The sequence below is a fragment of the Rattus norvegicus genome, chromosome 8, assembly GCF_036323735.1.
Source record: "Rattus norvegicus strain BN/NHsdMcwi chromosome 8, GRCr8, whole genome shotgun sequence".
Taxonomy (NCBI): domain Eukaryota; kingdom Metazoa; phylum Chordata; class Mammalia; order Rodentia; family Muridae; genus Rattus; species Rattus norvegicus.
In genome coordinates, this window is record NC_086026.1 from 83,089,051 (window position 1) to 83,665,766 (window position 576,716).

The following is a 576,716-nucleotide window of genomic DNA, read 5'->3' on the forward strand; positions in this document are numbered from 1 at the left end:
AGATCATACTTAAAAAATAAAACGGAAGTGCCAGGCATAAAGACAGACATGCCTTGAATCCCAGCAGAGGCCATCAGACTCCTGTGAGTTTGAGGCCAGCCAAGTATATGCAGCAAGTTCCAGGTCAGTTAGAACTTCATAGAGAGTTCCTGTCCCCTGCTCTCTTCCCCCAAAATTAACTATTGTGGGGCTGGAGAGATGGCTTAGCAGTTAAGAACACTTGGCGCTCTTATAAAGGACCTGAGTCCATTTTCCAGGATGCACGGAGAGCAACTCAACCACTTCTGACTCCAGCTCCAGGGCATATGATGCCCTCTTCCGGTCTCCATGGGCACCATGCTCATGTGCACATTACTAAGAGTAAAATTAATCTTTAATTTAAAAGAACTGAGTAGAAATTCCAGTCTTGTTGGAAAGTCAAGGAGCTGCTGAGTTTAGAAGCAGCATGGCCAACAGAACTTAGACAAGGTAGACAGACGCCAGCTTCCAAAAATACCTTTACTCTCGATTAGAGTGCAAGTAGCTTCCTCATTTAAACTGAACAACCTGAGATCAGTGAATTAACCAAATGTCTTGTATTTCCCCCACATAAAACCAGGAGCCTTTTGTTAGCCACGAAGAGGGAGTTGTAGAAAGAACAAGATGTTCCGACACTGGCTTGTTCTGGAAGATTTTGTTTACACGGATATCCAGCTCTGCAAGCTTCACATTACTTCATATTACTGTACAGGGTAACTTACTTTGATGTCATTAATCTTGTCATGCTTGGTTTTAAACTAAAGCCAGATGTTGCAAAAATTATTTTGGTTAAATTACCAAACAAGTTGAAAACAGTTTAAGCAAAAAGGAGCGAAAAACTTTAATGAAGATTCATGTGTTTAGTGGGTGACAATTTGCTAATGATCACAGTTCTTTATTTGATACAGTCGAATGAAAATTAATGGCACAAAAAAAAAAACCCACAAATAACCACCAACAAAAATAGGACTTTGGGCAGGAAAGCTAGAGGAAAAACAAATGATGTTTCTTGCTAATAGATAGAATGAGCGTTTCTGAACTCCAGAGGGGTGTGTGTGGCTACATGCATGTGTGCGGCTGCACGCGCCACTGTGTGTGCGTGCATGCAATTTGATGATCGCTCATTTATGCTGTGGGTAGAATTCAGATGTTAAGTTCTCTTTTCATTAGATTACATACTAATTCACGATACAAATTCAAATACTCTACTTGTCCAGAATCATAGAATTTTGAGACTTTAGAGACCTCAGAAATGAACTGGTTTGACCATTTCGTTTGAGGAAGCCTGGGACTAGAAATTGTCAGATGACTTTGAAAGGAATCAAGAAGAATCTGGTTCTGCCTCTTGATTCTGGCTCCCTTCCTTTGGTAAAGGTGGCCAGTGTTGTGCTTACCTTCTTACAAATTGTCACCCACCAAACACATGAACTTCATTGAACTTTTTCACTCCCTTTATCTTATACTGTTTTCAAGTTGTTTGGTAATTTAACCAAAATAATTTTGCAACATCTGGCTTTAGTTTACAACCAGACTTAGACTTACACTCTCATCTTGACCTGTGTTATTTACATTTCTGACAGCTTTCTGAGCTGTTAGCTACTATTTATCTCATTGATTGATGATGAAATTAATATTCAGAATGGCAAATTAGCTTCTTTAAACCCAGGCAAGGAGGAAGCTGAAACCAAGGCGTGTTTCTAAAGGTCCTGGGAGAAGGAGTTTGTAAATGGGAGATGTCTGTGCTAAATGCTAAGCTTTCACAAGGGGCAGGGTGTGTGTGACAGTGTTAGACTTGTAGATGGGTGGGTTTCTGGGTGTGGCTGAACCAATGGCAGTATCAGACATAAAAGCTGTGGATGCTAGAGCTGGCTAGGTCTAAATTTAGGACATGACATGTAGTCATATAATTAGTGGTGCAAGAAAACCCTATCTATAACTTTAGAGGGAGTTTGTTTGTTTGTTTTGGATTGGCAGTGGACAAGTTAACAGAATATACATTATAGCTGTAAAACCCAGTAGACTTTTCAGTATTTTATTGATCACCCCCAGAAGGCTTTATCCCTGTGATGAATTCCCCGTCTCTTGCTCATCACCTGCCTTCTTCACGGGATTCTTTAAGATAATTTATCACATAGATTTTTTTCTTGTTATTGGTTTACAAAGAAGTGCATGCCATTACAGCACTTTTCAAACAGGATTCGCTTTTGTCGTCCTTCCTCCTCACACGCCCGTCTGTCCTCCCATGAGGTCTTGAGTGTAGGGTTCAATCAATTAGGGTTGAGCTGGATTTGAGTTTAGTTGTCTTTTTGTTTAATCCAGTGCAGCTTTCCGATGTTTCCCCAGAGGCATTCTCCTGCCTTGGGCTTAGTGTGTGGAGTGGGCGTCCATAGTCATCTTTCTCAAGGCTATTCAACGTCCATGTGTAGGCATGGTGGGAACTGTCTCCCCATACCCCACCCCTTCCTCAGCAACAGTCAACTTCTGCAGCCATTCTTCTCCAGCTGTTGCTGATTACATATCCTAGCCCTCTCCATGGCTTCAGTCAGAATGGCTTGGAACCTGTGTGTGTGTGTGTGTGTGTGTGTGTGCGTGCGTGTGTGTCCATCCCAACAGGATGGACTCATCAGTTTCTGACTTCAGTTTCAGGTAAGCATATTTTCTCCTATTCATTCATTCATTCATTCATTCATTCACTCACTCATACATTCATCCATTCATTCACTTACTCATTCATTCATTCACTCACTCATTCACTTTACATCCCAATCACAGCTCACTCCTCCTAGTAACCTCCTCACATAGCTCCTCTCCCTAACCCTCCCTTCCATTCATTTCTGAGAAGGGTGAGGTCCCCTCTGGGTACCAACCCAATCTGACACATCAGGTCACTGCAGGACTAAGTATTTCTCCTCTCACTGAAACAGGATCCACAGGCAGTCAACAGAGTCAGGATAAGTCCCTGTTCCAATTGTTGGGTAACCTGCATGAAGACTAAGCTGCAACATATGTGCAGGAGGTAGGGTAGTTAAGTGTGCTCTTTGGTTGGTGGTTCAGTCTCTGGGAGCCCCCAAGGGTCCAGGTTAGTTGACTCTGTTGGTCTTCTTGTGGAGTCGCTCTCCCCTCCAGGTTCTTCAATTCTTCCTCCAATTCTTTCTCAAGACTTCCTGAGCTCTGTCTAAAGTTTGGCTATGGATCTCTGCATCTTTTTCTGTCAGCTGATGGGTGAAGCCTCTCAGAGGACATTTATGCTAGGCTCCTGTCCATAAGCATAAAAGAATATCATTAATAGTGTAAGGTATTGATTCTTGCCCATGGGATGGATCTCAAGTTGGGCCAGTTATTGGTTGGTCATTCCCTCTGTCTCTATAATATCTTCGTCCTTGAACTTATAGGCAGGACAAATTTTGGGTTGAGGGTTTTGTGGGTAAGTCAGTGTCTTTATCCCTCTACTGGGAGGCTGTTGGCAAGTGTCTTTTGAGTCTCATGGAAATGTGCTTGTGAGTGAATGAGTCCCTTTCTTTAAAAACCAAGACTCCAAAAACACGAAGAGGACATTGACATTGCCCTTGGACCAAAAGAGTGGCCCTGCACACATACATGTGTAAAACCATCATTCACATGTGTTCATCTCTTACACACTAACAAATTTCCATAAAAATTATGTGGGCAATTTGGTAAGTTTTGATAAAATAGTGTTATACAGCCTGCCCATGGTTCAGCCTAGAAAGAAAATAATTTCTGTTAAGCACACGTTGTTCCTTCCTTTGGACAATTGATCAAATAACTTTATCTGTACTTGTTCATTCTGGTGTCTACGAGATCCGGTATCCTGAGTGTCTTTGCCTCTTGCTCATGCTGATACCATGAAACCTTTGCTAGTTTTCGTTCCTTCTGGCATTTTCTGAGCTCCTCCCTGCAGTGTGCATTTTCCAGGATACCTTTCTCTGCTTTGTTGGGTCTTTTGCCTCTTGGGTTCTGACCTCAGAACATGAGCAGTTTCCCTGACTACATTTTTTATTGCTTCATGGCATCTGGTGGTTTAAAGCATATAATTAGATAAGATTTTCTCCTCTTTCCATTTCCCTCGATAGGAGCTGCAGTAAACTTATTTGCAAAATAGTTGCAATTTTTTAATATACTTTTCTATTTATTTTTAAATCCTCAAAACATAGCTTTTCGGACCTTTATCTTGCTCTAAGTCAAAATCGCTTAGCATTGATTAATCCTTCCATCACTTGACCTAATTTCACCGTCCTTGTATTACTAGATGGAAAACTAACAGCTCACACTTAAACTGGTGTTACATACTAACGGATTTATGGCTCATACAGCCTGACTCTCCCTTATCCCCACAAAGAAAATGAAAAGAAAATCACATTGGGCCTTCACTTCCTCTCGTGGCAGCTCTCAGATCACATTTACCACTGATTTAGTGCTCTGTGAGAGGTTTTGATTCCTAAAGTCCCTAAGATATAGAAAGACTTGGCTCAGAAAACGTCTATCCTGGTTCTGGTTTTAAACACTGGACATATATCTTCCTCATGTTCCAGTTTCTTCAATTGTAACATCAAGATCTTTCAGGATACTGAAATGATAAAAATCAGCACATATGCAAACAATGGTTACAAAACATAGTAAAGGTAACGTATATTATAATATATAATCCAACAGAACAACTGGTCCACAGGAAGTGTCTTTTGTTATGTTTGGCATTATTTCAGCAAATGTGAATCATGGATGAATCCCAAGTAGAAAACCCACAGTAAGCATGCAAAGTCTTGAAAAATAAGGACACAGCCATTTTCAACCTCCAGAAGTATATACAGATTTCCTTTGTCCTTATTTCTTGTAACAGTTTCCCCCCAGAAGTTCTAGGATTACAGAAAACAGAATGGGCCAAGAAAGTCTTCAAGTGTTTTTCCTTCATGCCTTCCTTGATTTCTATTTTCTCTCCTTTTTTGTCCTAAATGAGAGCTCCAGATTTGTACATCTGTTCTGTTAGTTTCTATTTTTAAGTGACCCAAATATCTGTCTTTCACCATGAGAGTGGACCGTGTGAGCAGAGGCGTGGGATGAGGTCTGAGCATGCTCAGTCCTCACCAAGCAGTTTCTATCCTGCTGAGTTCCCGAGCCTTTCCTTGTCTTTAAAAAGGGAGGTCAGGATATCCTCTTTCCACTCATAGGCCCTGCGTCTGCTGGTGTTGACAGTCTTCTTTTTGGCCAGCTAGAATTCATCAGTTTGGAAAACTCAGAAGAATGTATCAACAGGACTGTTACCTTCCTATAAATTAAGAGATTAGGATGTAGACACACAATTTGCATTGGTTAAATGAAACTGTTAGGATTGTGTGAGTTTCAACAGATGCGTGTTATAGAACTTTTTCTGCTTGGCCAGTAAGTACCTCAAATTCTGTGCTTCTTAAGTGTACACATGTTAAGAATTACTTGAAGAAGCTTCTTCAAAAAAAGTTGTGAGCTTTTTACTCCCAACATAATACTTTTACTGATTGGGAATTTCCCATCATGCACCCTGCTCCCACTCATTTCCCAGTCCTTCTGTGTCTATCCTGCCCTTGTGACTTCCCCTGACCCAAACCCCAAACAGGTCTAATTTGTGTTATCTATATATACACTGGAGCATGGTCAAACTCTCAGTGACTTGCTCCTTCACCAAATTTGGATCATTCCTCCCCCACTCTGTCCCCAGAAGACATCAATTGAGGAGAGCTAACTCGGCATCCCTATTATGCTTACAAGAGTTGTCTTCAGTGGCTTCTGGTTTAGGCTGCTACTTTTTTGGGAGGGTGGGGAGTGAGGTGGGGGTAGGGGTTGTCACAGAGACTTCCATATCTTTTTTCTCAACTATGGGTTTGCAATCAACGATATCACTGCAAAAGTAGCGTCCTAGCTCTTTACAGTCAGCCGCAGCACTGATCATGGGCTTCCACATGGATTTTTGGTGACAGCACAGATCACAAAAACAGCCCCCGGCTATCATTGGAACACAGACTCAGGCAAGGCCCTTGGAGTCAGATATATCTGGATGCCACTGTGGCCTCGGGTGGCAGCAATGGTCATTCAGATCAGTATGACCTCTAGACACAGCCTGCAGACATCAACATGGCTCTGGGCTGCCCCACAGATCACAGACCTCTGCATGGCCTTCGGTGGTAACACTGTCCGTAGATGTCAATGTAGACTCCAGCTGATTAGGACCCTGGGCATGACCCTCAGTGGCAACAAAGACCAGGGGCCAGCATCACCATGGCTTTCGGTGCAGTTTACACCATTCCTACTGCTACTCGTACCATCACATCTCCAGATCCACCTGTCTCCCAAGTGCACGGACACTCCATCTTTCCATCTTTCCCATCTCTCCATTAGGTGTTCGTTCATTATAGTGGTGGCTGCTGTCTGTGCTATGAAGGTGGCGTGGCCTGGGGTCTTGAAGAATTTTTTAAAGTATTTTTCTTTTTCTTGAGAATTGCATGCATTTATACAATGAAATATCCACCTCCACTTTGCTCCTCCAGCACTGCCCATGCCCCCTAACATGTTCACTTCCCAATATTGTATCTTCTTCTCGCTTGAACCCACAAAGTTGGTGCTTCCCAAAGATGCCTGGAACCCTGGGGCCATCCACTGGAGTGTGAGAAACCTACCTGTGTCATACCTTAGCAGTCAAAGATTTTTCCTTCCTGGAAGTCGTCACCTGCCAATAGCTTTGAAGAATTTTTAAAATATTATCAAAGGCCTGAGGTAAACCAGGAATGATTCTGACTCCTTGTGGAAAAGTCTAGACATCTTTTTCATGAAATTTCTGATGGGTAATCTTGATTGTCAACTTGATTTGATTTAAAATCATCTGGTGGCTATAGCACTTGGGAGAGTAGGCCCTGCATCTCACCTAAGCAACATAGCAAAGCTGACCCTGGTGTGACAGTGTGTGTGTGTGTGTGTGTGTGTGTGTACGTGTGTGTGTGTACGTGTGTGTGTGTTGCACACACAGGTGGGCTTGCTCTGGGGATATAAGCATGAGACAGCTGGCCTTGCCCCTTGTCTGCTCTGGAGTGGCATGGGTGAGGGAGAGGTGCATCCCTGCTTGCCCCTCGCTGCTTGTAGTGCCAGGAGAGCTGGCCTTGAGGTCATGAGAGTGGAATAGCTGACTGCTGCTCACCAGCTGCAACATTCATGAAAGCAGGCCCTGTACTTTGCTTGGGCAGCACAGTAGAACTGGCCCTGGTGCTGAAGGCCAGCCCTGAGGACATGAGAGCAGGAAAGCTGACTGTACTCCTTGCTGACTGCTCATTGGGTGCACTAGCTGGGGCAGTGCTGGAAAACTTGCCCTGGTGGTGTGGGCACTGCAGAGCTGGTGGCCTGACCAACTTGGTTACCTCCCAAGCCCAGATGTATGGCTTTGAGTTGGCCCACCCCAACGTCTACTCCATTTATGATCTACTGGAGTCCATAGAAGGGCGGGTCCTGCAGATCCAAAGTTGCACGATCTCTATGACACGAGGTATCCAAAAGGAGTCTCACTGAGGATCCCGTATTGATGATGTAGCAGAAGCTGGAGGCCTCAAACCAGACCAATGGTTCATTGCAATGAACATTTGCAAATAAAGACAAAGGGTACAGTGTAGGACACACTACAGCTTCTACAACAAGATTTTTATTTTATTCTATTGGGGTACACAAATTAAAATTCGCAGAGAATCAATAAAAGTTTAAAAATGTAAAAATGAAATCACCTGGAATACAGACCCTTGCTGTTATCAGGGTCTTTCTAAAGAGCCTCAGTTAGAGGAAAGACCCACCTTAAATGTTGGTGGCATCATTCCTTAGACTGGCATTTTAGACTGAATAAAAAGGAGAAAGTGATCTGGGCACAGGCTTGTGTGTCGCCTGCTTTGGGACTGCCCATGCAGTATGAGCAGTGACTTCACATTCCTACCATTATGCCTTCCCTATGGTCATGCACAGTACCCTATAACTGTGACTAAAGCATAGGCCTCAGTTGCTTTGGTGAGTTATTTTGTTGCCACATTTCTATAATGAATAATACAAAAGGGTTAAAAAAATCACTTAACTATCTAGTTTCCAAGGCCACTTAAGAAATTTCAACTTCATTGTTCCTAGATGCAGGAAATAATTTTCATATTAGCTTTTCTTTCTTTCTCCAGAGTAATATTATCTTCAACAAAACGAGAATAACATAGAGGTGTTTTGGGGTAAGGGTATGGAGTTCTACATAACTAGGGTCCCTTAGGTTGCATCTAAGAACTCATAGACACCCTGTTTTAGTTTGGGTTTTACTACTGTGAGCAGACACCATGACCAAAGCAACTCTTAATTAAAATCAACATTTAATTGGGACTGGCTTACAGGTTCAGAGGTTCAGTCCATTATCATCAAGGTGGGAACATGGCAGCATCCAGGTAGGCATGGTGCAGGAGGAGCTGAGAGTTCTACATCTTCATCTGAAGGCTGCTAGCAGAATACTGGCTCCCAAGCAGCTAGGACAAGGGTATTAAAGCCCACACCCCAAGGCCACACCTACTCCAAGGCCACACCTCTCAACAGTGCCACTCCCTGGGCCAAGCATAAACAAACCATCACACACCCTTACTATCCTTGGGCTAGGACACCACAGAAGACTCACAGAATCAACTAACTTGGGCTGACAGGGACCCACAGAGACTGAACCAACTACCAGGGAGCCTGACCTAGGTACTCTGCACATATGTTAGTTGTGTAGCTTGGTGTTCTTGTGGGACTCCTAATGGTATCTAGGAACCATATTTGGTTGATATCCATGAGAAGCCTGCCTTTTTTCAGCAGAGAACTGGAGGAAAAGTGGATGGGAGGCAGGAGAGGTATGGGAAAGGGACTGTGGGGAGAGGATGGTTGGGATGTAACAAAACACAATAGAAAAAGAAACAAACACTTGGCTTACCTAAAAATAGTGCCTAGAAAGACAGAGCCTATGCTGTGGTGTCATGGAGAATTCTGGTCATTTATCCTGCAGTTCTCAGGTGAACTGAGTGGGACCTGGGTAGTAGGGTACTATGGTCAACATCTCCTAGTCACCTAGTCTGTTCTGTAAAACATTACTGGTTTCTACATGATAAAATACTCTCTCTCTCTCTCTCTCTCTATATATATATATATATATATATATATATACACACATATATACATATATATATGTATATATACACACACATCATATATGTATATGTATATGTGTATGTGTATGTGTATGTGTATGTGTATGTGTATGTGTATGTGTATGTGTATGTGTATGTGTATGTGTATGTATATGTGTATGTGTATGTATATGTATATGTATATGTATATGTATATGTATATGTATATATACATATATGTGTGTATGTATATATGATATATATTATATATATAATATATATATGTGCGTGTGTGCGTGTGTGTGTGTGTCCCAAGAGATTATATTTAAGTTAGTTTTTAAAAATAACAGTGATGAAGACGGAACAGAGACTGAGGGAATGGCCAACCAATGACTGGCCCAATTTCCAACTTGAGGCCCATCCTATTGGAGAAAGCCAACCTCGGACACTATTAATGATCCTCTGCTATGCTTGCAGGCGTGAGTCTAGCATAACTGTCTCCCGAGAGGCTTTATCCAGCAGTGGATGGCAACAAATGCAGAGACCCACAGCCAAACATCAGGTGGAACTTGAGGAAGTCTTGTGGAAGAATGGGGGATAGAATTGAGTGAGTCAGAGGGGTCAAGAACACCACCAGAAGGCCTGCAGAGTCAACTAACCTGGGCCCATGGGGGCTCACAGAGACTGAACCACCAACCAAAGAACATGCATGGGCTGGACCTAGGCCCCACCACGTTTGTAGCAGCTGTGCAGCTTGTTCTTTATATGGGTCCCCTAACAATAGGAGCGTGTGTGTTAGGGTTGGCTCTGTTGCCTGCCACTGGATTCTCCTTCTTCTACCTGGACTGCCCGGTTGGGCCTCAGTAGGAGAGGATGTGCCTAGTCCTGCTGGGACTAGATGTCTCAGGGTGGGGTGGTACCCAACTGGGGCTTCCCCTTCTCTGAGGAGAAGAAGACAGAGAAATGAGGGGAGGAATTTTCAAGGACAGGACTAGGAGGCGAGGAGGTGGGGCTGTGATTGGGATGTAAAAATAAAAAAAATAATTATGGAAAAATTTATAATAAAAACCAAAACAAAAGTGATGGGGTCAGAGAGACAGATAGCTTAGTAGTTAAAAGTGTTTGCTATTCTAGTAAAGGACTTGAGTGTGATTCCCAGCAGCCTTACCTAGCAGCTCACAACTCCTGTAACTCCAGCTCCATGGGACTCAATGGCCTCCTTTTCTGGTCTCCAGGGGTACCATATGGAAATCAGACGCATATATCAGGACACAAAGATCAGGGCTAAAGAGAAGCCTCAGTGGTTGAGAGCCTTTGCTACTATTCCGGAGGACCTGAGTTCAGTTTCCAGCACCCAGATCAGGTGGCTCAGAACTGTCTATAATTCCAGCTCCGGATGATCTAACTCCCACTTCTGGCTTCCACCTGCACTCATATATACATCTAAGTACATACATGCAGGCATACGCATACACATATATACAAATAATGAATCTTAAAAAAATTAGTCACAGCTCCAGATGTCACTCAAATACTTTAGTGATTGGCTGTCTGAGAAACAACTGGTTTTGCCTTTTAAAAAGTTTTTGCATGCTCAGACATTCATGCTTACCTTGTTTAGCTTTGCTTTCTCCCCAGTGTTTCTGGTATTTTCCTAAGCAAATGTGTAAATAAGAACTAGTCCAGAACTGATCACTAACAGCTGATAGGCAAACAAGACCTAGTTTCCATCCTGGTTTCTCAGGTTTGCTCAGTACCGACACCCTTATTTCTTCCTGTTTCTTTAAAACAGAAACCTCTCTACTCTGAGTCAAATACATTTTTGCAACTGACTCGCCACCTGCTTGCAGGAGAGTCCAGAAGATGAGCACACGCCGGGGTCATTGATTCTCATCTCATTTCATGCGTAGAATGAATTACTGTTGGGTGTAGTTTGGGGGTCTGAGTGAATCTCAGCTGTCATCTCTGAGGCAGCTTACCTTGAATTAGAGCCTGCCATTGCACATGCTATTTGTCTTCATTAATCTTCATTCTTGCTCTATTTGTCCTGCACAGGGAACGTGCCTCGAATCACTTACAAGCCTGTGTGTTTCCAGGCAGGCGGTGCAGGACAGACCCCAGACACCATTACCTGTGAATCCAAGGGATGGGAAATCTACACGTTTTGTTATATTGCTGTTGTCAACTTATTGGTAGCATTATTTTCCTGCTAATATTCTACTGTCTCTGCCCCCTCTCTTCCTCCTCCTGCCCTTCCTCTTCCTCCCCTTCTCCTTCCTGATCTTGCCCCTCCTCTTCCTCCTTTCTCTTTGCCTTCTTTTCACCCTTCCCTTTCCCCCTTTTCTTCCTCCTCTTCCTCCCAGTCCTCCTTTCTCCATCCCCTCCTTTTCTCCTTTCTGCTCCTCCATTTCCTCCCACTCCCTCTTTAGTAGCTCAGTACTGCGGATGATAAAAAGCCACTCAGACCAGCTCCTGAGTCAGTAGCAGTCTTCAAATCTATGGCTATTGACTTCTTGGGTATCTTCTTAGTAGCTCTCTCACCAGATTAGAAGTTCCTGGAGATCAAGAGAATGTCTTACTCTTTGTATTTGAACTTGAGGAGCTTGACATACAGTTGACCCTCAATAGATAAAAGTTTTGCAATGAACCATTGAATGGGAGAAAGGTCAGCAGAACACAAAGAAAGTACACGACAGGCTAATTACGGGGAAGCCCTGGAAAGCTACAGTATATGGGGACTTTGGGGAGGAGATAAGCTTCTGTACTGGAAGTTTTATGCACACTGCCTAAGGTAATCCTCTTAGCATCACTGTGAAGTATGTGTCTTCACAGATGGATGAGAAGACTCAGAGAGGTAAGGCGGTGTACTCAGTCATACAGTACGCTCCTGGAAGAACCGTTTGTTCAGGGCGAAGTGTGACTCATCTGGGAAGATGAAAATCAATATGTAGTCTTTTAATTTTTAGACTTTGTTGGCCTTGGCTAGCTTCGAGGTTATGCTTATCATTATTTTGGAATTTTAGCAACCTCTGTAGGGGACTAGTAGTTTTTTACCTTTCCCAAACTATTATTGTGATTATCATATGCATTTAACATTTCAATTATTTACATTCATTTGCTTTTGGTATGATTGGCAGAAATGTTTCTCCCCAATAGTGTGGGTGGTAAAGGTCTGGTCCCCAGGGTAGCAATATTGGGAGGTGATAGAGCCACGGTTCTGCCCTTAAGTTCTTTGGCCCAGGAACTGAACTCTTGCATCCCTGTGCACCCAGTGGAACAAGGTAAGAGCAGTGCGTGGACATCGCAGGAATCCTGAGAGCAGACGGTCTCTGCCTTTGCCCGCTGCCTTCTCCCTGTGCTTGGAGCACATCCCCACCTTGGGGACACCGATGCAGAGTTTCGATTTCTGCAATTTAGCAAATTCATAGATCAAGTGAAAACAAAATAAAAATCTCATAGTTTAAGGGAAGTTTTAGGCTGATTATGTTTCTAAAGTTTACCCATTACAACATACCATAGCAACAAATGTGCGTGTATGATGAAAATATGAGAGGTCCTGGGGGACAAGACAGGAAAATTCAGGAAAACACTAAAAAGTAAACTATACTGGGAACTAACACATTAGATATTTGTATGCATGGAAAGTGCTATAAATAACAAGAATGTGCCGGGTGGTAATGTTGCATGACTTTAATCCCAGCACTTGGTAGGCTGTGGCAGGTGGATCTCTGGGTTTGAGGCCAGCCTGGTCTGTAGTGTAAGTTCCAGGACAGCCAGGGCTACATGGAGAAACCCTGGCTCAAAAAGCCCAAATAGCAACCCTCCCTCCCCCTACCAATTGGACCTTACGGAGGACATGAACAGGCAAATGGAGGAGTGGAACAAGGGTTCAGACTTGACACACAGGTGAAGCCAGTGTATAGTGGGAGTCAGAGTTCATTTCCGTACATATGGAATTTTTTCAAAAGAAAATAAGTGAAATTAGGACTATTGGGTAGTGTTTGGAAAAGATAAAATTAGGTCTATAGTGTGTACTGTACGTTTTCTGAGATGTCACCAACACGGTAGTTCCTGGCTGAGTGTAATGGCTCACGTGCCTGTAATGCCAGCACTACGGAGGCTAAGCCAGAAAGACTGTGAGTTTGACACTAGTCTGGGATACATGGCCAGAGGTTTCCAACATTCCCACCACAAACAAAGCAAATAAAATCTCTTCAAATTCTACGTTTGGCATAGTATAAAATCCATGTTAGATATTCTACTAAATATCACATTCAAATAATGACTTGCGTACTTAGAGTAGTTACTGGACTACCTCACAAACATCTCAGGTACTGTGCTGCTTCAATCAAAAGCTGGGTTTTTCAACCTCACTGAATAGGATCTTTTTCTAAGTTTATTTTTATTTGTGTGTGTGTGTGTGTGTGTGTGTGTGTGTGTGTGTGTGTGTATGTGTTTGTGTGCACATCTCTGTGTTGGTATATATACTGTGTATCTGCAGTACTTGTGGAAGCCTGAAGTCAGGTTCCCTAGAGACTGAATTAGAGGATTTTTTTTCAGCCACCTAACACTGATGCTGGGAACTGGACTTCCGTCCTCTGTAAGAGCAGCAAGTGCTCTTAACCACTGAGCCACGTGTCCAGCCCTCATACTGGATCTTCTCTAGACCATCCATCTAGATACTCAAGTTGGCAGCTAGGAATCAACCTCTCCTTCATTTCTCTTTACACATCTAGTCTAGAAGCCAAGCATATTCATTTTACCCCTACTATACTTCCAATATAATTCCCTTCATGAATCTGGACAGAGGAACATTACCTTTATGGTTATTTCAATATCCACTGGGCTGGCCACTTCCTCTTCAGTCTAAGAGCTCTTATGATTTAATGTATGTTTCTTAAAATAAATCTAGGGGCTGGAGAGATGACTCAGTATCAAGAGCACTCGTGGCTCTTTCAGAGGACTGGGGTCTGATACCAGCACGCACACAGAAGCTCACACCATTCATAAGTCCAGTTCCAAGGAATCCTAGTGCTCTCCTGTCTCCACAAGCACTGTACACACATGGTGAGCATACATATACATGCAGGCAAACACTCTCACACATAAGTAAGATAAATCAAATCCTAAAAATATACCCTGTCATTGCTCCATTTAAGCGTGTCTTATCACAATTAAAATTGAATTTCTCTGCTGTTGTTTTACACAGATTGAGAAAATATTTTTTTTTCTCCTGGCCTCATTGAACCACACCTAGCACCAGTACTGTCTAGAATGTTCTACCCTTTAGTTGTTTCCTTTGGAGAAAAACATTTCAAGCAACATTGCTGGTCAGGCCATAGATTCTTTAAATGTCTGTCTGGAGGGATTTCTTCTTCTCCCTATCTTGGTTAGGGATTAATTGCTGTGAAGAGACACCATGGTCATGGTAACTCTTTTATTTTATTTAAATCTTTTTTGGTTTTGTGCAACTTTATTATCATATGATTTAGAAAAATATCCATATTCATAGGTGCATAAATGCACAGAGCTATTACATGTTTACACATTATCTATCATAGAACTACTGCATGTGCACAGATTATCTATCATAGAGCTATTATGTATATGCATATTATCTATCATAGAGCTATTGTGTGCACACACATTATCTATCAGACCTATTGCATGTACACATATTATCTATCAACACACTTTGAAAGGAGAGGAAAGAAAACACACGAATGAGATCAATGGCAAATTGGTAAAGACATTGCTAGCTGACAAAGTGAGGAGTGGTCTACCTAGTTTGCTCTTACAACTTTACTGAAAGCTTGAAGTTCTCTTCGAGTAAAAGGTAAGGAGTGGCATTGTGTTTGTCTGAAGAGGCGTTGCAGGAGCCTGAGACAGTCTTGAGAAAGTTTGTAGAGAATGCTCCATCTGAACTTGAAATCGTCTTATGCTGCTAAATGAGACAGAACAGGTTTTAGATCAGATGTTATATAGCTCAGCTTACCTGTGTGCATATAGCATTTTAGGCTGATTAGAAGACTAACTTTTGAATGTACAAATATCTGTCTATAGGCTTGTTTATTTCTACCCAAACCAAATTTTTGGAAATGTTTTTATTCTTTTGTCACATACTAGATCCTGACTGTAGTTTCTCCTCCCTCCTCTCTCCACATCCCCCAGCCCCTACTGCATGCTTTCCCCATCCCAGAGGTCCACCCCCCTCCTCCTTCCTCAGAGAAGATCAAGCCTCCCAAGGACATCAACCAAACATGGCATAGCATGCTACAATAAGATCAGGCACATACCATCACATCAAAGCTGGATGAGGCAACCCAGTAGGAGAAAAAGGGTCCCACAAGTTGGCAAAAGAGTTAGGGACAGTGCCTGCTCCCCTTGTTAGGATTTCCACAAGAACACCAAGCTATTCAGCCATAGCATATAAACAAAGAAGCCCCGACAGCTTCCTGATCTCTGCAAATTCCCACGAGTCCCAGTCAGTCGATTCTGTGGGCCAGGCCACAGCAACTCTCATAAAGGAAAACATTTAGTTAGAGATGGCTTATGGTTCAGAGGTTTAGTCCATTATTGTCATGGTGGGAAGCATGGTGGCACGCAGGCAGACATGGTGCTGGAGAGGTAGCCAAGGTTTCTATACCTGGAATCTGCAGGCAGCAGGAAGGAAGACTGTGAGCCACTGGCCAAGCTTGAACATCTGAAACTTCAGAGCTCACCCCCAATGACACTCTTCCTCCAACAATGCCACACCTATTCCAACAAGAGTGCACCTCCAAACAGTGCCACTCCCTATGAGTATGTGGGAGCCATTTTCTTTCAAACTGCCACACCCACCCTGTCTGAGTGACATCTAGGGGTCTCTCTGGCCTTGGTATTACTTTACATTATGTTCTGTTCTTTGCCATGCCCTCTGTTGTTTGTGGGAATGTCTTTGCTCTTTCGTTAAAACATCTAAACTTCTCTTATATTTGACTGGAACACTGGGGCAGGGACTCTGGATTATTTACTTTCATAGTTCTAATATGGACTTGTGCTTTGCACTTAGGAGATGCTCAATAAATATTTCTTAAATAAATTATTAGTTTTAGCTTTGATGTTAATTTCTCTTTGGAGGACACAGTTTGTAAGTTGATTCAGAGTTCTTGTTTGTCTGTCTGTTTTCATGAATTTGAGTTCTTTCCTGCCAAATCTCGGTTGTTTTCCATTTCTCCCAAACCTTACTAAAGCTGATGGGAGCAGTAAAGCATTTCAAATGGGGAGATGTCAAAACACAACTGGAGGTAACTCCTGGTGTTCCCCTTATTTTTCTTTCATCCTAAAGGAAAGCTGGTGTAGATTAACACCCATGTTTGGGAAAGCTTGATTAACAGTGGCTACCAATAGACTTTTGCTAACTGTGGCTCTCAGAAAGGATTGCATGTGTTAAGGGTTAGAATGCATTGGATGTCATACTAGACCAGTCATGGGATGATGGTCCTTAATGCTCACTGCTTCCTGGCAATCCTGCATTTGTAAGATAGATAACATCATAGTAGAGCAAAGTGCCCATTGTCTCAGCCCCTCATAGTCCCCTGATGTCCATGCCTGGATGGAGTTATCAAGTTCTGTTAAAAGTTTGGCTATCATTATCTGACATTTTGCTTTGGTGAACCCAGAGAGAACTGACAGCCCCACAGACTGAAATTAAGCTGCTTTTAAAGGAAGAGTAAATGCCATGTAGGATTACACTTCAGATCTCTGTGTCAAGCAGGCAGGCTTACTACAAACACTAAGAACTGAGTCACACAGGAAAAGTCCCTGTGAGCACCCCAGCAAGCACAGCCTTTTCTGTTTGTAGATTCCTTCTTTTTAAAGAAATGTCTACTTCTACTTATGTGTGTCTGTCTGTGTGTGGGTGTATGGGCATGAGTACAGGTGCTCATGACAGCCATTAAGAGGGTGTCAGATCCCCTGGAACTGGAGATATAGGTGGTGGTAAGCCACCTGACGTGGGTGCTCAGAACCAAACTTGGGTTCCCTGGAAGAGCAGTATAAACTCATCATTGACATGTGTCCTGCTACCTGTGGATTCTTAGCTTGAAGGAAGTACTCATACAAAAGATCTCACTCAGCTTGTTCAGAATTGGTGGTTTCAACCCTAAGGGCTAAAATGGATGCATAGAGATTCATAGAATTTCTAGCCTTCGATCTCCAGATTTGTTTTCCACCATTATCTCCTCTTGTGTTTTAGGACATTTGTTCCTGAGGGTTGTACCCAGGAGGCCCTAGCACCTGTTAGCTTTGGTTGGTATTTGCTAATGGGAGGAAACAGGAGTTTGGAACATGAGAAGAGACAGAGTGTTTATTTCTTTGTTTTTGATCCCGTGATGTGTTTATGGCTCCTGTTAGATGGAGATTTCCAGAATCTTCTATGGTTTCCAATAGCCTGTTCTCATGAGCTGCTGCCTCTAACTTCTTTCTGTCAAGAAGCTTTATAATTTCTTGTGGTTTATCCTAGTCCTGTCCACCTCTTGTGAACTGCCTCTTTATTAAAGACTCTTCCATTTCCTTTGGAGTGTGCTTTGTTTTGTCTACAGTGATTATCATTTCTATGACGATGGACATGGGAAAAGGAGTGGCTCAGTTTAATTATGATATCTGGCAGCTTCCATTAATGTCTGCTAGAAATTAGATCATTCAGCAATAGACTATGTTATCAACTGTGAGGTTAACTTAGAGGGACTGAACACTAAAGGAAGACAGGAAAATGCAGTGAGCAGGAACCAGACTTAGAGAAAAAGCATACATGACTTTTATAACTCCCAGGACAAAAAATATTCCATGAGGGAACCTAGTATTTTGACATGAGTAAAGATAAGACATAATTAAATATAATATTTTTACAAGAGTCCATTTCTTTTTAATAGTTTAAAAGCCAATGCCATTCTATAAACTAGCAAAGACAATTGGGAAATAAAAATAAAAAAATTACCATGAAAATTACACTGGAAACAAAGTGTGACAGAATAGAAGTCTATGTAGATGTCCATGGATCAGATGACTCCATCCATTAGATATTCCTTTTTCTCAGCAGACACTTACCGTGACTCTGTTTCTGAACTTGGAATCACAGTTTGTGCCCCTAACAAGCCAGAAGTGATCACTCATCCTTAACAAGTGGGTTAAAACTTCCAAGTTAATAGTGAAAAGCAGAAAAGGAGGTATGCTCAATGTGACTGCTTTGGAAAGGGGACAAAGAGATCTGGTGACCCCATCAAGCCCATCTTTGGGGTCCTGATGTGAAGTTGAAGTTTTAACATATGTATCTAAGTGGTCCTGTCCACCATCGGCCTATCACTGCCTTTCCTATGAGTCATTCCAATAAGTTGTGAGTCTCTTTCCAAAGATTCCCCTGTAGTTTAGGATTCCCCAGGGTTTAGGATTTATCTTAACCCAACATGAGATCCCTGGGAAATTCCAATTTGGGGAGGTGTGTTGTTTCAATAGTATAAGAAAACCAGCCATCCAGAGCCAAAGTGAGGGATGTGTCTCTTAGATATTCTCATCACTGATGGATTGTTTACTACTCCAGTGAGCACATGCATGGTCTTCGTTTGCTACAGTTTTCTGGGTGGTTGTTGGCACAGCATTATCAAAACTTTTTGACAATAGCAAGGTCATTTGAAATGATGGTGCCTCAGGATGATGGTAATGCTAGGAACCAAAGGAGAGAACGAAAATGGAAAATACACTACTAAAGATGTTTACACTAACACCCATTCCTCTCCATGCTTGCAAGTTTTCAAAGGTTTGTTTTTATATTGTGTCTCCGTGTGGGTGTGTCCATCTGAGTGTAGCTGCCCTTGGAGGCCAGAAGAGGGCGCCAGACTCCGTGGAGCTAGAGTTCTAGGCAGTTAAGAGCTGCTTAATACATCTGCCTAGAACTGAACTTGGGTCCTCTGCAAGAGCTGTACATGATCATAACTGCTGAGCCACATCTCCAGCCCCCCAGATTTTTACCTTTTTGGTGTAGGTGACTGAATCCAAACCTCATGAATACTGAGCCCTTCCCTTTAATATACGTCCATGTTGTTACTTATTTGTCTGTTTGAGATTGGGTTTCTTTGTGTAATAGCCCTGGATGTATTGGACTCACTCTGTAGATTAGGCTGGCCTCAAATTTATGGCGATCAGCCTGCTTCTGTCTCCTGAGTGCTGGGATTAAATGTGTGCACCAAAGCACCTGAGCCTTTATTTTTAACCATGTATTTCTGTGTGAGTAAGTACACACGAACGCAGCGCCCGCAGAGGCCAGAGGCGGGTGTCTGATCACCTGGAACTGGAATTGCAATGCTGGGAACTGGACAGTGGTCCTCTGCAAGAGTGGCGAGTGATCTTAACCACCAATGAAGTCATCTCTTCATTCCCCATGCTGCCCATTTCTTAACACATTCACGTGGTTATTGTTTTTAGCTGTTTTGTTCATTAATCATCCTACTAATGATATGAACAGTTTATGCTCCACGTTTACAAGGACGGACCTGCAGAATTTGCACCGAGTCCGAGTAGCGAGTTCAGAGCCATCCTGTGCTCTCTTACACAACTCACAGTGCTGTCAGTTTGGAGAAGCTCCTTTAACATTGCTTGTAGAGGCGGCTGGTGGAGATACACTCCCTCAGCTGCTCAATATCGGTGAATACCGTTCTCTCTCCTTCATGTATGAATGGGAACAGTAGTTTTGGTTCACGTTTTCTTTTCCCCTCAATAGCATAAAAATCTCAGTCTGTCCTCTCCTGGCCCTTTCCTAGTGAAAGGCCCTTTGTCAAGTAACTGTGATTTTTCTTGGTATTGTTTCTTTCCTGTTATACATTGGTAATATCCTCTTTCCTTTTAACATTGAGAATGAAGGTGTTTTGGCAGTAACTTTATTGCATTAAAATATGCTCAATGATATTGGTCCTTCCCACACCTCATTTGACCTTTCCACACCTCTCGTCCTAGTCAGTTGCCAATTTGACAAGTCTGAAAGAGGGAACCTGATTGAAGAATTGCCTGTATTGGGTTTACCTGTGAATGTTTTCTTGACTGGTGATTTATGTGGAAAGGCACAGCCCACTATGGGTGGTGCTATCCTTTAGGCAGGGCCTGGGCTTCATAAGAAATCAGGCTGAGCAAGGCCTGGAAAGCAAGCTCAGAAGCAGCAGCCTTCCAGTGCTTTCTCTGCTTCACTCCCTGCTTCTAGGCTCCCTCCTTCACTTCCCTCAGTGAACGACTATAACTCCCTTTTGAGTGAGCCTTTTCTCCCTGTGTTGATTTTGGTCATGGTGTTTGTTAAAGTGACAGAAAGCACAGCCAGGACTGTCTGTATCCCCCTTATATTGGGATTTTTTCTGTTATTTCTTCAAGTAACTTTTTCCTCCTTGGCATTTTCTAGTTCTTCCACACCCCAAACCTTTCTAATGTTTCATGATCGCTTGTATGAGGCTTCTTCTTTCCCTTGATAATTCTCTCTACCACTCTACCTTTCTTCTGCAGCCCTGATAGCTTCTCTTTCACCTCTCTAATCCTCCCCCTGCCCTGTGGACTGTAACAGAACCTCTGCTAATTTTAAGTTTGTTGAGTATATATCTCTCCTCAAGAATCGGTGTTTATTACTTCTTTAAGCTTTTTTGTTAGAATATTGAAATGTTTTTCAGTTTTATTTTTTCAAGCTTGTTGAGTTTCTTTGAAACAGATGTTTTAAATTTTTCATCTGACCATCCTGTCATATTGATCATTGTCTCTCAGTTTCTGGCACCTGTTTTCACTGTTAGGGGCAGTCATGGTTTCCAGAAGCCTCTGTGTCCTTGTTGGTATATGACAGTCTAGGCATTTAAAGACGAGATATTTATTTCCATAGGGATTAGGGGGAGATTATCTGTCTGTTAATCCTAAGCAGGTTGTTTATTTTTTTTCTACCCTATAGTTACTATTTTAACACTAGACGTCATCCATGGCCATGTACCATGAATCTATGTTTTATATTGTCACCATTTCCTGTTCTATATGGCTTAGGTAATCTTCAGCTGGAATCCACATGGCTGAGCATAAGCCTTTCCTGAATACATTGTCATTGTGCTGGAAATGATGAACCATAGAGCACCGCCTAGAAGATTTGTCCCCACAGCCTTTCTCTAGGCTGATGTAGGTTCTTCATCTACAGCGTTTGGCTGATAGGCTGGTACCACAGGGTTCTACTTGTTTCTGGGCACAATAACTGTGGCTGGACCAGCTACTGACTCATGTGTTATCCTTGGGGCACACATCCATGTTGTCAAACTGTGACATACTCAGTGGCCACTGACAACCAAGATAAGTAGAGGACTTGAAGGAACCATGGCACATGGTTGTGGAGGCTGCCTCTTGCTGAGATAGACTCAAGGAACAAGATTTCAGCAGCCAGTTTGGTGATAGTGGTTGGAAAAGAACTCTGATAGACAAGGGTTATGTGCTTTTCCATGGCCCTGGGGCAGTTCCAGAGGCTGTGTTCACAAGAGGCCTGGGGTAGTGGTTGCTAGTATCTGTTTCATATGAAGTTTCACTAGCTATGATTTAGAGCAAACTGTTGAATGAATCTCATTCCCACTTCCCTCTAGGGAACAGGGGCTTGCTTGCTCTATACCATGCCATCGGAGTTTGTGTGGGTGTTAAGTCCCCTGGCCATCTAGACTGACATTAAATTGGGACATGCTTGACTTAGCCATCAGGATGATTGATTCCTAGCCAATCAGGGTCATCAACCTCAAGGATGACACAGCAGCTGGTGCTGATGCAGGCTGACACACAGTTGATCAGTGCTGGTCACTACCTGGTTGGGGGGGCACTAGCAGAAGAAGTGAGTAAGTCTGCAGTGGAAGGCAGTGCCTTCAGCATGGGTTTGCTTTAGGTGTTAACAGCCGAATGGCAGCACATCTAACTGTGTGGGGTTGTCTTTTCCTTGACTCTTGAGTCTCCATGGTATACAAAATTCCAGCTATGATTCAATGTATGGTTTTATTGAAACAGCAGTAATTACATAAAACCAGAAAAACGAGCTTGCCAGTTCAATGGCATGAAACACCACATGCTTTATTTTCAGGGTGTTTTATAGAGAGCAATCTCTACTGTGCCCCCTTTCTGACCAAAGCATCCATCAACTTAACTCAGCCACTGTGTGATAATTGGGAAACTTCATGGCAGGCCAGTGTGCTCAAGTCACTTATGCCATCAATCAGGCTCTCAGTGTGGAGAAGTAGAGGGATATTCCTGTGAATGATGGGAGATCCATTTCATTTTTAAGACTTATGAAAACTTAATACATACAGAATGGATTCTTACAGCTATTCAACACCCATCATTTATTGGTACAACTCTGAGCTGGCATTTGATTTGTCCAGGATGTCTGTGCCTGCCTTGCCCTGGCTTGCTGTGGATGCCCTGGATGAAGCCATAGAAAAATCTTGTATTATGCAGAAGCTGTATTAATTTATGACGCAGAAATCCCTCTTCTTGCTGTTGATGAGAAGTTCAATTGGACTGTTAACCGTGTGCTCTGGGTGTTTTAGCGAGACAATGTTGTCGTGTTCATGAAGTTGTGAAGACAATTCTTTATTTCTGAAAAATTACTGGGAGGCTAAGCTTCTGAAATAGAAACCAAAGATGGATGAAGCCTTAAAGCTTTAGACATGAGACAACACAGACTTTCATTTAGCAAATAGATAGTATTAGTTTAGAAAGAGTTAAATATCTATGTATCTAGCTTCTGTAAAGCAAAGGACATAGTAGGATTAATCGGCAACCTACAGATTGGTAAAAAATCTTCACTAACCCCACATCCAATAGAGGGCTAATATCCAAAATATACAAGGAGCCCAAGAAGCTAACTGCCAGCCCAATTTAAAAAAAAATGGGGTGTAGAACTTAAGAATTCACAACAGAGGAATCTTGAATAGCTGAGAAGCACCTAAAGAAAGGTTCAAAGTCCTTAGTCATCAGGGAAATTCAAATCAAAACAACCCTGAGATTCCACCTTATACTTGTCAGAATGGCTAAGATCAAAACCTCAAGTGACAGCACATGTTTGTGAGGATGTGGAGAAAGGAACACTACTCTATTGCTGATGGGATTACAAACTGGTACAACCATTCTGGAAATCAATCTGGAGGTTCCTCAGAAAATTGGATATAGTACTACCTGAGGACCCAGCTATACCACTCTTGGGAATACACCCAAAAGATGCCCCACCAGGCCACCAGTGCACATGTTCTACTATGTTCATAGTGGCCTTGTTCATGATAGCCAGAAGCTGGAAACAACCCAGATGTCCCACAACAGAAGAATGGATACAGAAAATGTGGTTCATTTACACAATGGATATTACTCAGCTATTAAGAACAAGGGTATTCTGAGTTTTGCAGGCAAATAGATAGAACTAGAAAACATCATCCTGAGTGAGGTACCTCAGACCCAAAAGGACATGCATGGTATATACTCACTAATAAGTGGTTATTAGCCAAAAAGAAAAGGTATGGAATACCTAAGATACAGTCCACAGAACTCAAAAAGGTTAACAAGCCAAAGGGCCCAAGTGAGGACACCTTACTCCCATTTGGAAGGGAGAAGAAAGCTATCACAGAAGGGGGTAGGGAGGGAAGACCTGGGAGGAAAAGAGGACAGGGAGGGGAGAGAGGAACATGATCAGGTATTGGGGTTGGGGAAAAGGACTGAAGACCTGAGGGCCAGCAGAAAGAATGGAAACAGGTCACATCAGGAGGTAGGTGGGGGAACCCTCCAGAATGTACCAGAGACCTGGGAGATGAGAGACTCTCAGGACTCAAAGGAAGGGACCATAGATAAAATGCCCTACAGTGTGGAGAGGGAACTTGTAGAGCCCACCTCCAGCAGAAAGACAGGGCATCAAGTGAGGGATGAGGTTGCCATCCCACAGTCAAAAACTGTGACTCATAATTGTTCCTGTCTGAAAGAACTGCAGAGACAAAAATGGAGAATAGACTGAGGAAAAGGTGGTCCAGCTCAAGGGGAGGCCCAAAAGCCAGACACTATTACTGAGGCTATGGAGCACTCACAAAAAGGGAACTATCATGACTGCCCTCTGAAAGACCCAATAAGCAGCTGAAAGAGTCAGATGCAGATATTTACACCCCACCAATGGACAGAAGCTCCTGACACCTGAAGTTGAATTAGGGAAAACCTGGAAAAGGCTGAGGAGGAGGGCAACCCTGTAGGAGGACCGGCAGTCTCAACTAACCTGGACCCCCAAGATCTCTCAGTCACTGGATCACCAACCAAGCAGCATACACCAGATGACATGAGGCCCCCAACACATATAGAGCAGAGGACTGCTGGGCCTGGGTTCAGTCAGAGAAGATGCACCTAACCCTCAAGAGACTGGAGGTCCCAGAGAGTGGAGAGGTCTGGTGGGCTCAGGGGTGGGGGAGTGGGTGGAGGGGTGGGGACATCCTCGTAGAGATGGGGTGGGGGTAGGAGGTATGGGATGTGAAAAAGTCAGAGGGAGGACTGGGAGAGGGATAAAATCTGGAGTGTAAAAAAAAGATTAAATAAAATTTAAAAAACTATGTATCTGTATCTATATCGTACTCTTGGGAGGTCAAAGTGGTTGGTATGCTGTGTCACAGAAAAATAAAAGATGAACACTGATATTTAAAGTCATTTCTGTAGAGAGAAGAGTAGTTGAGTATTATGGTGCATCTTAGCTCAAGATAGACTACTTGCCTTCATCTGGTATTCTAGATTATTAAGGAAGTCCTCCAGTTGGTTGGTGACAGGTCAGGTTTATGATTATGATTTTGTAGAGCTGATACTGGTTAATATGGCAATAAAAGATAGGAAGAGGTTGGCAATTCAGTCTCAAGATCTTGAATAATATATGTGGTTGATTGGAACAGAGACTAGATGTATGTGTTACCAGCTGAAATAGCACCTCAGAGAAAGTAGATGGGTGGAACTGTGTCATGGGAGTCTTAAGTGATGGGGAAGTAGGGAGATCCGCTCAGTTAAGGCAAAGGAGTAATGTATGGAGGGTGGTTTTATGGATGGAGGCATACCTTTTCACCCACGATGAAACTCTAGGCTAGGAGCTTTAAGAGGTGTTATAGAAGGTAGTCTCTCAGGGTGGATTTGTAAAACAAAAAGGTAGAAAATATTTGTGGAGACCAGCATATTGCTTTTGTAGTCTAGGCTGGGAACAATGGGTATGTGACTTTAGAAGAAAAGGAACAGTTCAAATTCATTAAGACTCATACAAGAGTTGGTGTTCACAATGTCTGGAACTCATAATCAGCCTACCACATGCCCTTACTTGCTTGGATGGCATTTTCCCAATAAGACAGTTGCCGTTGTGGTTGTGGATAAAATGCAACAGGGTAATATGCTGTTATCAGGGAATGACCACACCTAAGAGATCACAGAGAAGAAAGCCCGCATGGGGTTTTGGAGAACTATCCCATCTCAGTCCTTTCCTCTGACTGGCTCACAAGTGTCAGACCTCTTAGCTCCCAACCTCGTCTTCTGGTGAGAGAAACCCTGAAGCAGTGCACTTGGATAGGAAGTGTTGCTAGAGCTGGGGATGTTGCTGCAGCTGGGATGAATGCACTGGATGTGGCTGCAAAGGCACGCATACAATAAGGGGATAAAACTCTTGAAATGTACAGCTGCAATTGAATTTTTTATAACTGAATGCCAAATAGTGAGTCTTAGGGACATTTTTCAGAGGGGACATTTGTCAAGTCACCACTGGATATGACATCTGGAAGAGAAAAAGTGCAGGCGTCTGGGGCTTTCTCAGTCCTTTCTGTCCTCTGTGCAGCCGCTTCTCGTGGGAATCACTTTATCTTGATGTTTGTTCTCAAGATCAAAAGCAGAGAGCTATTCTAAGCCTTGGGGTGCAGAGGTTTGATGGGAGAGATAGGTAAGTAGGCAGGTGCGTGGGTTCTCAGAGGATATGTGTGTATGTGGGAATGGGAGGGTGGGGAGGGGATAGTAAGGCTCCCTGTAAAAAGGGGATCACTGAACTTAATGGGTGGGAATAGGTATTAGCCAGCCAAAGAAAAGGGATAAGGCAAAGGGAGACAGGCTCAGCCCAGAATTGAAATAAATTTCAACTCAGACATCTTTTTTTTTAAAAAAAAAACAGTTCATAGAAATGTTTATATCATCAGTACATTTGAGAGGTAGTTAGCTGTGGAAAAATTGCTTTTCCTCTCAATGAAAACTGAGGGTGTCATGACCATTACAGACACTGTTTTGAGGAGAAGGGTCTTGGGGCATCTTGTGTGATAGGTTGGGAGATGGCTTCCTAACAACACTAGATGATCTGGTCAGTCTGCATTTACACAGGGCTTACCAGTCCGAAGAGGCTTTTGAAGGTGGAATGATTTATACAGTCCTCTGTGGGCTTTGAAATCCATCTTTATCAGAGGCAACAGTACTTACGGGGTAGGGAGATCTGCATTCCTCACTGGTAGGGTCAACAAAGAAGCATGAGTGCAGAATGATTCAGAAATCGGCTGTCCCCATGAAAGGCATGCCCCCTCTCTCCTAAACAGTCAGGGAGCAGCCTGAGGGCAGAAAGAGGCTGTGGAAGAACAGTGCCTGTTGCAGCTCCCTGAGCTTTGTCCTGGATATGGAATCGTATTCTGTGTAATCCAAACATTAATTACATGTGACAAAACCAAAGCTAGCACTGAGAACCTCCGTGAGACATGACAATGCAATCAGTTCGGGGTTGAAGAGATGACTCAGGGAAGTATCTTCCACATGAACATCTGAGTTTGGATCTCCAGCACCCACGTAAAAGCTGAACCTGCGGGTTGGGGTTGAAGCTCAATGATAAGTACCTGTCTTTCATACAGATGCCCTAGGTTTAATGCTTAGAACTACCAGTACCAATCAATCAGTCAATCAACCAATCAAACATCATCAACTACCACCACCACCCCCACTACCACCCCCACCCCCACTACCACCACCACCACCACCACCCCCACCACCACCACCACCCCCACTACCACCACCACCACCACCACCCCCACTACCACCACCACCACCACCACCACCACCACCACCCCCACCACCACCACCACCACCACCACCCTCAGCCTGTTTTGGGGGCTGATGAAGTGGTTTAATGGTTAGAAACATTTCCTATTCTTACAGAGGACCTGAGTGTGGTTCTCAGCATCCAGCACCACACGTAACTGCAGGTCTGGGTGATCCAGTACCCTCCTTTGGCATGGGGATCTGCATTCACGAGTGTGTGTGTGTACACGAGTGTGTGGATCCTCATTTCAACTCCATAAAGTTCCTTTCTTAAATATTACTCAAATGTAGTTTTCTGTAAGTGGGAGAAAGGCACTAGTACTTATTTGAGTGCCTGCTGTATACCAGAGCATTACATATCTTTACACATATATTTATATAATAATTTATTACAAAATATATGTAACATATTACATATACTTTCCTAATCATTTCTCCTAACACTCTCATGAGTTCTTTATATCCTCTTTAACAGAGTAGAAGATAGAATTCAGGTGAACCAATTATTCAGGGTTAATGTTGGGCTGGCACCTGAGGTTGGGTCTCTGTGAAGTTCCCTCTTTGGTGTCTTAGGTTCTCTGTTGCCTGTCAACAAGACACAATCCAGGAAACGTGAAGGTTAATGCTGAGCCAGGATTTGAGCCTGGGTCTCCATATTACTCTCAGTTTGGATCACTCTTCACCGCTTTGCTGTCTGAACAGAGGATAATCCAAAACGTTATGGTCCATGGACTCTGGCTACAAAGGCAAGTCTCCATATGTAGCCATGCTTCCAGAGGGAGCCTAGTATGCAGCATTTGAAAATGATTAAAACAGTTCACACTGCTGCTCCCATCAAACAGATAAGGTGTGAAGGTCCTCCAATTCCTGCCCTTCCCCCATCTCCTTCTCCTGCCCTGTGTTATCTTCATTCTGTCTGACAAAGAAAGAGACTGCAGAAACTTAGCAGAGGTGGTTTTGAAATATCAGCCCCAAATGATAAAAGGCTTTAATTTCTCTAATTAAACAAACATATGGCAATTAGAGCAAATAAATGATATTTACTCCTACACAATGCTCAAAGAAAAAAGAAATTTGCCCGAATCAATTAGTGTTTTCTAGAAGAAGTCATGTAACTAATGGGAATTTTGGAAAGAGTTTTAGTAACTCATACTATGTTTAATAATAAGAACTACAAATTAAAAAAAAGTCCCCCAAGTCTTTGTATCCACATGAGGAGCATTCTCATGGGATCCTTTCTCCCCTAACTATGTGAGCATTCTCATGGGGTCCTTTCTCCCCTAACGCACGTGATTAAATACTGTATTAACTGCACTTAGAAATATGCTAAATGCTTGGTTCAGTTATTGTGCAGAATATACATTTGTAAATGGCATCATACTATAACCCATAAAGACATAAACTTGTGTGCTAATTAAAAACCAAATTAAAATATTATGTAGACTGTTCACAGTAAAAGCACTTACTGAGTAAGGTAGATGCCTTTTATAGCAGTATCATATTATGGTCAAATGAGCAACAAACTCTCAGGCCAGAAGCTCCACTGAAGAGAAAACAGGTTATTTGAATGTACATATGAAAGAACATGTGGTGAAAATAATTACATCCCTTGGACAGCATTTAAACTATGAATATTGATGTAATCCCTAGAAGCTGTGTCCTAGGTTGAGGCTTTTAAAAGTACTTATTATTTGATATATCTATGTTATGTATTCTATATAATGACATATTATTTATTATATCCTATATATTTATTACATATACTATATGATAATATAAAATATATATTATATGCCTACATATTATATTATATAACATATCAGATTATGTTACATAATCGTACATATTAAATTACATATATTTTATATTATGATATATAGTATATATTATACATAATACAATTATACTATATACTATATACTATGTACCATATACCAATATAATATATTATACATTATGCGTATTATATATTATACATTATATATTATATACCTATATAATGAGATATTCTATATAATGTATTATATACAATTATATTAATGTTTTGTATGTATGTATATGTATATACTTTTCACCCTAGATTTTCTTCTCTCATCCTTCCTTCCTCTCCTGTGGGAGACCTTCTCCTAACCAGTTTCTCTCCTTCTTTTATAAGACTTTGTGTTTGTGTGTGTGCACATGTGCATGTGTTATTATGGGTAGTTTATGTGTGTGTGCAAGCGTGCGTGTGTGCATGTGTGTGCATCTTTATGTGTGTGTGTGTAAGTATGGCCCTCTGAGTTTAGGGATGCTTGTATCTGTAGGTGGGAGGTTGTTTACTGCGGTATAGGTAACTTATCAGTAACACCCCCTCCCCTAGCAACCATTAAACTCTCCTCGGGGAGGGGTGGTTTCCCTCATGTTCGTGGGCCCAATCCCGTATACACAGCATCTAGAGATTATCTCAGGATTCATAGTTTATGAATATCTTACTTAAACCCTTCCCAGGACTATGTTCTCTGAGGTCACTAGGTCAAATCATGTCCAGAAGACAGCATTTTATAGCAGCTCTCCCCGTCTTCCAGTTCTCACATTCTTTCCACCACTTCTTCCATAATGGTCCTTACATCCTGCAGGGGATGAGCGCTCTTGTGTATGACACTTGGACTATATGTGAGTCTCTTCACTGTAAAGTGAAGCTCTACTGCTTCTTCAAGTCTAGAAAGAGTCTTATTCTCCATTCCCCCAACTGTGTGGATTTTTAAATAATATTTATTTATTTACTATAAGTACACTTCTTCAGACACACCAGAAGAGGGCATCAGATCTCATTACAGATGGTTGTGAGCCGTCATGTGGTTACTGGGATTTGAACTCAGGACCTCTGGAAGAGCAGTCAGTTCTTTTAACCATTTCTCCAGTCCGTTGGTGTTTTTTATAAGCACAGTTTCTCTATGTAGCCCTGGCTGTCCTGGAACTCGCAGACCAGGCTGGCTGCAAACTCAGGCTGCCTGCCTGAGTGCTAGGATTAAAGATGTGTGCCACCATTGCCCACCTTATTTCGTTTTAAAAGATACTTGATTAAAATTATGTATGCCAAGTGACTGGAGGCTAGAAATGTCAGGTCTTTCTGGCACTGGGGTTATAGGTGGCTCTGAACCACCAGATATGGCTGCTGGGAACTGAACTCAGTTCCTTTGCAAAGGTAGCACGTGCACTTTATCCCCAGCCCTGCCTTTTTCTTCAGTTTCTTAGTGGTGTTGGTGGAGATGGGTTCCTAGGATACAGATACTGAGGTCTTGCTTGGTGATGAATGACAGTTGCTTGTTTCTGGATAAGGTGTGGGCTAACAGGTTCGTGATACTAGGAAAAGTTTCTAAGGCCCTTTCTGGTTGCTTGGTAGTTTTTCTGGGAAAGCTTTGCATTTGGACAAGCTACTGCCATCCAGCTTTGAAAGGGTAGGCTGGTTGATCTCGGTAAAGTACGTTTGTTCTGAGCCATTCTAAACTGAAAAATAATGCACCCTTTAAAACTGTTACTTTTATTGTTTCCTACTTTTAGGAGATGGGAAGCATAAAACAGTGAAGGAAATAAAATGATCCGACCTACTCATATTTTGAAATGTGTTCCTTTTTCACTTACTACCCCATTATACATGTAGACGTATATGGAACATGTATATGTAAATATATTTGCATACATATATTTCTCCACAGACATGTATATCGGCTGTACATTGTGCTAAGTTCTGTATCGGGGGAGAGCACCCAGTTCTAACTCTTCAGCATCCAGGGGTTTGTGGGTAGTATATTGAAACACCCAAGGAGCAGAGCAGAGCTAATCTAGCTTTCAAAGCATTGCATGCAGATTTGGTGACACAGAACATACAGATAAATATTAACTAAACATTCACACATATGTATAATTGCCACTGCTATTTAGTGCTATCAGAAAAATAACAGACATTTAAAGAGGAAACTATGGTCAGTTAATGGGTAAAGTTTCCTCTTTAAAGAGGGTTTGTGACGCGCTCTCAAACCTAAGGAGAAATTACATGAGAGGAAGTGTGGCATTCAATGGAGGAAATTAACTTCCAAGCAGAGGGGGCAGCCATAGGGAGATCCTCAATGGGGGAGTGAGTGAGAGGAGGCGCACTTGATGAACAGGAAGACTATGGAGAGGGGCCCGGGGCCACCAGGTGTTCCTGTTCTGGTGGAGTTTAGTTCTTGTTACTGAGACAGTAAGAAGCTGCTACGTTAGTATTTAAGCAATGACGAGACCGATGTTTTAGAAAGACATACTCAGCAGCAAAATTGTAGAGTGAATTGGAGGAAGGGCTGTGGGGATTTGAGTTGAAAGTGCGAAGGCTTTGGGAGTAGCACAGAAGCGTGGAGAGTTAGTGGTTTAGGCAGTTCTGAGAGGTATCCCGTATAGTTAAATATAGATACATTTTGATTGTAGTCTGGGTTGGAAAAGACAGCCTGTCCTACAGCACCACTAAGCTTTTGGCCTGCTGATTTCACGGGAAGGTGACTTCTTTGCAAGGAAAGACATCAGGTGTCAGGCTGGAAGACAAGCTGGGGACCTCAGTTTGGCACAGCGCTTTAGTCTTCTACGTTGGAATATGGGTAACCGGGTGGATGTGGATGCTGAGGGCCCCTAGAAGTGGTCAGAACCAAGAGGTACAAAGTTTTGTGGTCCTTGAGGAAGATGGTAATTGAAGGTGTAAATATGAATGATGGTGAAGTGCCCCCGGGGGATCTCTTTACTGTCTAATTTGAGGAAGTAAATGCTACAAAATGTTTCACAAATAGTTATCTTTAGTTTGGCGTTATGAATAAAAGGACTATGAAATAATTTTGAGCAAAAAAGTATATTTTCTCTTATTGCAACTGAGTATTTCATTTTGCATTAAACAATGACAATGAAAATAAGCAATTTTTAAGTAACATTTGTTTCAAAAATAATTTAAAAACTAATATAACATTGCTAAGTACTGTGCTGTGCTAACCATGGCAACAGTAAGAACTGAACAGTGACAGTCTGGTTTTGCCCCTATCCTCTTTCTACACTTGCCATGATAAACTCTACAGCGGAAGCGATGAATCATGGGATTAAAACTCTATGAATCCTTGGAATGTGCTTCTGTGACATTTAAAAAAAAATGCCAAATAAAAGTGTTTAAGAAAGCCATTACACTTTATAGGGCTTAGAATTAGCTCAACTTTGAGAGGAAGACTATTTGCTGGAGCTTTTGTGATTAAACCATTTTCTAAGAGCATTAATCTTAAAATTAAAATGCCACTGGTTCTGTTTGATATGTTTTTTTTTTAAATAGGGCTCTCAAGCCTAGGATTTTTCTTGTGACTCAAATACAGTTTCATAGAAGGGATGAGGAGTAATTTGTTCTGCTTTTAGACATGTTTACTTTCTAAAATATTTAAATTTATTTAAATTTTTTTTTAAAATGAGAAATTTATATATAAGCACTTCATTTGAATCATTCCTGCTATTCCCTCTTTCTCCTAACGCCTCCTGTGTTTCCCTTCTCCCAAATTCATGAGCTCTTCTTTAACTATCATTACATATATATGCATATATGTTTATATGTTTGTATATGTATACAGTTATGTATAATGTAGAGTCTATTGAATGTTGCATGTCACATGTACATGTATCCATGGATGACCATTTGAAATGGGGCATCCATGTCCCTGGATGCAACTGGATCACTTGTAGCTCTTCATCCAGGTGCAGGAATGCCCTTGCCATGCTGGCATGTCAACTGATATCGTCATTGTACCGGTCTTCTTCAGACACTCATATTGGGATTTCAATTTCCCCAAATCTTCATTTTCCATTCCTCACCAAACTCATTGCAATTATTTTAACATACTTAATTTTATATGTTACTTTCAAGTGGTCAGATCATGTATCTTTGTCTTAGACTAAATATTTTTTTCATTTATTTTTCCTTAGTTAAAATATATTTTGTTTTCATACAGTATATTCTGATGACTATCCTCCTTTCCCTAGTCCTCCTAGTTTCTTCCCACTTCCCCTCCCATAAAGATTCACACCCATTCTGTATCTCAGTAGAAAACAAATAAACACTAAAGGACAATACAAAAATAAAGTAAGATAAAGTAAAAGCAAACAAATTGGAATAGGGAAAAACAAACAAACAGAAGGAAACAAGCTCAGGAAAAGGCACAAGAAACATAGAGGCAAAGACACATTCAAGAATCCCATCAAAACACAAACCAAAACCCACAGTACATATGCAAATGTATAGGGTAAAAAATTAAAATAAATAAAACAAAATTTAAAAAAAATAAAGCCCAGACAAAGAACCTCCACAGACTCTGTTGAGTTGGTTTTCTGTTGGCTGCCTCTTGCTGGGTTATGTGGTCTACTTTTAAAAAGTTTGTTCCCAGTCTGGAGAGATGGTTCAGTTGTTAGGAGCACTGTGCTCTTCCAGAGGTCCTGAGTTCAGTTCCCAGCAACCACATGGTGGCTCACAACCATCTGCAATGGGATCCGATGCCCTCTTCTGGTGTGTCTGAAGACAGCTGCAGTGTACTCATCACATAAATAAAAAGTAAATAAATTAAAAAAAAGTTTGTTCCCTAGTAATCTGGCTTTCACTAGTGTTTTCTGCTCCCTTTTAATCTATATTTTTATTAATTTTGTATCTTATCTTCCTTTTTGTTAATTTGTCTGTCTTATTTCCCTAAAGAACCAATTTCTTGTTTTCTTAATTCTAAGGGTTGCTCTTTTAGACTCACCTCTGTCCTTAACCTGTACTAATTATTGCTGTTGACTGTGTTTGGGTTTGTTGTTTTGGATTTCTAGAGTCTTAAGGCCCATCATTAAGTTGTTTATTTGGGACAGTTCTGGTATTTTTAAGTAAGTCCCCACAGCTTTAGGTTTCCCTCCTGGACCTGCCTTAGCTGCACCTGATCAATTAGGTAGGCTGTGCTACCAAGCTACTTTCTATTGATGCTTTTTTGAATATTTATTATTGAGATGTGTTTCTTAGAAACAACATAAAATTAAGTCTTATTTTTCTTAACCCATCCAGTTAATCTTCATTGTTTAATTGGTGAGTTGAACTCATGTCAGTAAGTAGTCTTTGTGAATACTTTGTGAATCCTCTGTTCTGTACAGTAACTCACTGCATTCTTGATGCCAAGATCTAATTCTCATTATCTATAAAACAACCTCGAATATTTGTTGAAAAAAGAGAAAAGTGTCTCAGATTATATAGTATAATTTAGATACACTTTTATTCTGAGTTACAGCTCAACCTAGAGCAACTGTATAGTCTCTATAGTTATGTTTGGTTTTGATGTAAAGTAACTGTTGCACCACATTGAATACATAATGACTAACACATATGCTTTATCTGGGTTATGAGGAAAAGCTGTGAAATCGATAACCATGACTTCATCATAAAACTGAAGGACCAAACTAGTATCAATACTGTATTTATATTCAATTTAGTAAAAATATTTAACTATGTTGACAACCCTTTTTAGTACATGAGTTCATCCCTGATATGTAAGGGATTTAATTGTTAACAAATTGCCCTTGAACATAAAACAAAGTATCTTTAATTACTCTCGTGTCTCTGATAGTTACATGTTTTGTGTATTGAATTCTATGTTAGCATGAATAATTTCCTCTGGGGTGGGAGAGGTGGCTCAGTGGTTAAGAGTGCGCTGACTTGCTCTACAGTGAATCCAAGTTTGGTTCCCAGCACCTATGCAGAATAGTTCACTATCACCTATAACTCTAGCTCCAGGAAATATGACACCTCTGGCCTCTGCAAGCATTTGTACTCATGTGTGCATATATATACACAGGCACACATGCACACACATAGGTACACCCAGTTTTATTTAATTTGGGATTATAGTTTAATTTCTTCCTCTGAATGTTTCCATATACCCTTTCTCATTTTCCTCCAAATTCCTGATCTGTATTTTATTGCATAGCATGAAAATATGTATATATTCATACATGTATATTCACAAATATAATCTGTTCAGTGGCACAAGTCATGTAGGAAAGATTATGGTAAGCAAGTGAGTTTTCTGGAGATGGCCCACCATTTTTCATGGCTGCGATGAGTGTGCTCTGAGAGGTGTGGAGCCCAGAGACTTTGTCCAGGATTGCTTCTTGTACCTGATCTGCCTTTCCTGCCACGATTACATATCTAGTGATTCCTGGGCATTAGCTCACCCTATTGATCACTTCCTGCAGATCAACATGAATGTTCATGAATTAACACTGTTTATACTGAATAATGACCTTATAGAATTCCTTATTTGATTCAAATAATGTTAGGAAAAAAGTTTAAAGAGATGGTTTTAGTTTTTTTTTGCCAGAAAGATATTATACAGTTAGAATCAATATTAAAATGTGCCCACTCTGCATAGAATAGTAAGTAAAGGTAGCATAATGAGTACAATTAGCTTTCATAAATTGCACGAAGAAGAAAAATAGGCTTGGAATAGATTTGTGATCAAAGAAAACCATTCACTCTAGGTCAGGCCCAAGGATGAGGCTACAGGTGTGCACTATGAAAAAGCAAGGCCATGTGAAACTATTGCCTTGAACTTATAATGAGCTTATGGAGTGGAACACTGCTTTGAGCTTACTATGGTCATCCTTCTGTAACTCCCTTTTGTGTAACATTGTATCTGTGAGGTAGTTTTATAAAGAACTATTGTCTAAGAAGGTATAAGAAACTGAGAAAATTAAAGTGTGCCTGGGATCTGCTCCTTCCTCTGTGTGTGTGTGTGTGTGTGTGTGTGTGTTTGTGTATAAGTATCTGTCTATCTATTTATCTCTCTATATATATCTGTCTGTATGTTTGTACATACGTACATATACATATATGTATGCATATGCACTTGTGAAATAGATGAAACAGATAGTTGCACCCAGTCTAGTGTTAGTGTGTGTGCATGACTTCCTCTTTATCCTCCTTCTTTCTCTCTGGCTCATGAGTTAATGAGCTCCAGCCTCTCCCGTCCAAATCTGAGTGCTAATATTTAAAAACATTTAGCTTGCTTAGTTTACATTCTAAAATACTAAAGCATTTTTATTGGCATTAAGGTAATTTCTAAAAATGCTATCTCCATACTATAAATTGAAATATTTTCAATTATGTAAGTTTGATACATATTTTCTTTATGACAAGTAAAATTATAGGGTACAACATGAGTTTTGATATATGTCTTCAGCGTCAAATTTCCAAATCAAGGTTTTGAATACATGTGTAGCCTCACAAACTATTTTCAGTGTGCCAAAACAGTAAAAGGCCTTTACTTTTCAATTTTTAAGTCTCAAATGCAGTTTGATTACCTATAGTATACAATAGATCTCCTGGGTTTCTTTCTCCTAACTCATATTTTGTATCCTTTGATCTCCCATTCCTTAGCATCTGGTGGCCATTATTTTGTTCTCCATTCCATGGATTCAACTCTCTCAAATTGTGGGTGTGAATAAGCACACCCACTGTTTCTCTCTGTGCATGGCTTTTCTCAATTAACCTTCACACATACACACACACAGACGGTCACAAATAATAAAATTTCCTTCTGTTTCTAAAGCAGTCCACAGTTATATACATACATTCTTCTCCTATCATTCCATTGATAGACCAATGAATAATCAAATTCTTGAATAAAATAACAATATGTGGATTTTTAAAATCATTGTGTATACAAATGGGAAAAATGATCTACAAATAAAAAGTGGGTCTATGTAACCTTGCAAACTTTCTGCAAATTGAAAATAAAAGGAATTTAAAATCAATATATATTAATAATGGGAATCTCTCTTCGTCCCTGTCTCATATCATAGATTTTGAGCCTGTCAAACATTGGAAGCTTGAACCAGAGAGACTACTGACCAGAGATGCCTGAGCATCAAGGACTTGCTTCAAAGGTGAGTTGAGTGAATGTCAACACAGGTCAATCCTGCATTGCAGGGAATCCTGCGTGCTCAGGAACCTTCCATGTGGTGAAGGGAGAATCAGACCTACCCAGGTATGTTCCTAAGTTTCCTATAAATATGATCATGCTTCATTATTTGAGTGTAAAGAATAAAGGTGCTGAATTAGTCCATAGAAAGGCTAGGTTGTATAGTCATTTATTAATTTTGAGATATTAAAAGAATAAAATAGCTATCCTTTCAAGCATTAAAATGAGATCAAAATGGAAGATATTAAGCTGGGATTGTCACTTATAAATGTGGTTTATTTAAAGTTGTGTTAACCTATAAAGTAATTCAGAAGGGAATGACTTTGTGCAGGCTATGTCTGGGATATCTTATTGATTACCTTAAATAATTAATCTGAATGCCCTTGAATGGTGACTGCTACATTAAGGTTTTCAATATTTTTCCTTTCAATATTTTACAGCTTTTAGGTACTTGAAATATGAAGTCTACCTGCACATGAGTGGCAGGATTTGGCATTTGTGTATTTTATCTGAAGTGTCACGAATAAACTGCCATACAACTCTGGAGCCACTGAGTTGACAGATCACAGTAAACTAGACCTTGTGTATGATCATAAAAATACAAGGATAACAGAAACATAGCTGCCTTTGGAGGAAGAAGCTATGAGGAACTGAAGTTATATCCACTTCAAAGTTAGTATCTGTACTTTATGATAGTAAAAACTAGCCTGAATTCACACTACTACTCTTAACGTTTAACGTACAGTGTGTATATAGTTAAAGGTGGAAGGAGGGGCAAGAAGGATAGCTCAGTGGTTAAGAGCATTTGCTGTTCTTCTGAAGGACTTGGATCAGTTCTTAGGTCAGACAGTTCACAACTGCCTGTAACTCCAGCTCCAGGGCATCTGTTCCCTTCTTCTGGACTCCATGAGCATTCACACTCATGTGAGCATATATAGACCCACATGTACACATATTTAAATAAGACAAAACAAAGTGATCTAGTTAATATAAGCAATATCCTTTGCTCATCGTTTCTGTGAACTGATCTGTGTAGCTGTGTTCTGACCAGTGTTTCACATTCTAACATTAATGAACTCCTACTATCATGACTAAATCTAATAAATCCATTACCTACTAAAATGATCATTGATAATAACCAAAGCTTTTCTTTAATAATGCTGCTGCCTTGAATATATCTAACAGTAAATCTTCATAGGTTTAACACTGTCCCACAACCCGTACTGGGTCATTAGATTACTTCTTCCTACTTTCAATGCATTATCTTACAATATACAGTTGTCTATGTCCTCACATACTGAGTGAATATTAATATCATATTACTAGTGTTTTATCATTACTAGGTAATGAAAGAAGTAGGCAAAACAACCAAAAGTGTTTCATGAGCTCAATATACATCCATTTATTAATGCATATGCCAGCGATTGCATCATACTAGGCATTTGGAAAAGTCATTAACAAAGCAGTCGCCTAAGATCGAACACAAATTAGTCAATCTCACCAGCTTGTGTGTTTTCAGATCCAGAAGCAGAATGGTTGAGAGAGATGGCACTAAATCGCTCTGCTCCTCACATACTAAACCAGCATGTTTGCAAAACACAGTCAACAATGTAACAGCGTCTTGATCCTGGGCACATAGGGAGTCTCCTCACAGCTGTGGCTGTAAGTTACAATGACAAAGTGATGTTCTGCAGCCAAATATTTAGATACAGACTCTGGAAAGTCAAATCAGAAACAAAATCCAGACAATGCAAGTATCTGTAACTAAGTAGCATTTGGGGCATATAAAGAAGACGAGTTACAAAATCATGAGTCATTGACTTTGATTTTATTTTACATTTTTCCCTCCTAAATACATATGAAGTTGTGAGTTTTTGGGTTTTTTTTTTTTGCAATCTATTGTAGTGCTGCATTCAGCATAAACCATTGAATATCTTTAAAAGAAACATCTGGTTGTAGAGTGAAGTAGTCATAAGTATATTGTTAGTATTTTCCTTCCAACAAGTTACTTATCAAAGGAAAGTTAAACAGTTCTTGCATTCCATGACTTTCCAAAGAATGAATCAGGGTAAAGCTGAGACATAATGCTACATGGCAAATGCATTAGGTTACCTTTTTTTTTTCTTTTCTTCTTTTTAAAATTACAAATGTGATGAGGGTGGGGCTGGCAGTTTTAAAGAACACAGTTTCATCAATGTAGTAACCATTAACAAACTATTTAGCATTGCTTTGTGTAAGTTTTGCCTCGAGAGCATTTCTTCACAGTGATATTTTAGAAAGGTTAGGAACTGGTCAGCATAAAATATTTCCCACCTTTTCTATTGTAATTTGTATGCAAAAATCATCACAATATATCTGCAACTATAAAATTACAAACTTTCTAGAAGTTGCTGCATTTCTAAGTGTGGTAGAAAACTGGATCTGCAGGGTGTCTACAATAAGGTAAGGCTGAACGGAACAGAAGAAGTTCAGTCAAAAATGCTTTCTGATAGGTCGCTCTAAATTAATCTAACAAAGACAACCAATGGACAAACTCAAGAATGTATTTTAGTTTTCTTCATGGAGAAGAAATTGGTAATGAGAAGAACATTGTAAAAGATTACCTTGATATTTCACTTTACATCATAATTTTGGCACTTCATGGAACATTTATTTCTCAAAGACCAGAACTGATATAAAAGTTGTTCACATACATTGTAGACATTGTGGTTGATTACTGGCAAACATCAAAACGCAGTGGGTTTAAACATTCCCATGTATTTTCACATGCATGTAAGGGTCACACAATGGGAGTTTATGAATTCTCAAAGATAGTATTTGGAAGTCTATGTTTCAGGCACTCTCGTCAATAGACCTCGTTTCAGACTTAAGTCTCACAAACTCTTTAGCGACATCGTCACTGGTTCTCTGAGAGAGTATTCGAAGGATGGTTAAACCAGTTTCATCCATAGAGAGATTTTTCAGGAGAGGGTACCATGCCCCGTAGCTCCCTTTCTCTGCTATATTCTGTAACTGAATGACTGTCATTCCAATTATTCGATCTTCTCGGGCAAAGCAGTAGTCCTTAACTGAGAGGTGAAGTTCATAGGCTCCTGGGCGGTTCTCATTACCCAGAATGCTGTATAAATTAAAGACATAAAAAATGAGTCAAACTTCTACTCGTGGTGCTGAAATACTGTTAAACTTCACATATAGCTTGCTATATGGCCAGGTTTATTTACATATTAGAACATTGTTAGATAAATATTGCTTGGAAATCAAATACATACTTTCCCTTAGATATAAAAATGATCTTTATTGCAGATGCAGCAGACTTTTTGACATCATCCTCTACAATGTTCTGAGCTACACTTATAGATGTCCTGGGGTATCTGTCCCTACTTACCTCATTGATGGTAAGTGTATCAAATAGGGTTGGCAAATGAAATATTATGTTGTATTTAGTTATTAGATACAGAGACTCTTGATTAATAATCACAATAGAACCTGGGTAAGGGATACTGTTGGAAGAATATATGTGCTATTTCTTTGTCAGCTACTAAGGGTATTTACCTCTGACTCCCAGAGAAGCTTCTCTATCCAGGAGCCTTTTCTCAGGAAAACAGACATTCCTAAGATGTATAATTGAGGCATATCTCCAGGGTACATCAGTTTCAGCAGGGGCTGGCACTGCAATGGTAATTCTCCCCTTTGATAATAGTGAGCCTGTACTAGTACAGCCAAGGACAGCGTGCTATATACAACAGCATGTCAGGGAGGTAAGGGGTGGGATGCGGGAATATTTTTCCTCTAGCCCTTGTTTTAATCAATCAGATATTCCCATCTTTCTAAAGAATACTCATCTGTTTGTCACCAGTAGCAAGTTTCAAATTCCTGTTTCTACTTCTAGGCATTTTATGTAGCCAAATGTTCGTCTACAGATAACATTTGGGTATTTGTTTAGAGGCGAATTGAAATCATACAAACAGGCAAGAATATGGTATTCTGATGAGTAAAAAATAAAAAGACAAAGCAAGGAGTGGCCATATGTGTTAAACATGATGGTCTTCCCAAGAATATTGGTTATGGTGCCTTCTGATATTACAGCTGAAACTTTGCCCAAGTGATTTCCAGAAAGTAGATGTTGTAGATGTTAAAGACATTAAAATTAGATCAAGGTTCTTGTGTGGCTTGAAGTTGGAAGGTTACCGTCCTGTGAGCTGGTTTGTTAGCACCACTCTGGTTATTGGGGTTCTTGATACATATGGGCAGGAGACAAGAGCTCACAACATAGCCTTGGCTAGCTGGGAACTTACTAGGAGACCAAGCTGGAATTAAAGGTGTGTGCCCAAAGTGAGTGAGTTAGTAAAAGCATGGCACTTTAAAGGGAATGTTTGGTGGTGTGGAAATCTCTTGGGTTCTGTCCTATTTTTTTTTTTATGCATCACTAGGTCAGCTCATTTAGACTTATAGGAATAAGATTATAAGGGAGAAAATTGCCAACTTAACCAATTATGTATTTGATATATCTTCTTAACATGCCAAGGGATTGCCAAATGCATATATTTAAAAAATAATTCTTGCCGTCATTGTCACCTGACCTAGGGGGTCATGCCTCAGACCTGGGTTATGCTTCCACCCTTCACCTCACAACGGAATGCTGACACATGGCACTGCAATGCTAGAGTTTGCCACATTCCACCTCCCAGCAGGTGGTGGAGTATAAAAGGACATCAGAAATAAAGTGGGATCAGGGTCTTTGCTACATTGTTTTCCTCTTATGCCTGCCTTGAGTGGGCTGTTTCCCTCCATGGAAGGTCGCTTAAGACATTTTTACTACCCCAACTTTGGTGATGTCCTTCCATGCCTAGCTTTCAGATACCTCACAGTCGTCCTGTATAGACATGTTTGTGAAGCCGGTCTCAATTGTCATTAAGGCTTGTGTTCTACAGATGTAAATTCTTCCCTCACATTCAGAATGTTCATTGGTCTTTCCTTCTGGCTAGTAACTATTCTATCTCCTGCCTGGACTATTGCAATGGAAATGTACATAAAGGGTATCATCCTGTACTTGGTCTGGTTTCCCTATACAACCACCACCACCATTTAAAGACACATATTTGCTATTTGCCCCTTCATTTGGAAAAACCCTCTAGATCCCCACCCCCTCAAGAACTGAAAATTAATTATACTTTCAAGTGAGGGTTCACCAAGCTATTTAACCATCCCCTCTTTCCTATTATATCCTGTTTCTTTATACATGGTATCCTTTCACTTGGCCATGACAAACAACTGAAGGAAGACATTTCTGTGATAGCGAAAGCCAGCGACTATCTGAGTCTAGTGCTCAGTATCCATAACCCTGCCTGATACGCACAGCTGCTGTGGTAAGGGATCAAAGCCCAGCTTGAGTTGTTTGTGAAGAATAGGAGAAGACAGGTGGGTTTTACTTTCCACCCTGGCTCCTCCAGTGGGCTTTAGCTGCAAAACAACTAGCATCTAGTTAAGTGAACTAGCGCTATTTTGTTTGACTTACAACTGGAAGGTTTCGTTGTACTTCGGTGACCACGTGTTACTTTTTGTCTTTGTCCCTTGTTTTCTCTTCTTGTCTCCCAGGCTGGGTCCCAGCATGCACACTTCCACAAAGGGGCGGAACATGGCGGTGGTCTGCCAGTTTAGGTCATTGATCGCAATCACTGAAAAGCAGGAGCAGAGTTTTAGCAAACGAGTGTGTTGAAATGAGAGCTTCTGCCTCCTGATGGGGGAACTTGGCCTTGGAGTGCACATGTGCCCTGACCGTACCAACAGGGAATCATGCCACCAGCTGAGACACTGGATGCCATGAATGGTACGGAGACAGAAAGGTAAACACCCTGAGAATTTTTCATGTTAGACATTAGGGAAGCACAACCTCGAAATATTTAGAAAATAGATTAAACGGAATTCTATGTTAGTGCACATAAATTCAATATCCATGCAAAAATCAGATCATAATATATTAAAAATACTTTTATAGCCAGTATTATTTACAAAACTTCATCATGTCATTTAGTTTGTTACTTCTTTCCCAGCTGTGAATTCCGTCACATACCAAATGCTGTGGCCATTTTCTATTTCAGGACTCATAAATGATTCTAAATAAATATGCTTACGTCCCCCTGCTTGGTCTTGGCGATCAGCAGAAAAGTATCTCAAAATTTCTACTGCTGAAGACTGAAACTCTTGGGCTTGATATGTGCATAAGTTTAAAAGACTCTGAAGGATACTGACACCAGGTCTTATATCGGCACAAGTGCTCCTTGTTTTCCTCACATATTTTTCATGTAGTCTTTTCTAATCCACGGCAGTTTCAGAACGCGGTGCAATTAAAACATTGGGAGACCACATTGGATACTGGAAATGACCAAGGCCACAATAAAAACAGAATATGGCATGCTCAGCGAAGTGGTGAGATATTTAATGAAGCCCTTCAGTTGGAAAGCAGTGCCCATTGGTGTTTATAGCATTGAGACATTTATTAAGGAAGAAAACTAGTTAGAAGTCCCATAAAATAAGCAGATTCTGTGAATATAGTCAAATATAATTTCTCGAGTTATATTTGACTAAACAATAAAACAAATCCACTTTTGAAATTTAGTTACCAGCGCATCAAGTCTTTACATGTTTTGTTTTTCTGAAGACATTTTGTGTCCTGGAGTAGTGTACATTTAAAAAAATGTATGTGAGAGAACGGATAGCTTTCGTAAGATTTCCGTGGATGTTGAAGGTTAATAGGTGCTCTATCTGAACCCCAGATGTACCTTTTACAGTGACTTTATGCTCTCCAGTCCCTGGGGTGGTGGTGACATCCACATGGACAGAGATCTGGCCTACAGCATCTTTGGAGGAATGACCTGCAAACAGAAGAAACATACTGGCTTGAATGTTCAGACTACGCATCTGTGGGGCATCTATTTTCTTTGCCTAGGGAGGAGATAGTTATTCTATTAATATCTCATGTTGGACACTGATTAGTGCTCACAGAGTTTACAGTTCGAGTTGAGTAGAGCTGTCCTTAGTCCGGTTAGTGCAAATACTAAATGCTATACACTCAGTGGAAATTCATCAGTTGCCGAATTCCTACCACCATGAAAGTGTTCAGTTCCCCCTTGCGGGGCCAGAAAGCCATGCAACTGGGTGTGTGGGGGAGTGAGGTCAAAATCTCCCTCAGACCAGCAGGAGTAGGACTGCTTCCTCCCTGCTTTGGGCCTGTCTGTCCTCCACCACCCTTGAGATAATCACAAAGCCTGCTGGTCAGATTACAGGTTAAGCTTCCTTTCTCCCTAGAAGAATGGATCTAGCAAGCACCTGGAATTCTTCTTCATGCAAATGAAGCATTCCCAGCCCCTCAGCCCTAGTCAATAACCCACCCTGAAAACCCTTACTTTTATAGTCCTTGTAGCCCCCCACCCCAATAAAGAGAGTTTTCCTACTGAAAATCATGTGGAGAAGACTGTTTCTGAGACTCATGTTGACTGAGATCCTGTCTAACCCACTGGCCTGCCCAGGCTAGCTTTGTGCCTTCCAGTTCAGCCCAGGGTGCAACAGCATCTTGTTATCTAGAGAAAAGCAGACCAGAGCCAGCACCACTTCTCCTGGTTGCGTTGTTACTTTGTACTCTCTTGTTAGGAAATTTCTACCCAGTGACATAGCAGAGCCCTGGGAACTAATACAAAGTGACTCTGAATGCCAAGCTCCACCCCCTCACCCCATAAAGCTCAGCACAGGACAAGAGCTACCAAGTGTTCTCGACATATGTGTGCTTAGAGTGTACATATCTACATCATCTACAAGGTAGGCAAGTCCATGGTCACAGTGAGTCATGGGCTGAGCGGACCTAGAAGAATGCTTGTTGTTTAGGGTGAGATAAGTGAATTCAAGCCATTGCTGCCATCTTAAGCATCTGAGACCCACAGAATCGATTGTGTTGTTCAACCACAGTTTTCTGACTTGTAAATTGAAGAGAATGCCAACCACTTCCTATACCCACACTTATTAATATATCATTTATAAACACAAATTTGAAGCATATACACTATTAATTTTTACCATGTACCCTTTCCACTTTAAAAAAACTGTGACATTGGCTTCCTACTACACTGTATACGAAGCTGCTACCAACTGTTGTGTGGTCTGGAACTTCATAATGCAAACAAGGAATCTCTCTTGAAAATGAATCACTGAGATGTTTTAAGTGAAGTTATCCCTATTGATATGCAACACGATTCTACTTAAGAGACCCTACAGTTCCACCAGAAAATGCTTAGATTTAACAACCATTTTCAGTAAAGTGGCAAGATACAAAAATCAACATACGAAACTGAGCATCTTTCACACATACCTATAACCTATAACAGGCTGCCTGAGAAATGAGGAAAGCCATCTCATCATCCCCCTTCTCCCAGTAAAGGTCCCAGGAATAAACTCCACCATAGAAGAAAGATTTATAAGGTGACAACTTCAAGGCCCTGACAAGAAGTTAAAGGGGACACCGGATGATGTAGAGGCTCCTAGATCCTGGGTGAGTAGAATTAACACTGTGAAGAATGGCCACGTTACCAAAAAGTCACCAACAGACTTAGTGAAACTGCCATTAGAATTTCAGTGACAGCAGATATGGTAGCAGAGGCAGGTTGGGCCTCATTGAGTTTCAGGATCGTGCCAGTACAGCCAGGGCTTTGCAGTCAGACCCTGTGTCAAAGAATAAAATCCAATGGCATTCTTTACATAGCTAAAAGATAATTCTTTAAAAAAAAAGGAAGCATGAGAGACCACATAGAGCCAAAACAATCCTAGGTAGAAAGCATATTTCAGGAGATTCTATAACTGAGTTCAAACTATGCTGTGTGTTAGAATTAAACGAAGTGTGGTAGTAATAGGAAAAACAGGTAAACTAATGGAATGAGATAGTCCAGAAATAAATCCACACAGCTATGTGCATATGATCTTTGAGAAAGGGTATCAAGGACACATACTGAGATTTGGTTCAGGAATCCTGAATTCCTGAGCTTTCCAGAGGAAAATGTAGAAAGTTACAATTAAGTTGTAGGTACAGGCAAGGATGTTCTGATCAGGACTCCCATTGTTCAAGAAACAGTCCTAAGAGTCAATATACAAGACCATGTGAAATTAAAAAGTTGCTGTGTAAGGGAAGCCATCTTGGCTAGCTATACTTCAGACATCTAGACTACATAAAAAAGAATTAAAATAACTAAACATAAACCCACAGAACTGCCGGTGAATAGGGGGTAATAAGATTACTAGTTTTCAAAAGGAACATAAAAGGCCAATAATTTTTTTAAAAGAATGCTCAGCATTCTATTCAGAAAAATACAAACAAAAACTACTTTATGATTCCATATCACTCCATTCATGATGATCATGACCAGAAAGGCAAATGACAAGTGCTGGAGAGGCTGTGGGGAAACAGAACCCTTGTCCACAGCTGGTGGGAGAGTGAAGTACATCCACCGAGGAAGTTCCTAAAACATTAAAACCAGAACTACCACGTGACCCAGCTATACCTCTCCTGGGCATATACCTGAAGGAGCTCATACCCTACCACAGAGAGATTCGCTTGTCTGTGTTTATCGTCACCCTATTCACAATAGTCGGGGTGCGGGGCATAGATGCTCATCGACAGAAGAATGGATAGGGGAAATGTGGCACAAATACACAGCAGAAGTTTTCCTCAGCAGTTGAGAAGAATGAAATTTGCAGGAAAATGGTGGAACTAAAAGGTTTGCGCTGAGTGAGGTGACTCTGTCTCAAAGACGAGCCAAGTGGTCTCATACGTGGATTCTCTTGTTTAATGTTTGTATTTACCTAGAGAGTGGGATGTGAGATTGTGTATTGACTCTGAACCTAGGTTGGAGACCACAAGATGGGAATGAGGTGTAGAGGTAGGGGGAGATCTCCTGGGAAATGAGAGTAGAAAAGAGGTGGGGGGGCACAGAGGAAGGGGAGGAGGGAGGGAGGGGAAAGGTGAAAGGGACAAGAAAAAACAAACCCACATTTTGTTTGAAAAAGGGCATAACGAAGCCTGAATTTTTTTGCAAGCTAATAACCCCAAGATGTTGAATATTTATAGTAAACGCTGACTGTTACCACAGGGATTTAAAGCCATGCTTCTATAATCTGTCAGGAAGCATCTTCCTCTGGTTTGTTGCACAAACTAGTTTGTTCACAGAATAATTGTCCTGAGTGGAGCTGTGTGGTATGCCACTTTGTAACCTTTTCGTGATGTATGACTTTTCATGACTCAGGGAGCCAGAGTCTTATTTGTAGAAGTTGAATTTCTAGCACTTCAAATGAAGCCAAAAGGTTCTGAGGATCTCCAGGTTTCTAGCTAGTGAAGAACCAGGATCAGGATATGAACGGAGCCTGTTGTTCACCACTAGAACCTCTCTTTAGCCTAATTTTGGCATTGATGGGAAGAGCTTGGAATCACTATGTAAGTACATTTTCAAGGGAGGAGGAGGAAGCCCCCCTCACCCCGAATGGTTTCTATTAGTAACAACAACGTAGACAATGAGAATGTAGACTGTGACATCAGTTGGGGAGCATTAGGGTACATAGCTAGGCTCATGTGATTTGAGAATAGGTCTTGGTAAGATAATTTTATACCATTCTTAAACCGGTAATAACCTTATGCTAGAGTTTTTCTGTGCAGGATGGATATACCTCTTACTCTGTGCTTGAGTTTTCCTATGCAGGATTGACCTCCCTCCCCCACAGTCTTTAGATAGTGATTACATTTATAAATATGTTTATATTTATTGTTGTTTTGCCTCTGTGTATGTACATGTGCTGCATGGGTACAGTGCCCACAGAATCCAGAAGAGAGCATCAGATCCTCTGGAAATGGAGTTACAGGTGGTTGAAAACTGCCATGTATGTGCTGGGAACTGAACCTGGGTCCTTTAGAAGAGTAGTTAAATACCCTTACAGCTACCTCTCCAGCCCTGTATTTTACATTTTATATAAACATATATAGCACATATTAAAACTTCATTCTTAATATCTTATCTTACTCCATTTAAAAGCAGATAATAAATGTACTAGGAAAACCAGTAAATTTTAGTAATGGAATTTTTTTATTAGAATATTTTCACTTAATCTTTTGAGACTTGCAAATTTATAAACATAACTATGACATAGTAACCTAATGTAATGGAGAAGACATTTAATCTTCCTATTGATCACTTTGGCCAGATGTATTGGCTTTACTTCTACAGCTGCAATATGTGATAATGTTAAAAGCAGACATTAGTTTTTCTCCTCTGGGTTCTCAATTTATCATCTACCCTTTTCTCTTTGCTCCAAGAGTCTTATAATCCATGTGTAGCATTAGTTGTTTGCCCTACACTCCAGAGTCTAGATGGGTTTGGCTATTGGGGAATCCTGGCAGGAAGAGAAACACAGGTCGTACCAGGTGTTTTCTTTAGGTTCTGTCCTGTGGGGTCCCCGTTGATGGCTGGATTCTATAATGCATTTTATACAAACAGCCCAATTTAGGTGTCAGTTTCTTCTCCAGCTCTCAACTTCCTGTACAGCTTTTGTCAAAGAGAAGCTGTAAGAGCATGCTGTCTCTTCTGGTTGTATTGCACCCTGCCTATGTGTTTGTATACAGTTTCTATTAAGTTCTCCCCAGTTCATCTTGGACTGGTTGTTCCTGCAGGTTGTGGAGTTAATAGCATCAGTGTGCTATCACAGAAAGGCCTCTACTAGATTCTTGTAGATGAATGTCATTGGTGAAGGAACTAAACTTATATACACTACTTTGTAGCTCTCATCATGCCTGCCAGGCAGGAGGAAGGAAGGAAGGAAGGAACGCCTATGGAGGCTTCTGAAGATTGATTTGGAGATGTCTTATGGACAAAGGGAACTGAAGTGACAGCTGGGCAGCCAGTAACTGTAATTTCAGCTGTGAGGGATCTGATATTCTGTACTGGATTCTGTGGGTACCCACACACAGGTGCCAGCATGCGCGCGTGCTGAAAACCTTATTCTACCTTTAAATATTTTAAGATTGATAAGCACACTATTTTATAAGCATGCTATGGGATCCCAGGAAACCATGTGGTACAGTTTATTGTTTTAGACATAAATCTGGTAGAGTCAGTTGTAGGTCTTCTTACAGGAGTCTTACTATAGATAAAAAGCCTGACTCTCCAAAAGGCCTTTGAAAATCTAAACAAAAGGATTGACTTTCAATACAAAAATCAAACTCCCCACCCCCAAAATAACAATAATAAGATTTGGGAGGCAGAGGCCAGAGAAAATTTTCAATAATTAATATTATTTGTTCGTATTTGAAGTTAGAGATAATAGAAACCTGGCCATTCAACCTTGCTTAGTGCCTAAGAACTGTTAGTATGCAGTCAACTAGTCACAGTCTGCTTCAACACGAACCATGATAGCTAGCAAACATGAGTGTGTGGGGTGAGAGGCTTAAGGATTATTCTAAATGTTCCTGTGGTTTCCTTTCCACCAGGCATGGTGAGGAAAGCAGACTTACACTGAAGGAGTCCCTTAGGATTTCTCTCCTTCTGGGCAGTTACTTCAGTCAATACAGTAGCAGGGGGAACTGACAAGTCTAGGTGAGTGCAGAAGGGCTCAGATCTTTGCAACTCTAGCCTCAAAACACTGGTCCTGGCAGTAAGGAAAGTCAACTGAGAAGTGGGTAAGGAGAGCCGGGTTAGTTATGTATTGAGCCGTCATGTCTGAGGATGAACAAACACATGAAATGTAGTAAGGGGATTTTGAAATGCAGACTACAAGACAGAACTCAAGGGAAAGGCTTAGAGAAGAAAGTTTCCCTTTGGAAATGGTGTTCCTAAAGCTGCAATAAAATGTGGAGTCAGAAATTGCATAATAAAAGCAATTTTCTCCAGGAGGAAGTCCTGAATTCTAAGAATAAAAAAATTAAATTTGTTTCAGAAAAATTAATGAAGCACAAACTACACTAATATCTGGCTAGTTGAAATGTTTAAAATTTACAGATATAAGGCAAATTGTCTTACAGATTTTATAAGTCTCTAAGAAATAAAGAGTCCAATTGGCTGTTATTTTTTTCTCCCAAAAGAGAAATCTAGAAGGAAATGAAGCAAGGCCTACTGTTATGAAAGAGTCTATGATCCTAGACTTTTAAATTTAGTCAGTTGCTTCTCACGTATTTATGTACAGATGAAATTCAAAAGCTAAGGGATAATTTAGTATTGGGCCAGAAAAATGACTTCTAAACTGAAAGAAACCAAGACTGGCAACATCCTGTAGTCCAAAGCATGACAAAGCATGGCAATGACCATGAAGCTTCTCCTCCTCCTCCTCCTCTCCCTCCTCCTCATTGTCACCATCATCACCACCACCATCACCACCACCACCATTGGTGTATTATGAGACTATGTGCACTATGTGCACTATGTACCAGTAGAGGCCGAAGGTACTTGCTTCTTCTAGATAGTTCTGAGACTGACATGGGTACTGGTACTAACACTCAGGTCTTCTGCAAGAGCAGTATGAGTTCTTAACTACTGAGCCTTGTCCCCAGCTCCAGTGATGACCATTAAATATAAGGATATATTGTACTGTCACTGTCTGTTGAATATTAGTGGTTATATCTTCCCTGCTCAGCTTCAGTTTATGAGAGTCATATACTGCATGCCTCTTTCCAAAGAAGAGGCTGCAGGACTAGAAGAACAGGGATGGTGGGTGGGTTGAACAGGAACGTGGGAATGATGGGTAGGTGAAGCAAGGCATGATGGGTAGGTGGAACAGGAGCGTGGGAATGATGGGTAGGTGAAGCAAGGCATGATGGGTAGGTGGAACAGGAGCGTGGGAATGATGGGTAGGTGAAGCAAGGCATGATGGGTAGGTGGAACAGGAGCGTGGGAATGATGGGTAGGTGAAGCAAGGCATGATGGGTAGGTGGAACAGGAGCGTAGGAATGATGGGTAGGTGAAGCAAGGCATGATGGGTAGGTGGAACAGGAGCGTGGGAATGATGGGTAGGTGAAGTAAGGGATGCTGTGTGTGTTGAACAGGACCACAGATGCTAAGGAAGGATGAACTCTTCCATACTAAGTTTCTTTCAAAGGTTTGCTCTCTTGGATTTAATGTTAAGTATTTTGTAAATCACTCAGTGGTTAAGTAATACATCTTGGTGGAAATTTGTCAAAATAAATTAAATGAATACTGGTCTATGTCTGGCCTCTATACCCACAGGGATTCTTTCCTGAGATGTCATACTCCTGGGGCGGAGTTCCACATATGCACAAAGTCATGCATTCCAGTGTATAAGAAGCAGTTGTCTGGATAAACGTTCCATCCAGTTGTGGTGGTGCAGGCTGTAGGACTTGCTGCAGGAGGTAGAGGAATATTCTCATAGTCTAGGATTTACTCTTTTGCAGCTCGTAAATGCTCCAACAGTCCTTTAATTATGAATGTCTAGGAAGTCAGAGATTTTGGTCATAGGTATTTCCTGAATGCTGGCTAGGAGAAAATGAGGTACTAGTTACTATAAAAGAAGGAAAAGAGAGTTTTCAAGTTATAGAGGTTCTCTATAAAAAATGATAAAAATGTTGACCTGGGGTTTTGATACTATGTGAAGTTTAAATGAAAAAAAAATCATTTAGTCTAAGTGAGATCTTACAAAGGCCTTGTTTACAAGGACAGAGATGCAGATCTGTCCCTCTCTACTGTATGCATTGAACCCCCAGCATGTATTAGCTGGATGACTTGGGGCAAGCCACTAAACCACTCTTTGCTTCAATTTCCTTAGTTGGAGAATCCTTCAGACGTAGACATTAAACAAATTATTAGTTGTAAAGAATTTACAAAATTATGTAATATACACAGAAGGCATTTCATAAACACATGTTCTTACCATGGTACTTTCATCTCATGCAGCTGTGGATCCAATGAGCTATTATAGTAATGGCTGGTGTGACAAAATAGCCCCTGGGTAATAGGAGCATGAATGTCATGGGGTAGCCACATGACCAGCTCCACTGGAGGAAGCGTATGCTTAGTATTGTAAATGTGGCCAACAACTCATGAACCTACTGCTACCTTTTTTTTCTCAAATTGCTTTCTAAATTTCTATTTCTATCCCCATGTTTGTATAGACCTCAAACCTCATAAAAGAAGACTCTCTGTGCAGTTGGATAATGGTCAATGTCCAGGATCACAATGATTAAAGTGAAGAGAATAAGTGCAGGTGAAATGCTCAGCTACACAGCGAACATTTATATAACCCTGTCCCCTAAGACTCAGGGACCATCTTGGAAGAGGTCAAGAGCAGAGAAAATGTAAGAGTCAGAGGCCTGGGATGATCTGATGGAAACTGTGTCTTTTGGACATGCTAGGGCCACTGCCCTCTTGTACTCACAGCAGCTGTGGTGGCCTGCTAAGGACAAGCCAGTAAACATCTCAGCGTGCAGTGGGGGAAGGGACTCATGAGCTCCTACACCTAGTTGAGGAGCTGGGGAGAGTTCATGGCTTCTGAAGGAGGAAAAATATGTTTTAAGTATGTGGTCTCTGGCAAGTTGACCATGGTCCTCGGATGGTCCCAACCTTTGGATATATAGGTATCCTAAATTGATCTTGGTGGATTATTGAAAATGAAAAAAGGAAGACAAATTTGGGAGGGGTGCAGGGTGAATCTGGGAGGAGTATGGGGAGTGAGAACTGAATATGATCAGAATACATTGTATACATGTATGAAATTCTCAAAGAATTAATAAAATAAAGACCCAGTTCTACCTCTCTTTGGCATGTACCCAAATGATCCCCCACTATACCATAGGGGCATATGCTTCAATATGTCCATAGCAACCTTATTTGTGATAGCCAGAAGCTAGAAACAACACAGATGTTCCACACAGAGGAATGGATACAGGAAATGATGTTCATTTATACAATGGAATATTATTCAGCTATTATGAATGAGGATATCATGAATTTTGCAGGCAACTTAGACCCAAAAGGACATCAATGGTATGTACTTATTAATAAGTGGATATTAGCCAAAAAATGTACAGGATACTTAGGATACAATCTGCAGAACTCAAATGGTTAACAAGCCAAAGAGCCCAAGTGAAGATGCTTTAATCCCACACTTGGCAGGGAGAAGAAAGCAATCATGCAGGGCAGAGGGAGGGAGGGTCTGGGTGGAAAGAGAGGGGGAGAGGAAAAGGGGAACATGATCAGGTATTGTGGGGTGGGGATGGGGGGCAGAAAGAATCACTGAGGGCCAGCAGAATGAATGGAAATATGCAACAGTGGAGGGGGGGGCTCTAGAATATATCAAAGACCTGGGAGGTGAGAGACTTACAGGACTCAAAGGGAGGGACATTAGATGAAATGCCCAACAGTGGGGAGAGGGAACTCCCTCCAGTAGAAAGACAGGGCATAAGTGAGGGATGGGGTTGCTATCCCACAGTCAAAAACTCTGATCCAGAATTGTTCCTGTCTAAGGGAACTGCAGGGTCAAAAATGGAGAAGAGACTGAGGGAAAGGAAATCCAATGACAGGCCCAACTTGGGATCCATCTCAAGGGGAGGCTCCAAGGCTCGACACTATTACTGATGCTATGGATGTGCTAACAGACAGGAATCTAGCATGGCTGTCCTCCGAGAGGCTCGACAAGCAGCTGACTGAGACAGATGGAGATACTTCCACCCAACTAATGGTCAGAAGCCAGAGACCCCGGTGGTTGAATTAGAGAAAGGCTGGAAGAAGTTGAGGAGGAGGGCAACCCTGTAGGAAGAGCCCATAGGAAGATCAGGCACCAGGCATCTCAACTAACCAGGACTCCTGAGATCTCTCAGATACTGAGCCACCAAGCAGAACTGCCTCTCTTTACATAGTGAAAATGTGTGTGTGTGTGTGCGCGCGTGCGTGCGCCTGCGTGCATGTGTGCGTGCGTGTGTCTACCTGGTCTGGGAATAGAGTAGCCTAACCCTCGAGAAACTTGAGGCTCCAGAGAGTGAAGAGGCCTGATGTGGGGGAAACATTGTCTTGGAGACAGGAGGAGGACAGAATGGGATGAAGAACTGTGGGGAGGGAGACCAGGAGGAGGGCAATGGCTGGACTGTAAAAAATATAAGAAATAAAAGTGATAATAATTTTTTAAAAATTTAAACTATTACCTCTATTGGAGTAGGAATTTCTTTTCTATGAATTTTGTCTTACAGATATGCTTGTACTAGTGCACAAACATGTGCAAGTAACATTTTGATAAGGGTTAAAAATTAGACAACCCGTGCATAAAGAATGAAGCAGTGAACATGACACAGTTCTTATTGATGATGGTGAATCCATGTGAAGAAAAGAGTGAAGAGAATCTGTACCCGAGTTATAAGTGATAAAGAAACGTAAAACGTCAGAGTGACAGTACAAACAGCCAAGCAGATGAGGAGTACACGATGTCAGAGAACCCTGTGCTCTCTCCATCTGTGAGGACACAGGCTTCCCTCACGTGGCTCTGCCACTTTGATTGGGATGCCCCTTATCCTGCCAAGCATACATCGAGTGTTCAAACTGCTGACTGCAGCACCGGAGCAAGCAATTGAACAGTGTCGCAGGAAAATTGCGGGTGGCACGCAGCGATGGGTGGATGAAGCAGTGTCCACTGTGATCTGATAATAGGTACCCAGTGAAGGCAGAAGATAGAACCGACTTCCATCCTGTCATCAACCCAAAATGCTCATCTGGCTGAGTGCTCAAGTCCTAGCTGTCAAAAGCCACTTAACAGCATCAAAAAGAAACTAGCCTTTCTGTGCACGATGATGCTAACAAGTCCAAAGAGGACTGCAGCGGGCACCATGGTCCAGGTGTACAATAGAGTTCTCTTCATTCTCAGGACTTTAATGAAGAAAAACAGAAAGCCCGAAAACGAGAAGCTGTTGTAGAAAGAGTGAATCGGGATGCTGTGGCCCCTCTTGGGCGTAAGCTGTTCTGTGGGAAGTGGATATCCACGGATCAACTCTGCTGTGTGTGCTCTGACCTTTATCTGAAGCTGAGCTAATCCAACAGAGTTTGGCAAGGACAGAGCATTAGATAAAAGAAAAGCAAAGAACAGAACGAGGCAGATTTGGCAGAAAGAGAAATAGAGGAGAGAGATGATGAGTCCACTCTGCAGCTGAAGTGGAGAAGCTCAAGTGCGCACACCAGGAAACCCCGTTTCTTTCCCATCATTCTTTTAGCCGTCTCCTTTATTGATTGATCATTACGTGCTGTATGAAACAAGAGCATGCAATTTGGAATGTATAATGGCATAGACCGGACAGGGGAAACAAATGTGATTTTCTTCATCTTATCGTTATATAAAACCTACCATTTGGTGAGTGTTGTGGAAAATGAGAACACGCAAACAAAAACCTTCCCACTTGAGCCCACGGCCTCTCTACCCACAGAGAAATAGCTCTGGCTAGAAGACCCTACCTTTGCCATCTCTGGATTTTGCTTTCAATCGTTGTTCAACTGTGTGTGAGCTGTGGGCTCAGGCAATCATGTCAGCATCTAAAGAGTCTTCCTTTTTACTTCTCTTTTTTTTCTTTAAACACTGATGAGCTGAGGTAATCATTCTCCCACCACGAGATGAAAACAGGAGCTCACCCTGGCTGCGGCCACTGTCTCAGACATATTAAGAGCTATTAACATTAATAGCCCTTTGTCCTTGGGTTTTGATGTGGGTAGGGCGATCTAGTTAATTTTTTAAAGAACCACCACATACAGGACACAAATCTCTATATTTTGTTTTGAGAGAAATATGTGCACTATTTTGATTTTTTTTTTAAATTCAAGGTAACCTTTAGATTTGATGAAACTGAAAATTTAAATTGCTTCTCTACTGGGGATAATTTGTTCCCCAAAAAACCTTTAACACCATCTGGTTACTGAAGAGAAATGGATAATTTTTTTAAAGGATGCAGGCAGAACGCACACCTTTTGAGGAGACCTTAAATTTTAAAGTAAACACATACGGGAGCGGAACTGTCTGAAGCCATCAGGGAAGAGCAGAAAGAAGAAAAGCGCAGAAATAACTTCTAAAGACTATGTTCTTCACAACCACCATGATTAGCAAATTCCTGAGTTCAAACAGCACCGAGGGCCCCCCAGGGAGAGAGCACTAAAATTATTTTCTCTCTCAAGAAAATGCTACACACAGTCTCTTGAAAAACAGCAGGCATGCAGGGAGCAGCGGGGATAAGAGACAATATTCTGAAGATGTCTAAATTCTGACTAATTTCTACAGCTCTGTATCCTAGTCCTGGATAGACACCTGCCACCTTCCTTCCAATTCGTCTCCTTCCGCTTAAACCGCCTGGGACTAGTTCATCATGTGGCCATTCATACTGCAGGATTTACTATGCCCTTTTAATGATTTCCCTTTAAAACAATTCCTTTGCTGCCTCATTCTTAAAGGATTTGTTTTTTAAAGGTCTGGGGATGGAGGCCCATCGTGCTCTTCTCTGCCCCGTCTCCAGCTCCTGCTTGGCCAAACATCATCTCAGCTGATGGAATCCAGGGCTCAGCCATTCATTTATTCATTCGGTAAGCATCAAATAATTAGGACCTGTATTTCAGGTACTAAAAATTGTTCAGGACAGTAATTCCTGACCCTCACCATGTATTAGAGGCACCCAAGGATCATTCAGATGTAAATGTGGCCCCATCTAAACCAGTAATTGAGTTCTGAGATGTCTGCTTGCATTGAAGGTTCTGAAGGTGGCTTGCATGTGGAGCCAAGGCTGGGAGGGTCAGTACAGCCCCTTGGCAGAGGGTCCCCCCAAGCAAGGCACAAAAGCTTTGTAAGAGTCTGTAGACTCCATAGGAAGCAGAGCTGCAGACAGGCAGTCAACACCCAGTGGAAGCAGTGCAGTGACAAAGGAGGAAGACAGAAGAATGGAAACGTGGGGCTGGGAGGGCAGTGCTATGACTGGTGGACTGGCTCAGGCCTGGGCTAGCTTCCCACGGAGAACTGGCTCACAGGTCAACTTCCAAGAGTCAATAATCTTTCTGCACAGTGGCACTGCCCTCCCCCACACCAACTTCTCTGATGTTAGTCTCTGAGGCAGAGCAAGACAGGGCTTTGAGGCCACCATGAGCTTTCCATTACTGATTGATTATTCCCCAGCAGATGTCATGTCTTGTGTCCTGGGCAGTGGATTCAAACTTTTGGCTAACAGCAAACACTCAGTCTCCTGCCACCTTGCAGAGAAGAATTTATGTATCACTATGTGGAGAACAAAGCTGGTTTATTCAGGTCTGAGTTCAGATTGCTCCTCAGGCTTTAATGACCTGTCAACACTGTCTATGAGTAACTCAAAGGCCCAGGGGATCTTGCTATCATGCTATACTGCCCTGTGCTGGCACCCGGGAAAAATGTGGAGATGGGAATATGATACTGTCTGAAGCCACCTGCTTTTAGCAAGAGCAGCTGACATCGAACACAAAAAGACTGAAGGCAAGTCTGCCTTCTTTTTGAAATCAGTATTTAGAATAGGAGTCATACTTTAGGTCTGCCTATAATGATGAAATCCAGGATCCCGGAGACTCTTCAGGCTACCAACCCATATGTTCTTCAAGAGTAAAGGACAGACGAAAAGTCTGTCAATAGAAAGGTCTTAGACACCCAGTTGAAAAGAAAGGTAAGAAGAGACAACAGAGCTGGGATCTTTTGTGTTAGAGAGGGAAAGGCAGCTCTGAGTGGAGCAGAGGGTACTAGCTGCCTTTGGAGAGAATGTAGGGTCTAGGACTGGGATGGGGCACACAGAGGAACTTCTGAGCAGGAAGAATTCTCCTGGCCATGGAGCTCTTACCTTTATTTTCTACAGCTCTGTGTTCCACATAGTGTTTTATAATAATGGTAAAAATGACACTTCAATTCAAAATATTGTCAAAATGTTTTAAACTATACTTATGTTTTATCATATAAAAGGTAAAAATTCTTATGGTTCAGGTCTGCTGCCAAATGACAGAATAATCTCAAAGAAAATATTCAAACAGTGTACACACCTTGAGGCACCCCTCCCTCATTTTCTTTTCAAGACAGGCTCTCTCCATGTAGTCCTGGCTGACCTAGAATTTATATAGACCATGCGAGCCTTGAACTCACAGAGGTCTTCCCGCTTATGCCTCCTGGTGCTGAGATTAAAAGTACTTGCCTGTGACACCTCTAAAGGGACATGTCTGTGGCAAGTAGTGAGGTTTGTGGTGGTGATTCTCTTTCTTCTCTGAAATTGTCCTACCCTCATGGCACATCCAGACCAATCAAATTAATCTCTTATTTTTACAGAAAACTAGGAACAATAGTGCATATTACTTTGGGCCCTGCATTGATGAGTTATTATGGTAATTAAAGTGTTTCAGAAATGTATTTGTCTCCTCTGTCTCCACACTGGAGATCCATGGTGACTGCCTATAGGTTGGCTTCCCATAGACAGCTCTGTAGTCCTCAGGGGCCAAGGAGGTGCTCATCCCTTCCCAACAGCTGCTAGTCGTTGGAGAATGAGTTGCCTATTAGGTGCCAGCCAGTTTAAACCAGCAAAGAGAAGAGCTAGTGAGCAGAATGGGAGCAGAGGCTGGGGAGTTGGCTGAGGTTGGGGTCTGTGTCACTGAAGTCCAGAGATAAACCAGGAAGAGACAGGAAGTATCCGTTTGCTCCTGAGTGGCTATTCTTCTTTCTAGTAGAATATAGAAATCAAGCAGCTCTTGTTCCTAACATGTCCTTGTTTTTGATTGCTTACATTTCCCAATTTTAAGGGGAAATGGAACCTTAGGCAAATGTCAGTGGCCTGAGATAGCACCTGACTTTCCTATCTTTCTTTCCACTGTGAATTTCAACAATGACAAAAGCCCGTGGTGGGGTGGGTGTAGATGGAGGCCTTAAGTTTGAGAACACTTGGAGAAAAGGCTGGTTCTCTTGCAAATGAACAGAATGGTGAGATTCTTAGCTAGATTAAGAAAAGGAGAGGTGATGAAAATAAAATCAGGTAAGGAAAGGAACACGCTGTAACTAAGAGCAGGGAGATAGAAAGCTCGTAAGAGCTTATGAAAAATTGTATCCAACATTTGTAGTGTCTAGTAGAAGCAAAAAAAAAAAAAAGCCCCTCAACTAGACTACATGCCAAATAATCAGGAAACCTAAACAGATCAGTAATAGCAATATTGAAAAGGTAATTGGAAAATAAAGCTCCCAAAGAACAGCCAGGACCAGAAAGATGAACTGCTAAGTTCCACTAAACATCTAATGAAGAACCAACACTAATCCCCTTTAAATAAGTCTCCCAAACAGAAGACAATGGGATTCTTCCAAATACATTCTGTAGGATCAAGGCTACCCTAATGCCCAAACCAGAGGAAGACATAGCAATAACAACAACAAACATAAGTACAGGTCAATATATTTAATTAGCGTTAATGAAAAAATCCTCAACAAAGTCCTAGCAAAAAAAATTCAACAGCTCATTAAAAAATGCTAGGAATGTTGGGGCTAGAGAGATGGCTCAGTGGTTAAGAACACTTGAAGGAGGCTGAGGTTTGGTACCCAGCACCCACATGGTGGTTTACAATCATCTGTATCCCCAGCTCCCAAGGCTTTGATGCCTTTTTCAGGCATGCATGTGTCATATTCATATCTATCTATCTATCTATCTATCTATCTATCTATCTATCTATCTATCTATATGAATGAATGATTTGGAATGCAAGGGAGGTTCAATATATTCCAATAAAAATAATGATACACCATTATGATGAAGGGCAAGAACCTTGCTGATATCTCAATGAATGTAAATAAAAGGTATTGGATAAAAACATTCAACATCCTTCCATGGTAAAAAAAAATGCTGAACAAATTAAGTAGGAATATGCTTCCTTGTAATCAAAGCCATTTATAAAATGCCATTGGCTAACATCATGCAGAATGGAGAGACACTAAACCTTTCTGTATAAGAGCTAGAGCCCATTCATTTCAGTTGGACTCGGTCACGGTGGCAGTTGAGAATTGCTGGTTCATTAAGTGAAAACACTCAAGACAAACACACCATAGACCATTCCCAACTCCTGGCTAAAGTCAGATCTCATATTCAGGACTTCAAAGTCATTTCAGACTTCATTCTTGTTATGTTTTGAGTAAATACACTATGTTAATCATTTAGTCAATTTCAAGAGATGGAGTAATTAATAAAATAAATAGAAATTGCCTTTCAATTATTTGGCTACATTTCTATAATGATCAAGGCTATGCTATTGGAAAATTGAATCTTCTCAAATGAGCCCAATAATGACCATACTGGAAGTTGCTCGAGAACGTGGGATTACTTCTGGGGAAAATATTACAAAAGCCACTCTTACCCTGCATGGCTGAGAAGTGTGTTAAGAATCAAGAATTAGAGTATTGGAAGAATCAAGTTATATAGTAATTGTTATATAGTAGATATTGTTGAAGAGCTTTGTATATTCATTTAATCTTCTCACCAACCACACTTGAGGGCTTTGTTATTACACTGCTTTTAGGTAAAAAAAACAGAGGCATAGAGCTAAAGTACTTACAGAACCCAATGAAAGATGCTAGCATCAATACTTAATTCAATTATTAGTACAGCACATTCACTGAAGAAAGTTCAGTTTACTTGATAAAGTGACCAATTTTTTCAAGTATTAATATTTTATTTGAATATGAGAAAAACAATGCTTTGGATCCCTGGGCTATCAAATGTACTACAAGGGAATCAGAGCAGAGCAGAATTCCACAGAAATGCAGAACTTCACCATGGCCAGCAGTTCCTGGAGGGCACTGAAGATACTACCGGAAGTGGAGAAGTTCTCCCTGGGACTTTCCACCAGCTCTCGTGGGCAGGAGAGTTCAGTTTCTACCTCTGACTACCTGATTCACACTAGTACAAAACTTGACCTTTCTGGAGTTAGAGTGAGTCACCAATCTTGGGTGCCAAGACCAGCTTTACTCTTCCTGAATGGTAAATGAGCAATGAATTATCTTTTCCCCCTTAAAAAAGGATACTCAATTATTTATCAATACATTGACCAACTCAGTGAGATATTTTATTATTGAATATAGCAATTTAGCACATAAGCATATCTTCTTTTTATGTAACAGGTAAAAAGATGCTTGCCGTTTCACATTATCCTGCATTCTAAATGCCTACAAGTCAGGGTAGTTCTCATTCCTCATCAAAGAAACGTGCCTTTGCTGTAGACAGAGACCATTACAATAATGGCGTAATCAGACCCAGTGGATACACTGACAATACAACTCCTGTCTTTAAGGCTCAGGCAACATCACAGAAGATGGGGTAGAGAGATCGTTAGGAGCCAGAAGACCCTGAAAGTCTGTGAGATTGTGCCTTGTAGAAATGATGGGGAAGCCTCAGTGATAATAGCAAGCTAAATAAGACCTGAGCAAGAGCCATACTAATAGACATGGCACCATTGAAGGAGGAATTCAAGGGTCCCACCCATAGAGAAGAACTATGGAAAACCAATGACTGCCAAGACAAGGGAGAATTAGTTGTTCTCAGGGTTGAGTATCTAAATGGTTATCTAATTCCAAGTGGTCAGCTCTGAAATCATTCATAAGTTTGATATATTTATTTGATGTATTTGATAAATATATTGTCATGTTTAATATATAAACTTATTTGATATATATTAACACTAGATGTTCTCAAAAGATATATATATATATATATATATATATATATATATATGCAATAATAAAGAAAAGAGGCCATGAATTTGAGGAGTGGGGGTACTCAAGGAAGATGTTAGGAGGAGGAAAGGGAAAGGGGATGAATTACGGAATTTTATTTAAAATATACATTTAAAAAAAAGAAGTTATTTTTTAGGTTAACTATCAGACCATGGAGATGGGGAACCCAGTGGAGGTTATTTTACTGTATTATCATCACTCTTCCTCTCTCCCAAAGTGATTGCTTAAATGGAGGCTGGGTTGTATTGGGCTCTGGAGAAGAACTCCCACCCTACCCGAAATCCGTAAAAATGAGTAAATTCTGAGGAGAGAGAGGATGGATGTGGTGTATGTGGGTGTGCAAAGGCATTAGAACCAGTCTCCAAATGTTAGTTATGAAAGTATTTCATTGTGGAAGGTATAAAAATAATATAATCTCTTAAACATTCCATAATCTATGCTTTTTCTAGAGTGTCTTTTATATTAGTAGTTTTGAACAAATCATGTCATACTAATTGGTTGGTGGTTGTTTTTGAGAATTGGGAAAGAAGGTAGTATTCCTTTCCTCTGTAGATTCTTAGGGGACAGGGAACCTCAGATTCAGGCGATGTTTCAGTGGCTTTTGAACCTCTCCAGCAGGAGAAAAAAAATTCCTTTATTTCACTTAAGAAATATTCACATAAAATCAATAGGATATCATAGTCTCAAGCTACCTGTGTTTAGTGTTGCATGGCTGTAATCTCAGCTCTGGGGAGACAGGAAGGAGGGTCTCAAGCTCAAGGCTAGCATGAGCTACAGAGTGAGACATTAAAAAACCAAAACAACAAAGCAACAACAGCAACAACAACGACAACAACAACATCGACAAAAAACCAATCAACTAGGGACACACTGTGACACAGTATAACTTATAAAAGTGTCCTTTTTCTTTGTTGGGTGGGGGATAATATACAAAGGGTGAAGAGCAGGTATAAGGGGAGAGAGATGAGTATGATTTGAGTGCATAATGTGAAATTCACAAAGAACCAATAAAAAGTAAAAACAAACAAAAGCTAATCAATTGTAATTGAGATCTAAACTTAACTCTTAGTGAATAGTTTCAAAATATCTAAAGGAGCAGTACATAATTGCTATAAGGAAGCAAATTATTTAGATAGTGTCTAGTCACTCTTCTGTGAAATAATTATCTTGGAGTGATGATTTAATGAATGGAAGCTGAGTTAGTAAACAAGTCAGCTACATCACTGAGCAGCTAGGGGATTCTGTTCATTTTTCTTTCCTCCCCAAATCCCAAGGAACATTCAGTTGACTTGGGCTGAGTCTCTGACTCATCTCCATGTTTTATTGATTATCACTTGTGACTGATACAGGATTTGTGATGACTCTCTCCGATAGAATGCAAGCCCAGGTTGCTTAGCAAGTCTCCTTATCCCTGCAATAGGAAAAAACAACTTCAAATAAGAAACTTGTGGTGAGTTTGGAGTCACTAAAATAAAAGAAACACATGTAAATTACCAGGAGAGAGAGAGAGAGAGAGAAAAAATGGGGGTTAATAAATCCAGACTATAATTTACAGTCTTAAACTGTCCATTATAAGTAGAAGATTTTTATCTGTAAATCCCTTGGATTTATCAACTCCAAGGGGGGGGGGTGGGCAGCAGATACACGCTTGAGAAAGGAATTAAGTCAGTGCAACAGGAAAGCACAGAACAATGAAGGCAAACAGGAACAAGAAGGATCTAGAAAGAATTAAGATGTGATCAACAAACTGACAAAGGCTTTCTCAGAGGTGATCTCAAGTGTAAACAGATTACATCCTCCACTTCAGGGAGAGCGGCTAAAGGGACAAAACCCTAAGCCCCAACCCATGCTGTACCCAAGACACTCACTCCATCTCCAAGGAGATGTTCAAAGTCAATTGAGGGACAGAAACCCATTTTATCATATAGGAGTCAAAATCCAACAGGAGCTCCCATGTTTATGTCAGTGGAGATGGACTAAAAACAAGAGGCAAAGAAGGGCACTGAAAACTATCAAAGGGTTGGTTCCTAAGGAGTATGTAGTAGTTATGAATAAATATACATGAAACCAATCTTAAAACACCCAAATACACAAAGAGAAAACTGAACAGATCTAGAGGTAGAGACAACAGAAGGGATGAGCCCTTGATTTTTAGCAGCTGGAAGATATATAGGAAGAAAACAAGCAGGGACATTAAATTGTACCCTAGATCAAATGGATGTAAAGTAAAATTTCAGAGCATGGGCTGGGGGTTAAGAGATTGCCACAAACATTAGGACCACAGAGTCCACATAAAGCAGATGTGACAGTAAGCAGATGCCAAAGCACTTGTCTGTCATCCCAGTGCTCAGACAGGAAGATGGGGAAGTGAGGCAGAGGAATCTTTGTTGGCTCCTAGACTGACTAGCTTGACTTGTGCAACAGTGGGCTAGAGACACCGTGTCAAACATGGACCAGCATCTGTCTTGAGATTGTCCTATGATCTTTGCAATGCACACTGTGGCATGAACAACCCTTCTACCTCCCATGGCACCACCATACTCCTCTCAAATGGTTAAGTGTTAGTAAATACCAAAGCTAGAGTCACCACATTATCTGGCTCCAAATATATTAAAAGCTATAGTAAACAAAAAGCATGGCATTGGAAAAAATAAGAGTCCAATGGAACAGGATAAATGAAAGTCCATCCAACTTATATTCAACACAGGAACCAAAAATGCAGGATGGAAAAAGGAAAGTATTTTCAATGAGTGTTGGGAACTAATAGCCCACATACCAAGAAACTAGACTTTTACTTTTAACCATATATAAAAATGAACTCAAAATAGATTACAGAAATAAATGCAAGATATGAAACTATATAACCTCAGGAAAACACAGGCCAGAGGAAGTTCTAGATTCTTAACGCTGGTCTTTGTCAAGGCTTCATTTTTTTGTTTTGTTTTGTTTTTGTTTTTGTTTTGTTATTGTTGATAAGACCTCAAAAGCATGACCTGGAAGACATATGGGATTATGATAAACCACAAAGGATGTGCAAAGAAGCAACAGAGGGAAGAAACAGTCTAGAGGTTGGGAGAAGGTATTTCCAAAGTAATATCTGACAGAGATTAACTGTATATGTACAATAGCACGACCTCATGACTCTAGTGAAAGGTAACGATAGATCTAAATCAATGCTGCTTAAAAGAAAATGTCCCAGCAGCAAGTAGGTATGGACATTAATTATCAGGGAAATCCAATTCAAAGCTGAGGTGACCTGCCCCATCTACAGAGTGTTCCTCAGCAGAAACAGACAGCCTTGTATGCGGTTAGTGGAGATGAAATTTAGAGAAGTCATTATGGAAACTGCTAAAAAATTTACAAATAGGAGTACTGTCATGATCCAGCAATCCAACTACTGAGTATGCATGCACTCAAAGGGATGATGTCAGTATGCCCAGGAGACGTCAGCACTCCCAAGTTCATTACTGCACTATTCACACTGGCCAGGAAACAGAAACAATGCATGTCCGTCCAAGATGGATGGGTAGATAAGCAACACAGGCCACATGAAGTACAAAGTAAAATACTGTTTAGCATGAAATATCCAAATTTTAAGGCACCAATGTACTGTTACCCTAGTTTTATGATTGGTTGGTTGATTGATTGACCGACACAGGATCTCACTATGAAGCTCTGGCTGTCCTGAAACTCACTCTATAGACCAGGTTGGACCCAAACTCATAGAGATCTGCCTGCCTCTGCCTCCTAAGGGCCTTTAAAGGGATTAAGGGCATGCACCATCACACCTAGCTTTTAGTCTTATTGTTATACAATGCACATAGGTACTGAAAGATCATACTGAACTCTACAAAACTTATTCAATTAAAAATGAAAACAAATTAGGACACATAGAAGTGTGGTGTAATTCCAGTCTTCCAGGGGCTGGAGGCAGGAGGATTGTCATGAGTTTGAGGTTGGTCTGGCTTATATAGTGAATTCTATACCAGACTGGGCTTCAGTATGAGACCTGCCTCAACATATCAAAACAAAACCCCCACCTCCCCAAATTCACAACATTTTATTCTTTGTTATAGATTGAATTATGACCCTCCACTCCCAAATTCCTACCTGAAAATTCTGGTCCTAAGGACTGTGTTTGGAATGGGGATTTTTTTAAGGAAGTAGTAGGGTTAAACAAAATCAGGATGGTAGGGCCAGATTGCTAGGTCTGGTGACCTTGTAGGAAGAGGAAGGATGTCAGAGACTTCTCTTCTTGTACACAGAGACTATGTTTTTACTATTGCAAGCCATACAACATCACTGAAGATAAGTTTTCTGAATTGGAAAAGGCCTCATGTTCCTTATGAGGTAGCTTTAATATATATGCCTAGTGTTCACTCACCCTGCCACCTAAGTAGATTGACATGGTATGGGTGCTTATCCTTGCTTTATGCTCACCTTTTTTCTGGGTCAGTCCACTCCTTTCCTTTACACCGTGCTCCCCCACGACTCTGCATCCTCCCTCACTATGGGTCTTTTCAGAGCTTGCCTCAGCCCAGGGTATTTCATGAACTCTACCTCCTGAATATTGTTTCAGGACTCTCTGAACTTCATCTCCCATCTGCTCCAGTGGACATAGTCACTGAGGTGTGGATACAGAGGAGAGGAGGCCGTATGCAAGCCAGGAGGACCACCCTCAGCAAAATAGAATTAGCTGCTGCTGACCACAGAACACCCAATCTCCAGACCTGTGAGAATGAAACTTCTGTTTCAGCTATCAGCTGGTGGTGTTTTGTAATGGTTTCCTGAGTCCACTGAAGCTCAGGGCAGTTCTGAAGGTTGGTCTTTCTTTGTCTATCTGTCTCTATCTCTGTCTCTATCTCTGTCTCTATCTCTGTCTCTATCTCTGTCTCTCTGTCTCCCTCTCCCTCTCCCTCTCCCTCTCCCTCTCCCTCTCCCTCTCCCTCTCCCTCTCCCTCTCCCTCTCCCTCTCCCTCTCCCTCTCCCTCTCCCTCTGTGCTTCTCTCCATGGGGTTAGCAGCTTGCTGACTTTCCTGGCCACTATAACCTCTCCTTTCTCTGATTATAACATCTGTTACTTACTGCTTAGACCTAAAATAGAAGCAGCAATAACAATGGCGCTAGAGTCTTGTAGTTAGACAGTACTACACAATGTTGCTTTAATATCAATCCAATGATTTCTTCTCCCTTCCCTTCCCCTCTCTTCCCATTCCTTCTCTTCCTCTTCTTCTTGCTATTTCTTTACTTCACCAACCACCTCCCCTTCACCAAAGCCTCTCCCTTTCTTTGACAAGGTCTCTCTTGCATCCCAAGGTATTCTCACATTGCTCCATAGCCACAGACAACCCCGAATGTCTGCTCCTCCTGCCTTCACCTCCCAGATGATAGGATTCCAGGTGTGTGCCACCTTGTCTGATTCATCAGTGTTACAGATGGAGCCTGGGGCTTCACACATGCTATGAAAGCACACAACCAGCTGAGCTACATACCTTAGCCCTGTATTAGCCTTACTATTAATCAGAGCACTATATAATGACTGGTGCATTTCTTCATTGAATGAGTTTTCTAAGTTATAAACTGCATGGTGTATATGTAATGGTGTATATGTAAACAGTGACTGTATATGTGGAGGTATTGTGTATGACCTCTGCTCCAGGAGTTTCCTATTCACAGGGCAATTCTGAGACCCTTTGAACTAAACAAGAAAATTTAACCCTGCTGTTTATTTCAGCCTGCAAATGAAAACCCAGGGTTCCAAAGGACTTCAAAAATCTATTAGTTTGAATTAATTATACCTTGGCAAGCAATCGATAAAGCCATAATTCACTTTGCAGAGCGAAGTGTGTTCATTGTATTTCTTTCTTAAATGAAAATAATTGTTTAAAATAAAATACCTGGACATTATGGGATAATTTAAGGTGCATAAAATCAGAAAGAGGCAGAAAATATCTATCACAATTTGTCACTCAATTGACATATTTCTTTTAGGACCTTTGGAAATAAATTTATATATAATTGTTGATTGTTGTCTATATGCAGGTGAGGGCAGGCACAAGATAAGGCAAGGCCTGTGATTGGGCAGTGAGACAGTAAGGCAGGCACAGAGTTTTGGAGAGAGGAGAGAGGAGAAAGAAGAACCAAGATGGAGGCAGAGAAGGACGATCCAGATCTGTGTGGCCTTAAATGGCCGCAGGTAGCTATGACAACCCTATAAGGGATGGATTATTACAGGACAATTTGTCTTACCCAGATGGGCAGTTTATATTGATATCAATTGGTTGTGAGTTTATTGGGCAGATGTTGTGGAGTTTGAATTTACAAATATAAATCTGATTGTTAAATTTCAAGCTTATTGAGTTTTGATTTTAACAGGTTACTTGGAGTTGTGACTATAACCACAGGGGGCAGATGCTGGGAATGAGAGCAGAGACCACAGCAAGAGAGTCATAAAAGTATGCAGCGACAATGTGGGGGTAGCCATGGTGGTTAGAGTGCTCCAGGGGCTAAGAGAGTAGCCAGTGACAGCTTGGGATAGAGATTGGAAACTTAGTGAGTTGTTGATTGAGATGAAAATACCCCGAAGACGCCATGTGACTTGCTGGAGCCGGCAAAAGAATTGGGTGGTGCTTTTTTAAAAAAATATTTACCGAAATACATAATGGTTATTAATTTAATATCTCCCAAGTCTTTTCCTCCTCTCCTCTAGTCCCACCAGCAAAGCACCCCTCATCTCTCACTTAGATGCTTTTCGTGAATCTCCAAAATGTCTGCCTGTGTGTCACACCTCCCATTTGCTACCTTGGGTATTTGCTCACATTGAGTCAATGACGTTCATCTCTCTTGGGTGTGATGACTATTTCAAAACAGCTCCTAGAAGCAACTTAAGTAAAACAGAAGTGGAGTGATAATAATTTGATGTCACCCCTAATGCAGGTGTCTGTATTTGTTTTGAAAAATAAAAAAGAGTACAGGGTTCACTTTCATAACTTATTGAGATCAATCTTACATTTGGGAAGCAGAGAAAACTATAAGTCAAGAAGTCAGGAAGTCCAATGCCACTAACATTGAGTATAACTGGGGAATGAGACCTGCCTTGCACACACCCCCCCAAAAAATAAAAGAAAAAGAAAATCATAGAAACACATAATTAGTGCAGGTAGGTAGTGCTATTAAAAATTAATCTTTGAGGTTTTTGTGGCAGAGCACAGAATTAAGAAATAGTGGAACTAGACTTGGATGCATCCCAAGACTCCAGGTGCGACTTGATCTTCCTTCTCATGTCCTTCTGAGAGGTTGCTTATGGCCTGAGCTCTCAGGGTACACATGGCCACACCCATGGTGACATGCAGAGCCCAGCCTCATGGGAAGAGGGGAAGGTTCCAAGAATGGCAAAAGAGAACCACAGCGCCTGGTGCTGGAGTGCACTCTTTAAAAGGTCTGAAATAAGAGGGTGCACTCACCCCTTACTAGGGCCTGAACCAAACCAGTAGCAGACCATTTTTTTTTCCTAGTTGCTTCTGAGTTTTATGTGACAGATTGAAAAAAAAAAACCCATGGTTTTAAGAGTTTGACAAAAATCAATAATCTAATTTATCTAACTCCATCTACCTATCCAGTGGCACTCACTATCTCCTTCCTTGTATGATAGGTAATTAGTGCCAGTCATAAAATTCCAACTTTTCTCCCTCTAACAGCCTCTCCTTTCTCTCTATCTGTCTTTGCCTCTCTGTTTTTCCGAACTCCATAGTGTTCTAGCACAAGACCATGAAGATTGTGGTCAGATAAATTCAAATATGAGTGCTCCTATAAAAGTTATAACTGTGTAATTCAAATACTAGGACCCCATTACATTACATAATTTAAAATGTTTATGCCTAAATAAAGGACCCTCATTTGTCCTATTTTGTGATTTTTTTTAAGCAGGCATTTTACCAAGTATTTAGACTTCAAGAACGAATGAACAGAGCCTTTGTGAGAAGGCAAAATTATCAGCCAGCAACTATGCTAAGACTCCCAGCACAGGGAATGATACAAAATGGCACTTATGCTGATGGAGCTACTCATCGAGAGGAAAACAAAATTATCAATTTAGAGTTCACCCACTGAGCAAGGAGGAACTTTTAATCATGTTAAAATGCACACCAGTGCTGGTGAGATGGCTCAGAGGGTAAGGGCACTTGCCACCAAGGCCAACGGTCTGAGTTTGATCCCCAAGGCCCACATGGTGGAAGGAGAGACCACATTCCATAAGGTATCCATAGGCTGTGGGGGAGATGTATAGTTCCCTAACTTAAGTGTAATAGAAGTTGTTTAAAATGAAGAATAGGGCAGGAGATAAAGCAGCACTAACGAGCTTCAAGGTCATGGGAAGCCCTTGTGTGGTGGTCTTGGTCAGGAAAATGGTGGTAGGTGAAGAGCAGTGTCTCTCTTGCCAACCCACACAGCTCAGACCTTGACCACATTTCCTACCTCTGCATGTTCAACTGGCAGCTGCGAGCATGTCGCTAGTTCCATAGGATTTGAGGAGTACGCCACAGTTGCAGCCAGCCAGCTTCCTGGGTGGTAGCAGATGTGTGCCTGGTCTTCCTGTCACCTTACCTAGCATGCCACCCCAGCTATTGGAAAGGGAGCCAATAGCCAATAGCCAATAGCCAATGCTGCTGAGAGCCTGTCACAGTATACTTCCTATTAGAGCTGTCTGTGGGGAGTGTCATTGTCCTGCGACATTCGAGAAGGCAAGCTTCACATATTCTCTGCACTTCTATTTGTGCCTCTAGAGAAAGGTTGAGCCACTTAAGTAGTCTCTGGGGACAGGGCATGATAGGTTGGTTGGAAGCAGTCAGAGCTCTGGTTATATCTGAGGGCTTATCCACTAAAAAGGAGACACTACTTTAAAAAGTAAAAAAACATCATGAAGTTAGAAATGGCTGTGTCCTCTAGTGTTGATTCCCCCTACACCGAAGACATTCCAAGCTTTCTCCCAAGACTGACCATCAGATGAAGATGTGCTGTAGCCCTAGGAACTCAAAGATCGTTTATATATTTAAATGCTAGTTCTTTTGTTTTAGGAACAAAGTGTTTTTAATGAGAAGTTCTTCCTATACCTCTGGTAAGAACCAAAATGAAATGAGAAGATCCTTTTCACAATGAACCATCTAAAGATGGCTTCTTTACTACTCTGGACACACCTTTTATATCCTGAGGACCATAACTAAGGAAAATAAATAGCTCCTCTAGGTAATATGGGTCCAGAAGACTGTATTTGAGATGCCTCTAAATTTTACTGCTAAGAATAAGAATGGTCTTAGGTAACTAATTTGTCTCTCAAACTCTATATGTTGATGACATATGTTGTCACAAATAACACAATTTAGACTAAATTATAAAAATGATGTAACTATAATTGACCAGACTCTATACAACCACAGTGCAATATAATGGTTATATTGAAGTCAACTCACAGAATCCAAAATGTGAGTCTATAGCTTTACGTTTTCTGTTTCAAACTAAAATACATTGGACCCTGCTTCTGCTGAATACAAATTGGTAAAATGATGTGAATTATCTATGTTTTCAGACATTTCAATAAGCAGAAACACAAAAGTTTTATTCAAAAGATACAAGAAAAGAGAAAAGGTTCTCGGAATCAAAGCGTATCCGCTCATAGATTTTAATTCGCATTCACTAACTGGAAGAGATTATTTTTCTTTATGAGACGATTGTAACTTAGACTTAAAATATCTCTTTTTCTGTGAAAAGCTTTTGTGATCACGTTTTTCATGCCATAATAAAAACTCAGATAAGGAAACAGAATGCGGCTTGGGGTGGCTCAGCCATGACTCATCCCATGCCCCCTCCTAGAACGTGTTACCCACTGAATAAACCACACTTAATATCTTCAAGCCTCATACATTTTTCACTGTCTGTGGTACTATGAAATATTCAAAGGGCCCTGGTTTAATGAAATAGCTGTTAGGAAAAGCACCTTTTTCCTGATGAATATTAAGATGCAAGAAATGCATTTTGGACCAGCTTTTGAAACTGTAAGCCACATATCCCCAGAGAGAGACAGTTACAGAAAGAGCCCTCCCCACCCCTTTTCAAGCCAACTGCCCAACTCAGATCACTGAGTCAACTCCTATATGAAGAAAATATTAAATAGATTTCTACTAATTTCACTCCAAACTGATTGACTGAAATATCTGTGCATTTTAATTCTGTAGAAAAACCCACGTCTTTTTTACATTAGCCTAGTGAGCTAAATTAAAAGAATTAATGTCTACATGGTCATTGTGTGGTGGACTTTGAAACTTCAAGTGCAAAGGTTTGCTTATTTGGCACATTGTATATTCAAAGCACCTTCATTTGTTTCTCCATAACTCAGTTGAGTAGCTTTTCTTCCTTTGCCACTAAGCAGAGAGTCCAACCTCTGTGCTGTGGTCCCCTAGGCTCATTTGTTTTAATACTCCCCTAGCTTCGGTGGGGAGGACCTTGAGGTGGTTCTAACTGGAAAAAGTGGAGGGGTCTCTGATAACCCTGATCCTCTTTCTCTCTGCTCTGTGATGGCTAACCAGGTAGGGGACGTGACTACCTCCTGCTCCTCCAACCATCGTGGGTTATGCCCTTTCAAACTGTGAACAACCCCTTCCCAGCCTTAAGTCGCTTCTTATCAGGTATTTGATCACTACAAGAAAATAACTAGTACAGAGACATATTTCCTTATCATTTCTGTGTACTCTGGGTACAGTAAGATGACTGTGGCATCCTTGAGCACTTCTTGGTAGATTCTGGACACACAACCCCAGTTCTCTGATGGAAAACCAAAGCCTCCCAGACACTGCCTACTTTCTGAGACAATCTCCCCTGCATATAAAACCACTTTGTTAGATCAACTGATACATGACATCACAGTCTCTACAGGACACTGTTTATTGTATAGTCTGAGTTGGAGGTGATGCTCAGTAAACATCTGTATGAATACAGAGTAAGATGGTGACTTCGTGTTGCAGACATTGTCAGGATATTAAAAATGCATCAGCTGAGCTCAGTTTCACATAAGACCTTAGGAGTCCCTCTATATCTATTTTGGCTTTAGGATTTATTTTCTAGCATTTGGGATAGAAAGTGAAGAAAAGTGTTGTTGTAATATAGTAGATTTCATTTGAACTCTGGTTCATAAATTTCTAATGAGGCAAAGAAAATTATCAATATTTCTCTTTTCTTACTTTTTCTTTTTCACTACTGATGATACATCAAGTGTGTTTCATATAGAGAAGAGAAGGGGAGAAAAGAGGGTAAAATAGGAGAGAGAAAAGGGCAAGACAAAAAAAAAGAAGAAAGGGAAAAGTAGCAAGATCAACCAATCTATAAGGAAAAGTTAAGTCAAATAATCCTTTTAAAGGAAGCATGTCTTTCAATTTGAACACAGCCCAAAGAAATTATTAAATTTAAAGCAATTGACTTTTCCCTTCAGTATAACATTATAGTTTATCTAACAGAGACAGAGAATATCGGAGAGAAATCATGAGAAATAAATGTTATTAAAAAAAAAAGAAAAGGAAAAAGAAGAAAGTTGACTTTCGTTCACTGCTTCCATGTAAAGGAAGAAGGCACGAGACGGAAGACACATCAGAGAGGGATACTTCTCTGCAGCCACTGAGTTGTCAAGATTTTCATCCAGGAGGTGCTCAGGGCTCAAGAGCACAGAATCTACATCTTGATGTGAAAAATGGAATCCAGATTATCATTTTTAAGCAAATAAATTCAAGTTTTAGTTCTCCTAGAAATAGATCCATAGACAAACATTTAAGAGTAGGAAGGGGTCTACTTGACATCAAAAGCTATCCCTGCACATGGTCCTGAGGTAGTCCATCAGGGAAGGCGGCCATGAAGCACTTGGTAAGAACTTGGTAAGGGAGGAAGGAAGGAGGGAGGGAGGGAGGGAGGGAGGGAGGGAGGGAGGGAGGGAGAGAGAGAGAGAGAGAGAGAGAGAGAGAGAGAGAGAGACACTAGAATGGACGATGCCAATCATCTCTGAGAGGAACCTGACCCTCATTCTTATGGCATGCTGGAGTGAGTATATGGACTGAACATCACAGTTGTGAAAAATGCCTCCTTTCATCTAAGCCATCCACTTCCTGTTCTTTATGCTTATAAAGAATGCTGGAAGCTATGGTATTCTCTATTAACCCAGACCCTCTATTTTAACCATGCTTCATGCTCTGAATGCTATTTCTGTAACTGCGAGGTTGAGTTTTGATTTGATGATCTGTGTGCATCTCTCTCAGGCCAAGAGCTACTTACTCTGTGAGCCCTGGGTCTCGATGAACTTCTTGATCAAAGCATCAGTGGTTTGTGTGTAGAGGCTGAGAGCGTATCTCAGGGAATGAAGATCTGGGCTTTTCTCCAGAAAATTCTTCTTCAGGCCATTTCCTCCTGCATGAAAGTATTGCTAAAAAAGGAGAGAGAAAAGGAAAGTTATAGGAGCGAGGGATTTAGAGGAAACCTTGGGGGTAGGAATTTATCACTCTAGTAGTGAAGCTTTCAGAAAACTATACCATTAGGTAAGTTGTTAGGGAAGCACTTGGAAAGCGTGTGCCATTTGTTCAGTGCCAAGTCATCGTCAACTAACTTAGGTTCAAGGCAGCTCTCTGGAGGCCTAAGCTGTTTTCATTTAAAATGTCAGTTACGTAAAGGGGATCTTGGAGGCACAGTGGATAGAACTCTCCAGAATGGCAGGCTTCAGGAACCATGATCAACTCAATTATTTATTTCTGTTTCCAAAGGATAATGAAAGTTGTCAGCACTTCATACAGAAGGTAGACCCTGTTACCTATTTTGCAGATACTTCGTTTTCCCAAAATTTTAGGTCAGGCATCCATTGTTCCTATAGACATTTGTTTATTCAAGATGTTTATAATATTCCATTGAATTTAGATGAATTACTCCTCTCCACTCTTTTCAATACTAACAATGTTAAATTGGAACCTAAGCCCTTTTTGGTAACTGTGGTCCCCTAGAATCTGTAATTGTCAACATTTTTTTTGTATCTGTAATGCTCCCCAATGTTAACAAATATTTGAGGATGGGTTCTTAACCACTGAGCTATCTTCCCCTTGTTATGTATCTTATAAGATGTTGAAACATTTTGTATATGGTTGGTATTTATTGAAGATAAGAATCTGAAATTATTTTGAATATTGATGGGTAAAAACTATTTGTTTCTTCAGAAAACACAACAGGACATTTCAGGATTTAAAAAAAAAACTATTGAATTGAAATTCTGAGGGATGAAGGTTCAGCTTAATTTCGCCTCTTTGTCACCTTGGAACAGAGCCCTCTGGAAGCCTGTTTCTATGATGGATGGACCAATGAGTCATCTGAAGAGATGGCTGGAGTCAAGAACAGGAGGGAGCTCTGGAGAGGCAGACAATCTCTAGTCAGTGTTTCTTATGTTTCCTCCAGTCTGATCCAATCTGCGTACAAGTGCCAGGTGATTATAATAAAAGGAGGAGCCACAAAAGAATAAAGTGATAGTTTTCCATCAGGAAAACGGGGTAAAACAAAATCCAGTTGACATTCTGTGTGCAATGTCCAGCAAGTCCTATTCCCTTCACATTGTCTTTGAGTTATTTTTAAAAAAATATAAGTGTGGAAAATGACTAATAATATGAATACTTTTGTGTATGAAAATGCAAGCTAGTCACTTTGGTCTGAGAACAGACAGGTGGTCACTGCTTGCTGCTCTGTATCCAGACCTTTTACGTCTCCATTTGTACAGTTCATTTACTAGTTTAGCTTTCCTATCGCTCCCGTGCACTTTGTTCTTGAAAATTCACTGTGAATGGACTGCAAAACGTTCCTGGTTTGTATACCAAATAATGAGTTAAGAACATTTTGGACACTGGTTTTTTTTTGTTTTTTTTTTTGTTTTTTTATAACAGCAACATTATGCTGTATTCTAGAAACAATTCTTTTAAGTAGTCACATGGGTGACTGCTTTTATGAGGTCAACCAGAGTTCTTACTATGTCACTTGTAAAGCAGAGAACATGGACGGTGGGTCTGATAACCTCAGTGGTACTGTCTGTATTCTTGCGTATTCACTTCAGAAGCACCCGCTAAATCTATACCATAAGCTGGGCTCTTTGTTACATTCCAAGAATATAATATAATACAGGTGCTATGTTGTTTTTCCTGAGATTACAATTTAATGGGGGAATCCAACCAGGATGTAAAACAGGTCACCAAGAGTACATTACAGCTGTAAAAATTATTAGAATAGAATTGATGGACCATTAAGAGAAAGCTTTTTCCTTCTGGCCAAAAGAATGGACCCTAATTCTGGATGGAGGCAATGGCATCTCTGCTCCCCTAGCAATCAGTCGAGCTGGGTTGATCAGTCCCTTGGCCCAGGGACCACTCCACAGGAAGACTGATTTTCTGTATTTGATACTAAAGAGGTGGGAGGAATAATTATTCTTTTAGTGAGATGAGTTCTACCCTCCCCCATGCCCAGAATCCCTGCTGTCTATAAAGTTGACAGTTGCCATTAGGTTTTGGTGGATCTGTCTGTGGATCTGTCTGTCTGAGCGTAGCTCAGAAATTCTTCACTTTCTTTTTTTCTCTTCTGTATTTTGGATGATGGCCAGAGCCAAAGTGTGGTTTCTCTAGTACTTCGGACTTTTCTTCTTTCCTTTCCTTTCTTTCCCACCCCCTCTTTGTCTAAATTTCTTCTCCCCATCCTTGTGGCTACCCTTCTGCTAACATGGCTGACTTTTATGCCCAGTTAACTCAAATGGAGTTAACTTCCTTTTCTTTACCTGCCTCTGTCTGAGAAACTGCTGAGGTTTTCAGTTGGCCTGCCATGGGGTTTTTCTTTTTAAACTCTAAAATTATCTTTGAGCTTCAAAAGAGATATTTGATAATATACACAATAGAGGAGAGCAAATGATTCCACCATGGAGGAAGTCAATAAAGGACTCTGAAAGAATTCTGATGGAATGACAGTTCTGTTTTGTAGGACTGCTAGTTTTATAGTTTTCAGACAAAGTCTCGGGTGGTTCAGGATGTGCTTGAACTCAATTCATAGCTAAGGATGTCCTTGAACTTCTCATCTTCCTGCCTCCATTCTTAGAGTGCTTTGAATACAGGCATGCTAACACCACAGTATGCTTTGCTGTAGATGGAACCCTGAGCTCCATGTGTGCTGGGAAAGTACTCTACCAACAGGGCCACATCACCAGCCTAGTGTCTCTATTTCAACTGTAGTGGTCACTAGATAATCCACTGCAGGGAACTAGACACTGGACAATTGTACACCACCACCAGCAGGAATCCTGGGGTTCTCAGCATTGTCTAACAAGAACTGAGAGATCTGATGGTTCTCACACTGCATTTAAATATCATTTTTTCTATTCTAATTTTTAAACCATACTCCCTAGAATAATCACACTGCCTTGAGGCTGTGGAAGTCCTAGAAAAGCAAAGAGAGGCCACAAGCTCAGAGTTGCAGAAAGCTTCTCAACACAGTCAAGGTGTTGAGACTTGGTAAAGACATCTGTTTAACCCTCTCTTAATAGTTCTGGTTTCTAAAACTATTTGGTCATAGAACATCTATAGTACAAACCCTCTGAATAGTTCTGAGGATACAGTTGTCCCATAGAATAGGGTTTGGGAAAACTGTGGAAGAATAACCTAACGGGACTTGACATGATTGAGAGATTTTTAAAGGCCTAGAATTTTCATGGAGGACAGGAACAAGAACTAGAGTATCAAAACATAAACTTTGGTTTCATCCTTGAACTCTTTATAGGAAGACATACTTCTCTGCTCAGGCATTATTTTGTAGATCTAGAGGAATTGGGGGTCAAGAAACAAAAATAGAAATACATTTGGGGTTTGTTCCTGAGTAGACCAGGGACTCCCTGGGGTTTTCAGTGATGATACATAACTGACTTCTCCCTTTTGGCAACAGAGTCTCATTAGGAATTCTGTTAAGGGCCCAGAAAGCAGGGTATTTAGAGAGCAGGTTGGTTGGGGCAGAAATGATGGCTTTGTTTTTAGGGAGCATTTTGTAGGGGGTGTTGCAAGACCGGAGCCTTGGATACATGGTAATGCTGTCAGGGAGAAAACAAGCCAGAGAATAGAAACCAGGTGCAGGAAATAGAAACAGCCAGAGACACGAAAGACACAGTCATTGGCTTCTCAGCCAGTGAAGGAAATGATTTCTGTGCTTATGGAACAGTGGGTTCCTGAGACATGCTTTATGCAAACCTTCACTCATAGTTGGAACCAAGTGACAGCACCCCAGAGAAAGAAATCAGGAGGAAGAGGCCACCAGTACAGCATGGACTTTGACAATCAAAAGAGTTTTGCATAGTCTTTGCCCCTTGCCAACCCTGAAGGAACAAGAGAGTTTATTTGGCTGAGGCTTGAAGAACACCCGTGCGTGTAAGAATGGAAGTCTTAAGTGTTAAGTAAATGCCACCATCCACAGCTCAGCACAGTTCAGTTCTCCTTTCATTATGGTGAATTACACGCTAGAAGGAAATTACATGCTACAGGGGAATTATGTGCTGGAAGGAAATGTGAAGATATAAGCTTTTGAAGCTGTCTGAAGGTTTCCCCCATGCATGTGGAAGGAGATTCTTTTCCGTTGGTTATAAACAAAACACAGACAGTCGGTTGCTTACTCTTCTCTGACTAGCCACACAACCCAAATCTCTCCAATTTGGCTTCTTTAAGAACTTCTATTTATACTGGTATAAATTGGGAAAGACAGTTAAAAGAAGTCACAGCAAGTTATTTCTTCCTCATTAAGCGAAAGAACATTTGAATTCTCTGTTGAGGGACTATGAGAAAATTGGCTGTTTACAAGGAATACGGATGTCAGTTGGGTTCCACACTGTCGGTGCCTGGCCTACTGTTGGTTGATGCTCTACTAAGCACTTGAGATGACAAAGGAAGAAAACACACTTGTCAAATGTGTCCTTGAAAGTTGGGTCGGAGCTCAAGGTTTTTATGTGGAGGACAATGGTGGCAGCAAAACCATGGTATTCTGGAAAGATGTCTGTTTTTACCAGATGAAATGGCAGAAAGATCATAGACAGACCTATATTCATACAACCTCTGGGTTAGCCTAGGATGCTTCTCCTCCTTGTCCCCAATCTTACTACAAGTCCCTGTGTTTCTCTTCTTATGTCATGCACCCCCATCTTTCATTTTCTTTCACACTCTTGGAGACGGCCCTAACCTAGGACTAGCTGTAACTCATCTCTGACTTGACCATGAGCTACGCAGTCAATTATATACATTTCCATATGACGCTATGCTGAAATGATAATTTCAGGAACTCATATTTTCAGGTCACCAATGAGTTCTCTTTTATAAGGGGACACAAAATGACTTGACTTTCAACTCAGACATTTAATGTCAACCAATCCCAGTTTACGTTGCTTCAATATGCCAATTCCCAGTCCTCCAAGTAGTTGAGTCTGGACCCCATACTCCAGTTGTGGGCTTTTCTATGGTGAATGCCTTTCTTTCTATGTTCATGCTGTAAATTATGTGAATGTTTCCCACATAAAACTTCCAATCAACCCAGTGACATCCCATACAGCCTTCCAGAACACAGCAGGTCTTCCCAAACTCCTGACTCCTCCTGGCTGAGGAGATTTTCTCAATCTTGACTACCTTCTTCCTCTTTTCAAAGATTTTAATTTTATTCAGGTGAGTGAGTTTGTCTGTGTATACATGAAAGGGGCATTAGAGCCCTTCAGACTGGTGTTACAGATGTTTATAAGCCACCCAATGCGAGTGCTGGGATCTAAACTCAGAACCTCTAGAAGAGATAAGTGCTCTTAATCACAGAGCCTTCCCTTCGGTCCCTGTTGCCACTTCCTGTCTGTGCTCTTCAACCAGCACTGGAACCACCTGCTCCACCCCTCCCACTTTTAATCTAGAGTAGACATTCCTTCAGGGTAGAAGCAGCGCTGCCTCCCACAAGGGCATCTCCGGGAGAGTTAATGAACCCTAGTGGTTTGTGCTTTTACAGGGATAAGGTGCTGTGGTTAAGTAGGAAATCAGAAGGCAGTGGCCCTAGACCCTCAGAACCTGAACTACTGCCAGAGAAAAGAAGCTGAAAAGAAGTCAGACTTCATAGTGACATCCATTGAGTAGATGGAAGGCACTGACAGGAAAGGAAGGAAAACACTGTAGATGCTGTGGGACCCTGGCTTTCATGACGGAAAGAGTGCACCATGCAGCACTTCTCAGGAGACAGGAAAGTTAAGATTTTGAAGAGATCTGTGTGTGCCACAAACTCTCTAGTGAGAAGTCATCTAGTCTCCCACTGAACCTTCAGGCAGCAGTGAGTGGGACCATCACATGTGAGTCATTTACTATCTTGATATTCTACTTGCCAGTGACCTAGTTTCTGCCTCAGTTTCAAGCATTTGACTTGTATGCATCGTCACAGTCATCCTCCGACAAAGTCTTCCACCTCGGACTCCTTAAAACTCTGGCTTCACTAATACCAGGGTGGACGTATCTATCCTCTCTGACTAGGGGTTGGAAAGGGTAGCGTTGAAGCACCATGTGCTTTATCTTAAACAAAAGTACAGAGATTCAACCCCCTTCCCACTCCCATTCTCTGAAACTGCAGAAAACAAAGTCCTTCAGACCTGGCTGTGTGTCGTGGGAATAAAATTATACTTCTAAATATAAAATCAGGAAAAAACCTTATCTGAATGATGAGTACACCGTTCCCTTTATAATCCCAACAAAATCCCATAACCACCCCTTCTGACCCATCACTGCTGATCACTCACAGTCTGTTTTTATGGAAGTACTAGAACATGCAAATATTTTGCTCACTGTTTGCACAGGGGGGTTTCCTTTTGGTTCCATGTACTATTTTGGCTGCAGATTCCCATCTTCAAAGTTCTTACTTAAAACCGTAACATACATTTGGCAAACTCAAGTTGATAACTCATTATGCAGACTTAGATATGAGCACGGTCTCCCTTTAATCTGCAGAGGTCTTTTAAAGATACTATTTGATAGATATTCTAAAAATATTTTCTACACATCTTGATTCCTCTTGTAAGCGTGATCTCAGCAGTGAGTTTCCCCTCTCCTGACAAATTGGAATTGGGAGTCTTTTGGTCTTGCCAAGGTTGGACCCCCAGTACAGGGGAATATGGGGGAGGGCAATAAGGGGGTTGTATAGGTGGAATACCCATTTGGGGGAGGGGGAGGGGAGGGAGTGGGGGCTTATGGACTTTAAAACCGGGAAGGGGAATAACCTTTGAAATGTAAATAAAGAAATATATAATAAAAAAATTAAAAAAAAAATCCGGGCATTCTGGCTTCTTCCACAGTTTCCTCTCCCTTCTGTTCCTCAATCCCCTGGCATCCCTCCTTGTGAGTGAGCATGTCATCATAGACAACTAAAGAAAACCCATTTACTGTCCTTTCTGCATTCCCCTGGACTCTGACCAAGTACTTCTGTGTCTTGATTGTTGTTATTTCTGTTCCTAATTCAAAGAACCTTGGTCTCCACCTACTTCTTCATTATTCGTCATCCTTTCTATGTACAGTGAACTCTCAGGGAATGACTTTTGAATGGCAATGCTGCAGACGAAGGTGGGTTATCTTATTCTTTCTATAAGCAGCTGGATTCTAAATTCACTATGTAAAGTCTGAACACTGTGCAATGCTAAGGTAAGTGTTGCTGAGAAGTTGTCACTGAAATTGGATAATGGAGCAGAGTGTAGCATAGGATTTCAGAGGCTTGTACTGCCATTCAAAACTCGGTCTCAGCTATCTGGCTGCACGTTGAATACAAATAACAATGTTACCTAGGTCTAGGGAAGAAGGAAATAGGAATTTGCTCCATCTAATGTGCTGGGTATCTATGAGAATCAGATGAGGTAGTGCACACATGGGAAAGGTTTGACAAATGCTACCTCCAGTTCTGTTTGTCTTCTATGAACTCCTCAGCAACCCCCCCCCCCCATACTCCTTTCCCATCCCCAGCCTCCTGGATGGAATTGACCTAACAAAGAATGAAGGGTCATTTTTTCAACAGCTTTTGGGAGTCAGCCGGGTGGCACCTTGCTGCTGCTTTGCTTTAAGAACATCTTTCACCCAAGGATCAGTTGTGTGTTGTAGAGTTCTCTGACTGGGCTCTAGACAGCCACTAAAGAGTTAGTCCTTGGAGTTATAGCTTGGAAACGCTAATGACGGAATTCAGGTAAAAACTTAGGCAGCTAGATAGACCATCGGGTCAGGAAAATGTCCTAGCAGGCACAGTGGGCTTAACAAGGCCAATTCCTGTTGGAATTGCATGATGGAATTCAGGGATGAAGGGAACCGCGAGCCACAGGCTCTGAAGGACCGGAGTTAGACTCCAGTCCTGGAGAGTGATGATTCAGGAACAGCGGCAACAGGAGAGTTGGGTTCCGAAAGAACCCAAGAGCGCCATGTGGCTGAGACTGTATTATACATTTACACCAATCATAGATGCTAGACTATCTGGGGTGGAGACTGTATTATACATTTACACCAATTGTAGATGCTAGACTATCTGGGGTTTACACCAATCATAGATGCTAGACTATCTGGGGCGGAGACTGTATTACACATTTACACCAATCATAGATGCTAGACTATCTGGGGTTTACACCAATCGTAGATGCTAGACTATCTGTGGCAGAGACTGTATTATACATTTACACCAATCGTAGATGCTAGACTATCTGGGGCATTGAGATGTAGCTAGGATGGATTCACTTGAGGATGGAGATTGTCCTACAGTTTCGGGGAGAATTCAACCTGCAGGAGGTGGGCATGTGGTCCCAGCCAGGATAATTAGAGGATTAGATCAGAGACAGAAGTCAGGTTGATCAATACACTGATTGACACCCAGTATTTCTACAGAACACATTCCATTCTTTTCACACCAAAGCATGAATTGTTCTTGTAAAATCCAGGAGGGGGTGAACTCAAACCCTAAAGTTTTATTTTTCTCTCAGAATATGTTTTAGAGTGTCTCCTTTCTAGCAGTAGTTTCTTATCACCGAGAAAATCCCCGTGACTCTACATATCAGGCAATTCTTACTCAAATTTTTTGAAAACTTTCAGAAAAAAATTAGTTTTGATTCTTTTCTGTATTTGCTGTTGTTATCGTCACCTCTCCATATCATTTTACAACACCAGGTGGGGTGGAGATGGAGCGTGACTCAGGACAATGAGGTGGGAGAGGCAAAGTAGCCAGCAGCTTTGTTACCCTAGTGTGCAAGATGATCCATGTCTCCTTCAATGAGGAGCGAAATCAGTAGACATTAACTTACCTTTCCAACCCTTTAATACACCACACACACACACACACACACACACACACACACACACACACACACACACACGCATACACACACACATACATACATGTACACAAGCACACACGCACACACACACACAGAGGCACACACTCACAGATGCGCATGTGCACATAGAGTTATTTGGAAAGAAAGTACTTTTAAGTCACCTTGAAACCCATATACATTTAACTTTTGCTATAGTATTTCTTGTCAGTCCTTGGGATGTGAGATTAATGCTTAGAGTGTAAGACTTCTGGGTTTTCAGTGGAATTCAAAATGAAATGTTATTGTATTATGAAGAGAGAGTAGGAGGTTTGTAATTTAAAACTTACTTCCATAAGCATAGAAATCCTAAATACAAATTATGCTAACTCAAGATCCTCCTGAACCATCTGTTTAACTGAATGGGGGAGAGTATATGTCTTTCTCAGAGAATATATGTGATGATGTCAGTTCCACTCACATTTCCTGGAGAGATTCAGAGCAAGAGGTAGAAAAATAAGAGTGTGGATGAGGTAAGGTACATGAATAAGTGGGAGTCAGCAAGTTGGGACGGTCACGCAGTATCGACTTCACCATAGAGAGATTGAGGTTCCCCCCATGAATTACCATGATATGGACCCTACCTTTATAGTGGCCAGGACCACCTCCATTATTGCACATTGTCTTGGTGTCAGACCCTTGGCATCGTCTCGGATCATGTGCTCCTGGAAGACAGATTACAAATTGCTCAGAAAAATGGCAGGTACATTTATTTAGCTACCCTCAAACAGAATGAATATGGTTTCCATTTCCTATTTAAAGTATCTTCTTCAGGGGAGGTGGCTCAGCAGTTAAGGGCACTCACTGCTCTTGCAGAGGACCCGGGTTCTGTGTCCAGCACTTAGATGACAGCTCACAACCATCCAACTCCAGTTCCGGGGATCTGGTGCCCTCTTCAGGCCGTGGCAGGTATTGTGTGCACATGATGCTCATACACAGGAAGGGACAAAGCTCATACATATAAAAATAAATCTTGGTCATTTTTTCACATTTTTGATAAATGTCCATTTGTCAAAGGAGAGCTAAGCTGCCTAATTAAAATATGAAAGTCTGGCAGAGGCATATCATTATTTACATTACGAATTAAAGTTAAGTAAAAAGATAATATATTCTAAAAACGGTGTCCCAAAGGCTTTTTGCTTTAATTCCTTGATTTATGCTCTATCCCTCTGAAGAGTTCAGGACATCAAGGAGATTAAGGGGGCCAAGGTCAGCTTCCTAATTATCACCGTGTGCTTTAAGTATAATGTTCCAGTTGATACCCTTTCCCAGATCCTCCTGATGTTCATCCCTTTCTGGGAAGAGCCTCAGAGAATAAATCAAACCAGGCTATGGAGTGCTTCAGTCTTTATAGCAATGCTCAGCATACTTGTCAATGATTGTTCTTACTAATATTTTAAAATAGATATTACTAAGTTATATACGGTGTTTCTACAAGGCTGTAATTGTTGCTGGCAATAATTCATCCAAAAAAAGGTGTCTCTGGTTGTCAAAGTAAGAGGTCTGCAATTAACCTACAATTTCAGGAGTATCTTATTAAGTGATTTTGACATTGGGTCAATAGTCTAAAAAGATTGAGGGACATTTAATTTTATTTTTATGTCAAATAAACATGATCCTATTTAATAGCAATGGCAACATTACATAATGCATACATATTATAAAGTCTCTGAGTGTGAAGTAATGTCAGATGTTCAGTAAATACCTGGTAGTTTAATTTTCAATCCTATAGACCAGAAATATAAAAACTAAAATCAAGAAAAATTGAACTGGAATACTAATACAGAAAATCAGTAAATATAGAAAAACAATTATTTTTTGGTTTTTCTTGATTCTGTTTTTTTAAAGAAGATTATCTATCTATATCCATCTCTCAAAGTATATGCATTCTGAAATTATCCATCAGTACAATTTTTCCACTAATATCATTCTAGTTGGATCAACATTCAAACTAACATCTTAAAAATAAAAGTAGCTTAATTTTTAAAAAAAGAAAATAATACCCTAATAACATGAGAGTGATTGGCTCTGTTTTGTATGCAGATTTCTTCCTGTAATCTGAGGTTTTGTTGTTTTGCATAAGATCATAGAGGATTGATAGAAGGGTCCATAACAGAGCAGTATAACAAGGGACCATCTCCTCTCATTGCACAGTCCTTTGCTTTACCAATGCTGATGTAACCAGTTCTCCTTCAGTCATTAAGTCTATTCACCAAAACTAAAATGACTCGGTGCCTATGGAGGGCACTAGCCTGTTATCTTTTCTATGCATCCTTATTCTTCCCACTCAGAAGGCACATAGCCTTTCCGGGGATCCAATCTGCATTTTAAACCAACTAGACAAGGGTCAGTATGTGAGTTAAGCCAACTGACCTATACTATTTCTTAGGCTAAAGCAACATTCTCTCAGAGCGTCAATAGACTTAATTGGGAATTCCTGACACATAGTTGGGAAGTGCCAGGTCTGTCCTGGTGTTGGTAAGGACAGAATGACAAGGTCCCTGTCCCTGGACAGGGTCAGCAGGCATGGGCCTCCATGAGTGTCAATAGCTGCTGTGAGCATAAGACTTGTTTGTATAATAATGTGCATCCCTTGAAGGAATGTCCTTCCTGTTAATGTTAATGACTCTATTATAATCAGAGACAGTCCAGGAGGAGAAGGTGTGGCTAATGTCTCAGCAAACTGGTAAATGCTGGGACCTTCAGGACAGCCCTTAAGGCTGTGAAAAAGAACTCTAAACACAGGAATTAAAAAAATATATAATTTCTCAAAAAATAAGGGTACAATATGATGATATGAGAGGCTTCATGAATCTAAAGGAAGAAAAGCAGCTGTGTTATGAACCAAGTTGTCAGAAAAATACTAAGGAAGGAGATAAATTTAGGTAGTAGTGATTGCAGGAGATCCCAAGTAGCTAAATTTTTTTGTTTATGCTTTCAAAAGCAGACAGATTCCTGAGTTCAGGGTCAGCCTGGGACAGAGCAAGGTTAGGCCCAGGTATGGTAGAAATGGTAATTTCAGTATGAAGCCCCACCCAGCTAGTTTTTAGGCTGTGCCTAACAGAAGCAGACAAATCTCTAAATTCTTTTGCAATGTTAAAAGAAAATGTAAGAATTAAGGGGCTGGGTCACAGGATGCTGATTCATAGGATAATCAAAAGGGAACCTGGAGTAAATGACTGGATTGATATGTGAAATAAAAGACTGGGCTTATGATCTGCAAGAGATGAGCTATCCAGAGAATTTTTTTAGAATAGCAAAAGAACTGCTTAGAGAACTGTCTCCAGCAGAATATATAGAGAGAGGTCTCTAGAGATCTCCAGAAAATGCAGAATAGAGAAAAAGAAATCTGGAAAGCTGAACATAGGCCACCAGCTTGGACCCATGACTTGATTTTAGGTCACTTGTTTCACTGTTCCCAGACACCCCTTCCTTTGAACCCCTCTCTAAACTGAGGCTGGTCTTTGGCAGGGAAGGTACCTTTTCTTTATGTTGTTTCTTTTTTTTTGAAATAAGATCTGTGTCTTTTCTCTAGCATCCTTGGAGGGCATGCTCAGGTGATCCATCAAACAAGGTAAGTGCAGAGCTGAGATAGTGAGGTGCAGGGTCTTCAGACATGGTTAGAATCTCTGCTCAAGCGGTCGTGGGGACCAGAGTCAGCCTGGTCCTTCAGATCTCAGGAAATAACTTCATTCTCTCCTTACACTAGCTGTTCTTTCTTTTGCTCGAGGCCAACAGAGCCGATAGAACATTCTACTTAGAAAACAGAAACTTGGGTAAGAGAGTGTGTCCAAAAGACATCAAAGTTGGACACAACTGGAAGGGCACACATTTCTTATGAGATTTAAACTGTTTCATTTTCATGGTTTCACAGGGGAAACGTTAGTCCCTTATCACTCTGCTTTTCAAGGTCAGGTTCTGAAATCCCAGTGTGGTAAATAAAAATGTTAAGGAGGCGAAGAGCCAAGATTCCAAGCAATGGTAGGACTGACATCTACTTTCCATCTTCCTTCTCAACCATCCACAGCACGGAGTACTTGTGGGAAGCAATTTTAGGTGATGGTTATGTTTTTTTTAAGATGTAATGCAGATGATAACATTAGGATACTGAAAATTTAATCACGTGCCTTATCCAAGTAAATAATCACGTAAGCTGATTATCTTGTGTTCTGAGATAAAACAATGCCCCCGATACCTCCGAAGCAAAGTGGAAGGTGGCATGATGCTCACCATAATGCTAAGAATCAAGCACTAAATTTCTCTGAGTTGTAAAAAATTACATCTATAAATTGTAAGGCTAAGTGTTTAGCTCATGCAACAGGGTTTAGAAACAATGAAGCCCACCTTCTGTGCCTGGATCACTATATTCTAGTAGGTTGGAACATATTTTAACTAGGGAAGTTTGTATTCTACAGCTTATTCAAAGGCTTGGGAATCCCAAGCAATAATGAAGAGAAAGATTATTTTGTAAGTAGATTTTCACTTGTAATAGGGAGGTGAGCATGTTTGAGAGTTCAGTGTTCTTTTTGGTGAATTTAATTTTTCTTTATTGTATTTCCTGATTCCAAGACCTTTCCAGTTTTGACTTTATTCAAAGCATGTTCAATATATAGTAAAACAAATATGTCATTATAACTTGCTTCCAGAGTTAGAATTTTTGAAAACAAATCGTTTAGTTTTACTTTATGAGTGTTTCCCTGTTATATGTTTGTGTACCACATGTGTGCAGTGCTCATAAGGGCCAGAAGAGGGCGTCAGATCCCCTGCAACTGACATTGCAGATGCTTGTGAGCCACCCTAAGGGTGATTGGAGTTGAATCCAAATTCTCTGCGAGATCATCTACTCCTAACTACAGAGCCCTCTCTCCAGTCCTCAGGGTTAGAAACTCTTAAAGCAAGTGTATGGCCACAGAAGAGCATATTTTCATCCTGTGTGTGAAGTGCTGTTCCTAGCAGGAGGGCAGCATCTGCAGGGCCATAGTTAGGTCATCCACTTAAGGCCAATCTGTTTCCTCAAGCTTCTTACCTTCAGTTTGGATAACTGTCCAAGCTCTTTAGCTGCAATGAAGATCATCTGAGGTCCCTGGAAACAGAGAGGAAAAGAAAAGGAGGTCAGTCATTAAATCTTCAGTAGTAGAGGTCAAGATCAAAGTATCTTTTATTTCCACTATGATATTTTGAGTTTTCTGTCAGAGGTGCATAATGGATCTAAAGATGGAACAGAGATTACCGGGCAAGGCTGGCATCCCTGTCCCAGTTCTGGGAGTGCTAAGTCTGGTTACAGAACCAGATGCAGTATGGGTAATCAGTTTAATGAAGCATATGGGCCAACGTCATTTCCCACAGGGGTACTTCCTTCATTCTACTCTCCAAAATAAATGTGTGTAAAATCCTGAGACACAAGGCTGAAGAAGGTAGGGATGTTCTTCCTGAAATGGTATGGCATTCATCAGGCACTTCCCCGAGTTCTCTTGCAGTAGGAGATCATCAGGATCCTGAATAAAAGCAAGCAAGCAAGCAAGCAAGCAAGCAAGCAAGCAAGCAAGCAAGCAAGCAAGCAAGCAAGCCACTACCACCACCTCTGAAAATGACTGGATAAGCCGTGCAGAGCACTCCCGAATGAGACAGCAGGGGCAGGTCCACCACTCTATGTGACTGAAAAACTACCAAGTTTGGCCAAATTCACTAGCATTTGGGAATAAAGTCACAGTGAGGGAGTGAGCTATTCTCAACTATCCTTTCTGTTCTCTTCCATCACAGAGCGCATGGTCATTATAAACAGGAACCACTCTCATTATTTTTATGTTGCTCTACCTTTTCTGCTATTCTCTTTATTTCTAGTACCAAATACAGTAGTGCCTAGGACACACTCGTTTGAAACTTCGATATTACTTTGTCATGGATAATAGAATCAGTTCGATCACAGGGAGCCTTGAGATCCTCACATACTTTCCGAGGAATGACCTCAGAATGAAATGTTTTATATGGTGTTTCTGATGTGACATTACACGTACATTCTGGAAACCCAATAGTCTTCATACTGCACAATGTACTGAACCTAATACAGGAAGTAACAGTGGAAAATAATAACATAAGCTCCAGCAATTTTCTCACCAAACAACCATTAAAAATAACTGTGGGCCAGGGAGGTGGTCCAGCGCATAAAGGCAGTTGTCATCATGCCTGATGATTCAAATTTAATCTCCATGAACCCACAGAGTGGAGGTGAGAATTGTCTCCTGACCTCCACAAGAGTGCCATAGTAAACTCTTGGTGGGTATATAGGTACACTCTTACCCCAACACACAGATATAAATAAATAAGTGTTTTTATAAATGTTAGTTTAAGAGATCACTTGGACAGGTTGAGGTGTAAGTGATGGCTGCCATGGAGATGATTAAAATGCAAAACAAACAAACACACATCCAAGTCCACTTGCAGGCTAGGGCTGTGTGTGAGATAGTTCTCCAAATACTTCTCCAAGCAAAAGATAGTCTGCCATGCATTGACTCCCTTCTGGATGCATCCTTCTAAGTGGAGGATCCCCAATATTTGGTTCCGTTGGAAACAGGTCTGTGCAGTAGCCAAACTGAGAGCAAATTCTATGCCCATGTTTCTGCTCATGGGAAATATTTCCAGCTCACTGTTATCACTCCCCTGCCGATCAAGTCCATGAACCCTAACTTGCACTGTAGCATTATCAGATACATGTTGTTATATCAGAAGAAGACTTCTTTGTGGTTTGAACATTTGTCTGTGATTTGGCTGTCCACAGATGTAGGCTCTAGAGGAAGAAATCATACATTCATGGCTTGGAGTTAAGTGAACAAAACCATCTCCATCTTATGTCTTGGCCCACCATATAAGAAAATACTTTCTGCACATATACTGCTACTGGAACAAACATGCATGGTTAGTGGTATTGATATGTGTATTAGTGTACTTTATAATTATTTATTATTTGCATTCATTCATCTCTCTTAGTCACCATACAAAAAATCAATTATTCCAGGTTATGCTAGATTAGTTTTTTTTTTTATTGCTTGGTTCAGCATGTGTGCACTGAAAAGTGGTACCATGTGACTACTTGATCACTGTGCAGCCCTGCTGCTGACCAATTTTTCTGACTTCTCTTTCATTTTCCTGCATGTGATACAATCAAGTGCTTCAAATCCACAGAAAGCCATCTCCTCTATTAACCTCCATGCAGGGAGGCAACAGAGGAAAGTTGAAAGGAATAGTGAAATATGACGGCACTGCCCGGACCTTCTTTCATTAGCTGTAATATTTAAGAAGCATAGTGGCTTTATTTGAACCGCAACTTCTTCTCTGTGGATTTGTAGTAATAGTAAATTATATATAATATTATGTATGATAAATATTTACATGTAATATTAAATTAAATAGAAATTAAAAATGTCTGTAACTAGATAACTTTACAAATTGAAGTTAGCCCTGTCCATCCTCCCTCTCTTCCCTTTTCCCATCTCTTTCTTGAACTCTCTATGTATCCAAGGATGACCCTGGACTTCTGATACTCCTGTCTCTGCCTCCACAGAACTAGAATTACAGGTGTCCCCTCACTGCACCTGAATTATGTGGTACTGAGGATGGAGCCCTGGGCTTTACGTATACTTGACAAGTGCCCTACCAACTAAGCCACATCTCCAGACCCACTGAATTATTTTTGAGAGAAGTTTTGGATGACAAATATGAACTTAGATAGCTACTTTCATTTTTTAAAATGGATTTTAATCCATTTAATGTTCTCTAAACAACCACTGTTAAAACTTTTTACACCAAGAAAATATTTCCCCAAATGAATTAATTCCTATTCATCTATACCAAAACTACTCATTTGAATAGAAGATGATGAGAAAGGATGATGTGTGTGTGAGGATGCCACACTGCAGGTACGTACTGTCTGGTCTGTCAGTGGAGGGAGAACAATCTGTTTCTCTATCTTGTTAAGAACTAATTTCCAGAGCTCCTTCAGAACTCGCTTCAGGACCGTTTTCTCACAGATTTTTGCTGAAAGACTTAATCTGAAAAAAAAAATTAAATATTTACTCTCGAGTCTCACTCAAGTATCAGATTACAAGGCTGATCAGATACCGACATTCAACACTGACATCGGAATCCTTCCACAGGCCCCTTACAATGTTCAAATACTAGATCCCATTGATAGGAGAAATATGTAATATACAAATATATATATATGAATATATGTTCTACATATAATGATGGAAAAAGATATGATATAATTATATATACATACATATATATCCATCTGTACATTATCTGGTTCTTTGTTAGAAAATGCAATCAGAGGAATATAGTAGCATCTCTTTTTCTATGAGCAAAAAATTTGCCTTTAACTGGTAAATAAAACACCATTGTGTGTGTTTCCATATGTGTGCCACATTCTTTTTCTCCATTCATATGTTGCTAGAGACCTGGGCTGATCATATAACTTGGCTGCCATGGATGGTGCTACAAAAACATGGATATACATGTACATGTCCCTCTGGCATGTTGACTAGAAATCTTTCAGATATGTTCCCAGGAGTGGTATAGCCGCAGCCGCATCATATGCAACTCTACTTTATACACACACACACACACACACACACACACACACACACACACATACACACATCATATGCATACACATATACATATATATCACATACATACACATACATCATACACATACACATATACATCACATGCGTATACATACACATCACATACACACATACCCATATATATGCATCATATACATATACATATATATCATATACATATACATAAACATATATATCATAACATAAACATACACATATACTTTCTATACTGGTTTATAGTGGCTGGATAATATGTGCTCCCTTTTCCTACATTGTCGCCAGGGTTTATTACTGTCATTCCTGGGCCATGGACCAATATGACAATGTGACAGAGATGTCTTTCAATTCTTCCAGAACCCAGAGTTTGCTAACACAAACAGGTAAGTTGTGTCTTTCACTCTTCCTCCTTTGAGATAAGGAGTAACATTTTCTGGTGTTTGTGTCATGCTATACACACTTGTCTTTACAAGACTCTTCTGCATGTATTTCTCATCTAATTATGCTCATTTTAAAAATCAAATATAGACTCAGAGACATTTAGAGGTGTGTCCAAAGCAGGGAAACTATCGAGTGAGACCCAGTCAGGCTGCTTTTTCTAAGTCAAGTGCATCTTCCTATCAGTCATGAATATCCTTGTATATGAAGGCCCAGAGAGGATGGAGAGAGCAATGCACCCATCTACAATATGTTTTGGGCTCAATGATAATCTTAGTAACAACAGTTTGACCCTAATATAACAAGGGCTGATGTAGCACGTACATTTTATGGTAGTCCTCTGACTTCCTAGTGCTTTTGGGCTCAGAAATAATAACACTGGTGGTGTGTTGTGATAGGCAGAACTGAGCATTTTTCCATACTAAAAGACATGGACAGTGAAGAATAAGTGATATTTAACTAATCAAAATTGATACCAACAGGGAGATTGCTAAGATATACATTCCTGTAGAAGTATTCCTTTTAGCACTATCTTATGTAGAAACCCCATGTAGTTGCAGAGAAGCCCCTATGGGTGAGTTTTGAGGCTGGTGTCAAGGGCAGTTCCTCCAGCCAACCAGAGATGGGCATCTAGACAGTGAGAAACTAAGCACACAGGCTACTGCACAGCTTCCAAGACATTTGGAACACAGCTGGGGCCCATTTTGCTGCAGATTTAGAATTTTCAGCTTCAAAAAGTCTAAGCTGAAGACCAGCTGCTGTGTGTGTGGCTAGCTCACACGCTGGGCACGCTAAACTCATCCTAGATAGATTAGAACAGAGGGAAAGCGAATGAAACCAGTGGCTCACTTGTAGCTCTTTGTAGGTTTCTCCTAGTTGGAAAAAGAACATATGACTCATTTTAGGCAGTACCTGGCTGTCAGGGAGAAAGTAAAATGTTGGGGAATGTTTTATTTGCAGAGGCATAGTCTAATATAATATAATATGATTTCTACAGGGATTTTCTCAGAATGACCGTGGAGACTTTTGGGCACTCACTGTTTGCTTTAAATAATAGAAACCAAGGGAGGAATCCAGTCACTGCTCTCTTAATGTAGTCAGAGTCATAAACCAGACTTTGCAACCTGAACTATCCAGACTGGCAGGATGTAGAACCAATTAAGTAGATGGTTTCCAAGCGCTGTGTGTATAAGCAGCAACAGGGATTTATCATTATATAGATGATCTTATTTTTCACGAAAAGTTCCCCAGTCAAGTTTTTCTACCTCTTTGTGTCTGTTCCCCATCAGTATTCATTTAGATCCTATCTACCTTTAAAATACCCAGCTCAAATGAAATTCACACTCTCCGACAAAATGTCATCTGTCCCTTTATTATGTATATTTATGTATCTCTTATTTCTTCCAAAACTGTCAGTGCCTTGAAAGCAGACCAGTGTTTTACTTTAAATACCTCCTCTATCTGAGTTACTGTTACTACTGTGTGAGGAAGCACCATGACCAAAGCAACTCACGGAGGAGGAAAGGGTTTATTTGGTTTACACTTCCGCATCACAATTCCTCATCAAAGGAAGTCAGGACAGGAACTCAAACAGGACAGGAACCTGGAGGCAGGAGCTGATGCAGGAGCCATGGAGGGGTGCTAGTTATTGACTTGGTACCCATGGTTTGCTCAGTCTGCCTTCTTCTAGAACCCAGGACCACCATCCCTAGGATGGCACCACTCACCAGGGGCTACTCTTGTCTTTTATCAATCACCAATTAAGAAAATGCTCTTCAGGCTTCTCTGTAGCCCAGCCTTTTGGAGGAATTTTCTTAACTGAGTTTCCCTCCTCTCAGGTGACTTTGGCTTGTGTCAAGTTGACATAAAACTAAGCAGTACATGCTCTAGCTAGTGGCTAAAATTACACAATCTAATTGAGCTCAGAGAGAGCTTTCAACTTTCTATATCTCATACAACTCTCTCTGTCTTAGATATTGTCCAGTAACTTCCACATATTTTGAAAGGTTATACCTCTATTCTAACTTTATACACGATCTCATGTTGCTAAGAATGGTAAGGAATGCCACCTAGATGGTATAATCCAGTATAATTACAAGTGCACTGTTAAGCACATAAAATAGGGGCCAGAAAGGTAGTTCAGTGGTTACATGAACTGATGGCTCTTCTAGAGGACCCAGGTTTGATTTCCATCGCTCACACAGCCGGTCTATAACAACTGTCTGCACTTCAGTTCCAGGATATCTGATGCTGCTTTCTAGTTTCCACGGCTTTGCATGTGTAAGGTACACATACTTACAAATACTCATAAACATTAAATATTTTTGAAAGCATGTAAACTTATCTAAATGTATTAGAAATTAGAATGAACTCACTTTCTCCATTCTTGTATTTTATAATTGGTTATACATATCCAAAAATTACACTGCTAGCCTTTGGTATTATCGAAATCACCTGGATGTAATTTTGGTTACAGAGCATGTGAAGCGCAGGCTCTATTAGTGAAAAATGGTGACTCCAACCATAAGGAGCTCCCCACATGACAAATAAGAGAACCAGGATCGCCCAGTCCTGTTGAGTGTAACCTCTGTATTCAGGAACCAAATGCTGGTGTTTGTAGAGACTGAACTCTATTGACAAAAAAGAGCTGTATAGAAAGATAGATTCTAAAGGGACACTTAGTGGATAATAAAATTCTCACTAAGAAACTGAAGCTATGAAGAGACACCGTTTCCCCTTTATCATCTCTATTTCTTTGTTTTCTTCTTTCCTATACATCCTCCCGCCTACCTGCCTTCTGCACACTTGCCGACCATCTGTCTGTCCTCCACAATATTTTTATCTACAGAGAATAGTGAGACTTACTGAAATTAAAGCACCTGGAACATCAGTCTTACATCTGCAGTCTGGTTATAAGCAAGGGGAGTGGAGTTGAAGTAGATGCTGTGAATGTGCCGAAAAGGCTCTTCCTGTGGGATTTTGCTTGGTTTGATCTCTTTTTTTAATTCTTAATCCCCTTGTTAATTTGCCACAAAACAATAAATGAGATAATGTCTATAAAATTACCATATGTAGCATGGATCTTTCATATGTATTAAAAGTAATTTATTTTGCTTGTCCCCTACCAGCTCTGATTCTGAGTACAGCTCATACCTTATCTGGAATGCTGTCTCTGATTTTTGAACTTAGGGATTTTGAAATATTTTTATTGATAAAGCACAAAAAATGGAATCTGAAATGCTCCAAAAAATATTCTCATTTCCCCTGCAGTGCTGGGGTGTAAACCTGTAGGCATAATGTTTTTATACACTGTGTTTCAATCTGGGCAGGGCAGTGTAATGCTTATACCCAAAATCTCCTGTCTCAAATTCATGCAAACAGCTCCTACCACTTATTCTCTACCTTGTCCATAAATACTGATCACCCAATGACTGAACAGAATAGAGAATAGGGTGGGATTGCCAACCAGAGGAAGGAGAGACGGGAGAGATAGAGAGAGATTCAAATTAGCGAGGATGGAGGGTTTGGAGCCATAAGGAAGGGGTCCAGAGAGAGAGAGATCATGGAAACAAACCTGAAGCCCAAAGAGCCAGATCAATAGTAATATGCAAGTATCATGGGATAGTCTGGGAGGCAGCCAGATTAGCACAGACAGTAAATATAGATCATTAATTGTTCAGCTATGGAGGTGCAGTTTTAAATAAACCTTGGTTTCTCTGTGGAGTTACTGGGGACTAACATAAGGTAAAGAAATACAGCTGCCAGATTATTTCACTGTTTACATTTATATTAAGAATAATTCATTTACACAAACCCAAGGCCTAGCATCTGCTAGAAAAGTCTATGCCACAGACTTGCCTTCCCAACCTGGAAACCTTGAAACTGTGGCTTAGGTTCTAGAACATATCAGATTTGAGAAACTTTGATTTAGAGACAGGAAGGACACAAAACACACACACCACCACAACCAGCATTCTGAGCAGAGCTTTGCTGCTGTTGTTGAAAACACTCCATGCTAACCCACCCCCTGGACAGACTGTAATCTCAAAGGCACCAGGGGCTTGCATTTTCTCTAATCTTTCCCAGTGATTAGAGCTGGGTCGGACACAGGTGGGCACCAATTATGTCAGGCTTTGCTGAATTCATTGTCTTCACACATGTGCTATTTTCTCCTCCTGTGGGGTTCTGAAGAGAAATCAGATATTCTGGATTCAATTTGGCCTGTATGCCCAAAGAATTGAAAACAATGTGTTATCTGAGGAGCAGGAAACTTGAAATGTTTCTCGGCTTTGGAACAGCAGCTCCCTGTGAGCCACTAACACTAGTTTCCTCTCATTCTTCTTGCTCATCTAAACACTATTAAAAGTGTGCTGTTCTGTGTTGTATGCACATATCCGTGTATGTGTGTGTGGTATATGTGCACATGTGTGAATGCGTGTGAAGACTAGATAACAATCTTAGGATGTCATTCCTCAGAATCTACTCACCTTTGTTTTTGAGACAGTCTCTCATTGGCTTGAACTCATCAAGTATGCTAGACTGACTGGTGGGTGAGATCCAGAAATCCACCGGTCTCTGTATCCTCAGCACTTGCATCAAAAGTATGTACCATTATGCCCAGCTGCTACTGTTTAATTACATGTTTCTGCATTTGCCCACATATGGGTGTGTGCACGTGAGCCTAAGTTCTTACAGCAACCAGAAGAGGATTCCAGAGTTAGAGTTACAGTTGTGAGTTTTCCAGTGTGAGTGCTAGGAACCGAATTCTGGTCCTCTGCGGGAGCAGTATTCCCTCTTAACCCTCAAGCCATGTCTTTTGGCTGTTTTACATGGAGGCTGGTCCCTGGTCCTCATGCTTGTCTAACAAATTTTATTTACTGAGCCATCATTTCCCCAGACGTTCTTTCAAAAGTTACCTTGTGCAGAGAAAACCAAAATCTCCCCAAAAGAATTATCAGTCATGGTTAGGAATTCTGGGCAATAAGGAAAGGTTAAAGTGGGCTGGCAACTCACGTCTTATCCAAGAAGTCCATGAGCGGCCTCAGCACAATCTCCGCATCCATCGCTGCGTTGTTCTTATTGGCTGCGCTGTTTCCATTTGCTCGCATCTGATTTAGCTCGGCACCCATCTGCTTTATGCACTCTTCAATTACAAGTTGGAAACTGAAAGTAAAGAACATAAACTCTGGAGGAGAAGCCGATAGGTTGCCTGGGTCTGAAGTCTACTTCCTGTAGACTGAACTGAACTGTTTCGAAAGGAATTGTTTCCCTTCCCCATTTGTTTGAGGGCTTAGTTGCACTCAACACATACTATGAACTTTGTAGGCAAAGCAGATGACAGGGATGCTCTTCAGGTGGGTCACCGCAACCACGATGGCTGTTCACTCAGCTACCATCTGTGGTGGTGACAGCTGCGGTGCCTCTGAGGACATTTGGAGAAGTGACTGCTCTAGAGAGACTATGGACATTAGAACCTGCCTTCTTGCCCATTTTCTGTAACTCCATATCCTCTTTGCTTTCTCCAGTCTTTCCAGCAACTTTCCAACCAACTGACCATTACCATGTAGGGTTCTCATAGTCATTGAAAAAAAATACCAAGTTCCCATTAAAGTTGAATTTCAGATCATAAATATTTTTGTGTAAATGTGTTCATTCTGATATTTGAGATATGATCATACTAAACACTCATTACTGTTCACATGAAATTCAAACCAAACTCTGCTCTCTCTAGATATTATACACTGTGATGCTCTGAACTAGTTCTTTGGTCCAAGAGCCCCTCTCTAGACAAGTGCATCTGTTTCCAAATCCACATGTGTGGCCCTGGCACACATCCTGCATTTCATACCACTTCATTCAGCTGTCTGTGTAAACTGTCCACGTGCAAGTCTAAGTTCCTCACAGCTGCCATCCGAGCAACCACAGACTTGCACCAGGTACCCTAAATCTGATGACTTACAAGCTCCAAAATGTGCTCGTTTGGCCAAACTATCACCAGCCTTCACTCCCAACAGTCACTTTGTCCAAGTCTTGACAGATCACCTACCATGGAGGCCGGGTCTTGCTGCCTGTGTCAAAAGCCCTCAATAGCTTTCAGAGCTGAATATAGAAAAATAGGAAAACATTTCAAGGAGGACAACGGACAACAGGGATTATGCGTGGCTTTAGAGAGTCATCGCTTGCCACTCTTCACTGGTCTTTGTGGTAACTCAGCATAATAGCATCCCTGGGCTCTCTTGGTAACTTCCGTGTCTGAGGTAACCCTGGAAGTCTTATGGGCACTGTTAGGATCTTTCTTCCATGGGGAGGTTGATGACTACCGTGGCATCTCTTTTCCCTGAGGCAAATCCCAGCTGTCAACTCTGTACAGTCCTTTCTTGAATGCTCAAAAGGAAGTTACAGCCCCCTAAACACTCTGTATTTTTTCTTAATGATAATGTCCATTATTCAACACATGACATGCACTCATTTATTTATTTCCTACCTATTACCTCCAGTAACTAGGAATTCTTCCAGACCAAGAACCCATCCACGCACAATGGTACAAACGACAATGCCTGGCACTATGTAGTTGGTTCAAGAAGCACTGGGTTGATCATTTACGATAGTGTGTTCTGTAGGCAGAGATATGAGGATATATCTTAAATTGGGTTTCCCTGTCACAGACAAATGGCAGCCCTGAAGACATGACACATATATGAAGAAGCTAGAAAGTGGTGATGGTTTCCTGGATACACATCTGGAATTATCAAGTTGTGTGCCTTGAATGTATATAGGTTTTACATGTCAATGACATCATAATAAAGCTATTAAGAAGCAAGGGTTGGTTGAATGCACCCCTGGAGTACACCCTTCTGCCTGCTTCTTGTCTCGTCACTGAGGATTTAAACAGCCTGGGAGAGCCGTCCTTGCACTGTTTCTATTCACTCTCTGCATTTCTAGCACTGATGCTCATGGTCTCTACCTGAGAGTGGCAAGAGGGAGTTTAAAATAGTGGTTGCCTGACACGCATTACTAAGATGCTTCAAACAATGGGGATAATTAGAACATAGGTGCATCTTAGTCGACGTCCTTGAATTACTTACACCTAATCCAGCCAGCTTCAGGCACTAATGGTTCCAGTAAAGACGTGGACAGAACCGAAGTGAGTAAACAATGTGTGTGCAAGCAGAAATTTAAGGGGTGCAAGATTTGAACCTTTTAGACCATATTAGTTCATCACTGGCATGAAATTGCTTGGTCTGTGGAGGAGGCAGGTGATCTGGAAGGATGTCAGGAGCCTATGAAAGGCTCCAGCCCAGTTTGCCTTCATCCTGGCATTATCACTAGACCAACCTGACAGCTGAGGGTGCCGAGAACAGTCTAAATTTTTTAATGACATGAGATGCGATTGGCTTTTGGAGTGAGGTCTCCCCTTATTTGTAAGGCTTCTGCTGAGAGGAGCAGGCTCATGTCGTTCTCTGGATTGACTTTGCAACTTGATTATGCTGCTTGCCATGGGCTTCACACAACCGTGTGTGACGGATCATAGCAACAGCATAGAATAATTATTCTTCTTACAAGGCAAGCATGATGGGTGGTCCGTTTGTTTCAAGAACACAAATGACCTTAACAGAACTCAATTCATTGTGATATTTTAAAAATAATGAAAGATTGGGGTACTGGGCATCTATGAGTCTTCGGTATGTAGGATAAAATCTATGATCTTCTGTGTCTCATCAGTCTTCTCTTATTCTATTCATTTTTGTTTGAAAAGGACATTGACAAGCTTGGCTAAAAGTAGAACCGATAACTAATGACCAAAGCCTTCTTGGGCACCCAAGGAACCAAACAATCTCTCCAGCCCCTGAGAGTTCCTAGGAGACAGCCTTGAATTATTTCCACCTAATCCAGCAGCAGTGAGAACCCACTAAGGGAAATCTATTTCATTCTGGCCAAAAGGAAAAAATCTCTACAGTCATTTGCAGGGCTGCAGAAACACAGCCTCAGGTTTATGAAGCCACCTATTTACTGAGTTAACAGAAAGACACAGCCTTCCCTTTGTTCTGTCTCTGCTCTAGTACTTCAGGCTTTCTCGTGCTTCCTCCAAAGCTCTCCTTCCCACCACATGGCTGATTTCCATTCTCCCTCTTCCTCCTCTTCTCCCTCCTCTTTCTCTTATACCGAGCAGCTGCTGGGGTTTACAGCTTACATTCCCTGGGGTCTTTCTTTTTCTTTCTTTTTTTTAAAGATTTATTTATTTATTATATGTAAGACACACCAGAAGAGGGCATCAGATCCCATTACAGATGGTTATGAGCCACCATGTGGTTGCTGGGATTTGAACTCAGGACCTCTGGAAGAGCAGTCAGTGCTCTTAACCACTGAGCCATCTACCCAGCCCAGGGCTTTCCTTTTCAAACTCTATAAAACTGTCCTCAAAACAAGGCACTTCTATAGGCCTGAGAGCATTAATCCTTCCTTCAGAAGCAAAGTCTGTCTCAATTCTTTCAAACCTGAGTATATAATTTAGTCTTTGGAGCATCGTTGGGATGATAACTCTTGCTAATATATTCTGTCTTTCTCTTAAACAAAACACAAATTCAAAATTTTCTCATCAAGAGGATTTAGACAGCTTGCAAAAATAGTTTCTGCTCTGTTTAGCTATCTTACTTCCCATAAAGTTACGAGCAGGTCTCACTTTATTAGACTCCAATTTTCTTCCTCTAAAATCGCTAACTAATTTCTTGCTGCCTTTTGTAGCTGAAGGCAACCTCTCCTCCCCCGCCCCCCACCCCGCTCCCCACCCCATTGTTCTTTAACATTTTTCTTTGGTTAGCACATTAATTCACAACTAGCATGGAAGCCAGCCCAAGAGGGCTAAAACAAAGCCCCATTACTGTCACCTCCTGCCAGGACAACTGAACCCCACATCTTTGAAACAATTCCTGCCATTCCAACTGAAGGTGTAGAGAGCCTCCATCTTGCTGATTAGCAGTGAGGCTGAACCAGCAGGCTCATGAAGGTCATTGGCAACACAGCACAGAGACAAGATACTAAGGTTAATGCAGGGCAGAGGGAAGGACAGGCGTCCTAAGCTCCAGACAGGGTGCTCTGTGTCTGACCTGTGAAGTTAGGTTCCAGCAAGACTACGCTACTCTGCTTAGAGGATCTGAGACCACATCTCTGACAATCAAGAGGACTCTTAAGTCTGGGGCGCTCCTGTGCTATCTGAGAAAACAGTGCTTCCAGAGTCCCTTCGGTCTTTCTCAGTAAGTGTGGCCTTAGTTATCACTAAATGTTTACAAATCATTTATCTTTCTAAAACCAAGTAGAGGATGAGAGGTGTTCAGCAGGTAGCTTTTACCATAAAGATAATTTTATAGCCACACTGAGAAGCCAATCACATAATTTAAATGGATAAGCAAACATTTATTGAAGCAATATTTTAAACAAATTTTATATTAAATTAATGAACCTCTTCAAAGGTATATTTAATTTAGACCTGTTTTAATAATTGGTAGTGAAATGATTGCTCTCTCATACTGGGGCAGAATAAAGTTTATATCAGGTCACTTCTCGTTCTTTAGAAACATATCAGAGCTGAGGCAAGTTGGCTTAAAAATATGGATGTTCAAAGACTCTAAACTCTTGCTCGTGAGGTAGTTGGAGTCATGAACCCTAAGTCGTGCTGACGTAATGTGTTACGGAGCTGGGTCTTGCCCTTCTGAAACGCAAGCATAGTGGCATGCAAGGCTCCAGCAAAACGGATGCTTCTTATGTAAGTTTTTGCTTCTTCCTCCCTCTCTCCATTCTTTCCAGAACTCTGCTCTCTAGTCCACACTGGCATTACAAATGGTTATGAGCTGGTTTCTGCCTTCAGAGAAAAGGGAGAGAAATCAACATCATAGCCTAGAGACAAGCGTTGCAAGTACCACAGAAGCGAAGGATGTTCAGACATCTTTCAGCAAGGTACCATTCTTGGATCCTGGCGTCACGAAAGGTTTTTCAGAGGAGAAGATGCTTAGACCAGGTCTTGAAGCAAAGTGAGTGATCAGTTCAAATAAAACCTGATACGGTCAGGCAATTAGTGAGGCCGCTTACCTTTCTCCATAAGTGACGCTGAGCGCATCCAGAACCCCATTGAGTTTGATTTGAAGTTCTTTCAGAATAGTGCTAGCTTCGGGGTCTAGCTGCAGGGAGACCATAAACAACATCACTTGGGAGTTTTAAGAAAGAAGCTCCTGTTTGCTCCTCTGAGAAGTGTTGTGCTTGCAATATGGAGACTCTAAACAACAATAAAGACATACCCCCCTTTTTTTTGTTCTTCAAATGCAAAGGCCTAGGAAACTGGGGAAACCATTAAGGATTCTCATAGGAGAGAATGTTGTTTGATTCACATAACATGCTGAACGAGGTAGGAGCTAGAGGGTAAAGCTCGTCTTGCTTACAATGATGGGACAGAAAGCATGGCAAGATTACTTCCCAGAACATGATGATTTCATGCTTTGCAAAACCCAATGTTTTATATACACTAATAGAAAATGTGCTCTGATTCAAAATATATTTCAGTGTTTAATCCAACCATAAGTAAATAGGTATGTTAGAAGAGCATTTGATAAAAAACGAAACTTTTGAGAACATGCTGAGCATTGCAAATCTAAAACACCAGGGACCAGAAGGCCTTCCAGTCTCAGTTTGTCTGATTTTGAAGTCTTTGCCTAGGGTTTGCTTGCTTCACAATTGTTATTTAAACCCTGAAATCCAAGACAGTTCAGAATGTAAGACACTAACTGTACCTTCAAGTTTGGAGCATTTTGCATTTTAGGCTTCAGGATGATGGATGCCAAGCCCATGCCGTTACTGGGAGGCGTTTGAGTCCATTTTCCAACTGTCGAGTTTTAGGTAGAAGGACATGCAGATCCCCTAAGCCCTCGGGTTTCTTTGCAGAACAGTGGTCTGACTTTTTCTCTGAGTATTCTGTGCAACCCAGGTTAAGGTTTAAAGATGTGTACTTATTTATTTTTTTTAAAGAATTCATTTTTTTTGTAATGGCAGTAAAAGATCAACATGGAATTTACCATCTTGAGAAGTTTATCCCATTGGTGGTGTTTTTACAAATTAGAAGTACAGTTGAATCCTAAACAAAACAAGACCTTCTAACAGATGTAAACCATCAAGCAGAGATAAACTCATGTAAAGGATAATGTGTCACAGTCTCTGAAATTGAAATGTCAATCTTCCTTCCTTTGAGCCTTTAGAAATTAAATTTCCTCTCATTAGTGACAAATTGGTCATCTAATGAAAAGAGGTTGGGATGGTGCCAAAATCTTGAAGCGAAACAAACAAATTTGTGACATATAAGCCAAAGACTTAGGAAGTATATGAAATGAGTGTGAGTAATGGAAGCTTCATTTGGATAAGTAGGATCTTATCCAAAGAAGTGTCCCTGGAGTACACAACAATACTCCCTGGGACAAGATAACCTGCAATACTCCAAGGGTGTTTTTTAAAACTAATAAATGGTTAGCAAGAATGGTGTGTGTGAGTGTGTGTGTGTGTGTGTGTGTGTGTGTGTGTGTGCATGTGTGTGTGTGTGTGCATGTGTGTGTGTGTGTGTGTGTGTGTGTGTACAAGTGCGAGAGGGGGTGAATACAGAAGATATGTTTAATGTAAGTTTTTTAAAAGTCTTACAAAAAAGATTGTTAGTAGGCAAGCATTTATTTACATTTTTACCATAGTCTCTGTCCATCTATCTATCTGTCTGCTGTCCATCTGTCCATCTGTCTGCCTGCCTCTCCTTCCTCTCCTCTCTTCTCTCCCTTCTTCTCTCCTCTCTTCTGTTCTCCTCCTTTCCCCCTCCTACTCCCTTCTCTTGACCTTTTCCCTCTTCTCTTCTCCTTTCCTTTGTTTTTGTGTTTCTTTCTTTCTAAGACAGGATCTCTTTACATAGCTCTGTCTGTCCCAAAACTTGTCATATAGACCTGAACAGCCTTGAACTCACAGAGATCCTCCCGTCTCCACTTCCTAAGCACTGGGACTAAAGCCATGCAATACCACATCTGGCTTAATGTTTTTTCTTTAAAGTATAGATAATTTCTCACTTCGTTTCATAGACCTTCCTCAAGCAATCCTCACCAGAGGCAGGCAACAGCTCTAGCATGTGTAAACTGTGCACTTTTATCTTACTTTGTATTCAAACTTCTTTTATTGTCTTTTCTATAGACTTTGGCTTCTTATTCAAGTCAATGTATCCTTTCCAGAGTCCGGTAAGACTTGCATGTACTAAATATATGGAAAGGTGATGGGAGATGATCCACAAAACCAACAAGTTTCCCCATGGGAGTTATCCTGATGGCCAGTATGATTCTCCATAGATACATTTTCTGTTAATAATATACTTTTGCTTTTGAAATAAAATCTTTTATTCATTAGCAACAACATATTCTGACTTATCAAGTCACTCTTGATTTCAAATACCTGACTACTTGCCAGACCGTGTCAAATTATACTCTGACATTGGCTCAGAATTCAGTTACCATACCAACTCCACATGCATTTCTGTTCTTTTTCTAGCACTCATTCTCTCTCTGTGGATCTAATCAGAATATATGTTCTTTAACCCTCTTAAAATCATTGGCAGTTAAACTGATCATGAGGGTCTTGCTGCGGTTACAACCTGTAGGCTGCAGAGGGACATTTAAATGCTTCCAGTATCTCATTAAAGTCATCTGTAAAATAGATGCCAGGGAAGAACTCCAGGTCTTTCCTGTGCCATTTACTTCCTCACAGCTAATTGCTGCCCCCTTTCCTTTCTTTCCTGCAGCCTCTAGGGTGCCTGCTCTGTGCTCAGAGCTCTGCCTCAGTGTTACAGTGCATTCACTACCCATCCAGAGAACTACAGCTGAGGAGGGAAGGCCATGTGGTCTGCTTATCATCTCTCTAGAAAATGAGGCCAAGGTTTATTTGTCCACTGTTTAAATGCTTCAATATTTTAAAATTAAAAACCCTTAATACTTTTTGCATCAAATCCTTTAATACATCTACATTAATCTGCTCCCTATTTTTGTGCTAGATCTTTTGACATTATTTTTATTTAAACCTTGTACTATGCAAGGTCTATCACCATTTCTATGAAAACCAAAGCATTGTGACTTAGAAGCCCTCTGTTCATTTGAGGACTTTCTCCCTGCCTCTGGGCCTTTAACCATGCTTCTTGCTTTGTTGATGAATAATCAGTCTATTATTCATCTTACTTGCCTGCTCTATGAATATATGCTGATGACATCCACATACAAACACAAGGCAGAATAATGGAAGAGAAGCCAACCTTCTCACCAACATCTGGCTACTTGCTCCCTCTCCTTCACCTCTGAACTTCTCACAAGCCTGAAACTGTGCTCTATATCTGTCTGCATCTTGGAGACCTCTATTTGTCCACCACAGCATGGCTTCTGCACTGCAGTGCATGATATAGGTCACCATGATCTCTTCACTGCCCAGCCTGGTGACCTTATTTATCCTGCTCAGCATCTGTTCATCCTGCTGCTGATCTCTCAAGCCCTTACTTCCTTGATTGTCCAGTTTTTCATGGCTTGTTCTTCTTCCTGTTGACTATATGTCCTCTCCATACTCTTTAAATATTAATGCCCTTTAATCTTCCCTTTCTGTTCTTCATTCTACCTCCCCCCGAGCAACCACCTTCAAGACTATAGTAACTACCTATGCGAAGGACCCCCTAGTTCTCTTCTCTGCATTCTCTAACACAAGCCTGGACATCTTGCCTAGTTTCCTAGGTGCCTAGTAGATTTTTCCTTCTGAGGATCCAATTGTATCTCCTTCAAAACATAATCACGGGGCTCATCTTTCTGGCTTGACTTATTTCTCTTCTTGTTTTACTTTGGTAAAATGCAGATGCCATGTTTGACCTCCATATTCTTCCTCCATTGATACTTGGATACCAAGATGTGCCCAGTCTTGCCTCTGAAACATCTTCCCTAGCTCATTTGTCCTCTTGAAGTCTTGACTTAGTATTTTTCTCATCTAATTTACAAGTTGTGTCATTTTTCTGATTTCTCTTTCCATTCTCCCCAATGGTTGTTCCTAGTAAATAATCATAATAAATAATGGTTGATCTAATAAACTCAAGTTTGATTTAACATTTTTTTACCTCTTAAGATGGATTTCAGCAGGGAAGGGCCTCTAGGAATTTCTTACAGTCTTTTCTAGCTCTATTTTTTTTTTTTGGTTTTGGTTTTTTGGTTTTTTTTTTTTGTTGTTGTTGTTTTTGTTTGTTTTGTTTTAAAAAGGCTGATTCTCTCCAAATAGGTTTTTCAAAGCCTATTCACTCAATTGAGGCCTTGTTCAGCCGGAAATACAACTGGGAAATCTGTGAGCATTCCATGGAGAACCTGGCACTAGAGCAATATCCTTGTGAGTGACATCAGAAAGTGGTATGCTGTCTGAAATAAGATATGTGGTCAGTATAGTAAATAATTAATCACAAATGCTACAGCTCTGAGGCTGGTACTCTGTTTTCATTATTATTTGTATTCCTTTCTGGAGAGGCCCTCCTCAAAAACTCTCATGATCGCATGATCACATGGTTCTGTGTAGAGGCAGAGTACTGTATATTCCTCATCCCACCTGGAAAGACATGTATGCTGGGCTAGAAATGTCAGTCACTGTGCGTAAATTCACAACTTAAACTATGGTTTTGGCAAGTTGAAGACTCTCAGTGGCCAAATCACAGCATAACTAGATAGTGTATATTGTTAGACACTATTATGGTACATCAGATTAACGATTACCTTTAGATATAGTGAGGTACTGTCTTCAGCTTTGACAAAGCTACGTATTAGGTATCAATGAGCGACAAAAGTTCCTGGGGAAAATCTGTGTCTTCAAAGACTGATTAGCTGATTAGAACTACAGTGTTGTAGAGAGGTTGGAGTGCTATAGATCTGGAGGTTGATCACTATATCTGGGCTGGCTTTAGTCATCTGAGTAGCCATTTTTTGCCCACCCCTGTGTCAAAACTAACATTTGGTGACTAAAAGATAAGAACCATTTGGAATCTCTTAACTTAGCAGACCACTGGTTTTCATCAATCAGAAAGCTAAGATTGTCAACACTTGAAGGCCTATAGAAAACCTTCTCCCAACTTGCTATAACTGTCTCTCTGACGTACCCACTCATGCATTTTAAACTTGCCTTGATTTAGGACCTTCTTCATTCTGTAAAACTACAAAAGTTCATGCAACTGCTTCCAGGTTAAAACATAGAATTCAGGGTCACCTAAATCTGTGCTCCATGCCATGGTCACTCAACTTTGCTCTAGAATAAACTATCTCTTATTTCCTTTCAGGCAGCGGTTCTCAACCTTCCTAATGCTGCAACCCTTTAATACACTTCCTCATATTATAGTGAGCCCCAACCATAAAATTATTTTCATTGCTACTTCATAACTAATTTTGCTACTGTTATGAATTGTAATTTAATATCTGATACGAAGGATATCTGATGTGACTCCTACAGAAGGGTCATTTGACCCCCAATAGGGTCACTGCCCAGAGGTTGAGAACCACTAGTTTGAGGCAAAAGCTGTGCCTTTTTTAGTTATACAGACCAAACAATAAATACAATATAGATTACAAGAAGCTAAGAGCTCTTCTAGCTCATTGTTCTCTTAGTTTTCTGTTAAATCCAATTGAAAACTCTATTCACAGAGATGGCTGTGAGGAGACAGAAACCAAGCAGCATCTTCAAATAAAAGGCCAGGGTGTCCGAGATGTCAGATGTTAACTTCTTGTTGGTTGGTGCTATGAAACTAAAAATAACTGATTGCGTTTTCTGACTTCAGCCACATGCCATCTCACCTTTGGGTTATTATCCACACAATGAGATGCTAGAAGTTTGAGTTTACTGTGGAATAAAATACAGCACTTAAATTTGCCTTTGAATGGCACTTCCAAGATTAGAAAGTGATCTTCCCTCACAACCCTTGTCTCTCTTTTATTATTCTGACTTCCTGAATAAACCCACCATTTTTTAAAGTAGTATTATCTTAGCACTCACTATATTTCTGCTGCCTAGTATGTTTTACAATGCTTTGAATTATGTGATAGATGGGTCAAACCTGAGGTGAAGAGCTGGGGAGAGATGCTTAAATGGTCCAATTAACATAGATGCCTAGCTTCTGAGTGTATGGTTCTCAACATTCATAATTCTGCGACCCTTCACCGAGTTTCTCATGTTGTGGTGACTCCCAACTATAAAATCATTTTGTCCCTACTTCATAATTGCAATTGTGCTACTGTATTAATCATACTGTAACTATCTGATATACCCCCCCCCCCAGAGGGTCATGACCCATAGGTTGAGAGCTGCTGTTCTAGGTGCTGAAAGGTAGCCTGGCTCTTAATTGCTGTTTTATGAGTGCTTATTCTTTGCAAACTCCTCCAGGCCAAAGACAATGAAAAATGCATTTATTTTCTACCCTAATTCCTGCCCTCCTGCAGGTACAATAACTCTGAGTAGGCACAATGGATAATTAAACTTTTTAATTTATAAATACTTGAAATTGCTTTGGGAGACAATTTTAGAGCTGAAAGTAAGTTATAATTAATTGAATTGTCTGTTTTATTATTGAGCTGCCTAATATATGTTTTATAATTCAATTTATTCTACAATTTATTTTATACTTACTGAAAAATGATTAAAAACAGAATATTGATCCTCATTAATTTATTACTAAATGACATTTCTGCTTATATCCAGAAGCCAAGATTGAACATATCATCTGGAGATTTGAATATATCCTTATCATCTTTAAAATTGCAAATTAAAAAATATAAACACTAGGAAGCAAGACGATGCATAGAACGCAATGAAAAGTCTATGTAAGGCTTTTAAGAAATGACAAAGTTTTGCATATGGCTACAAAGTAGTTAGCTATATTTTAGGACTGTTATAATAACTACAAGAACTTGACAATACTATTGTGTATCGTACCAAACTCCATCCAATCATGTTAAATCAAGATTCAGAGAACAGAAAAGTTCGATGGCTGAGGGTGGTCCAGAGATGAGGTAAAGGTGTTTGGAGTTGTTATCTTTTCAGCTTATGTCTGTGAGTACTTGTATGCATGTATGTATGTTCACCATGTATGTGCCTGGTGCCCATAAAAGCCAGAGAGCATTGGATCCCCTAGAACTAGAGTTATAGGCAATTGTGAGCCAACATGTGGGTGCTGGGAACTGAGGCTGGATCTTCCGGAAGAGCAGCAAGTGCTTTTCACTGTGGAGACATCTCTCCAGCCCCTGAGCTGTTTTTAATCACGCTGTTTCCAGTCTACGAAGACAAAGTAGTGGTACTGAGTCCCAAGGCCAGCGCTGTCAGTGTCCCCACACTGGGGAATTTGTTTTCTACTGGAATCACACAGTCCTGCCTGTTACCTGCTGATCCAAATCCTCTGGGGCTGGAGTCAGCAGCGTGTCTCCTTAATCTCACCCCGAAGCCAGGGTGCATGCTGAAGTTTAGTGACTGCTGATATGGAAACCTCGTCTTCAAACAGTGAGCCTCCATCCCAGATTCCCTACTTTCCTCTCTGCCCTGGAGCCGCCCCTTACGTTTGCATGGGGAGTAGGTTTGGGGAGGACTTCAGTGATTTGTATGTCACACTCTGGAGCAGTCAAATACTAGCTCAGCACTAAAAGATTCAGAATAAACCAGCCACACATGACTGAAACACAAGAATGAAGTCGCTCACCGAAATAGACAGTGGGGTATGCTATAGATTCCTTGGCGCTATTCTGTACAAACACAAAACTTACGGTCAAATCCCCACCATGACTTGACTCAGAAAAGTCAGTTATGTCTGAGACATGTCAATAAAAATCATGTTACCATGGCACCAACTGGGTCTGATTTATAGTAAGTAGGATAGAAATGCAGTTTAAAAGCAACTTTCTTTTCTTGTAAATATTTCAACAAGGAATAACTTCTAGAGTCTGGGTACTGTCCATACTCATTAAGCCAATGAATAACCAAAGGTGCCCCCATTTCAAGTACTTGTACCACAGTGCAGATCCTGTGCTCACAGTCAGAATTCTCCTAAATCAAATTACGTAACCAATACATCGTGACCTCCTGCAAAAAGATTACATTTTTGATAATTTAATTTTCTTTTTCATATACTTATGCAAATCAAATTGCTAATCAAAGGAAGATTTGCAACTGACTTCCAAGAGCTGTAACAATATGCTCATGTTGGGAAATTATACAAAGAAGTTGCAATAGACACATATGGAGTTATAGTCAAGAAACAAACTAGCATAGACCACAACATTTTTGAGTTATTCCATCTATTACAGAATAACTGGACAATCATTCTCTAGTTTTGATACTTTTACTGTTATTGTGGTACGTAAGGGTACCACATGACATAGTATAGTGATGGTGGGGTAAATGGTTAACGTTCATCCCAAAGTCAGATTACAATATAGACTGTATATTTCCTATTAGTCAATACAGTGATTCCCCTCGGGCTAATTGGCAATGTTTCCATCTGGACCCATCCATGCAGAAGATGGATGTTTCACTGATAAAGAGCACAAAACCAAAATGCAGGTGTGAAACACTTCTGTGTCCAGGGAAAAGAGGTTGTTCTGTGAGGAAGAGCTGTCCTGGCAGTCAAAGCAGCATCATGCAGTCATGCTTGCAAACGGCCAGCTGCGGCCAGCTGCAGCCAGAGGCAAGCAGCCTATGGGGAGAGCTCAGCTAGCAAACACATAGCATTTAAGGCTACTCTGAGCAAATGAACAAACAGTCATTTGCTAATTTGGTTTTTGTAATGAGAAGTACACACCCCAGCATAGAGGGTCAATATAATAAACTCCTGAGAGAGGAGGAAAATAGCCTGGAATGGTGAGTATATGTCCCTATATAGATTCCCTATATAGCTGCATGGGCAGAAGAAATTCGCAACCGACATTAGTTTGCTTGGAAGAACTTATTTATAATTTGAAAGAAAGATATATGTGCATATGTATCATATATGCTGCATGTGTATAATATATGTACACATGTGTGTGCTTGTGTGTGCCTATAGGCTTATTCATATATGTGGAGGCCAGACGACAGTAGTGGGTATCCTACTCAATTACTCTGTTTTATTCACTTGATCCAGGGCCTCTTACTGAACCTGGAACTAGGCTGGTGGTCAGCGAGCCACAGAGATCCTCCCGTCTCTGCCTCTTACAGCATTGATGTTACTGGTGTGTACTTGTGAATGTGATCATGCCTGGATATTTGCATGCATTCTGGGAAATTGAATTCAGGTCCTCATGCTTGCGTAGCCAATGGTCTTATCCATGGAGCATCTCCTTAGCCTTACATGGTAAAGCTTTCAAAGGCTGTTGAATATGCCTGTGTCAGGTACTGTATATGTGACTTATAGCAAAAGGTGACTTCCTGGCCATACCATATCATCATTTTACCTCTTTTTCTTCTTCCCTTGTATTATTTTGGGGGTGGTGAGGCCAAGATGACCCTGACCTCATCACATGGCCAAGGACAAGAGCTAACTTCTCACCCTCCTGCTTCCATTTCTTGAGTTCTGGGATTTCAGCCATATGCTACCATGGCCATAAAATACTTTTTGATTCCTCCAAAAGCCCCAAGTGAAGGAGTTTGTTTAAATAACTGCCTCTCACAGATGACCCTACTGGAAAGAACCTGCAGATCATCCTCATAACTTGGGTCATGAAGGAAGCCGAGTACAGCAACCCACAACTCTAGCATATATATTAATTATATAATATATAACATATATATTAACTATATAATATATAACATATATATTAACTAAGCACACTCGTCCTGGAAAGCTGTGCCTTACACTTGGCCTTGGGTTTGGCTCTTGTTTTATTTCTAGGCTTCACACGCCTCTATGCCGGTTCTGACCGGTTCAGCTTAAAGCTTTTCCTTATCAATGGATGCCAGACTAAAAAGGAAGGGAAAACTACATAGAAAGAGGGACAGAAGAACATTGAATACAAGGAAGAGGGATCAAAGATATTTAAAGGCAGGAAACAAAGGGCACTGGAACTGCTCTGATTCATCCGACAGATAGAAACCAGGCCTTTGTTTTATCTCCCTCACTCAATCATTTGCATTTTCATGTGTGTTATGTATAAGGAGGTCAATAAACGGGCATAGCTTGCATTATAAAGGAAGAATTTATATATGAACACAGTTTATAATGAGAACCCGAAACTTTCAAATAGGTAATTGCTCCACAAGTAAGAATCACTTTCTGGGGGTTGGGGATTTAGCTCAGTGGTAGAGCGCTTACCTAGCAAGCGCAAGGCCCTGGGTTCAGTCCTCAGCTCCAAAAAAAAAAAAAAAAAAAAAAAAAAAGAATCACTTTCTGCCTGGTAAACAAGTCTCCCTCCTGTTGGGTGCTTAGCAAGTGGGCAGCTTGGTCCATGTAGCTTCCTTTAACCATGGGGCCTTTAGTCTGTTAGTTCTGTCTTGTCTACTTAGGACTCAGCTCAGCAAATATTATCTGCATCAGAGTCCAAACCCAGAACTGTAGAGAAATAGTTGGAGTAGGGGGGAAGTTTCTAGAAATAGGTAATTTAATATATTATTTCATTCTTTGGTGATTCCTGGGGTTTCAATTTCACTGAATTTTGGACTGAGACTTCACACAAGAAATGAATAATTTATTTACCAAAAATATTAAATAGATGTAAGTGGATGCCAGGAAGCATCAGGACAATTTAGAAAGGGACTCTCATGGGATGATCCCCAACTGCCCCATTCATTGATTTCAACAGAAGAATCCAGAAATGAGGTTGCCACCCCCAGACCTTGGAGAAGACATTAGCACACTGCACGGAGTAAGGCCTTATTTCACACAGGCTGATCTGAGACCACCAGTGAAAGAACTCATATTAAAAAACACCCCACCACCACCACCAAAAACCAAAAACCAACCAAACAAAAAAATCCCACCAAAACAAACAACAAAAAACAAAAAACAAAAAAACCCCACCCAAACAAACAAACAACAACAAAAACCAAAAGCCAAACCAAACCAAACCAACAACAAAAAAACACGTATTCTGGTGCTTTTCATTTCTAGTGGGATAAGTAGCACCTTCCTCTTTTCACACTGGGGGGAGGGGCTGCCGAAGTCCTCCTTGGTTTAAAGACTCAGCTTAAGTGAAGAGGCTGATGCTAAATGAGACTCTGCAGCCTCAGACATTTAGAGGTAAAAGGGGAATTTGCTTTCATTTCCAACATAGCTTTCTGCATGGGCCCACGGCTTATTGTTGTAGAAAGTCCGATGTAAGTGAATTAGAAGCACTGTGGCCATAGCTTCACTGGGTCTGTTTTCTCATGTAAAAATATTTAGTTTTTGTGGATGAGTGTTGGCCTGCATGTGTGTATGCAGTGCCTAAGAAGGCCAGAAAGGGCATCAGATTCCCCTGGACCTGGAGGTACAGATGGTAATGAGCTGGCAGATATGTAGGAGCTGGGAACCGAACCTGGGTCCTCTGGAAGAGCAGTCAGTGCCTTTAACTGCTGAGCCACCTCTCCGGCCCTAAGAGTTTGTTTTATTCTCGTTGCTGTTGGTGGTTAAGTGGGGTGAGACGGGGAAGACCAGCTGCTCCATTGACCCTTGCCTTCAATGTCTCCCCGTTCATTCCTCAGTTCCTCAATCCCCACTCACATCAGTCTGTAAGGAAAGACAAGACCTTGGCAAGCAGGAAGAGGCAGGTGTGAGCTAATTAATGTTTTGCTCTTTGCCTGATCCCCAGAAGCAAATGAGAGAGCAGGCGTGGGTGAGAAGGACAGCCAGGGAAAGCGGGTAGCGCCTGCCATCACAAACCTCATAGGAGAATCTCTCTCCTTCCTTCTTCTGTTCGTGGAATTGCAAGGCACGGGTGTTGAATAGAGACACGACACATTACGGACACAACACATAGCACATTTGACGCAGCTTTCACGATGTGAAAAATTAACACCGAACACTGACATAGGACATAGCACTATCGCCACAACATGGATTCTAAAACAAGCATCAACTTCAAGATGATGGTACAAAATGTAAACTTTGTCATACTACTGATCACTAGCTTATATGTCTACATTTTAACTGTATAACAAGTCGACTGGCTCTCTCCCTGCCCCATCTACTAAACCACTGTCAAAGCGACTGCCGTAATTGTTAATGGGATTTCAGAGATTAAAAACAAACAAATGCTTCCTGTTCATGGTTAAAAACCATTTCAAAAAGTAAGACACTTTGCACAGCAAAGCAAAATGCTACTAACATCCACCCAAGAGTCCTTTGGTAAAGACAAGAGTGGACACACACTCACCTCTTTCCCACCCATGGATTCGAACATCTTTTCCAGCTGGACCCGCAGTTGTTGGATGTTGTTCATCAATATGCAAGGCTTAGAGAGAGAGAGAGAGAGAGAGAGAGAGAGAGAGAGAGAGAGAGAGAGAGAGAGAGAGACACCAGTGTGAGGAGTATCCTCCACATGTCACTTCTGGAGTGATACAGTGTATAGCTGTCACCCGTGCCTGTGATACACATCAAACAGAATCATTCTGCTACTTTGACAAATGGCTTTTAACAGCTGGGACCAGAAAGGAAATAGATGATCATTTTGGGGAATACAATTTAACAACCAACTCATGGAATAGCTCATGGAGATGGGCTACCAGCACCCCTTTTCTTCGTGTTGTGATACTTTGAACACCAGAATTAGCCACCTTTTATTTATGGTTTTGTTTGAAACGATGACTGAGACAGAAGTAGATACTTACACCAAACCAATGGTCTAGAGTTGGGGACCCCCGTGGTTGGGTTAGGGAAAGGCTGGAAGAAGTTGAGGAGGAGGGTTACCCCATAGGAAGACCAGCAGTCTCAATAAACCCTTGCCGCCCCCCCACCCCCAGATCTTTCAAACACTGAGCCACCAACCAGGCAGCATACACTAGCTAGTCCCTGACACATATACAGCAGAGGACTGCCTGGTCTGGCTGCAATGAGAGACGATGCACCTAACCCTTGAGAGACTTGAGGCCCCAGGGAATGGGGAGGTCTGGCAGGTTGTGGGAAGATATGGGGGTGTGGGGACATCTTGGAAACAGGGGGAAGAGGATGAGGATGAGGAACTGTCAGAGGATAGAAGGGGGGATAAAAACTGGACTGTGAAAATAGATTAAAGGTAAAAACAAAACAAAACAAAACCATGTTTCATCTGTTCCAGGCTGGCCTCCGATGGTTGAGAATGACCTTGAACTTCTGATTCTCCTACCTCTGTGTCCAGTGGACTGGGACGGCAGGTGTACACCGCCAGGCCTGGTTTCTGCAGTGCTGGGGATTGAACCCCGGGTTTCACAGATGCTTCACAAGTGTTCTCCCAATGAAGCTGTATCCCCAACCTACATTCTACATTGTAAAAGTTTAGAGAAAATCAACTAATTTCAATTCTCTGGTAACTGTGCTTCTTTAAAACCAAAAGAGCATCTGCATTTCTTCTTTTAAACCCAAGAAAACTTGGGGTTAAAATAACAAAAAAAGAATTTAAAATAACTTTAATGGAGTCTCTGTCTCTAAGCCAGGAAGCTATTGACTCTCTTCCCTTCCTCATCTGGCTCTAGACCAAGTGCGTTTGCCTTCCTGCATTCTTCTTTGCTTATTTGGGTCCCTTTCCATCGTCTGGATTAGAGTTCTCCTTCCTGGGTTTCTATCACCTTTCTATCACCTACTTTGCCTTTGTTTTTATAAAGGCTTTAGTTGAGGGTTTTTTTTTTTTTTAATCACTGGCTAAACGTAAACGCTGTGTGTGCTGCTGAGGAACGGGGGGGGGGGGGGGGGGGAGGACTGCCGCACCGTTCTTGCACAGGATGTGTACGTAGGCATTTGAGTTGTTTTGGAGACAGGTAGAAAAGGGCAATGGCGATATAAAACTTTGTGACAAGACTAGATAATTAATTTCTAATCGGAAAATAGATGTTGGCAGAGTTGCAAACCTCACTGATGACTGCTACACATCGATTCTGAAGAGTTAGTGGCTCAGAGACAGGGGCGATAGAGACAGGAAATGGACACATCTTCCAAGCGGCTGGGAAGGGAGCCAGCAGTGAATCAGAAGGTCAGACAGAGGACTCATGGGACATCACAGAGGCGTTAGCTCTCATCAGTGGAAAGATTTTATTATTACCTTAACCACATCACAGACCTTCCAGAGGCTTTGTACTTGACTCTTAAAGTGACCACAACCTAAGTTTGATTTATGGAAACAATTCCACACTTCTGTTCCTGAATTCTGGCCACTAAAATATTTTATTTTTTTAAACATAGATAGCTGAGAATGATACTCCTGAGTTTCTGGCTGCTGAACTGGGATGTTCCGGTCAGTTTTGATGCCCTCCACTTCCAAAAATCACAGCCAGCACTCCTTGATCAGGGCGTACTCTATTTTATTTATTTGATGCGAGTATTTAAGCCTATTCTTCTCAGCACACAAAACAGGTCTAGAATACCAACTCTTTATATAAAAGCCATGCACCAGCTCAAATATGACCATTTCTGGTTTTCAAGAATGCTAGGGAGGGTAAAGGAATATAGAGAGTTGGACTTACTTGGGACAATGTCTACTCACAATATGGAAAGAGTATGGAGAAGCGAGCGAGAAAGTTGAGTTTTCTAATTAAATATAAATTTGAGTTTCAAAATAAATGTAAAACTCTTCTCCTTTACTAAACTCTCCCTCTTCTTGAAAGGCTCCAAGTCCACGGTTGTCCCATTAACTTATTACATCACTAATAAGAACTAGATATCCATTCAATTATACCTCAAATCCAAGCACAAAACCCAACTTGATTCTAACAATTCTGTAGTCAGTGAGTAAGAATAAATACATTAATGTTTTAATAAAGCCATCCAAGCATGGCACATGCCTTGCATCCTAGAACTGGAAGGCTAAGGCTGGAGGACTCAAGGTTCAAGGCCCACATGGGCTATGTAGCAAGACTATGCATTAAAATTTTTGAAATAAAAATCCCCAGTAAAAGGCACATGGTCCTAACCTAATCCTACTGCTTACTGAGGAGTTTACAGAGATGAAAGAATATGTTTGGACATAGCTGTTACCCAGGATGTGTACATTTTGAGTTTCCTTATAAACATATGATATACATTTATCTTAACTGAGAACAGTCAAAAACCTAAAATACCATATATACTAAAGTGTTATTCAAATTAGGGACAGACATATCTAAATGGCTAAAGTGTTTGGGCTTAAAAATGTTTAAAATAAAGAAAAATTGATTTAGAAAAGGATGGTTTGGCTTGTTTGAGATGGGGACAAAAGGCATAAAAGTGGTTTGACCCACTTCTGATTTAAATCGTCACAATAAGAAGGGGCCAGATAGGGCACAACAGTAAACTTATCATTCAGGGGGTAAAGGTAGATGGATCAGAAGTTCAAGGTCAGCCTGGGCTCCGTGGGACCTGTCTCAAAAACAGTAACAAACTAGAAGATCACACTCCAAAAACATATTCTCAAGCGGACATTTTGTTTAACTATAGACTTTAATTCTGACATTCTGACTCGGACACAGCAAATGTTACAGTCATGTCTTTTTGAAATGTTTACTTACTTTGTGTGTGTGTGTGTGTGTGTGTGTGTGTGTGTGTAGTTTCTGTGTGTGTATGTGTCTTGTGTGTGTGTGTGTGTGGGGTAGTTTGTGTGTGTCTAATGTGTGTGTGTACTTTGTGTGTGTCTAGTGTGTGTATGTGTGTGCGTGTGTGTTTGTATGTGTGTGTGTGGGGGGTAGTTTGTGTGTGTCTAATGTGTACTTTGTGTGTGTCTAGTGTGTGTATGTGTGTGCGTGTGTGTGCGCGCACGCGCGCACATGTATCATGGCATGCAGGTATAAAGGAGCTGTTCTTTCTAACATTGCTTCTAATGATAGGACTCATGCCATCACTTTACCCACTGAGCCATCTTACAAACCCGAGTTGTTATGCCTGAAATGTCAATCTTTAAATGTTTCTCACTCCATTTGCAGGTGACTAGGAACAGATGAATTTTAGTGCTTTCATTTTTTTTTTTTTTTGAGACAGGATTTCACTATTCTAGACAATCATTCTGATTGTCTAGAACTCTCTATGCAGACCAGGTTTGTCTTGAACTTCCAGAGATCCACCCACCTCTGTCTCATGAGTTCTGGGATTAAAGGTTATGTGCTACTACATTGGACTTACGGTTTTGATTCTTAAAGAAGATTTGTAATGTGTGTTCATGAAAAGTGCACACTTCTAGTTGAGGCCACTTGAGGCAAAGCTATTATTCAATCAAGAAACCTTGGTGAAATTAAAATGACTTTAAATTTAAACAATAGAATCCAAAGGTAGCCAGGAGACTGCTTGCTAGGATGAAGCCAAAGAAAGGTACAGATGCTACTGGGTGTGGTAATTAGGCGTAGCTGTACCTCTCTATGTGTACATTTCGATTTTCCTTATAAACATATCATATGCATTTTATCTCAATAGAGATCAGTTGTAAACCTAAAATAGGATGGATACTAAAGTTTGATTCAAACTAGAGACATTCCTGTATGGGTAGAGTGTACACTAAGGTGCAAGTGCTCTTAATGAACTATAAAATTCCATTTTGCGGGCTGGAGAGATGGTTCAGTGGTTAAGAACATGTATTGCGCTTGAAAAAGACCTGAATTCAGTCCCTACCACCCATATTAGGTGGCTCAAAACTGCCTGGGACTTCAACTCCAAGGGGATCCAATACCCTGTTGTGGCCTTGCCTCCGTGGGTACCACATTCACCCATGTATAAACCCTTACACGCAGCACATACATACCACACGCACAAATAAATACTGAAAAAATATTTTGAAAGATCAACTCCTATACAAAAAGTGATACAATATATATTGATTTAAAATTATCAGGGTAGGGGGGAGGTTTCATATGATTCAGAATGCAGAATGTTAACATGTGAAGTAGAAGACCGCCCAGCAGTCAAGGAGCTAACTGAAATCAATTATTTCTCAGCTAACTCCACAAATATCTATCATGCCATCTTAATAAAAATGGAGTACTTGCTGAAACTACAGGACACTCTTGTGAGCTGCAGACTAACACGGGAAGCACGCATCCTCTTTTAACCTTTAAATGAAAACGGATGCCTCCAACAAGTCTCCCTCTTAGAGGGCTGGAGTCAAAGGTGGCTGGAAATCAGTGCTGAGATCCTCTAAAAGTTGTCATCAAATAGCCGGGCAGCATATTAACGGAAGGGAAAGAGGCATCTACTGGAATCTTCAGGAACCATCAGGACTGGCTCGTTTTAATGAGCTGTCAGCCCGGGTGAGCTGGGTCACTGCTGCCCAGCTTATGATTCTCCCTCGGCCTTGCCAACCAGTGCAGGCTGGTTTTCATTTTTTTATTTTTGCAAGGAGGAGGGAAAGGTGGCTCACTCTTAACCCTGTGGGTGTTTCACTGTTAACTCTTGATAGGGATAATTCACAGGAGGAAGCATCATTGTCCTGCGCATTTACTCTCCTTCTCAATTGATTTGAAAACCGAAAGACTGAATTACACTTATCTGAGGGTGGGTGAGAAGCAACAGTGGTTGTTAACAACACTCACTTAATCCTTATCTCCCTAGTTTTCAGCTCCAATGCTTTCTGAGCTTGTGCATTTTTAATGGTTTATCGTATCATTTCTCAACATAGAAAACCATAATTCAGCAGGCACTGGTCACTTTCTGCCTTCTATCCAATCCTGATAGGAAAAACAAGCACGATGCCTGGAGAGGCTTGCAGGCAACATCCTGAGATTCCTACTCTTATCACCCACCATGGACAGGCACTGACAATTCTTGATGTTAGTAAGCACAAGTTTCTATTTCAGGACAGTCACCAGTGGGGGTGGGGTGGGAGTGGTCTTACTTACCACTGTCTCCTTATCACAGTATGAACTGAAGTCACTTGATACGATCGCAGCGTATTGGACCAGAACCTTATTGATGGTCTGAGAATGAAAATGTCATACAGTGCGCGTCAGTTAAGTGAGTTAAGTGTGTCCTCTTACAGAAACACTAGCCAGGTTAAGTCAGGCAAACATAACTCTCTTTTAGCTAAAGAGAGTGTGATGGTTTACATATGCTTGGCCCAGGGAGTGGCATTATTAGAAGGTGTGGCTTTGTTAGAGGAAGTGTGTCACTGTGGGAGTGGGCTTGGAAACCCTCCTCCTAGCTGCCTGAGGATGCTCAGTCTGTTCCTGGTTTCCTTCAGATGAAGATGTAGAACTCTCAGCTCTTCCTACATTATGCCTGCTTGGATGCTGCCATGCTCCCGCCTTGATAATGGATTGATCCTCTGAACCTGTAAGCCAGCCCCAATTAAATGTTGTCCTTTATAAAACTTGCATTGGTCATGGTGTCTGTTCACAGCAGTAAAACCCTAGCTAAGACAGAGAGTCCATACCCATGTCCAAAGAGGAATCACAAATCACTATGTGTATATGACAGTTTGTCAGAATTCTGAATAGCATTTCAAACACACTTCAAAGATCTGTAGTCTATCAGAACTAACGTCTACACTATTATTATTATTATTATTATTATTATTATTATTATTATCTATTATTATTCTCTAACTTTATTCAGAAAAGATGCAGGTTGTCCTGTGGCAATCTCTTCACAGCTTAGGGACCTAATACCTCATGATACTGAACACTTGCCCCCCTTCCCCACTGACGCTGCAGGCTTGGCGTTCTCCCTTCCGCTTCTTTCTGGCTCCTAATCCTTTTTGCCATCTCATCTCTGTCATATAAGGTTATCTGCAGTGGATGCTTTCTCAACTTTCTCCCCTATTTCTCAATGCTCATGTATAAGAGAGGTTAGATATTCTTATAACACTCCACAGAGATTCTCTTCAGAAATAGGGACTTACATTGTATACTACCACAAACTACTGTTAACATGCAAAAACCTACCTCTCACCTACCCCCTCCCTCTCAGAACATTTGCCTGGTTACTGTTGCTCGGTGATGCGTTATTTACTCGCTGCTATGTAATAGCACATCAATTGCTAAAAATGTTGCCTGCTTACTTCTCTTTTGTACCAAAATTTGATATTTTCTTTTCTCTAAAGTGTCTTGTTGAGCTCCTGCATGATCTCTGCTTCTAGTAATTATGGAGGAGAGAGAAAAATGTACGAACTTTGTTGATTAAATGTCTTATAATTGTGCAAAGACACACTGAGAGTTTGCATTCTTCAGCTTATGTTCACATAGAGGGAACGTGTCAACTGTGAATGCCATCTTCTTAGAAAAGATAAACCAACAATGATTGAATTATGTTATTTATTCCTAGAAAAACCAAAGAGCCAAAACATCTCCTTTTAAGATATATTTCTTTGGGCTGGAGAGATGACTCAGAAGGTAGGAGCATGCATTGGTCTACAGGACCCAAGTTCCATTTTGAGCATGTGTAGCAGGTTACCTCCAAACACCTGTAACTCTAGTTCTCAGGAGTCTGATGCCCCCTTCTGGTATCTGCAGGCACCTGCACTCACATTCATATATACTGACACTGAGACCCAGATACACATATATATTAAAAAAAAATCTGGACTAGAGAGATGACTCAGAGGTTAAGAACACTGGCTGCTCTTCCAAAGTCCTGAGGTCAATTCCTAGCAACCACATGGTGGCTCACAACCATCTGTAATGAGATCTGATGCCTTTTTCTGGTGTGCAGGTGTACATGTAGGCAGAACTCTATGCACAATAAATAAACAAATCTTTTTTAAAAAAATTTCCCCCAGTGGGTTATGATTCACTGGAAGAGATATTCTCAAGAGTTAACTAAGATAAGGGAGGGATATTTAGCCCACAGACTGAATCCAGTAAATTTGACTATAAACTTGTTTTATTGACTTTCAAATTCACACTAAGAAGCTAGAATTACGAATAATGTGTTGACAGGAGATTGATGCTTTCCAGAAGTGCATGGCGCTAAGATAATGAGAGTCAGTTTAAATAGAAATTTGGCCTAAAAAAACCAGAAGATCTCATTAAGCAGTAGATCAATAAATCCAGGGAAACAGACGGCTGGTTAGGCAGAAGTATCTTCTGAGTGAAGCTGCTCACAGTTCCCTTTAGATGCCATGTGGAGTGACTGTGGGGTTTCCTCGGGGTGTTCGCTCGTTTGTGCCTGGGAGCACAACTCTCAATGCAGAGTTTCTTAATGACAGCACAAACTGTGGCAATTATCTTTCCCTGTCCCCCAAACTCACACATACAAACAAGCCATCATGTTCTAGCTATATCTTGGACATAACATGCTGGTGGCGAGATATGAATGGAAAAATACCCTTAGCACTCCAGTGTCATCTAGAAATTCATGTGGCTGCTAGGTGACCTGTTGACTCACCCACTTGTTTTTCTGGAGAAGGAAGAGCAATCTACACGGCTGTCTCTAACTGTTCTCAGTGAACCCCCCACGGTATGCTACTTGGATCTACACCAGTGGAAAACACCACCCTTGTCTCTCTGATTGGAGAAAACTAGTCCTGGCTCTCATATTTACTAGCCTAACAGTCAAAATACAGGATGGGCTGTGAGTGAGGAAAAACATGGGTCATACCAGGTGTGGCTACAGACCATATACCTTTGGAGCTAATAGAATACTGCTTTAATGACCCTGGTAATTCTGTATTCCTGCACCAGTAAGCATGACTGAAAATATTCAATGTACATTTGAAGACCAACTTCTATTTATTCTAATTTCATTCACTAAAGTCAACCAAATATGGTCATCATTTCTTTACTCCAAATTAGCAGTTGCTTGGGGCATGCCTCTCAAAGGATTGCTTCTCTGACTGTGGCTCTGAGAACGGTCATCAGCATTGCCTTCAAGTGTGGAGATGCAAATTCTCAGATCCTGCCTCAGGTCTGTGCAGTCAGCACTTCTGGAGCTCTGTTTTCAGCAAACCACCTTCAGCAGAGTAAGTTCATGCCAGAACTTAAGAGAAACAGGTGGCAGGGTTAGAGGAGCTGCTTGGGGAAGGAGTACTTAGCAGGGCTCCCATAGGGTTTCAACCTACAAAGTGTTCTAAGCTATAGAATCAGTGAAAGGGAGGGGTAGGGATGGAGAAAAGGAGGGGAAAGAGTGAGGGAGAAGACACTCATGGGATAGCCTCTTTGTGAGTGTCTGCATCTTGTTTCTCAGAGTTTAGATGAAGATGTATTCACAGGTTCTTTAATACCACAGAGGCACAGCTAGTAAAAGAGCTTCAGACTTAGAAACATGGAGTCCTAATGGGATTGTGGCAATAAGGTAAGAACCCGTGACATTTAAAGAGTTAACCAGGATGACTAGAATGTCCTCTGGCCTTGGAAAATTCTGATATGACATGTTGCCACTGCTGGCATATTGAAGGGGCTGCCTGTCAACACCCAGCAAAATGCTATGACTTCCTGAGCTAATATCAGGTCAACATACTTGGGAGGCCCATCTATTGCATTGCTCTTAGGATCTGTAAGTTGGGAATTCTGGTTCAAAAGTTACCTGTATTCAGTGTGTGTATGTGTGTGTGTGTGTGTGCGTGTGTGCGTGCGTGCATGTGTACGTGTGTGTGTGTGTGTGTGTGTGTGTGTGTGTGTGTGTGAAGGACTGACATCGGGAACTTTCTTCAATTGCAATCCTCAACTAGACTGACAGACCACATGGAAACCCATGACTCCTCCTGTCTCTCTATGCGCAGCATTGAACTACAGACACATGCCACCTTGCCAACTTTCTACATCTGCACTGGGAATCAAACATCAGGGGCTGGAGAGATTGCTCAGTGGTTAAGAGCACTGACTGCTCTTCCAGAGGTCCTGAGTTCAAATCCCAGCAACCGCATGAGGGCTCACAACCATCTGTAATGGGATCTGATGCTCTCTTCTGGTGTGTCTGAAGACGATACAGTGTACTTAGATATAATACATAAATAAATCTTAAAAAAAATTCCATCCAAAACCTCATGCTTGCATAGCAAGAACTTAGCAACTCAGCAGTCTCTCTAAGCCCTTTAATGATATTTCAGGTATCAACGAACTCTCCAAGGAGAGGAAGACTCTCATACCAATTCAGCCGCAGCAGAAAGAGGGACTCCATCCACTTCATTGTGTCCTCTACCTATCTTAATACATCCTACAAATGATAAATCTCCCAGTTATTCCGCACAGATGCCTAGGCTGGGCCTTAAGAGTAAAAATAATTGATGAGATTCTGAAGTAGAAAGTTTCTGGGTATGTCATGTAATGTGGACTCTCATGGTGTTTTGCTGGAGTAAGACCCACGGGGAAGACACATGATGTTTGGAGAAAGTATAAACAGGATTCAACAGACAGTGACAATGCACTTATGTAGCAATGTTTTATTGGTCTTGCATCTTCCCTGATCTTCACCTCATTGAATGAGGCATGGCAGAGAACTTCTCCTGGTGTAGTGGCTAGTCCTAGTTGCTCCCAGTGACTAGTGCCAAGTTGGGGGAGGCCTGGTAGTTTCTGCTGGATTGTGCTATTGCTGCTGATTTGTGTTTGGTATCCTGATACTACTGAACTGGACTGATGGTGTCCTGATAGAGACTGGAATCTCCCCCAAAGAACTACTTCTAAATTTGTCTACTTCTCCTTGTCCTATTTACCATCTTTTCTCCCCTACCTCTGGGTGATGGGCTAAAAGGGGGATTGAAGCATTTGAGAAACTTTATTAGCAGCAGGCTTTGAAAAATCTAAACCTACAAGATTCTATTCTCCAGTCCAATGATGGGGTTTAGATCATATCGACGTGAGAAGAAAGTATGGCCGATGGTTAGAAGTATCACTCCACTCCATGACATTTCTTCATCTTATGAAGTATTCATGTGTATGAGTGAATGCCATCATGTATACATGTGTACATGATGAAGTGCCCACAGAAGCCCAGAACTGTGGTTCAACTGCTGTGTGCCACCATAAGGCTGCTGAGACTTGAACCTGGGTCCTCTGCAGGCTAGCCAGTGATTTTAACCACTGAGCCATAGCTCCAACCTTCATATTTCTTTATAAAATTTAACTACTTATACTTGTCCAGAGCAGTAGGACAGTCACATCAATGTCTAGTACTGATGTATCAAGTTTACAAACACCTCTGTATAAACCCTTACAGGCTGCACATCTCTGGGTTACCATCTTGAAACATCTAGTGTTTTGGGAAGTGTGTGTGTCTTGTCCAGATGTGTACACACTTCAGTAAATGGGAATCACTCCTGGGAGGCTCATTGTTAGATTGTTAAATCTGAAATGTCTGTGGATATCATTACTATCTGGTATTTTAAATCACTGTGCTATTGATGCAGGGGACCAAGAAGGGCAGAGTCTTCGAGACTTAAGGCTGCACCTTATGCTAAAATGAAACAAAACAATCTTCTAGTCTGTTATTATTGTACGATATGAATTATACTAGCCAACGATTTTCATTTTTTGCCATTTTGCTCATGTAAGATGCAAATTGTAGATTAAAAGGCTGGTATTGGTAATGAATTTGAGGGAGTTTTATTTACTTTTATAGTTATATAATGAATTGTTCCAGCCCTTTTTTTATTTCATTGTAAGACCCTGTGAGAGTTACTAAGAGTTCTATGGTCTTTCAAATAATTCTCACAAAATGGCACTTCTTTTTCAATGCCAATTACTAATTGCTACATTTCCAGGAAATGTTTTTCAGGGTGGTTACATTATTCCCCTGTGACAAGAATTGGACATTAATAGGATGTCTATGTTTTCAGGTATTAAAAATGCTTTACTTAATTGAATTTTTTATTATGCTAACAAAATCTTACAGTCTCTCACATATACACATATACAATATAGTTCTTCTTCATCTTGTGTAGATGATGTGTTTTTCTATGTATATTCCTTTCAAACCTCTCTTGTGGATCTCCATCTCTGTCTAACACTGTCACTTTGAGACATGCAGGCAGGTCAGAGCTGCAGGGGGTTAGGCAGGAGCTGGGGCCCAGCTCTTCACTTCTCTATGGTCTTTCTTACCTTACAAGTTGCTTCAAACACTGTCTTCCTAAGGGTCTTACGTTCTTTTTAGAGGCAACTATAAATGTTTAGCTATGAGTTAAGGAAGGGCTTTGATAATTTTGGGGATAATTGTACAGATTTTTACCATATTGAGAAATTCTAATCAGCAGGAAAATCCTCTTTGGGAATGACCCGAATAAATCATTCTCAGCTAGTATCTTAACAGGCCAAGAGTTTTCTTAGTCATCCTAGTCAACCAAGACTTGAATTCACTTCAGAGCAGATAAAAACTGTCATAGAATTTGGCTGACAGTTGTCCTGGAATCCTTCATGGAGTCCTAACTGAGGCCAGCCATTCTGACTAGCTCTCAAATCTTTTTACGTGTCCAGCTTGTTGAGCCTCCTAGAACCCCTGCTCCCCCCGTGTCAGACCTCTTTGGCAGGAGACCTTGAGTCATACAATAGTGGAGAGGTCCTCTCTAGGGTCACCTGAGCTGTCTCGTGTTCCATGACCCAGAAGTAAATCTCTGCGAACCATGGAGTTTATAGATGTAATTGTTACCACAGGATGATCTGATCTGACACAGTGAAAGAAGATACTATTTGCTAGAAGACATCCGTACTAATTAGAAGAAAATGTGAACGTTCTTCTGAGAGACAGGGCCGATGATAAGCTCAGAGCCTCCCCTCCCCTTCACAGAGGACCCTCACTTCAGTCTTTTGGGGATAATGACAAATGAAGTTATAGACATGTTTGTGGTTAAAAGCAGTCATATGCTCAGTGCGCCTGTTTGTCAGGAATTAAGTGGTTCTCTCAAAACTTGATAGTCAAAAGCTTTAAGCACCAGGAGCCCAGAATGTGACAAACATTCAGATAGAATATTTTCATTTTGTTTAGAGATAAGGCCTTAATTTAAGAATGGGATTAAGTTAAAAAGATTATCTCTAGGATGGATACGATAAAGCAATTTGTGGGTGTCATTGTAAGCTGAAAATACTAGAGGCACAGGGACACCAAGGTGCTCACAGCGCGGTCTCTGTGAAGGCATGTTGGAAAGGGAGACTTCAGCAAGCTACAAGGTCTCAGAAGAAACCAAACGGACAAAAACAAGGACCCTGAACTAACTTCCAAACTGTGAGAAAGGGATCTCTGTTGTTTAAGGTTCCCAGTGCACTGTAGTTTGTTACAGCAGTCCCAACAAATTCAGACCTTAAGTGCTAACAGTTTAAGTGGGTTTTGGCATTTCTTAATTTTCTAACCAGAGAAATATATTTTTATTTGTGCTTATTTACTAAGAGAACAAACTTTATTTCTTTCCTCATTAGACACAGAAAGTATATGTTCTTTGGACTTCTCTGATAACTTGATGACTACATTTGAAATAGCCACGGCATAAAGTTTAAACATTGGCATTTCAAGTGTTTTGGAGTTATAGATTATATTTCTTCATGATAACACCTTTAAAGCAGTAGCCAGGTGAGTTTTCAAATGAACATCTGGTATTACCTCATCAACTCAAACTCAGACCAGTGTTTCCCTCAATTAGTCACAAAAGTATGCAGCCACGCTCCAAAATTATTAGGTGTAATGTAACTACTCTGTTTCAGAATTCTAAAATGAGGTCTGTGTCCAAAATGGCACCACATCCTAACCCTCTGTCTAGGTTGGTTTTTCTTGCAACCTACCTTTGCGAATCGTCTCATTAAGTGTGATAAGGCTTCAGGATTGGGGCATTCCAGTTTCTTAATGATCTCAAAGCTCTGGTTAAGCTGAGCAAAGACATCAACCACAGAACAGGAGAAGAGGGCATGGTCCGATGTCTGCTGGAACTGAGGGGTGAGAAGAAAGATTGTTTGTGCAAGGAAGGGAGAAAAGGAACTTCACTGTTTCTAAACAATACATACTATCACATCTAGTCCTTGGGTTGGGGTTGAAGTTCAGTGAGGAGGGACCCCATAATCAGCAACCTGTGAACCTGAGACTGCAGCCTTGTAGCTTGCCACCCCCTTGGAACCAAACCATGGGACAGAGAAGGGAAAAGTAGGTTTTTATGCAAGTCTAGAGTTAGGGAAATGAGGTAACGGCTCAATACTCGGTAGAGTTGTTGTCATTGTCATTATTGTCATTGTCATCGTCATCATCATCACTCTCCTCATCCACAAACTTGTTCTCTGACCTCTTTGACCTGCTGGTCTATAGTGCAGAGACTTGCTCTATCTTTTCTTGTCAAGGCATGGTGGTGACACCTGTGAGCCTAGCACTTGATAGGCTAAGGCCGAAGGATCAGGAGTTCAAGACAGGCTTGGACTCACATAGCCTGGGCTACATGATACTTGTCTCATGAACAAACCACAACAAACCAGAGATGATCCTCACTGCTCCCTGGTAAGGTAATTTTAAGGATGGAGAAAATACAGCTGCCCATCTCTAAGATGTAAAACACCACAGAAAAGATAGCTATAAATTAGTCATAAGGTCTTTGTTGAGGTTGATTAAGGGATTACATTACCTTTTTTCAAAGCATGGCTCTTTGTGTGCATGAACATTATGTGTATGCATGTAGAGGCTAGAGGTGGATGATGGGTGTTTTCCTCCTTGGTATGACCTCATTCTCAGAGGGCTCCATGAAAACAGACATTTTGTATATGCCTGGGGACCTTGTAGAGTCAGACTCACAATAAAGAAGAATCTTGTGGCAAAGAAATGATTGATTTTTCTTGTTTCCTTTTTATTTAATTGGTTCCTCCAGCTCTTTGAAATCATGTTAAATCTGCTTAGGTCACCAAGGAATGAAATGAAATGAAACAAAAACCAATGAACCCCACATTTCCTATTTGCTCAGAGGTGAGAAAGGTAACCGAATCCCAGCCTTGTCTGGACTTACTCCATCCTTTTTGTCTCTTCCCAGTGCTCCATGAAGGAATTCCATGGACACATCTTCATTTTCATCTAGCCATTGCATAACAAAAGGCTCAAACCACCTACAAAAAATTAACAAGTTACTTCCCAGGACATCATTTACATGTGGTAACATCCATGTTGCTCCCATATGAGGGTGATTCAGGGTCAGAAATCTCTTTCAGTTTTGTTCCTTTGTAGAGGATTATATTCACCAAATGAACCTTCTTAACTCTCGATCTCTCTCTTTGCACTCCCATGCTGCCTCAAATATGCTTAGCTCCCAACACCTACCCTGCAATTTCCTTTTATTCAAGACTGGAATTCTCGTTGACTGTAGATCTCCTGTGCTGAGTCTTCAGATGTTCTATCTCACCATTCCATAATTCCTTTCCATTGAGCTATGTAGACCCAACAACAGTCAATATACTTTACCTTCAACTTCTTAAACACACCCTGCTTTGGTTTCGTAACTAGTCTGAGGTAAGTTTCAAGGCTCTTTCCCCGCAACGATGCCCAGTTGATCTAGCACCATTTACATAAAAAGTTCATCCATCAGGCAGTGGCATATGTGTGGGTCCATCTCCTGACCACTGTGGCCTCTTGATGCATCTGTGCCTACTAATGTCCTACTCCTCTAAAACTGTTTCTTTTAAAGAAGTCTTGGTAACCAATAATGTCATTCCCTAGCTTTCAAAGATTGCCTCCAACATTGCCTGCTACCAGAAAAGTCCAATCCTTGATCTCAAAAAGAAACTTGGAAATTTTATTGATAAATATTATATTTTTTAGCCATTTGCTTTTTAAAAACTATAAATATATTTTGATTATGTGTGTCTTTGTATATGTGAATGCAGTGTTTGAAGCCCAGAAGGTATTGGATTTCTTGAAGCTGGAATTACAAGTAGTTTTGAGCCATGTAATGTGAGCTGAGAATTGAACGAAGGTCCGCTGTGAGAGGAGAGTGTGCTGTTACCTGCCGAGCTATGCCTCCAACCCCCTTAGTTGTTTTCAGACTACTTTTATTTGTTTGGTTTTGGTAGGGCTTATTTTATTGGATTAAGATAGTGTTTAGCTGGACATGGTGCCTCAGGCCTTTAATCCCAGGCACTTGGGAGGCAGAGGCAGGCAGATTTGTGAGTTTGAGGTACCCTGGTCTACAGAGTGAGTTCCAAGACAACCAGGGCCACACGGAAACCCTGTCTTGAAAACCAACCAAATCAGACCAAAGCAACCAAACAAGATAGTTTTCTATTTTTAAAACAGCAATTGTTTTTGTAACTGTACACTCTCTCCCGTTTTCTCAGTTTCAGGGACTCACTTCTTATTTTTTAAACCTTAACTGTATAAACTGTTCCCTATATCTTTTGTCATTTATTTTTGTTGGAGAGGGGGCATAATTTACACCCTCTTTTTTATATAGACATTCCCTCTAAACTTACTTTCATGTTATTTTTGTATCTCTTGTGCTGTATATAATTTATCATTAATCTTAACTGTTATATTTTAAATTTTATCTCAGTTCTATAATAATTTCTAATTCATTCTTATAGATTCAAAATTTTGTTAAAAGTCTAACATTTAAATCATAAATCATGGCCTATGAGTGATAAGATTAATGTGTGTTTTCTCTTGGTTTATAGACATTTGGGTCCTCTGGTGAGATAGGTCCTAATTTTCTTGTTGAATGTTACATTGATGCCTATGAGGAATTATTTCTCCTTTAGATTTTGTATATCTTATGTGTGTGTTTTTCCTTCTTGTCTCTATGTGGCATGCATACCTGGTGTCCACAGAGGTCAGAAGAAGTATTAGATCTCCTGGAACCAGAGTTACAGATGGCTGTGAACCATCTGGGAAGTTAACCCAGGTCTACTGCAAGAGCAGCCAGTGCTCCTAACTGCTGGGTTAGATCTCCAGTCTCATGTGGACCTTTTATTGATCATTTACTCTTGGGAGGCACTAAGGGAGAACACCTCCTTTTGGACAAAGCTGGCTCCTGGGACACCACTCTTTTCATGTTTGCTCGTATTTCAATGACAGAGCTCTTCAGAACCCTTCAGATTCATTGAAAACCAGGGCAGTTTTCAAGACCCCATCCCTCCCACCCTCCCCACACCTTATCCCTGCCCCTAGAAGTCTGGACCTCTTAACTATTGTTCCTTTAGCATTGTGGAGCTGTTGAAAGTCTCCACTTACTAACATACTCATGGTGACTACTTTCTACTTGATGGCTTTCTTCCCCAGTCTTTACACTTATGTAAATTATGTCAGAGAACTAATTCAAATCTGCAGAGCCCTTGTAAATACTGAGTGAACGGGTGATATACACTTAATACCAGCTTATGGAAATTGAAAAGGGGATCATTGGAGTTAAGTGGAGAAGGTGGCTAGCCCAGTCCTTGAGGTGAACTCTGGGATCAACTGAGAGATCGTGCTTCAGTGTGGAGAGCTATCAAGGAAGACTCCAAGTTACCAACCTCTGGAGAAAATACTTGTGGACACATGCGCTTATTTTTCTGTCCTTCCCTTTCTCTGTGGTTTTGATCCTACACAGATAATGAGCCATCTTAGTGCTGGAAATCAGTATTTGCTTCTCTCTTGGGAGATTATTGTAGACCCTGAACTACTGGCCACTGATCTCGAAGTCTCCAGAATTGCCAGTTGGCCCACAGGCCTGAGTGTGGAACATGGTGGGTAGCCACTGCAGTTAGACTTTCTTCTGTGTCCTTCTGCCTTCTCGCGGGTACCTTCTTCATTCTCAGCTGCCTTGGTTGCTCTCTGACTGTTAAATTTTGCTCCCTTTTGAAGCTTGTGCTCAGTAAGCATGCAAGTGTGATTTCAGCTTAATGGAGTAAGTCTAGACAGCTAGATGCAGATGTCTGGCAGACAGCTCCTCTGTTTTACTTCCCTGTTCTCAACCAAGACGCTAGCAACTGCTTTGCATGTGTTTACTTCATGTCCAACTCTTTATTTTCCTCATATGCTAATTGAACAAATTCTGTAAATTCTGTCTTCAGACTTTCTCTCCCATGTGTCTTTCACCCTGTGTTCTCATTTCAAGTGCTTTATATAAATAGTTAGCATTTAAAATATGGTACATCATTTTGTAATATTCTGTTTTTAATTGTTTTAAACTAGTAAGCTTTTTTGACAAAACACATAGCCTTATTTCATTTTATTACCAATTCTTAGGATGTATGCATATTTATTGATATATGCTTTGAAAAATACATACGTTGAGGAAAATTTAAGCCATACATATACAATGAAAAAGAACAAAGTCTGTATAAAAAGTCATAGACCTCATTACTTTGTATGCCAAATTAAAATATTAATACTTTATCATAAAATAAAAATACATTACTCAATATACTTATGGCATTTGGGGCCAGAACACATAAAACCAATTCTTAGAAATTTTCTAGAAGTTACTTTATCATTTTTTCAACATGTGCATGTGGAAATCGGATATAGACCTCCAGTGTTTTCCATGGTTATTCCCACTTTACTCATTGAGGCAAAGTCTCTTAGTGACCCCAGAGCTCACTGACTTGCCTAGTCGAACGCAGTAACTTGTCCTAGGGATCTTCTGCTTCCAATTTCAAATTGCTGGGTTTGCTGGTGGGCCTTGTGCCCATGCAGCATCCACATGGGAGCTTGGAATTTAAATTCCATTCTGAACATAGCAAGTGCTTGGATTGCTGAGCCACTCCCTTAGCCCAATTCTTAGCAATTTCCAATCATGTAATATGCTGTTATGAAGTCTAGCCATTCTGGCTTATCCTAGCTCTCTTGCGAGGATTCCTCTTACCTGAAGCCTGTATCCTGAGACCCTCCCATGCACCCCTGGAGGTACAGACAGTTAACTTGTATCACTACACTCTTCCATCTCATGTACCTCTGAGATGAGGAGATTACACCGAGACTGTTAGAATCCAGTCATTACATTGCTCATTAACTCCTAAATCTCTGCTCTGTCCCCCAGTCTCTGTTGCTTCCAATTCTCATGATGCCTAATGCCTGGCACATGCTTCACAGCATCCATTTATAATCGTCTAGTTTAAAGCTTTTCTGATATCACTTTCTAGTGGGAGAACATACTTTAGACCCCACCTGAAGAGCAATACTATTACTATATCAGAGCCTATGCAGATGGACTCTCATTCCATATCAACACTTTTCTGGTTTTTTTTCTCTTGGCATAACCTGATTGAGTTTTTAAAGTCTATGATAGATAGTACATCAGTCTTTCAATCGGGTAACTCTCTTCTTGTGATGTGTTTATACTCTTTAAATTAGCTTATTTCATTATGCTCTGCCTTGTGATTATCAATATTGCCTGAATAAGCTTCTTTGGGGTGAGGCCTTTATCTTACACACCAATCTTTTATAAAGAAGCGTCTGGGTGACCCCTCTGACCAGAATAAAATAGAAGAGTACTGGAGTACATTAAACGCTGAATACTTCTGAGTGGCTGTATGATTACAAATGTATTTGATGGACACTGTGATGGCTAATCTCAACTGTCAATCTAATGAGATCTACAATCACCTGGGTGATGGTCCTCTAAGCGTGCCTCTGAGGGACCATCGTCATTCAGTAAACTGATCTATGAAGACCCATCCACTGTGGGAGGCACCATTACCTGGGCTGGGATTCTGAACTCTAAGATAAGTAAGTAAGCTGTGAATAAACATTCATCTGCTTCTCGACTGTGGTTGCAGTGTGACCAGATGCCTCAAGCTCCTGCCTCTGTGACTTTGCTACCATGATAGAGCAGGTGTATTCTATCATATATCTGGGACTATGAATCCAAAGAAAGCAGTCTCCCTTCCATTGTTTCTGTAAGGCATTTCATCAAAGAGAAACTAAGACAGAGACGAACCCATAAGATGAAAATGTCATTGTTAAATAATGATTTCTATTTCAGAGACATGCATTTCTGAGACAGTTATAGCTTATTAAAATGAAAGTCTAGCTATTCAATAAAGCATTCTAGCATTTTCTCACTTTTCATATGTGTGTGTGCTGTGCATATAGGTACATGAATGGTTTTGCACTGTGCGTGGGTGCTCATGTACATGTTTGAGCATGCGCTGGAGCATCCAAGGTTGTAGTTGGGAATCATTACCCTTCATTTTTCCACCTTATTCAATGAAGCAGAGTTTCTCAATCAACCCCAGACCCCAGTGATATTAGACTAGTCTTTCAAGACAGCTTATTTCAGGGATCCATTGTCTCTACCCTCTGACTGGACATTGACCCTGCTGAGCTGACATTTTATGTGAGTTTCTGGGGATCCAATGACTGGTTCCTCAAGCTTCTGTGGCAAATGCTTAAACTGCTGTGCTATCTCCCCAGTACTGTGCATTCTAGCACTTCCACAGGAAATAATTTCATCATCTAAACCAGAGCCCATTCTGTATTTTATTTCTCTTCAAATATCTAAGTAAGGCATTCTTGGAATATGCTACACCATCCTCTCAGCCTCAGAGACATGCAAATCTTTCCACATTAGTTTCACTACAGAGATATCTGCATTCAAATGAGAAGTATGTGAAGAGCTTAGTCCTTACCGCTGCTCAGCTGTGATTTTGCAGTACTGTGAATTCAGGACAAAGGGGGAGAGTGGAAATCACTACTTACAGGGAATATTCTGGAACAGCATCCTTGAAGGCAGGAAGTTCTCGTACATACTCATTATAAAACCATTTCACTTTGAAATGCAAATTCATATAATCGGTGCTCTTGCATAAGCGCTGCTTCTCATGTTCTGTAACAGATAAAAATCACACAATTAATAAATGTGGCTCACAGACAATGCCACTGGACTCAGGTTCCGATCGACCATTATTATCAGCATTTCTATAAAGAAGAAACTCGTGGTATCCCAGGCAAAGTGAGTTGCTGAAGGCAAACCTAAGGCTATGCAGCATGCAGAAATAACCCTGGGGGACAAGAAAGATGGCTCAGGAGGTAAGGGTGTTTGCTGCTCTTACAGAGGACTCAAGCTTGGGTCCTAGAGGCCGTGTTCCATAGCATGTGCTAATAATCCTGGGGGACAAGAAAGATGGCTCAGAGGTTAAGAGTGTTTGCTGCTCTTGCAGGCGACCAAAGTTTGGGTCTCAGTGTCCATGTTGGATGGCTCATAGTCACATGAAATTCCAATTCTAGGGGAACTGACACTGTCTTTTTATCTCTGAGGGGACTCGCACTCATGTGCACATAGCCACACACAGATACACACATAATAAAGAAAATAAAACAATCTTGGATCCTGTGAAGGCAGGCCAAGTGATACTGTAAAATGGCTTGATTATGTTAATGTGTCTCCATTGGAAAAAGGTGAGACTTTTGATAAAGACGAACCACATTGTAAAATTTGCATTTATCTGGAGGTTCTCAGACTTTGGCTGCCTTTAGCAAATTACACATTACAGAAAGAACTAACTTGTAAGGGATCAAACATGACTTAAAGTAGAGTCATAATTGTCGATTAACGTGGGGCACCTGTGACAAGTGCATGGTCAGGTCACATCCTGACCTAGTTTTAACACTTAAAGAATTAAGATGATTGAATACAGAAAGATACAATTAACTTAAACCCATACAGTACTTTTTGTTTCCTTAGAGGAATTTCCTAATATGTGACTTAAAGAGGGTAGCCTAAAGCTGTTTACAGAATATGGGTATATAGGACTGAGGAGGAGAAACATATATAACTTTGCTGAATGTGTGTGTTGGATATGTGCTTATTTAGGTAGTGCATATATGTATACCTGTGTATATGTATGGATAAGCATGTCTAGAGGGAAGAGAAAAAGTGGATGTCTTTATTAATTGCATCTATTTGTTTTATTGAGACAGAGTCTCTCACTGAACCTGGGGCTTGCTGCTTTGATTTGGCTGGCCAGTGAGACACAGGGATCCTTCTGTCTCTGCTTCCCTGGTGCTGGGATTACAGTCTCTCACCGGGTATTTCTGGCTTTTTATCTGAGTTCTGGGGATCTGGACTCAACTCTCATGGTGAACAGCAAACCTTTTACTAACAAAGCGTTTCCCCAGCCCTGGAATGCTTTCCTCTCACTAATATTAACCCATTGGCCAAATCTGACAGCAACAATGAATGCAGGCAAACTGTAAATATTTCTGTGTTTCTTCAGGATGTAAGCAGCCTCTGAGAAATCCCTTTGGGAATCAGTGACTCCCACTGAAGCCGAAGGCATTTGCCTCTTTATAGAAGTACCCTATGCCTTGCATTCTGTGGTAAATAATGAAATGTAGATTGAAGAAATTGGATGGTTATTGAGAACAGAAGCCATTCCTGCTTCCTAAAACCAGACCATGGGGTGATGTGAACCCCATAGAGTGTGCAAGACTACAGCCCCAAATCAAACCTTTAAATTATCTGAAAAGTGCTAATTCAAGACACCGTATAGCTGGGCTAGGTGTTCTCACATAGAAAGCGATGAAGCAGTGTTCCAGAACAACACTAAACAAACTGTCAACAAGATGGCTGGCCTCGGCCACCTCCAGCTTTGTCCCTCTTTAGATCTGCAACCATCTTCCCTTTCAGATCCTTGGTATTCCTTCACTTTTGGGAGGAATATTTATTTGATCAGTTCATAGATAGGAAATTAACACCACAGTACCCGAAGACACCAATTATGGGAACCTCTTATCCTGTGACTCAGTCATTTATCATTATATAGACCTTATACAGAAATGGCTCGTGGGTTCTTCTACTGCCTGGAATCCAGCATTTGTTGCTGTCCTAGAGGCAAGCTGGTAGGCTAAGCCTCTTCTTTTGTATCTGTATCACTGGGGTGATGACTGATAACCCCTAGGCCTCCAGTCTAGTCCACAATTTACTCCATATCCAGAAATAAATGTTACTGTGCGGCAGTACCTGGGTAAGAAAGACATCACACCAACTTGCCAGGCTCTAAGTATGGTGGGGAAATTCAATAGATTGTTGCATGGTGAAGTATCGTTTTCAAATTAACCTCACATTTTCAAAATCTGGCCCTTATCTAGAAGTCTTTCATAATTATAAGCATGTATGCGCTGGCTGCCTAAGACGGTGAATGCTATGTGATTTCTATTTCCCAGGCCTGTAGTTGGTACATGAAGTCTGGTGTTGAGTCTTTGACATCTAGCTGACCATGGAAGGGTAAATGTGTCACATAGCAGGAATCCCAGTCACATGGGACGGTAAGAGAATAAAATTGCCAGGACAAAGCCAACCCGGGTCACTGAGTTATGTCTTCTTTCTGTGAGACTGAGGGAAAAAAATGGGGAAATTTGCAGGATCAAATGAAAATGGAACAAGCCTACAGTGAAGGCAGTTTTACGAGATTCTTAGAGCTAAGAGTTCCTACAACTAAAAAAGTAAATCAAAGAGCTAAAATATATAACTCAGTTTTACGTCTCAAGATCCTAAAAAAATCGGAACAAGGCAAAACTAAATCTAGTAGAAAGAAGGAATAATGATCAGAGTGGAAACAGATTAAACGACCAATGCAATAGACCAGTGAAACTGAGATAAATATTACTGAAAAATCCTTTATAAACTGATCCAAGGTATGGAAGAGGGATGAAGAAGGGGAGAGAGATAGAGACACAGACAGACAGACAGACAGACACACAGGCATACACATACACACACCAGAACTCCTAATTACAAATGTGTTACAAAAAAAAAACCAAAAAAACAAAGAACGAATGGCATAATTAATAGATGGGCAAACAATCTGATGGGCAGACAATTGTCAGAATAAGAATTACAAATGGCCAATACATGTGTAAGAGAAAAAATACCCAACACTTTTAGCTTCCAGAGAAACATGAACCCAAAGGTTCTGTTGTATACCATGTAGAATGACTGTATCCAAATGACGATGGGGATCAGCTAGAGAGGAAAGGAAGAGAGTCCTCTCACGCTGCCGCTAGCTGCTGTGGGAAAACAGTATTGAGGTTTCTTCAAAACCTAAAAACAGAAATTGCACATAATTCAGGTTGACCATGCCCAGGGATCAGAGAGAAAATGAAATCAGGACACACAGAAGAGCTAGCTATGTTTACTGGCACAGTCCTCACAATGGCAAGGTTACAGAATCGAGTGGGTGCCCATGGATGGATGGATAAAAGTGTTGTGTATGTACACAATTGAATTTTGTTCCCCTACGAAGGGGAAAGAAACCGTAACATTCACAGAGGAACAAATGCAACAGGAGACCCTTATGTTATAGGAAACAAAATAGACTTTCAGGGGCAAGGATCACAGGTTTTCTCCCATTCATTGAACCTCAATGGAAAAGAGATCTGAAGGTAAAAGAGTGACTATTAGGGCTAAGGAAGGTAGGAAGCTGGCGGTGGGAGGAGGGAGGAAGGATGAAACATGATGCGGGGAGGGTAGAATCGATTAAAATACAGCTTACCCATGCATGGAGCCTCACAATGAAACCAATAACTTGCAGAATGAGCTTGAGTTAAGTTTTATACAAAGCACACACATACAATGCTTTATGAATAAAAAAATAAATGTATGACAACTGGATTTTTTAGGTGTATTCAAAATTTTACATCAATTGTATTATCAATCAATTAAAATTTTTAGAATTAAAATTTTACGCGAAAGTATTCTTTTCGTGAGCTGTAGGATCAGCCATGGTGTGTGGAGATAAATTTGATTTTTAATTCTTTAAGTCCAAGAATTGAGTATAAGCTCAGATTGGGTAGAAAAAGAAGAAATGCAAGTAGAGCCGAGACAAGCAAAAAAGACGGGAAAGAGAACAGAGACAAGAGAACCTCAAAGCAAAGGGCGCCTACAGAGTTTTGAATAGGAAAAAAGTTCAAGCAGGCACGATACATAGTTCAGAAGATGTACTGTCGGACATGTTTGTAAGAAGAATGCAAATAACTGGAAAACTATTATTGCATAGTAATTTCATTGAAATAAAGGTGGCAAAGTGTATTTTCTAGAAGAAGAATTCAATGAATTCTGGGTATAGAAAGGTTAAATATTTAAATATTACCAGTCTGAGTAATATAGTCTCCAAAATACATACTGAAAATTAAATTTTAGCCTTGCCGTCTTTCAAGAAGTTAAAGGAAAACTGGCACTACACAGCAATTCTCTCATGTCACTATAGAGAACTAGTCATTAAGGTAGAAAGGGGGAACACAGCACCAGCTCATGAGTAGGTGGGTCTTGGGCCACCTGTTCCAAGCGTGTTTCCATATTAACAGAATCCTGAAGGGAAGGGTTACCAGGTTCATTAATAGGCATTTATGGAGTGCAGGCCAGATCCCGGGTGAGGCACTGGAATACGAAACAAAGGTTCCAGGAGCCGTGCTCTCCATGTGAAGTGCATTGTGGGTAAGAAGGAAGTGTAATGGATTCAGGAGTGTGGGACTTACAGGGTGCCATAAGGCTGCTGTAGGAGATGAATCTAGCCCACCTGTTAGATAGCCACAGAAATAATTTCCTATAGTGAAATTCAGTGGAGAGGAGAGAAACAATTGGTATCTAAAATGGGACCTCATGCCCTTCAAAAGGACCCTACTTCATGCACAGACTCTCGTCTATGAAGTGACATAACTGTTCCAATAAAAACCCTGCCACCCATTTTCATCTCTTGTGTTTTGAGATGATTTAATGGTAGTTTGGGTGAACCATATGTATTTCATTAATCTTCCCTTTGCAATACAGCGTTCTCTGCACCATAAAGAGAAGCAGTAATTTTTGTTTTTGTTTTTAAAATAGAATATATGTCTATTTGCTTAGCCAGCTTGAACTTCACTTCTCTCTAAGGACACACACAAGTTCTTTCTTTTTTGTTAATTTATATACTCAATTTAGAACTCAATTTTTAGACACCCCCTCAGTACTTCCCTCTCTGCAGTCCTGCTGTCCCCAGGGCTCCAGGGAGTACTTCCAGCCTCCTGATTCACTGTAGCTACCCTGGACAGGCCACTTCCTCTTCCTCCCTATCTCTGAGTCTCTCAGTAAGGAGGGATATGGGACAGGAGATAGGAGAGGGCATCTCTGACTTTCTAGATGTCTAAATCTAGTTATATTCTTACCTGGGGACTATCTATTTTCATCCTTAAGAAATAACCTAGAAAATAGCATGGGGCTATTATGGTTTTCTGGGGGAAAAAGTCTTAGAATTATCAGTTTAAAGTTTATTTGGAAGTAGGGTCTCAGGTAGCCACAGCTGGCCTCAAATAGCTGTGTAGCTAGAATTGGATAATTTTGAACTCTGATCTTTCTGCTTTTCTAGCATTGGGACCACAAGTGGTTTGAATGTGAAATGTTCAGGATAGTTTCAAGTATTTAACACTTGGTCTCCATTTGGCGGTGCTGCTTGGGGAGATGTGAGTGGTGCAACCTTGCTGGAGGAAATACTTCACAAGGGGGTATCTTTGAGAAAAAGAAAGCTTTCACCATTTCCAATTAGCTCTGTCAACTTCCTGCTTCTGCCGCCATCTTTGCATGCCATTTGCTGCCATGGTTCCTCACCAGGAAGAGAAGGATTCTTATCCTTCTGAAACCTTAAGCCCTAATGTATTCCCCCTTCTCTAAATTGCCTTGGTTGTGGTACTTCATAACAGTAACAGGGAAATAACTAATTCAGCTACGATGCCTGGTTTGTGTAGAGCTGGGGATTGAACTCAGGACTTCATGCATGCTAGCCAAGCACTCCGTCTCTGTCCAGCCACCTTTCCAATGTCAGCTTCTCCTACACAGAAGATAGCTACCAAGCAAAGCTACTTTCCCAACCCTAATGTCTATGTCTTTGAGATTTTGTTTTGTTTTGTTTTTTTCTCACATGCTATCAGCTGATAGCTGCTACTCTCTGTGCATGCATGTAGGAGACTTACAACACCAGCTGATGTCACACTCTGCCAGTTCAAGAGAGTAACTGACACCTCTCCATGAATTTTGCTCCTCGGCTAAGCCAAAAGTGACCTGCGGTATATTGAATCAATTCGTGGTAGAGCTCTGATCTTGAGGGCAGTATAAAGACAAACTGAAATGAGAGGGTACACAGGGTCCACCTGTGATGTTTTCCCATAAACAGCAGGAACAAAGATAACCTTGCATTTATATCCCTTTATTTCTTCACAGAGACTTTCTGTAAACACCATGAACCTCCTGTGGCAAATTTGACTAGTTGCCAAGCCTTGTCCTTCTTTTTGCCCAGGTGCATAGGCAGACTACATGTGCTAGCCTTGCTTGCCGTATGAATTTAGGGCTGAAGAACATCATGGGTCTAGGCTTGTTATAAAGAAACTTATGAAATTTCCCCATCTTCTTACCCTCATATACTGGCCAAATACTGACATCACAGCATAGTTCCAAGGTCCTACAGATAGCAAAACTCCAAAGCTAGGATGTTGGGTCCCTGAGCCACAGGACGTGCTAGAGGTGCCCAAGCTCTGACTTTTACAAGTAAAAACAAAGCAAAAGTTATATTGTGCTAAATTGTCTGTGGTGGAGTTGGGCCACATGCTATTATATTTCATTGTGTCACAGGAAGGTTTTCAAAAGCTATTACTTCTTAATTACTGCCCTACTGTGGTGGTTTGAACATGCCTAGCTCAGGGAGTGGCTCTGTTAGGAGGCGTGGCCTTGTTGAAATAGTTGTGGCCTATTGGAGGGAGTGTATCACTGTGGGGGTGGCAATGAGACCCTCTTTCTAACCACATGGGAGCCAGTCTTCTTCTATTGGCCCTCAGATAAAGATATAGAACTCTCATCTGTTCCTGAACCATGCCTTCCTAGATGTTGCCATGTTTCCACCTTGATAATAATGGGCTGAACCTCTGAACCTGTAAGCCAGGCCCAGTTAAATGTTCTTATAAGAGTTGCCTTTGTCATGGTATCTGTTCATAGCAGTAAAATCATAAATAAGACAGATACCTTCTAACTTCCAGTTACTATATTTTTATTGAGTATGTATGTGTGTGTGTGGGGGGGTAGTTGTGAGACAGGGTCTCATACAGCCCAGACTGGACTTGAACTCATTGTGTAACTGATAATGACCTTGAACACTTGATCCTTCTGCCTTTCTCTTCCTCATTGTGGGATTACAGGCATGTACAACAGAGCCTGGCCTATGATGGGAATCAGCAGACTCACAGAGAGATCAAACTCAGGGCCCTGATGTTATTAGAACCATTCTGCAAACATTTAAACTAACTGGAAAGGATGTTATAGATTTTAAGAAATGTACTCAAACTACTGTGGTTTGAATGCAATCTGTCTATGGAGCTTTGTGTGTTTAAATGTAATCCCCATTGTGGGGTATTAAATGGGTGGAAACCTAATCTAACTATAGGGTTTAGAGTTGGAGATTTGGAAAATGCTGTTAGATAAGGTCATTAGGGGTCATGGCCACAATTGGACTATGAAGGCTTTAACAAGAGTTCCAGACACACGAGAACACATGTTACTGCCACTATATGATATATCCAATGACAGCATGTGACACTACTCTTGGTCACCTGGAGAGAGGGAATTTTAATTGAGGAAGTACCTCCATCAGCTTGGCCTATGAGCATGTCTGGGTAAATATTTTATTGATTGCTAATTGGTATAGAAGCACCCAGCCCATAGTGGGTAGTGCCACCCCTGGGCAGGTGGTCCTGGGTGGTATAAGAAAGCAGGTTGAGAAAGCCGTGGACAGCAAGCTGGTAAGCAGCATTCCCCCCTTTACATTATGGCCTTGACCATGGACTGTGATCTGTAAGCCAAACAAACCCTCTCCTTCCCCAATTGATTTTGGTCAGTTTTATCTCAGCAACACACATCAAACTACAGCAGGCTCTCACCAGACCCTATAAATGCTTAACAGACTTTAAACCTCTAGACAGATAAATCTTAATATTTTTTAATGTTGCCTGACTCAGATATTTTGTTATAATCATGAAAATTAACAAATATAACAAAATAAAAAATTAAAATGGTGCCCAACGTGGGCAAGAACCCATGAATATGAGATTAAGAGTCTCATGCTCTACCACTGAGCTAGCTGCTTGTAAATGGAATTAGGCATTCTAGCTTGCCTGTATAAAAGACTGATTCCAGGTATTTATTTACAAGCCATAAGCATAGACTGGGCAGCTACTCTAACTTATTTTCCAGTTATAATGTCCCTTGTAACTTTCTGTTTTTCCTGTCCATATGCCCATGGTCCATCTCATGGCAGCCTCCTCCACCTCCTGTCCTTTCTTCTTCCTTTCTTCTCTCTACCTGCCATGCCTCTCACTTGATCCTCAAGTCCCACCTTCCTCCCTCTACTGTCCAATCACAGGCTCTAGCCTCTTATTGACTAGTAAACCACCAAGTTTTACATAGAGTCATTTGGCCTACTTGGATATCTGTTCATCACTGGGGCAACTGGATCTTGAGAGCCAGCATTTAGCATTAGAATACAAGCAGCATCAAACCAACCCAATACACTCTTGATATAAAATGATCATATATGATAAAATATGCAGTTTTATATGTGAACTGATACCCCTCCAGATCTTCTGGATAGCCTATACTTGGGGTTCTCTGGTGCATTGTAGAAAACCACCATATTCTCAGTGACTTAGGAATCATTGCATTACAGAATCCTAACCCAAACCTGGTTTTCTTTAGTGAGTTTTTTTCCATAGTGCACCTTATACAGAAAAATTTCAACAAAAATACCATAATTGCATCTGCAGTATGCCCTACTAAATATTGATGGGAAAGATTATAATATCAAATTCAGAAATATACTTCAAGTCATCTTAAATCCCATTCAATTATTTATATGTAATGCTGACTCTGTTAATAAAATCCTTTTGAGCTCATGTGTCACAAATGATTCTTAAATTTGTTTAGCCATCAATCCTCCTACATTTTTAATTTTGGCAACAAATACTGGACTAGCTCATTACATTTACAAAACAAACTATTTAATTAGCTTTTCCAAACTGCAATATAATAATTTTTGTGCAGAATTTAATCTTTGAATTTCAGTTGGAAATATGAATATTTTACTAGAAGGACAAAAATGCTTACTTAAAATTTTACAGAGGAAAAGCTTGGCAAGTAAGAAAAATCTGGCTCTTTTCCTTTGGCATGTGTTTATTAGCAATTAGTTGGAAAGGTATATCTTTCCAGAGAGCTAGTATTGATGCACAAACTTTACACATAATATAGAAACATATAATTATATGTGGTTTGTAGGATAGGAGTAGCACACACATAACCAATTTTGGGGCATAGTCTTTTTTTTTTTCTTTTTTTTTCGGAGCTGGGGACCGAACCCAGGGCCTTGTGCTTGCTAGGCAAGCGCTCTACCGCTGAGCTAAATCCCCAACCCACACATAACCAATTTTATTCTTCTGCTTTTTTGTTTTGAGACAGGGTCATGTGTAGTTCAAATTGTGGCAGAATTCATTATGTAGCTAAGGATAACCTTGAACTCTGGAGCCTCCTGCCTCAACTTCACTGGACTATAGTGTGTGTGCCACAGTACCTAGCTATTCAACCCACTTTCCTGATAATGTCTGACACCACCACAGCCCTCCTTTGATGTCATTTAATGCACACTTATTTTTCTGATAATGTCTGACACACCACAGCCCTCCTTTGATGTCATTTACTGCACACTTATTTTGCTTTGTCCCAAGAGATGGGTAGCATACATTGTTCTTTCTATACAGTCTTAAAACGTTTTCCTTGCTGATTGACACTGTTTTCTACTCCCTATAGGAGCTGATGCACAGCCAGAGGTAATATCAAATAAGAAGCAGAAGTTTGGGTCAGGGTCTACAAGGTTATGCAAATGCCCTGTGTTCACAGAGGCACAAGCTTATTACCTGGAAACTTTTGAGTACCTGATTGCTGTAAACATTTGCACGCGTGCGTGCGCGCGCGCACACACACACACCCCTATGATACTGTAACTCTTTAGTAAGTATACAGAGAGAGTTTGTGGGTTCTTACTCATACCCTGAGATAAGACATTTGGGATAAGTCTGATGATGATCTAACGACATTGGTGGCTCTCTGAAGGTGAGGTAACACCTAAAATTTTGGCTGCCAAAGTAAGGTATGATATTAGCAAGGCAGAATCAAGGAGGAAGAAAACAAAACTACATGTAACATGTTAAATAAAAGGATCTTGAGTCTTCCATAAATGAGAGCAAGCAAAGAGGTTAAGAAATCTTAATCAGAAAAGTAGATCACATTTGTCAATAATGGCTGACTGATGTATTTCTGACAATACAACTATATACAGAGAGAGAGAGAGAGAGAGAGAGAGAGAGAGAGAGAGAGAGAGAGAAAGAGAGAGAGAGAGAGAGAGAGAAAATGAAGCTAAAGAAAAAAAGGAACTAATGCCTTGCTCTGTGACTACTGTGATAGATGCTGGGAGCTCAGGAGGAGCAGGCAACCTGCTCAGGATTCCAGCAACTTCCTCAGCAGAAGCCCAGAAAAATATTCAGGCTTTCTGAGTTTATAAAAGTGCACATCCTGTGGATAGATTAGCCACCTAGATCCTCCAATGCATCTACTTAGAATTCTAATCTAGACCTTCTGGCAACAAAGCTGGTTGAAAAGCTCACAGCAGGCAACCACCTCCTGGAGAAGGCTGGGGCTCCCCCCTCCCTGGCCCAGATTGTCAGGAGCAGCAGGCATGTAGGTCCTTATCTGGGCTAGAATAGACAGCCATAAGTAAAATAAACACCGTGTGGATGGAACACTGTTCAAAACAAAGGGAAGCACCAGTTTGAAACACAACGGTAAATTTCAGGCACCAAAGAAGCTACTGCCATGAGCCAAGCGTCCCTGGAACAAGGAAAAACATTTAAAAAGAAACACATAGACTCCTTTTAGCTTTTGATTTTTTTCCTTTAAAATGTATTACTATAATAATCATTATTCTGTGTGTATATTACATGGGGGCACAGTACATAGCCCTTGAGAACTTGGGAGGTCAGAGGACACCTTTGTAGGGTTAGTTCTCTCCCTCCCCTTTTACATGGTTCTTGGGACTGAACTCAGGTTGGTTGCCTAGCATGTACTTTTAATTACCAAGATATCTCACCAACCCACTATTGAGTTCTCTTCTTCAGTATCTTAACAATGGAGGCTATGCAGAGTATTTTCAAGAGTCAGAACTGGGAACTGAAAGGTAGATTTCATTCGTGTTTATTATTTATTATGAACCAGGTACTATTCTACTCTGAAAGAATACAACACAGAAGAAAATGGTATCTTGACTCTCAATGGCTTATGATACAGAGGCGAGAGACAGACAAGCACTACTAGATGTCATGTAGAAGGCTGGAAAGGGCAGAAGGTGTGAGAGAGAGAGATGAGGCTAGAGTAACTTCTTCAGTAGAGTATTCAGGAGATCTCTAGTGAGAGGAAGCCAGAGCAAAGGCATCCATGCAATCATTTCCCAGAATGCCATGTTTAGGAAAAGGACAAAGTGGCAGACTAAAGCAGAAAAAGTAGTCTAAAGTCTAAAGAGTCCAGTGGGGGTAGGGAGGGGTAGGAGGATCCTGCTGAGTTCAGTACAGAGAGGTCCCAGGACCAGATCCTTTTCCTGTGCCATGAATAGCTTTGGGTTATTTGTATCTAATCCACATACTTAAAACGTCACTGTGGTTCCTGTCTGGAATAGAGATTCTGGGAGACTGAAGAAGCAGAGGCATAGGAGCAGGTGCAAAGGCACTGTGGTAGAAAAAGCTCAGGTGAGCACGCAAAGACTGTGTGGTAGGTGGGGTGAGGTGTTATGGGGTGGGATAGACTTCTCATACTGGAGCTTTCCAGTATATACTGTCACCTCCCATCCCTTTCCTTCCAAAATTAACATTCTAAGAAGGGTAATGGCAGTTTACTAAGTGCTCCCACCATCTTTTATGCATAAAACCATAGACAGGCATATGGAAGAAAAAATAGATTGAGAAATATGCAACGGGAAAGCCGAAGACATGGCATAGAAATTAACAAGGGCTGTTCTTCCAGAGGATCTGCAAGGTTCTCAGCACCCACATGTCATCTCACAACTGCCCGTGACTCTAGCTCAATGGGATCTATACCTTCTTCTGAGCCTCATGAGAATTGCATGCACTCAGTGTACATACATGCATGCAGGTAAAACACTTACACAGGTAAAGTAAATATAAGCAAATCTTTAGATGATATATAAAGGGATGGCTTTTTGCCATACCCTGTTGCATTTTCCCACCCTGTAGGAAGGGGTCTAATCAACACTGGTCTTGGTCTGTACGTGTTTTGGCTTATAGAATCTACAAGGGCAAATCATAGTTAGATCTCAAACACCCAATTTTCTGCAGTGAAAGGCCCTGTTTATGCCTTCCATTTTTATTAAGACTTGTCAATAAAATGCAGAAGTGATTTTTCCTTTAACACGTAGGCTATATAAACTACTCAAAAGTAATCAATCGCTTGTATTTCTCAGATGTTTATAACTTTTTACTGCATGACCATTGCTTAAAATATTTTTATTACAAAACTCAAATCTTTACAGAATTTCTTGTGATTTTCTGTACACTAGTCATTACTTATTTAAAAATAACTTAGTGTTCAAACATCTTTTCTAGAGACAAAATCAATTTTTAATCAATTATTTATGGTACCCTAAACAAAAAGAAAGTAGTTCTGGTATTGGTAGGTGTAAAATAAGTGATTTCCCTTAGTATTGTGGGTTTGGGGTCATTTCCTTATTTCTCAGAAGAAATGGAAGTAGTCACTAGCCATTAAGATAAAGTGAAGAGACATTTATTTAGATTAGTTTGTAAATAATTGACAAACTAAATATTTGACTATATTTGAGCTTATTTTTGATGCCTTTTTCTTGATAATTTATTTGTTTAATAAGTTCAAGTTTTCTTTCTCTTTGTGATTAGTTTAACTTTAATAAGATAGGTTTGAGTTCATCATCTTTAAGAAAAGTAGCCGAGCAGGACACCTTACCACAGCCTGTCTCACTCTCCAGGAGGCTGGAGTGGGGCTCTGTGGGTAGAGCATGAAGACTTGGGTTTCATCCTGGGTGTGGTGGGGAACACCTATAATCTCAGCACTTGGGAGGTATAGGCAAGAGGATCAGAAATTCAAAATCATCCTCAACTCAATAGTGAGTTTAGGACTAGCCCTGGGCCATGTAAAACCTTACACAGAGAGGGGGAAGTGAGAGGGAGAGGGGGAGAGAGGGGGAGGAGGGAGGGGAGGGGGAGGGGGAGGGAGAAGTTCATGAATACAAGTACATTCATGATCTCTGGAAAATAAAACTGAGCCACAACCATGTCCAAAATCTAGGAAGCCTTTTCAAAGGATCTGGTCCTTCCCACACGTTTTGAGTATGACCTAGTGAGGCTGGGCTCTGCTTCCACATCTTACTGCCAGTTCTCCACCTCCAATTGTTTGCCGGGTATGAAAAGCTGTTCCTCTGTTTCACTCAGAGGAAAATCCAGGGCAGCTTATTTTCTCCGGAAGATGCTTGTTAACACACCAGACACCTATAACACAGTAGCTGTGTCCCTAGAATGAGAACTGAGCTGAGCTTAGGGCAGTGGGGGTTGGGAGGAGGGGAGGAAGAGGAAGAGGGAAAGGAAGGGAGAGGCAGAGAGAGGCAGATACACACACACATACACACACACACACAGACAGAGAGACAGAGAAAGTGTGTGTGTGTGTGTGTGAGAGAGAGAGAGAGAGAGAGAGAGAGAGAGACAGAGAGACAGAGAGACAGAGAGACAGAGAGAGAGACAGAGAGAGAGAATGAATGTATGTGTATATAGAAAGATCTATGCTCAGGTTTAGCTCAAGAAGAATACCCCCAGTCTACTCTAAGAGCAGCCTATTCTTTCCAGATGAATCTTGGGGGCCCTAGAATACTAACAGGATGTGGAGAATACTCCAATCTTTGCAGATGAATCTTGGGAGTCCTAGGGTACTAACAGGTTGTGGTATGCCCTACTTTTCAATGTGACACTAAAAGCTGACACAGATTGGATGCATTCAGGAAAAACAAAAACAAAACAAAACCACAACAACCACAAAAAATAAAACAGAAAGCTACTAAAATCTTTGCCAGATTAGTTGCAGGGAAGAACACTACTCAACAGGGATTTCAAAGTAATGATCAGAAAAATGCTCATCGATGGCAGGAGAAAAACAAGAACAAAGAGAATCTTAACAAAGAAAAAGAACAAAATGTACCCAACAACAATTGTGTAGGCAAAGACTACTACAACAAGCCGAGAAAACGAAGGAGGATCAAGGGAAGATGAAATCAGTCAGGAGGATGAGGGAGCTTGATGATAGGCATTGGAAGTAACTCAACCTGTGCGATCGAGATAAACGTGAATGAAGGAGGAAGACAGTCCAAGACACACCAGCAGGCATGCCAGGAGGAGAGATGGAGAGAGGACAGAAGATGTCAATAAAAGCAATGGTGGAAATGTCCCCAGTCTTGGCAAAGGAAACAGAATCAAGATCCAGGAAGCTAGAGAAGTCAAATGACTTCTAGGAAGCCCACCCCAAGACACATCATTCCCTACATCATAAACTCTTAACATCTATGGATGGAGAGTTCTTTGAAGGCATAAAAAAGAAAATTGTTAGGTATAAGGAAATCTTAGTGTCAGCCTTGTAGGCAGAAGGTGATGGATAACAAACCACAGATCCTGAAGGACAAACCACTTAAGATCCTTTGAGTAAGTACCCAGCATCCAACAATCCTGAGTGTTAAATGCAAAGAGGTGATCTGGCTGATGAGATGGTTCACTGATGCAGCCTGATGACCTGAGTTCAATACCTGAGATCCACTCGATGGAAGAAGAGAACCCATTCCTGCAAATTGTCCTCTGACCTCCACAGGCATCACCCTCACATACCTACATAAACGCAGACCGATTAAATGAATGGATACTAATAAAAGATAAAACTACAAGGTAGAGGCAGAAATAGAACTCACAGCCGCTGTGACCACTGGTCCCAACTCACAGGACTGCTTCCATACATCTCTAGAACAATACTGCTCTGTACAGTAGCTAGAAGTTTAGGGATCTCCCAGCAACTTTATGACCCAATATTAGCTTCCCGCATTAGCACTAAAAGATCATCTACTGATTTCTTTTCATCCTTTATCTTTTCTTATTTTCATAGCTCCGAGTAATCTGTACCAGGGAGGCGTGCTTTCCTTTTTGAATTTTATTTAGTAATTTTCCAAGTACTAAAGTCACATGTGCTTATTACACGCAAGCTCCTACCCCCCCCATAAACACACACACACACACACACACACACACACACACACACACACACACACACACACACACCAGTCTCTCAATTCCAATACCATCCTTCTACTGAATGCCCCTAGAATACTTACCAGACCTTCCCCTTCTGAAATAGAAGCTACATAGGTACATCTACGCACGTGTGTATGTGTGTGTGTGTATGCATTCATACATGGGTGCATATGTTTATGTGTACTCGTGTAATTTGTGCAGGGGTTCACTTTTCTTCTTTGATCACTCTGAATATCCTTATGATTGTCCTGAACTTTCTGGGATTTTATCCACTTTATTCTAACAGAGGGATATTGCATTGGAATTAGTACATGCATTGCATGTATCTGGATGTGTGTGTGCAGGCATGTATGTATATGTGTGTGTGCGCAAACATGTAGGCCCAGACGAGGGCATTGGATCCCCTAGAACTGGAGTTACAGTTGCCAAGTGCTGGAGGGGATTCTGAGAACTGAACTTCAGTCCTTTGCAAGAGGATGCTTTTAACTGTAGAGTCATCTCTCCAGGGCCTTAGTAAATACTTGAATGAGTCACAAAATTATATAAGTTCTAATGCACAGAAAAGCATTTTTAATATGTTTTAAATGTTTTTTTCAAGACATCTTTATTTCTGAGCCCTGAATACCTGTTCTTAGGAAAGTACTCAACAAAATTCTATACTTCCTAGAGTCACACTATGTATCTCTCATTCTCTACTGTACAATTCCAGTTTCCTAGAAGTGATGCACCTTTTACATGCACATGATTCCTCCTAAAATTTTAAGTCTCTTATTTCTTGCCATTCAAATGACCTTTTGATTAATTTTCACATTATTCAGCCAAAGACATACCCTTTTTCTTGTGTTAACTTTAGCTATGGAATTTCCAAAACTGTATTTAGTTTAAATGTAATTTTTCACCTTTTAGAAGACAAAAAATTAAAGTTTTAATAAATAATCATATCTTTCCAACTTTATGGTTTATTTAAAAATCAACTGGTAAATATATTAATTATAATCTTTTAATTAATATTTATAACATTAATTAACCAACATTACCAACTAAATTAATTAATATTGAATGTATTATAATTAATATTTATCATTAATTTATAATAATTGTAATATATTATAATGTATACTTTTAAGAATGGAAAACTGTATTAAGAGATCACTAAGATATCAACATAAAGTTTCTGGGAGTTGTATTGAGACAAAAATAGCTCAGGGCAACTTTTCTCTGCTCTGGGAAAATTTCTTGCAAATAGCTAAGAAAAGATAAACACACTGTCTATTTCAGAAAGCTTCTACACTTTGCATGGCTTCTTCAAAGCTCTTTAGTGTTGATTGTCTCTTCCCATGTTCTGTCTTCTACCCTGCACCCCATCCTCACTGACTTAATCCCTCACCTTTTTTCTCCCCCTTTGCCCTCCATACCACCTGCACCGTATCCTTTACCTTGAAGTTCAGTCCCACCATGACTGCCTGCTTCTGACTTCTCTGAGCTCTCCACCATGGGCACACAGGGAACACTGAGTGGATGCTATACGTTTAAATAGAGAACACGAGAAGTGGGAGGGACATGGGAAAGGAAAGAATTAGATGGGAAGGGGTAGAAGTGGATTTGATCAAAATGTATAATATGCCCGTGTGACATTCTTAAATGTTAAAAAAGTAAAAATAAAATAAATCTTAATAAAACCCAAGAAAGATGAACACACTGTTCAAAAACAGTGCAGTGTTCAGAGATAAGAAATATAGAAAACCAGTAAAACATGTTCATCCAACTGTATGAAGTGCTCACAAAAGAGAATCGTACTCTACAGTACTATTTTTCACAAGGGATTCTGTTAGAGGTTGTACATGGTGACAATGTACTCACAAGTTATAGGCAAGCAGGCGCCAACTAAGCAATTCAACAGAATCACAAATGGCACAGCTTACTGGAAATTCTTACTACATCAGGATTGACTTGGACTCTTCAGTGCTTCATATCTTTATTATCTCTGCTACCTTCATTTTGTATATTCGTGTGTGTGCATGTAGGTGGTGCGTATATGTGTGTAGGTGACTGTGCATGTCTGTTTGCATTTGTGTGTATAAATGTGTGTATGTGAGCATGCATGTGTGTGCATGTACGTGGTATGTATATGTGTTGTAGGTGAATGTGTGTGCTTGTGTGCATAAAGATGCATGTATGTGCGCGTACACGTGTGTGTACATGTGTGAGTGCATGTGTGTTTGTGTGCACATGTGTGTGCATGTGCATGTGTATGTGCTTGTGGTGTATGTGTGGGATGTGTGTGTGTGTGTGTGTGCACATGTATGATTAACAAAACACAAAACTATGTAGATGGCAGATCTAATGCTGTGCACTGGTCCACATTTCCTCCAATTCTTCCTCTCACTTTCTCTTGTGGTTCAACTCCCTACCAATAAAGTCATCCTTTCAAATTATCCACTTCAGGTATTTTATGCTTTGAAAAGCATCTTTCTCTATATAAAATCAGAGATTTGATAAGAACAGAAGAAAAGACATTGACTATGCTGTTTTAGGATAAAAAAAGTGACCCCCCCCTAGTAATGTCCAATCTATTTTTTCACTAAAACCCACAAATTTCCTTGGGCAGAGTTCAGAGATTCCAAAAATATTTAATTCAGAAGGTCTCTAGTTCTCTCATGGCCAGAGACTGAAGATGTTAGAATTGGGGAATTCTTTTAAATCTTTTTTAACCTAACAGGTATCCTTTCCTGGAATCCATACTTATGTCTCTAAATTATGAGGAAAACTGAATACTTGAGATGGAAACTGAACTGACCCATTTTCCTCTTATCTCTACACTCTTAGTAACTCCAAGGCCACGAGGCTTCATGGTAACCCACTCCTGCTATAAAGAGGCTCTGCCTTACTGGAAAAAATTTCCTGAACAAAACACCAATGGCTTATGCTCTAAGATCAAGAATCGACAAATGGGATCTCATAAAACTGCAAAGCTTCTGTAAGGCAAAGGACACTGTGGTTAGGACAAAACGGCAACCAACAGATTGGGAAAAGATCTTTACCAATCCTATAACAGATAGAGGCCTTATATCCAAAATATACAAAGAACTCAAGAAGTTAGACCGCAGGGAAACAAATAACCCTATTAAAAATGGGGTTCAGAGCTAAACAAAGAATTCACAGCTGAGGAATGCCGAATGGCTGAGAAACACCTAAAGAAATGTTCAACATCTTTAGTCATAAGGGAAATGCAAATCAAAACAACCCTGAGATTTCACCTCACACCAGTGAGAATGGCTAAGATCAAAAACTCAGGTGACAGCAGATGCTGGCGAGGATGTGGAGAAAGAGGAACACTCCTCCATTGTTGGTGGGATTGCAGACTGGTAAAACCATTCTGGAAATCAGTCTGGAGGTTCCTCAGAAAATTGGACATTGAACTGCCTGAGGATCCAGCCATACCTCTCTTGGGCATATACCCAAAAGATGCCTCAACATATAAAAGAGACACGTGCTCCACTATGTTCATCGCAGCCTTATTTATAATAGCCAGAAACTGGAAAGAACCCAGATGCCCTTCAACAGAGGAATGGATACAGAAAATGTGGTACATCTACACAATGGAATATTACTCAGCTATCAAAAACAACGAGTTTATGAAATTCGTAGGCAAATGGTTGGAACTGGAAAATATCATCCTGAGTGAGCTAACCCACTCACAGAAAGACATACATGGTATGCACTCATTGATAAGTGGCTATTAGCCCAAATGCTTGAATTACCCTAGATCCCTAGAACAAAGGAAACTCAAGACGGATGATCAAAATGTGAATGCTTCACTCCTTCTTTAAATGAGGAAAAAGAATACCCTTGGCAGGGAAGGGAGAGGCAAAGATTAAAACAGAGACTGAAGGAACACCCATTCAGAGCCTGCCCCACAGGTGGCCCATACATATACAGCCACCCAATTAGACAAGATGGATGAAGCAAAGAAGTGCAGACCGACAGGAGCCGGATGTAGATCGCTCCTGAGAGACACAGCCAGAATACAGCAAATACAGAGGCGAATGCCAGCAGCAAACCACTGAACTGAGAATAGGTCCCCCGTTGAAGGAATCAGAGAAAGAACTGGAAGAGCTTGAAGGTGCTCGAGACCCCAAAAGTACAACAATGTCAAGCAACCAGAGCTTCCAGGGACTAAGCCACTACCTAAAGACTATACATGGACTGACCCTGGACTCTGTCCCCATAGGTAGCAATGAATATCCTAGTAAGAGCACCAGTGGAAGGGGAAGCCCTGGGTCCTGCTAAGACTGAACCCCCAGTGAACTAGATTATGCGGGGAGGGTGGCAATGGGGGGAGGTTTGGGAGGGGAACACCCATAAGGAAGGGGAGGGGGGAGGGTGATGTCTGTCCGGAAACCGGGAAAGGGAATAAAAAAAAAAAAAAAAAAAAGAGGCTCTGCCTTTCTCTTTATTAAGTTCCTTATAATAAAACACTTCTTTCCAAAACTCACCCATTGTGGTCTGTGAATTTCATCCTTCAAATTCATAAGACAAGGACTCAAATGCTATTGACAGGGCGTGACTTTGATGGCTTCTGAATTTCTATGTACAACCAAGATGAGAAATGCTCCATTGTTCTCAAAGACACCCTGATTCCCTGTATCATCTTCATTTCTCTGTCTTACTTACTGAAAACTGTGTTCTCCATGTGAAAGCCTCAATATATATATATGTATGTATATGTATACATATACATATATATATATATATATATATATATATATATATATATATATATATATTGAGGCTAGGTCTGATGCTATGTATACAAATGCTAAATTCTGAATCCCAAGTTCTGATTGCCATCCAGACGAGTGCATTCTGCCTTTGTTGTGTAAACTTTGCTCCCCAATTTAACTTTGATTAATTAATAAAAGACGAGAGCCTGTGATTGGACAGGAAAGAGAGAAAGGCAGGACTTGAGTGAAGGGTCTCAGGAAAGACCAGGAAAAAAAGTAATGGGAATATGGAGAGGAGGAGGCCACCATGAGACCAGATGAGTCATGTGTACCCTGAGGACAGGCCGCTGAAGCAAGTAACACAGGGCATACGATTTGGATGTAGGTGAGTATAATACAGAACTTGCCTAATTAGGCTTACAGCTTGTAAATAAAATAGCAGGTTTCTGTGTTTTTATATGGTTTAGCTAGGATAAATAGTTCATTTACATGTATGTTTGCCAATGCCCATGCCTGTGTGCAGAAGGAGGTATGGCTATTTTAATGGGAATGGCACTATAGACTCATGTGTTTGAATGCTTGGCCCATAGGGAGTGGCACTATTAGGAGGTGTGGCCGTGTTGGAGGAAGTGGATCACTGTGGACATATGCATACTTTAAGCTCTTATACGTTCAGGCTAGGCCTGGTGGGCCAGGCTCTTCCTGCTGCCTGCAGGGGAAGATGTAGAGCTCTCAGCTCCTTCTCCAGCACCATGCCTGCCTGCTGCCATGCTTCCTGCCATGATGATAATGGACTAAAACTCTGAAGCTGTAAGCGAGCCCCCAATTAAACATTTTCTTTTGTAAGAGTTGCTATGGTCACGGTGTCTCTTCACAACAGTAGAAACCTTAAGACAGGAGGCTGGAAGGAGGAGTTGGGTGTCCTACTTTATGATTCTTCATCTTTCTTCCTGTGACGAGGTTTCTCTTGGAACTGGAAGCTAGGCTAGAAGTGTTCAGACCCCAGTGATCCTTTTGCCTTCACCGCTCCCCACAGCTCTGAGGCTACAACCAGTTATTTCTGGATTGTTTGTTTGTTTGTTTTGGTTTTCACATGGGCTCTGAGGATCCCAGTGTAGGTCCTCATGCTTGCACAAAGATGGTTGTTCCAATACCAAGATGAAAACCAGAAGGTTTAGAGAATTAGCACAGTATGTATACAAATCAAATCATAGGCTAATAGATTATTTCCCTAGATTACACTTAAGCTAAATGAATCAAAATGGATTATATAACACAATAAAGTTCTACAACAAAAATAATGCAAATCCAATGGGAAATGCCTCGAGGAAAAATTATACTTGTAGACATTTTTAAAAAAAATGAGAATCTGAATTGTGTAAATAATGCATATGAATGGAAGCTTCAAACAGTGTTGAATGAATGGAGGACCAACGCCGAAGGGCAAGAATGAAACGAAAAACAATAGGAAGAAGTAAGACGGGCCAACACACACACAAAACAGATACTCATTTCCTTAGTTGCAACATATGTTCAAGTCTAGGCTGGGAGTTTCGATTTGTAAGCACAATAGCAAACTTAAAGTCATTACAGTGTTCTCTTCAGCCAGCCGTGTGCAGAAAGAACAGCCATCTATTGCTTGTGGCAGTACGCGCATTTGAAAACACTGGGAAATAATTTGGCAATGAGTCCCAAAAGGCATACAGCATTTATCTTCTTTGAGTCAGTAATTCCTAGTAGTTCACCCAAAGGTATAAACAAAATAAGGAAAAGAACAAAATACAAGTATGCCTTTGCTGAACTATCCATTACACCTTAAGGAATACTAACAAGTCCATTATCTGAAAACAGAAAGTGATGGAAATAATGATAGTCAGAGTTCAGGGGGCTATTATGTAATGATGAGCCCACCAGAGTGTTTAAAATGCAGAAACAATACCGAAGTGCACCAGCACCAGCCTTGCCGTCGTATGAATTCTATATGTAAATGAGATTGGGCACATGCAGGATGACTGACTCCTAAAGACATTCTTCTGCACCCATGGGTTGGTGACTTGCTCAGCCTCGTCATGCTGGGCAGTGTGCAGAGAGTGAGAGACTTTGGAACGCTCAGTAGGAAGTGTGGTGTCTTCATCAGAACCCCTCTGCGGGCTCAGGGAACTGTGTGGAAGAGGAGGCATGGAGATTCTAAGAACCAGAGAGGATGGACGACGCCAAGGAAGCAGTGCGTTTCAGACACAACAGGACTGGTGCACATGAACTCCGGAGACTGTGGTAGTACATGTGGGGTCAAGCCAAATGGGGTGCCAGGGTGGCAAGAAGTAGAAGTAAACATGTGCCCTCATTCCTAACCAAGAAGCTATCTGCAAATGATGACCATGTGCAAAGGAAAAAAGTAGTTCTCCAATGGAGTCTCACTGGGTATATAACCACACTTAAGTTTAAGGCTGGCCCCATATTGTATTATTTGGACTTTTTTTTTTAACTTACTGGTCATCACCTTGTATATTTTGGTTTCTGGTTTCTCTCTCTCTCTCTCTCTCTCTCTCTCTCTCTCTCTCTGTGTGTGTGTGTGTGTGTGTGTGCGTGTGTGCGTGTCTTATGAGTTTTCTTTTCAAAATATACACTCTTGTTTCTTTGCTCTTTTATTTGTTTGTTTTCTAAACAGAGAGAGAATATATAGAGAGTTGGGTGGATGGGGAGGTGGGGAAGATCTGGTAGGAGCTGCGGGATGGGGAGCCATGATCAGAATATATTGTCTGAAAAAATATTCTCAATTAAAAGTTCTATTTGCATATATAACACTAGAAAGTAGGACGGAAAGATCATGGTCAATTTGAAATTTTATGCATTAGAATTGAGCAGTAACTGGGCTAGTTGTTTATTTTACAGTGTTGAAATTTGTGTCAGCACAAATGAAGCTTAAGCAAAGGTTTTTGTACTGAGAGAAATTTCAGCTGGCAGAGAAGGGAGAGGTAAGATCTATCTTTGAGTTCAGACAGATCTTAGGTAGTGGGAACGAGGCAGTTTGTATGGCCCATCACCTAATAGGGTTTCCATGGAGACGATGTTCTGGACTTGTGGGTATGAGAGGCAGAAGAGAGGGAGGAAGATAGACGTGAGAATGGACAAAGCATTGATTGCCAGCACTTCAGGAGTGAGGGCAAGAGGACAGCCTGACCTGGGGATCTGAGTGAGAGGCCTGGGTCAGAGTGATGAGACTCTGAAACCACAGGAGATGGAGGAAGAGAGGCTTTGGAGAATTGGACAGTTTCTTGAAGTTCTGGCAGGATCTAGAAATGTTACCCAAATCGGCTATCTATAGGGAATGGTTATACCTCAAAGACAGGTGGCTTGTAAGTAGTCCAAAAATTAGAGAAATTGCAGGCATGCATCAACACATGCAAGGAGGATGAATATTAAAGTGTATTCTCCTTATCATCTTAGAGATGGGAGAAAGATGATGATTATGCAAATCTGGAACAAGGAATGAGGGCTCTGTATGTTGACTAGACTCTAGAGTAATTAATCTCCATTTAAAGTCTATGCTCTTAAAATATGCATACTTACAGTTGGCAAGTACAAAGCTTAGAAAGTGGAAAATTCTATGTTTGGGTCTCAGTTTGATTATAGACATGAAAGTTTTTGCTAGAAGAAAAGCAAACAGATGGCTTTTTATATTGAAATCCCTTTCTATACATATTTTAGAGGAAGAATCAGGGTCATGAAGAAATGTACGCAAGGAATTTATCTAGACACAGACTCTGTGCACGATTCAGCTATCCTGTTCAACTCCAGCCATTGGCTGGGTAGTTTGACCTCAAATGCCAACACTGGCTGGGCTATAATGCAATTTATCCCCCTGCTCCCCACCCTAGGAGAATCTAAGGGCTTTAATTAAGTACAGTCCATCAAATTGTCTGAAAGCTAAACAGGGGATCACTTGAAACTTACTGTTTTTCTCTTTGGAACAATGTCTCCTTACGATTTACAATAAATTACAGGTTTTTGCTGTCAATGAAAATAAGACACCCCACACCCCCACACTTCCTCTTATCATGTACCTTACAAGTTTCCTGCTCAAACCATAGTGGCAGAGACTTAAAAGGTAAATTCTAAAGATGGAATGCAGGAGTTAAGCAGCAGAGTCTGAGGAAGAGAGTTCAGTCCCAAGCTGAGTCTGTACCCTCTCATCAGCCATTTTTTACTTGAAACAGGGCTGACCGGACTCACTCACTTCTTGGACAACCCTTAATAGCCAACCAGCCCAGCCAACACTTTCCCCATATAAACTTCTCTGCAAGTAACCTTCACCTGATGTCTGACTTCTGGGAGTGGCTGAGCTCTGTGCAATGAAGCTAGAAAAACGAATAAAGGAAAAGACAAGGCTGTTATGTGAGCGATCAAATCACTCAGGATCACCTTGGATTTTTTTTATTACAAACCCCCCAAATGTTTTGGGAATTATAAGTTTTATAAATCTTGGAGCCATCTGTTGAGTAGAGGGTTTATTTTTTTCCAGCTTTTATAATAGATGCAACAACAATATTTAGATGCTACTGAATATGTATGTAGAGCCTGCCAGCTAGAAAATGTTCCGTGACTAAAATATCATAAGCATAATAAAAGACCCAAAGACGGATGTGTTTCCTCTTCTGCAACTTTCTGGGGGACTCGCCAGCAAGAAAAACAACACTAAACAGTGACCAGTGAGAGCAGGCATCTAAGGAAGGAACCAGTTTTACAGAGACAGCAAGCAGGTGAACACACGCATACACAAAACGAGCTCAAAGCACAGTCTCATCTCTTGTAGATGTTACTAAGTTCACGTCTGCCTAAATATTTGTGAGAATTTGACTAATGCCTGGTTCCTGGGTAAACAATGACCTTCCCAAGGGCAGAGCTTCTGTCTTTTTTAGTCTAAAATACTTAGCACAGTCTTTAATACAGATCACGTATTTTATGTTAGCATACTACATACTATACACACCCACCCACCCACTCATACTCATGAGTAGCCAACTGCATAAGTAACTCCTTATCACAGTTGGGTATATTTAATAACAGGGCACAGATTGACTGATAGCGTAAGTCAGGTTTGAGGCTGGCTTTGAACTGACAACCTACAGAAGGACTCATGCTTAGCAGTAGGGATGCTGTAGAGTCACGTGATCTGCACTCCGTGACACCGTTTCTGTAGTTTCACTAGTTTCTTCTGCTTTCTTCACAAGTCTCTCGTCTTTGCCAAACCATGTAACTACTTGTAAAAGGTACAGTTACTGTGGCTGCTGGCCATTCTGGACTCTCAACCTGTCTACCGTGCCAAGGGGAGTAATTTACAGAGTTTAAAATTAATTGTCACTGGTGCTGCAGAGATGGCTCAGTGGTTAAGGGCACTTGCTGCTCTTGCAGGGCAACTAGGTTCAGTTCCCAACCCCCATGTTGGAAGGTTCACAGCCACCTAGGACTTCAGCTCCAGAGAATCTGCCATCTGCTTCTGGCCTCCACAGGCAAGTCCACGCCTGTGTATCACATGCATTTACACAGGCAGATAGGCAGGCAGGCAGGCAGGCATGTGCAAGAGAGTGTGAGTGTTTGTGTGTGCACATGTACACATGTGTGTGTGTATACATACTCACGGGTACACTAAATAAATAATTTTAAAATTGATAATCCTTTGATACTTGCTCAGTGGCATTCAAACTCACATTAAATGCACTATGACACATCCACTGCTGTAAGAGAATCGACTGTACCAAATATCCTCAGGAATGGCAAAGAAATTCATTTCATCAAATGTCAGAGCTTACAACCGATAAGGCCAGATAGATAGGCACTTTAATATTCTGCCATTCATGATAGGGTGTGGCGCAGTTTATCTAAGATACTGGGTCAGACATTCTAAACAGACAGCCATTGGAGACAGGGGTACACCCTCAGGGTTCTTACCAGGACGGAGGAAACATGCTGGGTTCTCAGGCAGGAAAACAAAGTTGTGATGAGGGCAATGAAACTGGCAGAAGAGCTCTCCAGTGGCAGCCCTTATATGATAGCTGCCAATATGGCGGGTCCCAGTATGGTGGCCTAAAGGCCAAGAAGATCTAAAACCTGAGGGGCATTGAGTTGGCTCACCTAGTAAAAGAAGTTGCCACAAAAGCTTGACAACCTGAGTTCCATCCCTAGAACTCACAAAAGTTTTCCTCTGACCTCCATATATATATATATGTGTGTGTGTGTGTGTGTGTGTGTGTGTGTATGTGCAGGGCATGCATATATGTACACATGCATGCGAGCACACACAGACACACACACACACACACACACACACACCATTAAGTTAAAAATAAGTAAAATTCTGAATTATTTTAGCAAATTTGATTGTGTCACAAATCCAAGTAGCATCTACTTTATATCTTTTTTCCCTTGAAAACAAAACCTAATAAAATCAGGGTTTGAAGAGATAGTAGATCATTTAAAGGCATGCACTGTACTTGAAGAGGGTCAAATTTTAGTTTCCAGTACCCTTGTCAGGTGCCTGGACTCCATACAATTGGCTGTAACTCCAGCTCTCAAGGATCTGATACCTTTAGCTTCTATGACCACCCATACTCACGTGTACAAACACACACAGACACATACATATGCATAATGCTAAAAAAAATAAAAATCTTAACAAAACCAAACAGAGGCCAAACACATACTTTGCTTGCAATCTTCCACCCTGAGTAGAGTTTTTCCAAATTACTTTGTTTGTAAAGGCAGTAGGAAGGTAAACCTTTTTGAAATTAAACAGCATTACTCTGCCCAGTGTTTCTCCAAGGAGAACTTGAGATATGGTTTATGTTATCCAAAATTCCCATGGGGAGTGTACTTCACTAAGTGGACAAGGTCGGTCTAAACCCAAGTACAAAGTGTCCCCTCCCCTGCACTATTGATCTGAATACAGTTACCAAATGCCACATCCTCCCCACAGACATGGACGAGAGAAGGATCTGTGCTCTTATCACCCAGCGTGCTCATGCCGCTTCCCAATGTTCTTAGCTTATAATGAACATTGAGTGTGGCTATTAACCTCACGGGTTGTGTCCTCCATATAATGGACAGGAAATGAAATTCAAATCCCCATGCAAACAGTTTTATTCACTTAGTGCAAATTTAAACAAGATAAGTCTTCACACTTTTGACTTGGCATAGGGAATAAGGTCTGACAAGCCACTTAACCTCTGGGCACCTTCATTTCTATGAGTCCTGTTTAATGCTAAATTACTTCATAAAATGTTGGACAGCTTAATAATCTAATGAGAATAAGATATGAATATATTAAAAAATGTCTACACTTGTAAGTGAAATGAGACTCAATACAAAGAGGATGGAAATGATTAATAATAAATGTCTAACAATTACTTACATTTTAACACCAATTATCTAAAAATTTGAAGTTGATATCAACTTGATTTGGTTAATCAAGTACTAACCAAATATGATGGTTAGTTTTAATTGTCAACTTGTTACAACCTAGGATTGCCTAGGAAAAGAGTCTTAGTTTGAAATTGTCTTGATCAGATTGATCTGGTGTATTTCTGTGGGGGATTTTTCCTAATTGTGTTAACTGAGGTCCTGAAGACTCACCTTGAATGTGGGTAGCACCATTCCCTAGGCTGGGGCACTGGAACTATGTGAGAGTGGAGGCAGGGAAGTTGAGTACAGGCAAGCAGTGGCAGGAAATGAGTAGGGATGGACAAATTTCTCTCTGCTCTTGACTGCAACACCATTGGCTGTTTCAAGCTCTGACCACTGTGACTTCCTTGGTTGGATGGACTTGGACTTGGAATTGAAAGCCAAATGAGTCCCTTTCTTCCCTAAGTGGTCAAAATATTTCAGCAAGTTCACAGAAATGGAGGCTGGATATCAAGACATGGCATTTGCATAGTGTAAAAAGCAATAACAACAAAACCAGATGCAGCAAGGCACGGCCATTCCAACCTGCACAAAATAAAAGTTAACAACCCGTGACTTAAAGGGGGTACATGAAGAGAGGTTTTCCCTCATCTACAAACCAGCAAATATCTGGTCTGGAACTTCTGTTTCTTATATTCAGGACTGTTTCATGGCTAAGTAAATTCATGAGTGGGAAGTGTGCTTTTAAAACTGATCTGAAGGTCAGCATTATACACTTGTTCCTATAATTATACTCACAATCTGTCATACTATTTTGGTAATAAAATGTTTTAGTGACAGTGTACACTTCGGTATATCCTATGCATTTCAAACAATAAAAGACAAAATGCTATTAAAAATTTTAATGTTAATATCTATATCTCATCTTGTACATTTACTCAGAAGGACATGATGGCTCGGTGAGTAATGGTGCTTGTAGCCAAGCCTGATAGACCCATGTTTAATCTCCAGAACCCTCGGGTGGTAAGAGAGTACCAACTCCTGCAAGCTGCCACCTGACCTCTACCCACAGATGCCTTGGTAGACACACATCCATAAATATGTTTTTAATTAGAATGCAATGGTTTTGGGAAGAATTTAATTACAAATAATAATTGAAAGACAGGTGAATATTTTAAAACACCATATTGGTTAATAACTGAAGCTGTTTGTCGTTTGTATGCTATGTGAACATGGTAAGGATGATAGAGGCAATTGCTGACTAATTATAGGTAACAGTTTATGGGCAAATGTATTCTAGTTGCCATAGTTTCTTCACAAGGAGTTGCCCTCTATCAATCATCAAAATAACTACCCATTATGGCATGAGGGAAGTGAATAAAAGGATAAATAAGAAATCACTTGGCTGGGAATGTACCCCAGCTGGAAGATTACTGGCCTACCATACATGAAGCCTTAGGTTCAGTCTCTAGTCCTGCATAAACCAGGTATGGTAGAACAGGCCTGTAATCCCAGAACTCAGGAGGTGAAGGCAGGAGGATCAGAAGTTGAAGGTTATCTTCAACTATATATGAGTCTAGCCTGGGCTACATGAGACCCTATCTCTTAATAAACACCACTACTGTTGATGATGATGATGATGATGATGACGATGATGATGATGATGATGTACTCACTACATGAAGATGCAGGGACTACGGGACATTTATAAAGTAATCACTCTTAAAATTGGTATCCCCAGAGCTTCTTCCACTCTTAATCTTAACAGTTAAAAGTTTTATATAAAATTTTATTTCCAAATCACTTTTTGTTACAAGTGTATTGAACTAGAATTTACACACCACAAGGTTCACCTATTCAAAGTCTGTAGTCTCACAGGCATGGCAAGACAGAGCACGATGGCGGACGGGAACAGGTTTCTGTCCAGAACAACAGAAGTCTGTACTTGGATTATCGTGGAGTGTATACCCCTTGTAAAATTCCTCAAGGACCCTGAAACTGTTGACTTCATTCTTACAAATGCTTTGGGAGGTCAGACTCCAGAGGGAGACGGCATCTCTATGTAGGAACACAGAGAAAGGAAGCTAGGGAGAACATTCCAGCATTAGAAGAGGAGGTGGGCTGCACATGGAAAAGAGCTTGCATGACAATCACCTGGAAGGCTAAGGCAGAGTGGGAATCCATCCTAGGCTACATAGGGAGTTCAAGTCCAGCCTGTGCAAGGAAAACAGAGTGGGGCCAGACCTCACCTAATTTAATTTATTGATGCCTGTCAATCTGCCTGCTGGGAGCTAATGGATTGCAGGACAGAAAGAATGCAAATTCAGGGGATCTTGAGAAAGCAGAGTGGAGGAGGGGTTGTGGCTGGAATCAGCCTAAGGTGACGGAGAGGAAGGGAAGGGGAAGAGCAGATGCATTTTGGATGTAGCAGAGAAATAATTTGTTTATGGATTTGTGTGGTCTAGAAACAGTGGTGATATAGTATGAATATATGGGGCAAAGATACTGTCTGACAATTATAGCATTCTTTTCTTTATGGACCACTGAACTGTGTAATTAATAAAGCACTGCAGAAATGATGGTGTGTGCCTTCCTAAAATATATGTATATATATACACACACATATATGCGTTTATATATATGTATGTAATATATGTATGTACATATTATATATATATGTATAGTCTTCTCTCATATATTACATCCCATTGTAATTTCCCCTCCCTCTCCTTCCAGTACACGTCCTCCAACAGCTCTTTCCTCCAGATCTACTCTTCCTCCATTTCCCTTCAGAAAAGAGCAGGCCTCTCAGGGATATCAACCAAACACAGCATAACAAGTTACACTAAGACTAGGCATAAGCCCTCCTATAAAGACTGGACAAGATAGCCTAGGAGAATGAAAGGGTCCCAAGAGCAGGCAAAAGAGTCAAAGACAGCCCCTGTTCCACTGTTAGGGGTCCAACAAGAACACCAAGCTATGCAACAGTTATATACGTACAGAGGACCTAGCTAAACCCACACAGCATCCGTGACTGTCACTTCAGTCTCTGTGAGCCCTGCTTAGTTTATTCTGTGGACTGTGTTCTCGTGGTGTCCTCTATCCCTCTGGCTTCTACAATCCTTCCTCTCCTTCTTCTGCAGGGTTCCTCAAGCTCTAATATTTGGCTGTAGGTTTCTGCATCTGCAGCAAGTGTCCTTAACTGCTAAGTCATCTCTCCAGTCCTGGGATTTAAGCTCAAATAGCATCTCAAATGGAAAAATTCCAGAATCTCAGTGTTTCTGTTGAGTACAAGGGACAAGGCTCCAAAATCAGACAAAACCCTGTATTGCAAGTACTCACTTCTCTTTATTTCAAAACCAAATAGACAGAGTAGGAATTGTAACTAGAATTTTTTTTTTACAGCCTGTCAGGCAGAAGAGAAACATCCATCAAGACCTTCATGTCATCTTTTTATATTAGCCACATCACAAAGATATGTATCTGAACAGGCAGTGTGGAACTTGCTGGGTCTACGGAGGAACTCACTGGGTTTCTGGAAACTCCGTTCTATTTACTTGGGATTCTGCTAAACTCACCAATGTGGCAAGCAGATTCATAGGCCACCACACTTAATTTCAGAACAGAAGGGGCTATACACCAAAGGATTTGATTATATTGCTGGTGAAAGACACATTCATAGTCTGAGGTACGAGATTAGTCTTGGTTTTGATGTTTAATTATCGTTTCATTTGGACCCAAAGAAAATGGGTTAATTATATACTTACAATGATGTCTATCAAAGGAGCACAATATATTATGAGGGTCATATTATTTTAATTATCCTTCAGGTTCGGGTGGACAGCAGTGTCTCAGGTCCTCCTGGTCAAATACTTTGCTCTACTTATTTGCATCTGAGCTTTCAGGTAACTGCATGTCTGGAAGACCCTGAGTTTTCTAGGTGCAGAAGGAAGTGTTATAAAGATGAATGGGACAGGAGGGAAGGAACATCCAAATTATCAGAGCAAGAGGGCTAAGACATTGGTCTACTTGGATACCTATTCTCATGGATCCTTGGTTTTCTGTCAAATGACACTGGGAATTTTATTTTCAAATAGCACTTTTATTTTTATTTAGGGATGTATGTGCATGTTTGTGAACATGAGTCCAGGTATCTACAGAATAAGGCAACAATGTCTCTGTCGCTGAAGGTATAGGTGCTTGGGAGCTGCTGTGTGTGGATGCTTGAATCAAACTTTGGTCCCCTACAAGAGCATCAAGTGCTCTTAACAATGGAGCCGTCTCTGCATCCCTGCCATAGAGTATTTAATAGATGTTTCTAGATTTTGAGATAACCTGACAGTGGATTTTATTGGCCAGCCTGTGAGATCTGCAATTTGGCTTCATCTCATAAAGGGAGACTTTTCCCATTGTTCTGTGGGATTCCTGCTACTATAGAATGGAAAGTTGTGTATTAGGCGGTTATCCTGAGGATCACCAAGCAAATGGGAATGATAAGAAGCTATGACGTTACTAATATGAAGTAGACCTGGGTCGAGAATACTGGAGGAGAATCAAGGGAAACTCATGACACTCTTTCCAAGGTTAGTAAGAGAAAGGCAGACTAGACTTTTTTGACTTCATTATCTTTGTGGTCACAAGGTCAACAGCAATGCCTTAAGTTCTTTAAGTGACATGAGGTCTATATTTTGTACAATAGATGACGATAATGTGTAACAGTGATTGGAGGGAAGCCTCCTTCTAGAAAAAAACATAGATGATAGGGGTAAGTACCTCCAAAGTATTGATTATGCAACCGTTCATAAGCTGAAGGAAGACTGTCCTTGGAGATGTGTGTACTGTATTAATACCAACAGCTGTGCATGATGCCGAAAAGGCCAGTATGAGAAACCTCAACAATCTGCAATGTTAAAAGGGTTCCTAAGGAATGGACAACAGTCATTGATGATGAAGACACCATGGTAAAACTCAGTCTTCACTTTCAACTGCATTTTTGAGGACCACTGCTATGCAGCCCCCTCACTAGTACCTCATGATGCAGAGATGAGGGATAGCCCCTCCAAGCTATAGCACACTCACCCAGAAACTTCGCTTTAATGAAATTCCCACATGGTTCCTGCACAGACTGAAAATACACAACCTTGATCAAGGAGACTAAAGCCAGGTGAAAGTTGACTGTGTCTTAAGCATGTAAGTAATCTGTCTAGGCTGACTGAATAAAATAGTTCTTAGATAAACTGATTTCTTTTCCTTGACTTCCCCCCACCGCCAGTCCCGAGGATCAGACATAGGGCTTTGGGTATGAACTCTTCAGCCCCTAGTTTAAGCACTGATCTGAGAATGCGGTAAATTTGACAGAAACATCAGACATCTTTGCTCACTCTTGCTGTTCTCAGAGATGGACATACTTTCTAATATGACTTGAGGCTCAGCCACCATCTCTTTAAGAACTAGGTTTTATAGAATCCTAAGCAGTCTTTCATTCCATCAGTATTTTTAAACCTCTTTAAGTCCTGTGGACCTTCTCTAACATCGGACCCTTAATATCTGACCATTAATGCTTGGTCCCTAACACCTGGGCCCTAACATTTGAACCCTAATATCTGGCCCTTTAACACTTGGGCCCTAACATCTAACTCCTATCTTTGGATCTTGCAAAAGTTGCTCTTAATAAGAACTTTGAAGACATGGGTCTGTGTTACACCAAAGAGAAAGCATGCAGGTTTAAGAATCTCCAGGCAGCCAGGTTTAATTAATACAATGACAAATACAGTGTCCATTGATTTTCTGATTGGTTAAACATTTCAGTAACATGAATATTGAGGCATTTGGATGTTTGACATGATTTCCCTCAAGTTCTTGCTTACCAAACCATAATGGTTAAAGATATCAATGATTAATATTTTTTGAGTATTTATTAATTGTTTCCCCTCACTCCCATGCTAGTCTGTCACTGTTTTCAATATTTTTCTGTAGGATTTCAGTCCGTATGTAAATGTGGAAAGTAAGGATTTGTAAGTTTAATGAATTGCACCAAACTGAGGAAAACCCAGAGCAACAGAGCCCCAGATCAAAGCTGGGTCTGACTGCCATCTCGGGAGACATCCAGACAAAACTCTGCAGACCAACTGTGTTTCAGCATGAGGATAGCAGGCAGAATGTCTCAACACCGTTTTCCACCTCTACTTCCTTCCTCAGGTTTTCTTGTGACCTTAACCTTGACTGACTGGATTGATACTGAGGCAAGGACCACAGAAGCAAATCTCTAGTTGTGCTCCTGAGGGGTTTTCCCAGAGAGGATTAAGGAAGCAGGCAAGACCATCTCTGAATGTGGGGGACAAAACCAGTTAGCTCTGACATTTTCTCTCTCTGCATCCTGGCAGTCATGATGTGAGCATTCTGCTTTATCACACTCACCCACCATGGTAGCCCGAATCCTTTGCAATATGAGTCAAGATAAACCATTCCGCCTTCATATTGCTTAAGTCCAGTGTTCTGTTAGGACAGTAAGGCTGCACACAACAGGTATTATATTTGCAGCAATTATAGCACTTTTTACACAATGAGTTTGAAAGGTGATTCACGTCAACCAGAAAGACAAAATACATCGCCTCAAACAGAGCGAGCAAAAATAGGGATAAAGTTATTTTATCTTTTAATTAGAAGCTGATGAGTTCATGTAGTAAGGACAGAAAGTTACTCCCCAAAGCAGCCAGTGCTTAGGTCCTAGCTAGCTCTGTTTTGTTGACCTGAGTCCATCTGAGCTGCTCACCAGTCACACTCAGACACTTTGACCACAAGGCAAATTATGTAAAAACAACACAGGCTGTCTAGGTCAGTGGCTTGAAGCAGTGTTCCACAGCCAATTAATTTTAACAATGTTTTATGATACAAATGGGCAGAATAACAACAAGCCAAAGAGCCCGCCTGAGGACTGTCTGTAGGTATATACCTTCAATACTTGAGATACCCTTAGTCCTAATTTTCTATATTAATTGTTACTTATGTAACACAAGAGGGAGATGGAGATGTTTCACAAAGACACTTACACTGAAATTGAAGAAGGGAAGCGTGTGTACCACGTTGTCACATATCTGTAACTTCCTCCACCACAACTAACTCCTCGGAAATTCTGTGAAGTCCTTTATCCCTTGTATGGTGACCACAATATTCTCCTTCTAATAGCAGCATGCTTGAGAGCTTGCAAGGTATGTTAGGAGTAGGAGAGGGTAGGGTAGGGGGCTCAGCTCTTCCAAGGGAGTTGAGGTCAGTTTCCAGCACACACATTGTACAGCTTACAGACACTTGGATCTCTAGCTGCTGGACTCTGATGCCCTTTATTGGCCTCTTGGGGCACCTGTTACATGCATGCGGTACACATGCACACCCACACAGTTAACTTTGCAGCAACCCTTAACCTACAGTCACCAAGTATTTTCTAGAAAAGAAGCTAGCGTTTAGAGAGTTTCTATGCTAATTGATCAAACTCGTATATAAGTAAATGGTCAAGCTTTCTGCACCACGTGACTCTCAAACCTTTCACCCCTTCCTAGTTTAATGACCCACCAAGTGCTCAGCAGCAATGGTGAAGGGCTCCGGATTTGTCTTCAGGGTTCTTTGTCCAGGCTTGTCCTATTTACAACTTCTTCCACATAACTGCATATATTAGTTTAAACTAAGGATTTTTTTCTGAATATAAGATGACAAATCCAATCCTGTTACAATATAAAGTCCGACAGGGCTTCTGTCATAGAGCAAGATACATGATCCAAGTTATTCCCCTGTGTTACTACACATACCTTCCTGAAAATACTCACAAATGTAAAATGGCAAGAACTGCTGAATTATATATTTTAAGTAGGTAGATTAGATGACAAGTAAATTATATCAAAATCAAATTAGCAATCCTCTTGCTCAGGGGACCGAGTCCTGGCAGCTATGAAGGCTATGAACTGTAGATTGACTGATCTTGGACTACTTTTTGATGACAGAATCTCAGAATTTAGAGATACTTTTGTACTGGGTATAAAACTATGAACATATAATTAATAAGATTAGATCAAAGCTAAAAAGAATTTACTTATAGCGTTTCTAATTTAACTGTTTCAAAGATGTTAAAATCTCAAGTTTTATATTTTTGGATACATATTTACTTGTCTAAAACTGTTTTTTTTTCTTTTTTGGTTTTATTGAGACAGGGTCTCACTATGTAGCTCTGTCTGCCCTATGTAGACCAGGCTGGCCTGGAACTCAGAGATCCACCTGCCTCTGCCTCCCGAGTACTGGGTAGGACTAAAGGTGAGGTCCACTACACCCCTGGCTTGGCACTTCTTTTTAAGTAAATACAATTGCTCTAGTTTCCTTTCTTTTGCTGTGGTAAAACACTCTTATCAAAGGCAATTGAAAGGAGGAAATGATGTATTTGGCTTATACTTCTACATCACCATCCATTATTGATGAAGTCATGGCAAGATCTTGAAGCAGAAACCATGGAGGAAAACTGTTTGCTGGCTCATCGACAAGCTCCTTCTCAGGTGGTTTTCTTATACGGCCCAGTATAGAAACAGTGGGCTGGGCCCCCACTACTTCAATATGCGACCAAGACAATCTTCCGCAGACATGCCCATAGGCTAATCTGATGTAGAAATTCCTCAACAGAGGCTTCTCCTCTCAGATGACTATAGGGTGCATCAAATTAAAAACGAAGGGTCTATAATACAGTCAATAACCCAACAGATTTTAGTAAGTCTCTATAACAGCAAACACTGGGACATACTGGAAGTCTGTTCCTTGGAATGGATCTGAAACATTAGTTCCTCTGGGCTATGGGGGGAGCCATCTTTCCCCACTACTGGATGCTTCGAGACAATGTGCTCCTCTGATTGTATAGGTAAGGGTAGGTGAACAAAATGGTCAGTATGTCCCCAAGGCCACAGGAGAGCATGTCCTTCACAGCTATTTATCTTGTTCCATTGAATTAAGTAGCTATTGAGTTATTTCTATAGTTCATTATAGACCATGTGACATACTTCTGTGTTAGAGGAAGTCTTCTCTGAGGATGTAACTTTAGAAGAATCATGCATGGTTATCTGAGATGGATAGCGGGATGAGAAGCTCAGGCATGAGAGCAGCCATGATGGAGACTGCTGAGGACATGAAGGAATTAATGCTGACCTAACTCTGTCGGCTTGAATGTTGTGCCAAGAGCTACAACAGGAAGCTTGGAGAAGAAGCAGGTTTGGATCAGGGGTTGGGGTAGGAGTCAGACTGAGAATTCTACTGCTGACTTTGTAACCTTTTAGATGTCCCAAGGGAGCTCAAGGATGGCTGGAGAGTGCAGGAAATGGGCCCACGGAAACAGCTGCTGCCTGGGAAATTTTAGTTGCTAGTAGACCAAGTGTTCCTTGAGGGTCCCATCGGGCCCTGTAAACTCACCCCCACCGCCCTACCCTCGCCGCCGGTGTCTCAAAACTCGCTTCTTGCTATGCACTGATTTTTCTTTTCTCAAATGGGCCATGTATTGACTCTATTTCGTTTTGTTCTTTACCTGAAGATTTTTTGGTCCTATTTCTTATTCAGGTCTTTGTCAACGAAACGTTCCTTTACTGACAGCTCTTTGCAGGTTGTGGTGTCTTTGTGTCAGGTTTGATTTAGAAGTGTCTCCAGACACTTGCTATCAGCTCTGCCCGGATACAGCAACTCTCTACCCACAGTAGTGCTTGTAATTCCCTTCCACAGTCTTGCTGCAGGAAAGGACTGTGGCTAGTATCTTTTTTTTTTTTAACCACCTCACACTGACTGAGCTAGAAGTCACTTAATGTTCCCTAGCTCACTATACACTTGCTGACTATGTCTGAAGGAGATTACCAGGCTGTGTGTTCAAGAATGATGGCTGTCAGGTGATGGTCCCATTACAACTCCTACGTGGAGATGGGATCCTCAAACAACATTAACAGACACAGTTAACCTAAGGCTGTGTTTCTCTGGCTCTCTCCACTGCTGAATTTGCACTTGCTGAGAGTAGAGGCCCTGATGCAGAGCCTTCCCATCGACTTTGTGTGAGTGCTGGCCGTGCTGTAACCATGCCCATCTATAGGTACTATTTCCAAATAGTGTCTGCTGGAGACAAATAGCAGGAACAATGATGTTTCCACATCCTCAGGTGCGGCTCACTTTGTGGAAGAACTTCTCACAGACTATTCCAGCCTCTGCACATCTCTACAGGTAAAACATGTACCGTGACATTGCAACTTGGGCTGGTTGGTAAAAGAACGTGTTCTTCGGAAGTTTGACTTTGTGATCCTCATCTTTGACCACATAGTAATACGCATTAGAACTGAGCTAAACACAATAATCTAGGTTTTACTATGTTAATTTTTATACACATTTTAGAAAATATAGGTAAGAGTTTGGACTTACCCTCTAGAGCATATTTCATATCGAGAGCAAAGAGAGACCACATGATTTCTGCACTTATCTTCCCCATGTTTAGTTCTTGTGGGAACCTAAAACAAAACACATCTTGTCAGGCTATCAAAAATAATGGCATCCCTGAAAATCCAAAATGTCTCATTTCACCCATAACCACAGCCGCTATTACACGGCCTACACACGCTCATGTATACCTTTATTTATACAATTTATTCCTACTGACTTTAATAAGCTTGGGGTTCGGCTACATGTCAATGTATAAGCTGGAAACTAATAGGAGGCGGGGGAAAATAAACATTGTACAGGCTCCAAAGTAGCAGAACCCAGAGATTCCTAGGATGTCCTTGTGAAGTGTTTGGGTCAGAACAGCTTATCTGTCTTACCAAGTAATGTCTTCTGTGTAGTCATCTTGAGGGTAAATCAAGTCAACCCAAACGACAGATACCACATAACACCAGGATGTTCCACTTCACACACACACACACACACACACACACACACACACACACACACACACACACACACACACACTTGTGATGCACATGATATACCAAAGCATAGAGATTTATGTTTTCCAATCCAAATGTAGAAAAGATTAATTGTGTAAATTAATTCTGTTGAAGTTAAGGAGCATTACCTACCCAAGATGATAAAACAGCACACGTGCACTTATTCTAATTACACTTTCCACAAAGAATAGTATATACTTCATTGATACCCCTGACTAAAAAACACGTTAGATTTTTTTCATAATATCCACACATATTTTAAAATATATAGTTACAGGCTTATTTACCAAACCTTAAACATAGAATGGAACTCTTATAATGGAAAAAATTAATAACCACATACACATACATATATAAACTAGTACTCAGCCTTCAATATATTTTATAAATATAAAATAATGATAGACAAATTATTTAAGAAGTTTTATTTGTATATGGGTGCTGATACCATTTAGTCTGTGTTATACTAATTTTCATGTTGCAAGCAAGGAAAAGTAAAATTATAAATGATATAATAAGAGTTTTGGGCTCATGGGGGAGAAAAAGTTAATTATATTTAATTAAACCTAATTTTTTGAATCAGAACTAAAGTAAGGACATATCATGTCCTGGTGCATGAACAAAAAGACAAAAATAACATTATGCATTAAATATATTTTATATACATTATTCAAGCATCTCCAATAAAACCCTAAATTCAATGCCTTTTGAAGATTTATTTTCATTATGTATATGTGTGTATCTATGTGTGTGTGTGTGTGTGTGTGTGTGTGTGTGTGTTTGTGTGTGTGTGCACGCATATGCAGGTGCTACAGAGGCCAGAAGAAGATGCTACATTTCCCTGGAGCTGGGCTACTGCAGTTGTAAGCCACTTGAGGTGGATGTTGGGAATCAAACTCAGGTCCTCTGCAAGAGTAGCAAGTGCTCCTAACCACGTGTCATCTGGCACCCATCAAATTCAATCTTAGAATACATACAAGACAACGGAGATTATAATCATAAAGGTTTATTGGTAAAGTGCAAGGTTAGTTCAGCACTCATGAACTGAACAATGTAATTTACAAATCAATGGACTGAATGGAGAAAATGTGTGGTCACTGCTCCAGATGCAAGGGGACATATGTGGCAAACCCCAGCATCCATTTGTGTATAGTAAATGCTTCCTGAAAACTAAAAGGCAATGATATGTATTCTTGGTTTTCCTACTAAACATCACTGAAGTTCTGAAATTCTGCAAAAGAAGCAGGGAAAAGAAGGAAAACTGGCAGGGAGGGGGGAAGGCTGCATTTGTAGATGCCATGACACTTTGCATACAGAATACTCAACACGCTACCAACAAACCCCTCGGCACTGGGTGAGGTCCTGGGAAGGCTGAGGAAGGAAGACTGCAAGTTTAGTTCAGCCTGGGCTAATATAGTTAAGAATCTGTCTCAAAACTAAGAAGAAACAATACCTTAGAAAAATTAAAACAAGCCAAACTTTCCTCATTGAAAGAGCCTAGCCAATCACTATAAGCAGCTATCATAAGAAAGCTCCCAGATCATAAATCTGTGTATTTATGTATACTGGCAACGAACCATTAAAAAATCTAAAGTTGAATAACAGCATCATTTACAATAACACCAACCTAGGTATACTACATATTATCCATACTACATAATATCCATACTACATAATATCCATACTACATAATATCCATACTACATAATATCCATACTATATAATATCCATACTACATAATATCCATACTACATAATATCCATACTACATAATATCCATACTATATAATATCCATGCAGTGAAAATACTAAGTATTGAGAAGACCTCCAAGGGTCTTTCTGTTTCTGCTGTGAGGACATGGTGTGTAGAAACACAATTAAAATTAAGATAGGCACACTGCAGCCATAAGGGTAAATTAGTGAACAAGAGCTTAGGATACAGACCACTGTGGTATGGCCATTCATAGCCTAACAGGAAAGGAAGATGGATGGTGCCTGTGTGAGAGGGAAGAAGCTATTTGTAGCAGGTGGAGGCTACAGAGTTCATAGGAAAGATCCCGCAAGTGATGACAGAGATATTGCCTTAAATCTGGAAGCGTGAATCAGAAAACTTCAAAATGCAGACTCTAGAAATCAATTGTGACTTCCCACAGTTTTCCCCATCAAGGCTCAATTCCAGTCTTTAAAAAATCGACTTCAGGGAGCTTATGGGTCCTGTTGAATCTTAAATCTGCAAAACGCTAATACAAATGAAATCATCAACTAAAATAGAGCTACACTGGAAAAACACACACACAATCTATATAATAAATAAACTGGCAATGTTAATAGTAAGCATTCTGAGTAGAAAGTTAGAGAAAGAGGAGGCTGATAAGCAAATAACTTAAAAAGAAAACAAACCCAGAAAAAACCAAACAACTAAGCCACTCAAGACTTGAGAGGTGACTCAACGGTTAAGAGCAAGGGAGATCAGAGTTCAGCTCCCATCAGCTCACCAACCACCACTGGTTAACTCCAGCTCCAGAGAAATGTCAGTCCTCTTCTGGCTTCTGTGGGTGCTGTACTCACATGTGTACCTTCCCCTCCCCACCCCAAATTAAAGATACAAAGTATCTTAAAAAAGAAAAACCTCCCCTCCTGGAACAAACTAACAACACAGCAAAAGAAATGTATACTGTATCAACATTCGAAGATGTTTAACTAAAATGGTGGTGAGATACACGGTCTCAGACCACAAGCTGTAACAAACTGTAAGCACGCTATCATAGCCCCCTCCAGTTCTCTCTAAACGGCTTTGCACAGGGCAAACACCTGAGCTCCCGCACTGCACCTGTCTCTGCTGTGCACCCTGGACTTCTGTCTACTGGTTCTGTCACCCTCACATTACGTGACACAGTGGAATAAGATTCAGATATTAAGGAGAAAAGACAGACGTGCAGGTGGTAGTAATGTTTTAACTGTGAGATTTCATGATTTCTTCTCAGCACAGGCTTTAACTTATCATGAGTAGTTTTCTGATATTACCTTCAGTCTTCAGAACTATTGGGAGCAACACCTTTTCTTTCTTAAGTTTTGTTTAGAATTACAAATACAGTCCTTTCAGACTTGGGCCATGCTATACCTAAATATGACACCTTGCAATATTGAGTATGCTTTTCAAATGTGTGTGTGTGTGTGTGTGTGTGTGTGTGTGTGTGTGTGTGTGTGTGTGTGTTCTGTGTGTGAGAGAATCTGTGGAGACCAAAAGAGGTGTTAAACCTCTGCAGCTGGAGTTACAGGCAGTTGTGAGACATCAGAAATACTGCTGAGAACAGAACCTGGGTCCTCTAGAAGAGCAGTAAAGGTTCTAAACCGCAGAGCTCTCTCACCCTTAAATCGAATATTTTAAGTCAAAGTAATTTGAGAAATGTCACAGGAAAGAAGGACTTTCTCTGCTCTGGGAAGAGGTTGAAGACCTTTGTGTGACACATAAGAAATGCCATTGCTATACTCAGAAGGGATATTCATAGGAGACACATAAGCCAGGAGGAAGTCTTGCTTTCTTTCTCTCTCAGTCATACCGCTTTCATTTTGCTGAGGCTGCTCAGTGACATCCCACCATCACGCTCTGCTCCTCTTCTCTACCATGGAGACGCCCAGGTCTCACCCTGCATTGCCCTTTTCTAGGAATGCTTCCACACCCAGGGTAATGTAAGGTAACTACATGTCTGTGCTTGGGTCTTGTTTATCTGTCCTCCTGCAGGGACCCCACAGGAGAACTTGGAAGAGCAGAAGAGGCAATCCTCCCTCTGCTTCTGCTACTAGCATCTCTCTATCACAAGGCACTGGTATGTTTGTACGTGTGAATTTTCTTGAATATACTTGAATAAATGTTAACAATAAAAGTGTAGCCTGAGATAAATGGAAGCTTACAGTTTCCAAGATTGATTTTGTTGCTTTTTTTTTCTGTCTTGGAAAGAATGTGGAAATGCATAATTATGAGCAAAAATCAAATAGATAAAAAAAACAAGAACCATCTTCCCAGGAAGATCCATTCCACTTTCCCTAGGGGTTTTTGTCAATGGCTTTGGTCTCTTGATTAAAATTTAATTTATATTTTTTTTCCATGACAGGGTTTCTCTATGTAGTGCTGCCTGTCTGCCTGTCCTGGAACTTACTATATAGACCAAGTCAGCCTCGAACTCAGAGATCTGCCTGTCTCTGCTTTCTCAGTGCTGGATTAAAAGGCAAGCACCACGATTGCCTGGCAGTTTCAATGTTTAATATTAAAGATTTGTTTTTATTATTTTTAATTATGTGTATATGCTGTCACCGTGTGGATAGCTGCACATGAATGCAGTGCCCCATGAGGCCTGAAGGTGGCATCAACTCTGTGGAGTTAACAGGTAAGTATGAACTTCCAGACATGGATGCTGGGATCCTAACTTGGGTGCTTTAGAGGAGCGGCAAACACTCCCAACCACTGGGCCACATCCCCACCTCAATTTCAAATTTTCCACAAGTCATAAAGCAATCACGATGCCCATGGTACTTCTCTTTGAATTGTTTTCTTTATAGATTTTGAAAATATATTATCTTGTTTTGGCACCAATTTTATATGTTGAATTCACCATACATTTCCAGAACCGAGGAATGATACTTTAAAAACAGAATTTTTTTCTTCCAACACATTCTGCAGTTGATTATTTCTCTTTTTAATTTGGGATACTGATGAAATCTATACATTTGCACTTTAACGTATTCTGGCTATTTTCTTTATCAAACAATAGCAGGAAAATCCTGTGGCTAAATCTCAGCATGATCCTAAAGGCAGGGATTTGAGTTTTCCTCTGCTGCTTAACTAATTTACCCAGTAGAGTAATTATTGGTTTCTTTCAACTCATGGCCTCATCTGTTCAGGGGGAGTCGTAGCAACAGTGTAACACATGAGCTGTGCAGGGCCACTGTGAGGGTTAAGTGAGCTTTCATACCTAAATGTTTCATAGACTCACTTGATCACCATAAGCAGTCAACGAATATTTGATGTCATTGGTAATAAAATTCTAACCATAAATAAGACATAAAGGAAAATATTAACTATTAATTTGTAATTATTTGAAAAATAGTTATCACAGAGAGTAAATTGAAATTATTTTTATTTTTGCTTGTTTTGGTCTTCAGGTAAACATAGGATGATAATAAAGTTAATGGCAATAAACTAGATTGCAGAAGAAGTTTCTATGTCCTCAGGAGTAAACAGATTTTAAGATTTTAGAACTCCCAGCAGACAAACCAACCATTCATAGTCTAATTAGAAACAGTTCCAAAACAGGACTGAAAAGGAGGTATCTATTCTCCACACATTTCCTGACTTGAGGATGGCATTAATAGTTAGCCTGAAACAACCTATTATCACTTTGGAAGAGAGTCCAAGTGAGGGACCATCCACATTGGGTTGGCCTGGAGGTAAGTCTATGAGTGACTGTTTTAACTGATATGGGAAGATCCAGTCCAGAATGTGCAGTGCCACTCCCTAGCCAGGGACTCCTGGACGGTTTAATAACATTAGAGACATATTGAGTTGAGCACAAACAAGCAAGCAAGTGAGCACACACACATTCATTTCTCTCTGCTCTTGGCTGTGATTAAGATATAACTGGCTCTTTGAAATTCCAGGCCCCTTGACTTTTTGGCTCTCGAGTGGTATAATCTGGAATTGTAAGGTAAAACAACCCCCTTTCTTCACTCAGCTGCCAGGGCATTTTATCAAAGCAATAGAAATGAAACTAGAACACTAATTTTACCATGAGAAGTTATTATGTATATACTTAAAAGTTAAATCTAAACTTAAATGGTTTATCAAATATCAAATATTCATAGCCTTTCATGTGTATGTGTGTGTGCATACATATGCATATTTAAGTGACTGTTCTTATACTAGTCTAATGATTCCTATATACAAATTAAATTCTCCCATGTAAAAGACACTTGTTTTGTGTTTTCAATGAAGCCTCAGTTTAACTTAATTGATAATTTATAATAGAGCTGTTTAATGAAGAAAGCAATCCATCCCTCTATTACAGTCTGCCTCTTTTTTTAATATGTAGCAATTAATGCAGTACATAAATGTTTTAAACCGAGTCTTAGGAGACACAACAATTTAACAAAACCAATTTATTGCCTCACAAATATCTTGGTGGAATCAGGAAAACGTAATCTGCCAAATTTGATAATTCAGATTCATTAGTCATAGCAGATAAAATTAGAACCCATTAAGTGTGGAGTTCTGCTGTGAGGTGCAGAGTATGTCCAAGGAAAAAATTGCTCATTAAGGAGCAGCAGACTATGGTCTGTGTAACTGGCGGTCTGTGTACAAGCTGAAGTTGTATCACTCATCAGCTGGCATCTGAGAGACATAGAGTTTTCTCCATAATGCAAGTGAAAGAGAACAAACAAGCACCCCTACTTAAACAGAATCAAAGACATGATGACCTGTAATGATCATATATAATGTATGGATAAGACATATAAGACAGTCAGGAGCAGTTGACCACAGGTTAAGACTTGGGTATTGATGCTGCTATTCCTGCTGTGATGGCTGTGGGGCCCCATCCCTAGCTCAGGAACTATTGCAGTTGACAGCTACATGCAGAGGGACAGTCAATGTTCTTTAGGAATATGTCCACTATGGTTTCCTCAAGCCCTAGAGGATGAAGCCACATTTCTAACTGGATTTAGTAAGCTAAAAATGTAAATAAATAGTGGCATGGAGAAATGGCTTAGCAGTTAGGAATAATTGCCCTTCATCCAGTGAACCTAGTTTAATTCTTAGCCGTCCATGTGGCTTCAGTTACAGGGCATCTGACGCCCTCTTCTGGCCTCCGTGGGTACTGCATGCACATGGTGCACATATATACATTCGGGCAAAACTCTCATACACATAAAATAAAATTAAATAACTATTTTTGTGTGTTTGTTTTTTTCAAGATAGGGTTTCTGAGTCAATGGCATGATTGTCCTAGAACTCCCTTTGTAGACTATGTTGGCCTCAAACACACTGACAGTCTCCTGCCTCTACCTCCTGAGTGTGGGATTAAAGTTGTGAGCCACCATGCCTGCCTGAACAACTCTTTAAAAAAAAATAATAAGTGGGTAGTTAAGAGGCAGAAATGGCGAAGCTGGAATGCTTTTTCTTGTATTTGCAATTATAATTGAACTTAATATAAGTTACAATTCAGTCTATCTTGGTCAGGAAAGACAATAAAAATGATAACCCCAGATCTCCACAGTAAGTCTGCATCTGTGTCATTGTTAAGATGGTTAAAAGGAAGACACAGGACAGTTTCTGCACTAAACAAAATAAAAATCAAATCCTGGGAAATATTCAACTCACAGCCAACAGCTATATGATTTGTGTTTTAAATTAAAAGATGCTTATTAAAAAATAAAAGATACTTATTATCACTGAATTGATATTTACCAGTAAAAGTAAAAGTATTTATATGGTTCAAGTAAATAAATTTTCACTGTCATTAAAACATAGGTAGTATGTAAATTTAGGTCATACATTTTTAACCTTGGAATGAACTCTGCCAACTTCTCCATCCAGCGTACTTACTGATTGAGAACAGGGGTGTAGGCAGTCTTATCCTCATCAATGATAGTGACCATCAGTGTAATCAACTGTGGCCAGAAGTCCAGGTTCTTGGTGGTTGGTCCCTGCTCTTCCCGAGGAACATCCTGCTTCTTGCTCTGTTCACAAGGCAAGCAAGAGGCGAAAGAGGTCAAAGAGGCTTCAGTTGCATGTACTGTCCTGTCCACAGGAGGATCAGAAAAACAACTCTGAAAACGTGTGCAGATCCTGTGAAGACCAAGCTTTCCTCTCTGCACTGAGCAGAGTGAAGCCAACAGCCAGCCTCCTCCTTCTCATCTCACATTTGGCTAGGGGATCGTTTGGCTCTGGAAGGTAACTTCTCTGTCTGAATGCCATGAGCCCTAACCTTAGGAATTATTATGGAAATGATTCCTTTAATATGACTCCTTCTACAGAGAGAGATAAAAGCTTATGTGTATAAAAGTGTTCATGTGTGTGTGTGGTGTGTGTGTCTGTGTGTGTGTGTGTTTGTGGTGTGTATGTGTGTATGTGTGGTATGTATGTTGTGTGTGTGCATGTATGTGTGCATGTGCATATGTGTATGTGTGTTTATTTTGTAGGGGACAGAGGGGGAGAGGGAGAGAAAGTGGAAGAAGAGAGGGAGAGGGAAGAAAGGAGGGAACGAGGGGGAGAGAGGAGGAGAAGAGAAAGGAGTAAGAAGGGGAGAGGGAAAAGGGAGAGGGAGGGGAAGAGAAAGGGAGGGTGATATTTATCAAGCCTGAATATGTTGTCCAAAGTCATGACTGTATTAAGTTTAAGAGACTCAAATCTGCCTGGCTACAAACCATGGAAAACTCTACAACAAGCACATGCAACACGCTTTGTCTGTAACCCTAATTCTGCCCACAAGGTTATCTGATTAACTTCATCTGTGTAAATTCACCTTTTTCTTCTTTCACTTAAACCATCTTTAATTCCTCAATTTCAGGTCTTTACGCTGTCTGAATTCTTTAAGGATCATCTCTCAGAGGCAGAATGTGGCCTAGGATGGTCTGAACTCACTTTGAGGTTTGGGGGGTACAACAGAGATGGTAAATGTTTGATAAATAAATTTCATTTTCAATATACGCAATTCTTTCCAACATGTCAGTAAATTACCCTTATTTTACCATCTATCCTCCTCAGAGTGATAATTTCACATGTACTTGTTAAATTTGGACAAGAAGTGTACAGGGAAACATAACTTCCACTCAAGAATACCAATAGGTAAAACATATGGAATCTAGGACTACGTTTTCTATGTCTCTGTAGAAACCTCGGTTTGTGCCTCGAGCAAACTCTGAAGTGAACTGTGTATCAGATGTGACATGGCCCAGTTTAATCTGTACCTAGTCACTATGTTTTCTGTTGGGACCAGAAGTTTAGCCATCCTGTGCTAAATGACTATGTATGTTTATATGTTTGTGTTTACCAAGACAGATAACTTAGCTATGTTTTCAGTCAGCCATCCCCTATTATCATTCCCACTTAAGTGAAAATTTGGCCCAGTATACAGTATACTTCCTTTGGTAGCAGGAAGGAAGACTAGAAATTGGGTAAATGTATATAGAACCCATGGACATGACTCTAGGTATGACAAAGCTGTTGTGCCTCCAAACATAATTTGTGTATGCGTGCGTGTGCGTGTGTGCGTGTGTGTGTGTGTGTGTGTGTGTGTGTGTGTGTGTCCTGAGAAGGAAGAGTGATGTTAAGTAACTATGAAAGGTGCTGGTAACAAGTTATGTCTATGCTGAGAATCTGAGAGACCTGGGCAACAAAAGGAGCAAAATGATACAGAAGTGAACCAGGGTATTTAAAAAAGAACAAGCTTCAATTCACAATAAAAACGTAAGAGAAATTAATGTAAAGCCAACCTCTATACAGCTGTTTTATAATCTATTTGCAACCACCTCATGCTGACATGGTTGTTTGACTCCCCAGACTTCTGAGCTAAAGAAACCTTTGTTCCAGCACTTTGTGGGTTAAAAATAGAAACTCTGTAATTGGCTTAGGGAATAGGACAGCAAGTTCTGGGCACTTGGGCATGTAAGATCCCCATGAAGACCAGGGTGGGCAGTTTATTGGCTAGCAAAGAGGAGAACATGTATCCTGGTCTACATTTAGACTAGACTGAAGACGAGAGAATCTCTCTCAAGTGCCCTTCTATCTCCAAGGCAACCTGTGATGGTCTTGACATCTGTGGAAACAGCTGTCATGAGTTTCTCTTGTGGACATGCTGACTCTCCCTTTCTGTCCATTATTTCTTTTGTCTCCAAAAGCTGTACACAAGGAGTCTTCTCAATTCATCTCATATGAAATAACACCCTTGTCAGCCTTGAAGACTGCATACACAATGACTAGACCTCACACAACAGAACACTGAACAAAGGTTTGCAGTCATCACTCTAGACAGCCAAACCAAAGCCCCTGTGGCTACTGAGCCAAGCTAATAAACCTTGATCAGTGGCTGAACTCCTCAGAAACATATTTCCTTGTTCCCAACTCAAGGCCAAACCGAAAAGGCCATATATACTCTTCAAATCATCCACGGGAGCAACCCACTTCCATTAGTGGGTTCTCAGCCTCAGTTTCCCTCCCCTAATGTCCTCAGTCATCAGCACACACAGGCCTCTCACAGGGTCACTATGTATGAGGCTTTCACACTTCCCTGCTTGTCTTTGAGTCTTTGCCTAAACAAAGGAATCATGGTGGACTTACTATATCTAGAAAGAACTGGATTTCAAACCAGTGTTTTCATTTGCAAGGTCTCCAACTATTTCCAAATATCAAAGGCCTACCATTATGTACATCCTAACAATATGGGAACTAAGAGCCATCATAATATCTACTCCTTGCTCTTCTCTGAGAACTAAAACTAAGCACAGAGGTAACATGAAAGTGTACATCCTTTCTTGATCCTTAGTTTTGACTTCAAGTCCCAAGTTACATGGTTTACAGACACAATGACGATTTTTGTATACTAAAAATACCAGGCTACTTATTCTGAGCTTTTGTATCTTAAGCAAGTCTTCCCATAAACAAAGTTATTGGTGCCGGTGTGAAAGCCCTGCATCTCTTCTGAGTTCCTGAGGGTCCTGGCTAGTGCACACTCATCAGCAGTTTGAGAGTTATAGGCACAGACAGAGGCTACTTCATTTGCATTTGATTTTTCTCTGAGTTTTAGAGTGTTCCCACTTGCTCCCATTTAACTTCTACACCCTGTGGTACCAAAGAGTCCTACCACGTTACTAATTTGTATTGTTCCTATTGCCCTGGCCTTTTCACCTGCTTTCTGCAATAATGCTGATTTAATTCTGCTCAGCTTTGAGGATCATGAGAAACCAGACCTGGAAGATCCAGGAGGTTTCAGGTTCCACTCCCAGCTCTTCACAGACTTCTGTTCACCCAAACAGGGTGCCATCGGAATGTTGCAGCTGTGTCCACAATGACATTAAGATCACTCATTTTTGGCAATCTTAAAGACCAATAATGCCTTAGTTACACTTAAGCAAAATGGCATGAATCCCTGCTTTTGGTTTAAATTGGTGACAGTGGTCAGTGTGGCAAGATAGGAAATAGCCATGGAAGCTTCTCCTTAGGACCAGAAGAGCATGTTGAGAAAGGAGTCGCTGAGGTGTTTTACCCTGATTGAGTGCCTTGGTCACCACAGCAAGAAGGGTAGGGCCCACTCCTAGTCAGCTGAGACACAGAGTAGAATCTAGACTCTGGTGTTTTAAGTGAAATCAAGAAGACCGCCACAAACTATACAAAACAGGAAAAGATGCCAAAGTTAAAAATCAATGTAGGACCAGAGGCAAATTCTGTCCTTGCTCCTCAGTGCTGCTCAGAAGTTCTTGGCTGATCCCACAGAAGCAAACCTTTCCCTTGTTCCTTACCCCACCTCAGCTCTGGAAATATCCCGGCAGACAATACCTACTCTGACTTTGGTATCATTCAGAGATCATTTACAAAGGCTTATCCAGGGTCATACAAGGTCAGCAAGGCTAGAAAACTAGAACTTATGATTTTCATGCTTTGAAGAGACTATCATCACTTTTCTTTCCATAGTTAAAATATTTCTTAATAGAAAACAATCATATTTTGTTTACCGGCACATAAAGAGGCAGATGAAGCATTTCTTACTAGAACGATTGAGAATTTTGAGAGCTGTTGGTAACAGTAGCATCAGTAGTTCTTCATCATTTAGAGAATTATTTTTTACTTTCTCTAGTCAAACCCACAGAGATAAGAGCTCATATAGTTAAATGTGTTACTTCTGTACAAATGAGAAAAAAAATTTTTTTCGGCCAATGTGGCCAATAATTTCAATACAATGCCAGCTCAACCTGGTAAATAGGGGTTTTTTGATAGCACAGTTCAAATTTCCAAAAGGTCAAATTATATATATATATATATATATATATATATATATGTATATGTATATATGTATATATGTGTATATGTATATATTTACATTAAAACATTAATAGCAGCAATATGTTGTGCACCAGTAGCAAAAGTTGCTCCTCCAGGTCTGTAGTCATTTGAACAAAGTTCTAGAGACACTGAATATGCTCCCAGTGAAAATGAAGATCCCAGAACATCACTCCTTTGTTCTTTTCAAGCTCCTCACCTGCACAGAAAGCATCCCCAGTGCATTCATCTGTGCTGGCCAAGAGCCCTTTCCCTGAATTACCTTAAACCCCCATAAGCAGGCTCTCAGTTAAAGGCAGTCTTGTTGCTGGTTACTTCTCCTTTTGCCTTTGGCATGATCACCACATCTCTTACTTAAATTCCTTTCGATGTCTTCACCTTTGATCTACCTACTTCAAAGGTAGTTTCTGCTATTAATCTTTGATGCCACTGTCAAGGTTGCTTTCCTCGTCATCTAGATTTTTTTTCTGACACATGGCGGGTTACTTAAGCTCTGCCCGTTAGTGGAAGAGAGGTGGGCAGGTGTACTTAGGGAAGCAGAAGGCCTAGGCTCCCTTAACGAGATGGGTCTTGATCATACTCTTGAGTAGCCCTTATCATTCTGGCGGGGGGAATTTCAGCCTCAGCTTCTCTTCATCATGGACAACGCAGTGGCCCCTTCGTCTCCTGGGATAGTTAGAATAGAGTTAACACTCTTACTCTCTCTGTGTCCAAGATGAATTTTAATGTCCACACTAAACATAATTTTGGGAAGCTAGGAGTTATATTCCATGCAGAAACATTGAGTTGTGAATTAAACCTATATTAGAAACTGCTGTTGGCCAATGTATCGTAGCCTGAAGCGCCAGGCGGCTACACAGCAATCACCTGGGTGCACGCTAAAATGCGGCACCTTTGGCCGGTTAAATCAGAATAACTGAAATTATTGCTAGAAACCTGGACTTATCCACACAGTACTGTTCTTTATGAAGTCTTCATGCTCACAGGAAGAGCCCACCACTAGTTTGCAGTTAAATTAAAGAAAACAAAAAAGCCCTCATTTTACAGCAAACGTGTGATACAATTTCTGCAGACTGCCACAGTCAGGCAGACATTTGCTGGATTTTACATTCTGTCAGGACAACAAACATCTTTGATTTCACCTTTATACCTGACAAAGTTCCAAATCCACACCGGGCCCTGGGTGTAGGAGGAGGCAGAATATCTTGCTATTTATGTAGCAGATACATGGCCGCGTCTATGCTACAATGTTACACTTTTTAAAATATAACACTTTAGTTTTCCCGATTAATATTCACTAGGAACAATGGCTGACATTCTCAAACTGCTCACTGCTGCCGAATACGAACAACAAAGTGACCAGAGGGGCTGAGGAGATGGCTTATGGGTTTAGAGCACTGGCTGCTCTTGCAAAGGACCCTGTTCAATTCCTGGCACCCACATAGCACCTTACAAACGGCTATTCCAGGGAATCCAGTGGGCTCTTTTGACTTCTAATGGCAATTCCTTTATGTAGTACATAGACATATATAATGGCAAAACATGCACACACACAAATTACACACTTACACACACACACCATAAAAATAATAAATTTTTTTAAAAGAGAGAGAGAAAGAAAGTATCATAGGGTTTTTATTGTTGTGCTGAAACACAATGACCAAGACCAAAAGCATGACGGGGAGCAAAGGGATTCCTTCACTTAACTCTTCTACATTACCATTCATCCTCAAAGGTAGTCAGGGCAGGAACCTGGACACAGAAGCTGATGCAGAGGCCACAAAGGAGCGTTACACACTGGCTTGCTGCTCTTCCTGGCCTGCCTCCTCAGCCTACTTTCTTATAGGACCCAAGACCACCAGCCTAGAGGTGGCACCACTCAAAATGGGCTGGGCTCGCCCACGCCAGTCACTGATGAGAAAATGCTCTGCAGGCTTGTCTACAGCTGCAGCTTATGGAGGCGGTTTCTCATCTTAAGTTTGCTGCTCTCAGATTCCTTTTGGCCAAGTAGACATAAAACTAGCCAGCTCAGAAAGGAATGACAGTGGCAAGCACACTCAATTAGAGGCGGTTCTAGCATAGCATAAGAAGGACAGTACATGTCTGTGGTTATAAGCTGGTGGAGGTGCCTCACACAGAGCCTGTTGAGCTATGCCCCTGGCTTCTATCACCTTCTAATCCTCCTGCACTGACCATTAGGGGCATCATTACAGGAACTGGGGCGGTGGGAGCACAGACATCTAACAACCGTATGCATCATACTTTCCTTTCTGTTAGATGACTTACAGTCTTAGAATCACAGAGGTGTAGACACATGGGAAATACATATAGCGTCCATTTTCATGTTCAACACAGAGATTTCCTGTATGGCACTCCCTGGAGAAAAGGTGTTTTCTATGTTAGGTGTGCCTAAGTGCTTGAGATGAGAACTTCAAAACACCCAAGGTTTTATACTTCAGTATTCCAAGAGTTTGATCCACAGGACTCATGCAGAAGGAGACAATGAACTCCTAAAAATTGTCCTATGACCTCCACACATGCACGGTGGCATGTGCATGCCAGTAACGAACACACACAAATAATGGGATGAATGAATGAATAAGTGGTGGTGATTAGATTGTGGGGTGAGCCCTCATAAATGCTATTCATTCCTTTATAGAGGAGGACTAAGGAACTTTCCCCTTCTTTATTCTTTTGTCTATGCAAAGATTTGGTGCTGGCTCATAAAACTGTTAGGAAACACCGAATCTGTGGGTGCATTAATTTGGGGGTGTCCCAAACAGGTTAAGAGAACAAATGTTGAGTGCTCACTTGATAGAATGTTGACATAAATAAATGAAGATTTCATTAAAGGACTTTATGCTTTAGAGATGGGAAAGGCGTTCACAAAATCTGTTCCCTTTCCTTGGGTACACAGCTGCATGGGCGGATGTCGCCATCCGGGCAAGTGAGCTTCCTAGAGATGGCCACTGTTTTGCTCCTCTGTGATGGGTGTGCCTCGGAGAGTCCCAGCCCCAGGGCTTTGTTCCAGGATTGCTTTTCCATATGGATGTGCCTTCTCTTGTTTGTCATTGCTATACTCCTCATATACCTGGCATGTGTGATCCGGCATGGGGAGACCCTCACTGCCTGTAGCCTGGTGTGATTACATCCTGGGTGTTAGCCCACTCTGCTGAGCAAGTTTCCTGCAGATCAACATGAAGATGAACTTTCATACAATAATGGTGTTTAGATGAGCTTATGGATTTATGTGACACACATGAATGTTTAATGATTTTATGGAATTCCTGATTTGATTTAAGGGTGTTAGTTTGAATTAAATAATTTTGTGAGGCTAGTTGAAAGAAAGTGTAAAGTTAGAATCAAGAATAGAATGCACCTCATGGAAAGGCAAGGGCTGCCTAGGTTAGAACGGGAGTACAGTGAGCGACCATGCACTACAAACACACAATTGAACTAGCAAGAAAAATAGGCTTGGGACAAGCTAATGCTCAAAGAAAACATTCATTCTAGGTTGGGTCTGAGTTCCTGGATCTTGTGATCTAGGGATGTGGTCACAGGTTTTCAGTGTCCACCGTGAAAAGGCAGGTCATGAACAAGAAATAGGTAATTTGATTGTGAATGTAAGAACAGAGAACAGATTATTAGCCGGGTTAACTGCTCAAGATTTTGAAAATGAAAGGTGGATGATGATCTGTTTCTTGGTAAATATAAATTGTCTTCAGCTAAGCATGGGAAAAAATTACTACTATCGACTTGGCTTGCTTAAATTTTGTTAATCAACAACATGAAAATTATTGCTTTGGGGTTATAATGAACTTGTGAAGAGAAAGCTAGATGAGAATGTTTAGTAGTTTCAGAAGAAGAATACATTATCAATAATCCTGTTGTAATTTCCTTTTGTGTATTGACTTCAATCTGATTTTTTTTGAAGAATATGTTTTTGTGGTGATCATTTTTAGAAAATATGTAACTCGTGGTTATGAGATAATTTTCTTCATACACAGAGAACTTGTATAAAAGGGCTAAGGGAAAAATAAAGTTGCTGGAGTTTGTTGGAACCAGCTTCATTCACTTAGAGTGTGTGAATGTGTGTCCCCCCTTTTTTGTTGGCCCAAGAGAATTAAGTTTTGCTCCCACAGAGAAAATCTACTGAGTGACCAGTCGCAAACTCCACACTTAGCCCTCCTCAGTTTATCCTGTGGTCTCAAAGCTGCCCTTCAACACTACACTACAGGGCAAAGTTAGTTACGTTTTTACATACAAACCATTCACTGGGGGAAAATGCTTCCTTCCCATGAATCTGGATGATCGTGATCAGTAGAGTAGGGGATAAAATAGGGGAAGGGGTGATCTGTGTGTAAGCCAAAGTCTTGAGAGATTGGCAGCTGTGTCTCTTGGAACCTCTGTTCTTACAGCCCTGCCATCATGCTATGAGGACATTCATGGAGCCTGGGAGGGGTCACATGGAGAACTGTCAAGAGTCCAGCTAACAGGAGCCACTTCCCATGAAGATGCCATACTAAAGACTGTACTTCAGCTCAGTCCAGTGACATGAGCCAAAGCCACATGCAGGAGAGCTGGCATTCACCACACTCTTTTGCAAATTATGTAAACCTAGGGACAAAATATGCTACATTTTTAAACCATTGTGTTTTAAGGTGCACTGTTATTCAATACATCAAATCAAACCAAGCACGATACTGGCAGTACAATATAAATAATTGGACAAGACTTAAAACATGAGTCAGTGAGCGGCTGAGTGGAAGCAGGTAGAGGACCTAGGGGTTTCCAGGAGAAAGTGAGTGGATGCAGACTTATTGGTAAAAACAGGAACAATGGTGAAATGGTTGATTTTTTTTTTTTTTTTTTTGGCTAGTCAAAGTTGATACCTGTCATTTGGGGGGAGGAAGTAGGCAATGCTGACTCCTGCAGTTTGTGTGGACAGCAGAGAATAATGGAGATAATGGAAATCCTGGGTAAGCCACCAGCTTTCTTACAGCTGTGTAGAATTACAGAAAGAGATCAGCTGAAAGGCAAAATACTCATTTTTTTCTAAGTAGAATTCAGAAAAACACAAGGCCGCCAGGATTTCCTCTGTCCTAAAAATTATGTATCCTCATCCTCGATCCTTTCAGAAGGCAGGGCTCTCCAGAGAGCATGGCGCATCCAAGATGCTTAACTATGTGGTTATAAGAATTGTAAGACCTTATAAGGAATCCGGATCCAAAGAACAGCTTTGAGCTGTTCAAATAGGGTCTGATATGGCTTATAAGTCCCATGTCATGGCTCTTTAATTCTTATTATGAGGTAAGGACCAACTCGGAAGCGTTGAGTGCTGATTTTATCTAGTGATATGTCCAAAGACATTTGAAATAAACACATCAATTTTGAACTGAAAGGAACTAATTCTGTATGATCCATAGCATAATAAAATAAAACACCATAGATCTTTGTCTCTCCAAGCATCTACTGGCAGTAAAAAAGCAAGCCAAATCTTAGACTGTGACAGTGAGTCAGAGTTTATGGAGCAGGATAGATGACTCAAGGTCATGGCCAAGAGCCTAGAGCACAGAGCCAAGAGTTGGGAGAATGGAACCGCACAGAGGGCAGGAGTAGGCCCCAGTGAAGCACTGGTGATGTGGTACCAGGGACATTTAAGGATTTCTAGAAGCAGGATACTTAAGAGATTGTCCCATCTCTAAATGCAAATAAAGTAATACAGTGCGTAGGCCTGACCCACAAAGGAGCCCCTTCCTTGCACAGAACTTGGTGGGGGTGGGGGGTTACATCTGAAGTCAGGGAAGCTATCCTTCTGGCTTTAAAAATTCAAGCTCCCATTAAGTACTTCAAGAATAGACCAACAAGAGTCTAGAGCCTGTAGAGATGACAGTTAATACAACATCACATGGTGCAAGGAAGATAAGCACCTTCCCATGATCAATGTCTTAGATGTGCTTCCTTTAGACATCAGAAAACAGGGAGCCAACTGTGCCCTACTACATACACACAGTAGGAAGTGAAATAATAGGAAACACTTTACTCTGTATTCTAAATGTGAATTCAATTTAGATTTTCTTCCTTTCTCTTTTTGGTTTTGCTCTGTGTGTTTGGCAGGTTCTATTGGCAGAGGCAATAGACAGGGTCTGTCCACCCTCAAAGGAGAATCACTATGCAAGCGTCTGACTAACTCGGCTCCTGAGGCTCTCTGCCAACAACTTTATGCTCAAACATATTCAAGTAAGGGGAAGTTACATTGAAAACATTGCCTCTGGTGATGGGTACACCCACAAACTCATAACAGCTATGGTCACCTATGGAAGACCTGCACAAGATGAGGCCAGATACAGTTCCTACATAGATGGGGAGATGATCTCTGGACCCCATCCTTGAATGAGCAGATACTGGCAGTTGACATTACTGTGGGAAGGAGAATTACTCTTCACTGAGGATGTGCCACTGACAGGATCCCCACCTTCCCATGGAGAATCATGTGAGAGGCCAGCAGGTACTGGACTTTGTGGGTTATTAAACAAACACATGGAGTTGGGAAAATGTATGTGGGAAATTGGAGGAGAAAATTGGGTTAAACATGATCATATTTCATTGTATAAATGGCTAAAATTCTTAATAGAGAGAAAAATTTGCAAAGAAAATTGATACTAAAAACATTGCCTATCTATACTCAAAAACACACAGCAGCTGCTGTTACTTATTAAGACCTGCACAAGAGCAAGCCAGATGAAGTTCTGGCCTAGATCATGGAGATGATGAACCCCAGATCCCACCCCTTGAAAGTGAGGTGGCAGATATAGCTCAGTGGTCCAACACTTGTCTAATTTTCATAAGGCCATGGGTTCCATCCCTAATATTACAAATGAAAATAAAAACTCCTAATTATGTGAGATGTGAATCCCAAAGAGCTAGATTTTGTCAGTCTGCAGTTTATATCCATCTCAAACACCATGCTCTATACAATAAAGACAGTTAAAATTAACTTAAAATTTAACTAGTAAAATTTGACATATTAGTGAAGACCCATTCACTTCTCATAGTTATGACCCATGGGAACTGACAAATGATTTAGTTTTCTTGTGTGAGTGGGAAATTCTCATACTTCTATCATGTTGAAATACTGTCTGAAGGGGAAACTTTCTGAAGGCCCCAAGCCCCAGAAAGCTATAAATAACTGGAGTACCTGCTTTAAAGCTATAAATAAAACCCTGACAAGATGTTAAGGTGGAAATCAGAATGAGTAACTGGAAGGCATTACATTCTGGTTTCCTCAGAAGCAGACCAAAGCTGAATGGTAAGGTTGCCATTCAACATGAATTAGCCAGGCTCTGGTGGCAGGTACTATTACATCAGGACATAATGTCAGGTTGCTGACATCTGATGTTTTAGACTTGGAAAGGGCCTTAAGGATTTCAGGTCCTACTTTTCTCTGCATAATGAGAAGTTCACATTATCATTTTAAGGCATTTCTTGATTCTAAAATGTCACTCCAGGTGATCAGAGTTTCCAAGGTTGAAGTCAGGTAGCCAGGACAGTCACCAGAGGCAGGCTTTTCTGAACTGTCTCTCAGTGTCGTGGAGCCACGCTGACTAGTGTCAGTCAATGGCTTGGGTACAGGTCACTCCTGTCACTCTGAGTATGTGTAACATGTCATCACATCACTGTCTCTCTCCCATTTGTGTATAGAACACAGTGGTATAAACACAGATGTATAAGATATTAAGATATCACACTAAGATATTAAATACCATAAATGCTGAGGGATGGCTCTGTAAAGTGGCACGAGTGAGCTCAACACATGAAATCATGGAGGAGCAGTGTGCACATGAGAAACACTGCTTACCCGGTGTTTTCATCATCCTGGGAAACAGCAGAAGAGAGCACAGTTGGCACTAACTGAAGAGTCCTGGGTAACCAGAGACTTCAGTGTAAAAATCGGGAAAAACTTAAAATAGGAACCAGCGGCCCTCACAGCATGGTTGCTTTTTCCTCTTTAGGCTCAGCAAAATCTCAGACCCTCTTTAGGCACCAGAACTGGCTGAGGGTCACTTTTTCTTACTATATGTCCAACCCTTAGTAAAATAATAAATTAGAGAAATTCTGAAAAACTAAAATCATAAAAAAGAGAAACTAACAACCTTCCCAACTTGTAAACAGACAGGAGGCATTGTTTCCTCATTGCATGTCTTTAGTAGCCAATAACATATTTTTATAACCAAAACATTTTAATCTAGGATTTCCTCTCAGATATGAGAATTCATTGAGAAAACATAAAATGTGTGGTGCAATCTTTTTTTTTTTAATTTAGTGTATTTCAAAATTATGTCTACGTTATGATGCTGTGTATATGATTGTGTATGTCTGTGCGATTGTGTATGTACACGTGAGTGCAGGTACCCATGGAAGCCAGAAGGGGGCATCAGATGTCCTGGAGTCAGTGTTACACTCAGTTGTTGGTGTTGGAAACAGAACTCAGAGCCTCTCTAATAGCAATACACTCTCTTAATCTGCAAGCTCTCTCTCTCCTCCTCAGCCCCTCCGGTGCATTCGTTCAGTTACAGAGCCTCTTATTAATGCTGAAGTCATTACTTAGGAGTTTAGTGTCACACAGGAAATCGTAATCCAGAGGACCCATCGCCAATAAAGCTTGTAAATGCGGACCCCATGCAAGGCCGCAGTACAGAGGCATAGCAGGAAAGGAGTTAGCGAAGGTGATACTAGGCTGATAATAAACCTAGGCTAGACTAACCCAATCCTGAATGACTGCACTTTAACCCTAGCAGTGTCCAGTTGAAATTGAAAGAGACGCTGAATCACGCAACAGGTGTCCAGTCCACTTTTCTTCAGCTACCGGCTAATACCTTTAAAAAAACAAAAGCAAAACCAAAAACCTGTGTCGATCTACTTATGGATGTAAAAACACAGCCTCTGCAGCTCTGGAGGGTCCTTCCACGTATACATGAGCTAATCTCTCCTTAACAGAAGCGATTGTAATGTTTCCCCCTAATTAACAGTCATGAACAGTTTCGGCACTGTTGCTTAAGAGAACAATGCCATGCTAATGAGCTCATTCTCTTTTGTGAGATAGATTCTGCAGCTTAATAATGACAGAGGGGATAATCCTAAAGTTAACATTTACTGAACATTAATTCCGTCTCGGACTGAAACAAGAGCCTCACAGTCATTATGGAACAGCGCCTTCCCACAACTGTGGGTTTAATTGTTTACCTGGCTCTATTCTGTGTAACAGGCAACTCTCCTTGGCTAAATAGAACCTCTGTTGCCCTATGAATCCTGGGAACTGCAGACAGTCTACAGTAAGGAAGAAGATGAATGTGGGTCGAGTACTAGCATCCCCAGGGAGTGATTAGCTTGGATGCAGAAAAGTTGAATAAGGTGTTTAAGGTTCCAGTGTTTTCGGGCCACTGTTTAAATGCAGGCCAGTCAGGAGAATTGAATATAGACAGTGCCACGAGTTCCTTCCTAGAAGAGGTGACATCTGATTTAGTTACAGAGAGATAACCAGAATCTCAAGAAATCATCTAAGAAAAGGGAAGTGATAGAAGACTAATCCATTCCCACAATAGCAAAATGGGCATTCCATCAGACCTGGAACAACCCATGCTGGACTTGGAAAGTCAGTTCATGCTACCTCAGCTTCACCCCCTTCCCCAACACACGGTGAAGTCCCAGTAGTAAGAAACCATTGGTTAATATTTGCCCAAATGCAAGGCCAGGATCAGTGTGAACTCCCTTGAATACAGGCCTTAAGGCTTGACTGTGTACTCATAAGCGCTGGGAGTTTTTCCCCGTAGACTTCAATCCTGCTATCCCAGTCAAGGTGCTTTCATTTTCTTTTTTCTTTTCCTGCACAGTGAGAGAGTTATCTGTTTTCTCTGAGCTCCAGAGCTGTGTTTCCCAATCCAGTGCCACAAGCTACTAGTCAAATGTGGTTACTCGAATTAAACAGGATTTTAAAAATATTCATTCTTTCATTTTCCTAGTACTTATTAGCTAAGTTGGCTCATGGTCACGGTGCTGGGCAGGGCATGGACCTGACGTGACTCAGTGCACTCTGTAAGGACTGGGTCTCTGATCCCAGCTGGGACCAGCACCTGCAGGGACTCCGGGATGAAGACGGTCATCAGGGCATCATTTGTGAGGATGCCACTTGTTGAGTCTTTGCATCTTTTCTCTAGAAGCTGAACTGTCAGATCTAATAACCTTCATCACACGTTCCGCCCCGTGCTGCTGGGGAGATACCATATGTAGGACACTGTATAAAAGATGGAGGGAACAAGATATTCAAAGACAAAGCAGATTTAAATGCTTGCTCCAAAGCGCCTGTCATACAACAGGTGAGCTGAATTGTCCCATAATACACAGAATAATATGAGCAAAATAACAGCAATTTAGAGTATAAAAATAACATCGTGAATAAGAACAAAAACACCAAAACAGAGTTGGGGAAATTGCTCACCGTTACATCTATCAGGAAAGTGTTATGGGAAAGGTGGCAGCAGAACCGAGCTTCGGGACAAAGCTGAGACTCATGAGCATTGTAGTGGAGAGAAGGCTATAGCACAAGGAAAGGCAAGGGGAGATGTAGGCCCCATGGAAGAACTTTCTGGATTGCTCTGATGACCAAGTGTGTGAGGCTTGTCTGGTTGTCTGGTCCTTTCTGTTCTGACAGGTTCTAAGAAGTAATTTTAATATTGTTATACACAGTCATGGCACTAACAGGCTGCCTTGAACATACTTAGACTCTGCAAGGTCGTGTTTCCCCTTTAGATTGTTGATGGGCATTGATACAAAAAGATACAGCTGACAGAGCCAGCAATCCAGGAGCCAACTGGGTTCCATGGAGTAGTGGGCTTCTCTATTCCAAGAGGGACATTAGAGCCTGATACCCACAAATGGTTGTCTCAGACAAGACACATCTCTAGATGTTTAAAAACTGGACAGACATTTTTCAGAAAAATGAGATAGATGACTTCTATAAATCTCCTTCAGGATATCTGGGCACACTCATCCCTGTTGCTATAGCAACAGGGGTTTAGGTGAAAGGTTGTTAAGAAGCTTCCTTTTCCTTTATACTGTGTCAGATTCCTTTCTTCTATCCAACCCTGGTTTCCTCAGTTATAACTGATATCCCAGAGCCAAACTCATGAAGTTATTTAATAGATACCATTTCACCATTTAACTGACTATATATCAAATATGTATCTCAACAAAAACCATAGTCAGGCCCAGTGAGATGAACAGACAGGTAAAGGCACCTACTGTGAAGCCTGACAACTTGAATTCAGTCCCAGGGAATTCAGAACATGGTGGAAGGAGAGAACCAATCCCCACAGGTTGTCCTCTAAGCTTCACATGTGCACTGGGCCATGTACAGTACCTCCACGGCACACAAATAAATAAATTAATTAAAGGAGCACGACAGCTAATTCAATGTGCAAGGTATAGGGTGCACAGGCAATTCTGTGTACCAGTGTGTGAATTCTTGGGACATAAATAAATACAATAAAATGCTCTCAGACAAAGATGGCTTTTAATCCCTAGGATTTGAAATGGGGCTAGAAGAGTAAGTCTCAGGCAAAATACAAAGCAGGATTAAAATCCAGCTCGGTAAAGCCACAAGGGAAATCTCTCGGGAGGTGGATGTCAGCATGCTAAGCTGCTGGCCTCTTTGTGACATTCTGCTGTGGTATAGAAGAGAATCCACTGTCGGGGGTTGGGGGAGGGGTTGGAAATGCAACATTGAAGCAGCACAGGCAGCCTCAGCAGCTAATTCTGAACAACAGCATAATTACAACAAACCAGATGCTTTTAAAATCAAATTAAAGCCCTCTGTAGCTGGGAAAGAGACGCTTAATCTTAAAGAGAGTCATTAATAAAATAGGGGCTGGAATGACATACACAGGTAGTACTGAAAATTGTTTGCATTGGAACAACAAAGTAATGATAAAGCCTCCCATCATGCTACCTAGGGCAGAAGACCCATCTAATCCCAATATCTCTAAGATGGGCCAGTGTGTCCACTATAAAACCCAGATGCTTTCCCAGTGAAGAAGATGACTGATCTAAGCACCAAGTCTCCAGGAAAACCACAGGGCAACTGGGGAATCCCCAAGCTGTTTCCACTGTATTCCCAACACAGGTTATTGCTGCGGTCAAGAATTTCCATGCGACTGGCCAATGGGAAACCTAGGTAGGAAGTTTATCATATGAAATCTCTCTGGAGGAACTTGGATGCTTCTGTCACAAAGTTCAAATCTCCTAGGAGTCATGGCTGATGTGAAAAATCAGAAGTTAACATGGCCATTGATGCTCAGACCCCTAGGGGCTGTACAGGATATCTGGCAAATAAAGGAGAAATTAGCTTTGGTAAATAAAAAGGAAACATTAGAAGTGGTGGTGATGGACTAATAGATATTTATGTACTTGCGCATTCCTTGGTGTGTGTGTGTGTGTGTGTGTGTTTGTATCTATATGTATGATTATAAGTTTCTATATCTCAACCACACCTGGAAAGTTAATCCTAGATTTCATGTAGATACATAAAGCTTGTGTGCATACAAGACATGGAGTGAATGTGAATCTAGGAGAACAGTGACTCAAGGGGGAGTGTAAGTGAGAGGAGGGAATGTGTCCATTGTACACTACAGATTTGTATGTAAATTAAACAATTCTAGCAGCTTAATGGCTCAGGCATTAAGAGGATATAGGAGTTCAGTTCCCAGCACTCACATCAAGGAGCTCATAACTGCTTGTGACTCCAGCTCCTGGGCATCCAATGCCCTCTTCTGGCCTCTACAGTCATTGCACTCACACATGCACATGATAAACATAACACACACACACACACACACACACACACACACACACACACACACACACACTCATTTGTAGGCGGTACAATGTGCAAGCACTATAAAGAGGAAGCATGATCCAGAATGAAGGACCTCAGTGTAGAGTCTCTATCCAATAAAACTAGGAAAAGACTGGACAGAGGAGAGGAACATCCCTGCCACATGGCCATGTTCTGCACTTCTGCAGATCTGAGATAGAAGGTTGGCTCTCTGAAAAGAATCTTTTCTGGAGAGCAAGATGAGGAACTTCAACAAGATTTTAATGGAGCCCTTGCAGTCCCGTTTGTGCTACTGTGCTGGACAGTGTGAGGGTGAGTGTCAGTGTGCACCACAGAGGGGTCTGAACAGTGGTTACAACCCAGCGTGATTGCATTGATGTCCACTGGCACCAGCTCGAGTGTGTTACAACTAGGCTCATTCATGGTTTCCGACTCCATGTAAGGGTCAATCGGTAAGAATCAAATCACTAGCTAAGGGTGTTACTAGCATTTTCAAGACAGATTCCATCAACAAAGATCTGTTATGCTGCTAATGAAAGCATACAGTTAGTATAATCAGGCATGTATCTCTTTACTGACGGCTGTGCATATATAGGACCACATTTTCCACCACAACTCTTGGTGTTTGCTTTAGATTCATTTGGGCTTGGTTCCATGTGAAGTATTATCGAATTGAAATCTTATTGTCTCTCTCTGAAAGCATGAACTGCCATCAGCTCAAGCAAATTACAAGAGCCCCTGACACTTGATACTAGATTGAATTTGAAATTGTATAGAATGTTACTAAACCCCACAGGCCCCTGTGTCCAAGAACACGAAAGAAAGAAAGAAAGGAAGAAAGAAAGAAAGAAAGAAAGAAAGAAAGAAAGGAAGAAAGAAAGGAAGGAAGGAAGAAAGAAGGAAAGGAAGGAAGAAAGAAGGAAAGGAAGGAAGGAAGGAAGAAAGAAAGGAAGAAAGGAAGGAAGGAAGGAAGAAAGAAGGAAAGGAAAGGAAGGAAGGAAGGAAGAAAGAAGGAAAGGAAAGGAAGGAAGGAAGAAAGAAAGGAAGAAAGGAAGGAAGGAAAAGAAAGAAAACTGAACTAGCTTCTAGGGCCTACATCACTAACAGATAATGCTGCACTTCTGCGTTCTTTAACAACAAAGACACATGTGTTTATTTCCCCCAACCGGATCTGGTTTCTTCTTGTTCTATGTTGTATCAGTTAAGCCAAAGACTCCTTTTCTTACTTTCACAACGCTCACGGATAGGGAAGGTCAGGCTGGAGTTTCTTATCAGCATTCAGAGAGAAAGTACCTGTGCCAGATGGATATAATTTCATCCCAAATGAAAAAAGAAAAAGAAAAAGAAAACAAGAATTTAAACTTGCTTCAAGACAAATATATGGTTTTTGTTTGATTTTTTTCAAATGGGCTCAAAATAGCTTATTTTCATGGTACAGTCTATAAATACCCACGTTGCCACGGATCCCCAAACTGAAGAACACTTTTTCAGAGGTGAGATGCTTATCATCTGCGTGCGCTAGTGCGCCCCAACACATACCACACAGCTACCACGTAGTTTTGTAAATGAATTATTCTAGAAAGAACAAGTCATCTAAATCGTGTTCTATTAGAACCCATAATGGAGCAAGATAATCGAGCAACCCATGAGCTGCTCTCCGTGCTCCCAATCCTGCTCCTCCAATTAAGTCTCTGTTGCTGTCAGCCTATCTTTACAAATGTGAATCTGATCACACAAGCCTCCTATTTAAAATTCCTACAGGCTCCACAGTTCTTTCAGGACAAATCCAAACTATTAAACTTGGCTTCTTCTCACATGTCTTTCACTTCTTGGCCTTACCTGTCAGAAAAAAGGGACCCCCATGATGCATCCCCTACAGAATCTGCTGCTTAGTTACTTGTGTCAAATGAATGGTAATACCGTCATACTCACTGGGCCTCAGGGTCAGCTCTGCTTTGAGGTTGGTAACAGCTGCTCCAGATGTGCTTTCTGGTTGCATCAGACCCCCTCCCAAGTCTGAGAACGTGCACAGATGTGAACTCATTTTTTTTTCTTTTTTAAATAACACTCTATCTGGACCCTCTGCTCCCGTGCAGCCCAGCCTTACTCTACCAGGCTCTTTTCTGTCTGTTGTTTAAACCTACCCTTTACTTTTCTGAGCCACACAGTACGTCCAAGACTCTCAAACAACGATGATGGAATGGTGGACTCTCATGCAGGGCTGGTTGAGCCCTTTGGTGGGTCTTACCCTCAAAACCTTCTGCGTCAGAGCTGGTGGGCGGGGCCTGAGCTTGTGTTTTCCTAAATACTCTCCAGGAGCTGCTGATACAGTGGATCCTGGACTCCGCCACTTTGCAAACAGTGGAACAGGAAATGAACTTGGGAGGTGAATGAGTTAACGCTCGGCCCGAAGAGTATCTAGAGCATTGCTCACGTGAAACAGGAGGAGGCCAGGGAACAGGGGCACAGACAGGCATATTTGAGGGGTGCATAAGGTTAAAGGTGATATAGGAGCACAGCCACATCCCTGTAGGAATTTTACATTCCCTATTGGCACCTACCCTGAATACTTTGTCTTTCCTTGGTCCAACATCAGGATTTAAGTGAATTATGAGAAGATTCTAGGGGGCTGTTTGAATGTAAAAAATCCTCCAAATGTTTATTTTTCCTTTAAAACGAAGGCATCTTGGTACACCTCTACCATTACCATAGCCAAGGCTACATGATTTTTTTTTGAGAAAAGTCAAGAAAGAAATAGAAATATTCTTTTGAAGAAGAAAACCAATTCCAACGAGAAATACAGTTGTACGAGCAAGCGGAATTGAACGGCCATGGCCACTGAGGGACTCCACCGGGATTTCCTTCTGCTTTTCTCAGTGATTAGGTTCACAATGGCTTTCTCCTAAAAATTCCACTCTTACCAACTAGTTTATCTTCTGAGTTTTTTTTTTAAATTTTCCCCTAATAAATCATTTAAAAGAGAACTAATTTCTGTCTTATCATTTAAAATTTATCAGTGTGCAAAAAGTCTGTATAATTTTACACTTCTAATTAAATAGCTGGCTCTTTCGCCTTCAAAAAGGATTTCTTGTAGTAAGTCTAGAATTGAGAAAGCCACTTTATCCCTAACATGGGACTTTACAACTATTTTCAAGTTTAATATTTCATGGAACCAATTTACGGAGTCCTGCTGGATGGGGGAAGAAAACAAGACAGTCCTTCCGCTGCTCTCTAGGCTGTGTTTCAGGATGGATGCAAGGCAAGGGAGGGATGTTATTTGTTGATTTAATACTCTTCTATAATTCATACTTTTGTTTTCAAACTTTCAATGAAACATTACTTTAAGGCAATGTTTCACCACACTCCATAGCAGGATAACTTCTAGGGAAGTCAAGCATCCAAACATCAAAAAAGTCTACATGCATATATCACAGATAAGGATGCTTGCAGCTAACCATCGGACTGAGCACAGGGACTCCAATGGAGGGGTTAGAGAAAGGACTGAAGGAGTTGAAGGGGTTTGCAACCCCATAGGGAGAACAACAATATCAACCAACCAGACCCCCTAGAGCTCCCAGGAACTAAAGCACTAACCAAAAAGTACACATGGTGGGACCCATGGCTCCAGCTGCATATGTAACAGAGGATGGCCTTGTTGGGCACCAATGGGAGGAGAAGCCCTTGGTCCTGTGAAGGCTCATTTCTCTAGTGTAGGGTAATGCCAGGGTGTTGAGGTGGGAGTGGGTAGGTGAGAGGGGGAGCATCTTCATAGAAGCAGGGGAAGGGGATGGGAGAGAGGGGAAAGGAGATAACATTTGAAATTTAAATACATAAAATACCCAATAAAAATAAAAATGAAAAGGTCTATATGCATATATCACAGACAGAAAAATGTGACTAGGTTTTAAAGCTAATTTTGCAGCAAGGATGGTAATTCTCACCAAGACATAACTTACAAAGAGCTGTGTTGATACAACTGACAGAATAAAATTAGAAAGCAAACCACTAAGCATAATTTAAAGAAATTCTCACTGTAGCCCTTATCAGAACACAGTTTCAACTTCTTTACTATAGAGTAAAAATTTCTACTGATCAAAATTATCATATGCTTTGATCAAGTATTGGAGTTCTAATATATGAAACATGTTTAAACATCAATAATAAGATATGTGCATATAACAACTCATTAGTCCATATCTATCAAATTAAGAAAAATCAAAACAACTGCTATCGTTATGTGCTGAGGTTAGTGTCCATAGAATTCATATACTGGATCTAAAATCCAATGAGAAAACATTCTGACACTGAGCCTTTATAGAGCGATGATCAAGGTGAGGAGCTCTTACTCTCATGAGACAGTATCCGTATGAAGGGTTAGTCAGGAGACACCTAGCTCCTCAGCTAAGAGAGGCGCGCCTCGAAGGTGAAGCCTGGGAAGGGGACAGCAGGTCACACCATACACCAAACATGCTAGAGTCATAGTCTGGGCCTCTTCAAACTCCAGAACAACAGGAAATGAAACTGGCTTATTAATTATGCAATCTACTTTTTAGAGCTGCCCAGATGGCCTGAGATATTAACTTTTGTAGGACTTTTTATGGCTTCTCTATAGAGAAAAGACCCTGCTATAGATTATTACTGCAGTGTCTAAAATACTTTAAAACCTCTTTGGAGGGTAATTTGTTAGTATTTCTTAAAATTGTAAATCTGTTTCTCATCAATCAAACATATCTCTTAGAATTCTAAGAGATACACTTCCTTTGACAAGACACAAAATTACATATAAGACTTTCCCAGGGTCGTTTTAAATAATGTAACATGAAATAATTTAAATTTCTATCAAGAGGGAAGAGTTAAATAAACTATGAGGTGTCCATCAAATACTGTGCTATGCAAATATGAAATATCAGAATATTCTTGTGCATTAATTATGGGACCATCTCTAAGACACAGAAAATGAAATAAGGCTCCATGCAATATTTCATGGTATGCTGCCATTTGCATAAACTAGGGATACACACACACACACACACAAATATAAGTGGTCTATTTAAATGTACTCCTTTGGAAAGGATGCACAGGAAGAGGTAAATATAGTTATAATCTTGGAATTTTTACTTTTATTTTTAATCATGTATGTTTGTGCTTCTGTGCATGTGTGAATACAGCTTCTGCAGAGGTCAGAAGAGGACATCAGATCCCCTGGAGTGAACTTACAGGTGGCTTTGAGACTCCCTACGTGACTGCTGAGAATTAAGCCCAGTCTTCTGTGAGAGCAGTAAGTGCTCTTAAGCCTTGAAGCCCCTATCATGATAATTTTATGCAAGACTTTGTAGCATTCCTGTTTCCTGTTCCTTGAGCAAGGGCAAAAGTGGAGGTTTCCCTGTGAGAGAGGATGATGGTTTGGCTACTGCAGCCTTGCTGCTGTGACCAGTTATGAAAAGGACCCATGCCAGAATCTGAGCCACCAGAGAGGAGAGGGCGTCACGGCACATTTGCAGAAGTGTCGATCTGGATAGAGCTCTGGCGCCAAGCTTAATTACAGAGCACATTTCAGTGCTACCAAATACCTGGAAGATTCCCTGCGAGCAGATGGAAAGTAACAACCTTTACATTTCAGAGAGAGATTGCTGGGTCCAGGAAACTGGATTTTGTGGCTACCACCCCTATATAACTAACCACGGAGCTCTGTGCGGAAAGCACCGAACCAAAGTTTCCTTTCAAGTCCCATTGCCAATTTTTAATTCGAGAACAAAGCAGGTGTTGCTGGAATGAATCACAGGTTGACCTCTCAGGCATCTGTAGGCAAGGCGCTCACACACACACTACCCTATTTAGCTCTCACAGCAATTTTGGCAGCTAGTGTAATTAACATTACCTCTTCTTAATAAACAAAGAAATCAAAGCTTAGAGGAATTTGCTTAAGACTCAGAGGCTTCCTAATTGATCGGAACTTTGATTTGAGTTCAAATGGGTCTGTTTTCAAAGCTTCACCTCCTCCAAGATTATCTTAGTGTCACTCTAGCCAGAGACGGGGTTCTGTGTTGAACAAAGCAGGCGGGATAACCCGTTCTCATCTGGGTCTCATAAGAGCTGCCTGCAAAATGAAAGAAATGGTCAAGATTCTGCATCCTGTCTTGCCTGGATCCAATGCCTGACTTTTAACAAGTTGGTTTCTGTCTGGAATTGTGTGGTCCAGCTGGATGTTTGACTTTCTGCACTGAATCCTATGTACAGCTAGAGGCAAAGGGGAAGCACTGGGGTGGGGGCTTGACATTCCAAATCCTTGTAGGTGAATCCTTGTAGGGCTGGGACAAAATCTCAAAGGGGAACAGCTGGTGAGACAGAAGAAAGTAAGCGACTGGCCACTTGGAACAGAAAGCATTTTAAGAAGAACTAAATGAGGTTAGAGAACTGAGTGATTTAGGCCAAGTCCATCAGTGAAGACAGCTTTAGTAGGTTATGAGTAACCTGTGTCCAATCACAGGCACTTGATGAGAGAAACCTACCACGCTGAGACTTTTCAGGAAGACTTGCTTACATTGATGTCTGTACAGCCTGTGGATGAAGTTCCTAAGGAGACTAGAAGGGGGCATTAGGTGCCCTGGAACGGGACCGTGACTATGCCATGCAAGGGTAACAAGTGCTCAGAAGCACCGAGCCGTCTCGCCAGCCCCCACACCGAATGAGGGCGGTACAGTGTGTTTAAGCCCAGTCTTCCTGTAGACAGGCTTGCAGCAGGAACTGTAATAAGTTAACCGTTTCCTGTATTCCCAGGTCCTGTGGCTCTTCCCTTTATGTATTTTAAAACTACATTATGTTTTTCATTCCCTGGAATTTGACATCCTTTTAGTTACTGGTGTAATTGTGGCTTTGATGTCTACCCCCCTGCTAGACATAAATCCATGGTGATTGTTTTAGTCTTATTTATTTCTCCCCCCCCTTCTTAATACAGTATCTGGTACATAACAAAGCTAAAAGACAGGGGGGAACAAAAGAATTATTGTATATCTGTGAATTTACTAATGGCTTAAACTCTTTTCCCCACCTAAGGTGAAAACCTCAGAAACCACTTTCCATCTTTACTATCTCCCTGCTTAAAAAAAATCTAACAAGCAAAGACAAAATTCAAAAGATATATTCCTGTTTTTAAAAGCAATATAGTGGGATGCATTTTTCAATAAGACATTTGAAAGAATGGTAAGGAAATAGAACCCAGTCATAGAGAACCATGTAGAATATTTGAGAAAAACAAACTCAGCAAGGAAATTAGAGAAGGAACCAAATCATTCCGTCCCAAGATTCTATTATCATTTTGTTTTCTCTTGAAATAGCATTCGAAGATTGGAGCAAGGATCCTGCAGTCTACCGGCCTCTGCTAATCACCAATTACCATATGCATAGACTCCACTTATGGGTTAGCACCACGCTAGGTATATATTTGGTAGGACATTTGGTGATTTGCTGCATGTTTATCTCAGTTCTTCTCTTCCACACTGTTCTGACGTGGGGATCGTGAAAAGAAACCTGAACACATAGCCCTAACCATAAGACTTTTCTAAGAAGGTGTCTAGCATTGAGTCTACGTTCTCTATGCCACACCATCATGTCCTTCCCATTGCTACTGCTGCTTATAAATAAAATTATATCTTAAAAATTTAAATTCTTACATATAATATTTATTTCTGTAAACCAATCCAAGTTAGCGAAGGTGACAGTATCTAGACTTACTGGAGGGTTTCAAATGTTAACTTTTAGAATAAAACATGTGGCACTTAATCATGGAAGACTCCTTTAGTTGGCTCAGAGCTCCTAATAACATTGGTTCAAATTTCACATATATTTCTCAACCTAGGTCTGTGTTTTAACAGAATTATGTTAAGAGACTTTCACTGGGTTCTATCCTGTGTGTTTTTAAGCAGTTGTCATCACCAATACTTCCCCATTGATTTCTGATTCTCTAGGCAGCATGTCTTGGTTTCATAACCCAATTCTGAAATAGACAGGAAAGGCATTCTATCTATTTTAGAGAAGAGAAAAAAAACTACGACTGAGGCTTTGCTCTACCAATTCTAGTGTGTAAGCATCAGAACACTCAGTAAGATTAGCCTTAGGGTTTGAACTTGTGTGCATTAATAAACAAGAATAGTAACAACAGCATCTGCCATTAGCAGATGTATGACATGCTCTCCTGTGCATGGACAACTTTTTGGTGGACAACAGCTACAGAATTCCATCTTCTCTGGTGGTGATTACAGTCTGTGCTATCAAATTACTTTTTCCATGAACTTAATTGTCCAAATAAAGACTCAACAATACCCCTGTTGTAATATCTATGCTTTAACTCTGTAAAATAATTACAGAGTCCTCTAATCACTATGAAGGTGAAAAGAGGACTCTAGTGCTTGGAGAATAATACAGAATAGTCACACCAATAGTTTCAAAGGAGACTTTTTAAATCTGATGCAGCTGTCTCCACAATTGAACATTTCCCCCTTTGTCCATTTTCTTTCATTTTCCTTATTCTGGGGTCACAAGGACTCAATATAGCCCAAACATTTCTGAACATATTATGTAGTTAGGAATGACCTTGAACTGTTGACCCTCTGTCTCCACCCCCAAATGTCTGGTTAACAGGTGTGAGCCACCATGCCAATTTTGCGCAGTGTTAGGGTCAAAGCAATGACTTTGAGCTTGCAAGGTAGTCAACCTACCAACCGAGCTACATTCCCGGTCCCCACCTCTGAATTTTCAATGGGAGCTTTGCTTCTTTTTCTCTAGATATTTACTAAAAGAAGAAGAGGAACAAACAAAAGAGAGTGGAGAATATCTTCCACATAACGCCATACTCGCCTAATGCCAGGTTTCCCTCAAAGGAGCTGCTATCTACCCTGTGAACTGGAGCGAAACATTTAATTCTTCTAAATGCAATTATGCACCCGAAAAACAGGGACGATGATATCTACCTTTGCCACACAAAGCTATTGTGAGGAATGAATTAGCTCAAATGTAGGGAAATGATGTTCAAATGGGAAGACATGAGATGGGAATTCTCAAACCTGTGGTTAATGTGAGACTAAATGAGCACAGTTCCCCATTTTCTGCTATTGTAAATGCATTGGAACAGATATTAGAAACAGAACGGCGGCGCTCATAAAACCGCATTTCTCCTCTTACCGGGTCTATCAGCTGAGAATAGAGTTCGTGGCAGTTGTCGAAGATATACTTGTACGTGGAATCCAGACAAGCCCTGACACAATCCTTCACCACTGCGCTGGCCTTTGGGGGGCTCTGCAGCTCCAGGACCTGGCAGACAAATCATTTTTTTAAAAACAGCAGAGCCCTGCAAACCCATAAAACCATCTCAATCATATTCAAGTGATGTATAGTCAATTTGACTATGTTTAAAATACGCAGCCCGAGAAATCTTTCTGTAAGGCCGGTGATATGGCTAGGTGGATAAGGGAGACTGTGACCTAGTCTGATGACCTGAATTTAAGCCCCGGAAAGGACACAGTGGAATAAGAGGACTGAGTTCTGCAAGTTGCCCTCTGATCTCCACGCGTGCACCCATGTTGCCCCTCAATAAATACATGTAAGATGGTTTTCTCTCTGTATGGCCCTGGCTGCTGTGAAACTTATTCTGTAGACAAGGATGGCCTCAAACTCAGAGATTCACCTGTTTCTGCTTCCTGAGTGCTGGGATTAAAGGTGTGTACCATCATTGCAGAGGTGTAAATTTTTAAAGTATTTAACTTTCTGAGATAGTGCTCTCCTAAAAATGTCTATGGTTGTAAACATCCAAGACTATGTGTCTGATAGCAATAGTACTGTAGTAAGCACGTCGGGGGATGAAGAGAATCACCTTTACTTGTAGGCTTGAATTCTAGAGTTAATGAGTAAAAAACAAGTTAAGAACATGCATGACAACACATGATGAGGAGAAAAACAAAGCAATGGAGGGAAACTGGGAAGGGTTGATACACTAGAAAGAACACAAAGGACAGGGTTGGCAGATGAAGTCGAAGGGAGAGGGTTAAAGGGAACAGGAGACCTACATGGAGAATATTGTTAAGAGCCTAATTATGGTTAATTAAGACAGAAAAGGGTTAATAGAACAGGAGAGTAACTCAGGGAGCTGGCTGTGGGTTTGTGTCTCTCAGTAATAGCAGAAGCCACACCTATAAAGTTTCACCATCATGACTGCTCAAACATGAGCTGAGTTGGCATAATGCCAATGGACATATCGAACTGGAAGGAGAAAAGCCCATGAAGTCTCTACTTTACATAGGAACTGAGGACAGGGGAGCAGGAGAAGAGGTTTTCCTTAGGGAGGAACACACCAGTTGGTTGTCCAGTGCCATACCCTGGTAGTATTATATATACCAAATATTTTATATTTAGGAAGAGAGAGAGAGAGAGAGAGAGAGAGAGAGAGAGAGAGAGAGAGAGAGAGAGAGAGAGAATTGATAAAAAAATAAAAAGGCCATGAATTTGAAAGAGAGTAGGATGGGAGGAAGGGGTATATGGGAGTGTTTGGAGGGAGAAATTGGTAATTGATTTATAATTCTGCCCAAAAAATAATAGAAGGAAGAAAAATTTTGAAGAGTTTTGAATCTGTGATGAGTGAACTCAAGCAGTCTTTTAAAGACTTTTAATAAGTCTTTAAAGACTTATTAGTATGTATGGGTTCCCCTAAATGTAGTCTGTGAACCACATGCATGTGGTCTTCACAAAGGTCAGGAGAGGACATCAGATCCTTTGGAACTGTGATTGTAGATGGTTGTGAGCAACCATGTAGGTTGGGAATAGAGCCCAGGTCCTTTGGAAGAGCAGAAAGTGTTCTTTACTGCTGAACCATCTCTCCATCATGGAGAAACGCTTTAAAGACATTAAAGTAAAATTGATAATAGTATAGAGTGAGTCAAATGAAGCTGGTGATTCAGCAGCATGGGGAGGAATTTAGCCAGTGTGTTAATGCCTAAGAGGAGGGAAAGGGAAGGCACAAAGTGCAAAGCACAGGGTCATTGTTTTTGGAAAACAGACTCAATGTGACAGTCAACAATACAAAAGAAAGAAGAGGATAATTAGCACACAGATGGGTGGGTTGGGCTTTGCCATACTTGAGGATGTTCTCTTTGTTCCTTTTACTAGTGAACTAGACAGAATCATAATCATCAGTATAGTCATGATGGGGGACATGGGCAGATACTTATCACTGGAGTGGCACTCCATTGTTCCTACCCTCTCATCCTCCTGCAGTGGCAAAACTCAGAAAGAGTTTCATCTGAGCCTTGACCAGGTCTGTCTAGCATTCTCTGTACCATTGGTACTACTAGATCAGAACAGATACAAATTCTGTTTACTACAGTTGCCAATGGGTCCTGACAACTAATGATCATTAGTTGCTTTTGTTTTTATCGGTTATGAAATACTATTTATTCTTATTATTTTATGGTTTTAGTGCTGTAACTAACAGAACTAATGGTGAGCGAGAAAAATAGCCTGGAATGTTGTTTTGCTTGATGTCTTAGGACTTGCTGACAAACACTCATGTTACTCTGTTTCAAAGAGAAAAGAATAATATGTCTACATCCTGGAAAGCTGTGTTTGAAAGGCTTAATATAAATCAATGGCTTTTCTAAATTATGAATGTCTAGAAGTTGATATTAAAGAAGGAATATATCAAAACAGAAACGCCTAGTGAACTTGGTAGCTTATAGCCAAGTGTATCAAGAAATCACGTGACTGGTTCTCATACAAGTATTGCCAAGGCACTGGCACCATCAGGTGAAGAGGAATCAGCTCTTCCTGCAGTAAAAAGTTAGCAAACCATCTCAGCTAACACTTAAATGTAGCTCTACTTTGACTTATCATAACTTTGCTATTTCTTACAAAGTGTCTTGTATCATTACTGAAAGAGCATCCTTTAAGACATATCTAGTTCTGATCCAATGTATCAGGGTAAAATGACTAGAAAACTTGTTTCTTTGATAAACCCTATTTTGGCAAAGTCATATAGTCCAGGATTTCTGGCTGGACGTGGTCAGGAGCAGGATAAAGCCCAGCTCTGTCAAGGGACAAATGTGTTGTGATGTGACACCAAGACATTGTGGGAATGAGATGAGATACCTTCATCCGGAAGAAGGTGATGCTGGTCAGCAGGTCCACAGTGGACTTTAGGTCCTGTAGTCTCTCACTGTTGCTGGCTGGAAAGTTTTCCTGGTTAAAAAGGAAACAGAGATGGATAAAGTTGTTGACATACAACCAGCAGTGTGGAAGCCAATATAAACAAACTTACCATGAAAAAATTAAAAGCAGGAGGTAGGTCATATAAAAGTTAATAATTTATAAAACTATTATTCCTTCTAAATTTTTATCACAGAACATTCTGAAAACTAGAAGTTTTAAAAATATTCTTCTATTCATCTCAGAAGTTCAGACCCTTTTATTCTTCCTCAGGGTATCATTTTCTTCAACAGTGTAGCAGCCACTGATGGGTTGCAATATTCCGGTAAATAACCTCCTACCCATACTCAGACAAGAAACCCTAATTAAACTCAGTGTGTCACATAGAAAATGAAGATATGACAGTAGGTAGGGGGCTTGTTGATAAGAAGTGCTCCAGCAGGAGAGAGAGAACTATGAGAATGGAGAATGGAGGGCTGAAAAATGATCAAACTCACCATATCAATGGATTAAACCGTTCATCAATAAAGACAAAGTTTTAAAAGTACACTATGTTATCAGTTATGCAATGTTAAAGGATTAATTTCTGCTTATAAAATATTTTTTCAAAGAAAGGATATTAGTATGTATTTAAATCCTCTTATCATTCTCCAAAGATGGGTTTAATTTTCAAAAGTTATTTTGGACATAGTACAGGTGGTAATGTTTACTATTCAGCCACAAGGAAACTGCTAGTTATAGAAAATAAGATTGTATTCCAAGATCTGAAATGTGATGAGTTTGAGACATGACTTTCTCTATACTGAGGTGCCTTGAGACAGGTCACTTTAAAATTACAGATATTCTGAATTCTGGAGGAAAACCAAAGTGCCTTTATAACAGTACTTGAGAGAACACATGGTTTTAACCATAAGAAAGCTCTTTTATTAACTGATGATTGTTTTTGCATAGGTTCTCTGCAGTCATCAGAGAATCCCAAACTGACTCCTGGATATGTCTGATGACCTTGAGTGGGCTTAGTGGCTACATCATGACACATAAGTTGTGTTCAAGGCTCTTCTTGCTCTGAAATATCTTCTATAGCTGGCAGGTATGTGTGATGTTGTCTTTTTATAATGATGTTACTTTCAACATGCAATTAGACCTTGAAAAAATTCAGTTTGCAATTTTCAGAAATATGCAATTATTTGTCTGTGTGTCTGTCTATCTATCTATCTGTAATCTATCTATCCATCAATCAACTCATCTGTCTACTTATTTACCATCCACCCATTCATCATTAATATATTCATCCCTGCTATATTTAGTCACCATCTATCTATACATATCAACTTATGTTTTCATCTATTTGCCCATCCATCAACTTTTCTATTCATCTATCTAACAATTTATCTATTCATCATTAAGAGATTAATTAAAAATGAATATAGGATCTGCATATATAAAAATAAGAAAATATTCAATAAAACATAGGTGAATATAAGTTACAAAAAAGGCATCTGCAATTATGACTACAGACTTTTTATAAATACATTCTCAAAATGAGACTGGACCTTGTGTTCTTTTGATGATTAGCTTAGGGGTGCTCCACAAGATGGTTGTTAAGAATTCCAAGATCCAGCTGTACACACACAAAGTATTGTTATTGTTGGGGTTTATGTGCATGCGGAGTATGAGAACAACAACAGATCTCTGGAGGATTGCTTCCAATGTATGAGACTCAAAATCAGCACTACTTTTCCATTACAGGATGGGCAATGATAACTATGGTGAGAAATTACCTAGAGCAAAGGCAGATTTCCCTGCCTTAAGGGAAGAAATTACCTAGAGAAAGGCAGATTTCCATACCTTAAGGGAAACTATGATGTACCTACCCTGTATTTTGACAGATCAATCCTTAAGGAGTTATGCAACTGGTCCAGTAGTTTTATGAATTTTTCCCTCTGTACCAAGAAAACACAAGACAGGGAGATGGAAATAAGAGAAATAAGAATCAAACCACATTCAATGTAATCCTCTCAACTATCCATGAAAGTTACTGTTCCTATTCTACAAAGGCAGAGGAGCACTGATGTCAACCACTGTCCAAAGTCACAGAACTACAAAACCACAGGACATGACAGTGGTTCAGAGTCCATCTCTGGGTCTTTAATACCATCCCTATTCTTCAGGTAAGTCACCCACCCTACCCCTGTGAATGATAGGAAATGGTGCAATTGTCCTATTAGAGTATCTGGAGTTATTCTACAGAGAAATGAATTCCCACCATTTCTCTATATAAGTACCTCAGTGTATCAGCAGAAGAAAACACATTTTACCCCTTGTTTTGGTCCTGCATACTACCCTGAGTCCCCAGAAAATTAATGACAGATTTATTAATTTCCAGTCATAGGATGGAAACAGCTGGTATATGTGTTTAAAAAACATTTTAAAAAGACATTTTCCTTTGGGAAGCAAGCACAGACTTAATAATCTGAAGGGGATTGATTGCTTTTAAAGGATTTTACGATTTATCTCTGCTATTATTATAAAAACTGTGTTCCTACTTCTTGCTGCTGTCATCAGGACTGTGTCAGTGTGGGACTGTGCTCTCCATAAAAGTATTTGGCTGCCGAGAGTATGGAGTTGTGTTAGTAAATATAGAGTTGGAATCAGATGTATCTAATACAAAGAAGGGGACAGTATGAAAGTCTCACACACACAAACTCCATAGGCAATGCCTTAGCTTTGGTTCCTTTTGCTGTGATAAAACTAATACCTGACGACATTGGCTTATAGAGAAAGAGTTTCATTGTGCGACAATGAAGGTAACAAGAACTTTAAACAGCTGACCACATTCCTAGTCAAGAGCAGAGAGCACGGGTGCTCAGCTTGCTGTCTCCTTTTCTTCTTTTCATTTTACTTTTTCCACAGTTCACAATCACAACTTAGGGAGTGGTGCTGCCCACTTTTACACAGGGTCGTCCCATACCAGTTAGTGTCATGATGACAACACCCCCGCCCCCAGACATGCCTACAGGTGAGCCTGATCTAGACGACCCCTCAATGAAACTCCTTTCCCAGCTGATTCTACCTCTCATTAAATTGGCAACTGGAAGAAAACCATTGCAGGCAGCACACATGCTACTGTCCTGGCTTTTAGTTTCTTTATAAGAGTATAAAATAATGAGTAGGTGCAGGAGTGACTGGGAGCAAGGGTGTCTGTCTACATCAGTGGTCTATAAATACCAAATTACATTTTGCAGAGTTTTGGCACATTAGAAGCTCTCCTTAATTTGCGAAGTAGATGTATGAGGTATGTACCTCTTCGTCTTTGAAGTTCCTGTTCTTAACAGAGCCACAGCCGAATAGCGACGTAAGTTGAAGACTTTTGACGACTTTTCACTCAATTAAAAGTTCCAACTGTTCAGTGAATTGCCATCCTCAGAATCACACGTGGTGAACAAAGGTTAAAACGCCACTCCTGTTCTAACTCCCGTGGAGAAAACACGGAAGCTGAAGATGGAAATTTTGCCTTCTAGAAGCTTAGAGAACTTTGTTAAGTAGTGTAAGATCACTTTGTGATCTCAGCAAAGCTACTGAGATATTCAGGTGAGCTTAAATCTTAGATTTTCCTTCTCCTGTCTCAACATGTTCTCGGGGAGGGAAGGCAACAAGCTCGGATGCCCTTTATTACTGGCCTCTCCACTCCCATCCATCAAAATGAACAATGACGATGAAAGAATTGCTACAACAGAGTTCAGGGCCACAGTAAAGTTAATCACTTGAGTGACTGTAAAAGTCAGTCTGACTGTGTCCCATCTCTGGAAGCTGTGCCTGACCTCTGTGATTGGCACAAATCATCAAGACAGCTGACCAGACCGTTGAACTGTGCTTTGCCCCAAATCACTGATCCTATTGCATGCAGCAGGGCTGGCCAGGCTGGCCACTGCTCAGCACCTAATTCTCCACTGATTTTCAATAAGAGAATTTCATGTGGTGAATGTGCCCGGTAGGAAATGGTTACCGTCTCAGACTTCATTAGAGGAGGCCAATGCAGATACCATAGTCTTGGACAATGAGACATACTGAGTTTATTAAAGAGGAATGACTCAGCTTTCTTTTGTCGATTAATTACTGATCCAAAAGGCCCCAGAAAGAATGCTTGGTGGGGTCTGTTCATGTTACTAGTATTTGCTACATAATTCTTTATTGAGTGCCTAGTTTATGCTTACAGGGTGAGAGGCTAAGGAAGTAGTGAGAATGGTAAAGCCATCGATGCCATTAGAATTTCATGCCTGTCCTACTTACGTCCATCCAGTTGTATGTGTGTGTGTGTGTGTGTGTGTGTGTATGTGTGTGTGTGTGTGTGTGTGTGTAAGTGTCTTTGTGTCCATCCCCATGTATGTCTGTGTTCATGTGCACATCTGTGTTTGATTACATGTATATACAGGCATGTGTAGGGGTCAGGGAATAACCTTAGGTGTCATTCTTCATTTCTCACCACCTACTATTTTTTTAATAAGGAAAGTTAAAGAAGTGTACTTCATTCTAATAAAAAAATTAATGAATGAAACAGAAAGGCGCTATATATATGTTTTTTAAAAGACAAGGTCTCTCACCAGCCTGGAACTCACCAAGTCGACTAGGCTGGATCATAAGAGTCCTAGGGATTCACCTATTTCTTACCTTCTTAACACTGGGTGTCTTAATTAGCTTTTTATTGCTGTGATAAGATACAATGACCAAGGTAATTATAGACGATTTTATGAGGGCTACAATTTCAGAGGGAGAGTCTATGACCATCATGGTAGGGAGCATGGCAGTAGACAGACATGGTGCTGTTACAATAGTTGAGAACTTATATATGAGGCATCCATAAGGCAGTGAGAGAGAGAGAGAGAGAGAGAGAGAGAGAGAGAGAGAGAGAGACAGACACAGACACAGACACAGACACAGACACAGACACAGACACAGACACAGACACAGACACAGACAGAGAACTTGGAATGATGTGAAACCTCAAATCCTGTTCCAATTAACATCCTTTCTCCAACAGGACCACACCTTTTGCTTCTTTCCAAACAATTCTACCAACTTCAGACAAAGCCTTCAAATACATGAGCCCATAGGGGCCAATCTTACTCAAACTACCATACTGGGATTACAAGCATTACATCATACTTGACATCACTTATGGGTTCCAGGATCCAATTCAGGTACTTGTGTTTTCAAGGCAAGCACTTTACTGACTGAGCCATCTCCCCAGACTCTATCCACACTTTAAAAATTACAGTCCTGAGCTACACTACCCCAGTATTTATTGGCCCTGGATTTAGGTTATGTGTGGCAGAGTCTTACTTAGCTGGACTTATGAGCTTCTATCTTGTGGGGATGACCAGAATTCTGACTAAGGCAACTTTTATATTTCTTCTCTCCAGGTTGGTTTCCAGAGCACTCCTGAAAATTTACATGCAAGGAAGAAAGAAAGCCAGAGAGAGAAATCTGCTGGGCTCCTTGTCAGAGAATCCCAAATCACATCCAGAGAAACAAAATTAAAAGTGTTCTGTTGATTGAATTTTTCAAAGGGATTCTTTAAACAGCAGGGACAGCTTGAGATGCAATTTTGTTTACCGTATTTCTGTTTAACTAGAGGGAGATCACCTTTGAGACCACAGAGGGAGTCTGCTATTTGCATGGAATGATCTGAGAAGTAAATAAGAGATAGGGTGATTAAAACATGTTGCTCCTTTAGCCACTTAGGGAATGGCTACATTATTCAGTCTGTTATAGTAGGTAAGGGTCACACTTGTCTAGTAGGCAAATCATGGTAACGATACTAGGTAGTACTATTTATCAAAATGTCAGGTTTAATTAGGCGATTAAAATACCAATGCCAGTGGCCAGCAAGCTATCTGAAGAGGCCTACAGACTTTGACCTTAAGGAGTCTGTCACTTCCAACCTACCACTCATGATAGCTTTGCTAGATAATACACCAGTGTTTTGGACATGGTTATTTTTCAATAAAACTTTATTGATTAACAGCAAATTTGTAATTTTATTGTATCACAAGATTATAACCTTTTGATTTTTTAAAATAACTTTTAAAAGCATAAAAAAAATCATTCTTAACTCATTGGCCGTACAAAACTAAGAGGTGGGCTGGATTGGGCTCATGAGCAGAGGGAGGACTAAGGGAGAGAAGGGAAGTGGCTACTTCATGAGTGCATATTTGGAAAGGTCCCCTGAGGATTCTGGAAATGGTGGGAAGAAAAGTTCCTCTTAGAAGTGGGTATCAGTTTCCACACAGCCTCAGCTTCTTTCTCCAGTTCCCATCTTGGTCACAATGAGCTTTGATGGAAGCTGATGCTGTTCAAACTTGGTGTGACCTTCACTTGCCTCAGTACCTCTTAGACGGATCCTATATGCTCATGTGATCTCAGGTTTGTGAGAAATTTCAGAAATAAGAGAAAGAATATTCAGACATGGACTGGCAATCTCTCCATTCAGATCCATCAAAACCAACAACTCAGGAAGAAGAGAAATGTTTCAAATACAATATTTAAGGGCTCTTAATAATTAATTCATGTTAATCATAAAACATGTTGGGAATGTCTTTGCATTTCTTATTGATTCGAGATTAATATTGATATTAATAAATATATTGCAAACAACATATTTCATTAATTTCTAAGTGTTTGTTGGTCCCTCACAAGAGAACATGCAAATCACTGGCTTGTCCTAGTCCATGGCCTGGGCTTCCTAAGGCTCTTTTCACCTGGCTTATCCTTGTATAGGGTCTGTCTATATTCCTGCCCTGAAGCTTCCTCTCTTAGAGCTCAGAAATCTTGTAATTGTTTACTATTTCTCTTGATATGTAGATATTAAAAAAATCTTTCCAGTTTTCTTACCCATGTATGTTTTCCTGAAAATCCTGGGAGCCCATCACTTTGTGTTGCAATGCTCTGTGAGAGAAGAATTCCTGTGTCCCAGCCTCCATGAGGCTCTGTCATTGAGGCAGATGGATGGGCAACATTTGTTGTCAAAACAAAACAAAACAAAACAACAAAAACAAAAACAAAAAACCAAAACTGCAAGTTTAAAGCACTTTAACATGCTGGTCATAGCTTTTCTTTTAACAGTCTGCACAGCATCCTTTCTCATGCCAGTATATGAAATTTCTCCCATATTTTCTCATAGTGGACTTGGGTAGAGACTCAAGCCTCCTCTCTTTTCTCCTGAAATAGCCTTGACTAAAATCATAATTGTCTGTTCTTCACAGGCCACGCTTTATTCTTATATCATCTGTGACATAAATGTAATAGATATTTTATCAAGTCTGAGAAAGGCCATTAAAAGCATTAGGCTTCAGGAATGTGTGGCATTAGGAATGATAAAATCCTCTAGACTAGAATCTAAAAATTGTGACCTATTCATTGATGTGAAAGACCAAATGATCTTTCTTTTTTTCCTGTAAAAATATTTCAGAATTCTTTGTCCTATGAAGAGATGATCAAATAATATATAGTCAGAAGCCATAGAAGAGTTTTCTTGTGGTGTGTAAGGAAGTAAGTGAAAACATTGTTTCCTTTCTTGGAGTTTGCACTGCTAATAGTATCAGTCGTAAATGTTAACGAACGATCGGACACACACACACACACACACACTCACACACTCACACACTCTAAAAATCATTTTACAACAAATTTCCTATTGAAGAATTTATATTCTTCTTTAAGAATATCCTGTAAAGCCATGCAAATGTCGTGAACAGACAACACTAGATTGTGTCTCTCTATACACATGTTTAGTCAGCTTTGAAGAAACAGCGATGGGGCTGGAGAGCTTGCTCGGTGATGACGAGCATTTGCTGCTTTTGTAGAGGGTCTGGGTTTGGTTCCCAGCACCCATGTTGGGTAGCTCATAACCACCTGTAACCCCAGTGCTAGGGGATCTGACATCCTCTGTTAGCCTCTGTGGGTACTGCATTCACACACACACACACACACACACACACACACACACACAGACACACACATACACACACACACACACACACACGTACACATGCACACACTATAAAAATCATTTTAAAAGGAAATGGTCTAATAATCTTTTCCAAAACACTCTATATCTTTATTCCCCTTTTGCCTCACACGCCACTTTGCTATTGACTAAACTTGGAATCACATTGATACACCAGGGTCATCAGCACATATCCCCAACGCCCCCCCCCAACCCCCTGTCAATGACCAGGACTAGGGCTCACTCTCTCCTCTTTGATTCCATAGCTTCCTGCACCCCAGACATTCAACACCAATGCTTTTGTTCTGAGTCCTTCCCATCTAGTTCCATAATCTTATTTTCTGCCTCTCAGTTGTACAGTGTCCTGGCTACCATATTTGGAAGGAGACATGAGATGTGACCCCTCCCCATCATCTGCCTCTTGGCTTATTCCTGCAACTGGCCAAGGTACAAAGATGCTTGTTTTCCAATCTATTGTTACCAGCATGATAATTTTAGAAAGACATGACGGGACAGACAATCCTTGATTCCTTACATTTCTGATGTTCTGAGAGCTCATCATTTCTCTTGCAAATCAAGGCATTTGGAATTATCATGGACGTCCTTCAAATGATATCCAAAACATGTACTTTTCCGTTAAATATTTTCTATCTAAAGTTTGTTAGATGGTGTCCACACCACAACCTATGTCAGATGCATGCAGTTGATCTCTCCCCTCTGCAGCATTTACCATACAGTGGTCCTGCTCCATTAGAAATCCTATCTCAACATACCCCACATATTACACATGCAGTCCAAACATCCCAGAGTCTGTAGAAGTCCCCGGTGATCCGATGTTAATCTTCTATCCACCGTCCTCATGAAGTACCATCTATCGCTGGTCTGCAGTAGATAAGCCACCCTATGCATACTTCAAAAATGATGTTTTTAGATTATTCAAATGTGTGTCTATGTGTATTTTGTATGCACCTATGAATACAGACATCTGAGGAGGGCACAGACATCTGAGGAGGGCACAGACATTGGGTCTTTGACCCACACCCAAAATCTAGCTGGGTACAGGGACCTGACTTGGGTCCTCTGCTGGAGAAACATGCTGCTGGGCCATCTCTCCAGACCCTATGTATACTTTTCAACTTATTTTCTATCTTCATTTTTCCTTGTATTTACTAAAATATCTTCATAAATCTGTGATTATTTTCCTGGTACCTCTTGACCTTGGAACTTACTGTCCACTATTCCTTTGTCCACTTCTGGGCGGTCCTATGACGGTCAGTCACTCATTATTCTCTGGTCTTTATGCATTTGTAAATATTGTGTAAGCTTCTGTGAGACTTGCTATATCTGAGAGTGGCTTGTGTTTACTTTCCACATTTCTGTGATTGTCTTATTGGAGTCAAAGTCAAACTGTATCTTTCTTCCATTCCATCAGCTGCCGCAGGAGCGTACAGGACTTGCCAAGTAAAGCTGGAAGAACAGGTAGGCAAAGAAATGAACATGTGGGTGGCTGGAGATGCGGCTTGGTGGTAGAACACATGGCCAGGGTGTGTAAGACTCTGAAGAAAGCTTTCCCTTTTTTTTTTTCCTTTTTGCTTAATTCCTTTTTAAGACAGAGTATCTCTATGCTCCAGGCTGTCCTGGAACTATGTCTTCTATGTAGACCAGCCAGCCTCGAGCACATAGATGCACCTGTGTCTACATCCTGAGTCCTGAAATTACAAGTGTGCACCACCATGACTAGATGGAAGAAAGCTTTTTCAAATACACTGTTTGAGGGATTTGAAAAATCTGGGTTATACCCTTTTAAAAGGTTAAACAACTGACGATATACACTGTCACCGTATCTACTTTATCTGTATCTACTTTAGTCCCTGAGTGACTGAGAGCTCAGGGCTCCAAAGTGGAGTGATAGAGAGACAGTATAGTTGATATGTTTGGTTTAGGAAACAGGACTAGATTCTACAGTGAGGGAAAAACACAAAGTCACATGCCCAACTGCCAATTAATCAAATGTTTGTTGTGGTTTGATCAAATGTTTCAGGTTTTTTTCTGCTTCTATTCTACAAGAATGTTACTTGATTTACAAAATGAGGTTTGCTGCAAGCATGTTGTTACTGAGATATGCAATGTGCCGAAGTCAATGTGTTTTCTTCTCTCTGGGTCAGTGTGAAGTAAAAAGAGCGTGGCATCCAATTTTCCTCAGGTGGCTTTTATGGAGGTTGTTAATCATGTAACCACATCTTCTCTGAGGCAGAAGGGCTCAGTGTTCTGCAAGCCTGGCTTGTTCTCCACAGTGCACACCACAGGCAGAATAGAACCAGAGCCATTTCATAACGCAGCATGCTTCATGCTATAGACAAAGTCCCAAGACAACAGGTTCTGTTTCCAAGGTGATGCTTTTATTGCAAAAGTTTTCTTTGGTCTGGGATTTGACCATCATGGTATTTTGTGGAACTGGCTCCAGAATGTTCCTTAGTCCCAGTTCCTGCAAGGCTTGATTCTATCTAACAATAGTAGCTGACAGTATGTCGCTTATGTTGCAGGAAAGCTAGGAGGGACAAACCTCTTGTACGTCATATAATTTTAGAATCCTCATATTTTGCATATTAGATTGTGGATTCTTAAATTTCATCTGATCCTTACTTCAAATTTAGGAAGAACACCAGAGTAGGTCTCATTAGCCTCACTGAGCAGGTTGAGAAACAGGTTTCGGGGACAGAAGGAACTTGATAATAGCCATTATCGAACCTGTTACCCACAGCCCTGAAGTTATCCTCAGTTACCCGTGTTTCACTTGGTTTTTTTTTAAATATTACTGGCCTCTTCCTTGAAGAATTCACCCCAAACAATACATGCATGTTCTTCCTCCTGGGTGCAGAGAATGGAACACAAGTTCACCTATAGCCCGGGTCTTCCTAAATATTGTTCTTTCATTGTTTTTATCATAGGATACAAACCCCACATTTGATTTCTACAACAGATGGGCCAATGAAAGTATCCTTTGTGAACCTGAGTTGAGTTGCTGGGAAGACTGGAGAGGCAGAAGAAGCACTAATTGTGTGTTGGTTTAGGGATGATTTTTAATCTTCTCTGTGAAAAAGAAAGGGACAGTGGAATATGCACAGCAGCACTACTGACCATCAAAGCTGCCCCCCAGATTCCCTGCCTAGACTCCTGGAATCTGCCCTGTCCTCCCTAGGCCTACATTGGATCTGTCTTCAAAGACAGCAAGTACTGGTCATTCAGCTGATTTTTGTGCCTGGAAGGTTCTGGAATCTGTCCTTCTATTTCTGTCTTCCTTAATCCCATCTCTTCCAATTTTACTGGGATGGCTCTTCATTTACATGTCATTTCCTGACCTGTCCGGTGTCAGTTTTCTATGTCACTGAGACAACAAGTAACAAATAGACCTCTGAGAATCTCTGTCCTTTCACTCTCCAACACACTCCTGATACCCTTGGGTGCTGCAGGCAGGTAGCTTTCAGTAGGTGCAGATCCTCAGAGATCTACCATGCTTTCCTTCAAGGGGGTATCCGTGAAAGCGGCCACACACAGATTATCATGAGATATAGCTAATCACAGTGACCAGAAATCTGTAAACATGCAGCATATCCTATAGAGACCTAGGGCACTGACAAAATGTGTGTTCTGTTAGTGGGAAACATCATCGCAGATGCGGAAAGTCAATCAGTGGTAAGGCCTGTTATCTATAAAACTTCTTTCATTAAAGCTATTTCAATCCAACTTTGAATATGGGTCATTAGACTAAGATACCCCCAAGGAGGCTTTGTTCCTTCATAGTAAGATTCTAGAACATTTTTTCTTTGGTCAAATATACACATCTTTTTTCCCCAGGGTACCAAATCAAAATTTTCATTTTCATGTTAAGTTATGGAGACTCGTTATATACTAGACATAATTTAATGGGGTGGGTGGGAAGGAAGAGAATCTGGGGACCAATGTCCCTTGAAAAATCTAAGTCCCATAGACTGCTTGAAAAGTTCAAGTTCCAAAAATAACTATACTTACCCCAAAGTTCGTAGCAGCAAAGCGATCAGAAGCAGAAACCTGCACGTTAGTGGAGACAGTTGTATGAGCATAGAAGGCATTGATGTTCGCCAGCAGGGCGCTCATGACTGCAGGGACACCCGGGCACATGTACTTAGAAGACAGACATGAAAAGTGCCTGAAATGTTTAAAAAAGCAAGACATTCAGTGCTTTTAAAATGGAAGTTAACCCACACACCAGCCCATCTTCTCATGTTAGCACAACATCATTCCTCAACTATGTCTATGAAAAGGAGCAAAAACTCTCCCATGGTCTCTGACTGGAACAGCACCACATTCCGTCTCTTAGAAATTCTGCATTCACACCTGTGAAGTAGTGCAATTAGAAAGTGACTTCTCATGGGGCTAAAGACAGCCTCTTTGAACTGTATAGGTGCTGTGTGCCCACTGACAAAGCACTGTTCCTAAAGGAATCCAGTGTTCTGGAGTAACAGATGGGGGCACAGTGTCACCCTTCCCCCCTCCCCAATCCTGCATTTAATTATTTAAGAGCCTACCAAGCCACCTTTCACCTAAATGCTCACTAGATTCTCTCTGCTCCCCACTTTGCCCTCTATTTTGCAGCAGGAGGCCCCACTTTCATTCACACTGGCACCCCTTGTCAGCATCCCACATGACTTAAGTGAGCTTCTGAGGTTTCCTAGGCTTGAAGAGCCTCTATCAGCCATTCTGTTTTCTAAGCACTCTGTTACAGACAGGATTCAATTAGACAAACAACTGAATTATGCCAGGCCTGAGCACAAAGGCTCTCAGTAGAAACCTTGACTAAGAGAATCATTTATAATATCAAAAGCATCGAGTGCTCTGCTCCATTTCTTCTTTCAAAGAAACCTGTCTCATGTGAACTCTATCAAAAGATTGGCAAGCTGAAAGTGTCACTTCTGATAAATATGGGAGATAAAATATGCACAGCAGGAGGGCTCTTCATATGTAATCTGACTCCATTTGCTCAGAGATTTTAGTAATGTATCCCCAATCCATGTTACCAGATGCCAAAACTGGGTGTATGTGCATCAGGGCATTTTGTGAGTGACATCCCACAAAACAAGCCAATGTCAGTCCTGAAAGTTGTGGCCTTGCTTAGCTCACAGCTGGGCTAGTCATCTACTTCCTTTTTTCACGAGATTGGCTGATGAAAGTAGGTTAAAGTTATGGTTCTTGAGAATCAGAACTAACAATGTCCTAAGAGATATAGGATGCCTGTTATGTAATCCTAGAAACGTTAATGCATTTATGTTTTTAAATTATTACCTCTGAGCTTATTAAAATTAATTAACACCCACCAAGAATACCACAAATGAGAGACAGTGATATGGCTGAGTGGGAAAAGACATTTGGTGCCACACCTCACAAGGTTAACTCCATCCCTGGAACCCATGTGACGCAAGGAAAACTAACTACTTTAAATTGTCCTCTGACCTCTATACACAGGCTCTGTGGCACATACATGGATCCCCACACATGAAACACACACACACACACACACACACACACACACACACACACACTCACACACACACACACGCAAAATACAGAAATAAAATGTAATTTAAAAAGTTAAGCATGAATACTGTGGCAATGCAATATTATGAAAATATTTCTTAAATCTCTTACAAGACTGGAACTTTACTGAACCTCATGGAATTAACAACATATCTTGATGTCACATGAGACTTAAGGTTGCTATACTACTCAGCCCATTCGTTTAATTTGTTGATAAGAGAACACTATAGCAGTCAACCTTACTTGCCTTGAATTTTCCATGTAATCAACTTTTACAACCTTAGCTAATGCATAGCTGTAATCTTAAATTACAAACTCTTCCTTGCCCCTGACCCAGAACAATGTATTTGTACTGTTTGCTGAAAGCTGCAAGTACTGAGGTTAAGAGCAATCTTCTAAAATGATTATCTTCCATAATGTTTTTGCATAGTGGTTGATAAACAATGACATTTGTAATACCGTTTGCTATCTGGGTCACTTGGGGTTCAGTTGGAGTCAGTGACTTAATCCCTTGTTAGACTGTTAAAAAAAGATTTCTGTAAGGTATCCCATTCCTTCCCCATGTGATCCTCTCTGCGATGTTCAATAAGAGAGGAAAAAAGGCCCTTTGTTAGGGACAGAAACACAGACATACAGAAATGAAACAGACAGAATCACATGGCACCTTAGAGTCAGACATACTTGAACACACACAGACAGTCACACAACAGACAGACACACAGGGACAGGCAGACACAGATAAAAGCACAAGAAGAGAATTACAAGACAGTCTTCAGGCAGGCACGAGTTCAGACTCAACAGACAGAGGACAGAAGACACAGAGCAAAAGTAGATAATTCAAGTCTGTCCTCACTCTTGGCTAAGTGATACCAAGGGAAATGCTTTTATTTCTTTCCTTAATGTGAAACTAATGCATTATTGGTGATTTGGAGTTAATCACTAATGCATTTAATCCACACAGAATACCACAAGTGATATAAAAATTATTTCGAGAAGAAATTTTAAAACCTCAAAGTAAGGCCCTCGAGTTCTTCCTTGCCACTCAAATTTCATAAAATTAGATTTGTTTAGACCCTAATCACAGGGTAAGAATTATGGAATGTTAAATGCCTAAGTATGTTAATTTGGGAGATGATAAAAGAGAAATAAACACACCTAGGAAGAAGTAGAGGCATGATATCAAAAGTAAATTGCCAAGATAAACTTTACCAAAACTCTGAAGCTGGAAGGGTATCATTTTGAAATGGAGGGCATCACAAGAGTATTCTGGTTCTTGGTTTCAATGTAAGAGAGCCAAGCAGCCAAACAGCTTACTAGGTGAGCGTGCACTTGGTGTACAAGGCTGATGACCCAAGTACAATCCCCAGAACTCACATGGTAGAAGAGAAGAACCAAGTCTCTCAAGTTACCTGCTGACCTCCGTACACATGCCATAGCAGGCACTCATGATAGATGAATAAAATGTAATAAAAATGAAAGCAAATCCACACAGCCAGATGGCTCGGGCATTATTTCTATTCTCTGTCCCCTGCAGTGGGTCACAGAGTAGAAGAGATAATATTAGCATATAGGACACAGTCCCAAAGCTCCAGTCTATAAACAAGGAAAAGAACAGTCAGAAGGGAAGAGCTTAGGCTGAGAGGCCAGGTAGTAACCAGGGTAAAATGAAGAACTTGGAGTCTATGGAGGTTAGTGCAACAGATATCTAGAAGATGGGTCTCAAGTATGCTCTAGTTCCCAGCAGTGAGTCAACATGCAGAACAGCATGGACCCAAGCATATAAAAGATGTACAAGCAAGGGTGATAATCATGAACCAAACACATAGTGCCATGAGCCACTGAGTAAGAACATGGTCAGCATAGCATGCAGAGGCTCAGGGAAAACACCTTGAAATGAGGCTGGGCCATGAGAATGACCTAGCTCAGGGATGAAACGGTACAAAACAAGACACAGTGAAGACATGATTGGGTACAGTCAAGCCCCCACGGTTAGGACAGAATTCCAGATCAGTATGTGTGTGGGTTTATGTGGAGTTCGGTACCATATGTCAGGTCAACAACATCTTCATTGGTCAGAGGATTTTTTAAATAAAACTCAAATTCTTACAAAGTAAATGTAAGTTAGAAAGTCATCTCTCAGAAACTATAATTCTTCTACACACAAAAAAGAAGCAACATCATCAGACTGGTATTTTTAAGAGATTACTTTGGGTGTAAGATTTTAGGAGGATGTGCATGAGAAAGGTAAAGGGAGACAATGAATCCAATAGGAAGAAGTTATCTGAGGTTCTCGCCCCTTTTCCGTGTGTGTGTGTGTGTGTGTGTGTGTGTGTGTGTGTGTGTGTGTGTGTAAGAGAGAGAGAGAGAGAGAGAGAGAGAGAGAGAGAGAGAGAGAGAGAGAGAATTGTGCTGTAGTGAACATATCATGCAGATAGACTTGTTTCATTATGATATCTAATCAAAGTACAGGAGTGGAAGATGTCTCTCAGTACATTGACTTCACTTCCTTAGGGCCACCTTCCTCTCCTTCTGGGGTTATACACTGTGGCTGCACCCTGTATCTGTGGCTATTCTGTCTTTAATGAGATCTTATTTAATACAGTGTTTCCCTACATCAGAGATGGACCGATGTTTGTTTATTGGTTTTGTTTTTGTTTCTCTAATGAAAACAAGGCAACAGGAGCCAGAGGCATTTCCACAGAGTTACAGGGGACAAGATGAGAGCTCAGTTGCCTTGATAGCATAGTTGATCATTACATCCAATCACTTCAGGAGCATGGTATATCGTGGTAATGTTTTAATGCTCTGATGACAGCCACACTCCATCATTGCTCTGCTGAGAGCACTGTTTTAAATCATCCAGAATAGTAGGAAGGAATTCATCTCAGAGAACTGACAGAAATATCTAATTCTCTGATTAATACTGGAATGAGGCAATTTCTGGGGTCTGATGGGCACTAGCTAGCCCACAGTAGTCACTCTCTAAATCTTCCAGAAGATTCCAAAAAGACCAGAAAGGAACTCAAATACTACCAGTGCCAGAAAACAAGAATGCCAATCAATGACTTTTAGCACCAAGGAGCAACTAAGAAACACTCAATTACAGACTGGTGTCTTAGCTCTTAAGTATTGGCTGGCCAACAGGAAGGGGGAATGGCTTGTCTGATGCCACTCACTCTATGTTTCTGTAGCAGAGAGTTGGGCCTAGCTATTTCCCAGCAGGGCTGTGCATTAGACTCTATTCCACGGTAACTGTCTCCAGAGGCAGGAACGTCTTTTCTCACTTACCACACCTATTCCCTCTATACACATAAAAAGGATAGAACTCCTAAAGTACAATGGGAGATGGGCAATGGGATGTGAAACACATTAGAGGAAAGAGTGAGAGAAGGCTGGGAAAAGGCAGACTCCAGAGATGCAGTCTGATATTTTATGCATTGCTTTCCACAAGATAAAGCTCACAGGTTGTGGGTGATGGGAAGTAAACCCAGGTCCTTGGCAAGAGCAGTCAGTGCTGTTACCCATTCTTAGCCATTTTTCTAGCCATACTAAACTCAGAGTCCAGAGGAGGCAAGAGCCATCCCTACTCTGGAGTTCTAATGGCTGTGGCCTAAATCTGTCCTCTGTGAGGAGAGATATTTCTATGAGGAAATTGTTCCTTTGAGTTGACAATGTAAGGAGGTGAAGTCTTCGGCATGATCATGATTGGGCCAACAGTAGCTTTTTAAAAAGTATCCCAGAGAGATCCTGCCATACTGAAAACTTTCTGAGAACACAGCAAGAAGACAGTCTTCCATGAACTCGAAACTGCTTCTCACAAGACAACCTTGACTTTGAACTTCACTGTCTTGTGAACTTGTGGGAAACAAACTCCTGTTGTTTATAAGCCATCCAGTGTATAGCATTTTGTTATAGTCACATTCATAGGCTAAAGGCATCCTGCCTAAGTCCACACAGCTAGATGCATAGAGAACATCTGCTGAGCAAAGGAATTATGCATTCTAGAATGCTGGGCCTGGATCTGGACCTTGGCTTCTTTTTCACGGCTGTGCCCTCTGTTTCTGCAACAGTTCACCCATCTTGCAAACCCTGGAGAAAATGCTGGGCATTAACAAAAAGTCAGTTACCCAACATTCTCCTTAGAAGGCAGGCATGTGGCTTTAGCAGCTCAAACAGACCAGGTTTAAGGTAAACTCCCAATAGTTCTGATCTACAGATTTGTTTTTGATAGGACTGAGGCACAAGTCATTGGACCCAAAGCTTTTTCTCAGTTGGCATCACAAAGGAAGCCCCTAGTTTAACAGAATCCCACATTTCAAGCACAGATTTGGCTTTCTTTTCCAATGAAATGAAGACTCTTTAAAGAGTTAGGCATGTAACTAATTATGTAAATTTAAATTATGCAAATTTGAATTATGTGAACTGGGGCATTGCCTCTGGTGGTAAAGTACCTGATGGTTAAGATAAGCATCTGCGCTCACATTTCCAGAACCCACATTATGCCAGGTGGGACAGCACACATCTATCATCCTGGAAATGGGGAGGCAGAGGAGACAGATTCCTTGAGTTCATTGGTCAGCCAATATAGACAACAGGAGAGCTCTAGTATCATAAAGACATGCTGTCCTAAAATGTATGGTGGACAGTGACAGAGGAAGACACCTAGCAATGACCATTGGCCTCCACATATATGCATACAGACGTGCACACACATACATGGACCTACACTACACATACCAATCATTTCAACACCTAAAATGAAATTCCATTTATGTTCTCAGAGGTATCAAAGGTATTATAAGGAGAAAAAAATTATACGCGTACACAAGAGAGAAATAGCGAGGCACACTACTGAGATGAAAATAGCTTGCATGCCTGACACCAAGAAGCAATCCACGTGGAGGAATGTGCTCCTTGGACAGAGGGAACAGAACTCTGCTCCTACTGCTGTAAGTGGAAAGGTCCTTCTGTGATGGATGACGGCTGGACTGTCCACGTGGGCCCAGAGTCTTCAAGTACCTGATTGCTTGTTTTGGAAGGAGAACTATGATCTCTGTTCCCAGGAATGTCCCAGATCAAAGGGCACAGTTTTATTTAACAGGTGGGATGACAAACTGTCCCTGGTAGGACACAGCTTGTGGTACAGGGGAGTGTGTTTATAGTCACCAGGATTTAGGGTCCAGGGCTGCAAGCTGAGTCTTAAAGCTCAGGTAATTTAGCAGCAGAACGAAGTCTACTTCCTCTGTGTCCTGAGAGCTACTCAAGAGAAAAATTTAATGACACACTCAGGGTCTAACACACAGTTCCTCTCACTGGTCCACCAAGTCTAGACACAAAAGAAACATGAATGCACCCAAGAGAAGCCAATCAGTCTCCCTTAGGAAGAAGATAATGAAGCAATAGAGCAATGTGGCTGAGCATAGAGCCCATGAGTATCAACAGAAACTTCTAGGAAGAGTTAGAAGAATTAAGCCATTTTCTCCCCTTTTAAACTTGTGTGTATACTGTGCCAATGGGATATACCTTATTCTTTAAAGCACAGCACCTCAACTCCATGATTTCTAAACTTTCTAAAAAGCATGTATTTCCTATGAATGTGTGTTTTGCCTGCATGTATGTATGTGTACCCTGTGTATGGAGGCCAGAAGACAGTGGCACATCCCTTGGAAGTAGAATTGTAGACAGTTGTGAGCCATCATGTGGGTGCTAAGAACTGGACCCAAGTCCTCTGGAAAAGCGGCCAATTTTTTTAACCCTTTAAACTGTCTACCTAGTCCCTAACCTTGTAAGTTTTAAATATTAAGAGGACGGAATTCTTAAATTAGGGTGAAACACGCAGTTCTATGTATTTGCTTGCTTGCTTGGTCATCGTGACTTGTTGGTTTATTTTCTCATTTGTCAAAACAGGTGAGAAATATTGATTCACTATTTCATACGTGTAATTATGAAGATAAATTTATTCATAAGCTTTTCTCTTCTAATTGAGTTTTTATTTTATTTTATTTTGCCAACAATCTATTAGAAATTAACTTACATTCCCACTACAGAAATAGCATTTTGGCAGCATGGGTGAACTACCTCTGAAAAGTATTTTTTTTTTAACCCCCAACAACACGTGTTAGTATCTGGACATTTATTTTCAATTATAAAGGATCAGTGTGGTATGCACTGAATTTCAATATGACTTCCAGTGTGATGGAGTCACAGAGAACAATTTCATTAAATTCATCTTTTCTCCTTTATTTGCTTTTGGCAATTGAAGACCTCCGACACCCAGAGATAGGCCAGGAAAAAGTGAGGCTCAAAAATAATGTCAGTAGATACTCTACTTCTGGTTCCTCCTATTACCAATATGTATTGAGCGTCTAGCATGCATCCAGAACTTCTAATCAATGAAGTAAAAGCAATGATTCATCAAGGTTTCCGTGTTTCACTTTATTTAGAATTCAAGTCATAGCTAAGCTGCTCACTGTGCTAAATTTCTTAAATATAAGTACAGTTTTTACCTGGGCTGACATATAGACATACAATTAGAGGCCTGTATCTGTCTATAGCACCGATTAATTTCTAGCACCGATCACATCGCTCAGTAATATGCGCAAGCAAAGAGCCTGTACTTTAGGAATTATTAGATTGTCAAGCAATATATTTTTTTTCTTCTGGCATGGTAAAGGCAAATTTTGTATTGCCAAAGCAAAATCTGTCCTGGACATTATTAATGAGGAAAAGTGTGCAATAGGCATTTCCTTCCATAAATAGTTTTTAAATGAGCTGTAAAAAGGCTTAGCCAGTAAACACACTGGCTGACAAACTCAGTAACTCAAGTTTAATCCCAAAGACCACATGGTGGGAGGAGAAAACTGACTCCAGCAAGTTGTCCTCTGAACTCCATACATTTGCCATTGTCTGTGGCCCTCTAGTCAGCTCCGAACAGAAAAGGTTTGAGTAGGAGCTGAGAGAGATGCTCAGTGGTTAGGAGCACTCATGGCTCTTGCAGAGGACCTGAGTTCAGTTCTCAGCACCCACATGGTGGCTCCCAACTGTCTCTAACTCCAGTTCCAAGGGCTCTGACGTCTCTTCTGGCTTCCGTAGGCTCCTACATTCACGGTGCATATAAACTCACCGAGGTGCACACACATACACAGAAATTAAAAAACAAATACAAAAACCAAAAAGACTTTAAATACCACTGCAGAACATTGTGTAAAACAGAAGCCACTGACTCTCTTACAGCGGCCAGAGTGCAGAGTAGTGTGAGCTCTGGTGCAAAATGTGGGCAGGAGAGGTGGGTGGCCGTCAGTCAGAGAGAGAAAACCTGGGTTTCTAGATTGTGGAGGAAGCGTCTATTTTGTGACCTCTGCGATTCCCTGTATGTCTAAAGTCTCATCGTTATTATTCAGCACCGGGGCATTACATAAATGGAAAGAAACAGCATCTACCAATGCGGATGTTCATGCAAATGTATGAAGGTCTCAGTGTCCGTAGAGGCCAGAGTTAGATGACTAGTATGTTCTACAATCCCCTCAACACACACTTTATTTTTTTGACACAGGGTCTTTCACTAGACCAGAACTCTTAAGTTTACCAGACTGACCGGCCACTGAGTCCTAGAGATTGTCCTGTCTCTACTTTCCCTGTACTAGGGTTGCAGCTGCTATGTGGGCTTGCTATGCCTTCCAGCTCTTTAATGTAGGTGCTGAGGATTTGAGGTCAGGCACCTATGCTTATGCAGCAGTACATTAGCCACCGGGTCATCTCCCCAGCCTCAATGTCTCAGTTTTTTAAAAATGCGTTCATTCTTAAATAGCTCTCTTGTAGAGCCATGGCTGGTGATTAAATGCTATGAATGCAATAGTTTGCTGAAGGGCATTGATTTTGCTTCAAATCGCATATGGTGGTTAGTTTCGTTAACTGAAACTAACCTAGAATCACCTGAAAAGAGAGTCTCAGTAAGGTTCTGTAGACAGTGGGATTGCTCTGTAGAAAACTGTCTTAAGGGGTTGGGGATTTAGCTCAGTGGTAGAGCGCTTGCTTAGCAAGCTCAAGGCCCTGGGTTCGGTCCTCAGCTCTGGAAAAAAAAAAGCAGAAAACTGTCTTAATTTAACTGATGCGAAAAGACCTAATCCACTACGAGTGGTACCATGCCGTAGGCAGAACCTCCTGAACTGCGTAAGACTGGAGAGATCAAGCTGAGCACAGGAAGTGAGCACACATGCATTCATTCCGTCTCTGCTCCTAACTGTGGCTGTGACCTGGCACCTCGAACTCTTGCTGTCTTGACTTGTAGGACTGAAATCTGAATTTCTGAGCTAAGCTAAACCCTTTCTCCCCTAAGCTGTTTTCTTATCAGAGCATTTTATCACAGTAACAGAAATGAAACTAGGACAAAATCGATTGTTCTATAGAAGTAGAGTTGATTGATTATCCAAGGCCTGGTCGATTTATTTTACATGAGAATATGACCTTGGTGGTAATATTTACACTTAAATTAGCATATGCTTATAAAATGTACTATTACACATTGTACATTGATGATAAACTAAACACAGAGCAGGAATACAACTATCCACCGTGAGGAATAAGAGGTCCAACACCAAGACCTAGTGACACCTGTTAGGGTCAGGTGTTTGTGTAAACTGACTCATCATCCCTGTCATGCATCAGTGGGGTCTCTCAAAACAGCAAACATCTTGGCTTTATTCATAACAGCAACAATAAGAAGATAATTGTAATACGAAGATAATAATAATAAGGAGCTCAGCCTTTTCTAAGAGGCTACAATGACTCCTTATGTTTCAGATGTTAAAACTGGGTAATCGTGGGCTTGCCAAGGCTTTATTTTCCTCAGATACCAAAAAGATGTTCATGCATTGCATCCCACGGTTGGGCCCTGCTCTCAGAATATGTGAGTCAGTGGGTCTCAGGTGGGAATTTCTGTCTCCCATGCTACTGGTGAAGGGTTCCCATTCCCAATGTGGAACAAAGGTGGGAGGGTGGCAATGGTATTCTCTGATGCTTAGTATCTCACTCTGCACCGATATATGCACATTGTAAAGGAATTCTTTTTGATGGATTTCATTTGGGCTAGAAGAATTGAGATGAGGCCCAGAAAAATGGCCACCAGTGCTTTCCAACAGGCTTGACATCCTGAGTTTGAGTTCCAGAAACCCATAGAGTTCAAGGCGAGAACAGACTCCTACAACTTGCCCTTTGACCTTCACGGAAAAGCTATGGAAAGTATATTCATGCACTCGTGCACACACACACACACACACACACACACACACACGCAGAGAGAGAGAGAGAGACAGAGAGAGAGAGAGAGAGAGAGAGAGAGAATGAATAAATGTATTGAGAATTGAGATAAGGGTTCCCTTTTCTTTCCATTGGATTATTGGATTTTAACTGAGATTTATAACACCCCAGCATCTTACAGTACTTACGTCATAGCTTGATAAATGGACTCAACCCCATAACGCATGGCAAATTCATCCACTATTTCTTGAGAAGCATCATCAAAGAAAACCTTCCAGGCTTCATCGCCTTTGACCTCTGGTATTTTCACGCTGCCATTAGACTTCACTTCTGTCAGGTAATGGAACAGGTTCTGGAAGCAAACAGTGTGCAGCTGCTCAGAGACTCCTCAGGACAGGGTAGGCATACTTAACTATGCTTTTTTTATAGGATATCCATGTATTACTATCATGTCTACATTACCAGCCTCCGAGTGCAACGGGAATAACTCGGATTGTATTAAACTGTATTTATTACAGGATTGTATTAAACTGTATTTATTACGGGAGACCTGCCTTGGCCTCTGTTTGGAGTCTGCAGAATCAATAATTCATTCGTTTGTACAGACCCAGCCATTTCCAGGAGGAAGCAAGGTAGTAACCTTGGTAGCAGGCATCTTTACCCATTGAGCTATCTCTCCAGCCCTACAAATACAACATTATTTCTAGAAACGCACACATCTTTTCTGCTAGAGTTCTAAGACCAGAGATCCTGGCCAAGCCTGTGGTAAGAATTGCTTTTTATTAGTCAGAAAAAGAATGTTGGTTATTGACATAATGTCTCAGTTCACCAGTCAAAAAATTAATCATAAAACCTATAACTACTTACTGTGTGAACAACTGAAACACCATTCCTCACTCTTTGTTTGGTAAAGTGGTGTACACTCCTTTACATGTGTCAAGTGTTTAGCGGTATGGATTTTTAAAAATGTATTTAGAAAAATTAATGCGTAAAAAACGCAATAGAATTGCTTTGGTCAACTTAGTGTCACTGTGACACGGGGTAGGCTCTCCTGGGAAGAGAGATGGAGGGAGGGGCTGTGTAGGTCACGATGCTATCCGGGCACATTTGTGGACGGTTGCCTTAACTGGCTGCCTTGAGGAGGGAAGAGCCTCTTGAATGACAGCAGCATCATTCCACAAGCTGGACCCTCAGCGGAATGCAAGGGAGACAGAACACTGAACAGAAGCAGAAATGTGTTTGTTTTCTCTCTCCTCTTGATTGTGGATGTGAGCTACTGCTTCAAGTTCCCACCTCCTTGACTTCACCATAGTGATCAATTGTAACGTGGGATTATGAGCCAAGAAAAAAAAAGTTCTTTCTCTCCTAAATTGCTTTTTGCCAGGCATTTTATCACAGCCACAGGGATGAAACTAGGAGAGCCATCTTGCTGATGATGTCTTTCCTACTGGGAAAGGGCTCTGTACCTCTCTCCCAGAGCAGGGGGCAAGGAACATGCCTCAGCTTCATCTCATTGTTTTGGGATATATGAAAAAGTGTAATTTTCATCCAGGAAGGTCTCAGAGACACTTCTCACCTCTCCAATGCAGAGCATGAGGTGGCTTAGGGCAAGTGGTCAGTGTGTGCACACACCAAGGAAAAGACAGGAGCTGGAAGGTTGGCCCTCTGTGAACGCTCACTAAAGGGCTAGTTTTCCACTGGGTTTTCCGACCTCAGCATAACCATCTGTGACCACAGGCTTGGCAAGCCCCTGTTCCCACAGGCAGTCTGAACTCCACTAACCCAAGGCCATGAGTTTTCAAAACCCAATGCTTGTTTTGGGATTCATAATGTCCCTGTCCCTCTGCACCAAGTTTTACTTTCAATGAGATTCGTTTTGCTATTTACCTCGTGTAAACAAGTGTATTGTATATGATACGGTGCAACCTTCTCCTCTCCCTTTATTTCCACATTGATTTTTAGTCGGATGGCCCCAGACACAGCTGATTTATCTGTCCGTTTCTCTGAGGAAAAGCAAAATGTCCTTGGTCAGTTATTTCAACAAGAGCATAATTCTAATTCAAGTTCCCCAATATATCAACTCACCATAACCTTAAATACCTACACTGGGTCCACCTATCAATGAACAGTCACGCAAAGGAGAGGGGCTTATGGGGCCCTACCTTTTCTCTGTGAACTACTGGCTATGGAAAGACTCTGGGAGAGAGGGGAACCACTGTCTCTAGTTTTATACTCACTGCTGCAGAGCCTTGCAAAGGCTAGAGCCTAACACATGAGCGCAGGGACTGGTCTGATAAATCTCAGTGATTCACAAAACAAAACAGCCAGGAACAAGAAAGATCTGTCTGTGGCAGTGCATGTTGACAGGCATGAAAAGCTGCCAGGTGAAAGTGGTCTGTATGTTTTACATACATGTGCAAAATTGTTTAAAAACACATTTATGGGCTAGAGAAGTGGCTCAGGGGTTAGGATCACTTGCTGTTCTTGCAAAGGACCTGGGTTTAGTTCCCATTGCCCACATGGCAGCTCACATCTTTAACTTTCAGGAATTTCAGTGCCCTCTTCTTGCCTCCATGGGTACCAAGCACATCCTATGCATACATATGTAGATGAAACACTCACATAGATAAAATAAAAAAATGGGTCTTTAAAAACAAACTTATTTTTGGTTGTGAGCCTAGCCTTTGACAGCTGAGCCATAATTTTTTTTTATAAGAGAGAAAAGAAAAGGATTTTTTCAAAATTAAAAAAATTATTTATGAAACTAATTAATTATTATAAATAATAATACATTTGTATATTACTTATATATTATATTATTACATATTTACTATATATTTACATACTATATATAAGTAACTTTTAAAAACAAATTTATTAATGAAAAGAAATATAAATTAGTCAAACATATGTATATGTACGAACACATGCTTACACACATGCACACAGACATACATATACATATGCATGCTTACATATCGGTATACACTCACACAGATGCATACATGTATATACACATGGGTTTATGCACAAACACACAGATACACATGCACACGCACAAGCACACAGACATATACACACAGAGAGAAGCTTTCCTAGGAATCATCTCCCTTTTCTATGTCATGTGACTAAGTAACCGTGAGCCTCGCAGACACTTGCTTCTTGTGCTCCTGTAATTGTTAAACTGCTTGTAGAGGCTTCAGTCAGAAGATCAAAGAACCCCCTGCCCTCATACAGTAACATTAAATTCATCGTGTGGCAATTACAAGCAAGTTAATTGGAGAATAAAATTCACAAGGAAAGTGTTTCATTTGAAAAATTCTTCTCCTCAGCATCTTCTGGCTCTTTTTGTACTTCAAAAGGTGAAGGAAATTCTGGCTAGCAGCAAGATGAAAGCAGTTTTCACATAGTCTATCTACAGCTTGTGCTTATTTAGAAATGTCATATTAATTATTTGGATGGAATCAAAATACAATCAGTTTATTCAACAATTTGATTTGAATCAGGGGGAGCAGCCTAAACCTATCAGAACTTTGAGAGGAACAGCCACAATATTCCTAGAATATGAATATGGATTGAGAGGCCAAGATTGACACCCAATTCGCAGAGCAGATACATGGAGAAAAGGTCACATTTATAAGGAAAAAATGGGATCTAATCAAAACGATAGTTTAGTACTGAGGACTTCTTTAATTGGCCCATTTCCTAAACACATCTGTGTTATTTTTTTAAAAAAATAATTATTTGTTTATTTTATGCATGCGAGAACACTGTAGCTGTCTTCAGACACACCAGAAGAAGACATCAGATCTCATTACAGATGATTGTGAGCCACCATGGAGTTGCTAAGAATTGAACTCAGGACCTCTGGAAGAGCAGTCAGTGCTCTTAACCACTGAGCCATCTCACCAGTCCTACATATCTGTGTTTTTAGTCACATAAGATTATGACTTTCTCATCCTTGCTGTCTAGCAGGAATGAGTTATGAAAATTCTTTTATTAGCAGCACAGAATCATTAGGGTTTTGTCCACTTGCTAGGACATCATACCCAAAACTGTTGTTTTGTTCAGGACCAGAGATTGAACTCAGGACCTCAAACTTGTGAGGGAAGAGTTCTACCATTAGGCTACATTCCCAGCCAGTTTCTCACATCTTACTTTGAGACAGGTCCTTGCAAACTTGGCCAGGCAGGCTTTGGTTTGGTGATCCTCCTGCTTCTGTCTTCTGAGGAAATTAAATGACAATATTGGCTTTCCAGACCTGGCTGGGAGACCTTTTGCTCTTAACATATACAGAGTTCTAAGCTAGCAGTAAGTCAGATACACAGCATGAGTTTCCTGCCAACCACCCCTTTCCAGAGCTGCTAGGAAGTTTAGAGCTAGGCTCTCCCCCAAACCCAGGAGCCACTGCCTCTGCTTGAACACACAGGACTGTGGAGCAAGCAGTGCTTTGTGTGGTGGAGTGAATTCCAAGTGAAGAGAATGGAGAGAATTTCCACAAAGGACATAGCGAATTGTTTGTGAGGGCTGAACATACGTCAGGATTTTATACAGAGCCAAGAAATGCAAACTAATTCCATCTCTCTCCCAACCTCCCTCTTTTCCTGTCGTTCTCCCTCCTCTTTCCCTCCCTGAAGGCAAACATCAGAAATGAAAGAATCCCCTGAGCTACTGAAGATGCTGAAGAAAAAGCTTCCCATAGAGCACCACGGCACATGTTTCTTTCGCAGTTTAAAGGGTAGTTTCACATCAAAGATGGGCAGCCATTTAACCAAATATCACAGCTAAGTTCCTCAGCGAACTGTCTGTAACCAGGTATGTGTTATCCAAAGACTGAAACACATGAATCTCTATCTGACAGATAACTTCGTGCTTTAGCTCAATACTATGGTATTCGGTAATAAAAATAACACACGAAAGCCAGACTCTAATTAAAATAGGATTTTGGAGTGTTGCAGAGTAAATTGAAGTTTTCTTCTTTTTACATTTCGGATTCATATGTAAAGTTATTTAATAATTTAAACAAGATGTGGGAGTTTTAACTTAGTTTCCAGTTTAGATCCCAATAATGAGAAGTACCAATATTCTTTAATTAAGATTCTTCAACTATTTTCAGTAATGAACTCCCAGTATAGCTGAATCGCCTGTGTTTAGATTCAGTTAAATTTCCTGTTTAAGCGGTTACATAATGTAGAGTTTTATTAACTCTATGAGACTTTATTTTGACAACTCACATTACTAAAGTTTGTGTAAGCCAGTGTTGTGTAAGTAGACACAGTACACTGTGAACCAAGTGATAAGTTTTGTAGCCCTGGGGCTACGTCAGCTTCTGTTGCTCTCCTGACCAGCCAGTCCTCAAAAATTTAATTGACCTTTTCCCAGGATGCCATTAAACAATCTTCGGTTAATATCTTTTATGGAAACTGAGATAACTCTAGATTAGTACTATTATTAAGTCATCAGTACAGACTCCAGGTTACTTCAATTCAAGTAAAAGACAAATTCAAAAGTCTTAGTCCTGCTTCCAGAATAAAAGTCCCTTTAAATGTCATGTCAGCTAAAGTGATTGATAGCTTCATGTTAAAGCCGCATCAATCCTTCTTGGCTCTGCTAATGAATGCCCAAGTTTATATCACTATTTGAAAGAAATTCCAACTACATAAGTATTTTTCTTTTGAATTTATTTTTAAATATTGATTTTCAACCTATGTGCTTGTGTCTGTGTGAGTGTGCTCCATGCACATGTGGTTGCCTATGGAGTTGGAAAAGGGTATCACAGACCCCTAAAGCTAGAGTTACAGGTAGCTTTGAGCCACTTGACATAGGTGCTAGGAACCAAAGTTGGGTCCTATGGAGGAGTCAAAAATGCTGTTAAGTGATGATCCATCTCTCCAGCCCTGCAACTACATAATTTATGATATATTTTCATTAGAGGACAGAATAAAATAAATTAAAGAACGGTTCCAAATTCTCCAAACGTCAGACAAATGTCTTTGAAGCTGTACGTTACAAATCTAAAATCAATAGTGATGTAAAATTTTCTCTGAGAAGATGTTCAGTTGATTCTTTGAGGTTTTTATTTTCATCTTGGATTTAATTTTTCAACAATACTACATTTTAATTAATAATTACCCTTCACTGCTAATGAAACTAATCCAACTAAGAGGTCAACAGAACAACCTTCAAGAGAATTCAATTTTTAACCGTAAGAGAATATAATCCATGCCACAGATACTCTTGTTTTAACTCATTTTTAAGTAGGCATAAAAAATTAATCACCTAAGTTGTACCAGACATCCATCTCGCCACTCAGAGTCCTGACTTCGACAATCGTCTGTCCCAGAAAGTCATCTGACTCCTTCTTGAAGTGTTGCTTCACTCTGGATTTAATGTCGTCGTCTTCATCCCACACTCTGACCTTGATTCGGTCTGTCGAGTTATGACACTCACTGAAAATAAATGTGCACAGGTCAGTGACTGCTGGCTTCAGTAATAAAGGGCACAGGGTGCTAGAGGCTGACTGGAAGCCTGACTAATTTATAAAGAGATATCCACTGCGTTATAAACGAGGATTCCCCCTTCCAGCCATGGGTGTTACAGGTACCTAATGCAGGTAGACGGGAGGAAAGTGTGATTAGCTAAACAACAGACAGGCAAATTTCTATGCTGTTCCAGTCCATTGTCTGTAGCTGAGACAGCAAGTCGAGCATGCAGTAAAGGTCTTGGTTTAGGTATTTCCATGTTTTCTATTTGCAACATTTTTTTTGGTGGACAATATATCTACATCCTAGAAAGTCCTCACTAGAACCATAAACTAACTTTATTGCCATGGATATTCAGTGGTCGGAGTATGAAATGATGGCAGGTTCTAGACGAGTATGTGACTGATCATTTAGGTTCTGTACTTTGTGGGAAAAAGCCTAAGATAAATTTCAAGGAGGAATGATAAACTTTGGGCTGCTGGCTTCGTGAATTCCAGTCTTTGCTGGGACCCACTGCTCTGAGGCTGCAGTGAGGCTGAGTACCAGTGGAGGATGCAGGACAAGGGTACTCAGTTAAGAGAGGATGGACGGGCATCACTCTGTATAGAGTGTAGGGCGGGATACTCAGTTAAGATGCTAGGAAGCAGAGGCAAAGAGAAGACAGAGAAGAAGAGAGAAAATGGCAGAGAAAGTTGGTGGGACAAGATCTAGCTTCTAAAGGCATTGGCTTCATTGGGTCGTTTCCAACCAGGCCTTACATTCTATTAAGAACAGTCCCTTCAGCTATTAACTCACTGATAATCTGATGATACTACTGTTTCAACGATCCAATTGCTTCTCAATAGAGCCACTGACTGCAGATCATGTCCTCATAGGCCACAATCCTTCTCAGTGACACACCTCATAGCTAAACCATAGCACCCGGTATATATAGAAGATACTAAGAAACCAAACTCGATTTTAAAACCCCTGTGATTTAAGAGCAGCCTGTGTGTTTTAGCCTGTCACTAATGTCTTTATTTCCTCCATCACCTTTTGTTGATGAAAGCTACTCGGTATTGCCCACCGGTGTGCGATTGGTCTTTCCCGACTGTGGACTTTCTTCCCATGCTCTCTGTCTGCGGCCAACCATTCTTTGAGAATCAGCTAGGACCTTGCTCTGGATCACTGACTAGAGCTTATTAAGTGAGGCAGCAGGTTTAAGCCTGTGCTTCCTGACTCTCAACATCTAGTCCCTCTTACACAGGCATCTGTAACCTGGGGTTTATGCGTGAGTTCTGGGCATCACTGACTTTACATTTGAAAACAAAATGAAACTACTTCAATTTCCCCTTTAATTTTGCATACAGACAACATATTAGAGAGGTATTTTGTCACTGATAAAATGACTGGCATTTAGATATATTCAGAGTATAAAGAAACTTAAAATATTACTTCAATTTACACTGCACTAAAACTGTATTTCAATGTAATCGATCTACTTTTCTGTTTCTATATTTTATTCAATGCATTAAATATCCACTTAACATAGGAAAGCACCCATGTCTTTACTAGACTACAGAATGAGCTCTAGGGGCAACATTTACTTAACAATTCTGACAGTGTCATGTTGCTTCCTTTTTAAATTTTAATTAATTAATTACTTTTTGTCTTTGAGACAAAACCATACAATGCAACTAAGAGGAACGTTTATGGTATGGCATGCCTATGTGCAAACTGTGCATGCACCTATATTCTTGACCCATGAAGGGTCTACGCAAAAGGACTGTGAATTCAAGGGCAGTGACTCTGTCTGTGTAGGAAGACCCCATCTAAAAACATAGAGAGATAGACAGATAGACAGACAGAGAGAAGAAAGAAGGAAGGAAGGAAGGAAAGAAGGAAGGGAATAGGAAAAGTGAAGAAGGAGCTGGGAAAATGGCCTGGAAATTAAGAACACTTGTAGTTCTTGCAGAGGACCAGGTTTGATTCCCAGTCCCCAACGGGGCAATTCACAGCTGTCCAGTTCTGGGGAACCCGATGCCCTTTTCTGGTCTCTCTGGGCACTTCATCGGCATGGTCCACATGCAGGGAAACACTCATACACACAAAATAAATGAAAAGAAAGTAAAAAAAAACAAGGAAAACAATGCTTTCCCCAAACAAGCATTAACAAAATATTAACAAATATTTAATATGTGTTAAATATTTGAATCAGAAAATTGGTGTCTGTTTGCCTTTGAATCACCCACACTCTTGCTAAGACTACTACCAGCCTGAGGAGACAGGCTTCAGGAATTTGATCGTGGAGTTGTGTTGTCAGAGACCCCACTTTCTAAAGTATACAATAAGTTTCTTGTTTGTTCTTTATATTACAAATACATTTTACTTATTTTGAAATACATCTAGTTATTCAATATGTAGATTAAACTGTGCACAAATTAAAGTGGTTCATTGGTACTTAGCCCAACTAAGTATATGAAAATGGTTTATTCATTTTAACAGCATTGAGAACTACTTCCTGTCTGAATCAAGTTCTGTGAATCTTTTATCTAGGAACCGAGGCTGAGAGTAACCATCTTAGCAGGTATTTATAGAAACACTGAGAAAATATTATATATATGTTACCAGAGTGCTGGGCAGCGTTTGATTCATATTATTATTATATATGACTCCCGAAATTATTTTTAATTTACAGCCTGTTTGTTCAAGAAATATATTTTTGACACTCTGCAGCAGTCACTTACAATAAATATTCACCAAATCTATGACATTTCACAGAGTAAAATCCCTTTAGAGTACCTTACATAAATGTGATTTTCATTATTCTTAGAAATATATAGAGATCCAAGAGAGATTTTATTAATAAGATATGTTAGAGATATCAGGAAGGGAAAGTGAATCCACTTTGGTGCGTTGCTGGTGGGAAACAAAGCTGTGAATTAACCAAGAAGGACATCCCCGAGACAGGGTGACAGCAGAGTGACATCTCTCTGGCGTGTGGATGGCAGTGTCTGGTGATTTGCTCAGAATTCACATTAAAGTTTGCTAAGATGTTAATGCCTTTGCTATCTATAGGGGAAATGTCTATATAATAAAACAAAAACATGGGGACCAATGTGCGTGCACAAGTCCTGGAAAATGATATGTAGTGTGCGTGTGTGTGGGGAAAATGACGCTATAAACGCCACACTGACGCCACTGCAAAAGCATACAGACGTCCCCGTCATCGCTTTCTGATAAAGCACATCACCAGAGTTCATGTCAGGAAATGGAGATCTGAGATTTGTGTCCGCCTGCAAACAGCAGGAGTGGTGAACGGGATTCTGTAGATAATGAAGACTAGTAAACTGTGCTCTATTCCTCCACAAGTGATACTACCCCATCTCATTCTGAGGGTTTAGCTAATTTTTTTTTTTACAAAGTTATAACAAGTCTTTTTCAACCATTAAAAATAGGAATAAGATACTCGTCTATAGAAACAGAAGTAGTGATTATGTATAGATATTAATACATTATAATCTATATTTCTATACAGCTAAAGCATGTGTATGTGTACATTATAATCACAAATGAATGCACATACACATTAATGTAGTGAGATTAGAAGAGACAATACTCCCATTAGACTCTCTACTTCTAACTTTTGGGGGAAGGGCGGGGTTTCAGGTTAGAAATACAGCCACTAGATGACTGTCCGCATCTCCACCGTGAACTTTATTCTTTGCCTTGGAGATTTTGCTTTTGTTTTGACATGAAATTTTAAAAGTCCTCAAGCCAAGCATTCATCTACTCACCCAGCCGGACCCTTATTAGTCAGTTATTTTGCATCTATTAATGTGACGGACACAGTTGAGACTTAGTGAGATTAGATGACCCATCTGAACAAACCCTCCATGCTTAATGCCAAGGCAAATGTGCTATCCACGGATTCTGAGTAAATGAAAGGAGTCAGTGTGGAGCCTCCGGTAACTCCACTCGGGATTCTGCAGAGGACAGGCACGGTGTCTCTGCACATCTCAATGACTTTATTTCCCTTTCATTGCCATATGTGATAAGTCTTTTAGACTTCCAGACAAGCTGTGGTGCTGACAGAGAGCTTGTGTATTGTTCCTCCCAGAATCCCTTCTGCTTTATATCTGACATTACATTTTTACAGTTAGCATGTGTTCCCACCATTTCTCAATTCTCTCATTAAGTCTGGCCAGCACCCCACCTTTTCTGAGATCTATTTCATTTTTTATAAATTTTTTTTGCAACTGACTTGAACCTTTTGTTTCATGCTATGGCTTTATTCTTCATCTTTAAATAACCCATCAAACACTTTTAATGTTATTTGGATGGTCTCCCTTTATTATTTATTATTCCATTATACTGGACTATATAAGGACATTCCCATGCCCGTGCATATAAGGTATGTTGAGCACAGTGCCCTCTCATTGCCCTCCTGCTAACATTCCCTTCTTTCCTGACCCTCCCATTTGTTTCCCTAAATACTCTTACTGCTTCCTTCATGTCATATACATACATTTATACAAAATCTAGAATCCACACAGGAGTGAAAGCATGTGGTTAGAATAGCTATTTTGAAGTCCATGGTGCCTCACACTTGATTTTACACTCTTTAGATCGATCATGTTATTCTGCACTTATCTACCATATACATGAACGAGCGACAGAATTAAAACCAGAAATACAAATTAGCTTTCTTTCTATCCTGTTTCACGACTCACATGTTCGTTCCACAATGGTTATTTTAAAGCATGAAGGAGCTACAGGCAATAAACCTAAAACGTGTAGTTAACCTTGTGGAGGAGACGACAGGGCAGTGCTTGAAGATTTTAATCACCACAAGACAGAGAGCCAAGGCCTTTCGAGGCACCAGAGCAGAACAGCCGGCCCACGTGGGCTTCGAGTTCTGATAAAGTACCAATGAGACATTTGAAATAATTTAAAATGTATTATGTTTTTAAAAATGATTTCGCTTTCAAACATGCGTTACAGTAGATTTGTACTCACATTAGAGACAACCAGACTATGGAAAGAGGTGCATGGGGTAGACTGACAGAGGCTCCCTCCACCTGCATCCTGACATGAAACTTGGCTGAGAACATTGCAATTTGGAACACTGCAGCACTGAACAAAGCTGGCTGCTCAGGTATTCATAGGTGTGAGTGTGTGTGTGTGTGTGTGTGTGTGTGTGTGTGTGTGTGTGTGTGTAAGAGCAGAAGATTCGAAGTATGACTTCTGAGATCAAGTGCTGCCCCAGGACATTTTTAGCGCATTCCTTCCTCAGGTTCCTTAGGTCTCTCACTGACAGTGACAGAATGTTTAGTAGCAAAGATCATATTAAAAGTAATTCGTTCTCCTCCTTCACCCAAGGCTGCCGAGCATCAAGTAGAAGAAGAGGAATTAGGACAGTAGGTTCAAAAGCGAAGAGGTACAATTTTTAGGCTTATATAGTTGGCATTCTTATAAAATGGTCTTGGAGCCTATTTCCTGGAAGCCTGGTAAAATTTCCAGGAAATAGAATGTGCCTCCGTTTTGTCTGGCTTTGGCTATAGGTAAAGTGATCCTGAGTCGTTGAACTCACAACAATGAGAAGACCACAGGCCTGTGCTTCCTGGGATGACCCCATTCTTTTGCTGACACGGGATACAGTCCTGTCCAAAGGAGCCAGGAGTCTATGCAGATGTATATAATATACCTCAGGATCTAGAGGCGAATGGATGGAGTGAATTCCCATGAAAGAAATTCCAAGGCTGCTGAATTGCTTGACTAGGAAGCTTCTTCAGATACATGATGGAAAAGATATACAAATATTTGTTCAGCAAAATTATTTGCAGTGAGGCAACCTGCTTCGTTATTCCCAGTCTTACTTTTTACTTAGTGAGAAGGTTTGAATTGTGACTTAGGCCACATACTAAAATTCTCCACTGAAACAAACCTCTTGGGCCAGGTTAACACAGTCCAAAACACTCACAACAACAAAGTCTTCCATACTCCTTTTAGGATAGTCCATTAAGCCCCACTTAAAGCATTCCAGTGTTTTCCAAATCCAATGTCCCCGAATTCACATTCTTCCAAACAAAAACATGGTCAGGCCTATCACAGCAATACCCAGTTCATGGTACCAACTTCTGTCATAGTTAGGGTTTCACTGCTGTGAACAGACACCATGACCAAGGCAAGTCTTATAAAGGACAACATGTAATTAGTGCTGGCTTACAAGTTCAGAGGTTCAGTCCAGCATCATCAAGGCAGGAACATGGCAGCGTCCATGGTGCAGGAGGAGCTGAGAGGTCTACATCTTCATCTGAAGGCTGCTAGCAGAGTACTGGCTTCTAGGAAGCTGGGGTGAGGGTATTAAAGCCCACTCCTACAGTGACACACCAACTCCAACAAGGCCACACCTACTCCAACAAGGCCCACACCTCCAAATAATGCCATACCCTGGGCCAAGCATATACACTCCATCACAAATTGTTTCCCCCTCTTCTTTCTCTACTGGGAGTGTGGGGAGGTGCCCTTAATTTAGGGTACAAGATGAATGATGCACTCTACTAAATGCTTATACATACCCGAGACTCTACTTGGAAATACACACAATGAAGTAGGCTTCATTTGAAGATGACCATCTCAGCAGGGGGGCTGCACACTGTGTCACTAGATAAGTGTAGGGGTAGGAGAGCTGAATACAGAAGGTGAGCACTCAGAGAAGGGTTAAAAAGGCACCCTGTTTGCATATATAACATCTTCCTTTCCTAACACTTCTGATGGCCTGCCACTGTCTCTCTGCCCCGTTGTTGAGAGAGATGTCTGACACAGCAAAGAGGATACGACCGCTGAAGCGCAGTATAGCTATGAAGTAGAGGTGGGCAATGGGCTGTGTTAGAGGAAAGAGTGACAGCAGCCATCTGGGGCTGCCTCTTCTGCTTTCCCATTTCAATCCAGGTCGTAAGCATGAGCTAACTTTACAAAGACTCAAAACCAACACAACGCGGAAAAACCGGGATGGGTCCATCAAGGCTCTAGATTGTCCCTAAAGGGAACTTATTTGGAATTCTTGTTGAAATAAAGTCATACTGTTTTTAAACAGGTGTTCTTACGTATCCCAGGCTAGCTTTAAATTCACAATTGTAACATACGCCATATTGATAAAATTTCCTGTGCTGTTTTAGCTCAATGAAAGGCTGACTGGGAGGAATTGTCCCCATCCCCACTTTAGATCTAAGTATGTTCATGTCAAGTATTCTTCAAAGACCCTGGCCTGGGTCAGGTTGACCCCATGGCTCTGTAATAGGGGAGAGAAAACAGAAGAACAGATCAAGAGTAAAACCAATGGAACTCTGGGAAGAGCTAACAGGTGAACCATTTCTACCAGAGGTTACCATTGTTCAGCCAACATATGAAAATACCTGCCTAGGGAAGAAAGAGTTGGGAGCTCTGGACTTAGAAACCAGGCTTCTGCAGTCTTTTCTGCTGGATAAGTGTGGTCCCTAATTGAATGATGTCATCTCTGTCTGTTGCTATTTCCCCTTTTGCTTGGAAGTCTCATCTGAGCAGTCACTGTGCTCCACCTAGGACTCTAGATTGGAACTCCAGAGGACTGCCTCCCATGTTGATTTTCTGCTATATATCTCTAAGCCTGGATTTGAGAATATTGCTTTTTGTCTGGCCTGTCAATCAGGCTGTTGCAGTCTCCTCTGCTGGGTGCTTTGAGTCCTCCATTTGGTGCTACGGTGTCTATTTACTGCTCTCCCCTGTGACTCACTATTTATTCTTCCAAGTTTGCTTGTTATATATGTAATAGACTCACACATTCAGAAGTGGAAGCGTGGCTATCATAGATCATCTTCTGGTCTTACACAACACTTATGTAGCTGAGAATGACTTTATGATTCTCTTACCCTCCTCTAGTGGTTTGAATAGGGTTGGCCCTCTGTAGACTCATGTGTTTGAATGCTTTGCCCACAGGGAGTGACACTATTAGGAGGTGTGGCCTTGTTAGAATAGGTGTGGCCTTGTTGGAGGGAATGTGTCACTGTCGGGTGGGGCTTTGAGGTTCAAAAAGTCAATCTGGCTGCCTTTGGATCAAGATGCAGAACTCTCAGCTCCTTCGCCAGCACTGTGTCTACCTGGCATGCTACCATGCTTCCTGCTATGATGATAATAGACTGAACCCCCGAATTTGTAAGCCAGCACCAATTAAACGTTGTCCTTTATAAGAGTTGCCTTGGTCACGGTGTCTCTTCACAGCAATGAAACCCTAGCTAAGACATTCCCCCACTGCAACTCCCCAGTGCTAAGGTAATAGGTTTGGTCAAGTAGATCAGTTTATGCAGTGCTCAGAACTGAATCCAGGTCTCTGTGGATGCCAGGTGAGCTCTCTGCCAACTGAGCTCCACTCCAGCCTCATAACTTTCTTTTCTGATTAAGCCACCATAGGAAGCTTGATGTGAAAATACAAGCCCGGTTCTAATTTGGGTTTTGGCAAATGCCAAAGCCATCATTTGCCAACACACTTACCACTCAGGATTAAGTCAGAAATTCTAACAGAATAAAGTATCAAAAGATTAACAATACAAAAGTCCAGGCAGTTGTTTACTAATATCTTAAACAACTAAGATAAATTGATGAACTGTTCATCATTCCTTCAGGTTGGCTTAGCCTGTGGAGTGCCGTCTATACTCATGATCTGATTCATCACTTCGACTCTCAAAGGTTTGCGTTTCGTGGAAATAAGGATACACAATGAATAGAATTTGAAAACAAGAGAAATATCACATACAAAAGGAAAACATCTTCCACACAGAACAAAGAGGGACACATGACTTTAACAAACCTGAAGCTCTGTGGCTGTGTGCCATCTGCAATCTGCCTAGGTGGCTAGCCAGAGCTTCTAGTTTTTGGCTCGTTTTTGCAATAGAAAATAAATATTTTGTTGCAAGAACTCTTTATTAAAAATGAACCAAGAGAATTGCTCTGCATTTGTCCTGTAGTTAAAAGTAATGTCCTCCCGGAAGAGGGAGGTTAATTTGCATGTTTGGATTGTTAAGGTCAGGACTGGTGTTGTTCTTTAGTGCATAATGCATTTTATATTAAACACACATATGCACATGCAGACATACATACACACACAGACCTCAACACACCACACACACACACACACACACACACACACACACACACACATACACACACACACACACACACAGACACTTCTTGACAGGCATGCTGTTAGGATTGCTACTGCTGCGATCAAACACCAGAATCAAAAAGCAAGTTGGGAGGAAAGAATTGATTTGGCTTACATTTCCACACTCTAGTCCATCACCTAAGGAAGCCAAGGCATAAGGGAGGAACCTGGATGCAGAGACCTCAGAGGGGTGCTGCTTACTGGCTTACTCCCACGGCTTGTTCAGCCTGCTTTCTTACAGAACCCAGGACCACCAGCCCAGAGACAGCACCACCCACCATGAGTCAGGCCCTCCCTTACTAACCACTAAGCAAGAAAATGTCCTACAGCTACATCTTATGGAGGCATCTTCTCAACTGAGGTGCCCTCTTTACAGATGACTGAAGTTCTGTCAAATCGACCCAAAACTAGCCAAGACAACAGGATTACTCTCTGTGCATTCTCTTAGTTTTTTAATTCATAGGAGCTATAATATCTGAAGCCAATCAGTACTGGGGCAATTGCATTTTGATAGCCATCCAAAACGACTAATCTCTTTATTGCAAATATTCCCGTTGAAAATTATTTCTAGATTTACTTTTTGGCAAAATGTCCAAATATGTATCTCTTGTGACTCCACCAAAAATTCCTTTAACCTAAATTAGCAGAGGTTAATTTTCTTTTTAAGTAAAGAAGGCCATCTCAGAACGGGACATCAGGCCAACATCAGTGAAGCCTGATTGACCATGGACCATGCTCCCGCTCAGTCTCATCCCCTGATCTCAGCTGGTGAGCAGCTGTTTGAATAGAAGCTTCATTGGCAGTTGAGGCAGAACTAACTCACTTCCTGCCTGCACTTCACTCAGCCATCTCTCCCTGTTTCAGAGAAGAAGCCATAGCCAGCAAGGTCCCCATCTCGAATCATGCCCCTGGAGGATATGCACAATTCCTAGCTATGTGTTAAGGCTTACCAAGATTCTGTAACTGTTCAGCTAGTCTGGCATCAGGACCCAGGAGAGGATACACTAATGAGAGGTGGGTTACACAGAAATGAACCAATGCATCACTCTCTCCATCTGCATTGAAATCAGTTGGGTTCTATTATATCAAAATAGAGCTGGAAGAATTACTGAATATTCTTGGTCCATTTTTCATCCTTTTATGCTATAGTAATTGCACTCTAAAGTATCTTGTAGAGATTGTAAGCAATCCCACTTCAACTCAGGATGGCACAGGAGGGCAGGGACGGAGAAAAATCACCAGCCAGGAATGTGCTATTAGAGCCACTCTGAGGCTGCCTTTCAACAAGTAATTACAGTCTCAACTTACAGCTGAATTCCCCAAACTCTGACCCACTAGATGGAAATAGGATGAGACACTCGGCTTTTACACTTCCTCTCAGCAAGTTACGTGGAGTTAGGAAACTTGCTCTCATTAAAGTATTGGTTTCTCATTTGTTTTTGAATCAACATCTCTCATCTTCCTATATCTAAATTCTTTAAAAGTACTGAAATAGAGACAATTCATAAGTTTAAAATTCAATGGCAATACAGTGAAACATTTTCCCTGATTTTCTTTTTTTTTTGCAAGGGTCTCATTTTGCAGCCCTAGCACACACCTTTAATTCAAGAGCTTTCTGTTTATTGTAAACAAGATTAAATAAAGTCAACCATACATGAAGAGCTGGATCAAGTAACCAGTTGAGTGGGAATGAACATTGGGGAAAACCTCTAGAGTGTGAGAGGGAGTCAGGAAGATGGAGAGAGAGACACAGGAAGTAGAAAGGAGGGACATTCAGTTTGAGGGTTTTTGAAGTGATGTGGGGAAGGAGAGCTTTCTTTCCCTTTTGAGACATTGACTGAGGGGGAAAGACAGCTGGGTGCTTACTCTGCCTCTCTAAGCTGGCAGACTTTCACCCCAGCATCTTGCTCCTGAGTCTTTACTGGTAAAATTGAACACTTGATATTTACAATACATGCCTGTCACAATCATCCCACTTTCTACTTTTGTGTATTCTATTACTTTCTCCCTACTCTTCTTCCCTTTTCAAAACTCTTCATAACTCACAGTCACATAAATATAAATACATAAAATTTTGAGGCTAGAACTGCATATCACAGAGATCATGCAGTATTCGTATTTCTTGGTCTGCTTGAGCTAGTTTAACACAATAACTTACAGATTCACCCATTTTCCTGCAAATTTCATTTTCTTTAAGGTTGAGTAAGACTCCACTGTGTCTGTGCACCACATTATCCATTTATCTGTTGATGGACATCTTGACTGCTTCTGTTTCCTTGCTATGGTCAATGGGCAACAATAAGTGCTGATGTGTAAATATCTCTCTGGAGAATATGGAATATTTTGGGTATATGTCCAGGAACGTTGTAGCTAGGTCATATGGCAGTTCTATTCTTAATTGTGAGAAATCTATATACTTCTGTCCATAATAGTTTACACTCCCACCTGCAAGCCATGTCTTCTCCCACATCCTAACAAGCACTTATCACCTGTTTCCTGGATGGTACCCATTCTGGCTGGGGTGAGGTGGAATCTCATTTCAATGAGATTTTAACGAGTGCTTTAAATTTCCCTTTCCTAATTGCTATGGTTGTTGAAGACCTTTTACATATGTTTCTTGGGTATTTGTGTTTCTTCTTCTGAGAACTCTGTTCTGATTATTAGTTCACTTATTAATTGATTATTTTTTTTTTGTTTTGGGTTTTTTTAATTTTTGTAGTTATTAATGAGGCCTAGATTTTAACTGGAGTATAGTAAGCAAAGGTTTCCTTCTACTGTGTAGTCTATTCAAACTGCTGATGGTTCCTTTGATATGCAGAAGCTCGTTAATATCATATGATCCTATTTGACTATCTTTAGGGCTTTTTCCTGTGATAAAACATCATGACCAAAAACAACTTGGGGAGGAAAGTTCAGCTTACATGTCCAGTTAACAGTCCATCATGGAAGGAAGTCAAGGCAGGAACTCAAGCTGGAACCTAGAAGCAGGAACTGAAGCAGAGGCTGTGGAGGAGCATGGTGTACTGGCCCTCTCCTCATGGCTCCCTCACTCAACCTGGATATATATATGTGTGTGTGTGTGTGTGTGTGTGTGTGTGTGTGTGTGTGTGTGTGTGTATGTATATATGTACATATGATATGTATGTGTATGTGCATATCTGTATATATGTCTATTTCTATGTATGTGTATATATGTGTATATGTATATTCCAGGACCATCTGCTCCCCACATGGGATGGGTCTCCAATATTAGTCATTAACCAGGTCAGTCAAGACATACTGGCCTATAGCCTGAACTTATGCAGGCATTTTCTCAGTTAAGATCTCCTCTTTCAAGATATGTCTAAGTTTGTATTGAGTTGATAGATACTCAAGCAGAAAAGAGGATCTTAATGCAAAAATATGCGACTACAAATAAAACTGCTTTATGAGTATATCTTATAGGGTCAGAGTTTTCACTCTAGTCAGCTAAGAGAAAAATATCTTACAACATGGAAGTGAGATAATGACTTCTTATCTTTGAATTCAAGTGTGTTTTACTAGTAGACATTCTGCATGTGTCCCATCACGCTGTAGAGCTCTGATTTAAGACTGGTTTTCCCAGTGACTTTGTAGCCTTGGTGGTTACTGAGGAAAGACACGTCACTAGAGGATGCCTTTCTCTGAATATTTGCCTTTAAGCAATGAATGGCTGTATATTAATATATATTTGAGTATATATATATGATTATATATGTATTTATCTAAGGATATACCCATACAAGTAAAGATCTACATCATATATATATATATGAGAAGAGATAACTATATATATTCATACACTACTATGATAATCTGACTGAAGTAGGGATAACAAGTTATTTAACACTTATAGTTTCATCTAAAGTGACATACAATATATTATAAAGAATTAATTTAGAATATTGATAACAAAAACATCTCTCTCTGTGGTGTGTGTGTGTGCATGTGTGTGCGTATGTGTGTATGTGTGTGTATGTGGTGTGTGTGTATGTGTGTGTATGTGGTGTGTGTGTATGTGTGTGTATGTGTGTGTGTGTGTGTGTATGTGGGGTGTGTGTGTGTGTGTGTATGTGGGGTGTGTGTGTGTGTGTGTATGTGGGGTGTGTGTGTGTGTGTGTATGTGGGGTGTGTGTGTGTGTGTGTGTGTGTGTGTATGTGTGTGTGTGTGTCTGATTCTGCATGTCTGTGTCCATGAATTCGAGTTTGTGGGTGTAACATAGACTATCACTGGGGAAATTTACCCACCATATATGCTGACTGTAAACTTCTGTTGAGTGAATGTGTAAGCTTCTCTCAGCCTGTCTCACTGGGGAGTCCATTTTCAGACTTTCTTTTGTTGCTGAGTTCCATGAGTCATCCGGGAAGCAGTTAGCTTCCAGGAAAGGATGTGGCTCCTAAGAAAATGTCATGTGTAGATTCAGTTCAGTCTTAGTCGATAAGTTTTGTTCCCATAGCTTGGCTGTTTTATAACTTAGCTTAGCCTTATTGTTGAAGTGGAAGATCGAAAGTGAGGACTGGCAGGTGGGCTTTTGAAAGCATGTGGAACTTACTATGTTATGTAAACTCAAAAAGCCTTATGGTCAGCGAGGAACAAAGTGCCCTCAATAGACACAAAGACCATAACAGCAGGAAAGCTCTCTCCCTTGCTTTCAGGCAGTAAGACCCTCTCATTTTTTCAAGATTGTTTCATTTTTATCATGTGCAGGTGTGTGTGTGTGTGTGTGTGTGTGTGTGTGTGTGTGTGTGTGTGATGTATGTAGTGTATGTGGTATGTGTGTGGGGTGTGTGTGTATGTGTGTGTGTACACCTTATGTGTGTTTTCCTCATAAGAGCAATGCCTGGAGAAGGTATCAGATCCTCTGGACTAGAGCTACAGACCTCTGTGAGCCACCCATATGCGTGCTGGGAACTGATCTGACCCTTGCAATAGAAGAAAACACCCCCTTGACCTCTAGCTCTCCCTGCTTTTTCTTTGGTGAAGACTTTATTGAAGATTGGACTTTTCCTGAAAAAAAAAAAAGAATACAAGTTCTGCAATGCCGAGCCCTATTATCTGATAAGTTCTGCTTTGCTGGATAGATGTCCCTCAGTATGCACAAGCACACTAAAACCGAGCTTCCTCTTTAAGCAGGGCCCAAGACATCATACCCTTCATTTACAACTTGGAGACTATCACCGAAGGAACATCATGTGCAGGATGGTGGGTATAGTGTGAGACAACTGTGGTCAGAACATAGAGTCCAGGCAGTTTAACTTAACAAGTGTTTCATGGTGTATTGTTGCATCTTTTTTTAAAGATTTATTTATTTTATGGATATGAGTACACTGCAGCTGTCTTCAGACACACCAGAGAAGGGCTTCAGATCCCATTAAATTGAACTCAGGACCTCTAGAAGAGGAGTCAGTGTTCTTATTCACTGAGCCATCTCTTCAGCCCCACACAGTTGTGTGTTACAAATCCACTTTAACTAAAATATGAGTAATAAAGAAGAAAGGTATGCTGCTCACTCTTTTCTTGTCACCTCAGAGCAGGAGAAAGGGTTGCTTGCCTGATTATGAGAACCCAAGTAAAGAAGAAAAATGAATGCACGTGAAAATTTATCAGGATGTGGTAATTCCTTCAGGACTCACCCAATCCCAGATACAGTCCACGGAATTCAACACTGGAGATTGTTCACACTGTGACAAGATGGTTGAAATCAAAAGGAAAGAGTGAAGAATCCTGAAATGAGTACAGTAAGAAACCATTGCCTCTCCTGACACTCCTCCTTGGAATGATGGAGAAGAAGATGGTGCTGCACGGGCCCAGAAGCAGGGTCAGACTGAATGGTTTGAGTTAAAATAGCAGAGGGGCTCCACCCATGAGGAAACCCGAACTTTGCTGGTGCTGTTCTTCAACCAAAAGAGAAGGAGAGGAATACTTTAGAGTTTGCCTACAGGTTCCTGCCTTGAATTCCTGTCCCGGTTTTCTTCCTGATGGACTGTAAGCTGAAATAAACGCTTTCCTTCTCAAGTTGCTTCTGGCCAGCATTTTTTATCATGGTGGCAGAAACCAGACAAAGCCATGACCTTTTCACTCTCCATTCATCTCCTGGTGGACATTTAGGCCTTTTCATTATTAATGTTCCAGCACACGTGTGGGCATTTACTAGCTTACATTCTCCATGGACGGTTAAGGGATACTTGGATGGAATCCATTCCTGTCACAAATAGCTTTACCCAGAACATCATGTACATGGTAAAAGTGTTTTAGTCAAGTTGTTCAGAGTGAATTATATAGATTGGTATGCATATTAATTACTAACCTAGAAGAGTCTATAGACACATACACCCATGCTACCAACTTAGCCTCCAGCAATCAAACATGTGTTCACCCTCATGTCTGATTCTTTATTCTCTGATAACAAGAATAATTATACTTTAACTTTTAAATCTGGTAATAGCAAACCTACCTTTTTATACTATATTGATGCTTTAGGGAGCATATCCATCATCTGTGAAGGTGTGTGTGTGTGTGTGTGTGTGTGTGTGTGTGTGTGTACAAGCACACACATGTGTGTATCGTATTTATATTAGACTTTCCCTTTTCCTATTCAATGCAGTTAAAAGGACAACCACACACTCTGGTTTCTCTTCAGATCGTATAAATCTTTCGCCTTTTAAAAGGACAACCACAACCATAACAACCACAAAACAACAACCACCTCCTAAAACCGCCTCTCGTCTCTTGGAGATTTCCTATCAGAAAGAAGAGTCAACAGAAGAAATTCACATCTCAGAAGACCATTCAATCCTTTCGACACCCAACTTTTCTTTCTTTTAGACACCTCCTCCTCCTCCAATGTCTTTGCTACAAAAGGAGGCAGCTGCCTTCCCTAGAAACCCTGGAGTGGCAGTGAGAGCCTTAGTAGCAAGAGACAACTGTGCAGTCTCCTTGCCAGACTTTACATGAATGCAGAACTCGACTCGGTGGAGGCAATCTTAAAGGTAAACACAGTTAACTAATATCCCCTTCTTCCCAAACATCAGTGACACCAGGGCAGGCTTAGAGAAAGGTTCACACCAACCCCCGAGGCACTGTAAAAGACAAACCTTAGGAAATTTATTCCAATTACTTTTCTACTTAAATGTAAGCTTTAACCAATTGCCTGGAATAGAGCAATTGTGCTTCAGAACTCACAAGCAGCAATGTTGGTAGCTTTCAGGTCTCTCCAGACACATGCAGAGTATCATGCAAAATGAGAAGAGACAATGCAAAACCAAACAACAAAATTCCAAATCCCTGTACAGATGGTATGAAAATCTTAATAAAATTTTGTAGTGTGGCATTGGCATCTGTCTGCAATTCTACTCTTTATCATAAAAATGCAAACTTAAGATCTAAAAATACCTAAAATTTAACATGCATCCACACACATGCATGTACCTGCACGCACGCACACACACACACACACTCATACACAGATACACACACTCATAAACAGACACACACACTCATACACAGACACACAGACATGCATACTCATACACAGACATGTACATGCTCATACATAGACACACACACATTCACACGCACACACACACACACACACACACACACACACACGTGCGCACCTATATTATTACAGACATGTGAGTTGGAGACTTCCTATATTCTTGTTTTTAACAGATGCCAATCTTCTGTAAGCTTTGTAATGAAAACAAAACCCAATTTGATTGAACTCATTTTAAAACCTACAACAGATAGTTTGCTCTAGATAATTAAAAGATTGACAGCTGAGGTAAATTCATTTGCATAAAAGATAGACTTTGGGTCAAGTCATTTCAATTGCCATTTTTGTAGTTGTAAGGGGTCAAGGATTAGCGACTTCATATGATCTCCCTTGAATAAATGCTAGTCAGAGAACTGGCTTTCTCTGATCACTGGTCACTAGCTATATGTAGGGTAGAAGCCTTGGCTTCTGAGATCCTCAGGAAAGCCGGTTCAAAATCACCAGGCATTTTTTTTCTAAAAATGAACCTTTCTATCAACAATGCCACTGCTGAATTACAAACAGATTTTGCTTCAAAAAATGTTTAGTTTCATTTCAGTCTCTATAATTGAATATGTAACTGAAAATAATGTTGGGATAATTGTTTCAGTTCCTCTTTAGAAGAAAACGAGATAGGGCCAGCCAGATTCCTCAAGGAGGAAGGGCATCTGCTACAAGGCTGAAGACCTGAGTTTGATTCTAGAAACCCACATATAAGAAGCTGGCCTCTGACCTCCATATTCTCATGCTTATACCAGTCCATCTTATCCAAAAAAATAAGTACATATAATAAAAAGGATGAAACAAGGAATAAAATAGGCAATAACCTAACAGTTAAAGTCTGCATAAAACATGGCCTCTGTACTACCAAGACTAAAAAGGACAGTCTATATTTTTTTGTATAAATTTCCAAGCATATTTTTCTGCAGAGTAGAATGCTATGATAACTGTCTAATGCCTGTAAAGGCCTAGGCCAGGACCCTGAAATTGAGCTATGCCAGTTTCTCTCAGAATTACCATTGGTTTTTCATACCGTGCCTCCAGTATTATTCCAGGCTCCTTCAGGAGAGGATGAAGAAGCATCACTCAGATCTCATCAGATCTGTGCCCAGGGGACATCTTCCTTCCACTTCCGTACTTTAGCTAAGTTGAAATAAGTTCATTCTTCTGTGTGTTCTCCTTGTTTCTGGTTCTGGTCAAGCATTAGAAGTTCATTGAACATGTACAAAATAAAATACCCAATGATTGAGAAGATTTGATGGTCTTCAGTCAAGAAAATATTCTGGAGGTTTGAATGAAATCTGAGCTCACAGAGATAACTTTCAGGCCGTGAATACAGAGAAAGAAGACATGCATTTGGAAGTTGTAAGAGAGCTGCCCTCAAAAGAATTACAAGCTAAGGCTGAAGTAATAGAGTAAATTAATGGGGAAAAAGCTGTCATGGGTAGGAGACCAGCAACAGAAAGATTGATTTGAAGATAGCCATGAAGCTTTAGATTTACTTTGTATATAACATTGTATAAGGAGGTCACAGTCCCAAATGACCCCAAAAGTTCATTGAGAAAAAATCCCACTAGTACACATGAGAACATAGCAGTCCTGAGGATCTGTAAAACACACGAAGATGCCATTGGAGTAATGTGAACACGAATAGACACATACATCTACCCAAGATGGCACTCATGCATACCTGGTTTTCAGAGTCCGTCTACAAACTGCAAACAGGTTTCTTATTTCCCCCAAAGAACATGTAGTGAAAAGCAAGATCAATAATAAGAAGCCAAAGTCTGGAGTCTTTGCTTTCCAAATGTACCTTAGGGAAATGAGCATCCTTTAGATGCTGTAACTGTGGTAAGGAAAGCCTATGGCCTGGGGGATGCCTCTGCTATTCTGAATGGTTTAGATGTGAACCAGATTGTCAGGGACCATCAACAGCCAAGAGCAAAGCATGAGGGTGATGATGTCACTGTGGGCTTTGTTTTTGCCTCTTCGTTTTTCTTATTTTTACAAATTTTATTGGATATCTCCCCATTGTTTTTTGTCTATTTTGTCATCTTCTTAGCCATGGCCTTTTGTTCTCTCATTATCTGTTATTTTAAACCTCATATATATTTTAAAATATTACAATCTAAAATATACCATTTGTTACACAGCATGAGATTTTTATAATAGATTTCTAGCTCTGTTGTTGAGAACATTGTGTAAGTATAATGACATATTTTAATAATTACATGTAATATAAATCTGAGTAATTATTTTTGTTTAAGAATTGGTGCGTTTTGGAAATTTTCTCAGGGGTGTGTGTATGTGTGTCTGTCTGTCAGGGTATGAATGCGGAGGGCGGAGGACAACTTGCCAGCTTTGGTTCTGGGTTTCCACCATGTGTGCCGGGGATTGGGTTCAGGTCATCAGACTTGGTGGCAAGTCCTTTTACCCACAGAGTCAACTCAACAGTCCATGTTTAATACTTCACAAAATAGATTTAAATGACTAAGCATTGGTCTGTTATATTCGCTACTGTAATTATTGTGTTCATATTTGTTGTTTATTTTCTTACCTTTATAGACATCTATGTTTACAATTGGTATTATTTTTCTTTTTACTAATTTCTTTTTCATTTTAAGGAGCTTCTACTTTATTAAAGACAAGCTTCTAGTTCTTTCTGTTCCAGGGGAATTCTTAAAAAATATCCAGCTATGCTTTTTCCATTACAAATGCTATAACTCTTTTTGATTATTAATTTGACATTTTTTCCTTTTCTTTTGAGATTCTAATATAGCTGCGTCCTTCTCACTTCTCCTTCCTCCCTCAAAACTCTCCCCTATTCCCCTCCTTGCTCTCAAATTCATGGCCTTTTTTCATTCATTTTATTTCATCCATATATATTTATATCCCCAAATACAGGCTGCACAGTCTGTATAAAGTGACTTGTATTTATGCTTTCAAGGTTAGTCATTTGGAATTGGATAACCATTTGGTGTGACTTCAAGCTTCTCTTGAAGCTTCCTGTTTCTTTGTATCTGAAAAGCCTTCATTTTATATTCGAATTTTTTGTTTTTAGAAGATAGTTTCTCTGGACATAGCACTAAACTCGACAGCTCTCCCTCAGTAATCTGAAGCTGTCCCCCCCTTGTTGCTTACTCATGTCCCACAGAATCTGTCTGCTTTCTTCCTCTCTAAGTAATGCAGATTTCTTCCTGGCTATTAGCAAGGTTTTCCCTTCAGTTGGTTTGGTTATTATGTGTCTGACACAGCTTTTCCATGTTCCTCATGTATGGCTTTCCATTTTCTAACTTTGATAAAATCTGGGAAAGAATGACTCTTACTTTCTCCGACACTTCTCACTAGTGTTTTTAACCTCTTCTGTTTCTTATGGATTCTTGCCATAAGAATCCATAAGTAAAATGTAGTGAGCTACGTTTTAATGTTTAATGTTTACTCATTAACATCTCTTCAGTGAGCTCCTTACCAGACATAGAACACCCTTTATTTAGTTCTCAAGTATGACTTTTTTTAAAGCACTATTTACCTGGAACCAAACACCCATTACATTGCCAAGCCCTGCCAAGTGGTCTTACAAGGAAGAAATAACAGATGAACTCCTTGCATGGAGACCACAGGGAGCACTTGAGTCTCACTCCTACTTGAGAATTGTGGAAGAGTTGGTTTTCTTAAGCATGTGGTCCCTGGTAGATTGACCATACTCTACTGGAAGGCACTATACCCACGATGATATGGGTAGAACTGCCATTCCCCAACCTTCTCTGACTGGCTGCTGGCATCAGCCTCTGCATCATTTATTTTCCAACAGGAAGGAAGATCCAGTAGGGCAGCACATGTTTTTTCTTACTTGACTCCATGTTGGTAGCACCAGACAATGCCCCCCACAGATAGGTTTAATTGATGGTTTTTCTATAAAGCAATGGAGCTGGTATTTGTGGAAAAAACTACCCTGGAATCTGGATTTTGCCTTGCAAGGAGGTGAGTACTGGCTATCCTTAGACTCACAGTTTGTCTAGGATAGTATCAGGATGTTGAGTTTCCCTCTCTGCTTTCAAGTACCTGAGCATCAGGAAGTGGAGGAAAGAGGCAAGCAGGTGGATGGACAGCGTGGTACTTGGGTTTTTAAAACACTATGCACTCTCTCAGGCTGATTGAGGGCCCCAACTAGATATATTACACTCAGGAAATTTTATTTTAATCCACAAATGAGCGTCTAGCATAAACACATGCCTTCTGACTTTTATGTATATAAAACACATAAAATAAATAGTCTCCTAATCTCATCTTATTGAGTCATTTAGTACAGAGGTTTTTTTTTTCTTTCGACAAGAAGGCTTCCTACAGTAACCCCCTATCCCCCCACCACACGCACACACACACACATACACACACACATATACACACACACACATACACAAACACACACACACACACACACACACACACACACACACACACACACACACTGGCCTATGTGTATAAACTGACAACATAGTCATTTCAATGTATGCTTAAGGGGAAGGATGTATTGGAGATAGTAGGGAAAGCACAGCCAGAGGCATCTGGAAGAGTCCAGAGCAGGGAGAGAAAATAGTAGACCGAGCATGTCCAGCAGATGGACCCTGGTGAGGATAAAAGCAGGAGCAGAGCAGAGGGAGTGGGGAGAAGACAGACTATGGGCAAAAGAGAAGGCCAAGAGAGCTTGTAGCTGAAATAGCAGGGTTATAAGGAGAAGGAGAAACTGTGGGGAAGGAAGTCATGAGCTGGAGAAGTTTAGGGGAATTTGAGAAGAGCTAAGAACCTGTAATACTGAGGGAGCCTGGGGGCCAGCATGCATTTTGGTGTGCTAGTAGGCACCAGTGGCAGCCATTTGTCCTTTCTGCCAGTGATAAGGGAAATGGCTCCTTTGGTAGTTGGGAACCAGCCTCAAAGTTCCTAAGGAATGCTGGCTTCTACCAGAATTTGTGGAAATGGAGTTTCCTTTGGATCTGACAGTTTGAATTCCTGTTTTAAGTTCTATTATTTACTAAGGAATCTGAGTATGTTGTTTGAATTGTACTGGATTTCATGTAGTCTAGGGTACTGGGTTTCAATTCTTGATCTTCCTGCCTCCACATTCCAAGTGTAGGATCATGGGCTGATTCACCATACCCAGATTCATTTTCAGTTTGAAACTAAGCAAAGATCATGACCTCCTCTATCTCTGCCCCCAAAAGACTATGGGACAGTCTTTAGGGCTGTATGTTTTTCATAGTTTGCTGTATATTAATTCTCTTTGGGTTTCCAATTTGTGTTTTTAAGAAACATAGTCCACTTTCTCTAGCCCTTTCTCTCGTTACAAAATTCATATGTTCTATTGCAAAGTAATGGCAAAATAACTCCATTTTATTGTCTCTGCTGATTATGGATTGGTAACAAAGGACTCAACTTCTTTGCAAGTGAGAGGCAACACTGGTTGTAATTGCTCTCTTTTAGGGCACATTCACAATACACTCTGTGATTAGTAAAAACAAAAACAAAAAAAGTGTAAGCTCATAAAGGGTGAGTAGACTTCCTCCTGCTTTGAAAACACATAAAAACATCTTCTGTAACAAATGATATGCTAAGCAGAGACCATCATGGCAAGCTAAGGAAATGCTGCCTCTCCCATCCAGCAGCAGGAAGGACTGTGTGAGTGATCGAAGCAATAAATCAAATCTTGATTGCTTTCCACCTGTCATTTTAAAATATTAATCTGCTGTGGTATGCAGGAATTTTTATTTAATTGTAGTGTTAAATAAACCATCTTGTATACAGCACAGTTTATGTTTAATTCACATTCATCCCTGGCTGAGCAGCACATGGCTTGGTGACAGCCAGATGCCTGTGGCTCTTTGTCTGCTACTAGAGCCAGGCGTCTGGAAGTGGAGATAGTTAATAAACACTTCTAAAGGGCTGAGGAGGCAATCATCTCTCTGAATAGCTCTGTCACGAGTTCACGGTGCTCTTGGGTTACAGCATATCTCACAACAACACTGAGTTGAAGGGGAGAATAATGTTTACATATATAAGTGAAGTGGTTTGAACGTGGAGTGTCCCCCACAGGCTTTTGTGTTTGAACTCTTGGTCCTGAGCTGGTGGCACTGTTGGCAAAGACCATGGGACCTATTGGAAGTGTAGCCTCACTGGAGCACATTCTTGGAAGGGAGCCTTCAAGCTTCAAAACTCGCTGTTTCCCATTTGTGCTTGGCTCTTAATGGTGGAACAATATTTCCACTGCCATACCTTCTTGACTGGATAAACTCTACCCCTGGAAGTGTAAGCTAGAATAAACCAGTTATTCCTTGAATTGATTCTTAGCAGACATTTGGTCTAGCACCAACAAGAAAATATATAGACCAATTTCTCATGATTTGAAGCATTTAAAGGCTTCCTTAGATGTCAAGAAGGATGCTATGACCACCTTCCTTCTACGAAAATACAATGCAGATTTTTTTTTCTGTTCCAGAAATTTGAAAACAACAAACAAACAAACTTAAACAAAATCCAGGGGGAAATGAGGCTTGAAGGGTTAACTAGCGAATCCTCTGGAAACATCCCACCAACATATACATGAGACACAAATTTCTTAGCTCTCATATTTATCATTAAAAGAACATACCTGAGGGTTGTTTTCTCTCTGTTACCCAATAGAGACAACTCCTTCCTCTCCATTTTAGGGAATGGTTTATACGCACAAAAGATACCATTATCTTAGCATGGGGAATTAGAATCAAATGTCACAATTAATTGTGAAGTGAGGACCCAAGTGACTATCAAACAGCCAAAACTGAGAACACCTTAACTCTATAAGACATTTTCATCTCCAAAGAACTATAATTGGCATTGTCACCACTAATCTTCATGTGGTCTTTTAGAAATGAGAGATGTGTGACAGCCCCTCATTCTCCAGGCTTCTGCTAGGGCTCCAGGGGTCATGCCTTTCTTCTCTGAAGCACTCTAGAATGGCCCATTCTTGAGTCACATACCATCCACCCATTTCTTAAAATTAACTTTTAAGTTAGCATATAGAAGACTGCATTTTGTTATGGCATTTTTATACATCCTTTGTTCAATATGCTCCCCACTGTCGTCTTACTGGCCCCATTTCTTCCTGGCTGCATTCCCTGTCTGCCTTCTTATTACATGTTCTCCATTGCAATCTTCTCCTTTCTCTTTGTCCTTCTCTCTACTCTTCCCCTGTGATATCTTCTCTCCCTTTTCTATTTCTAGTTTTATTAACTCACACACACACACACACACACACACACACACACACACACACACTTAAAAATTCTCAATTTAAGCTGTGCAAGAAGTGGTAAAAATTAAAATTGAAATAAAAATCTCCAGAGGGCATCAAAGGGCCTTTAACAAAGGGACAATTAAGCTTTATAATCACATCCAAAAATTGAACAATGATTTCATTTTTGTTTTTAGAAGATTTGTGCCGGCTTGCCTCAGAGTGGAGAATCTGGTTGTAGAAAAAGGCACATCCAGCCACCATTACCTATGGCTTGTATTCAGCTTCACAACAGGGGGATGCTTCTTAAAACTGTCTCTTTCACAACCCATCTGAACTTCAATTTTCTCATCAACAAAATAAAAGCCACAGACCTAACAAGTTTTCAGGTCTGCTGCTCCCATTCTCTTTTAACAGCCTTACACGTGTGCATTTTTAATGAGAATACTTTTTAATGAGAATATTATCATTATGTTGCCATAATTCCCAGAATCTGGATATATACTTTTGGGTGCCTATCCCATGCTTTCTAGGTTGTATGGGATTGACATTATTTTTGGCTGGTGTGAGTACTGACCACTATCATATCTAAACCTTCTGTATGAAAGACCCTTCTGTATGGGGGTCTTTCTTTCTACATAGAAACATTTATCATACAAACACTTTCCCTGCATACAAACACTTAGCTGATTTCTCATGGAGAATCTTTATAAGATTAAATACGAATGGTTGGGTATTGGCCATCTACATATCAAATCCCTGAGAGGTGTTCATTTTGCCTGCCATGACCTGTCGTGACTCTTACACTTACCATTCAACTCGGGCTCTCAGACTTTCATCCCAGTCAATACTGACTAACGAGGAATATTATCCCACATAAAAGGAAGTCGACAAGGGATACAAACATAATGAAGTCAATGAGCTGACCCCTGCAGGATCAAAACTCAAGCGAGCTTCATAATTACTTCAGCTTCTTGTCTGAGGAGACTGTCCTAGCCACTGTTCAAGAAACATGGAGCCACCTGGTCTCTCTTGGCTGAAAAGATAAAGCTCAGACTCCAGGAAGAGTAAGGCAGCTGGAGGTCACAGGCCACAGCACTGAAGAGAGCAGAACAGGAGGAGGATTCCTTGTCAGAAGTCACTTAATGATGATGAGGGCATGGCCTCAAGTTGGCATAAGAACAGTAGATGGATTTGATGCAACAAGGCCCAGTGCCCAGCGAGGGCCAGGCAAAGTAGCCATTTTCCATTTAATTGAGAGAAAGGCCTCAGAATTCAAGAGTCAGTAAGCAGAGTGCACATAAGTCTCTGGCCTTCTTAGGGAACAGCATGATTATTAACGATTAAGCCCCATTTCAATTCTGTCTAGTAGATTTTTAAAACGAGATCCAAACGAATGAAATTTTTCTATATAACCAATTTTCAGAGCAAAGAGTAAGAATATTTGCAGAATGTCAGAATACCCAGCTGCCGACAGAGTGATATTTGCAATGCTGTCCCAAGCTGTTGTCAAAGAGATATTCACAACGTTATCCAAGACACAATATAGATGTAAAGACGTGCAAACAGAAAAACATGTTGCAGATTGAGAAAACCTTGCAGACAAACTAAGCTTTGTGGACAGAAATGTTATTGTTTGTCAAGGGCATCAAACATTTATGGTAGGTATTGGATAGGCTCAAACAGTTAACAGACCTTCAGGGCCAATGAAAAAATTCAACTAAGTAGTAGAATACAGAATCCACATATCAAAATGAAATACTTCTTCTACACACCAGGCATGATGAAGCCCTCCAGGGAGAAAGCAGGCAAAGAATATGCCATCAATTATAGCTCTGAAGAGGAGAACAAACAAAAACTTAGGAAGAAACCCAACAAAGGGAGGCAAAAAGCCTCCACAGTGGAACTAGGGAATAATGCAAAAATGGAAAAAACCTTCCAGATGCAAAGATAATCCGCATTCATGGAGAGGGCGAATTAATAGTGTGAAACAGCTACACAGTCAGAACAACCAATGCTGTGTAATCACACTAAAATACCGATACGATGTTCTTCGCAGAACTAGGGAAAAATCAAAAGTCTTATCTGGAAACAAAAAAGAACCCCACAAGTCAAATATTCAGAGCACAAAGAACAATATCAGAGATATTCATACCTGCAGCTTAAAATAAATCTTAAAAATCAAAACCAAACCATTCTGTACAGCAAAGAAAATGAAATCGAATCAAGTCAGAGCATCAAGAAACTGAGGAAAACTTCAACTCAAGCATGTATCAGTGGAGTTTCCACAATTGGGGTGAGAAGCAGAAATAATAACCAGGATGTTTCCCATTGGTTAGAGGAAATTCAGGTCCACAGGCTCAAGCACTTCAACATATCCTAAGCATCAGAAACACAAGGAAAGGGACCAGTGTACCAGTGGTAACCCAGTGACGGCATTGCACAAATGAGCACAGAGAATAAAATATCAAGGGCAGCAGGAAGGGAGAAGACATATGTACCCTGTAAAAACAAGGACCAAGTAGACTTCCTGCAGGGAGCAATGGGAACACAGACACAACGAAATAGATCTTGAAAATAATTTTACCAAATGATAATCTAACCCATATGGACATGTCAACGCACACAGGAAAAGAACACAATCCAACGTAGGCATTCTCATCAGAATTCTCTGCACAGAGAGAATGCAGTAGAAGCTGTTTCTCCTAAATGAAGAAAGAGCAGCCCCAATAGAGCCACAGAAGCTAGGACCTGAATTAACAAAGGCCAGAACGCTTCCTGGTGAGCTAGGAACGAGTCTGAGATGCTCACTGTGTCATTTCCATTTGATTTAATACTAGAATCTCACACAGGGCTATTAAGAAATAAAAAGTCTACTTGGAGTTGACTCTTTCGTGGATTTATTTTATAAAGAAAGTAATAAACTGATTATGAAATTAATATGGAAATAATGGAACCATCTTAATGCAGCAAACATAACTTTGAGAAAAGGAAGAACACCACGCGGCCCCGGCTTTCTTAATTCCAGACTTCTTAATAAGGGTTTGGTCCATCGAGCTCCATAGTCCAGAGTATAAACAGACAAACAGAACGGAACAAAGAGTCCTGAAATACAGCCACCCACACATGCAGGGCTGAATTCCATCAAAAGGTAAAGAACCAATTTAGCTGAGAACAAACAATGCTTCCAGGGACAAACACTCAAATATTCATAGGTATAACTTATAGCATACTAAATTTTACTTAAATATGCATCAAGATCTGAGTGTAAAACTATCAAGCATATGCAACTAGAAAAAATTATACAAAACTCCGTGTAAAAATGCCAAAATGTTTGAATAGGCACTTAATCAAGGAAGAGACACAGCATATAAGCACAACAATGCTTAACAACTCTTAGCTGTAAGATACATAATAAAACCTACACAAGAGGCCACTGTATATAAGGCAGAATGCTAAAACTTAAAATATTTGAGACAGTCTTACCAAGAACCAGAGTTTGGATTAGACCCGGGACATCTGTACATTTGTGAGATAAACAGGAAACGATACTGGAATACTACCCAGCACTAAAAATGATAAGAACTGGTGATGCATTCTAGAATTCAAAGCACCTATGTCGAGCAAATGGAACTCTGCGGAAGAAGGGCACATGCCTCTTGACTCCATACATGGAAAATGAGAAACACAAAGCTTGCCACATCAGCACCCAGATTGGCTTTTGCTTGGCACAAGGGAAGTCAGAGGGAAAGACATGTGGGGCATGGCAATGTTTTCGAAGTAAGAGGCAAGTTCACCATCTTGTCTGCGGTGACACCTATGTGTAGTTTCAGCCCATGAATGAGGCCTCAGCCAAGGTATTTTTAAAGTTTCGTGTGTGTGGCTTCCACCAAAGATCTGCAGGCTCTATGGCATCCTGTCTGCATGATGCTGTGGCCGTCCAGCTGCCTCAGCCCTGAGTTCTTTGCTCTTGGTTAGGGCAGGTCTCTATCTCCCATGTCCCCAGAGCCTTTAACTGACCGTATTCATTTACTTGATTCCAATAGAATCTCAATTTGCAACTACCCATTGATTTCTTGTCTTCATTGAAAAAGAGTTAGGGATGATCTTACCCATCCCTCTGAAGAGAGTCGTCACCCAAACCTCATCATTCATTTCATCGTTACACAGTCCAAAGTGGTTCTCTAAGCCAATTTTTATAAAACACTTTTCACTGGCCTATATTCAAACAAATAACAACCACAAAACCCCACACCTCACTTGTTAAACACATAAACAGATCCAAGATTGCTCTCTTAGCATATAAAGAAGGCACAGCAGACTTAAACCTCTTAGCAACTTTTTACCAGATAACTAGAAATCATTACATCATTTTTTCTCAAGAAGAGTTATAGAAAGAAAAGGATTCTGGAGAGGAAAGTGATTTCCTGCTGTTAGGGTCAAGATGTAAGAGTTTATAAATAAATGTCCTCAAAGACAGTGAAAGGTCATAAAGTTATCATCAGCCGTTTTCTCTGGGTGGTCTAGTCTCACGTCTACCGTGATGCATGGATGAGGCAGCGCCCCAAATATCTTTTCTGTCATTAGTCACAAATCTTCACATGTAGCACAGCACTTGCACAGCCCATGGGTTCCCAACTCTGGGGACTCACATCCAAGTCACAGACCACACAGTAAATCTCATGCTATTTCCTCCAATGCTGCCCCAACTGTACTTCTAAGGAGTAAACAAAATATTTCATAATATTACGTTTAAAATTCTTGTTTCCCTTTTCAACATTTCTGCATGAGATTGAAGTACAGCAGTGACTTCTTTAGCATTCGTGAGCCTGTCTTAAATTCATTCTCAAATACTCTTGTCTATGTGATAGCTTTATGGTGTATACTTACAAGTAGAACTTCTCATCCCACACCGGATTCAAGTTTCCAAAGATAGTTTTCGTTCTTCTTTTATTCTTGCCAACTTGAACTGTCACATATGGGTCACTGGACCCTGTTTTGTCTTTTGCCTGCAAGCCTTGTGCAGAAACCACTGAAATGAACCAGAAATAAAGGCTTTAATATGACAATGTTCTCAGAACCAAAACCATCGGAGATCATATTTTCTGTAATCTGGGCTTGCAGATTCAACCTCACCGCACTCGTTCCCACAGCTCACTGAACACCACAATCATCTAGAACAGAATGTGAATGATGACTGTACCATCTCTTCTGTTCTTTCTCCTGCTGAGCACTACCCACCATGAGTGCCAATCACTTTCCTTTGTCCTTCTGTTGATGGACACCTATGCTGAACCAATACCTCAGCTGCTGTGACTTGTGCTGCGGTGGGCACAGGAGTTAGGATTTACTTAACTTTATTTACTTAAGATAGTGGTTTTTGGTTTTGTCTCTTTGGGGACTACACTGCATTGTGGGACCACTGGGACAGGTGGTAGTTACATTTTGAATATTTTATAGGACTCTTCTTCTTGCTCTTCATAATAACGGTTTTAATTTACATTCCTCTTACCACTGTACTGGGCTCCTTTCCCTCTATATTCTGACCCACAGGTTTTTTTTTTGTTTGTTGTTGTTTTTGTATATTTGGAGGGTACTCACACATGTTAGAGTGAACATGTGTTTGAATCTACATTTTTCTAATAATCAGTGATATGAAACAATTTTTTGTGTACCTTTCACAGGTATAAATCTCACTTTGATACATGTTGACTCAAGCATTTTCTTATTAATAGGAATTCATAGTAAAATACCGCCACTTCCCACAGCATGCATGAAATTGGAAGAGATTGTGTTCAGTGAAAGGACCTGATACAAAATTATGCCACCCCTATAAGACTAAAACTACAACTGTGTGCAAGAAGCTGTTGAGGTCTTAGAGAAAGACGGCATGGTGTGTGTGTGTGTGTGTATGTGTGTGTGTGTGTGTGTGTGTGTGTGCGCACGTGTAAATATGTAGTATATTTTAGGATTTGGTAGGAGGAACATATTTCAAGAGACACATCACAGAGCAAAGTGACTATGCCAAATACTATGTACTGCATTCTTAAAGCACAGGACAGGTGTTGTGAGCTTTCAGAACAAAATGACACTTTGCAAATTAGCTAGCTAGGTTTTATCATTCTGAATTGTATTCATATTGGAAAACAACATACTGGGCATGAGCAGAAACATACAGTTATAGCTGTAAATTAAAAAATAATCAAGAAAACATCCAATTGTACGGGCTTACGTATGTGAATTGGCTCAGGTTACATGCAGCATGTGCAAAAATATGTCCAGCAAAATTCAAATGATTTAAAAAGGTAATAGATTGGGTATGAATGTAGCTTAATCCAATAAAGAGAGGATCTTTATTTTATTATGTAATAAAATGATAGAAGATTGGTCTATGTTCATGGTGTTGCTTATTTTTAGTATATGTGTATATTGCCTACATGTTTGCATGTGTATGAGATGTATGCAGTGCTCATGGAGGTAAGCAAAGGGCGTCAGATCTATTGTACCTAGAATTATAGGTGGTTGTAAGCCTCTATGTTGGTACTGGCAACTTAACCCAGGTCCTTAAACCAGGAACTTAAACGCGGTTACTATAAGAGGGATAAGTATTAATTCAACAATAACCCATCTCTCCAGCTCCCATGTGCAATCTAAAATCATTCAAAGGAACAACTTTAGAGTTTTAATTTAAAGGGCTTAAACCATCACTGGTGTTTGCTTAAGGATCAGGTGGACGTGTGCGTAGTTACTAAGATGATTGCCCTTAAAGCGACACACTAATAATGACCCTCAGTGAGGCTACTATTGACACTATATCATTATTCAGCAGCAGGCAACTTGAAAAGCTACTTTGTTAAATCTTTAAAATTTTGACAAGTAAGTTAACAGAATATAGACTGAAATTATTCTAATTTTCCAGCATTTATTTGAGAAAATTGAATAGGAATATTTGTTAACATTGATGAGATGTTTTTAAAAATCTATTTTATCTAGTTTTTTAATTAGGGGTGATTCCTGATCCACCTAACGAACCCTCTATATGGAATAAAATACTTAACAGATGTATTCTACCTGTGATGGTTATTTTCGCTGACCACTTGGACGTGCCATCTAGCACGCTCTGCTTGGCAGCCTTTGTGTACTGCACAAAATCCTCTTTGGAGATCTGGAACATTTCCTGAATGACTTCAAACACCTCTGGCCTGTTCCTCTCCCTGATCTTCATTCTTTCTTTCATGGCTGTGATGATGGTCTGCGTCTTGTCCTCTGCACCATGCTTAGAGCTCTTCTCCGCTGCTCCTGCAACGGAAATTAGTGGCTGGATGAATGCACAGGAGTCCCTCTGGGATGGTTCAAAAGGAGTTGCATGTATGTCAAAGATTTAGACGAGAGGAGCTCGGGTGACTTTTCTGTTAAACATCAGGAGAATGAATCACTGTACCAAGTGCATTGGTCCGTGTTAGCATTATTGACAACCGAGTGGGTGTCAGTCACCCACACAACCACAATACTGGAACAAACAAGGAGTTTGACAAGTATTTGAATTACAAACAACAACAGTCAGAGTGCCACATAAGCCATGCATGTATTTAACACCCTAAACAGAACTGAGAACTGGATTGGACGTAAGTGACCCATTTCAGCTGGAAACAAGCAGTGCAGAGCTCATCCAACTTTTCTCAGTGGGATGGGCACTAATGACATTCTGAGTTTTATGGACAACAAAAGAATTCCCATTCCACACATACATTGCATACCAAAACATAGTGAATATCCACCTGGAGTTCTTCTCTGTAAACAGCTGTTCTGAGTGCTATGGCACCTAGCAGACAGCACACTTCAACCCTCACCAACAAACATATTTACAGTCAAATGGGCTAAGTTTCACTTTCCACCAAAGCCTTTCAATTTACAGGGGGCTGTTGTTTATTTTGTGACTGACACAACTTCCTGGGTATTCAGTGATTCACCAATGCTTCCCAAGTACTCCCCAAGTACCATGTCTGTAGCCTCCAACCTCCCCACCTACCACAGGTATCCTCACTGCTGGGCATGGCCTCCTAGGATGCAAGTGTGCACATGTGTGTGTATGCCTGTGTCATGGCACACAGGGAAATGTCAGAGTCTGTTTCTTCTACAACCATGTGGGTTCTGGGGATTGAACTCACCCTGAGGTGTTGGTTGAAAGGCACCTTTATGCTCTCTGCCATCTCACCCACCAGCCCTCAGACATATTTAAATGAGAAGATTAAAAAAGAGTGAATCCTAATTTAAAGAACATTCTAAACACCCTCCTCATCTGTGAAAACATGCCCTATAACAGCTGTGTATTTGTAAATTATGTGCCATTAAGTAATTAAGCATGTTTGTAATTTACCAGCAACAGCTTGACTACACAGTGCATAGTTTTTACTCAGTAAAATATAGCGAGTTAGGTTGGACGCAGATCTGCACTACCTAACAGACATATTTGACTTCAAGTACTAGAATAGTCCTTAAATGTCAAAGGTCAGTAGAAAATACCTGCAGGATTCAGAGTGTCTGGAAACATGTGCTTGCTTGGTGGCTTTGGAGGGTTAGAAGCAGTAGGAAGGTGATATTCATTCCACAACCTTATACCCAGAAGTTAAGATCATGGCGGCTGGTTAGTCCAGAGGCTCTAGAAAGAATGCTCCAGTCCTATATTGTCAAGGGCCCTGGGCTTATACTTCTAAATTCAAGAGGATGGTCCAGCTGAGTGCTGTTTACACAGTGAATGTTCACTTAAGCAGCGACTACAAACTTTAGAACTCCAAGAGCTTCCTTATCCCAAAGAATCAAACCTCTGACAATTAACTTTGAAATCTTGTACCTCCTTTTTTGATGTCGTGGTTGCGTTCCTGCTTGAATACGTACGGATTAGTCAGATCTGTGAACTGAAATTGCCAATTTGGGGAGGGAAGGCTGACAGAAACTTATGTTTAAGCCCCTTATCTGTCATTTCCAGAGAAGATGCGTGGCTTTGAAATTTTTCCGCGTTTACGTTTTGTTTCGGAAGAGCTTCGATCGGGGTTTCAGATATGAGTTTGTAATTAATTTGGCGGCTGGTCTGTGACCCCTTTTCATTCCTCATCATTGTTAATCAAACACACATCTTAATTTTCCAATCAGACTGTGTTTTTAAATTGCTGCAATTTGTCACAAATTCCCAGTCTTTTGGGCTTATTCTGTTTATTTCAAAGTAATTGCAAGATAATCAGCAATAACTGCAAACAAGCATTTATGCAAGTCTTTCAAAGTACTCTGGTAGCTTCCAGAAGGAGTAAGACACTGGTGACCAACAATAGCTGAGACCAAAGGAGAAGCAACGCAGCAAAGCCTCTCTCATCCCCACCCCCACATCCAGCCCTGATGTGCTGCCCCATCCAGTCTCTATCTCCCATTTAAACAGCTCGGTGGACAGACAGAAGGGAAAATATTCCACATAGGGAAACTGGTTTCTTTCTACGGAATTTCACTATTGACCAGAACCTCTCATTTTCTCTTCCTTCCTTCCTTCCTTCCTTCCTTCCTTCCTTCCTTCCTTCCTCTCCCTCCCTCCTTCCCTCCTTCCCCCTCTCTCTCTTTCTTTTTTCACCTATAATTTGAATGATATGAGTTTTCACATGAAATTCCTAATTTTCTATTTTACAATTCTAGTATTTTTCTAATTAAGTAGGTCTGCCTGCTTCAACTTCCCCACCCTTCTCTCTTCCTTTCTTTCCCTCCCCTACTGTCTTTATGTATATATCCTACTGTGTTTATATATTTGATATGTACATGTGTATTTCTATGCTTTATGTGTATATTCTTATATGTTCATATACTTGATGCATATATGTATGTTTATATACTTTATGTGTATATCTTTGTGTGTTTTATACTTGATACATGTACATGTGTGTTTTACACTTGATGTTTACATGTGTATTCATATACTTGATGTGTACATGTGTGTTTATATACTTTATGTGTATATCCTTGTGTGTTTTATACTTAATGTGTACATGTGTGTTTATATACTTTAGGTGTATATTCTTATATTTTTTAAATATTTATTTATTTATTATGTATATATACATCATACAGCTTTCTGCCTGCATGTATGCACCTGCAGGCCAGAAGAGGACACCAGACTTGATTATAGATGGTTGTGAGCCACCATGTGGTTGCTGGGAATTGAACTCAGGACCTCTGGAAGAGCAGACAGTGCTCTTAACCACTAAGCCATCTCTCCAGTCCTATTCTTATATTTTTGGTTGTGAGCCTAGCCTTTAACGGCTGAGCCATCTCTCCAGCCCTAGGTGTATATTCTTATGTGTGTATACATGTATAAAACTTCAACCTTCTCCTTTGTTCCCAGACTCCTTCTGTCCTCATTTACACAACAAATGCTTCACACAACTGTGCAATCCTCAGTGTGTTACCCTCTGTACTAAGAACACATTTTTGTGTTCTCCTAAACAGAAAATTCAGTCCTTTCCAATCTACTGACTACGCTTTCTGTCCTTCACTACAGAAAACAAAGACAATGGACAAGCCACATTTGTATCATTAGCACCGTAATGTGATATAATTACTGCCAACCTGTGAACACTCAAATCCCCTGTGTTTAGTATAGTGATCCACTTACCAGTGTATATGTCTGTCTCTCTAGCTGGTCAGACTATGCTTTATTAAATGCATAGCCTAATGTCTAGCACAGTATTTAGAAAATAGCAAATGCTTAAGAGATACAGATGCCAAGCTAGTTCTTGAAGGAATTAAAGGTAAAAACACAGTCATAATCAATTTAATGAATCATCTGCTTTTTGCAGACTGTGTGTGCCCTGGGTCATAATCCTGGAGGAAGGACAATAATTAAAGTGCTAAGAATATAGTTATGAAGAGAAACCAAGTGTTCCTTGCTTCAGATCTGGAATTCATTGGAAACAAAGGTTGTGTGCCTCTCACGAGAAAGCTGAGCCTGCTGAACCTGAACTAGATTGAGCTGACAGCTTATGCATCTCACAGTTAGGGCAATGCAAAGGCAAGTAGCCAGCTACACATGGAAGGGATGGGTTAAGAAGATAACATGACAATACAGTGCTAGGCATGTAGTTAGCATGTTTGGGGTAAAGAAGACCATATGAGTTAAATCCTCACCTTCCAGGAACTAGCTGATGTGATCTGAATGTTTGTCCTTCCCCTAAATGTCAGCATTGAAACTTAATCATCAACATGACAGTGTCAGGTGTTGTTCTTACAATCCAGGGCCAAGGGAGCCCTCTCTGCTTAATCCCTGTGGAGCACAGAAGATCAATAGCTGGCAGTGGGACAAATGTGGGGGGTATCTGCGGGCTGATGCAGGGAGAGATGTTTTGATATTCAGTATCTACATAGTTTATGGTGATTTCCTATAAAGTTACAAATGAACCAGAACACCATCCTTTTGCATTTTAACTTTCCTCTCCTCTCCTCTCCTCTCCTCTCCTCTCCTCTCCTCTCCTCTCCTCTCCTCTCCTCTCCTTTCCTCTCCTCTCCTCTTCTCCTCTCTTCTTTACTCTCCCTTTTCCTCCCTACCCACTTTTTCCCTCTTTCCCTTCCTCCTTCCCTTTTTTCTCCTCACTTCTCTCCCTCCCTTTCTTCGTCCCTTCTCTTCTTCCTTTCTCCTTTCCCTTTCTTTTTAGACAACAGGGTCGCATTTCCCAGGGTTGAATTTGCAGTGTAGCTGATTATGTTCTTGGACTTCTGATCTTCCTGTCTCTATACTCTGAGTGCTAGTGACCATGACATGCTATGTATGGTTTTATAAAGTATAAGGTACTGTGCCCTGGGGCTGTCATTACTGCTAAGCAAGCCCTATCAATTGATCTTCACTTCAACCCCCATAGCTACTTCTTCATCCTAAGCCTTAGCTGCCTCATCCACAGGTAAACGGGAACAACAGTGATCTCTCCTTTAATGAGGTCAGGTGAGGATGAAGCTGGAGTAGATAGGAAGGGTAATAAATAATGATAGTTATTGTCATCTAATGATGATTAAATGTGGGATTTTAGAAAGTCAAACGAGCAAAGATCAGAGATATCTATCAAAGTATTTCACCCTAGCCAGGAATTTCAGGACTTTGAGCTCTACAATTACTGCGAAGCATCCATGAACAGAGTCACGCTCAGTACCTGCCAAAGGCTACTGTCTCCATAGCTATTAGCCAGTTGGTGTCAATACAGTTCTCTAAGACTAAAGACATTAAAGTCCAAAGAATCTGGAAAATTTAGTTTCTTAGTTTGTTTTTAGACATCCAGAAACCAGTACATGCACTTGAGGTTAACAGACACAGGTGGCGGTGGTGGGCTAGCATTCGGGGAAAGCACACAGGCTATCAGGGCTGAGGCTTCTGAGTACGGCTCTTGCTGTCTAGCAGTTTGTAGCATAGAAACGTGTCTCTCCCTGTGACATCATGTGGGTGGTCCTTGGATGCCTGTTTTCTTTCTGGGGAATCATGTAGGTGGGCACAGAGTTGACATCTTCCCACCCTTCCCATTAGTTACTTTGTTTCCGAGATAACCCCAACCCTTCTCCTTTCACAGGCTTTCAGTCTCTTCATGGGATAGACCTGCAACTCCCCCAGTGGCCACCCCCTCCTTGGAGACTCAAAGCTGCATAGCCCACAGTTCTTGCAAACAAAGGCGTAGATAACTGGGGGAGCTGCCGTGTGATGGAGCAGCTCTCCCACCCCTGTAGGTAGCTCTGGGATGAAAATGGGGGCATGTGGGCAGGGGACCCTCTCATGAGGAACTACCACCTTCTACAGAAGTGATTTGACTGTCAGTGGATCTGCCCCCAGACCAAGCCAAACCCTAACTCCTGCTACTCTGACTCTGCCTGTACCATCCCCATTGCAGTTAAGCATCCCGACCAGCAAATGCAGTCTCCTAGCATGAGTTTGGAAAATGCTTTCACTAAAATAAAATTTAAAAAAAAATCAGGACGAGTTCTTGCATCTCATAGGAAATTCCTGAGATTTCCCACTTAGCATAAAGAAATATCTTAATGGCTTAAGAAGACAAATCAATAATTTTTAAATGTGCTCAGTTCTTCAAATTTGTCAAGGCAAAATTAAGGGAGAGATTAAAGAAAGAAAGAAAGAAAGAAAGAAAGAAAGAAAGAAAGAAAGAAAGAAAGGTGAGTGTGTGTGTTTTCATATCACATTTAGATTCTTCACATCCTATTCAGAAATGAAAAAAAAAATCAAAACAACAACAAAACAAAACCACAATAAACACACGAGAAACTTCGAACACAGGTTTCTTTCTGCTTAAGTTCATACTCAGGAAATTTGACACAAGCAGTTCAAACTGCTGCTGGACACTGCCTAAGGCTTTCCGATCCACCATGCTACTTCCTTGTAGGATGCAAACATGTTGCAGGGCACCATCTCCAACCTTATCCCCCTGCGACAGGGTGGACAGGCTTCTTCATTGTTCTGTCTGAGTACAGACTAAAGAACATCACTAGGATAAGCATCCGACATCTACCCTGATGTGAGTGGCCGCTGCTTCTTTAGGAGGTAGAGTTCACTCCATGAAATCCTACTGTCCTTCAAGGTGAGTTTCTGTTTCTATCTATCTATCTATCTATCTATCTATCTATCTATCTATCTATCTATCTATCTATCCATCCATCCATCCATCCATCCATCCATCCATCCATCTATCTATCTATCTATCTATCTATCTATCTATCTATCTACCATCTATCTACCTACCTACCATTATCTATCTACCTACCTACCTACCATTATCAATCTACCTACCTATCATTATCTATCTATCTATCTATCTATCTATCTATCTATCTATCTATCTATCTATCTGTCTAACTATCTTACAAACAATTCACAATGGGTTAGCGATCATTATGACATTTTAATTAAGGTGTGTGTGTGTGTGTGTGTGTCTGTGTGTGTGTGTGTCTGTGTGTGTGTGAATGCAGATGCTCACAGAGGCCAGGATAGGGTGTAAGATCTCCTGGAGCTGGAGTGACAGGTAGTTGTGGATATTAAGAACCAAACTCAGATCCTTTGCAAGAGTAGTGAGTGCTCTTAATCACTGAACCATCATATCAACACTTGACATTTTTAATCTAAGGGTGTTTATATCATTCTTCCCCAAGCCCATCTCTGCCGTCCTTCTGACCCTAATCTCTGCTTGTAGCCTCTGTCTTACAGACTCATTTTCTCATCTCTGTCCCACATTTTCTTTACTCCCAGCCCATTCTTCCTTATCACATATTATTTCCCTTCCTTGGCTTCCTGTCCAGATTTTTGGGCTTCACTCTCACTTCCGTCTGTTTGCATATATGCATCAGAGGCTAGGATCTACATATGAGAGGTGGCATAGCTCTCAGATCCGTTTTGTCTTTTAGCCCATACACACAGGACAGTTGATCCTGAGGTATAGACATCATTGACTAAACCAAGAAAATTTAACTCTGGGAAGTCTTAGGGATGATCTCTATGTTCTCACAAAGTCATGTGGTTTAGAATAATGGGCTCTACAAAGGCCTTGCAGATACTGTGCTCCAGACAGGGCCTATAGTAGGCTCATGTTCCTTGCTCCTGAGAAACTGACAGCTGCCACCTCCCTCACCATAGTAGGACTGAAGAGCATACCTGAGTACTGAGGCCCCATGTACAGCAAAGCACAGGCATGCAGGTGCTAGGTAGAATTGTAGAGAAGTAATTCTCCTTTTGTTTCACCTCTGTCTACCACAAATGTAGCCACCATTGCTGAAATAGCACTGAAGGCTAAACTGGAAGTGTAGCAGGCTGGGCCCATTGCCCACATCATCTTTATGATGCTTGGCTAGATTTGGGGTAGAGGTTAGACTAATGTGAAAACACTGTAACCCAGAAAATGAAAGTTTGTGGGATTTATTGATTTTTTTTTCTTTAGGGGAATAGACTTTCCATTTAAAGTTTTTCTCAACTTTGCCACCTGATCTCTTTTCCTGAATTTTCTCCTAGGTCCTAGGGCAAATTCAATAACATAATTCTCCATGGATATATTTATGTGTCTTAATCTCGACATTTTACTCACTAAAAATAGCATCATGACAGTGCATGGGCATAACTTCTTTTTGGCTTTTTCCTTCTTGCTTTAAGAGAGTTGGGTGAGCTATTTGTTTTGTAGAGGTAGTAAAAGTTATTAATACTAAATAATTTTTATAAAGTGTTCATAAATGCTGCTTATTAGTGTTTTTCACTTTAAGTTAAATTAGCTTAAAGATTATCAATTTGTTTTGAACACCTATTACTAAAAGGCTTGAAGTTTTATATCTATCCATGCAAGGGTCAATCAAAGAAGCTTCAATAATTTGTCGAGGTGTTCATGTACACATGTTCATGTGTACAGGCTTGGGGAGGAAGAAAGAAAGACAGAGACAGAGGAAGACAAACAGAGAGACAGGGACAGATAGAGAGACAGAGAGCTTTTAAAGCCACAAATATGCTCCTTCTGGATATTAGCTGGATGTGGAGACAGGTATTATTAACTCTCTTTTATGTGAAGAATGAGGCCAGGGAGGTTTTAAGTGGGATATCTATATCACTTTCTTCAAGGATCCTAGTACATCCAGTAAAAAGGGAAGAAAAATAGTTCAAGAGCTGGAGGATGTGGAGGAATTCTGTTTATCTCTCCTTAGAACACACAGATGTTGCATCTGTGAACTCTCAGCAGTTGTGGTTATTTGTACAAGCCCTGCTCTGGGTGGGCTTGTGAATATTCCTGTCTGGGTGGGAAAGAAGTTCATAGACGATTCCCTTATATGAAGTGCTATGTAGTTAAGGGTTGTATGTGGAAAATGTGTTAGTTATCATTTTTTCCAGTGATGTAGACACTGGTCAGTTGCCTTTGGTCCAATAAATAACTCCACTTCCATGCTCACCCAAACAGCTGTAATTAAGACAATTGGCCTCTCTCTCTCTCTCTCTCTCTCTCTCTCTCTCTCTCTCTCTCTCTCTCTCTCACACACACACACACACACACACACACACACACACACACACACAAAGATAAAATAGAAGGGGATCTTTTGGGAAGAAGTGATTCAGATGGAGGGGGAGGAACAAAAGACAGTAATGGGGGCAAATAAGATCAGCGTACAGTATATGCAGCTATAAAACTGGCTAATATCACTTAATTCACACCAAATTAGGGTAGCAACAGAGTTGGAGGTCAGACCTTCTAAATGGAGTTCAATGCTGTAAACTGTTTACCAATATGCACAGTGTATACTACAGGGTTGCTTCTTCTGTGACAGTATGTGGGCATATAAAAGATCTCCTCTATCTGCTTAGTCTTTTAATGGGCTTATCGCCCCCAGGTAAGTCAACAGTTGATTCCACTGTTACTCAAGCTGATTTCATCCTTAAGTCATTGGCTCTCTTTGTGTGGTTAAAAACCCAGTATGACTGTAGCTGGTGGTATGAAAGGTGAACTGCTGGGCTGGGTGTGCATGACAAGCCTTGGAGATGCATGAGGGGAACTCTGGAAAGCCCAGGCCAGCATAGCACAAACGTCTAAGAAGACAGTCATCTAGTGAAAAAGCAAACAAAGCAAAGCAAAGCAAAGCAAAGCAAAACAAAACAAATAAACAAAAAACCAAAAAACCCACCACCACTACCACTAACACCACCACTAACACCACCACCACCACCAACAACAACAACAACAATGACACAAACAACAAAAACAACAACAACAAACACTCCAAGGATCAGTTCAGGGGCTCTAGTTAGTTAGTTTGGATCAATTTTATACATTTATTTGAAATTTAGGAAAGAATACTAGCGTGTGGGTTCTGAGATCTGGCTTCTAGTTAAAATGTTGCCTGAAATAAGCATTCAGTTCTTGATAGGACACTAAATACTCTGAACTCAATAGTCCACTGGGCTCTTCAATCTACTAACCTAGTGTCTCCAACTGTGTATGGTTATACAGAAAGATGATCATTGAGTCAGCACAGGATACGTAAATTTTCATTTATTTATTTGATGTGTGTTTGGCCTGTATGTATGCCATATGTGTGCCTTGTGCCCACAGAGGTCATAGGGCATCAGATCCCTTCGCACTGGAGTCGTGGATGATTATAGGCCACCATCAGGGTCCTGGAACCCAAACCTGGGTCCTGTACTGGAACAGTCATTGCTTATAGTCACCAAGCTATCCCTCTAGTGGTCCTCTCCTGCCTGGTGACTTTTCATTGTAGTTTTAATGCCTTTACCCATTGTTTATACCACATTTATTTATTAATCATCTCTAGAGCTTACATGAGGTTTAAGTTATAGAGAAGTAAATATTGTTTACTTTCTTCCAATAATAAGTCTTCTACCCATGGGGATACTCAATAGATTCAACCTATTTAAGTGTCTCAAAATGTCCTAGTTGCAAACATTGGTAATGGGACCACAGAGAGAGAGAGAGGAATCAATAACTAATCTGCAAACAATGGAAATAGCCAGATCTTATTAGTGCTGTGAGTTTAAAAGGGCTTGTATTAGGACACAGAAGTGTGGCATAGCCTCAGCGGAGGAGACAGAGGACACACCTTACAACGCTTGCTTGCTGAACACGTGGTGACAGACTCTGACCTTATGTGATATTTGAACTTCTCAAGAACTAATACATATTTAGTACATGTTTTGTGTGGCTCTAGAGCCTCATTAGTTTAGGATCCAACATTATGTGCCCATTTTTGTTGTTTCTGTATTTGAATCTTTTCTCAATCGTGAAGATGACCAATGAAAATAATTTGAACTAGGCATGATGGCTCACACATGCAATCTCAGCACTTGGGAGGCAGACACAAACATAAACTAACACCAACTTCTTGGTTAAAACAATAGACATTTCTTAAGGAAATGTCACTGGTTTTGGAAAGAGATTTTCAAAGTTTCTTGCTAGTTCTTAGGAAAGTCTGTGTTGCTAAATACATATATTTATAGAACTCCATTCTGATCCATATGGAAATGTTAATTTTTATAGAAAAAACAAGTTGGGGTTATTAAAGAAAATGTCCAATGATTGAATGTCTACATCTATCCTGATTATTATATTGCATTTTTGCTTCTTCTAATGTCTCTAACTTACCTGTAAATTCATCTTATTTTTTTAAATAAAAGTGAATGCGTTTACATTAGCCCATGATTCAGTTACAACCCCTTACATCACAGAAGGGAAGTCATATCACAATCAGTCAAGAGCAGAGAGAAATGAATACACATGCATGGTTACTTCCTTACTTGAAAATGTTCAATTAAATGTCCCTATCCAGTTCATGGCTCTCTGCCTAGGGAATGGTGCCTCCCATCATAGGTTGGCCTCTCTTACATTAACTACCACAAAAAAGTATGTACACGACACATAGCTTTAATTATGAGCTTGACATAACCTAGAATGCCCTGGGAAGAGAGTCTCAATGATGTTTTATCTAAATTAGGTTGGCCTTATGGTGTGTTTATGGGGGTATTGGCTTAATTAATGTAAGTTCATCTTAATAAAAAAATCTTAGTGAAAATTTTAATTATATCATTTACTCAGTATCAAATAAGAAACACTGTTTTAAGACATAGAAATAGAACATGGAAATATTTTTAGAGCTTAATGGATGAGGGAATGTTTACTCTGAAAGACTATAAAAGGAATAAACCCATTTCTTAGGCATGGTCCAAAGCATTTTATTTTTTTCTCTAAGAGATTCATGATGTTTACTTTTAAATGGCAGTACTTTTTATAACTGTGACTGTTCTATTCTTTCTATTTATTAAAATGCCTGTTTATAATGAATTTTAAGCATAAGTATTAAAATGTAAAGATTTTATTTGTGTGTGTGTGTATGTGTGCGTGTGTGTGTGTGTGTGTGTGTGTGTGTGTGTGTGTGTGTGTGTGTGTGTTCATGAGTATTACAGCCCATAGAAGTCAGAAGAGACAGTGGGCCGCTTGGAGCTAGAGTTACGGATAGTTGTGAGCCACCCAATATGGATGCTGGGAACCAAACTCAGATCCTCTGGAAAAACATTCATGTTCTTAACTGCTACACTGTCTCTCAACACTCTAGATTACATTTTAATTGTGATTAAGTTGAATGAATAACATTGAGTCACTCCCTCTTTTAAGAGATCATTCCTAATCATACTTTTTTTCAAAGAAGGAGTTGTGTATGGCAACACACACCCATAACCCAGCGTATAAGACGTAGAGGCAAAAGAATCAGGAGTTTAAGTTTATCCTTAGCTACATAGTGAGTTAAGGCTAGCCTGGGTTACACGAGGTTCTGCCTCAAGGTTCTGCCAGAAGGGGGTAGGTGGGTGGGAACTAAATGTTTTGTTAAGACATAGTATTGTTTAACCTTAACATAGCTTTAGTCTGATCCAGCTGTGTTAGGGGAATGTTTATGCACAGAGAACATAGGGAAGCTCTATGTCCATTACTGACTGCAGCTAGCCAGCTGTCAGTAAATCTCCATTCTCACACTTTCCTTGGTCTCACTCAGTTCCAGGCAATCCATGAACCTTATCCTGACTGCAAACAGAGGGGCAGACAATATGTTGCTGTGAAAAGGCATTGTGTTGCAAACTAGAACTCACACAAAATAGATTTCTTTGATAACATTTTTCAAAGAGAATTTCTGAATAAAGTTCAGGGGTGTAGAGTGAACTTATAAATAGCCAAGAGTATAGAGGGTAGACATTTCTGGATCTGCTATCAGATAAATAATTTTAAACAACAACATTCAAGATAAATTGTTAATAAAAATCAGATTGAGTGTGTCCATTCAGAAGTCTCAAATGATAAAGAGTCTATCCACATAGGTCAACAATATACCTAGAGTCAACATAGACTATTTCATGTAGCCTTCTTGATAAATAAATAAATCTCTGAGGTAAATTTTACTAGCCATATTCATTCCTATTGCCTATGGTATACCTAGAGTCAATGTGGGCTATTTCAGGTAGCCTTCTCAGTTAATCTCTGAGGTAACTAGCCATAATCATTCACCTCAGAGAAAACAGATTCGTATGAAATTAAGAAAATACCACAAGGACTATATACCTAGTTCCACTTGCCTTTAACATTTGAAGACAAGAGGCCCGGTTCCACTATCCATGCAGATGGATACCTCTGTCAGGCAGCAAAGCTAGAATTAGGAAAGCATCCCATAGCTTTAATGTCAGTTGTTTGTCCTGGCTCCAGTTGGTCACAATCACACGTAACTACTAGCAGAACAGACTGGAGGTCATTTTGAGGTCATTCTTTCAGCCTGAGGACTACTCTCTCTAGTTCCTAATTCAATCCTATGGGGATGCTCTGGTTAGTTTTCATTGTCTGTTTGACACAATCTAAAGTCACCAGGGAAAAGAAAATTTCCACTGAAGAATTGCCTCAATCATATTGGCCTACGGAATATGTATGAGGGACTGTGTTAACTGTTAACTGATATAGGAGTGCCCAGCCCACTTTGGGAGGCACAGTTCCCTAGGCTTTCTAGGAAAGACAGCTAAGCATAACCCAGAGAGTGAGCCAATAAGTAACACTCCTCCTTGTTTTCCATTTCAGCTCCTGCTTCAGTCTCCATCCTTCCTTCTCCATGTTTGGTTCGAGTGTTTTATTACAGCAAGAGAAAAGTGAACAAGAACAGAAGCTATACCATCAAGTCTATGACTGGTAGGCTATCGAGTGGTTCATTCGCATATATGTGGTAGGAGAAAGCCCACAGAATATGTTGACACAGAGGGCTTCTAGTGAGAAGACACATACAGCCTGGGTACTCACGCTGCAGACAGTCGGCGTTGAGCAGGTCCTGACACTTCTCGTGACATTTCACCCCACACTCCAGACACTTCATGCCTTGCCTTGCAATGCCCCACAGCAGCCCTTCACACTCATAGCAGTAGGTGGGTGTGGTAGCTGTCCAGACCTCGAAGTTGTGAGGAGTGGTAGAAGAAATGGGGTAGATCAATGCCTGCAAGGTCTTCCGGAAGACATGCATTTTCTGTGAGTTTAACAGTGGGAACAAAGCAAAGCAATCAGTGGATTTGGGAAACAACAGCATGAAATAGATCATTTTATCAGTTTCCACCGAAATTGCTATTTGGGAAAAGCCTTTGATTTTGATGTAAGTAATGATTTCTAACCTGACATTCTGCTCATTTAGTCTTCTGTTTTAAAGCCCAGTTTGGTTGTTTTAACTAAAGAAGCCCCCAATAGTCTTACAGACTGCAATAGGCTCCATTCTTGTACAGGTTTTTCTATTGTTCCCCATAGTTCTAATCACCTCTTCATGATCGTGTCCCACTATACCACACGTGCAGAGCAAGGATGAATATCTTACCACTCACAGCAGTGCTCAGAGCCTAAGCTAGGCCCTGTCTTATTAAATCAAAACACTAATTTATATGACTAACCTTAGCTTGAGTAGGCTCATAGTAAAATTATTAAGTATGTGGAAAGCATTTTGAATGTTAACCATAACTGTCTGAACTTTTCTCCACGCTGTTTCATATCCACCCAGACCCTTCTTCCCCAACTGGGGAACCTTGCTAACACTTCACCTTCAATGTTTTATGTAATTTATTCTGCAGGGAATGATTTTCAACACTCATTACTTAGAAAAGATTTTTTTTTTACCAACTAATTCGTAAGAAAGGTCTTGCTGTAGATGAAAGTTAACTGGGGTATTCTCCGTGGTGCCTGCTACCATCAAGGTAGGTGACAATAATAGCCATTGGTGGATAAAATCCACTGAATGATTATCCAGAGTTATTTAAAAAAAAGCCTGTGGCACTTTAAATGGGTTCCTTTGGCTAATGGCATGTTGCTCATTTTTCTGACTTGTTTTGTGTGTCAATTTGACCCAAGCAAGAGTTACTACAGAGAAAAGAGCCTCAGTTGAGGAAATGCCTCCATGAGATCCAGCTGTAAGGTATTTTCTCAATTAGTGATCAGAGTGGGAGGGCCAATCATTGTGAGTGATGTCACCCTTGGACTGGTAGTCCTGGGTTCTATAAGAAGGTTGGCTGAGCAACTCAGGGGAAGCAATCCAATAAGCAGCATTCCTCCATGGCCTCTGCATCAGCTCCTACCTCCAGGTCCCTGACCTGTGTGAGTTCCTGTCCTCACCTCCTTTGGTGATGAACAGCACTATGGAAGTTTAAGCTGAACAAACCCTTTTCTCCCCAACTTGCTTCTTGGTCATGGTGTTTCATTGCTGCAAGAGAAACCCTGGCTAAGACACTAATCTATTTTAAACCTTTTAAACCTTTCACAACAAACAGTACATTCTAAAAGTCATGTATTTTTCAAATTATAATAAATCACATATGCTATAACATCATATACCAAACCGAAAGAAACTAAAAACAAAAATAAAAATTATATAATTAAGTTTTTTTTTTCCCTGAGTTAGGTGTGGTTCGATGAATGCCCTTGCAGTGTTTTATCTATGTAAAAGTAGGAAAACAGCAATGCTATTTTTATGTTGCTTAACAGATTTAACAAGGAAGGCCATTTTCGGTGTGTGCAGACAGTCCTTATTCTCTTTAAAGGAGAGTATGGATTGTCTCGTGTCCTGAAAATCCCCTGAAGCCAAGGAGAGGGAAAAGGCTGCAGATCCTAAACAAGTGTTTGGTTTAAACATCGCAGTGCTAAGAGAGAAACCGACGTGTTACTTTAATACTTTACTTTTTGAAACATTAGGACACCGGACAGAAATAAATAGTCTTCTTTATTGTAAGCATCATTAAAATATAAAATAACTGAAAAATAAAGTAATGGCTTCTTGCCAGAAGCAGTGAGTGTGTTGTAAGACATCACCAGTACGCCATCTGCCAATGCTAATTGACACATCAGGAGCAAAGCTCAGACAACTCTGTGTCCTGCTCTTCCTGGTTTCCTGCTACACTGCTAACCAGTGAAGGTCCATTTTCACAGCATTCGATGGGGTTCCCTCTCTAGATTATATAAATCAACAACTTTACATACTCCAAAAGACTCTCATGATAGCTTGAAGAAACATATGATTCTTGTTTAAAACAGTGATCCTACACTCAACACTCACTGGGCCCATACCTTTCAGGAGAGAAATGCAGGAGTGTCCCTGGCACAGGTTTACTATTTATAGACACAGGCATCAGTGAGATCCACAGAGTGAACACTCTACACAATGTGTCCTTTGAAATGTCCTTTGAACAAGAGGTTCACTGCTACAACAATGCTACAGGTTTACAAGTGTAAAAAAAAATGGGCGCAATTTCAGAGTGGATTAACTTATTAGCATAGCCATCTTGGAAAGCTGATCCATGATCTTAATATTTATTTAGATAAGACTTTATTGGAGTTAAAAAGACAAACCTAAGTAAGTTATACTATTTTACTTATATTATTACACTAGAGATGATAATTATAACATCCCAAAGAAACTTGGGGGTTACCCCAGAAGAGGGTAGAAAAGGTTACAGGGAGTGAAGAGAAGGCCAAAGGACAGTAGGACACAGCATGACACATGTGCCGTGAGTTCACCATTGTCAAACTGATACATACGTGGATGTATAGTTCTTGATATTTATTTTCTGTAATTCATAAACATCCCCCTTGTATTTGATTAATAAAAGCAATTAAAATATAAAAAGGTTCAAATCTATGAACTAGGAAATCAGTTTCAAAATAAGCACAGTGCAAATAAAGAACAAATCAAATCAGCCAACCAAGGAAGACATTTGATGGCTCTGGGTGTGGGAGCTCGCCCTTTCGATTTCATCACCTGGGAGGCTGTGGCAGGAGGGTTGCTGCTGATTGTAATGCCAGCCCAGCCTATAGAAAAGAGACCTTCTATAAAATAAAAAATAATAAAATAATTCTTAAAAGGGCAAGGAAGAGAGGGAACAAATAAGAGAAAGATATGATTAAAAATGAAGGAAAGAAAAGAGAAATCAAAGACCCAGAGTTGGTAAACATGAATTTCTTACAGGGCTGATTTTACAAAATTGAGAAAATACAAGTAGATAATGTCAGGACTATAAAGACACACATCTTTACAAGTTTTAATTAGACAAGCAAGTAAACAGAACTGAATTCTAAAGTGTAGAAATCGGAGGTTGAGATTGACAGCCAGTGGCAAAGTACAGACCTATTGTGCATGAGGCCTGGGGACAATTCCTAGCACTGGCCATGACAACGATACCAGTAGAGAGAAGACCACCTTCCACAATTGACATGGGTATTAATTCAAAGCCGAGTCAAGAGTTAGTGTTTGAAGAACATGGTTGCAATTGCTACAGCAATGAATGCGGAGTCATATGGCCACACTCATTTGAGCATCAAGTTCCGGTGACTTAAAGGCACGCTTGGCCCAGCACCTCACTCATGCAAACAGTCCTAGATCTCAAGAAAAGGGAAACTTCTGAGATGGTTTTTTTGGAAGCTGGTTTAATATGGGTGTCACAAGTGTTCAAGGACATGACAAATGAAAGACTATTTTGATTTGGGGATGTAAATAAATACATAAAAGGTACCTATAAACACATATATTATATATGTTATATTGTATGCATATAGATGTATAATATATACAAGAGAAAAACAATATGTCTATGTTAGTAAATATATTAAAAACTCGAGGCTATGAGAGTGTTTGTGACTTGCTCTAGGTCTTCAAGTGAGTAAACTGTGGAATTGTGTCCCTAAGAAGCTTAGTCTAAAAACTGTGTTGAGAAAGAACAGAATTGAATTCTAAAGTGTAGAAAAAGGAAGCTGGGATTGACAGCCAGTGGGAAAGTATGGGCCTAGTATGTATGAGGCCTGGGGACAATTCCTAGCACTGCAGGAGAGATATGTCACAGAGCTGGCTGCTTTTGCTGAGGACCTGAGTTCAGTTCCCAGCAAACACATACTTAAGAAGAAAAAAAAACCCTTTAAAAGAACAGATGCCAGACCAGTAGAAGTACTTGTGAATAAGACATAATTTTAAACTGTATCATGATTGCAAATTTCCACATCAACATTTCTAGAAAGGAATCCAAGTCTTATTTGCCAGGAGACAGGGAGGCCTTCCTTCATATGAAGCAGACTGTCTCCTGTGTTACTACAGACATTAGAGCCCTTCCTTTTTGGAAGAGATGACGATGCTTTTGACTGTCTGTCTCTTTAATACTGAAATGCGACTACCTGCTGTTTCCCGGGCAGCCGGATCACTCCCCTTCGTGCCCTGTGCCTCCGGATTGGGAGTCCCCAGAAGGACTTCGGAGATGCAGCTTGGAAATTGTTCACTTCAGCATTTATGTCATTTGCCCATGTAATGACCGAACCTGACAGCTTGTCAGGAGTGACATTTAATATGCCTGCTCTACACAAGTCATATTTCATTTCCTTTCAAGACAGGAGCCCCGGGGAAATGAGCTTGGTGGATTTGAGAGGGAGCTAGTGCAGCCATTCATCTATCTAACACCCCCTGAGAAGTCCTCTGCTCAGGGCTCCTTTAAACAAGAAAGGTGGTATTTTTAGGTTGCTGACAAATTAGATTGATAGGTAATTTACTGAAGGGAAGATGTGTCTCTTGTCTTGGGTCTCAGGAAACGTGAGGCATCCCACTGACTTCTACAGTTGGCTGAAATAAACATATCTCAAATAAAATGGTATGTTATAGTAGCCGAGGGATTTGGAAACAGGATTTTTGGTTATGATTTTTTTGTTTTGTTTTGTTTTGAGTTTACCAGGGATTGAATCTAGGGCTAAGGAATGGTAAACACTTCCACTGAGTTACAATATGAAAAGGATACCATCTTTTAAAATATAAGAAAGTCAAAATACAGAAGTTCTTAGTCAAATCCTTCAACTTTATTTCCTCAAAAGAAAATGATCTAACCTCAGGATATGGTTGGTCTCTACAGGTTCCTTCTCCCCTTTGTTGGGTATTTCAGCTAATGTCATCCCTGTTGGGTCCTGGGAGCCTCTTGATTTCCTGGCATCTGGGACTTTCTGTTGGCTACCCCCAGTTCCCTATGCCCCATTGCTACACACCTCTGTAGGGACAAAGAGTAGAGCAGAGACTAAAGGAAAGCCATCCAAGACTGCCATACCTGGGGATCCATTCCATATGCAGCCACCAAACCCAGTCACTATTGCTGGTGCCAAGAAGTGCTTGCTGACAGGAGCCTGATATGGATGTCTCCTGAGAGGCTCTGCCAGAGCCTTAATAATACAGATGAGGATGCTTGCAGCTAACCATTGGACTTATTATGGGAACCCCAGTGGAGGAGTTAGGGGAAGGACCTAAAGAGCTGAAAGGGTTTGCAACCCATAGGAAGAACAGTATCACCCAACCAGACTCCCCAGAGCTCCCAGGGACTAAACCGCCAACCAAAGAGAACACACGGAGGAACCCACGGCTCCAGCTGCATATGTAGCAGAGGATGGCATTGTCTGGCACCAGTAAGAGGGGAAGCCCTTGGTCCATGAAGGCTGGATGCCCTAGTGTAGGTGAATGCCAGGGTGGGGAGGCGGGAGGGAGTGGGTGAGTAGGTGTGGGAACACCCTCATTGAGGTAGTGGGGGAAGGGATATGATAGGTGGTTTCAGAGGGGAAACCAGAAAGAGGGATAACATTTGAAATGTACATAGATAAAATAACCAGTAAAAAAATTTTTAAGAAGAAAAATGCTCAAATTGTTTGGGAATTCATTAATTTTTCTCTTATGCCAGGAGTTGAGGATTTCATGTTGTATTTAAATTATACTCCAAATAATACAGAATATCATAAACCTGATAGGTAAGAAAAAGACCCGAGGATATAGTCATAGTACTTTTAATCCTGTGCCACAACAAAAAGTGCATCAAGATGTATCCGATGAATGTGTGTAAGGAATAGCAAGGGTTTCTCCATCTCTTTACAACTCTGAATGAGCACCTGTGCAATGAAGTGTCTGCGTGTGTGTGTGTGAGTGTGTGTCTGTGTATACATGCGTGTATGCATGTATATGTGTGAATATGTATATATGTGTGCATATATATGTATATGTTTGTGTGAGAGTGTATAAGTATGACTATGTGTATATGTATGTGTGTATATGTTTCTCTCTGTATGTACATGTGTGTATATGTCTGTTTATGTATGTATGTGTCTGCATGTATATGTATGTGTCTATATATGTGTGTGTGTGTATATGTGCATGCATGAATATGTGTGAGTGTATGTATATGTATGTGAGGGGGCTGTATTCTGATAGAAAGGTCTAAGAAAGGGCTTAAAGATACAAGAAGACAGAAAGCAGAGCAAAAATATGAAGTACGTTGTTAGTAGATGTCAGGTACAATGACAATTAAAAGGAGATAAGAAGTGTTTATAGCAAGTTTGTCCTATGAGCATGACAGAGAGAGAGAGAGAGAGAGAGAGAGAGAGAGAGAGAGAGAGAGAGAGAGAGAGAGAAGTTGGAAACATTAGTTCCAGGAAGGTTACCTTGGGTCCTGAGACCCCAAGACAAGGAACACATCTTTCCCTCAGAAGTAATTAGGTTCAGGAAGAACCCTGAGACATTTTATGCAAATCAAATCCCTGTCTGAGTGAGCAGGACTGAGTCCCTGCAGCAGGATGGCCAGGGCACACACATTAACTTATCTTCTCTCTTCAGGCTGCTGAGTGAGCAGGACTGAGTCCCTGCAGCAGGATGACCAAGGCACACACATTGTTAACTTGCCCTCTCTCCCCAGGCTGTACCTGAAGCCAATTATGAGAGAACTGCTGGGAGTGACCAGCTATCAGCAGGTTTTAAAGCTCCCTCTGGGCTTCTAATGAGCCAGGTTTAAGAATCGCTGACCTAGATCTTAGTATCCTCCTTGTGTGTGTCTTCTAAGCAGAATGGTTCTTGCGTTCAACAAGACCTTGTAAAACATCTACCTTGTGCCTAACATTGTTTCAAGCAACATCCATGAGGGAGAGAATTTAATGAGAACAATGACCAGCACACACAACTGCCCTCCAGAACATCAGAGGCTGGGTGAAGAAATTTATGCCAAGTCCTCATATCCAGTCTAATAAGGAACAGAACAGTAGCTCATTGATGTTATCCATTAAGCCCTGCGTTAGCCAAATGATAGGAACATAATGTATTCCCATAATCTTCTGTTTTGCTAGTATTTCACTTCATATATATGAATATATATGAATGTGCATAATACACAGAAATAATAATATTCATTATGTGGTATCTAATAGCCTGGCCATAGCATCCCACAGCATCCCACAGCATCCCACAGCATCCCACAGCATCCCACAGCATCCCACAGCATCCCACAGCATCCCACAGCATCCCACAGCATCCCACAGCATCCCATTCCATACCGTACCATACCATACCTAAGGTCACAGTGAAATGTTAGGGAAGGAAACTAGCAACTCCACCAGAAGGGAGAATTTCAGTGTAAAATACCTTTAGGAGTTTTCTGGGGGTGGGGGAAGCTAAACAGTTAAGTGCTATCAGGATAGAATAGAAGCCATAGAAAGAAAAAACTGTGTGAGCATCATCTGTAGTGAAGCCAGAGCTCTTAGGAAGCTTAGCTGGGGCCAACCAGGTGTTCCTTGTGTTCCCAGGCACTGCTGGGACATTAGGCTAAGGGTGCCAAACGAGATCTCATATCGAAGGCTCATGATCCCGAGGGTCTGGTCAATACGTTAGTGATTGGCAAGGCACTTACCAGCTCCTCATTGTTCAGGGATGTCCTGATAACCATAGCAAGGGATAGACCAGATTTCCGGGCAGCCAGGGTCTGAAACAGACAGGATAATGCTGGGTTAACATATGGAGTAAATGGTTTGTGTGCACCTCAGAAAGCAAGGGTGTAGAAATGCTAGCTGTTGCTATTTTGGTGAAAAGGGCTTTGGCATCAGATCAGCTTGACCGGAACTCACTGAATGTCAAAGCTGGAGACCCCAAGCCCAACATGACATTTGGCCCTTGTTGAGATTGAAGTCCATCCTAGAGATATGACTATTTAAAAGTTTCTGGGATAGCAAGAGGCTTCTAGAACTTTGTTATTCCGCAGGACACAGTCACAGTCTGTTAAGAAGCATGCACACTGATGTTACCCAGCCTGACCCGAGGGCTGATCTGAAGTGCACCAGACACTGCATGATTCCTGGGGTGTTTCCTATAAGATTCTACATATCTCGTGGGGATACATACTTCTGCACACCTTTGCAAGCCAGTGGCATGGGAGCCCAGGTGGACATCGTCTTAAATAGCCTTGCTTACAAAACAGCCGTCACTACCTGCTTCCTACCCGAACACCATGCTCGCAGAAACAGCACTGCTGCAGAGAAATTCAGAAACTAGAAATCCCAAATGATATATGGGTACGTCTCCCTACCAAGAGCAAGGGGAAGTCGGACGAGAGTAGTGCATCCCTACAGCCCCTCTGTTCAGAAATAGACCAAAATCAATGTTACCCCGTGCCCATCTCTACCCACTGTGCTAAACTGTGATGGTTACTTCTGGAAGTCTTGCCCAGGATAATTGTATTCTCCCTCCCTAAGAGCAATGCTCATTCACACCTGTTGCTGGGATAGACCACCTTGTGGGGTGGGTGGGAGGGAAAAGTTTATGTGTATTATAATTTCAGGTTACAGTCCAAGGAAGTCAAAGTGGGAACTCAAGCAGCTAGTCACATTGTATCCATAGTTGAGAGCAAAGAAAATAGGAGCCTGGTTTGCTAGCTTCCTCCTTTCTTATACTGTCCAGATTCCCCCTACCTAAGGAATGGTGCCACCCACAAAGGGTTGGGTCTTCATCTATCAGCTGTCAATCAGGGAAATTCCCCACCTATATGTCCACAAGCTGATTTAATCTCCATAATTCTTCCTTAAGACTCTCTTCCCAAGTGATTTTTAGGCTGTATCAGATTGACAGTTAAAACTCACCAGCATAAAGTACTTGTTCCTAGCTTTATACTTATCTTACATTTCTTTTGTTTTTTAGAATTGTTGTATATATGCATTTTAGACACACAGAGCTGAACTTCATGTTGGATTCTTGGAGAATTTAAGAGTACAACCCCCACCCCATGTGTGTTTGTGTGTTTCCCTGTGTAGCCCAGGCTAGCCTAGAACTCACTATGTATACTAAGTTGGCCCCTAACTACCCCTTGCTACCTTCTAAGTGCTGGGATTGCAGATACATATGGGAACTTATTTCCAAGTAGCTCTATTCCACAATCTTGTCCTCTTTTTAGCTCACGAATAAAAATCAGTGCATGTTTGAGAAGAGCAGAGAATGATGAAAGAAATGGAAAAGCACTTACCATGGCCTGAAGATTCCAGGAGCAAAAGGAAACAAAGTTTAAATATTTAAACATATGAAAAACGGGAAAAGCGAAACAACGGTCCCTTAGTGTAAATTTCTTTAAAGTGCTCACACTATTGTGGCAAGAATCTGAGCTAACCACACCAAGATCCATGCTTCCCACTGTAAAGTCTGACAGGACATCGTCTTAGTCAATTTTTGGAGATTTAGTTTGTGTGTGTGTGTGTGTGTGTGTGTGTGTGTGTGTGTGTGTGGTGTGTGTGGTGTGTGTGGTGTGGTGTGTGTGTGTGTGTGTGTGTGGTGTGTGTGGTGTGGTGTGTGTGTGTGTGTGTGGTGTGTGGTGTGTGTGTGTGTGTGTGTGGTGTGTGTGTGTGTGGTGTGTGTGTGTGTGGTATGTGTGTGTGTGTGTGTGTGGTGTATGTGTGTGTGTGGTGTATGTCCACAGAGTATAGAAGAGGGTGTCCTGTAGCTGAGTTAGAGATGGTTGTGAGATAGCTGGTATGGGTTCTGTGAACCAAACTTTGGTCCTCTGGAAGAGTTGTATGTCCTCTCAACCACTGGGCCATCTCTCCAGCCCCATAACTTTCATTTTAAAATTAAAGTGATTGCCTTTAGAAAATTTTCTTAGCAAAATCAAATATTGCTGGTATTAAAAACCTATGCACACTGATGTTAAAAGGAAAATTAATTTTTTTGTGTAAAGTAACTTTTGATATTAAACTGTTAAGACTATTACATGCCCACAGAAAATCTTCATGTATTCTAGCCTAGAAACTTGTCTCTCACTTGTAAGTCCTGCTTCCACAGCTATGTGACACCACACGGGGCTTGCAAGAAGTCTAGCTAGCAAGAATCTAAGCTAAATGCACCAACATGGAATGCTTTCCCCTCTGAGATCTGACAGCAATAGCATATATCATTCTAAAGGACTTTTCTTTTTAAGATTTTTTTTTCAATTATGTTCATGTGTGTGCATCTGTGTGTATGCCATGGTGTACACGTGCCCATAGAGGCCACTAGAGGGCAGAAGATGCCCCTGTGGCTAGTGTTACAGTTAGAGTCACCGAACTTGGATACTGTGAACCAACTTCAGATTTCCTCAAGAGCAGTATGTATTTAACCTGTACAGATCTAGGCATTTTTCTTTTTAATAATTGATAGAACACTGTCAGTTCTTGGCATTTCTGAGCAGTCTCAAAATGTTTCCTTACAAGAGGCTAGGTTCTTCAGAGTCCTGTTCAGGACTAACACAAATGTTATATGTCATTAGACTCGGAGACTGCAACCTTCTTTGATGGAGGAGCTTAGGAATTTAGCTAGAGTCAATTGTCACATGTTAGAAGATTGGTTATTAGCATTGTATGTTTCCATTATAAAGTCTGGAGTCTTCTGGGTTGGAGTGAACAAACCCAAAGCAAGCTTTAAAAACTTCGTAATTTAATCTTGTAATTCCCCACAGTACTAAACATCAAAGCTCAGCCCGCTTACTTGGGCTTCTGTGCTATTGCTTTTAGCTCAATTATGAAGTCAGTTGAACTAAAACCTGTAATTTCCACTGATGTCAAAGCAGTTGAAAGGCTAGAGCCCTTTTTTCCATCAGACACATCATAAAGAAATAAGGAATATGCTATTGCTGGGCAGTCTCTGGCCCTGGATATTTTACTCTATGAAATATTTATGGGCTCAGTAGTCAATGAGAAAGGATTTACATTTTAACAAGGACGACATCAAGGTATGCAGCCGAATTAAGCAGGAGTAACTCACCACATCCCGTACAATAGGCAGTGTCTTTTTCCTGCGGAGATCAGGCATGCTGTCTATTCCGTAAAGTCCACGCCCAGCCCTGAACGGGACACAGAAATAATGATTACAACAGTTGAAGTGACATTGTCCAAGGAAAAGGGTCCCCACCGTTCATGCTATAAAAGGCTGTGAAGGTATCAAGTGGAGGCCATGGTTTTCAGTAAATTCGCAAACTAGTGAAGATCCAAGATGCTGGGTCTTTGTCTAGGGTGAAAGCCCAGCTGCTGGCCCTGCTGCTGATTCATGTGGACACACTGTCTTTCTGTCAGTCTCACTCGGAGGAGATTCCAAAGTTTTAGGAACATAGAGGTTGGTGTCTCTAGCAGAAATCATAACCAAAGTATTCTTGGTGCAAGAGTGCTGAAGACATCTTTGTTATCAAAGCTCCATCATCATCATCATCATCATCATCATCATCATCATCATCATCATCATCATCATCATTTTGGTCCATGTGCTGCACTGGCACAGACTCAGCTCTGAATGGCAGCTCAAGGACCATGGGAAACTCTCAAGAGCAGAACCATCGACCTACTTTACCTGAATATATCTGACAAATAAATGAATGAGATGAACAGAATTTGATGTCCTTCATATTTTGTAATAGTGACAAAGACTAGGTCAGCTAAGTATTCATCTCAAGCATATTGACTAAAAGAATTTCTAAGAATACACTAATTAAACAAGTAAGGTAGATACTTAAATATATAAAAAGAGTAATACGGCTGACAGTATGGCTCAGCGATTAAGAGCAGTTGCTGCAGATGGGAGTTCGGATCCCAGCAATGCAAGAAGCTGGATATCTCACAAACACTTGTAACTTCAAAGTAGGGGTAGGTGGAGACAGGGGGATAGATGGACAGGGACTGCCTAGAAAATTCAAGCCACAGGTTTAGGGAGAGACTCTGCCTCAAAGGCATAGGTAGAGAAGTAAAGCAGAGGATAGACCAGCTGGTGCCCTTTTCTGACCTCTGTGTACACACATACAGTCTTAACATGCTCACAGACCAACACACAGAGGCATAGATACATAAAATAAATCTTTCAAAGCTTAAGTGTAAACAGCAAAACTGAATATAGTTGACTATATATATTTCAATATATAGTTGAATATATATTTGTAAGCTTAATGTGATCCTGTATGTGTGTGTCTGTGATTACTTATGCACTGAAAACATATAGAAAGCTGTTTTTCAAACTTAAAATATGTAGCTATCTGTGCGGAGTGAAGGCAGGTGGGAGAGAAGGAGACTCACTGGGTAAACAGTTCTTAACAATGTATCCATTTGCAGTTAAAAATAATTTTAAGTGATACTCTCCTGTGTTTCTTTAAGAGTGAGTTTGGTAAGCTGAGGTTGGCCTCCTCTCCTCACTTTCCTCTTTGATTGTTCTGTGACAGGGTTTTGCATAGCCCAGGCTGGCTTCCCTTTCTCTTTGTTGCCAGGGATGACTGAATTTCTCACCCTTTCACCTTTATCTCCCAAGTGCTAGATGTCAGGTCTGTGCCACCATGCCTGCATGATATGGTGATTAAACCCAGAGCCTTGCACATGTTCTGCAGGGCTCTGCCGACCGAGACACACCTCAGCTCCAAGGATGGTTTCCATTGCTTCTGATCTTGTCATTTTGCACAGCCAGTTAGGTTCTAAAATTGATGGCAGTGTCTCCTTATGTGGACTCAGTCTATAAATCTCTGTTGACGCTTTGCTCATCTTCTGAGGATTAGCATGCTCACTATAAACAGCCTAGCTCCTTGTCAATGGCGACAGGCTGGCAGCTCTGTCTCTGTGACGGTCTATAAGAGTTGATGACAGGTAGTGGTATTTTAGAGCCCCAGTTTCCACTGACACAAAGTTGGCCTCTGGTGTGGCTTTTTACCTTGACAGAGAACAATTTCAACTTGTTGGATCCCTCCCACCCCCATGGCGGCCATAGTTTCAGTTTCAATACTTTTCATGGAATATATTTTCATGAAATACACTATCAAATAAGTTATCAAATGTATCAAACAACTCATAAAATATTAACAGTAATAATGATAAAGCAGCGATGAGTGGATAGTAGAGGTACAACTAAGTTTGGCGGTAAAACATCAGATGATATAATAAACGTGAAGCTTGGAAAATGCTTCAGAAGGGGAGCAAGGTGCCAGCGCCAAAGAAATCAGCAGCTTCAATTTGAATGCGGTCCCACACAGAATCATGCGCTTACTTTAAAATACGAGGCTTTTCAAAGGATCTTGGTTGCGTGGTCCATGAACTTTGTAGATGATGTCACACCACAATGTCAAAAGGTCGAACATGCCTGACTTAGGTCATAGGATAGAGGAGGGAGCTGAATGTGGGTGGGGATCAAGATGGACGAAAGGAGACAAGGAGGGGAAGTGCCGCGCTTTGTTTATGAGACTTAACATCCTGTTTGTCACCGTGTGGCAAAGATGGTAACACATGAGCCAGATTTGTAGCCTGTGCCTATTGTCCCAGATAATAGGCTGAGGCAGAAGGATAATTTTGTTGAGCCCAGGAGGGTAAGCAATTCTTGGTAGCACAGAACCAGACACCACTTCAAGAAAACAAACTGAAACCAAGCAAAGCAAACCACTCCCACCCCACCCCCAAGTTCCCCAAACTAAGCTTAGCTATTGCCCAGAATATTATAGCTAGCACTCTAGACCATGGGCTGTAACAGTCACAATGAATCAAAGCTTCAGATTTGGGGGTCACAAAAATGCTATTGGTAACAGTAACCTTTTCCTCTCTTTCTCTTCCTCTTCTTCCTCCTCTCCTCCTCCTGTTCCTCCTCTTCTTCCTCTCCCCCATTCCTCCTCTTCTTCTTCCTCTCCCCCATTCCTCCTCTCCTTCCCTCTTCTGTTCCTCTCTTCCTCCTCCCCTTCCTCCTGTTCCTCTTCCTCCCTCTTTTTCACTTACCCTTTTCCTTCGAGTTCTTTTATCAAAATAGAATAGCTTTGGCCCTTTCTATTTTAACTTTTGATTTTGACTAACGATTGTGTATATTTGTGGCATGAATTATGTTGTTTTAATCTCTATACAAACGATAGAGAGTTTCAATCAGATTAACTCATGTCACCTTCTCACTTGTGATGTGAAGCATGAACATAAAACGTTCTTCTGAACCTTAAAAAGCTGCAGAGTAGGAGAGAAGAAAAACCATAAACAACTATTTCTGTATACCCCTCTTCACAAAGCTCACCAATACCCTGTTGGAATTCTCTCCTTCTAAATTTCTACCTTCTCCACGACTCATAAGTACACAGCTCACATGCTATGGAGTAGTTTCAACAATATTTTCCATATCATTCACACCAATTTTAGGCTGTGATTCTAAGAAATGCCTGCGTTTCTTCCCTATGAACCATAATGATATAAACTATACATTAGCTAATGCCTTCCACAACACTGAACATCCATCATACCAACTGCTGCCTTCGGGGATTTCAAAATGTTTTGACTTGTAAATAATATAACTGCCACAGCCATACCAAGAAATGCCATCAATTAAGACAAGGATAGAGAAAGAGGTCGTATAAGCAGAAGTGTTGTGTAATGGAGTGTGTGGGTTTTTTCCTATCAATTGTCATTTAAAAACGTTTTTCTGTTTTCCTATAGAACTTGATTCAAATTGCTGAAAGATATTTGGAACCTTAAGTTAAACTGATAGACACAGATGTCTGAGAGGTTTCACACACTGCTTGGGCTACTGCTTCTCTCCTATGATGATTTTAGCACAGCACAGACATACAAAGACCCAACTAACCCTTAGCACCGTGGGATAATGAACGCGAGGTAGAAGATCTTTTATGTATGTGTGCATCTGTATGTGTGTGTGTGTGTGTGTGTGTGTGTGTGTGTGTGCGCGCGCATGTGGGCATGTGTATGTCTGTGTGTTTCTGTGTGTGGGCGTGCATGTGCATGTGTGTGCATGTGTATATGTGTGTGTGTGTGTGTGTCTGTGCTTGTGTGTGCATGCACATGTGTGTGTGTGTCTGTGTATGTGTCTGTCTGCCTATGTGTATGCAGGTACCCATGGAGTCCAGAAGATGGTGGCAGATTCCCCCAAACTGGAGTTACAGAAAGTTGTACGGTTTTCCAGTGCAGGTCCTGAGGCCAAACTCGGGGCCTCTGAAAGATGAATTAGCTGTTAATTACTGAGCCACCACTGAATTCTTAATCCACACAGGTAGGTGTTGGTGATTTCTTTTAATATCAGGTATATGTTTCTTTTTACTTTTACAATTTTATCATTACTATAGCAATATATATAAAACTATAGTATATTTATATATAAATGTATAATATATAACATCTGTGTTATATATATATATTATTGGTTTATCCATCCAATAGTAATAAAATTTTCATTGCAAGCCTAGACCTAACAAAAAGTCTGGGCTAGGTGTGTAGCTTAGTGGTAGAGTTCTTCCCTGTGAAGATGAGGGTTAGATCCTCAGCAGTGAAAAATAATAAAGTCTGCTCATTGGCTTCACAACGCAACTACAGACATACCTGATAGATCCCGAGAGTCTACACAGATGCAGAAGCAGTCTCACCAGGAGAGAGAGAGGGAAGATTAACATTTAAAATCAGCACTGAAAGTAACCGTGGGCAGAGCGCTGACCTTCCAGATAGAGGCCAAGTGTGGCACCCTAAGCCCAGCAACTGTCCAGACTCGGTAATGAGGGGGTCAGAGAAAGCTGCCGAAACATCCAGGAGACAGGCAGCAGAAGGAGGGGCTGAGTTTAGGGCGATACATTTTATTGGCAGCACCTTTGCTGTTGGTGATTGGAACTCTGACTGTGACCAATAAACTAGTGAAAGATGAGGTTAACCATTCACGCCGGGCTTACCCAGTGCCAGGCACAATTAATAAATTACAACTGCCATTGATGTCATGCCGCACATGTATTCCTTTTATTTTAAGAGATTTCTATGAAGTGCAGGTATAATTACTACCCTCATTTTATGAACGAGGAAAGGGAGACCTAGAACCCCTCAGAATCATCTGGAAGGCACTACCTTCCAGGTGGGGTAGGATTTGAACTCTTAACCTGAGGCTCATCAGAATGCAATGACCATAAGACTAGAACATCTGTTATCTACCACAGTGATGAGTTGAGGCCACAAGTAATCCAGTTCTACAGTTCTTGAAACTGAAGTTAAGCACCTTGTCTGTCTGATGACACGAGTTTGACTTTACTGAAGATTATTTTGCCTCAATCCTCAGGTGTTTAAGGGCAGATAAAGCTCTGACCCAGATGCAGGGAGTGGACTGGTGGCTGACCTGGGTTCTGGCTCATTTTCAAAATATCTCAAGAGAGTTATTATCTTCGAATTAGGAAACACACTTCACCGTGGCCCCGATTCTCCACAAATGATGCTCTCTAGCATACAAGAATTATCACTGGGCATGGGAGCCACTTAGACATCACAAATGGGATGTCACAAGTGGGTGACAGTGAACCTGAAAAAATGGATGTGATTTTGAACATAAGAAAGAAGTGTTCTGGTAGGACATTTGCTTTATTACACAAGATTTTGAAGTTATTTAATTTTTGGGACATGACATCACCATAGAGCCTAGGTTCTTCTAGGACTTCCTATGTGGCCCAGGATGTCTTCAAATTTATGATCATCTTCCCTTTTTCTCCAAAGTGTAGGGATTATAGGCCTGTGCCCCCATGCCTATCATAAAAGGCTTAAATAAGTGCAAAGTCAGAAACTGTACCTTGTAGGCCTCAGTGTGGTGTTTTGATTAAGTATGCAATATATATCATTAAATGAAGCTAATTAAGATATATATGTATATAAACATATACATATATATATTTCATACTTAGCATGTTTATTATAGTGAGATTTTAAAAACATACTCTTAGGTAAACTAATTTTACTTTTTTTTGCTTTTTTGCTGTTTATGTTTCTTCTCACAAAATTCTGATGAATATGGTTTTCTGTTATTCATGTTATTACAAAATGGAGGGCAAACTCTCTATAAAATATATATTTTGTAATTTTTGAGAAGTGTTGCATCTGGATAGAGGATTAATGATTATGTTCTTGTTTTCAAAATTATTTTATTTCATGTGTATAGATGTTCTGTCTGCATGTATGGATGTGAACCACAGGCATGCAGTGCCTGTAGAGGCCAGAAGGGGGCGTAAGATTCCCCTGGCACTAAAGTTATAGATGGTTGTGAGTCACCAAGGAGCAGCCAGCACTGATAAGCTTTAAACTGATTCTAGCTCCAATCATTTTATCTTCTAAATAGACCTGATGACATACTAAGTGCGTGGAGACTGGAAAAGAACTCTAAAAAGAAGCTAGGAGAGGACAGCACGAGAAACAGCAGACAGAAAACTGTTCAGCAACGCTCCTCACCAGGGCTCAGTGTGGCTTCCTCAGGGGAGTCCATTGCAGCTGTTAACATACACGTTATCAACAAGCACAAGAGTAGCGTAGTGATAAATGGTGAGAAAGTGGAATTTACACACTTCCGTGGGCTTGCAAAATGGTCGCCATGGGAGGTAGTATGAAGATTCCTCAGAAAGTTAACAAGCACAGTGACAGTAAATGACGTGATGGCTGAGATATAGCCATAGGAAGTGGCATAAATATGCCAAGGAGATACAGGAAGCCCTGTGTTCGCTGCAGTCTCATCCAAAAGAGCCAAGATGATAAAAGGAATGGAGACATCCACGTGCAGATGAATGACCAAGGGAATGTGACGTACCACAGAATGCTACCCAGCCATTTGTGACAATGAGGATGGCCCTGAAATACGGCAGGCACAGAACCACAGGCATAGTGTTATCTCTCCAAAAGAGGAATGTAAAGATGTTAATCCTGTGGAATGACAGTTATGAGGGTCTGGGGTGGGTGATAAGCAGAGAGGACCAGAGAAATGCTCATTAGAGGATATAGTTTAAGTTGGATGCAGGCACCTTGATGAATAGAGCTAATATATTTTGTTTTCAAAGTTGCTGGGTAAATACTAAACATTTTTATTTTAAAAATGGCAAATGTGTGATATAATGTCTCTTACCTAGCTGTAGGTTTCATTCTTTGGTGTATATATATTTTAAATCACTGCAATAGTAAAAGCATGTACAGTGTGTTCTACTCATAAAAATAATAATCATAGGTAATATTATTTACAAAAAGAAACATAGCAAGCATTGCCCCCCAAAGGTTTGTCTTTGTCTGAATATAAAGCAAAACTTTGATTTCCACAGAAGGGTGGCTGATGGCTAATTGGCTAATAACATATTGATTAACTAGTTTCTGTCTGAAATCAGAAAATGGGTTAACTATTTACATACAAAAGACATGTCAAACACGAGGCGTAGCATTTCTGATTATTTTTGGGTTTCCGAGTCAATGGTTGGAGATAGCTGTGTGATTCATCTTAGAATTAAGGAACATTTAAGACTGTGAGAGATTAATAACAAGCCATTCTAAATCCATTTAGTTTAATCCTTACCTAGTAAGCACATAACAATGCTTTTCTCTGCTAAATATTACACTTTCACATCCATTAAACACAGCTGCCCTGACAGTAGTCATGTACGTCCATACCCTGTGGGTGTACACTAGCTGAGGCATTCCCTTCCCACCTCTGCTTCCGATGGCTGTTAAGAGTGAATAGATATTTGCCTGAGGAATTGAAGACGCAATACTGATACAGGATTCATCACCGGTTCCTATACGCAGTTTTAGCCCACATGTAATCACACCTAAGACATCAGACTATTGCTCACAAACTAGAAATGCCCAGGGCTCCAGACAACACAGCAGTCCATCTTTCCTACCATCTAATAGGAGAGGTAAAGCCAGCTCCCAAGCCTGACAACCTGAGTTCAACCCCAGGTCTCACATAGTGGAAGGAAAGAAGCTCCTTCTACTTGTTCCTTCTCACCTGCCACTACCCACATTTTAATTGTGGATATTAGAATATGCCTGTCATATTTTCATTGATTTTTCTATCAGCCAGATTCTCGATCTGGCTTCTTGATTCTTCCTACCCTGAACGAAGTGACTGCATCCATCCTGCCTTAAGTGTTTAGCTCTGAGACCAATGTGATCAGATGTTATGCTTTAAGACCAGACAGCAGTATTTTTCCTAATATTTTGGGGGGCAAATCAAGGGCACAGAGAGATGGTCTATTGATTGTGGAAGTAATACTATATGTCTTAATGGATTCCTCAATGAGGGTCACAACTGAGGTGGTTTCTCCATTTTCTTTTCCAGATCTCCATTCCACTTTATGAACTTTGATAAAATCCCCAATTTGAACTACTATAATATTTTAAAGAATAAATGGCCTCTATGTCAGAGACACTTTGTGTTCTCTAAATTACTTTCTCCTTCCTTGGGCATTTGACCTCTTAAAGCTCCATAATGCCTCTTAACAATTTAGGCAGGACTCTCTCCCTCTCCTTCTCCTTCTCCCTCTTCCTCTTCCTCTCCCTCTCCCTCTCCCTCTCTCTTCATCCCTCCCTCCCTCCCTCCCTCCCCTGTCAAACCATGTTCTTTTGAAGCACATTTCCAGAAGCATTGACCTCTTTATTTCTCATCTTTACATAATTTTTAAAAAGCTAATGGCATTGAAGTTTTCTGAAAGAGATACTCTGTATGAAAGCTTACTCTTCTAGTGGGAAAGGGAAGCCCTGTGTCCAATAACTAAAGACAGGCTGCCCAGGGGCTCAAGACCACCTGTAACTCCAGCTCCAACACCTGCACCCTCTGCTGGCCCCTGTGAGCACCTGAGTGCTAATGAAGCATTTACATAGACTCAGACATGCACTCAGGCCCATACCTGTGAAAAGGAAATCGATCTCCAAAAATCATCATTTTTTTTTCATAGAAAAGGAAAAGGCTACAATGCTACTCTACGGGGTAAAACCTAAGCATGGCTTTTAAGCGCACAGCCAGTTTTCTCATTTAGGGGACAATGTCAGCTGTCAGAGATTAACTTCTAACCACTCAATTACAATGTTATGTCCTTAAGATTTATTGTCTAACACACAATTGTTAACTAGACAGTACAGCCCTTGCTAGGACTCGAGCTTCCCCATATCATCTCCCACTGTCCTGTGGTTTCTATGTACCCAGTTAACCCTCATACATTATTGTATGCTGCAGAGCAGAAAATATGCAGCCCCCACACCTTCCCATTATTAATGTCAATTACAATTTGAAAACAATTTCCCTTAAATTAAAACTCATGCTGGATAGGGTCTCCCCTTAAAGAACTAGTGTTAAAACTTTTGTAGTAACTATGAAATTGTGTGTACAATTTTACCTTGGCTTAGAGCTAATTTCCTTAGTAATCTTTTCTGGGAAATCTCTGGCTCCATTTACACACAGTTTGCAAAATACAATCATTTGTAATTAATGAAAGGTAAGTTGCTTAATAGGCTAGACTCAAGTGTCATTAAATAGAATCAAATATCCAATAGCAAATAAACTGTATTTCTTAAAACTTAAAAGTCGTAGATCCCTTTTAATTATAGTTAGAAGCCTGCTGCATATTTTAATCCCTGAAAAAAAAATTTAACAGTTAAAGCCGCTCCCATTAGTACCGAGAATCAGCACAGCAAAGGCAAACGTAAAAGCTATCAGGTGGTTCCTGGCCTTCCCAGCCCGCCTCCTCTGGTTTGTAGACAATGTGTCTTGTACACAGCCTTTCTCTGGGAGCATCTAGTTTCGTGCTGATGATAGTTTCTGAATAGTACCAGAGCAAGACCTTCCTGGCTTTCTCACCTCAAGGACAGACCAAGGAAGAATGAGAAGGACAGACATCCATTTCAGGAATTCCTGTGTCCTCAGAGAAGACCACAGATTCAAGTCTTGGTCATGGGAGACACACCTGTTACTGCAGAGCTACAAGGAGACTTTCAGATTCTTAGCGCAGTTAGAATCACATACTGGTTCTAATGGTTAGTTAATGGTTTTAATCCACTATTGTCCAGTGGTCGGTGCTATAGGGATTCCAATAAATACAATGTATAAGCATATTAAGGAGTATAGTTTGTCATAACATACCATGGCAGTATAGTGTTTAAATATTCATGTGAGCAGGAGCCTCCTCTCTCCCCTTATGTTTCACTGTGGGCAGCTTAGGCTGTTCTGTTGCCTTCCCAGGTATGTGACTGACACTCTTGTGACTGACAGAGTGCTGGGCCCTCTGCAACACAGAACAATCTCTCATCCCTGAAGGTTCCCAGTTGACTACCTCTCATGCTTGGCATGCTACAAAATAATTACATGTTACAAAATAATTCATGTGTTACAAAATAATTCATCTGTAAACCATGACAGTACTCCAAGAAGAGATTACCCAATGCTGTGTAAGTGACAAGAAGCTTACAGAGCACACAGGCTCCCACTTCAGGCTCTTAAACAGGTGAATTGAAGAGGCAAAGACCAACCTGTTGTGCTGTTTGCTGCTCAGGATACACATTAAGTGATGAGTTATCTGCACTTGAGTGTGACTGTTTCAGATTAGAGGCTCACTAAACCCAGAAGCTATCTATATATATTTACTTTCCTCTCTAGCATTTAGAATAGGGAGAAAATACTTGAGAAAATTAATGAGTGGAAGAATTAGTTTTTAAGTCACACCCAATTGAAGTACACATGCCCATGTATACAGGCGTGCCCACACAGAGGTTGGGTATTTATTTATTTATTTATTTATTTATTTATTTATTTATTTTTGGTTCTTTTTTTTTTTAAAGCTGGGGACCGAACCCAGGGCCTTGCGCTTCCTAGGTAAGCGCTCTACCACTGAGCTAAATCCCCAGCCCCAAGGTTGGGTATTTATAAAGATGGCCCCAGACTTCTTTTCTCTCTTGGGGTTCAGATGGTCGTTGTGACTGGTATGCTGCTGTGGTCACTGGAGAGGAATTCAATTCGTTATTTCTCTAACACAAATGTTTCTTGCTGGTGTTAACACAGGGGCACTGTGTGTCCTCCACAGTCAGAGGTGAGAGTGAAGAATGCCTGTACTCCTAAGGGAGGCACCTGCCATTTCAGTTCAAGTTGCTGGGCACTCACGGTCAACCATAATGTAAGGACATTTAAATAATAACAAATCCATCCTTGTCCCGCGTAAAGGGTGGAATCATTCTGCTGGCTGGCTGCCAACTAGTATTCTAGGATTTTTATTCAAACCCAGCATTTAAGATACAAACACAGGCAAAATTAGAGTGAATGGGCACAAGAAGACCCATTGCCGGAAACCTTTAGTCCAGTGGCTCTCAACCTGTGGGTTGTGACCCCATTTGGGGGGGTCACATATCAGATAGACTAAATATCAGATATTTACATTGTGATTAATGACAGTAGCAAAATTGCTCCTACAAAGTGGCAATGAAATAATTTTACAGTTGGGGGTCGCCACAACACGAGGGACTATATTAAAGAGTCACAGTCATTGCAAAGGTTGAGAACCGCTGCTAGAGGCAGTCACAAAGAGACAGACCTCAGCTGTAGTCTTCTTTCAGCCCGTCTAGATGGGACAGTGACTTTCAGCGATGCCGTATGAGTTTCTAAGTTTGTAGAGGAAACACCTGCTGGTGGTACATATGGTTTCTTGGAAGCTGACAGTAAAAATTGCACAAAAATCCACCTGAAGCCTTCTTTGGGTGACCACCTGCCTGGTATCCTTCCACAGTGCCTATCACATGGGTGTCCTTTCAGCAACCTGCCTGGTATTTGTCCGTACCACCTATGGCATAGTAGGTTCCTCCTTGGCAGTTTGGAATGTTGAAGTCTCCATTATTTACATTGTCTTGATTACCTTGCCTTGGGAAATGAGGTAAGGAAGAGATAGGTCAGCCTCTTTTACAAACTATAAACATTTTAGTAAAGGAGCGGGTGTAGTCATCTTTCCAGCACCACATCCCTGACGTCATGGCTTACTAACATGTCTCTCTGGGGAAGTTAAAACATATGATGCTGTGTTGGTTGGAAACTTTATAATATAACTGTGTGCTGGGAGTTGATAGCAAGATGTCATGTCAGAGACACACCCCTACCTCACCCCCTTTTTTATTTAGAAAAAGTGATGAAGCTTTGATTTTCCAAATGTGGAATATTCTGAGAAGCTGTCCAGCTTTGCACCCAACACTCAGTTCTGTTCACACTGAAGGACAACAATGGGGCACAGGTGATCCTGGGGGAGGTCGGTTTCATGCTGTGTAACTCAGCCAGCAGTGTGCTGGTACCGGTCCTGTGGCCCTGGACAGCAGGCTAAACACTTTTCCTCACTTGCAGCTCAGAGCCACCATAGCAGTGGTTTGCAGTGTGTCACTGTCAGATTAGGGAACAGGTAAATGCTGCAGATGAGGGCCTTCCAACTGAGAGCCACCCGTGACCACACCGCTGGCTAATGCCACTCGGGTACTGTGGTAACTTGTTACATCACTACCACCCGATTCTTGGTCCTCTTCAGCCTATTGTTGATTGACATGGACCCTGAAAATCTTTCTACATCTTGCTCATACAAATATTTAAGTTCTTAAAATTTAAGTATCTTAGGGTCAGTAAGATGCCCCAAAGAGTATAGAATATTGCCATATCGCCAGCAAGTTTGGTGACTTGGGTTTGATCCACAGGACCAATATGATGAAAGGAGAGAACCACTTACAAATTATCTTTGAACTTCATTCATGCAATATAGCACATGAGCACGCACACGCACACACACACACACACACGTGCACACACACACGTGCACACACACACATGCACACACACATGCACATACACACACGCACACACATGAATGCACACATGAATGCACACACACACACACACGCTAAAATAAATAAGTACAATACATTTTAAAAAATGTATCTGAGAAACTCAAGTTAAATAGTTTAGTCGTGTGATTTGGAAATGACTTCAGTTCAGCGCTCTTTGAAGGTGGATCCTGTGGTTGAGGTCACTTCAGTATTGAGTATATTCCTACTGTATGCTTGGGTTCATTAAGTGTCAACTTTGAAAGATGATTATCTTAAGTCTCTTATATTTCTGGGCATCTTGCTAGTGAAGTCACCGAGTGCCTTTGGTGGTGCATGCTTCTCTGGAGCAGAGGAAGGATTTTTTTTGCTGATCAACATAATAAAAGTGATGTCTCTGTGAAGCAAAATTTTATTTTGTTGTGGTGGTGGTTTGAATGAGAATGCCCTCCTGCCATCCTCAGTCCTTCTGCCATAGGCTCATGCATTTGAAAGCTTGTTCTGTAGTTGATGGAACTGTTAGGGAAGGATTAGGAGGTGTGGCCTTGTTGGGGAATGTATGTCAATGGACAGCCCTCCAATCCTGTCTCGTGCTAGTGGATCAGATGTAAGCTCTCAGTTACTGCTCCAGTGCCATACTTACTGTCATTCTCTCTACCACATCAATAATGAACTAACCCTCTGAAACTGTAATCAAGCCCTTAATTCAATGCTTTCTTTTATAAGTTGCCCTGGTCACAGTCTCATAGCAATAGACCAATAAATAAGACAGTTGTTTTGGTTTTGTTTTCTTTTACTTTTTGAGATAGGGTCTCAAGTTGAATTTCAAACTCTCAATATAGCTGCCAATGACTTTGAACTTCTGATCCTCCTGCTACAACCCCTGGTTTATGGAGTGCTTGGGATGGAGGCCCCAGTTTTGTTCATACTAGGTGACTACTGGACTAACTGAGTTACATCTCTAGCCCAAGACTTTATAGTTTAGAATGTTTATATTTTCCAAAGCATGGAGAGGGAGACCAATTCACCATGTGTTTGTACCTAGGTCCACCCTTATGTCATCCTGGGACACTGACAGGAAAAGAAACGGATGCAAGCATGAAGCTCTTGCTGCCTTTTCAGTCATGAACAATATAGCTCTTCATCTTTGACTGGGCATCTGATGCCTTTTTGCTAGCTTCTTTTAAATTTCCAGAGGTACCATATCAGACCCTTCCTAGTTCTTGAAATGCAGAGGGAATAAAGTAATTTTTGTCATTAGAGGTAGATTTGTGGGAATGAAATATGGGATTGTTTAATAACAGAACACTTAAAGCTTTGTTATTGGATAATAGTAGAACATTTAAAGAGGGTGCAAAATGGTGAGTTTGTGTCATAGTGGGTCTGTCTTTTCTAATGAAGTAATGTATAATATACCATTACACTTTGGTCAAAACCAGTATCTTTCATTAGTCATGGTCATGCTTAATCAAAAATTAATCAAAATGTTAGCCATATGATTAGGAACCAAGTAATTATAAGCAATATAAATAACTTTTAAACATAATCACTAATAAAAAATTCCCACCTGTTTTACAAGACAAAAATACATAATTTAGTAGGTTTCCTAGACAATTATTAAATTGTAATAAATGTTTCATCCCCTTGAATATCAGTTATGACAGGTATTACAAGTGGTTATTCATAATTATTCATGGTAATATTTATAATAATTTTTCAAGCAGGAAATACTACTTCTCTGAGAGATTTATGCATATATGTGTATTATGTTTGAGTGTGTGTGTGTGTGTGTGTGTGTGTGTGTGTGTGTGTGTGTGTGTGTGCTCATACAGGCCAGAAGAGGATGTTAGGGGTGTTAGATCCTCTGGATCTGGAGTTAGGGCAGATGTGAACTGCCTGGTATGGGTGCTGTGAATTGTACTAAGGTCCTCAGCAAGAGCGAGTGCTCTTAACCCTTAGCCATCTCTTCATTCCCCTCATTTCAAAGTTAAAGCAAAAAGAAATTGTGGTTAAGAAAATAATTGATCAATTATGAACTTTGAAGTGTTTATATAGTGATGGCAGAAAATTAATCAAATAATTAACCAAATCATTGAATGGTGTCCAGGATATGCTTTTAAATCAATTAAATGTACTTTGATTAATATCCGACAAGCAATTTTTGTGTATCATTTCCTTTTACCTTACGCAATTCAAGTTCATGTATCCATTGGATATCTCAGTTCTATAGACTTCCACTCTTTTTTTTTTTTTTTTTGATCGCATGTGCAGCAAGATGGCAAATGTCTGAGGTCTGTTTCCTCAATAAAGGCTGCTGCTGCTGCTTGGGCCTCTTAGATGCCTGTGCATAAACAGCTATTTAAAATCTGAGTATCTGCGAAGGAAGCTCCTGTCTGTGCTGCTGAGCCATTCTGGAGAGCTTGTAACTGCGCTACAGAACGTGCTTTCAGGATGGCTGTCTCTTTCCAACGCACTTCCTGTGAATAGCAATGAGGGGAGCAGTATCTTTTTTCTTCTTTCAGTTTCTAGATTATTCCACCCTGACTCATGCTGTCTCCCTTGACACTTATATTTCATGCATCTAAGAAGATGGCATAGGATGAGAGGTAGACAGAGCTATGGAGCAACTCGCAGCCTCTCAAGGAAGGACTGACTGCTGCTTTCAGTACAGGGGAGGTAGAGCAAGGTGCTTACCTACCCAGGGTCTTGAAAGCCAAACTTCCGCTTTGCATGGAAGCCTTTTTAACTTTGTGAATTCTGAGTCACACAGTACGAGTGATGCTTGCTTCATTCTGACTTGCCCATATAGATCAACTGATACTGCCAATGAATTTGATTCAAAATGACACATTAAATAATGTAAATAAAAACTATTTCACTTTTGTGCCACAAGTCAAGGACACAAGAAAGCAGAAGTATTATGGTTGGGACATATTTGTTGTATATGTTGTGTAACTTTTTTTCTTTCTGATTTTCAGTTATTTTCAATCAGGCCTATATAACGGTAGCTACTTGTGCTGTACTGTATAGCCTGTAAATTAATTCTTAGTTTTCTACTGCTCAAACTTGTCTACTTAAATAATTTTTATTTGTTCTTTATACATTATCCAATGCACATATTCATGCTTCCCTCATCAACTCTATTCAAATTGAGGACTCATCTTTAGTTTATTACCAGGTGTCTGAGCAAGAGCAGGCACATAGTGGTTACTCGATACATATTTAAATGAGGGCTGGATGAAGGATTCAATCCTGTCCAATAACAATTATTTCAGGTCCTATCATACTGCAAGGACTATTACACATGCAATACTCAGTCCATGCACTGAGTCCAAAGAGGAAATTTATGACTCAAAACTATTCCTGTTTAGCATATTAAAGTAATGAGATAGTAAACATCTTGTTATAAAATCTCACAGCTATGAATTACAGAGATAAAATTTTAATTCAGGCAGCCTGATGACAGAGCCCATCTTTGGACAACCACAGTGCTAACAGTCCTTCATAATGGGGACTGAGTCACTTTTGGAAGATATATAACTTATTCTTTGAATATTTTAGGAGGGCCGAGATGCATAAAGTCTTTTAAATAAAGATATTTAATAAAATAATTCAATAAAATATTATTACATAATATTTTAGTAGTCACTTCAGTCATCTATAAGATTTCAATGAATGAGCTCAGCTTTCTCACGAACTCGAATAGTGTGGAATGCTAAAAGGCAAAGCTGTAGTTCTAGTTTCTTCTCCTTTTTGTGTTTGCATTCCTCTAATTGTCTCCCATTGCCAGCTCTGCTCCTGTCCTCCTCTTTTCTAAATTTCTGTCATAATGATTACTATCATTCTCAGGGCCATCATCATTATCAGCCATTACGATTATGACCACCATTATCATTACGTCATGTCATAATCGTTACCATCACCAACACCATCACCACTAACACCACCATCATCATTATCAGTAGCAACAGCAGTCTCAAAGTCATCTCTACCTCCACAGCCATCACCATCACCCTCATCATTATACCATCATCATCACTATCATTAAAATGATGACCACCATTATTGTCACCATCATGGCATCATCATTACCATCAATACCATCAATAGCACCAACCTCATGATCACTATCATTATCATCATGATCAACACTACTACCACCATCATCCCTATCAAAACCATTTCTACCTCCACAACCATTACTGCTACCATCATCACAATTACCATTTTTACTATCATCATCACTATTATCACTACCACTAATACCAATATTATCATAACTGTGGTGGTTTGAATGAAAAATGTACGCCCTAAGCTTGGGTGTTTTGAGCACTTGGTCTCAGTTGGTGGTGCTGTTGGAGAATGAGGGTGATATAGACTTGCTTAAAGAAATATGTCACTGAGAGCTGGGAGGGACTATTGCCTTACCCTGTGTCCAGTTCACTCTCTCTATTCTGTTCTTCATGCTGCCCCACCAGAATGGGCACTTAGTGCTCTAGAACTGTAAGTCTAAATTAACTCTCTCGTAAGTTGTGTTGGGTCATGGTGTTTTAACCCAGCAGAAAAGCAACTAATTCAACCCCACCATCCTCATCACGACTTCTACCCTCATCCCTGTTCCCATCACCATGGTCACCATTACCATCATCGTTAGCCTCCCATAACCATGGTCACCATCACCATTGTCATCAGCCTGGCCATTTCACTTAATTCTCAGATTGGAAAAAGCACAGAATACCAAGAGTTAATTCTTTATCTTTAAATGTAACTTTAGCAGCATCAAAAGATTTCTCTTTCCATATTCCAGGAATAAAATACTTGTTATTTGCATTATATGTGATGATCTACATAAGAAACTCAAAAGCGACTTCATATAAATGGTTCCATTTTACTAATAATCTTTAGAAAACTGCTGGGAAAATTTTTGTCCTTGAAAACTTTTTTGGTATTCCCCTTTGATGATGTTGCTTAGAATTTCTAAAACAGCACTAAAAGATTCTGGTGTAATGATACAAACTCTTTTTGCTCATTATTGTCAATTAGACATCATATTTTCTACAGGTTTTCATTATATAAGGTCTTTGGGTTAAGATGACTGAATTTTCTGGAATTTCCCCCACCAAAATCACAAATTTGTTTTTATTTTTAAAGGTTATTTTCTGTTTAATTATAAATAATTAATTTCTATTAATCTATTTACGAGATTTCTAAATCTGCATTCTTCAATCTGTCTGTGTAGATTAGCGTATTTTCTGTGAATCAAGCAGTCCTTGGATAAACCTAACTCAATCATAAGGTATTGCCATGTCCTACAATGTGGGTACTGAACAGTATTTTATTTAATAATTTTCTGTTTGTGCTCAAGTGTAATTTAAAACCTTCTGGCTTTTTAATTCTTTCCATACCAAGGACATGTTAAGGTCACATCAGTTTGGCAGATAGGTTCAAAAATGTATCTTATTTTCTTTGTAGCACAAAAGAGCCTATATTCTAGCATCGCACTTTCTGCAGGCTCTCCACAACAAAGCCTCGCTTTTAGAAAACCTAGATTTTTCTCTCCTCTGACCTGCAAACAGCTCAAACTGAAGATCTAGGCTCGGAAGATCATGACACACCCAGGGCAGTCCACAGCTTCCCACTGCTCTGCCTGAAGTATTCACACTGTTTCTTCCTGCTTAACCTACAAGATTTTCGATTATTTTGTGTAAACTCAACCATAACTTAAGTGGATGATATTTTAGGGAAACAAGAATATAGAACAGGAAAGAGTTCCCAAAAATTGAAACACACTCTTCTGGTAGACAAAGAAAAATACTCCTGGAGTCAGCAGGTTTAGAAGAGAAAGCTGGCTGTTCTGATATTCTTATGAGAGACAGGGAATTCTGTCGATACAGGCGATGGCCACAGTGGGACAAAAAAGGCACAGTTACAAGAACATGAGCTGGACTGGTCACTTTAAATTAATTCACCTCTAATGCATTTGTCGAAAATTAGGACAGCCTTGACCAACTGCCCTCTCTGAAGCCATCTGCGTTTTTTGCTTCACTTCCCCCAAACCTTGTCCTGCACTCTTTACTAAACTGAAACCCGCCCCTCCTAGTCCTGATGAAAAGGAAGTACAAACTGAAGGGTAACAAAAGAGGTTCATCTGTTAAAAAGGTGGGGATCGAGGAACAGATGTGTCGCATATTTTGATCGAGCATTCCTGTTTGACCGACTTTGCATTTTTGTTACCTCACAGTCTTCACACTGTATTATTACCTCCTCCATCCACAGAGCACCAGGGACGTCCTCCATCCTCACACCACCCTATCACCTCTACTTTCATTACATAGAGTTGGCTACTTAATATTGTTGATGGGGCATAGTGCTTTGAATGAGAAAGAGGCCCCGTAGGCTCATGTATTCAAATACTTGGTTCTGTTTGGAGAGGCTGTGCAACCTGTAGGAGGCAGAGCCCTGTTGGAGGAAGTACTTCAATGGGGGGCAGGATTTGAGGGTTCATAGCTTCGCTCTACTTCTTGCGAGTAGACAAAATGTGATCAGTTTACTTCCTGTTTCTGCTGTCCTGTTCTTCCTTGCTGTTGCCGTGCCTTCCCTGTCCTGGTGGACTGCATCCTTTTGGAACTGTAAGCCAAAATAAAACCTTTCGTCCTCAAGTGGCTTTTGGTCAGACTTTTTTTATCACAAGAGCAGAAAAATAACTAACACACTGGGTGTCCATAAAGAGGTGGAAAATCATGGCTTGTTTCTAAACTAACTTCTCGTGTCCTAATCCCACACTAAGCCTCGTGGGTAAGGATCTTTGAGTGGTGGTGTTAGAGTCGTTAAGTTCAGATGACAGCTTTCCTAATAAGCATATTGTCATATTGTCGGAGATTCAGAAACCAAGCTACAGAGCATACCTGATTCCTGTCATGAGCACTGGGCCCTTTGCTCCATGGTAGCCAGGTGTTTTGTGAATGGTTACTGATTGGACCAGAATTGGGTTTGAAACTCCCAATTTGCAAATATAATACCAGAAATGACAGAAAGGGATGGAAAAAAAATTACAAATTCTTGCAGACACATTCAACATTCCATGCATGAATGCAAAGAGGGAAATCTATTTTTCCCTTTAAGGGTTATCTTAATTTTTAAGTGTATGTGTGTGTGTGTGTGTGTGTGTGTGTGTGTGTGTGTGTATGTGTATGTGTATGTGTGTGCGTGTGTGTGTGTGAGTGTGTGTGTGTCTGAGTGTGTGTGTGTGAGTGTGTGTGTGTGTGTGTGTGTGTGTGTGTGTGTACATGAATGCAGTGCCCAGAGGTCAAAAGTGGGCGTTGGATTCACTGGGGCTGGAGTTGCAGGCAGTCGTGAGCCATCTAATGTGGGTTCCAGGAAACCAACTTCAGTCTTCTACAAGAGCAGTAAGTGCCCTTAATGGTTGCACGGTGCAGTCCCAGAGATATGCTTTCAGTGAAAACTAATAAAGTCTACGGACAGGGACTTTAGATTATGGATTATGTGTGTGTACCACCACATCCTACTGTCATTTCACTGAGCATTTTTGACTTGTCTTTTTCTTTGGTCTCATTAAATGATTAATGCTTATTGATGGTTTTAAACACACTCATATGTGTGCTAATTGCTTTGCACTTAATTATAAGAGTATAGCTGACTCAGAAGCATTTAACCATGTCTGTAGGGAGAAGGATGCCTGTGTGAATGACTGGAAACTATCTAAGCAGAGAGCTCCAGGAAAGCCATCTGGACATTGCCTACTGTCCGATGATCTTTTAAGGCTCTTAGCAATGTCGAGATCATTTCTTGATTATTTATTTGTTTTTCTGAATGTAATAAAATTCAATTTCTATGAGAAAATTTGCTTGTATAATTTTGGAGAGAGGTTCTTTCTTCAGATTATTTACTTTTATTTTTATGTATATGAGTGTGTGTCTGTCCATGCATACGTGTGTACTACTTGTATGTCTGGTGCCATAGGAGGCCAGAAGAGAGCACTGACTTTCTTGGAGCTGGAGTCATAGATGACTGTGGGTCATCATGTGGGTGCTTGGAATCAAACCTGGTCTCTGAAAGAGCAGCCAGTGCTCTTGATGGATGAGCCATCTCTCCAGCCTTGGGAGATTTTTGTCATATTTTATGGGTCTGACAGGGATGGAGGTACTCAGACAACAGTGTATGTGGTCAATAGCCACTTGCTAAATGGATACATTTAAAAATATTTGTTTTTTGTGAAACTCATTGGTCACTCACTCTTTTGGAACACAGACTTAAAAGGGGATGAGAAATGAAGTCAAGATTTGTACAACGAATAATCAATGTTTCGCAGGTAACAGAAAATTTTCAGAATGGTGGTAGATTTAGTCTGGTGGGGTGGGTGAAGTGGGGACATCCTTGTGGAGACTGGGGTGGGGTGGGGGTTGGGGTCGGGTGCGGGGGGGTAGTGCGGGAGGGGCGGGGAGGAGGTATGGGAAGTGGAACCCTGCGGGGGGGTGGACCGGGAGGGGAATAAAATCTGGAGTGTAAAAATAAATTAATTTAAAAAAGAATAAAAAAGAGAAATACATATTGTTCATGGTTCTCCTATTGCGTGTAATATTAAAAAATTAATCCACGCTATCTCCGGCTACTCTCCAGCCCCGGCAGTCTGCTTGCCCCATGGCTAACCCCATGTGTGCAACTTCTCACAGTTCAAGTTCTCTTGCAACAGAAGCCCCGCCCACATTCCCAGTCATCTAACCCCATAGCTGGCTGCTGCCAAGCCTGCTCAGCAATTCCAAATTTCTGAGGCTAGCTGGGGGCTCACTCTCACCAACCCACGCTCTGCTTCGCTCCCTACCTTTTCCCTGAGCTCGTTCAGTTTTGCCCAATCTTACCATCCCAAAGCCTGACCAAATTCCTCCTCGGCTATGTTCCCACCTGTGTTGCCATGGAATGGAAACACCGATGATCTTAGTTTAGAATCAACAGATAACACAATCGCTGGGTGCTGAATCTATGGTCCTAAATTCACCAACTAGTCTGTGTTAGGAATCTTCCCGTGGCAGATCCTGATGGATTCTGCCATCAGAACTATCAGTCCCCGGCCTACATCTTGTCTGCTTTGCTCCCGCTGTCCAGAAAGAAGTGCCCTCCTCCTACCTTCGATCTTCCTCTCTCCGACCCAGAAGGCCTGCCTCCTCCTCCTCCTCGCCCAGCCCAGTGATGGGCTTCTTGTCTTTCTTTCTTATTTAATCAATTTGGGGAAAATCATGCTACCTTCGCCAGAGCAATATACTGGCTTACTTTATGGTCTCGATATTCCAACACTGGCTGTCTGACATGGGCGAAGCTGGGAATGTGACACTTGCTCAGTCTACGAGGTGGTCTCAGCAGTCCCAGCCTGATGTTGAGGGCATACAGGATTTCTGGGGAGCTGCTGGCTTTATTCTGCTTTGGAAGACTGAAGAAGCTAGTTCTCATGTTAGAGAAGGAAAACTAGCCAGCAGGATGAAGACAAGCCGAGTCAAGGCTGGATAACCTCTAACCTCCTCTCACCTTGGCCCGTTTCTAGTAAGGTGGGGTTGATGGCAGTGTGCTTGGTTCTTTATTTAATGTACTTGTACAGAGTTTTGTTTTCCTGGGTGTTTGTTTTTAAAACAGACTTCTGGGCCAGGATGGAAGTGCAGAGTTTTCGTAGTTAGAACTAGAGAAGCATGAAAAGGTTAGCAAAGTGAGTAGGCAGCTTACCACAGGTAGAAGCTTTTCAATAGAAATGGATGAGGAAAACGAAGAGAGAATAACAAACTGGTAGACTTGAGAACAGAAGGAAAAGGAGAAGACTGATACTATAAAAGAAAGAAAGCTGTTTTCTCAATGTAAGAAACTCATACCTGCTGGGTATAGGTGAGAACTATGTTGCCAATGTCCATTGAGAAGAACTCATGATGTGCCCAAGCGTGTCACAGGGTTTTCAAGGCTGAACATACCTGAGGTAGGTTTTCTGATTTCTTGTCAGATAGATGAAAATTCTGGACTTCGATGGTAACCATTGCCCTTGGAGTGCAAACCATTCACATCCCTCCTCCTTTTTCACCTATTCCAAACTTCTCTCTCATTACTTTACACAGTAGAAGAGACAATGTACAGGTGTCCAGAGTTTCGACTGTGGTGGTGGTGAGTATGACTGACTGCTTAGATTAAGAAGTCAATTCTAAGCGATTACTTTGAAAAGCAGAGCAATGGGAAGGCAGTAGCAGAGGGGAAGGGAGCAGGCATTTGCCTTGTACTTGACTCATGGCTACTCAGTGCTGAGGACAGAAGACATTTTAGTCCCTGTAGAAGCAGAGTCTGTGCTTTGGTATTTCGTCATTTGCTACTTTACATGCATGAAGACATAAAAGTGATTGCAGCACACGGTGAGATTTTTATGTAAATCTAAGCGAAGGACAGATGATCAGGAGGGAGGCAGTATAGAGGATCCTGAGGCAATCTTCCGTGTTCTTATTATGGACGTCATGGAAGACTGACTCAGATTCCATTCTGTCACCTCACTCACATGGCTGCCAATATCCATCTAAGAATGGCTTAGTATCTGAAAAAAAAAAGCTATGCGTTTTCTCCTATATACTTTTAATTATCTCTAGGTTACTGATGATACTCCAAATAGCCTTCTTTGTATTTAAATTTTGGTTACATTGCTTAATACTTTTATCTTATTGTTTTAAATGTATGAATGTTTTACCTGTACATGTATCTGTGTACCAAATTTATACAGTGATCCCAGAAGACAAACGAAGGCATTGGATCCCTGGGGACTAGAGGTACAGAACTCTGCGAGCCACCATGTGGATGCTGGGGATTGAACTCAGGTCCTCTAGAAGAGCAGACAGTGCTCTTAACCACCGAACCATCTCCCTAGGCCCTAGTGCTTAGATCTGTTTGTCTGTCTGCTTGTTTTGGCATTTTAAGACAGGGTTTCTCTGTATAACAGCCCTGACCATGCTGGGACTCATTTTCTATACCAGGCTGGCTTCAAACTCAGAGATCCGCCTACTTCTGCCTTCTGAGTGTTGGGATTAAAGGTGTGCATTATCACTGTCTGGCCCTATTGCTTAGTTTTAATGACATTTCATTTCATTGCAGTTGTAATTTTCTTTCATGATTATTTTTTATAACAGAGTAGATTGAATCTGTGGTGGCTAGACCCAGTTTACTATATATTCTTTTCACATTTAAAGTTTTTATCATATATATATATATTAGCCATTTTATTAAATATATTTTTGAGTATTAGCTTTCAAGTCAGTGACTATGATTTCAGTCTTGGCCTTGCTGATTACTGGAATCAGGAATGCGAATGTGCTTTGTGGCTATAGCTACAGGGTCAAGAGTATTTTAATAGATTCAGGGCCTAGCCACCTGAAGGACCAGGACACTAGGAAGGCTGACTTTCCTCCCTAGGCTGTACACCGACTCTGCATGTAAGGTACAGCAATATTTGACAATTCTGTGGAAGCATTTCAGCCCCTGAAGCCTTCTTAGAAATGCCCAAAAGATGCTCCAATATATAATAAGGACTCATGCTCCACTATATTTAGAGCAGCCTTATTTATAATAGCCAGGAGCTGACATGAAACCAGATGTCCTTCAACAGAGGAATGGATACAGAGAATGTGGTACATTTACACAATGGAGTACTACACAGCTATTAAAAATGACTACATGAAATTCTTAGGCAAATGGATGGAACTAGAAAATATTATTCTGAGTGAGGTAACCCAGTCACAAAAGAACATACATTGTATGCACTCACTGACAAGTGGATATTAGCCCAAAAGCTTGGAATACCTAAGAAAAAAATCACAGATCATATGAAGCTCAAGAAGAAGGAAGATCAAAATGTTCATTCCTTCTTCGAAGGGAGAACAAACTACTCATGGGAGGAAATACAGGGACAAAGAGTAGAGCAGTGACTGAAGAAAAGGCCATCCAGAGACTGCCCCACCTGGGGATCTGTCCCATATGCAATCACCAGACCCAGTCACTATTGCTGATGCCAAGAAGTGCTTGCTGACAGGAGCCTTATATGGTTGTCTCCTGGAAGGCTCTGCCAGAGCACTAGTGATACAGATGAGGATTGTTGCAGCTAACTGTTGTACTGAATAAGGAGACCCCAATGGAGGAGTTAGAGAAAGGACCGAAGGAGCTGAAGGGTTTGCAACTGCATAGGAAGAACAACATCAACCAACCAGACTCTGCCAGAGCTCCCAGGGACTAAAGCAACAACCAATGAGTACACAGGGATGGGTCTATGGACAGCTGCATATGTAGCAGAAGATGGCATTGTCCAGCATCAATAGGAGGAGAAGCCCTTGGTAAAGGCTCATAACCCCAATGTAGGGTAATGTCAGGACACTGAGGTTGGAGTGGGTGGGTGGGAGTGGGTGCATCCTCATAGAAGCAGGGGGAAGGGGAAGGGGATATGGGAAAGGAGGGAAAAGGGATAACATTTGAAATGTAAATACATAAAATATCCAAGAAAAATAAAATTAAAAAAAGAAGAAATGCCAAAGTATTAGCTAAAATAGGATTATCTACCTGGAATGTTATATAATGTTTTCCTATTTTCCCAAATTATTCAAATCAATTCTATCTTTGCAGTACATTGGAATGTTACTAAAATAGGTATCATAGGGCATGAAAAATAAGGATGCCAAAATGCTGTAGGGCTCGAGGAGTTTCTCTTCATCATGAATAGTTGTTTGAACTTGGCCCTAAAAAGTTCCCCAACAATGACTCATTAAAGGTAAAACTATTGATTTAAAGGAGAATCGGTGTTGAATCCAATTACCTTACATATATTTTCTGTCTACCTGAAGTATCTAGAAAATGGTTTGAAGTATCTAGAAAATGGTTTAAAGCATCTCTTTGCCCTTGCAGACATGGCTACACATCCCAAAACACTCTGAAATTTTCTATCACTTCAAAAGAAGTAGTTACTAGCATGAAACTCATTTTCCTAATGGTTCTTAAAGATTGAATGAGCAGCTGGTGCTGTGGAAAGGTGGCTTTTCTGGAAATTGCTATTAACGTAGATTGAACTTTTGAAAATGGTAAATATCAAGAAACTCAACTCATAAGAAATGAAACTCTAAATAGTCTCTGAACAGGCAAGCCGAACACCCTTATCCTCCAACCCCATCTCTCCGTGTGCCCTGGGAGTATTTATCTCCTGCTTAAGATGGATTCTCCCAGTCCTTCTCTATACATCTGACTCTGAGCTCAGACAATAGCCCAAGAGGCTGATAACATGACCTACTTGTAGCTTCTTGTGAGCACATATTTACTTATTTGGGGTGTAGACGTCTCCATTGTTTGATTATAATGAGTGACCTTTTGGATATCGCATATCAAAACTCACAGTCCAAGCAACAACAGAGTTTACTTTTGGCACGGTTTTAGCCAGAATAGACTTATGTATGAATTCACACAGTGACTGTAGAATTTGGGATATGTAATAGTGAAAAAGCAAGTGCCAGCTTTTTCCAGACAGGCTGGGGGAGGGGAGAGATCATTCGGGAAAGATGTCATGGGAGCATTGGTCACTTTTCCTTGTGTGGACTCATCAGTTTTAAATGTCTGATAATACAGTTATCCAGAGACAGTTTCTAATAAGAATCCTATCTATGAGAGTACAGTGACAGTGTGCTCATAAGTACTTTGCAGAGTGTCTAGACACAGCAGGTGCCCAGAAAATGACGGCTAATGTTGTGTACATGGAATTGACACAGCAAATTTCTCTGGGGTCAGACAATCTTGTTTTGAATCTCATTCAGTGCTGAGATTATGAGGATTAAATCAGATAATGTTTGAAAATTGTTCATTATAATTTCCCTTATTTAGGAATTCAAAATAAATGAAGTTTGGTGTTCTTAATATCATTATAAGAACTTATTTAATTCTTTGTATTAAAATTGCATGTTTGACTCTAACATGGTAATTTCATTTTATGTAATTTCTATTGTAAATTTCTACTATGCAAGGTCCACAAAAGTATATTTTTTCTGTATTTATATATTCACAATTGAATGTTTGTTAAATCTCATGTTCGTCTAAAACAAAATCAATATTATGCTATTGAAGTTAACTTTGACATGTGTTTAAATTTAGTTTAAGTAATGTAGATGATGGCACAATTTTTATTATGTTCTAAATGTTAAATACTTTCTGATGGGTCATGGGGAACCAGTGGTAAATTAAAACACAGTCTAGATTCCAGTAGAGTTTATCACTTGGTAGAGAGAAAATGACCATTAAATTCTGAGGTCAATAAGATAGAAAACAGCTGTATTAGTTAGCTTCATTTCAATTACTGTGATAAAATATGCTGATCAAAAGCTATAGGTGGGAGGAGAGAATTTATCCAATTTACAATTTCAGGTCCTAATCCATCAGTGAGGGGAAACCAAGGCAGGAACTCAAGCAGCTAGTCACAGTACATCAGCTGTCAAGAGCAGTGAGAGAATTAAGGCACCTTTGCTGCTCACTGCTTCTGCTCAGGTATCTGCAGTCACCCCTCCCCAGTTCGGGGCCCAGCCCTTAAAATGGGACAGCTCAAATTCAGGGTATTTTTACCCACCCAAAAACATTCCAGCAATCCCCCAACAAGCATAACCATGGGCCACCCTGATCTAGATAATTCTTCATGGAGACTGTCTTCCTAGAGGATTTTAGGTTTTGCCACTTCGACAGTTAAAACTGAAGCGCATAGCATCTGACTGGTAGGGTTTAAGAGACTCACTTGGGGCTGTGAAACCTTAACTGAAAGAAAGGAAACCATTGCCTTGGGCATCAGCAATAGATTTAATCATTCTATCACACAATATAATTTTATCAAGGCAAAAAAGGTATACTAGAATTTTATAAGGGGGAGCAAACCACTTCCAATAGAAGGGATGTGTAACCCTGAATTATAGTAAGGACGGGTGGATAACTTCTTCAAAGAACACAGCTTTTGAGTTTTGTAGGAAACTTTGTTTATATGATTGAGAGCTATATGTATTCTTTTGGCATGGATGTTACTCAGCACACCTTGTCCTCAGTTAGGTGCTGACTTATGCTGGGTGAATGAAGAGAGTTAACTATGTAAAGGCAGAAGGGGGCAGACTACTTTGACCAGAAGAGGCTTCTACAATGGATAACTAGTGGTAGAGACAGATAAAAACAGCCCAGATACCAAAACTCTATCATTCTTAAAACCTGCATTATGGAGACCCGATGGGACATTGTGTGAGTATTAGGGTAACATAGGAATAGCTGCATTTTGAATTTCCTTATTCTGGCTATCATAGAGAAGATAGCTTGTTGTGGGGAAAGGCTCAGTGTAGGCATCTTACTTCGGAGACTAGGACGGAAGCATCAGTCAGGAAAGAGCATTGGTGATAACGGAAGCGGAGGGATTTTAAAGACGTTTGGTTCAATTTGAAAGATCAGTCTCAGAAAAGAATGTATTTACAAACTCTCATGTATAAATATGATACAAGCCCTGTGATTTCTGCATGTGTCTTATCTAACACATTAACCAGATAACTAAAGGCAATGTATGTTGAGTAACACCCATACCCAAAGAGTATACATATTCTTAGCCACATAAACAAAGTTGCCTACAAAATTCATAAGTTTTAAGCTGTGTTTCTTACTTACTGTAAGCCATAGTTACACATTCTTCACATTGGAAGGTGTTTGCTTCTACTTATAAAGTCATAGCATAAATTATTTGTCTTAATTAAATAATGTTGTATGAAAACTTAGAGGTCAGTTTGGTTCTAGAATATACAAATATGCTATAGATCCAAGAAAAAAATTCCAGTGCTGTAATGCTTGGTTTTATTTTCTCTGGGCTAAAGACACAGTTTATTAACTGTGTATATCAGAATTTATGTTCTCCATCACATTCCACTAAAGGCAATTTAAACTGCAGAGTCCAGAAATAGCAATTGTCAGCTCTCAATATCCAGAAATATATTTTACCTGGAGCCCCCAGTGGCCACACCTTTCAGGTCTATAGCAAATTGTTTTACCAGGCAACACACAGACACCACACTCTCCTAAGATTCCGAGAGGAAACAGAAACCAAGGGACAAATCACTCACCGAACAAAGATAAAGTCAGAGTTCAGCACCTACACCTGTGATCATCCCAATCTTAGGACCTTAGACACCAGCATACAAACACACAAGAGTCAGGTCAGAACAATATGTCTCCATTGGAACAAAGCAACCCTGCCGTAGCAGGCCCTGAATATTCCAACAATGCTGAAATACAAGGAAAGGACCTTAAAACAGCCTTTATGGAGATGAGGCCCTGCAAAAGGAAATGAATGAATCCCTTATAGAAATCCAGGAAAACACAAACAAAGGAAGGAAATAAATAAAACATTCAAGACCAAAAAAAAAAAAAAAAAAAAAAAAAAAAAAAGGGAAACAGAATCAATAAAGAAAACCCAAACTTGGGGAAGGCTGGGAATGAAAAAGTATTTAGAAATCCAAACAGGAAATACAAAGGTAAGCTTCAGCACCAGAATGCAAGAGATGGAAGAGAAAGTTCAGGCTTTGAAGACTTGAAAGAAGGAACGAATACACCACACAAAGAAATGTTAACTCTAAAAAGCTCCTGACACAAAACATCCAGGAAATCTGGGACACCATGAAAAGACCAAATCTTAGAATAACAGGAATAGAAAAAAAGAGGAGAGTCCTAGGTCAAAGGCATGCATAAAGGGAGTGCTTATTAATTTTCTCGGTTGTGGACTGGGGTGGGTCATGGCTGGAACGGTTGGTTTTGTTAAGGATCCATTTATTCCTTGCTTGCTCCTCAGCCAGGTCCCAGGCCTCTAACTAAGAGATCAATAGTCTACGCTTGTATGTGACAGTGGAGACCATGGTTAGTGTTTGTTGGTTTGAGTTCTGTTATCTGACCTTCCATTTGTGCTTCTAAATTTGGTAAGTATCTTGTGCAGAGACAGGCTGTGTTTTAAGGCAGGTTTTTTCTCTCAAGAGAGATATCATTTCCTTCTTTCTATAGCATATGAATGTGATATCCTACGGTAGTCCCTCGCTTTCTTCACAAACCTCAGATTTAGCAAATAGGCCATGAGTGACAACTGTAGAATCCTGGGCTGCAGTGTATTAGCATGTTGATCTCTGCACACAAATCTTAGTAATTTTATTCCCATGTGTGAGCAAATTCTGCTCCATCACACTGAGAATTGCTCACCACTTGCAGAGAAAAAAAAGGTCAAGTGTCAAACTTTGCATCTTTAGCATACAGGCCCCCTTGGAGTATCCTCTCAGTTAAGACCGCCCTTTGTAGACACTATTAAACATGGGTTGTTTAGGAGTCTAACAGTTACTCTTCAGGGTATACACTAAAACACTTTAGTTTGGAGTACCTCATTGAATGGCTTAAAAACTCAATTATTAGAAGCCATTCTTGAGATGGGGGCTATCCTCACTTGGGTTGAGGAAGATGAAGAGGGGAAAGAATTTGATGGCTTTGTCTCCTTCTAGGGACGTTTAGATCTCATTTCAAACAAAATAAACTTGATTTAAATTGTTCTACACACACCCAAGGGTCAGTATGCCACTTACAATAGAACCCAGTACTTGGCTTGATAGAGTGGAAAACACAAAGTTCCCCCTGCCCTAAAAGAACAATATCACCATGACTGTTAAAAGTAACGATGAAAAAGAATGCTGCTGTGCCTTTTAAAACAGAGCAATGTACTCAAAGAATCTTTGCATAAGCAAAATATTCCAAATAATAAATTCCTGTAGAGTTGCAGGCTACAAATCAGATAAGAAACAGACAGAAAGGCAGGCTAAGGGTATTAAAGAAAGAGGGTGTTTAAATACAGCCTTAGCACAGTCAAGGAAATAGAATTTTGCCTGTTGTAATAGAAAAATTGCTCTCTTGAGGATGAAATGTAAAGGATGTTATACATTACTAATTCAGGAAGAGAAGGAATATATTCTAATAACTATGTATACGTGGCAGTAACTCTGTATAATGCCATAATAAAGAGGGGGCATTCTGCAAGCTTTACTGAGTAATTCAGGATGCCTGAGATTGTGAATGTCACATTTAAATTAAAAGTAAGAGCTAGTTTTCAAGTTAATCACCAGGAAACATAGCTATACACAAAGGTATACGGAGAAGCAAAAGTAAGAATACACATGGTTGCTACTCTGCTGTACAGCCCTCTGTACACCTCTCAGCGGGTGGCTTATGCTAGAATCCACTGCACACACTCCTATTCTAGGTTTGCTCCTATTCTAGATTCTAATCTGCTGGATAACAGAATGTTTGGATGCTCAAATCTTTTAAGTCAAAGAGCACAGGATGGCAGAGACTCAACACACATCACTACTCACTGTAAAGTACCTCTAGGTTAGTTACAATGTTGAGTTCAATGTAAATGCTCTGTCGATGGTTGACATATGATATTGTTTAGAAAAGAAAAAAAGAGTCTGCATATATATTTTTTTCTAGAATATATTCAACCTGCTCTCAGTTGAATCAAAACATGTAGAAGCCATAGTTACAGATGGATGGATCTTGGTATATCTGATTCTTACTTGAATAGAATATGTATATTATATATATATGTATGAATATATACTTTACTTAAATATATATTTACTTAAATTTATGTATAAATTTATGTATAAGGCCGAATGCAGTCTTTCCCAGAAAATAAGATGCTCAAGTTAATTTTTGTGTATAAAGGCTTAAATTTTTTATTACAATATTTTCAGTCATTTTTAAAGAATAATTCGATGGACCACCAATGACTGATTTTGGACAAGTGGTGTTTCTCTCATTTCCAGAAACTATCTATTACTATTAGTAGCAGTCTAGTTTTGGTACAATTTTATTGAACTGTTTCTGCATAGGATCAAGAATCTTTCACTGATGCAGAGCATTGATAGGTAGTGAAAGAATTTACTCATCGATGAGTTTAGAACATGCAACAGAAAGAAAAATTCACTAAATGCACTGCCAGGAGCAGCAGCCTGGGCAGTAAGAGTAGCGATGAACTGCCATGTAGCAATTTCCTCCAAGACAGAACCTTTCATCTTTGAGGGAAGTGGATTAAGTCACAGGATGGTGAGCATTCCATGTTGCACAGAATCTCCTTAAAACTTAGGAAGTCTCGGCTCCTCCAGCACCAAGTCTGCCTGCATGCTGCTGTGGTAATAATGGACTAAACCTCTGAAACTACAATCTAGCCCTAATTAAATGTTTGCCTTTGTAAGAGTTGCCTTGGTCATGGTGTCTTCACAGCGATAAAACCCTAGTAGGACAATGTACATGGTATCAACTTAAAATATGTGTTAACATTGTCACTTTATGAGTGCAGATATAAAGATGGTAGAATGCTGCTCTCAGTGCTACTGGAGATCACATGAAAAAGACACTAAACTATCTTTGTTCTAACCTGATGGCTGCTGGAGACACATGTAACTCATCTATAAAGTTACAAGTTGGCTCCTGCAAACAATTCACCTCTCTGCTCCACAGAGCATTGTGGAAATCATAACTGCGTATTCATCTTTGTGCTCCACAGAGAGAACTGTGGAAATCATAACTGTATGGCAAGCCTAAACCTTAATTTTTGGTTTGATATCTCCATCCAAAAATATTACTACTAATACCTGTACCTCAGTTGTGTTTTTAAACCTCTGTTTTTTAATATTAAATTTATTTTTCAATGTCAGGTTTTTGTGACATTGCTTTACAAGTCATTATCTTTCTCTTTGGTCTCATAGGGATATAAGTTATTAGAATTCTGTCTCAGTCACCAAGAACTTCATGATAAATGCCTTAAGTATTTTAAGCCTTGTTCGTAGCTCACACGTTGTGGTCTAATATTTATAGGAATGACTGTGAGGTGAGAGTATGGATTAGAGAGGCTGTCTGTGGTGATGGGTCATGAACAGGCACCTTTCTAAACTCGACAAGGCATAATTTTAAAAAGGTATATAATTTAATATTTAGTAGATGACAATAAATGCAGAAACTTTAATAGAATCTCCTTTATCTTCTAGGGGCCACTGACCCCTGGCACAATTTAGATTAAAAGTGAAAAAGGTCGATCTGTGGAACCATGGAAACACGTGGCCTAGCTATCAGAGAAGCAACGCTTCGCAACATTAGAGGGTGGGTGCTGGGGAGAGAGAATCTGTCTCCGTAAGCTGGGTGTACCCTGGTGTGTTGCCCATATCCCCCTGGATCACTAGTGGCTTTTGAAAAAGAAAACATGTGGGAAACTGACATGAAAGTGTTTAGGAGAGCTGGAGGGTGAAGAGTCAGGCGGGATCCACAGAAATGCAGTGTATACATACGTGAAATTCTCAAATAATAAATAAAAATATAGATTTAGAGTATTCTAGCTAAAGAGGGTTTGTACTATATATATATGCGTCCAGAATCATCTTAGGACACATTTGATCCCACGAGTTTGGAAAGAAGGGATGTACTATACAAAAACACATCTTCTTTAAAAATATATATATTAAGTTTGCTAAGTATGGGGTATGGAAAGAGAATTCAACATACAGGATTCATTATTTTAGGCATGAAGTGTTTTCTCTGTTCAAGAAAATTGCAGTGGATGGTGAATTTTGTCAGATATAATGGGTCGGTGTATGATTATACGATGTGTAATCATAGCAATTCTATACCTTGTGATATGAACCCAGTTGCCAGACTTTCTTCACAAAATACAGACACAGGTAATGAACCATAAGAATAATAATGGTGAGGTCCAGACAGTACTCAGCTCTCTGCTGGTACAGAATCAACAATAGAATACTACAAAGAAAGCCTTCACACCGTGCATAAAAATGTTACCTCAGCAGAACCCTGATCAGCTAGGCAGCCCCATTCATGAGTTTGCCTGTTAGAGCAGTACTATCACTAGAGAGATGTTTGACACTTACTTTTGGTTTCTACCAAAAGTAGAGAGGGGTGAAAGTCACTGAGCTACCCCAGCATCTGTGAGGAAAAAAAACTCTCATCTCCTGTTCTGATCTCTGTGTTCACATTCATCTCCATTTCTTTACTGACTGAAAATTTACTACTCCAATTGCTCAAGCTCAAAGTATAAGGCCAACTATATTTATAACAGCCTGGCATCCTCTCGGACTAGATGTTGTGTATTTCATGAGGTGTTTGTGCCATTGTGCAATGGTGTTTTTCTCCCGTATGTTCTATCCTTCTTTCTTTATGCTTTCCCCTTATTTGCACTGCATGAAAGTTGTTGACTTACTGGATTGAAGACCCACAGTCTATTTTGTCATCCTCTGTTGATTAGGAACCCAAGTTAACAAACAGTCAACTGAAGCCAAAAAAGACATCATGTGATGGTCAGATTTACAGGCTTTACCAAAAGAAGGGTTGCCAAGGGCCGTCAGTATTCAGGTTCCCAAGGAAGGCAGCAAAAGGGGTGTGCCACCGGCTGGTGGGGCCAAAAGGTAGAGATCCAAGGTAGGTCTCTAAGTTACTCCTTCAAAAATAGGTTTTCCAGAGAATTCTACATAAACCATAAACGCATTGGTTTACGTATTTAAAGCATCATATTTTGCTTGTATTAGCAGCTTAGAGCTCCATACAAATAAATGCCGGTGGTAAGATATGACCTAGAAATTTCCAAACTTATCAGCCAAGATGCCTTCAAATATAATTTAAAAATAAACGTGGCTGAAGGGATGGCTCAGCAGTTAAGAGCACATACTGTTCTCAACTGTTCTTACGGAGGACCCAAGTTTGATTCTTAACAGCACACCGTGTTCATAAATGCCTATAGCTCCACTTTCATGGGTTCAGATGCTTTCTGCTGGCCCCTGCAGGCCCCTGCACTTATGTGCTCCCCATGATTAAACAACGATGTGAACCTTTAAAAGATTAAAATTCGTAACCAAAGTGCTGATTGTTTAACTGATGAACTGACATGGATGTCAATGTCCTCCCTGAAAGAACAATACCTTGTCTTCAGTAACCTCTGACACAAGATGCTCAGGGAAAGAGGATTCTTTTGCATCAGGAAGATTCAACTCAAAATTGCAGGTTTTGGCTAATCATATTTATATATGTATATGCAAGTAAGTTACTGTCCTTGGTCTTGGACTGACCACCATGGAGCTGAAATTCCTGTTCTTATCTTGGAATAAAGCATATAGCCAATGAGCTGGTTCTCCAGCTCCAAGATGTTTATCTTATTTTTAAAACTCTATTTTACATTATGTGTATCTGAATGTGTGTGTTTATGAGTATGTGCTTGTAGGTGTAGTACCAGTGAAGGTCTGACCAGGGTGTCAGATCCCCCTGGATGTGCAGTTACAGGGAGTTGGGAATTGTTTTGACATGGGTGCTAAGAATCAAACTTGAGTCCATTGTAGTAGTAGTGAGTGCTCTTAACTGTCCATCCATCACTCTACCTTACATTGACTTATAAATCTAGTTCATCAAGTATTTGTAGGAAAATTGAGCATCATCTGTGAGGTATTCATGGTCCATCACCTATAGAATGTATGTTTGAAGTACCACCAGTCTAATACAGTTTAATGTATAGAATATATATGAAAACAAGGACCTGTAACTTATTTCAACAAATGCTGTTTTTGCTTCGGAGAAAAACAAGACATTTTAGGGGAAAAAGTAGATCAGAAAAAATTGCTAATATTTTTAATGTAAAAAAGGAACATTTGACAGTCTCTTTTCAGTACTTATAATAATGATGGCATTACTAAAAGCCAGAAAATGTATTTCTATTGCCTCTGCACTTGTTTATATATTAGTGGAATGTGCCCTTCACCAGATGTAACCCTTGATGCTGATAATACCCATGTGCTATGATATGAGCAAAATGATTTTGTTTTCCCATTTTCTTTGTAATGTCTGTGATAGTCTGTCTGAGAATTCCATTACTGGGAAATCTCTCTAGTCCATTAACATGTATATATTTTATATATAAATGCCTGTCACCTGGAAATTTATTAAGTGGCTATCAGATATGGATATCACAACAGAGACAAGTGACTGTTTGTCTTTAAACAGATACTTGACAGCACAGCCTTATCTAAAGGAAACAGGAATGGATTCTAGTAGCATTAAATTTGTTAAAGAGTACTTATTATGCTTCTGTTACAGCCCACACACCAAAACAGGTGTAGGAACACAGTCGTTAAAATACAAGGATATGGTCCTTGTTGATAGGAAAATTGTAACCTTGTGGGAGAGGAGATGGCTATCAGATTATCACCAAAGACATACAGAGGGAAACTGTGAGATGTTCCCTGAGGAAAAAGCAGCAGCTGCTGAGAGTGAGCAGGGAACTTGATATCAACTTTCCATGCAGAGGATGGGTCCCACAAGCACAGGACAGTGGTGTGTGCCGGAAACTACTCTGAACGAGTGACAGCAGAAACTACTCTGAACGAGTGACAGCAGAAACTACTCTGAAAGAGTGACAGCAGAAAGGATGAAGTTTCTGAAACTGTGGCACGTAAGGGGCAAAACATGAGGGGACAGAGGCAAGAGATGAGGGATGGGAGGTAGCCCTATTAACTGTATTGAGTTGCGGACTAACTACTGTGCACAAAGTACCCCAAACTCAGGTAGTCAACTGACTAGCTACTGGGATTAATGAGAGAAAGAGGAAAAGTGAATGGTAACGGGTAACTAATAAACAAACAAATAAATGATTTTTATATAACTTACCAACAGAAAAAAAGACTGAGAACTCAGAAGTCTGCTGATACTTCATTAGTGTCTAAACCGAACACAGTTAAGAGGTCTTTAAGCTTAAGACCATGTAGAAAGCTTATGACCTCCATATCAAAGCTTTTAACAAAAAAGGTCTCCTAATCTTTTCTATTGGTCTTTTTAGAAAAGACCATTTTTTAACTGAATTCCCACTTCTGATAGTGACTACCAGGTTCTCCTTGCTTACTCTCTAGGCTGACAGCAAATGTTTCTGTTTTCCAGGCTTCCTGCCTTCACAGGCTGTGGTGAGTGTAAACATTTGCTTCCCATCTGAACTGATGGTGGATCCACTGTGTGGGGCCCTCAGTTTGTGAGAATTTACAGTCATCACTTCTACTGATTCTTGGTGACCACTGCTTTTTAGAAAAATTACTTTCTACATATTGTAAGACTTATTCATATTTCCCCAATGTTTGATTTGCCAAACATTTATTTTACATAATTATGTTTTAAGAAACTTTCCTTTATATTTTCCTTCTTAATTTCAAATTTAACCATAAAACTCTACCTTGTAAAAGTCTTAATTTTTTTCCTACTCTTGAATTGACAAACATTTTAGGGTTATAGTATTTATATTTACAAATTACTATTTATAAATTATATTTTAAAACTATAGTTATAGATTAATCTATGTAAGCACAACAGCAAGCCATTCATGAGCTGTTCAAGAACAAATTTATTTCTCTTGTTAATGGACAGAAAGTTGCATTTTTTTTTTACTTCTCACTAGTTAAATTGAACACTCTTAAAGAAAAGGCCCAAACTGGGATCCAGCTCAAGGGGAGGCCCCAGGGCCCTGACACTGTTACTGATGCTGTGGTGTGCTTGTAGAAGGAGCCTAGCATGGCTGCCCTCTGAAAGGCCCAACAAGCAGCTGAAAGAGTCAGATGCAGATACTAGCATCCAGACAATGGACAGAAGCCAGGGACCCCTGTGGTTGAATTGGGGAAAAGCTGGAAGAAGCTGAGAAGGAGAGTGACCACATGGGAAGACCAGCAGTTTCAATTGACCCAGACCTCTGAGATCTCAGACACTGAGCCACCAACCAGGCAGCATCCGCCAGTTCACATGAGGTCCCTGATACACTTACAGCAGAGGACTGCCTGGTCTGCTCTCAATGAGAGAAGATGCACCTAACCCTCAATAGACTTGAGGTCCCAGGGAATGGGGAGGCCTGGGGGGTTGGGGCATGAGGGGTGAGGGGTGGGGGACACCTTTTGGAGGCCAGGGTGAGGGTGGAGGGGAGGAGGTATGGGATGGGGAGTGGTCAGGGGGCAGACTGGGAGAGGAATGAAGTCTGGACTGTAAAATGGGATTAAAGAATAAAAAAAGAAAACCTATACGAGCAAAAACAGTTACAGTAAAAAAGCACATTAGAGGTCCCTCTCAAGGAACTAGAGAAATGCAGTGTTCAGCAAGTAACTTAAAATAAATTGTAAAGGCACAATTGAAATTATAAGCTAAAAGGACAGGGGTATACTGCCGATGTGGCCACTGTACTCTGGAGCTTGAAGCAGCTTCAATATCCTGCACAAGTTCTGCATAAGGTTGGACCTATTAGTATTCTGTCATGGAGATGGGGCAGGGGCTTGAGAGGCCCCACCTCTCCATGGAGATCTATAGGCAGTTAATGGCAGCTGCAGAGGAGAGTTTTTTTTTTCCCCAGTGATATAGCCATTGGCAAGTTGTCTGTGCTCCTGTAAATAAACCCACTGAGGCTCCTGTAGGCAATTCTCCTGAAACTCATTGGGAGCTGTTTCAAAAGACGAGAAAAGACAGGTGTGGGGGCAGGGCTACTTGGTAATAGACAGTGTATCAGTGGAAATGAAGGGGACAATACAGGGTGAAGGGTTGAAAATGCTCAAAATACCTTCTATCAAAGTGTCATGAAACCAATTCTCTATTAACAGCTAACACAAATAACAAGCTGTATAATTATTTTGTTGAACTTGGATAAAATTATCATAGTATTCTGAGTAAGAAAGACCAAGGCAGTCCCTAATTATTATTATTATTGATGCACATTTCTTTATATTTTTCAGATTATACCATTTTACGGAGAGCTCAACCTGGTGTGAATCTGGCTCTGTGCTCTGCACCAGACTGCAGTGCTGTGAAACTTAGTATATTCTTCCTCTTTTACAACCACCAAAACCAGAGTCAGGGTCACCGTCCAATGGGAGAAAGAGGCAGAGAGTTATTTTTGAGAGGTGTAATAAATGGGCATAGACAGTTAATGAATTAAATGCAAGCTAAAAAAACTATAGACTAGGGGTGAAGGAAGACATAACAATTTATTCTTTAATAATCAGGGAGCATCTAATTCCTATAACTGGTCTCAAAGGACAAAAGCATAATAAAAGAAGTTGATTAAAACTTAGGACTTTAGCTGATTAAACAGGTTTTTTTAAAAAAGTACCCTGGTCAAACAGATGAAGTGAGCTTGAAAGGGAGAGAGCCTTGCAATATTCTCGCTAGGATACCCCAGAGTAGAGTCACTGGGCTTCAAATGGCTCCCCTCTGATAGCATGGGCTTACCCAGGTAATGTTTATGAATAACTCCCATTCTCTGTCTGCCCATGACTCACTGTGGTATAAGCCAAGGTAGCTGAGTGTATAGAATCTCCCATCACAGGCCTGAGCCTAGTATTACTCCAAGGAGATGGGTTTTTCTCAATAGTGAAATGGCTTAGAAGCATAGTTTTAAGTCTACTTATAAGTGTGGATCACTTGTTTAAAGTCACCTCATTCTTTTTGGAATTATTGGTTGTTTATTGTTATTAACACGTTTTCATGAAAATATTTTCTCTAGTAAACATTTTGCATCTTTATTAACATGGTTTCTTCTAAGCACATGTGCTAATGTATAAAAACAAAAGTCCAAGCCTTCAGCAGAACGTGCTGTATCACACAGGACTGCAAATTTAGAAACAGCAATAATAAGGCTCTCCCATGGGACCTCCTCATTGCCAAAGAGCAGGGAAAGCGGGGAACCAGAGTGCTGGGTATCAGTGGAAGCCTATGCCTCAGAATTGCAAATCCTTCAGGACATACTCATGATGCAACTTCCTGGAAAGTCAGACTAGGAATGATGACCAGCAAAAGGCCTACAGAATTTGCTCTAGAACAAAACTGGAAGCTGCCAAGAAAGAAAGGAAACAACTCTAAACTGATAAAAATAAAGGTTGAGAGATTTGTTTCATTTTGAGACAAATCAGGAAGATTTTTTAATTACTCCAGCTCATGGGAAAGGGTTAAATTAATAAATATTTCAGTTCTCCAGCTATGGCTTAACTGATTATACCATTGACCCTGGTATGTCTTCTACCAACATCAAATATAAAATGAACTGGGATGTGAACTTGGTCTTATGACTAGCCTGTAAATAGAAGAACACTGCCCAGGTCTATACTGGCCAGCTTAGCCCTTATGCTGACATTCAGTTTATGGCAATGGCCTTGAGGGGAACTAGAGATGGACTAGATTGTATTTTCATGGCAATCCACAGCATGTGAATTATCTAAACTCCATTGTTCGTTTGTTACTCATTATGGCTTTTCTCTGTGCCCTTGGCTGACAGATGTTAAAATTAAGATACTTCCCCTCTTCCAAAAGAGTGCTTAAGCTTAAGTTTCATCAGAATATTGTTTGGTCTTTCAAATCTAAACCCACTATCAGCAGCCTATCAGAGCTGTCCACATCGAAGGGAATTCAAACTAAGACCAGGGTTGCTGAGACGAATCAATTGGTAAAGTCACTTTCTGCCAATCCTGATAGCCTGATCTGGATCCTCAGCACCCGGTGGAAGAGAGGACTGACTCTGATCTCCATGTGTGAGCTGCAGCACACATGCACACACAGAATAAAAGCAAAAGTTGGCTGTTAATGACCAAAATGTAGCAAACGTCTGTTTGTTGTGTGTCTGTTTTCATGTGTAGCAATTACTTTTTGTCTAACAGCAACTAGGAAGGAAATCAGAATTGTTCTTTTAGACAGATGAAAAATGAGCACACTTCCAGAAAAAGGAAGTATTATTTACTGCTAGGAACAGACACCATGACAAAGGCAATTCTTAGAAGGACAGCATTTAATTGCGGCTGGCTTACAGGTTCAGAGGTTCAGTCCATTATCATCAAGGTAGGAACATGGTGGCATCCAGGAAGGAAGGTATGGTGCAGAAGGAGCTGAGAGGTCTACAGAACACTAGCTTCCAGGCAGCTGGGGTGAGGGCCTTAAAGCCCACACCCACAGTGACACACCTATTCCAACAAGGCCACGTCCAACTCCAACAGGGCCACTTCCTGGGCTGAGCACATACAAACCATTACACTTCCCATGGCTATAATTTGGGTTGCTATTTAGCTTGAATTTGATTTGAGACCCCTGAGTTTATACAAGAATCAAATTACTGAGTTCCACTTTTAAATTTAAAAAGAGAGGAGAGATGACAGTTTTATTGTTGTTTATCTATATACAATGATATCCTAAGGATTGATTGACAGCTGTCGCAGTCTCTATGACATAGTTACCTGCCTTGTTCCTGATCTAAACAAGGCAGTATGTACTGTTAGGAAAACATAATGGTGTCCTTATTTCTGCCCTCTCATTCCCTCCCCCAGTCTAGATTTCTAGGTATTTTACCATTCTCCCCTAACTCCACTTTCTGTTAAAACTAAACCTCAAATCACTAAAACTTAAGTCTCAAATCCCCTAGGATGTAGCTCAGTAGCCCTAGTCATTCATTTAACATTCCTGTTAAATGAATTAACAGCCATTTCCTGTTATTCTTAAGCCAAGCATGCTGCAAGCTGGGGCCATTTTCTAGCACTCTGTTTCAATGGTATTCCAGAAACTTTACCACTGCTGGGTCTTAAAAACATAACGAAGTTCCTCTATGTCCACCTCACACTTCAGGCAACAGAGATTCCAATTTTCAAGCCATCATTTATGTCTTTGCTGGCTTCTCCTAGCAGAAAACTGGAATGTCCTCAAAGGAGGACAAAGCATGCACCATGCAATACCTAAGGGATGGGGGAGGTGACCAGGACACTGCCTTTCCACAATACAATGATACCTAAAGGAATGTGAGACCACCAGGATGATCCTACTTCCCCTCAATCCAGTGATACCTAAGGGAAAGTGGAGGCTGCCAAGATCTTATTTTCCCATAATGCAATGGTGTCTAACAAAAATGGAGGCATCCTAGGCTCTGCATGCCCACATACAGTGACACCTATGGGAATAGAGAGGCCACCTATAACTCACTGCTTCTCTAGGATGCCACTGCACCATGGAGAGCTAATAACTCTTCAGGTATTTAGACTAAGTAAAGCAGGTTTTAAAACACAGCAAAAACAATAGCATATTGTTAGCTAATAGTTTAGTGATTTCCAATCGGCACCAACCTGTCTTCAAAATATATCACAGTAGTTATAAGCCTTGTACTTCTACCAAATTGGACAGGCAGTCCTTATAGCTGAAGCAATTGCTTCCAACCATAGTATAGCAAGAAAGTCCAGTCAATATATCAAGTGCCATTTGACATATGCTAGCCACATGAAACCACAGTTTTAATTTCCAATTCATATAAATTGTGTGTCATCCTCTCAATCACTTTCCTAACTAAATGCAGCAAGCACAAGAGGAAAGATGGCTGCATATGTCACATCTATATAGATCCAAAGGACCCAAAGAATGGACAGGGCTTTTGCACTTGCTGTGCTCTGTACAAACCTGTTGACTTGATGCCAAGTGAATATGATTGTCGCCCCTCGTGAGTTTTTCCTTTCTTAGTCAATGGGCATTAGCATGAATATTTTGTCATATTTTTACTATGTTTATGTTATCTGCTCCTCTGACCTAAATAGAGTCTGAATGCTAGAGAAACTCTGGTTATCCTATCTGGTAGAGTTCTACTGTAGCTGGATTGACAGCAAACACAAAATTGCTAACCACTAATGTATAGTAAGTGTTATGTGTTGCCAGTAGGGAAATGCTCAGTGATAGGAGGTAGAAAGAAAGACTTTCTAAGCAGAGGTGGCAGAGTCTGTGTCCACTAACAACTCAAAGTGGGTCTTCTGGACAAGGACAAGGAAACAGCTCTTTGTCCAGGCTGCAATTCCCTCTGTTAGGCAGAACAGAGCTACAGCAAGGACTGACAGTTATGGCCAAAGAAATGTACCAGGTGGGGTCCAGACTAGGACACTACCTTTTCAAGCTTTATTCTATGCACTTTCTTCAGTAGATCTCAGGAAAAGAGGCTGCATGGGGCAAATGTGTTGCTCAATTTACTTCTCTCATGAAAGGTTCTAGTGATTAGACACTCGTGTTACATCAGGCAAACCATCTAGGGGTAAGTTAGGGCAGCCAGATCCCCCAAGATCATCCAGCATGGGCAGTTATCTGTTCACTCCACATTTTTCCAGTTTGACATCTAGAATTTTGTACTTTGGAAAATCCTTCTTTTGTATCTAGAAAATTGTACCCCTGATCACCACAAACAAAGTTGTACTTTTTTGACACTCTGTCATAAAACTATCTCCCCTTCCCCAACCCCATGGATGTTGGACAAGAAGTAGGACACATTGAATGATCCTGTGAATATATTATAATGTAATGTGATTGAAGCCATTGCCCATGGTTTTTCAAATCAATCAGTGAGACAGAGATTCTGCAGCGGTGGCTTCGAATCTACCTCTTTCAAGTACGTGTCCTGAAGCCATCTTTATTTGTATGGATGGATTATATTGTGACGGTGTCATGTGTCTGCAGAGGTTTCTACTTGGATTGTTCTAGCAGTGACGGTTTGTACACACCTCAGGCTCTGGCTTCTCCTACCTGGCACTGTTGAGTACCACACCAAGATAATGAGCTGGAGGTACAGTGATGCTTATCATGGCTGACAGAGTTGTGTGAAAGTCCTCAAAGCAAAAGACACTCGGGCATGCCTGAGTGCACCTGCCGCAGGAGGCTAGTGTCTCTCTAAGCATTAAGTCTTTCATACTTTTGACAGGTAACTCTGCCCCAGTTGTTCAAACCTATATAGTGCTGTGAATTTAAGCTCACTGGCTTCTCTTTTTCTTTCCTCTCCAAGGAGTTGTTTTCAGTGATGATGTTCTCAGGACATCTGACTCAGTATTATATAAGGTGCAGACATTCACTACTGTACGTGATTCAGAGGCTACTACACATGCTTCCTATGTGTAGTCAGACATTCAGAGTTTCAGCTACCTCTCCTGTAGGAGGAACTAAGCAAGGACTGCCCAGGGAACACACACACACACACACACACACACACACACACACACACACACACACACACACACGATAGCTATTTCCCAACAAAGGCAACTTGAGACACTGGGGACCAATGGGACACTGGGAAGCAGGTATAAAGGTTCATCTATTTCCTGAAATAAATGAGTTCTGCTTTTACCACTTGCCTGACTCCCAGGATCCTGTGCCTCCCCCCATGCCTCCAAGGGTCTTAACTGGGGAAAACAACACTCTCTAAATATACCTTGCTTATTACTTTTAAATTTAGCCTCAGGCAAATTCTTCGGACAAGGGCAGAAAGCAGCCCCATTGTTTGCCAAAATATCACAGGAATATAATATTCAGTGTGTATAATACTTCGTATAATGCATAGCAGAATGGATCCAGACACGATGTTAGTTATTTTAATATCAAATATTTATCAATCTGGCATAATAGTAAAGCACTAAAGTCCTGTAATCCTGTAGGGCATGTTAAATGCAGGTCTGATATTTAGACATTCTTTCTCCTTGAACATATTTGATATCTCTGAGCCTCAGTTATCACTTATTTCTAATGTTACAATTCTTACCTACCTCAAAATTTGTTAAGAGAATTAAATAAAGTGCCACACGGGGTTTCAATATGGGGTGACTATAACGTGTCAAAAAGTATTAGTGATGGGGTCATGAGGATAATTATGAATGAGACAGGTTCCACTTTTTTAAAACATCACCTAAAATACCTCTCTGTAGTGAGCACATCATATATCTACGCTTTCCAAACAGTAAAGATGGCTTAGAGAAGGAAGCCCCTTCATCTGCTCGTCTTTAGAATCAATGTGTCTTGAGAATTACAGTGTGGTTCTGGCAGGAGGCTGTTAAATATTTAAGAAAGTGTTATGGATTGAGGAATTCGCTACTTTAAAGGAAGAGTGAACTATTATAAGGCTGTGGGAGAGTATTATTTTTCTGAACTGTGATTATTTTCTTGTTCTGCTGTATTGTTGTATGGGCTATGGAGATTATTTGCCAACTTCCTTCATGGGATATAATGGAAGCTTCCTTGGGTAATATACTGGTTACTATAGAGCTATTAATTACTCCTCATTGATTTTTTTCCTCTGACATATTTTATGTTAGCGATTCTCATCATGACATTTTGGGATGAGTCTGTGAGGTTAGGAACTAAGGTGTGTATGCATCATAGCTCCCTCTTGTTTGTGGGTTCGCACTTGTGTGTTTTGACTTAGTCACTGTAATTTAAATGAGAACGAACCCCTTAGGCTCATACATTTGAGTACTTGGTCCATAGGTGATAGAACTGTTTGGGAAGAATTAAGAGGTATGGCCTTGTTGAAAGAGGTTTGTCAAAGGGCAGGCTTTGAGGTTTCATAAGCCTTCTCCCATGTCTGTTTCTTGCTTGTGAGATGTAAGATCTCAGCTGATGCTCCAACTGCCTGATGCTATCTGAAACCACTTGAAGGCATAAATTAAATGAAATGCTTTCCTTTACAACTTGTCTTGGCCATGATGATTTATCACAGCAATAGAAAATAAACTAGTAAAAATTTGGTACTAGTGGGCTGTTATCACTTTGAAGAACCTGACCATGTTGTTTTTGTGAGGAATGTTGAAGACTTTGGGACTTTGAACTAAAAACGTGGTTGAATCCTGTAAGCAGAACTTAGTAGGCCATCCTAGGAGGGATCCAGAAGACAGTACTACTGAGGGCTACGCAGACTATGGAGGTCTAGCTCAAGAGGTTTCAGAGAAGGACAATACTACGACATGGAATAGAGAAAACTCTTTAGATATTTCTCTGTACAATGGGATTGCTTTCTGCCCTTCCCAAATCAATGTGCCTAAGGTGAAATTTAAAAGTAATCAGACTTTTTTTTTTTAAGCAAAGGAGACTCAAGAAAGCCTGACATTGACTCTGTCGTGTGGTTATTAGTAACCACTCTTATGCAGGTCTACAATCAAAAGGAGCAAGTAGAGAAGAAAGAAATTAAAAATGTACAGTTTGAAGAGAAAAAGAACACTGGGAAGTTTAATGCTGGAGCCAAGGCTTATGCAGAAAGAATTAAGGAGGAGCCTTATCTGAATTGGAAAAAGGGTTACCATCAGGATAAGACCCCACCCAGCTAAGCTTCCAACCTGTGAAAAGAAAATGCCTAAAGCACTTTCTGGTCCCACAAGGAAGCAATAAATAAGAACTCCTACAAATGTGATTCAAAGGCATCTGGATCCTTCTCAAGCTGTCAGCTGACCTTCCCAGTATCCTCATGTGGCTCTGAGTTTAGAGTCATAATGGTACAATATGTGAAGAGGGGCTTGTAGAATCTTCTTCTTCAGTTGAGGAGAACTGTTGAGACAAGGCAATGTGTAGCAGGAGCGAATGCCTGAATGAAGGTCTCAAGAAGGCAAGAGGCCCTGAGAGATCATTACGTAAAGCTGTGAAAGTGAATTCTGTATTTCCTTGGAGACCTCAAGATGTTGGAGGTACCAGAACCATGGGATAGCTGCCAAGAAGAGCTGCAGACAGGGAGCATAACCAGATCAAGAGAGAGAAGTTTGTTGCAGGTAGCAAAGACAGAAGAGCAGAACCATTTAAGTCCTTTGATGTTAGACACAGTATTGAGCTACAGGATTTGAAGTTTGGCTTGCAGGGCTACATCTTGGTTTGGTCCAGTATTTTATCGTTGTGCCTGTATTCCTCCATTTTGAAATGGTAATATCTATTTTTGCCATTGTGTATTAGAAGTATATAATTTAGTTTTTTGTTTACAAGGGGCCTTTAAAAGATTGCCTGAAGTTTCAGAAGAGACTTTGGACTTCAAAAGTGTTGAGACTGAAAAACTATTGGGGGACAAAATTGGACTAAGTACATTTTGCAATATAACATTGCTATGAGCCTATGAGAGGAAGACTGGGGTGGTTTGGATGAGAATGCCTCTCATAGGCTCATATATTTGAATACTTGGTCCTCAGTTGGTAGACCTGTTGGGAAGAATTAAGGGTGTGGTCTTGTTGGAGGAGATGTCTCACCTGGGCAGGCTTTAAGGCTTCAAAAGCCTCCCACCATCCCCAGTGTGCTCTTTGACTCCAGCTTGTGAGCTCTCAGCTGCTGTTCTAGCCTCCTGCTGCGGTGCCTTTGCTACACTGTCATGGACACTCACCCTCTGAAACTGTAAGCCCAATTAAATGCTTCCTTTTTAAATTGCATTGGTCATGTGTTTTATCATAGCCACAGAAAATAAACTAACATAGTCATTTTCTAACACGGGTCATTAGTTCTACTCCATGTAACAGGTAGCATATTCTGTGGTTATGCAACAACTTTTTAAAGAGTGCTTGAATGCTGATTTCATGAAGGTGGAATTTCTGCTCTCTCATCTAGAAAGTGTTAGAGGATTAAGCAGGATTCTGTGTGATGTATTTAAAACTCTCAGATTTATTCATGAATGTGAGGCAAGTCAGAGATGGAGAGATCTGTCTTGAAGTTTGGAATATATAAATATTCACCAAGGAAGTTGAACACAGAGGAGCTTCTGGAAGATGGTAGTGTGTCTTATGACTTTCCTCAAAAAAAAATCATATTCTCCTCAAGGTTATTATCTGGTGTTTCTCTCGGCTAATATTTTGCTTTCTAGCACAGGTTGGCTGCATGTTTGCAACCCTCCTCCTTTAGCTTCCTGAAATGCTGGGATTGCCATTACCACACATTACTATGTCTGCCACTCTCCTGAGATTTCTTAACAAAGAATCTAATTCTTCTGAGGCTGAACCCTTATAACAGGCTGCTCTGTTAGATGGGTTCTCCCATGATGCTCTAGGTTCAAAGAGAATAATGTCTGCTCTGAATTGAGTGATAGTTTTGTTTTGTTTTGTTTTGTTTTATATTGATCTTGAAGGGGGGGATTCTTGAATAGGGTTGGCCTAGTGAATTGGGAGAAGTAGCTTATGTTTATGGTCTTAATGTTCTGAGAAAGGAGCAGCCTGTGACTTGTACAGGTATGACGGACATCACTGAAATTGACAAGATTTTAATAAGCACATAATTTGGAAAGTATATGAAGTAGGCAATCTTCTAATAAATGAGAATTAGTAAGAGTTAATAACTTGTGCAAAGCAGGGGGAAGTGAGGTTTTGATTGGATTTTTATTTACTTGCTCCTTTGAGAGAGGATCTCTTGTAGCCCAAGCTAGCTTAAAAATCACTATGTTGCTGAGGGTCACCATGAGCTCCCAGCTACTTGGATTATAGGTGAGCACCATTATGTCCAGTTCATGTTCTTGGAGCAACCCCAAGACTCTGTGCATGCTAGGCAAACACTCAATTAAATGAACTATATCCCAAGTGCCTGAGTATGTTCTTTCATGGTAATTTGTCCATTACCTAATAAAGAAAAGTCAGGTCCCATCTGAGCTAACTAGTGCTGTGCATATTGATTATACCAGCAGCATTGAAGGAGATTGCGATCTCCTTCTCTAAAGGGAGGAAGGTTTCATAGGGACTTGAAGTCATCCTGTGAGGATCCAGAATCTAAAAACTGTATGTCTTTCTTAAGAATCAAAGCATTTTCATACAATCAATGAAGTTTGGTGTTGTGCTTATCCACACTCACTGCTATCATTAAGTTACAGCTGTTAGCAGTTCTTCTAGGCTCCGCCTCACAGTTACCTGGCAATAGCCAGGTATTCCTGATTCATTATAAAAGGGGCTGTTTGCCCTCTTCTCATGCTTACTCTCTTATTCTCTTTTCCCCTTCCCTCTCTGTCCCTTCTCTCCCCATTCCCCTGCCCCCATCCACATGTTCATGGCTGGCCTCTACTCCTCTCCCCACCCCCCTTTCCTTTTTCTGTCTCAACTCCCTCAATTCTCATCCCCATGTCCTAAATAAACTCTATTTTATACTATACCAGTCCTGTGGCTAGTACCTCAAGGGGAAGGGATGACTCAGTATGGGACCACAGAGGCATCCCCTCACCTCACCATACTGTGCCTCTATCAAACATATCCTTGGCTTCCTTTCACTTTTTATAAAACACAACAATGATGGGAAAATTGATTGGTGGTTAGGATAAGGTATGTCTGCTCTGGAGGAGGACTACATGGAAGCCTCCTGGTGTACTCTTGTGTGTGTGTGTGTGTGTGTGTGTGTGTGTGTGTGTGTGTGTGTGCGCGCGCACGCACGCTACAGTCAGGCATCCCTTTTCTTCCCACACTCCTCCAAGCTTCCACCTCTACCTCTGGCATGATTGTGCCTGACACTGGGTGATAAAGGTTTTCTCTGGAATCATTTAATCAAGCTAAACTCCTTCAAAAGACTATTTAATTTTAGAAATTAATAGGAGCTATATGAATGAAAAATGCTAATGAGAGCTGGGAGGAGGAACACTGTGTTCTTTTCATAAAATAGAGACAGAAGTCATGAAAGCTATTCAAATCCACACAAAAGGATCGACATTTCACACTACAGATGAAGCTGGTAAGTACCTTTGAGTAGGAAAAGACTGGGTATAAGGAGTCTAATCCTTAATAGCACAGAGATTGGACATAACACAGAAGCAGAGACATGCTACAGCTGAGGTCAATGTCAACGTATGGAGGTTAAAACTACAGCATTGTGATACAGTGCAACAATGAGTTGTGAAATCAGTCCTAGATCATTCATAAAGCTGTCAATCTCCAATCCAGTCTTAATCTAAAGCAAGCTCTCTGCTCTAGAAAGAAGGGAGATGTTTTTGTGGAAAACAAATAGCTGGAAGTGAGAGTCTGGGGCTCTTATTTCTTCCACCATGACCCATTAGTAGGTACAGAATTTACTACATGGGCTAGCTCACTGCTAAACACTTGGAGATCTACGAGCAGAAGATGCAGAATGTAGGGTCAACTGGAAGCCCTTAGATGAGAGATTTAGCAGTGGGAGCCATCATTGTCTAGGCTTAAAGGGATTTCTGATTCATGAACATCAGTGCCAAGAACCAAAGTTGAGAAATGTGTCTAACTGAAAGAAACAATTCCTGGGTACAAGAGAGAAGACTTAATCTAAGAAAATGTAGGCCCTGGGGCCTTGGAAAATCAGAGCAAACCTAGCTTCTGTGTTAAACAGATAATTTAGAGGATGGCTAGGAGGAAATCAAAGATGGGAGTCAGGAAGAGAGTATGAGGACAGTGCAGCCTCGAAGTTTTATGGAGAAATAGAAACACAATGCAACAACAAGTTTGTGCCAGACTCAGGAGTATGAATAGTGTATGCCCCTGGCTTTAGTTAGGTCCTACAACAGTCAGAGCTGTTGCAATCGAGGTGAAGCATAAAATGAAGAAACAACAGGAAACATTGATTTGTGTGTTTTTGCAAGCTGTGTGTCCATGGGAACAGTTGAACAGCCCTGAAAATCTGGGCTTCTTTTTCTCCCCAATTTTAACTGGTCAGTGGGTTGAAAATGAAGTCAGAGCACAAATCCCAGCTCCACTCTGAGAGTTCCTCATATACTGCCATTTTCCCTTGAGACATTCTCTACTTTTCTTCCTTCCTGTTCCTTCCTTGCCTCTCTCCTGGTAACGGTGGTTGGGAGATGTAAGATACCTGTGCGTAAGGGAACAGCCATGGCCCACTTCAGAATCATGAAAGTTCCATCCCATGAGTTAAAGAAATGTAGTGATCTTGAGAAGCATTCTGCAGTGTGGAGGGAGAGGAAGAGGGATGGGAAATCTCCAGCTTCAAACGGCCATCCTTTACCTCTATGTGGTAGCAGTTTTTTAAAATGAGTCTTGAGTTTTGTGTTCTAAAAAAATCTTCCTGTTTATGTCATTTTCTGACTCTGTGCTTATGACATCAACACATCTGCAACAATTTCAGCTTCTCAGTAAGGAAGGAGTGTTTGATCTTGTCACAGACACACTTGGCACACATGGAACCATTGTAGGCTGAGCTGATATGAGTCTTTGTTTTAGACAATTTCATAAGAATTGGAGGTCTTACAGCATGAACCCCTTGACATTTGCCTGTCCACATTTCACATGTGAACTTAGGTCCTTTCCCAGCCTTCTTGGTGTAAAGGTTAATTACCCTATTATCAGGGCTCTGAGACAGCCTAATTTTACTAAAGGCTATATTGCAGGAGAGCCTATCATGATATGTCAAATGGTATGAACCATTCTGACTGCCTTTAAGCGGCACTGCTGGAAGAGGAAACAAGCTATAGCATTTCTTTAATTCTTCTTCAGAGAAGGCTGGTACTTGGGAATAAGGAAAAATGAATCATGGAAATGTTCCCCACGCAACCAAGGAGACTCTGATGACAGAAGCTCCAAAGAGGAGACAGCCAAAGGGTGTCACTCTAAATAAAAGGAGGGCTTATATTTGGAGAAGGGTCTCTTACCATCTCACTCACAATTATTTACTTAGGTGAGCTTGTTTAATTGCAGCTGGGTCCCAAAGAAGGTACATTCAGATACTAAGATATCCTTTAGAGAGAATCTGACCAGAGCATGGTAGTTTGATGGCAGTCTCTAGCTGTCGCATTTCCAGAACCCATGATGGCATCAATTCCTGGGCTATATTTCTCACAAGCTGCTCCCGGCTAAGACTGGACCCACAGAGGCCATACAGCTGGCCACTTAGCTGATACAAGGCTCCTCTGGTAGGCAGCCTTCTGCCTGCAGCTCTTTCCATGTCTTTCTTGTGATCGGTTTCTGGCTCATCATACCTAGTCCCTCTTCTTCCCCATGCCTGCTGCCTTTTCAGATGTTAGAGCTGTACCAGGGCCCTTTTTCCTATACCTCCCCCTTGCCCCTTACCCATGAGGCACTCCTCCCAGGTGACCACATGACACACTAGCAAAGGACTGACAGCTGCTTTCCATACAAGTCTTTCTTTACACTTATGACAAAAATTACCCAAACTTTATCAAACTACCAAACATTAGATGCTGTGGATTTCTTGAAATATGTGTCCCCTTCCAGCCTTCTCTCTCAATCTATTCTTCTCTTCACATTTTCTCCCTCCTGATTTCTCTCCTGGAGGAGGACCTTGGCATCTTCACTGTGGCAAAATAGAATGAAGTGTTGTGTATCCTTGCTGGTAACACTGAAAAGAATGTGTAGAGAGCTGAGTGAAAATGAGAACGTGGGATTATTACTCTCTGATCTAGTTTCAGGATGAAGAAGCTGGTTTTCATGGATGTAGGAGAAAGCAGGGTTTTAGGGGTATGGTTGAGTTTGAATAGATGAGGCATGTGAGAATGGCCTGTGAAAGACAAGGCTGATGTTGAAGTTGGATCTGCTCTCAGTTTTCTTGGACAGTAAAATGTGTGATAAAGAGGAATGACAGCCACACTGCCTGGAATCCTCCCAAAAATATCAAATGTTTTCAGGAAGGCAAAAGGAGTACATCTGATTGAAAGAACATTCTCCAGGCTTTCCCCAACAGGAAGTAAGTATTCAGGCAGAGACAAGTCTGTCTTTTCTTTTTTAATTTATGTAAAGTTTTATTTCATGTCTCTTTCACCCTTCTTCAAAAAGGCATGTCAGTAGCAGACATATTAAAAAGATATAAATACAAGAGTCAAATATATCCATAGTGATACAAACTGTCTCTGTGTCTGTCTGTTTCTACCTCTGCCTCTGTCTAACTCTGTCTCTGTCTCTTTGCCTATGTCTCTTGCTCTCTCTCTCTCTCTCTCTCTCTCTCTCTCTCTCTCTCTCACACACACACACACACACATACACACACATACACACACACACACACAGGTGTGGTGGTGTACACTGACTATTTATGAGGCCATGATTTTATATCCCCAGCATCCAAGCAAAATGCTGAGCATAGCAATGGGTCCTTATAACCCCACTGATAGGAAGATAGCAATAGGCAGGTGCCCGGGCCTTGCTGGCCAGCCAATCTCACTGAATCAGCCAGCTCTGGACTCAGTGGTAGATTTTACCTCCAAAAATAAAGTGGTGAACACTGGGTATCAACCTCTGACCTCCATATATGAGCATACACACATACACATGCACATGTATATACACATTACACACAGGCACATAAATAAATATACATATGTGTGTGCACACGTGTGTGAGCTCACACACACACACACAATTACATTTACCTTCCAAACAGTTAGAAATTTATAAACCACCCATTTAATAAAAATATGGGTGCAGGTCTCTGTTGCTATCATACAGATAAAGATGTACGTTTCACGTGAGTTATGGGATCAAGGTGTTTGTGATGTGGTGGGTACTATGGCGGTTGAGATAGAGGTCTACAACCCAGTATCATGACACCATGCCACATCACAGCTTCATAACCAAACTAGAATTCAGCTTAAATTATTTTTGAAGATGATCCTCTTATTGAATTAGCTTTAGCAAACAAAAAATATCTTTTATAGAATAGTGAAGAACTGAGTTATAAATTACCCAAACTTCCCTTGGATATTTCCTAGTGCTCCTTTGAATTTTAAAGCTTACTTGAGTCATTCTGAGAGACATCAGTCATGTGAGTCAATCATCACATATTTAAAGATATAATACACACCGAGATGTCTGCTGCTAATTTTCAATGACACATCTAAAAACATCTAGCAGAAGAACCTCTGAGAGTTTAAAGTATCGTCTTAAGTACATTGATTCATGTGGGAAGACCTGTTCACTGTGGGCAACACATTTCCTAGGCTTGAGATTCTGGATTGAATAGACTGGAGGAATCCATCTACGTTCTAGCATGTCTAAACTCGTGGTCCAGCTTCCTTGTGCATACATTGTGACTGAACAGCTGATAGATGCTGATGCTATCTATAATTTCTCCACAGTGATAAACTACAACCCAGAACTGTGGACTGAAATAGGCCCTTTCTCCTTTAAGTTGCTTTTATCAAGATATTTCATTATAATAGGCAAAAAGCTAAGATATATACACAATATAAATACCAATTTATTATATTTATTGGGGAAGTTAAAATGAAATTAATATATGCATGTTAATTTATAAGACATTTAATCTTGAAAAACCCCAGTTTAAAATAACGAGCATGTATTTAATAAAAAAATCTGTTGAAGAAATGAGACTATTATAAAGCAACAGACTATGAAAACCTACAGTTTAAAAACCTCAAAGTTGTATAAAAGTTTGCTCTGTAGACAAATATATTAAAATTTGAACACATATAACACATAAACTATATTCATAACTATATATATACAAACTCTGTCTATTTTTTAATTCAAAATTACACTTAAAAATCTAACTATTCCTTCACAACAGCCACACCAGCTCACATACTCACAAGGATGGAGGAAATTCTGGTGAAGAGATACAGGCAGTCAGTGGCTACGGAGGGAGGGAGCATCAGTTTTCTCTAGGGATGAGCCCTCTGGTAGGTCATCCGATCCTAAGTGGCCAGCCCTACACACACACACACACACACACACACACACACACACACAAGTTGAGTGCATAAGAAGAGATTATGAATTTGAGAGGGAGTGGAGGTCATAGGAAGAGTTGGAGGGGGAGAAAGAGAGGTGAAGATAATATAATGATATAAATTCAGTACTCATGCATGAACTTCTCAACGTAAAAAAGAATATTGTACAGAGGCAAAGTGCCTGACTATTTCAATGTTTATTATAGAACATTTATGAGACGAGAACCTAAAGCAGTTTTGAGACTACTACAGTAGAAACCGTTAGTACTGTTCTGAAATATGTGCCTCATATAGAATTAATGAATGCGAAGTTTGGAAGGCACATTGCTAAGTGAAAGCGAGAAAGCCACGAGCTGCACATATAACCAGCACAGTGATTGAGCACATGGAATCTGGTCATTTGGGTTTAAATACTGGCTTCGCCGTTCTCTCCAGTGAGGGAAACCTTCTCAGAAGCCTCACACATTGATGACCTCACTTGTAAAATCAATGTCAAAATAGTACTTACCCCAGGCCACAGTAAGCTTGAACTAGTCATAAATCAAGCAACTTGAAGAGTTTGGCACAAGGCAACATTTACATAACGCTTAATAGCCTCACATGTAGAATGACCTTATTTATGTTAAAAATCTGAAATGATGACAGTACCGAAGGGCTGATAGCCAGGAACAGGAGAGAAGACATAATCATAGGAAAGGATCAGGGAATCATACATAGGGTGATGCCTGTGTGAAATTTGGGGCTTCAGAGAGGGCAATTCTTGTTTGGGTATTTGTTATTTCTATGATTAAATGTTGAACACTTGCTATCTTTGGTCATGCAATACCATGTCATGTGAAAAACAATGGGATAGGTTATATCTAGAGTTATTGATGTGTAAAATATTCATGGATAGGTAACATACAAGGAAACAGGAAAAAAAAACCCACAGCTCAAATAAATCAGCAGTGTATGATGGCATGGCTATGTTTACGAATGAAATGATAATTTTAGGATCTAAGGTGGTGTGGTAATATCAATTCTCTCCTCCATGCATTTGTCCACATTGAATTACACATATATATTCCGGTGAGGACTCTTTGTCCTGAACATGCAGTGTAGTGTTAAGAACTCTACTATTAAAATGTAGCTGATGGTTAACAGCAAAAGCTATTTTCTGTTAAAACAAAACAGTGGGGCTGGCCGTACCACCAACATCATGATGCAAACACCTTGCCTTCAAAATCTATATTGGGAAGACAGCCAAGCACTGCTGGCATAGGAAATGAATTAGAGAGATTCAGACTTACTTACCCACCGAACACCTGGAGTGCGGAGAATTTGGAAGCATCCAAATCGTTGCCACTTACTATTCGAGCCTTAAACGAATCACAAGAAAACAAAAGAAGCAAGAGTTTAGCACTGGACAGGCTACAATTTGGAGACTGGGGAGACACGGGCCAACTGCACTACACATTGAGCACCTACGATGAGGAATGCTAAGCAGGGTCAGCTCCAAGTCAAAGCTGTGTTTTAGGAGGGGAGGTTTTGAAATCAGCTGCATTTAAACAAAAGCATTGGAAATGGCGTCATATTCCAAGTACTCTTTGCCCTTAAAACTTGGTAGGTTGCGGGAGAGACCATGAATCAGCCAGGAAGCTCAGGACTTAGCCAGACCTGAGAACAGATGCTCTGTTTGACCGTAGCAGACCCCTGGGTTGGCGAATAGAAGCTAACTAAATAAGTGCACAGCTGGCAAGGTGCAACCCCTTTGTAAATGCAACACACTCGGGGGACACTTAAAGGACAAAGAACAGAAAGCTGGGAAGACATGCATTTTCCACAACTCAGCAAGACTAACAAGGCTAACAGGTCACAAACAAACAGGTACAAAAGACAAGATCTGTCAGAGGGGAGAAAAAATTCTGATTGAAAACCTTTTCATCCACGGAGCTGCTGTCTGGAAGAGAATCGGGAGAAGGGATAAATGTTAGATGGAGCTTTCCAGAAACGATTGAACATACACATGAACAGAGTCATTGAAACTATTAAAAACTATTAGAAACCATTTCAAGACTGAACCCCAAGGGAGTAAGGGATCACTGAGTCTCATAATGTAAACAGCTAGATTTCTGACAGAATACTTGAAACGTAACAAGAGAGAATTCTAGACTCAATACAAGGAGATGTGTTCTACCCATAATGAGTACAGAGGTTGATTTATCTAAGTGTTTCGTCTGAGTTTCTCACACCACGAAACTTGAGTTAAATTATGAAGAGCCCATCTTACAAACATCAAAGCTGGTATCTGCAAAGATTAAATGGCTTCAGATCACAAACTAATATGCAGCAGAGGGAGGCTCACATCCAGGGCCCCTGCACCTCCCTGTGATGCTTTGGAGACTCAGAGCAGGTGAACAAAGCAACAGGGCTGGCGGGTCCACAGCCTTCCAGTGCAACTCTGGATAAATCAGGGCCTAATATATCTCAGTTCAGGTCAGTTCAGTTCTCCTGGGTATTTACCCAGTTGCCGTTTCCACAGTCAAGTCTGAAGCTGCTAAGATCATAAGGATATGGTCACCTCTGATTTACATGGGACTTTGCTCTTAAATTTATGTACTTTTCTTTATAGAGTGAAGCTGGAGAGGGGTCTCTACACAAACTGGAAGGGCCCCAGAACTGGAGTGCCCTTTCATTTATAAACACAAATGAGACTCAGTAAGATGCTGGTCCCCAAATTACACAGCTTAACAACCAACCACCTTTACCAGTGACAGTTTGAAATATGCTCACGTTTTTGACTCATTAAGTATGGGTTGACTGCTGTAGCCAAATAGTTTATGTACTTTTTTCTTTTTTTCTAAAATTTATTATTTATTTATTTTACACATATGGGTACACTGTCACTGTCTTCAGACACAGAAGAAGAGGGCATCAGATCCCATTACAGACGGTTGTGAGCCACCATGTGGTTGCTGGGAATTGAACTCAGGACCTCTGGAAGAGCAGTCAGTGCTCTTAACCACTGAGCCATCTCTCCAGCCCCTATGTACATTTTTTATAGTATCTCAGGATTGTCTTTAAATAGAAGATTAAAATTAAGTATTTTAATAAGTAATAAGATATGAAGCTTATTTGTGGCATAGATATTTTAAATACCACTTAAAATATAGCAAATAAAATTAAGTATTATTTAAAAAGAATAACATATCCTATCCAAAATGATATTCTTACAGATGACTCAAATCACGCAGTGACTAACATGATGTGATATCAATAGATCACACATCTATTCATCAGACAATTTGTACCAGAACTTTATTAAGTACTAAAGTTATTTGCTAAAATTTCCTAATAATTCTTAGGAACCATATTAAAATAGGATTGGACTGTGTCTTGCTTAGGTTTAATGTTACTAAAACCATTTATTTATGATGGAAATATTAGCCCATCCCCATCAGCAAGCACAAAAGTCTCTGATATCATTTTAGTTTATCTCTACATGTTATGGCCAGTAGATTTTGAAATATTACAATAAATAACATAACTTTTAGAAATTGAGGTGCATGGGCTGGAGAGATGGCTCAGCCATTAAAGGCTAGGCTCACAACCAAAAATATAGAAATTGAGGTGCAAAATGCTGTCACTTTTCAGGAACTTTAGTTTTATAACCAGCACACAAAACAAAACAGAACCACTAGGACATTGCAAACATTAATAAAAAAGCAAAGAAATCAACTATCTACTGAACACATACAATAAAAAGTCATTACTTACATAATTGTAATAATTGGGCTTGAAAATAGATTAAAAGATCTATTTTAAATGTTTGATGTTTTGAATGAATAATTTACATTAGATACCTGTCTTCCATGCCAATCATCCAAGTGAGTGAGTCATTTTCTAAGCTCATCACCACTATGCAGCTATTAAATCTGGTCCATTCACTGTCCATTCATTCATTCATTCATTTGTTATTCAACACATATTATCAAGGGACCCTTTCTGTTCTTTTTGACACCTTTGTTATCTTTCTATTACACTGCCCTCTGAAACCTTTCTAATGAGGAAATGTGACCAGTTGTCCCCATTTTCCACAACCCACCAGTGATAGTGTCCCTGTGACACTTTCATCCCAGGTTACTTCAGTTTCCTGACTCATTTGTCTTCCACAGCTAATCTTCAGGCATAATTTAGGCACAGAAGCCCCATTCCATGTCAGTGTTTGAAAGCTTTGCCTTTACATGCACCTCCTTCTTTCTCAAACCTCCACAGTACCTCCTCATCCATGTAGTAGCTTGCTATTCCCCCAAATCTGCCTGAAGTAAATTCTGTGCCCTGAAAAAGTTTCATTCACCCAGGGTGAAATTACAGGTGTTTGTGAGCCTACTGACGTTGGTTCTCGGAACCAATTGGTTCAGGTCCTATGTAAGAGCACCAAATGCTTTTAATGGCTTGGCCATTTCTCTAGTCTCTGCCTTTTTAAAAGGAAACACAGCTTGAGACCCATGGCATGAGAAAGAGCACACCTCTGACACTATTAATGATACTCTGCTATACTGGCAGACAGGAGCCTGGCATAACTGTTCCCTGAGAGGCTTCACCAAGCGACTGATGGAAACTGATGCAGAGACCTGTCAGGAGCCTTCTAGAAGACTAAAGGGTAACTTTCCTGGAGGTGGCCTACCAGTTTTTGCATGGCCTATGATAGGTGAGCTCTTAGAGGCAAGGTCCCAAGAGACTGTATCTCAGAATTGCTCCCGGCAGCTGATATGCCTTTTCCTATCACTACTACTTACTCCAATGATTCCTAGACATTAGCTTACCCTGTTGGGCAGATTTCCTATAGATCAACATAAAGATGAACTTTAATGAATTAATGCTATTTAGATGAATTGATGATTTTATAGAATTCCTGCTTTAATTCAAGTCATTTTAGAAAAAAAGTATTAAGAGGTCGTTTTCGTTGTTTTGCCACAAAGATACAATAAAGTTAGTATCAAGAATAGAGTGTGCTATCTCCTTATAGAACAGTAAGTAAAGGCTGTATCACAAGGAATACATTGGGCTTTCACAATTACACTAAAAAGAAAAGGGCTTGGGACAAACTTGTGAACAAGAAGGTTCAGGTTAGATTCAAGGATGAAGCTCCAGGTGTGCACTATGATAAAGTGAGGCCATGTAAAACTTTTGCTTTCAACTTATAATGAGTTTATTGAATGAAACACTCCTTTAAACTTAATACCAACATCCTTCTGTAACTTCCCTTTTGTGTAACATTTACCTATGAGGTAATTTTCTAAAGAACTTTGTCTAAGAAGGTATAAGAAGGCCAGAGAAAAAGTAAAGTGTGGCATTTGGGGCTCTGCTCATCTAGTCACCAAATGTGTGTGTGTCATGTGGGGGGCAGTGTTGCTCCACCATCCAATTGTGTAGATGTATATGTCTGTTTGTCTATACATACCTGTGTAGGTATATGTATATGTATATGTACGTAAGTATGGATGAACACTTGTAACACTTGCAGAGCTGATAAGACTGATGGTCAAGCACAACCAGTGTGTGTGTGTATGTGTGTGTGTGTGCATGTGTGTGTGTGCATGTGTGTGTGCATGTGTGTGTGTATGTGTCTGTGTGTGTGTGAATATGCTTGTGTCTGTGTATTACTTGCGTAAAAGATTTTAATTCCTTTCCTTTCTTTTCTCTCTGATTCACAAAGAGTTAATGAGTTCTTAACATCTCACCTCGCCAGCAAGAGAACACAGAGCTTATTAAAGCACAGAGGATTGCAGAGTAAGAAACAGTGCTTATTAAAACACAAATAGTAAAAGAGTTACAGAGTAAAAGAAAACAGCATTTTCAGCACAGAACAGTAAGAAAGAGTTAATTTTCCAGAGGCTATCAGCTTCTGGCCCTCAGAACGGTAAGAGAGCGTTACAAGGCCATATATCATCAATCTTTGGCCTTTGTCCAACTCCAAGGCCCACCTCAGTACATGTAATTCTTGGAAGGTCCCTGGCAGAGACCTATATCAAACATTGAGTGGAGCTTGGGGAATCTTGTGAAGGAGAGGGACAAAGGATTAAAGAAGCCAGAGGGTCAAGGGTCAAGGACATCGTAAGAAAACCTACAGAATCAATTAACCTGAGCCCACAGGGGTTCATCAAGATTGAACTGCCTGCCAGAGAGTATGCATGGGACACACCTAGGTCCTCTGCACATATGTAATAGTGCACCTTGTCTTCTTCATGTGGGACTCCTAAAGCGGGAGCAGGGACTGTCTCTGACCACATTTGCCTGCCTTTGGATCCTTTTTCCCTAACTGGGGCGCCTTGCCTAGCTACAATAAAGAAAATGCACCTAGTCCTACTGCAACTTGATATGCCAAGGCCAAGGAGGGTTGATATCCATGGGAGGCCTCCCTTTTTCTGAGAATAGTAAAAGGGGTGGATGGGAGAGGGTAAGGGAGAGGGGAAGGGAGAGGAAAGGACTGGGAGTGATCTATAAAAGTATTTAAAAATGCATTAAGCCTGAAACAGTATAATCCTGGAAAAATAATAGGTGTGAAGATAAGTGAGACATCAATAAACTAGTATAAGCTGATATTGAAGAATTAATGACTAAGAAAGGGCTCATTTCATAAAATGAGTCATGAGCAGGTAACAGTACTCAACAATATGTTATATCGCTATAATACTCATTTTATTTTCATACATATTCCACGAAGTTCATGTGCATTACAGAATTAAATATAAAACAAAAGAAGAAAAATTAAATACAAAGGAAAATTAGATATTAAAAATGGAGATAAAGACAATTCACAGATTAAATGCAACAATGCTAATTAAGTGTGAAAATTATCCAGTTTATTAAAACTATGCCTAATGATGATTACAAATTAACATGAAATAGAATTAAGATTAATTTTTATGACATTAAAATTAATTTCCAAGGATATTGAGGATATCATCCATCAGGCAGTAGCATGCGTAATTGATGAGACTGAAAATGATAATAAAATTATGATTAACTTTCGGTCAACCCATTAGTGATGTTTAGACGGGGCGTAGCAGTTTAGGACACTGATGCTAAGAAAATCTTTGTTGTGGATGAGCTAGTCTGCCCAGATTCCTTCTGTGAAGTTCTGTGCACTGAGATTGTGGCATGTGCCCACCTGTGGAAACTGGGTCATTGCAGGTATGATTAATTAAGGCTGACAAGAGTCTTAATGTTGTTCTTATAAAGAGAATAATGGGGAGATACAGACACACACACACACACACACACACACACACACACACGCTCGCGCGCGCGTGCACACACACACACAGACCAGCATTATGAAAGCAAGTGTAGAGTTATGCCAATCCATCTCAAGTAGCTGCTAGAACCTCTCAGAGGCAGATGGTTCTCTGGTAGCACCTGCAGAGGGTGCAGGTCCCTGCCAGCATATTGACTTCAGGTAGCCAGCTTTCAGAACTCAGAGACAATTTTTGTCAGAGTTTAGACTATTTCATTTGTGGTACTATGGGATGTTAGACCTTGGTAGTCATATGTTTTTAAATACTAAAACCTAACTCCTACATAGAGATGAAGCAATCAACTATTACGACAAAATATAGGGAAAGCACACATGGTGAAATATGTATGGTATAGATTGATTTTACTTTCGATTGTGACGGTGCCCTGGTATTTTTCCTTCTTGAAGAAAGTATTTTAGTGGAGCCCACAGGTAAGAGACTTTGAATTGTAAAAGGACTTTGAATTTTAAAAGAGACTGAATATTTTAAAGGGATTGAAAATTTAATATATAAGAATTTGTAAAGGCTGTGGGACTTTTAAAGTTATTTAGGTCTTGGGGATGAATAAGAAGGTAAGTGTTGAGGCTTAAAGTGATGTGTTTGTGTGTTAAGATGACAAGGGGTCAATTGTATTGTCTGGTTCTGTGTGTGTCACACAAGTTGGAGTTGTCACAGAAAAAGGAGCCTCCCTTGAGGAAATGCCCCCATGAGATCCAGCTGTAGGGCATTTTCTCAATTAGTGATCAAGAGTGGGAGGGCCCATTTTGAGTGGTGCCATGTTGGCTGGTAGTCTTGGATTCTATAAGAAAGCAGGCTGAGGAAGCTAGAGGAAGCAATCCAGTAAGCAGCATCCCTCCTTGGCATCTGCATCAGTTCTTGCCTCCAAGTTCCTGCCCTGTGTGAGTGCCTGTCCTGACTTCCTTTGGTGATGAACAACAATGTGTAAGTATAAGCTCAATAAACCCTTTCCTTTCCAACTTGCTTCTTGGTCATGATGTTTTGGGCAGGAATAGAAATCCTGACTAAGATACTTAGAAATAAGGTGTGTGTGTGTGTGTGTGTGTGTGTGTGTGTGTGTGTGTGTGTGTGTATGTATAATGTATGTGTGTATTCAAAAGTATCAAAACAAGATTGGATAAAGAGAAGAGAGAATCTTTGGAAACACAAGTAGACAGCATAAAGCCAAAAAGGGACATAAAGAAGAACTTTGAGACATGATCGGATGAACAAATGACTACTTTTTCTGATACCTGAAAAAAGAAAAAACAAAGTTGAGGGACAAAGCTACTTGATGTAATTGAACAATAATAGGCATTTCCCCCTGATTTTGGGGAAGATATGGGGCTCAGGTATAGGAGGGCTATAGGACCCTATGGATGCTTGGTTAAAAGAAGATACCCATCTTACATTCAATCTGTCAGAGGCTGAAGAGAAAGAAAGACTTCCAACATCTACCCTCCAAGCTTGCTTTAAGGGTGGCTGTATTAGATTCCCTTGTGTTCACCTTGGAATGATGGAATAAAAACCCCAATTCCTAAATCAAATTAATTACAACCTAAGGATACTACATGGAGTAAGGTCATCCTTCAATATGACCCCTACATGAGGTTCTGTAAGGTGAGTGGGAACCAGGGGGTATTATGACCAAAGAAGTCTTAGAGAACTACTCCAAGGATAAATGCTTGAACCAATTCATGAATAAAACAGAGTACAAGATCAGCATACATAATTCATTGCTTTTCTGCATATACACATTTTAACTAGAAATTTGTTAAGAAATTACGAAAGTCATTTCTTTTACAGTAGTAAAAATACATTAAATAATAAATACAGTCAACGAAACCTAATGAATATTCATCAACAAGATAGAAGAAAACATCTAAAACTCTAAGACTTTCCATATTGAGGGACTAGAAGAATTAAAATTGAAATGACCATATTACCCAATATGTCAATGTAATTTCTACTAAAATATCATTCATAATCTTCATATAACTAGAGCAATGAAAAGACACTGAGAACTTGAAATAGCCAAGCGGATTTTGACAATCAAAATCAAAACAGGAAGCACCAAAGTACTTGATTTCAAAGTAGAGGGACCAGACCATGACACTGGCATGTAATAGCACAGGAGAACAGAATAGAGAGGTCAGAAGCAAACATGGGCTTCTACAGCTGTTTGACTTCTAAACAAGGTGCCAAGACCATGCATTCCCAGTAGACTGACAGCTCTTCTATTAATGTTGCTGGGAAATATAGATACTAAGGCTCAATATCACTCAACTTGACTCCTCTCTCTTTTATATAATGCTCAGGACTTGTCAGAAACTAAGTAAGAATAAAAGTTTGAAACTACTAGAAGACTTTTAGAGAAACACTTCAAGGCATTTGTACAAGTAAGGATTTTCTAGTAGGGCCCCAGAAGCACAAGCAATATAAATTATATATATGTATATGTACATATACATATATATATATGAATGAAAATTAAGTTATATATTATATATATGAAAATTAAGCTTCTGTTGGTAATTCACTAAACAAATAGGAAACCAAAAGCAAATCAAAGCCATAGTAACAACTGTGCTGGTTTGAATATGCTTGGCCCTGGGAGTGGCACTATTAGGAGGTGTGACTATTTTAGAGTAGGTGTGGCCTCATTGGAAGAAGTGTTTCACTGTGGAGGTGGGCTTTGAGGCTCCTATGGTCAAGCTTCATCCAATGCAGCTTGTGGAACAGCCTCTTCCTGGATGATTTCTGATGAAGATGTAGAATTCTCAGCTCCTCCAGTACTATGTCTGCCTGTACCCTGCCATACTTCCCACCATGATTATGATGGACTGAACCTCTGAAACTGAAAGCCAGCCCTGATTAAATGTTTGCATTTGTAGATCTTGTCTTAGTCATGGTGTCCCTTCACAGCAAAGAAACCCTAACTAAAACAGTAATAAAAATACAAATTTTAACTTTCTTCTTTAATGTGATAAAAAATGTATTTGTCAGAATCCTACAGTATGCATACATGAATTATTACACTTTAAATCATGAACAACACAACTATTCCTGTTATACTTATTATTTTGTCTTTTTTTTTTTTTGGAGCTGAGGACTGAACCCAGGGTTTTGCACTTGCTAGGCAAGCGCTCTACCACTGTGCTAAATCCCCAACTGCTTTCTTTTTATTATTTTGTCTTTTTTAAAAATATTTTCTAAAATGTAGAAATTGTATGTGTTCTAAAGCTCTTACTAAAGTAGTGAGAAAGAAATAATAGACAAAGATGAGGAAAATCAAATAGTTTTGCTTACAAACTTGTGTAATTTAACAGTATTACTAAATAATACCTACTATATGAGAAATTCAAAATAACTACTAAGCTATTAAAATGATCAGTAATATTAATTACAGTAATCTTGTAAGATCAACATAGAAAGTTCAATAGTATGTGCATATTTTAGTTATATTTATCATTTAACTGTTGTTATGTTGACATGTGTGTGGTGTGTGTGTCTGTGTGTGTGTGTCTGCACATGTGTGGGATATGTGTGTAAGGAGAGGAGTACATGGGAGGCTATACGTTGGCAAAGGACATATATTTGTTTAGAGATTTTTAAATTCTTATTTTATATCTACAAGTGTTTTGCCTGTATACATGCAAGTGCGCCATATGTGTGCAGTACCTACAGAGGCGAGAAGGGGGTAGTGGGTCCTCTGACACTGCAGTTTCACACAGTTATGAGCTACCATGTGGGTACTGGGAACTGAGCCTGGATCTTCTGAAGGTCAACCAGTTTTCTTAACCTCCAAGCCATCGCTATAGTCCCAACCCACTTCATTCTTTTGAGAGAGGGTATTTCACTGAATATGAAGCTCATTAATTTGGTTAGACTGGCTGGGAATTCCATAAATTCTTCTGCCTCTGCTTCTCACCCTAGGCTTATAGTTAGCGACATCACTCTGGGGTTCTATGTGGGTGCTGGGGATCCAAATTTAGTTGCCCCTGTGTGGGTGGCAAACCTTTATCCCACTGAGCCATCTTCCCACTCTATTGTTAAATTGTTAATCATTGAATTAGAAAAACAACAGGAAAAAAATCTACTCAGAAAAAAATACAGCTAATAATATTAAACTTAGAATAAAAACCTATTGAAATAAGTGGAAGATATTTCACAGTAAAAATATAAAGCTTTCTTTGATAGCACTAAAGTAATGTATGCATGACTTGACAATAGTATTTATAGGTAATAAATGTTAGTATCCAAATAAAAACAATCTCTTCAACTTCACATTTGAAAGAAGAGAGTAGTAATCCATCGTATAGTTCCAGACTTTCACAGGGATACTTTACATCACAAAAAGAAAAAGAATACTTCTGCTTTTTAGCAAATACTGGGGGTTAAGAAGTCAGAATAATTGAAGCCGTAGAGTATCATCCCTGAGAAGTTGGAGAATGAGCAGAGCTGAACTGAGTCCGAGCCTCCCACGCACTGCCCACTGTAGAGTCAGAAGCACATAAGCACAGGGAACACACATGTGTAAGGTTGATGTGACTGGCTCTTCACATGGAAAGGATTAACACTTGCATTTTATTCTCAAAACATGCACATGAAAACATCTGTAGTGCATCAATTATAAACATGAATAAAATTTTAAAAGTGTGTGTGTGCGCACATGCACATGCGTGCATGCATGTGCACACACATAGGTGTAGAGCCCAGAGGTAGAAATCAGGTGCCTTCCACTACTACTCTCAACCATATTGTTTAAGACAGGGTCTCTCACCGAACCCAATGCTTACTGACAAGGCAGGCATGCAGACCAGAGAGCATTAGGAATGGCCTGTGTCTGCCTTTCCACTGTTGGGGTGACAAATGCATGCCTGACATTTCCTGTGTGCTCTGGAAATCTGGTCCTTGATCCTCAGGCTTGCCAAGCAAGCCCTTTATCCACTAGCCATCTCCCCAGCTACAAAACATTAAAAAATTATTAAAAATAGACTATATATAAAAATATATATGAAATAATGACACAAAAAACTCATAAAGTTGGAAAAGAGGAAAGGTGAAGTGGAAAGAATGAAAAGCTTTCTACGTCAAACTGAAATATTTTTATAATAAAAGTAAAAGAGCAGAAGCAAGCACAGCTCTTGTAACAAATAGAGAAGTGGGACTGTTAATGAGGGTCTTAAAGCAAAGCAGCAGACAAGAGGGGGCTTTCAGAGCCATGTCCTGAGGGGAAATCTCAAAGAACAAAAAAATGTAGGAAAAGCCTCAAGCTCTTCAGCTCTGATGAGGCTTCTAGTCAACATAATCCATGTTTTCTCTTCACCTCCAAAATGAAAACAATCCAATATACTAAACTCCAATGCTGCTATGGGCAGGCACCTCCATGAAGTGCTGTGAGAAGCGGAAAGCCATACCAAACTCCGGAGGACAGAACAAGATTGAGAATCACAAGATTTGGCAAGATTGAGAATCACTGCTATCCTTTAGACCAACAATTCTGCCTTCAGCTATGTACCACAAAGAAACTCATGTGCACACCTGTCAGGCTGCATATAGAATGATTTCGGGGGCCTGGAGAAATAACTCAGCAGTTAAAAGTACTCATTACTCTTCCAGAGAATCAGAGTTTGCTTGCTTCCAAGTGGCTTGTAACTACCCATAATTTCTGCTCCAGGGGATCCCATGCTGTCCCTGTCCTGGGGACAGGCAGTGCACCCTTTCACACACACACACACACACACACACACACACACACACGTGTATATACATTAATGAAAAATTTTAAAATTCATCAGAACGATATTTAATACATAGCCTGTGATTAAATAATCACAGTGTAAAATAATTAAGTGTAAAATACATTGTATGTCACTAATGCCTTTTACTGCAACATGGATAAATCTGACTGATAGACATAAATGTCAACTGCTACAAAAAAAACACAGCAGGGGATGGATAAAGTGACATACAGAATTACCAATATTACTCAGATTAAAAATTCAGGATCACATGTCTCTACCTCCAGCACATTCATAGAGAGTAGAATTATGACACCAGATCCAGAGTGGTATACATCTAACTTCTGATTAAAGATTGTCCCCAGGGAAATGAAGGAACTGGGTCTGGTGGCCAAATACTCAGACTGTGGCTCTATGCCCAGGAGGTTCTTCTAATTAACCATATTTATGAAGAGACGGTATACCCGCTCCAGGATCCCACCCTGAAGTTCACTGTCTGTCCTCAACACAGGCATGGTCAGGGAAGGGAGGAACAAAGCAGGCGACCTCTTCAATTTCAGAGTTTGCACAGCCATGTATTGGGATGAGCTGTCCATAGTGGGGTGAGGGGACTCTGGGAGGCAGGGTTACATGGTGGATCGAGAGAGCAGGCAAGGAGGTCTTCCTGCTGAGCAGATAGATGCTCAGAGACCTTCTAGACTATACTTCTAGTCTGGAAAGAGGTAACTTTTACAGGAGTCAAGCTCTTTTAGAAATCAAAAGTATATATACATACATGTATCCATTTATATACATACAGGTATACATGCACACATACACACATAATTACTATAAATTGCTTTCAAAACTGTACATGCTTTGAGACTAGGTCTAGCATAAATCGTAACTTGTCTGTGAATACTTTCTGAAGTTTCTCCTGGACCTAAGTACCCACTTTTTTCATACCCACAGATACCTGGTTTAAATTGTCTTTTTCAGTTGCAATTTATCCATTCACTCAAATTTCCCTAAAATGACTGCTAAAACATAGAAACTTACCACCTCTGGTCTCTTATCCATGCAGTAGGCAGAATCTGCCGCATAGCAGACTCAATAAAGAAATCTATGTTTGCACCCTCCCCCTGTTTACCAAGCCAACATTTGGAGTTTCCATGTGTGGTCATCACTATTTCTCGCATACTTTTGTAATTATTCCTTCACACTTTGATTCCACACACTGCTGAGTTCAGGATTGACCTGTTAAGTCAAGAAACTTAAGAGGATTTTTATTTTAATATGGACATTTGAGGAAGAGAAAACCAAATTTGGGTATGTTACTGTCCACTTGCCTAGTTCATAGCCAGGACTGGTCCTGAGCAGAGAGATACAGTCTCTGGAAGAAATAATTTGTGGATCATTAAGTCTTTGTCCTTCTGACCGCAAGAACTTGAAGGTAGATTTCTCTTTATTGGCTCAACCCCATTCCTGTGGCCCTGTTTTTAGAGCAATGATTTCTACCAGAGCAGCTCCAGCAGGAGAAAACAGAAATGTGGCAATGGCAGCTCTCTCCGTCGCTGCACTCTGGCTGCAACCTCTGGAGCAAAGGGGCTGTGACAACCTCTAACTCAAAGATTAAAAACAATTATTAAAAAAATAAAGGTAACACCAGTGTGGTTATGTGTATGTGGGTGCCATGCAGGTTCCCACAAAGCTCAGAAGAGGATGTCAGATCCCCTGGAGCTGGAGTTACAGGTGATTATGAGCTGTTGTGAGTACCTAGGACCTCTGTAAAAGCAGCGTACTCTTAACCACCGAGCCTCCAGAGTTTTTTTAAATGCCACCTCTGAACAGCTGGAATTCTTGTTTTCACATCGATGGAAGAGCAGTATTCCCTTTTATAATTCACCATTCACAGCAAAGTACAACACTCCTTTCTTCCCCTTAAAAGGTGTTTTCCCAATAACTTTTCCATTTGCCCCGATCTCTTCATCTTGTGATGACAGAGACCTCTCTCTTAGATGACCCATGAGTTATGGAAACGTACTGGGTCAAATAACAAGGAAGCACTCAGCAACCACTTACTGGAATCACGTTAGTTCAGAACAGTAAGTCACTGAGAGGTTGTACTGCACGGGGGTTTTTTCAGCTGCACAGCGGAGGCACCGGAGGGCGAGGCATGGCTGGTTGCTATGGTATTGCCTCTTCCACGTCTTTCTGGGTTTCCACATAACACTTTGATGACAAAGATAATACCTCTCTTTAAAAAGGAGAATAGAATAACCATTGGGTTCAGGTAGTAAACTAATATGAAGTTGGTCATTTGAGTGGAAAGATCTCATGGTTCTCATTTAACTCATTTAATGTTTATGGAACCCCCAGGACTACAGGGAGTTGTAGTAGGAGATCTGTGGGGGTTAATATCTGTCATCCATCTCTTTCAACCACATGAACAGGATGGTGTGCCTCTCAGTATTGAGACAGAAATGAAAGACTATGTTTAATTTGTCAACAGAGCAATTCTGCTGTCAATTCAGAGGAAAAGGAAAGTAGAATTTGCTTTTTCAGAAAATGTTAGCCTTGTACCGTGTGGTGGTTAGAAGAGTAAAACTCACCATGAATGGTCAGGGATAACACTCAGGCTGCCACTTCTAAATGGGCAGCACTCATTGGAGAAACGGATCATGTGTATGAGCCTCTGGAAAGCCACCATTTAAATATCTATCTGCACTTGGGAGAGGAAGGACCAAGACCCACATCCTTTCTGCTTTGGTCAGCTTGTTGACTTTTTACGGAGTGTGTGTGTGTGTGTGTGTGTGCGTGCACAAGCACTGGGAGCATTAAGAGAAGAACTTTATTGGACCCCTTAGCTGGTGAGGAAGAAAAATCAGACAACTTTTATTCCTCCTGCTTGTTCTGGCTTGATGAGCTGGAAAACTAATAGCCATTAATTGTTACAAAAGGCGCCACAGCTAGAGCAATAACGCCCACAGAGCATAAGATACATTTTTCTTATGGAGCGGAAACCTCTTTTTAATCAATTTGAAAGCAACTACCATAAAAAGCATTGTTTTTGCCATAATATTTTCATGAGAAGTCTTCTAGACACAGACAGAAAACTCACTTCTAGGTTTATGCACTGAAGACAGAGCTTGATTTTATTTTCATATCCCTTTCTACCCCAGGGATTCCATCACAGTATTTCTCTTGGTTCCTCTTGGTGTAGCATATTTGCAAAGGTCTGTCTTCCTAAGTATTTCTTAGGCAAGACGAGGAATTGTCTATTAAATATTACCTGTAACCTTTCCTGACATGGTATTTTGTTTGCTAAAATGTTGTAAAGTTTATTTATTTATTTATTTATTTATTTATTTATTTATTTATTTATTTATTTATTTACTTGGTGAGAGGATTGTCACATAAGCGCCATAGCACAAACACACAAGTCAGAGGACAACTTGGAGTCTATTTTCTTCATTCACTATGATGGTTCTGGGTATAAGACTTGGGGCATCAGTCTTGGCAATGGGATGGCAGCTCTGAGGATGGCATTTGAGTCCCTCTTCCTTGCTTAGAGTCAGTATGTTTGTGGGGGCTGGGTTTTGAAAGTCTATTGTAGTGGGTAAGGAAGGCAAATGCATGAAACCCCATCCCACAACTCATCCCACTGTGAGCAGTCCAGCCTTACTAGTGATTTCCAGTATTACTAAGCAGTATGTTACATGTAGTTTATGAGGGGCATATTTTTCTGATTGAAGGAAGTATTTAAATAAAAAAAATTTACAGTTTGAGGATCTAGGAAGATGACATAGCCACCAAAGCATAGGACCTGAGTCTAAATCACCATGGTTGCCCAAGTGCCAGAAAGGCAGAGACCGGAAGACATCTGGCATTCTCTGGGCAACCAGTCCAGATGAACTGGTGAGTGTTAGGTTAATTGAGAGACTCTGTCTCAAAGAAGAAGATGAAGACAGCCAATGTCAACTTCTCACCCTCCTATTCTTGTATACACCTGTGTCATGTACACTCATGTGTGCTTATGAACTTATACATCTGTGGATATGCATACATGCATACAACACATACAAATGTGTGTATGTGTGTGTCAATGATTTGTTTGTGGGTGTGATCTGTTAAAAGTTCAGCTGTGATTACAGAGCAGTTGCAGTGCACATTTTACTTTTAGTTTTATAAAACATGAACTTGAGTTCGGGACAACTACAGAGAAAACCATCTGTGAGTCTAAGGAAGAAACGTGTCTATGCAGAAATGTGTCCTGGATGGGAGAAGTGATGGCAGGTAGTTCCTCCCTGTTGGTGGGTACGGAGTACAGCAGTCCACAGCAGGTGAAAGGCTTGTTTCCAGGCTCCAGATTTGACTTTATTCTCTGTATCCAAAAGCACCACCCTGTTGGGTGGGGTAGAGCCACACCTTGAATTCCACCTCGCAGGAGGCAGAATCTGGGGCCTCTCTGTGAGTTCGAGGTCCGTCTTGTTACACATTGAGTTCCAATTGATCACAGCTACATGGTGAGAGCTCATCTCAGAAAAGAGAAGGAAAGTAACTTTCTGTGCTGAGACTATACAAACAAAGCACCCTCACGTGCAACAGCCACTGAGAGCTCTTTGTCTCTGAGTGTGTCAGGCACTTCTGTTGGAAGAGCAGCCTGAGGCTGTACCCTTCCCAACACGGTTCCTCATTAACATTGCTAAGTCAACAAGTAGGGGAGGCATTCATCTGTTTTCCAAACATGATAAAGCTGGAGTAAATATATGTCATGACAGAATAGGACAGAACATCTATTCTTATCTTGCCTACAGAGAAGTCTTTCTTTTTTTCTTTTCTTTTCTTTTTTCCGGAGCTGGGGACCGAACCCAGGGCCTTGCGCTTGCTAGGCAAGCGCTCTACCACTGAGCTAAATCCCCAACCCCAGAGAAGTCTTTAAACCACATTTTTTAAAATTTAAAGGACTTTTCTATGATTTGAGGCTGGAAATTCAAACCTACACTATGATTTTTTTAAGGCAATTATTGTTTCTCTATATTGTGGAGATTTTATTAAGATACATATATTTCAAGGGAATGCTGGCACCAACTCATTGTCTCCAAATACTTGCTAGCGTTCTACAAAGTAAACAGACATTTCTCCCAAACAAAACAAAAGCCAGTTAATCTTTATATTTTGTTACCTACTTGAAAATCTTAATACACCACGGGCTCAAGGTCACAGGATCCACCCCACCCTCCCACCCCCCACCCCCGCCTCTAAAGTATTGTTTAGGGAGTTTACGTACAATAGTCTCCAAGGCACATAAACCATTACCGTTTTGCCTCAGCTAAGATCAGTTTCAGGAACACTTAGAACAAATGACTACAGACTAAATCCTCTCAAAATCCAACTCTAGCCTTTCAGTGGGAGTTTTCATTCCAAAGGGTGTTTCTTTTGATATAATTCTAAGATGAAAATAAATGGGCCCAGGGGGAGAATTCATTCATCCTCATTTTCCTTAAGTAGATGGCAAAACCATCCCAAGGTAAATGGGGAGGGATGGTAGTTTATAACCAAGCTCGAGCTGACTCAGTCTGCCTGCACCATCATCTGTCACACTAATTCCCCTTGAACTAAGAGCCGAGTCTCATTCTGAAGGGAAACCACAACACCAAAGCCTGTCCTGCTCTCAGCTGGCTCCTAAGTTTGCATCATAAAATTTAAAGCCCGCATCATTTGCTGTGTCTCCTGCCAGCTCTGGTTCCTGGAAAGGATGAGAAGGGGCTGCCCTATCTCTTTTACATACTACATTCCAATTCACACTTGGCATCTGTTTGTGTCTATTGCCAATACAGGAAGATAACTCAAGTGTGGGCAAAATGCAGTTAGAGCACTGTACATGGATGTGTGAGTGAAGATATTCAAGCTGAATGTGTAAGTCTTAAATGTTAAAGACTTTCAATAATTACTTTTGTTTCTTTCAAATTACTAGGGACTAAAGCTAGGGCCTTACACAGAATAGGGAAGCCTTTAATTACTAAGTTACACCCCTTGTTATAGGCTTCCCACTCCCTTCTGGTCCTCCTTTCTCAGCTCTGTTCTACTGGGTTATTGTTGTATTAATATTTAAAGGATAGGCACAACTGTAATGTGTATTAAGACTAAAATAAAAACATGATCAAAAGTGTTAAGGGGCTAGCTTAACATATGAAAGCATACATTGTTCTTGCAGAGAACCTGAATTCACCTCCCAGCATCCATGGTAAACAGCTTGCAACTTACTATAACTCCATCTCCAAGGTATCCTGGATTCTGCAAACACTATACTCATGTAGCATACAATCACAGATATGTATAATAAAAAATCCTTTTAAAGAGAATTAGTCATAATTTTCTTTTAATAACTATTAAATTGGTTTTTGTTAATAAAGCATTTGCCATTTTTCTAATATTGTCTTTCTATTAACATATTTAATTTCAGGTCGGCCAAATAATGTTTAGTGCATATTAGCTGTGAATGAAACTAATTTGTAAAATTTATATTTTCTGGAATCCCCATTAACAGCCCGAGATACACAGAGCAGGGAGACACAAGATAAGAGATTCCTACAGTAGCCAGTAGTTTTTGAAGTAGATTTTAGTCTGAAAATGAAGAAATGATTGGGAGGCATAGAGGGTGAAGGAAGGATGGGTGAGGGAAATGATCAGAAGAGGAAGATACTGGAATGACATAGGAAACAAGTAAATGTAGGTGGAGAAAGAAGTGGAGAATACTTTCCCAAGGAAACGGAAGAGCAACAGGAGAATGGAAATGAAGAAATGCTTGCTTCTACACAACCGCTGTCCCATACAAGCCCAGTGCAAGGCAGTCTAGGCGAGCTCATCTTTGAGTCCTGGTTGAACAGCCAATGAACATATTCTTTCTTGGTGCAAGTTATTTTAAGGTTTGGAAGAGGTAAGTGGTCGCTGGAGCATCTTGAGTTTGTGCTTTTATATTTATTCTCTTCAAGGTGACTTGAGGATCAGTAATGATGTAATTTTCTAAGAAAAATTTATGTGCTGTGATATGCGCAGCTGCCAGCCTCCAGAGCCCCCTTACATACACTATGCTCAGCGTCTATACACAGGAGGCCCAGAGTTCTAGTAAGTCTTTCCTAGTCTTGAATAAAGGCAGACACGGCCAATGGGAGTGACTGTGGACCTATATGCAAGTGGTGAGTCAAGGTATCTAGGAAGACTGTTGTACTGAAAACCAGAATTACTGAGGCTTATTATAGTACCAGCCCTGAGGATGGTTCTAGCACATGTGGGATGGTAACCACCATCTTCCAAACTCTAAAAGGAAAGGAACTATCAAGCAGCTTAGCCCCCTGCTCTCTGAAGTAAAGTAAGTTGATCCCCTCTCCTCCTCTTCCTCCTCTTCCTCCTCCACTCTTTACTTTGCTAAATATGTCAGTGGTTCCCACCACTTCAGAAAAAAAGGCATGAAACAATTCTAGTTGTTTTCTTTATCATATTTTCTACGCAGTCAAGTACACTTTTAGATTATTCTATTTGCTTCTCTAAGGAATCTGGTCAAATACTCCCTATTTGAACACTGACAGCCACTGCCTGTTACCTGTTACCTCTATCACTACCAGGAAATAGTGATCTCTGTGGTAGTTTGAATAAAAATCTCTTGGGGATTTGAAGATTTGGTTCCCAGTTGGGGAGGTTCCTGTGGCACAGAATTGCTGTAGGAAGTGTCACTGGGGTGGGCATCAACAGTTAAATCTCACATCACTTCCTCTCCTCTCCTTTCCTGTCTTCCACTCCTCCTCTCTTCTCCTCCACTCCCCTACTCTCTTCTCCTCCACTCCCCTCCTCTCCTTCCCTCTTCTCTGCATCCTGCTTATGGTTCAAGATGGGAGCTCACGAGGGTTCCTGATCTAGCCACCATGCCTGTCTCCAGCTGCCATTCGGTACTCAGCAGCATGGACTCTAACTCTCTGGAGCTGTAAGATTAAATTAACTCTTTCTTCAAGTTGTCTTATTCATGGTGTTTTATCATAGCAATAAAAATGAAGCTGTTAATACGACCTATTTTTATGGTCAACTCACCAGAGCTTCATATGCCTCACAGGAATTCTGTTTAACTGCAGTAAATTGGATGTATATTTTGCTATGTTTTTCTGAGATCAGTAATATACTAAAATAAATCAAAAGATACCAAAAATACCACAAAATAAAGGAAGTAATAGAAAAAGTCAATGGCGGGTGGTTACTGCAAACAAGTACATTTATTCAGTCACAGGAGCGCTGACAGTTGTTCGCCATGCTGGATGCCAGAGGTAAGTATTATGAACACAAGGAAAGAGAAGGAATGCACTCATTTAAACATATTATTTGTACTTTCATGGGCCATTTGCTCCGTTAGGGTTAAACTGTTCCAACCTCACGGAAAAGGTCCGTAATAATTCTCATGAAGAATTGAACTTGAGAAGATAAGGATGCAAAACCCCAGAGAAAACAAAGCAAATAGATAAAAAGCAGTAAAGTTAAATTCTATATATGTGAATTGTTGACTTATCAGTTCCCTGGCCCACACTGCTGCTATCACTACAAGGCAGGTGGGCTTCTGTGGCCTCAGGTAGGAGAATTGGTCTTTTATTCTAGGCACAGAAGAGAGGCTTGGAGACAAGATAGCCTGATACATACTTACATACTTACATACATACATACTTCTACACACATACACAAACACATATGCACGCTCACACGCGTACACACCCCAATTTAGATTTGCCTCTTAACTGCCAATTCACCAACTATTAACCTCATCAAACACACAAAGTGTCTAGTAATCTTCCCAGTCCCTCAAGTTTACATATGAACGAGAGATAAGGTTTTAAGACAGTGGGAATCCAGAGTCAATGAAGCAAGCGATCAGAACCAAACCATAAAAGGAAATGGACCACAACTGTAACTCTCTACAAATTAGAAACTTTATCACCTCAGACACATGAATGAGATGCTACGAAATGAATCATAACTGAGAAATAACTTGAGGATATTAAAATCTAGTAGAGCTGTCATACAGCTATAAAGTATTGAAATATAGGCATCAGAAAAATCACTCGCAAGTAAATAAATAAATAAATAAATAAATAAATAAATAAATAAATAAATGGAAAACAATACACAGGAAGTTGGAAGTCAGTTCTCAAAAGTCAGCCTCAAGTTTGTAGAAATCCAGGGAAGAGTAGAGACGTGTATAGAGAAAATAGTATTACATAAGAACTTTCGAGAATAATTATTGTTGATATCCAACATTAATGCTATTTGTATATTTTTTTCCTGTCATGGTACCCTCAATACAAATAATAAAGTTTAATTTTAAAGTTTATTTTTCTGAAAGTTATCAGAGATCAAGACATATAAAACTATAAATATTCTCCAAGAAAAAGGGTGGGGAGATGGGACAATAGTAAGTTGCATGCCAAAAAGCTGAGGACTTGAGCTTGGATCCCTATATCCAAATAAAAGGTAGGGATGGCAGCATATGCCTGAAATTCTAGAGCTGGGGGAGTAGAGACAGGAGTGTCCATGGAGTTCCCAAGCAAATGAGTTTGCCAAGTTAGTGAGTTCCAGCTTCAGTGACATGTCTAGTCTCAAGAACTATAGTGAGCTACAATTGAGACTAGATACTGACATTGGCCTCTGGCCTCTGTGTTCACACATGTACACAACACAAGTATATAAAAATACAAATATATAAATATAACCACACTCATTTAAAAACAAAAATGATACCCTCTTGGGGGGAAAAGACATTAAAAAGTACAACTCACAAAGATTCATTCAGAAAGTTACTAACTTCCAAGAGGCAAATCCAACAAGACAGAACCTAGAGCCCATAGAGGGATAGTGAAGATCTGAACAGTTACTAGTTTGTGACAGGATGAGAAATGATATGGGGACAGCAAATGTCCAGAGCAATGACCTCTGGGTAACATGTACAGTGTGCAGACTCCAAGGACTCTGTAGTGATACCTTAAAGGTCTATGTGCTTGGAAAATAATGACAGTGTTCTGATAAGTCTAATGGTGCATGCAGGAAATAATTATCAGAGGCACAAGATTTAAGCAAGGGAAGGAACAAAGCAATCAATATTACCAGGAAAACAAAAGTATCCCCAAGTAAGAACACTTACTGGAAGAACTGTTAGACTTGCTATGAATATATAACGATGTGTTTATCCACAGTAAGCATAAATTAACAAGAAGTAGTCCAATAAAAAAGTGAAATATAGAACAGTTGAATGCAGCTCAAATGGAGGCAGGAGATGTTGAAGAATAAGCTAACAGGCTGATGATGTCTACATTCAAGTCCGATGACATGAGTTCAAGTCCCAGGACACACTCATAAAAATAAAGATCTGCCTGCTATGACTTGACACTCATTCTGTGGTGCATGCCCATCCCAATCAAATGTAAACAATTGCTGAAAATTAACATATGGGGAGCCATAGAGATGGCAAAGTGGTTAAGAGAGCTCACTCCTTTTTCAGAGGGCCAAGTTTTGATACCCAACATCTACATGTGAGTTACATCCAACCATAATTCCAGCTCTGGGGAGTCTAATATCCTTTTCTGGCCTCCTCAGGCAATGCATCCACTTAGACCACATACATGCAGGCAACATGCACGCATACACACACACACACACACACACACACACACAAACACACACACAATATTTAAAAATTAGTATATGAATATTGAAAGTGAGAATTAGGGATTTTTAGTTGGAATACATTGTTTTTAAGAGCTTTTTCATTTGGTGTATATGTGTGTCTGGTGGGGGTCTATACATGTGAGTGCAAATGTCTTCAGAGGCTGAAAAAGGGCATTGGAAACCCAGGATCGGGAACTGCAGGAGGTTGTGAGCCATTTAACATATCAATGTTTCCCCACAACTTACTTGTTTGTGGATCTAAATTTCAGCTCAATAGTATTTTCTCCTTGTGAGATAATGTGGCATAGAAACCAGTTACCTTCCAGGTTTGCTCACATTGTGAGTCAGATGGTGTCTTTATAATGTGTCCTCTGCCGTGTGCTGCAGGGTCGTGACTTACTCAAAATGGGAAAATCCACCACAGATTTCCAAAATCTTAAATCTCTTTATGTTTTCATGGAAAAGGTTATGAGAACCTGTGTATGCCCGTCTTCCTATATTACCAAGCAGAATGCTTCTCCCATGTAACACCCATGAGCCCTGCAGTCTCAACTGCCTTGGTCTCTGAGGGGACAGTATACCATCGCACACTTGCCTGCCTATCTCTGAAGGTTTCCTGCTGAGGCTGCACCAGGTAACTAAAGTGTTTCTGGAGCTCCTGAGATAAACAGGCTCCCAACTTACATCTTACATCAGTCTGCCTTTCCTCTGTGAAGTTGCTGACTGGATTTGATTAACTAAAGAAAGAGCAGAAAGATTAAATCTGTTGACATTTAATCTCAGTGAGATTATTCTGAATTGGGTAGAAAGATTTAAAAGCTTCTCTTCTAATTGTGATAGAGCATTTAAAAGCTCAGTAACCTGAAATTGTAAAATAAATAGATAAATAAATAAGAGCCATTATTTATTAAAAACTTGGCTCAGTAGCAGGCCGGGAAGGTAATGTTTGAATCTACTACCTTCAATTGTCATTAAGATTTTGAAGGAATTATCCACAAATTACCATCAAAAAAATTACTTCTTCAGATCCCATAACTATCTAGTAGTAAAGCCAGGATTCTAACAAAGGCCTGGTTTATTCCAAAATTTATTTGACTGAGTATGAAAGAAAATTCATTTGAATTTGTCAGGCCAATACCACTGTTACTTAATATTAAACAGTCAAATCATTTGCAATCAAAACATTTTCTAATTCTTTGCAAAGTTTTGGGACCAATATTCTGAAATTACTTTTACTAAGAGGAAGGGAATTAAAGTTCCTTTAAATACCTATGACATACCAGATAGCACACTATTTCAAAGTAATTATCTATTCTGACTCAAACCTTCTTATATTATTTTTTTCACTTGCAGATAAGGAAAATCAAAACTCAGACCAGTAAGATTTCTCATGTATTAATAAGTTGTCGGGTCCAAATGTGAAGTCTGCATGGGTGAGTGCCAAGTTAAAGATTCTTTTCAGACTTCTACAAACATAAGTGGGTCAGAGAGCAAGTTTGGAGGATGTTAAGAAGGAAACATCTTACAATCCATCAGCAAGAACATTTGTCAGTCCTTATTGTTTTAGTTATTCCTAATTTCCTGAGGAAAATGGTAGCATTTAGTGACCTGATTTCTCAATTCTCATCTGAAACCTTGGATATTTCTACTTACTAAACAAAAAAGCCCCAAATTCCAACTTCACATTGACCTCATTAAGGAGACCAAAATCATGATGTCATGAATGTTACCAAAAAGATAATGTAATAACGAACAATTTTATTATACATAAAGTGAATCTACAATCGAAGCCTCCTACCTAAGCCTCAGGAAATAGGGAAGAGGGGGTGGGGTAACTGTAAAAGCCAGGTGACCAGGATGCTATCTGTGAGCTTGTGTCTTCTCCACCAACAAGGAAGCTGCAGCCATGAAATCTTAACAATTTGATTCAAAAAGAAATGTCTCTCATTGGCTCTGCCATTTGAATACTTGGTTCCTAGTTGGTGGCACTGTTTAGGGAGGTTTAAGAGTGGAAACTTGTAAAGGAAGTCTGTCACTAGAGGGGACTTTGAAAAGCTTCCATTGAAGATGTGCGTTCTCAGCTATCTGCTCCTAATGCCAGGGCTTCCTAGCATGACAGGCTCATACCCCTGTAGATCCTTAACTCTAAATGAACCCTTTATGTAATGACAACACATCAATGAGGAAAGGGGAAGCCTCACTAGGCCCCACTCCTAGAAGAAGAACTATAGGTGATTAATTACTGCTGAGAGAGAATTACTGCTCTAAAAATGAGCCTACTGATAGGTTATCCAATCCCAAGTAGTCATCCCAAAACCTATAAACATGGGCAACCCAAAATGAACCCAGCAGGCATGTGCGTGCGTGCGTGCGTGTGTGTGTGTGTGTGTGTGTGTGTGTGTGTGCATATGTGTAAACTAAGGAAAATGTCAATCATTTGAGGGAGGATGGATGTCTACATGGAAGGAACTGGAGTGGGGGAAAGGAATTGAAATCTCACAAAATAAAAATTTAAATAAAAAAGTAGAAAACAGAATGGAACTAGGACATGACACAATTTTTTTAAAAAAATCAAATTTCATCAAATTCTTGCATTTCCATAAAAGAAAAGAACAGCAGGCATCCAATGAAGCAATAAAAATTAAAATTTGATTTTATTTTTAAATTTTTAAATTAAATTAAATATTAAATTTTACTTCATGTAATAGTCAAAGGAATTAAGGTTTTGGATTTGGGTTAAAGAGAAATGTAGCAGAGAAACAGAAGTGAAGGGAGCAGATCCCACTGATGTTGTACTTAGAGACAGAGATCAGGAAGCAGGAGTGGAGAATCAGATAAACCACAGAATGATTGTATAATCACAAACCGAAACAAACAGAAGTGGATTTCTACCTCAAGCGTGACTTGAATTTCTTCAGAAGAATTGGAGCACTGACCTCTCCAAAATACAATTCTATATGCTTCAGAGAAAGTCTAAGACATTCTATGTCAGAATGGGGAAGTCCCCAGTGATATTATTGCATGAAGAAAGAGAATGATCTACTTGGTGATGCTGATTGTAAAAGGAATTGATCATCAAAATTCATCCTAAAAGTGTAATAAAGAGCCACAGGCTATGGGAAGAGTTGATTGTAATGGGAAGAACAGAATTTGTACAACTGATGAGGAAGAGTACAGAGGCCACTAGACAAAGAAAAACAGAAGTGTGTGAATGGGGACTCCAGAAAAGAAGGTGGGGAGATGAACAGAAGGAATTTCTAAACTTGGCTCACACACAAACATCTGTCGGACTCCCAGAAGCCAGCAAGCTATAAAGAGTGAGTGAAGCACTGCTCGTTATCCTGACCCTGTCGTCTGCTGCTGGGGCGGTATGGCTGGGTTTCATAACAGTTAACCATGTCATGTTGACTTAGTCTAGAGATGTATGCTTCCTGCACAGGACAATTCCACCTGTGTATTCCTCTACTTTGAGGTTCCCCTCCACGTGCTCATGGCAACATGGGTAAGAAGGTTTAGAACCACATTATTTTACATAGACAAAATGCGAAAAATGCATACAAATTTAAACATGAATTGGCATATAAAATAATCAGCTAGAGGGGCATGAGAAGTGGTTTAGTAGTTAAAAGCATTGGCTGTTCTTCCAGAGGACTCAGGTTCTATTCCTAGTACCCACATGTCAGCTCACAACCATCTGTAACTGTACTTCAAAAGCTTCCACATATATGTATGTGTGTGTATATATACACTCATGTCCATAGACATTTAATTAACAAAGTGACATAAAATGACAGTCTACTAGAGAGCAAGAGAAATGAGTGAATTAGATATATTAATATTAAAAGACAAATCTTACAGATTGCTATAGGAAAAAACAGGATGGGAAGCTGTATACAAGGTTCATCGGTGACAAACTCACTGTGACTATCATGCATTGTTTTTTATCTTTATTATCAGAAGCCTAATCAAGAAGCATTAATATAGTTTTCAAGTTGAAGAACTGAGACAGAGAAATCTTGTCAGACATTGCTGTTGTGGTGATTTGAATAAGAATGCCCCCCAAAGCCCCATATATTTGAATGCTTAGTCATCAGCAAGTGGTACTACTTAAGAAGGATTAGGAGGTGTGGCCTTCATGGAGTAGGTATGGCCTTCCTAGAGGAAACATGTCACTGAGGGTAGGCTTTGAGGTTTCAAGGACCCAAGCCAGGCCTAATGTCTCTCTCTTCATCTTCTTGAGGATGTGGATGTAGAACTGTCAGCTACTTCTTCAGCACCATGTCGGCCTGCGTGTTTCCACGCTCCCTAACATGATGGTAATGTACTAAACTTTTGAAACTGTAAGCAGGCCTCAACTAAATGAACAGTTGTATTTAAAAGAGCAGGAAAGTACCCATACGGGTTGTATGGATTCAAAGACGTAATTAAGAGCAATAGGGGGAATAGGACAGGGTTTAATGAAAGGTATTTCTTTCTTTGTTATTCCCACCCCAACTCCTAGTCCCCTGTTTTTTGTTTGTTTGTTTGTTTGTTTGTTTGTTTGTTTTGTTCTTGACAGGGTCTTGCTATGTATATCCCACAATGGCCTCAAACTCACCATCTTTCCTCGTTATTCTCACATGTGCTGGGATTATAGACATTCTCACCAGAAAACCCAACATAGTATTTTATGTCTAAAACTGGTGGCAGGTGCACAGGCAATCACTACATTCTTCTTTTTAAACTGAATTATTCTAGTGAAAGGGCATTTGTAACTTTCTTAAAATATGGTAAAATAAAGGAGTGAGACAGGCACATTTTTCATGTAAGAGTTCCATGACTTCAGTCCAGCCCGAAATGCCTTGGTGCAGGTTTATTTTTCTTTTAGGCTCCAAAAGGTGAGTGACGCTGTTACATTCAAATGAGACGAGTTTGAATGCACTTTGTAAGGCATAAAATGACTGTACACGCTGCCGAGTGTGACTTTTTCTTTGAAAAAAAAATCACCTGTGTCAGAAGAAAAGTAGTAGACTTTCTTTCTGAAATGGTAAAATTTCAGTTCTCAAATAATGACCAGGGCTCTGTCTCCCTCTGCATCATGGGATTACATGCTTACATGTGTGAGTAAATTACTAAATAAGTGACAGGATGGGCCCCATGAGTGGGCTGGGCTTAAGGCAACTACTAAGAGAAACAATGAAGGAAGAAGGGTTTTGTTGCTGATTTAACACTGAAGAATTATTAGACCGTGAATCTCAGTCATGGAGTCCATACTGCTTCCAGAATAACATGGCTAGCAGTCTGGTAATGCAGACATACTTCCAACACGAGTCAAGAGTCCATATACATCACTCACTAGATGATGACAGCAGTACCATGGAAACAATAGGAGAACGATTCTCTCCTAGGCCAATCAGATTCCTTGCTTTTTTATCCCTCTGAGGATTTAGTAACCATTCTCAGAGTTCGTGTTCTCAGTGTATAAGGGAAGGTTGTGCAGGCCAAAAGACTCAGTGGGGAGTTGGTAGACCAGATACTCTGAAGCATGCAATTAAACACTTGAAAGGCTGTGGCTTTAAAAAATAATGCTTCGGGGTGAACAAGAAGAAAATATCTGACACACACCTAAAAGGTACTTATAGTAATTTTAACTGTTTTCTTTCTTGTCCACTCTTCATACTGGTAAGGAGTATTTCCAGATGGAGAGCTCTGCAGCACCTGGAGCTAAGTGGAAAATATAGGCGGCGGTTGCATGGGCTTGCTTGTTTCTCTCTCTCTCTCTCTGTCTCTCTCTCTCTCTCTCTCTGTCTCTCTCTCTGTCTCTCTCTCTGTCTCTCTCTCTGTCTCTCTCTCTCTGTCTCTCTCTCTCTGTCTCTCTCTCTCTGTCTCTCTCTGTCTCTCTGTCTCTCTGTCTCTCTGTCTCTCTGTCTCTCTGTCTCTCTCTCTCTCTCTCTCTCTCTCTCTGTGTGTGTGTGTGTTAGAATGAGGGACTCAGTGTGTGCCAGAGGAGGAACTCAGTGTATGTATGTATGTTTGTATGTATGTATGTATGTATGTATGTATGTATGTATGTGTGTGACTGTACGATGTATGTATGTTAGTGGCATGGTCTCAGTGTACATACCTGTATCAGGGCCAGGGATTCAGTTTAAGTGTGTGTCAGATGCAAGGGCTCAAGAGAAACAAATGGAATGTGTTTCATGTCTCATCCGTGACCTCAAGGAATTTTGATTTGTGTTATCTGTGCACATGGAATTATAAATGGTGTCTTATAAACAGATTTACTAGTTTTCTGTGTGTGTGTGTGTGTGTGTGTGTGTGTGTGTGTGTGTGAGAGAGAGAGAGAGAGAGAGAGTCCCCACAGATATCAGAAGAGGGTATCAGATCCTATGGTTTTGGGGTTACAGGGAGTGGCGAGCTTCTCAATATGGGTGTGCTGGGAGCCAAAGCTGAGTCCTCTGCAAGAGCAGCGAGCACTCTTAAACACGGTGCCCCAGAATAAATTTTTATTTAGGAAAACACAACGCTGCTTTTACTTTTAAAACGTTTGTAATTCACAGCTATAAATAATGGGGAGAGGCATGTCTATTCTGCTATAACTCCATCTGGCAGCAAAACCAAGAGGCAGACAAATAGCAATAGAAAGGCGGTAAAAGTAGCCACCACCTATAAATCAGCAGGTTTACTCCGTACCTGGCCTATTAGTCAGGTAACTAAACGTCAAACATCAAAGAGGCAAAACCGGAAATGGATTAAACACCTGTCTAAGGATTAGAGTTACCAAAGAGTGATGTGTTATAAGACCATGGAAAATGTGCTGGAAAAACAAAAACCAAGATAAGGACTTTCACCCTAAAACACACTGAATAAATCACATGAAATTCTCAAACTTAAATGTATCAAACCTAAAACATATTATAAACAAGATAATCTGTTAGAATGTTGACATGAATTCACTAAAATTATAGGTTTCAAAAATCAAGATAAAGAGCCAAGAATGCAGCAATTAAAAACTAGCCAAAAAACAAATTAAGAAAGTCACCTCCTACAGCATGAAGGTTGTAGAGATAAAATATTTAAAGATAAATAGAAATGTAAAAACATTACTCTTATGAAAAATCACAAAATATTGGTGAAAGGAGGTAAGTAGGACACACACACACACACACACACACACACACACACACACACACACACACAGGAGCCACATGTTACTCATAGAGAAGAATTAACACTGCAGAAGTGATAGCATACTGAACACAATCTGTAAATTCAACAAAAATCTTTGAATTAAAAAAATGACTTTATTCCTCAACATAGAAAATTCTAAAATGCACATGGACTCATAAATGATAAATAAATAAATTAATTGATCAGTAAAATAAAAAGTCAAGACAATACATGACTTTAGAAAACACTGCAAAACTATAGTAACCAATAAGAAGTCACTAGCATAAAACAGATACATAAATCAGTGGATCAAAAAGGAGAACTGAGGAGCCAAGCTCCGCCCACACCCAAAACAGACAAAGAACCTGCTGATAATTGACAAGGATCCTGAGAACACACAGCAGTCAAGTGACTGTCTCTTCTGGAAAAAAAATGGATAAACGTAAGCAGAATGAAACTATATCCCTGTCTTTCTCTATACATTTAAATCATTCAAAGTGGATTAAAGACATGAGTGTTAAACCAGGAACTACAAAGTTACTGTACATATATAATTACTATATAGGAGGAAACACTGTAAAACCTTAGTGTAGAGGAAAACTCAAAGCCTAGAGCAAAAATGTAAAAAAAAATATAGGTGTGGAGGAATAATTAAGAGATTCCCAAATTATAAAGAAAGTAACAGAACCCAGAGGCCAACTATAATATGGGGGAGAATACTTGTCAACTGCTCCTTTAGCAGTAGACTGATATTCAATATGGGGAGAACTCAAACACTGAACAGCATTGAAGACAGGTAATCCAATTTTTTTTTTTTTTTTTTGGAACTGAGGACCGAACCCAGGGCCTTGGGCTTGCTAGGCAAGCACTCTACCACTGAGCTAAATCCCCAACCCCAAGGTAATCCAATTAAGATGGGCCAAAGAACTAGAGAGACACTTCCCAAAAGAAGACATGCAAAATAGCATCAACTGCATGAAAGAACTGCTCAGTTTCACTGGTCATCCTGACAGTGCACATCAGAAGTACAATGAGCTTTCAAGCCATGGCAGCTAGAAACACTGCAAATAGGACAAACAAGTAACCAAGGTTGAGATATATAGAAACGTGAACTCATATCCTAGTTACAGTGTTGCTGGGAGTGCACATTAGTGCAGCCTCTATGGAAAATAATATAGAGATTCCAAAAATCAACTCAAAACAAAACCCCACAAGCAGAATACTTTCTAGCAACCTTCTATTGGAGATGAAATCATTATATCAAATGATATCAACTATACATAAAATATGTTATAAACACAGACATCCTTCATAGAATGACTGAGAGATGGTGATGCTGAGATAATTAACATTATTCAGCTATAATGAAAATTAAATTTAGTTATCTTTAGCCATGTGGATAGAATTGGATTGAGTGCATTCAGAAAGATGAGCTCAACCTGGTGTGTGTGTGTGGGGGGGGATTGCATGTTCTCATCAAGTTGTAGAAGCTAATTAATCAACCTCATAGAGGAAAATGGTTTTAAGATCAACAGAAACTGGAAGTGTTGGGGTAGAGTGATGCCCCAGGGCCTAAGAGCACTGACTTTTCTTCCAGAGGACTTAAACTGGAAGTGTTGTGGTAGAGAGAGGCCTCAGGGCTCAAAAGCACTGATGGTTCTTCCAGAGGACCTGGGTTCAGTTCACAGCACCTACAGATCAATTCTCAGTCATCTGTAACTGTGGCTCCAAGGGATCTGATACCCTCTTCTAGTCACTGCGGATACTGCAAGCACATGGTCCACCAGCTTATGCATATATGAAACATACATAAATATAAAACAATTTTTAAATTGAAAATAAGAGTTTAATTATTATCTCGGCCTTTTCCGGACCACAGGGGGAACCGTTAAAACTGCATATGTTGTATTTAAAAATGATTTGAAGACTACAAAAATCCCAGTACATAAAAACTAAATAATGTTTGCATAGACAGAAATGTTTATTAAAATGATTTCATTGTGACTGTGATCTGAGTATTATATTATGTATGTAATGCATATAATCACGCTATGTGTACCCCGAAGATACACAACTACTATGGCTCAATAAAAACTTATAGCCATATTCTCAACCACAGCACCAGGCAGTCATGCCATATCCAGAACATAACAAAATGACACTATGGCAATATTGCATTTTTTCCCTGCTGTTAATATAAAACAAAACTCATTTATATAAAGGTACTCTCATTGTAGTGTTCGGGAAAGCAATGTTAGCATGTTCACCTTGACAAGGTGCAGGTTCGTGTGTTTTATTAGTTGCCAATAATTAACAACTTTACCTAGAAATAGAGTCAATTTAAGGTGACAGAGCTAGTATGAATGGATTCATTCTTATTCAGATATACCTAGATGAACATACTACTAAAAGACCCTTGGGAAAATTAAAACTTAATTCTGTCAATCACTTCATCTATGTGATGGGGAATAGGTAGGTTAAACATAATTGAATGGTGCGAGTTTGGCTGAGAAACAGCCTTTGATTTTATGTGCAAACCAGACAAGATTCACACAGCCTCAAGGCTGAATAATAGAAGCTGAGTACACAGAGTATGGCCGACCATCCAGACCAAATGCAAACAAGGAAGAGACTCCAAGGAATCCAGCATCACAGGGGGGCGAGTGAGAGGCAGCTAAATGAAATGGGCCCTTTGATGGCAAAACAATGTCTTTCTAGATTGTCCCTTCAACTTTCTCTGAGTGAAATAGTCTCAGATATTTATTCTCTGAGCCAAGAACAGCATTCCTATCATTGCTATAAATACATGACAGTTTCATAAGCATTTGTTTTCTGGATGTGGTGGTACTACGATGCTAGGATGTGGGAGGTGGAGGCAGAAGGGCCACGAGTTTTAAGCCAGCCAGGGCTACACAGCCAGCCCAAGGATCCTGCCACAAACACATAAATGTTAACACATAATGAGGTAACGCCCAAACCCATGGTAAGATGAAAAGAGGTGAAAATATCATTGAAAACTCTGTCCCAGGAGTCTCATCTCCTTGTACACAGTACTTGTTAGCAGTATATTTATATTTTTGGATGTCTGCATGAAGAAAATGCAAATGCATGTATACTTACCATAGCACATAAACTCAACCCCAAATGCATCAGAGGCCTCAACATAAAACCAGACACATTGACCTGATACAAGAGGAAGTGGAGAATAGCCTTGAACTCAGGCACAGGCGAAGACTTTCTGAATGGAACACTGTTAGCACAGGCACTAAGATCAGCAATTAATAGATGGTACCCGATGAAACCGAAAAGCTGCTGCCAGGTACAAGTCACTGTCATCTGGACAGAGTGGCAGCCTACAGAAAAAAGGCTCCCATATCTGATAGAGTTTATCAACTCCATATCTGATAGAATACTAATATCCAAAAATATATAAAGAACTCAAAGTTCTAGATATCAAAAAGCCAACAATCCCAATTTTAAAAGGGAGTACATCTGTAAACAGCGAATTCTCAGTACGGGAAACACAAATGGCTAAGAAACACTTAAAGAAATGTCCAACACGGAAACACAAATCAAAATTACTTTGCAATTCCATGATACATGTGTCAGAATGGCTAAGGTCAGACATACAAGTGACAGCTCGTGTTGGTGAGGTTGTGGAGTAAGAGGACCACTCCTCCATTGTTGGTGGGAGTGCAAACTTGCACAGTCACTATGGAAATCAGTGTGGTGTTTCCCCAGAAAGGTGGGAATTGATTTACTGCAAGATCTAGATATTCCACTTGGGGCATGTCACCGAAAGGCATTTGATTCTACCACAAGGACACTTGCTCAGTCATGTTCATAGTTTTTCTATTTATAATAACCAGACACTGGAAACAACCTAGTGTCCCTCCACAGAAGAATGGGTAAAGAAAATGTAGTACATTTACACAATGGGGTGTAACTCAGCTCTTTTAAAAGAAAATGACATCATGAAAATTTGCAGGCAAATGGATAGAACTACAAAAATTTATCCTGAGTGAAGTAATCCAGACATAGAGAGAAAAATATGATACACACTTACCTATATGTGGATATTAACCACTAAATAAATGATAACTAAGCTACAATCTGAAAACCCAGAGAGGTTAAGTGTAGAGGAGGGGACTAAGGGGCACACATGCATCTCCCTGAGAGGGAGGAATAGAATAGATTTTATAGGTTTACTGGAGTGGAGAGGGACAGGAATGGGAGGATCAGGTAGGGATGGGGAAGAGAGATAGAATTAAGGGTGGGAATCTGGGGAGAGGCAGCTAGAATTGAAGGGTATTTGAAGGATGGTATGAAAACCTAGAGCAGGGAAACTTCCTAAAGTATGTGAAGGAGATCCTAATTAAGTCTCCAAAGAATGAGGGAGACAGAGTACCAACTAGCCATCTCTTTTCATGAAATGAACCTTCCAGTCTGAGGACTAAGTTATATCCAATAGATTTGTTGGCCAAAGGGGTCCCATGGAAATCCCCAAACAACCCATACTATTACCAAGATAACAGGTTGTTCTCCACAAACAGACAGCAAGACTCCGTTGCTGAAGACAGCCCCTATACAATTCATTGAACATGGAGAGGCTGAGCTGGTGCCTACATAGAACTTTCACCTCTGTGTTCCAGTGTCTTTGATACAGGGAAGTACTTTGCAGGCTACCAAATGAGAAATGTAAACACAAGCCCAGCCACAAAACCTGCAAAGTCTGCCAGAGCAATTAGGATTAGCCGACCAATGTCTGATTTGACCTAAGGCCCACCTCAGGAGAGGGAACCCATACCTGATACTACTTGGGAGACCTAGAATCAGAGTGTAGACCCAGAGAGCTAGGATACAGCTAAATACTACTGACAAAAAAGTAACAGTAAAATAACTCCTAATTATATTCTGTGATACTCATGGATCCGTGCCTTATACAGCCATTAGCTGAGAGACTTTCTCTTGCACTATACTGGAAAAATAGAGACCCACAGGAAAACATTATGTAGAAATAAAAACTTTGGAACAGTCAGATCTAAATGGGATAGCCCCACCCCCTCACCCAGTACTCAGGGATCCTTCTAGAAGAAGAGGGAGGAGCATGGGATTGATAGGGGTAGGGTGGAGGAGAAGAAGGACCTCTAGATCAGCAGAGCAAGGTTCATATGAACCCAGAGAAGAAGCAGCAAGCACAGGTCCTACATGGGTTTACACCAGGCCCTCTGCATGTATAGTATAGATTTCAGTTTAGTATTTCTATGGGACTCCTGAGTGTCTGAGCATGTGGGTCTCTCCTTCTTCCCATGGGCTCTTTGCCTTTTGTTGGTTTGCCTTGTTCAACTTTGATGTGATGGTTTTGTTTTCCCTTATTATATTTTGTTTGGTTGCTATCTCTTAGAAGCCTGTTCTTTTCTAATGAGAGTCAAAAAGGGATTGATCTGCCTGGGAGAGAAGGTGGGGTGGGACTGGGAGGAGTAGAGGGAGGCAAAACTGTAATCAGGATATATTGTATAAGAAAATGATCTATTTGTAAAACGTGAGGAAAAAGAAAAGAGAAAACCTCATTTGAAAAATTAAAAAAGAGAGCGTATTTACAGTTTTCAATGCGTGTTACTTACTTACTAAACAATAGATTTGTAAACACACTGAAGGCAGTAAGTCCTTTTCACATTACTAGTGACTGGTAGTATTCTTAACGTTAAGGGAAAGGAGTTTTGCCACACTTAATTCTGGCTCCAGTGATAAATGTGTTTTGAAGAAAAAGTTAACTATTCTATTCAAGTTACAATGCTTACCACAAAGTCTCACAGGCCTAAATAGAGTAAACAGGCAAAAACTCAGATCACACAGACAAACAATAGAGCATCCTAATTATAAAACCTATAACTATATGCAACATAGAAATGATATATATTACATAATTGCATAAAATTATACATTTATAATATAACTATATATAATAAAGTATAGCCTATAATTACAACCATATTTGTAGTTTATGACTATAAAACACGACTATTATTTTTAACGGCTCTTGTGGTTATGATTTCTAAGGTACAGCATATACTGCATCAATGCTCATTGTGTTCCTGTAGTTTGTGACCATTCGGTCCATGAGTAAATCACAAATTTGGTGATCATAAAGACTCAACATAGAAATGATCATGTAAACTATCTGACTGCATGAAACCATCCATCTCCTGTCTTCTGGCATCACTCTGTCAGCAACTCTCCAAACTGCCAGCTTCCCTTCCTAGGTCACTGGGACCAGATCTCTGGCCAGTAAGATAGGCAAGTTCACTCTCTCCAAGGGAGAAATTGTGGAAGGGACATTTCTTTGAAGAAAGAATCCATTCTGTGGCTCCTAAAAGTGGTCCCACACCAAAACTCCTAAGAAGAGAATAAATGGGTAGCCATTGGCGGTATTGATAGCAAAGTTTTAAATAATGTTTTCATGTTTTAAAAATAATACTAAGGAAGCAAACATGGCAGGCATCTAATGAGCAAATTGCTGAGCCTGAGAATTGCAAATCAAGGAATGAACCTCAGCGGGGGAATCCTAGTAGCAGAGACCAAGCCAGATGGAGAATTTTAAGTTCTATGCAACAAAAACTCCATAAAGGAACGCTCTTTTGGGGAAAAATCAACTAAAAAGTCTGTAAGAGTGTTAATAGTAGGTTTCAGAAGTAAGACCATTTTCAAATTACATATTTATATATTGATAGCATCTCTCCAAAATTGTGCTATGTAGTTATAAAAGATAAGGTAATCGCATTCAGGAAGCAATCCAATATAAAAATGCTGAAACAGACATTAATGTTTATGCAGGAGCTTCATTTGCAATGGAAGAAACGTTACAGAAAGTGGAAAAACTAAATCTCAAAAATAAAAACACAGAATAACAGGATGAGGAGATTTATCATTTTAAGCTTTGCAGCTTGTCCCAAGTCAACACACATTTATTACAAGTTGATGATAAATTTAGGTCCTAGAAAAGGACCTTCAACTCCAACCTGGAAGAGTCATTGTGGAAGGAGATTCCAGAAGGCAGGTCTGAAGCTGTGAAGGACACAGCTGGGAGGAGGTTTTGTTTTTTTTACCCCAGACAATTCCTGCCAAGAGCAGGGTGAGGTAGGAGGAAGAGGCAGGAGAGGAAGGTCAGTGGCTAAGCCATAAAGTGAGAGCTGAAATCAAGAGTCGCAAAGCAATTTCAAGTGAGGCAGAGATCAGAGGAGATGCCTCCAGGTGTGTGGATGACTTTTAGGGCCACCCCTCTGACCTCCACAGAAGGTGTAGGACTCCCAGGGATGACTTCAGAGCCCACAGAACCAAACAATGCACCCTAGCTCCCTTTGATCCTGCACAGAGATTTGAAATTCTTCACAGTGTTCTGTGGTTATACTGAGGACCCTCAGAGACACATACCAGTGTCACCATCTTCTCATTCACACAGGGACATAATCAAGTCTCCCTTCTCAGAGCAGGTGTATCTGTTTAAATCTTAAAGAACTTAGCATAAAAAGGGAGGCTTTGAGGTTCCTCTCATCAACTCCCTTGTTACCCTTTGTCTCTCACATCAGTATCTGGATGGAATAAACGGTTGAGTAACTTCTATTCTGTTATTTTACAACACTTTGCAGCATGACAATGTGCAGAATAACCTTTATGGCTGGCTACACATAGCACAAATTATTAAAAGTGTGAGATTGAACCAGAATGCAGGATTTGAGACTCGAGTAGCCATTTCTAGATGTGAGCAGCCTTCTTCTCTATGTCTATCTTTCTGGGAAACCGGGGTCATTATCTCATAAGATTATCATAAGATTACAATAATATACAAAGCCTTTTGAAACATACACTTATTCTTATTTTTAAAGATGTATTATTATAGCCTGGAGTAGTGAAGCACACTTTTAATTCCAGCACTTGGAAGGCAGAGCAGATGGATCTCTGTGAGTTCAAGGCCAGCCTGGTCTACATAGTAGTTCTAGTACAGTCAGAGCTAGACAGTAAGATGCTTTCTAGAAGAAAACAAAACAAAATGATTGATGATGATGATGATGACGACGACGATGACAACATGTATGTGGGTATTTTGCCTGCCTGACTTTATTTGCACCAAGAACATACATGTACCTATGTACCAGGCCAGAAGAGAGCATCAGCGCCTCTGGTACTAAGCTACACATAGTCATGAGCCACCTAATGTGGGTGCTGAGAACCAAATCCAGGTCCCATGAAAGAGTGAGGTCTTTGAACTCTAAGCTATCTCTCCAGTCTCAATTTCTTCCTTTACACTGGGTATTAAAGTGCCAAGATAAGCAGGAGTCCTCTTTCCTTTTCTTTGAGCCCTTTTGGCCAATACTTTTTGTTTTCCTATAGAAATAAATTGTAACTGAAGTCTATTCTCAGGCAGTGCCTGAGGAGAATCTTCAACACAGAGGAGAAGACCCACAAGCAGAGGCCCAGACAGGTGCATCGTTCCCTGCAATTCTGAATAGTTCCATTTTTAGGGAGCTGATTGATTCCCTTGGGTTAAGCAGAGGATCACTACGTGGTGTTGCAGGTGACACATGTCCTCAGAGAAGGCAATTCAGCCAATGTCAGAATTCTCTTGTACAACAAACAGCAAAGGAAGCATGTATACCCCAGGCTATTTGTGGAAGGCCACTGTTCTCAGTGACATGGATCAGAGCTCTGTGTAATGCAACTTCCTGCTCAGCATCCCACTGAGGGTAGACGTAGCATGGCTGTATTACTCTGTCCTGGTCGCATCCCGATGAGCCATCCTGGGAGCACGCTTTATTTACAACATCTCTTTCTACAGTGAAATGGGTTTCTGAGTAGTTTCTCAGGAACATTCAGCAGTGGAATTTATAACACTGTCAGAATCCAAATGCGAACTTCATCAAACACAGTCACAGCAAGCATCTAGATTGGAGGAGCACGATGTGGGGGAAATGGCCAAATTAATTAGAATTTTAAGAAAAAGAAATAATATGGAAAGGCTATAAATATTTTCTGCACAGTTCAAGAGCTCCTCCATCATGTTCACATATATCCCCCAATTTCTGCACACTTACATCCACACTGTCCTACAGACATATATTCACACAGTCCTCCAACCTCTAGGACAGCATCTGAGAAACATTATTCGCTAACATCTGCACATAAAAAGTTTAAAATTTTGCTTCTCCATCGACTTTCCCTATAACATTAATTTTTTCAAACCCTATTTTTAATGATGGTTATTAAATGCTTTACCCTCCTTGTAGCCCACCATCCACTAGAAGTAGTAGAAAAGAGGATACAGGGGAAGTAGACCTGTTTAGAAAGGTTTTTTTGGAGCAACTCCTGGCTGTGTTGTTTAGAAACTGGTAGTTCAGTTCACAGGTTAGTGGCTCTATCCACTCACGTATACATCAGCAGTGGGGATAGTAAACATGAATCAGAAGAGGTAGCACTACCTAACAGAGACAGTCAGGCCTCAACCTCAGCTAGAGTCAGCAGGAGGGACCAACAGGAACACCAGAAGTTCTCAGCTGTACCTCTCTCAGGGAAGTAAAGATCAGTGAAAATTTGAGACACACAAGTGTTGCACAGCTAGCTTTGTCTCTGTCACTCTGTGGAGTCCTAGTTATGCCCTCCAAACATCATGTGTCCTCCATGTGCCTTGCCTCAGAATGGGTCTTGCCTCAGCACGTGTGTCCAGTCAGCCCGAGTCTGAGGAAGCAGCAAGAAACTGCAGTACATCACCAGAAGTTTTTTGGTGCAGTCCTGACAAATGCAGCTCAACTACACAATGTAAGGCAGACCAATAATGTGGGTCATTAGCAAAGACTCCATCATGTGTCCTTTCATAAGCTTGGTTTAGCAGAACATCCTCTGTCCTATGTTGGCTTCAGATAAACGTTCCTTCACAAGTCTGCCTTAGCCTCACACCTGTGTCCACCTTAACAAAAGTTCCTTCACGTGTTTGCCCAAGCAAAACACCATCCAACTGACTTTCCAAAGAACCCTGAAGTTTTTACTTCATTTCTGCCACTCTCCTCCATTTCTACCCAGGCTACCCCAATACCCTATTTGAATCCACGATGACTCAAGACATTCATCCTTATTAAGCAAAGACAAGAAATAGAAATATAGACACCATCTTTCAGATAGTGAGCTGTTATTTGTACAATGAACTTTCTTCATGACACCTTACTGAATATAACTTTTCATTTCCTCTAGAATTCAGCCAAGTAGGTACAGTCAACCCAGCTCACTCACAGGAGAAAAAAGTAACTTTTCCCAGGTTTGCTCTCAAGTTTATGAAGCATATAGAGAAGATCCACAGAAACAGGAGGCTGGGAAGAGAGGCAAAGGCATAGCTTAGAGAAAGACTAGCGTGGGGTTACCAAGTGTTCCAGGACATGGCTATGGAATAAGATGGGACCATCACCTCTGGGATTCAGAGCCAGTTTCTGAAAATGTCGTGATATTTCTGTGCTGATTTATCAGACTCCAAGGCCAGGAAGGGCCAGGTAAAGCTTTTCTTCCATTTCAACACTGTAAAATTTGGTTTTTCTTCTCAAGGACTCCCCCTCCTTGCCCTGCAAGCTACACAGGAAGAAACAGCTATGCAGGAAGTATGCAAGGTAAACAAAAAATATGCCCAAATCTCCTGTTCAAAGTGACAGCTGGATCAAACAACACATGACATTGTCTCTGCCCTGAATATGCTTAAAATTACAGAGACAAGGATACACCGAGGCCAGTCACTTTTCTTCTTATCTATGATCCCAACTTCCATATCCATTCTAACCTTGCAAAAATAATTACAGAAGGTAAGCTGTGCATTCCATCAAGGACAACCTGGGAGGAGGCCATCTATAGCTGAGCTCTGACCCAAACACTAGAAACAATATTGCTTTGGTGGGAAAAGATTAAGGACCCTCATAAATCACTCTAATGACCCATTTGTTCACCTAGTTACTTAAAAGCATGTATTTTTAGAACACTATTGCCTGTCACATTTTAACCAACATTGAAAATGTTTCTCTCAACTCATATTTCTCCTGCCCAGCTACTTCTAGTGAGAAATTGACTTGTGTCATCTTGGAAGAGAAGGACAGAGGCAGGTGTGTGTACAAGGTGATAAGAGGGGAGAGCATCTTGAGAAATGAGGTTTAGGAGAGAGAAGGAACTGAGTGACTGAATGAAAACTAAGAGGGAGAGGAGTGGGGATGCTCAGAAGAAGGAAAATACTCAGGATGAGGGGCATGCTCAAGCTCTTTCCATGGTGTGTATAACATACCTTGGGAAAAAATTAACAATGGTTGGTGTTAGCATTCTGTCTAAACTCCAACCCCACAGTTACCTGGCAACAACAGGCATGCCTGACGCTATGAAAAGGGTTGCTTGCCCTCTCCTCACTCTCTTGCCCTCTTGCTCTCTTGCTCTCTTACGCTCTTACACTCTACCCCCTTTATCCCTTCTCTCCCCATTCCCCTCCCCCATCTCTCCTAGTGCTCATAGCCGACCTCTACTCCTCTAAGTCTCTTCTCTTCTCTTCTCTTCTCTTCTCTTCTCTTCTCTTCTCTTCTCTTCTCTTCTCTTCTCTTCTCTTCTCTTCTCTTCTCTTCTCTTCTCTTCTCTTCTCTTCTCTTCTCTTCTCTCCTCCATAATCTTCTCTCTCTCTCTCTCCCTCCCTCCCTCCCTCTCTCTCCCTCTCTGTCTGTCTGTCTATCTGTCTTTCCTGCCCTTACTATCCTCTTAACTTCCTTCCCCATGTCCTGAATAAACTTTATTCTACACTATCCAGTCGTGTGGCTGGTTCTTCGGGGGGGAAGGGATGCCTCAGCATGTTTGCTCAGAGAGGCCCCTCTTCCCTCACACTTCCATAGAACATATCCCTACTCTCTTTATCTTTTTATAAACCCATCAGTTGGAAAGGCAATTTACTTGTGCTATGAGAGTCCATTCTACTGGTAATCTTAAGATCCTGGAGACCAAGCAATGCATGTGACAGTCAAGACTCCTCTCTTGCACCAGTGTCATCTGTGTCCATTTATTCTATATTGTATCAGAAGGAACTACAAGTGCATCAATTTACACTCTTTCCACTTTGGTCTTTGTGTCTCCATTTTGTCTTAACCAATATTGGAGATATGCTGCCAAACCCCTTTGTTTCCAAAACACAAACCATTCAGAACTTCAAGCTGAGTGTTATGTCACAGTTTCTCAGTCAAAGAAACTCCTGGTAGAGATGAAAGCTGGTCGTCTGAGAGAGAGAAGGGTCCTGTTAAACATAAAAGAAGCCATTTTTTAAAGCTAACTTCTTAATTATCTGTAACAATTCTTCCCTGGAATGTGGAGAAGGCTCTGTTTATAGCAACTGCTCTTTGGGCTTCTCCCTTGGCTCTCACATAGGAAATCTACCTGCTATGACAGCAGGTGTCATGCTAATTTAAGCCTGAAACCCCTACAGCTATGGACTTCAGAGAATTCTAAGTAATGCAATAATTAGTGTATGCTGATTGCCAGAAAGGAAATGAAAGGGATCACATCCTAATATGGATAAAATGAAGTGGCTAAGAATCAGTGGGAAACATGGGGTTACAGAGTTCTACTTCACAGAAGAGAACTTTCTCATATACAGAGTATTGCAAACATTTGAAATTCCACCTTCTCAGTTAAGGACCCCCAACACCAGGAGTGTGCAAACACTGGGTGATCCATAAATCATGGGTTTAGGGTAGTGAGCAACTAGTTATTTCTTAAGGGCTCTCTACATTTTAATATGCAGTTAGATTTTTATAAAATTTATACGGACTTCCTGCCCTCTCTAAAGCATGGCACACACTGAAAGAAACAATGCACACCCAGAAGTCAGGACCAACATCATAATAATTAATAGATAGATAACTAGCCCTGAACCTGGTTCCTCCTTCTCAAATAGAATTTGCTTGAAAGTTTGTCCCGAATTGGAACAACTAGAGAGATATAGACTAGGAAGTAAATGGCATTTGTCTGGATCAGGCGAGCTCAATTTACAGAAAGAGGAAACCCTGCCTCCCACTGCTTACAAGCAGTGAAGCAGGAAATTAGCAGCACTTGGGTGCATGGGAAGGGAACAGCCATGTTTTAGACCTTTGGCAAATAAGGATCCCGAGACCATGTGTCACTCCAGTTGGACAGTTTTAAGGCTGCTTTTTTTCACCATCTCACTGCTGTCCTTTTGAACCTTCATCTGAGAGAGATTATTGAACCAGCAAAGCAGTGAAGTGGAGAGTGAGTCTCCTAGTTTGCAACAAACTCATCTCTACATGCCAGAACTTTCTTTGATGGATATTTTACTGTGAAAAGGCTTCGGCTTATAATTTTACTGTGAAAAGGCTTCGGCTTATAATTTTACTGAAATTTTTTTTTTAGCTATGCCATGTGTCTCTTGAGATAGGGAACATACTTCTGGGACTAACAGAAGCGCCTTCCACAAAGCTGTTTTTAGATACCTCATACTATCTATTTCTAATGAATACCTTCGAGGAAGAAGAGTCTACCCATGCCTTCGGGCTCACTCACAAACATGTGTTCTGTATCGCTTAACCGTCTTTCACTGTACTCACAGAATAGTTTGCGTGTGTGGGTGTTTTGCCTGCGTCTGTGTGCATGCTGTGCCTGTGGCAGCCAATAGAGGACAATGGATTCCCTGAACTGGAATTACAGGTAGTTGTGAGCCCACACGGTGCTGAGCACTGAACTCAGACCCTCTAAAGGAGCAGCAAGTGCTCTCAACAGCTAAGCCCTCCTTCCAGCCTCAGTAAGGAGAACTTTGCCAAACCCCTTGAAGTTCACCTGCGTCTTTTCTGGAAACTCCCCCTCTCCCAAAGGGAATTGTGTCTACTTCATTGTTAATAGGTCTTCCATATCTCTAATTTTTATTATGTGAGCTAGTATGTGTACCTTCTTTGGAAATTTGAGGTTGACTCCCCACATATGAACATGTTAGAATCATGCAAATTTGGGGTCTAATTATTGTTCATTCATTTTAATGACAACAAAATGAGTTTTCTTAACCTTGATTTTCAGGCAGATAATGCTCTTGTAATGGGCACTGTCCATATACTATAGGATCCTTATCAGTGTGTCAGGCCTTTGCTTACACATTTACCGACTCAGTCATAAAGCAATGTCTATAGTGGTTCTCAATCTCTGGATCCTTTTGGGCATTGTATGAACCTTTTACAGGTGTCACCTAAGAACATCAGAAAACACTGATATTATATTATGGCTCATAACAGTAGCAAAACTATAGTTATAAAGTAGCAATATATAGAAGGGGAGGGGGAGGGGCTAGGGGGATGTTGGCCCGGAAACCGGGAAAGGGAATAATATTTGAAATATAAATAAGAAATACTCAAGTAAAAAGAAAAAAATTTATAGCAGGGGTTACTACAACATGAGGAAATGTACTAAAGAATCACAGCTTCAGGAAGGTTGAGAACCACTGCTCTAGGCATTGCCAAATGTTTTCTGAAGCCCTTATTATTTCTCGGGAATCACAGCCATAGTGTTCCTTGTATGACTGATGATGGCACCATGACTTACCAACCCTATTGGTTGATAGGGGGCTGCTACTAGCTAGAGATTTTAACAAATGTTACTGTTTTGAATATTCTTACATTGTTATATCTCTGGATGTTCTATGCAAACCTATCACTAGAAATTATTATACAGCAGGGTCATGGCCTGTCAATGCACTGGGAAAAGGCAAGCTCAGTCTCTTTACAACTACAGCACAGTGGACACAAAATGTGAGGGTTTCCAACAAGCAACCAATGCTGGTTCTCCAGGAGGCAGCAGCAGGTGTTTTCTAATTCTGCTGCATTCAGCTTGTCCATTGGAGATGGTATAAGACCTCTCATGTCAAGAGCTCAGCCCCGTTTGATGGCTGCTTAATTTAATGCCAATCTAAATCCAGGCATTGGGAATTTCTGATCGAGAGGCCATAAATCAAGGGATCCATGACCTATTCCTTGGTTTGACAAATGTCTTCAAGTGGCTCACAAAGCTGTTGCAATGCATATGGTTTTATAAAGGGTACATACGAGGAGCTGAGTGGAAGAGACAGAACCCAGGGTGCAACTCTCGTCATGAACTACTGTGTGCCCAGCTTCCCAGATGCTCCTCTTAGTGTACAGAGTCATGTATGAAGAGGCAGACTGATTCTGTACCATACACTATCCAATACGAAATCATAAACATTTTAAACATTATAAGGTTTCTTTTTTCAGCTATTCTTTTGTAAGACAGCTATGTGTTTCCTGAGAATAATTCTTGCTAATGAGAACATGACCCAGAAAAGCTGAAAGGTTGAGCACCTTCAATTTGCTAGTGATGATTAATTGATTCTTCTTTCCTTTTCTTCCAAAGACCAGGAGGTTGGGGTTAAAAATCTCAACCTTCTAGTATTTTTTTCCTCTATGACTAGCTTCTGCTTAAAAGCTTCCTAGGGATGGCCAGACACCCGCCATCTCATCATAGGGCAGTTCAAGATCTTCAAGATAGAAAAGTTTGCACCTTAGAGTCTAAGGATTCCAGGTACCTGTATGTCAATAAAATGGTTGTGTAGACCCTCAGGCCAGTATGTGTTAACAGTGACATATGAGCCGCAGTGAATTCACATAACCCATCCTTAGAAAATGACAGTAGAGTGAAGATCATACCAAGAACCCCAGCAGTGAAAACATGGTAGAAAAGAAGTCAGCTTCCAGGCTGGTGATTTGGAAAGAGGTAAATCATTTAAATAAAGTTAATATAGATGGACAGAAGGTAAGTTTATCTCCACATCATTTTCCCTTGAATTATAGAGTTTATAAACCTTAATATTCGATTGCAAAATGGGTTGGGGGAGGTACACAATGAGCAAAGTGCTTGCTGAGTATTCTGGTTTCTGCCATGTTGATGTGCTAAGACATCCTGACCAAAGCAACTGTAAATGAGAAAGGGCTTATTTGGCTCACCATCTGGGTCACAGTCCATCATTATAAGGATATCAAGGTAGGAACTTAAAGCAGCAAGTGACATCCTCAGGCAAGAGAAGTTAGAGGATAAATGCATACAGGCCTGTTGCTCACTTACTCCCTTCTTACAGGTCCCAAGCCTAGGGAATGGTGTTACCCACAGTAGGCTGGGTCTCCTACATAAACTAACAATCAAGACAATAGACCTACCCATAGACCAGCCTGATAGAGAAAAATCCCTCTTTGAGACTCTTTTCCCAGATAATCTAGAGGGTGGCAAGCTGAAAATTAAAATGGGCCATTGCACTGTACAGGCATGAGGACCCAAGTTTGGATTTCTAGAATCCATATAAAAAGCCAGGCATGGAAGCATGTATCTGTACCCCAGCTTGGCAGAAACAGGAGATCCCTGGAGTGTGCTGGCCAGTCAGTCTAGCCAAATCAGCTGTATCAAGGTTTAATCAGAGACCCTGAACCAAAATAGCGTAGAGAATAATGAAGGAAGATACCCAACACTGACCACACACACACACACACACACACACACACACACACACACACACACAGAGTATACATGCACACACATATACATGCACACACATGCACACACATACACACACATATGAACATGTCCACACACATACACACACATATGAACATGTCCACACACATGTACACATATACACATAAACACACATGCACATGCACAAGTGCGCACACATGGACATACATGGACACTCACATATGCACATATACACATGTACATATACACATATACATGCACATACACACATACACAGGTAGACATGCGCACACACACATACCACATGCACACATAAGATCTTAGAGAGTCCAAAATTATAGTTAGTTAAGGAATAGAATTGAAATTCCATTTAAAAAAACATGATGGAGAAAGAAAATCACACAGGCTTACTTGTTTAGGTAGCAATTTTGATTTAGCCAGTTAGCCTGTAATTATTGTATTGAATTTAATTAGATGTTATGGGACTGAGAAAGCAGCGACTGTTTGTACCAATTATGGAATTAGGTGTTTTAGCTTGCTGAAGAAATAAAATTTGCAATTGAGAAAATGAGTTAAGATGCACCATAAGAAAAACATGTTTAAAACTATGTATTTAAAATGTCTATTTAGATGTCTCAGTGGTAAAGAACATTAGCTGCTCTTCCAGAGGAACCAGGTTCAATTCCCAGAATCATATAGCAGCTAACAATTCTGTGTAACTCTAGATCTGATAGCCTCTTCTGGTCTCTGTGAGCACTGCAGTCACATGATGCACATGTATACATGCAGGTCACACACACACACACACACACACACACACACACACACACGCACACACACACACACAATTTAAAAAATACCGATCTTGGACTGGAGAGATGGCTCAGCCGTTAAAGGCTAGGCTCACAACCAAAAAATACCGATCTTTAAAAATGAATATTTAACAATTTTGCAGCATGGTGCTTAGCAAGGAGCAGTCTATTCCAGGTGGGTAGTGCTTTCTCTGCCTTTCTTCCCTGTTGCCTAGGATGCTGTTTCAGATTCCAAGACACAGACTTCTGGTGTTCTCAAGAGGATGCTGAACTTAGAACCTGAGGTTTCCTTCAACCAAATGGCCAGCTTAACCTATCTATCTCCCAGACCCTGTTTTATTGTGCAAATCACAGTGATAACCATTCTAAAGATTAGAGCAAACATTAGCATAATCTGTAAGTGCCTCTATACAGCAGGACTTGTAAAGACCCTTTATGCAAATCACTCAATGATTAGCTCTCAGGGAAAGACAAGGAGTAGAAACAGCCCCCAAACATCCTCCAGACCCTACCTCCAGCTCATCTGCACTGGTCTTCTTGAGTTATACTCTCCAGCAATCAATATTCCCTAAGCACTAAACCCTAAAACACAACTTGAGTGTTCAAGTTGTGCCTGTTGGGTCCCTCGAATGTGGATATGTGGTAATGACAGCTGCAGGGATTCCTAGCTTCCTTGTATCCAAGCTAACTCATCTGGAAGTGCAAGGGAGACTCAGCTGACTCCATTGGCGGACTCCTGACCTGTCTCAACCACTTAACAGAAGTGCTGTTTCCCAGGAAATTGTAAGCATTTGGAAATTATTTCCTTAATTTTTTTAAAATTTACAAAAGCAAATGTGGTGGTGAGCAGTATTTTAGTGGAAGTTACATAAACATAAGAACCAAAGTGAGGGAATTGAAAGTGGGGCTGATCCCATTCTAATCTGAACCTTGAAATCATACTAGCAGTGGGAGTAAACAAATTGCATAGTCCCGTCATCTACAAATCTACAAAGTTAACCGTAGGTCTCTAAGACTCCCATAAACCTTCAGATTTAAGTCAATTATCATTGGCATGCTCTGGTATGTAATGTTTGAAAGTTATTTTGTGAAACTATCTATCATGATAGCAGTTTAAACATGTGCGTACTTGTGGATACCTCAATGGCATACTGCTAGAGGCTTTCTTTAACAGATCTACACTATAGGCAATGCTATTTTACTTATTTATTTATTTGTGTGTGTGTGTGTGTGTGTGTGTGTGTGTGTGTATGTATGCACCCGCGTGTTCATGTGTGTACATATGGCCATGGAGCCAGAAGAGCAGCCAATGACCTAGAGCTGGAGTTATAAGAGGTACAGAAGTGTCTGACACAGGTACTCTGAAGCTCCTCTGCAAGAACAGCAGGTGCCCTGAACCACTGAGCCGTCTCTTCAGCTAAATGGTGAGCACTTTTTAATAGTAGGTTGCAACACAGTTGATGGATCTGACTAGCTGCCCGATCCTTGGGATAGTTCAAACCATCCTCATTTGGGAAAAGCTTGGAAGCTTTGGAGGTGAAGGATCAAACAATTTACACACTCTTCCTTAACTGTGTCACTGTTTCTGGTCGTCACGTTAATGATGTGAATGTTGTGCCTCAGGCCATGAAAAGAAATGCCACATCTGCCTATATGGCACTGATGTGAGTGTTGATCACTTATCAAAGATAATAATAATAAGAGACTACAGAGCTGCAGCTTAAACTGTTGCCAAGATCAAGGTATGGCTAGCTAATTTATTACTCGGTTATCTAATTATGCCCACAAGTAGAAAAAAAATGTTCTCCTTCTATACATCATTCTGAAAGACTCCAAAGTATGTATAACACCAAAGAATCAAGGACAAGAGTGTTTTTCTGAGTTCTCAAGATAACTCAAATCTCTTCTCAATTTACCTCTGCCTACCCCAAGCCAGAACTTCCCATTAAAATCGCTATGGGGTAAAAGAAAAGGTTAGTGTCTTGCAGGAAAGGGCAATAGAAACTTAGCTTTTTGCTTATTTCTGCCAGGCTTCAGCATCATAGGCATGGTTAAAATAGCAACTGAAAGGAAATGAGTTTCCAACAGCCCTGTCTCCCCCAGTTTACACATCAGCCATAAATCAGGCAACCTGGCTTCCACTCCTGGAACTGGGAAGAGTAGAAGATACAGTGAATTGAAGAAGTAATAAGAGAGGCAGAGAGGGTCAAATTCTGCAATAAAGAAAGGATAGCCAAATAGGCAGGTCCAAGGTCATCTTGGGAGCTGGGAAAATAAGATGAGTTTCCTTAGCCAGGCTGGGTATGGAAGTCAGATAAGAACTTAGTCAGAAGCCAGAGATGCTCAGAGAATCTGGAAGTGTGTGACCTGACCAAAGGCAGGGCAGGGCTGAAGGTGACTTGTCTTTGCAGGACTGTGACCTCCTCTTGACTATTCACTTTTCTTATCAGTCAAAGCAATTGGGTTGGTGGCTGTGGTCTTGCTTCCAATTCTATGTATGAACACAAACATGTGAGTTCTATATATTTTAAAATGCTACCAAGTACCACCCTTTTCATTTACTTTTTTTTAATCCCTTTCAAGTGTGAGATACATGTTTACTTTGCTGTTTCTACAAAGGAATGGTGGGCTACAGTTGGGCCACAGACTGTTGTTTGCTGACCCACGGTGGGTGGGCTATGCATAACCACTCCTTGCAACTTCACTTCTGTTTGCTTCCTTATGTGTGATTCATGCACTTACAAATGGATACTTAGGCTGGGTGTGGTGGCACAGTCTTCAATCCCAGCACTTGGGAGGCAGAAGCAGGTGGATCTATGAGTTTGAGGTCAGCCTGGTCTATATCGTGAGTTCCAGGATAGCCTGGGCTATAAGGAGAATCTCTCTCTCTCTCTCTCTCTCTCTCTCTCTCTCTCTCTCTCTCTCTTTCTCTCTCTCTCTCTTTCTCTCTCTCTCTCTCCCTCCCTCCCTCAACAAACAACAGCAACAACAAAGGATACTTAGGAAGTGGTTGTAAAGGAACAATTCAAAGATTTGATCTATAAAATGCACATTTACAAACAAGTACCGAGGGTAAAAAATAACAATTGCCATGACTCACATAGATGATAGTATCCCATAGGAACTGTTTTTAACATTAAAATCTGTATCATTAGGCATTTACAGAGCATAAAGTATTATTGCCTCCAGTTTTGGTAAGAGAACTGGGGTTATCTGTTGCTTAGACATAAGAATATCTCAGAGCTATAGTTAGTATTTTCTGAAAGTTGACCAACAAAATCACAAGATATGTCCTAGACTGACAGGTATGTATAGTCCTTATTTCTCTCACTAAGCGGGGCATTTGCCTATTCCATTGGATAATTACTAGGCTAATTATCAAGTATGGTCCAAGACCCTGCTGACTTCAGAATGCAATAGTTGGCATATGACTAATTCTCCTTTTCTGAGGTTTACAATTTTTTGAGTTGCAAAGCCTGTCAGGTCCTATGGATGTTGGATAATGCATATTTTAACTGCATTTTCTACTTTTAAGTATGAACATGCCTTCATAAATGGTAGTGTGATCTATGAAAATCTAGCTTACTGGTCAGGAGTCTTGGGTTCTATCCAGCTTCTTACTAATTAATTCAGATTAAAAAAAAAAACATGTTACTTCCAAAAGCCAGACATCACACTTGTAATTCTAGGATTGTAGACACTGGGACATGATAATCTTTGGGATTCTCTGCCCAACTGGTTGACCTGAACCTAGAGTTAGTTCTAGGCCAGGGAGAAATTCTGTCTCAAAAAGCAAGATATACAGTATCCTGAGGAATAGCACCTGAGGTTAACCTTTGTCCTATACACATATACGCACGCATGCGAGCATACACACACACACACACACACACACACACACACACACACACACACACACACCTCTTCCTTCTACCTGAATCTCAGCTTCCTCTTAGGGATTGTAATTGCCAATGCTCTTTGTGTCAAGTAAGAATCACATACCATGGGTCAGAGCACAGGTTAGCCAGGGAAGGCAGAAGCTGCAGACACGGGGAAGCACGGGTCTCGATTTTTGCCAGGTGGACACACATCCCTTAAATAGAGTTATTTTTTAGCAAAGCAAGACATAATCCCATGTGTACTGACTTAAAGTTAAGAAAATGAAAAACACAACCAGTGAAGCAGGACACTATACTAACAACTGTATGGCAGCTACAAGCCTCACCTGAGAGATGGATGGGCTGTAATATTGTTTACACACTTGCTCCACTTGTGTGAGTCATGGCATGTTCTACTTATTATATATATGTATGTGGTGTTCATGTACACCTGTTCACATGAGTGGGCCCATGTGTGTATGTGGGGGGGTGTATGTGCATATGTGTGGATGTAGAAACCTAAAGTTAAGGTGGGGGTATCTTTCTCTACCACTCTCCACTTTATTTATTGAGTCAAGGTGTCTCACCAATCCCAGAGATTTTGGATTCCATCTATCTAGCTGACTAGCTTTTCCTGTGATCTTGTCTCTGCTTCCTAATTGATGAGATATATAACTTCCTGAGGACTAGCATCTGAGGTTACCCTTTGTTGTGCATGACTGATTTTACATGGTTCTGTGGATCCAAGCTCTCGTCCTCCGGCTTGTGTGGCAGGTGATTTATCCACTGAGACATCTCTCCAGCTGGACCTACTACCCTTCTTGAAACCCTTGCGGAGCTGACATTTCAGGCTGTCAGCCCTGAGAGTAGGCTAAAAGTTCAGTTATCTCTTCATTCTTTATGTCCTTTATTGCTAACTAGATGAGAAGGTTGTTGAGAGCCCTGGAGAGTGGAAAATTAGCTCTGAGTCTCTGTAACAACCATCATAGAACCTTCAACACAGCCAGGGCTGATGAAAACATTTGATTTCTGTACTTGTGGATTATACACAGCTCTGATATATCAGAAAACTTAAAAGTCTTGATTCCTTGGGTTCTCCTTAATCAGTGGGAGGCACTGTGGGAAAATTCCCCCAAAAGGAGGTTTGGAATCCTGCCTATTTGAGCAGGAAGGTCATCTCTTTTGCTTAAAGCAATGTGACCAACGTCACCTTATCTGTCAGATGAAAGGATACACTCAAATCATCTGTAGACTGACAGCACTACATTGCATAGGACAGATGTTGGCAGTTACAGATTCTCTTTTTCATATCTGTAGTCAAGGGAAGAAAAGGAGTCTTACAGGAAATAATACAGAAAGTAATAAAGTACAAAGAAAGAGTTTTAGTATCTGCATATGAACACTTCAGTCATAGTGTGGTTTCCCAAGATTATTTTATATGGAACGTACTAAATTCCTGAAACAAACTCTATTAAAAAAGAGTGTTCTTAATTGAGTATTCCTCAAAACACTTGTGTTAGAAATATCTGCTCAAAGCTTGGGAAAATATCTTTCAACATGTTACACTGCCAATCCTAGGCTTCTGTATATTTTTTCCTTTTCTTATTTTTATTGCATATTTTTAATTTACATTTCCAATGTTATTCCCTTTCCCAGTTTCCCATCCCTAAGCCCCCTATCCCATCCTCCTCTCCCTCCTTTTATAAGGGTGCTCCCTCTCCCCAGCCACCCCCATTCCTGCCTCCCTGCCCTGACATTCCCCTATACTAGGGGTCCAGCCTTGGCAGGACCAAGGGCTTCTCCTCTCTTTGGTGCCCAATAGACCATCCTCTGCTACATATGCAGCTGGAGCCATAGGTCTGTCCATGCATACTCTTTGAATGGTGGTTTAGTCCCTGGGAGCTCTAGTTGGTTGATATTGTTGTTCTTATGGGGTTGCAAGCTCCTTTAATTCTTTCTCTAACCATTGGGTGACCCCATTCTCAGTTCAATGGTTTGCTGCTAGCAGTTGCCTCTGTCACGCTCAGGCTGAGCCTCTCAGGAGAAGGCTATATCATGTTCCTGTCAGCATGTACCTTTTTGGCTTCCTCAATATTATTTAGGTTTGGTATATATATGCTGGATCCCCAGGTGGGGCAGGCTCTGAATGGCCATTCCTTCAGTCTCTGCCCCAACTTTGTCTCCCTATCTCCTTCTATGAATAAATTTTCCCCCTTTTAAGAAGGACTGAAGCAACTGCACTTTGGTTGTCCTTCTTCTTGAGCTTCATGTAGTCTGTGGATTGTATTTTGGGTAATCCGAGCTTTTGGCTTAATATCCACTTATTAGTGGGTACATACCATGTATGTTTTTTTGTGATTGGGTTACCTCACTCATGATGATACTTTCTATTTCCATGCATTTGCCTCTGAGTTTCATGAAGTCATTAAATGAGACTTAGTGCCACCAGGTCCTCCCCTCCCCTCTGCCGCTTCCTTATCAAACAGAGCTGCTTTGCTGTCTTCAAACTGAGTAGGGTATCAGTCCTCCCACACTAGTATTTGCCATTCCAAGAGGAACAGAAGTTAGAGGTGATGCCAGAGCAGAGTCCTGCCATGTCCCTCTGAGCTCCATGGACACAGCACAGGTTAATGTGTTAGTTTTCCCACTTGCATATGTAAGTCCTAAATATCCCACCAAGCTCCTGGAATTATTTAATAAATACTAGACAATACAGGATGTATCTAATGAGCCCATGCCTCAGATCATATTTGAGACTATCTGAAACAGGCAGAGTGCTCTGCAGGATCATCTCTGTGTAAACACTGCGTTCTGATTGCCAAGTTCACCTTCGCTATGGGGTGGAAAATGCTAAGGGAAGAGATAATCCATCCCGACGATCTCCATTTTCCAGTAACTGCTTTCTGTGTGGTAATCTGCACGTTCATTCATGATATCATTAGTAACTGGTTCATTCATGGTGAGCTACAAATTCATTCTTGGTTTTACACATGTCATGCTTTGTCATTTTGGAAAAGGAAATTACACATTTAGCACAGTTCTGGCTGTGACGATGAGAGAAGGGAAGCAGGCCATGACCCTACAACCATGAGGGAAAACAGTGGTGGATGGAAGATGCTTTTAATAACTTGTTAAATGATAAGTTCAGGTTTTACCAGCCTCGTTGTCTCTTATATAACTACAGAGTATTGTCTGTGTACACTCACAGCAGTCTTACACAATACATAAACAGAGGTGTAGGATTATGTTCCTAATAACACCTCCAAGTACAGAAATGAGAGAGAGCCTGGGTTTAACTTCCAGCGTAGCACACTCTATGGTGGCAACAAGTCACATCATGATGTTTCCCCAGATTCCTCCTCTCTACCTGAACTAGACAGTCTTCAGTTGATTCTCAGTGTCTGAGTCAGTGCTAGAAACTTCCAATGACCATGTCTGTGTGCTGTTCAGGATACACTAACATTCTATTTGGAAATATTAATCAAACATTTTGGAAGAAGATGAAATTAATGGGCTTCCAAAAATGCACCCTGAAAATTACCCCAGTATAGGTGATATGTGGTGGCAGGAAAAGCCTCTTCTCTTTGGAAAGTGATGGAGGCTGCCAATAACCTTGAAGTACAAATTCATGAGGTAGTGAATATGAGTTATTTATGGTTTTATATAAGTAAAATCCATATTTAATCTTGTAGAAAATGCTTCTCTAATTCTGAATTGGGGGACGAAGTCAACTGTGGGCATATTCACCCAAGTATTTGTTTGTGTGTTAACTTCATTGTCTCACACTACACAGGTTGAACACAGGATATATTGCCTTCCTTCTGATCTCAGAAAGGCTGGGCTTCCAGGATTTATGAATTATTCAAGCCTAGAGGATCAGTGATAAATAACTCTAAATGTTCAGTAGTAACACTGGCAAGATATAAATGCCGAGTTCATTGTGGAATTGCTATCTGAGTTATCCAACCATCACTCGTAAAGGCACATACATCAGAAGTCTGCACTCTCCTCTGTCGTGCTATTTTATTCACATAGTGTCCCATTTACAGCTATTACCCAGTCATTCAAATGGATTGTAAAGGCATCTTTTAGCAGCCATTCAACACTGATAGGAACAATGAGTGTTCCTCTGGAGAAAGAAGATCTTTTTAAAAATCAATTTGAGGTTAAATATTTAACAATTTTATAAAGATACTAATTAAATATGAGGACACAGAATCCAGAGATAGGTAAAACATGTGTTTCCCTGAAAGACTATGTAGGGGATCCAGTTGTGTTTTTAGGAAGTAAAATGAAGGAATAAATGTGTTTTGTCCACCCAGTGGCCTAAATACACAACAGTGTCTTTAGTGAGGATAACCCAGTATTTCTGGAGGTAAATATAATCACTTGAGACACCACCACTTTCAGAAATACTCAAATGCAGTCAAGAAAATGATCATCAGGTTGAACTAGATAGGGGAATGGGGAAGAATTACCATCCTAATAATCCAAGAGATTTGTTTACCTTGAAAATGACCACCAGTAGCCAAAGGCTTCAGGCTCAATGGCTGTCAAAGCTAGCTGAGCCTCAGGAAGAGTGAGTGTGCCAACACCCACACAGGCATGGAGAAATAACCTGGCTGCATTTAAAACCAACCAATCCAGCTTCTGTCCGTGTCAGCACTGACCCTGAAAGCTACACAATTTTAGGAGCTTCCACAGGTGATGGCTTTGCTTCCTCAAACAACAAGCTAAACAACAAATCTGGTTTCCCCTCCAGAAACCCGCTATCCCACCCCACCCCCTGCTTCTATGAGGGTGCTCCCTCACTCACCCATGCACTCCCTCTCACCTCCTCCCCCTGACATTCCCCTACACTAGGGCATGAGCCTTGACAGGGTCAAGGGCCTCTCCTCCCATCGATGTCTGACAAGGCCATTTAAAATGTAAATTAAAAAATGCAATAAAAAAAGAATATATATAAAAAAAACCAAATCTGATAAGCACTTTGAGCTAGCCATTCCTAGCGTTTTGGACCTTGGTTTCTTGATGTCAGGTACTCACATGACTCCCTAGCTTCACGTCTGGTTTCTACTTAGAAGGGACATACGTTGGCTTATCAAGCGAGCTTGGTCATTTATTTCCTAGAAATTATCCATTGGAAGCTCATGTAGAGATCAGCAAGATGGCTCAGTGAGAAGGCGCTTTCTGCCAAGCTAGATGACCTGCGTTTGATCTCTGGGACCCATGTGGTGAAGGAGAGAACTGACTCCTACAAGCTTTTCTCTGACTCTCAGAAGTGCACCATGGTACATGCTCCTCACTAAATAAATAAATATATAAATACATAAATAAATACATAAATAAATAATTTAATGTAATTTCAAATGCTAAAAAACAGAAAAGTAATTTTTAGAAGTACAACAGGTGATGAACTTTTGAGGAACCCCGCTTACCTCTACTAGGGGAGCATTCTGAGAGTCCCTTGAAACCATGGCCTAAAACTTAATGAAATCCTAGGTTGACAAACCAGATCTCTGTATCTTTTACTTTTAAAAAAAGTAATGAACAGAATGCAGTGGGTATATATAAACTTGTGAGCCCAGAAAAATATCTGAAAGTACAAGGCACAATCTGGGCCACTTCTAAACAAACATCAACCCTGTAATCACTAACAGTATGGGGGGGAAAACTTACCTTCAGACACACTAGAAAAATTACTCATTGGAACAGGAACAAAAACAAAATTTTTCAAAACCTGCTAGCTAGGCTATCAATGATAGGAGGTAGAAACAGGCCTAGGTATAGCCTTAATTAGTCTATAATTTGCATGTTGATTAAGTTATATGATCCACAGTACCTTTCATTGGCCAGAATCACATAAGTAAATAATTCCTGGACAGTCCTTAAGACTTGAATTTGCTAATTGGACTAAGAGGGTTTTTATTTGCTTAACTCTACTCAAACCTCACTTAAATGAATGTTAGAGAATTACAATGAGGAATAAAGTAACTTAGGCCCCCCAGGATTATGTGAGTGTCTCTACTAACAGGGTGACATTTGTGGTTTGGTGAATTAATTGTTTAAGAATTCACACTGTGTCGATTGTCTAAGGATTTTACGAGGTAATTTGTTTCTTAGCGTTCTAGAGCTATGGAGACGACGATGGAGGTGCTGCCATCTGTAGAGTCCTTCCTGTTGAGTCAAAACACATGGAGAGAGACAGTGTATGTAACCACAGGCAGGGCTCCCTCAATCCTTTCTTGAAGTCACCAGTGCTATCTTAGAATCCCCAGCCTCATGACTTCATTAACTCTATAAACACCCAAAGGCCCCACCTTGAAACACCATCAATATATGAACTTGAGAATTATGGTTCCAACAATTGAACTTTTGAGGGACACATTGAAGCCTTAATGCAGGAACTATAAACACACTCTTTACTGAAAGCCAATCTGATTTGTCATTTAATGATATGGGACTCAGTCTAGTCAATGCAAAGGCCTTCTAGAAATTCTCTCAGGTATCAACCTTCACCTCACTATTTGAAAGTAAGTAAGAAACTCTACAATGAACAATACTACCATAAGGAAAAGCTATATGCCTACATCCTCATATATAGGACAGTCCCCGAACCTGCACTGAGCCATTGCGTATTCAAGAAATCTCTGTTGTAGAAAACCCATGTGACGGGAGAATCTTTTGTTAAGAGCTTGCCAGCATGACCCTGACATCAAAAGGGAGCTAGCATGGCTCATTCTCACTGGAAGACAGTCTGATACTCTATGGGAAGCAGAGGCGAGTCAGTGAATTGTGTGGGTTGGCAACAGAGATCACACAATACAGCCAAGCAGAATAGAAAGTGCCTGGAATTCTGGGAGTAGCTCAGGGATAAGGCATAGCTGGAGCTGATCCCTTCATTGGGATGTCAAGAAAGACCATCGACAGAGAAAGTACTCTGGAGGAGTTTCCTGGAGCTGCACCTGTGCTTGTCTGAAGACAGGTTAGAAGCTGAGCTCTTGACTAGCCAGACTTCTTGGAAGGCACAGTGCGGCAGGGGCTCTGAAACAAAGTATGTGAACTGCATATCTAATCTGGAGTCTAGATATTCACTCCAAAGGTACTATGGAGCTGGAATGAATGAATAATCCATCTAGACAAGCAGTTTTCAACCTGCGGGTCATGACCCCTTTGCAGGTCGAACAACCCTTGAAGGGGTTGCCTAAGACTATCAGAAAACACAGAAACTTGCATCACGATTCATAACAGTGGAAGACTTACAATTATGAAGTAGTAACAAAAATAACACAACACAAGGAACTGTATTAAAGAGTCATAGCATTAGGAAGGTTGAGAACCACTGCTCTAAACTGCTTTTTTTGTTGTTGTTTTGGTTTGGTTTTGTTACTTTTGTTTAGTTTTGGACCAGGTTACAGGAGTCAGTGAGGAATCCTTGTAGAGCAAACAATTCACAGATTTCACCTTTCTGTCTGCTCATCGACTTCAATTTTCAAAACCAAACAGTCTCCAAAAGTCTTAGGAATGGTAAGCAAGGGCAAATTAAAACCTCTGTTTTGCCAAATAGCACTGAAAGAGATAGTGTCTCCTCTTCAGTGAAAGCCTGCTCTCTGAAAATCCTTTGAACAGTATCTGGATCCCATTTAAGTGTTCTTTTTCTCCTTTAAGTATGTGGTGTGTGTGTGTGTGTGTGTGTGTGTGTGTGTGTGTGTGTGTATTAGGGTGGGTGTCTTGGGGTCAGAGGATAACTTTGTGGAGTTGGTTCTCTCCTTTTACTCTTACGTGGGTCCAGAGGACAGAATCCAAGTAGCCAGGTTTGTTGTGGCAAGTGTCTTTGCCAGCTGAGCTATCTCACCAGCTCCACTTAAGTGTTGCTTGGAAGCTTTTATGTAGAGGCTCCTGATGATTGATTGAGTACAGAGGAAGGAGACAGACAGAGAGCAGGGAAGGGAGTGTTGGGTATGAGCAGACATGTGTTTGGAAGATATCTACTTGATTCTTTCCAATGAGCTTTAGTTCATTAGCAGGCTCTCCCGGGAAATCAGTAATACTGCATTGGTGTCTCTGCTCCCATCTGCATCCTGAATGAAGCTGGGCAGATGCAGTGTGCACTTATTACATTGTTGTCTTGAAAGGAATAGTGAAAATATGAAATACTGATCCACCAGCCTCACACCACAAGGAAAGATCTCATCATGTCCCCTTCTTGAGGAACTGTCGACATTTTTCAAGTTTTAAAGTTGTGATCATTTTTTATAATTGTTTAAAGTAAGAACTGACTGTACATCCCAGCTCATTGGTTTGTAGACAGAAATAGAGAAATGAAGCCATAGTCAAAATACAGTGTGGAGAACAAAAAGCCACATACCTGCAAAATCTAAAAGGAGAAGAAAAACTGAATTAGGGGATGAGCTTAATATATTTGCTAATTCTTTTTTCCAGACTGTGGGTCAAGACCTAGAAATCGCAGAGTCACAAACTGAACATGCTTTCTGTGAAGACGCTAATGCCCCGAGGGCCATCTGCAAGCTCCTTTTGAATTGGGCAATAATCCAACTGAAGGGAAGGGAGGACTTAATGACTGCAGGAAGAGGAAAGGCAAGTTTCCAAGAGCAAAGATGTGTTTCTTGTATTTATATAACCGAACCACACTGAATAGTTGATTCTTCTTTTCTAGTGACCTAAATTCTGGGAGGCTGCACACATTGGTCACCATCTTAGATTGGGTTCCCCAGAATCAGACACTGAAATAGGTTGTAAATACAGTTAGTTTGCTGGAGAGAAAGAAGAGAAATGAGTGACGGGGTTGGAAAAAGCCAAGAAAGCAAAGCTACATTTTTCCCCATAGGGATGAGGGGGGCTACACTGTAGACCTCACCTTGAATTGCTCCAGTAGCAGAACGGATCGACTGTTTCTCTTTAGTTACCAGTTAACAGATGCTCCCAGGTTGTTTCCTTCTATGGTATTTCTGTACTCTCCTTAGAAGGTGACATCACACAACCAGAAGCTGACGGTGCCTTATGTATATGGGGAAAATATTACAGCTCTCTGTCAGAGATCTTGGGGATTGCCCTTCAGCCATTTATTTAGCTGTCCTAATAAAATTTAAGGGTGTCAGTAAGAAATTGAACCCACTAGAAGCATTAGACATTTCAAGTCACATGAGCTTTCACTTTCTGTTATTATCACATTCATTCATTATGGTCCATCTTATCAGATAAACTCTGACAGAATCTTTTCAAAAAAATATAGCAATCCACTTATTCTAAGAATATTAGTCGCATGCTGCTTAGTCCCGGTTGTCAACTTGATTGGATTAAAGAACACATAGGCCATCCACATTTCACATTGCTGGGTCTGTCTGTTACAGCATGTCCAGAGAGGATTAAATACAAGGGAAAACCTATTATAAATTTGGGAGGTGCCATTCAATAGGCTTCTGTGTTCCTTCAAAAACCTCAATAATTAGTTCTTTGAGACAGGACCTCATAGGACTAATGCTCAAATTTTCCAGAGTATTCACTGACAGAAAGAAAATAAATCAGACTCTCATGTTTACATTTAGTATAGACATGTTTAGACTCCAAACATTCCCTCGGCTGCTTGTCTGAAATAAATCTCTGACCACACACAATAACACTTGATAGCATTTGCTTGTGTGTTCTGTAGCAGGTCACAACAGGAGAGGGCATCACAACAAAAGTAACATCTTAGAAATGCATGTGTTCAAGAAAAGAATTTATCGAAGTGCACATCACAGCAAGGTTTAGTTCCGTAGGTTTACCAGCAGGAAAGACGGCCTAAAACAGGACCGTGAATGGGGTGATGACTAAGTATGAAGCAGCTCACAGAAACTCAGGAATGAGGGGTTATGACACTTGGGAGCATTTTACACCATGCAAGGGAGTTTCTAGAAACACTTTTAAGATAAAACACCGTGTTTTAATTTTATGAATTTATTATCAGGTAACTAACTTTGTGACTCTCCCCCACTCCCCTCTCTACTGCAGGTAGCCGTTTCTTTGCACGATGTAAATTTCCTGGCTTAGAAAAGGAAAACAAGTTGCTTACTGAGTCCTCTGGGGTACTGCGAGCTGCCCTAAGCAGCCTGCTCTCCTCTCTGGACCTCCATTCTCCCCTCACCTTCATCAGACTTGCAGATCCTGAACCATACAGCCCAAGGATACCCATCAGAAGCCTGCCACAACACAACCATGGAGGTTAAACCCCCCAATACCTACTACAATAGAAACATCCAGGGACCAAAGCCATTCAGATGGCTAAAGGCTCTTGAAAGAATACTGTAGCCTTTAATTTTTCAAATATTACTTTTAGTAAGGGTTCTTAAATGTTTTAACCTCCCTTCTAGTTCACCACCCACCAGAGGTAGTAGAAAAAGAAAGGTTATTAGGATATGGGGGAAGTGGACCTGTTTAGAGATTATTCTTTGGAGCGATTTCAATTGCTTAACTGTCAGGATAGCAGGAGTCTAGTGCAGTAGTATCAGGATAGCAAACTCAAATCGGCAGCAGTGGCATGTCCCAGCAGAAACAGCCAGGCCTCCACTGAATCATCAGGAGTCAGCAGCAAGAGCAGCAGGAATACCAGGAGAGGTGCTTCTCTCAAGTAAATGAAGATCAGCGAAGATGTGAGACCAATGAAGCATTGTAAAGCTAGCTAGCTATGCAAGCCTCCATCACTGTCCATGGGGTCCTATTTATACTCCCTCCACACATCACATGTCCTCCCTGGATCTTACCTCACCACATGAGTCTGTCTTAGCAAAATTCCACATGAGTTTGTGTCTGCTGACATCACTCTGCCAATTGGCCCAACTTCATGGAAGCTTCCAGAAGCTGCCAGAATATCATCAGGGGTTATTTGGTGCATTTGTCTCTATAGTGTCAGATGGAGCTTAGCAATCGAATGTAAGGTGAACCAATACAATCATGTCATTCTTCAACAAACGTCCTTTCACATGCTTGCTTTAGCAAAACACCCTTTCACCTGTGTTTGCTTCAGCAAAATGTTCCTTCACGTGCCTGCTTTAGTGAAATATCCTTTCACCCAGGAAAACACTCCTTTGTTTATCTGCCCCAGCAAGACTCCATCTGGCAAAGCTGACTTTCCATTTCAGAACACAATCAACTAAAGCCATGACAATATGCCAACCTTAGAGTACAGCTACGGTAGTACAGCAAGCCCTGGACTTCCTAACATAAATGAGGCACAATAGAGTGACCTTAAATCCAGTCTTATAAAGATGATAGAGGTCTTTAAAGAGGAAACAAATAAATCACTTAAAGAAATACAGGAAAATGCAATCAAACACGGAGATGTTTAAAAAGAGAAAACATAAATCCACTAAAGATACGCAGGAAAATACAATTAAACAGGTGAAAGAAATAACTGTGCAAGACCTGAAATTGGAAATAAAAGCAATAAAGAAAACACAAACTGGGAGAATCCTGGAGATGGAATACCTATGGAAGAGAACAGGGACAACAGATGCAAGCCTCACTAACAGAACACAGGGGATGGGAGAGATGATCTCAGGCATAGATGATACAATAGAAGAAACTAATACATCAGTCAAAGAAAATGTTAAATCTAAAAAATTCCGACACAAAACATCCAGAAAATCTTGGATATCATGAAAAGAATAATAGGAATAGAAGAAGGTGAAAGGTCCCAGCTCTAAGGCCCAGAAAATATTTTCAACCAAATTATAGAAAAAAAAATCCAACCTAAAGGAAGAGATGCCTAGAAACATAGAAGAAGCTTACAGAACACCAATTGGACTGGACCAGAAAAGAAAATCCTCCCACCACATACTAATCAAAACACCAAACGTACAAAACAAAGAAAGAAAATTAAAAGCAGCAAGGGAAAAAAGGACAGATAACATACAAAGGCAGACCTATCAGAATTACACCCAACTTCTCAACAGAGACTCTAAAAGCTGGAAGGGCCTGGACAGATATCTTGCAACCTCTAAAAATCCCTCAGATGCCAACCTAGACTACTATACCCAGCAAAACTCTCAATTACCATAGATGGAGAAAGCAAGATATTTCAAGACAAATCCAAGTTCAAAAAATATCTATCTATAAATCCAGAAAATAATAGAAGGAAAACAACCACACACACACACACACACACACACACACACACACACACACACACACACACACCGCACAAACACCACCAACATCAAAATGAAAGGAATTAACAGTCATTGGTGATTAATATCTCTCAGCATCAATGGACTCAATTCCCCAGTAAAAATACACAGGCCAACAGAACGAAAGCAAAAGCAGAATCAGTCAATCTGCTGCAAACAAGAATAGCTCAACAATAAAGTTAGCCATTACCTCAGAGTAAAGGACTGGAAAAAGTTTTCCAGGCAAACAGACCCAAGAAGCAAGCTGGAATGGCCAATCTAATATCTAATAAAATAAGACTTTTAACCAAAATTAATTTAAAAAGGGAGGGAAGGAAACTTCATATTTATCAAAGGAAAAGTCTACCAAGATTACATCTCAATTATGAATATCTATATCCCAAACACAGGGCACCTATATTTGTAAAAGAAATATTGCTAAGGCATAAATTGCACATCGATTCCTACACATTAATAGTGGAAGACTTCAATTCCTCACTCTCAGCACTTGAGAGGTCATCCGGACAAAAACTAAACAGAGAAATAATGAAACTAACAGACATTACGGATCAAATGGACTTAACATACATCTATGGAATATTTCACGCAGACCCAAAAGAATATACCTTCTTTTCTCAGCACCTCATGGATCCTTCTCAAAAATTGTCCATATAGTCATTCACAATGCAAACCTCAACAGATACTAAAAATTGAAATAATGTTTTGTATCTTGTCACACCACCATGGATTAAAGCTGCACTTCAACAACAGAAACACCAGACAGCCTACATTCTTGAGGAAATTGACCAACTCTCTACTTAACGTTCTCTAAGTCAGGGAAGAAATAAAGAAAGAAATGAAAGACTTTCAAGAATTCAATGAAAATGAAAGCATAACATGCCCACATTTATGGGTCACAATGAAAGCAGTGCTAAGAGGTAAGTTCAGAGCACTAAATACGTCTATGAAGACATGAGAGTTCTCATTCCAGCAATGTAAAAGTATGCCTGAAAGCTCTAGATAAAAAGAAGCAAGAACACCAAAGAGGATACAGGAAATAATCAAAATCAGGGCTGAAATCAATGTTAGAAATAAAGAAAACAATACAAAGAATCAACAAAACGAAGAGCAGTCATTTGAGAAAATCAACAAGATAGACAAGCCAACCCTTAGGACAGAGAAACAGTATTCCTACAAACAAAAATTTTCAGAAATGAAAAGGGAGACATAACAACTAACACTGAGGAAATTCAAAGAATCATTAGGTCTTACTTCAAAAGCCTGAATTCCACAAAATTGGAAAATCTTAATTAAATGTGTGGTTTTCTAGACAGATACCACTTACCAAAGTTAAATCAAGGTCAGGTAAACTATTTAAACAGCCCTATAAACCCTAAATAAATAAAAGCAGTCATTAAAAGTCTCCCAACCAAAAACCCTAGGGCCAGATGGTTTTAATATAGAATTCTACCAGATTTCAAAGAGCTAATACTAATACTTCTCAAACTATTCTACAAAATAGAAACAAAATGAACACTGCTAAGATCAATCCATGAAACCACAGTCATCCTGCTACCTAAACCACACAAAGACCCAACAAAGAAAGAGAACTTCAGACTGATTTCTCTTATGAACATTGATGCAAAAATAAAATACTTGCAAACTGAATCCAGGAACACATCAAAAACATCATCTACCATGATCAAGTAGGCTTCATCCAACAAATACAGGGATGGTTCAATATAGAAAAATCCATCAATGTAATCTACCATATAAACAACCTGAAAGAAAAAAAATTGCATGATCATCTCATTAGATGCTCAAAAAGCCTTTGACAAAATCCAACACTACTTCATGTTAAAAGTATTAGAGAGACTAGGGATTCCAAGCACATGTCTAAATGTAATCAAAGCAATATACAGCAAGTCAATAGCCAACATAAAAGCAAATGGAGAAAAACTTAAAGCAATTCTACTAAAATCAGGGACAAGACAAGACTACCCACTCCTCTAGTACTTGAAGTTCTAGCTGGAGCAATAAAACAACTGGAGGAGCTCAAGGCGACATAAATCGGAAAGGAAGAAGTTAAAGCAACTCTGTTTGCAGATGATATGATAGTATACACAAGCAGCCCCAAACATTCTATCAGAAAACTCCTACAACAGAAAAACACCTTCAGCAAAGTGGCTGGATACAAAATTAACTCAAAAAAATCTGTATCTCTCCTTTATGCAGATGACAAATATATTGAGAAAGAAATTAGGGAAACAACACCCGTTACACAAATAATACAACATACCATGATGTAACTCTAACCAAGCAAGTGAAAGATCTGTATAACAAGAACTTCAAGTCCCTGAAGAAAGAAATTGAAGATATCAGAAGATGGAAAGATCTCTGCTATTCATGGATATGCAAGATAGTGAAAATGGCCACCTTAACCAAAAGCAATCTACAAATTCAATGCAATACCCAGGAAAATAGCAACAAAAACTGTTATAGACCTTGAAAGTGCAATTTTCAACTTCATATGGAAACAAAATACTCAAGATAGCCAAACAATCCTGAACAATAAAATAACTTCAGGAGGACTCACCATCCCTGATCTCAAGCAGTACTACAGAGCAGTAGTGATAAAAACTGCATGGTATTGATATAGAAACAGATACATTGATAAATGGAATCAAATAGAAGAACCAGAGATAAACCCACATACCTATGGACACTTGATTTTTGAAAAGAAGGCAAAATCATACAGTGGAAAAAGAATTTTCAGCAAATGGTGCTGGTCTTACTAGATCTCTACATGTAGAAGAATGAAAATAGATCCATATTTATCACCCTTCATAAAACTCAAGTCCACATGGATCAAGGACCTCAAAATAAAACCAAATACACTAAATCTTATAGAAGAGAATGTGGGAAATAGCCTTGAACACATCAGTACAGGAGATAATTTTCTGAACAGAAGACCAATGGTTCAGGCTCTAAGACCAACAATTGATAAATGGGACCTCATGAAGTTGAAAAGCTTCTACAAGTGAAAGGACACTGTAAGCAGGACAAAATGGCAGCCTGCAGATTGGGAAAGAGTCTTTACAAACCCTAGATCTGACAGAGGGCCAATACCGAAAATTTATAAAGATGTTAGATACCAATAACCCAAATTACGCAATTAAAAATGGGGTACAGGGGTAAAGAGAGAATTCTCAACAGAGGAATAGTGACTATCTGAGAAGCACTTAAAGAAATATTCAAAGTCCTTAGTCATCAGGGAAATGAAAATCAAAACAACTCTGAGGTTCAATATCGGTCAGAATGGGTAAGATCAAAAACTCAATGGATGACACATGCTGTCAAGAATGTGGAGCAAGGGGAACATTACTCCATTGCAGGCAGGGGCGCAAACTTATGCAACCACTTTGGAAATAGGAACATATTGAAACAAATGGAGGAGGGAATTTCACAGGAGAGGATATGGGGAAGGGAATTGGAGGATCAGGATCAAGTGTGGAGAGAGACAGGCGATATGGCCAGATGTCTGCAATTGACAACTGATGGGGGTGGGGAGGTGGGGAGGTGGGGATCATCTCCAGGATGTGACCGACACCAGGGAAAGGGAGGCACCCAAGAATCAATGGGGGTGACCTTAGCTGTGACTCACAGCATTGGTGATATGGAACCCAAAGAGGCCTCCTCCCGTACCCAGGCAGGAACCGCAGTGAATACCACCCCACCCACAAAACTTTTGAGCCAAAATTTACTCTAACTACAAGCAATGTAGAGTTGGGGATGGAGCAGAGACTGGCCAACCAATAATGGGCCCAACTTGAGACACATCTCATGGGTAAGCCCTGACACTGTTAATGATACTCTGTTATGTTTACAGATGAGTCTATCATGGCTGTTCTCAAGAGGCTCCACCAGCAGCTGACTCAGACAGATGAAGACACCTACAGCCAAACAGGGGATGAAACCTGGGGACTTGAATGAACATGAGGGAGAATTGTAGACCCCAAAGGGGATAGGAACTCCACAGGGAGACCAACAGAGTCAACTAACCTGGACCCTTGGGGCTGTCAGAGATTGAACCACCAACCAAAGAGCATACATGGGCTGGACCTAGGCCTTCCCATATGTAGCAGATGTGCAGCTTGGTCTTCATGTGGGTCCTGAACAACTGGAATGGGGGCTACTCTAAAATCTTTTCGTGAGACATATTCTTCTAGGTAGGCTGCCTTGTCTAGCCTCAGTGGGAGAGGATGTGCCAAGTTCTACAGAGACTTGATGTGCGCAAGGGTGAGAGGACACCCAGGGCCCCCCAGCCCTCTCAGAGGAGAAGGGGAGGAGTATGGGGGAGGATTGTAGGAGGGTGTGAGCAGGAATGGGGGTTAGTGAACAGGACGTAAGCAAATAAGTAAAAAAAAGGAAAAGAAAAAATACAAATAAAACAAAACAAAAAACCTATTATCTGGCATTGCATCTTACTAAGATCAGTCAAATCTTTCTCCTTTTAAAAAATTCCTCAAAGGTTTTACTTATTTTAAAGTTAGTAGACAGAGTAATTGGTTTATTTGGAACATCTTTATCAATATGGTTCCCTTCCTCTCCACTCAAAATTGCTTTTATTTAAATGCATTTTTACTTACATTTTAAACATTATCCCATTTCCCGGGTTTCCTCTCCAGAAACCAGCTATTCCCCCCTCCCTTGCTTCTATGAGAGTGATCCCTCACCTGCCTACCCTCTCCCTCCCACCCCCTGGTCGGACATTCCCCTATACTGGGATATGGAGCCTTGACAAGACCCAGGGCCTCTCCTTCCATTGATGCCCAACAAAGCCATCATCTGCTACATATGCAGAGGGAGCCATAGGTCCATTCCTGTGTTCTCTTGGGTTGGTGCTTTCGTCCTGGGAGCTTTGGGGGGTCTGGTTGGTTGATGTTGTGTTGTTCTTATGGGGTTGTAAACCCCTTTAGCTACTTCAGTTCTTTCTCTAACTCCTCTATTGGGGACCCTGTTCTCAGTTCAATGGTTGGCTGTGAGTATCTGCCTCTGTATTTGTCAGGCTCTGGCAGAATCTCTCAGGAGACAGCTATATCAGGCTCCTGTCAGCATGCACTTCTTGGCATCCGCAATATTGTGTGGGTTTCGTGTCTGTATATGGGATGGATCCCCAGGTGAGGCAGTCTCTGCTCCATTCTTTGTCTTCATATTTCCTCCTGTGAGTATTTTTGTTTCCCCTTCTAAGAAGGTCTGAAGCATCTGCACTTTGGTTGTCCTTGAGCTTCATGTGGTCTGTGGATTGTATCTTGAGTATTCTGAGCTTTGGGCTATATCCACTTATCAGTAAGTTTATACCAAGTGTGTTCTTTTGTGATTGGGTTACCTCACTTAGGATGATATTTTCAAGTTCCACCCATTTGCCTATGAATTTCATGAAGTCATTGTTCTTAATAGGTGAGCAGTATTCTGTTGTGTAAATGCACCACATTTTCTGTATCAATTCCATTGTTGAATGATATCTGGGTTCTTTCCAACTTCTAGCTATTAATAAATAAGTCTGCTATGAACATAGTGGATGATGTGTCCTTGTTATATATTGGTACATCTTTTGGGTATATGCCCAGGAATGGTATAGTCGGGTCCTCAGGTAGTACTATGTCCAATTTTCAGAGGATCCTCCAGACTGATTTCCAGAGTGTCTGTACCAGCTTGCAATTCCATCAATAATCGAGAAGTGTTCCTCTTTCTCCACATCCTTGCCAGCATCTGTTGTTTTTTATCTTAGCCATTCTGACTAGTGTGAGGTGAAATCTCAGGGTTGTTTTGATTTGATTTCCCTGATGACTAAGTATGTTGAACATTTCTTTAGGTGCTTCTCAGCCACTCAGAATTTTTGTTTAGCTCTGTACCCCATTTTAAATGGATTATTTGATTTTCTGGAGTATGACTTCCTGAGTTCATTATATATATTAGATATTAGCCCTCTATTAGATGTAGGATTAGTAAAGACCTATTCCCAATCTGTTGATTGCTATTTTGTCCTAGTAACAATGTTGTTTGCAATTATAGAAGCTTATAGAAGCTTTGCAATTTTATGAGGTTCCATTTGTTGATTCTTGATCTTAAAGCACAGGCCACTGATGTTCTGTTCAGGAAATTTTCCCCTGTGCCCATGTGTTCAAGGCTTTTGCCCACTTTCTCTTCTATTAGTCAAAATTGTTCTTTTTAGACAGAGTAATTATCATAACATAATGAAATTTGACTTTTAAAATAATAGCTATTTCTAGGTAAAGTGTATAATTCTAAATAAAGAAAAAGTGAATATGTAAAAATAGTTTATGACTTGATATACTGTATTGTAGAGTGAGTAGAGAAAAATGGAGCCTGTAAAAAGAGCAAAGGAAGTATTACAATCTATATCATACGTCCATATTCAAAGAGTGCATGACTAGATTCTAAATACTAGGTGAATTTAAACTTGCTTCCTCCTCTTCCTCTTCCTCTTCCTCTTCCTCCTCTTCCTCTTCCTTCTCTTCCTCTTCCTTCTCTTCTTCTTCCTCTTCCTCCTCCTCCTCCTCCTCCACCACCACCACCACTACTACTACTTTTATTTTTTAAAGACTTATTTATGTATGGGAGGATACTGTAGCTGTCTTCAGACACACCAGAAGAGGGCATTGGATCTCATTACAGATGGTTGTGAACCCCCATGTGATTGCTGGTAATTGAACTCAGGACCTCTGGAGGAGTAGCTGGTTCTCTTAACCACTGGCCATCTCTCCAATCCCCTTATGTTAGCTTCTTAATTGAGTAAATGTATCAGAGTTTTTGCTACTCAAAGTTCTATATTCATAAAATTATGTTCTATTCACGAACTTCTATTTAGAGAGGTATGGTGGTCATACTTTTAATCCCAGCACTCCAAAAGCAGAGGCAGGGAGACAGGGAGAACTCTATGAATTTGAGTTTAGTCTACCCAATAAAAGTAAGTGTCAGGCCATCAAAGAGTGCATAGGAAACTCTGTTAAAACACACACACACACACACACACACACACACACACACACACATACACTAAGGGAACCATCTAATGACAACTTAACAAATTCAACTTTAACACAGACATGTAGAAATACAAGTTAGTCAAATATATTTCAGGTATAGTATAGTCTAAGAGCCTGAACAGCGAGAGAGAGAGACAGAGAGAGAGAGAGAGAGAGAGAGAGAGAGGGAGGGAGGAAGAGAGAGGGAGGGAGGGAGAGAGAGAGAGAGACAGACAGACAGACAGACAGACAGACAGACAGACAGACAGACAGACTAGGATTAGTATTTGGGAATAGTGTCTCCAAATATGTGAGCATTCATAGAAGAAACAATTCAGTTCTAAGGTGGACAGGAAAATTTGAAGTTGCTTCTGTGGAGCAAGCCTCAAATCCAAGTAAAAACTATTATGATTATCAAAATCATAATAGTTATTCCCATAACTATTATGCCACTGTTGCAACAGTACTCACAATTTGTCAGGTTATTTTTGTAGCATTCAGGGTACATTTTTAGATAAGGGCACTGATGTCTTTTCTCCCCCTAGCCTGCATAGAATCTCCTGACATTATGAGATCTAGCCTACTAGGAAAGTGAAGACCATTGGACTTTCCTGACCAATAATTGTCAGGGAAGTGTCCCATGCTTGGCACTGAGATTTTCATTTAATAACATGTCTTTTGAAAGCAGTGTTGTCTGCCAATTTTCTCCTGTCATTTATACAAGCAATGTTACCTACCTCAGATCAAGCCAGTTAGCATAGTTTTGGAGGTTCCACTCCTACAGTAATAGCTATTATGACTGCCAAGGCATCTGTGAGGGATTACTTTCCTTGGGTGATATGGCTACTGAAAGACTGCCCATGCTGTAATGGATTTCCCTACACACATGTGTATCTGATCAACACTAATTGGACTCGGGGTTATTAATAATAGTTATTTATAAAAAGGATATGAGGGTATGGTGGATGTGTGCTGAGAGTTCTTCAGGGAAGTAGAAGAGAACAGTAGAGTGTGGAGTAGATCAAAATACATTGTAGACATGTTTGAAATTTTTGAAGAGTAAGAATTTTGATTGTAAAACCAAGATCACTGTCAATTAACAATTTAAAAAACACAGAGGAAAAAAAAAGAAAGCCTAATTAACTTCAAGCTTCTCTGGAAGCCAAAGCATATGAAAAGGTCTGCATTTGAAAGACTGTGATATGGCATTCTATGATAGAGAAGCAGTGTAGAAAAGTCAAAAAAAATCATATATGAAAACTTATTGTATCATAGCAGTGTTATCTCAGTCTGTGGGATGAAAACTAGGGTTTTTAATAGTGCCAGCATATTGGATAGTCATTTGGAAAACAATGAAATTCGATATTCCGTCATACTGCAGTAAACTACAAATGAATCAAGATTACAAATGAACAACACAAAACCATAAAAGCTTGGAGGAAAACAGCCATTTTCCTCAGGGACAAGAACTCATTGTGAACAAAGTTCCTATGAAGGGAACCCAGGTCTGGTAAAACAGTGTTATACAGAAGTATCTAAGTGCAAAGTTGGTTTTAGATGACAAAAAAAAAAAAAAAAAAAAAAGATTGGTGAAACGAATCAGTGAGCTAAGGTATCTGTAGCCAAGGCTGATGATCTGAGTTCAGTCCAGAGGAGTGGAAGGAGAGAACTTACTCCTTCAAGATATCCTCTGACCTTCCCACATGTGTGCATGCTCATACACACACACACACACACACACACACACACACATGCACACACACACAAATAAATGTAATATTTAAAATCACAAATAAAAACTCTGAATTTCTGAGGGAAAATATTTGTAATTAGCAATGGCCTAATTATTAACACAAAATACTCAAAATATTTAAAATTAAATGTATTAGATAAATTGCCAAAACCTCGAGTGGATAGTTGACAATTCATTCAATGAATATTTGCTTGTTTTTCTTACATTAAAAAATACAAACTAAAATTATATCGGACTATACCCACTGACTGGCAGAGAAATAGAAATTTGACTACACATACTCAGGCAAAGAAGACATTAACATAACACTCAAGGGAGTCCAATGTGATACCAGTCCTGTGAAAGATTACCTAACGAACCAATATGCAGATCCCACTTCAAGGGATTACTGAGATTCTATGGTAGAAAATTACACTCACAACGCCATGCTTCACTTGTAATGGTGAAGGATAGGAAATAACCCAAACACCCACAAGGGAGAGACCTACACTATAGTACATCTATCAGGAAGAATTCTGGAACACTGGGAAAATCCACAAGACTTCCAAGCTCGGCCTATTGTTTGGCTGTGGGTCTCTTGCATGTTTTCATTAGCTGTTGGGTGAGGCCTCTCAAAAGACAGTAACGTTAAGGTCTTGTCTGCAAGCATAGCAGAGTATCATTAAAAGTGTCAGAGGCTGTCTGTCTCCCATGGCATGAGTTTTGTGTTTGGCCAGTCATTGGTTGTCTATTCCCCCAATCTCTGCTCCATATTTATCCTTGCACATCTTGTAGACAAGGTAAATTTTGGGTTGAAGGTTTTGTGGGTGGCTTGGTATCCTCTTCCCTCCACCAGAAGTCTAGCGTGGCTATAGGATGTGGTCACTTCAGGCTCCATATTCCTGCGGCTATGAGTCTCAGCTAGGGGTACCCCTACATCCTCCCAGGAGCCTTCCCTGTCCCAGTGTCCCACCCCATCCCAGAGATGCCCCCTCCCTACTACTTTCTCTTTTTTCTCCCAGCCCTTTTACTTCCAGCCCCTGTTCTCTCCATACCTGATCCCCATCCCAGCTCCCCTCCCCTTCCCCACTCAGCTCCCTCTTTCCATCCACCTCTGATATCCATTTCATTTCTCTTTCTGAGTGAGATTCAAGCATCCTTCCTAGGTGGAGCTCAGAGAGTCTGTGGAAGAGTGTTGGGGAGAATTGAGAGAGCCTGGGGCTTCAAGGATATCACAAGAAGATCTACAGACCCAGCTAATGTGGGGTCATGGGGCTCACAGAGATTGAACCACCAACCAAAGAGCATGCATGGACTGGACCTCAGCCTTCTACATATACATAGCAGATGTGCAGCTTGGTCTTCATATGGGGTCCCCAGCAATTGGAGTGGGGACTATCTCTGACTTGAACTCTGTTGCCTGCCTTTGGAAACTTTTCCCCTGGCTGGGCAGCCTTGTCTGGTATTAGTGAGATAGGATGCACTTAGTCCTAATGAGACTTGATATGCCAGGATAGGTTGGAACACAGGGAGGCAGAGCTCCTCTCTTCTGAGAAGGCGAGGGGAAGTTGGGGAGGGAGGGTGGGACTAGGAAGAGAGGAGAAATGGGTGCTGCAATCTGGATGTAAAGTGAGTAAATAAATAAATTAGTGGGAAAAAACCTGGGAAATCTTCAAGGTAAAATATTAGGTAAAAAGAAGAAAAAAAAGCAAAAACAAACAAATGAAAAGGCCAAACTTGAGGCAAACACCAAAGAAGGAATGAGGGAAACATATACATCAAATAAAAGAAAGGATCAGATATTCATATTGATAGCTGCATTATTGTTCTTTTAAAGAAATTAGAAGAGAAAGCCATGTATTTGGAGGAAGGTGACAATCAGCGTATATAAAAAGTGACAGAAAAATCATCAGTTTTTAACTACATGATGGTTCTGATCAATTCAAGCAAAAATTCCTAATGGATTATTACATTGTGAATAGTTTAGGAGCAAAACAAGATAGTTTGAGAAAGTCAAAATACTTTTCCATAGATTAGTTAGTGAAAGTTTTTGCTCTTTTTCCAGGGAAGGGCTCATGTGTGTGCTTAGCTAGGTTATTGGGCTGTGTTGGCTCCACATTTTATGACTCCCTCTTGCTCAGGTTGAGTCACTGTAGGAACATTGGTTCATCTGGAGTACGAGGAAGGAAGCCAGCATAGCCTCTTTTTGGTCCATGTTCTTCACTATGCATTCTGAAGCAGTGTTCTGAAGATATCTTCATTGGATGCTCACATATAAAATTTATCATAGAGAAAGCAATGGATCAGTCAAAGGAAGAGATAGAAAGATACTCATGAATGTCTGTTAAGGAAGACTGCAAGTTAAAAACATTCTGTGCTTTCAAAAAAAGTTCCCAAGAGAATTAAATGGCTAGCGGGGTACAAATTTCTTTTAAAATTATGTGTACACAGGGCTGGGGATCTGGTCCAGTGGTTAAGAGCACTTGCTACTAATGCAGAGGACTTGGTTTTGATTTCCAGGACTGATCTCAGACAGCTCACAACCACTTGTAACTCAACTCCTGGGGGTCATGATGCCACCTGACTTGCTCAGACATCTGTGTACAGAGAAGCAGGCACAAACATATACAAATTTCACATTTGAAGTTGTCACAGAAAGGGTAGTACACTTAAATGAACTGCTAAGAGGACCAAGCAACTGAGTAAATTGCCCTGACCTGAGGTTAGCAACATATTCTGGGGCACAATCCAAACCAACAACAAAAAGGATGTCAATCAGATGTTATCAAATTTCAAGTTTCTGTGTTTCAAAGGACACCGTCCAAAAAGCAAAATAACAATCTACAAACTGGGAGAAAATAATTTAAGTCTCGCATCTCAAAGAGGATGTCTAACTAAAATATACAGAAACCAGTTGCAAACCAAAGTTAGAAGCTGAATGAAACTGAAAAATAAATAAGCAAAGAGATTGGCTGTGTATTGTTCCACACATAAAACAAATCCTCCAAAGAATTACTCTTGAATGGCAGCTGGGAAGGCACTGAGAAACAAGCTACAAGCTCTTCCCTTACAAAGAGGAGCAGCCAGCTTTCCAGACCAAAGAGGCAGAGTCCAGGGGACTCCCTGGAGTGAGCCCTTGATAGGACACTGCAGGACTGATGCCCAAACCTGTGCAGAGAAAACTCTTATTAAGCAGTTATTAAGCCACTTAATGAGTGAAGAATAGATGTGTTCCTATTGTCATATGCCAGGACAAAAGGTCTTCAATTAATTTTATATTTGCGTCTTTCCTCTTCCTAGAGAATAGCTCTGGTTCCTACCTTCATAAGCATATTTAATCATTTGTTTAAGCAACATGTCTGAAGATGGAAGTCATTGTTAGGAGCGTGCCTACAAAATGGCATTTTTCAATGGTAAGCTCAGAACTTGACAATGAAAAATTCTCATTTATTTTCATTGGGTGTTTTACTGTCAAAAATAAAAATTTCAGAAAGTAAGAAAAATGTTCTGGGAAGGATTTGGATCCAAGGCTCCAGCACAGGACAACAATACTCTTATTTCTTATTATGCCCAGGCCCAACTCCATCATGCTGAATTGACATGGACAAGACCAGGCTGTGAAAACATTACAGTGTCTATAAATCTTGGTAGCTGGTCCTCTTCACACTGACAGCAGTATACCCCTAGGACAGACACAGACATGCTTCAGCAGGGATAAGCGATAGAAATGTGGTAACACTCAGAACTGTGCCCAGCACAGCCATCCTCCACAGACGACATCAAATAATTCACATGGAACAGATGTTGCTACTTATTTGAGAACACTTACTGCACATCCTCCCTCATAACCTGCCTTCAGGGTAAAACTATATTAGGAACCAGAGCTAATCCCCCTGCCAATTAGAACTGTCTGGAGGAGCTGGATTCCTAGCTCTGTTCAGCATCATAGAACTCTTAAAAAACGTTTTGAGATGAGCTTTCCTAGAAGGCTCAAGTCACCACAGCTCTGGTGGCTGACTTAGAAAACTCATCCAATTCCTTTTCCTCCCTTAGTTAATTTTCCTTCAAAATATATAGGCTAATTTGAAAACGTAAACTGAGTTAGAATTTAGCTCTTAAAATATACTATACAGAGACTAGAGAAATGGCTCGGTGTTAACTATTGGGTTAAGCATTGGGCTTTGGTTTCCAGAATTGCATGGCATCTTACAAGCACATATAACTTGTAACTGACTCCCTCTTCTGACCTCTGACACCAGGTATATATGCGCTGTGTGTATACATAAATGTAGGCAAAATACCATGCATAAAAATAAATCCCAAGAGTACACTATAATATATTTTAAGGAGACAAAATATCAGAATAAACCAACCATAATAAAAATAAAATGTAAGTAAACATCTCTCTGGTTATATTTATAAGAATGGAATCGAAGACCCAGACATAAATCCATCTATCTATGGACACCTGATTTATGATAAAGAAGTCAGAAATATGCATTGGGAGAAAAAGGCATCTTTAGTAAATGGTGCTGGTTTAACTGGATGTTGACTTGTAGAAGACTGTAATTAGATCCATATATGCTACACTGAACAAAACTCAAGTTCAAGTGGATCAAAGCCTTCAACATAAAACTAGACATACTGAACTGTTAGAAGAGAAAGTGGGGAATAGCCTTAAATACCTAGGCACAGGCGACAACTTCCTGAACTGAACACCAGTAGTGCAGGAATTAAGATTGACGATTAATAAATGGGACCTCATAAAATTGAAAACCTTCTGTATGACAAAGGACACTGTCAACAGGACAAAATAGCAACCAACAGATTGGGAAAAGATTTTCAACAACTCCACATCTGACAGAGAGCTAATATTCAAAAAACATAAAGAACTCAAGAAATTAAGTATCAACAAACCAAACAATCCAATTAAAAAATGAGATACGGAGCTAAACAGAATTCGAGGACTACGAAATGTCTGAGAAACACTTAAAGAAGTATTCAATATCCTTAGCCATCAGGGAAATGCAAATCAAAACTACTTTGAGATTCTACCTTATATCTGTCAGAATGGCTAAGACCAAAAACACAAGTGACAGCTCATTTTGTGGAGCAAGGCGGAGTGAACATTCCTCTCTTACTGGCCGAAGTACAAACTCGGACAGACACTGTGGAAATCAATATGGTTGTTCCTCAGAAAACTGAGAATTGATCTACTTCAAGATCCAACTATACCTTTCTTGGGCATATACCCAAAAGACACCACATCTGAACACAAGGGCACTTGCTCAACTATGATCATAGCAGCTTTATTCATAATAGCCAGAAACTGGAAACAACTTAGATGTCCCCTGATTGAAGAATGAATTAAGAAAATCTTGCATATTTATACAATGGAGCATTACTTAGCTGTTAGAAAAAAATGACATGAAATTTGGAGGCAAATTGATGGAAACTAGAAAAAGTCATCCTGAACAATGCAGCCCAGACCCAGAAAGACAAACATGATATATACTCACTTATAAATGAATATTAGCTCTTAAATAAAGGATAATCACACTACAATCTACAGATCCAGAGAAGTTAGATAAACAGGAGAGGTTTGGGGTTGGGGGAAACATGGATCTCCCCAGGCAGGGGAAATAGGATAGATTTTGTAGGTGGACTTGAGGCAAGTGGGGATAGGATTGATCAGGTAGGGGAGAAAGGGATGGAAGGAAAGTAAACAGAGAGAGTGACGGAGATAGGTAGGAATTCAGGGTGTGATATGGAAGCCTGGTGCAGCGGAGACTTCATGGAACCTATGAGGGTGACCCTAGTAATAGAAAATACAGATCCTGAACCAGCCATTTTCTGAAACCAGGCTGGGCTACCAGAGGTGGGACAAGACACCAACCCAGCCACATAATCTATGACCCACGACTTTACCTACAAGACGTGCTGGGGCAGTCATTGGCTCAGAGCTTGTGAGAGTGGCCTACCAATGACTGGTCTAACTTGAGGCCCATACCACAAGAAGGAATCCATGCCAGATATTACCTAGATGACCAGGATTTGGAAGTTGGATGGCTGAGAGACCAAGGGTAGAACTAAGTAAGACTGAACCCAAAAGTCAACGAAACGCTTCCTTAATGGCCCAATAGTCCTCAGAGAGGGTATATGCCTAGTCTTGTTGCATCTTGTTATGCATCTATGTTATGTTTGCTAAATGTCCCCGAGAGGCCTATTTTCTGAAGTGAAATTGAGGAACAGTAGAGGGAAAAGGGGAGGTGGTGGGACATATGGAGGAAGAGATGGAGGGAGGCTGCAGTTGGGATGTATTGTAAGAGAGAAGGTAAATAAATAAAATAAACTGTAGAAGAACTTTCTAAACTTAAAAATGAGAAGAATAATAATATATTTAAATATATAAAATTTAAATAGAACAACTAATTTAAGGGCACCAGTGGTAAACAAATGGTAAGCATTAAATTAGGAAAATATTTCCATAAACTCTAGTTTACTACTCTATTGGTCAATGGAAAACTCAAATAGAAAAAACTGCCCACAATGAAATAAAAATATCAAATATAAAGAGAAAACTTCAACAAATGAAAAGTTAAAAAGGAAAAGTCAAAGAAACTCAAGGTACCATTTATTCACTCTTTAAATTTAAAATTATCTCAATATCTTAAAAGCTATAAATTGTACAGTAGTCATTAAGTGGGGTTACCCATCTTAATATTCTACCTATGTTAAATAATTCCACCTTCATAGTAACCTACGACATTAACTGTTGCTGTCAACATCACACTTAATCAATGAAGGAGGTGTAATGCACTTCTGCCCACTGTCACATTTAGAACATCATGATCGCAGATAGTGCATTTCAGAACCATTCCTTCTGCCACTTAGCAACCATTACTCTAGTTGAAGGAAGGCTGGGGTGTTCCAGTTGTATTTGTTCATGGCTGGCTAGAGGTCCACATGTGCAATTTCTGTTGAACACATTGTATGTATCTGTCAAGAGCTCCCAGCAGCTGTGGCTGCTTGTGTAAGACCTGCATAAGATCAAGCCAGTCAGCATTCCAGCATGGAAAGGGGAGGGGTTCTTGAGCCTCCACCTCCACTAGAGGTGTTAGTGACAGCTATCAGCTTAAGGGAGGGGAGTTAGTTTCCTTTAAGAGTTAGGCCAATGTTATGTTGATATCCTGCAGTAGATGACCCCCAATATATAAGCATCACTAATTGGACTTGGGTTATAATAAAAGAGATGACATCAAGTGGAGACAAACCGAGCAAACTCCAGAGGATTTGGAATGGGGAAGTGGAAGATATATAGACGTGGAGGATAATAGAAATTTATCATATGCATAGATGAGATTCTAGAACCATAAAAAAACTTAAAAATGAAAAACTAAAAGAGTCTTGGCAGTTGTATTTTTTAACCCATATTTTGCTATTTTGACTTCTAGGAATCTATCTAAAAGTACCTCAATTGAAATTGACTTAAAGAAAGAAGCTCATGTCTTCCTCATCTATAATCATAAGAGGAAACTAGGGAACATGCCAAGTATAAAAGTTTAATGTTAATTATATTTTTTAGGTAAAGATATACTTGGCATAAAAAATGAGTCACAGTTAAGATGTTCATGATCTGGAGATATTTATTTATTTAAAGATTTCTAGATTGTTCTCTCTCTCTCTGTGGTGTGGTGTGTGTGTGTGTGTGTGTGTGTGTGTGTGTGTGTGTGTGTATGCGTGTACACACATGACTGTAGCACCCATAGAGGCCGTAAGAGGGAATCAGATTCCCTGGAGCTGGATTACTGGTGCTTGTGAGCTAACATATGTGTGCTGGGAACCAATCTTGGTCATCTGTAAGAGCAACAAGCACAGTTAACCATTGAGCATCTCTCCAGCCCTCCTCAAGCCACAGCTATTGGTAATGGCATTTATTATCAGGAAGCATAGCAAAGTCCCTGCCTTGGCAGAGCAGAGCTAACCTTACTCTGTGGCAGGCAGCCAGCACATTAAGCAAATAGATTATACACAAATCAGAGGTGTGGTTGAGAAGGGCAATCGAAGAACAGTGTGATAGGGACTGGGGGATGCTGGGTTGGTACATGCAGCTTGCTATCAAAATCAAGTACCAAAACCTTACTGAGACTGTGAGATTTGAGCAAAGACTCAGAGGAGGTGGAATTTACTACGTGAATACCAAAGGGAGGATATTTTAGGTAAAGAGAACAGCCAATGAAAGAGAAGCTGAGGTTCAACATTAGATGCTCTCAGGACTATGTGAAACCTTGACATCCATGAAGCTGGACCGCTGTGACTCTTATGGCCCTCTTCCTTTCTATATAGGCCTTAGTTTGCAGACATGAATCACACCAAGCCCTACATTGTGTGGCCTTTAACAGCCTCCAGAGCAGGAATCACCTGATTAGCTATGGAATCACTGAGCAAACACCCTAGGCTGCCTACTTTCGGGCAGGATAATTTGAGGTCTTCACTGCCTGCTGGAAGATATTTCTCAAATATTGGCTAGAGCACAGGAAACCCCGGAAATGCTTGTTCAAGTGCAGATTCTGAGTCAGTAGGTGTGGGGTGAGTCTTGGCATTCTCTAACAAATTCCTAGGGAAAGCCAATGCAGTGGACCCTGAGGCCATACCTTAAATACCAAGGATATAGGGTTATTTCTGTGGGATTGGTACCACCTCCTCACAGCAAACACATCATCTACCACTTTCCTGGGGGTCAGTGACTCATTTCCTCTCCTCCACATAGTGCTACTTCCGAATTACCCATAAAATAAACCAGTTCCGTTCACTGAATCTGAAGATGTGGTTCTGGGAGAGACCTCATCATAGAAATATGTTTTTGAGCTCATTGAAATCAGTGGATTCTGCTGCCTGTGCCATAATAGATGGGAAAGGAAAAGAGTTTTCATAGTAGATGAAAAGGAAAAGAGTTGGGAGGAAAAGAACATACGAAACTGCTGTAGGATTTCAGGTTTATCATCAGAATAAAATTAAAAACCCTTAAAGGTCTTGAGAGGAGGATGGCATACTGAGATACATTAATAATTTTTTCCTGGGCACTGCTGGAAGGGTTAAGGACAGATGCAATGAGATCAATCAGAGGTCAGGGCAGACACAGGGCACTGATGATAGAGGACCATTGTCAGGGGTTGGAAGGCATCAGATTTGTGAACTTGAAAAAGGACTCAGATTCTACATATATTTAATTGAAACAATGGCATGGAGAGTTAAATTACAGCAGCTGGGGAAAAATGGTGATATTGGGAAATGTAAATGACCACATGTATGGGTCATGTGCAAAGTCCAAGCAAGCAATTAGATGGTAAGTACGAATGAAAGAAAGAGTCAAAGAACTCAGCCCTAGACTGGGTCAATCATATGAAACCAGAAGTCCACTCTTAAAGACAAGAGTACCCATGCCCACGTCCAGAGATCTCAAGTCCTGGTAATTGTGTTTACTGTCACCAGCCTGACTTTAGCATTATGTCTGTTGAATTAAAGACCCAGGGAACATTCAGCCTCCATGTCTTTCTATGTCCTGATGGTCTTGCCACTTGGGACAGTATGAAATGAAGAGTTGTGACAACTCAAAGCAAGACAATAAAGTTAAGCGAGAGTTCACAGAGCCCACTTTTTGATAGTTCTATCCTCTAAGGAGATAGAGTGGCCGGGACATGGTAACTTCAGATAGAAGCCTCCTTATCTTCCCACCTCTGCACACTGTACCCAGGATCTTCTCAAATGAGTCCCTGGAGACTGTCCAAGTTTACACTGTCACAGAAGGTCAAAGTAAAAGCACCATGGGAATTCTCTGGCCAGCTCTGTTCTTCTAATGCCCCCAACTCCAGTATAGATTACTAAACTTTTCTAACCCCATAAAAGAAAAACCAACTTAAGCCAGATGGGTGGGATTAACTCACACTGTAAGTTCTAAGGAAAGTTGCAATAGATCAGAGATGCATAGAAGAGGACCTGGCTCAGAGCAAGACAGAGTGTGAAGAAGCTTCCTTTGCACTATTTTTCTTTCATATGTAAAGGCTCAAAGTGATGGCTGACCAGATATCACAGGCACACTGAAATGCCTTCCCGATGCTCCCACACACAAAGAGGCATCTAAAGAACAGAGAGGATATTTCTATGACAGCCCACCCAGCACACCCTCACTGAATTTAGGAAATTCACTCTTCCCCTGAGTTTCTTGGTGTGTGGATTGAAGGCTTTGGGCTGGATTCTCCCACATGAGGAAGATAGAAACCTAAGCTACCTCATCTGTCCGCAGTACCCTGAGATGGATCAGGGCATCTTTAACCTCTGCACTTCAGAATCAGTGAGCACCCCAGGTCAAGAATTATTGGATATGGTCATCTAGGAAGCCCGTTAAACCCTAGCATGTCAGGATTTGGGGGACAACTTTATAAAAAGGAAAACACCCACAGGAGTAATACATGTAAAGCAGCACAGAATTCCCAGCATCCCTGAGATGGAAAGGTCAGTGCTCTTGGGAAACCTATCAACTTGGTAGTACCCTACTATGATAATTCAGTGTGTGTGTGTGTATGTGTGTGTGTGTGTGTGTGTGTCTGTGTGTCTGTGAGAGAGAGAGAGAGAGTGTGTGTGTGTGTGTGTTCACAGGTGTTTGTGTTCCTTTGTGTGCATCTATGTAAAGGCTAGAGGTCAAGCTCAAGTGCTGTTCTGTTGTCTACCTTGAACAGGGCCTCTCACTGCCTTAACACTCACCAAGTAAGAAAGAATGGCAGTGAGCCCTGGGGACTGGCCTATCTCTACCTCCCCAGTGCTAATACTATAAATGTGCCTTAAGATACCCATCATTTATGTGTCTTTGGGCATCAAACTCTGGCTTTCACGCTTGTGTGACAAGCACTTTGCTCACTGAGCTATCTTCTCAGTTCCATAAATGACAATAATTCTTTGTAGCTACAAGTCGCAGACTGCCAGATTACAAGTCCCCAGCACACATTTGCGAGGCAGAGGGATTTATACCTGCATCTTTCCTACCTCTCTCTAACATCTATTATCCTCATGCAAGAAACTAAATCCTCTTTGGTTTAATTTAACGCCTTTCTGCTGTGTGGATCCTCTGCGAGCCTTGGCTTTAGAAGTCTCACTCTGGACTCTCTGCTTTCTGCCACCCCAGTGTCATCCATCCTCATTTTCATTGATGCTGTCTTGTGTGGTGGAAAGTTTCTCATCACCTGTGGAAATTGGCTCCTCATTCCTATCTGACTGATGGTGTTAGAGCATCCACCCACATTTATCTCTCTGTAATAATGTCAGAGCACTGGACACCACCCAGAGACAAAGATGCATTCATCCAACAGTTGGATGAAGATTTAAAGTGGTAGAGGAAGTTCAATAGCATTTGAAGAATGAATCTCATATAGAAGTTTCAGAGGAGCAAGGTGGGCTTTTGGGAAGTCAGAACTTCTAAAGTTTCATAACTCCTAGAGAAGGATATGGGTTTACCTTTGTTATACAAGTAATCTGAGCCTATAATTTTTTTTAAAAGAAACTAAAAGAAAGAACTTGAAGTATTTCCTTGGATACAGAGCATATGCCGTGTGTGTGTGTGTGTGTGTGTGTGTGTGTGTGTGTGTGTGTCTATGATACTGCAGTGGCAGGACATTCTATTGAGCTCCTTGCTCTCATTTCAAAGTAATCTATCTCTCTACATTCCTTATTCTTTGTAATGACAATGGGTTATCTTATCCATGAATGTCCTATAGTCTTTTATTCATTTATTTATTTCATGTGTATGGAAAGGCAAAGGACACTGTCATTAGGACAAAATGGCAACCAACAGATTGGGAAAAGATCTTTTCAAATCCTTCATCTGATGGAGGGCTAATATCTAATATATATGAAGAACTCAAGAAGTTAAACTCCAGAGAACCAAATAACCCTATTAAAAAATAGGGTATAGAGCTAAGCAAAGAATTCTCAACTGAGGAATACTGAATGACTGAGAAGCACCTAAAGAAATGTTCAACATCCTTAGTCAACAGGGAAATGCAAATCACAATAACCGTGAGATTCCACCTCACACCAGTCAGAATGGCTAGGATCAAAAACTCAGGTAACAGCAGATGCTGGTGAGGATGTGAAGAAAGGAACTCTTCCATTGTTGGTGGAATTGCAAGCTGGTACAACCACCCTGGAAATCAGTCTGGAGGTTCCTCAGAAAACTGGATGTAATATTACCTGTGGACCCAGCTGTACCACTCCTGGTCATATACCCAAAATATGCTCCAACATATAACAAGGACACATGCTCCACTATGTTCATAGCAGCCTTATTTATAATAGCCAGAAGCTGGAAAAAACCCAGATGTCCTTCAACAGAGGAATGGATACAGAAAATGTGGTACGTCTACACAATGGACTACTACTCCGCTATTAAAAACAATGACTTCATGAAATTCATAGGCAAATAAATGGGACTTGAAAATATCCTGAGTGAGGTAACTCAATCACAAAAACAAAAGCAAAACAAAACAAAACAAAAACAAAAACAAACAAAAAAACCACATGGTATACCCTCACTGATAAGTGGATATTTGCTCCAAAGCTTGGATTACCCAAGATACAATCCACAGACCATATGAAGCTCAAGAAGAAGGATGACCAAAGTGCACTGCTTCAGACCTTCTTAGAAAGAGGAACAAAAATATTCATAGGAGAAAATACAGAGACAAATTTTGGAGCAGAAACTGAAGGAAAGGCCATCCAGAGGCTGCCCTGCCTGGGGATCCAGCCCATATACATACAACCACCAAACCCAGACTATATTGCTGATACCAAGAAGTTCATACTGACAGGAGCCTGATATAGCTGTCTCCTGAGAGGCTATACCAGAGCCTGACAAATACAGAGGTGGACGCTTGCAGCCAACCATTGAACTGGGAACGGGATCTCCACTGGAGGAGTTAGAGAAAGGATTGAAGAAGCTGAAGGGGTTTGCAACCCCATAAGAACAACAATACCAACCAACCAGAATTCCCAGGGACTAAACCACCATCCAAGGAGTACACATGGACAGACCCATGGCTCCAGCTGCATCTGTAGCAGAGAATGTCCTTGTAAGGCTTGATCCCTCGGTGTAGGGGAATGTCAAGGTGGGGAGGCAGAAAGTGGGTGGCTGAGGGAACACCCTCAAAGAAGAGGGGGGAAGGGGAATGGGATAGGGAACTTATGGGCAGGAAACTGGGAAAGGGGTTAACATTTGAAATGTAAATTTAAAAATTTCCAATAAAAAAAGAATGTAATTAGGGATTACATTGGTTTAGTAAAGTGGCAGTTGTGGGTTCTCTTCCAAAATACACGGCTTCCCTAGCCATGGGTAGTCGTCATGGTTTATTTTTGTCGAGCAGGCCTTACATCCAATTAGCTGTTGGTTACTGTCAGTGAATGCACGCCATTACTGCACTCTTAGGCTTATCAATACTTTTCTGCTCATTGCTGTGTTTCATAGGCATCATAGCTGAGTAGGACTGTTGGTTGCTGTCCTCTTTCAGAAGCTTGCACGGTGCCTTCTAATACGACGAAAGCTTGTACTCAGGGAAGATGCCTTCAGGTCAGTTCGAGCTCAGTGGGCTCTGAGCCCTGTGCCTGATGTGCATGGTGTCTTAAGCAATAGGGACTATCTTCCACCTCTGGGGACAACCAAGAATAATAATAACAGTAGTTTGTAATGCTTTATAATCTCTTGAACAACCCTTATTAACAATTAAAAGGAGGGTATGTCATGCCTGGTGTTGAGATTTTCATTAGATGATCTTTGGGTCTTGGAAGAAGCATTGTCAGCTGAGATAGGAGGTATTCATTTACACTGTATATGTATACTTGTACGCAGACTAATGTGTATTAGAAGTATTTTTAGGTAGGTAGCTAATAGTGTGATTCCTATCATTTTCGGACATTCTTACTGCTGTTTTATTCTTCTGTATTCATTGTCTCCTCCGTCAGTGCCCTTCTGCTTCCTATTTCTCCAGTCAGATCGCTGTCACCAAGCTATTTTCCTCTCTTGCTCCCTTGCTGTCCCCACCACACACAGTGGTTCCATTTTACATTCCTGGCTTATGCGGTTACTCCAGAATATGTACTCACACCTGAAGATTTGAGTATAGAAGCCTCAGATGGGAGAGAACATGTACCATTTGTCTTTCTGGGTCTAGGTTACCTCACTTAATGTAATCTTTTCTAGTTCAATCCCCTTGTTTTTCTTTACAGCTGAATAGTATTTTGCGTATCACACGTTCATTACGTGTTAATCAATGGACGGACATTTAGATTGTTTCCATTTCCTCACTTTTGTGAGTAGAGCAGCTGTGTAGGTGGCTGAGCAAGTGTCTGTGGAGTTGGATGCTGAGCCCTGCGGGCAAAAGCCAAGGAGAGGTGCAGATGGCTCCTATGATAGATTTGTTTTTAGCCTCTTGACAATTTTCTATAATGGTGTCCAGAGCAGCTTGACGAGTTTTCAGTCCCACAAACAGTGCATGAAGATTTCGTTTTCCTCACATCCCTTGCAACACATCCCGATGCAACATCAGCTGTTTTGTTGATCTTTGACATTCTGAGTAGAGTAAGACAAACTCTCACTTTTGGTTTTCTTTTCCTGAATTGCTAGAGATGATAAGTTATGGAGATATTTCATAGTCATCATCATTGTTGTCGTCGTCTTCTCCTCCTCCTCATTCTCTTTCTCTTTCTCCTTCTTTTTCTTTAGGTCTCAGGCCTATTTTTTGTTTTATTGGAATAGGCCATTTGTTTTACCTTTTTTTATTTGTTTTTTTTTTGAGTTCTTTATATAGTTTGGATATTAATCCTTTGCCAGACATATATCACTGGCCAAGATTATCTCCCATTTTGTGGCCTTCCTCTTCATCCAAATGTTGTTTCTTTATGTGTACAGAAACATTATAGTTTTATGAAACTTCAGTTGTCAATTGTTATTTTTAGTGCTTGGGCAAATGGAGTTCTATTCTGGAAGTTCTTTCCTACACTTGCATCATGAAAGTGCTGCCTGTGTTTTCTTCTGGCAGTTTCAGTGTTTCTGGTTTCATGCCTAGGTCTTTGATCCATCTGGAGTCAGTTTTCAATGCAAGGTGATAAAATCAGGTCTAATTTCCTTGTTCTGCATTTAGACATTCTGTTTTCCCTACACCTTTTGTTAAAGATGCTTTCTTTTCTACAGCATGTTTTAGGCATCTCTTTCAAATATTAAATGGCTGAAACTATATGCATGCAATTCATGTTTGGATCCTTAATTTTGTTATATTAGTCTACATGTTTGCTTTTGTGTTGTTTTGTTTTTATTATTATGGCTCTGAAAATGGTAATCCCTCCATTGCTCTTTTTAATGCTCAGGATTGTATTTTGCTCTCTGAAGTATTTTATGATTCCATATGAGTTTTAGGATAGCTTTCTCAATTCCTATGAAGAAGGAAATGGTAATTTTAATTGAGATTTTATTGACTCTGTAAATAGTTTTTGGTAAATGGTTCATGGTATTAATTTTGCCAATCTATGAGCATAGGCTGACTTTCTATTTTCTAGTGTTTTTCTCTACATTTTTCTTTGGAACTTTAAAGCTTTGATTGTAGAAATCCTTCACTTCCTTTGTTAAATTTATTTCTAAATATTTTATTTTATGTGGGAGTCTTGTGAACAAGAGTGTGTTCATAATCTCTTTCTCTCTTTCTGTGTGTGTTTCTTGGTAGTGCATAGAAAGGCTATTGATTTGTGCAAGGTGATTTTGCATCCTGCCACACTGATAACTTTGTTCATCATTTCTAGAAGTTTTCTGATAGAATTTTGGGGATCCCTAATGTACAATATAATGTCATATGCAAATAGGGATAGTATGACTTTCTCTCTTCCTATTTGTATCCCTTTAATTTCTTTCTCTTACATTATTTCTTTTACTAATACCTTGAGCATAATTTTGAAAAGGAATGGGGACAACAGACAATTCTCATTTGTGACTTTGGTTCAATTGCTTCATGTTTTCTGGGTTTCTCATACATAGCTTTTATTCTGTTAAGACATGTTCCCTCTAATCCTACATTCTCTAGGACTTTTATCACAAAAGCATGTTCTATTTTGTCTCTAATAGATGCTTTTTCTGCATCTATTGAGATGATCATATGAATTTTTTGTCTTTAAATCCATGTATGTGGATTATTCCATTCATTGACTTACATATGTTGAATCATGCCTGCCCTTCAGGGATAAAGTTAACTCAGTATCAGTGAATAAGATTTTGATATATGTATTTATTCTGCTTACCTGTATTTTATTGAGCATTTTGAATCTATGTTCATTAATGATATTTGCATGTAGGTTTTGTTTTATTTTTGCTGTTATTGTTGTTGTTCTTTACTAGGTTTTGATAGCAAAGTGATATCGGCTTCATAGAATGAGTTTGGGAGTGAATGCTCCCTCAGTTTCTATTTATTGAAGAGTTGAAGAATTGAAGGTAGATCTTTGAAAGAATTCTACTGTGAATCCATCTGGCCTTGGTATTCATTCATTCATTCATTCATTCATTCATTCATAGTTGGGGAATTTATTATTATTTCTATCTTCTCACGTGTATGAGGGTCTATGTAGATTGTTGACTTCTCTGTTTACTTTTGGTGTTTTGATTGAATCTAGAAATTTACCTCCCTCTTTTTTTTAGGTTTTATAATTTATAGTTTTTATAATATTGTGAATTTGTTTTGGGTCTGTTGTAATGCTTCTCTGTTCATTTTTTATTCTGTTAATTTTTGTCCTTCTTTTTCTTGTTTGTTGGGCCAAGCGTCTGTCAGTCTTGCTTCTCATCCCAAAGAACCAGCTCTTAGATCTGCTGATCCTCTACATTATTTTCTTTGTTTCTATTTTAGTAATTTATACTGATTTTTATTATTTATTACTGTCATCTGGATTTGAACTTAGGTTTTCGGAATTGTTGAGTTGCATAATGAAGTAATTTATTTGTGAATTCTCTGATATTTTTAATGTAGTCCCTTAAAGATATAAATTTCCCTCTTAGGACTGCTTTCAATGTTTCCAAGAGGTTTTTCTGGGCTGTATTTTATTCTCATTTAGTCTATTTGTTTGTGCTCTCAGTAGTACCTTGTGTTTTCAGTAACTGTGATTTTTTTCTCTCCATATTCTCTTGGCTATTGTGCTCATTTCTCTCCTCCGCCTGAAATATTGTTTCATATATTTTCTTTATATTTGGGTTATTAAATATAAACATTTAGACAATATCATGGAAAGTCTTTTCCCTTCGATTATGGCAGATTGTTTTATTGGGTATATTAGAATAAGTTGGATAATCACGGTCTTTCAGGGTTTTGAAAGCAAGTCCAGGCCCTTCTGTCTTTCAAACTTTCCACTGAGAAATTAGCTGCTATTCTATTAGATTTGTGTGTGTGTGTGTGTGTGTGTGTGTGTGTGTGTGTCTTCTATTTTTTTCCTCTTGCACTTTTCAACATACTTTGTTCTGTATACTTAGTGTTTTTAACTATGATATGTTGTTGGGATTTTCCTTTTCTGGTTTTGTCTAGTCGATGTTCTGTGTGCTTCTCGTATTGGTATGGTTATGTCTTTCTTTAATTTGAGGAAGTGTCCTTCTAATGTTGTTGAGTGTATGGTCTATGCCATTGATTTGGGAATTCTTCTCTCTCATCTATGCCTATAATTCAAAGGTCTAGTCTTTTTATGGTGTCCTATATTTCCCACATGTTACTTTTCTATGTTTTAAAAACATTTCAATTTCTTTGCTTATTTTGTCTAAATCTCCATTCTTACCTTTGAGTCCTGATAGTCTATCTCCTCCTGATTCACTCTACTTGTAAGGTTTTCCTTGCTGGGTTGTTGGGCATTTTAATTGTTTTCATCTTAGCTTGAGTCTTCTTCAACGTTTCTATCTCTTTACTGAATTCTATTTTCACGTTCTGAGTTGCCTTCATCATTTCCATCAATCCTCAGGTCATATCCTCCTGGGCATCGTCCAGGCATTTCTTCTCCTTAAATCCTTTCTCTTTAACTTCATTGAGCTGTTTCTTTGTGTCTACTTTAGATTCCTTAGAGTTTTTGCTGAAGTTTGTGACTATTCTTTTAAATTATGTGTCCTGTGGTTCTTCTAGAAAATTCTTTTTGGTAAAAACTTCTATAGGACTGGTAGGTTTAGGAAAGGAAATACTGACTTGTTCTTTTATATTGTTTCATCTTTGTGATGAGATTTGGGTAATGTGAACTTTTGTTAGTTCTGTGTCTGAACTAACTGTGAGGAGGATGAAGCCAAAATGAGGAGATTTGGGCAAGTTGGAAATGGCTTAGGTAGAATAAAGAAAGTCAGGTCGATGAAGGAAGCTGACCTGGTGAACATCCGGTTCCAAGCTTGGATAAAGATCTGGATAGAGAGAGGTTGGATGTAGTCTAGGAGGAGTCTATGTGTAGGATAAGGAAGACAGGGATGGTGCTGGCAGAAACCTAAATAGTGGCTATGGCACAGGTAGGGGTGACCAGACTAGACCAGTGTACAGGATGTGGGGCCAGGCCTGGACCAGTCTAGTTGGGATGCAGGAAGAGGAGGGTCACACTGACCCCTTTCATATGATTTGTTGATCTTGACCCTAGGTCCTCATGTTTGCAAGATAAGCACTTAACTGATGGAACCATCTCTCAGTCTCACTATGCTCTAGCAAGTACTGTTTGGTGATGTTTAGAGTACAATTTGCATTTCACAGGCCTCTGTAGCAGAAAAGAGCCACCTATATACACATTTGCAAACAAAGGTATTTCTGTCTAAACCTGGTCATTACTGTCACATTGTTCTTAAAAACAATTTCAGCAATTTATATACTTTGGGGTATTTTGATAAGCCATGAAGAAAAGCTTCCGACTCTTCTCTCATAGAAAATTTCAGATGGCAGGGACTAGATCGATTGAGCTCTTCCTGTCTGTTCTCCCTGCTCCACAGACTCTCTCCTAACTTTAAAACCTTTTGTGAGAAAGACAGGCTGTACTCAGGCAGAAAAAAGATCGTGAAGTCAGTTTCTGTGAAAAACAACCCTGTAGAGTGAAATTATATTAGAGAATGTCTGAAATTGCTCACAAAGTACATTGCATATAGCTTTATATAACAAATGTGCATATCCAGTTCTATGTAAATTTGATTAAGTGTATGGTGATATGCAATGCAAACCAAGCGATCACAAAGAATGGAATTTTGCATCACTATATTCTCAAAAGCCAGTCACTTATTTGGCTCAAGGAGATGCTGGCTTCCTCCACACAAAACAGAAACAAACCGAGAAAGAAATTAGGGAAACAACACCCTTCATAATAGACCCAAATAATATAAAGTACCTCGGTGTGACTTTAACCAAGCAAGTAAAAGATCTGTACAATAAGAACTTCAAGACTCTGAAGAAAGAAATTGAAGAAGACCTCAGAAGATGGAAAGATCTCCCATGCTCATGGATTGGCAGGATTAATATAGTAAAAATGGCCATTTTACCAAAAGCGATCTATAGATTCAATGCAATCCCCATCAAAATACCAATCCATTTCTTCAAAGAGGTAGACAGAACAATTTGCAAACTCATCTGGAATAACAAAAAACCCAGGATAGCTAAAGCTATCCTCAACAATAAAAGGACTTCAGGGGGAATCACTATCCCTGAACTCAAGCAGTATTACAGAGCAATAGTGATAAAAACTGCATGGTATTGGTACAGAGACAGACAGATAGACCAATGGAACAGAATTGAAGACCCAGAAATGAACCCACACACCTATGGGCACTTGATTTTTGACAAAGGAGCCAAAACCATCCAATGGAAAAAAGATAGCATTTTCAGCAAATGATGCTGGTTCAACTGGAGGTCAATATGTAGAAGAATGCAGATCGATCCATGCTTATCACCCTGTACAAAGCTGAAGTCCAAGAGGATCAAGGACCTCCATATCAAACCAGATACACTCAAACTAATAGAAGAAAAACTAGGGCAGCATCTGGAACACATGGGCACTGGAAAAAATTTCCTGAACAAAACACCAATGGCTTATGCTCTAAGATCAAGAATAAACAAATGGGATCTCATAAAACTGCAAAGCTTCTGTAAGGCAAAGGACACTGTGGTTAGGACAAAACGGCAACCAACAGATTGGGAAAAGATCTTTACCAATCCTACAACAGATAGAGGCCTTATATCCAAAATATACAAAGAACTCAAGAAGTTAGACCACAGGGAGACAAATAACCCTATTAAAAAATGGGGTTCAGAGCTAAACAAAGAATTCACAGCTGAGGAATGCCGAATGGCTGAGAAACACCTAAAGAAATGTTCAACATCTTTAGTCATAAGGGAAATGCAAATCAAAACAACCCTGAGATTTCACCCCACACCAGTGAGAATAGCTAAGATCAAAAACTCAGGTGACAGCAAATGCTGGCGAGGATGTGGAGAAAGAGGAACACTCCTCCATTGTTGGTGGGGTTGCAGACTGGTACAACCATTCTGGAAATCAGTCTGAAGGTTCCTCAGAAAATTGGACATTGAACTGCCTGAGGATCCAGCTATACCTCTCTTGGGCATATACCCAAAAGATGCCCCAACATATAAAAAAGACACGTGCTCCACTATGTTCATAGCAGCCTTATTTATAATAGCCAGAAGCTGGAAAGAACCCAGATGCCCTTCAACAGAGGAATGGATACAGAAAATGTGGTACATCTACACAATGGAATATTACTCAGCTATCAAAAACAATTACTTTATGAAATTCGTAGGCAAATGGTTGGAACTGGAAAACATCATCCTGAGTGAGGTAACCCAATCACAGAAAAACACACATGGTATGCACTCATTGATAAGTGGCTATTAGCCCAAATGCTTGAATTACCCTAGATGCCTAGAACAAATGAAACTCAAGACGGATGATCAAAATGTGAATGCTTCACTATTTCTTTAAAAGGGGAACAAGAATACCCTTGGGAGGGAATAGAGAGGCAAAGATTAAAACAGAGACAGAAGGAACACCCATTCAGAGTCTGCCCCACATGTGGCCCACACATATACAGCCACCCAATTAGACAAGATGGATGAAGCAAAGAAGTGCAGGCCGACAGGAGCCGGATGTAGATCTCTCCTGAGAGACACAGCCAGAATACAGCAAATACAGAGGCGAATGCCAGCAGCAAACCACTGAAATGAGAATAGGACCCCCATTGAAGGAATCAGAGAAAGAACTGGAAGACCTTGAAGGGGCATGAGACCCCTTATGAACAACAATGCCAAGCAACCAGAGCCTCCAGGGACTAAGCCACTACCTAAAGATTATATATGGACTGCCCCTGGGCTCCAACCTCATAGGTAGCAATGAATATCCTAGTAAGAGCACCAGTGGAAGGGGAAGCCCTTGGTCCTGCTAAGACTGAACCCCCAGTGAACTAGATTGTTGAGGGGAGGGCGGCAATGGGGGGAGGATCGGGAGGGGGAGGGGAACACCCATAAAGAAGGGGAGGGGGAGGGATTAGGGGGATGTTTGCCCGGAAACCGGGAAAGGGAATAACACTCGAAATGTAAATAAGAAATACTCAAGTTAATAAAAATAAAAAATAAAAAAAAGAAGAGCTAAAAAGTTTAGAGTTACTGCGACAATTATATTCCCGATTAAATTTACAATTGTTGTAATCTAGATGCCCAAATGAAACAGAATCAGAGCAAATAGGTCAAATGGACTTTCTTAAGAGGCAAATTGCAGAAGTGAGTTGTATTAAAGAGATCGCTTGAGCACTGGTTGCTTTTTTCCAGATGGCCTGGGTTCAATTCCTAACACTCACATTGCTGTTCGCAACTGTCTGTAACTCCTGTTCCAGGGGATCTAACACCGTCATGGGGACAGACATATAGGTAAACACCAATGTACGGAAAATTAAAAAAAAAACCAAAAACATTGGGGGTTGGGGATTTAGTTCAGTGGTAGAAAGCTTGCCTAGCAAGCACAAGGCCCTGGGTTTGGTCCTCAGCTCTGGGGGAAAAAAACCCATTGAAAGTAAACCAAAAAAAGAGCTGGGAAGGTCCAGAGATCTGATACAGGAATGGCCATTGTACCTTGCACTTAAGGACAAAGAGAAGAAATCTGTATAGCCAGGATAAGCCTCTTTGGTGGCTGACAGAAAGAGTTTTATAGCTGTAGCTACAGTAAGCACAGCGAACCAGGGAATGAGAAAAGACACTCTGACCTTTGACAGATAACCACCTGCAAATGTGGCCAGAAGCCTGCTGGCACAGGAGCTGGGACAATGCAGTAGGCAGGCAAATGTCAGGCTGCAGGAGCAGAGAGTGAGCCAGGCAAATGTAGTCTGGAACAAAAGCAGACTGAATGGATTGTCCAGGAGTTGGTGGCACGGGCTCAAATATTCTCCGTGTCTTTCCTTGTCTGCCAGTCGAGTTCAACTAAATTTAAGGAGCTTTCGATGAGATTCCATAGCACGGAGAGGATCCTGCTAGAATGCTCAGGGTAGTTGCGTGCTGCCCAGAGCACACAGAAAATAAAGGCTGGAAGGACCTATGAGTGTTTTTATATTCAACCGAGGGATCGGGCAAAGTATTTGTAAGGTTCATGCTGGGATCTATTTCTTAAGGTGTGTGACCTCCCATCTTCATATCTCTTCTGTGCTGTCGGATAAATAAAAGCAAGAGAAGCTTGGGTATGAGGTAGCTCTGGACTTGGGCCCTTATTTATGAGACAGGAAGAGTGGGTTAGACTGGAGACTTTCCAGTCTGGCCAGTTGACAGAAGCTCCAGAGATCCCACCAGCCATACACACTCTCAGGTCTTCAAGATCAGATTCAGAGCTCAGAACACTCAGAACATTCACCGAGAAGCCCTCACCTAGCTGATGCTAGCATGAAGCTAGGCTCAGAACTGTACTCCATACCTATTAAGACCCACCCCACACCCTAGCTACAAAATACAAGACAATGGGGGAATGTTGGAAAAACAGCCTAAAGAATGACGGTTCCATTATCTGGCAAAAGTTTCTCCCTGACCACTCCTTTATTTTTGTGTTAAAACATGGTTTCAGACCAGTGTGGGTAAGCAGAAATACAGCATGTATTTTTAACGTGTTTTTCTTTCTTTAAATTAGAAGCTGAAGTTTGGGGCAGCAAACTACTGTCCAATGCTTTTACGCTATCATTAAGAATGCTGTTTTGTGTCAGTAATCCTTTACTTTTAACTGTATTTTTAAAAAATTCTCCATCTCTGTCTGTTTCTGTCTTTGTCTCTGTCTCTGTCTGTCTCTCTGTCTCTCTGTTTCTCTCTCTCTCTCTCTCTCTCTCTCTCTCTCTCTCTCTCTCTCTGTGTGTGTGTATGTGTGTGTAGTGTATTTTACTTTTTTGTCAATTTGACACAAGCTAGGGTCATGTGACAGAATAAAAATTTCAATTGAATATACCTCCATCACCCTGGCTTATGAGTAAATCAGTGGTCATTTTCTTTATTAATGATAGAGCCCAAAAGCTGAGATTACCAAAGATACAATCCACAGGCCACATGAAGCTCAAGAAGAAGGACAATCAAAGTGCTAATGCTTCACTCCTTCTTAGAAGGGGGAACAAAAATATTCATAGGAGGAAATACAGAGACAGAAGTTTGGAGCAGAGACTGGAGGAAAGACCATCCAGAGAGATGGCCCCACCTGGGGATCCAGCCCATATACATACAGCCACCAAACCCAGACAATATTGCTGATGCCAAGAAGTGCATGCTGACATGAGCCTCATATAGCTGTCTCCTGAGAGGCTCAGCCAGAGCATGACAAATACAGAGGCGGACACTTGCAGCCAACCATTGAACTGAGAACGAGGTCCCCATTGGAGGAGTTACAAAAAGGATTGAAGGAGCTGAAGGGGCTTGCAACCTCATAAGAACAATAGCAACCAACCAGACTTCCCAGGGACTAAATCACCATCCAAAGAGTACACGTAGACAGACCCATGGCTCCAGCAGCATATGTAGCAGAGGATGGCCTTGTGGGACACCAATGGGAGGAGAAGCCCTTGCTTCTGCCAAGGCTCAATTCCCCAGTGTAGGGGAGTGTCAGGGCCAGAAGGCAGGAAGGGGTAGGTGGATGGGTCGGGGAACACCCTCACAGAAGAAGGGGGGATGAGATAGGGGGCTTATGGATGGGAAACTGGGAAAGGGGATAACATTTGAAATGTAAATAAAAAATATCCAATAAAAAATTCTGTCTGCCTCTATGTCTCTCTGCCTCTGTCTTCTCTGACTCTATCTATCTCTCTCTGTCTCTGTCTCTCTCTGTCTCTGTCTCTCTCTGCCTCTCTCTCACTCACTCTGTGTGTGTATGTGTGTGCGTATGTGTGTGTGTGTGTGTGTGTATGTGTGTGTGTGTGTGTGTGTAGTGTATTTTACTTTTTTGTCAGTTTGACACATGCCAGGGTCATGTGACAAAATAAAAATTGCAGTTGAACATACCTCCATCACAGTGGCCTGCAAGCAAGTCTGTGGTCACTTTCTAGATTAATGATAGATGCAGGAGGTGGCAGTGTCACTCGAGCAGATGGGCAGGAAAGGGAAGTGGATGTAAGTCTGGGAGCATGTCATTAGGCATCAGTCCTCCATGGTGCCTGCTTCAATCCCAGCCTCCAGGTGGCTAACCTGGCTTCCCTTAGTGATAGACTGGGAGTTGGGCCATATAAGACAAGTAAACTCTGTCATCCTCAAGCTACTTTTGTGCATCTCAGCTATCAAAAACTGATGAAGGTAAGAAGCCAGAGGCATCTTATTCCTTGGAGCTGGAGTTAGAGGAGTTTGTGAGCCACCCAGTGTTGGTGCTGAGAATCAGACTCATGTCCTGTGCAAGAGCAGCAAATGTTCTTAACTGCTGACCCATCCTTCTAGCCCCTTCCATCCCTGTCAAGCAATCATTTTCATTGCAAGTAATTATTTTATTCCCAACCATGTGAGAAGAAATAGTAAATTGCCTAGCACAAAGACCTGTGAAGTATTTACCCCCATTCCTCATTTCCTCAACTGTTAAATGATAGTGCTGATTTAAATTATTTAGAAGATTGGTATACTCTTAGAACCCCTGGCCCAAACTTGCCCAACATTAAATGCAGTGTAGCCTTTGCTGTCTGTCACTGCCCTTTAAAGGGTTTTCTGAGCTCACATCTACACCAAACAACCTTCTAAAGAGCAAACAGCTCCTTGATAGTTACTCGCATACACATGACTGTGAGTTATACCATGCAACAAAGTTATCGAATTTGGTGCAGAAGAGGTAGAGGAAGGATTGTAGGAACCAGAGGGAACAAGGACACTAGGAGGATACAGCCCACAGAAGTAACTAAGCCAGGCTCGCTCACATGGAGCTCACAAAGACTGAAGCAGCAACCGTGAAGACTAACTGCATGGGGCTGTGCTAGGCCTCCTGCATACATGTCTGGTTTTCGGTTTGGGGTTTTGTGGGACTTCTAACAGTGGGAGTGGGGATGTCTCTCACTCTTTTGCCTGCCCATGGGACCTATTTCTTCCTACTAGGTTGCCTCATCCAGCCTTGATATGAGGGTTTATGCCTAGTTTTATTTCATCTTGTTATGTCGTGTTGTGTTTGGTTAATTTCACCGGGATACCTGATCTTTTCTGAAGGGAAACAGAGAGACAGTAGATCTGGGAGAGGAGTGAGCAGGAGGGGAGCACTGTGAGTAGAGGCTTCAGTTGGGGTGTAATGTATGAGAGAAGAATAAAGAAAACAACTTGAGAAAACCTTTGTGAGTTGGCCATCCCAGCATCCCTCACGTTGGTTGGCCATGTAACCAAAAGGGTGCCTTCTTGTCAAGTGACTTGATTTTTCATGACATGAAGATGATTTCCTTCCAGACAAGCTGTATTTCCTTCTAAATTATCTGCACTAAAACTGAACCATACAGAGCAAGCAAGTGCTAGAATGAAATCATAGCAAGTACAATTACACTCACGATTGCATAATGGCACTCAAGATGTGGCAACCATGTGACTCTCAACTGGAAAGTAGATGCATTTTCTACATCTATAATCATCGGCAGTCTCTGTGACAGATACATTCAAGTCTTTGTCAAGAGAAACGTGAATTCTTCCAGTCAAGAACCCAGAAGGTAAAGAGAGCTGAGTAATCTTATTATATCAAAGTCAGCACCTATGTGATAGTTTACATAAAACTCACATAAAGCTCAGTTATAATGTATGGTTGTTTCTTTATAGTAACTGTTTTTTCAATAATGTAACTTTATTAACCACATAATACACATGACTGAATTATGGTTAATTTTAAATTAAAAATCAAATTTTCATTGTATCATTACTCTTATGTGTAGAAACATCAAGGAAATCCACTAGCCCAGTTACCCGAAGAGTTGGCTTCCTGTGCATGAGGATGCACGCAGGGAGCGAATCTTTAAGAGCCCTTCCTGAATATGTAGTGCAGACCAACGTTCTGCTTCCTTCTCAGTCCCACTATCAATGTGTCTCAGAATGTACAGACTCCGAGTTGTTCAATTGATATTTTATTCAATCCTGATCTTACATGCATTGGCCTCTAAGTGTGATTTGGGCCTGTCTGGACAAAAAAACTTTACCCTAAAGACTCTTCCAGATCTAAAATGGCTGTGTCATAGAAAAACCTGTCATTCCACACAGAAATGAGAAAAGCATAAAGTGAAAATATTACTCTGAGGAATTATACCTTATTGTCAAAAGGTAAGTACAAGTAATATGCATTCTGCAAAGCCAGGATGAGAAGTATGTGATGGAGGACAGTTAAAGCAGAAAATTAGCTCAGCAGGTGACATAAAAAGTGTTGTCTAGGCGATGAAGACCAACATTCTGCTTCCTTCTATGTCCCTCTCAGTAGATGATACCAGACTACACGACATGTGGTCAAGGGGATCATATCTAAGAGATACTACAAGCTCTGTGTCTTGACTCCTTTAAATTAATGTTGAGGGGCTGTAGATGGCCCTACAGTGGAAAGCACTGGTTCCTCTTCCCAAGGACCCATGTTCAACCCCCAGCACCCATATGGAGGTTCATAACTGTAACTCTAGTTCCAGGAGAGCCAACACCCACTTTGGGTTTCCTCTGGCACTGCATGCATGTGTGATGCTCAGGTGTACATGGCAAACAAAACATCCATACACATAAAAGAAAAGTAATCATATTAATATTTTAAAATTCATATTGAAATTTCATCCTCAGGGCACCCATACTGGTGGTGTAGTCTTCGATGTGTAATTGGACCATGAGAGATCTGCCCTTGTAATAACACCTTCCTAAAACCTTTCCTCCACTGCCATCCTGTCCGTTTGCCATGTGAGAACTGGAGTTCCCTCATCTGATGCATGTATACTCCAGTTCTCTCATGGAAATAGCATAAAGCCCTCCCACACTCCAGAGTCCTCTGGCATGTTCCCTTCACATGCTCAGCCTTTGGAAATGTGGGAAGTTATGCTCTTTCCCTTATAATTTAAACAGCCTCAAATATTCTTTATTCTTAGCAACCCAGAAGACTCAGACCAAGAGTCAGAAGATATTACAAGCACCATTCACATCCACTCCTTTTGTCCTGGTGCTTTTGATATAAACAAATGTACATTTTCTCGCCACTACTACTGCTTCTAATTGTATTTGTTATATTTATTTATATTATGTCTATGAATGTTTTGGCTGCATGCATCCGTGCATGTGAGTAGTGCCTACAGAGGTCAGAATAGGGCTGTAGATTCCATGGACTTACAGGTGGTTGTAAGCCTCTACGAACAGGCTAGAAGCTCAACCGGGGTCCTCTGCAAAAGCAACAAGTGTTCTTAACTCTGAGCCATCTTTCTCTCTAGACCCATGCTGAGCCATCTCTCCAAGTCTGCTAATAATTTCTAAACCAACTCACTTTCCTGCCACAGACCATTTTTAAATCCACTTTGATCCAGATAGCAACTAGTTTCATCCTTTTCAGTTGCATCTCCTACTGTCCAGGAGAGGTTGTATGAGAATCAACAGCAGGCAGAGGTATTTGAGCCCTGGCTACCCTTTAGGCGAGATCACCAGGCAGGCTGTGTTCAGCTGCACAGTCTGAGGATCTGCTTTCTCATCAGAAGGATGAAGATATCAATAGTCTTGGCGAACGGCCTTCATTTGGTCCTTTCATACAACAAAGGCAGAAACAAGATGTGGGTGAGATACTAATTAGCTGTGTGTGTGTGTGTGTGTGTGTGTGTGTGTGTGTGTGTGTGTGTGTGTGTGTGTGTAGTACCTGGGAGCAGAGATAAAGGGTGAGTGGGAGGACAGAGCATGGGAAAGTGGCAGGATAGTGGTGCTCCTGAGATGGCTGCTGCAGATTGTGACACTGGTCTGTGACACTGGCCTGGCTATGACACCCTGGGATCCCCAGATATACCTGGCTGCTCTAAAGGGTGAGGATTCCTTGCAGTTGTACAGAATCTGCCAATCTTTGATGAATGAGGAGCGCCGAGGAAGTCACCTGACATTGGAAAGACTGAAGCAGCACTCTGAAGATGACGGTGCCGATCTGAGGGAACGGGCTATGGAACATGGTCACAGACTATGGCACACTGCAGCTGGAACTGCGCTCACAGGAAAGCTGGTGGCGGTGGGACTCATGGGGCTCTGGAGACACCTTAGGCACCTCCTGAGCCAGCATGAAGAATTGGGTGGTAAAATGCAAGGCACTTGACCCTGTAGTGAAGTTAGGGTGAATTAATGTGAATGATTTAATGACTTCATTTTATGTCCTAGCCATATTGTTAGTAATATATAATGATTATACAACAATAACTAAATGATCGTACATTAACCATCCAGCTAGTTAATGATTGTTGCTGCAGTTTTTCTTTTATTTCTAACCACGATGTCATATACACTATACATTCAAGTTGGTGCCAACAAGTGGCCTCTTAGAGACATTGAATTACAGTTTGAAGAGCCACTTGTTTCCCACAACAGGAAGCCCAGGAAATTATTTCTTAATTGCCTTCACTTGGACTCTGATGGTATCAAGGAAAGAATTCATTTTGATTGGATCATGAGTATAAGTTTGTGTGTGTGTGTGTGTGTGTGTGTGTGTGTGTGTGTGTGCTTGTGTATGTGTGAAAATGCATAAATGCATCAGTGTATAGGTGAGGAAGCCAGAGGTCAATGTCAGGTGTCTTCTTGATCACTTCCCACATCATCTTTTGACACGGGATCCCTCACTGAATATGGAACTTGCTGATTAAGCTAGACTGGCTGGCTGCCAAGGTTCAAGCATACTCCTATCTGTGCCTAAGCTCAGTTTTGAGCTTACGGGTGTATACCGCCTGTACTGGCTGTTTTGTGTGTCAACTTGACACAAGCTGAAGTTATCACAGAAAAAGGAGCCTCCGTTGTGGAAATGTCTTCATGAGACCCAGCTGTAAGGCATTTTCTCAACTAGTGATCAAGGAGGAAGGACCCAGCCCATTGTGGGTGGTGCTATCCCTGGGCTGGTGGTCTTGGGTTCTATAAGAGAGTAAGCTGAGCAAGCCAGGGGAAGCAAGCCAGTAAGCAACATCCCTCCATGGCCTGTGCATCAGCTCCTGCTTCCTGACCTGCTGGAGTTCCAGTCCTGACTTCCTTCCATGAACAGCAATGTGGAAGTGTAAGCTGAATAACCCTTTTCTCCCCAACTTGCTTCTTGGTTATGATGTTTGTGCAGAGATAAAAACCTTGACTGAGACACCACCACATTGAGATAGTACACAAGTTCTGGGGATTCATACTCAGTCCCACATGTTTGTGCAGCAAGTCCTTCACTGACTGAGCCATCTCCCTAGCTCTGGATGCATATTCTTTTACCTTGTTTTCCCAAAAACCTACCCAGAGTTCCAACACCCCTGGGCACTCGCTAAATGCTGCTTCACTTGGCTTGGTTGTCTTTGCTGCTACTGCCTCCTCCCCCAAAAGACATTAACAAGCTGGATAGTCCAGGCAGTTGTGTGCTCCTGTGTTTCATGAAAACATTCAGAAATGCAACTATTAGGCTCTGCCAGTTTCACAAAGCTGCCTAAACACAGCGCTCCTCTGAGAGTCAAATACCAGAAATAACCATATAATTGATCATTTCCCCAAATGCATCCTGGGCCATCATTTCAGCTTATAGGAGAAATGTACTAGGAGATAATTAGAACACTTGCTTCCTGCCTCATATTTCTCAGAAATAGTTTATGATCTAAAATAGAAGTCATCATGCCTATTAGGTGGGCTGGCTTCTGCTGCTAATTTACTGTTTGAACAGAAGCTTATATCATTGTTAAGTACTTATTTTCTTTCTTTCAATGAAAGGATGGCTTATCTGCATTTAAAGTATGGAGTATGAGCCGTAAAGAAGTTAAACAACTTGCCAACAATTGCACAACTTGTAGGGTGACTGCAGGCACTGTGCCTATAACCACATTTGGCTGTCACAGTTGGCTATTGATCATTGAAACAAATGATAAAGGTGTGGGCCTTGAAGCCTGGTTAGGGAGGCATCAGGGAGAGATACTTCGTCAGTACTATGGGCACCTCTGTTTTCATTGACCCCCATGCTAAAAATAGTACAAAAACCTGACATCCTGACAGTTTTACAAATTTGTTTGTATGTCTACTACAGAGAGGTGACAGATTGGGAGAGGGCAAGACACGGAGTCAAGAAGATTATTTGAAAGGATCTCACTAAGTCCAGGCAAGAAAGAGCTGAGTGCTAAAATGAATGCAGAGAGGCGTTGGCTTTGATCCTGCTGTCTTCAGGACCTACGGGTAATACCTATCTACAGACATATAATAGTCACTTTCAATGGAAAGTTGTATTTTTGCTTTTGTTTGTTGTTGTTTTTACTTCTGAGAGCTTCTGTTGGATTAGCTGAGAGCCAGAAAGAACCACAGCTGATGAATGGGACATGGGACAAGTTCCCATGCTGTGCAAACTATTGTTTTTAACAGATGATTGTCCTAGGTGGCTGGGAAATCAACCAGTGGATAAAGTATTTTCCATGCAAACATGAGGACCTGTGTCTGGATTCCCACTACCCATATAGAAGCCATGTTCTGTAGTGTGTGCCTACAATCCCAGCATTGAGAAGGAAGGATAGGTAAATGTTAGGGGCTTGCTGGCCAACCAGTTGAGCTGATACAGTGAGTTCTGGGTTCAGTAAGAGATCTAGCTTCAAAAAGTTAAAGCAGAAAATAATAGAAGAGACCTTCCCATCCATCTCTGTCTCCACATGTACATTTATATACTAATATATATACATTTATATATATATACATATATATACACATTCAACTACACTCAAATTCATGTACACATTTCACACAAAAACATGCACACATACACACACTAAAAAAAAGAAAAAATAAAAATGGCCAAAGCTATTGAAAAAAATTGCTCAACACCATAATTATCAACAAGTTGTCAACAGAAGCCTATCGCCTTGTTACATCGTCTATTATCAGAAAGAACAATGATAAGTGCTAAGAAAGACATGGAGAAATACACACTTTACATGGCCACTGAGAAAACAGCCACTTGGGAAAACAGCAGGGAGGGTCACCAGAATAGGAGAGTGTGTCATCCAGCATTTCCATTCTGGAGCTATGTAAAGAATTCAAATCAGTATATTAAAGAGATACCTGTACTCCTGTGTTCATGGGAGCAGTCTCTCACTCACAATAGCCTATAATTACAGTTCCAGGGGATCCAACACTTTCTCCTGGTAACACACACACACACACACACACACACACACGCACGCACACACACACAAGCATATGCGCACACACACAGAGTTAAAAATCAAAATAAATCTTAAAAGAAATAGACTATGCTACATCTGTAGAATAAAAGAGTAATTAGCATAAGAACCAAATTCTGTCAATGTTGGCCAGATGAGTAGATAAGTGAAGGCATTGTATAGAGTGAAGTAAGCCAGACCCAAGAAAGAGAGAGCAGAAAGCTTGTCGTCAGATGCTAAAGGGACCATGGAAGAGGAAGAATGGAGAACAGATGTTGCACTAAGGGTAAGATGCTTCAGGACTGCAGGGATACATTTTAGTAAAGTGTGATGTTGCAAGATGACCACAGTAACAATGTGACATTCAAGATTGTTAAAAGGACATATTTTTAATATTCTTCCCACAGAAATTATAAGTGAATAGGATAAAGAATGTGCTAATTAGCTTGACTAGTGTACTTAGATCAAAATGCCCTAATGGTATCCATAAATATCTGTAATAGTGACAAGTAAAAACTTTCAAAAAGATGATTGCAGACAGTTCTAGAATATTAAGAACAAGTGGTCTAGGTCAAAGTTCATTATACACGCCATACCTAGATTAGCTAGTTTCTACTGTAACCAGTGCCATGATTCTTGCTTTGTAAGAAGATCCAGGGAATGGAGGAAAGAAGAGAACAGGAAGAGAGGTGGAGGGGTGTGTGTGTGTGTGTGTGTGTGTGTGTGTGTGTGTGTGTGTGTGTGTTTGTAGGGGAGGGGATAGAAGAGAGTGATGAATAAAGGGAATAGAGTCAAAAACAGCTATAAAGTGGAAAGAATGGAAGGCATTCTTGAACAAAGTTATGTACTGAATAATTTCTAATGAAAACTTTCTCAGTACTTTTTAAATAAATAATTTCTTGGAGGAGTGGAGGAACCAGGAAGCTGTAAGAGAGAAGAATAGATAAAAATTTAAAAGCAGTGCTTATTGTTTCCTGCATATGTGGTATGTTTGAGTATACATATGCATAGCATATGCATTCAATGTCGCAGAAGCAAGAAGAGGGTATAGGATTCCCCAGGACTGGAGTTACAAGTGTTAGATGCCTTGTGAGCTCTGGGAACTGAACCTGAGTGCTTTGCAAGAACAGCAAGTGCTCTAAGCCACAAAGCCAACTGTCCAGCTTCCGAAGTAGGCGATTTTCAAACTCTGTGATTTACACACAATTGGACAAAACAACTTATTTCTTCTCTACATAATGTGTAGATAATACTAAATACTTTTCATAAAATTTGAAAATTTGTCACTCTAGAGAGATACAAAAATCTTATTTGTTCTGTTTGGTTTTTTTTTTTTGTCTTTAAGTTTAGAAAATTGTCAGCATATTTCTTTCTTTCTTTCTTTCTTTTTGATAACAAATTTGAGGCATTTATTTCCCATTAAAAAGAGTCACTCACACAACCATATGCATACAAATGCCAGCCCAAGTTACTGTATCCAGCAAAACTTTCAATTAACTTAGGTGGAGAAACCAAGATATTCCATGACAAAACCAAATTTACGCAATATCTTTCTACAAATCCAGCCCTACAAAAGATAATAGATGGAAAACTCCAACACAAGGAGAGGAACTACACCATACAGAAAGCAAGAATATAGTTTCCTTGCAATGAAACCAAAAGAGAGACAAACAAACATAATTCCACCTCTAACAACAAAAATAACAGAAAGCGACAATCACTATTCCTTAATATCTCTCAATGTCAATGGACTCAATTCCCCAATAAAAAGACATAGACTAACAGACTGGATCTGTAAAGAAGACCCAGTATTTTGCTACATGCAGGAAACACACCTCAGAGACAAAGACAGACACTACCTCAGAGTAAGTGGCTGGAAAACAGCTTTCCAAGCATATTTCTTTAAGCTGGTTCTCTATCAGTTTAAAAAAATAGGAAAATAAAGAGCACACTCTGTGGAAGCATTGCTGTCCAGCATTCAATAGGGCTCTTCATATAGGCCCTGATAACCACCGTGTCAGATCCGGCAAGAGCATATTAAAAATCCAGCTCTGGCCCACACTCTGTCGGTGAGGCCCAGCTCTGGTCTGGACTCCACAATCCAGGTGATTCAATGACTGAGAATAAAAGTCTTGGAGATAGGTCAGCAATACTATATATTATATATTCTTATATATTAAGCTGGGCCTCCGGTAAAATAGTACAGTTTGGGTGATGTGTAGGCTAGGTCATCACTGAAAGAACAGTCCACACACCCAGCCTTCTCACAGATGAGAGATCTCAAGTAATAATTTGATATTGATTCTCATAGCAAAAGCCAAATAGATGTTGGTCACTATCTTGAAGTATATGTAACCAAAATTATCAATTTTATTGAAAAAAAGAGAATTAGTTTGGAAGACTTCATCCTATTGATCCAAGTCATGTATTTATATATGTGTGTGTATACATTTGTACATATAAACACACATACACATATATACACATACACGATAAGTGGTAATAAGCTTTCATCATGAACCATTTATATAGTCATGCATGACCTTAGCCATTGACCACCATGGAGGTTAGAACTTGAACTCTACTTTGAAGACTGTGCTTGTCATTTAGTTCTCTTTCTTCTTCTTGTGAGTATGAAGCCAACACTTGACCTTTCTGTGTGAAACTTGGTTGAATATCTGGATTTTAGTTCAGAAAAGAAACAAGCAGCATATTCAAATACAAGGTGACTCCAGAGCCACAGAAACAGATAGGCAGGGATTAAGGAGAGTAGAGTGAACCCCAGTTAGTGGCTAGTTATGGGCCAGAAGTAAAAAAAAAAAATCCAAGTGTTCTTAATATGACACTGAGCGTGAGTCAGCTATGTAAATGACACAACCCAGCAAGGCTCAATGACAGGGAAGATTTGGACCCACAGTGGCAGATTTTTTTGGCCATAGAGAGTCCAAGATTTCTTATGCTATTAGAATGCTGGTCGTAATTTTTTTTTAACAATACCATCACCAAGTAGCCACAATCATTAAGGGTTTCTTTTCTCTAGGCTCTGAAGATAAGAGTTGAAATAACTCAAGTGTCTGAACATGTAATTTGTAACACTATTTTTGGGGTTCTACATCTCTCAGAGATTTCCACCAAGACCTTTCTGGCCAGGTTTGTAAGAAAAGACAGAACTGCCACCTAATGAGTACTGGGCAGGCACGAGAGCAAGCCTGCCGGCACCAGCCCAAGGCTCTGTAAACAGATGGCCACAGGCACAAAACCATCAAGGCGATTGGCACCTTGTTGGGTACCAGGAGCAGGAAAGGGCCTGGAAAAGTCCTTCCCTGGCTGCCCTTCCCTCAGAAGCATATTGGGAACACAGGATGGGGAAGATGCCCGCTCACTGCCAAGTGGAGCTGAGCTGCCCTTTGAAATCCAGGCTGCTGCAGCTTCCCGGGGAGTCAAGCTGGTGCCTTTCAGTAACCAGAGTGGATCTTAAGGAAATGTGTGCCCATTTCATCTAGTGTGGAGAGAGCCCCTCAGATTCTATTTAAGCTGCCTCGTGGGATTCTGTCACAAGACAGTAGACCTCCGAAGATTTTCCTGGATGGTCAAGCATGTGGCACAACCTTTTCTGATTCAGAAATCTCACATTAGATGACAGAGGCACCATCACTGTGTTTTCCAAGAAGTATCACTGACGGGGTCATTATCCTAGCAATCTAATTTGTAGGGTCTTGCTAATGTGGAATTTCAAATTTCAACTTAATTTTTAAATAAACTTGATGTGTATATTTCTAAGACACGAGGAGATAGGTATAGACAATAAAGGTGATTACAGTGAAGCAGATAAGCATGTTTATCACCTCACGTGGTCATCCCTTGGTGTGTGTCGAGAACACAAACCCAGAATATATTAAGGATAATCTCCTCTTGTCATCACTCTGCCCCTGGATCCCAGATGAGGCTCATTCCATGGAACCTCCCTTTGTCTCCTTTCCCTCATGAGCCTTGCTTCCTCCTCCACTGTCCCTGCTTACCACTGCTTTTCTGACTTTCACTCTGTATTTGGTTTCTCTTCCAAGAGCTCGAGAGGGAACCCAGAGCGTCTCCTGTGGTCATTTTTCACTCTGTCAATGAGCTATTCTCAAGCCCTGTGTGCTTTGGTTGAGATGTCTCATATGCATTGCATCCTGTGATACTCTTGTGTTTGGCGTCGCTTAATAAGTGATAACCTAAAAACCCATCCACGTTGTAACAAATGGCAGGATATCCCTTCAGAAAGTCAAACAAGATTTCCTGTTTATATACATCAGTTTCCTTCTTAAAAATCAGGAGCACTGGTTGCTCTTGCAGAGGACCCAGATTTGTTCCCAACATCCAAAGGATTGCTCATAAGCCCCTGTAACTCCAGGTTCAGGGGAATCACATGTCTCTTCTGGTCTCTGAGGGCACAAGGCACACTGGTGGCACACACACACACACACACACACACACACACACACACACCACACACACATATATCTACATAGATAGATAGATAGATAGATAGATAGATAGATAGATAGATATGGAAATCATCAATAATCAGAAACTAATCTTTTAATTGAAGATCCATATTTTTTGAAATATAAGGACTTGCTATATATTGCTTAATATTTCAAACCAATATCTTTAACTTGTTGGACTGTAATCACATAACCATTATATCACATTAAACACACACACACACACACACACACACACACACACACACACACGCCATTTTAGGCTTTAAGTAGCTTGCTTAATCCACGGTAAATTTAAAGGTCTAATTTCTAGATTCTACCTACAAAAAAATCTGTCAACTGAATTTCACTAAAGAGAACCTCCACCAGGTCTTACTCTGATGGGGATGATATTACTCTAATATAATTATATTTACAGAGATATTAATCTCTTCTGCATTTTCAAACCAGTTCGACATAGTTGAGGGCTGCCTCTATTCTATTCTGTTAATTTAGTCAGTAACAAAGTCACAGGCAATGTACCTCCCTACCCCCTTGCTACAACTCTTCTCCTTTAAATACACGGGCTGTGTTGTTTCCTAAGGGTAAGACTTTGGAAGGAGAGAAACCTGATTGTCTCAAGTCTTGTACCATTGGATGATAAAAGTGACTGCTGTCTTTGCATCCTGACCCTTCTAGTGAGAAAGTAGCTAAGTTAAGAGTTTTTGATACCAACTGAACAAAATATTCTATAATAGTATTTCAGAATAGCAGATTAATAATTGATCACCTACACATATGCCTTCAGAAAAAAAATATATATAGCACATATTTTAGTGAAAGATGTTAACACTATAATCTGAGAACACATAAAAATATCAAATTTGTTTTTAAAATGAGATTTTTAAAAAGCTATCCCAAGATAAAATAGACATGCAGATAAAATACAATGTAAATAATTGAGGTGTCTACAAATGAGGTTTAGTTAATAAACAAAATCAATGAACTCTCTGAAATCTCACATTGAAAATTGTTGCCCTTGAAAATTAAGAAAAATAGATCAGTTCTTGTCATTTTTGTAACAGAGAAGTAATTTCTAAACCACTCCAGAGGAAACTCCCCCACTCTCACTTCTTATTAACACAAAGAATGACTCCTGTCTACTCTGTGGTGCCCTGGGCTCCTGGCCCTATTGCCTCTTTCAGCTTAGTTAGTGGTGTAAGAGATGCTGGCAGTCATCCACAGGCCTGGCTTTGCAAACCCTTCTCTTCTTAACATCAGGTTCTAAACTGTAGGTCTACTAAGGGATGCTTATATTTGACTCTCTGTGTTCTCCATTTTTTTTTGAAATTAAATACCCCTTTCTCCTCACCCCTGTGAACCTAGTAGAACCAGCGCATGAGTGCCAGGCTGCTTGTTTACGAGTCTGCCCTTTTATTTTCCCAACAATTTCCTGCACCTAGGACAAAAATCTCGGTCTACCATTTACAGAGCTAGAGGTGGGCTCACTTCAATATGAACTATCTGAAATCTCATTTTCATTTTCTTTGTGAGTCCCTTGTTGGGAGAGCTATCTGAACAAAATGAAAATCCTCTCAGAATACATACACATGAATTCACTGCAGGTGAATTTCTTCTTCTAGGGAAAGCCTACACCACATGGTACAACTCTATTGGTGCTGACACATAGCATGTAACTTAGCATTTAAACTCGAGTACCTCCAGCCAGGATCTTCTCTTCCAGCTCTGCCATCTGCTTCTTATAAGCCCTTAAAGCTGCTTCTTTGAAGGAAGGTCGGATTCTCTTTGGCTTCATGACCTCTGGTGGCTCTACAGGGAGGTTTTGGCTTTCATCTTCTACTAATTCCATTTCAACTGCTGGCTCATTTAAGGTTTCCAGTTCTCCTTCACTAATGATGTCATCAGCCTGCCCATCATAACCCTCATCTTGTGGGGTCTCATAAGGAGTTTCATAGGAAGGGTGGTCGTACTCTTTAATGTGTTCATCTACTTCAGTCACACTAGTCCTGTTTTCTAGCTTAGCTAGGACCTGCTCCATCACTTCAACATAATCCGTCTCACTGTCAGCCACTGGTTCACAGTAGTCCTCCTCTTCCTCAGCTTTATAGTAATAGGGTTCTGTGTAGATATCAGAGTCAAGGGTGGTACTTGACTCATTTGCCGTGGACTGAGACAATGTCCGAAATCTCCCCATTAAGGAAGAGCCGCTGTCCTCACACCCACTGAGACTCTGTGTGCTCTTGTTCCACACCACTTCCAGGGCTGACTTCGCCCTCTGAAGAGTGGATCCAAATTTGGGGAACTTAAAGGTCTTGTCAGAAAGGTCAATGCTTAGCCGACTGTGCCAGGACTTGGGCTGGGCCGCCTCGGAATCATCGCTTTGCAATTCACTTTGACTTCGATACATCATGGATGGATGGCTTTGGTTGGGGTACAGGTCATTAGAGTTGGTTTTCTGATAAGAATCATACTGGCCAACCCACTGGCCTTGTGGTTCATTATCCAATCCAGGGCATGGAGAAGAGTTGTCATCCTGGGTTAAATCATAGCTCTCTGAGTCATCTTGCAGGTCACTGTGGCACTTGCCAAGGTCATCTAGGTCTTTGCTAGACATGTCCAACTGTTGGTCAGATAAACTGTTGGTGTCATAGTCAAAAGGTTCCTGGGTAGATGAATCTAAACCATCAGTTCCGTGCCCTGCTTGATTCCACTCCTTCCATGGAGACAGGTCCTCATGCAGTGAGAGCTGGGAACCACTATAATTGCTTCGGTCTCCAGATGCACACACCACACTGTTGCTCATACCACTGTCCACTGTTTCTGTATTCTCAATTTCACCCTGCCCTGGTACTGTAGGAATATTCCCATCTAAACCCTGGTCCTGAGGACTGTGGTACAAGGCAGTCATACCCTCCTGTTTCCTCTGCCAAAGCTCTCGGTCAGAAGAGGAAAGGAGGGAGCTCCCATTAGTTCTACAGAAAAACTGACTTTCAGAAAAATCCTCTGAGTAAGACTGACACAATTTGGAAAAATCTGATTCAGAGTGACTAAGTTTAGGAGTGAAGAAGTCACTCTGTGAATGCCAGAGTGGTGTGGCTTCCACATAGTGAGGTGTTGGCTTTTCTGATGCTGGCGGTTTGGATGGCCGTTTGTTGTAGTCCGACTTCTGTGACGTTCTGCTGTTAGCTGCTTTGTTCTTAGACCGAGCGCTGTGTGACTTTGAGCTGGACTTAGAAGAACTTCCCTTTGCTGGAGAGTCAGCATAGCTGCTTCTGCTAAGGTCTGACTCCAGCTCTCTGTCACTGTCATTGGGTGACAGCCAAGCATTCTTCTTGGCTTTGGGCTCTGGTGTGGATAACTTCATATCCATGCTTTCATATGTCTGAGAAGATGGTAATACCCCTTTCTCTTTCCGTTCTCTGATATCATAAGTTAGAATATCTGTGGAGATCGCAATGCCTGTGCCTTTGAGCTTGTATGATTTCTTTAAGACAGAATCCCTTTGCTGAGGGGTTTCAAAGTACACTAGGATGGGTCGAGGTTTTGCGTTTGGGCAATCCCTTTGTTGCCCTATCCTCTGAGCAAATTCAATTTTAATAGCATTCGGTACATCAGAGAAACCCATTTTATCTACAAGAATTTGGTACACCACACTTTCCACATATTCATGTCTTTCTTCAGGCACATTTAAAAATCTCAGGCTTACTTTACTCCCCATGTGACCCAAGTGTTTAATGTAATCGTGGATATCTCTAGTTTCCCTTCGAGCCTGGACAAATCCTGTCCGAAGCTGTTCAATCTCACTCTGGACAACCTCCACACTGCTGGAGATTTCATCGATAGAGTACTTGAGAGCATTTACATGGCCTCGGAGTTCAGAAAGTTCTGTTTCAATCTGACTTATACCCTGAAGCTCTTTAAAGATCATTTCCATGACATCATGGGTTTGGCTAATACAGCCAAAGGAGCTGAACCCTGGCTCCAAAACATTGGTCTTTGGGTTCCGAGCAGTTCTATCTAAAGATTTGCTTCTTATACCCCAGGTTTTCTTCACAGTGCTCAACTCCGAGTCTGAGGAGACACACTCTTGGCTCTTCTTCCATTTCCTCAGCTTCCGTAGAGCACCCAGTTTTAAGGTGTGGAGGGTGCGCTCCCCATCTGAGCTGCCCTCGGAGGGTGCCAAGCTGCTTGAGCTCTTCCTGTTACGCCTGACCGGCATGGTGTGGGTTGACTGAACCTGGTTTTCAGTGCTGCTCCTTAGCTCATTGAAGGATTCAGAGTACGAGCTCTCAATGGAAGACAGCTCCTGAAGCAGGTCCTCATCACTGTTGGTCACAGCTGTTTGCAGGCCATTGGCGATAGCAACTCGGTAACTGAATGTGGGTGACAGGGAGAAGTCTTTGTGACCTTCTTCGTCTTCTATGGAGAAGTTACGGGTGGATGAGCACTTTGCAATCTTTTTTACAGTGCTTTTCAGGGCATTGGACAATTTAGGGGGTTTGGTGTGGCCAGCAGTAGGGAAATCTTGATCTTTATTCTGCTGACGATTTTCTTTCTTTTTGGTTGTATTTCCCAATTTCTTTGTAAACATTCCTTTGCAAAGCTTATGTATATAAGCTAAAATCAAGCTCTTAAAGAGACTGGCCACCATGGAGAGCAATGAGTGTGAGCTTTTCTAATCCAGGGAAGTGAACAAGGCACTGGGATGGTAGTCTGTAAACCCAAGGCCAGCATCACTGTTCACCAGGGCCATCAATTATCAGGAGTGGGAAAGGAAGTGATGCTCCGCTGGGAGGTCAAGGTTCTGTGGACTCTACCAGCCCGGCTTTACCACTTTTCTGGAAGGGAGGTTTCATAGCTCTTTCATGTCCATGTAACTTCATGATGTATCTGAAAAGGAAGGAATGCTATAATGAGTACCAGAATTCAAGTCTACATTCTTCCAATTTCTAACATTTCCCAAGGTATTTGTGATATGTGATGTGTGCAAAATTGCAGAAGAGGGATGCATTTCTCAGAGTTTAAATCAAAATGCATTCATTGTGTGATACCCTTTCCTAAACTATTTATTACAATTGAAATGGTGACAGAATGTATCAGGATTGCTTTTAAAAAGTCAATAAAATGACAATTTGAATGTGGTCATGTTGCCATCTCCACTCTATATCTTTTTCTAAATTCACATTTATTAACAGAAGGAGATACATATATTCTTCCTACCCTAAACTTTCCAAATTTATCTTATTTATAGGATCCATGTTTGTTAAGACTTTTTCCATGCAGGCAAGACTTTTTACACTAGAATTAACTTCTTGCTTTTGTAGGAATTCAATAATTGAGCATCTTTTAAACACAGATGAAAATAATCAAAATTAATAATATTTCCAATGATGAATAATTGCTGAAATCAATGTAGACATCCAATTTGACAGTGAACAAATATGAGTTGAAACACGTTTTAAGATTAAGTTAAATCGAGCAGTGGAAAACAATAAAAGGAATAGTGCAGCTGCCTTAAAACTAGAGACACTAAAAGCAAAACGTAAAAGTCCATGGCTTGAAAGAGCATTGCTAGCTTGAACCACTGGTACAACCTCCTGGCAACATGGCTGAAAATTTATCCTTAGGGTTTATTAGAAACATCATCAGAACTGGATTCTCAAGCCACTAAATAAAATTGTTCCACAAATGGAATAAGCAAACAGATAATCAATAAGGGACAGGTCAAAGTTCTTCCTGAGATTTGTTCTTGAAGAGTGATTGACAGATAGCCATGACACCTTTATGACAGATTGCCTCTCAGACAACAGGAGGAAAAAAGTTTGCTTCCAAAGCCAGTGATTGCATGGCACACTGCCTTCTATATGGTAGACTCTCAGAAGATTTGTGGAATATTTTATCATTTGAAATATATCCCCAAATAACAATAACACTAAAGTCTATGCTCGTTTTGGAAGAATGCATTTGGGTAGATAAACAGCCTAGTGTAATTCACTAAAGGATACATCACGATCTTCATGTAGTGTTTGTGGAGTCTACTGCTTCTTCGCCTGCCTCCCTCCACTTGGAACAGTTCCAGCTTCACTTCAGTCAGGCACTGCTGGGACTTGGGAGTACTCTCTGTGGCAGAAAGCCAAGCTTCTCAAGGGAAGGGGTATGTGAATGAAGAAGGCAGGAGAACAGATGCAAAGAGAAGAGAGAGAGAGGCTAAAAATTCCCAAGCCTTAGAGGACTCCCACCTTGAGAGTTGCAGGTGCTCTTCTCTGGGATGATTTCTGACTCATTTGCAATTATGAGCTAGGACTTATTTTCCACTAGTAAATGGTGCGGAGAAGTTGACTCCCCGATGAAATGTGTTCAAAAACTTTATTACGCATGTCTGTGATCTCTCCTTATAAAGAAAAAGACGTAGGAGAATTAAGCTAGACTGGGACAAATGAATCATTTTCAATGAGTTTTGGAAAGAATGAAGTGTTCTACCAATTTCTTCAATCTAAAATATTAAGTTTACCAAGCCCACACACAGATGTCTGTACCTCGCTGGCATAAAAGCAGTAATTCTGTGACTGTGTCTGATGTTCTCACACCTGAACTATATGGCTTTCATTGTGTCACTGAGGGTGAGAATACTTGGAAGAAGCACCATTCCCTAGTCCTGTCCCACTAGAAATAACCCAAGAGCATGTGTCTATAACTGCCCTGAGGAAGCACCTTCCTCTGAACTCTAACCATACAGAATAGCTTGGTTGCTACTGTCACCCCGCGTTAATCTTCACCTCAGTAGTGAATGCTCTGGGGACACAGACCTAATATAAAACTTTTTATATTATATTTTATAACCTACTAATGGATATAAAGCATGCATAAGGGAATGGGAGGTCGGGCTTGGTATGAGGAAGCAGGTCAATGTGGTGTATAATTTTGGTGACTATATGATGCCCTGACCCCTTCTGACTATCATTTCCTGGCAGTTCTGATACGGCCACCCTCCTTCTCCCTCAGCTCCCACCTCCGTGGTACCATGCCTTAACTCAGGGCTAGAAAGAGAGAGCAGAGTGAGCACAGACCGAATCTCCACTGGTTTTGTCACCGAGATGCTGGTGCCAGACAGTTTTCCTAGGGACAGAAAACCCTACTATATCTTCCCAATGCTAATATCTCTCTCTTTTTTTCAAACAAAAAATTTCTCTAAAACCAATACAATTAATATATGTAAATCTTACCACTGAAAACACCCCGACAGTCTCAGGAGCATATTGCCCCAACAATCTTATTCCAGGGACCGATCACTACATTTTTGATTCAGTATTGTGAGTTTTTCTAAGCTTTTCTTTCTACCCCAAGTTCCTTTGCCTTGCCCTTCCACCAGATCTCTCGTGAATATCTATAAAATGTCTGTGTTTCCTTAGGCCTAGCAAAGATCAGCTTCAGTCTGGTTACTCCTGGATTTTTGGCACTCAGTCCTCTGTACTCCTATAGTACTTGACTGTAGCTCCATTAAGTAAGCCTCACAATAACCATTTACATGAAATGTTTTACCTATGTATGTATCTGCTTTCCAATTTGACTGTGAACTGCTGAAAAGCAAGGGCCATTTAGCTTTAACTATTTACATGGCTGGCCACATCATATTTTCTCAATACCACATCAGCTAAATGAATGAATGCTTAAATGGGAGAACACACTTACTAATTCACTAACACACAAGTCAAATAATAAAGTCAAAGGAGGCAGAAAGAGCTGACCTTGACCCAAACAATCCAGAGAAAATGCACTGAGAAAGATGATCATGGTAGGTCATGCCTATAACACCAGGAAGGAAGGATAAGGCAGGATAATCACTGTCAGATGCCAGGCTGTGAAACATAGTGATTTCTAGCCAGGAAAACCTGGAACAAAGTGAGAATCTGTCTCAAAAATCCAAAGCACCTTGATGGCCTTAGAGCCACTGATTTGTCAACTGTCTGTGTCCAGTCTAAAATGTGTCACCTCTAAGGTCCAGTGAGCATTATGGAAGATGGAGTGACAGGAATGTATGGTGGGGACATCAGGAGAGCACTAAGAAATGCTGCCTTCTGAATGTGATATGGCTGTTGCAATCATGAACACAGTTCTGTTCCTTCTGTATAAAACTGTCATGAATACACACACACACACACACACACACACACGTGCGTGTGTGTATGTAAAAAGGCTATGAGACAATGGGGATATGAAAACATTACACTGTACATAAGTAAGAAACCATCAAAATTTAAAAACAAAAAACAACCAATTTAATAATAAAAATTTTAAAAACCATTGGCCTGAAGACCAACTACCAGAGGCACACAGGCTATATTCCCAAAGATGAAAGAATGTCTCCTTGGCCTATGAAAAAATGCTTACCACAGGGACTAGTGGGTGGGGAAACTGAGCTAGGATCTTGACAGTCTTAAATGTAGTTAAGTTCCATTTGGTGACAAGGTACTCATTTCCAATAGCTTCCCACATTGTCCTGGATACACATTTCCTGCACGGTAATCCCAGTTTAAACACCCCCACTGTGTGATCCTGAGAAGGCAGCCAGCCTTCTCCTCTGCTTGAGCTTACCCACTTGGAATGCTGGGATAGAAACATAATCTCCTCCTGGGGAACTGTAAGGTTTAAATGAGCTAACACATGCAAAGGCCTTACAATAATGTGTGAACACAGAGCCCAGCCCAGCAAACCTTAGCTGTTGCTAGGACACAGAAAGGTAGTGACAAGAAATGAGAAGCAGCTAGATTACAGGGGTATCCAATGAGACCAAGACAGACGTGGGATGCTACTTCAGACCCCTTTTAAGTTGAAGAATGAGAGGAGAAGGATACAGACATTCTAGATAAGCAGATGGAAAGAAATCCTAGCACCTGTCTTCAACCGCATGTTTCACTCCTGAGATTTTACCTTCCCGGTTACTATGTCCGCCGACCCTCTTCCCCATTTCCTTTTGTCACAAAACCAGAACAGCCTCAAGAAAAGCACTGTTGAATTATCCATGAGACTCATTTGAGACACGTGACTGGGGTAGGAAAGAAAACTGACACGTAATGAGCATGTGTTATGCTCCAGAAACTTAAATTATCACAATAATCCACACTGAGACACTAAAGAGGCATAACTCTGCCTATCAACATGGATGAGAAAGGAAAAGATTCAAAGAGAAGAAAAGTAGCCAAAATATAGACAGTTGAGTAAAGTACATAGATAACCTGGCCCTTGGTCAGCTAATATAAACAGTACCTGTAGTGCTGACCCAGCCTCCTTTAAGATACATGCATGTATGTGTGTGTGTGTGTGTGTGTGTGTGTGTGTATGTATGTATGTATGTATGTATGTATGTATGTATGTATGTATGTATATATTCTCCATTCTTCAGTTTACTCCAAATAAAATGACATTCTGGTGAGGGGAAAAAACCAACAGAAATAGAGGAAAGTGGGGAGGGGTATAAAGAGCCAGCATGTAGTCATTTAATTCTCAATTACTGCTATTCAAGGGTTCCTACACTCTTGTCCTTTGTTACATTTAATTTCACAGCACACATTATATTACATAATGAAATTTGAGAGTAAGAATTAAGATTTAAGGAGGTAAATCTTTGGAGATTAAAACACTGGGCTGTCGCTGTGGGAGGTATTAATGATAATGTTTAATTATTATTTACTATATACCAGCCGCTATAAAACTTACCCTATTTTTCATCTCTATAATATCTGTGTGAAAGATGCTGAGATGTTGAGCTTTGGGAAATTTCTGCTAGATCAGGCAACTAATAAGCAACATCCCCCATGGCTCTGAGCTCCAGATTTGGATTAAGATGTGAAAATTCTAAAACTAGCCTTAATGAAATCATTTCTATTGGTTAACAAATTCAGTTTGTAAGAAAACTGTTCAGTGTGACTCAGGTCGGATAATCCGAGTGGACTCAAGAGTTGATTAACCTTTAAAAGACGTAGCAATTCACCGTTAGATCTTTACTTGACCTGAGTTAAAGCACTTTCCAGTCAAGACATGATCTTCTGATTCTTACCAAAAGCATGCAAGTCAGAGAGCTGAAAATTCAGAGTTAACTTTCATGGAGAAGAAAGGAAGCGAAGAGGCTGGGCTGGTCAAAATGCACACTAGCTCCCTCCCCAAACCCCACTGGACTTGGTCATGAGGTTTACTCAACTCTGACCTTGACCCTGGCCAAGGAGCCTGAGATTGTTACCTGATTTTCAGATGTTTTATTTACTATTCTATTATCTGCTTAATTCTGGACAGATATGTTGGCCTTACCCATCCATGATACTTCCTTTTAAAAATTTAATATGTATGTTAAATATATTAATTATATATGTAATTGAAATAATTTAAAATATAATGGCAATTTGCTTGCATGTATGTATGTGCACCATATGTATGAAGCACCTACAGAAGTCAGAAGAGGACACCGAAGTCCCTGGAACTAGAATTACAGTTACAGTACATACGAGCTGTCATATGGATGCTGGGAACCAAACCCTGATCCCCTACAAAAGCTGCAAGCACTCTTATCCATTGAACCAGCTCTCAGCCAACTGACTCTTCTTCTACACTGACTTCACCTCAGCCACAGTCCACTGAAATTAGGATTATAGTGAATCCCCTTAGCAACACAGCAAGAAAGTGTGCTTCCCTCTACAATAGCATCCCGATAATGAAGACCTTAGACTAAATGTTATGGTCACTTTAAAACATTTGTTTTTTTCTGGCTGAGGAGATAATCGGCCAGTAAAATTCTTTCTGTGCAAGCACTGCGGACCTGAGTTTGGTTCTCCAAAACCCCACAGGGGGGAAAAAAGCAGGCACATTGGTGAGTTCTTATAATTCCAAGCTAAAGCAGGGGAGAAAAGTGGACCCTCTCACTGGGGTTACTATCCAGAAAGCCTAACAATATTGCTCAGTTCTGGGTAAAAGGGAGAGATCTTGTTTTAAAAAAAACAAGATAGTGACTGAAACATTCAAGACTGAACTCTGACCTCTACAGGCAGGTAGATCGACACACGTGCATGCTGATTTGCATATAGACACATCCACAAATGGCATAAAATTCCCACCATACATGGAAGCTCACAGCTGTAATCCTAGCACTTGAGAGTCTGGTACAGGAGGTTCATGGTGGTTTCAAAATCAGTCTGTGCTACTCTCTCAAATTTAGTTCTTCTAAACATAAATACTAGTGACATATAAACATAGTGTATCAATTTGACGATAAAGTTTGTGATGATTCGGAAAGTAGTTGACTCAAAGGTACTTCCTGTCTGGTGGGAAGGCAGAGTTGAGAAGAAGGAACTTTAACAATGTCCTTCTGAAAGAGAAAGCCCCATGGACAGGTGGCATTAGCCAAAATGCTGCTCAGGTAGCTTCGTAAATGGGGTCCTTGAAATAACTATGGAGGAGAGAACCAGAGTAGCTGAGGATGGGATGACGGGCCAGAATTACCAATAAAGAGCCACAGGGATTGAAAAGGGAGGAAGCAAAGATCAAAGATCAAATGTCCAATTATTCCAAAATGTTTTTACAGAACTGAGGAAGGTTTATATTTGTTTAGCAAATACTTTCATGAGAACTAGCCAAAGGACTATGTGTGAGATATGACAAAGCCACAGGGATGACCATTGTAAGAGCACAGGATACTGTGCTGTGGCTTTTGTCCATGTCCCCATGTGATACAGGCTGGGTCCCTCGAGTGATATATAGTAGATGGTCATTTGGCATATGGTCTTGAACGGAATTATGAGGCCTGGTTCCTTCCTCTCCCTCTTCTTAAAAATTATTATTATTCATTCATTCATTCATTCATTCATTCATTGACATTGCAAATTCTGCTCCCTCCTGGTTCCCCCTCCTCATAGATTTTCTTTCCCCCATGCCCACTCCCTTTTGCCTCTGAGAAGGCAGTCCCCCTTCTTGAATCCCCCAACCCTGTTGCATCAAGTTTCTGGGGAGAGGATGTGCCTAATCCTTCCTTTTATCTTTGTCCCCTGTGTTTCTCTTTATTCTCCTCATACAAAGTATCTTCTCATAGGTTCAAAGCTAAGAGGACAGCTGACATAGACTAAAATATCCCTAAGTTGTAAGCCAAAACAGACCTTTTCTCTTTGTAAATTTAACTACTTCAATTCTTTGGTTATAGTAAGAGAAACTCCAGTGACCCCCACAGTCTCACGTGTTTAGGAAAGCTGTTGGTTATTTTGTCTTTCTAAAAGAAGAATCAGTACATTGCCGTCACTAACATGATCTAACAGGAACAGGCATGTAAGGCTGTGATAGTTTAAACACCAATGTCACATAATCTAGAATCACCTGGTAGAGAGACTCTCTGAGGACTGTCTAAATCAGGGTGTCTGTGAGGGGTTGTCTTGATGGCTAATTGGTTTACGCAGGTCAAACCACTGCGGGCCGCTCTTCTACCTAGGCAAGGGATGCTGAACTGCGTCGCAGTAGAGAAACCTAGCTAAGCACTAGATTTACCACGCAGCCATTCTCCCCATGCTCGTGAATGTGACGTGACTCTCTGCCTTAGGCTCCTGCCTTGATTTCTCTGCAGTGATGGACTGTAACTTGGGCTTTTATGCCAGATAAACGTTTTGTCCTCTAAGATTTTTGTCAGGGCATTTTATCACACCCACAAAAACGAAATTAGGACATTGAGTTATCCTAAATGAAGATTCGAAAGAAAAACCATACATTTACTTAACTATCACCCTGGGCTTCTGTACTTGGCTTCCTACTGCTCCACTTACTGCCCCATGTGTAACTCTGGATGCAGCCTGTTCTGTATGAAAAGTACGAATTTTAAATTTTAATGAATGTTGCATAGCACAGATCTTAAAGGCTTGCATAATTACATTGTCCACTCTTGGCTTCTGCTTCAGAGTATTAAGTCCACTGCAATTCTCTTCACACAGAAGAACTTCAGCTGATTCTGATTCTTGGATGAAAGCCAAATATTTATGCTTTAAAGCACTCAAGCAAAACTGGGTGTGCCGCTCATTACCAACATTTAAATTAGTGTCACTATACAAAGTGGCAATTTCATCATTTTCCCAAATTACAGGATGCTTTTAAGGTAAATCCCAAAAGACGCTACTTCAAAATGCCTAATAGCGAGACTTCCTTTAAAATTTTCAGTAAAGGCACCAGATTCGCTGTAAGACTGTTAATACAACTTCCTGATGAAGAATTCAGGCATCCAATTCAGATGTTTGGAAATCAGCAGTACTCTTAATTCTAGATTACTCAGGTAAACACGCAAAGTCTCTTCAACTCAAAACTAAAATACTTAGCCTCAGCCAGTTTCTGCCTCAGTGACCCCTGACTATAAGCAGAGCAGACAGTGCACTGAGAGACCACAACCCGATAATTTTCTAAACATCCCATATTTTCAAAGGCACGTGAGACTGTCTGCTGAGTGGATTCCTCTGGTTTTGAAGGAAGCATAAATAAGAGACATCCCTGGACACTTTCTGATCGCTGCAATGTTAGTGTCAGCCTCTGTCTTTCGGAGTCACTGCAGAGATGCCTGACATCACTTAGTTGGATCACTTGAACATCCCCTCAAGATTGTTACTCCTTTCTCTGACTTTCCTGAGTGCTGGTTGGTCCCCTAGGGCTCCTTCTGAGTCACTCTCTGAAAATGTTGCTTCCTGCCCTGGGTGTGTGCAGGGAGGGTGGTCATTCTCTTTCCTTAGACAGACTTGAGGTAGTGACTAATAAGTGGGGGCTCATATGCCGGGTTCTTTTTCTTCAGTAAGAGAGAAACTCTGAATATCAACACTTCCTGTAGGACCGTTAAGACCTCTGCTGCAAACATTCTGCAGGACGGGTTTTCATCTACATAAGTCAAAAGATACCCTGTGCTTATCTGTTTCATAGTCCATTTCCCAGGGAATCGAACTGTAGAAAGTTGGTACCAAGGGAGCACTGAAGAGACGACTCTATACAAGATAGCATATATGTATAAGGAACTAGCAACTGATGCTTTGCAAAAACAGGCCCTGAAGTATATAGCAGAGGCAAAAATTACCATTCTTACAGCTATAGACTTCAAAGTTATATCAGCAGGAGGGAATTAAGCAGCACACACAGTATCTTGAATATCTGAAAGGCTCAAGGGAAGAAATGATTGGCACTGTGAGATAGAATGACTATTGTTGGAGTCTCTTAATACAGGGCAGAAAGACAATGATTAGCTAGAAGCAATTTCTTACTAATTAAAGGGTAATTCTAAAACTATCTATGTCAGCAAACAAATAAATTCTCACTTCTTGTAGCAGATACTGGAAAAGCTAAGCATCTAATAGAGGAATTTGTTGTTATGAAAGACAAGACTTCAGGTAAGGTTTAATTTCCAACTTGGGCCCGTTGGCCAGCCATCAGGTTCTTAATCATGGGGGGCAACATCTATGTTAATTCATTTTAACTTCCTAGACTTAAGGACAGCTATAATTATAGAGACTTTAGTCCAAGTTAATAACTTTCACTTAGTTATTGTTTCTGAATCCTCTAAAATACAAAATAATTCCATGTTAACATTCAGGGGTAGAAAACCCATTCTTGTTGAAGGCAACACAGAGGCATCTTCAAAGAGAGATATTTGTTCTCTTCCCATCAAGACTACCATGAATATTCCCTTGAGCCTGTACTCCAACAACTTGAGTAAAGTTTCAGCGTAATTAGTCAACAATTCCCAGGGCCTGCAAACTGAGGCAACAGTGACATAAGGAAGTTTTAGTGTCTCACCGACATGATTGCAAAAGAGAACTGGATTCAGTTGTTTCTCGATGAATGAAGATGGATGTAAGTTTAAATAGGAAACCATTTATCTCTATATTAGCATATATTACTTAATATATAGAAGCAAAAGAAATAATAGATGGTCAAGAACAGCCTTGGACTAGGGATATAGTTCGGTGGTAGAACACTTGCTTATCATGTGTGACAATATAGTTTCAATCCTCAACACTGAAATAATAAATAAATAAATAATAAAGCATAAAAAATAATAAATAAATAGCTTTTCTAATAAGATTTGTAGATGTTCATGCTATTGGCAAATAATCTACTCTTGGTACTGATCATATCCTGGGTCATTTGACTCCATATTTACAAAACGGGCTTGGATTTCTCACTCTCACAACTCCTAGAGATTGCTAATGGGCAAAAGAGAATAGCCATTCTGCCACAGTACACTTGCTGGCTGTGCTTCAGACACACCCCTACCAGTAAGATCTGTGTGTCCAGGAGTGTAGGGGAGTGCGCTTTAGTTATTCCTGTTGTGGAAAGAAGAGAATTGTGGCCAGGCATCATTAAGCATCTTTCTCAGCACCACAGCTCTAACAGTGATGACGCCTATTTCCAAGTACACGTTAAGACCCTACAAGGCCTGAAACTGGTATTAACCTCATAAAAAAAGTGATTCTAAAACGCCCACTTATCCATTTTATTAAATCATGAAGTACAAACATGATAATACAATGGTAAGGCTCTTTATATTGTACAATAGATGTTACCATGGCATTAAATTTTTAAATATTTTATTTTATGATTTTTAAATTTTTATTTTTTAATATTTATTTTCATTTTAATTATGTGTGTGTATGTGTATCTGTGTCTGTGAGTGTGTATGTGCATATGAGTACATGTACCTGTGGGGAACAGAAAAGGGTTTGAGAGCCTTGGTTGTACCTGTCTGATACAGGTGCTGGGACATGAATTCAGGTCGTCTGCAAGAGCAGGACGCACTGGCTCACCTCTCCTGCTCCAGCGTTTTTTATCTCTTTATATTATCATACAAAGTAATGAGGTTCACTGTGACATTTTCATGTACATGTATCATATTACTTCATTCTTATTCATACCCTCCCAGTCCAGCACTCTTGAAAGTTTATTACAAATGATTTGTCCAGTGAAGGCCCACTAACTCTCAGCTGAGCTGTGCCTGTGAATTTTCATCTTGAATAGACTGTCCAGTAGCCACTAGTGGCATTCTTAATCACTGGTCTGAAAGTTGGAAGTAGACAGGACACTTTTGTGAAACACATTTCATGACCAGACCTTCATCTGCTGGGTATATGTTTCCTGTCCTTCCTTTGTCCCAAGGGTTCAGGTACTTGGCACTTCTCTGGCCTATCGCATGGGGAAGAATAGAGTTGATGGCCTGCTGATAGCTGAGGTGCCCTAGGTCTGTTAATTTTCTGAGATACACATAAGACTTTGAGAGTAACAATACGTTGGCATGTGGGGCAGAAGGAGGATTAAGAACATGCTTCAATTTCAAAAAAGTAAGTTTTTAAAGTACAGAGAATTTGTTTCTGAGATGAAAAGGCAAGTGTCTACATGAGAGTCATCTACATCGCCGTTGTCATGTCTGCTGTGCTTTCAGATGAGTTCTGCTGTGACAAAGTGACCACTGTACCATTCCTCTGTTCACAAAGTGACACATGAACAGAAACAGAGTTTGGCTAAACTCTACAACACAGCTTTCCCTCTGAGTTCCTTATTGGCAAAAGGCAATGCATGTTTGCCACAACTCTGACATGACAGATCATGCTAGCTAAAAGTCAACTTGACACAAGTTAGAGCCACCAGAGAGGAGGGAACCTCAAATGAGAAAATGCTGTGGGCAAGCCCATAGGGCATTGTTTAATTAGTAATTTATTTGGGAGAGGCTAACCCATTGGACTTCTGGGCTGGTGATCCTGGGTTTTTTAAGAAAGAATGCTGAGCAAACCATGAGGAAGAACCCAGTAACCAACACTCCCCAATGACCTCCACATCAGCTCCTGCCTCCAGGTTCCTGCCCTGTTTGAGTTTCTGCCATGGGTTCCCTCAGTGGATTGTGATTGAGGGCAAGTAAGCCAAATAAAGCCTTTCCTTCCCCAGGCTACTACAGTCCTGGTACCATTGTAGTGTTTCTTATCAGGACCAAGGACACAAAGTGCCTGATGGTACAACCATGCTCCTGCTGTGGTCCAGACCTATTCACCTATGGATTAATACAAGAAAGGTTATACTATTGCAAACTGATAAATTAACATAAAATTATTGAATTACAAGCCTATTTAGCCTGGTTTTGAAGAAGACAAATTGCCAGTTCTTCAGGGAATTTGATATCAGCGGTAACTTGGAGATATTTTACAATTCTTCACAGTTTAAGAATTAAGAAATGTCTCTAGAGCAACAACAACAGCAAAACTGCCTTACTGTCCAATACGCAATTGACTGTTTTGTATCAAACAGAACAAAAAAAAAAAGGGAAAAAAGAGTAGACTCTGCAAGGCATCATGAACTAAGCACAAATATTTTTACATTGTCCTAAGGATAAATCTGTAGTTTTGGGATTTTTTTTGTTTTTGTTTTTGTTTTTTTGTTTTTTTTTTTGTTTTGTTTTGTTTTTCAGAGCTGGGGACTGAACCCAGGTCCTTGTGCTTACTAGGCAAGCGCTCTACCACTGAGCTAAATCTCCAACCCCAAATATGTAGTTTTAAGAACTAATGTGAGGAGTGGTCTTTTTAATTTAAAGCTGGGTATATTTAAGAACTTCTTAAGGCGGGATATTTTTTATCCCATTTTCATCTCTGAATTCTCTATTGAATTATTCTTTTGGGTAGAAACCAAGAAAGATTGCCTAGATCTTTTTCTAAGCAATTAAGCAATGCTCATCAATCAGACTCTGCAGACAGTTTTCAAGGTCGTAATTGAGGTCGTATAACCTTGCCTTTATTGATGGGTACACATCAAGCTCCAGCATTCAGATAATACTCAGATAATATCCGATCACAATTTGAAGAGAAGGTATTTAACAGATTCCAAAATATTGAGCAGTGTTTTGAGCACAGGACAGCTCAATTTACTTTCTGACGTTTCACTGAGACTATACCTGAAATCTTTATCTTCTTCTTCCCACGTGACTGTAAACTTCTGAATCCTTCATATGCTCGGTGCTTGATAGGCTTGTCAATGAAGAATGGCTAACTAGAGCTGATGAAGACAGATTTATGGGAGATCAAACTAGCGAAAAACCTAGATTTAAATGAAAATGATTTTAAAGTCACTAGCAATAAGAAGAGGTCAACACTTTAATTACTGGGCAACAGTTTTTCGTTGTGGCCTGTACTAGGATTGGGGATAGAGAGTGAGAGAAAGAACAGTAGTCTCGGTCTTCCATAAGATCAAATAATAGTCACGCAGAAAGAGGTTTTAATAAACAATGTGATCTCACACACACACACAGTATAATAAACAAAACCTGAACTGACTCATCGATTCCTACTCTATAAATTTCAGCTATATCAGTAGCCCTGACCCTTCCCTTATAGTCTCTTTCTTAACCTAAGCTAGCTTTTTTTTACCCACTTTGCTTGGAGAGGATGGATTTTCCATTCCTTCTAAACCATTCCTATATCAATATGAGCCTTTGTAGTACCCACTTTTGTATTTCCCTTTTATAACGGAGGTGAGAACTTTTAAGAGGAGGCTCTGTTTCCTTCCTTCTGTAGAACCTAACACAGCCTGCCAGGGCTTAAGTCAAAACACAAAGGCCTGCGCTAATAACTGGATGCCATTTCACCCCACAAGCATTTCCTCTGTCTGAATTTTTTTTCTGGCTGAGAATCATAATTTCATCTCTTGCCTGTTATTTAAAATATTAAAGTACATTTTGAGCAATATTTTATTGGTTATGTCAATAATAAAAGTTGACATGTTGTGTCTCATTAGAGTCATTTTAATCTACCGGGTTGACCTTTCCCTTCACCTGTACCCAAACATATAAGAATCTCACTGATTTGCAGACATTTCACTTCTTTTAAGAAATCTCACCTAGTGGTGAGCACAGGAGAAGGCAGACACAAGTGATAAAAATCCAAAGAAAGAAATGGTTGACAGAGACGCACTAAGAAAGCCAAGTTTTTAAGCTTCCATACAGGTCGGCCCGGTGGATTCCACATAGACACAATTGGTCTCACAGGAGTTATTCACCGCTCTATAGTTAGACCCCACCCCCAAGTTTTGTGTGTTGGATAAAACGAGAATCCTCAGAGACCAGAGATACTTTTCTCAGACAGAAAGGTACAGAGATCCCCTAAAATTAACCTAAGGCTTACAGCAAAAAGAGGAAATCTGAACACTGTCACTTCAGCTTGCTAGGGTCTCCGTTGTACAGGTGGTCACGTTTCACACCGGTGACTTTCTCCCATGATCCGTGACAGATCTGCCATATCTACTTCCTCCACCAACTGCTGAGTCCTCAGAACTGCTAGCACTCAGGAATATGGGAAGTGAAGGCTTTCAGCTGCTCTGGTTTCCCCTAAGTAGCACGCTCATTACGAATTGCTTTTCTGGGAAAATGATAGATTTGGCACGACTACAGTCTACTTCAAGGATGTGTGTGAACCCAGGTGTGAGTTCCTAGACAGAGCATTTTCCTCAGTGCCGGCGTCCAATCCATAGATGATAAATTACTTTCCAAAGGATAATCCTTCTATTAGCTCCCAGATGAAATAGAACTGCCACCCTCTCCCCCAAACATCCCTTATCACTTACAATGTATTATGAAACTAAAAATATCTGCTAATCAATTTCAGATATTTTACAATGTAGCACTAAAGAGAAGTCTTAAGAATTTTCTATGCCATCAAACTAATATTTACACATAGAGAGCTCAATATTATACATAACATACGAAGTCTTTTTTTCTTTTATGTCTTTACTATATGTGTATGTGCATGAGAACAACTTAAAGGAGTCAGTTATCTTCTAGACTGGGATCTTTGAGCTACCTTATGCTATTAGGCTTGGCAGCAAACCCCTGAAGCCACTAAGCCATATAGGCAGCCCTCCGGTCTTAACTTATTAATAGTAACCTCCCTACAAATACCTACTAAGTTTATCTTTCTTTGAAATCTCCTGTTGTGAATTAGTTAGAGGCTCACCAGGTTTGAATTCCTTCTTAGTTCACAATGTTCCTCCATTAAATTTCAAATTATCTTTATCACTAATTTTGACACATACGGTAATAACATTTTGCATTTGAGTATAAACAAGCATGGATTCTCAGTTCATTTTGATGTGGTATTAACCTTTTCTCCTGCAGACGTTTCAGTAATCTAGAAAGCGTGGCTGCTTGACAAGGTGTTTTTCTCAGACTCTGAGAAATTGAAAGACTGTGCTTAGAATTTTATAATTATGCGTAGAATTTTATAATTCTAAAAGGATTTGAAATTTGTCCCGTGTTTTGTGGATTTTTTTTTCTGCATTTTCAGAACTGCCTGTAAGAGAATCTGAAGGCCAACATGGTCAAGTGACTGGGAAACAAGTGCTCTGAAATTTAGACACAAGAAATATTTGAATGATGCATCAAGGTTTGTCCCAGTAGCTTCTGGTCCTGAATCTTCCTAACCACAATTCCCCACCTTTGAAGTTCAGATGAGGAGTGTAGGCCTCCCTTTTCTCAAACTCTTCAGTTGCATTTATTTATTTATTTATTTATTTATTTATTTATTTATTTATTTATTACATTTATTCAGAAATAAAATTACTATTGGAAATTTCATGTATCCACAATCAGTACCACTGTCTTCTATTTTAGAATGAACATGTACTTGCAGAATCCCTTCCAAAAAATAAAAATGAAGCAGTGCTGAATGACTGCTGGGTGATTTACTGTAACTGTGGCTCTTGATGGACACACAGGGAGCTGAATGCTGAGGAAGATGCATCCTGAAATGAATGAACTAGGAAGGAGTTAGACTGCAGTCGACATCAGCTAAAGTGAGTGCGAGAAGATTTAGATCAGAGGTAGAGCATTCAGTACGGAATCAATCAGGAAACACAGAAACTCAAACAGAAAATGAAACGTAGAGCTTTGTCTCAGAAACCCCAACCAAGCAGAGGAAACAACCACCATTAGAAGTTGATGTGGGCCTCTAAGGTTACATGGTTATGACCTAGACAGAGCTAAGTACGCAAGTCCTTATCACACATCCACTTGCTACTTGTCACATGCTTGCACAGCTGAGGTGTTCAGCTGGTGTGCTCAGAAGCCCTTTGTTTACTCAGTGCTCCTGAAGTCAGGTGCTCCAGACAGTATGACTGCATGAACATTGCTCTCCAGATGCTTCCTGTTCCCGAAGGCAGCTTACAGGGTTGACATTTCCCCCATCAGCTGTTACTCTACTGCCATTGAGATTTGCTGCTCCCATACTGTGAAAAGCAATGCAATTGCCTATTGGGACCTCAGGGCCATAGATTTTATCCCATGAAGGCTGCTCAAAGCTACTCTGATTTGTCCCAAATGCTGAGGTCACACCTATATCTTGGGTCACAGTAAAGGCTGAGTTCTGTCGCTGAATAAATTTCTTACTCTTACTCTATGTATTAGGTTCCTCCCCCCTTGACTGCTTTTTCTTGCTAGTAACTAATAATATCCAATGTAAATTAAATATGAAATCAAGCACATCTATGAGCAGACTATTATATATAAAAGTGTTTAAAAAGTAGGAAGACGATTGTGAATTCCAGCTCGTATTCATTGAACATTCATCATTTATTATTTTAATCATTTCTTATGAATACTCTGGGAACAATAATCTTTATGATGTCAAAACAAAACAATCAAAAAAACCCAAATGAACAAATTTCGCATAGACACTTGAATAGAAGGGGTTTGTAATGAAGACAGGCCCATTCTTATGAAAACTATAATGAATCCCTACAAGTTCGAACTTCAAGTCAAAACCACAGGAAAATCTAATGATAAGATATTTGATTTGTTTATTAAATTAGATAGGTAGTTTACAGTCATGAAATTTTACAGTGGAGAAGTGTTTGGAATTTACAATAATCTGAGCAAGTGGGACAGAGGTTAGGGGGAGAGTGAAAGAAAGTCAAGAGAGCAGGCTGGGACATGTTTGTAAAAGGGGTTTCTTGAAAAGCTAAAAATTTTAAGCTTTATTTTATTTTTTTCCCATTTTAAGCATTGCGTGCGTACGTGTGTGTGTGTGTGTGTGTGTGTGTGTGTGTGTGTGTGTGTGTGTGTGTACTGCATTTGTGTGCATATATGTTTTGAGTGTGGAAGTAACATGTTTCTCTGTATGTGGAAACCTCAGGGAGCTGTCCAGAAACATCTTTCTTTATTCTTCCACATTAGTGAATGAGGCAGGGTCTTCAATAAAACCCAGGCTTCACAAAACTGAGTAGTCAGCTTGCCCTGGGGAATCCTGGTCTCCTCCTTGAAGTCTGGAATTACAGGTAAGCGTCCGCATCCAACCAGCGTTTATAGAGGTTCTGTGGATCTGAACTCCTATCTTAATTTTTCACTGAGTGCTTTGACCTCTGTGCCTTGTATCTGTCTTTTGAACTTTATTTTATATACACAGAGGTGTCCATGGAAACCTTTGAGGACAGTGATGTGTGTCATGACTTTTTTTTTAGGACAATTAACTTGGCAGGCACATGCAGAGCAGATGCTCAAAAGAGGTCTCACTGTAGACAGAAAGACTGGGAGATTGGGGCAATGCTCTAAGAAAAAAGTGATGAACGAGGACATGGACCAGGGTTGGTAACAGCAAATGAAGCATAACAGGGAAAATACACATGACGAGGGCATGTGAGCCATGAGGAAGAGCAGAGCCCCAAGGACAAGGAGTCTAGAGCCTCCAGAAATGAGGCAATCAGGAGGGAGAGTCACTCAGGGGAAGCTTCGGCAGTCTCTTGACTTCTAAAGGTGTTGTCAGGAAGGAGAAGTAGGGCGGCCACTTGTGAAATTTAGGTCACCCAGTCTAGAAGCAGGGGCTGCTTGAGTGAGGTTCAAGATGAAATGGACGCAGGCAGAGATCAAATGCAGTGACTCTAACGTGTGTGTAGCCAAGCAGGATATTTACCAGCTAACACTTGTGCCATTAATGTCCAGCAATTATCTTCCAATAACGTATTGGTGTGTTGCTGGATAACTACGCACACTGCCCCACCTCACATGCTACCTTCTAAGAACTGTATTTTATTTTTTTCCACACGTATAAAGTGATCTATGTGCTTTTGTGATCTGCCAGTCAACCTTCTATAAAACTGACAGAAAGCATGAATTGCCTCTAGATTTCAGGAGCTTTGCCAGCCAAGGTTGCCTCCTTAGCCATGAGACTCTGCAATGTGGTTTTCCTTGGGTATGTTTATTCATGGAGTATGTACACCCAGTGAGGAAGACTACACATAATATATATCTATTTCATTTTTAGGAGCAGCTTTCTATCACTGACTCTAAAAATTAGCTAGTAAAGTACCTCACCAGCATTTCTTATTTCTTGGTTTCATAATCCAGGCTCGTCATGACCTCACTGTATAACTGAGGCTGGCTTTGAAGTCTTCATCTTCCTGCCTCTACCACCCAAATGCTAGGATCACAGGCGTATACCACCACACCAGGCTTACCAAAAGAAGGACTTCAACATCCATCAAAGCTACAAAAAATGTGTTCTCACTCACAGATACAGGAGTTTCTCCAAAATACAGCTGGCCCTTTGTATGCACAGCTTCTGTTGTCCATAGACTCAACTGACTGCAAACCAAAGGCATTTCGACGTCTTGCCTGGAATGAACAGGCCAATTGATTTCCTGTCATTGTGCCCTAAGCAATCTTGTGTGCCCACAGTTTCTATAGTATCTATATTCCATCAGATCAGATTACAGAACTACATATTGTGACAGTTTTGGGGATATGATTAGTTTGTATGAAAATAGAACAGCATTTTACATAGGGGATTGAATACATGTAGATTTTGATGGTATTTGTTGGGACATTGAAACCATCCTCCTTGGTCACCCACTGCATGTAATTTATTATATAATATATTTTATATATATTGTATATATTATGTATATATACACATAAACCCCAAGCCAAGGCAGAAGGATACTGCTTCCTTACTCCATCAGACAAACACAGACTAGTTACATGTTTTTCAGCCTATTTGGAAAATCCAGCTGTATCCAATAAACGCCACAGCTGCCTCCTCCAATGGAGTCCATCTTCTAGAGCCCAAACAATAGTGAGCGTTTAAAACTACTGACCTGTGGTCTTCTGAAGCAGCTATCCAGACAGATTCACAGATAAGAAAGGACAAAAAAAAGAAAACAACACCTGAAAATTACCTAGCTAGTGAAAAACGGATCCAAGATTTTTATAGTATATATTCCTGTTTCCTGCCGGACTCCTGTTGATGTGCGGCATTAGTCATCTAGGCATGCCTCGCTTGAAACTGCTGTGCTAGAGTTTTCATTGATAAATAGCATTGTTTTTTCAGTTTTTTAAAAATTATGTGCCAGTTAATAAGGGTACGATTCAAAACACATCTGAGCCTCTACCAGCATCCCTAAGGCTGTGTCCATGTTCCCTCTTGGAAACTGCCTTCACTGACCACATGTAAGTTATCAGCTTCTCTCACACATAAAACAATAGAGCTGGGGCTGGAGAAAAGCCTCAGTGTTAAGAGCACTTACTGCTCCTGCGAAGAACCCACGTTCAGCTCCCAGGACCCACATCAGTCTGATCACAACTACCTACAACTTCCGTTCCAGGGGACCTGATGCCTTCTTATGGCCTCTTCTTACATACATGTGGCACACCTAGAAACAAGTGGGTACATGTATACATGTAATTAAAAAAATAAAAAAAATTTCACACACACGCAGCCATCTCTGTCAACACTTGTACTCCTCTGTCTCTTGTGTGTGTGTGTGTGTGTGTGTGTGTGTGTGTGTGTGTGTGCGTGTGCGTATGTGTGGTGTGGTGTGTCTGGGAAAGCTATTCACAGAGGATATTGTTTCCAGTTATGAAATATGCTAAGCAAAATATTTTCATGCAAAACACTTTTTCTCTATTATAAAAAAAGGACAGATTGCACCCAGATTCTAAGATTCTAACTGCTAAGAAATAAATTGTTTTACCAAGAGCAGGATGAGAGCCAGTAGAGACTGACTGTGGGAAGTAGAGATGGCCATGATGGGGCTTCAGAATTCTCAGGGGAAAGAAATCATTTGAGAAGGCAACTCACACTGTGTGACTACCTTTAAACATAAACACTTTATGATTTATCGTATTGAGTTGATCTTGTAAACCAGTATTTATTTCTACAAAATATTTTTAACTCTCCGTGGAGGAAGATCAATATAAAACATGACCTGCATGCAGGCTATAATAATTTGGGCATGTGGAGGCTAACAGGTATACCATAACTAAAATATGCAGAGAGGCAGGAAGTGTGTATGTCACTGGGCTCACAACCAGCCTTACTACTAGGAGAGGCATCATGCCATGTGTCCTTACAGTGACTGAATTTCCTCCAGGAAACTTCTGCTGTAGGTGTTAGGGGATCTTCTCCCGTCTCCCTCACTACTTTTTATGTAACACCTCTTCTCATATTTATTTGTGATAGGGTAGCTCGTGCGAGCCATGACATGGTCATAGAGTTCAGAGAACAACTTGTGGGAATCAGTCCTTTCCTTCCCTTATGTGGGTTCCAGGGGTTAAACTCAAGTCCTCGGCCTTGTTGGCAAGCACTTGTACCTGCAGAGCCATCTCCATGGCTCCGTCTAACTCTTTTCTGACAGGCCAGAAGCGGAGCAAACACTGTGGTGGTATTCGTTATCTCTGGTGATTCCAGCACCAGGTATTCAGTCTTCTGCAGGCTCCAAAGCTGCAGGCTGAGAGGGCTATTAATAAACCCTCCTTTAAAAACAGCCGGAAAGGAATTAAAGCCTTTTTATCCAAACACAGATAACCGTGGGCCCAGAAATGATTTCCAACAATAGCAGAAGATACCAATTCAATCTTTTGGATGTGCAATTAGCACTTGAGGGATGGTGTTCTAAATGTCCGTGACTGAGGAAGTTGATACTGGGCGGCAGCAACAAAACCGTCAGATAATAGCTCTCGATCTGGAAAGGTACATTCTAGAAACAAACTTAGCACGCACTTAGTATTCCCCAAATTCCTGCCTCGAAAGAAAGGATCCTACATATGTCATCCTCATGTGGCAAGATGATTCCAATACCTTTAGTAAGTTGGGGAAAGTTCTTGTGTGGTAAATGTTATGTGGATGAAAGAATATACATCAGAAGCCAAAGGTGTTAAAACCAGAACACAAAATACAGGAGTCCCATGCCTGTCAGAGCTCAGGGGGGTTGTGTGTACTATAGTCCCTGGGGAGGAAGAAGGAGGGGAAAGTATAGGAGCTTCCTGGGCAGATATTCAAAGACACCGGCTGGCCCTAAATGAGCAAAGACATCCAAGTGTTTCCTTCTCCTCTGACCCTATCATCAATGGCTCCCTGCCCTACACAAACATACTTAGAGTAATTTGTCTTTCCAAGAAGAACCTCTACACTTGCACCTGTCTGCAATGATCCATGGGCTTTTAAGCAACTCCTTCTGTTTGCCACATTCTTCATTGCTAGATACTAAAAGAAGACCAGCTTGAGGAGGTGCCGCGGGACCCAGGAAGAAACTGGTTGGTGTGGTTAATAAGAAGCACATGAAAAATGACCCCCCTGGGCCCGTCTAACACCTCTGATCATCTGCACGCACACTGGTTTGTCCAGGTGTATGGTGGTAAGCTCTTATGGAAGATGTTTCCAGATTTCTTTGATGAAAGTCCAGCAGGAAATAAGTGCTTAGAAAACAAACCTGGATCTTCTTTGCCCCCACCTCCCCAGAGCTAAGCCCATAATTCTGCTGAAATGAGTCCCAAAGAAACGCCACGCAGTTTGAAAACGAATCAACTTTTTTTTTAGTTTGGAAAGGCAGTTCTCACTTGCCTATGAGATTCAAATATTCTTTGTCCAATTTGGCATCTGTGTATCTGTCTTAAAAATAAGCAACTATACAGTGCTCTGAAATTATTGTCACATTTCTGCTGGGATGCCTTATCTATAGATGGGTGACCTGCATGATACCACGTGTCAAAGTAGAAAAATACCCTATGCTTTTCACTCCCACCGATACACACTTCATCTTCTGTTCTTGTGGTCTTAACAGCTGCTTGTAGATATCCGCCCTATTCTAGTATATTCTGCCATACCAACAAGGACTTTATAGCAACTCATTACCTCATTTTGGTGTAAAGCCCAACTTAGTATTCCAGACTGCTGCCACTGGGCCAAAAAAACAAAAACAAAAACAAAAAACTCACTTTAAGTTTAAAAAAATACACACACAAAACAGAGTGATAATTTTCTATATGGTCAGAGGTGCAGAATTGATTTAAATCCCATTTGGCTCTAATCTGTAGCAGCTAATATATCATTTAAAAAGCAGAAACAGGAATTAAAAGTCAACGTCCAAAAGCTTTAGGATAAAACTGTCCACATTGGCATGCAGAAAATCTAGAAACTATTTCATATACACATACACAAGAGGTAGCTTTTCATTCACTTTTCTCCCTTCATTCTAGAAAAGCTCATTTAAATGCACGTGCATGCGTACAATTTGTTGTCAATTTCGGCCACTTTTGTGAAAGTATTGACGAGTCAAAAAAATGGCAAAATTCCTTCCTCAGGAAAATTCATTTATGAACTCCAACACACAGAAGCTTTTTAAAAACTCATGTTTCTGCACATTCTCCACCCACCTCTTTCGTTTCTTTCACGTTGTTCCTTAAAGCCTTCACGGGAAAGATGAAATCCAGCTTTGTCACATCACCTAGGTATGATTGTTGCTCGATCTTTCTCTTTATTATACAAGTATGTTGATGACGTAATTGCAGAAGTTCGTTCTACTCAAGTAGCTGGGTCTTGGATTTTTTTTTTTAAGACTGCCTTATTCTATGCCGTGGAATAGTTGTAAAACAGAGCCAACCAATCTCACCTCTTGATAGTAAATCTTTGGGATCATCACCCCAAGGGACTGGTTCAGTCCTGGATAGGCAGAACCATCCCAAAGCTCAACTGGCCCCAGACCTGAAGCTCAGCCACACACACTTAGGCGACCCCCAACACCAGGCTTGGCTTTTAACCCTTTCCTAGAAGCGCTCAACTTTTATATCTCTTTTTGACTTTCATTTTCACCTGTCCCCAAACCTTAAGGGAGTAAAGAGAACCCTGACTTTTATCCCAATCTTATTTACTCCTATGCAGTAATTCCCCTGAAAGTTGACTGCAAAGTAAGCAAACAGTTACCGTGCTACATTCAAAATAAAGTAAGGGTCGAGAAGAAGACCATGATTTCCAATAAAGCATCATTGATTATGAACCTAGAGAAGCTAGCTTTTACAGGGGCATCCCCTTTATGGATAGAACCGCACGGTGATTCAAAAGTGCAGAGAGAAAGGACCGTGGGGGTGGGAAACCGACAGAGGCTAAAATCTCATGCAGATGAAGCAGCTCCGCGAGGTAAAGAAAACATACCTGAGGGAATCTCCTTCTAAAAATGCACACAGGCCAGCTGGGTTGTTGCTCCCCTCCTTTGAGGGTAGATGTATTTTCCTTTCAGGAATCCCCCTGCAATTGTGTTCCTAGGCTCTTTTCCTTTATTCAGCCACAGATAGTTGCAGGAGGCGCGGGCAGCGTTCCTGCGCCCCGACTCAAGTGCAGCCGGGCATGCCTTTGCTCAGGAAACCGGCTTGCGCTGCTCTTATCAATTCTATCACGCTCCCTGGGCAGCCTCCAGAGCAATTTTACAACTTAGCTGCTGGCAGGAAGCTGCCTTTCACTCCTCTCCTTGCCAGATTCCTTGGGCGGCTCATTTCTCAGCCTTTTCTCTAAGAAGGCAAAATGGGATCGCTCTCCTTGTTGTCCTGGCTCACCCACAATTGACAGTGCAGAACAGCAGCTGAGTGTGTGCTGGGAACTTCACACAGCGGCTGCAGCCCGGGCTCCTCCGAATGCAGCAGCGACCTGAGCTCCCAGCCTCCTCCATTGGAGTCCAGGCTCCCTCTGCTGCGCCAGCTGCATAGAGCCACTCCAAGAGAAGGCTCCTCAGTCCCGGTCCCCAGGAGATGCTCTGCTGCCAGGTGTGGTCATCACCACTTACCGCACCTCCCTAGCAGGGTCACAGCTTCCTGCTGGGGAAATGAATGAATGTGGATCCCAGGTGTTGCCTGCATCCCGGGGTGGGGAGGTGGGGCTGCGGGGAGGGGAGGATCATAGGTGACCATCAAAAGGCCAATTTTGCTACTTGCATTAGTAAAGCAGATAATTATTAAATTAACTACGATATTTAATAATTATTATTTCAGATGATATTGGCTGTGTTTGGAATCATACAAAATCCACTGTCCAGTCTGACAACAAGAGACCCTTACCAGGACCCTGTTTTAGAGGGAGACAATATGCTGGCTCCTTCTCCCAGATCTTGTTTTGGGGTTTTGGTTTTTGGTTTGCTTTGTTTGTTCGTTCGTTTGTTTGTTTGTTTTTGTGAGTAGTTGTAAATATGGAGGTTGATTCCTTAGTAATTAGAACTAGATACACATACACTTATCAAAGTAGGCAATGGAGAAATATGAGGGCTCAAAGGATTTTCTCTCTCATGCAATAATGTCTTCCAGATCTGGCTGAGAATTGAATGGGGCTTGCTTTCCATTTTAGCTTAGCTGAGTAGAGGAGGTGGGGGGAGTAACCACTCCTACTTTCCATCAATTAAGCATTTTTTAATCCTCTAGCCCTCCTGTTGAAACAAATATAAAAAGTGCTGCATCTTAAAATAGAGCCTTAAAGAAGCTCAAGTCTGGGAATAATTTGTAGGCTTTAAGCTGCATCTGGCTCTCTGGCTTACTTATTTTCTTTTCTTTGCTGTGTAGAAAATGTGAGGGTGGGGCCGGGGCGATGTCAGCCCCTCCCCAAATAGCTTTGGCCATGTGAGCTGTGGGGATCCAAGTTCGGATCCCTGGTGTCTTTATGCAACCTCATTGCAGGGGAGGCAGAGACAGGAGCATCCCTGAAGCTCACCAACCAGCCAATCTAACTAGTTCCATGCTGAGTGAGAAATCTTACTTCAAACATAAGGTGGAGAGTGACAGAGAAAGACACCTGCCATCAGCCTCTGGTCCCCGAAAGCACACACGTAAGGACACAAATTTTCGTGGACCTAGACACAGATCACACGTGCACACCAGCATGAACACGCGTGCCCTCGAGCAATAATTAGATGATATTTTCCCAGCCTAGAAACCTAAGATAGAATCAGTGCAGGACGTGTGCCTCTGATTTATAAGCTATTATTTCAGCCCATGTAAGGATAGGTGTAGGGATGGCAATTTTAGAGATGACGCTCCCATCAACATGTGATATGCAGGGGCAGCAGCAGCAGCAAACAGACCCACTTAAGCCCATTTAAACAATTTGGATCAAACTTGTATAAAAAGGCTCATTCCAGGGCTGAGGCAATGGCAGCCAATAAAGGGGTTGCCTTGCAAGTTTAAGACCCTGAGCACAGATGCCTAGAATCTACACAGAAGGCCCAGACAGGTGGTTTAGTCTTCTAAACCCAGCAAAGGCAAGCTGGAAGGCAGAGAGACAGGGGGTTATCTGGAGCTCGTTGGCCGATGGGCCTAATCTACTTGGTGAAGTTCCAGGCCACTGAGAGAACCTACCTCAAACAAAATTCAGAAATCATCTGAGGAATGGTACCCAAGGTTGTCCTCTGACTTCCACACATACGTACATACATACACGTAAACATTCACACGGATACACATATGCATTGTGCCTACCGTATATAACAACCCATCAATAACATTATACTATTCGAAAACAAATGCTCCCCAGTTTGACATAGTATTCCTGCCAGGGCTTGGCAGGTGGCCCTCTCTGTTCCTAGCTCTCAGCCTCACTGTTAGCTCCATAGTGGTGCAGCTTCCCCAACCTGCTGCTTAAGAGACTGCTAATGGACACGAGCAGCTGCTCAAGGTCTAATGAACCGCAGAAGGGGCAAACACTGGGGCATTGTATTCTCCGCCATCAGAACTCACCAGAGAGGCCGACAGGACAAAGCTCTGCTGCCCTCGGCTGTAAGCGCTTGAGAGCAACAAGGGAAAACTGGTGCGCTCTACCGGTCCATGACAGGGCAAAACCTGACTTTTTAATGGATGCTCATCCAAGCTCCACAAGGCATTGTTTTGAAGGGTGTCCTTCAGCACAAAGGAAACTGTCCATACGGCTTTTCTTTTGTGTACAGTAACCAAACCAAAATGCTGCAGTTAAGCTGAGCCAAGAGCTCTCAGCACCCAGCACGATGCAATGGATTCATGTCCTCAGCCCGTTGTGACACGATGCTGTTAAGTGTTTAAATCTGCAGAAGGAAGTGGGAGATGATGCTGACACTGTGTGGTCTACAGAGCATTCGTGTCGGTGCCGTGAAGAGCTCCCCAAAATACAACCACACTGCAACTTTACCCTGACAGGATGCCGCACCAGGGTGGTGACTGTCAGTTTTAGGTAGTGAGAAGAAATAGGATTGGAGGCTGCAGCAAACCTGGCCCATAAACCATAATCAAGGATCACGATGCTGGCCCTAGGTCAAAATGGAAGTGGTTCTGATATCTACCCATGGCAGTAGTCGTGTATTTGGAGGACACAGGTTGCTAATAGACTATGGCATATATGGAAAGAGTAGTGGAACTCCATGACTTTATTGGTCTGCAGGGATACCAAACTCCCTAGCAGGACTTCCTCGGCTCTTACTGGGTAGTTTTTCCCTTTAAATAACATATAATAAGGATGAGAGGACAATGTGTATTCCAAGTCCGCAAAGTGCCTTTCAGGCCCTAGGGGGAGTTAAATTAAATACTACTGCAGGACAGAAAATGATTAGCTGCCAGCAGATCCCTTGCCACTTAACAGGTACTTAACCCCAAACTTACCAGAGGATTGATTCAGCAGTAGAGCTGTGTCTTCTCTCAAGTTTCTGGCACTAACTTTAGGAATAAAACCGTCGAGTTACCAACCACTCATCTCCTAAGGCATGCTGGTCCAAGTGGTTGGGGGTTTTTGTACGGATTTGGAAGGTAAAAGACAAGATGCCTAGTCATTAGTTACAACTAATTAGAAATGAAACCTCACTGAATCCAAAGGGAAAGGCATTCTGGGCTAACACTCTTCTCTCCTGGGTACTGGAATTATTTATTGATTGTGGAACAAGAGACTGAACTACAGCCGTCACACCTGATAGACAGGGGCTCTGCCTGGAACTGTACCTCTAAGGCAAGGAAGGACCTGGAACATTGTCCAGGTTATTTATGAACTTGAGATCCTCCTGTTTCAGCTTCCCAAAATCTTGGGATTATAAGCACGGGGCACACTGCTTAGCCCAGCTTAACAGAGGAAGTCTAGAGAAAGCACCAACAGACCCTGTGTACACGGAGCCATGCCTTCAGCTGTCTAGAAGATTTCCCTCTCCATCTGAGAAACAATAACCAATTATGGTTGCTCAATATTAGAAAATAAACCATGCCCACGTAACCAATCCTCAAAGCCAGACAGTGGTATTTGGTGTCTATACAAATGAATTTGCCAAATGATTTATTACCAAGATGATTAAGGGCAAAAGCAATTTTAAGGGGGGAAGTTGATGTTTCTAGCCTTAAGCAAGTGAATAATGTAGAGAAAAATAAATGGTCTGGAAGAACTGTGTGAAAAGGCATAATTTAAAAAGATTTGCTTCATGTAAGTTGCGTGGTAGCAATTAACACATACATTAAATTCTGTTCTTGGCGCTTTCCATGAGAGTCTGGATCATCTCACCGGTGGTTTCTGAGCAGAATTGGGAATGCAATGGCAGAGATGGAATCAAGGACAGCAACTCCATTTCACTATCATTCTTGATTTTCTTACTCTGAGCCAAGCAAGTTGCCCTGTACTAACGATATTCAAACAGCCCAGAAGGAAGTAACTGGCCAGGAAGTAAGGTCTCTGCCAACAGCTGGGCAGAAATGGGTACCTCCTGCCCAAAGAAGCCATGTTGAAACTTGACCACCTAACTAACCATGGTCCAGGTGACTGCAGCCCTGACTGTCAGGCTCTATGAACTCTGAGCTGAATGCCCTGCTGTGCTGTGCATGCTAGAAAATAAATAAATAAACCTCTCAAATTCAAAAGCAGACATTACATTATCTATTATTTACCTTTGCAATTTCAGTGGATCAATTTGTTTTGAGTAAGGAAAGTTTAGGCTGAACAAATCCAGCCACAAGATTAGTTTGCCAATGGCAGCAATGACATTGCCTGTGCGTCCTCGGCAGTTTTGTGAAGTCTCTGTTGTTGCTCTATCAATGAGTATAGCTATCTATTTGCTCATCTGCCTACCTGCCCTTGCTAGACAGGGATCCTGTTGAGAACACAGAACACATCACTTTTATGACACCAATGTCCAGCTACAGGCCAGCTCATCAAAGGATGTTAGAATGACTATCAGTGTGTTTAGCAAAGCACATATCTAATGAGACTCAGGGCCCAAACTGAGTCTTCCTGTAGCCAATGAGTTCTATTTCTTGGTCCAAATGATGCCCCTTAATCCTCAACAACAGCTCCACTAATGTCTATAACAATCCAATGTCCAACATTCAGAAAATGCTATTATAGAGATTTTATCTGATATTTACCTCTCAATCCCTGAAAACCATTATAAACCAAATAAACACAGGAAGACTGCTTGGTGAGACCAGAATCTACAGACCGAGAGACAGTGGAGACTGGATTAAAAATCAAGACTTCAACCTCCACTTCGAAACTGTCCCACTATGAGGCAGGCATCATTATAGATGGCAAAATTTACAAAATTTTAAAATAGTGATTAAAAGGGGTGAACTTACAGAAGAATATACTCTTCTGGAATATCTCTGCCTGGAAAATAGTCATTGAACATTGAGTAGTCGTTATTAGGTAGTTAGTACTACTTGGTTAGCAGCAAATAAACTTTTTGTCCTGCTGTTATTTCTTTTTAAATTCTAGAACACTGTTGGGTGTTTAGTAATAGTGTGTAAGTATTTTAAAAGGACACTACCAAGTTAAAAACTTGATTTAGAAAACTGGTTGTGAAATTGGCTATGAAATGGTGGGAGGTTAGTTTCCAGTTTGGGCTCCATACATCTTTCTGACATGGGTTGTATTTCTTAACCTCTCTAAGCTTCGTTATTTTAAGCTTAAAGTAAAATGGAAACAAACATGATCACTATTATCAATACTGTTGCTCATGCCTGTAATGAGGTGGTTTCTGTCAGGCAATATAGACGACCTGTAGGAGTCTTTGACAAACATTGGCTAACCATGATCCAATGTTCCAGCCAAATCTCACTGTCCCTTCTGCTTTCTCTATGCAATTATGATACAGTCATGAGCCAATTTAATATTTTATGTCTGAATTCAAATAAATTGCAAATGGAGTCCTTTTCCTTTCTTAGTCCTGGTGTTTTCCACATGCTTAGCACCATTGGTGTGACTTTACTTAGCCTCAGTTTCCTGGGTTTGAATGTACCATAGACTCAGTAGTATGTTCTCTTTTAGGTTATCCATGGATTTTTTTCAAGTATGAATTTCAATTTGCCATGACAAAAATAAAAATTATCCTTTCCCCCCATCTAGGACAGTTAAAATCAGCTCTTCACTTTGTTACTAAAAATTTTTAAAAAACCCAAGATTTTCTTTTATTATATATTTCTGAAAACCAGAAAATTTACCTATCTATTCTAATTAATTCATTCTAAACAAACTAAAACTCTGTGTTCTTTTAAGTTATCATATTTTGTTTCTCAGATGTCAGGCTTCTAAATCCCACAGAAGTGCTCAAAAGTAATTGGTCATCTTCGAGTGGAGTCAAACCATGAAACTGTAATGAAGTCATTCGCATACGATCAGACCTTCGCCATTCCTCAGTTAGTGCTAGTGATTACTTTGAAAGAGATCCTCCAGCTTCCCAAAATAAAAGAAATATCAAACATATATCAAATACAGATTATTCAAGATAATTGCTATACAGTCCAATTACAAGTGCAGCTTTCTCATGTGCCATCAGAAGAGGATAGTGTAAATTTAATCCTCAGTCTTGACCATAATCACTTTGTATTCTGCATTCTCAGAAGGATCCCATCCATGATACACATAGAAACAACAGGGACATTTGAATGGCTTCACTATGATCTCAGGGTCAACATCTCACCTAAGTCCTTCCCTTGAGAGAACTGCCTCTTAGTTCTCAATTTTACCCAAGAATCTCTCTTCTTTAACAGCGGTGTCCAGATGCCTTCTCCTCACTCCCCCCAACCCCGTGAGAAAAACCACTACTCATCTCCTGTAAGACAGCTGTGCTTCTGTCTTGAGCTTGGAAAAAGTGATTTGAGGAAGGAAGATTGGGGTTAGGACTGAAAGTCAAGTGTTGAAGGTCCTTTTCTAGTGTTTCTGGTTGTGAGCCTGCTGAGTGTTGGGGCTGGGATTCTTTATCTAAAAATACCTGGGTTGAGTGGAAGGGTCCTTCCTTCCTTTTTGCTGGGTGCCGGCTGCTTGCTGTCGAAATGGGCAAGCTTATGAAACCCGGGAAAGTGGTACTGGTCCTGGCTGGACGCTACTCTGGACGCAAAGCCGTCATCGTGAAGAACATTGATGATGGCACCTCCGACCGCCCTTACAGCCATGCCTTGGTGGCTGGAATTGACCGCTATCCCAGAAAAGTGACAGCTGCCATGGGCAAGAAGAAGATCACCAAGCAATCCAAGATCAAGTCCTTTGTGAAAGTTTATAACTACAACCACTTCATGCCCACAAGGTACTCTGTGGATATCCCCTTGGACAAAACTGTTGTCAACAAGGATGTGTTCAGAGACTCAGCACTGAAACGCAAGGCCAGGCGGGAGGTCAAGGTCAAGTTTGAGGAACGATACAAGACAGGGAAGAACAAACGGTTTTTCCAGAAGTTTCGCTTTTAGATGTATTTTTGTTTTGTCATTAAAAAAATTAAAAAAAAATACCTGGGTTGAATTAAGCACATGTGATAGCTCTTCAGGCAATGAGTTCAAGTGCCCCAAACTGACTGTACATAAGACCCCTTACTCTGAAAGAGATCAAAACCTTGAGCTTTAACAATTGGTAGTGAGACAAACCAACCCAAAAAGCTAGGTCTGGTTTCTTCTTAAGCTAAGGGGAAGCCAATCTTCCCAAGTACTTTAGTGTTACTGATGCAATGACTTAAGGATTGAAAGATCTCACAAGTTAAAACAGCACACTCAAGGTTGATAAGATGCCTCTTGCTGTGCTCAAAGAACTGAGAATTTCACCTAGAGCCTCTCCTGGATGCCTTAGCCATCAGGAGCTTCGTGTTTTGTTTTGCTTCATTTTCAGCACTACTCCTAGAAAAAAAATCTATAATTTTAATGGTTTTAGATTTGCTCATGAGATATCCCTGCAGTGGAAATTTGACATGTTTGGAAATAAGGCTCATCTATAAACCTAGCTATTTTGTTCAGGAAGGAAAGGAATCAATGTCTCAAGTAAAATTTCGACAAAATAAAACATAAATGGTCTCTGGGTTTTCTTTTCTTCCAAAATGAGCAATGACTTATTTTTCTTTCTTTTAACACTAAAGCATGGAACCATGAATGGTTTTAGGCATTAAGTTTTGCTTTTCCTCTTCACTCTTCCATAGGTACTTTTTTTATAACAGTAAACAGGGCCTAGAAAAACATAACAACTGTGATTACAACATTAAACTATAATAATTAACTAAAGTAGACAAAGGATTCAAGTGGGTATTTCTGCAAAGACACAAAGATACAAAGACAGCCAATAGTCATATGGAAATATACTGGCTAGGACTACTTGGCAAAGGGAAAATCAGAACAGTATGTCAGATATGGTGGTCTGTGGCTTTAATCTTGGCCCTCAGGAAACAGAGGCAGGCAAATCTCTATAAATTTGAGGCTAGCCTAGTCTATAAGACGTTCCAGACTAGCCATGTCCATACACTGAGACCTCATCTCAGAAACAAACAAACAAACAAACAAAACCTCAAACCACCAATAAAAACAAATAGAAAACCAAAACAAGAAAATATAAACTTGTACATATTAGAATAACTTCCCAAAGAAATTAGCCAAAACTCAGGGCTGACAAAGATGTGGAGAAGTTGGAACCCATCACACTGTTGACAGAAATGTAAAATTGTGCAGCTGTGATGACATCCAGCAGCCAAGGCCCTCAAAAATTAAAGTCAGAATTAGCATGTGACCCAGAAATCCAATTTCTGAGGATGTATAAAAATCAGAACCTAGATGCTGAGACATAACCCACTGTAGCCTCCATCACTCATGGTCACAGCCTGGAATTACCAAAAGCACATACAGAGAGAAAGAAAATCATGTCAGTATCTACAACTTGGATAAAACTTGAGGATCTCATGCTCAGTGGGATGGAGCAGACATGAACCAACTCCGTATAGTTGGGGGTCCACTAGAAAGCTCAGGGGCCAGCTACTTAGAAATGCAGGACCCTCTTCTTGAAGATCCAACTGTAGTCAATAGGAGGGAGAACCGTAACTAAAAGAGACACATGGAATTCAGGTGAATGAGGAAAGTCTAGTATGCCTTCAGTGACACTTGACTCAGCTTGCTGTGGCTTTTCTACATCACTTATGGTAATCTCATTTGGGACATTTAGGGTATAACCCCAAGTCAGTGTCCCAAAGGATCGGCTGTAAAGAAATTGGACAAATGTATTTCCTCAGTGTGTTCTCTGTCCTCCAGAGGAATTTTGTTTACAGGTGCGGCCGGTGCTTGTAGCGTATCATCAGCAGACTGGTCTGTTTTGCTTACTGGACCTCTAATGTGTATTCACTGTAGTGGAATTGCAATGTTACTGACATTGCAGCTGGAGCAGCAAGAGAGTGTGTGCCTCCTAGTCCCTAATGTCAGGGGCAGGGGTTTAGGATGTAGGTTAGAAGGTCAGCTCCTTTTCAATTTATCGGAATTTCCTGCCCCATTTGGGGGTATTAATGTCCCCCTGTTGCTTGGTTTTGATGCTGTTCCTTTGTAGAATGTCATTGTGAAATCCATATCACGGCTTCTTTGTGAATTGTAAGTGCTCCTTCTTACACCCCCCTCGTAGTCTCATGGGCAGCCAGATAACTCTCATCACTGTAAAAGTGTCATGCTGCCCACAGCCACTCCTAAAGTGATGACAGGGTATTTGGAGAAGAGCCTTCATTCTAAATAGTTTATTTTGGGTAGGATTAATCACAAATATATGAGACATAGACAAGATGCTTGCCAATCTCCCAAACTGCTGCAAAGAAGGCATCCAACTCTGAATGGAGATCCTGACTTGTTCTAATCTTTAAATGTAGATCTCTGTGTGACTATGTCTATTTAAGTATGAATACCTGATGAGGCCAGAAGGAAGCATCAGATTCCTTGGAGGTGAAACTACAGATAGTTGTGAACTATCTCGTGTCATTGTTGGTCTTGAGCAACAAGCAATAGAAACCACAGAGGCATCGCTCCATTTATCCATCTCTCCCAAGACTCTGGCTTCTTACCAAAGAATGAATTTCTACTCCTTTTTCAGTTCGACGAAAGAGCTAATCAAAGTACATTTGACCCTTAGCATCCCTGCAAATCTGACTTGAGCAACTAAATGTTTGTGATGATCCCAGTTGTATCATGTTCTGATGGTTGGTGGACGCTGTAGTGAATAAGGATGAATCTGAAGGTGAAAATTCCATGTATCACAAAGGAGAAGAGGGTCCTCACAAGAGGCCAAGCTTATGAACATGTAATAAGCCCTTGTCCTTGCTGCTTTGTAGCCTAGGTGCAGGATTTCAAGACAGACTCCATCTCCCATGACCACTATAGGAAGGAAGAAACTGCAGTGAACTCAATGTAATCCCAACCTCGTTTTGCTAACTCGCCTACAAGGCACAGCACTAGTTGCCTAATTTCTTATCATATGGTCTCACCTTACTGTCAATATGAATGACATCAATGAGCTTGTATAATATTCCCCCATCCTTTGAAGGCTATCAAACCCATGATCTATGAGATATTTGGCAACTGGGCTTGCTTGGAAGCTTTTAGTATCTTTTTTGAAGTAATAGTCCACATAGACATATTGTCCATAGTCCACACTAAAAGACAGTTACCGATTACCCCAGGTCAGTTCTAGCTTCCAGAAAATGAGTTATTCTATGGTGTAATCAGAGATGGACTTTGTTCCACAGGGCTGAGCTTTCTGATCCAGTCAGAAGTCTAAGGAATACACTGAAATTGAGAAATTCAAAAGGTCAAAGTTCAAGGGAAAAAAATCCGTAGAGTGGGGCAGGGAAAGCGGGAGAGCAGAGCCAGCGCCCACAGAAAACTCATGGAAGGGCTTGACAGGATTTCCAACAAAGGCAACATATAAAGGGCAGCTACCAGACCATAGTATCTGAGTTTATAAAGACTGGAAGGAGGAACCAGCAAGGGTTGGGCCAAGTTAGCACCAAGTTAGCAAAAATTTCCAGGAAGCAGGGAAAGAGCAATTGATACTTCAACCCAGGAGTGTGTGTGTGTGTGTATGTGTGTGTACTAAATAATCATATGTTTTAAATGTATATATTTTGTTCAATTTAGATTTATAGATACATTCATAGATAACAAATAGACAGGTAGATAGTCAGAAGAATGCATTCAAATTACATGAAAAGTTATTAATAGAAAAAAGAGGGTACAGTAACAACACACACACACACAGAACCATAAAGACAAGCTCACAAAAAAGAGTTTTAAGAAACTATACCTATTCTTTCAAATACAGATTGAATTTCTTTAAGAAATGAAAATAAAATACAATATAATAAATAAACTCAAATTGAAAGACTAGAAACTGGCAGAATTCAGAAAGGAATTTTAAACAAAAGCAACATTGATTTAGAAATGAAAGGGTAGAGTTTACAAAAATAACAAAACTTTGGAAGAAATTAAATAAAATATTTAAATGGAAACTACAGAAAATAGTTAATGACAGCCCTGGAAGCCAGGCAAAGGAAACTTTACAAATGGAAACTCTGAAAGAAGGAGATATTGACATTTCAATTCATGGGAAGTTTACTGAAATTTAAAACAAAACACAAAGTATTTGAACGATTTTGTAAGAGAACACACTTTATGCCTGGGAATATCAAAGCATCACCATGAGTCTCTCCAGCCCTCTGGACAGCTAGAGAAAAGATCAAGTATTGATAATGGGAAAAACAAAATGAAACAATGACGTCTTCAGACTTTTGACAATTTGTATGCCCAAAGGCAAGAAAATCACAGTATTAATATTGTCAGTTAAAGAAAATATGGCTTTGGCCTCATATGACCTGACTTTGAAGGATTACAAACAGAACCAGCTTTAAATATACAGACACCAAGCAGATGTTCCTGTAGTCTTTTCTAGGGATTATACTATAAACATTCAAACGTCGGTGCTATGAGGACCACCCTGAAAGCTGGTCACTCTGATCACTGACGGCTGTCCACAGCACAATAAGCAGAAGTGGCTAGATATCATGTGCCTTCTGATCAGAACACAGAGCTGCCCGTGATGTAGCCAAAGAATACCAGAGTTGAATCCAACCCAGTGGCAGACACCACCACTTGAGTCACAGAAAGCTAACAGAACGTGCGAACTCCACGCAGAATGTGGGGATGTTATATAGCATATGGCCCATCAAGGTCCCTCAGAAACATTTCAGGAGAAACAGAGATGGAGAGACAAGAGACAGAGACAAAGAGACATGGGGGTTGGGGGAGGATATAAATAAGAGATAAGGGAAAACTTAAGATAGAAGTACACTTAGAGAGAGATCCCAGAAGTTATCTGAAATCTCGTTAAGAGGGATGGGAGCATCACGATGAGACCCAGGATATGTAAACATTAAACGATCATTTAAGGATTATAGAACCACTACTGATTATGAAATAATTATGGCTTCGAATGAATATTTAGAGATCATAGAATCCTTGCTGATTATGAAGTAATTGTGTAGAAAGTAGCATTGAACAATGACACATTTAGAAGTGCACACTCATTTACTCATGAAGTAATAGTTGCAGTTTGCTTTTGAATTAGCCCAAGCTACAGAGAAGAAAAGAAAGGTGTGTATGGATGTCGGGTTGATAATCTTGAAAAAAAATCTCATGAGTCTTTAGTAGGCACCTGGGACTTCCTTATAATAAGCTGCCTACTTCCTGGCTGTGTCATAGTGCATCTAGTAAATCCATTTATCTTGTGCTGCAGTGCTGTGATTGTAGGGCACAGGTATTTCTAAGCCATTGTAAAGATAAATCACCGGCAGTTCATTAGCAGATGCTAAGAAGAAAGACATGGATGCTCTTCCTGGAAAGTTGTGCTTTCTTACTTAGAAAACTGTACATCTAGGGAACAGAACATAGCCAAAGCCATCTCAACATTTTAAAGATCAGAGATTGGCTGGGAAGATGGTTCATAGGATGGTTGCTGTGTAAGCAGCAGGACCTGAGTTTGACATCCCAGCATTGGGCAAGTGGAAACAGGAGGATCCCTGGGGCTTATTGACAAACCAGTCTAGCAAAATCCATGAATTTCAGGTTCAGTGATAGGCTCTATCTAAAATAAATAAGGTGGACAGTGATAGAGAAATACATATAATGTTGGTCAGTAGCCAGCATATACATGAACATGCACATAACTACACACACACACACACACACACACACACACACACACACACACACACACACACACACATCATCGGAGACTATTTCTAAATACTGCCAAGACATGACTGAGTGCTGACGACTCAGTTTAACAAGCCTCTCATATGCAAATTTTGCTGTCTATGCTATAACAGCTACTATGTTAAGGACCAGTGTGTATCTAACATTGAGAAGGATGTGTTTTGCAAGAAGATCTCTTCACAGAAATCATGGCAACTCAAAAAAGTGTCTCAGCACATCTTGTGCATAGCTGATTGCAGTTGGCAGCATGGCTTTGAGCCATGGACAACGTCCCTCCAGGTACAGCAGCTCCCTTCACCAACTTAAGGTGCCAAAGGGCAAAGACAGTTTGCTGAGATGCAATTCCTACCATGTTCCTCAGATAATTTCTTTTTCTTTTTCCATATGGCATCTTAAAGACTGCTTTTAACAATGAAGGTACAATCTTGGCCAGGAGTTCTAGATTAGATGGATGTGGGGTTTTTTCTTCTATGTGGATTTAAACATCTTGGTATTACACTTGAGCATCATGGCAGACTCTACCCTATTCAGATGCATTACATGTCCTTGGAAAATGAGAATTATGTGCCTTGAAAAGGAGGCTATTATAATGTTTCTCACAGATACAGGAGGAGCTCCCTAAAATCCACACTGTTTTTACTAGGTGACATTTTTAGATTTAAACTTTCTTCAGGGCTAGAGAGATGGCACCACTGCTAAGAGCCCTGGCTACTCTTGCAGAGAATCCAGGCTCAGTTCCCAGCAGCACGTGATGACTCACAGATGGTGTGCAGCTCTAGTTTTTAGGATCTGATGCCCTCTTCTGCCCCCCATTGGCACCAGGCATGCACTCCTTGTACATTTATAAACACAGACTAAATACCCATACATATTAAATGGAAATAAATAAATCTTTAAAATACTCTTTCCACAGAGTCTTGGGAATTGGAGAGTTAGAACAATCACACCAACTTTTCTTAGTAACTAGACAGGCTTCCTTGCTAAATTGTTGGTGTGCTGTGAAAAGCCCTATTAACAAGCTGATAAAAAGTTGATTTAAAAGTCCCTTGATATACCGTTCTGGAGGTGAAAATAGACAGCCTCCCTTACAAGAGTTCTCAGCATTTATTCTAACCATGACATGCTGACTCTCTCGTCAAATTGCATGCCGTGTTTTGCTCAACCAAGCTTAGATCTTCAAGGCGCCAAAGCTCAAGATCGAATCTCTCTACAGATGATTCTGTTTCAGTTCATCCTATCTTAGCCATGAGAAAGGGTTAGGCTTACAGTATCCTTCATAGAGGTAACCACACCCACCCCATGGGATATAGTTTAAGTTCTCAAAATGAACGTAAGTACAGTTTTTCTGTCATATAGAGATAATTTATTGATATTACAACAAGATTTCTTTTGTTGAAAAAGAAAGAAAAAAGCTTTTAGCCTAGAAAAGACAGCCTGACACACCGCAATGAACTGACTTTTGCATTGAGTCCAGCCTTCCTAGTTCATCAGTAGATCTGCAGACAGGGTCTTTCCCAACTCATGCCACTGGGACATATGTGCCAGACAGACACACAGAAGCCTTCTCCCCCTGCTTGAATCTAAGTTATGTTACTGGACATAAAATTATCCACTCTATTTTATTTCCAGTCCCAAGTGAAGCACTCAGCTCCCTCAACCATTTCTAAGCCATTTTTGTTTTGTGAACCATGAGCTTCAGCCATTGGCTCCTTCTTTTGTAGGCTCACCCCTACTGTCTGAGTGCGCGGCATCCCTCCTGAGTCTAATACCCTTCCGCTCTGCAGGGTCTTACTGTGATAAGATGCCATCAATCCACTCTCCACAAGGTCAACGTAGTAAGGATTGCTGTTTTCTCACTGCATATTCTTACCTAGAATTTGTAGTAAGACTTAGTGTTAGGTGACAATGTAATGAAGCTTACCACATGGCTGCCAGTGAACCAGACCAGTCCATCTTATTATTTATATATTTTTTCATAAAATAAAACATTTAATTGCGGGTTTGCATACAGTGAGTCTATAACCATTATGGTGGGGAACAAGGAAGCAGGCAGGCAGGAAGGCAAATCCCTGGGGCAGTGCTGAGGCTTGGTCAGTATCTCGCTTAGTCAGTCAGAAAGTCAGTCAGTCAGTCAGTCGGTTGGTTGGTAGGTCTGTCTGTCTGTCTGTCTGTCTGTCAGTCTGTATGTCTCTGCCTGCAGCCCATGGATAGCATCTTGTTCTGTCTCTGTCTGTCTGTTTCTGTCTCTCTGTCTCTCTGTCTCTGTCTCTGTCTCTGTCTCTGTGTCTCTGTCTCTGTCTCTCTCTCTCTCTCTCTCTCTCTCTCTCTCTCTCTCTCTCTCTCTCTCTCTCTCTCTCTCTCTTCCTGCAGCCCATCCATGGATAGCATGCCATCTTCTAGAGCCATCTCTGCAGCACCATGAGATAGGGACCACCCTTTACCTTCCCAGTTCACCAGTGAAACTGAAGCTTGTAGACATCAAGATAGAAGCTCATACACGGTGTCATACATCTCCCATGGGCTCAAACCTGGAAAGGCTGGACACAGTTCAAAATTCAGCCATTGCATTATGGCAGGCTGCCTTTCCCGAGCTAAAAGTTCTTTTCTCTCTTTTTCAACAAAAGAGGTCTGGTTATAATATCAGCGAATTATGAAGATAGCATCTGAGGGTCTCTATGTAAAAGACCTATACGCATGTTCATTTTGAGAACTTAAACTATATCCCCACGGGGTGCATGTGTGCTTTCCTCTCTGAAGACTATTGTAAGCCTAACCCTTTCTCACGGCTAAAGCCTGCCCCCTGCTGGTCCATCTAATTGGTGCTCCTAATTGAAACCCTGTCTTCTGCCACATGGATGATTCGGATGTAGAATGAAATAAGCCTAGCGCAGAAAGAAAGGGCTGCATGGTGTCATTCGGCTGTGGAATCTACGAAAACCAAACTCAGAGCTAGAGAGTAAGATGGTGATTGTCAAGGACTGGGAACATTCGTAGAAAAGGTCAGGGCATTTGTGGTCAAAAAAAATAAAAACGGAAATAAGCTCAAGAAATTTGTTTTTATAGATTGACTGCAGCAAGTAATATATTTTATTGTTGATAATTAGCATAGGCTAAGTGTTACATGGTCTCTTGACAAAAAGGATAGCTGCACCAGGCAAACTGTATTGTTTCCTGGCCACATTTAATCACTCTGTCCTATGCGGGAGTAGTCACATCTGGAGCATGTGCAGGGTGACATGGGTCATTTCAGGATCACCACAGACACCAACATCTTCATTTGCTCCAACTTCATAGAAATAACATAGGTCAATGTTTTATAGGTCCCATGCTCATCCTGTGTGTGCTTTATTTTAAAGATTCCCTGGTTGACTTACTATACCTCACACAACAAGATGACATCGAAATAGGTATCATATTGTGTTGCTTATGGGGTATTGAGGAGAAGGTGTGAAGATGTTGGTATAGATGCAGTTTCTTATTTTTCTCTCAAATATTTGCAATTACTGTATATTTCCCCCCTATATAGTCACAGTTGGTGGTAGTTTGAATTCAGGAGCATGGAATCTTTGGATTGGGCTGTTGTCTGTACTTAATTATATCATATTGTATTTGCTACATGTAAACAATTTTGTGTGTCAAGTCAGTTAACATACAGGGACACATTTTCTCCAAGGTCAGAAGTGTAGAGTGAGTCTTTGAAACACAGCACACTTTTGTTCTCGAGATTGGAATGAAAATGATCCCCTGGAGGCTCATATATTTGAATGCTTGATGTCTGGTTGATGGAGTTGTTTGAGAAGGATTAGGAGGTGAGGTCTTGTTGATGGAGATAAGATCAGATGTGAACTCTCAGTGACTGCTCTAGTCATGCCTGTTTGTATGCTGTTTTGTTTCTTGGCATAATGGTCATGGACTCACCCTCTGGAACTATAAGTAAGACACCAATTAAATGATTTCTTTTAAAAGTTCTATTGACCATGGTAGCTCTTTGTATCAACAGAAAAGAAAAGGACAGTCCTTTAGAAAATAAGCTTTGTGATAGCCACAAAGCAGTGTTGAAAATGCAACACTGAAAAAGACACAAGTACACCTGTCATTGCTTTACTTCTGAATAGGGGTGATTCTTAAGACTTAGAGTTGCACCATGTACAAGAACAGGCAGGTGAGTGCTGGTAGATTGTTACCATGTGGTTCTTAAAAGTGCAGGGGATGACACTGCCATTCTATCAGATGAAAGAACTAATTAAAGCAGAAGGTTGACCTCTGTGATTACATTTTATGTCTGAAGGGATAAAAGACACCGAAAACCTTGACATTTACTGCAATTTATGCCTTTCTCCTCTTTAATGATGTGGGACTTTCTTTTCCTCTACAGCCTGCTGCCAATAAGGCATAGAAAAAAGTCTGAGGAAGTAGATTTACATGCCTGCTTCCTCGCACAGAGGACTGTCACTGACGGCTACATCTTCCACTGGAGCTAAGAGTAGCATGCTTGTGGCTTGACATCCCTACATAATCAGATTTCTCCGTGTGTGTGTGTGTGTGTGTGTGTGTGTGTGTGTGTGTGTGTGTTTGAAAATAATTTAAAACTGAGTTGAAACTAATAATAACTTCATAATGAGAAAGAGAATATATAAAATATCAATTAACACAACACCGCTAGTATATTAAAACTGCAATAGCTGAGAATTATTACCAAAGTAGTATCATTAAATTCATGCTCCGTCTTCTATATTTCAAAGAGAGGTGCATCTGTTAGTCTGATGTTTTCATTAAAGTTGTCAGTGTGGAAAAATAAAATTCATTAAGCTAGAAAATTGTTGCACTTTGTCCAGTATTAGCAAAGAATTTAATGAAAATATAAGCCAAAATCTAATTTACTGATATATCAATGTCAGAGATTAAAATAATATAAGCTTTCTATGTCCAAATTCCTAAGATTCTCAAAGGAGAACACTATAAAGGGTTAACTCCAAGGGAGCCTACAGCTCAGCATTTCACTGACTCCTAAACTTTAAAATTTTAAGAACATTTAAGAAAAATGACAAATGGTACAAAAGAATTTTGATGGCCTCCATTCTTGGTTTGGGGTTGGAGTATAGGTTTCTTGTGCTGTTGATCCAGGGGGAAGGCTTCGCAAATAGCAAATACTTGGGCAGGCATTTCGGCAGGTGGATTACCTCATGCATATGGGAGACAGAAAGTAGAGAAAAGCTATTTTATTTCAGGTGTCTCCTTTGTTAGAACTATAATATCGCCAAAGATAAAAATCATCCTCCATCTTAGATACTCGTATACACCAATTGGCTTAATATATCCTCAAAAACCTCACTTTTCTCTGCTTTTACTGTTAGGAAGATGAAGGCTTTGAGATGACAGACGGAGCTTCTAAAGTGTAAAGCCCCACCTGCTGCTTATTTTGATTTGGACCTGCTCATTACAACTGTGCACAGTGACTCTAAAGCCCTAAAGTTCTGGACGAGTCCATCCTTCATCATGAAGTTAAGGTCTTCCATAGTCCTCTGAAAACAGCGTCCTTTCCCATGAATGGAGGGAGGGTTTTCCTATAGAAGGGGTGACAATGAAAACTGGAAAGTTTAAGGTGTAGGCTGAGCAGATCTCTCAGCCATGGATGTTCCATTGCCTGTTGGTGACCCTTGAGGGTTCTAGGGAAATTTTTGGCTGCAAAGAATCTTCAGGGATGAAGAAGAGACTTGGATACCATCAAAAACCCAAACACTTAATCAGAATGTAGAATTATAAAGATCTATTAACTATACAAAGAACATATGTAGACATCTGAAGACACACAATACATACATTTTAAATGCCATTTTGTAATTTATCACTTAAAATTATGTTCAATGTTTTAATGATAACTTTAGCTGGCTATGTAACAATGCAACTAGAGAGATCATACATGGGGAAAGAAATTCAACATGTGCCAAGAAGATAAAGGCCAATAAGCAGATCATGGAGAAGACAAAAGTAGCAACTGTGATGTCATGGAAAATCTGGTATGTTAGGGTTGACTAATGTTCTATCAAAGAGTTGACTACTCTTTTATACTGACCAATTTATGGTCTACCCTCCAAAGACAGTCTGCTGTCAGAGTGACTGGCTGCTATTGAATAACTAATCTCTCATTTTTTAGACAACAGTCTTACTTCACATTGGCATAGCATATGCTCATGATTCTAAATGAGAAATTGTATTAGTATTAGTTAGATACATTCCAAGACCTAGCCTTGGGCTTTTGATTTCAAAAGCCTTTCATTAAATGGTAGACTAATGTTCTTAAAAGAACTTTAAACAAGATAAAAATTAAAATTTCTCAAAGAATTACAACATTCAGTTCCATTCCTGAAATCCTGTAGAACCCAAGGTACTGTTGAGAGAACAGAAATAGTGTATTATGCTCTGTTTTTTGTTAGCCTGCTAGAATCATACAAGGCTCGTACACAATGCTTAAAGATAGAGGTAAGGCACTATACAAATAAACCGAGATTTAGAGACCTTACTTCTTTGCTGTTTGTGGCTTCATTACCCACTGATGAAATACTCTGACTAAAACAACTTAAGGAAGAAAGGAAGAATTTATTTAGTTCACAATTCCGGGTTACAGTCCATCATTGTCAGTAGTCAAGGTAGAAGGAATTTGAAGCACCCATGCACATTACACCCATTGTCAAGAGCATGGAGAAAAGAATGCACCACATGGGTAGTCTAAGCTCTTTGCTCTGCCTTTACACAGTTCAGAAACCCAAGCCTAGAAAATGGTGCTGCCCACGGTGGCTGGCCCTCTCATGTTAATTAACCAGGCAACTCATTTTTTACAGGCATACCTACAAGCTGACCTAGTCTAGACAATGCTTCATTAACACTCCTTTCCAGGTGATTCCACACTGGGTGAAGCTGATAAACCTAATGTCTTGAATCATTAAAGCACCTAGAACATACGAAGATGAAGCTGAGTCTCTACTTCCTGCACGAAGTGGAACAAAATGGCCAAGTCCTTGGGGGTTTTACACCTTCTAGGTTCCCGGAGGCAGCCAGGGTAACAGAGTGATTTTATTGCTCTCTCTAAATATAAACTGTATAGTTTCTAAAACAGAAAAATATTACATATCCAGAGAGTCCCAACTGCTGCCTTTCAGCAACTCTAGCCTGTTTATTAAAATGGCATGAGCTTTTTTTTCTTTTAAAACGTAATTTGTAAAGATTTGCTTCTTTGTTCTTATTTCATTTCAATGGTATTGAGCTCGGGGATTTCAACAAACTCCACGGGAGAAACGTAAATAGACATTCACTTTATGAAAAAAGACCATATGATGTATTCTACTTAACATGATCTCCGATATATTGTTGAGTCTCTCACTTGACTACTGTACCTCTTCTCTTTTTTTACTGTTTAATACACAAACATTTCCATGCAGTTTGTCAAGTAGCATGGCAAGCAATAAACAATCAAACCCATAAAATTCTCATTTGACGCCACGCCCACCAACCAAATCAAACAGAGAGTTATAAAACTGAGCAAGCTAGAAGATCAGGAATACCAATGGCAGGCAGTTTAGCTAACTTAGTCAACTAGCATGATCATCAGAAAGGATAGGTCAGGAGGTAGAGACATTCACAGAAAACCTAGAATGAGATTAGGGACCCTGAACCATGTCATTACCTTGCCATGGCATGGTAAGATAGCTCTACGTGCCCCAGATCTCCACCTCTTTATCCCTAAGTTGGATCCCCAAGATTCAATGCTTCCTACCTTCGCTTGGAGTGTGTGTTCTGCTCAGTGAAAGCAAGACTGGCTGAATATAAACAGAGAACACATGTTCCTTGGACTATCACATTGGCAGTGGAAGAAACAAGAACAAGGAGAATCATCTAAGTCTAGTAGTCATATGGAATCATGATTTTGATCCTGTCTGATACCTCAATTGAAAAAATGCCTCCATCAGACTGGACTGTAGAAAAGTCTGTAGGATATATTCTTGATAAGTGATTGACGTAAGAGGACCCAGCTAACTATGGGTGGTACCACACTTGGGAAGGTAGTTCTGGGGTGTAAGCAAAAGTAGGCTTAGCAAGCCAAGGAGAGCAAACCAGTAAACAGCAGTCCTCCATGGCTTCTGCTTTAGTTCCTGTCTCCAAGTTTCTACCTTAAATTTTTGCCCTGACTTTCCTTTATGATGGATTATAACTATAAGTTGAAATAGACCCTTTTCTCTCACAAGTTTGGGTCATGGTCTTTATCACAGCAATAGGAAGCAAACTAAGTCAGGAAGCAATATTTGGAGAAGAAAGCTATTGCAATATATCTCTAGGATGCTCTCAAATGGGGTCACTCTGACTCTGTGCACTTGACTGCATTCTTCCAACTATTTTGGAGCAAGGGTGCAGCAAGAGAATTGGGTGGTGAGAATTGCCTAAAACTCTCTTCAGGTAAATAGCTATTGTTCAAAAATGTCTTGATAGTCTCATGCCCCTAATTTAAATGAAATACATACTTCATCCCCATTGAACGGTTTGCCAGTTTAAAGTTCTCTGAGAAGGAGAAACAAAAATCTTTCTTTATCCACCTCCTTTACCAAAACGAGCTGTTTGAACCAAGGTCTAATTATCACTATGGTTTGCTTCATAACACGATGTTTATTGATGCCTCTTCTCATTAGAACAGGGCTTCTCAACCTTCCTAATGCTGTGAACCTTAAATACATTCCTCATATTGTGATGAGGCCCAACCATAAATTTATTGCTATTTCATAACTGTAATTTTGCTATTGTTATGAATCCTAATGTAAATATCTGTTATGCAGGATATCAATATATGACCTATTTGGGGTCATGACCCACTATGCTAGACCTAGAGTTTTGAGCAAGCAGGAGTGTCCTGTGTTTACAGACTCAATATTCTTCTCATTCCTTGGGCCCCCAACTTTATCCCAATTCATACACTCATCTTGTTCTCAATATGTCAACATATACAGTGGCAGTCTCAATGTCCTTTATTCCAGTAGCATCATCAAAAACATCCCATTCTTCATCACCCAAACTCACCTAAAGCATAATCTCATGCATTAATGACTCTAATCAAGAGGGTGCACATCTACTTCTGATCACAGAGCATTCTGAGTATTGTAAGCATTGAATCTGTGCTTGATCTGTAACTATTCCTTTACATTCTTTTATGCATGGGTGAGATTGTAAAGTAGGGGTGCACATGGATGTGGAGGAGAGAGGACAATCTTGGGTGTTATTCCTCAGGTGATGGCTATCTTGTTTTTTAGACAGCCTTTCATTGGCTGGAACAGTATAAATTTTCGGGGCAGGCTAGCCAATGAGGACCAGTGATCTACCTGTCTTTGTCTCCCTGGGACTGAGATTACAAGCTACTATATTCTCAATGGATGAAATCTAGTCACTAGCATGGGGGTGTGACAGGATGAAAAAAGAAATGTGTTACTGACTAGGCATTTGCAGCCTCTGGACCCTTAAAACCCAGAGCATGCTCTCTTCCTGGGACTCTACTTCCCTGTATTTGCATGAAACAGCTGCCAACACGACATCATGCCTACTCTAAACTTTTGCAGAAGATTCTTTCATTGTATCTAGATGTCCTGAGGCTGGGATTTAAGCAGCAAGTTACTCTGTGCTTTGGCCAAATATCCTTGGTCCCATTACCACAGCATTTTAGATGCAGTGGGTTCAATTTTCCCCATTTCCTATTTCCTTTCATTGTAATAAAACAATAGGAATACAGCAGCTGAAAAGCCATTCTTAATACTTTATCCTAAAATTATGCCTCACATCAATTCATGAGATGCTCAATATATAAAATTATTTATAGATTTCTCTTTTCTCATAATTTTCTCCTATCAAGGATGAACATATATGCATATGTATGTATTTCTTAGAAAAATTATTCCCTTGATATGCAGACAGGAAGGCAGAGATCCTCAAATGCAATTCAATACCATTGTTTGTGCTACACAGATACTCCAGGCAATTAAAGATATTATTTAAATAACTCACATTCATAGATCTATTTCAAATTTGCATGTATTTAAGTATTTTGGTTCATTTGTGACTGGATATATATTCACACATAATTATATGTATGTTCCAGAGCTAATCACATCCTCACCAAATTACTGTAAACAAAACCTAAATGCCTAATGCCTCATCTCTTAGCATTATAACTGGGCTACTTTCTCAGTAATATTAACATTCACTGTTGAACTCCTCTCCAGTACAGTCTTTCTGTATATGACTACAAGCATGCATTTTACTATGACTATGAATCTTGAACATGTCCATAATATTTTTTATGATTATTTACATAGCATTTCTCTGTTAAGTTTCACACCGAGAATTCCCTCTCTCAAACAAACCAACCTGGGGAATATCTCTTAACCTAACCTAAACTCATTTTGGAACTATACAAATTTTTAGCTCTACTACAGACAAAACAAACCTATAGTATAAATGCAAATCACTCTTAATTTCCTTAGATGAAACGATGAGATGAGAGGCATGCACAAGCTGTGTGAATAAAATACTTGGGCTGAGCACAGAGCATTTATGTCTCTATCTCTAGGCCTGGGTCTGGAAGCTTCTAGGCCCCACACAATTGAATCTTCTGCAAGCTGGACCTTGAGGGCTTCAGCTTCCAGCCTCCATCTGCTAACCTAGGCTTAGAATGTTTCAGCCTCTGAGACTTACTGTTGAATAAACTCATCCTTTCTAGTTCTTTTTGAACTCTGGCTATCTGGTTCAAATTAATTGTTCTGGTTCAAACTCCTCTCCAAGCTGAATAATTCAAATAGTCTTCTCTCACCTTCTGATTGGAAAGACTACCTCTGAACACCACAAACTCAACAGCTCTGAACCCAACTGATCTGCTCTACTCTGCTCTGAGTTGAACTGCTCTGAACTTATGGATAAACTTAACTCCAGTACACTGCACTGCCTTCCAATTGACTTAACTCCCAACTGACTGATGAACTGAACTCTCTCCCTGTACTGCTCTCTAATAGCTTTTCTCCTGAGAGTTGGGTATATTCTGTCTCTGAGTCATTCTGTCAAATCTTTCTATGATTCATCACTTTGTCTGCCCTTCAGTTGGATATCATGTTTTGGGATTAAAAGTCTATACTAAAGGATTCTAGTCAGAGGAATTAAAGGTGTGTACTTAAGGACATATCTGAATAGAAGCAGATAACACAGACCTAAAAAGCCTTTGAATGTGATTAGAGCAACCACAGTGCTGGATTAAATTTCCTCTATACTATAGCATCCATTTGAATCCTATAGCAAGGAGATAGATCTTGGGTATCAGTAGCAAGCGGTGAAGAAGTATGCTGGCATCTAATGTACAATCCCATCTTTACCATCAAAAGAGACTTTGATGATGGGAATACTTTTGGGCCTGAAGTTAGACCCTTGGGTTGGTCAGCTTATACAAGGGTATGTCTTATATGAACTTTCAGCGTTTCTTAGTATTTACTTCTTTGGAAAACATGAGGCATTACATTTCTAAAGAAAATTTCAATAATGCTCATCACTGTGTGAAAATACATGCTAAGAAGTTACAATTCAATGAAAACACTAAGACTCAAAAAGTCCACAGTCTAATTGGGACAGACATGAGTCACTGTAGATTCAAGCATGTCCTGGCTCTGGTATGTCCAGTGGTGCGTGTCTGCTTGTGCCGGAGCATCTGTGTACCGCTAAGGAACTCTGGACTCTCCTCAGATCCATTTCCAAGGAATATGAGAACAAAAACAGACATGCGATGACCAGCCCTATCAATCCTACATGACTTACAGGCAACTTAGTGGAAAGCCCTAAGATCTCTTCAAATTCCATCCAACAGTGCTTTCCTAGGCAATATTAATATCTAACATGGTGGCTTGCATTATGACAAATGCCATTGGACATGTAAACTCCATCTAAATATCAGTTCTGCCTCTGAGTCACAGGTTACTGCCTCAGGGCAACTGCCCTCAATTTATAATGCATCCATTTCTAGAGAATATTTATTTGGGCTTTATGTGAGCCCTTGGAAGAGAATCTTTATTTTGTTTGTCTTTCAATACTCTTGGGTGATGCCTTCATTTTGCTGTTCTATAAATATGTGCAGGTCTAAATATTCCTTAGGCTTGAGGACAGAAGTCAGAGAGTCAATGTTAATGTGCCTTGACTTTTGGGGCAATCCTGAGGGGAGACATCCAGAGTGTCAGGCAGCAGTCACCTTTCAGAAAAACTTAACTCCATACTCACCTATTAAAGGCTTAGAGGGAAACACCAATTCCTCAGTCCCCTGGAAGTCAGGGCTTTGTATCAAGCTAACTGCTATCTTTCCATCTCTCCATGTAGATATGATTCAATCTGTGCTCATTTAGCCACAGACATCAATGAGAAAGAAAAATTCTCAAAGTACATGTTCAAGTTCTCTCACACATCCAAGTCAGGAACATGAAATAAAAGGAAGCCTGCTGGGAAAGGCTAATTCAGCAACAACTCACATCCACTCTGTGCTTAATGTTTGAACATGAATGAAACCTCTGTTCCACATTTTACCCTTTAGAAAAATACAAGCTTCCCCAAAAAACTTATTTCACCATCTTTGCTAATCCTTTAAAAAAATCAGATACTCAAACTGTAAAATTTAGCAACTCTTACCAAGTTTCATGGTATATTCCCTGGATATTGTATATTCCATGGTATATCCCCCAAATATTGTGGGTGGGCCCTGATGTTTGCTTTGTGTATTTTGGACAGACTTCAGATCTTTGGTTTCATTGCCAATTTTCAACCAACTATTTTTGTGTGTATTTGTATGTGTATGGTATGCACACATGTGTGGGTGCCCACAGATGTCAGCAAAAACATTGGGTCTCTTGTCACTAGAGTTAAAAGACTTTGCAAACCCCTAGATGTGGCTGCTGGGATTCAGATTCCAGACCTTGTGATTAAGGAAGTGTTCCTAACTGTCGAGGCATCCCTCCATGCCTCCATTAACAGTTTTACAGGGTATCCTTTGACTTTGACCTTCTAGCTCCTCCGAAGTGCCAACACCATACCTTACCAACATGGTTACACTGAAATGATCTGAAACTTCCTGAAGTCCAGACGACAGGCTGTGTCAGTTGGATCATAATAACTACATTAGATTCTGAGATCTTTGGAAACAACCGGCTAAGCCAAATTAGTACTCAAATGTTTGATAAAATAGATAAGGTGATGGGTGAATTATCTGCACTCTGAAAGTCTGAGTTTAAGTTCTAGCTTACTTCTACGAGACAAGGAACAACCAAGGCAAACACTGCCTTGTATCTATTCTCTTTGCTGTATAATAAAGACGATGCTATTGCCAACTAGCAGCATCGCCATCTTAAGCAGCAGGAACACTTTTATCTCTTAACCACTCCATTCAGCTCCAGGCCATGAGTCCAGGCTTTTCAGAAACCCCCCTTTTAAACAATTTGGTTTTTATGACACGTGGCCTTTCTTGTGTGGATTCAGCTGTCTGGGAACGCATTATACACACCAGGTAGGTCTTGAAGTCACAAAGATCTTTCCACCTTTGCCTCCAAAGTATTGAGATTAGAGAACTGTGCCGCCACGTGCCATGAAGATTTATTTATTTTATTTTTTAATATATGGAGGAGAGGTGAGCACATGCAAATACAGGTGCCTGTGGAAGCCAGAAGAGGGTGTCTGTCAGGGCCTCTGGAACTGAAGTTCCAGGCAATTATTATTCTCCTGACATGCGTGCCGGGAGCTGAAGTCAGGTCTTCTGGAAGAGCAGTGCATGCCTCCAGCTCCAGACCCTTATTTTCTAGAAAAAAGTCCTCCTGTCTTCACAGAAGAATTGATGCTCAAGATGTGAACCCTTTGCCATTTACTTATGAATGTCAACTCATTCTATCTGTAAATGCTAGATATTGGTAAACTCTCACACCCTTTTTATGTAGATATACATAAGCCAAAGACACACACTGTCCTGTGCAGCCTCCGGATTGTTGTCCTTCATGGCCGAGGCCTTTCCTTTGCAGAGTCTTAGGGGAACGAGTAGTATACCTTGAACAAAAATAAAGTTTTTTTGTGACCAGCTGGCCTCTAGCTCAGCTGGGACAGAGCCAAAGGAATCACTTTGACTTGCAACATGGTAGGCTTGACTTAGCCTAAGGACAGTGTCCTAGGAGTGAAGGTTATCTGCATTTAAAAATAAGGATGTCGTAGACATTTTAAAAAATAAGCCATCTTCCCTTCATTGATAAGAGAAGAACTTGAAGGGTGCTCACTGAAAACATGAGTTTATGAGAGGCTGCAGAGATGACTTAGTAGTTAAGGACACCGGCTGTTTTTCTGGAGGACCCATGTGGCATTCGACAGCTGTTTGCAAACTTCAGTAGCAGGTTATTTGAATCTTCTACTGAATTTGAATCTCCAAAGGGGTTGTCTGCATGTGGTGTATGTACATACATGCAGAGAGCATGAGTTTGCACCAAATAGAACCGAGAACTTGCATCTTGACTTGGCCATGAGCTAGTTGAAGCAGGTGATATAAGAGTTAGTGACTCACCTGCAAGATGGAAAGATGGATACATGGGAAGGAGGTGAATGTATAATTTGACCTTCTAACCTGGACTCTTCTGAGAATGAGAGTGGTCACAACGGCATCACACTGAACTCTTTTTTTCTTTTAGTAGTTCTGTAATGGAGATACTAGATCTGTCAGGCAAAACCAAGGCAGCCTACAAGCTGAGCATTCCAGGAATGGCTGGGTTATTTACTAAGTATTCTAGAAAGCTCTTACATACTGATACATGCAAAGTCAGGCTACAATACAGAAATGAGTCATTAGACTTCAGCAGATGTTTCCCTTGCATTTCTCATGCTAACTCACCTACCCAAGTGGGGTTAACAGAGTCGAATCCGGATCAAAACATATTATTTTTGTGCCTCCTGTGAAATCCAGAAAGCGATATTTAACAGCAGACGAGAAAATACCTGGGTACTGCTGCTACCCTATTTCTGAGTCTCTTCTTCTTCCAGCTGCTCTCCTGTCTTACAGAGCTATTGACCATGTCTCTATGAAGAAGAGGGTAGGATTCAGGAGCTGTATAACAATATGTGCAATATACCAAATGCATGCAGTTGTGGGCTGAAAAGAAAGCTCCGTGGTTAAGCACACTTCTGACTCTTGCACAGGACTAGAGTTCTAGTCCTCCCACCTATATCGGACAGCTCACAACTACCTGTAACTCCAGCCCCAGAGAATCAGAAGCCCTCTTCTGGCTTTCACAGACACATGCATGTGGTATGTACTCATGCAATACTCTCACAAACACACATTTTTTTCTCTCTCTCTTTTTTTTTCTTTTTCTTTTTCCCTTTTCTTTTTTTCGGAGCTGGGGACCGAACCCAGGGCCTTGCGCTTGCTAGGCAAGCGCTCTACCACTGAGCTAAATTCCCAACCCCCAAACGCACATTTTTTTAATCTTCAAAATATCTGTGTGCTATGAGTCACATCTTTTATTTCAGGACATACTTCTTGTTAGAAGGAAGAAATTACTACAAAATTAGAGTACCAAAGGATTATACTTCAAAAGACTAGCCTTAAATTAACTACTAGTCATCTAACGAACATCAAAACTATCTACAGATGCAGAAAACTTTATGAGTTTTGGTTTCTGTTCTTGCTGGTATTTTTGTTTCTTTTACGTGAGGGAATATATGTATGTGCATGTGTGCATTCACGTTTGTAAAGGCTAGAGATTTTAGTAATAGAACTTTATGAAAATATGAACTTTGGCTGGACCTCATAGCCAGGTTAAAAATATCTTGAGATCTCTTAGGACAGTATTCTTAGGTGACCTCAGTGAAAAAGGATCATTCAATTCCCAAAGGGGTTGCAACCTACAGGTTGAGAACTACTGACTTAAGACCTAACGTGTATCCTACTTTGTGAACAGTCTAAGTTTAACCTGTGAGAAGCAATCTTACTTGCTTTGAGTCATCTTTCCTGGATAATGTGGATTTCTTTCCCCAGTGTATTCTGGGATGATGTGCCAGGGTTAAAGCACAGTGAGTGTTTCCGTAGACATATTTCCTGTATGTTGACATTTCTATCTTCTTGCTTGTGCTTCTGACACTGAGGAGAGTGTTTCCAAAAATATGAAAAGAACAAAAATAGGTAGTGGAGATACTTAAAGTCAAATATAATGTTTGTTAAACTTAATTTTGTTGTGGTACTTTCTCCACTCAAAAATAATTAAGTTCTCAAATGTGAGTTCAACAACAGATCTTCTAACCATTCTTTGTTAAATACTAGACTTTAGAATATATAAGAATCCTATATAAGTGAGTTTAAATGCAAGTCCTTGAGCCCTCTAACTAGAATCTGATTGGATAAACCTGGAATAGCTCTGGGGCTCAAGCTGATGGGATAAGAAAAATTTATGGGGGCAGGGTGTAATCAAAATACATGTGCTTGCATGAAAATGCAAATAAAACCTTTTATTTTGTATATTTATATATAGTAATATAGAAAATGTACAAATGTCCTGATGTTCTAAGCTTTAGATGAAGCTCAGAGTGAGGAGTCCACATGGTCTGCACGTCTGGGCTATATGAACTCATTGCCTACTACCCAGCAATAAGCACCAATAGTATACATGGGGTGTGTGGTGAAGAACATATAAAAAGATCTCCTATATCATAACTAGCAAATTGTGAGAAGCTATTCTACAAAAATTATATTAATGTATACCTTGCCTTCCATTTCTTTCTTAAAACATTAAACATAGCAGAAATCTAAGTGAATCACTCATTCCCACAATCACTTTGGGAATGAATAATTCCCAAATGGGTATTACAAGTTTTAAAACATCTGACCATTTCCTTTTCCAACAAGTAGGAAGTGGTCCAGAGTTTGGAAAGGTGGACAAACCTTAGCTATTTGACTCAAATAAAGGAACTCATATGAAGGCAGCCTGTGGTCATCCTCCAAACTGAACCAAGAGCTGTCAGGCCAAAGCACTGGAAACTCTTTAGCAAGACACTAAGCCTCTGTACTGCAGTTAGCTGTGAACACTTATTCCACTGCCATCAGTGCTACCTCCCAACACACACTACTGTAGATAGCCCTTGAGAGAAAGTGCTGTGTCTTGGCAATTGCCACATATCCACCACCTAGAGCACCACCTAGCAGAAGAAGTAGTTAGGAGTGAATGGGAAAGGTCTGGAGTCAACAGGCTTTCTCAAAGGAAGGGTGGATCTCAAACTATGAGGCCATGTCCAAGCCTCTGAATTCCTATCTCTGGCGTCTCCTTCCATCTTCCTCCCATGTTTATAGACTTTTCCAAGCAGTTTCTAAACATATAGCACAGGGTTCCATGAGGTGACTCTTGTGTATTTGTATCAGTCAGGGTTCTCTAAAGTCACGGAACTTAGGGAATGAAAATATATATTCCATATATATATATATATATATATGTATATATATATGGAAGTTATTGGAATGGCTTGCAGACTGCAGCCCAATTAATCCAACAATGGTCAGCTGTGAATAGAAAGTCCAAGAATATAGTAGTTGCTCAGTCCCGTGAGCCTGGGTGTTTCAACTTGTCTTCTGTAGAAGCTGGAATCCCGAAGAAGTAGGCTCAAATGCATATGGCAAGTTAAGTGCAAGCAGGCATAGAACCAAAGACCCTTCCTTCTTCCATTGCCCTTACACAGGCCTCCAGTACCAGGTATGGCTCAGATTAAAGATGTGCCTTAAGATCTGGATTAAAGGCATATGTCCATACAGATTAAGAGCTATGCCAACCCACCTCAAGATCGGGATCAAAACCTTGTGTCCTGTAGCCTCAAGATCCAGACCAAAGGCATGTTGTCTTTCTGCCTCAAGATCCTGGTCATAGGTGTGCCCTCCATTTCTGGATTCTAGTTCATTTCAGAGATAACTAACTACTGAGAATAGCCATCGCAGTATGTATACAACATACCCTTCTCCCTGCTCATCCTCACCTCCACAGTTTAATTTTCCAGTACTAAGTCCACAGGCAGCCTTTATCGTTACATTTCATAAAACATTTGTTTTCTGAGTTCCTCAATCTTTAGCTGGGTGTACTTGATTGTTTTAGCTCCTTGGTTGCAGACAGGCAAATGAGATTCCACTCATTTTCTCCTTTGTTGTGTTTCCTTTTGTTCTACTCTCAAAGACTCCATGGGTGGCTGGTCTCTCTGGAGCTCTCTTCCAACAGCTCTCTTCTTCTCCCTCTAGGCTAAATGATGCAAATCCAACGTCTGCATTTGTAAAATGGACCAAGCCAGTAAGAATGTGTTTCCCTGGTTTATCACACACAGGATCACATAATCTAGCCATGACTCTCAGAACTAAGCACCAGGTTCATCAGGTTTTACCTTTAAATTAAAATCTCAATCTCTCTCTCTCTCTCTCTCTCTCTCTCTCTCTCTCTCTCTCTCTCTCTCTCTCTCTCCTGTACACAGTCAACTGCAGATTCCACATCTAATTACCACCACTCCAACCACCTCTCAGCTCTTCTTGCCTCACTAATGGAATCATTAGCTACTCTGAAGCCTGAGGCCTTCAACCCCTCTTTTCCTAAGCTCCATATTCTGACCCAAGACTCTCAGCTCCGTTTCTCTTCCCAGCTCCATAGTCAGCACCCTAATGTCTACCAACTTGGCCTTCAAACATCTCCCTTTCCTCCTACCACTCTGATTCATCACTTCTTTTCTGACTCTTGTATCCACCTCTCAGTTTCCACCTTGACTATAGAGAGCCTTGGACCCTCTTGGATTCATTTTCTGCCTGTTGGCCAGCATGATCTTTGCAAGCAGGGACCTAAACTTGAACTCAGCATCTTTGTGAGGTTAAGAACATGGAATTAAAAGTCTGGGTTGAACCCTGGGTCCTTCCTATGACAGCTGTGTGATGCTGTGAGCACTGGCTCATCCCTCTGTGCCTCATCTTCCTCTCAAGTCCATAATCTCCTTGACCTCATAGTTGTAGAGATGGGTCACCAGTAGCATTTATCCAGCTCTGAGATCTATTCCTGGAACACGGAGAATGAAGTCTAAGCATGTGTTAAAGAGCTGTGGTATCTGCTTAGTATCATGTCTTTAGGAAACAGTGCTCATCTAACCAACTTTCGACAACATGCAAGCTGCTTCTCTAACTATTAAGGCATAGCTTACCACACACAGCAAAGTGGTACCCATAGGCTACTGGCATATGCTTGCCTACCCTAGCATTCCACATCAGGCGGAATTCTCATCGCTCCTTCAAGTTACAGAGTGATGACAATTCTCCTCCATATAAAGCCCCCTGGAGCCACCCAAACCAGAATCTCTCCTTGCTTCTGGTGTTTTGAGGTCTGTGTTGTTCTGGCCACTACCTATCCCTGTTTCTGTATTTGACAAGCTTTACCCTCTCTCTCAGAATAGCATTTTTTTTAATTAACTTGAGTATTTCTTATATACATTTCGAGTGTTATTCCCTTTCCCTGTATCCGGGCAAACATCCCCCTCCCCCTCCCCTTCCTTATGGGTGTTCCCCTCCCAACCCTCCCCCCATTGCCGCCCTCCCCCCACCAGTCTAGTTCACTGGGGGTTCAGTCTTAGCAGGACCCAGGGCTTCCCCTTCCACTGGTGCTCTTACTAGGATATTCATTGCTACCTATGAGGTCAGAGTCCAGGGTCAGTCCATGTATAGTCTTTGGGTAGTGGCTTAGTCCCTGGCAGAATAGCATTTTTAGGGCAGGGCTGTTTTCTGTATTCCGAAGGCTGTAGGTACTTAGTATATTACCTACCCGAGAAGATAAAATACAGTGATTTTCTCTTCCATTTTGTGTTCAGTTCTGGGGATTGTTTGAGGCACATGTTTACCACTGAGCTATATTTTGAACCTACAACAAGTAATTATATATAGTTGTGTGTACGTAATTATACCATTTTCTTTCTCTCTCCTCTTAAGGGGATTGGTAGTGACCATACTGTATTGATCTAATGAGTAGGAAGCACTATGACATACAATTTTATTTTGATTCATAGCATAAAAGAAAAAAATTGTAACTACGTGACTGGCTAGGATCACACAGATGTCATTAAAGCCCATGGCTTGCAAATTCAAATGATATGCAAATTCAAATGATATGCAAATTCAAATGATACTTTTTATATCTTTACTGACCCTCTCTTCTACACTGATCATTTTATATCAAAAAGGGATGTGGATGATATTGCACAACCTTCACTTTATATCTCCTGGAATAAACATTTTAATATGTTTGAAAAATGCATGCTTCTCTCATCAGGAAAAAAGACAACTATGTCATCTTGCTTGAACCAACAAGAATAGCACAGTGTTGTTCCTGGCCCAACATATTCGTTACTTACAAATGTCTCTCAGACAACTGTCCCACTGGAGTTGAGCAACACATACCCTATTGAAGGGCACCAAATGCTTTGAGCCACATAACAAGGCCTAATCTAAAATATCATCGTGTTTTAGAGACACAGCCAGGAACAACCAACAAAACAAAGCATCTGTCCAGGTCAGAAGACTTTTCATGAGACTGAACAAGAAAAATCATCCGTCACAGGATAGTTGTTAGAGACACTACCTGAAGACTAGGCGCTGAGCCAGTCACTGGTAAAGAATAGTCTGCCATTCATGTATGCACTGGGGACATTTTCTCCTGACACCACAAATTAAATGAGGCAGCCAGACTCCCAGAGCCTGCAGCAGCACACGACTGGGTAGCAGGTGTGTTTAAAATCCCAACAAAAGCCCTTACTGTCTTAGCAGGAGCATTAAGTATGACCCGAAGACAGAAGGCAGAAGTGTTACTGGGACATAAGCAAGGAGCTTTAAGCCTAACATCGTAATGTGTTTCCTCTGACAGACAAAGTCCTCCCAAAGTTGGTTGTTCAGCTGCTCTTGCAACAGCCTTGAAAACAGGCTTCTCCCTGGGGAAGGAGTCTGTGTGCCAAACACAGGCCCTTCGGGGTTTGAAATCTTGGCAGGACCCAAACAAAAGTGCCTAGAGTGTTTTTCCTTGTAGATCATGGCGTCTCACCCTTTACACCATAAGAAGACATGTGGTAGACTCTATAATTTTGAGCAGAAAGCCACACACAGAAGAGTATCAGAACGAAAAGGCATGGGGTACTTGAAGAGTTTGTGGTTACTCCAAGTCACTTGCTGACATTTAGCCCCTGCACTGAGTGATAGGCAGAATGCAAACGAATTCCCTTTATTCCGGAACATTCTCCCTTGAACCTAAATGCTACTCTCTCTTTGTAAAAACTATTAAGTGGAGCAATATTTCGATTCAATGTCTGGCTCGGAACAGCTGTAAAAACACGATTTTTCAATTGACAGTTCACGTGCCATTTCACCTTGGGTTCTTCCCCATAGGCAGGCAGAAAGAACACAAAACCAAATTCTCTGAGCACAGCTTTTTTGAGGCATCTTCCACTTTTATTGATTTTCAAAATCAGTGGAAGGAGTTTGTTTCTATAAACAAGGGGATTTTGATTTCAACCATAACCAGGTCACTGCATCCAAAGGGCTCATCTATGACATTTTGGATTTTTCTGTCTAAAAGCAAGGATACACCTATATGGAACAGGAAAAATAATAGTAAAGGTAATTGTTTATACATAAATCACTATCAAACTAAAATCTCTCTTTGCTAATGTTGGCGATATCATTTTATTCATGAAAATCATGTATCAACAGGAGAGGTAGCTACTCACACCTCATGTTTTACAAACAAAAATTGTTTCCCCCAAGTTGAACCTCACACTTGCATAAAGGTGATAATGTGGCCGCTGGACATCTCCCACCAGCTCCCATTTCATTAAGTCTGTCAAGCTTGCCTTTCACTTGTTTGTTATCCTCTCCTTCTGTTTATGCGTGAACCTGTGTTCATTTCTACTACTTGTATGTACAGAAGTGTCCTGGAAACCTTCCTCCTGCTAGCTGCTAATTAATGTTTAAGGAGCAGTCTCTTGTTAGGACCAGCTCTATTATAGAAACAAAATGGCAGTCTTTCTGGGGGAGGTGGATGATTCAAAGCTTGGCTACCAGATGGCAGAACTGCAATTCCCACCCAACTAGTTGAGCCTTTTGTAAAACCAACATTATTCACATACTTTGCCATTGGTGTTTTATTTTTGTAACCTTAAATGCTCCTGAAACAAATGCTTGTTAAAGCTGAATTGTGCTAGGGGCTAGAGAGATGGCTCAGTTGTTAAATGGACTTGCTGTTCTAGCTGAGGACCTGGGTTCAATTCCCAACACCTACTTCCAGTGGCTCACAGCTACCTATAACTCCAATTTTTGAGTATCCAATGCTCTTTTCTGGCCTCTGCAAGCATCACATGTACATTGTCTACAAGCAGGTATACTCTTATAAATAACAATAAATAAGTATTCTTACTGTGCTCTATTTACTGATAGAGCTGAGCTGACTTCATGACTGTTATTAAATACTATCTTATGCTCTATGAAACACATGCCCCTACATTCAAATTATTTTTAAGCCAAATGGCATTTAAAACTAGATGGCTCTGTGGTTAAGATTGCTGCCTGCTCTTCCAGAGGTCCTGAGTTCAATTCCCAGCAACCACAACCATCTGTAATGGGATCTGATGCCCTCTTCCTGGTGTGTCTGAAGAGAGCGACAGTGTACATATATACATAAAACTAGACCTTCAATACCACATACTAAGTATAAAAGTGCTTTAGAAAACTTCAAGTGTCATTGAGCTGCAGAGTGTGCATCACACCCATGAAGCATGCATGTTTGTGTAGACTAAATCCGCTCAAAACCACCCTTCACCAGCTATATGCTAGAATCAGGCATGGAGTCCTTTCTGCCATAAATAACTATAATCTGCCATGATACTTAGAAAGTTGGTATCTCATTATCTTATTAAAGAAGTTATTAGATCACAGAGATCTTGGAACAATCAATACTTAAATAATCTGACTTCTTTAGTGGTGATATATGAACTCCAATGGAGAATTAGCCAACTGTAGTATCAGCCACAACACTTAGATTTGCTTTGCTTGACTGAGAAACTACATTCAACATGGAGTGGATTTAATTGGCAGTGGCAGGTGTGAGTTTCTTCCCCTGACAAGAGCTCTGTAAACAAAACAGTAGCTCTATATTTCCATTAGATGGACTATTGTTTCTAATATGAATGAAAAATAGCCCAACAATGTTGGAGGCTTTTCTTAATATGGGAACCATTCTATTTTTACAGTAGCACCAGAAAGTTCCTGGAGTAAAACCAAAAATGTGGAGCCAATTCCCCACTCAAATCCACACTAAACACTCTAGAGTAGTGGTTCTTAACCTTACTAATGCTGCAACCCTTTAATACAGTTTTTCATGTTGTGGTGACTCCCAACCATAAAATTATTGCATTGCTACTTCATAACTGTAATCTTGATACTGTTAGGACTCACAATATAAATATCTGTTACAGTAGGATATCTGATATGCGGCCCCTGTGAAAGGGTCATTTGATCCTAAAGGGGTCACGACCCACTGGTTAAGAATTGCTGGTCTAGAACAATCTTCTTTCCTGTGGAAGAAATACCTATTTTCTCATTTCCAAGGAGGCTTCTCCCTCCTGCCACATTATGTTTGCAAAGCCAAGAAGACAGCCAACACTTGGTTGTAATTCCTATTTATCCTTCAAGTTCCATCTCTGCCTCTGAAACTCTCTTTGAGCCCCTCACTTTATCCCTTCTCATGGCTATCTACTTCTGTCAAACATGGATTTTGCATTGCAGTTATTGTTAGAAGGATGACTTATTTCTTTATATATTCACTTAAAATACTCCCTTCTCAAGAATCAAACTCTAAGACCACAGGACACATGCTGTTTTGCTCATTTTCCTGCTCCTGGTACCTGGAGTACTTTCAGCTAAGCCAAGCACGTAGTCAATGCTTCAGAGAGAAGGGCTCCCTCTGATTATTACCATGTGCCACACCTGACCTCCTTTGAGCTTGTTTCTGAGGCCATGCAACTTAAAGTGCCACACATACCAACGAGCTAATGGTCTAATAAACATGAGGTGAGTCCAACAGTTACAAAACACTACTCAAACAACAACAACAACAACAAAAACAAAAACAAAACAAAAAACCCCTAATGACTACTGATGTGCTATAACACAAGCTCCAGAAGACACTGAAAAAAAATGAGAAAAGAAACAAGGCAATAAAAGAAATAAAACAATAAAATAAGTAAGTGAAAAAAGAAAAAGAAAAAAAAAAGAAGAAATGAAAGAAAAAGTTAAAAAATAAAAAAATAGTTTTGGAGTTTGTCTAAGGAAAAAAACTCCAAGGAATGATAAATGAATTCTATGTCAATCTCATTTCGGGATTCAGTGGGACTGTAATGTAGAGGTGTCTTAGAATGTTATCCAATTAGTACTATGAATATATAAGAAAGCTATGTTACAGATAGAAAGTACCATGACTGAGATAGGTGACTAGACTAGAGATGGAAGTTCAGAAGTGCCCCTACTGCCTACCATAAGGAACACGTTTTAGATAGAATTCTACATATGCATTAAGATGAATAATGCAAAAAAATGTTACAAAAAGAAAATGTACCAAATAAGACTAAATGAGTAAGAACAAACAGATTCAGAACTTCTACCATACCAGCACTTGGGGTCACATGAACACGAACTGCATGGAAACAAATGCTGGTTGACATGGTCACGTGCTAAGAGTACACTGAATATTTCAACCTTATTTGGTCACTCCAAAGTATAGAATAGTACTCCAATGTTTAATTCTTTTATGTGGTGGTGGTGGTGGTGGTGGTGGTGGTGGTGGTGTGTGTGTGTGTGTGTGTGTGTGTGTGTGTGTGTGATGTTAGAAAATGCAGCCATGCCCACCCATGTACACATATGCAGAAGGCAGAGCAGGACGAGGGTCTTCTCTAGCTCTCTGCCTATCAGCCTGGGGGAGGCTGGCTGCCAGCACACTTTCTAGATCCACTGGTGTTACCCCCATGCCTGGGTTATAGGTCTGCCTAGTTTTTTAGGTGGGTTCTGGAGATTCAAACTCAGATCCTCATGCCTGCACCTCAACTGTTCTTACCCACTGAACCATCTCCCCAGCTCCATGCAGAATATTTTGAAGCTAAACTTGCCATTTCTGTCTTGAGAAGACAGTACACTGCTGTGTGTAGCATGCTTTTCAGTGTGAAGATCTGCTAGTTTGTGCTTTGTAATAAAGACTAGTCGTAGTTTAGACTTGGAACTAAGTAGGTTCCTTGAGATAGCCCACCATGCCTCCAATTAGCACAGCATACGCAGACCTAGAGTTAAAGGAACTCGGTTGCATTATGTTGAAAAATTAGCACTGCCCTAGCACTGAGAACCTTGTAATGGCTCTGCTCTGGATCTAATCAGGGAGTTAATTCTTTACCTGCCCACAGAGCTAGGTTTCACTGAGATGCACAGTGTTCCCCTAGGAGCCCTCGACGTTTTGTCTTTCCATACCCATGCCTGGCACACTCACCAATGATGTGTGAGGAACACTGAGTCCTCACTGACAACCCACTCTAGTTCATCCTTGCACCACCCCACAGATAAGGTTGTGAAAGAAGTCAAGGCAAAGTGAGTGATTTCCATGCCCAGGACCCAAACTTTAACCAACATACTATGCTGCTTTGAGAATATGGGTTTTCAAATCCACAGAAGAAAATTGTCAAATCAGCAAATGCCAACACCCAGTCAATATTGTAGAATTTGTATAAGTCCTTCCTCTGTTTCCCATATAACAGAACAAACGAGAGGCAGAAAGACAGCCATTGTCTATGTCTCCCTTCTGTCGAGCAAGGGAGGTGCTTGTTCTGTGACTAGAAAAACTGCTCTGATCTCACCTCCACAAGACACACGCTGCCGCTCTATGCTGTTCACCAACTGCCATTCCCACACCCACGATGGACAGTACCGGACAGACTCTGTGATGTGGTATAGATGGTTCCTACTGCAGGCATGTGTGGGGAGAAGCCTCCGGAGTCTCCATCCATACTTCACGAGTTTTGCCAGGGAAAACAGCTAGTTCTGGAGTTCCCAAGGGACCCAGCAGTCACCAGGACACAAGAGTGCAGAGTCTCCTGGAAGCGCCAATGTCTAACATCAGCTACAAGGACAGAGACCTTCCCGGGAGCTCAGCATTGACTTGGCTGCCATCTCAGAGGACAGACATAAGATGACTCACCTAGGTGGAAACAAAACTATCAAGGTCAATGAAGTGATATTCTGCAGAGAATGGGGGATAATTTAAACATACAAGAAGGTATAGGTGGGCTTAATACTTTAGCTCTGACTTAACCAGAACCACTGTTAAAAAGTGTGACTATGTGTGACTTGTGACAAGAGGATGATTAAAAAAAATCTGGGTAGAGAAATAAGCAGTTTGTTAAGTTTGTTGACAGCAAGGGAGACAACTGGGCTTGCAGCCAAATACCTGCAGGTCTCCTTGGAGCTGCTGCTTAGCCTGTGAGAGCTGCTCGAACAGCCTCACGCTCAGCTACTGAAATCCCTGTTGCCTCTGCACCTGAGTGCCTCCGTGAAGCAAAACAAAACAAGCAAATAAACAAACAAAAGTCAGGCTTGAAGGCAAGCTACCAGTGGAACTTATAAAAATGATTTAAAAACCATCTACCTTTTGAGCAAATGAAGTCCTGCTGGAGATTGTGGGAAAGCACTACAGTTTTAGATTAAACTTCCCAACCTTTTCTTCCAGAGACAAGTCTGAGTCAGGAAGACTCCTGACCCAGCTGCTCCTACTGGCTAGGTACAGCGATATCTTACTTAAAACACACCAAGCTGAACAACCTTGAACACAAACCCTTTCCCGCTGTACGTGATCGCAGAATGGCACAGGTGACATCATTTAACCAGCGCTAATAAAAATAGTTTCTCAAGGTCATTATAGGTAGCCAAGATCCCTAAACCCTAGTTCTATTTTGAAAATGCTCTGCTGATCTTCTATCTTCTAGGGAAATATAGAAGAATGACTAAAGTGTGCATGGGGTGGCATCAGAGGCAAGAAGAGGGACTCGGGTCCTTCACTGTGTCTCTCCTTTCCGCCTGTAGTATGTTTAGACTTGGGTCATACATGTCGAAATATAAAGCTTTCCCATATGAGTTCTGGTCTAGCCCTTTCTGTTTCCCCAACAATCTCACGGTTTTATCAAGCAGCAATCGATAACAACGTGTTCCCCAAGAACTGACCTACTCACTCTTACACATTCCTTCTGGAGCTACAAGACAACCCAGCTGCCTCCTCTCTCAGGAACCTGGTGCCTTCCTGCTGATTTCCAACCTGAAAGGGTGAACTTGCTGCAAGGGAGGTTTCTGATGGCACAGGCTTCAACTACAACCAAATTGCTAATGAACTCTGGGGGGGGTTAATAGATGAAATCACTCTAATTACACAAGATGAACTCTGAAAAGCTTTCCACTCCTAATTTATGGCTGTTCTATTGCAAGAAAGGTTTAAAGTGTGGAGAGTTAAAATAAACAAGATTCTTTCATTAAATTCACATTTTAGTTGAAATATTAAGGGCTGGGCCATTATAAAAATAAATGAATGGATGAGGAACTGCTACTACCCATATTTTCCTTATTTACAGGGTGGCTTCTAGAGTCTTTGTTTTCTCTCAAATGCTTCTTAACTGTCTGTCTTGAAGACACAAGGAGCTTGTGTGAAATGCAGATTCTGGGATCTGGAGGGAGAGCTTAGCAGTGTTTGCTGTTCTTGGAGAGGACTCCAGTTCAGTCCTCAGCACCCATGTCAGGGAGGCACAACCAGCAGCTGCAGGGTGTCTGACATCTTCTTCATACCCAGTGGGCATGCACGCACACACACACACACACACACACACACACACACACACACACACACACGTGCACATGCACATACACGCACATATGCATATACACACTTATACACAGACAGATATACACACAGAGACATGCACAGTACATTTTAAAAGTGCAGAATCCTTGGCCACCCAACTGAAGTGCAACAGACACTTGCGGTGGGCTCCAAGGATATGGCTGACTCCAGAGAGCAAGCACAGTTCAGAGAAGAGTAATAGAAGAGTCTAGAATGTACTCAAAATGTAAAACTTACATATATTTAATGTTAGTTCAAAAATATACTTACAAAAATGGAAGTTAAGATATACTCATTTTATTATCCCCTCTCAATATACTAACTACTAATTCAATAAGGATAGCATTCTCTCGTGAGAGTGGTGTGTCTTTGTGTGCACCAGAATGAGCACGTCTAAATGGTGCTATGAATTAACAATTGCTCAGAAAACTGCCCATTGGTGGAAAGTTTGGCTGCTTTGTGGGAAACAGTTACAGAAGATTTTGGGCAGAACTTACAAAACATGAGTGTGTTTTCTTAGCCTAAATTAATAGAATATTGTTATCTTTTCCATATATTTAACAAAGTAATATCTGCATAGATGTTCAGCTGTTGTGGGATTACTAGGTTGCAGCATGGCTCTACGTTAAAGAAAACCCCATCCTGATTCCCTAGTATCTATGCTCCATGCACTATACCTGCCTGATAAGGCATTTCATGTTCAATGTATTCATTATTCAACAAACATAAACCCCATTTCTTAACAATTTCCTCTCTGGAACACACACACACACACACACACACACACACACACACACACACACACACTGAAGAAACAACTCAGGGTTTAAAATTGCTTACTGCTCTTGCAAAGGCCCTGATTCATGTTCCTAGCACCCACAGCAGACAGCTTAGAATCATTCCTAAATCCAGTTCCAGGGGATCCGAAAGCCACTTCTAGCCTCTATCGGTCTGGCATGCACACAAGCATGCTCACACCACAACAGACACACATAAGAAAAGGTAAAATCATCAGAAAATAAATCTAACCACAGGGAAAGCTACAGTTTAATGTATTCATCTGATTAATCACCACATTCACAGTACAGAACCGTCATTGTTGTCACCCTTGCAAGTAACTTCCCTGACTACATCAATAAAGATCAGAGTGGGCATAAACCCAGAAGTTCACTTCAGAACGTATGGTGATGACTCTGCAATCCCTTGAGGTATGTCAGAAGGACATCTTATTGAAGAATAAGAGTCTGGATTTCAGGAATGTCAACTTTCATTGTTAAATTCAAAATAGTCTACTTTGCAATATGTAAGTAGAGTCTCACAGAATTCAAACTTCACCTTCCGATTGTAATGGGCGACAAGCCTCACAGCCACGGGGCAGACAGAGGAGGGCCCAGACCGAAAGCACCAAGCTTACTTTGCTCATTTTATCCACAGTATTTCAAGGCCATGTTATACATCGATGAAACTGAGAACGGGATTGTTCTATTAGATTTCCAAATGTTTACAATAAACATTTATAGAAATGTTTGCCTACATTAAACATTCCATTATGCATAGATAAGAAAAGTAGGGGGGAGAGAGATGACTCAGTGGTTAAGAGAGCTTACTGTCCCACCAGAGGACCCAGGTTCATTTCTGGCATCCACATGATTACTTTTTCTGATCTCAGTGAGTACCAGGTATACAATGGTGCTTAGGTATCCCATACATACCAACAAAACTCTTTTATACATAAAAATAAACAGATATTTTTAATTATTAAAAATAAAATGAAGTATCTGTGATCCTTTCGGTTCCTGAAAGGCCAACTGAAGGAGTTATTTGCTGAGCATTTAGCTTCTGTAGAACAGAAGCAGAAACAAGATGGTCCCTCATCTCAGTGGGAAAGTTCAATTTCCTCCCAAAGAAAAGACTTCTTTAATGAACCCATAATCCCAAAAGATTGCATTTGAATTAACTAAATTAACCAATCAACCTAGAAAGGATTATTGGGGATGTGTGATGTTCGTTCAAAGACCCACTAAGTGCAATGTTCACTTAATCTTTCTTCTTTTTTCCTCAGATTGTGCCATCACAATCTCACCTCATATTTAATTTTATTGATGAGCCTTCAGAACTTAAACACTCAGCTATCGTGGTTGGAAGCCTCAGTGTCTCCGTTACAAACTACACACTTCACTTCACGGCCCAGCTTAGAGGTGCCATCATCCAAAGCAAAGTAAACACACATATGACCTCCTGCTCAAACTCAGGCCTACCGACGCTTCCAAGTTTTAGACATTTGATCCTTGTCTGCTGCTAGCTCTTCTCTCCAGCCACACACCATTTCTGGAGAAACTATACTGGTCTGATCATTAAGGACAGCTTACAGACTGACAGGATTCACTGCTGTATTGATTTGGCCGAGTGTGCTGATACGAAAAGAGCAGAATGATTCGGCCAGCCCCGTGGCTGCCAGCTCCATGGGGAATGTCGTGATAATCTTACACTAATGAAGAAGACTCTCCTTGGGTTTGTCTTACTCTGTCTGGATTTCAGATTCAGGCAGCTTAATTGGAATGGAAGTAATTTTCTCTTTAGAGCTTATCCTCAGCAGTGTTTAGATGATGTTTGATAGATATGCTGCTAGTTTCTTCCCTTGAGGTCCTCGAAGGATAGAGAACAGCGTGAGTCATTTTATTATCCCAGGAAATTGTGATGGGTACATCTGTTGGGGTCAAGGCTGTTTGAAACGAATTGATTTGATGTCATTCAGTTTATATTGGCTACACATCTCTCAAACAGAGACTAATATTTACAGATCAACAAATTATAGTGTTTGGAAGAACATTGTATTCCAGGTTGCCAAGTACTGTTTAGACAAACCATCGTATCAGTCTAACTTTTATTATTTAAACATAATCAGAATTCCTATTGACTCTAGGACCATCATCTGTGTCTTACCAAGACCCTGTCCCAGCCCTTCTGCCTCCTGTGTTAGGGACCAAGTTCTCTGGAGCTTCTTCAGCTTTTGATACTACTTGAGGGCAGCACACACAATGCACGGCTGTCCCAATACCTCCTGAAGACCCTTTGCCTATCTGTTCACACACTGGCTTCCATCGTCATAGATCTTTGGTTTCTGCTAATAATGACGAATCATCCACCTCATCTTCCACATTGATTTCAACACATAAGGATATTTAATGTGAGCTTATGAAACAAATCCAAAAAGGAGACTTAGTAGCATCTGATATCTGCCGGTGTCCAACTGCCATCAGCCAGCTGCTCTTTCCATTCTCCCTTTGCTATTTCCCCCTTTCTTTATGTGCAGTCCTTATGACTATGGCCATAGGTTGAAAGGTTATTGCTTTCTTCCATGTGTTTTCTGACCATGACACGCCCTCATTTCCTTTCCCTATTCTCATTTTTTGACGTCACTGTCAACACTGTTGAGGTAGAAGTTGGACGAAACTTTCCTTCATCTCAGGAACTCCCACCACAGGGAAAGTAGACTTTGGCAGAGTCAGATTTAGGATCATTAAAACCTCATTCAGGACAAGTGATATGAGTCTCACAAAGAGAGGCTTTTAATTACAAATAGTTCCTCATTGTTGAGCTGAGGAAAATCCCTTTAGAGGAAGAAGGGTTTTAGAGTTCAGGAGCATGCTGGGAGTTGAAAAGGAAAGATAGTGAATGAAGACCGCTCTTTTAAAAAATGGGCACAAAGAGAACTAGGGAGACCAGCAGCAGCCCAGGCACAGTTACACACCTCTGTCTTGGGAGACTGACATAGGAGCATGGCAAGGGTAAGGAGTCCAGGGTAGCCAAAGTAACCAGGTAAGATCCTTCCTCAAAAGGAAAAAAGAAAAAGAAAGCCAGGAGTAAAGCTGGCTAACAGGACTCACCTAACAAGCACAAGACCCTGGGCTCAGTCCCTGGTACCAGGAAGTCAGACTTACAAGAAGAAAATGAGAAAGAAGCTGGATGAGAGAGAGAGCAAACTGAGCATTGAAAAAAACAAAGACAGACATTCTCTTTATTACGTGTGTGTGTGTGTGTGTGTGTGTGTGTGTGTGTGTGTGTGTGTGTACACATGTGCACACACATACCCCAGCACATGTGTGAAGGTCAGAGGACAATGGCTGAGGCTCAATAATCTTTCCATTTACGAACACAGAAGGAGAAGCCTGCTCAGGGATATTGGACGCACTGAGAGCTAACGTCGCATGGTGGTATCGACCACGCAGGTGAATGGGAAGGAATCAATATGACGAATAACTTTGTAGATAGACAGACTGAATTTGGACTTTTCCCCCTTTACCCAGGAATAAGCCTCATTTGCTGAGATACTGGAAAGGAGGAGAAGAGACAGCAGAAAATAGGGAACAAGCAGTCACATTCAATTTTCCTTCGTGAGAATTTCGAGACATTGTGTGCAGTAGACACATGCTCTCATTTCTGGCAGTTTTGTAAACTAGTAAAATGTGTTTGGAAAACCACTGTATCAATACAAATATACATACATTTAAATATATGGCTCTATTTCTAAGGAAAAAATTCAAAATGCAGGCAGAAGTAAACATGTAAAAATGTTATACTGCTCTTATGTGAAGAAAAAAAAAACCAAAAACTGGAAGCCCCCTGTCTAATAACGGTGACCCAATGCAATGCGTGACAGTTGCCCACTGGGAAGCCTTGCAGGAATTCCAATGAGCTTGCCAAGAATGTGTAATTTCATGGCAGTCCTCGTATAAAGGTAAAATAAGTATTTCATTCAAGGCACCAGAGAGTTCTCCTCTGATCCAATGCTTGCTTTTTTGGTAGCCTCTAAGCTCCCTACAGGTATACATTACTTTTGTCATGAGAAAATACATGTCAATTTTCTCAAGCAATTGTGACTGATTTTCCAGGGCTAATGTTGGAGAGGAGCCAAAGGGGAATTTAGTTGGCATTTGTGGAGAGCAGAGATTAGAGTGGGAGAGCAAGGTATAGACCCCTGCAGCTTTTGTAGTTGTTGGTGAAGGAAAATCACAGAGAGGTCTCCATAAAGGCACGAAGTAAAAGCTGTGGATGGTCCTGGGTACCCTGAGCACTCCCAACCTGGCTGAGAACACAGAATATCACTCCCTGGCCTACCTTGAAGACAGATATAAGCTCAGTGACCCATGGCCTCCTTTTGCATATAGTAACAACCCAGGCAAGGCTCTGATCGGCCCCCGAGATGGGCTGTGTGACTTATGTTGTGTATAACCTCCACGGTCTGGTTTTCCCTGACAATGAGACTACCAATCCCATCACTCAGCAATGAGACCAGAGGTCAGCTTTCCGCATCACCACCCTTGCTTTCTTACATTTGCAGAAAGAAAAAAAACTTTTGTCACTATGTTTAGTACATTTAAAAAGACAGTGGCTTCAAAAAAAAAAAAGCAGAGAGCATATTTATTTTTACAGCATTTATTTCTCTCTGTTTGCTATTTACAAACCAAGCCTGTTCCTGTAAACTACAAAAGTCACACACACCATCGATGCATACCAATATGCCACATGGGTTATTACTACCGATGCCATAAGTAAGTGTGGCTGATACAACATAAAAGAAACAAACTACGAGTGAATCCATAAGATCTGCGCAGGTCCTTGTTCTGAGTTGGATTGACATACAATCTGCAGGAGGACTGTGCTAGACTTAGAGGTATTTTAATATTAGTGTTCATCTTTATTTTCAGGGCTTCTCTATGCTCAGATGAAATAGGGTACGCACATTGATGCTGTGTATTACATAGCTATGTACAATTTAGGATGTGCATGGGGGGGAAATAAAGCTTCTCCCAAGGAAGAAGCTGTGCACGTGAGGGGGGTGGTTAGTAAGATTCCCTAACAGGAAGATCAGCAGCAAAGCCCATAGCTGACAGAGGGATTTTATTGGAGGAAAGGGGGTCAGTTTTCCACGTCCACCAACAGATGAAGAAAAGAAATGTGGTACAATGGAATTTTATTCAGCTGTGGATGCCTCGGCACTGCAGGAAAATGGACGCAACTGGAAATGACTATATTAAGGGAAGTAACCCCAACTTAGAAAGAGGCAGATGCCACATTTTTTTTCATGTGTGAGTCCAAGATTTAGTATATGTGTGTATTTTTATGCATATATGAGGAAGTACATGTCACAAAACTAGAAGGCTAGAAAGGTAGCCATGAAAAAGGAAAAGAAAAGCTTGTGTGAGGGACAAAGAGCAGCTGTGGCCTGGAAGCAGGGGTTGCTTTCAGATAGACTGGGCCTTGAGAACAGGATGGGAAGGATAGGAGAGGGAAGGGGGAGGACCAACATGAAGGGGATTATGGAAATTCCATAACAAAACCCACTATTCTGTGTGCTCCTTAAACAAACACACCTACTAAAACACAACTCAAAAGGAGCATAAAAGCTACAGTTGAACAAGAAAATCCCCACGGTTTTAATTTAGAAGACAGTAGCCAACGAGTTGTTGTAAGAATATGTGAATAAAATTGCTATCGTAAATTAACTCAGTAAAGCTTGAACCTTGCTTCTTGGGAGATGTTCTAGCTACTGAAATGTAAGGAGTGTATGCTTTAGGAGTTGTGTGGAAGGAGAGAGAACTGAAGGAAGGTACCAAAGGGACTGAGAACAGCCATGTGTGTGTGTGTAATGGCTCAAATCCATCCATCAACCCAAGCTGACACAGCCATGTGGCACTAGGAACCACAGAAAGCTTCAAAAAAGGTATGTTCCAGTAGACACAGATAGTAAGAAGGGTAGAAAGGCCTTTGGGCAGAGAATATAACACAGAATTCTAATGATGTCAACATGGTAAGGGACCATGTGAGCCTTTGTCTGTTCAGGGATGAGGCTTCTGTATGACTCTGGTGTATGCATCTCCCAAGCCTTTAAAGGAAGTACAATTGATATTATAAACCTGGTAACAAAATACTGAAGATTGTCATGAGATGAGAGATGGGTCCTCCTTGTCTTAGCTCTCAAGAAGGAAAAAAGGCATTTCTGGTTTTTGAGCTGTCTGCACACATTCAAGCTCAACGACAGCTGCAGAAAGCCAAGTTCATTTATACAGGATTATGTGGATTGTGCACTAGATTTACAGCTTGCACACACTGTGCATACTTTAATTATATTTATTAAACCATTCCGAACACCATATATTATATAAAATCTGTTTAGGTTTTGGCAATTTATGGATATTCAATTATCTCTAACTCAAGGGCTAAACAGTATGAGATTATGACCGAGTCTTTTATAGCCTATTTTCCAAAAAGCACTTGCCATCACTTACTGATTTAATAATTTCATAGGTATGAAGTAGTTTTATCAAGAAAAAGTATCCTTCATCAAATACTATATGTCTTAGGGTTTAATTTCTGTGAACAGACACCATGACCAAGGCACGTCTTAAAAAGGACAATATTTAGTTGAGGCCAGCTCATAGGTTCAGAGGTTCAGTCCATTGTCATCAAGTCAGGAGCATGGCGGTGTGCAGGAGGAGCTGCGAGTTCTACATCTTCAATCTGAAGGCTGCTGGGAGAAGACTGACTTCCAAGCTGCTAGGATGAGGGTCTTAAGCCCACACCCACAGTGACACATCTACTCCAACAAAGCCATACCTCCTAATAGTGCCACTCCCGGGGCCAAGCATATTCAAACCACCACACTATGTATCTATGATGCTACATATCTATGTCTACAGTTGTGGTTTGTAGTAGTATATATGGTGGTTGGTGGAGAAGAGTGCAAAGGATGGACGTCTAAATAAAACTAGGTGAGCTGTGAGTTGATTATCATTGAGCCTGGTTTATGGGGTTAATCTATACTAATTCTTCGTCAAATATTAGCCCTCTAACATAAAGAGTTTGCAAAATAATTGCAATCAATCAATCAATCAAATGAATGAATGAATGAATATTCAATATTCTTAGGAAGGAATACCTTAGCAACAAAATGAAACACAGCTCCAGTGACTTAAAGGAGAAGGCTGTTTCTATAATTCTAGTCCATTTTCAAGACACACGGAACACCAACACTTTCTTCAGAACTGTCTGAAAGAGTTGCTACCACGATGACTGTTGTATTTCTACTGTAATAAAGAAACAATGCATACGGTGTTCTCAAGCTCCAGGCCAAGCTCATGGCCACACTCTCTATGAAGAAGACTACGGAGTGGAGCCTTTGAATTTTATGCTCTCTACTATAGGAAGGAATAGGAGGAAGACTTTGGGTTTAGATTTTAAGTGAGCCAACCTATGATGTCTGCCAAAAGAAATACTATATTTACTTTGGGTAGTGGAGAGGTGGCTTAGTGGTTGTGTACTCTTTCAGCTCTTGCAGAGGACCTGGGTTTGATTCCTAGCGCCCACATGGCAGTTCATAACCACCTGTTAATTTTAGTTTCAGGGATTCAACGTCCCCTTCTGTCCTTTTCAAGTGCTGTGTGCACCTGGTGCACATACATACATGCTGGGTAGACAATACACCTACAATAACAAAGATATCCTAAAGCTCAAAGTAATATTTGAGCAAACACTTGGTACATTTATTCAACTGATTATCTTTAAATGTTTTAAAATAAATGTTATACAAAAATAAGAAAAAAGGCCAATGACTTAATTTTATCTTCATGCTTGATATTACTACAATTAGTTAAAGAACAAATACAAGAAAGAAGTCTCACATGCAGAAAATAACACGCAGTAAAAATACCAGTGTATGTGACATTTAATATAATGAGAGTGTAGTTATCTCATCATAAGTTAACTCTTCCCTCACATTTCCAACTATCAGAGAATTATATTTTATAATAAATATATGACCACAACATAAGGCTAAATATGATAATTGATATTTTATGGATTATTTAAATAAACGGTACCATTTTTCACAAGTATTAGATATGCAAAGTTGGGAAGACAGTACAAAAAATCCCTATAAATTTTTCTTTGTACAGCTTCTCCCATTATTAAGTATTTTAAAACTTTTTTTATATGTATGTGTATGTGTGTTTATCTACATGAATGTGTGCCACATTTGTGTGAGTGCCCACAGAGGCGGGAAGAGAACATTGGATTCCCTGGAACTCTAATTATAGACAGTGTGAACTGCCAGATGTGCGTGCTGGGATGTGAACACTGGTCCTCTGGAAGAGGCCACTCCTCCAACCCTATCTATTATGATATGTTTGATTAGTATGGGACACATTTGAGATCAATGAGCAAATGTTATAGCGACTTAGTAACTACAGTCCATACATTGTTCAGATTTCTCAGTTTTGTACAACAGTCTATTAATAATTCTCTTGTGCTGTGGCACACTGCCTGCCAAGAGCAACGTCAGGAGGGAAGGATTTATTTTGGCTCGCGGTTTGAAGGTGCACAGTTTGCCATCAGGAGGAAGGTACAGGGGTAGAAACTCGGGGCAGCCAGAGTCAGCATCAGGGTTTCGGGAAGCAGAGCAAGCTGAATGCTCAGCTAGCATTCTCATCTTTCTTCCATCCAGGATCTCAAGCTGTGGGCAGATGCTGCCTGCAATTAATCTGGGTTGTCCCGCAGTCAGAAAACTCCCTCAGAGACACACCCAGGGCTTTGTCTTCTAGGTGATCCTGGGTCCTGTCAAGGTGGCATGCTCTATTAACTACAACGATGCCTATCTCCCAACTCAGGGCTCCACACAGGACAGAGAAGTGTTTGATGTATACAACTCACCGGTCCCTTCTTAGCTGTGGCAATATATCTCACTTTTCTTATTTTTTCTTGACCTTGAGGTCTTTGAAAAGCAGTGCTGAGGTATGAGTGGATGATTCTATTATTTTCACAACTTATCTGGGTTTCATACATGGGCATTACAATCCTGGGGAAGGAAAGTCACCAAGGTGAGCTGTTAAGTTTCATCAGGTGTCATCAAAGGTGCAGAGTCTCAGCCTGATTTATGACTGGTGTTATTCACTCTATCATCTGGCCGGATTGTTATTTATCTACTACCTCCACTGGAAAAATTGCCTTTCCTCTCCTTCTTCAATATGTCATCCTTTGAAAAGAAGTCACTGTGTACAGCCCACAGTGAGGAGCAGAGAGGTCTGCTGTAGAGAGTCTTCACAAATAGCTAGTGGTTTCTCTACATAGGACGTTTAAATTCTTCCCATGTACTAATTTATTGAATGTTTTATTTACATAGTAGGGGTTTTCTTAATATATACTTATACAAACATGTATACACAAATACATATACATGCATGCATGCATACATACATGTATATATGCATACAATATATACACACATACCATAATAAATATATATGTCACACTCACATATACAGACATATATGTGTGTACATGCACTTATATACATGAACATATACATAGGTATACATATGTAAACATGTATACATATATATCAATATATCAATATGTACACATGCACACGTGCATGTACACATGTGCACACACACAACATACACAGGCATATGCATGTACACATGAATGTACACACGCAAATAATCATTTTATGTTATTTGGAGGGTAGTTTCCTTTTCCAGATGTTCTGACTGTATCTTTTTCGGTCACTTTTGCCTTGAAGTATGTTTACTAGGATACGTCTGCTTACTTTCAATTTCCATTTTCTTAGAACATCACCTTCCATGCCCCGCTTTTGGTTGTATGTATCTTTCTTGGCGAGGTCTATTTCTTCCAAGCACAAATTCTTGCTGTGTTTAACCATTCAACCAGTCAAAGAGATTCAGCTAGAGGAGTAAGAGCATTTACATTCAAGATTATTTCCAAAGTTAGTCAGTTCCCTCTCCAAACCCCTTTACAGGAAATCATAAAATTGAAAAAAAAAACTGTAGAAAGGAAATGGAAGAAAGTTTTCATCAGGCTCTATATAGGGATATTTCCCAGAATTCTGTGGGAAGACAAACACGAGCACATTGAGCAGTTTTATACACTCACTTCAAATGGTAGAATACTTACAGGAAGTCAGACTTGCAAGTCAAAGCAAACACCTAATTTTTTTTTAAAGCCTTATAATGCTCTGGCTCATGCACTTCTTAAACCTAGGATAGAATCCAGGGATTTTTATTTCCTCTCAGATTCCTGTAACCCGAATACTGCTTCTTTGACAAATAACAGTTCTGTATGGTATGATGGGGAGGAGGGGAGGCTTGTCATAAGAATCTAATCTTCGAGAATCACTCAGTCTGCCCACATTAAACAGCAGCAATGGAGCCAACATCTATCATGCCTGTCACTTAGGCAGTTAATGGCTTTACCAACAGCTCTACGGGAGGGCAAGTGATAGGCCAGCATTGTCATTCGGCTGGCTCCTTCTGAGATAAGAAAATTAAAGGAGCTCTTGAGCATGATGTGAAAAGACAGTTATCTAGAAGGGTCTTGTGACTACACCGAAAAACCGGTGAAATCTGCTCTGCTCATCGGCATTTTCAAAGAGCAACTGGTACCAAGACGTGGGGAGGAAGCAGCCACAGCTGCCACAAGTGAAAGCGGATCCCTTTTATCTGACACCCCCAGAGTGACGACGCATGATCCACATCTCCCTCCAGCTGTCCTGCCTTTATCCAAGGCCGATGTTGCAGCACTGTAGCAAGATATTAAGCTCGGATCATTTTAAGGGTTTTTTTTTTTTCTTTTAACAGCGGTAAATTGCTGGCCACCCATTTTTTTCTTACAGGTTAGTTTTCTTGGGCACCGTACCCACATGGTTGTTCTGAAATTCTATTGGCAATAAAAAGCAAATGGCTGGCATGTACCTAGGGTTACAAATGGTGGTGTCATCCTCAGCAGAATGGTGTTTTTCCTACTGTTCTCAGCTCATTAATTCTCAGTTACCTCTGTAGAAACTGTCAATCAGATCTCGGAGAGATTTTACACCACTAAAACGGTTTCCTTGATTTAATGGTAGGAACAAGTTTGTAAGGGCAGGGGGGCATTACACAACATCTTCAACAAATGGGTGTATTGCCACATTTAACCCTGGCTTATGGTCTCAGGCAACAGCAACTGTTTAAATGTCTCTCCTTGAAGGACTGCACCCGTGATTAAGTCCTGTTAATAGGATTAATCCCCATGCTCTGACAGGATCCTGACATAGAGAATCAAGAACATACATAAATATTCATGGAAACTCAAACAGATAGAAAATTGGATCACAGGAAGAATCTAAATTGATTATAATACAATAACCCTAAGTTGTGGACAGTCAAGTATGACTCTGAGCAAAAGTACCTTGGAAATTATTTCTAGATGCATAAATCACAAAGATAATACCTTATTTTATATTGGAATGCACAGCAAACAATGAAGTACCTTGAATACACACACACACACACACACACTACATACATGCACACATACACATATATACATAAAAACATAAGAATAAAAGCAGGCTGGAGAGATGGTTCAGTGGTTAGGTGCACTGACTGTTCTTCTAGAGATTCTGAGTTCAAATCCCAGCAATCATATGGTGGCTCACAACTATCTGTAATGAGATCTGAATATATATATATAATCTTTGAAAAAAGAATAAAAACACCTTGAGCTAATGGGAGATTCCAGACACTGTTCACAAATCAAGATTCAATTATGTTAAAATTTTAATACTAGTACCATGATAAAGCAGTCAAAGATAAGAACCAAACATTACAGTAAATATGCCACTAGAGTCTCCTGGCTAATCTTCACACAGCCAACACAGCTGGATGTTTATATGAATGCTACAAAGCATAATATCTCATTATCATTTATGTTCATAACATCCTGAAGTCCAAGGGTCCTAGCCTATTGCCTAGGACCCTCGTTTCTAGTATTTTAAATAAAACTGGGTTGCGGTTGCATTGATTTTCTGTCCATGTAGAAGAGATTGCTGGTTCTATGGTGGACAGGAACCACAGTGACTTGGGTTATCAGTGATCTCACCAAATGGTGTGGTTGATGAAAGGCTCTGAAGACAAAACTTCAGCATTGTCTAAGCTGTCCTTCTTCACCAATCAAAACCAGGGACATGTGAACACTCACACACTCACATGTGCAAGCACAGTCTCTTTCTCTCTCCCTCTTCCTCTGTCTGTCACACAAACACACACGCACTCACAAGCACACACGCACATACACAAACACACACGCACATACACAAACACACACACACACACACACACACACACACACACACTCTCATCCACATACACTCCCAACTTCTCTGTGGTCATGGAGGCTTTGTCATCTTCCTGAGGTGATGAGCTCTCTCTGTGTTCAGACCGCAGCACACACCCCATGCAGTGATGCATTTGATAAGGCCACACAGAAAGAAAGATCACAAATGTCTGTTCAAGCCTTTCCCTCAGTCACAAGGACCTTTTCATTAATATTTCACTTTAAAAGAAGATTTTGTTTGTATGCATGTGTATGGGCATGCACGTACCACAGTGCACATTAGGTCAGAGGTCAACTTCTGGGAGTCAGTTCTCTCCATCTCCCATGTGGGTCTCAAATTTAAACCACTGGGTTGCCTACAATTGATTGACTTTAACTGCTAACCCAACTCTCTGGACCTTGATATGCTGTTTTCTATTTCCACGACGAGGTGATCACACGTGACTTCTTTTATTCCTGAATATTAAGCACAAGCCATTGTGATCCTGAAGCTCACCCAGGAATCCTGGGAGGGATGTGCAGCTGCAGCATTGGAGAGGGCAGTAAGCAATGGGCTGCATCTGCTGCTACAGCCCAGCAGAAGCATCATCTCTCAGACTCTCCCCTTGTGGTGATATCATTGAAAAATAAGGAAGAGAAGAAAGATGGAGTGCAGAAGGAAGAGGAGGAAGGTACCAAGGTTAATCCCTGTTAGCAATCCTCTTGCTATAGGAGCTTGTAGGTTGTCCTGACCATAGACTACAGTTTTGTCCCAGGGGAACTCTAAGTAGGCCTCACAGGAAGTTCTTGAGCTGAACCTTTCATGCTGTCACCAGAATGGTAGCAAGAGATTATACTGTGATATTCTCTCTCTCTCTCTCTCTCTCTCTCTCTCTCTCTCTATCTCTCTCTCTCCCTCCCTCCCTCCCTCCCCCCTCTGCTCTCTCTCTCCCTCCCTCCCTCCCTCCCTCCCCCCTCTGCTCTCTCTCTCTCCATCCCCCCCCCCTCTCTCTCTCTCACACACACACACACACACACACACACACACACACACACACACACACACAATCACTTCTGGCAGCCAAGCATGCGGTTTAGACAGTGCTGGGCCATTTTTTTTCAGTCCTTTGGGGAAATGACTGCAAAATTGCCGTGACCCAAATTAACTTCTTTGGAAATGAAGCAGCCATCTTGTTCCATGAGGGTATTGATTTGCCATCTAGTTCCCTCTGTCTTTACAATGCAGCTGTCTCCAGTTGCTCCAGGTCTCAGACCTGACCAAAATTTTCCTTCATCCAGAGTGCTCACTCAGCCCTCACAGATTCTGTACTGGGTAAGATGGACATTGCTCCAGAGTCTGGGTCCTAATTCTGGCCTCTTCCCTGTTTGTCCATTTAATGGGACAACTTCATGCAAAGGAAAGAATGCAGCTCCTAATCTACTAAACCGGATTGAAATGGCCACAAGAGTGCTACTCTACTACTCTAGGTACTTGGGTAGATGAGAGGAAAGGCCTCGTGTGTGTGAAGTTGCCTTTTAAATTAGCAACAAGATGATTAAAGAAATCTCAGAACAGGGAATGAGGAACTTCAGAGCAACTGTATTAGCGGCTATTAGCATACACTTCAGGTGGACATGAGACCACTGAGAGCCAAGGTTTGGATGCAAGGAGATTAGAGCTTGGCTGTGTAGGCTTTAGATGTACAGAATGGTAGAGAGCACATTTCTGGGAAAGTTCTTAGAATAGACTGATTTCACCGTGGTGGTGAAAATATATATTTTGTGGCATATTTGGAAAGAAAACATCTTCCACAGTGGCTGAGAGTGCACATGTAAGCTTGTAGCTTATCTAACCTCGGTCACATTCATCTATGAGTCCAGCATTTACAAGGTAGTACTTACTGGCTAATAGAAGGATCTGGTGCTTCTCATGGTACCTCACTAGTAAATGCATACTGAACTCTAAACTGCTATATTCATTATACAAATACGCTATTCTAGAATGTTTAAGGATGCCAAGTTGGATTTTTACCATTTCACCAATGTGAGAACTAAAACTTAAAGCTAAATAGCAACAGCTAATGGCAACAGCACCCTCTATAGACTTTTGGAAGAAAGTCAGGCAGCCCTTGAGAAGCTTTGAGTCAGCTAGCTGAGGCTCCTCATCTGCCCTGCAGTTATCACTCCATCTCAGAGAAACCTGGGATGACTGTAAGGACAGAAAAACCAGAAATGTCAGAAATACACACTATTGGGAGAATTCTGTGTACATCTCCAGAGAACAGTATGAGATCAGTGAATGGTGGAGCAAACTCAAAGCAAATGAGGGTTCCTTCAACAGAGTACTCAGGACACAAAAGTCCTACCTTCAACTGAGTACTCAGGACACAAAGGAAAAAGGTTAGTGACACTGTTACCCATGGTTAAAGGGGTATAGATACAGCCTGTAAGATATTTGCCTTGTGAGTCTCCAAAAGATCCTCTAACATAAGGACACGAGCTCCACTATGTTCATAGCAGCCTTATTTATAATAGCCAGAAGCTGGAAAGAACCCAGATGTCCCTCAACAGAGAAATGGAGATAGAAAATGTGGTACATCTACACAATGGAGTACTACTTAGCCATTAAAAACAGTGACTTCATGAAATTCATAGGCAAGTGGATGGAACAAGAAGATATCATCCTAAGTGAGGTAACCTAATCACAAAAAAACACACATGGTATGCACTCACTGATGAGTGGATACTAGCCCAAAAGCTCAGATTACACAAAATACATAGATCACATGAAGATCAAGAAGGAGACCAAAACGCAGATGCCTCGGTCCTTCTTAAAATGGGGAACAAAAAAAGTTCAAGGAAGAAATACAGAGACAAAGTTTGGAGCAGAGACTGAAGAAAAGGTCATCCAGAGACTGCCCTGTTGTTGTAAAAATATAAAAAATAAAAATGTTGTCTTTTATCCCCACTAGGTCCGACACTGTGGTGCCCCAAGATATCTGCTGGATATCTTAATTCTCAGTCAGCAAAGCCTCATATCACACTGCCGAAGGCCTCTCCCTGAGCCATCAGCAATCTCTCTACCTATCTAGTTCCCAAGGCAGGTTTCCATGCCAGGAACACACATCCCAACTCTGTGGTAGCCCAGACCAGCTGCCCCACACTCTATTACACTTAAATCTACACATGAAAGAACACAAAACACAATAACCTCTGATCCAATTGATAAGATATAATTGCCCACCTAGACATACAAAGCCCAGTACCGTCCATCCCTTAAGAACATTCATAACCTGAAAAGATACAGCATGGAATCTTAACATCAGCTTCCATGTTGTCTCCCAGCTACTCTCTCTCTCTCTCCTTCTGTTCCCGTCTCCTTCCCTTCCTTCAAACTTTTCTCCCACCCATCCTTCCTTCTCATCCAATGACAGGTCTCATTCTATCTTGTACCTGCCTCACTGTGACATCATCCCACACTGCCCCACCTGGGGATCCAGCCCATATACAGCCACCAAACCCAGACAATATTGCTAATGCCAAGAAGTGCATGCTGACAGGAGCCTGATATAGCTGTCTCCTGAGAGGCTCGGCCAGAGCCTGACAAATACAGAGGTGAATGCTCACAGCCAACCATTGAACTGAGAATGTGGCCCCCATTGGAGGAGTTAGAGAAAGGATTGAAAGAGCCCAAGGGGTTTGCAACCCCATAAGAACAACAATACCAATCAACCAGAGCTCCCAAGAACTAAACCACCAACCAAAGAGTACGCATGGACAGACCCATGGCTCCAGATACATATGTAGCAGAGGGTGGCCTTGTTGGGCACCAAGGGGGGGAAGAAGCCTTTGGTTCTGCCAAGGCTGACTCCCCCACCCCCCAGTGTAGGAGAATATCATGGTGGGGAGGCAGGAAGGGGTGGGTGGGGGAAACACCCTCAAAGAAGAAGGGGGATGGGGGATGGGATGGGAGTTATAGACAGGAAACCGGGAAAAGGGATAACATTTGAAATGTAAATAAATTAAAATTATTCAAAAAAAGCACACAGGCAGAGAGAGAGAGAGAGAGAGAGAGAGAGAGAGAGAGAGAGAGAGAGAGAGAGAGAGGACAGTAACAAGAAGTGTATGCATCAGCTCCCAAGACTGCCACAGTGTGTTTCATGACCTCTGTGGGGTTCCTGACCGCCATGTAGACACTCAGGAGGTGTGTGGAGACATCTAGCAGGGCAACAGGAAGTGATACTTCAGCAATAGCGAGTTATAGAGTAGGACTTGGTAGATAAATAAGGAGGCTAAGAGACAGTAATTTCAAAATAATCCATGTAAGAACCTCAGCCTACAGAGGCCACCCAGGAATTTCACATCCCTCTATAGTGCACCCAAGAACTTTACATCCTCCATGGGGTACCCCAAGGCCGCACATCTCTCCCTGGGGCACCCCAGTGCCTCACACACCTTCCTTAGAGCCAACACCGGGGACTCGCACTTCATAGCCTGTTACTAACAACAGAGGCTACAGAGAGAGACAGGGAATATCTCCAAGAGACAGCGGCAACATTGGCCACTAAAGGAAGAGGCTGGACCCTGCTCCTCTTCCACCTCCTTAACCCACCAAAGCATCTGGAGGCAGAAGAGGAGGAAGAAGAGACACCACACAGCATTGTCCACTATCCATACATGAAGTTAGGAAGTAGTTGAGACCTTTGAAGAGGAGGAAAGGAGAGAGGAGAGATTAAAGCTAGATGAGATATGTCGGAACCTCAAGTGAACCAAAGGCCAAAAGACCACAGTACTTGAGAAAGCTGTTATTTCAAAGAGTCTTGCTTGCTGACAAAAGTGGTCAGAGAGGAAAGATTTTCTGTGTGTGCCCTTTACACAGCCACAGGAAAATTTAACGTAGACACGAGAAGTGAAGCAGAGTCATTTTAAAAGGGGTTCAGGGAGATCGGTGTGGCTCCCCTCATCTCTCTTATAACCCATTGAAGACTACCTCCTCCCTGGCCAAGGTTGACTTTTCCAAACACTATTACTGCCTTCTGCTCTTCCCACCCTGAGCTCAGAGGCAGGGGGATGCACGGAGGTCTCTGTGACTCAGCTTTCAGTCTAGAGACTTGAGCAGTAAAGCCAGGTTCTCCAATCTGTGTCGTCCCTAAACACACATTCTGTGGATGCGCCTGCATTAGGAGTCTGTGTGTCCACCCACTCTGTGTGTCCACTGCAAGCACCCACGATGACCACCCCATGTCCCTGCTCATAGAAATTAGCTGCAAAAGGACCTGTTTCTTACAGAAGCTGATATCTGATGGGAAAGGCCAGATTTTGTAGTTGAACTCGCAGGAGCCTGGACACCAGCCCCTGCCACCGTAATAGTCTGTTGCTGTCACACTTCTTTATATCATGCCATGTTGAGATGAACTGTTCTAAGGCCTTGATACACTAGGCATACTAGGGGAGCTTAAAGAAGTCATGATAAATCAATTCATTTTCTGGAATTCATAAATTTGGAGCTGAACAATGGTCAGGCTCTGACCTAGGGAAGCCCTCCTCCCTAACTTATTCACTGGTTTTCTCATTGAAAATACATTTTAAAAAGACACATTCTGGGTGCATCACCTTCACAGCCAAAACACAGCAGCATATGAGGAATAGCACCTCTGCTCATGAGGCCAAAGGCATATTTTGAGTGACTATATTAATGGTTTCTTTGGGCATACAGATTGTCAAAAATATGAAGACCTCGGTGTTTCATTTTGTTTTTTCCCTTTATCAAGAACTTGATCTTTTCTCTAGCTGTCCAGAGGACTGGAGAGACTCATGGCGATGCTTTGATATTCCCAGGCATGCAGTGTCTTCTCTCACAAAGTCTTTCAAATACATTGTGTTTTGTTTGAAATTTCAGTAAAACTTCCCATGAATTGAAATGTCAATATCTCCTTCTTTCAGAGTTTCCATTTGTCAAGTTTCCTGGCTTCCGGAGCTGTCATTAACTATTTTCTGTAGTTTCCATTTAAATATTTTATTTAATTTCTTCCAAAGTACTGTTGTTCTTTTGAACTCTATCCTTTCATCTCTAAATCAATGTTGCTATTATTTAAAACTTCTTTCTGAATCCTGAAAGTTTCTAGTCTTTATTATATTGTGTTTTAGTTTCATTTCTTAAATTTAATCTGTATTTGAAAGAGTAGGTATATACCTGCCCAGGAGAACCATTGTTATTGTTTTAATAACTCAATTTGCTCACAATTGAATGGAGTGTTCTAAAGAGAAGGATAGAGGATGCTGTATGAGTGAACAGAGGACAGGTCAGTTAGCCTACACTGAGAGGGTCAGGGAATGTGTCCCAGAAGCCAGAGGTGAGCAGAATCTAATGGAGGAGGGTGGGTTAGCCAGGTGTAGCTGAAAAGTGAGAGCATGTTCCAGCAACATTCAAGAAGCAGGAAGACCATTGGAATACACAGCCAGGGCATAAGCCCCATTAGTACCACAGAAGCCTGGAGACGGCAAAGAGATTGCAGGAGGGAGAAAAGGAAGAGAAAGGAAAGATATTAGGGGATCATTATAAATAAAGGTTTGTGTAAAAGGATTTAAAGGGGAAATAAAAACAGATCAATTTTATTTGCAGGGGAAGGAATTTTCAATGCTAATTTAAGAAGTGAGAATTAGCATAGGTCATCTTGGGCATCTGAGAGAAGCAGCGAAGGGGAGTGAACTCGGCTTGCAGCGTCAGTGCTGGGGAGAAAGAGCCCTGAACACTGCAGTCAAGAACAATGCGGGCCTCTGTCTTTTGTGACCTTGACCATGACTTAAACCTCTTTGGTGTAACTCATGATCAAATGGAAACAAGTGTGGACCCAGCTTACACAGAGAGTTTGTGCAGATTCCATGAGATAAAGTGTGGAAAGTGCTGGCTTCCTGCCCAGAATATAGCGGGCTTCCCAGGACAAGTTCTTTGAATTACAGGCAGCAGCCCGGGAAGGCAGGGCTGGGTGGTCCTCAGCCACGGGGCCAAGACATCTCTACCAAGCTAATGGACGGTAGGAGACCACAAAACTGAAAATGCAGAGGCACTTCTGTGAAAAATGGGGAAGGTATTATGGTGGACAAAGGAAAAACCACCAGTATGTTAATATCACACAGAGGTAGACATCCCCAGAAGGAGAGAAGAAGGATTTGTTTTTGATGGTGAGACACAGTAACCCAAAAACCATGACGTGTTTACTTAATATTTAAGATGTGTGTTTGTACTGCCCACCCCTGCCCACATCCCTGGCCCAAGAGGAAACTGTATAAGGCTCTGGGTTCCCGTAGGGGAGGGCCCGGGAGCGGCAGGACCCCTGCGCCTGAGACACCGCCGGAACCTGAAGGAAACAGACCGGATAAACAGTTCTCTGCACCCAAATCCCGTGGGAGGGAGAGCTGAACCTTCAGAGAGGCAGACACGCCTGGGAAACCAGAAGAGACTGCACTCTGTGCACATCCAGACGCCAGAGGAAAACACCAAACGCCATCTGGAACCCTGGTGGACGGAGGCTCCTGGAAAGAGCGGCGCAGATCTTCCCGATTGCTGCCACAGCGGAGAGGACTTAGGCAGCACCCCACGAGCACATTTGAGCCTTGGAACCGCAGGTAGGACCAACTTTTCCCCTGCAAGAAACCTGCCTGGTGAACTCAAGACACAGGCCCACAGGAACAGCTGAAGACCTGTAGAGAGGAAAAACTACACGCCCGAAAGCAGAACACTCTGTCCCCATAACTGGCTGAAAGAAAACAGGAAAACAGGTCTACAGCACTCCTGACACACAGGCTTATAGGACAGTCTAGCCACGGTCAGAAATAGCAGAACAAAGTAACACTAGAGATAATCTGATGGCGAGAGGCAAGCTCAGGAACCCAAGCAACAGAAACCAAGACTACATGGCATCATCGGAGCCCAATTCTCCCACCAAAGCAAACACGGAATATCCAAACACACCAGAAAAGCAAGATCTAGTTTCTAAATCATATTTGATCATGATGCTGGAGGACTTCAAGAAAGACATAAAGAACTCCCTTAGAGAACAAGTAGAAGCCTACAGAGAGGAATCGCAAAAATCCCTGAAAGAATTCCAGGAAAACACAATCAAACAGTTGAAGGAATTAAAAATGGAAATAGAAGCAATCAAGAAAGAACACATGGAAACAACCCTGGACATAGAAAATCAAAAGAAAAGACAAGGAGCTGTAGATACAAGCTTCACCAACAGAATACAAGAGATGGAAGAGAGAATCTCAGGAGCAGAAGATTCCATAGAAATCATTGACTCAACTGTCAAAGATAATGTAAAGCAGAAAAAGCTACTGGTCCAAAACATACAGGAAATCCAGGACTCAATGAGAAGATCAAACCTAAGGATAATAGGTATAGAAGAGAGTGAAGACTCCCAGCTCAAAGGACCAGTAAATATCTTCAACAAAATCATAGAAGAAAACTTCCCTAACCTAAAAAAAGAGATACCCATAGGCATACAAGAAGCCTACAGAACTCCAAGTAGATTGGACCAGAAAAGAAACACCTCCCGTCACATAATTGTCAAAACACCAAACGCACAAAATAAAGAAAGAATATTAAAAGCAGTAAGGGAAAAAGGTCAAGTAACATATAAAGGCAGACCTATCAGAATCACACCAGACTTTTCGCCAGAAACTATGAAGGCCAGAAGATCCTGGACAGATGTCATACAGACCCTAAGAGAACACAAATGCCAGCCCAGGTTACTGTATCCTGCAAAACTCTCAATTAACGTAGATGGAGAAACCAAGATATTCCATGACAAAACCAAATTTACACAATATCTTTCTACAAATCCAGCACTACAAAGGATAATAAAGGGTAAAGCCCAACATAAGGAGGCAAGCTATACCCTAGAGGAAGCAAGAAACTAATCGTCTTGGCAACAAAACAAAGAGAAGAAAAGCACACAAACATAACCTCACATCCAAATATGAATATAACAGGAAGCAATAATCACTATTCCTTAATATCTCTCAACATCAATGGCCTCAACTCCCCAATAAAAAGACATAGATTAACAAGCTGGATACGCAATGAGGACCCTGCATTCTGCTGCCTACAGGAAACACACCTCAGACACAAAGACAGACACTACCTCAGAGTGAAAGGCTGGAAAACAACTTTCCAAGCAAATGGTCAGAAGAAGCAAGCTGGAGTAGCCATTCTAATGTCAAATAAAATCAATTTTCAATTAAAAGTCATCAAAAAAGATAAGGAAGGACACTTCATATTCATCAAAGGAAAAATCCACCAAGATGAACTCTCAATCCTCATCTTCGGTTGGTTTATATACAAGTGTGCAATTTCTAGGCTTGAAAGTAAAATGATGCTATCTGGTGCTGGATAGAGGAGCCTTATTTTTTATTATGGCAGCTTGCTATTTTTGTAACGTGGTGATTTGGTTGAACACAATAAAGTACAGTAGTAACTGATCTCCCCTTCTTCCTGGATGAGTGAGGAGATGATTAAATGTTGATGTCCGCATCCTTGAGCATATTCAGATGAGCTTCTGCTTCTGTTGAAAAGGATGCTGTGTTTGATTGTGGTCCGAAGCTTTGAAGCACTACTTGGCATCTCCTTCCTTGGAGGTCTCACTGTTTAAACATAACAGATTTGATAGCTTGTTGGTAAGGTGAGGTCCAGCTTGTCTCCACTAGGTCATCTTCATGTGAATCCGGTGGTTATACGGTTTTGTTCTAGGGATATTTCATTTTTTTAATAACGGTTTTAGCTGACATTCATGGAGAGAATGAATCCTTAGAACTGTGCCACTAGTGAAAGGAAATCCTGTCTAGAGTATGTTTCTTTACAAAGCTGTGTCACACCATCCTTTGGGCCCTCTGCTGGAAAAGTAGAATCAAGTCTCAAATAATGCCTTTTAAATTGTATCCTCTAGTATTATAGATGTAGGACAGTACTGTATCATACCTCTGTGGATGTAAAATAGCTTGTACCTGCTTTATGATACGTAGTAGTGACCGTGCTTTATCAGAGCTGTTTTTAATGATGTTGCTCAGAATGTTTTCTTTCCAGATGATGATTGAGAAGCTAATTTAAAAAAAAAATGATGCCAGGTACCACAAGAGTAACAGAACTGTGCTGTTTTCTCAGGTTTTGTTTTTTTACTTTTTTTTTTTAATGGAGTGTGCTGGATGTCTCTACAGTTTTGTTCAGATGACTGCAGAACCTGGAAAAGCTGTTGCTGCTGTTGATGCATAACACACTGCTATTATTGGTCTTTTTATATATATATATATATATATATATATATATATATATATATACACAGATATATAATTTGAATTTTTTGAAACTTTAGCTGTGCTGTCAACTTTGGAAAAAAGTATCCCCGTTTACTGTGGTGAGTTGGCACTGTACAGAAATTAACAGCCATATTGGTCTAGAAATTTTGAACTTAAGTTTTTTCCATTTGTACAGGGGTAACACACTGTATTAAATATGTAAGGTCTTATCTACGTGGGTTTGATTACAAAAACTAATAAAGTATTCTCTAAATTTAAAAAAAAAGAAAGAGAAGGCAATTACACAACATTATAACATGATTTCAGCCAGTGCTGAAGCAGGTTTATTTTTTTCTAGTCTGCTTTTATACCATTCTAGGTACATGCGAAGAATAGGGTCAGTTTTAGGTCAAAGACAAAGAAGTCAAGGAACAAATAAGGCATGAACAAAGTCCTGTGGTCAATGTGTCTAGGGTTTTTTCAGGATGACCAAGATACAAGGAATACAGTACATTCCTTGGCTGTATTCTTGAGGCTTGTCCTAGACCAATGTGAATATTCTTGTCAATACTCTTGAAGCAGCATCAAGGGCTTTCCACTAGTCCCTGCCTTGGCTTCCCCTCAAATAAGGGTCTATGACCTAGAGATGTAACCCAAATAAACCCTCTTCTTGCCTAAAAAAAAAAGATGTGTGTTTGTGTGTAGGTTTGGGCATGAAAGGCCAGAAAAGAGTCGGGTTCCCAAAGCTAGAGTTACCAGGGGTTGTGAAATTCCTGAAGTCTATGCTGGGAACTAAACCAGGGCCCTCCAAAAGAGCAGTACCAGCCCCAATCCACTGAACCATTTCTCTAGCCACACTCATAAAGTTTCGAGTTGAAAACTTTCCCAATTTTTCTGAAGTAAAACTAGTTAGGGGAAGAAAATATATCATATAAGGATAATAAAGAATCCAAAAGGATTTATCTTCATAAAACTAGATATATTGTGTGAATAAAACATTTAGAAAAAAGCTACAGGAACCCCTAAATATTATGAAGGGGAAATAATATGTACCTCCTAATATTGAGAGGAAATGATTAAGCCCACAGGGAGTTGCTATGGATTCCGTTTTTTATTGACATGACACCATGGAGAGAAATAGTAATGAGTTTCTTGTAGTCACGAAATTTCCTTAAAACCAAATTAGAAACCCTTGCACTGTGTGAACAAATGCTTGCCTTGGGGTAGTGTGAGTTAATTTGTTACTTGGGAAGCAAGCAGCACTGACCACAGCTGAGTGCTGCCCCCGTGTGGTCATCTTCTTAACTGAATCATATTAACTGTTAATATGCCAAACTTGACAAACACCCATCTCGAATTTCTGTCTCTGTATCTCCTCCAAATAGTGGGTTATTGGCTTGCTTTTCATCCTTATAACTATTGTTTTGAATTTTTATTATACTTGTTTATTTTATTTTTTGTGTATGGATTCTTTGTCTGTATGTATGTCTGGTTACAGTGGAGGTCAGAAAGCGGGCATTAGATCCCCTGGAACTGAAGTTTCTATGATTGTGGGTGCTGGGATTCAAACCTGGATCCCCTGTAAGACAATAAGTGATCTTAATCACTGAGACAGCAAAACAACTTTCATCCATCTAACTATTGTTTTCAAAACAGGTTTTCCAGTGGGAAACTCTCTGAAACTCTCCACAGCGTCCCCACACTCCCAGTGATTTGTTTGTTTGTTTGTTTGTTTTGTCATGGAATCCAGGTTACTCTCATCCATTCACAACGTGTCAGCAATTTACATCTCTTCCATGGCTGGCCAAAAGCAAGATTAAACTGTTTGTTTCAAGAAGAGTTGTGTGGCTTTCTGCCTTTGTAGACTTTCCCCAAGTAAGGAAGCCTTGTATATTTAGGCATAATAAAGATTCCACTTCTGAGCCAGCAGCAAAGGTAGCAGCCTCATGATGCCTTCTTTTCACCCTTCTGACAGGTCACACGGGTCCGTCATTCATCCTCCGATCTAAGAAAACCAACCCAGATTCAGGCACACCAGTCTAAACATTTCCTTACTTTAAATTAGTTTAGTATATTTTAAAGGCCCCTTGGCAGTGTTTTCTGTTGACTCGCCGAAGGATTGGTTCTATTGCCTTCCCATGCCATGACCTCACAGCATGTGGCAATGACCTCCGTGTACCTCTAACTACCAAAAGGCAGACATAAAGGTTAGTAAAAACTTCTCTGGATGTCAGATATCCTGCACACCAGATGTTTACATTGCAATTTATAACAGCATCAGAATTACAGTTACGAAACAGCAACAAAAAATAATGTTATGGTTGGGGGGAAGTCACCACCACATTCGGAATTGTATTAAAGGCTTGCAGCATTGGGAAGGTGGAGAGCCACTGCCTAGAAGGATGCAGCGATCATTCCTCTACAGGAAATAGGATCTGAAGGACCGAGACAGGCAGGAAGGCTGACCCCCACAGCAGCAAGACAGGCTGACATCTGAGATAGTTAAGAAAAATAGCCCATCCACAAGACTAGCCTTCTCTGCCTGCCCCTGTGGACCCTTTCAATTACTCAGCACATTCATACCTGCTGGAGGGAAAGCCAGTGATTGTCAATGAATAGCCTCAGGTGCCAAAATTAATGAGGCACTAGCTGGAAGGTGGCTTTCAGTGATGCAGAGAGAAGGTGAGACACAAGAGGGACAAGGAGGCAAGAGGGAACTCGGGGGAATGGAGGGAAGAAAGCCTCTGTTAAAGAACTTTCATCAAAACAAAACATTGTATCTTTTAATGTGGAGGGAAATATTTGTGTTTTATTGTGGCTTCCATTTCCTACTATTTATGTCAAGACAGATATGCAAATCTCCTTGCATTGCTTATTCATTTGTACTTCCTCTGACATACTTGGAACTAGTACCTTACCCCATTCGTGACGCAATGGCTAAATTGATAATAACCAATTCATACCTTCCAATAGCTTATAGATCTTAAGTTCTGCTGTGTACCTCAGATTGCTTTGAATTTACAGCCCAGATATTTGGGTTTGGTGCTTGTGTGTCAAGGGTGAAGCCGGGGACAGAATGCTCTCATCACTGTTCACCAATTCAAATCACGATTTTTTTTTTCAGGAAAGTTATTTTACCTCTCCTTTTAAAAGTACTGATCTAATCACACAGTGCTCCTCAGTGATGCTGTGCAGTTAGTGCTGGAACGTTTGCATTTTCTATGGGGTACTTTTCGAGGTGACAGCCCTGGAGACAATATTCTCATTCTGTTTTATAAACTCCCATTTATCAGACTTCTGAGGTGAGATGGGTATAGTGTATTCTCAAACTATCTTGTTTTGGAAAAAAAATGAGTTTTGATGAGATGTAATTTCAGTTTATTAATTTTTAATGGTATCAACTTTATTATAAAAAGCTTCGCAAAGAAATAAAAACATGACTCATCCAAATTAAGACCCGAAGTCTACACAGCTTAATGAATTTATTATCCTAGGAGATCTGCTGCCTCCTCTTGGCAACCATGGGCACTGCATGAAAACAATTAGCATTGGCATTCGGGATTAGAGCTGTGGGGCGTCCTGTTCAATCTTATAACTTCTGTACTGAGCATGTCTTATGCACAGCCCAAAGCAAAAACTTTCCATGACAAAATCAGAACTAAAAAACAATCATCTTTAGTGTCTCTATCATAGCTTGTGTCTGTTACCGGCAGTTACTGTTTAAGTATGATTTATCAAAGTAATTTGATGGCTGGTAAGATGCTTCAGGAGTTTAGAGCATTTGTTGCTCCTGTAGAAGACCAAGGTTCAATTCCCAGCACCCTGGGGCAGCTCACACTGTCTATAACTACAGCCCCAGGGGATCCGCTGCCCCCTCTTGGCAACCATGGGCACTGCATGCATATGGTACACAGACAAGTTGCAGGCAAACACTCAAACACTGTCCTGGCCATTTTTATGTCAAGTTGACGCAAGCTAATCATTTGGAAAGAGGGAACCTCAACTGAGAAAATGCCCCCACAAGACCGGCCTAAGGACAAGCCCGTGGAGCGTTTTCTTCATTGATGACCGATGGAGAAGGCTCAACTAACTGTGGGTGCTGTTGCCATCGCACTGGTGGACCCGGATGCAGTAAGAAAGCAGCCTGAGCGAGCCAGGAGGAGCAAGCCGGGAAGCAGCATTCCTTGGTGGTCTCTGCATCAGCTCCTGTCTCCAAGTTCCTTCCTTGAGATCCTGCCCTGACTTCCTTGGATGGTGGCTTCAGTCTATAAGATGAAATAAACCCTCTCCTCCTCAATTTGATTTCTGTCATGGTGTTTCAGCACGATAGAAAACATAACTCACACGTGCACATAAAAAAGTAAATAAAAATTTAAAACTAACATAAATGAGTCCCTTAAAATTAATTTCAGTACTGAAAAATAGAGTTGAAATTTTTCTTTACTACTCCTGCCTATACGTAGATGAGTGTGCTTTTCTTTAACTTGAATTATTAGAAACATCTTTAATTGTTTTGTTTTGTTTTTTTCTAGGCATGGTGACCCAGGTCAATAATTCTCCTGTAGGAGGTGGAGAGAGAAGGAGCAGGATTCTAAGGTCGTCTTCAACTACTTAGGCAGTAAGGCTAGTCTGGGCTACAAAGACCCTATCCCTAACAAGCAAATGAACAAAACAAACAAACAAAAACAAATACAAACGTTGTTTTGTCTTTTTTTCCTTTTTTTAAAAAATAGATTAACTTTTATGTACCAATTTCTAATCTTCAAACCTAGGTTCCTGATTTCTCTTAAGGAGGTTTATTGACAATTTTATTCTTACCTAATGCAAAGCAATCAGTGTTGTTGTGTGTGCTTGTTTCATGATCAAATTACTTTCAGATGGGACAGAATTTTTAGTAAACATCGGCATTTAAGATTCAAATGGAAATAAGGACAACTGGAACAGGACTCTAGGTAAATGTCGTCAATGGTCCATTAAGAAAGAGAAGCCTAAGATTCAAGTAGCTTTTCGTGGTCATTAAGATACGGTGTTTAGTGGTTCTCTTTCCTTCCAACGTCCAGTACACTTCTACTTTCTAATCTATGTTATTTGGGGGACTGAATTGCTCTCCCTCAAGTTCACATGAAGTCCCAGTACTTGTGCATGTAACTCTTTAAGAGAGATGCTCTTTTAAAACGTGACTGAGGGTCTGGAGAGATGGCTCAGTGGTTAGAAGCAAGTACTGCTCTTACGGAGGAACCAAGTTTGCTTCCCAGAACTCACACAGGACAGCTCACAACTGCCTGTAACCGCAGCTCCTGGGGATCAAATGCCCTCCTAGGGCCAGGGGAAATCAACTTCGACTTATGTTTTCAACTTCCAGAGCCGTGAGAAAGCAGGTGCATCTTCTGAAACCATGCGGGCTGTGGTATTTTGTGACACCAGCCTTCCTTTCTTTCAGATGGGCACAGCAGCCATGAATGGAGGTCCCAAGTACAGCTTTGCTGTTCACCTGACACAGCTGTAAGGCTGAAAGAACTCAGCCTCCAGATCTCTATCAAAGGATGTTAACAAAATGTGATCCATCCAGATGGCTCTACACACACGTGTAACCCATTTGTTCCCCAGACATGCCATTCACTCATTGGTTCTGTTCTCATACAGTGCCCACCGAGTTGGGAAGAGTATGCTGAAGGCCCTGGACTCGGAGTATCAGACAGTGGTAGGCCACCATGTGGGCACCGGAAACTGGACCTGGTCCTCTGCAAGAGCAGTGAGTGTAAGTCATCTTGAACACTGTCATCTTTCTAGACCCTTTATTATTTATTTAGGAGTTTCTACAAAGAAATCTATTTAGGAGTCTAGGGACACCATTGGTTTCTTCAGGCCAATATCGTACTGGTTTAAAAAAAAAAGAAATTTCTTCGTTCTGAAATATTTAAGAACGTAGCCAAGGCAGAAAGCATATTGGCATTTAATCTGAAATTCACATGCTGTAGGAATTGCCCCGGGCTGTATTTCCTTCAATATTCCATTCCATGGGAGCCATTACATAATTATGCAATATGGCTTTAGAACATAAATCATGGAAGTCGTGTCAGGTAGCTCTCCCACAGACTAAGAGGAAGATGGTTTGAGAAGAGCTGAGCAGGGGGAAACCATAAACTGACTTTTCCTTTCAGAGGAAAACTAATCAACTATACCCCCACCCCAGTGAAAACAAAGAGAATTAATTCAGTCTGCTTCATCAATGTCTCATGAGAAGAAACATTATGATTATATGGGATTCTGTTCGGATCAGTGTTTCAAGTTGAATTTTTTAGACAGAGTATGAGACTTGAGACAAAGATTCAGATGGGTCAAGTTTTGAGTTTAATTAAGTGGTGATGTCAGCAGCGACTGTGGGGACAGAGAAGATGCACATACACAGGAAGGTGGATAAAAACAGAAAGTCCTGGGGAAATGTTCACAGTAGGTAGCTGGAGGTATTCCCAGTGAGGAACCAGGACCAAAGCTGGACCTCAAAGTTATCTCGATGGAGGACTGAACGCCCTTGGGTGCTTGTTCACGAGCTCTGTCTATCATTGAGCAACTGATATCAGTGGACTTGCCTCTGGCCTCTGAAGAGAATTTAGACTGAGAAAAGATATCCTGGCTCTGGGTGTCTGAAGCACATATTGCACCCATGACTTAATAATTCACCGGGAACTTTTCACAGACTATTGTGTGCTCTGAGCTGGTACCCCATTCCTTTTGGCTGCGTACCAGTTTAGTGACGTTCCAGTTTCTGACCTTCGGCATCTCGCCTTCTTCCTTAGAAAATCCAAAAGAGAGTGCACGTGCTTCTCTTGGAATTGCCCGTGCACCTGTGGCTATAGCATTCGGATGAGCAACTGACACTCAAAACACGGAGTCACAGGATATGTAGCATTTTATGACTTTCAATTGGCAGTGCCAAGCTGCTCTCCAGATGGTATTAACTCACACAACTAGCAATGTGTGTCATTTCTGTTTCCTCCTTTATAATCTTGAGCAAAAGGACAGAATGCTGTGCAGTAACAGGAGGCTACCACCTGAATGGTGCCAGGTGGCAGAGTATGGAACCCACAGGGAATTTCAGGGCTTTAAATCTACAGAACTTGCCCCGCTAGGTTTGGAACCCGCTTAGGCAGGGATATCTCTTCTGGTTCCCCACCTCGGCATGGGGGCACCTCCTAGACTTGAGATATATTTTGGGGTTACCAGTCTGGTTTCACAGAGTCTCAGCAAGACTACACATAAGCTTCTGTGTGATTCTTACGTCCACTTTAAACCTTGTCTGACTTCTGATTACGAGAGACTTCTTTGGATGTCTTTTCTCTAAGATGGAGTCTTGCTATGTAGCCCAAGATGATCCAACTGATTCTTCTGCTCAGCCAATCCAGTAGTAGGACTATAGCTATCCATCGCTACAGCTGGGAAGACACCTTAAGGCTTGACACTAGAATGAATTATAACGTGGGATACTATTGGAAGGCACTTGATCTATTTCGCATGAAAGAAAGATGTGAGTTTGGGGAACAATCAAATGACCAGGGCTGTCTCCCTTCCAATTTCACATTCTAGGCCCTCATATAGTAGTATTTGAAGTTGGGATCTTAGATAGTGTGACTTAGGATGAAGTCATAAAGGGGCTGGGGATTTAGCTCAGTGGTAGAGCGCTTACCTAGGAAGCGCAAGGCCCTGGGTTCGTTCCCCAGCTCTGAAAAAAAAAAAAAAAAAAAAAGGATGAAGTCATAAAAACCAAAGCTACAAGAAAGGAATTAATGACTTCATAAAAAGAAATAAGTGGTCTCATGTAATGCAAAAACTCAGCTTTCAGCCAAACCTGACTGCTGGGGCTTGGCCTTGATCTGGTGGGCGCTAGCCACTATAGCTGCAGGAAGTGAGCTCTGCTGTTTAAATCAGGTGGTGATGCCTGGTGCAATTGCACGTTTGAGTTTTGAGCACGTCTCACTGTGTACAAGTCCAATACCAATATGCCAGGTGAGGACTAATCGGAGGAGAGGACAGCGGGGAGGGGGAGTGGTGGGAACGGGAATGTGGAAGGGGGGAAGGCAGTTCTCCGTGGACAGCTTGCAGGTATGACTCCTCTCCCGTCCTTTGCAGATTCTCCAAATGCTAAGCAGGGTGCCCCCCAGCAGTCTGCTGGACCTGTCAGCTCCCCCTGCCTCTTAGATCTATTGCTCTCCTACCTTTTCAAACACAATTAACAACCACAGTTTTACACATCTCCAGGTACTGACATTTTACTTGCTGGGCAAGTGAAAGTGCTCTACCACTGAGCTACATTCTAACTCTAGGATATTATTTTTTATTATGATAGAAAAAATCTAGTAAGCATGCAGAAAGTAAAACAAGGGGGATTTTAAAGTCGAGTCCTTTTGTGTTTGATGTGTCATTCAGATACTGTTATATATTTTTAAAGTAACACATTTTCCAAATTGCGTCCTTGTAGAAAATCATAGGTTGAATAAGGAAACATATTTGAATTTATATCTTTAGACAAATATACCAGAATAATAAGATTTAATGGCTGTTTGCCTTGACAGCAGCTCTTAAACGGGCAGGTCCTTCCATGAATACGTTTTAAGATTTAACATTAACATAGAATTACTTTTAAAACTAAATGTATGGGCAGGAGTTGCTTAAGATGGGTCAGCAGGTGAAGGGGTTTGCTCCACAAGCAGGTGAGCAAGGTGAACCAATTTCTGCTCTAAGAACCATCAGTAATGGTGGTAGGAAAAGTGACACACTAGAGTTCTCTCATCTGATCCCCACGCCATGACCACACATGAACATGTATCACACATACCCACACATACAAATAAAAGATAATAATTTACAAAGTTAGACTTACTGTACAAATGTTAACGGAAATAAATTCACTGGAACAGTTAGAGTTCTAAGTGATGTCCTTCTGCTATCACTGGAAGCATCTCTGCATGTGTGCGGATGTGTGTGGACTGCTCCTCTTTAAGCCCCGAGGTTTGGGTTAGAAATGCAAACGTAATAATTAGGAAGGAAGAACGGACTTCAGGAACAAATCTTGGGACATTATTTGATCCATGTCTTTTTTTTTTTTTTTTGGTTCTTTTTTTCGGAGCTGGGGACCGAACCCAGGGCCTTGCGCTTCCTAGGTAAGCGCTCTACCACTGAGCTAAATCCCCAGCCCTTGATCCATGTCTTAACAGGAGTTGGTTCCCTAAATGATCCCCGAGAAGTAGCTGTCTGTGCTGTGTGCTGAACTTAGGAACTTTGTATCAAGCTCTAGGAAACATGAGAAGTTATAGAAACATGAGTGAACATAATTAACCTCCAGCCTGGTGAGGTGGCCCAGGATTAAGAGCACTGGCTGCTCTGGCATAGGATCCAAGTATGGTTTCTAGCACTCACATGGCCTCTCAGAACCATCCCTGACACCAGTTCCACAGAGCCCAACTCCATCTTCTGGCCTCTGTGAGCGCCAGGTGCACACAAGGTTCACTGATATACATGCAGGCAAAACACCCATACATATAAAATAATTTTAAAAAATTGACTCTCTCGTCAGCAAAACAGCTCAGCAAGTAAAGGCACTTGGTGCCAAACCTTATAACCCAACCCTCATGATAGAAGAAGAAAATCTATTTCCAAAACACACACACACACACACACACACACACACACACACACACACACACACTCACTTGAAAGATCCCCGGAGCAGGGACACCCTCACTCAAGTCTTGGGATGACGTGACCCCCCCCCCCCCAAGAACTCACGTAAGACTGTCCTTGCTGTAAAAACACGAGGTATTAGGAACCAGTGCACTGGGGTTGAGACTCGTATCCCACGCAGGGGCGGAGGAGTTCGACCCTGAGCGGCTGGGAGAAGGGGTATTTAAAGGAAAAAAACCACAGAAACCACAACCTAAGGGGGTAGGGATGGTGTCATTGGAAAATGTCGAGAATACTAGTGAAAAATCACAAGGAGAAACTCCCTGTTTCTCAAGATTTTTTAACTTTATGGTCTGCCAGTTCCTGGGAGAAGCTTCCTGTTTCTCAAGATTGTTCTTTAAGATTTTAATCTAACTTTATGGTCAGCTAGTTCCTGGGAGAGAGTTGCCAAACCAGCTGGTGTAATTGCAGTTCCAGGGCCTGGCCAGTTTTTTTCTTCTGTTCTAAACTTTTGTCTAGGGGGGCAACCTTAAAACTTCTACCATTCACACTCACTCACTCACACATGGTAACAGTAACTAGGGAAGTTTAGCAAAAAGAAGCAGACATCCCTGGTAATCTTTACAGTTAGTTTTGCATACCGGAAGGGCCATTACTGGAAACGGAGATGTCCAGACTTCAGGGCATTCTGGGGAAAAAAAAAAACCCTTTCTATCACTAATGGGCAATAATGGAAAGGGAAATCCTACAGCCAAGCACAGGTTCCTGGGCAGATGCTGCAGGGTCACCCTTACCCTGTGCTAGCATTCCACACTGCAGCTGGGATGGAGCCCGGGGTGCTATCCTTCCCCTTGCCTGTGGGGGAAAGCTCAGCAGACTTCTTCAGTCTTAAAATACTGGAAATTCCAGATTATGAAACAAATTGTCAATAGACCAGTTAGAAGTATATCGTCCGAATCTCACCCAATAATGTCCCCCCCCCCCTTTTTTTTTTTCGGAGCTGGGGACCGAACCCAGGGCCTTGCGCTTGCTAGGCAAGCGCTCTTCCACTGAGCTAAATCCCCAACCCCACCCAATAATGTTTTAATTAACACCTACCGTTCCTCTTACAGTGCTATTCACTGAACTCAAGTCTGTGCACGTGCTGGGCACGTGTTCTCCGACTGTGCTGCTCCCTGAACCCAGACATCATTTAAATTAAAAGTTTTATCCAGAGGCTGCAGAGATAGATGGCTAAGCCATTAAGGACACTTGGTGGTATTCCAGAGGACTCTGGTTTAATTTTTCAGCACACAGGAGACAGCTCACAAATGTCGATAGCTTCAGTTCCAAGACCTCTTTGGGCCTCTGTGGGCACTAAACGCACGTATGGTACACACACATACATGGAGGCAAGAGAGTCACATACCTAAAGCATAAATAAATAAAATCATTAACTATTCCTCCACACATCACTTCAAAGATTTGTACTATACTACAGAAAAGTAATATATATATATAAATATAACTATAAACATATATAATATATAAAAAAGAAAACATACATATTTTGTGCTTAGCAGCAACAAGGACACATTGTCACATAGAAACCAAAGGAGATTGCATTCTACTAGAAACAGCAGCTCTGAAATTTGATTCAGGTGGAGGAAACAGTGTCTCTATTTTCTATCAATACTGGATCCATCAGAGCCACGGAGAGGATTCCCACGGAGAGGATTCCCATGGAGAGGATTCCCACGGAGGGTTCACAGAGCAATTACTGAGAAGCAGCAAAAACGGGCAGAGGCAAAGGGTTGCGTGCAGCCCTCAGACTTTACAGAAAACCTTGGTCACCAAAGCCAGGCGTGGAGTCAGAAGGATTAAGCAAGAGAAAGAAAGCAGGTGTCAGAGCCAAGACTCTGGCCAAGGAGATAAAGGCAAGGAAGGCCTGGTAGGAGCCAAGAATGTGCTCCCTGGGTGCCCTTTGAAGAAAGCCTGAAAAGTGAAACCAAATTTGAAATTCCAAATTTTCCCTTGAAAAGTGAAAACCAAATAAACTGTGTGTATGTGTGCCTCTTCCCCCCCGCCCCTCACTCGCTCGCTTGTGCATGCGTGCCTCTGCGCATGTGCGTCTCCGTGTCACAGGTTATTTGTCTGTAGAAGACTCCTTTGGTGCCCTCACAGCTCTCCTCTCTGTTGTTTATACAATGATAATTGCAAATGAATTTGTTTGGTTTTATGTTTGCACTGGCCGCAGGAACGATTGAACACACCAGGAGAACCCCAATTTCTCATTTTCCTTTTAGTAACGATAGTCTGTGAAATTTAAAAGTATGGAAACAATTGGCCCAGAACATCCAGCCATGTGTATAGTTTTCTTTTGCAAGGCAGTCAAGATCAATTTAGGAAGAAAAAAGAGAAAACACTGCAAAGAATTAATTCACAGCCTAGGCAAGTCCAAGGCCAGCCTGAACTGTAGTGAGAGCCTGCACAGACTCAATTTATCATAAACATGCCAACAATTAGACAAGTTACATTTACATGATATGATCCCTGTGTTTGGGTTTAATAGTTCTTGGTGTACATTTATTTGTGTGAAGGTCGAGGGGTGTGCTTATACCCATGTGTGAAGGTGTGTGTGAGAGATCAGAGGACAGTTTGTTGAGAGTCCATTCTCTCTTTCTACCCTGTGGTCCCAAGGACTGAACACGGGTCACCAGGACTGACAGTTGCTAGTCACTGAGTCACCTTGCTACCCCATGATGCTAATCTTGACTGTATCTAGCCTCCTAGGAGAGGAACTTCTGGACATTTCTAGCAGGGAGTATCTAGACTGGAATATCTGAGGTGGCACCATTCACCATCTCGGGGGCTGGGTTCCTGGACTGAATAAAAGGGAGAAAACAAAGCCAGAGTGCATCTGTCCCTGCTTCCTGACTGAGTATGCACTGTGACCAATCACCTCAAGTTTCTGCTGCCATGCCTTCCCTGCACCCTCAAACTGTGAGCCACGATGAATCCTTCTTCCTTAGGATACTTTAGCTCTCTGTTTTGTCTTAGCAACAAGAAAAGCAACCAATAGCCTACTGTAACATAACAAAGCATGTGGTGTATGTTGTTAAGATTTTACGTCATTTACTAATGGCTTTAATGGATGCTAGAAGACTAGTTCTCAGTTGTGTGTAATCATTTCCAAAATGCAAATGAAAGGGAAATACAAGGAGAAATAGCTCAAAGCTTAAGTGATTGGCTGCTCTTCCAGAGGACCTGGGGTTGGATCCCAGGACCATGCATAGTGGTTCACAAACATCTGTCACTGAAGTTCTAGAGGACACTGAGTTCTCTTCTCACCCCCTCTGGAACTCACTGCATGCACATGGTGCAGTACAGACACGCAGGCCAAATATTCATATGTATAAAAATAAATAAATCTAAAAAACAAATTGAAAAAGAAACATCAAAGATAATGGTTTACAATATCTAACTTTAGCATATTTCAAATGTTAAGCATTACCACCTACTGATATTTTGGGGGCACATGAGAACTTCTAAAATATTGCAACCCTAAAATATGTCTGTGAGTTTAAAAATTATCACGTAACTTTGTCTGTGTCCTGTTTCACACTTTGTGCAACTTATGTGTCAATTCTTTAGAGAATTAAAACAAATCAAATATATTAATTCTATATATATTTACAGTTAGGAAATTTAAGAGTCAGGAAAGGACTTTTAGCCTATTTCTAAAGCTCATTATTAGGGTTAAAATGAGACGGTGGATTCAATAGAACGATATTATTGTTGAAAATTACATCAGTCGCCACAACCCATACTAACGTAAAACCAGGCATAATTTATTCACTACCAGCAAGTGATTCAGAACATTTAATATCTTCACCGTGTGAATGTGCTATAGGATAGAGTACCTGTCCGCAGGATTCTTAATGATATATTGCCTGCCCGAGTTTCTATCTAGCCACCATTATTAAATATGCACGTATGACAACTGCAGAAATTTAACATGACACAAACATTCACACAGAGCATAAAATACCACTTCTGCAAAAAGCTATATCAGAATAGACCCAAATACATGAAAATTTCTTACGATTCACTTTTTCCAAATTAAGAAAGCACCGTGTGCAGCATAAATATTAATGTGTGAACTGGCTTGGGGAATGAAGTAGAACTTGGGTGACTAAGTTGTTTTAAAAATAACAGCACGTTATTTAAAATAATGATATTTTAAGCAGTAAAGGAAAGCTTAGGTCCTGCTCACCACAATGGTCTTATCCTCATGGATGTGAATGGAGGAGAAGTGACTTCATCCACACACTCATATGAAATCACTTTTTAGATAATTTTCTTGTCAATCCTCTGTCAAATTTTTGAGGGGGGAAAATAGGATCTTTTCTCTGCAGAATTTCCCAGCAGGAGACTGTCATGGCCAGAAGCACAGGTTAAAAACACGCGGTTCCCGTGTTGGGCAGCATAACACAGAGGTCGGGAAGGGCACTCAGCTGGATAGATCTGCAGTCATCTTCTGCTACATCTCTATTCCTTGAGGTTTGGGTCTTCCCCTAGGATTTCTAGAAATTCTCCGAGTTTATACTCCAACAACTGACTCTGTGTCTGTTTTCCATGTTAGCTTACTTTTAGGGCAAAACTCCCATCTTATACATGCTCAAAAGTTGGGGTGTTTATGCCATGAATTACATAAGTTAGAGTTTAGCAAGAAACACCACAGTTCACTAAATATCTCCTCATTGCGTATTATCTTCTGCTTTTATCACGGTCATCTACCCACAGGACTCACTAACTTGAGCCTCAACCGACATCCCAGTCACTCATCCTCTACCTTAGCCTCCTCTTCTGATCACTTATGCTTTGTCTCAATCTCACCTGCTCCTCAAGGGAATACACTGTAACTAGCTCCCTTCTATAAAATATTTATTTTCATTATATGTATATGACTATTTGTCTGTACATACGTTAACTGTCTGCGTGAAGTGGCCATGGACGCCAGAGAAGGGTGCGGGATCCCCTAGATCTGGACTTAAAAGAGGTTGTGAGCCGCCATGTTGGTATTGGGATCTGGGTCCCTTTCCTTTACGAGAGCGGCCAGTGCTCTTAACTGCTGAGCCATCCCCTCCAGCCAAGAACAGCTTACTCTTTGAAAGTAAATTACGAGTTCTAAACAGTACTGCTTTTCACTGTGCCTTTAACGACCAACATCAAAGTGCTGTTTATTGGAATTCATAGGCGTTCCTCAAACCAAAGCCTTCCATTTAAAATGCTAAGTTATCTGGAGTGTTAGTAGCCCTTTAAGCTACACTTGGCCCAAAGGTCCGCTGCAGATGCTGATGGGGAAGGAATTCCCAGAGGTGACTTGCATGGGTTAGGCAGCTTCTATCACAGAGGCTGGGAGGATTATACGGAGGTCCAGCACAGCGTGTAGGCAGATGTAAGCTCAGATGTGCCTGTGTGTTTGTGCTCTGTGTGCTGTTTGTATTTATCTGAGTCAAAAGTTCTCAGTTTCTATTTATTAGAAAAGCCCGCCCAATGTTCCAATGAGTTCTATAGAAATTTACTCAGCTATATAACATCTTTTAAAAATTACCGTGATCTGCTCAGAAAACATCCCTTCGAAATATTACCAGTTGTGAAATACTTGGTATTAAACTACTGTCATAAAAATAAAACTGTGAAATATAAAAGCCTTCTTCGTGTATTCAGGTGTGGATAGTACAGATTTAAGGTGACGCCGTGAGAAAACAGATGTTACAAACTTTGTAATTCCTGATTCAATCCTCTCCGAGCCCAGAGAAAGAACTCAGATGACAGGGATGTGTGGGTAGCCATAATTTCCAGAGCAGAGAATCCAAGACGGAGAATACACAGAGAAGAGAGAACAAGTCCAAGAATTTTATCCAGCAGTAACCATGAGCTTGTGGCTAATACCAATCTGTGCGTGTATAAATCCTAGCAGGACAAGCTAGGGGGAAAAATTGTCCACATAAATAACAACTGCAGAAATCTGGAAAATGAAAAATTCAAAAGAACCATATGGCCTAGAAACTGTCAGGTTCCCAGGAGTCAGAGTAAAAAGACTCAGTGATCACAAGCTGTGTTATTTAAAAACCATGCATAAGACAGGCATCAGAATTGTAGGTAATATGATGGGCACTTTATACTTACTCTAACCAAGAGAGTTTTAAAAGAAGTCACAAAACAATCACAGTATCCATGTCTGTGAAATGTACTGTAACTCAGAACAAAATCCTGTGCTCTTCGTAAGGAAACAGCAGAATCCAGTGGGACAAACAGAATATAAAATGCCTGGCATTCAAACTGAAACACCCAGATAGGTGATGAGGTAGGAGTGCTGTAGCCAATGACTAGAGGGGAGAGGTCAGGCCGTGGGAACAAACGTGAGAGAGATGGTGAGACAAATAAACAAGGGTGCCGTGACATTCTGCTTAAGTGCTCCATTTACTCAGGGAAGAGAAATGAAACTAATGAGAGAATTAGAAGATATAAAACAGAGAGCCTACAGAGATACAAAAATAAATGGTCTGAAATAAAACATGTGGAAGGTTGGGACTGCAACTCAGTGCAGAACAGAATTATATGCAAGGACCTGAGTGCAATGCTCAGGACTACAAAACCCACAAACAAACGTAAGATAATTCAATAAAATTATTAGACCGGGAGGGGAGCTATGATTTTAAAACCATATATCACAAAGCTAGAGAGATGGCTCAGTAGTAAGGAGTGCTTTCTGCTTTTGCAGAGGACCCTATTCTCTCTCTCTCTCTCTCTCTCTCTCTCTCTCTCTCTCTCTCTCTCCCCCTCCCTCTCTCTCTCTCTCTCTCTCTCACACACACACACACACACACACACTCTCACACACACACACATAAAAGCAAACATATAGAGTAAGTTACAACCACTTGTGACTCTGGTTTAAGAGGACTTAATGAGTTCCTTCTGGCCTTAACAGGCCCCTGCACTTGCATATGGACCTATCTGTCCACAAACACACATGCACACTCATAATTAAACTTAAATCTGTGAACAAACTCTGAGGGAAAATATCAATGTTTATTATATGGGGAAACCCTCAAAGAGGAAAGTGGGTAAGACAAAATGAAGAAACAATGGCAAAGTTTATTCAAATTTGATAAACATGATGTTACTGTTGGAGAATCTGAATGAATTCCAAATAGCACCCAGTACAGAGATAAAATAATTTCTAAAAAACACCAATAATAAGAAAATGAAAGAAACCAGCCACAGAAATTATTTCAGCACAATGATAAATAAGTGATGATTTGCATAAATGACTTTGCAATATACAAGCAGAAAATTTCTTTCTATAAAGAGTTTTTAAAAATCCATGTGTATATGTACTTGACTGCAGGCTCCCAAAGAAACCAGTAGAGGGTGCCAGATCCCCCTGGAGTTGGAGTTACAGGCATTTATTTGCCTGCAGCCCAGTGAGCACTAGAAACTTGGTCTGGAGAGAAGGCTGAGTGGTTCAGAGCACTGACTGCTCTTCCAGAGGTCCTGAGTTCAATTCCCAGCAACAATATCGTGGCTTATAACCATCTCTGGTACCCTCTTCTGACCTGTGGGTATACATAGCAACACATATAAGCAATAATAAATAAATCTCAGAAGAAGGAGAAGGAGGAGGAGAAGGAATAAGGGGAGGAGGAGAAGGAGGAGGAGAGGAAGAAGAAGGAGAGGAAGAAGAAACAAAACCCTATCAAAACTTAAAACAGGTAGAAAAGTAACTGACAACTGTGCTGGAAGAAATGCTGTATAACTCTGAAGAGGTGCAAGAGGTAGATTGTTGAAAGAATCCTTAATCTTTAAGATGTGCTGCATCCTCTGTGCTGTCCCTATAGTGTGTACTCACATGAGGGTGCTGTAGGTGTCATATTTTTAATACATAATACAACGGTACCTGAATAGATATACAGAAATTAAATATTTCATACTCCAAACTCGATATCCAAAGTGTCGATAAAATAACTATGGCTATTGTAGATAAGTATAATAATTATAAATGCTCATTTTAAAAAGAGGCATAAAATATAGGCCAAGCCTGCAAGACTAATGCTACACATGAAAACTGAACCACACAGTAGACTTAACTCTAAGTCATCAGGGTTTCAATCTTTTGGCTTCTCTGTACTCTGTTAGACGAAGAATCGCCTTGGGTCACCAAATCATCACAGAAATTTTAAATGCTTGTTCTACGAGACAGAAAATACCAGATAGGATGGATAATGAAAGGTTGAACCGTATGCCATTTACTAGTCTGTGTTCTTCTAAAAAAATCTCTGCGCCTGAGTCACATAATGAGAAAACCGTTGCTCACATTTAAGGGAGTGGTGTAGCCAAAAGGCCTGGTCTTTGCCAGGACTCCTTAATTATACTTAACATGGCAGATGGGGTAAGTTTTGGGGGTCTTATGAAATGGAGAGATCAGACTTGCCCCTTCATAGTCGCCCTCCCTCAAGAACCAATCAAGAATTTCCTCCAAGGACAGTAACATTGATGGTCCGTCTATTTCCTTCCCAGTACCAGCTAAAGGTCCCACACCGACCGCTTCCCTGCGAAGATTCTCTTAAAGGGTTCATCCCCATCACTTCCTGTCACAGGCTTCTTCTTAAAGGTTCCAAACCAACCATTTTCCTCTATGCCTTGTATTAATGTTTCCACCCCAATTACTTCTCTCCAGAGTCTCCCTTTTAAAAGTTTCACACCAACTCACTACCACACTGGAGACTCAGCTTCTACCACATGAGCCCATGGAGGGTACAAACCTTCTCCAAACCATAGCATGTCTGGTACAGTCACTTAACATTAAATATAAAGGCGCAGAGGAAATGGTGAATGTTTATTACATAAACTCTACTTACAAGGAAAAACATAAATTCTCCTTCATGGGAGACAAGCTAGACTTTGTTATGAGCAACACTAAAGAAACAGGGAAAATGAATGTTAGTGTTCATTTATCAAGAGACATGAAAATACAGAAATTCACAAACTAGTGGCATAGCGTCAAAATGAGGTCCTTCAGAGGAAATGCATAAACACTATAATTATGTTCAAACCATAATTATGATTAGTGGTGTTTATATTTAATATCCATAGCAGTTGACAGAGCAAAATGGAAGAGTAATGAAAAGAGATGTAGAAGATATAAAAAGATACCGAGAACCAACTTGTTCTAATTGATGCAGAGAGCACTCAGCCAAGTGCTGCAGAAATGAGCATTGAATTTCCACTAATAAGCACCATATGCTAATCTACAAGTCTTAATAAACTTGAGCAAAATCATCCCAAGAATGTCATCTAGCCACATGATTAAATATAATTAAAGTTAACAGTAGCATAGAACATGATCTCAAAGACCTCAGAACATTTGGGGGTTCTGAAAAAGAAATTGTTAAATAAAATTAAAAGTATTTTTAATCAATGAAACCGAAAATCCATCAAATATATTATTTGGAGGACACAGCCATGGGCTAAAATCAGTAATCTAACCTTTTACATGAAGATGCTCTTAAACGAGGAACAAAACAAAAGGAAGTTAATTATAAGGAAACTTAATAAAATAAAAGTATAAATCAGAAATAAACCAAAAATCATAGAGAAAATTGTTTCAAAACTAATTATCTGGATAGATTAATTAAATAGATAAGTCAATAGCTAGGATGACCAAGTAAAGACAGTGCGGGGCTAGCAGAAAGGATCCAAACAAGATACCAATGCCAGGAACAAAAGAGGAGACACCGCTACGGTCTTTACAGAGAAAATGATGAACTGTGGCCTTTAAATGACCAGTGGTTGGAATGTTTGTGCTCATCTTGACTAATCATGGCAAGAGTCTGGAGAGCTTTAATGACTGAAAATGTTTTAGAAATTCAAGCTCACCCTAACCTTGTTAACTATGATGAAAGAGTGCTATCAGGTGAGGAAAACAGGTGCCTACTGTGCTGCGTGGCCCGTGTCTAAGCTTTCTACTTGGTCCTGGGTCCCACTTGTACCATCGGGAGATGACAGTCTTGAAGTCAAATTTCCTGGGTTTTACAGCCATGTCCTTCTGCTTAGGAAGATTACGGAAAGTCAGCTAATGAAACACCTTGTCTAGGTCACATACCATCACCCTTTTCTTTTTGTTTGCCAGGGTTATTGACACCCACCACTTTTATACACAGACTGATCAATCCTGATAGCGAAAAACTGACAGTTCGACTCCCCCGTGAATTCTAGGATCAATCCTGAATGTGGGTAGTTGAAAATTAGGAATTTATAAAGTAGATGGAAAATTCTGTCCATGTGTTTGTCCTTCTAATTTGTGACCCAAGTTTATGGTTTGTGGGTATTTTTCTGTTCTTACCATTTGTTCCAATGCTCCACTCACATTCTGAGTGAGTTAAGACCACAGCTCTCCCGGGGGCTCCTGGGTTCAGAACTCCTGTTCTCAATCCATGGTCTATCTGGTGGGCTTGGCAGAGTTACTCTGGAAGTCAGTTTCATCCTTTGTTGGCATGCTCACCGGGATAGACAACCCTTTGGCTTCTCGGTGGCACACTGCCATTTATACATTTCACATTCGAGAACCACAAAATTGTTACAAGTTAACAACAACAGCAACAATGTGTTTTTAGATAACTCATAGTCCAGAGCTATCCCGGACTATGAGTTAAATTCTGCTGTGAGTCTTCCACAGACTATCTCTTCCTTGTAGTCTGTGCTTGACAAAACACCAAACTAATAGCTCTTCCCTTCCCAGAAACACAACTTCAGACAATTAGCTGGATTAAGATAAAGTATCTTTTCTATATTATGCACTTTCAAATTCTCAATTATTTACTATTCATTAAAACTAACTAAAATGTCTCAAAGCAAATAGGCATTATGGAATTAATATACATACATATGTGTGAGGGACTTAAATCCTGTTTTACTTAACATATACAAGGCTCTTCAAATAAATGCAAAACCTCTGTGTGAGTATGGAGAACCAGTACTTTAGTAAGTACATAGCTGAAATTAAAATCAAGGAAGGTTACAGTGTCTCTAATCTCATGATCCCACTAGTTACATTGTTATTTTTAGTTTAAATAAAGCCCAAAGCATGCCACAAAATCAGATTTGTTGGGGTAGGGGTTGGGATTGGGGTGAGGGTGGCTGAGGGGGTGGGGTGGGTCTGGGAGTAGAGCAGTGCTGACTTCCAAGACTCATTAGTCATGTGTCGCAAGTCCCATCTTGTATAAGGTGAGAAAACAGGCCTAATAATAGAGGTTCTGCCTAGCAACAGAAATGAAATTCTGGGTCTACCCCCATTCAAATAAATCTCACTAAAATAAAAGCTCCCTGGATTCATAAAATTGTGGGAAACAAACAAACAAAATAAAATGGCTAGCAGAGCGGCCCACTTCATGCACTAAATCACAGACAAGGTCCTGCCAGTTAAATCGGGCAGAACCTCATACTGTACATAATTAATCATCACCGCAAGGCTCACAGGAAGCCTTGAATCCAAAAACTGGGGCGTAACACACCACAGACATTTGGTAAGTTGAACGAGGGACCAGGCAGGGTCGTGATTTGCTCCATCTCACAGAGGGCTGTGCTTAAAGCTGTGGGTGAAGGCGCTGTGGGCTCCTTGCTATACAGTTTGCTTCAGAATATCTTTTGGTTCTAACGGTGTGGCTGTGTATATATTTTTTAAGGTACTCATGTCAATTTTTTTCATATTGCCCTGAACTGAACAATCTGTTATTTCCTATAGGGTTCATTTACATCTACACAGCTTTCTGTGAGGCTGCTGGAGCTCCAGCCCACACATTCAGGTTCAAGTGTTGTCCCCTGAATGTGCCATTGGTGTGATCATGAAAAAGTTGAGTAAAACTGCTAACAAACACACTGACCTCAACAAATACTAACACAGCGTCTGTTGGCTCAAGGCTGTACCCATCCCCGGTGATGGCCTCTGGCCTGTAACACCCTGCCTGAGAAAGCTTTATGTTGGCACTGCTGCCAGATAAATGTAAAGGGTGGACTTTGCATTCTAAAGGAGAGGGACTTCTGGGCTCCCTTTCTTAACCACACCCCTTTCCACTCATGTTCAGAATATTAGAATGGACGTCAAAACAGAGGGCACGATAGATAACCCACGCCCCAGCCTACCATTCTTCTCCCTGTACTCTGATTTAACCACGAAGTTCTTCCCTAGAATCTTCCAGAAATTCTTCCCACCCAGCTCACATAAAAGTTGACAGGTAAGAAGCCATAACCCTCTGTGCAGAACCTGATGCCACGCATCACCATGGCAACAGTAACCCCAGAGGGAAGAGATGCAAATTTTGCCCTGAAATTTAATCTGCAGCAGTGACAATTGCTTTTCCTATCTGTGGCAAATTGTTTAAATCCAGATAAGACCCTTGACAATATCCAAGCCCGTTTTCAGTAAACAAAACTGCTCGACTATGGAAAGAAAACATTATTTTTCCCTCAACCAATCACAAACTCTCAATTCCTGGGCTCCTTTCGGGCCAGTATTCCTGCACCACATGAGACACCATGCTTGTAATTATATTGGGTTGGGAATTACTTACACATTAGTTCCTAGCTAATCTATCATACACTTTGATTGCACTCCTAGAGTGTCTATTAGATGTCTATTGTGCTCACAAAATAATATACATCTTAAAAAGAATATGAGAAATAAGAAAATGTAGCTTAAAAACAACCCACCCAAGGTATTTTTCTAGGAAGTGAGAATATGTGCTTTTTGGCTGTGCCTTTCAGTACTCAAAGGGAAGAGCATCTGCAGAGGAGGAAACAGGCGCTGTAGTCTCAGATAAACTGGAGTTTGAATCCTAGCTGCACTGGTTGTTAGTCAAATGCTCAAGTTTCTTAACACCGACTAATTTCATTTTTTTAAATGTAAAAGTTACAGTTAGCAACACCTCATATTTTCAGGACTATTAAGAACATTATAGATAAATGTGCATGAGTTTCTTATATAACAGTAGCAAAAGACAGATCCAAGAGACTCTGTGTACTGCTTACAACACCATAACTCCTGGTGTTCACTTGTGGTGGCTCTGAGCTGGACCACCCCTCTGAACCTGGCACTTACGCATGGCATCTGGAATCTACGGTCAAGATTACCTGAGCATGCCCAGGCTGTGCTTCATAATTCTGCTTTGCCCAGACTTGTAATTATTCACAGGTGCTTATCTTTGTCTCTCCACCCCAGCCCGGAAGCTCACAGCTACCTTCCTTAATGCCTCTTTTCAAGGATAAAATGGGAGGGATTCTTAACCCTGGCCAACAAATCACACAGGGGTCACAAGTCTTGGGCATCAAGCCAAAGGGATGCCAAGTTCACCTTCTGTGTTGTTTTAATCCTGTCCTGGGGCTTAGCCCAGGGCCTCTGACTTGGTTTTGCTCGGACCCTGCAGTCTTTTTCTCCCAGTCTTTTCACTCCTTCAGGTTTTCCCATTTGTGACTTGAACTCCCCTGGGCTAGTAGAGATCTCAACATTATCATTTCTTACAGAGGACTGACAAGTTCCTTCACCGAAAGCTTTCAATGAATTATTTATTGTAGACCACTATCTCTCTTTCATAGAGCGGAGATTCCATTAAGGAACAATTCTGAGAAATGTAGAACGAGATGTTTTCAGGCACTCAAGCCTTTTTCTCATAGCTAAACTACTGTCATGGATCCTTCTTAGGGGTATAAATGTATTGTAGGGAGCAATTCTT

At 40.7% G+C, this 576,716-nt stretch overlaps 2 protein-coding genes and 1 long non-coding RNA gene across 4 annotated transcripts; 2 read left to right on the top strand and 1 right to left on the bottom strand.

The window, feature by feature from the left end:
• Positions 1–38,599: 38,599 nt before the first annotated feature.
• Positions 38,600–464,772, bottom strand: Unc13c (unc-13 homolog C). Of its 2 annotated transcripts, NM_173146.2 has the most exon segments (32): positions 39,473–40,340; positions 42,738–42,897; positions 44,002–44,094; positions 74,285–74,432; positions 83,990–84,070; positions 88,432–88,488; positions 91,327–91,450; positions 97,481–97,630; positions 102,551–102,639; positions 114,841–114,918; positions 120,452–120,529; positions 128,252–128,395; positions 129,451–129,547; positions 135,114–135,240; positions 173,342–173,427; positions 181,459–181,592; positions 207,974–208,102; positions 210,929–211,018; positions 212,860–212,928; positions 223,020–223,176; positions 234,005–234,168; positions 235,704–235,819; positions 240,096–240,265; positions 269,184–269,325; positions 271,365–271,592; positions 285,125–285,344; positions 293,035–293,106; positions 294,637–294,642; positions 296,403–296,481; positions 352,005–352,069; positions 352,628–352,650; positions 461,767–464,772. In NM_173146.2, coding segments are annotated over 32 exon segments (6,615 nt in total). In that variant the 5' UTR covers positions 464,720–464,772; the 3' UTR covers positions 39,473–40,054.
• On the top strand, positions 38,750–74,286 carry LOC102554551 (uncharacterized). Its single transcript, XR_001839455.3, has 6 exons — positions 38,750–38,884; positions 40,526–40,617; positions 42,818–43,065; positions 45,646–45,761; positions 52,368–52,550; positions 54,438–74,286. It is a non-coding gene; the product is annotated as an uncharacterized LOC102554551 (long non-coding RNA).
• Positions 464,773–495,577: 30,805 nt separating the features above from the next.
• On the top strand, positions 495,578–496,027 carry LOC100912027 (60S ribosomal protein L27-like). Its single transcript, XM_039082873.2, has one exon. It carries the CDS (start codon positions 495,608–495,610, stop codon positions 496,016–496,018), a length of 411 nt encoding a protein of 136 aa, XP_038938801.1. The 5' UTR covers positions 495,578–495,607; the 3' UTR covers positions 496,019–496,027.
• Positions 496,028–576,716: the final 80,689 nt, after the last annotated feature.

Bases quoted from the DNA above. Each gene is read 5' to 3' on its own strand.
- Unc13c (XM_063264996.1), bottom strand. From the start codon at position 293,070: ATGGTTATCAGGACATCCCTGAACAATGAGGAGCTG. The intron at 173,428-181,458 runs GTAAGTACGCTG...GTTTTGTTTTAG, and splicing joins TACACCCCTGTTCTCAATCA to GTTCCCACAAGAACTAAACA. The intron at 129,548-135,113 runs GTAAGTAGTGAT...AATTTTTTGTAG, and splicing joins GCTGTTCCAGAATATTCCCT to GTGGTTTGAGCCTTTTGTTA.
- LOC100912027 (XM_039082873.2), top strand. From the start codon at position 495,608: ATGGGCAAGCTTATGAAACCCGGGAAAGTGGTACTGGTCCTGGCTGGA.